The 567,488-nt window shown below is 48.2% G+C and overlaps 1 protein-coding gene across 1 annotated transcript; it reads right to left on the bottom strand.

Moving 5' to 3' along the window:
- Positions 1-192,556: 192,556 nt before the first annotated feature.
- On the bottom strand, positions 192,557-473,272 carry LOC119969209 (adhesion G-protein coupled receptor G2-like). Its single transcript, XM_038802509.1, has 63 exons — positions 472,662-473,272; positions 467,115-467,221; positions 440,004-440,642; positions 431,605-431,640; positions 395,369-395,479; positions 387,955-388,002; positions 387,588-387,626; positions 375,065-375,109; positions 373,671-373,718; positions 369,058-369,105; positions 361,774-361,821; positions 354,804-354,851; positions 353,513-353,560; positions 351,732-351,779; positions 346,720-346,767; positions 343,553-343,600; positions 339,091-339,138; positions 334,842-334,889; positions 316,317-316,355; positions 310,044-310,082; positions 309,477-309,524; positions 306,755-306,793; positions 305,174-305,212; positions 304,604-304,651; positions 303,648-303,686; positions 300,865-300,903; positions 299,486-299,524; positions 298,916-298,963; positions 297,960-297,998; positions 295,176-295,214; positions 293,795-293,833; positions 293,228-293,272; positions 289,652-289,690; positions 288,268-288,306; positions 287,690-287,737; positions 286,736-286,774; positions 283,981-284,019; positions 282,646-282,684; positions 282,079-282,123; positions 278,540-278,578; positions 277,167-277,205; positions 276,606-276,653; positions 275,699-275,737; positions 269,639-269,677; positions 269,073-269,120; positions 268,324-268,362; positions 262,396-262,434; positions 255,455-255,502; positions 253,657-253,695; positions 252,960-253,007; positions 251,268-251,424; positions 249,502-249,658; positions 242,147-242,290; positions 241,546-241,671; positions 240,142-240,187; positions 232,974-233,077; positions 224,756-224,880; positions 216,709-216,977; positions 212,846-212,945; positions 207,655-207,938; positions 205,238-205,339; positions 202,389-202,535; positions 192,557-196,806 (listed from the first exon to the last, which is right to left on the bottom strand). Exons 2-63 carry the CDS (start codon positions 467,218-467,220, stop codon positions 196,709-196,711), a joined length of 4,695 nt encoding a protein of 1,564 aa, XP_038658437.1. The 5' UTR covers position 467,221; positions 472,662-473,272; the 3' UTR covers positions 192,557-196,708.
- Between the last annotated feature and the right edge of the window lie 94,216 nt (positions 473,273-567,488).

Genomic DNA, 567,488 nt, shown 5'->3' with positions numbered 1-567,488 from the left:
AGGGCTACGGGGAGAATGCTGGTAGGTGGAGTTGAAATGCCCATCAGCCATGATTGAATGGCGGAGTGGACTCGATGGGCCGAATGGCCTTACTTCCACTCCTATGTCTTATGGTCTTATGGTCTTATGGACAGGGGGTGTGGAACGACCTGCATGTTCGAGTCAATGCACCGTGCCTGTGTCAAATCTCTTCATTGACTCGCCCCCACCTCTGTAACCCCCTCCAGCCCCTCCAACTCTCCCTATCTCTGTAACGTCCCCCAGTCTCTCCAACCCTTCCTAGCTCTGTAACCTCCTTCATTCCCTCCAACCCTCCCTACCTTTATAAGCACCTCCAGCCCCATGAGCCTCCCAAATATATGTCTATCTGACTCTAGTCTCTCCTAGCTCCTGATTTCCTTCATTATGCTGTTCCAAATCAGGATGGTAGGTGGCTTGGAGGACAATTTGCAGGTGATGGTATTGTCATTTGTCTGCTGTCTTTCTAGGTGGCAGAGGCCGTGGGTTTGTGCGGCGCTGTCTAAGGAGCTTTGGTGAGTTGCTGCTGTGCATCTTGTATGTGGTACACGCTACTTCTATGATGGAGCGAGTGAATGTTTAAGTTACTGGTTAGGATGCCAATCAAACGGACTGCATTTTCCTGGATGGTGTTGAGCTTCTAACGTGTTGTTGGAACTGCACTCATCCCGACTTGTGCCTTGCAATGATGGATAGGCTTTGGGGTCAGGGGGTGAGTTACTCGCCACAGGGTTCCCAGCCTCTACCTGCTCTTGTAACCACAGTATTTATCTGGCTAATTCAGTTCAGTTTCTGGTCAATGATAACCGCACAATGCTGATAGCTGTAATTTAAGTGAAGGTAACACTTTTGAACCTCAAGGGGACTTGGTTGGATTGTCTCTTGTTGGAGATCGCCATTGCCTGACACTTGTGTGGCACAAATGTCATTTGCCATCTATCAGCCAACATAGTGTCTAGGTCTTGCTGCATTTGGGCATGGATTACTTCACTATCTAAGGAGTTGCAAATGGTGCTGAACACTGTGCAATGATCAGCGAACATCCCCATTTCTAACTTTATGATGGATGGAAGGTCATTGATGTAGCAGCTGAAGACGGTTGACCCTAGGACACTACCCTGAGGAATGCCTGCTGCAGCTGGGAATCCCATGTTAGCCTCTTCCACCTTCCGACTTAACCAGGGGAGGATTTTCCAACGCCATGAATCTGATGCAGGATTTCTCCCATGGTTTTTTAAAATAAATTTAGAGTAGAACATAGAACATAGAACATTGTAGCGCAGTACAGGCCCTCCGGCCCTCAATGTTGCGCTGACCTGTGAAACCACTCTAAAGCCCATCTACACTATTCCCTTATCATCCATATGTTTATCCAATGACCACTTAAATGCCCTTAATGTTGGTGAGTCCACGACTGTTGCAGGCAGGGCATTCCACACCCTTACTACTCTCTGAGTAAAGAACCTACCTCTGACATCTGTCCTATATCTATCTCCCCTCAATTTAAAGCTATGTCCCCTCGTGCTAGACATCACCATCCGAGGAAAAAGGCTCTCACTGTCCACCCTGTCTAATCCTTTGATCATCTTGTATGCCTCAATTAAGTCACCTCTTAACCTTCTTCTCTCTAACAAAAACAGCCTCAAGTCCCTCAGCCTTCCCTCATAAGATCTTCCCTCCATACCAGGCAACATCCTGGTAAATCTCCTCTGCACCCTTTCCAATGCTTCCACATCCTTCCTATAATGTGGTGACCAGAACTGCACGCAATACTCCAAATGCGGCCACACCAGAGTTTTGTACAGCTGCAACATGACCTCGAGGCTCAAAACTCCAAACCAATAAAAGCTAACACACCATACGCCTTCTTAACAACCCTATCAACCTGGATGGCAACTTTCAGGGATCTATGTACATGGACACCGAGATCTCTCTGCTCATCCACACTACCAAGAATCTTACCATTAGCCCAGTACTCTGTCTTCCTATTATTCCTTCCAAAATGAATCACCTCACACTTTTCTGGATTAAACTTCATTGGCCACCTCTCAGCCCAGCTCTGCAGCTTATCTATGTCCCTCTGTAACTTGCAACATCCTTCCGCGCTGTCCACAACTCCACCGACTTTAGTGTCATCTGCACATTTACTCACCCATCCTTCTATGCCCTCCTCCAGGTCATTTATAAAAATGACAAACAGCAGTAGCCCCAAAACAGATCCTTGTGGTACACTACTAGTAACTGAACTCCAGGCTGAACATTTCCCATCAACCACCACCCTTTGTCTTCTTCCAGCTAGCCAATTTCTGATCCAAACTGCTAAATCACCCTGAATCCTATGCCTCTGTATTTTCTGCAAAAGCCTACCATGGGGAACCTTATCAAACGCTTTACTGAAATCCATAGACACCACATCAACTGCTTTACCCTCATCCACCTGTTTGGTCACCTTCTTAAAGAACGCAATAAGGTTTGTGAGGCACGGTCTACGCTTCACAAAACCGTGTTGACTATCGCTAATCAAAATATTCATTTCCAGATGATTAAAAATCCTATCTCTTATAAACCTTTCCAAGACTTTGCCCACAACAGAAGTAAGGCTCGCTGGTCTATAGTTACCAGGGTTGTCTCTACTCCCCTTCTTGATCAAGGGGACAACATTTGCTATCCTCCAGTCTTCTGGCACTATTCCTGTAGATAATGATGACATAAAGATCAAAGCCAAAGGCTCAGCAATCTCTTCCCTAGCTTCCCAGAGAATCCTAGGATAAATCCCATCCGGCCCAGTGGACTTATCTATTTTAACACTTTCCAGAATTGCTAACACCTCCTCCTTATGAACATCAAGCCCTTCTAGTCTAGTAGCCTGTATCTCAGTATTCTCTTCGACAACATTGTCTTTTTCCTGTGTGAATACTGACGAAAAATATTCATTTAGCACCTCTCCTATCTCTTGTGATTCCACTCACAACTTGCCACTACTATCCTTGACTGGGCCTACTCTTACCCTAGTCATTCTTTTATTCCTGACATTCCTATAGAAAGCTTTAGGGTTATCCTTGATCCTACCTGCCAAAGACTTCTCATGTCCCCTACTGGCTCTTCTTAGCTCTCTCTTTAGGTCCTTCCTAGCTAACTTGTAACTCTCGAGCTCCCTAACTGAACCTCCACGTCTCATCTTTACATAAGCCTCCTTCTTCCTCTTGACAAGTGATTCAACTACTTTAGTATCCACGGTTCCCTCGCTCGACCACTTCCTCCCTGCCTGACAGGTACATACTTATCAAGGACACGCAGTAGCTGTTCCTTGAACAAGCTTCACATTTCAATTGTGCCCATCCCCTGCAGTTTCCCGCCCCATCCTATGCATCCGAAGTCTTGCCTCATCGCATCATAATTGCCTTTCCCCCAGCTATAACTCTTGCCCTGCGGTATATACCTATCCCTTTCCATCGCTAAAGTAAACGTAACCGAATTGTGGTCACTATTACCAAAGTGCTCACCTACCTCCAAATCTAACACCTGTCCTGTACCAAATCCAATGTGGCCTTGCCTCTTGTTGGCCTATCTACATACTGTGTCAGGAAACCCTCCTGCACACATTGGGCAAAAACGGACCCATCTAAAGTACTCGAACAATAGCGTTTCCAGTCAATATTTGGAAAGTTAAAGTCCCCCATAACAACTACCCTGTTACTTTCGCTCCTATCCAGAATCACCTTTGTAATCCTTTCCTCTACATCTCTGGAACTTTTCGGAGGCCTATAGAAAACTTCCAACAGGGTGACCTCTCCTTTCCTGTTTCTAACCTCAGCCCATACTACCTCAGTAGACGAGTCCTCATCAAACGTCATTTCTGCCACCGTAATACTGTCCTTGACTAACAATGCCACCCCTCCCCCTCTTTTATCACCTTCCCTGAGCTTGCTGAAATATCTAAACCCCGGAACCTGCAAAAACCATTCCTGTCCCTGCTCTATCCATGTCTCCGATATGGCCACAACATCGAAGTCCCAGGTACCAACCCATGCCGCAAGTTCACCCGCTTTATTCCGGATGCTGCTGGCGTTAAAGTAGACACACTTTAAGCCACCTTCCTTCCTGCCGGTACACGCCTGCAACCTTGAAACCTTACTCATGACCTCACTACTCTCAACCTCCTGTATACTGGAGCTACAATTCAGGTTCCCAACCCCCTGCTGAATTAGTTTAAACCCTCCCAATTATTACCCAATTATTTTTTTCCAATTAAGGGGCAATTTAGCATGGCCACACAGACACGGGGGTAATGTGCAAACTCCACACAGACAGTGACCCAGGGCCGAGATCGAACCTGGGTCCTCTGCGCCATGAGGCTACAGGGCTAACCCACTGCGCCACCGTGCTGCCCATCTCTCCCATGGTTAAGTGTACCATAGCCACCATGTATCCTGCCTGATGTGGCATCTCTCTCTATTCCTTCTGGGGGGTCTCCAGAGGATCTCATCAAACTCAGTAAATTGGTAGGTTAAGAATAAAAGGGTGGTTGTTATCAAATCCTTATGATGATAATTTGATTTTCCTTACAATTTGGCCTTGAATCTTCTACTCAAATGCAACTTTGGAATCCTTGATGATTCCAATCTAAAAGAAACATTTCAAATGGTAATTGCAACATGCAAAACTATCTAGGTTGCTAGTGGGTGCTTGTAGATCCTGGCACGATATTCGTGGAGAAAATTGACCTTACAGCAAGATGTACATATCTCCTACTGTGTATTTGGATTCAGAACCAATGTGTTTATTTTCCTTTCTTCACACATCTCTTCTTTATATGTATGTATGTGGGAGATGCAGGAACAGAATATAAAATTGAACAATATGATAGAGTGAATGCTATAAGGTTCAGAATGCGTAGTATTTGCAAATCAGTCACCAGTTTAACACTAATTCGTAAGTGGCTGGTTTAGCACAATGGGCTAAATAGCTGGTTTGCAATGCAGTACAATTCCAGCAGCGCGGGTTCAATTCCTGTATTGGCCTCCCTGAACAGGTGCTGGAATGTGGCGACTAGGGGCTTTTCATCGTAACTTCATTGAAGCCTACTTGTGACAATAAGCGATTATTATTATTATAAGCTGTGCATGCAGATGCGGTCAGCCTTTTCCCCATCCCTCCCCCAACCGGCCACATCTCCTCAGTGAAAGAATGTGATTGCATCTTTCGGTCCCTAACAGTGTGATCTCAAGTGATCCTCCATTAGGTGGAGGAAGTGAGTTGAATTCTGTCTCGGTATTAATGCCTGCATCCAGAGATGATAATGCCTAGTAACATTGGCCCAGTATCTCCTTGTCCCGGGCACCCAGCTGGATATCTATCCTTAGGGATAACTCTGTAGTTATTTGAGCATGTGGAATTGATTCAATGTTACATTGAGAGACACTTCTCGCACCTTCTTTGGCTCCTCCCATTCTCCGCATAACATTCCCTCTGATTCCTGGCCAGCAATATTTTCTGAAATATCATGTTATCTGATCTTCCAACAAAGTTGGCCCAAAAACCATAGTTGGATTTCAAAGTGAAAAGTCTCTAGATTCTGAATGGGAGAATTCATGATTGAAGCCAGGACTGGGTTCAGAAACTAGCTAACTAAAGTTCTGCACAGAGGGAGCTGGAGCGACCATATACCCATGATGCTCTCCAGTTTGGTCAAAACAGTCATGCTTCACCCTGCAAATATATCTTTTAGATTCGACTGTACAGATCACCAAGTTATATAGGCTGCATGACACATTCTTAAATGTTTCCATTTAATGTGTTGAATTTTGGTTATTAATATGAATTGTAGGTAGACCCTGTGAAGTCTTCTGGTGCAGTGGGTGTCCTCTCTACCTGTAAGCCACGACGTGATGGCCATGGAAAATGCATTCACAACACGGCCAAACAGTTTGATCATCAATCTGTAAATCTTTCTGATATGCCTATTGCAGATGGTCACAGCGGGAGAGTTTCCTAGTCAGCCCGACTGTATGGCAGCTCTCGCTCAATAGCCTCCCCATGTTGAAAGATTCCATGTACAAGCTCTTGCCATGAGCTATACTCCATGGCAAGTGTTCTCCTCATTTTGAGGGACTTTTTGAGAGAGATTTTTTTTGAGAGAGATTCTGCGATGCCTTAATCTCTGGGCCCAACAAAGGATCTCTCAAACTGATTCACCAGATATGGATATGGAACCAAATGGAGTGGAGACTGGAGTTGAGTGGGGATAGTGGAGAGGCTCCACTGCTAGGAGTCATCTCTAGAAAAAGGAAAGATGGTATTTTATTTTTAGTTCAATCATCTCCGTGCCAAGATATCATTGAGGAGTTTCTTAGAGTAGTGTCTGAAGCTAAACCATCATCAGTCATTTCATCAATGTCCTTCCCTCCATCATAAGGTGTCAGAAAAACAGAGGTAGTTTTAGGGATTTATATTTTTCTATTGTTGAGTATTAGAAATAAAGTATAGGTTTCAGCAGGTTTAATTTATAATTTTGTGTAAGGAAGGGTGAACCTATAGTTAGATTCATGATTGACAAAGGTGTGGGGATTTAGCCATCCAAAAGTGTTCTTCTATTGTGCTTAGAGAGGATTGCAGTGTGAAAAGTAAATAAGCTGGGAGAAGTATAAAGTTGTTGTTTAGTAACCATGGGGCATCTTTCGGATAGAAATGCTTTTTGAGTTTAGTTTTAGCTGGATTTATAGTTGATGGGGTTGGGAAGTGATATCACTGCACAAAGATGATTGACCTCCAACACAACATAATCAGAAAACAACTGATGGAATGCATTGTTTGAAATATGTTTTTAAAGCATGACTTTTTGAGAGTGGAGTTTGAAAACACTTATGTGACAACCATCTGGGGAATTTGAGGAGAGATCCATGGAAGGTAGGTTGAATGGCATCAACCATTTGGTTCAGAGTGGGTGTTTATTTTTGAATATACATATGTGAAGCTAAGTACGGGGCTGGGGGGGGGGGGGGGGGGTGGAGTAAAGCAGTACTGTATTATAATCAAACTTTCAATGTTTAAAAAATATTTTTTTTCTTGTTAAAAGCTAATTAGCTGCTACAAAGTTACTGCAGCCTTAGAGATTTCTGTTTAAATTGTAGTCTTTCAAGACTGGAGCACCCCCCCCCTCCGTTCTGAAGTGCCGGTCCGAAAACATCTCTTTTATGTTCTGTGACAGAACTCATGATGTCATTTGATAGAATTGCCAAGCAATCAATCAGTGTATATAAGACTTTCAGCCAGCTCCTATCGGAGCCTGTGGTTGATGAAGCTTTCAGGAAAGAAGGTGTGTCTTCTGGAGAGTGCCACATTTTATTCAGTTCACAGTATCATAGAATTTACAGTGCAGAAGGAGACCACTCAGCCCATCGAGTCTTCACCGACCCTTGGAAAGAGCACCTCAATCAAGCCCACACCTCCACCCCATCCCCGTAACCCAGTAACCCCACCTAACAATTTTTGGACAGTAAGAGTAAATTTATCATGGCCAATCCACCTACCCTGCTCCGGGGGTGCACCTCAAAGAGGCTGGGAATTGTCAAGTGTGCTGGGATGAAGGCGTCATGCACATTTCCTGGGTATCGAGCGCAGACGTGCATGATGCACATCTGATGGTGCCACACCAGCTGCCTGTTCATTGAGTGGAGCCCCTATCGGTTTATGAAGATCAGCCTGCCATTTTCCGGTGCTCGTAAGGGGACATGCATTCCATTGATCATCCCCTGGATCTGGGGCATCTCGGCGATTGCAGTGAACCCCACTGCCCAGGCATCTTTTGGGCTCCACCCACATTGAAAGGGATGTATTGTACCGATTTGTGCACCAAGCTCTGTGTGAACTTGTACAGGTCTCCAGTCGGCACCTGGAAGGACCCTGGGGTGTAAATGTTCAGGGCAACTGTCATGTTGACGACCACCGGGAGCGGGTGTCCTCCCCCATTCCCCGACGGTGCCAAGTGCACCTTGATCTGGCAGATATGTCACATTGTCTCCCTGCTCTGCTGGAGTTTTTGACCCAGATGGATTCAACCCCTGAACCCATCAATCTTATCTTAGCTGTTTGATTTCCCACTCCCTATACAAAAGAACAGAGCCAAGCTATTAATATGATACTAAACTTCCATTGACAGACAAAGGGGTCATCAGACTCTGTAATGGGCTAATGGCTAGTCAGACAGGAGTATCCCGAAGGACAATGGATCACAAGTGACTCACCCTCGCTGAACATAGGCATCCTGAGCGGGATTCTCTGATCCTGAGGCTAAGTGTTGACACTGTCGTAAACGCTGTCACGTTTCCCGATGGCGTCAACATGGCCTCACGATCATCAATTCTGGCCCCTACAGGGGACCAGCATGGCATTGGAGCGACCCATGCTGCTCTAGCTGTGATCCTGGCATCAGATGGGCACTGTGGGTTCCACGCATGCACAGTGACATTGGCGCCAATGCACGCATGCACAGTGGGACTGGCGCGATTTCCGCGCATGTGCGGTGTCTCTCTTCTCTGCACCGGCCCCGATGCAACATGGCGTAGGGCTACAGGAGCCAGCGCGGAACAAAGGAAGGCCCCCAGCCCGAGAGGCCTGCCCGCCGATTGGTGGACCCCAATTGTGGGCTAGGCCATAGCGGAGGCCCCCCCCCAGGGTTGGACTCCCCCTTTCCCCCCACAGGCCGCCCCCGGACCCTTCCACGTCGAGGTCCCACCGGGTAAGACCAGGTTAGAACAGCGCCGGCGGGACTCGGGTTTTCGGTAGAGCCACTCGGCCCATCCTGGGCGGAGTATCGCCGGGGGTGCCCCATAGAACAGTCCCGGCTGGCACCGTGCCGACTGCACCAGCGCAAATGGTGCCAATCCTCCGCTCTGTGGAGAATCGCGTCCCGGCATCGGGGCAGCGTGGTGCGATTTGCGCTGGTCGCAGCGATTCTCCAGCCGGCCCCGGGGTGAAAGATTCCCACTCCCTGTGTATTCCTACCAACGTGTTTAAGTCTGAATGAGTCAATGTTACTCAGGCAAGGTGTGGGTACATCCCTCTGACTTTGTAACAGCAGTTTTTTTCCGCCTCAGTCTTTTAACCCCTAAATTGCTTGCTACGTTTTCAATCCTATATCTGGACGCAATTTCCTAATATCTAATCCTCGTAACACAAGGCACAAGTTAGTGGTGTGATGGAATACTCTCCACTTGCCTGGTTGAATTCAATTTCAACAAGGCTCAAGAAACTCAACACTATCCAAGATAAAGTAGCTCACTTGATTCGCACTCCATCCTGTACTGTAAATATTCACTCCCTGCACCACTGACACACAGTAGCAGCAGTGTGTACAATCTGCAAGGTGCACTGTGGAAATTCACCAAGGTCCCTTTGACAAGGTTCCAAACCTATGACCGCTACCACCTAGAAGGACAAAGGCGGCAGATTCATAGAAATATTACCACCTGTGAGCTCCCAGGTAAGTCACTCACCATCCTGACTTGGAACTTATGGGGGCGATTCTCTGGCCCCCAGTGCATCGATGAAAATCACGTTATAGCCAGAGAATCTCTTAAGAGGAACGATGGGGAGGACTACTTTAGAGATGCTTCCCATCCCCGGAAGGCAACATAATCTTCTTCACACCCAATGAGGGTGTGAACTAGATTAGCATATTGAAGTCTCAATTTAAAAATGCATTTTCAGTTTCAAGTTGAATTCACCCGGCTCCCGGTATAACCCCCCCCCCCTCCTTCCCCCCCCTCCCGCCCATCCCCCCACCATGCCCCCTTCTCCACCAGCGCGAAGTGAAGCGAGTGAGAATTATGACTGGTTTCCAATAATGGAGATCAGATGTGATGACCATGCCAGGGGCTCAGAGGCCATTGGTGCCCTGGGTGGCCAGGACATGTCTGGGCAGTGCCACGGCACCACCCTGGCAGGGTAGGTTGACAGTACCAGCTTGACAGTGCCAGGGGTGGGACCTTAAGAGTGACCTGAAAGGGGGGAACCTGGAAGTGAGGATAGACCTGAAATTGGAGGGGACCTGAAAGTGGGGGGCCTTTGGCAACCGCATAAAGGAGTGTCTTTCCTGGTGGGAATTTTCCCAAATTTCAGAAAAATGACTAATTGTGTGTGGATTGTGATCTGGATTGTGTCGACCCACCTGATTGGAGTCTCACCGCTTTTACCGCAGGGGGCAACACATAGAAATTCTTTTGCCCTATATTGCCATTCCTTTTGGCTCAAAATCCTGGAACGCCCTCCCTAACGGCATTGTGGGTGTACCTACACCATACGGCCTGCAGCAATTTGAGAAGACAGCTTCTTTGCAAGGGCAAGTAAAGATGGGCAATAAGTGCTTGCCAGCTAGGGATGCTCACATTCCATGAATATTTTTTTTAAAGTTGCCGATCAGCCTGTATTTAATTGAACGGCAAAAGGTGCTTACGGTCTGAATGGCCCACTCCTACTTCAGCATGTTAGGATCCCGGATGAGAGTCCAACTATTTGCAGTGTATACTACTGAGAGGAAAGGTGACTGCACCACATGAGTGATAACACTGACCAGTAGGTATCTTTCATGGCAAGACAAACTTCAATGTAAACACAGAATTAATGATATTAGCAACAAGGAAGTAGCTTTATCGGTAACAGTTCTAACTTTATTCAATTAAAAGGAAAATCTTTAACTTACTCCCTGCACCTGCAAGTATCTATTCCAGTTAAGCAACCAATACAGATCAAATAACACTTACAAATAAAGTTAACAATCATGTTGGCTTGCTTTTCTCTTGCAGAGCCCTTGGAGAGAAACCTTCAGAAACAAACTGAAAGACACTTCTTGGAAGACTAAAATCCTATGGCAAACTGAAACTACAGACAGAACTGTCTCCTCCCCTTAATTCCATCACCTGTACCCAAAGCATAAGCCATTCTTCTGTCGCCTCACACAGGATGACACATCGCCTGGTAATCCAGGACCAAAAACAATAGGCAAAATCTAACCAAATTGAAACAGAGTTCCATGTTGCATACGTTTAGTCAGGTGTTTCCCGGCACTCACAGTGCCAAAGACCACAAAATTGAACAAGACTCACTTGCAATCCAGGACCTCAGTGGGGAATGCACTGCCAAGGCTGCACTTTGGTCCCGTTTCCTGCACTGAGGGGCTCTGCTTGCCAGAACCTCCCAGTGCAGGAAGATATTGGGGTGCCATTTTTAAATGGCGTTCTGATCTCCCCACACCCCCCCGCCCCCACTTCCCAATGACCTCCTGACTCCCTAAAGTCCCAACTCATCTATCAGGGGGTCCCAGGGGTCCCCACATCACATGGGCAGGGCAACCCCGGGCCCGATTCCCAGTGCAGGCACAGTGGCAGCCTAGCACTGCAAGCTCAACATCCTTGCAGTGAACCTGCCAGCCTGGCAGTGCCACCTGGACACATTGCCAAGCCAGTGTGGTACCCAGGTGGCACTGCCAGGTCATCAGGCTGTTAGTGCCAAAGTGCCTGCGTGGCACCAGCATTACCAGGGTGCCTTTCTGCCTAGAGGTCAATCAAAAACCAACATAAGTGTACTTTACCTGAATGCCCGTAGTATTCGGAATAAAGTAAATGAGTTGATGGCACAAATCATCGTAAATTACTATGATTTAGTGGCCATTACTGAAACATGGTTAAAGGATGGTCACGACTGGGAGTTAAATATCCGAGGGTATCAAACTATTCGGAAAGACAGGGTGGAGGGTAAGGGAGGTGGTGTTGCTCTGTTATTTAAGGATGACATCCGGGCAATAGTAAGGGATGACATCGGTGCTATGGAGGTTAAGGTTGAATCCATTTGGGTGGAAATCAGGAATAGTAAGGAGAAAAAGTCACTGATAGGAGTAGTCTATCGGCCACCAAATAGTAACGATATGGTGGGGCAGGCAATAAACAAAGAAATAACTGATGCATGTAGAAATGGTACAGCAGTTATCATGGGGGATTTAAATCTACATGTCGATTGGTTTAACCAGGTCGGTCAAGGCAACCTTGAGGAGGAGTTTATAGAATGTATCCTAGAACAGTATGTAATGGAACCTACGAGGGAACAAGCGGTCCTAGATCTTGTCCTGTGTAATGAGACAGGATTGATTCATGATCTCATAGTTAGGGATCCTCTCGGAAGGAGCGATCACAATATGGTGGAATTTAAAATACAGATGGAGGGTGAGAAAGTAAAATCAAATACTAGTGTTTTGTGTTTAAACAAAGGAGATTACAATGGGATGAGAGAAGAACTAGCTAAGGTAGACTGGGAGCTAAGACTTTATGGTGGAACAGTTGAGGAACAGTGGAGAACCTTCCAAGCGATTTTTCACAGTGCTCAGCAAAGGTTTATACCAACAAAAAGGAAGGACGGAAGAAAGAGGGAAAATCGAACGTGGATATCTAAGGAAATAAGGGAGAGTATCAAATTGAAGGAAAAAGCATATAAAGTGACAAAGATTGCTGGGACATTAGAGGACTGGGAAATCTTTAGGGGGCAACAAAAAGCTACTAAAAAAGCTATAAAGAAGAGTAAGATAGAGTATGAGAGTAAACTTGCTCAGAATATAAAAACAGACAGTAAAAGTTTTTACAAATATATAAAACAAAAAAGAGTGGCTAAGGTAAATATTGGTCCTTTAGAGGATGAGAAGGGAGTTTTAATAATGGGAAATGAGGAAATGGCTGAGGAACTGAACAGGTTTTTTGGGTCGGTCTTCACAGTGGAAGACACAAATAACATGCCAGCGACTGATAGAAATGAGGCTATGACAGGTGAGGACCTTGAGAGGATTGTTATCACTAAGGAGGGAGTGATGGGCAAGCTAATGGGGCTAAAGGTAGACAAGTCTCCTGGCCCTGATGGAATGCATCCCAGAGTGCTAAAAGAGATGGCTAGGGAAATTGCAGATGCACTAGTGATAATTTACCGAAATTCACTAGACTCTGGGGTGGTCCCGGTGGATTGGAAATTAGCAAACGTGACGCCACTGTTTAAAAAAGGAGGTAGGCAGAAAGCAGGAAATTATAGGCCAGTGAGCTTAACTTCGGTAATAGGGAAGATGCTGGAATCTATCATCAAGGAAGAAATTGCGAGGCATCTGGGTAGAAATTGTCCCATTGGGCAGACGCAGCATGGGTTCGTAAAGGGCAGGTCATGCCTAACTAATTTAGTGGAATTTTTTGAGGATATTACCAGTGCAGTAGATAACGGGGAGCCGATGGATGTGGTATATCTGGATTTCCAGAAAGCCTTTGACAAGGTGCCACACAAAAGGTTGCTGCATAAGATAAAGATGCATGGCATTAAGGGTAAAGTAGTAGCATGGCTAGAGGATTGGTTAATTAATAGAAAGCAAAGAGTTGGGATAAATGGGTGTTTTTCTGGTTGGCAATCAGTAGCTAGTGGTGTCCCTCAGGGATCCGTGTTGGGCCCACAATTGTTCACAATTTACATAGATGATTTGGAGTTGGGGACCAAGGGCAATGTGTCCAAGTTTGCAGATGACACTAAGGTGAGTGGTAAAGCAAAAAGTGCAGAGGATACTGGAAGTCTGCAGAGGGATTTGGATAGGTTAAGTGAATGGCCTAGGATCTGGCAGATGGAATACAATGTTGACAAATGTGAGGTTATCCATTTTGGTAGGAATAACAGCAAACGGGATTATTATTTAAACGATAAAATATTAAAGCATGCCGCTGTTCAGAGAGACTTGGGTGTGCTAGTGCATGAGTCACAGAAGGTTGGTTTACAAGTGCAACAGGTGATTAAGAAGGCAAATGGAATTTTGTCCTTCATTGCTAGAGGGATGGAGTTTAAGGCTAGGGAGGTTATGTTGCAATTGTATAAGGTGTTAGTGCGGCCACACCTGGAGTATTGTGTTCAGTTTTGGTCTCCTTACTTGAGAAAGGACGTACTGGCGCTGGAGGGTGTGCAGAGGAGATTCACTAGGTTAATCCCAGATCTGAAGGTGTTGGATTATGAGGAGAGGTTGAGTAGACTGGGACTGTACTCGTTGGAATTTAGAAGGATGAGGGGGGATTTTATAGAAACATTTAAAATTATGAAGGGAATAGATAGGATAGATGCGGGCAGGTTGTTTCCACTGGCGGGTGACAGCAGAACTAGGATACATAGCCTCAAAATAAGGGGAAGTAGATTTAGGACTGAGTTTAGGAGGAACTTCTTCACCCAAAGGGTTGTGAATCTATGGAATTCCTTGCCCAGTGAAGCAGTTGAGGCTCCTTCATTACATGTTTTTAAGGTAAAGATAGATAGTTTTTTGAAGAATAAAGGGATTAAGGGTTATGGTGTTCGGGCCGGAAAGTGGAGCTGAGTCCACAAAAGATCAGCCATGATCTAATTGAATGGCGGAGCAGGCTCGAGGGGCCAGATGGCCTACTCCTGCTCCTAGTTCTTATGTTCTTATGTTCTTATCTGGGGGCCTCTGATTCCCTGTGAGACTTCCCCAAGTGCTGTTCCGCCTGATTCCTGTTTGTGGGGGCCAGTACTGGGCAGCGCTCATCTAAGGTCTCTGAGGAGAAGGGGTTAGATCCCAATATCTCGGATAGTTCAGGAGAGTTGCATATTAGAGTGAAACAAGCTGTTCACTCTAATATGCAGATTTGCCAAATATTGAGTGATGGAACCATCAATTCACGAGACATGTGCTTTAAGATATGAACAGTGGTTTTAATCTACTAACTACAGAGCCAGCCTGTTACCCGTTGAACTCTCGATGAACTGCAGGCTGGCTCTGGACATGGTTATTTATACAGCAGTCAAGGGGGAGGAGTCGTGGGCGGAGCCAACGGTGGAGCCCTGTACAAATTCCTGAGCATTCCCAGAGCTACTCCTCCTAGTGGTCGGATAACGCTACTGGTATTGGTAAATACAGTGTGAATTACTACGTTACATTCACCACATTCACCCCCTGCAAAATAAATCAAGTCCGGCGGGGGTGGTGGTCTACAAAGTAAGTCTGTCCAGTGGTCGAAATGTGGGCTGTGATCTGCGGAGCACCGGGGTTGCAGCCTCTTGCGGTGGCTGGATGGGTGTTGTGTGCTGGGGTACAATGGCGGACTCCAGGGAGGGTTGTGTCCAAGCTTCATACTCTTCTGATTCGACCGGGGACTGGGGGCGCTGGGGGCTGGCCGGCGCGGGTGCACGGAACTGGTGGAGCGAGCTCATGGGCTTGGGAGCGCGAGGGGGCGGCAGCATGGGGTGTCGGGTGAGGGGTCCTTCTGTGGGGGTAGAGGGGGCGCTGGATCCGGCGGGTGCCAGATCCCGGAGGGATACTGTGTCCTGGCGGCCGTCAGGGAACTCGACAAAGGCGTACTGAGGGTTGGAGTGGAGCAGGTGCACCTTCTCAACAAGGGGGTCGGTTTTGTGTGCTCTGACCTGTTTCCTCAGGAGTACCAGGCCCGGTGCCCTCAGCCATGCCGGAAGTGAGACCCCCGTGGTAGTGCCCCTGGAAAAAATGAAGAGCCTCTCGTGAGGGGTCTGATTGGTCGCTGTGCATAAGAGGGACCTAATAGCGTGGAGCCATCTGGGAGGACTTCCTGCCACTGGGAGACTTGGAGCTTTCTAGACTGGAGGGTCAGTAGGACGGTCTTCCAGACCGTCGCATTCTCCCTCTCTACCTGTCCGTTCCCCCTGGGGTTGTAGCTGGTAGTCCTGCTCGAGGCAATGCCCTTGTCGAGCAGGTACTGACGCAGCTCGTCGCTCATGAAGGACGAACCCCGGTCGCTGTGCACGTAGCTGGGGAAACCAAACAGGGTGAAGATGCTATGCAGGGCCCTAATGACTGTGTGGGAGGTCATGTCGGAGCACGGGATAGCAAATGGGAAACAGGAGAACTCATCTACGATGTTTAGAAAGTAAACGTTCTTGTTAGTTGAGGGAGTGGCCCTTTGAAATCAATCACGAGGCGTTCAAAGGGCCTGGAAGCCTTGACCAGGTGGGCCCTATCTGGTCTATAGAAGTGCGGTTTGCACTCCGCACAGATCGGGCAGTCCCTGGTGACCGCTTTTACCTCCTCATTGGAGAAAGGCAGGTTTCGGGCTCTGATGTAGTGGGCGGGCCGGCGGATGGCAGAGGTTGTTGTGGACGACTTTCAGTCTGTCAATCTGCGCTCTGGCGCATGGCCCGCGGGATAGGGCATCCGGAGGCTCGTTGAGCTTCCCGGGTCGATACTTAATATCATAGCTGTAGGCGGAGAGTTCGATCCTCCACCGAAGAATTTTATCATTTTTTATTTTGCCCCTTTGCGAGTTATCAAACATAAAGGAGACCGATCTTTGGTCGGTGATGAGGGTGAACCTTCTACCTGCGAGGTAGTGCCTCCAGTAATGAATAGCCTTCAGAATGGCTTGTGCTTCTTTCTCGACTGAGGAGTGTCGGAGTACTGAAGCGGAGAGGGTACGGGAGAAAAATGCGACTGGTCTCCCTGCCTGATTTAGTGTGGCTGCTAGAGCTACCTCTGAGGCATCGCTCTCAACCTGGAATGGAGTGGATTCATCCACCGCCCGCATGGCCGCTTTGGCGATGTCCTCCTTGATGCAGCTGAAGGCCTGGCGCGCCTCAGCTGACAGGGGAAATCGTGTGGCCTTAAAGAGTGGGCGGGCTTTGTCCGCATATTGAGGGACCCACTGGGCGTAGTAGGAGAAGAAGCCCAAGCACCGTTTGAGGGCCTTGGGGAAATGGGGGAGGGGGAGTTCTAAGAGGAGGCGCATACGGTCCGGGTCTGGGCCCAGGACTCCGTTTTCCACGACGTAGCCGAGGATGGCCAGTCTGTTTGTGCGGAAAATGCATTTCTCTTTGTTGTAGGTGATGTTTAATTTCTGTGCCGTCTGGAAAAAACGGTGGAGGTTGGCGTTGTGGTCCTGCTGGTCATAGCCGCAGATGGTGACATTGTCCAAGTGCGGAAACGTGGCCCGCAGCCCGTACTGGTCCACAATTCAGTCCATTGCTCGTTGGAACACCGAGACCCCATTAGTGACGCCGAAGGGGACCCGGAAGAAATGGAAGAGGCGGCCATCGGCCTCGAATGCCGTGTATTGGCGGTCCTCCGGGCGGATTGGGAGCTGGTGGTCTGCAGACTTCAGATCCACCGTGGAAAAGAGCCGATACTGGGCGATCTGATTTACCATGTCTGCAATCCTGGGGAGGGGATACGCGTCGAGGAGCGTAAATCTATTTATGGTCTGACTATAGTCGACAACCATGCGGAATTTTTCCCCGGTCTTAACGACCACCATCTGAGCTCTCCAGGGACTATTGCTGGCCTCTATAATCCCCTCACTGAGAAGCCTTTGGACCTCTGATCTGATAAATACCCTATCCTGCAGGCTGTATCGCCTGCTACGAGTGGCTACGGGTTTACAGTCCTTTGTGAGATTGGCGAAGAGTGGAGGGGGGGGAGATTCGCAGTGTAGCGAGGCTGCAGACAGTGAGTGGGGGCAGGGGTCCGCCGAAGCTGAGGGTGAGGCTCTTAAGGTTACACTGAAAATCTAGGCCTAATAAGAGTGGCGCGCAGAGGTCGGGCAAAACGTAGAGTTGAAATTTTAAGTAGCTAGCGCCTCGGATTGTGAGTGTCACGGCAGTGCGCCCCTGGATCTGTACAGAATGGGAGCCTGAAGCGAGCGAGATAGTTTGCCGCAAGGGGAAAACGGGGAGTGAACAGCGTCTAACCAGAACTGGGTGTATGAAGCTCTCAGTGCTCCCGGAGTCAAAAAGGCATGGCGTGTTGTACCCATTGATATGGACCTCTGCCATCAAATTTTGCAGATGCTTCGGGCGTGATTGATCCAGGGTGACTGCGCCGAGTTGCGGGCCGTGTGACGAGCACCCGGGGAGGTTGTACTCTTCCGATGAGTTGGCCGAGCGTGGAGATGCAGGTCGGGCCCGTGGATCGCACGTGGTGGGCGGCGAGGAAGATGGCGTCCAAGATGGCGGCCCCCATGATTCGCACGTGGCCGGCCACGTGGTGGAGGTTTGCCAAGATGGCGGCCCCCATGGATTGCACGTGGCGGGAGGGGGCTGGGTTGGGGCAGAGGCTACAGCGTTTCGGGCCCCGCGGGCCTGCGGGTGTGGGGAGCGATTACTTTGTGCCGTTGGGGAGTTGGAAGCTGGGGCCCTTTTTGCGAGGCACACTCTCGCGTAGTGGCCTTTCCGCCCGCAGCTGCTGCAGGTCGCGTTGTGGGCCGGGCAGTGCTGCCGCGGGTGCTGATTCTGGCCGCAGAAATGGCGGGCTGGAGCAGCCTGGTGGCTGGGCGGCCGCGTGGCACAGGCCTGGGGGAGTCGCTGGTCGAGGGCCCATGATTGGGTCGCGGGGTCCGCGGGGAACGAGGTGAGGCTGCGGAAGGAGACCTCCATCGTGGTAGCAATTTCCGCAGTTGTTTCTAAGTCTTGGGCCCCCTTTTCCAGCAGTCGTTGGTGCACATAATTAGACCTGAGCCTCGCTACAAAAACATCGCGTACAGCAAGTTCTCTATGTTCAGCCGCCGTAACCGCTTGATCGTTACAGCCATTAGATAGATTATTGAGGTCTCTTAAAAATTCGGCGAGTGATTCTGTAGGCTGCTGGCGGCGAGTCGTGAACACATGGTGTGCGTAAACTTCGTTAATGGGCCTTACATACATCTGCAGTATATGAACCGGCCGAGTTTAGTTGCATAGAGATTCTGTGGCTCACCCTCGCGTGCAGTAGACTTAACTTCTGTTCCTCTGTTGTTTCGGCTGTGCTCGCTTCTGCCAGGTAGGCCTTAAAGCACCGCAGCCAGTGGGAGAAGATTTCTTTTGCCTCTGCATCCTGTGGGTCGAGTTCCAGGCGTCCAGGCTTATGGGCTGATTCCATGATCAATCCTGACTGTTCTTAAGTAGATTAAATTGATGGAACCATCAATTCACGAGACACATACTTTAAGATATGAACAGTGGTTTTAATCTACTTACTACAGAGCCAGCCTGTTACCCGTTGAACTCTCGATGAACTGCAGGCTGGCTCTGGACACGGTTATTTATACAGCAGTCAAGGGGGAGGAGTCGTGGGCGGAGCCAATGGTGGAGCCCTGTACAAACTCCTGAGCATTCCCAGAGCTACTCCCCCTAGTGGTTGCATAACGCTACTGCGCTTACAATGGTATTGGTAAATACAGTGTGAATTACTACGTTACATTCACCACACTGAGTCTACCCACAATGCAAATTTTCCGGATCGTGACAGCTCGCCAGATCCTGTTAGATCTCGTGAGGAGTGTCGAGCCAGGTAAATCCGAGAAGAGAACTTACCTGGCATCAACCAGCCATGTCGTGTCCCCGTTCACGCATGACATGGCTGATTGATTGCGCTCAACTTCTCTCATAAATTATCGATACCCGCAGGGACCTCCAAACCAAAACAATGCTCCATTTTCTGTAAACAATAAATGCTTCTCAAAACTATCAGCAGAACACATCTCCTGCAAAGTCAAGGATTACCTTACTTTTATAATCCCTTAGCTTTAGCAGACATATTGGCCGTGTGCATGTTAAAACCAGTTGTTTTAGTAACATTAGAGCAACAAATACAAAAATAACAATTTCTTACGTTCATCTCATGTGTTCCAGTCAGATGACTATTCCTCCTTGTTCCTCTTCACTCACCATGTGCTTAACCTCTTTCATGCAACGACTGGACCATTGGAGATGGTGATGGTTACTGTAGAAGCGGGTCGCACAAAGAACTTTGTGGTGCTTTATTGTCACTGCGCACAGCTGCCCTCACATTTGGAAATGTGGTGGAGCTGAATAAAACATATTTTACTACGCTGTCTGCAAGACTTTGACACATTGTTTCATATGGCATTACATCAGTTTGTTAGATTAGATTGTTGAATACTTGAAATAATTACAATTTTGATTCCTGCACTTTGAAGTAAGCAGCCGGCGATTTATCACAGAAACTTGCTTTCAAGTCAAAGAAAGGCCAAAGCTCTGTTGTTCACACTCTATCAATTCAAAGGCTTCATTTGATTAAGACCACAATAGCATACCAATAGAAAGGACTTCAGTGCATTGTAATCTGCGGCCCAGGCTAACGCTCTGGAGACAAGGATCCAAATCCCACCACTGCATCTGGCGGAATTTAAATTCAATTCACAAATCTGGAAATTTAAAAAAGCGAGTCTCAATAATGGCAGTTACATTCTTCTATTTGACGTAAATGTACGTCACGATGTAAACATGACAGAAATTTGTCAAACAATAACCTGGGTTCTTTATTTGAAGATAAAACTATGTCAACTGGAAGGCTGATAATGCATGTCGGACTTCTAGAAGCTGCTGCAGTCGACTGGGTGCAAAGTCATGGGACTAATACATCATATCCTGTGTCAGGACTGTAGTGATTGACAGCAGCTTAAGATAAATCTCCTTAAAGGATACATATACATCATATCACAACAATGGCGGCCATGAAACCATTGTCGATTGTCACAAAAACCCATCTGGTTCACTAATGTCATTTAGGGAAGGAAATGAAATGAAACGAAATGAAAATGAAAATGAAAATGAAGTGAAAATCGCTTATTGTCATAAGTAGGGAATGAAGTTACTGTGAAAAGCCCCTAATTGTTACATTCCGGCGCCTGTTCGGGGAGGCTGGTACGGGAATTGAACCGTGCTGCTGACCTGCCTTGGTCTGCTTTAAAAGCCAGCGATCTAGCCCAGTGTACTAAACCAATCTGCCATCCTTACCTAGTCTGGCCCACATGCGATTCCAAACCCACAGTAATGTAGTTGACTGCCAAATTCCCCATGAACTAGGGGCAGCACGGTGGCACACTGGTTAGCATTGCTGCCTCACGGCGCTGAGGTCCCAGGTTCGATCCCGGCTCTGGGTCACTGTCCATGTGGAGTTTGCACATTCTCCCCGTGTTTGCGTGGGTTTCGCCCCCACAACCCAAAGATGTGCAGGGTAGGTGGATTGACCACGCTAAATTGCCCCTTAATTGGAAAAAAATGAATTGGGTACACTAAATTTAAAAAAAGAAGAAAAAATTCCCCATGAACTGACCTAGCAAGCTAATCAGTTGTGTCAAAAATGCTGCAGAAAAGCAAAACCACTCTAAACTGGCTAATTACTGTCCAATCAGTGTACTCTTGATCATCAGCAAAGTGATGGAAGGTGTTGGCACCAGCGCTTTGAAGCTATACTTACTCAGCAATAACCTTCTCGATGATTCACAGTTTGGGTTCATTATAGCTTTAGTCCAAACATGGAAATAAAAGCTGAATGCAAAAGGTGAGATGTGAGTGAATGCCCTTGACATCAAGATACCATTTGACTGGCAGCACCATTAGGGCAGCACGGTAGCATTGTGGATAGCACAATGGCTTCACAGCTCCAGGGTCCCAGGTTCGATTCCAGCTTGGGTCACTGTCTGTGCGGAGTCTGCACGTTCTCCCCGTGTGTGCATGGGTTTCCTCTGGGTGCTCCAGTTTCCTCCCACAGTCCAAAAGTGTGCAGGTTAGGTGGATTGGCCATGATAAATTGCCCTTAGTGTCCAAAATTGCCCTTAGTGTTGGGTGGGGTTACTGGGTTATTGGGATAGGGGGAGGTGTTGACCTTGGGTAGTGTGCTCTTTCCAAGAGCCATTGCAGACTCGATGGGCCGAATGGCCTCCTTCTGCACTGTAAATTCTATAAGACTGAGTGTGGCATCAAGGAGCCCTAAGAAAACAGGAGTCAATGGAAATTCAGGATGAAGCTCAAGTCATATCTAGCACAAAGGAAGATGGTTGCTGAATGTCAATCATCTCAGTTACAGGATATCTCTGAAGTAATTCCTTAGGGTAGTAACCTAGGCCCAACCGTCTTCAGCTGCTTTATGACAATAACAATCTTTATTTGTGTCACAAGTAGGCTTGCATTAACACTGCAATAAAGTTACTGTGAAAATCCCCTAGTTGCCACAGTCACCACCAGTCTACTGCAATAGCTTATTTGGGTACACTGAGGGAGAATTCAGAATGCCCAATTCACCTAACAGCACGTCGTTTGGGACTTGTGGGAAGAAACCGGAGCACCCGGAGAAAACCCACGCAGACACAGGGAGAGAGTGCAGACTCCGCACAGCCAGTGACCCAATCCGGGAATCAAACCCAGGACCCTGGTGCTGTGAAGTATCAGTGCTAACCACTGTCCAGCCCATTAGCTCAGTATTGTGGATGTTTGCTGATGACTGCACCAATTTTCAGCACATAGAACATAGAACAGTACAGCACAGCACAGAACAGGCCCTTTGGCCCTCGATGTTGTGCCGAGCCATGATCACCCTACTCAAACCCATGTATCCACCCTATACCCCCAACAACCCCCCCCCCCCTTAACCTTACTTTTTTTAGGACACTACGGGCAATTTAGCATGGCCAATCCACCTAACCCGCACATCTTTGGACTGTGGGAGGAAACCGGAGCACCCGGAGGAAACCCACGCACACACGGGGAGGACGTGCAGACTCCGCACAGACAGTGACCCAGCCGGGAACTGAACCTGGGACCCTGGAGCTGTGAAGCATTTATGCTAACCACCATGCTACCGTGCTGCCTCAATCGCAACTTCTCAGATACTGAAGCAGTGCATTTTCATATGCAGCAGGAACTGGACAAAATTCAGACAGAATAGTGGCAACTAATATTCATGCCACACAATTGCCAGACAATGATCACCTCCAACATGACATTACATGGCATTACCATTGCTGAATCGTCCACTATCAACATCCTGAGGGTCACCATTGACCAGAAACTGCACTGGACCAACCATATAAATAGTATGGCTACAAGAGCAGGTCAGAGACTGGGGATTCTGCAATGAGTAACTTGCTGGCATACCACCAACTTCTCAAGGGCAATTACAGATAGGCAATAAATCCTGGCCTAGCCAGTGAAGGTCATATCACATGAAATAATGACAAAAATAATTGTCGGGTAAAGTTAAAAATAAATTGCATAAGCCTGGTAGATTCTCATAACCTTTGGCCAAACATTGAGATTCCCCCTCATTCTTCCAAACTCCAGTGAGTAAATCCTAACCGACTCAATCTCTCCTCATATGTCAGTCCCACCATCCCAGGAATCAGTCTAGTAAACCTTCACTGCACTCTCTCCATAGCAAGAACATCCTTCCTCAGACAAGGAGGCCAAACTTGCACACAATATTCCAGTCGTGGTCTCTCTAATGCCTTGTAACATTGCAGCAGTTTACCCCTGTTCCTGTATTTGAATCCTCTCGCTATGAAGGCCAATATACCATTTGCCTTCTTTACCGCCTGCTGCACCTGCACCTGCATGCTTACTGTCAGCGACTGGTGTACAAAGACACCCAGGTCTCATTGTACATTTCCCTCTTAATCTTTAGCCATTTATAAAATAATCTGCCTTCCTTGCTAGCAAAATAGATAATATGCCATTTATCCACATCATACTGCATCTGTCATGTATTCCCCCACTCACTCAACTTGTCCAAATCACACTGAAGCATCTCTGCATCCACCTCACAGCTCAACCTCACACCCAGCTTTGTGTCATCTGCAAATTTGGAGGTATTACATTCAATTCCCTCAACTAAATCATTAATATATATTGTGAATAGCTGAGGTCCCAGCACCGATTCCTGCAGTACCCCACTAACCACTGCCTGCCATTTGGCAAAAGACCCCTTTATTCCTAATCTTTGTTTCCTATCTGCCAACCAGTTTTCTATCCATCTCAATACAATACGCCAAATCCCATGCGCTTTAATCTCACATGCTAATCTCTAATGTGGGATTTTGTTGAAAGCCTTCTGAAAGTCCAAATAAATCAAATCTATTGACTCTTCCTTATCCAGCCCAGAGGGGCTGGTTTAGCCCACTGGGCTAAATCGCTGGCTTTTACAGCAGACCAAGGCAGGCCAGCAGCACGGTTCAATTCCCGTACCAGCCTCCCCGAACAGGCGCGGAATGTGGGAACGAGGGGCTTTTCACAGTAACTTCATTTGAAGGCTACTTGTGACAATAAGCAATTTTCATTTCATCAACTCAATTAGTTATATTCTCGAAGAATTCCAATAGTTTGTTAAGCAAGATTTCCATTTCATAAATCCATGCTGACCGTGCCCGATCCTACCACTGTTTTCCAAGTGCTCTGCTATTATATATTATAGGATGGACTCTAGAATTTTCCCCACTAAAAACATCAGGCTGACTCGTTCATAATTCTCTGTTTGCTCTCTACCTCCTTTTTTAAATAGTTGCTTTATAGAAACCTCAGGAAAAGCTTATTAGACCAAGCAACAGTTAACTGGATGGCTGTTCTGGGTCAGATTGATGTCAACAGCATAGGGTTCTACCCCACTTTTGGTTGGGGTGGATTCAAGACTTGCCTCCTTTCCTAAGAAATGAAAAATGAAAATGAAAATTGCTTATTGTCACAAGTAGGCTTCAATGAAGTTACTGTGAAAAGCCCCTAGTCGCCACATTCCGGCACCTGTTCAGGGAGGCTAGTACGGGAACTGGCCTGTAATTCCCAGGGTTATCCCTTTTCCCTTTTTTGAACTGTATAAATACAAGTCTCTCTTTTATCTTCACTTTATTGAGTTCTCCATCAGTATGTGAGGTAGGTTTATGTGTACACTGTATACTGCTGTACTGTTTTTAATACTGTGCTCAACCAACTCTAAATGTCTTTGAGCTAGCAGTAATTGGGAATGGCTAGCTGCTAAGGAAATTATTCCTGTCCAATAAGATGAGAGTCTGCTCTTCAACTTATTTCAATCATATTTTGGTTTCTATTATCTTAGGAAATGAATTCACTTGATAGAGGGTTTTGGAATAATGCATTTCTCACAGCTGCAGTTATTATATTTTTGCAGAACTTGAAGAGGGAATTCGGAAACAAGCGCCGTTCTCAAGAGATTTTTGATAGTCTCTCTTTGACTTTCGGCTGCCAGTCCTGTCTCCAACATTCTCTTCGCTCACAAGCCCGCTTCCCATTCTCTCTGCCTGTCTCGTTCTTTGATTTTGCGGTGCTGTTTTCCTCCCTCCCTGAACTTTAGGAAGAAGGCAAATCCTTGGAAAGAGATGGAAATTTCTCAGCTTCCTGTAGAACTAGAGCCGCACTAAGTAAACATTTTAAAAGAAGATAACTAACTATCAAGTTTAATTACTTTTTCCAGATTTCTTCAGCCGCAGCAAGTGAAAAAGCAAAGCCCATTATCAACATTGGCAGATAATATGAATGAAGAAGAAATAGACAGATAATGAGGAAAACTACTTCACCTGTATTAATTTATCCATCTAAAGGAACATGCAGTCTTAAAGGATTCTGAAGCTTTTGCTTGTGGGGTCTTCTCTTATTCCGACTAACTCGCTAGGGGCTGGTTTAGCTCACAGAGCTAATCGCTGGCTTTTCAAGCAGACCAAGAAAGCCAACAGCACGATTCGATTCCCGTACTAGCCTCCCCGGACAGGCGCCAGAATGTGGCAACTAGGGGCTTTTCACAGTAACTTCATTGAAGCCTACTCGTGACAATAAGCGATTTTCATTTCATTTCATTTCTTAAGCAACAAGTAGTCTTAAGCAACAAGTTGTTTGTTTGTCTGACAGTTATTCTTCCATAATGATGGGCGCGATTCTCCGCCCCCCACGCCAGGTGGGAGAATAGCGGGAGGGCCTCCAGACATTTTTCACGTCCTCCCGCTATTCTCCCCCCCCCACGCCAGACCCACACCACGAATCGCTGCTCGCCATTTTGTACGGCGAGCGGCGATTCTCCGAGGCCGATGGGCCGAGCGGCCAGGTCTTCACGCCCGTTTCACCACGGCAGCAAACACACCTGCTCGCTGCCGTCGTGAAACGGGCACCAGATGCCCGTTTGGGGCATCTAGAGGCCCAATTGGCACGGGAGCACCACGACCGTGCTCGGGAAGGGACAGGCCCGCGATCGGTGCCCACCGATCGTCGGGCCAGCGTCCAAAACAGACGCACTCTTTCCCCTCCGCCACCCGGCAAGATCAAGCCGCCACGTCTTGCCGGGCGGCTGAGGAGAAAGACGGGAACTGCGCATGCGCGGGTTGGCGTTGTCCAACCTGCCCATGCGTGGCTGACGTCATCGGTCGCGTCAGCTGCCGTGACGCTTGACGTGCGGCCTTGATGACCGTCGTCAAGGCTGCGCCGCCGTGACGCACGGGGCCGCGCTCCTAGCCCCACCCAGGGGGGGGGGAGAATCGGCCCCGGAAGTGGCCGTGAAGGCTGCCATGGGTCACGGTCTGTCCCACGGCAGCCTTTACGATGCTCCGCATTTGCGAAGAATCTTGCCCTTTGCACACTTCCCAATATGACAAAGCACTTCACAGGCAACTAAGTACATTTTTTGGGGCTATAATGTTGAAGACAGAATGTACAGCAGCCAATTTGTGCACAGCACGGCCTCACAAGCAGCAGTGTGAAAATCAACAGATAATGTGATTTGAAGTTTTGGTTTGCGGCCCAGTCATTAACTCCTCTGACCTTCTTTGAAATGGTGCCATATGAACTTCAACGTCAACTTGAGGGGGCAGTCAGGGCCTTGATGTAAATTCTCAATTTAAAAATGGCAGCTTGTATTTTCACCGAGGTGGGATGACTCGGGAAGTGACAAGGGCAGCAGATGCATGGGAACACCACCACCTGTAAGGGTTAGGTACGTTTTGGCGCACCCATTTGGGCGCGGCCGTTGTGGTGCGGCCGTTTTGGCGCCAGCCGTTTTGCCGCCGGCTGTTTTGGCGGTGGCCGTTTTGGCGCCAGCCGTTTTGCCGCCGGCTGTTTTGGCGGCGGACGTTTTGGCCATAATAACATTTCTTTATTTGTAAATTAGCCTCAGTTGAGTTGGCTGCTGGTGCGGGTCCGCTGTCACAAGTGTTTCGTTCTATCACCACCTTTTTATATATTTTTTAACTAAACCAATTCGCATACCCATATGATGGCTGAGGAAGTATCAACGAAACGTGGGAAAGAAAAATTTGTTCATAACGGATTCCTTTACGGCTTTGACAAAACAAGCAAAGGTTACAGCAAAGTGAAATTTTGGCGTTGTGAGCAAAAAAACCGGTGCAAAGCACGGCTCGATACTAAAGCTGCAAACGTGGTGAGGCAGCTGAACAGCCATTCGCATGATGCTTCTGCTGCATAAGTAGAGGTTGCACTCGTGAAAACTAAAATAAAAAAGAGAGCACAGGAAACCCTTGAGGCACCGACTGTAGTTGTTAATGAATGTTTGACAGACATATCCCAAGCTAGTCTACCAGCCATTCCTAATATATCTGCTTTGAGGAGAATGATAAGCAGAAAGCGTAATTATGTATTGAACGCCCCCACCAATCCAAGTGATTTACAACAATTGATTGTGCCAGAATGCTACAGGATATATGTCCCTCAACCAGGAGTGGAAGAAAATGTTTTACTTTGTGATAGCGGACCAGGTCACGACCGGATATTAATCTTCGGAAGACAGAGCTGGCTACAGCACTTATTGACATCTGATATGTGGTTTGCAGATGGCGCATTCAGTATTGCTCCCAGCCTCTTTTCTCAGATATATGTAATTATGGTAAAAAAAACACGGAGGAGTTACTCCTACGGTTTATGCTCTTTTGCCCAACAAGCAATGCACCACATATGCGAGAATGTTCGCATTATTGAAAGAAATTGAACCCAACTTGAAACCCAGTTCAATCGTCTGTGATTATGAACAAGCTGCGCACAGTGCTATGAAAGACATATTCCCTGATGTTCAAATAAAAGGATGTTTTTTTCATTTAGCTCAAAATATGCAAAAACATCTAGCTAGTATGGGGTTCCGTAGTTTGTATAACACTGATCCAGATTTCGCGTTAAAAGCTAAAATGATTATTGCCATTGCCTTTGTACCTTTGAACAAAATCGATGAATATCTGGATGCTTTAGCGACCCAACTGCCGCAAGAGCTTCAAGATTTACTCAACTGGTTTGAAGATACATATGTTGGTCGTCTGAACAGACGAGGAAATGGTAGACGAACACCTTTATTTCGCCCTGAGATTTGGAACCTTTATCAGAGAACATTAAACGGGGAAGACCGCACAAACAATAATGCGGAGGCAGCCCACCGTCGATTGAATTATGAACTTGGCATGCATCATCCCACCATATGGAAACTAATTGATGGCCTGCGTAAAGTACAGAAAGGTAGAGATGCATATTATGAAAGGTTACTAGCCGGCCATGAACTGCCACGAAAACTAAAAAAGTATAGAGATGCAGATAAAAGAATACATGAAACTGTTCTTAAATTTGAAAACATGGATGCTATCGAGTACTTGAGGAGCCTTGCTCATAATTATCAAATGAACTAAACTAAATGAACTAATTTAAGGTTTTTAACTAAATGAACTAATTTAAGGTTTTTAATTTACAATAAAGATAAAAGAATACATGAAACTGTTCTTAAATTTGAAAACATGGATGCTATCGAGTACTTGAGGAGCCTTGCTCATAAATACCAAATGAACTAAACTAAATGAACTAATTTAAGGTTTTTAACTAAATGAACTAACTTAAGGTTTTTAATTTACAATAAAGTTAGTTTAAAAACTTTTTAAAGCTCATCTTTTAATTTACAGTTTTAAGCTTGCTTTTAAGTCCTTCCTTCGAATGATACTGAATCTTGCAACAATTTACTTGCAACAATTTACTAGCCACAAAAACTAAAAACATTTCTGTCGTCTGCGCCCAAACGGCCGCGCCAAATTGGCTGCGCCCAATTGTCCCATGGCGCCCAAACGGCTGCGTCCAAACGGCTGCGCCAAAACGGGCGCGCCCAATTGTCCCATACCGACCTGCAAGTTCCCCTCCAAGGCACACACCACCCTGACCTGGAAGAGTCTTGCCGTTACTTCGCTGTGGCTGGGTCAAAATCTTGTAACTCCTTCCCTAACAGCACTGTGGGTGTAACTACACTACATGGACTGCAACAGTTTAAGTAGATGGCTCCCAACACCTTTTCAAGGGCAACTAGGGATATAAAATAAAAGTGCTGGCCTAGCCAGTGACGCCCACATCGCTTTAAATAATAAAACAATCTCTGTAATGTCCTCCACTTCTACATCCGCCCGGTATATCTACAATTTCTCTGACTGTGACCTTCTACTTATCCCCATTTGAGGCTCACCACTATTCTGGGCTGTACCTTCCGATGCCTGGTCCTAAGTTTTGAATTATTTCTTGGTCTCTTCACTCCTGTTTCGTCCTTTAAGACATTTCTTAAAACATGCTCATCTTAATCATCTGTCCTGATATCTCCTTATGTGACTCATTGTCAAATTCTGTTTGAAAATGCGCCTGTAAAATGTTGTGGGACAGTTTAACTTTTACTATGTTAAATGCACTATAAAAATAGAAATTCTTGTTTGAAACTGATGTAACTACTCTGGCATAAATAAAACAAATGACAGCATATAACCAGAAAGTTCCAGCATAAATTAAATTAATGGGGAATTACGTAGCTGCTCAATTAGAATCTACTTTTATTGAGGTTAATTCATTAGAAGAGATATTATAAACTCTTGTCCCTTACTCCGCTGTAAGTCAGAATTACATATTGTCAACACTGATACCCAGACTGCAACTCTTTATTGGCCACACTATTTACCATAGAGTCATAGAATTCCTACAGTGCAGAGTGAGGACATTTGGCCATTCAGGCCTGCACTGACCCTCCAAAGAGCACCCTACCGAGGACTATTCTCCCCGCCCCATCGAATCTGCACATCTTTGGATCTTAATGGGCAATTTTAGCATGGCCAATCAGCCTAACCTGCGCATCCTTGTACTGTGGGAAGAAACTGGAGCACCCGATGGAAACCCACACAGACACGGGGAGAAAGTGGAAACTCCACACAGGCATTAACCCAAGGCTGGAATTGAACCAGGGTCCCTGGCGCTGTGAGGCAGTGCTAACCACTGTGCCACTATGCCCCCCCCCCCCCACCCTGGAAAAAGTATATTTCAACACACTTTAAAGTTTGTTCTGTGAGCATACAATTTGTGATTCATTCACTCAATTTTCAGATCAAGACTTATTTCTGTACAGTACATATAATTACAATGTTCTACCTCCCCTCCCAAAAGCTCTCTTTCATTCGTATTATCTCTCCCGCTGACTTTCACAAAGATGTTTCTTATCCCAGCATCACTAATTCTCACAAACCTTACCAAGCAATGGAAATTGTAGCTTGCAAGCTGACACTCTGCAGACTTGTGTTGCTAGCGCCTGTGAGGAAATATGAATACCAGTGATGTTCCTTATGCAATGTGTTGCATTCCATGTTCAGTGCACAGTTTTTGGGGTTGTGATTGGATCTGAATTCACCCTTTTTCTACATAGATAAACAGAACTTATTCATTTCTTCACAGATCTCCTGATTGTTGTTGTAGAGTTAAAGTTCATGGAATATGAAAGCAAATTATTGACCTCGTGAGGAAGTTGGCTATGTTGGCTAAGTGGCAGGACAGGGCAAGGAGGGATATTGGATGGGCACTCTAAGACAGTATGTAACTATTGGTTTCCGACAAGGTTATGTGTTGGGGCCTCAACTATTCTGTTTATTAGCTGACAGGATAGAAAGCCACATTTCCAAGTTTGTCAATGAATCAAAGGTAGGTGGCATTGTAAACAGTGTGACTAGAAGTATAAATCTATTAAGAGATATTGACAGTGATATATCTTGAGTTTGCTGCAAAGGGAAAAGGTATGGAGGTGTCCACACTCTGAATTTTTACAAACACGATGAAAAGTTTTATTAGGGATGTTGCTCGTGCAATCTAAGATGGAGAACTGAAACGTACGCAAATACTTGCTGCTGACATCACTACAGATCATGTGAGGCTTCAGGAGGAATTTATTCTGTGGTGCATAAACCCCTCTCTCTTTATCTCTTTTCTGAAATGACAACTGTTGAACATTTATACAACAGACCCACTAATGCATTATCTCACTACATATATATATACAACTCAATATGACTGTCTCTCAGGTGGATGTTAATAGAGGCATACAAAATGATCAGAGGGTTAGATAGGGTGGACAGCGAGAGCCTTCTCCCGCGGATGGATGTGGCTAGCACGAGGGGGCATGGCCTTAAATTGAGGGGTAATAGATATAGGACAGAGGTCAGAGGTAGGTTTTTTACGCAAAGAGTGGTGAGGCCGTGGAATGCCCTACCTGCAACAGTAGTGAACTCGCCAACATTGAGGGCATTTAAAAGTTTATTGGATAAGCATATGGATGATAATGGCATAGTGTAGGTTAGATGGCCTTTAGTTTTTTTTCCATGTCGGTGCAACATCGAGGGCCGAAGGGCCTGTACTGCGCTGTATCGTTCTATGTTCTATGTTCTATGTCCATTCATTTTAGGCTGTATTCGATGTTCTGGAATCTGGCTTTTCGAGATGTTGGAAGTGTTCTCTTTTTCTTCAGTAGGTTCCACTTCCTGGGAAGTTACTCCAGTATCCATCTCAAATGGGATTGTGAAGTCTTCAGAAACAAAATCTGATCTTGACTCTGCATCTGGCCTCTGTTTCAAAGTATCCCTGTCTACATTGTTCAAGGAAAATACATCTTGAGAATTTTCTGCAATAATACTTTGTGAAGCTAGTAGCTGGTCAGCATGACTTTGGTAGTGCCATCTGGCAAGCCACATGACCAGTTCAGGGACAATCACGTGGGAGTGCGCATACGTCAGACAATAGTAAGTTTGTGTGGGGCCCTGGGAGCAGACCCCTGGGCAGTGTGGACCCTGCAGCTGAAGGACACAAGACCCATCCTATCGACTTCTGTGCCTGTATTACTACCAGCCTTTGACTTTCATCAATAAACCCCTTCATTACTACTGGAAGCCTCGAGTGTGTTTTTTGAGCCACCACAATGATGTCACCAAACTCTTTCTTCATCCGTCTGAACATTGTATGATATTGGACTTGTCTTTACCAGGATCACAGCAGGTACCTATTTCCAGATAATGGTGTAGCTTCTGGTTAGTACTTGCTCTCCTAGATTTTTAGAGTTCTGGGCCTGGATTCTCCGCCCCACAGTGCCACATTTCCTTTTCACCCCTCCAGTGGGATGCTGCATTACGCTGGCTGATCAATGCGGTTTCCCATTTTTGGCAGCCCCACACTGTCGGGAAGGCCCCAGGATGCAGGCAAAATGGAGCATCCCACCGACGGAGAATCTAGCCCCGGTTGTCTTTGAGCAATCTGTTCGTGCTGTTATCATTTGACAATATCTGAAGTATCAGGTAGTATTAACAAATCAATCTGTGTTTAGAATTTCTTCCTGAACAGTAGCATTGCTGATGAACTCTGTATTGTGGCATGTGCGGTGTCCGGGTCAGACGTAAGAATTTGTTCACTCTCCTTGCCACTGTCCCTTGGTGCCATGACACAATGTTTCCATGATTGAACAAAGCATTCAGCCAACCCATTTGTTGCAGGATGGTTTGGTGCTGACTTTATTTGCTGTATACCGTTTCCTCTTTTTAAAAAATTGTTTTTATTCTCCTTTTTCACATTTTCTCCCAAATTTACATCCAACAATAAACAATAATCAGTAACGAATGTAATGTCAATCCCCATATCAATAACAATGATCCCATCCTCCCACCAAACCCCAGACATTGGCCTGCATGTTAACATAAATAAATGACAAAAAGGAATCAGGAATCACCCATAGTCACCATTAACGCATACAGTCCCCCTCCCCCCAACCCTCCCAGCCCCCAACCCCCCTAATGTTCGATGTGATCCAATTCTCGAAAGTGCATAATGAATAACGCCAATGAATTGTAGAACCCTTCATCTTTCCCCTCAGTTCAAATTTGACCTTTAGCTGCCGGGCCTTGAAGCCAGCGACAAGTGCCTAATGGCGGTGCCTAATGGCGTCAGCCGCGAATGCGCGGGTTGGACAGCTCAAACGCGCGCATGCGCGGTTGCTGTCTTTCTCCTCAGCCGCCCCGCAAGACGTGGCGGCTTGATCCTGCGGGGCGGCGGAGGGGAAAGTGTGTGTCCCCTTGAGACGCCGGCCCGACGATCGGTGGGCACCGATCGTGGGCCAGTTCCCTCCCGAGCACGGTCTTGGTGCTCGATCCCCGATCCGCCCGCCCTAGGCCCCGCACTTACCTGGCGCGCCATGTTGACGACGGCAGCAACCAGGTGTGGTTGCCGCTGTCGTGAACAGGTCGGGAACGGCATGCTGCTCGACCCATCCGGGTCGGAGAATCACGGCGGCCCGCGTTTCTCCGAGCGGCGTGTCGGAAAACCGGACACCCCGGGCGTGATTCTCCATCCCCCACGCCGGGTGGGAGAATAGCGGGAGGGCCTCCCAACATTTTTCACGCCCTCCCGTTATTCTCCCCCCCCACGCCTGACCCACGCCCCGTTCGCAGATCCATTAAATAAAACAACACCGCACAGAGACCCCTAAATAAAGAGACCCCTCAGAGATCCCCTAATTAAAAAGATCCAATACATAACAAGACCCCCCCACAGAAACCCTCTAAATATAGATACGCCACACAGACCCCCTAAATAAAGAGTCCCCCAGGGACCATCTAAATAAGGAGACCCCCCACCCCCCTTCACAGACCTGCTAAATAAAGAGACCCCTACAGAGACCACCTAATTAATGAGAACCCCCCAGAGACCTCTCCTGAAGAGAGACCCCCATCTGGAAGCTAGAGAGCAGTCCAGAGGGAGGCATTGAAAAATAATTGCTTTAATACTCACCTGGGCAATACACCTGCTGGTTCAGACTCGGGAAGCAGCACCTGCCGCCTCCTGGGAAGAGAAAACCAGTCAGTTGGGGTTAAATCCATTCCGATCGTGGCTCTGTAAGCTATTTCTCTGTGATATTAGTTTTACCAAGCTGTGATTGACAGCTTCCACATATAGCTAGCTATTAGCATTGCTCCATCCATTTCCCTTCATGGTCCAGTAACTTTGAAGTTGTGAGCTGTGAAACTAATCGCAATGTTTATAAACATCAACCTTTGATTGACAGCCCCTGGACCAAATAAAATAGTCAAGTGCTTTCCATTCATCTCCCTTGACGTTTGAGTGACTTTGAAGTGTCAGCTGTGAAACTAACCATAATGTTTATAAACATTAAGCTCCTGGACTACATCAAACAGAATTAAATGCTTTCTGTTAGTTTCACTGACTCTTTATGAAATCAGAAAATCACAGAATTTCCTACATTGCAGAAGGAGGACATTCAGCCCATTGAGTCACACTGACACTCTGAAAGAGCACCCTACCTGTCGGGAGAGAAAAGAGCTAACGTTTTGAGTCCAGATGAACCTTTGTTAAAGCTCAATCATGGCCAACGCACCTAACCTGCACATCTTTGGATTGTGAGGGGAAACCGGAGCACCCGGAGGAAACCCACGCAGACATGGGGAAAACACGCAAACTGCACACAGACAATCATCCAAGGCTGGAATTAAACATGGGTGTGGTGGAATGATTAGCATAGCTGCCTGCCATTGGTGCAGAACACCGGCTTACCATTGGCCCTGGTCGGTCATGTGCCTCACGACCGGTTGGTTGAGACCAGTCATGTGACGTCTCCCCGATTGGTCGAGAGGCTGAGTTAACCCCGCCTCCAGGGCGTGGTATAAATACCCAGTATTCCCGGCGGTCGTCCTTCTACTGTAATCGACCACAGGGCTAACATCTAGTAGATTAAAGCCATACTTTTGTTCAGCAACTCATCTCGCGTTCAATTGATGGTATATTAATTTAATCTACTAGATATTTGAAGATGGAGCTCCGGATCAAGCCCGAATGCCTCCGCATCAGCCCGCAAATTCCGAACGCATCGACAATCTTCAAGCATTGGCTGGCGTGTTTCGATAGCTATCTGGCGACCGCAAGCAGCCCCCCCCACCATGGCACAGAAACTTCATATTCTCCATTCCAGCGTGGGCATGACGGCCTACGCGATGATAGAGGAAGAAAAGGAATATGACGTGGCCATGGATAAGCTAAAAGGACAATTTCTCAAGCCGGTAAACGCAGTGTACGCCCGACATCTGCTGGCTACCAGACAACAGTTCCCCGGTGAATCCTTAGACGATTTTTACCGGGCCCTCGCTGTCCTGTGGAGGAATTGCGCCTGCCTCCAAGTTTCAGCCACTGAGCACATGGAACTTTTGATCAGAGATGCTTACGTGGCTGGGATGCAGTCCGCCGCTATCCGCCAGCGGCTGCTGAAAAAAGACGACCTCAGCCTAACTGAGGCACGGACTCTCTCCACCTCCCTGGAGGTCGCCAACTTAAACGGCCGCACCTATGTCCCCAGCCGCGCTGCAGCGCCCTGGGCCTCCTGGCACGCTTCCCCACCGGCATCCGCCGCTTCCGACCCCCCTCAGGACTGCGCCGCGGGACGCCCTGACAAGTCCGTGGGGCCCCGCTGCTATTTCTGTGGACTTGCCAAACACCCCCGCCCGCGCTGCCCGGCCCGCTCCGCCCTTTGTAAGAGCTGCGGGAAGAAGGGCCACTTTTCGGCGGTCTGCCAGACCACATCGGTCGCTGCTGTGCCGCGCAGCGACCGGGGATCTCCTCCTCCGGGCCTTTACGGGCCATTCCAGTGCACCGCGTCAATCTCCCCCCCCCCCCCGCCCCCAGGCCCCTGCGCCCGGCCTGCGCGCCTCTCTGCCCCCCCTCTCAGCCGCTCCGATCGGCCCGCCGGCACCGCTAACCCTGCCCCCAGCAACCACGAGGGTCCTGCGGGCGCCACCATATTGGGCCCCGGACACCACGTGCGGGTCCTGGACGCCGCCATCTTGGGACCCCGACTCCACGTGCGGGTCCTGGACGCCGCCATCTTGGACTGGCACACAGGGTCCTGCCAGCACCCACTCGGCCGACAACGATGATTGTGGATCATCTCCTCGGCTCGCGGCCATTCAGCTCGACCAGTCACGTCCACGTACGCTTGCCATGATGACGATGCAAATCCACCTCAACGGGCACGAGACGGACTGCCTGCTGGACTCCGGGAGCACGGAAAGCTTCGTACACCCTGACACGGTAAGATGCTGCGCGCTCCCTGTCCACCCTGTAAAACACAAAATCGGGTTAGCCTCAGGTTCGCACTCCATCCGCATCACCGGGTGCTGCATTGCGGACCTCACGGTCCAGGGGAAGGTTTTTAAAAATATAAACTCCTTATCCTCCCCGACATTTGCGCACCGGAACTCCTAGGACTGGACTTCCAGTGTAACCTGCAGAGCTTGACTTTTCAATTCGGCGGCCCTATACCCTCCTCACTGTCTGCAGCCTCGCGTCCCTCAAAGTAGACCCCCCCTCCCTGTTTGCTAATCTCACCCCCGATTGCAAACCCGTCGCGACACAGAGCAGACGGTACAGCGCCCAGGACCGGACCTTCATCAGGTCCGAGGTCCATAGGTTGCTGAAGGAAGGGGTCATCGAGGCCAGCAACAGTCCCTGGCGAGCTCAAGTGCTGGTGGTCCTGACTGGGGAGGAAAACCGGATGGTCATCGACTACAGCCAGACCATCAGCCGGTTTACGCAACTGGACGCGTATCCTCTCCCCCGTATTTCCGCCATGGTAAACGAGATTGCGAAATACAAGGTCTTCTCCACTGTGGACCTCAAGTCCGCTTATCACCAGCTCCCCATCCACGCGAGTGACCGCAAGTACACCGCGTTCGAGGCAGATGGGCGCCTCTACCACTTCCTCAGGGTTCCATTTGGTGTCACAAATGGGGTCTCGGTCTTCCAATGGGAGATGGACCGAATGGTCGACAAATACGGATTACGGGCTACCTTCACGTATCTCGATAATGTCACCATCTGCGGCCACGACCAGCAGGACCATGACACCAACCTCCGAAAATTCCTCCAAACCGCAAAACTCCTTAACCTCACGTACAATAAGGATAAGTACGTGTTTAGCACCGACCGTCTAGCCATCCTCGGCTACGTAGTGCATAACGGAGTGATAGGCCCAGACCTCGAACGCATGCGCCCCCTGATGGAACTCCCTTTCCCCAATACCCTCAAATCCCTTAAACGCTGTCTGGGTTTCTTCGCTTACTACGCCCAATGGGTTCCCAACTACGCTGACAAGGCCCGTCCCCTCATTCAGACCACGACCTTCCTGCCGTCGACAGAGGCCTGCCAGGCCTTTAGCCGCATCAAAGCGGACATCGCAAAGGCCACGATGTGCGCCATTGACGAGTCCCTCCCCTGCCAGGTCCAGAGCGATGCATCAGAAGTAGCTCTGGCCGCCACCCTGAACCAAGCGGGCAGACCCGTAGCCTTCTTCTCCAGAACCCTCCAGGCTTCCGACCTCCACCACACCTCAGTGGAAAAGGAAGCCCAGGCCATAGTCGAAGCTGTGCGACACTGGAGACACTATTTGGCCGGCAGGAAGTTTACCCCCCTCACAGACCAATGGTCAGTAGCCTTCATGTTCGATAATGCACAGAGGGGCAAGATTAAGAACGACAAGATCTTGCGGTGGCAGATCGAGATGTCCACGTACAACTACGATATCTTGTATCTTCCTGGGAAGCTCAACGAGCCTCCTGATGCCCTGTCCCGCGGTACCTGCGCCAGCGCGCAGATAGACCGCCTCCGCTCCCTCCACGCGGACCTCTGCCATCCAGGGGTGACCCATTTCCATCATTTCATAAAGACCCACAACCTGCCCTACTCCATCGAGGAAGTCAGGACAGTAACCTGTGACTGCCACATCTGCGCAGAGTGCAAACCGCACTTCTACCGCCCCGAGCGCGCAAACCTGATCAAAGCATCCCGCCCCTTCGAACGTCTCAGCATAGACTTCAAGGGGCCCCTTCCCTCTAGCAGCCGCAACATTTACTTCCTGACGGTGATCGATGAATACTCCCGCTTCCCCTTTGCCATTCCCTGTCCGACATGACCACATCGACCGTCATTAAGGCCCTCCTCTCCATCTTCTCCCTGTTTGGGTACCCCGCGTACATACACAGCGATCGGTGGTCCTCCTTTATGAGCGACGAGCTGCGTCAATTCCTGCTCAGCAGGGGCATTGCCTCTAGCAGGACGGCCAGCTATAACCCCCGGGGTAACGGACAGGTCGAGCGGGAGAATGATACCATCTGGAAGACCATACTACTGGCCCTCTGGTCCAGAGATCTCCCTATTTCCTGATGGCAAGAGGTTATCCCCGATGCCCTATATTCTATCCGCTCCCTCCCCTGTACCACAACTAATCAGACACCTCATGAACGTCTTCTTGTTTTCCCCAGGAAGTCATCCTCCGGATCCCCTCTCCCGACGTGGCTAGCCGCCCCCGGACCCATCTTGCTCCGGAAGCATGCGCGGGTGCACAAGTCCAACCCGTTGGTGGAACAAGTCCAGTTACTCCACGCTAACCCGCAGTATGCGTACGTGGAGTACCCCGACGGTCGGCAGGACACGGTCTCCCTCCTTAACTTGGCACCCACCGGCGTGCGGCCTTCCCGACCATCACCACAGACCCCCCCCCCCGTCCCTTTTCCCCCAGCGCCCCACGCAGGCCACCCCTCCCCCATCCATGGTGTCTCCACCACCAGCCCGGGTTACGGAGACAGTTCAAGGACCATCGCTCCCGGAGTCCAGGACATCAGCTGAACCACCACCATCGGCTGAACCAGCGTCACCAACTCCACTGCGGCGGTCTGCCAGGACGTCACGGGCAACGAAAAGGCTGATTGAGTCCATTTAAGTTCAACACCTCCATGGACCTTGTATGGACACTATGTACTGTTGCTCAATGTCTGGGCCAGTGGGAAGCCAAGGATACATTTTTTCTCTCTCCTTACTACTCATACCACCAGTTCTCCCCCCCCCCCCCAGCTCTCGTTGACACCCCCCCCCCCAGCTTCTTTCTCCGCAAGGGATGAATGTGGTGGTATGATTAGCATAGCTGCCTGCCATTGGCTCAGAACACTGGCTTACCATTGGCCCTGGTCGATCATGTGCCTCTCGACCGGTTGGCTGAGACCAGTCATGTGACGGCTCCCCGATTGGTCGAGAGGCTGAGTTAACCCCGCCTCCAGGGTGGGGTATAAATACCCAGTACTCCCGGCAGTCGTCCTTCTACTGTAATCGACCGCAGGGCTAACATCTAGTAGATTAAATCCATACTTTTGTTCAGCAACTCGTCTCAAGTTCAATTGATGGTACATCAATGGGTGCCTGGCGCTGTGAGGCAGCAGTGCTGGCCACTGTGTGACCCATAAATCTCTGGGAAGGGGCATCTCTTTAAGAAGGACACCAGGAAGTCACACAGAATAAAATGAAGAACGGAGTTTATTTACAACACAACGTGTACACTGCCCGATAGATCCCGACTGTGTTCCTGTTCTGGATGGTGTTTTACTGGCCAACATTTTATACAAAGGTGAATGGAGAGCCCCCACTCCTAGCGGGGCAGCTTGTACTCTGCAAGCACCATGGGGAAGATAATCATGCCACCCCATATGCAGCCCACATCCCACGTCTCTTTAATTAGGTGGTCTCTTGAGGGGGTCTCTTTAATTAGGGGGTCTCTGGAGGGAGATGGTCAGGGGGTGTGTGGGTGGGGTGGGGAGGGTGGCCTTCTCGGGAGCAACTCGCTTAAAGAGGTACCCCCTTGACCCACCGTGAAGTCGATAGCCTCGGGTACACACTTGTTTGGAACTGCACTAATTCTCACCAATGTGATTCCCGGCCCAGAGGACCGGGGAATCATGTGGCCCAGAAATCATGGTGTGCGGCCCATTAATTGGATGTAAATAGGTCTTAATGAACCATTTACATCCTCCCACTGGCCCGGGGCCCAAACCTCTATCCCGACACCAGGGGGGTCGGGAGCATTGGAAACGGATTAGCGCCCCGTTTTCACCCTGACTCTGGATTCTCCGCCGCATTGGGAACTGGCAGTGGAAAATACAGCACAGAACATTTTAGAGAGAGGATTCAGAGTATGGAGGCTAAGCAGCTGAAGACATTGCTGCTAAAATTAAGACAAAGTTGCATACGAGGCCGGAGTCTTCTCGAATAATACCACTATTATGTTTATTATTATTATGTTAAACTGTGATTCACATTTATGGGTCGCACAGTGGTTAGCACTGCTGCCTCACAGCACCAGGGACCCATGTTTAATTCCAGCCTTGGATGATTGTCTGTGTGCAGTTTGCGTGTTTTCCCCATGTCTGCGTGGATTTCCTCCGGGTGCTCCGGTTTCCCATCACAATCCAAAGATGTGCAGATTAGGTGGGTTAAACTGTGTTTCAAATTCTGCTTGTGAAGGAACATCAGAAATGATCGACTAATGCTCTTCCAATTAACAAGCCCATTCCTTGTATCAGCTTTCAGAAATAATAAACCGTAGATAAAACTGACAGTTCTATCACAAATATCTCTTGAGAACAGAGCATTTTATTTCTGGTATCAAATTAGTTGAAATCATTAAGGAATGAGTGATGAACAATGTCTCAAATTCAATTATGTCATGCTGTCATTGTCATTTTGGGGATTCAGCATGATATGGGAGAAGAGTTTGGCTGGGAAATTAGCCTTACACTGACCTCTGGTGCAGAGTTGGCGGGTGGTACATTTGCAATGTGCACCCAAACGTGAAGGCCTAAGCCTTGCTGAGATTTGGCCCTCGGACATTGTCGGATGCTAACCAGGTTCCCCAATACAGCTCACTGGTCAGGACGCTGAAAAATGTATCTGGTCTAATTTGTATCTAGACACATGTTGGCGCTAGGAAGGTGATAGATGGGAGAGGTGAATGGGAGGGAGCAAGTACTATACACCAATGGGCTGCAGCATTACTGTGGAACCAGGAGGCTCATTCTTCTTCCTAGCCCACCAGCAGTTCCAGAAAAACACTTAACTTCATCCAAAAGCTATTTTTCCCTTCCTTTAGCTGCAGATTTAAACATGGAAGATAGGACCAATCTGAAATACATTGGGCTGGTTTTTCCGATTTTGAGGCTATGTCCTCATGCCAGCGTGGGAACGGTGGTGTTTTACACCCGAAAATTTGACGCAAAACAGCCAGCGATCCTTCATGTAGCTGGGGGCTAGCATGCTGACAGCATAGAGCAGCTGGCTTGAGCTGCCTATACGGCCCAGAGAATTGACAGGTCTGCGGCCGCCCTAGCGTACGGCGCCGGTGACATGGCGCTGGCCGCTCGCGGACCCAGCCTGCAAAATAGTGCCCCCCCTTGGCCGGCTCGCATGCCCTGGATCATCCCTCCACAGTGCCCCCAGTCCCTGATAGAGTTCCCCCCTGCCCATGGACCGGTCCTCCCCCGACTGTGGCGGCGCTGGCCTGAGCCCACAGCTGCCATGCTGAGTTCCCGACAGGTGAGACCATGAGAGACCCATGCCGTTGGGAACTCGGCGGGTCGGGGGCAAAGCATCGGGGGGCGGGCCTCAGGCAACGTCCTGACGCCGTCAATATGTCACGTGGCATACTCTCCGAGTATGCCGCTTTGGAGGGGGCGGAGCATCGTGAAATTGGCACCGCCCCCGATTCGGTCGGGAACTTTGATTCTCCAGCTGATCGCTGAACGCGATTTTGGCGTCGACGACCGGAGGATCCCGCCCATTGTCTTGTTATAATATTTAAATATCTATTCTGCTTAGTCCTGGTCAAGAATGATATGAAGTATTGTGGATGGCACAGCTACAGTGTTATTGCTCATGGGTGCTTTAGCCTTGTGGGTGAGACCCTGGAAACTATTATTCTGTGCAGTATATCAAAATATTAATCTTGTAGTCACATCCCTGCCAACCCAGCTCACAGTCTTTTCACTGAAAGAGGGAAGGAGCACAAATTTTCAAACCACAATTTGACATTGAAGGAAATAGATAATTAGAAGGCACACATCAACATTTCCACCAGCATGCAAGGCTACTATGTTTCATGTTGTGATGGGGGAAGTGCAGAGGAAGCCATGGTTGATGTCGGGTTACAGTCTTGCCTACAAATGAATGAACTTTTAGGCAGATAGCAGTGTTGTATGATCAGCAGAGAGAAGAGGCTGTTTGGTTCTGTCAATTACTACAGCCGGATACAGGAAGGAGAAGCACTTTAGACACATCCCTGAGCCATCTAAGGATGGAGATTTGTCCAGGTGCGGCCAGAGAGGAAAAATAATCATGACAGGCTTTACTGCTGGTAATGGATTGAAGAAATCTCTCCAAAAACTAAGGGAAGCGCCTGGAATTGGTCAATTGAAGCTGCTACTTATTGAAATGGGCAAATACAACCTATTGATCATAGAATTTACAGTGCAGAAGGAGGCCATTCGGCCTATCGAGTCTGCACCGGCTCCTGGAAAGAGCACCCTACCCAAGGTCGACACCTCCACCCTATCCCCAGTAACCCCACCCAACACTAAGGGCAATTTTGGACGCTAAGGGCAATTTATCATGGCCAATCCACATAACCTGCACATCTTTGGACTGTGGGAGGAAACCGGAGCACCCGGAGGAAACCCACACACACACGGGGAGGATGTGCAGACTCCGCACAAACAGTGACCCAAGCCGGGAATCGAACCTGGGACCCTGGAGCTGTGAAGCATTTGTGCTATCCACAATGCTACTGTGCTGCCCATTGGAAGATGGGAGCAAATGTAAACTGATTTCTTTCAGGACTGCAATTGCATAGAGAGGAGATAAAGTGGGATAAATATAAAATGAGAAGTTGCCTATTAAAAAAAATGGGCTTTACTAATAATAATTTGTCACTTCTTACAGTAAAAGTTTTAAAATGTGAAATCTTGTTGTGTCATTCTTTCAGTTATTAAAGTTAAGTCTACGCCTAGATGAAATGAACAAACAATAAAACATTGCCAGTTCCTCTGCCCATTGTCTCCCATGTTTCCATTCAGAAATATTTTTAGATATTTCATTCATAAGACTGCAGAATAAATAACTTTTTTAAATCTTGGGCGCGATTCTCCGCCCCCCACGACGGGTTGGAGAATAGCGGGAGGGCCTTCCCGACATTTTTCCCGACCTCCCGCTATTCTCCCCCCCCCCCACGGCCGCCCCCACGACACGAATCGCTGCTCGCTGTTTTTTTACAGCGAGCAGCGATTCTCCCCTAGCCGATGGGCCGAGTTCCCAGGCCTTTACGGCCGTTTTCACGAACTCCAACACACCTGCTCTCACCGTTCGTGAAAACGGGCGCAAAGTGCCGTTCTCGAGAACCATGGCACCGATTGGCACGGCCGCACCACGGCCGTGCCAAGGGTGGCATGGGCCCGCGATCGGTGCCCACCGATCGCGGGCAGTGGGTCCGAACCCCGCGCACTCTTTGTTCCTCCGTCGCCCCGCTGGATCAGTCCGCGGGGTGGCTGAGGGGCATAACGGCCCGCGCATGCGTGGGTTTCACGCATATGCGTGATGACGTCATCCGCGCATGCGCGGGTTGGAGCCGTCCAATCCGCGCATGCGCGACTGACGTCATCGTGCGCGTCAGCCGCCATTACCCTTGGCGCGCGGGCTTAGCGAAGTTCGCTAAGCCTGCGATGCTGAGGTTCACGGGGCCCCGCTGCTAGCCCCGACCGGGGAGTAGAATATGGTCCCGGGAGGGGGCGCGGAGGCTGCCATGAAACACGGCCAGTTTCACGGCAGCCTTCACGACTCTCTGCGTTTGCGGAGAATCACGCCCCTTATATCTGATCAACTGGACAACTTCTCCCGGCAGCTCCTTTTGATGTCTTGGTCTCTAGTTTCTCAGAGCTGTTTCCTTTAATTGTGTATTATTAGTTGTCCATCGTCATGTTCATCTTCTTATCTAGATGTCAGGGTTCCATTTTTAAAAGATTTATTTTCATTATTTCCAAATCCTCTCTTATTAATACTTTTGCCAATCCTTAATCTCTGAGCATGTCAAATCAACCATATAAAAAAAGGTCATCCTCGTTTATTAGCAAACTTTACGCATACAATGAACCCCTCAACTTCATCGTCTTGTTTATTATCCTTATTAATATATTTACCTTTATCAATATCATCATAGAATCACTACAGTCCAGAAGGAGTGCATTCGGTCCATCAAGTCTGCACTGTCCCTCTGAAAGAGCCCCCTACCCAGGCCCACGTCTCACCCTATCCCCATAACCCAACAACGCCACATAACCTTTGGACACTAAAGGGGAATTTAGCATGGCTAATCGACCTAACCTGCACACCTTTGGGAGGAACCCGGAGCAAACCCACGCAGGCACAGGAAGAAAGTGCAAACCGCACACAGAAAACCACCCAGGGCTGGAATTGAACCTGGGTCCCTCGAACTGTGAGGCAGAAGTGCTAACCACTGTTAAACCGTGCCGCCCCTTTCTTAATATTCCTCAGTTTCTTAACATCTCATCTCCCTGAGCTATTTATCATCTTTTCTTTATCCTCGGTTTCATGCTTCTTGTAACCTCCTCTCTCCTGATTTCTAATTTACATATTTTCCAATTAAAATAAATTGAATTTGCCTTTATTAACCTCAAGTATATCTATCTTTATCACATCTCATCTAATAACTCTTTCTTTCCACAACGTTTACCCCAAACAATGGACAGAAGATTGTCCCATTCCTATTAATGGCACGTGAGACAAAAACGCTTTTAATTACTTGTTTTAAACATGCTTCGTTAAATACTTTTAGTTTCCTCTGCTCTGTTGAAGTGCAGGGTACTAGGCATTGCCTCCTGCATCCTGTCACTGCAGATTTGTGCCAGCATCGATCCTCAGAGCAGCATTACATTAGCGCTAGGCACTGGAGGTTTGCTTTCTAATATTAAATTTGAACCTGTATGTTTTAATTTTAATCAGTTGCTCTTGAGTCTTGATGAAACCAGTTTTATACAATCTTCAGTGGGTCAATTAAGCTTCATGTTGTATCTTCATTACTTTGCTCCAAGCAATGCTGATTAGTTAATTTAATCAATGACAGGGGTCAAAATAACAAAATGTTAGAATGACAATTTAACGTATTTTCTTTTGCTGGCACATTCAGAAGCTCAACCACGGTAAAAGACCTAGTTTGATTCAAGTGAACTAAGTCTGACATACTTCCCACGGAAGGTGATCAGGAAGGATACTCTCGTAAGACTTTTGAGCGGAGAAATGTGTTGCAATTCATTCTCTGGAATGCGGTCAATGTGGCCTAAAAGCATGGGCCATACCTGGGAGGCCAGCTAGTATACATCAGCCATTGCCCAACTGATGAAGCAAAGTATTTTCCAATCGGCCCAGTTGCTTCTTGTCCTGTATTGCCCTGAATCGACAGGGGTTTTTGTTTAATCTATTGATGGAATGTGAGTGCGACTGGCAGGACCAGCATTTAAATTTCCGTTGAGAAGGTAGGGGTGAGCTACCTTCCTGATTATAACTGAGTGGCTTGCAAAACCATTTCAGAGAGCAATTAAGAGTCAACTCAATGATGATACAGAGTGTGATGAATGGTATCGGTAACTGCTGTAACCGTACCTTGCCTTTAATTCATTGGCCCTTTAAGACCGGGCTTGGAACCCTGGGGGACTCCGCCTCTGGCTCCGCCCCCAGGACATAAGGTGATGCTCACTTGGCAGCATGCTGTGACCACACTTCTCGGCAGCTGTCCGGTTCTCTGGTAATTAAAGCCTTTGAATTACCAATCTTCTCTCCTGTGTCGTAATTGAGGGTATCTCCACAGAGGCACATGTAGGGCTGAGTAGGTAAGATTAACAGGTTTCCAGCAGCACGGTGGTGCAGTGGGTTAGCACTGTGGCCTCATGGTGCCGAGGTCCCAGGTTCGATCCCGGCTCTGGGTCACTGTCCGTGTGGAGTTTGCACATTCTCCTCGTGTTTGCGTGGGTTTTGCCCCCACAATCCAAAAATGTGCAAGCTAGGTGGATTGGCCACACCAAATTGCCCCTCAATTGGAAAACATGAATTGGGTACTCTACATTTAAAAAAGAAAATTTTAAAAAAGATTGACACGTTTCCTTTTCCAAAGGGCATCATTCAACCAAATCTTTTGACAGTTCAATAGTTTCATGCCCAGCATTACGAATACTAGTTCGAAAGAGAAAATGCTGGAAAATCTCAGCAAGTCTGGCAGCATCCGTAGGGAGAGAAAAGAGCTAATGTTTCAGGTCCGATGACTCTTTGTCAAAGCTGACAGACAGAGAAAGTGGGAAATATTTATACTGTGGAGTGAGAATGAAAGATGAGTCATAGCCACAGAAACCCAGGGAAACCGGGTGCTAATGGCCACAGAAACCAAGGGGAAAGAGTGCTAAAACAGGAGAAAGGTGAAGGAAAAATGGATAAGATTGCGGGGGGGGGGGGGGGGGGGGGGGGGGGAATTAAATGTATATTAAGAAAGAAAGAAATGGTAAAGGACAGTTAAAATGAAATGAAAACAAATGGGTCGAGGTGGGGCTGATCATCTGAAGTTGTTGAATTCGATGTTCAGGCTGGAAGGCTGTAGCGTGCCTAACCGGAAGATGAGATGTTGTTCCTCCAGTTTGCGTTGCGCTTCACTGGAACATTGCAGCAGGCCAAGAACAGATATGTGGGCATGGGAGCAGTGTCTACTTAGATTTTCATTTCCAATGTATTTAATTTGATGGATTTAAAATTCACAGCTGGCAGGGCTGGGATTTGAACACATGCCTCCTCCTCTTGGGGATGAGATGGTGTAGTGGCATTATCACTGGGAGAAGTACCAAATTCACAATATGCTGACATTTGTCAAAGTCTAGCTACAAAAGCAGATGCTGCTTCTCCAGGACCACTATATGAAACGTATAATGCTGCATAATGGTGGAGGATTGGGGTTGTAATGGCCCCTCATTCGTTGCATCAATTCATCAAATGACCTGGAGTCCGGAGCCTCGGGAGATGTTAAGTGTCACACGAGGTTTGTGGGCTGCAAACTGAAAAGAAAATTACGTTTTGTTTCTCTTCTGCTGTGATTTCATTGGCAGCGACAAAGTATCAAAGACTTACGATATACTGGCCCCAACTTCCAGATCAAACTGATGAATTTTCCCAAATCGTGGCAGAGATATTCGACTGCTGATGATCTTCTGCTGTTTCAGGACTCTGAGAGGTCACTCTTCCTGCCCCATTCAAATTTTCCACGTGTTTCCTTCGACTGACTTAATTTATTCTCGTCGCCAATATTGTATTGCGAGGCAAGCGACGAGGCAGTGTTTAATAACAACAGTGATTTATTTAACTGAGAAGAAATATATTCACAGAACATTTCGGCTACTACACAGGTCTTGTTCCCATGACTCCCAGGCTAACTCCAGTCAAACCCCAACAGCCAGATCCACGCCTAAACATCTGATAGGCTAACGTTCACACACTTTGTCCCCATGGGCTCAGGGCCTGTCATGTGGCCCATGAAGTATCGTCCCTTAAAGGGGCCTGCTATCACCTGAATTTAATGAACAAATCTGGAATTAAATGTCTAATGATGACCATGAACCATTGTTGTTGATTGTCGTAAAAGCCCATCTACTTCACAAATGTTCTTTTGAGAAGGAAGGAAATCTGCCATTTTTACTTGGTCTGGGCTCGAAGAGCATAAGAACATAAGAACTAGGAGCAGGAGTAGGCCATCCTGCCCCTTGAGGCTGCTCCGCCAGTAAGATCATGGAAATTTGTTTGTGGACTCAGATCCACTTACCCGCCTGCTCACCGTAACTATTTATTATTATCTGTAACTCCAGATTGATAGCAATGTGGTTAACTCTTGAATGCCCTCTGAATCTCTGAGCAAGGGTGGCATGGTAGCACAGTGGTTAACACTGTTGCTTCACAGCACCAGGGACCCTGGTTCAATTCCTGGCTTGGGTCACTGTGCGGAGTCTGCACATTCTCCTTGTGTCTGTGGGGGTTTCCTCCATGTGTTCTGGTTTCCTCTGACACGTCCTGAAAGTCGTGCTTATTAGATGGATTGGATATTCTGAATTCTCCCTCAGTGTACCCAAACAGACGCTGGTATGTGGCGATTAGGGTGTTTTCACAGTAACTTAATAATAACCCTTTATTATCACAAGTATGAAGTTACTGTGAAAAGCCCCGAGTCGCAACATTCCGGTGTCTGTTTGGGTAAAACAGGTACGGGAATTGAACCTCCACTGCTGGCCTTGTTCTGCATCACAAAACAGCTATCTAGCCCTGAGCTAAACCTTCCCCTTCATTGCTCTGTTAATGTAAGCTTACTTGTGATACTAATGAAGATTATTATTATTAGGGGTGTGCAATAAATGCTGGCCCAGCCAGCAGTGTCCATTTCCCTTGAATGAGTTTTTAAAAAACTTATAGGAAAAAAACAGAGAAAAGTGAATTGTAAGCTCAGACATGCCTGCTCACTGTACTACTCACAACAGCACACTGATCCTAAATGTCGACATGTTCAGTGGCCCTTTACATTCAGATTAATTTTTGAGCTCCATTCCACTAGGTTTTACTCAGAAGGTTTAGTGCAAGGCATGAGCCCTAACCCAAGCAAATGAAAATGCATGAGGGTGAAAATGACATAACAGGTCCCGATCTGAATTTACTCACCCATCTGTTTCTGGTAGATGTGTTTCTATTGTGAGAGCAGATTGCAAGTTGGTGGCAGGTGGTGACTTTCCAATTGCATTCCCACCAGGCTGTGTCATTAATATCAGCAGCCTGAATTGCTGATAGAGTTAGAGAACCCCAAGGAAATATGGAGAACTGGTGAACGCCTCACAGAACTGTCAAGCTTCCTGAACTGAAAAATCACTGGGGGTGATTCTCCGACTGCATTTGCCTGCCGCACATCTCGTTTTGTTGGGAGAATTCCGGGAGAGGCCCGAAACGGGATTTAAACCGAGCGCCAATCAGTTTTCGATGCCCGCAGCCAGCTCCAGCTGACGTAATCTGCTAAATACCCTGACTGAGCGTGAACCATTCAGCATATTAAAAGTTGTATTTAAATATTCAAAATTGACTTTAAGTTAAATTATCCTGGCTCCTGCTATTCTCCCACCCATCAGCTCAATGTGGCACCGACGGAAATCACCAATGGTCTCCACAAACGGAGCCTAGACATGATGACCATGCCATGCGGGAGAAGGGGTGGGGGGGGGGGGGGGGGGCGCTCGTGGTCATTGTAGCCTCTGGGTGCTTGAAGACATGGCAGGGTAGTGTCGTGGCACTGCCCCTGGCATTCTGGCAGTGTCAACCTGGCAGTGTCAGGTTGGCAATGTCCAGTGACCCTCCCCAACGTTCAGGGGAGGTTGAAGGGGTGAAGCTTGGGGAGAGACCCATTGGGAGAGCCCAGATGAGGACGAATGGAGGGGGGAGGGTCACTGGAGCCCCAATTCCGGCGACGGGGCACCTCCCCGCTCGCACCTCTGTCCCAAAGTGAGGCCCGGGGGCCACCGGGCTCCCCGAGGGAGGAGGAGGTTTCGGGGCCCGTCCCATTAAGTCCATCACGGGACGTCCCGGAATTCTCGGCCTCCCCCCCGTCCCATCTCTGGTGCATCGGGTGGGCAGCAGGCAGAGCAGGGTGGCACAATGTCACCCGAGATGCCCGCAGAGCAGCCTGGCCCATCAAGGCCGGTCGCCCCAGGAAACGCTTGGACAAGGAGAAACGAGTCGAGGGGGGCAATTCGCAGCAATCCTCCTCCACTCCTGCTGTATCATCTGGGGAGTCACGTAGACGTAGTGTTAGGGCCCGCAAGGCAACTAAGATAGACACCGAGTAAGTTGGCACGGGTGAAGGGCACAGTTTAGTTGTAGGGGCTAGGGCACCTGTAAATAATTGTTAACATTAAACACACTTTTCCACCTTACTTGTAATACCGTGTGATTGTTCCACAGCCACAGGAATCGTGATGGTGACCGAGTGTCGCTGGGGTTGACGAGCGGTGAAACTTCGGTGCCGGGTGTGCAGTCCCTGCCCCTACCCCCTCCCACAGCTAGCCCACGCGGGCACGTGATGGAGTGTCAGTGATGATCTCAGCGGCCACCAAGGTGGATGGTTCAGCTATTGCCATGGGTCAGACTCTCTCTAACGATTCTGAGCTCACAGCTCTTCGCAGAGCGGGCTGTCATCATTCCACATGGCACTGATCACACCCGCTGACACAGCCATCAATGTTGTGCCATTCCGTCTGTCGAAGTGGAGCAGTTACACTGAGAGGGGGTGGGGGGGTTGTGGTGGTGGAAGTTGTGTGTTGACCCTCTGCACGACTAGCGATGCAGGTGGTGGTTTGGTGTTCAGCGGGGACGTCACATGCGATGCGTGAACCATGCTGCCACCAGGGCGTCGCGTGCCCGCCGTCCTCGCCGGGTCTGTCGTGCCGCCTCCTGGACATCACCAGCACCTGGGTCGTGTCTACGTGCTGCGCCCGCCACTCCACCAGCCTCCTCCTCCTCCCTCTCCTCCTCCTCCACCCCCTCCTCCTCCTCCTCCTCCTCCTCCTCTGTGCTGGCACCACTGCCACTGGCTTCTCCCTCCGCCTCCTGCAGCAGGTCATCTCCCCTTTGCATCGCGATGTTGTGCAGCGCACAGCAGACCACTACAATGCGAGCGACCCTGTCGGCCTGGTACTGCAGGGCCCCTCCGGAGCGGTCCAGGCACCTGAATCTCATCTTCAGGAGGCCAAGGCAGCGCTCCACCACACCCCTGGTTGCTGCATGGGCCTCGTTGTATCGTGTTTCCGCGTTGGTCTGAGGCCTCCGTATAGGCGTCATCAGCCAAGACCTCAGCGGATAACCCCTGTCGCCTAGCAACCAGCCCCTCAGCCGGGGGGACGTCCCTCAAACATCGCAGGGATGAATGACTGCGCCAGTATGTAGGAGTCATGCACACTCCTGGGAACCTTGCAGATATTCATGATCCTCATGTGGGGGTCGCATACCACCTGGATATTCATGGAGTATGTCCCCCTTCTGTTTGTGAACACGTCCCTGTCCCCTGCAGGCGGGCTCATGGGGACGTGAACACAGTTGATTGACCCCTGAACCCTCGGTATCCCGGCCACGCTGGCAAATCCACGAGCTTGTGAGTCTTGACTTGCTTGGTCCTCGGAAAAGGTGATGTAGATGTCAGCGATGGCATAGAGGGCGTCGGTCACATCCCGGATGCACCTGTGCATCGATGACTGGGAGATCCCGGAGAGGTCCCCGCTCGGAGACTGGAAGGAGCCGGTAGCATAGAAGTTAAGAGCGACCGTCACCTTGATGGCAACTGGGATCGCGTGTCCTCCCCCCGTTCCACGTGGGGCGAGGTGCGCCACGAGGTGACAGATATGTATCACCGTCTGCCTACTCAGTCGGAGTCTCCTCCTGCAGATGATGTCCGTCATTGTTAGGAAAGAGACCCGGACACGGTACACCCTCGGCCTTGGTCGTCGCCTCTGGCGCCGTGGCTGCACCCTCACTCTCTCCTCTTCCTCTTCCTCCTCCTCCTCCTCCCCATGCTGCTCGACGACTGGCAACTCCTCGGCCCTTCCCTCTGCTGCTGCAGCTGGCCCTGCATCCACTGCGGGTTGTGGGTGTGGACACTGCTCCATCTCCAAACGCAGTACAGCGGCCCCAACCACTGCGCAGAAGATAGGCGTTCTGTTCACAGACATTGTGCTAACCTACAGAAGGGTGGTGGGGGCAGAGAAACGGGACATGTTAGACGGAGGTTATTCAACAACTCGGCAGCCGCCAGCCACGGGATACTTGTGTGTCCCGGACGTGCTGCTGACAAGCGGGCAGCCTAACCCCTGGTCACTTTCTGCATCCAACAGCCAGTAAACTATGTCCTCCTCACGGGTGCGTCAGTGGCCTGTGGCCGTAAGCCACAGGGGAACCAGCGGCCGTGTCCTCGTGACCGGCACGCCATGGCATGGTGGCAGACATTTTGTTACGGGGTTGGACGGCTCACTCGCTCACTCTCTCCCTACCCCCCCCCCACTCCCACTCCCACTCCCCCCCTCCATCTCCCCCACCCCCCCTCCATCTCCCCCACTGCCCCCTCCATCTCCCCCGCCCCCCCTCCATCTCCCCCACTGCCTGCTCCGTCTCCCCCACTGCCCCCTCCGTCTCCCCCACTGCCCCCTCCGTCTCCCCCACCTGCCCCCTCCGTCTCCCCCACCCCCCCATCTCCCCCACTGCCCCCTCCGTCTCCCCCACTCCCCCTCCATCTCCCCCACTGCCCCCTCCGTCTCCCCCACTCCCCCCTCCGTCTCCCTCACTCCCCCCGCTCTGGACCCCCCTCCCGGTCTCAGGGATGCCTTCCCCGTTGTGGCCAGACTCGAGCAGTGCGCTGAGCGGTGCGCTGAGCGGTGCGCTGAGCGGTGCGCTAACCTCCTGGAAGCAGTCGTCAGCCAGCACGACTGGTTGACGAACTTAAAAAGCAGGTGTGTTTGACGCCATGTAAACAGTGCGCGATGACGTCGGGACTTCGGCCCATCCGGGCCGGTGAATAGCGGGGGGGCCAATTTGTAGCGATTCTAGTCGTGTCGGGGGCGTGAAGGAGGCGTTTGGCGGGAATGGCGACTCCAAGATTTTGCGGGGTTCGGAGAATAGCGGGAGGGTGTCGGACCAGCGTCGCCGTAAAAATTTGTGACGCCCGCTATTCTCCGACCCGTCGTGAGTGCGGAGAATCGCGCCCCTGTTATGGGAGCGGCGTTTTCAGAACCCCAAAATTAATCATGGAGTTCAACCAACCTCTCCCTTTAATGTACTGTTCCTTTTGAAGCACACGGCTTGATGTCCAGGTGTGGTACAACAATTATGGACACGTGGGTTTTTAAACACAAAACAATGTTTATTCTATGAATTCAACTTAACCTTCTTAAATAAACATTGGATCCCTTAACACCCCTTACTTCAAAGATATCCCCGAAAATAATACAACACTAAATAATCCCTCAAAATGTTCCTTCAAACCTCCAAAAGACGTAACACCTTTAAACAGAAACACATCAGTTTAAAGACATTACTATTATGAGTTTAAATCACCCAAATTATTCAAAGATAGTCTTTCATGGCAGATATCACAGCAGATCCAGCTCACTGCAAACACAGACACACACAAGCTCTTTTCCTCAAAACTGGCTTTTCCTTTCAAACAGCTCACAGCAAACCAGCCTGGCACTTTTCAGCTGCTCTCCCAAATTGAAACTAAAAAACTCCCATAAAGCAGAAGTGAGCTCAATTCAGCTACCCCCACCCTCTGACATCACTTCAGTAATACAGAGCATAGAACATAGAACATAGAAAAATACAGCACAGAACAGGCCCTTCGGCCCACAATGTTGTGCCGAACCTTTGTCCTAGATTAATCATAGATTATCATAGAATTTACAGTGCAGAAGGAGGCCACTCGTCCCATCCAGTCTGCACCAGCTCTTGGAAGGAGCACCCTACCCAAGGTCAACACCTCCACCCTATCCCCATAACCCAGTAATCCCATCCAACACTAAGGGCAATTTTGGACACTAAGGGCAATTTATCATGGCCAAACCACCTAACCTGCACATCTTTGGACTGTGGGAGGAAATGGGAGCACGGGGAAGATGTGCAGACTCTGCACATACAGTGACCCAAGCCGGAATCTAACCTGGGACCCTGGAGCTGTGAAGCAATTGTGCTATCCACAATGCTACCGTGCTGCACTTAAGAACAAATTAATCTACACTCCATCATTCTACCGTAATCCATGACCCTATCCAATAGCCGCTTGAAGGTCCCTAATGTTTCCGACTCAACTACTTCCACAGGCAGTGCATTCCATGCCCCCACTTCTCTCTGGGTAAAGAACCTACCTCTGATATTCCCCCTATATCCTCCACCATTCACCTTAAATTTATGTCCCCTTGTAATGGTGTGTTCCACCCGGGGAAAAAGTCTCTGACTGTCTACTCTGTCTATTCCCCTGATCATCTTATAAACCTCTATCAAGTCGCCCCTCATCCTTCTCCGTTCTAATGAGAAAAGGCCTAGCACCCTCAACCTTTCCTCGTAAGACCTACTCTCCATTCCAGGCAACATCCTGGTAAATCTCCTTTGCACCTTTTCCAAAGTTTCCACATCCTTTCTAAAATGAGGCGACCAGAACTGCACACAGTACTCCCAATGTGGCCTTACCAAGGTTTTGTACAGCTGCATCATCACCTCACGGCTCTTAAATTCAATCCCTCTGCTAATAAACGCTAGCACACCATAGACCTTCTTCACAGCTCTATCCACTTGAGTGGCAACTTTCAAAGATCTCTGAACATAGACCCCAAGATCTCGCTGCTCCTCCACATTGCCAAGAACCCTACCGTTAACCCTGTATTCCTCATTCATATTTGTCGTTCCAAAATGGACAACCTCACACTTTTCAGGGTTAAACTCCATCTGCCACTTCTCAGCCCAGCTCTACATCCTATCTATGTCTCTTTGCAGCCGACAACAGCCCTCCTCACTATCCATAACTCCACCAATCTTCGTATCGTCTGCAAATTTACTGACCCACCCTTCAACTCCCTCATCCAAGTCATTAATGAAAATCACAAACAGCAGAGGACCTAGAACTGATCCCTGCGGTACGCCACTGGTAACTGAGCTCCAGGCTGAATATTTGTCATCCACCACCACTCTCTGACTTCTATCGGTTAGCCAGTTTGTTACCCAACATGCCAAATTTCCCACTATCCCATGCCTCCTTACTTTCTGCATAAGCCTACCATGGGGAACCTTATCAAATGCCTTACTAAAATCCATGTACACTACATCCACTGCTTTACCTTCATCCACATGCTTGGTCACCTCCTCAAAGATGTCAATAAGACTTGTAAGGCGAGACCTACCCCTCACAAATCCGTGCTGACTATCCCTAATCAAGCAGTGTCTTTCCAGATGCTCAGAAATCCTATCCCTCAGTACCCTTTCCATTACTTTGCCTACCACCGAAGTAAGACTAACTGGCCTGTAATTCCCAGGGCTATCCCTATTCTCTTTTTGAACAGGGGCACGACATTCACCACTCTCCAATCCTCTGGTACCAGCCCTGTTGACAGTGAGGATGAAAAGATCATTGCCAATGGATCTGCAATTTCATCTCTTCCTTCCCATATAATCCTTGGATATATCCCGTCAGGCCTGGGGGAATTGTCTATCCTCAAGTTTTTCAAAATGCCCAACACATCTTCCTTCCTAACAAGTATCTCCTCGAGCTTGCCAGTCTGTTTCACACTGTCCTCTCCAACAATATGGCCTCTCTCATTTGTAAATACTGAAGAAGAGTACTCGTTCAAGACCTCTCCTATCTCTTCAGACTCAATACATAATCTCCCGCTACTGTCCTTGATCGGACCTACCCTCGCTCTAGTCATTCTCATATTTCTCACATATGTGTAAAAGGTCTTGGGGTTTTCCTTGATCCTACTCGCCAAAGATTTTTCATGCCCTCTCTTAGCTCTCCTAATCCCTTTCTTCAGTTCCCTCCTGGCTATCTTGTATCCCTCCAGCACCCTGTCTGAACCTTGTTTCCTCAGTCTTACATAAGTCTCCTTCTTCCTCTTAACAAGACATTCAACCCCTCTTGTCAACCATGGTTCCCTCACTTGACCATCTCTTCCCTGCCTGACAGGAACATACATATCAAGGACACGTAGTATTTGTTCCCTGAACAAGTTCCACATTTCACTTGTGTCCTTCCCTGACAGCCTATGTTCCCAACTTATGCACTTCAATTCTTGTCTGACAGCATTGTATTTACCCTTCCCCCAATTGTAAACCTTGCCCTGTTGCACGCACCTATCCCTCTCCATTACTAAAGTAGAAGTCACAGAATTGTGGTCACTATCTCCAAAATGCTCCCCCACTAACAAATCTATCACTTGCCCTAGTTCATTACCAAGTACCAAATCCAATATGGTCTCCCCTCTGGTCGGACAATCTCCATACTGTGTTAGAAAAGCTTCCTGGACACACTGCACAAACGCCACCCCATCCAAACTATTTGATCTGAAGAGTTTCCACTCAATGTTTGGGAAGTTGAAGTCACCCACGACTACTACCCTGTGACTTCTGCACCTTTCCAAAATCTGTTTCCCAATCTGTTCCTCCATATCTCTGCTGCTATTGGAGGGCCTATAGAAAACTCCCAACAAGGTGACTGCTTCTTTCCTATTTCTGACTTCAACCCATACTACCTCAGTAGGCAGATCCTCCTCGAACTGCCTTTCTGCATCTGTTATACTATCTCTAATTAATAATGCAACCCCCCACCTCTTTTACCACCCTCCCTAATCTTATTGAAACATCTATAACCAGGGACCTCCACAACCATTTCTGCCCCTCTTCTATCCAAGTTTCCGTGATGGCCACCACATCGTAGTCCCAAGTACCGATCATGCCTTAAGTTCACCCACCTTATTCCTGAAGCTTCTTGCATTGAAGTATACACACTTCAACCCATCTCTGTGCCTGCAAGTACTCTCCTTTGTCAGTGTTCCCTTTCCCACTGCCTCACTACACGCTTTGGTGTCCTGAATATCAGCTACCTTAGTTGCTGGACTACAAATCTGCTTCCCATTCCACAGCCAAATTAGTTTAAACCCTCCCGAAGAGTACTTGAATACCTCCCTCCCAGGATATTGGTGCCCCTCTGGTTCAGATGCAACCCGTCCTGCTTGTGCAGGTCCCACCTTCCCCAGAATGCGCTCCAATTATCTAAATACCTGAAGCCCTCCCTCCTACACCATTCCTGCAGCCACGTGTTCAACTGCACTCTCTCCCTATTCCTAGCCTCGTTATCACGTGGCACCGGCAACAAACCAGAGATGACAACTCTGTCTGTCCTGGCCTTTAACTTCCAGCCTAATTCCCTAAACTCGTTTATTACCTCCACACCCCTTTTCCTACCTACGTCGTTGGCACCAATGTGCACCACGACTTCTGGCTGATCACCCTCCCACTTCAGGATCCTGAAGACACGATCCGAGACATCCCTGGCCCTGGCACCCGGGAGGCAATATACCTTCCGGGAGTCTCGCTCGCGACCACATCCTATCTATTCCCCTAATGATTTAATCTCCTATTACTATTGCTTTTCTATTCTCCGCCCTTACCTTCTGAGCCCCAGAGCCAGACTCAGTGCCAGAGACCTGGCTGATAGGGCCTTCCCCCTGTAAGTCATCCCCCCAACAGCATCCAAAATGGTATACTTGTTTTGAAGGCAACGGCCACGAGAGATCCCTGCACTATCTGCCTGTTTGTTTTCTTTCCCCTGACTGTAACCCAGCTACTCTTATCCTGTACCTTTGGTGTGGCTACCCCCCTGTAACTCTTCTCTATAACCCCCTCTGCCTCCCGGACGATCCGAAGTTCATCCAGCTCCAGCTCCCTAACACGGTCTCTGAGGAGCTGGATTTGGGTGCACTTCCCGCAAGTATAGTCAGCGGGGACATTGGTGGTATCCCTCACCACCCACATCCTACAGGAGGAGCATGCAACTGCCCTAGCCTCCATACCCTCTTACCTTACAGAATATAGCTTCCCTGTGGAGTAACTGGACCTCCGCCCTCCGGCTCTGCTCCCAGTCAGCTGCACTCTCTGTAAACGCCTTGCTCCCTTCTCACTCTTTGCAGAAATGAAATGAAAGGAGCACCTTGCTCCCTCCTCACCTAACTCCCTCAGTCACCAAACTCTCACTATAGCACTCAAATACACCAAATTCAGCACTCAGTGCAAACAAAGTCTGCTGTAGCTGGATTACTTTTATACTGTGACTCTAGCCTCTGAAAACTGGCCTAATCCAATTAACTAATTAACAAGTTCCAGCTGCAAGTACCTCTAAGTAGAACCTTTATTTAAAGCTGATTGAAAATTCACCTTCTTCTAAACCAAACAGCAACTTTTAAGTTAATTAACCAAATAAAAGAAAGGCTAGACTTTAGATAAAAATGAACCCTTATACTCTCTCAGTCACCAAACTCTCACTGTAGCACTTAAATGCAGCAAATTCAGCACTCAGTGCAAACCTCAGCACTCAGTGCAAATATGAGCTGCTCCATTTCTTAAAGGTACATTGCTTAAACATCAATTTCTTAAATGTACTCTCACATGACAGACCGCACTTAGAACCCTTTTGGGAGAATTGTACCCACTATTTCTGAGTTTGCCAACATTTTTTTGTATCTTGCGAGAAACTAAAATCAGACCCTTTCAGGTTTGTCATTCACATTTTAATTAAAAGCATCTAAGAAGCAAACAACCCTCAAAGCAACTCTTGTTAATTCTCTTCATTAGCTGATTCTCTTGTCTCTTATCCAGCTTTCACTTCCTCATTAGTGTTTTTAAGTCAATGCAAATGGAGAATAAAGCAAGCTGTGGGGGCAATTGTGACCTTTAATCCAATAAAGTGGAGAGATACAAGATTAAATATAGGAGATGCAATAAAACTGAGATTTACACAGAGGATTGAGAGGTCATCATTTTAGGTGGGAGGTTGAACAAAGCTGCAATAAAAGATTGCGGAAACAAGGCAGGGGATCAGGATTACTGTTCATGTGGATGATAAACACCAATATGGACGGACTGAGCTAAATGTACATTTTTGTACTGCAATTTCTAAGCCATTCGTCATGGTCAAAGCAACTTAAAGAGCATTAAATTACACAATGCGTTCAATCATTTCTACTTGCATTTATTCTCATAACTTTTAATCTCATTCCTCACCAGATAATCATCAAAACTTTTCAAAGGCTTTAACTGCTTCAGCTGAAGCCCATTCCAGATAACTGTAAATCTGTGGGAGGAAACAATCTGCCCCGAGAAGGAAACGAGCCAGCGATGAGTAATGTAAAGATTAAGATGAGATAGATCTTCTTCAATTTTCCTTCTTGTTTCAGAGGGAGCGAAAAGAGACACTTTGCAAACCATTCTCCTGAAGATTTAATGAATAACCAGGAGTCTACAACAGAGCAGGTTGCACATTGTCTAAGAAAGGGACAAACCTGTTAAGTAAAACCATTTTTATCATTCATGCAATGTTTTTTATAAATTGTCTTAAATCTCACACTGTTGCAATGGTCAGTCTGTTTAGCTCCATTTATCTACAATGTACGGCATATGTCAATATTGTTAGAGTCTGGAGGGTAACAGGCAATGATTTATAATTACTGGCATTGGCAGAAATACATAAAATGTGAATTAAACATTACTCAACACTTTAGTTTTGAAGACATAGCTGCAGTAATGTTTAATAGATGGTGCTTTACCGTAGAAAGAGACAACTGTTTCTACACAGCACTATCATTGTTTTAATTATTGATAATAGTGGAAATTCCGTTCCTCTCTCTCAAAAGAATAATTGTTGGATTACATTATTTTGTTTTAATCAGTAATACTTACAGTTAACTACTGCATTCCATGAGTCCCATTTATAATGATAATGGTAGATAAACTGATGGGGATAATTGCTCAATCAAAGTGGCACTCAAATTTCTCCCTATCAACAGCAGGTCTGCTAAAGTGAATGGATGGTTCTGGCTTGACAGATTTACCACTGCAAGCATCAGCAAAAATAATAGATTTGCAAACTGTGTCTTGGACACTCCAATTGTCAGAGCATTCACACAATTTTGGGGTCAGAATTCCAGATTTCTACTGTTCTTTCTGTGGAAAATATTCTTTCTATTTTGCTCCTAATACATCTACTTCTTATTTCTTGACTATGTCCCCATGCCCTTCCCTCTCCCATGACAGGAATTAGTTGATGTTATTACGATCTTGGACCAGATCCCAATATTTAATAATAATAATCGCTTATTGTTACAAGTAGGCTTCAATGAAGTTACTATGAAAAGCCCTTAATTGCCACATTCCAGCGCCTGTTTGGGGAGGCCGGTACGGGAATTGAACCTACTATGCTAAACCAGCCACTTAATGGGATACTGGACAGGAACCCCAATACATTTTTAAAATTTGTAAAATGGTGAGGAAAGGATACTTCATACCAGGAGTGATTCCAGGTGAAAGCAGGGACACGGTATGTTAAAGCAAGCTTTATTATGAACATAGTATTAAACTATTTTAGTAACACAGAAATATAGCTTACAATTGCATGTTAAATAATGCTTAACAATAAAGTGAAACACTTTGGGCGGGATTCTCCAATAATGGGGATATGTCCCCACGCTGGCGTGAAAAGCAGCGCCAACCACTCTGGCGTCAATGGTCCCCAATAATGGGGAATGCTCCCCTTCCTAGGGGGCTAGGTTGGTGGGTGGTGGTCCCCGCAGCTCCAGCTGGCGCAGGTTCACACATGCGCGCTACGGCCGGTGTATTTCCGCACATGCACGGTGGTTCCCTTATCCGCACCATCCCCCTGGTGATATAGCATAGCCCTACAGGATCCCGGCACGGAGGAACATAGGCCCCCCATGGAACCAGCCTGCCTGCTGATCAGTAGGGCCCTCCAGGACAGCCCCCGCAGACTCATCTTCGAGGTCCCGCCGCGTGCGACCTGAGTAACCCACGTCGATGGGTCTCGGCCGAACTCGGCGGCCACTCCGCCCATTCGGGCCCAGAGAATCGCCGGGGGGAGGGGGTTACTTTCAATGGCCCCGACTGGCGTGGCAGGAATCCCGTGGGCACCTGAGATTCGGAGGGGGAGAATCAAGAAGCTGGTGTCGGGGCGACGGGGCCCGATTCCCGCGTCCCCCCAGGGATTCTCCGACCCAATGCGGGGTCGGAGAATCCCGGCTAATAACTCCTAACTGCAACCTCTTTATCTTCAATCAAGCAAAATCCATTACAGTCTGTGGGAGGAAACCGGAGTACCCGGAGGAAACCCATGCACACATGGGGAGGATGTGCAGACTCCACACAATTGCTTTACAGCTCCAGGGTCCCAGGTTCGATTCCTGGCTTGGGTCACTGTCTGTGCGGAGTCTGCACATCCTCCCCGTGTGTGCGTGGGTTTCCTCCGGGTACTCCGATTTCCTCCCACAGTCCAAAGATGTGCAGGTTAGCTGGATTGGCCATGCTAAATTGCCCTTAGTGCCCAAAAGTAGGCTGCTCTTTCCAAGAGCCAGTGCAGACTCGATGGGCCGAATGGCCTCCTTCTGCACTGTAACTTCTATATATGTAAAAAAAAATCACTTTTAAATAAAGTTAGCGGGGCAGCACGATGGCACAGTGGTTAGCACTGCTGCGTCATGGCGCCGAGGCCCTAGGTTCGATGCCAGCTCTGGGTCACTGTCCACGTGGAGTTTGCACATTCTCCCCGAGTTTGCATGGGTTTCGCCCCCACAACCCAAAGATATGCAGGGTAGGTCAATTGGCCACGCTAAATTGCCCCTTAATTGTAAAAAATTAATTGGGTACTTTAAATTAAAAAAAGAAAAAATAAATAAATAAAGGTAGCAAACATAGGATTATTTGGCAGGCTCAGGATAAATAATTCCTAGGGCAGAATGGTGGTACAGTGGTTAATACTGGTACCTATGGCGCTGAGGACCTGGTTTCGATCCCGGCACTGGGTCACTCCCTGGGTGGAGTTTGCACATTCACCCCTATAACCCAAAGATGTGCAGGGTAGATGGATTGGCCATGCTAAATTGCTCCTTAATTTGAAAAAAAATTATTGAGTACTCTAAATTTATATTAAAAAAGGATCAATAATTCCTTTGAAAGACTGCTTGGAGAGAGAGTGTGGCCCTGTCAGGAAAGAGCCTGCAGATTATTGTCTATGTCAGACTACTGCTTAACCTGACAGCCTTTTGCAAAAGCTATTGTTCGGCCCATAACTGCCAGAGAGCTCACTCTAAATTGTCTGTAAGAGACCTGGTACAGACAGGTTCCTCCCATTACCACACCAACTTTATCCCACTCTAATTACTTCCATTTAAACACATGGGCGTGATTCAGCAGACCTAAAACTAAGTCCCCATTCAGGAGCATCCGGCAGGGGTGAGAATCACCCCACTACTCTACGGCACTTTGCCATTTTTTGAGGGACTTGGGGAGTTTCTCCCTGCCGAGACCAGACTTAGAGTGATTTCTTGATGAGAAATTAATCTCTCCAGCAGAATCGGCTATTCACAGATCTGGGCACGCAGCTCCGGCACCCTGCTGGCTCCCTCCAGGTAAGTGAATCGCTGGGCTATGGGGCCCGTTGACACCGGCGTGCAACGCTCCGGTGTTTACGCCGCCGTCAACACTTAGCCGCCGTTTAGGAGAATCCCAGCCAATACATATGTACCAATGTCTTATGTTCATCACAATGTTCCATAACTTTTCCTCATTGTTCAAGGTACATTGTATGTTATCATTCTGGGTATGCAGCAAACATTATGCAACTGAGTTGCCCTTGCATTTTTGACCAGCTCATTTTTCTGCTAAGTGCTCATGAACAATGTATTTGGCACTGGTGATCCTACACTGGAAACAAAATCAACTTTCCTACAGCACCTCTTTTCTGCGCTCAATAATTATCCTGCTGGTTCCATGCAATTGATTATGTCAGTGATGCTCAGGCATGGCGGAGTTGCAGAAGTGTATTATGCACCACACATGAAGGACTATTCCTCATCTCCCACCCTGTCACATTCCTGCAAATGGCGAATGCTGACAGAAATAGTGGGTCATCGCAGGACAAAAGCACTGTGATTATTGCATTAGTATCATGATCTTGTTATTGCGTCAGAGATTTGCTGGATATAAATTGAATGATAGCCCTTCTTATTTATGGAGACTGCCTTGGGAAGACATGATGGATGAGGATGGCATCAAAGTGGCTGCTCAGTCTATGGAAACATATCCCAACCTACATATCAGTTTTTCTCAGCGTCACAGACGGGGGAGGGGAGAAATGAAAGGAATGTATCTGTCATAACCCTTGGAATGTGCCATGATCAAATGGCAGAGCAGACTTGATGGACCAAATGGCCTAATCCTGCTCCATTATTTTATGGGATTATGGTCTTATGGTGTGTATTCCAATTAAATAATTCAGCAGCAAGCTTCATAAATTTAAAAATTCTCATACATTTACCCTGAATTAACATAATGTCACACACTTGGTCTCACATAAGTGCATACATATACACACACACAGATTGAATATAGATAAAGGGCGGGATTCTCCGACTCCCCGGAGGATCGGCGCAATGCAATGGGCCCCGGGGCCGCCCCAATTCTCCGGGCCGGATGGGCCGAGATCCAGTCGACGTGACCACAGGTCACGTCAGCGTTAATCAAACCACCTATTTAACTGCGTCAACAAGTCGTGCTGGTTGACGCTGGCCAGTGCGGAGGTTGGGGTCAGCGTGGGGCTGCCGCCCGGAGAATTGATGGCACAGCCACAGGTGGTGTGTGGGAGGGGAGGGGGGGGGGGGGGGAGAGGGTGTCGCAGGAGCCGTTGGAGTGCCTATGCCAGGGGGGGAGGGGGGGAGGAGCTGGCCGGCGGGGGGAGGAGCTGGGGGGAGGAGCTGGGTGGGGAGGAGCTGGGGGAAGGAGCTGGGGGGTGAGGAGCTGGGGTGGAGGAGCTGAGGTGGAGGAGGTGGGGGGAGGAGCTGTGAGGGGAGGGGAGGGGAGGGGGAGGGGAGGGGGAGGGGAGGGGAGGGGAAAGGGGGAGGGGGAGGGAGGTTGGGAATGGGGTGGGGGTTGGGGAGGGGGGCGTTTGTCGAGGGTGCGTGCCAGGGAGGGGGGGGGGGCAGGGAGGGCGAGTGATGGAGAGGGTGCGTACCGGGGAGGAGAGTGGGGGGGTGTTGGGAAGGGTGCGTGCCGGGGAGAGGGAGGGTGATTTTGGGACGGTGCGTGCCGGGGAGGGGGGGGGGGGGGGTTGTCCACCTGGCCATGTGCCAGCTGGCAACAGTCGCGACAATGCTGCCCATGGCACCTGGCTGCAGGGGGGGAGGTATGGGAAATGATGACATGTCGCCTATCCCCCCCCCCCCCCCCCACCCCCACCCCATACCCTCTGCAGGCCGTTATGTTTGGTAATCACCCAGGGATGTTGGCCGCAGTGGCAGGAGCCACACTTCTACATGTTGCCCTGGGGGAGCTGGAGCAGGAGCGTGCCAGGGAGGCGGCGGAGGCTGCCGCAGAGGAGCGTGCCGCAGGGAGGCAGGTGGCAGACGCCCAGGCTGGAGGGCCGTCCGCACGACAGGATGAGGAGGAGGAGGAGGTGGTGGTGGTGCCACGGCGGCAGAGACGGCCGATGAGGCCCCGTGTGTACCTGCCCCACTCGTTGTACCAGGACCTCACGGACCGGGCATGCAGGAGGGGACCCCGGATGAGCCGAGAAACCGTCGCCCATATCTGCCACCTGATGGCACACCTGACTCCCCATGGCACTGGGGTGGATACCCTCTCCCCGTGGCTATCAAGATTACGTTGACCCTGAACATTTATGCCACGGGGTCATTCCAGGCACCGAGTGGGTACCTGTCCGGCGTATCGCAGGCGTTGGTGCACCGATGCATCTGTGCAGTGACGGAAGCCCTGTATGCCATTGCGGACTGCTACATCCAGTTCCCTGTGGATCGGGCCAGTGAGGATGCCCGGACAGCGAGCTTCGCTGCCGTGGCCAGGATGCCCATGGTCGATAGGATGCACGTCGCCCTGCGGCCACCTGCGGATAAGAGGCCCGTGTTCACGAATTGAAAGGGGACCTAGTCCAAGAACGTGCAGGTGGTCTGTGACCACCGCCTGCGGATCCTGCACGTCTGCGCCCGGTACGCGGGCAGTGTACATGACTCATCCGTATTGGCACAATCTTTCACCCCACCATGTTCGAGTGACGCCCCACCCCGGCTGAGGAGTTGGTTGCTGGGCGACAGGGGTTACCAATTGAGGTGGTGGCTGATGACGCCGATACGGAGGCCACAGACTGACATGGAGGACCACTACAACGATGCCCATGCAGCAACCAGGGGTGTGATAGAGAGGTGCTTTGGGCTGCTGAAGATGCGTTTCACGTGCCGGACTGCACTGCAGGGGCCCTCCAGTACCCGCCAGATAGGGCCGGCCGCATCGTTGTGGTGTGCTGCATCCTGCACAACAGCCCAGCAGAGGGGCGATGTGCTGCAGGCAGAGGAGGGGGGAGTGGAGGAGTAGCAGGACGAGGCGCAGACCTCCCCAGATGAGGAGGATGGGGGCAATGGTCAGGACAGACCGGCTGGTCATGGACGGGAGGCTGCCCACTGTTACCGAGACAGGCTGATAGCCTCGGTTCACGGGCTAAGGGGGCGTGGGAATAACCGAATATGGGCACAGACTGCACACTATGGCACCAGCCTACCACCCTCACCACACTCACCCAACAGCAACCACCCTCACCCCACCCGCATACACACCACCCCTCCGTTGCACATTGTTGCTCGTTATGCTTTCCCTTAATTTGCTCAAGAGTCGCCAGGTATCTTTCTGATACCACCACAAGGTTCAACCGAATACTGACCAATGACTCGATACACCAGTTAGTAAGTTTGAAATCAATACACATTTATTTACACACACAGTCAATTATTACTCATGCACAAACTCTACTCACTAAACTACAACTACTACTAAAAGCCTATACTTATCTTCGAGTGGCCCATTCAGTCAGAGGAACAATGTCCGTTGTCCGGTTCTGATACTGCTGGCTTCGAACTGGTATAGAATAGTAGCTAGGAGTGTCTATCTCGTAGCGTGCGTTGACCTTAGACTTACTTGGCTGGTGCTTGGCGGCCTCTCGTCGCTGAGAGCCAAATGCCAAGGTGAAGATGGAGAAAGTAAGAGTTCTCCAGAGAGCGAACTGACCTTGGGGACTCTGTTTTATACCCTAAGGGGTTTCGCGCCCTTCGGGGAGGACCCTGGACTTGGTCCCAATTAATTGGACCATGTCCCAATTGTTCGTATCGATTCTCTCCAGTAACGGGGTCGTTCCCTGATCGCTGGGCGGGCTCTAGGTAACCGTTGGCCTGCCTTTGTTTTAGCCTTCACTGGCGCCGGGGAGTCTGTCCTGGTACCGATTGTTTCAATGTTTCTTTTTGTCCCCGGAGATAGCTCATTACTATGCTAATGGCTAGTAGTTTCAGTTCTGTCTGGGTTCTGCAAGTTCCAATCCATAGGAAACCTTGCACCTGCTTGTTTTTCTAGTGCTGTCCATTTTTCCCTGCACTCTTTGCGAGTATCCATTTTGGAATCGGGACGTGGCCACCCCAGGTGGCTACAACATCCACTTGCGGCACAACCTGCTGGACTCACACGGTCGCCGGTGGAAGCGTGTCTATTGGAGGCCATGGAGGATGATGACAACCCGCTCTGCGATGAGCTCTGGACTCAACATCATTGGACAATGTCTGACCCATGGCCACAGTACCATCCTCCAACCGGACCGATGCGGCCGTGACACTACAGCGCACGGTCCCGTCCTCTGCCAGGGGGAATGGCGAGGGTGACCCGGGGGGAGGGGGGGCACAATCACCTGAGGCCGACGTTCTATCACCCCTCACACACACACTGGCGCTCACCTCACACCATGCCCCCCACACGCATTGGACAGAGCACAAAGGTAGCTTCTGTAGGTGTGAAAGTGATTTTTTTTTTTTTTTTTTATAAATTTAGATTAGCCAATTAGTTTTTCCAATTAAGGGGCATTTAGCGTGGCCAATCCACCTACTCTGCACATTTTTGGGTTGTGGGGGCGAAACCCACGCAGACACGGGGAGAACGTGCAAACTCCACACGGACAGTGACCCAGAGCCGGGATCGAACCTGGGACCTCAGCGCCGTGAGGCGGTTGTGCTAACCACTAGGCCACCGTGCTGCCCGTGTGAAAGTGATTTTAATTACAAACAGTTCATACATGTGTTCTAGCCCCAAAACTAATCTGTGCCCTGCCCCCGTGCCAACTTACTCAGTGTCACACACTTTTGGCCTTACGGTCCTATAACTACGCCTAAGTGGTTCCCTAGACGGTACAGCAAAACTGGAGGTGGACTCCTGTGATTTCTGCCCTGTAACTAGGGACTCCCTTGGCGGCCGCTCCCTGGGGCGGCCTGGCCAATATGGGCCGGGCTGCGGCTCGGGCGACTGGGATGGTGAGCTGCAAGCCTGCACTACCCGTTGCCCACCAGATACACCTGGGACGGAAGGGGGGGATCTGAAGTGTCGTGGTGTTCCGGGACCTGCCCTGCAGGGGGACTCGGAATGGGCCACAGCACCTCCTCCTCCCTCGGGGTGCCCAATGGCCTCCGGGCCTTTACGTGGGTTGAGGATGCGACCGGACTGAGCACCCGACACCCTCCCCGACACCTGCGGCTGCCAGTCCTGGAGGCCCGCCCTGGTATCAACAAGGGTCTGCAAGTTTGCAGCCTTCGGAGCTCAGGGAGTTGGCCATCCCTGTCTGTGTCTGGGCGATGCCGGCCAACACCTGGGCAATGGAGCCGATGCCCTCAGCGATGGCCTACAGAGACTGGGCCATTGCCTGCTGAGACTGGGCCAAGGCGTTGAGCGCCTCTGCAATCTGTTGCTGGCTCTGGCTCATGGCTGAGTGTGAAAGGGCAGCCATGTCCTGGGCCCCGGATGCCACCTACACGGAAAGCCCCACACCTTGCATACTGCGACCTATGTCTGACACCGTCGCACCCAATGCCTCCACCATGGATGCCACCCTTGTGGTGTCAGCCTGGTTGGCACGCATGACCGGCACCACTCCCTGCTCCTGGATACGGGTGGACTCCTCCACCTTCGTCTGCAGCTCCCACAAGCCGGCCGTCACCCCCTTCGGTCGCCCCTTGGTCCGTGACTGCATCGGGTCTATGGGTGGGTGTGGTAACTCCAGGAATCCGGGACCCGTCTGGGCAGCAGATGGTTGCTTGTGCTGGGCTGCCCTCTGACCTCCCGGCCCCTCGGCTGCTCCTACCTCCACCTGCTGTACCGGGACTGCTGTGTTGTGCGCAACAGTTAGTGTACCAGAAGCCTCATCACTAAAGTGCCCAACCGAGGTGAGTGTCTCTGCGATGGTGGAGGGTGTAGGAGATAGCAGTGGCGTAATGGCGTGCTCCTCATCCGACCCGAAGTCCGGGGTCCCCTGGAGTGGTGATTCCTGTCCATCCCCTGTGTGTGGGTGTTGTGTGCGTTGGTGTCCTGTGTTACGGTCCTGTGTGTTAGGGCCCAGTGTGTCGGTATCCTGTGCGTCAGTGTCCTGTGCGTCAGTGTCCTGTGCGTCAATATCCTGGGTTGGGGCCCCTTGCTGTGTCTGCCTCCTCGTCACTGGCTGTGGCCTGCCGCCGTCGCCGCACACGCACTAGATGTGGGAGGCGTTCACCAGGTGCTCTGGGTCTGTCCGTGGCTCGTGGCCGCCCTGGAACGTCCTGGGGGCGTCGTATGCCTGATGGGCTGGGTTTGTCCCCCCTTCCCCCATATCTCCCTTCTCCCATATTCCCCATATCCCCTTCCCCCATATCCCCCATTCCCCCATATCCCCTTCCCCCATATCCCCTTCCCCCATATCCCCCCTTCCCCCATATCCCCCTTCCCCCATATCCCCCTTCTCCCATATCCCCCCTTCCCCCATATCCCCCCCTTCCCCCATATCCCCCTTCCCCCATATCCCCCCATTTGGGGGATATTGGCAAAGGGGGTTATGGGGGAAGGGGGGATATGGAGAAGGGGGGATATGGGGGAAGGGGGGATATGAGGGAAGGGGGATATGGGGGAAGGGGGGATATGGAGAAGGGGGATATGGGGGAAGGGGGGATATGAGGGAAGGGGGATATGGGGGAAGGGGGGATATGGAGAAGGGGGATATGGGGAAGGGGGGATATGAGGGAAGGGGGATATGGGGGAAGGGGGGATATGGAGAAGGGGGAATATGGGGGAACGGGGATGTAGGTGAAGGGGATATGGGGGAAGGGGGTTATATGGGGGAAGGGGGGATATGGGTGAAGGGGAGATGTGAGGGAATGGGGCATATGGGGGAAGGGGAATATGGGGAAGGGGATATGGGGAAGGGGGACAGAGGGGCAGGCAGTGGGGGGTCTCACTTGGCGCTGCGCGGCGGGTGGCCATTTTGCCACAAGGCGTCACTGACGGTGGTGCGTCTGTGATGGGGTGACGCTGTCGCGAATGGCCTCACGTTGCTGTTAGCCCATTTCCGGCCGGAGAATTCGTGCGTTTTCGGGGGGTCCGATGCCGGAGTGATTCACGCCGTTTTTGACGCCAGGTTCGGGCCATCGCGCCGATTCATGGAGAATCCAGTCCGGGCGGGATTCTCCGACCTCACGTTGGGTGGGAGAATCACCGGTGGTCGGCGTGCATGCGTGGGGTTGACGCCAGCACGCACTGGCGCTCCCGCACATGCGGCAACTCACACCGGCCGCCGGAGGCCCTTTGGCGTTGGTTGGCGTGGCACCAGGCCCCTATCCCACCGGCGGCGGGGCGCCAACCACTCTGGAGCGGGCCTAGCCCCTGAAGATGTGGAGGATTCTGAACCTTTGGGGTTGCCCGACGCTGGAGTGGTTCACGGCACTCCGTCCCGCCGTGTCCCCCCGCCCTGCCGGGTACGGGAGAATCCTGCCCAGGCAGTCTGGAAACTCCATAGTCTTTCGGTATTGGCCCATCCTTAAACAATGAGATGTGTGAATTTCACAAATGGCTACCATATACCCTTACATATGTTCATATCTATTTAGGTACTGATCAGAGACTTGATGCTGCCTGTAAACCAAATGCAAAAACTCATCTGATTTGTGGCAGCCATCTTAACAGCTTGCTTGTGTACAATTTTTAAGAGTCTTGAAGAAAGTTCACAATATGACATGGCAGTAATTTATAATGTGCTGACGTTGTTAGTTCTCCGTACAGAAAAAGATTGAAGGTAATCTTTATCTTGTATGATTATCTAAAAGAAGTGATTGGAAGTTGGCAGCCTCCTGATTTTCTTTTCTGACGAAGTTAATGAGAGCTGTAAAACAGGCTAGCAAATTGTTTTTACACAATCAAAATTACCGTGACTGCGTAAATTGCCTGCTCTACGTTTTGCACTGGTATTAATAGTTCTCACACACTCTGTGCTTCATTCATTTGAGGGTAAAAATGAACTTTCCTTAAAAGCACGCTGTTAAAAACTTTTCTGTTTAAAGATCAAAGAGATTTTTTTATTCTTTCATGGGTTGCGGACATGATGCTCATCCCGAATGGCTTATTAGGCCATTTCACAGGGTCGTGTACCACATTTTTGTGGTCTGGAATCACATGTAGGCCAGACCACGTAAGAATGGCAGATTTCCTCCTCTAAGTGACATTAGTGAACCAGATCATGGCCTCTATTACTGAGATTAGTTTTATATTACAGAATTATTATTTGTATTTATGTTATGCTGTTGTGCTGGGTTTTTCACCCATGTCCCAGGCCATTAGCCTGGGCCTTGGGTTATCAATTGACTGATATTACCACAACACCACCATCTCATCAGGCATCAGAACCTAACTGCTCACACATACAGCACTAGCGGGCCCTGGTGTACCTACCTGTCAACAAGAATGAGAACAGCCTCCACAGGATCCAGGAAAGCATATAACAGTTCCCTGACATTTGCTGTAAAGACAACTGCCACCAGGCTTCACCATTGGGATGACATCGTTCGTGACAGTCATCTCTTCAATTGTTGAGCCTCTACCTTTGTCCACAAGCTTCGGGATCATTTGCAGTTTCAGTCAATTTTCTGTCCATAGATATATCAGACAAGTGCATTGCTCATCTAGGAAGGCACTTTCATCCTTTTTCTCAAAGCAGAATGATATTGTTGTCCATTTTCACCACATGACTATATCCTGAAGCTCATCCAATGTATTACAGAAAATATGACAGTCTGCTAGGATTTATGTGTGATACAACTGTAATAATTCAGTGTGTGGAAAGAATTCAGCAATAAAACCTATGTACTACACATTTGGTAAGGACTCTAAGTGTGCTTAGTAGTTTTAGAAATATGAACGGTACAATTGTAACCCCCATGAGACCCATGGAGATGTCCTGATAGATCTCTCCATGGTGCTGGTGGAATACAAGCTCCCCCACTGAGGGGCAGAGGCCCAACAGTGAGGCTCGTTAATTTCCAGATAAAAACTGGCCCAGAAGAGAATCTGATGGTCTCGGCTGCGACTAGTTGTGCTCCTCACAACTTTGCAGCCTTACGTTACTTTGGAATACAGTAAATTGTTTCCTACATTTTTGGAACTCATAGTGATTACAATGATGGCGACGAAGACAAAACTGAACTGCAGACGGCACTGCTGGATGTCCAGACCATGGCTGAATCTTGCAATAGAGGAGCAAGTTTGGCACAGGCTTGAAAATGCTGCTCTTTGGGACACTCGATATTTTTGACACGAGTATAGAAAACTTGGCCCAGTACGCTGAGCAAATGCGTTACTTTTTCAGGACAAACGGCATTGTAGGAGATGACTGCCAGAAGGTGATACACCTGACCATCTGTGGGGCCCCTACTTTAGCATCATCAAAAGATTGACATACCCTGTGGCCTTGACTCCAACACTTCTGATGAACTGTTGTCACTCGTGGCTGACCACTATGACCCCAAACCGTCGGTCATTGTCCAAAGTCACCGGATCAATAAGGCCACGAGAACCCCAGTGGAGTAGTTTTTGGCATGCCTGCATAGGCTGGCTGCACACCGCAATTATCCCTATCAGAGATGCTGAAGGACTGCCTTGCGTGCGGAGTCAACAACATGGCCGCCCAGTGGAACTTGCTGGCTGAACTATCTTTTCACCTGAAAAGTGCTATGGAGGCCTCGGCTCCAGGGCTCATTAGAGAATGAGGTGAATAGCGTTTGGCTCCCTCTCATTCAGATGAACAGCAACCCCTAATGGCCTCTGGGACCCAGCCAACACTCGAGCAGGATCGGAGCCAGACTCATTGGCTTAGAGCCTTTACAGTCCAGTGAGACATCTCCCCTGAACCCGGAGGAGGACTCATATTGGTACTACGCCTGTGGTCGAGCAGGAACCGACGTACCAGGAATGCCAAATCAGCCAAAAAGTGCACCACCCTGGTCAGGGGACACCTAGAACCAAGGATTTCTACCTGGCACAGCCTGATAAGGACGAGTGAATGCAGTTACACTGCATTGCCGCACTGAGAGTAGCCCCCCCATCAAAATCACCAACCAGGTTTAATGGCCACCCACTTGTAATGGAGCTTGACACTGAAGCTGTGGTCTTGGTTATAGGATGGCAGACATTCCAGAAAATCAGGACGGGAATCCAACGTCGAGACCTGAGGAACACTAAGGCGCATTTGGCAACGCGCATGGGAGAACTGTTGGCCATTGCAGGCACAAAAATGACTCCAGTTGCCTATGGGCATCAGTCAGTCAGATTGCGTTTAATAGTGGGACTAGGGCCTTGAACCAGTCTGTTAGGCTGTGACTGGCTGCAGAGGGTCTACCTGGACTGGTAGCAGATTTTCAAAATGAACACTGGGAGATTGTATGAGGTCCCCGGGAAATACCTGGAAGTCTTTGAGCGTGGCCTGGGATAAATAAAAGTTGCATGGCCAAATTCTACGTAGACTCTGAGGCCCAGCCAAAGTCTTTTGGGGCCTGCCAATTCCTTCTGCCTTGACAAAGGGGGAAATCTTGGGAATCATTTAACCTGAACAATACACGGAGTGGAGAGCGCCTGTAATCCCAGTGATGAAGTCAGATAAAACCATTTGCCTATGCGGTGACTATAAGTTAACAGTGAACAAGACCGCTCTCTTGGATGGGTACCTGATGCCGTGCATGGAGAATCTCTATGCAAAACTGGCTGGAGGACACGCCTTTTCAAAACTTGACATGAGTCAGGTGTACCTCCAATTGGAGCTAGACACGGCATCCAGACGGGTCGTGACCATTAATGCTCACAGGGGTCTTTACTAATATACAAGTTTGCAATTTAGGTTGTCATCATCTTGTCCAATTTTTCAGAGAGTCATGGAAAGCATCCTCCAAGAGCTTCCAAGGGCGTCAGTTTACTTGGGTGATGTCCTGATCACCAAACCCCCCGAAAAGGAACGCCTGCGCAATTTAGCAGAAGTCCGACGCTGGTTTTCTGAGGCAGGTGTTCATCTTAAAAGGGTAAAATGCATTTTTCATGCAAAAGAAGTCATGTACCTAGGATACCAAGTTGACAGTTATGGCCTGCACCCGATGGAGGAATAGGTCCAGGCCATTAAACAAGGCCCCAGGCCAAACTGCGGTCGTTCCTCGGACTCCTGAATTATTACAGAATATTCATCGTGAACTTTGCAACCATTCTAGCACCACTACATATGTTGCTAAAAAACACCAAGAATTGGCATGGGGTGCCACAAGATGCATTTACCAAGGTGAGCCTGCAATTGTCATCCTCATGTCTGCTGACACCCCACGACCCTTCAAGGCCTCTCTTGATCTCATGAGATGCGTACCTGTATGGAATTAGGGCGGGGTATCCTACAGTATGGACAGTGGGACAGAGAGGCCAATAACATACACATTGAGAACTTTAGCCGATAGAAAACGCAAACACGCTCAGATCGAGAAGGAGGGCCATCATTTTCATGATGATGCAACTCCTCCAATAAATTATGGGCAACGTTTCATGATCACAAGGGACTACAAGCCATTGTTCGGGTTGTTCAAAAAGGTTAGGGTAATTTAGCCGCTAGCAGCAACCCGGATACTGCGTTGGGCACTACTATTGGTGGCATACGTGTACATGTTCGAGTATCGCCTGGGCACACAAATCGCACACGCAGATGCTTTAAACTTACTTTGGCTTCCAACAAGCCCCACCATCTACATCAGTGACTGACAAAGTCACATCAGCTTGGAATTTTATAAATATCCTGCTGGTCACCGCTGCCATATTCACGAATGGATGCAGAGAGACCTAAGCAAAGTTAGGCCATATCGTCTTGCACAAGTGTCAGCAGGAAAAACATCCTGTGGAGCTGCGGGTTTCATGACTAAGCTGCAAGAGCTCAGCATGGAGGATGCCATCCTCCTGTGGGGAGCTTGCATTCTGATTCCAATCCAGGGCAGAAAGTCTATGGACGAGTCCTAGGAACCATCCCACGGCGTGATTTTCGGCGGGAAAAGTGGTCCGCCAGCGGGATCTACCAGTCCCGCCATTGTGAATGGAGTTTCTCATTGGCAAAACTATTCGCCGCTAGGAAACCCATGCGTCGAGGTGGGACTGGAATTTACCGCCGTTGTAAACAGCCGCTAAATCCCGCCCTATATGTAGCCACTGTAGCCACCTAAAATGGACACTGAACTAAACAAAATGGAGAATCGCTAAGACTGCAGGGAAAAAGCAGTTTAGCCAAGCCAGCAGCCTGCAAACACTCATTAGCATTTTGCAAGCAGCAAAACTAGTTTCTGGCCAGGTGGAAGATCTCAAACCAAAGGTGATAATGGCAGAACGTTTTACATACTAATGAGGCAGTCCAGATCTAGGCACACACAATGGCAACATTTGGGTTTGAATAAGATACTTTAAGTGGATGTCCAGACAGAGCGGCACCAGAAGTATCCACTATAGAAACCGCCCCCGCCATCAAGAGAGACCCTCACATTGGAGGAATTCATAAGATATCGATTGGGAGCGATCCAATCGATACCTGAAGGTAAAGCCCGCCCAGGAAAAGGCAAGGACATTGGGGACCCCTATAAAAGTAGACCCCCACACATGGTCCTGTCTGTTGTTTCGTGCTCCGGCTTTGACCAAGAACTTGAACTTGTATCCTGACTCCAGCCGTTGAGCACCAGCCGCCGAACCGTAAGTGCCAATACGACGCTCGCTACGCGAACCAAGCCCGCTAGACCCCCAGTGACCAGCACGCTTTCTGAAGGTTGCAGACCAAGACCGGAACGAAGGCCTCGCTCCCTGACCTTGCCTGTTCCTGTTTAGTTAAGTATTCTGATTGCTTAGTTTAGTCATAGCTTAGTCCCTTAGCGTGTGCATGCGTATTTATTATAATTGTATAATATATATTGATCGTTTGGAACTTACTAATCGGTGTATCGTTTTATTACTTTGAACCTGACCTTGGAATATTTGTGAGGTGTCTATACGGCATCTGGCGACTCCTGAGCTGAAAAATACATACACAGAGCCTAGTAGTGTTAAGCACACGGCCTTTAACGGAGGCAAGTTAATACACTCCAATAAACGCGTTTTACACCCATAGCAAAACGTGCAACATATATTACTGGGCCTGCACAATGGACACCTGGGCATGTCAAAGATGAAGATGCTCGCTAGGAGTCACGGATGGTTGGCTTGGTTTGTGTGGCGACATCGGGCAATTTGCATATCAATGCACCAGGTGGCAGGAACATCAGTAGCTCCCGTCAGTAGAGCTCCTGGGAGTGACCGTGCCAACCTTGGGTATGTTTGCATGCTGACTTTGCTGTCTCCTTTCAAGGCGCAATATTCCTGCTGCCAGTGGATGCCCATTCCAAATAATTTGACATCTATCAAATGCCATCCGCTACTTTGAGGGCTACTATTGACAAGTTGCTCATCTCATTCAGTAGCCATGGCATCCCAGAGGTGCTGGGAACGGACAATGGTACCCCTTTTACTTACTATGAGTTCTCACACTTCATGAAGTCAAATGGAGTAAAGCACATTCAGACCACCCCTACCACCCATCTTTAAATGGCCTGGCAGAGCAGGTGGTGCAGATGTGCAAGAAGGCATGAGGAAGCAAACCACAGATCCATGGAGGCAAGGTTGGTGTGGTTCCTATTCAGCTACTGTCCCATACCACACATAAAGACTGAAGTGGCACCGGCTGAAATACTCGAAGGAGAGGACACACTTTAGCCTCATTCCCTAATATTAGCGGAAAGTAGAGAGGAGACAGGATCTCCAGACACAGCACTGCAAGCGACGCACGCAGGACAGAGGTTTTCGACCAGGGGCACTGTATACATTCGGTACTTTGGAGATTGTGCCCAGTGGATACAAAGAAACATAGAGAAAAGGACTGAACTGGTATCATACATGGTGAAATCACAGAAGGAGATGGTGCAAAAGCATATAGATCACTTGGAAACAAGGAGCCATCATCAGGACCTACCCCACTGGATGATCCAGCCCTCCATCCCTCCTGCACTTCACCCAAGGGCCAAGGCGCAATACCACCTGTGAGACCAGACACGGAGATGCAAGAGATGGAATACATAGGGTAGGACATGGAGAGACAAGTGTCCATGCTCTCAGACAACAGTCTCATGAGGGAGGGGGCACAGATGGCACGCACCCCCCTCCCTCCCCAGATGATCAGTGCAGAAGCAACGCTCCCCAACACATTACATGCCCCCCATCCCCACCCCCGGGCAGCATGGTGACACTGTGTCTAGCAGCGCTGCCTCAGCACCAGGGACCCGGGTTCAATTCCAGCCATGGGTCACTGGCTGTGTGGAGTTTTGTCACCCTTTAATAAAGGTTTTTGTCTTATCACATGGCTTCAGTGATGTCATTGTATGAGTGGAGCTGGGCTGTGGCTTTGTGAGTTTTACGTTCGCTTTTGTTTTTGGCTGCTGTGGACTCAGAGAATCAAAGTATTTTGGTCTGCCTCTGTATTTTCATTCTAAAAAGTTGTTCCAAGGAATAAACCCATTGATTCCAGCTATGTGCTGTTTTGGTAAAAAGGGGTTTTTGGTTTATGGGATCTTGTTTCTGAATTGGAACAGTTAAAAGGGAAATCATTAAGGGCTATACATAGATTACTGTAGCTTGTGTGGGGTCTTTATGTTTGTAACTGATAACAATTCTTGCTGTGTGTGTTGATACAAATGTTAACTAAATTCTTAGAATAAAGCTTGTTTTTTTGATTAAAAACATCTAAGAGGTCCGTTGAGTAACACCTGGAAGGAAGGCTCTTGTGCTCATCCTCACCAAATTCAAAAACAAGTCATATGTCAGGTGAACTCCATAATATACTTTGGAGTTTTTAAAACCCTGGCCCATAATAAATTTGGGGGCTTGTCCGTGATAAAATTCTATCTTTCGTGATTGGGTTTGCTTAGTGAATGTACAGACAGCAAAGGGTGAGTGTGTGTGTTTGCTTTTCAGGTGTTGTATTCAAGTTTAAATAGGGAGTGTGTTGTGGACAATGGCTCTTTCAGAGCCTCAGATGTTTTGGTGGGTGGAGAAGATCACACGCAGTACCTTTCAAACAAATACTAAAAAAAACTTATAGATTTGGGAAAAACATTGCAGTTAACATTGCCTGACAAAATACGAAAAGAAGAGATAATTTTGTCAGTAACTGAGCATTTACAATTGCTTGAGACACAGTCAGAATCATTAGAAATTCAAGAATTCAATAACAGGTCAAGCAGTTTGAACATGGAAAAGAATTAAAGCAGCTTGAATTCAAAATGAGGAAAAAATAAAGACTAGCCCCAACAGAACAAAAAGTGAAAGAAAGGGAGGTACAGATCCGGAGGGAAAAAAAGGAGAGGACGAAAAAGAATGAATAGCTCTAGCAGAACAAAATGCGAGAGAAAGGGAGGTACAGATCAGGGAAAATGAAAAAAAGAGATGTTGAACATCAGAAATTGGCCATGAAAAAACATAAACTTCAGTTAAAATTGGTGGGGGTAAAGAGAAATGTACAGTTTGAGGATAGTGATGAAGATAGTGAACAAGAGCATCATAGTCGAAACCTTGGTGGGGATCTATTTAAATATGTCCAAGCATTGCCAAAGTTTGATGAGAAGGATTTAGAAGCCTTTTTCATTTCATTTGAGATGGTAGCTAAACAAATAAAGCAGCCACCGGACATGTGTGTATTACTGATTCAAACAAAGTTGGCAGGTAGAGCTCATGAAGTGTTTGCATCACTGTCAGAGGAGATATCTAGGACATATGAGGAGGTGAAAAAATCCATCTGAGGTGCATATGAACGAGTGACTGCAGCTTACAGACAAAGGTTTAGAAATATAAGGGAAGAACCTGGTCAAACAGGCATGGAGTTTGAAAGGATCAACAGAGTAATTTTGATAGGTGGGTAAGGGTTTTGAAAATAGATCAAACATATCAAGCTCTTAGAGAAATGATACTTTTGGAGGAGTTTTAAAATTTAATTCCTGATGTAGGGAGAATTCATGTGGAAGAGTAGAGGGTTTAACTGCCAGTATAGCAGCAGAAATGGCACATGATTATGAATTAGTTCATAAATCAATGTTTGCTTTCCGACATCAGTTTCAGCCCATGAGAGATAGAAACTGGGGAAAGGATAAATGCTCAGGTGGGAAAGGTAAAGGAGATCTAATGGGTGATAATAAGGACAGTGTACCTCAGATTAAAAAGGAAATCCTGGAGGGTGGAAGAGAAATAAAAAGTTTCAGATGTTTTTACTGTAATTCACTAGGCTATGTAAAGTCACAGGTTTGTTAAATTGGTGAAGGAATGCCCAACTGAAGTGAAGGATGTGCAAATGCATATACAGCCTGATCAAGAGGTGATTGATAAGAAGATGCATGGTCTCTTTGAAAAAGAACTTACTTGTGTGAGTAATATTTACTCATGTGTACCATGAGATGTCGGTAAAGAAATTTTAAAAGATACGGCAGCTAGTCAATCTTTGATGGTAAAAGATGAGGAGTTATTTAATTTGGGAGAATAATTGCCAGAAATGGTGGTAATATGTGGAATTCAGGGTGAGAAGAGTAGTGTTCCATTATATAAGGTGAGGTTGGAGAGTCCAGTGAAGAGTGGTGAAGTGGAAGTAGGAGGAATAGAGAAACTATCTTGTCCAGAAATACAGTTTATTTTGGGTAAAGATATAGCTGGATCGTAGATGGGAGTGATGCCAACCGTGGTTGATAAGCCAGTGGAAAATCAAACAACTGAATTGTTGAAGGAAAAATATCCTGTGGTATTTTCCTGAATGTATAGGAACAAATTCGCAAAGTCACAGGTTAAGAAAGAGGAGAAATCAAAGAGTGAAGATAAAGTTGAAGTTCAATTTTCAGAAACGATTTTTGATCAGATGGTTGAAAAAGAACACGAACAGGTGGAGGATGAGGCGGCTATTTTTTGTTCAGGGAAATTGGCGGAGTTACAACAGAAAGATATAGAAATAAAACGGATGTATCAGAAAGCATACACGGAAGAGGAATCTGAATGTATACCAGAATGTTATTACGTTAAAAATGATGTCTTAATGAGAAAATGGAGACCTTTACATATACAGGCGGATGAAAAGTGGGCAGAAGTTCATCAAGTGGTATTGCCGATAGGGTATAGAAAGGAGATGTTGCAAGTAGGAGATCATTTAGGAGTAAGGAAAACTCAAGCTAAAATACAAAAACATTTTTATTGGCCTGGACTACATAAAGATGTAGTTACATTTTGTCGATCATGTCACACATTTCAAGTGATAGGGAAACCTCAAGCGGTGGTAAAACCACCACACTGAATATCCATTCCAGCATTTGAGGAACCTTTTACAAGAGTCTTAATTGCTTGTGTAGATTGCTTCCTAAAATGAAAAGTGGGAATCAATATCATTTGACAATAATGGATGTGTCTATTAGGTTTCCAGAGGCTATTCCAGTACGCAGTATTACAGCTAAAAAGATTATGGAGGTATTACTTAAATTTTTTACCAGGGATGGACTACCCACAGAAATACAATTGAATCAATGATCAAATTTGACCTCAAGGTTATTCAAGGAGATTATGGATAGCTTTGGAGTAAAACAATTTAAATCAACTGCATACCATCCAGAAACACAGGGAATGTTAGAAAGGTGGCATCAGACATTAAAGACAATATTGAGGACTCATTGTCAAGATTATCCAGAGGATTAGGGTAAAGGAATTCCATTCGTACTGTTTGCAATTAGGGATGTACCTAATGAGTCAACCAAATTTAGTACTTTTGAACTACTTTTTGGTCATGATGTAAGACGACCACTTAAATTGATTAAGAAGAAATTGGTGAGTGAGCAGTCGGAACTTACATTATTGGATTCTGTGACAAGTTTTGGGGAACGATTAAATAGAGCAGGTGAATTGGCAAGACAACATTTAAAAGTTGGACAGCATGTATTGAAACAGCTAGTCGTCAAGAAAGCAAAAGTTTGTAGTTTTACCAGTGGAGACAAAGTTTTAGTATTGTTATATTGTAGGTGAATCTTTGAAAGCAAGGTTTTGTGGACCTTATCAGATTGAAAGGAAATTCAGTGAGGTGAATTATTTGGTAAGAACGTCAAATAGAAGTAAAACTCACCAAGTGTGTCATGTAAATATTCTTAAAAGGTATTTTGAAAGGGAAGGAAAGCAAAAGGAGGACGTTTTAGTGATTCTAACTCAAAGTGAAGAATCAAATCCGGATGACTCTGAATTTGACATTCCTCAAATTAAATTGGATAACAAGGTTGTTATTAAAAAATGGGATAAATTATTGAGTAACCTTCCAGAGGAAAAATGAACTGACCTGAAAGAGTTTCATAGATTATCACATAATTCACAGTGCAGAAGGAGGCCATTCGGCCCATCGGGTCTCCACCAGCTCTTGCAAAGAGCACCCTACCCAAGGTCAACACCTTCACCCTATCCCCATAACCCAGTAACCCCACCTAACACTAAGGGCAATTTATCATGGCCAATCCACCCAACCTGCACATCTTTGGACTGAGGGAGGAAACCGGAGCACCCGGAGGAAACCCACGCACACACGGGGAGGATGTGCAGACTCGACACAGACAGTGACCCAAGCCGGAATCGAACCTGGGACCCTGGAGCTGTGAAGCAATTGTGCTGTCCACAATGCTACCGTGCTGCCCGATTACTATCACATTATTACTATCACATGGGCAAGTTTATGGAAATAAGTTGGGAAGTACAAAAATGGTTATACATGATGTAGATGTGGGAAATGCTGTTCCTATTAAACAAAATTTGTATCGACTTAACCCTCTAAAATTGGCACCAGTTCAAAAAGAAATTGAAAGTATGCTTAAAAATGGCATAATTGAAGTGGGTTGCAGCCAATGGAGCACACCCATAGTGATGGTACCGAAACCGGATGGTACGCAACAATTGTGTGTGGACTATAGAAAGGTTAATGCAGTTACAAGAACAGACTCTTATCCTTTCCCATGATTGGAAGACTGCATTGAGAAGGTGGAACAATACACAACATTTATTTATTTTTATAAATTTAGAGTACCCAATTCATTTTTTCCAATTAAGGGGCAATTTAGCATGGCCAATCCACCTAACCTGCACATCTTTGGGTTGTGGCGGCGAAATCCATGCAAACATGGGGAGAATGTGCAAACTCCACACGGACAGTGGCCCAGAGCTGGGATTGAACCTGGGATCTCGGCACCGTAATCAGCAATGCTAACCACTGCGTCACTGTGCTGCTCTGTACATAACATTTATGAATGAAATTCAGAACATCCAGTCAAAGTTGACATCAATGAATGAAATTCAGGAGTCACTGAAAACTCAGCCGGTGTCAGCTATCTCCAAATTCTTGGCATCTCACTTGATTGACTACAGAACATGAAGGCAAAGTGTGAGCAACCAGATTCAGTCACAGCAGACTAGATTGCCGGGAGGGCTGGAGAAAGTATTGAACTTGGGGAAAGATCTTGTGAAGATGAGTAAGTGGACCATTCTGGCCGAAGAGGAATATTTAGAGAAGGACTTTGCGTATAAGTCACCCGAGGAATTAGAGGCTTCATGTGAGGAGATTAAATGGGTAAAACAGTGAAGATTCTGAAAGAGAATATACATACAATTCTTAAGAAAGTTTCACCCAGTAATCGGGAAATAATGTTCGGTATCTTCACGCTGTGATGGAGAATTACAAGAGGCTTTGCGATTGGATTGAACGATTTAAAGAAAGATGCAGATGCCATAGAGAAATGGATGGATTGTGCAGAAACCTTCTGGTCCAAGGAGACTGCCAATCAAGAGGATTCCATTTGCATGAAGACAAAGAACTGAAATGGTCTATCTTATTGAAAATGTTTGCCTATTTTGTTTTTGTTTACAAATGTATGCTTATTGTCAATTGTTATTAATGGGCAAGTGAAAAGGTGAAAAATGAAACCATCTTTGTAGTTGATGGTTTAATGTTTTTAGGGGGGGTGTCATGTGAGTGTCCCTTTAAGAAAGATTTTTGTGTTATCACATGACTTCAGTGATGCCATTGTGTGGGTGGAGCTGGGATGTGACTCTGTGAGTTTTACTTTTGCTTTTATTTTTGGCTGCTGTGGCCTCAGAGAACAGAAGTCATTTGGCTTGTCTCTGTTTTCATTCGAAAACAGAGAGACATGGGGCAGCAGGGTAGCATGGTGGTTAGCATAAATGCTTCACAGCTCCAGGGTCCCAGGTTCGATTCCCGGCTGGGTCACTGTCTGTGTGGAGTCTGCACGTCCTCCCCCTGTGTGCGTGGGTTTCCTCCGGGTGCTCCGGTTTCCTCCCACAGTCCAAAGATGTGCGGGTTAGGTGGATTGGCCATGCTAAATTGCCTGTAGTGTCCTAATTAAAGTAAGGTTGAGAGGGGGTTGTTGGGTTACGGGTATAGGGTGGATACGTGGGTTTGAGTAGGGTGATCATGGCTCGGCACAACATTGAGGGCCGAAGGGCCTGTTCTGTGCTTTACTGTTCTATGTTCTATGTTCTAAGTTGTTCCAAAGAATAAACCCATTGATTATAGCTACCTGCTATTTTGGTAAAAAGGGGTTTGGTGTTTATGGGATCTTGTTTCTGAATTGGAACAGTTAAAGGGTAATTCATTGAGTGTTATACATGGATTACTGTAGCTGTGTGGGGTCTTTATATTTGTAATTGATAAAAATTCTTGCTGTGTGTGTTTACTAATGTTAACTAAATTCTTAGAATAAAGCTTGTTATTTTTGATTAAAACATCGAAGAGGTCCATTGAGTAACACCTGGAAAGAAGTGTCTTGTGCTCATCCTAGCCAAATTCAACAAAAAGGTATTGGTCATGTGAACTTTGAAGTTTTTTAAACCCTGGCCCATAACAGTTTACACTTCCTCCCTGTGTCTGCATGGGTTTCCTTTTGGTGCTCCGGTATCCTGCCACAGTCCAAAGACGTGCAGGTTAGGTGGATTGGCCTTGGTGACCAAAAGTGTTAGGAGGGGTTATTGGGGTACAGGGATAGGGTGGAAGTAAGGATGCAGACACGATGGGCTGAATGGCCTCCTTCTGCACAGTATGTTCTATGTTCCATGTGCAGATTAAGTGGATTGGCTGTGGTAGATTTCCCTTTAGTATCCAAGGATGTGCAGTAAGATTATGGGAAAAGGGCAGGGTGGACAGGGGAGTGGACATATGTGCAGTGCTCATTGGAAGAGTCGGTAGAGACCTGATGAGCCGAATGGCCTCCATCTGCACTGTAACAATCTATGATTCTATGACTCAGCCCCGCCACAGCCAGAGGCGCAACCCCGAAGAAGGAGGCCTCCTCCTTCCTCTATGACAGAGGGACGTGTTAGATCGGGGTGGGTAGGGGTGAGGGAGAGATGTTGTAAACTCTACGATGTCCAACAGCGGGGCTCGTTAATTGCACCATCTAAAAGCCAGCTCAGAAGGGACCCAACATCTTCAGAAGGTCTCAGCTGGAAGTAGTTGTATTAAAGCAATCTGTTTCCTAACTTTTGGGGACTCCTCGTCGTTACAATCGGTCAAAAATGTTAAAGGTTCTGAGGACACTTTTTGCATCATGTGCGCCTGGAACAGAATATTACTGCAAGTCTATGCTTGGTTCCAGTGTCTTGGCACCTTCAAAAGCACCTTGGTCACTATGTTTACACTGAGAATCTTACAATATAGGAGTGAGTGTTTGGTTAAGTCATAGAATTCCCATTTCTGAGTCAGAAGGATTGGGTTCAATGCCCATTCCTGACAAACTTGGTCAAAAGGGTCCAGATACTGGATCATAATGTTGCATTGACATCCGATAGGGATATTTACTCCTAATGAGTATGAGCTACCCTCCTGCACCCCCAACAATATAAAAGTTGCTCCTAACATTTAAACAAAATGAGGGGGACAACAGAAAACTACCCAAGATACTCTCACCTCGGCATAACTCAAGAATTCTGTGTGAGAGACTGAATTATGTCCTTCCCTAAGGCTGAACACAATGGATAGACAGGCAATCACCCCATTAAATTTATCCTCCCAGCCATCTAAAATGTCTGGGGAGGGAGCCCTTCAGTGCTAACGTGGAAAATTCTCTTCTTTTATTTCATTTCTGGCATCAGCGTCTCAAGTGCAGCATCTTTACAATGCCAGCTAAGCTGTCAGGAATCCTTCACTGGTAATCAATGAAGTGAATTCTTAAACACTTTCCTTTCAGTTCCTACATAATGGAACTGCAATGATGAAAATCTACTGACTTGAATTTCAAATTATTTCCTATTTCATAAACCGATAAATTATGTTTCAAGATTGTACATCAAATTTGGTAGCTTTCTTGCTGCACAAACAATTCACAGAAGTTGATTTCAATTAAATTCCATTGCCTTTCAAATGTCGTATTTACAAAATTTATGCTTTGCAATGCAAAATAAAAACAAGTCATGTACAGCCATGTAAAGATGCATTAATTCAGAGATTTCAAAATGTTGTGGTTTGTCATTGTCACATGACTGTAGTAAAAGTAAATGGAAAATCTTGAAATACCATATGTATGTTGTAGCCACCGAAGCAGGCCACTTCCCGACATAAAATGGAACATTGAGTTGCATGCAGGGAAAATTGGACAATGTCAGAGAAGCAAGCAGGTTGCAGAACCTCTCTGTGGATTCTGTCTGTGAAGAAACCAGACTGCATAGAAACTAACATGCTGCGCATATTAATTGAGCGATTCCCGGTGATTCCCGGGCACAATGGACACAATTAAGAATACCAAAGGCCAAGCTAGACTCTTCGGCGCTAGGAAGAGTCCCGGACAATAAGATACAAACAGCCCCAAGAACCGCCCAGTGATTGAGGAACAGCCCCGTTATTGGAGAAATTCAAATCAATCGATTGGGAAGAGACCCAATCGATTGCAAGTTTATAGAGGGTCTGCCCAGATGGGTGCGAAAACCAAAACAGTATAAGACAGACACCCCGACCCCAGCTCTCTCTCTTAGCCGGCCCTCCCAGCAGAACACCTTTGCAGCAGCTCTCCAGGAACTTGAACATGAGAAGGAGAGGCCTGGCCAATTGCTACACCGACAAGTAAGTGTCATACAATGTCTGCTACGAGAATAGACACTCCTGACCCCTTTACTCCACACTAACTGGAAGCCTGCGGATCCAGGACAAAGCAAGAGGCCATTGTTCCCTGATCCGGCAGTTCCCTTATTCCAGATAAGTATTGGCCTAGTAGTGGTAGGAATAGTTTAGTCTTAGTATTATATGCATGAGAAGTAAATAACTGTGTAATAATAAACGTGTCTTGTTTGAACTTACTGACTGGTGTATTGAGTCATTGATATGAACTTGAACTTGAACCTCGTGGCGGTATCATAAAGATACCTGGCGATTCTAGAGCTCAGGAATAAAACAGAGCCAATTGAGTGTTAAGCACACTCACCCAGAACGAGCAACATTTAGTGGCGACTCCGCCGGGACTCGACTAGAAGTGGCCCCCCCACTCCGAGAGAACCCAGCAATTTGAATCAGAAATCCAATTGGGAAAAGGAAAAACCACAAGTGTTCAAGTAGTTCACATCAATCCTCACAGTTCGGAAGTGTGTTTTTGCATGCGTAACTGACAGGGTTATAAGGTAAAACTGAGAGATTTTTGTTGCGACAAACTGTCGGGAGTTTATACTTTGGAAAATAGCGAAAGCCGTACCCGCAATTTATAACACCGCCTTAGCATCCCTTGTTCTAAATTTAATCAAGAGCATTGAGAAAGAGATGGCCATGCAGGCAATGAAACGCCTCATGCACCCCCAAGTGTTTGTGGTCGCAGCGACCAGCAGAGTAGGTCAGTGTCCCGTTTGGGAACAAGAGATCAGGAAGTACCTCAAAGGGAAAGGATGGCCCCTTTGGAGCGATTTCTGTTCGAATGAGGAAACAGGCCCGGGAGTATAGGACATACTTGGTGGGAGGACCTGAGCGCAATTCACAAAAGGAATCTAGGTAAAGCACGTAAGCCGATGGCGATTGTGTCCTGCTTGGCACAATTGCGAGGGACAGAGGAGGTCATCAGGACGCTCCGAGCAGAATTAGAGGAAAGGCATCACATGAGTAAGGTGGATGTCAGTGATATAGAAAGAGAGAATCTAGAATTAAGAAAGAAGTTGGCAGATAAGGATAGAGAGGTGGATGATGCCAAGAGGGCACACCAGTCTTGTCTAGCCCATCTGAGCAGCTCCCAAGTACAATATGAAAAAGCCTATCAGGATGTGCAGCATGCAGTCTTGATAAGACAGGAATCAGAAAAGCAGGTAGAGGCATTGAAGAAGCAGTGCGGCGACCTGAAGGCAGCTTTAAGAGCACTCCATGCTGCCACCACTGAGCAAAGGCAAAGCACAGTGGACCATGCAAAGTGTAGGAAGCAGATTGCAGAACTGCAATCTCTGCTTTCTGTGCAGATGTAGGCAGAATGGCTTCCAAGATACTTTTGGAACGCAACTAGAGGAAGAGAATGCACCAGATTGGCAGGAGTTAAGTGAGACAGCACAGAGATATGTTCAAGGAACATGTGCGCTAGCAACGCAGCAGAAAAGGAAAGCGCCCCAACCCCCCACAGATCAGATAGCACCCGCACCAATGAACCCAGTCACCACCCAACGAAAAGCAACCGCAGACGGCGCACCCGAGATCACTTACACCACCCCCTTAACCGTGACTCAACTAAGGGACGAGTGTGAGAAAATCACCCCGTTCCTCCCCTCTTCAGACCCCCACCAATTCTTTGCAAAAGTTAAACAGCAGGCGACCATGTACGGCCTTGAGACGCGAGAACAGGTTAAGCTCACAGTTTTGAGTTTAGACTGGTCAGTAGTAGCAGCCCTTCCCGACCCACAGAACGTTGGAGGAGGTACCCTCGAGGAAATGCATATAGCTATTTTGGATGCGATAGGGTATAACAGAGGAGACCCAGTAGAAGGCCTAAACAGATGTAGGCAGAAAAAGACCGAGCACCCCACAGCATTTGCAGGAAGGCTGTGGATTCACTTCACTGCAGTTTTCGGTGATTTAGACCGCGCACATTTGACCCAAGATAACATGGTTAAATGGACCCGCACTATTATCTCCCATGCCACAGAGGCCGGACAGAAAGCCTGCTCTAATTACGACCCCTCAGAAGAGGACCATAATGAAAAATGGGTCTTGAAAAGATTGTCCCGTGCTTGGGAGCAATCTATTCATGGTAAGACAGCATTTAAGAAGCCCGAGGAGGCGCAAACCAAAGTAGACATTCAAGCAGTAAGAGCGCACCAAACCCTGCATGGGTAAATGAGGGACAGAACAGCCCCCCACAGAAGTCACAGGAATGTTTTAACTGCGGACATTTAGGACATTTTGCTAGAGAATGCAATGCACCACAGAAATCACAGAGAAGCCAACAGACAGGCACTCTGAATAGGAATAGAGTAAAGCCCATTCACAGTATAGGGATGCAGTCAGGACAGACCAATGTGGACGGAATGGACTGACGGTGTTCGGGCTCCTCCGCTTGGGTCTGTGACACCCTCTAGGGCAGATCCGGACGACCAGTAGTCACAGCGAAAATTCGGGGCCAGCCCATAGAGTTACTCTGGGACACAGGAGGGTCCCGCACGACCATAAATTCCTCCACCATGTACCAAAAGGACACGTGGCCCACTACAGCCACAATAACACTCAGTGGCTTTATAGGCCACTCACAGCAGGGACACATTACAGCCCCTGTGCCCATTCAGCTAGGGACCATCACCACCAGACACCCCATTGTTCTAGTGGATCTGCCCCACACAGCAGAACACATGCTCGGATTTGATTTCTAGAATGCACACAGCCTGTCATTTGACCCAGTCAATCAGTGTGTCTGGCGAATGCAAGGTCTGAAAGAGCCCCCGCATCGCTCACAGTAGGTGAGTATGAAAACAGGATTAGAGCAGTAGGAGATTATTGCTTTGATCCGACCACACTCTCCACCATCAAACAGGTTAGGGCAGTTTTAAAGAGCAACAGATCAGCATTTGCCAGTGTCAGGCATGACTGCGGCAGAATGACTGGATCCGTTCAAATTACAGGACCTGACCCTAGACCACAAAAACAATACAGATTTCCCCAGGAAGCAGAGGGTGAAATCGCAACGGTAATAAAGAGCTTATTAGAGCAGGGCGTACTTAGATCAGTAGCCTCTACTAATAATGCACCGATTTGGCCAGTGAGGAAGCCCGACGGATCATGGCGTCTGACCATTGATTATCGGGAACTCAGTAAGGTCACCCCCACAGTAGCCCCCACGGTAGCCACAAGTCCCGAGACCATGCTCAAGCAGGGACTCAACTCCAAGTACTTTACGATTTTGGACATTAGCAACGGCTTCTGGTCAATCCCATTGGCGAAGCCGTGCCAGTACAAATTCGCATTCACTTTTAAAGGTCAGCAGTACACGTTGACATGCCTCCCACAAGGATTCCACAATTCCCCCTCCATTTTCCACCGACAGCTGGCAAAATGGATTATCAAAATTTTCCCGACCCGAATGTCTGGTACAATATGTTGATGACCTATTACTAAAGACAGACACCAAGGCACAGCACATCACGCTTCTGTCTGAAGTCCTGGAATTTCTGCAAACAATTGGATGTAAAGTGAACCCCAGAAAGGCCCAAATATTGGAGAGTAAAGTGATGTATTTGGGTACGATCATCACGCACAGCAAACGCGAGATCAAGTTCAAAAAAATTGACTCGATCGTCAATTTGCCCCTTCCCCAAAATGTTTCAGCCCTCTGGTCATTTTTAGGACTGGATGGGTACTGTCGGAACCATATTGACGGTTTTGTGACAAAAGCAGCCCCCCTTTCAGACCTCCTTAAGAAAGGAGCCCCTTGGGAATGGCTTCCGCAGCATACAGAGGCTGTGGACCATTTAAAGAAAGCCCTTAGCGCAGCCCCTGCACTCCAAGTTCCAGACCGCTTTCCCCCTATGCAATTGAGGTAGCAAGCACAGATCTGACCCTCTTGGCCGTGCCCCTTCAGGAACGGCACGAGCAGCTACGACCAGTGGCTTATGCCTCCCGACATTTAGACCCAGTAGAGCAAGGATTTTCAGCCTGCGAAAGGCACATTCTCGCAGTATTCTGGGCAGTACAGTACTTTTCGTACATTACCGGACTCGACCCCATAACGATTCTGACCGAACATACCCCCACACAGCTTCTATTGGACGGACGACTGAAGGACAGTTCAGTTAGCCAAATTAGAGAAGCTAGGTGGACCCTTCTTTTACAGGGACGGGACATCACAGTTAAATGGACTACGACACACACCTTTTTAGCAAACAACCTCCAATACCCAGGGCAACAACATGAATGCGAGATAGTAGCCCCCCTCCACAACACAGGATCCTTCATTGCAAAGACGCCCCCCAGGAAGATAGGAAGTTCAACTCAAAGCCCCCAGCACACAGACACGTGTGCCCCCTTGAGAATTTATGTGGATGGTTCATCCACTGTTTTAAATGGTGAGCACATAACAGGATGCGGCATCTATGTAGAGGACGCCGAGGGACGCGCATTAGAAGAGATAGATTTAAAGTTACCCGGTCACTTAGGCGCACAGGCAGCAGAGCTCGCGGGCATAGCATATATAGTGGACCACCCAGATTCGTTCCCCAGCCCAGCAAATATATATTCTGATAGTCTATTTGCGAGATTCTCCGCAAATGTGGAGAATCGTAAAGGCTGCCGTGGGACAGGCCGTGACCCACGGCAGCCTTCACGGCCACTTCTGGGGCCGATTCTCCCCCCCGGGTGGGGCTAGGAGCGTGGCCCCATGCGTCAAGGCCGCACGTCAAGCGTCACGACGGCTGACGTGGCCGATGATATCAGCCGCGCATGCACAGGTTGGACAACGCCAACCCGCGCATGCGCAGTTGGCGTCTTTCTCCTCAGCAGCCCGGCAAGACGTGGTGGCTTGATCTTGCCGGGCGGCAGAGGAGAAAGAGTGCGTCTGTTTTGTCGCTGGCCCGATGATCGGTGGGCACCGATCGCGGGCCTGTCCCCTCCAGAGCACAGTCGTGGTGCTCCCATGCCAATTGGGCCTCTAGATGACCCAAACGAGCATCTGCTGCCTGTTTCATGATGGCAGCGAGCAGGTGTGTTTGCTGCCGTGGTGAAACGGGCGTGAAGGGCCGGCCACTCGGCCCATCGGCCTCGGAGAATCGCCGCTCGCCGTAAAAAATGGCGAGCGGTGATTTGTGGCGTTAGTCGGGCATGGTGGGAGGGGGAGGAATAGCGGGAGAGCGTGAAAAATATCGGGAGGCCCTCCCGCGCCCCATATGTCTGCAACAGTTTGACGGATTTTCTACCCCTGTAGAAGACAAGCGGTTTTGTTTCCGCAGATGGAAAGCCTCTTCCAGCAGCCCCATTGCTCCGCCATATCCTAGAACAGGTACAGGATAGGATTTACGGAATAATTAAAGTGAGAAGCCATCATCGGTCATCCCACCCTGAAAATGTGAAAGCCGACGCACTGACAAAAGCAGGTTCCAGGCACGGACATTTTTGGATACCCCCCCCCCCCCCCCCCCCCCCCCCCCCCCCCCCGCTAGCGCCCCTGTGAGTTCAGTTCAGGTCTCACAGACAAACACTGAGGATCTAGTACAGGCCCAAAAACAGGACAGCAATCTCTGGGAGATTTTGAGAGCAACGTTTTCGGCCCCGTATGCCACGTTTAGACATGCTCTGACCACACACGATGGTGTGGTGCTGAAAGATAAACTGTATGTGGTTCCTGAGAAGGACAGGAATCAAATGATTTGCCTATTCCATGATGGTCATGGACACCAAGGGATAGACCCCACCACAGCTCACCTGAGACAGCTCTGTTGGTGGCCAGATTTGAGAGAAGATGTAACGCATTACATCGAGAATTGTTTAATTTGTGCACAGAATAACCCGGAGAGGTATTCTAAAAAGGCTCAGTTTGGTCACACTCGCCCCGTTAATGGCCCCTGGACTAACCTCCAGGTCGATTTTATAGGTCCATTGCCCCAATGCAGGAATGGCTATAAATACGTTTTGGTGGTAATTGATACATTCACCAAATGGGTAGAGGCATTCCCATCACAAACTAACACGGCCAAAACAACTGCAAAGATCCTGACCCACCACATCTTTACTAGGAGTATTGAGTCGGACCAGGGATCGCATTTCACAGGACGGGTCATGAAGTACGTCCTGACCATATTCGGCATTAAACAAAATTTCCACATTGCGTGCCACCCCCAGTCAAGCAGAATAGTGGAACGCATGAATCGGACTCTAAAATCGACCCTTAGAAAGATGGTCCAGGAAAATAATACGACTTGGGATTCGGTGCTCCCATTCGCACTTATGTTTTTAAGGAATACTGTTTCAGCTTCAACAGGTTTCACCCCACACACACTCATGACCGGACGCCCCATGAAAGGTTCTGAATTCCTTTTAGGACTCGACATGACCAGCCCAGAAGTGACGGCCCTCACACACGATACAGTAGTCAAACAATTAGTGGAAAATGTAAGATCGGCTCAGTTAACAGCCGCAGTTAAACTGGGAAAGAAAAATAAACAGAGCAAGGCTTGTTTTGACCGGACAGTACATTCCACAGAGTTTCAGGTTGGACAGCAAATGATGCTGTCTGTCTATAATCCCAGCACATTTCTGGCCCCAAAGTATTCAGGTCCGTACTCAATTGCGGACAAAGCCAGCTCTTCGGTTTATAAAATAAAGTACCCCAATGGGAAGACTGCCTGGTTCCATATCAACCAATTAAAGGCAATTGGAACACAGTCCAACCACACACATCACGTCATGCTTGACGCAGCACACCACGCCCCGCCCACAAGAGACGCATTTCCACCCTCCCCCTCACAGACCAGCGCCTCATCGGACTCGATCTCGACTCCGCCCATTGACTTCATACCAGGCCCCGAAACGCCCACATGCTGCCACTGCAGAGACAGTGACTGCGACTCTGACGACAGCCACAGCACGCCACTCTACTGCCCCGATACAACTGACCCCATACACCGCGACTACGAACCCGATTCCAGTGATCCTTTTGAGATCATATACATAAAGGCCCCAGACCCAGAACCCCAGACCCACAATGACGCTCATTCAAATTTTGACAACACTCATTGGCACCGCGACAATTCATCCAGGCTCGTCCGGAACGACGAGATGGACCCCTGTTCACACAATGCAACCATAGCACGCCTGATCCATACAAGGGTATGGGATTCGGGAGAAGAGGATGACTTTAAGTCTGACTCCCGACGCGGCAACCCCTTTGCGACCCTGTTCGCAGAAGATGATGATTGAGGTGTCCAGATGATGTAAAAAGAGGAACCGCTTGAGAGATAAACGGTGTCCTTTTCTGATGGAACCTGCAGTATGTTTGTTGCATGTTTGTTTGTTTGTGTTTTGTTTGTTTTCCAGCAACAGTAGCTCTGCGGCCACGCAAACAGTTTTTTCCGCAGATACCTAAGAGAGCTTGCCAGGCTTGCTGGTCAGCTAGGACAGCTGAGAGCTTGCCTGGACCCCATTTCAAAACTGCCCTTCTATTTCAGAATAGAAGTTGCAACCCCCATGATGACTACATTCTTGCCTGTTCCTTTCAGGTCGCTCAGGCAGTGGAGAAACGGCATTGAGGACCCGCCGTGTCTGAGGACACCCCTCTGGTCAGCTAAGCTCGGGTACAGCACAGCACGACCTACCCGGGGATTCCACCCATATCTTACCCATCGCGGCCCATACACACCACATTTCGAAAGTCTTGTTTCTAAAAGTTTGGTTTTCTTTGTTTATTTTAGGTAGCCCTTTGGTTGCCATTCCACATGCTATTTACATCCAGGAACATTGGGATGGTAAATTGCAAAGTCTGCAAGGCAGCTCGCAGTGGCAAAGTGTAAGTGTATGTCTGGTCCTAAATTCGTTTTGAAAAAAAGAATTTGAAGGAGTCACATGGAGTGACCAATCATAAAGGGACACTTGGCAAAAGAAGACAGACATACTAAAATTCAAGATCTTAAACGGATCACTAACAGACACTATGCTTGATCCCATAGCTTGGACATTCCGAGGAGAGACCAAGAACAGGATCAAAGCAAGAGAAGACCAAAGCAGGAAAAGAGAAAGGAAAGAAGATGAAGACCCCAGTTGTTGTTGTACTATGGATTATGGGATCCATGTGGTTGCGCGCGGATGCGAACCCCCTTACCCCCACTCCACCGGCCGTTAATGTTTCACTTCCCCAGACCACTCAAAGCCCAGTAACAAGCAGCAGTAGCCCAACCTGGTGTACCAAATTTATGAATTGGTACTCCTTGTCATATGTAGTAGAATTGCTTTTGGCACTGGCAATTGTCTGCATCATAGTACAGACTTTTAGGATGAGGAAATGGCGAAGGAGAGCATACCGCTCTCGTACCTCGATGGTATATAAGATGCGATCCCCTATCTTCGGTTTCCATCAGTCCCCCAAACCCCTTGAAATGTAATAAAGGATTTTTTTCGCCGTTGTTGCCATGTAAATAAAGGAATGTGTTTTGAATGCTTATGTATCTCTGAGCTCGACTGCCGAGTCAGAGAAGTGTATCATGAATGTTGTTAGAATTCTGTACTGATAGGAAGATAGAATGATGGAATGTAAGTTGAGTGTAGTTTATTTAAGGTGAGTTAGAGGTTTCCGTTGTGATTTGGTAATGCATGTACCCTTATGACATAGCGCCTTATAGAGAGTGTAGGGAAAATTTTCTGCATAGTTGAGGAAAATGCAGAGGTCTTGGAACTCGCTGAGGTCAGGGAATGAAGACCCCGTAGTTGTGTGATCCTTCACGCTATCGCGTTAGGATCACAAGGAGGGAGTGTAGCCACCGAAGCTGGCCACTTCCTGACATAAAATGGAACATTGAGTTGCTGGCAGGGAAAATTGGACAATGACAGAGAGGCAAGCAGGTTGCAGAACCTCTCTGTGGATTCTGTCTGTGAAGAAACCAGACTCCATAGAAACTAAAAAGCTGCGCATATTAATTGAGCGATACCCGGTGATTCCCGGGCACAATGGACACAATTAAGAATAACAAAGGCCAAGCTAGACTCTTTGGCACCAGGAGGAGTCCCGGACAATAAGATACAAACAGTCCCAAGAACCGCCCAGTGATCGAGGAACAGCCCCGTTATTGGGGAAATTCAAATCAATCGATTGGGAAGAGACCCAATCGATTGCAAGTTTATAGAGGGTCTGCCCAGATGGGCGCGAAACCCAAAACAGTATAAGACAGAGACCCCGACCCCAGCTCTCTCTCTTAGCCGGCCCTCCCAGCAGAACACCTTTGCAGCAGCTCTCTAAGAACTTGAATGTGAGAAGGAGAGGCCTGGCCAATTCCTACATTGACAAGTAAGTGTCATACAACGGCCACTACGAGAATAGACACTCCTGACCCCTTTAGTCCACACCAACTGGAAGCTTGCGGATCCAGGACAAATTAAGAGGCCATTGTTCCCTGATCTGGCAGTTCCCTTATTCCAGATAAGTATTGGCCTAGTAGTGGTCGGAATAGTTTAGTCTTAGTATTATATGCATGAGCAGTAAATAACTGTGTAATAATAAACGTGTCTTGTTTGAACTTACTAACTGGTGTATTAAGTCATTCATCTGAACTTGAACTTGAACCTCGTGGCGGTACCATAAAGATACCTGGCGACTCTAGAGCTTAGGAATAAAACAGAGCCAATTGAATGTTAAGCACACTCACCCAGAATGAGCAACAATGTAATATATAGAAAGTAATATATAGGAAGAGTGATATTACTGTCAAGGTAAACTTAATTCTCAATGGCACAAAAGCAGAAATACTGGGCAATCTCAGCAGGTCTGATAGCATCTGTGGAGAGAGAAGGGAGCTAACGTTTCATATCCGAATGACTCTTTGTCAAAGCTTTGTCAAATAGTGTTCCATTTTGACGAGGCTCACCACCCCTGGACCACCACCCACCAGTGCCCCAGCCCTTGCCAAAGCCCCCCCCCCCTCCCTCAAGTGTGGGGGACTTAGTCCGCAGCTGCCATGCCGAGGTCCAGATAAAAAATACTATGACTGACCCACGGTGTCGGGAACGCGGCCGGTTGGGGTGGGGGCGGAGCATCAGGGGGAGGGCCTCAGGTAACGTCCTGAGGCCGTCCATATGGCGTGTGACGTACTCCTAGAATATGCTGTTTTGGAGGGGGTGAAGCATCGTAAATAGCCCCCCCCCCTCCCGATTTCGGCGCCAACGTGAATTCTCCGGCCAATTGCTGAACGCGATTTTGGAGTCGGAGATCGGAGAATCCTGCCCATGAGATTTATATTTGTTGTAACAACTCTGTAATGTCGTAATTTATGGTTTAATGGAATACAATTTATGTTTCATTTATCTTGATTTGGTTTGATTCTTAGTTATACTTTTTTAAAATGGATCTTGTCCATTGGTTTCTTCCATTGGGATCATTTGGGAAGTTTGCTTACTTTATGCCATCGTTCTGCACTGGGACATTGGCCTGCAACAGAGGCAAAAGCTTGGGAAGATATCTCAATTTAAGTCAAGATACTTTTTTATTCATTCATGGATATGGGGATCGCTGACAAGACAAATATATATTTCCCATCCATAGTTGCCCCTGAGAAGTTTGTGTTGAGCCATCCTCTTGAGCCGTTGCAGTTGGTGTGGTGAAGTTGGATTAAAATGGGTCTTTTTCCAATTGGCAGGCAGTGACTATTGGGATACCACAGGGATCTGTGTTGGAACCCCAACTGTTGACATTATATATTTATGATTTGGACGTGGGAACTAAATGTATCATCTCCAAATTTGCAGATGATACAAAGTTGGGTGGGAGGGTGAGCTGTGAGGAGGCTGCAGAGATGCTTCAGTGGGATTTGGACAGGCTGAGTGAGTGGGCACATACATGGCAGATGCAGTATAATGTGGATAAATGTGAGGTTATCCACTTCGGTGGCAAAAATAGAAAGACAGATTATTATTTGAATGGGTGTAAATTGAGAGAAGTGGGTATTCAGCGAGATTTTGGTGTCCTCATGTATCAGTCATTGAAAGTGAGTGCACATGTACAGCAGGCAATAAAGAAGGCAAATGGTATGTTTGCCTTCATAGCAAGAGAATTTGAATATAGGAATTGGGATGTTTTATTGCAATTGTACAGGGCATTGGTAAGGCCACACCTGGAATATTGTGTGCAGTTTTTATTACAGACATTATTAGTTATTCCCAGTACACTGCTTGATTTCCTTAAGTACAGGTATTAGAGGTTCACATGGTCTAGCTGTCTCTGGTTTCATGGAGCTATCCCACCTCTTGGGCAGAATGCAGAGAGAAGGTGAATGACTTCCACTGCAATGAGACCAAGTCGCCATGTTCTGATTATCCATGGAAAACCGTGTCACAAAGCCAGGTTTCACAAAGCATTCTTCAATAAGTTCTTTACAATTATCTGTGTGACTTATTTTTGGCCGGTCAGTGCTCTTGGAGTTATAGTCAAATCAATGAATTCCCCAAAATATGGACACAATGTGAACAACGAGTGACAGCGAATTGGCAGACTGTTTTATGTCTCCCCCATTGGAATTAAAACTGATGAGTAATGTAAAACAGACTGCCAATTCACTATCACACATTTTATACTTTCGCACAATCAATATTCTCCCATCATCCAAAATTTAGCCGTGAACAGCCACTGTTCTTATGCCTTCCAACATTGTTTTAGTATTGAAGCCGATAAAATAAGATTTGTATTTATATAATTGACTGAGGGAGAAATATTGGCCAACACACTCCCCTGCTCCTTTTTGTTGCATATGTTTTATTTCAAACACAGTTACATTCACAAACAGTAATTAATTCGCAACAAATTACAAATAGTTTTTTTTTAAATGTCCCCCTTTTTTCCCCTATCCCCAAAATAACCCCCTATTCCCCCCTCCTCCCCCCAAGACCCCCCTCCCCTACCCTTTTGTGACAACATTTTTATATATAGGGATATAAAGAGCTTTCATCTCATGCAGAACCCTTCTTCCAATCCTCTGAGGGCATATTTAAATTTCTCAAACTTCAAGAATTCGACCAGATCATCCGGCTATGCCAAAAATGCCGGTGGCATCACCGATCTCCAACTCAATAGGATTAGTCGCCTTGCAATCAGCAAGGCAAAGGCTACCACGTCAGCCCCCCCCCCTCTCCCCCCCTCCCCCCCCCCCTCCCTCATCCCAACAGCTCCGGCAACTCTGAAACCCCAAAGATTGCCACCCAAGGGGATACGGTGTCAGCTTGACCCCCACTATCTCTGATATTGCGTCAAACACAGCAGCCCAGAAACCCCTTGTAGCGCTAACAATTATACTCAAAGACGAGAGAGTAGTACAATAGAGGCTTTATTGCTGTGCAATGCTGTTCCTCCATCTGCAACTGTAGACTAGGGTCTGAGTGACTCACACGTATATTTATACACAAGCTCCCTGTGGGCGGAGCTAGCCGGCAGGGGCTTACCGGAGGAACCTGTATTACAGGTACAGCCATACATCCCCCTACTGCAAGTACACATCACTACAGTGGTTATATCACCACACCCCTTTGCTTTCAGCTCTCCCAGAACATATGCGAATGGATTGTCGATCCCCACCCATACCTTTCACATTCATCTTCGACCTCCAGGAAAGCCTGCTTGTCCCTTGATCCTTTTTATATAGCACGATGGCATCTGCTATGGTCACTTCAGAAAGCAGAGAAGGCCTCAGGTTTACATCTTATCCAAACTGTATATCCTCTGTATTACACTAAAATGTCCACCTCGCTTTTTGTGTTCAGATCTCTGCACTGGACTGTGAACCTGCAACCTTTTATCTCAAGAGGCAAATATGGTAGCCACAGAGCTTTAGCCTTAACTCACAGCAGCTATTCAGGCTCCTGCTGTCATTGCCTTTTTGACCTTTATCTGTGTCTCCCTTTCATTCTTTGTTTTCCCTCAAATCTTCCAATTTTTTGCAAAAGTACATACACTAAGGTGGCCTCAGCAGTCAGAACAGGGGTTGGATTCTCTGTTGGCTGATGCCAAAATTGCGAAATGCGATTGGGCGGAGAATCGGTTCCGATGCCAAAATCCTGGCGAGTGTAATTTGACGCCAAATCACAATTCCCCGTCACCTCGACAGTGGCGTCAATGCGGTCTGGAACACACGTACAGTAAACACGGGCTTGACCCGGGATTCTCCGGGACCTCCGCGATTCTCCACCTCCAATGGGCCGAGTTCCCGATGGCGTGGTTCACTTGTGCTTTTAAACATCATAAAACTGGTGTCGTGGCTGCTGAGGGAGAGACAGGAGGTAGGACATGGAGAGGTGCAACTGTGGCCTACCGAGCCAGTCACTGGCCAGGCTGGCTAGGGTGGGGGGAGCCCTGCCAGGGCCCGGAGGAAGGGAGGGGTGACGGGGGAACTGGCTGCGTGGCTAGGGTGACCCACCAAGGGACTGGGGCGGTGTCCAGGCAGGACTGCCATTACCGTAGCTTGCAATGCAATCACCTTGCTGTGCACCCCACTGACCACCCAACTTGGCACCTTGTTCTGCAAAGTGACACCCGCCGTATGGGTGCCCCGACACCCCACCACCCCTACCCTCTGCCATACTGCACCCGCCCACCCGGCCCCATCCACCGATGGGGCATCAGGCGGCCCATCCAAGGGCAACGGCCACTGTAGCCCCTACAGGGACACCGGCAGTGGCTGCAGAGCATACCCCTTGGAAAGGTAGCACCAGCTGAGGGCAGCTGCGAACGGACGGTGTCAGGGGTGCGGGAATGTTGGGGGAGGGACTTGCAGGGGCATTGTCTACAGTGCCACCATTAAGCCCGTTAGACCTGGTTGGGCACAGGGGTGAAAGGCCATGCTAAAATGTTGGATATTGGAATTCAACCAGCAATGGTGGCCTTCGTGCTAGTCGCCACAGCCCTGGTCAATGCACTGAGGCTGTACGAGTTAGAGCTTCTCGAGGAGGAGGAGGAGGCTGCGGAAGTGGAGCATGCAGTAGCCGAGCCTGCACCAGAGGAACAGAAGGCACCTGCCCAAGGTGGTCAGCTGGCTGCCCAACAGGCCGAGGGGGAGGAGGTGCAAAGGAGTCGCTGCATGAAGCCTCGTGTGTACCAGCAGCGCCTGTAATTTGAGGACCTGCTGGACCCGGTGTGTTGTCGAAGACTCCGGCTGAGCAAGGAGACAATGCAACGTATCTGCCACATCATGGCACACCTGGCACCACAGGGCTATGGTGGAGGCCACCCGCAAGGTGACGGTCGCCCTGAACATTTACACAAGGAGTCTTTCCAGGCACTGAGTGGGAACCTGTCTGGGATCTCACAGACCTTGGTGCAGAAGAGCATCCACACCATCATGGAGGCCCTATATGCCCAGAAGGGTTGTCCGCCATTGAAGGGATGCCACGGGTCCAGGGGGTGAATGACGGGTGCATGTCCCCCTATTAGCACCTGCAGATGACAGGTACTCTACACAAACCAAAAGGGATTCCACTTGATGAACGTGCAGCTGATATGTGACCATCAGCTGCACATCTTACATGTCTATGCCCAATACCCAGGCAGCGTGCATGACACTGATGATGCCTATCCGGAGGCCACAGACTAACGCAGAGACCCACTACAACACCACCCATGCAGCGACCAGAGTCGTGATCAAACAGTGCTTGGGCGTCCTGAAGATGCGGTTCAGATGCCTGGACCACTCCTTTGATTCCTGGATCGCACTCTAGTCTGATGCTGAGAGGGTTGTTAGCGTCGTGACCACCTGTTGCATCCTTCACAACATCGTGCAGCAGAGGGGCAACATGCAGGAGCAGGAAGATGAACCCCAGGCCTCGTCCAATGAGGAGGATACGGGGGAGGGTAAGGGTGGGCAGAACATGGAGCCCAGGCAGGCACGGGAAGCTGCACGATGTGAGCGTCAGGGCCGATGGCAAAGGGACACTCTACTCGCCTCTAGATTCACCGACTGGGAGGAGGGGGACATGCCAGGGGCATGAAGACCACATCCCACCACCACACTCCCTCACTTCGGCTCCAGCCCACTCCCCCCACCTCACCCCCCAACATCTGTAGCCCCCTGCCACATGATACATACCTACCGCACTACGGGTGTGTCGCCCATCGGTTGACAGTAACAGCGGGAATGATACATAGCATGACGGATGATGACAATCCACTCTGCAATGTGTCCTGATGCTCCGCAATGTATGATGATGTCTGACTCCTGCCCAAGATATCACTTTCCACCGTCTACCTGGGTGATCTATGCATGCGATTTGGGTGTTGGGGTGTGAAGGTGGTGTGGGTGTGAGGGTGGTGTGGGCGTGAGGGTGGTGTGGGATGAGGGTTGTAGGGGTGAGGGTGGTGTGGGGGTGAGGGTGGTGTGGGGGTGAGGGTGGTGTGGGGTGAGGGTTGTGGGGGTGAGAGAGGTGTGAGGGTGAGGATGGGGTGAGGATGTTGTGGGGGTGAGGATGGTGAAGGGGTGAGGGTAGTGGGGGTGAGGGTGATGTGGGGATGGTGTTGCATGAGAAGGGTGTGGGGGTGAGGGTGGTGTAGGGGTGAGGATGGTGTGGGTGAGGGTGGTGTGGGGGTGAGGGTGGTGTGGGGTGAGGGTGGTGTAGGGGTGAGGATGGTGTGGGTGAGGGTGGTGTGGGGGTGAGGGAGGTGTGGGGGTGAGGATGGGGTGAGGATGTTGTGGGGGTGAGGATGGTGAAGGGGTGAGGATGGTGTGGGGGTGAGGGTGGTGTGGGGATGGTGTTGCGTGAGAAGGGTGTGGGGGTGAGGGTGGTGTAGGGGTGAGGATGGTGTGGGTGAGGGTGGTGTGGGGGTGAGGGTGGTGTGGGGGTGAGGGTGGTGTAGGGGTGAGGATGGTGTGGGTGAGGGTGGTGTGGGGGTGAGGGAGGTGTGGGGGTGAGGATGGGGTGAGGATGTTGTGGGGGTGAGGATGGTGAAGGGGTGAGGATGGTGTGGGTGAGGGTGGTGTGGGGATGGTGTTGCGTGAGAAGGGTGTGGGGGTGAGGGTGGTGTAGGGTGAGGATGGTGTGGGTGAGGGTGGTGTGGGGGTGAGGGTGGTGTGGGGATGAGGGTGGTGTAGGGGTGAGGATGGTGTGGGTGAGGGTGGTGTGGGGGTGAGGGTGGTGTGGGGGTGAGGGTAGTGTGGGCATGAGGGTGGTGTAGGGGATGAGGATGGTTTGGGGATGAGGATGGTATGGGGGTGAGCATGGGGGTGAGACTGGTGGGGGGTGATGTGCGGGTTAGGGTGGGGGTGAAGATGGTGTGGGGGTGAGGGTGATGTGGGGATGGTGTTGCGTGAGAAGGGTGTGGGGGTGAGGGTGGTGTAGGGGTGAGGATGGTGTGGGTGAGGGTGGTGTGGGGGTGAGGGTGGTGTGGGGATGAGGGTGGTGTAGGGGTGAGGATGGTGTGGGTGAGGGTGGTGTGGGGGTGAGGGTGGTGTGGGGGTGAGGGTAGTGTGGGCATGAGGGTGGTGTAGGGGATGAGGATGGTTTGGGGATAAGGATGGTATGGGGGTGAGCATGGGGGTGAGACTGGTGGGGGGGGTGATGTGCGGGTTAGGGTGGGGGTGAAGATGGTGTGGGGGTGAGGGTGATGTGGGGATGAGGGTGGTGTAGGGGTGAGGATGGTGTGGGTGAGGGTGGTGTGGGGGTGAGGGTGGTGTGGGGGTGAGGGTAGTGTGGGCATGAGGGTGGTGTAGGGGATGAGGATGGTTTGGGGATGAGGATGGTATGGGGGTGAGCATGGGGGTGAGACTGGTGGGGGGTGATGTGCGGGTTAGGGTGGGGGTGAAGATGGTGTGGGGGTGAGGGTGATGTGGGGATGGTGTTGCGTGAGAAGGGTGTGGGGGTGAGGGTGGTGTAGGGGTGAGGATGGTGTGGGTGAGGGTGGTGTGGGGGTGAGGGTGGTGTGGGGATGAGGGTGGTGTAGGGGTGAGGATGGTGTGGGTGAGGGTGGTGTGGGGGTGAGGGTGGTGTGGGGGTGAGGGTAGTGTGGGCATGAGGGTGGTGTAGGGGATGAGGATGGTTTGGGGATAAGGATGGTATGGGGGTGAGCATGGGGGTGAGACTGGTGGGGGGGGTGATGTGCGGGTTAGGGTGGGGGTGAAGATGGTGTGGGGGTGAGGGTGATGTGGGGTTGGCGTTGGGTGAGAAGGGTGTGGGGGTGAGGGTGGTGTAGGGGTGAGGATGGTGTGGGTGTGAGGGTGGTGTGGGGGGTGAGGGTGGTGTGGGGTGAGGGTTGTGGGGGTGAGGGTGGTGTGGGGGTGAGGGTGGTGTGGGGGTGAGGGTAGTGTGGGCGTGAGGGTGGTGTGGGGGTGAGGGTGGTGTGGGGATGAGGGTGGTGTGGGGGTGAGGATGGTGTGGGTGAGGGTGGTGTGGGGGTGAGGGTGGTGTGGGGGTGAGGGTGGTGTAGGGGTGAGGATGGTGTTGGTGAGGGTGGTGTGGGGATGGTGTTGCGTGAGAAGGGTGTGGGGGTGAGGGTGGTGTAGGGTGAGGATGGTGTGGGTGAGGGTGGTGTGGGGGTGAGGGTGGTGTGGGGATGAGGGTGGTGTAGGGGTGAGGATGGTGTGGGTGAGGGTGGTGTGGGGGTGAGGGTGGTGTGGGGGTAAGGGTAGTGTGGGCATGAGGGTGGTGTAGGGGATGAGGATGGTTTGGGGATGAGGATGGTATGGGGGTGAGCATGGGGGTGAGACTGGTGGGGGGTGATGTGCGGGTTAGGGTGGGGGTGAAGATGGTGTGGGGGTGAGGGTGATGTGGGGTTGGCGTTGGGTGAGAAGGGTGTGGGGGTGAGGGTGGTGTAGGGGTGAGGATGGTGTGGGTGTGAGGGTGGTGTGGGGGTGAGGGTGGTGTGGGGTGAGGGTTGTGGGGGTGAGGGTGGTGTGGGGGTGAGGGTGGTGTGGGGGTGAGGGTAGTGTGGGCGTGAGGGTGGTGTGGGGGTGAGGGTGGTGTGGGGATGAGGGTGGTGTGGGGGTGAGGATGGTGTGGGTGAGGGTGGTGTGGGGGTGAGGGTGGTGTGGGGGTGAGGGTGGTGTAGGGGTGAGGATGGTGTTGGTGAGGGTGGTGTGGGGATGGTGTTGCGTGAGAAGGGTGTGGGGGTGAGGGTGGTGTAGGGGTGAGGATGGTGTGGGTGAGGGTGGTGTGGGGGTGAGGGTGGTGTGGGGATGAGGGTGGTGTAGGGGTGAGGATGGTGTGGGTGAGGGTGGTGTGGGGGTGAGGGTGGTGTGGGGGTGAGGGTAGTGTGGGCATGAGGGTGGTGTAGGGGATGAGGATGGTTTGGGGATAAGGATGGTATGGGGGTGAGCATGGGGGTGAGACTGGTGGGGGGGGTGATGTGCGGGTTAGGGTGGGGGTGAAGATGGTGTGGGGGTGAGGGTGATGTGGGGTTGGCGTTGGGTGAGAAGGGTGTGGGGGTGAGGGTGGTGTAGGGGTGAGGATGGTGTGGGTGTGAGGGTGGTGTGGGGGTGAGGGTGGTGTGGGGTGAGGGTTGTGGGGGTGAGGGTGGTGTGGGGGTGAGGGTGGTGTGGGGGTGAGGGTAGTGTGGGCGTGAGGGTGGTGTGGGGGTGAGGGTGGTGTGGGGATGAGGGTGGTGTAGGGGTGAGGATGGTGTGGGTGAGGGTGGTGTGTGGGTGAGGGTGGTGTGGCTGTGAGGGTGGTGTAGGGGTGAGGATGGTGTTGGTGAGGGTGGTGTGGGGATGGTGTTGCGTGAGAAGGGTGTGGGGTGAGGGTGGTGTAGGGTGAGGATGGTGTGGGTGAGGGTGGTGTGGGGGTGAGGGTGATGTGGGGATGAGGGTGGTGTAGGGGTGAGGATTGTGTGGGTGAGGGTGGTGTGGGGGTGAGGGTGGTGTGGGGGTGAGGGTAGTGTGGGCATGAGGGTGGTGTAGGGGATGAGGATGGTTTGGGGATGAGGATGGTATGGGGGTGAGCATGGGGGTGAGACTGGTGGGGGGTGATGTGCGGGTTAGGGTGGGGGTGAAGATGGTGTGGGGGTGAGGGTGATGTGGGGATGGTGTTGCGTGAGAAGGGTGTGGGGGTGAGGGTGGTGTAGGGGTGAGGATGGTGTGGGTGAGGGTGGTGTGGGGGTGAGTGTGGTGTGGGGATGAGGGTGGTGTAGGGGTGAGGATGGTGTGGGTGAGGGTGGTGTGGGGGTGAGGGTGGTGTGGAGGTGAGGGTAGTGTGGGCTTGAGGGTGGTGTAGGGGATGAGGATGGTTTGGGGATGAGGATGGTATGGGGGTGAGCATGGGGGTGAGACTGGTGGGGGGGGTGATGTGCGGGTTAGGGTGGGGGTGAAGATGGTGTGGGGGTGAGGGTGATGTGGGGTTGGCGTTGGGTGAGAAGGGTGTTGGGGTGAGGGTGGTGTAGGGGTGAGGATGGTGTGGGTGTGAGGGTGGTGTGGGGGTGAGGGTGGTGTGGGGTGAGGGTTGTGGGGGTGAAGGTGGTGTGGGGGTGAGGGTGGTGTGGGGGTGAGGGTAGTGTGGGCGTGAGGGTGGTGTGGGGGTGAGGGTGGTGTGGGGATGAGGGTGGTGTAGGGGTGAGGATGGTGTGGGTGAGGGTGGTGTGGGGGTGAGGGTGGTGTGGGGGTGAGGGTGGTGTAGGGGTGAGGATGGTGTGGGTGAGGGTGGTGTGGGGGTGAGGGTGGTGTGGGGGTGAGGGTAGTGTGGGCATAAGGGTGGTGTAGGGGATAAGGATGTTTTGGGGATAAGGATGGTTTGGGGATGAGGATGGTATGGGGGTGAGCATGGGGGTGAGACTGGTGGGGGGGTGATGTGCGGGTTAGGGTGGGGGTGAAGATGGTGTGGGGGTGAGGGTGATCTGGGGATGGCGTTGGGTGAGAAGGGTGTGGGGGTGAGGGTGGTGTAGGGTGAGGATGGTGTGGGTGTGAGGGTGGTGTGGGGGTGAGGCTGGTGTGGGGTGAGGGTTGTGGGGGTGAGGGTGGTGTGGGGGTGAGGGTGGTGTGGGGGTGTGGGTAGTGTGGGCGTGAGGGTGGTGTAGGGCATGAGGATGGTTTGGGGATGAGGATGGTATGGGGGTGAGCTTGGGGGTGAGACTGGTGTGGGGGTGGTGTGTGTGAGGGTGAGGGAGAAGATGGTGTGGGGGTGAGGGTGGTGGGGTATGAAGGTGGTGTGAGGGTGGTGTTGGGGGAGGAGGTTGACACATAAGTCATGGGGAACCGCAGAGTCTCACATTCTTGCTCGTGGTCGAACTCCACCCCAGTGACTTTCCTTTCCTCCCGGCCACCAACTACATCCAGGGCCCTCTGCTTTGCCATAGTGAGGGGCCGCATATCCAGCGGTCTCCCTCCTGTCTTTTCCCACTCCCGCCAGTTATGGGCGGCCTTCTCCTTGGATGGGGGAGGGAAACAGAAAACGACAGTGTGAGACTCTCCAATGCATACAGCCCAGGGGGTGGGTAGCTGGTGGCCTCAGTGGCCAGGGTACCCAGCCATGGCAACTGGTATGGGTGCTGGCATGTGATACAGAGTAGAGGGTTGGCCTCCCTCTGGGTAGAGTAGGGTTTTGGGTGTGTGAGACAGGGATTGGTACCACGGGCATAGTGCTGCCTACTCACCCTGGCCGGCCCTGTAGGTCGTGCAGTTTTTTCGGCACTGCTGGCCGATGCGGACTGTGTTGCCCATGGCGCTGACTGCCTCTGCCATCTGTGCCAGGCACAACAAATGGTGATTGCTGGAAGCCTCCTTCGCTGGCCCAGTACTGTATCATCCGTCTGTTCTCCACAGCGTCTAGGAGGGTTTCAATCTCTGAGTCCATGAAGCGTGGTGCCCCGCGTCTTGTTGCCATCTTGTTGGCTGGTGTGATGAGTCTGTGGGGAGTGAAGTGTGTATATGTGGCTGCAGCTTTTCAGCCTCATGAGTGTCAATTGCAAAACCGGCAAATGCTGCACCATTTTTCATTGGAATTGGTTGTGTTCCGCGTGGCACCGGTGCTAGCCCCTTAATTGTAGCTGAATCGGTCCAGGTGTGGCATTAGTTTTGCTGTCGAGGAACTCCACGAATTCTGTGTTGGCATCTGTGGTATTATCATAACTATCAGCATTGCAATGATTAATGTAGTGCCGAGAGTAGCCACTAGAGGGAGCTACAGATACAACTATATAAGGCAGTGATGTGGACCTTAGGGGAGGAGTGTATGCAGGAGACAGCTAGTGAAGGTCATCAGAGCAGACCGTGTGAATAAGGTTAGATTATAGTTTATAGCAGTAGTGAGATAAGCAGTAGATGAGTGTAGTTAAATGTTATTGATCAGTTGTGTATTCTTAAGGACTACGTGTCGCATCCCAGTTTAGTAATGTAAATAAAATCATAGCTTTGTTTAAGTTAAAGCTATTTTGTGGTCTTTGTGAATACTACGCCAACCATCCTGAAATAAGCAACACAAAGGATACCACAGCATCAACACTTATGTGCAATCTTCCCAAAAGGTAACAAAGTACCCAAGTGTGTGCATTAGTTGCGTGTTTCCCGGCACTCGCAGTTCTGAGAAACACATGGCTATACAACGAGACACACTTTAAATAAGGGGCCTGAACGGGGAATACGCTGCCGAGGCCTCATATCATCCCGTTTTATACAATGCGAAGCTCCGCTCGCCGGAACTCCCCGTTGTATCATGAGATCGAGATGTCATTTTTAAATGGTGTCCCGATCTCCAATGGCCACAAAAAACTTCCCTGATCTCTCCCCCCAGCCCGAACGCAACATGGTATGCCCCCCTCTCACACCTCCCAACATCCACGCCAGGAAACCCCGACCCAATTGCACGCGCACAAAAAAAGCCAGCTTTCCACATTGGCAGTGCCTGGCTGACATGCTGGAAGTGCCACCTGGGCACCTTGGCAGTGCCAGGCCAGCACCCAGGTGGCACTGCTAGCTTAGCCAGATTTCACCAGCAGTGTCAGGACACCTCCCTGCCCAAAAGGTACACAACTGGGGTACCCCGGTCCCCTTAGAGGCCCGCACAAGTACCATTCCAATTCGGCCCCTTTTGTGGGAACTAGCACCAAGAGGCGCTCGCCTGAGTCCCCCAAGGCAAAGGGATTGAATCCCAAAGCCTCAGGAATCTGCACTTTAGAGTAAGGCTAACTGCCTTGCTCTAATATGCAGATTTGCCATCGTGGACGGGATTCCCCTTGCAACGTCTCAAGAGATTGCGTTGAATCTCACGAGGCATTGGGAGCCGGGTAGATCCTGCGAGCGGGGTCTCCCGGCTTTCACCGGCCACACTGCGCCGCAGTGAGATGCTTTTCCGGCGCAGCATGATCGGAAGATCGCCCCCTTATTCTCAGAAACAGAGAATCCCACCCAAGATACTTCCCTTTTTGAATGTGACTGTGAAAAATATCCTTCCTTACTCTCCTCCTATTGAAGAGAGTATTCAATATAGTGGGATATCTTTCCGTTCTCAGGAAGAGTCAATACAAAAATGTCAAACAACATGTGTCACTTCACCGATGTTGCCTGGCCTCCTGAGTATCTGTTATTTTTTCTGTTTTTGATGTGGAATTTCAGCATCTGTGGAACTTTGTATTACATAGTATATAGAAATTCTATATAATGGGGAAATGTTTATGAGGCCTGAATTGAATCAAAAAGGAGGCCTATTCAACCCATCAAGTCTGTATTGGCAATCCCGCTATTCCCACCTCCCTCTCGCTCCCCCATTTTTAACCTTCAAGTATTTATCAAGTTTCCTTTGCAAGCCACTGTTGAATCAGTAGCCACCACCAGACAGTGCATTACATATCTAAATACTGTGTGTCACTTCTTAATTATTTCCCGAAGTACCTCAAATCTGTGACCTCTTGACCTTGACTCAGCCTCTGGAAGCAGTTTTTCTTTATTTACTCCATCTGAGTCCCTCATGATTTCAATCACCTCTATCAAATCTCTTCTTAGCCTTCTCTCTTCTGAGGAGAACTACCTCAGCCTCTCCATAAGGCCATAAGACATAGGAGCAGAATTGGGCCACTCGGTCCATTGAGTCTGCTCCTTCATTCAATCATGGCTGATATTTTTCTCATCCCCATTCTCCTGCCTTTTCTCCATCACCCCTGATTGCCTTTTGTAAAATAAATTTAGAGTACCCAATATTTTGTTTTCCAATTAAGGGGCAATTTAGCGTGGCCAATCCACCTAACCTGCACATCTTTGAGTTGTGGGGTGAAACCCATGCAGACACAGGGCAAATGTGCAAACTCCACCCAGGGCCGGGATTCAAACCCATGTCCTCAGCACCGTAGGCAGCAGAGCTAACCATTGTGCCACGTGCCACCCCCTGATTGCATTATTAATCAAGAACCTATCCATCACTGTCTTAAAGACACTCAGTGATTTGACCTACCTACCTATTTCTGTCTTAAAGACACTCAGTGATTTGACCTCCACAGCCTTCTGCAGCAAAGAGTTCCACAGATTGACCACCCTCTGGCTGAAGAAATTCCTCCTCTTCTCCATTTTAAAGGATCATCCCTTTGATCTGAGATTGTGTCCTCTGGTTCTCCAATCTATCCAGATAGCTGTAATCCCTCACCCCAGAACTATTCTTGTAACCTCTTCTTTCCAAAGTCTTCATGTTTTTCCAAAAGTGTGGTGGTGCCCATAACTGACCAGAACATTTGAGTTGGGGGTGAACCGGTTTTACAAATGTAATGCATATTATGGGGCAGGAGGAGACATTCTTTCCATAAATAGTTTTTCAGGAACACTTATCAATCGGAGTAATTCCAACCCACACTCCCACATACACAGGGTGATTTGATTACATATGATCCTCTGAAGCCTAAGTTAGGATAGCGTATTTGTAATGGTAGGTAGCCTCAATAAAAATAAATATTGGACATGGCACTGGGGAAAACTCCAACTTTTTTGTGTGGTGTTTGTACTAATGGTGCTGCAATTCCAATTTTGATTCGAAGAATCACCTCACTCAGCCCTTCTTTCAAAGTTCCATCTTAATCAGAGCAAACTATTGGCACGGCTATTTCCACTTGACAACATTGTTGTTTTCAGTATATCAAAAATGCACAGAAACTGACCTTTCTGATTTCCCTTTGTTCTCATCCAGCTCAGCATTCCTGGACGTTCCTGGCACTCCTGAATAAATGAAACATATTTGATTAATGGAGAAATTAGTATTCGTCTATTTAATTTCACTTGACGGCAGTGCTAATTAGCATAAATAAATGAGTTGATTTAACCATGATTTCAAACAATTGTGAGTTCTGTTGTTATTGTATTCAGGCTTTATGTGGCCACTCTCTTATCCAAACCATTAACTTCAGTATTTGAAATGCAATTTTAAATATTGAGGCGCCTCATGATATTTAAGAAAAGGAACCACTGGTCTGATATAACTAATTGTAGATATAATACCCATTGTATTTAATAGCAAGTTGAATGCCTAGCGGAGAAAGCAAATTGGAACTTAAGGATGAAAGGGAGCTGAATGTTAAGGGGGTAGCAATGAATAATTCAAGAGACTGAGCCAACAGCAAGAAATTTCATGTGCACAAATTAGTTTACAATCCCTTTGCCTATGGTTCAATGTATTTAAGCTTCATCAAAACCTGTCAGCCAGCATGGTGTATGTTTCAAGTGGTGATTTAGAAATTGCTGTCAGTATAAAGGTTAATGCCGCCAGGAATTGAGTGTTAGTTGCCATCAATTTGCACAGTCTGGCATTTCTGCCAAGTTTCTGCCCGTCCTGGAATTGCTACTGCAGTGTTCAGTTTGTGGTGCGCTTTTGCATTTATCGTGTGCATAACCTTTCATGTTCATTATTTTCAGGGCCATTGATTGTTTGATTTCTGTGGGGGTGGGGGGGGGGGGGGGGGGGGAAGAGTTGGGATGGGGAGCACAAAACTCCAATCTTCACATACCATATTGATGATCCACTACTGAGGAATTAATGCAGGTTCCTGCATGCCAGAATTCAGAAGCTGCTGAATCACAGTCTCTGCTGCCAGAGCCTTCATTGCATTTGGACATTTGTCTTTGTGCTCCTCACCCGCCTCGGCATTTAGTGCAGCAGAAGTTAAGCAGAGGCAAAGATGGCAGGTAACGGCAAACTTGTACTATCTGGCCCCTGATATACCAGCCCATATGCCTGCTCCACCATTACTCTGCATATAGTTCGAATTCCACCATGGCAGATAGTGAAATCTGAATTCAATAAAAACAAATCTGGAGTTAAGCCTAATGATGACCATGAAACTATTGCCGATTATCGCAAAAACCCATCTGGTTCACTAATGTCCTTTAGGGAAGGAAATTTTCCGCCCTTACCTGGTCTAGCCTACACGTGACTCCAGTCCCACAGCAACATGGTTGTTTCTTGAAATAACTGAGCAAGCCACTCAAGGGAAATTAGGGTTGGGCTGTAAATAACAGCCATTTAATAAGGACACGGGGAGTCCACATCGAGTGAAGTAAAGAACTAGATTTATTTACAATGGGGTATATTCCCAATAGATCCCGATCAGGTTTCTTCCTCATCGGTGCCTTACTAACCAACCTTTTATACATTAACCAGAGTTCCCCTGCCCCAGTAGGGGAGCTTGTACTCCTGGAGGACCATGAGGAAGATACACCGTATAACAGCCCACATCCCATGAATAAATCACTTCACTCTTCATTAAGTTTACCTGCTATTTTTCAGCCTAGTAACTAATCTTGTTGAAATCCCTTAATAATTTCCGAGCTGACTTCCAAAACCCAATTACCCCTCCTGTCTGGTATCGCTTGCGAATGTCACCAGTTTATCTTGAGTTAGTTAGAACTACTGGTTCCAACAGTAAACCCCAGTCCACTGCATTCACTACCGTTGCCTCCACAACATAACTCTTCTATGTTTTCAACACTTCAGCCAATTTCTTATCCATTCCCGAGATGTTTTTCTAAATCCCCATAATTTTGAGCTGATTTTCAGCCTTCCACGTGAAACCTTGTTAAAGGTTGTTTAGATAGATAGGTAGGACATGCAGAAGACAGCATTCTGATTGATTTATTGCCTTTCTAAAGGAACCAAGGAGGTTTGTGAGACTGCATCTCCCCTTCCGAACCAATATTAATTACAATACTATTGATTAGGTTAATGCTGTGCTGATAATCCTCAACTTTACTCCTGATTATTAATTACATTGTTTTACATGCAGTTGAAGTAAGATTAATGTGCAGAGTGTTGGTGTCTGCTTTGTTGTCCTTTTTGAATATGAGACTACATTGAAGTCCAATCTGCTGATTGTTTCCTATTGATTGACTGACACTGCCTCTCTAAGCTATTCCCAGTTAATACTCGCTGAACTACATGAGCTTCTAATTCACCAAATGCTCCAATTTTAAAACTCTCATCCTTATTTTCAAATCCCTCAGTCCACCTGGGCCCTCTCCATTTCTGCAGACTCTTCTGACCCTACAAACCTCTGAGGTATCTGGGCCCGTCCAATTTGGCCTCTTGCCCAATCTCAATTTTCAGTGCATCACCACTGACGTCTGTGTCTAAAGCAGACTTGATCCAAAGTTTTGAAATGAGATATTGCTTAAAACCTGCTGCTTTAGCCAGGTTTTGGCCAGCTGTCCTAATATCTCTCTATGTGGTTCAGTGTCATATCTTCTTCCCTTCCCCACCCACAACAGCACTGTCTATGCACCTACATCACAGGGACTGCAGGAGTTCAAGAAGGGGCTCACGATCATCTTCAGAATGAGTAATAAATGTCAACTTTTCCAGTGATGCCCACAACTCATGAATTAACACAAAAAGCTCCTCTGAAACACCTTGGATCACTGCACCACATGTACTGATTTTGTAGTACTTTAAGATAAACCATGTGTAATGATCTCTGTATGTGCATGTACATAAGGGGTTAATGTGTAATCAGTAGCACCACATGATCACCAGAGGGCCAGACCAACAGCGGTATAAAAGAAACCACATAGGGTCTCTCTCTCTCTTTTGGATGGACTGTGACCAGGACAGGAGTATCAGATTAGCTCAGATGGTTAATGCAGTTACTGTAGTTAGATCTTGTTAACCTTATCACTAGTATCAATGTTAAAGTAAAGAACTCACACAATTATTGTTATAGTTACTCAATAAACCTTTTGTTACTATTGGATGAGTTCGAGTCTTCTTCATCGAGATTCAGAAGACCTCATCAGTAACCAAGGTTTGAGTTGTGGTGATCACAAGTTAACTAGATGCAATACAACTGAGCAAACACTAGAGGGAGCACGGGAGAGCCATACAAATACACCGGGACAGGAAGTGAGGACACACTTCACGGAAGGCAGAACATAGAACATAGAACAGTACAGCACAGAACAGGCCCTTCGGCCCTCGATGTTGTGCCGAACAATGATCACCCCACTTAAACCCACGTAACCCGTATACCCGTAACCCAACAATCCCCCCATTAACCTTACACTACGGGTAATTTAGCATGGCCAATCCACCTAACCCGCACATCTTTGGACTGTGGGAGGAAACCGGAGCACCCGGAGGAAACCCACGCACACACGGGGAGGATGTGCAGACTCCACACAGACAGTGACCCAGCCGGGAATCGAACCTGGGACCCTGGAGCTGTGAAGCATTGATGCTAACCACCATGCTACCGTGAGGCCCCAGAACTGGTAGCAGGACACAGACACACCAGCTAGTAGCATTTGAGGTAGCCGTAGGTTAAGCTCTGAAGAGAGAACGAATTCACAATAAAGCATCTTCTCCACATTTGAGACTACGAGCTTTATTAAGACTCGAGGAACAACACATGAGTAACACATATTACACTCCGTAGTATATCAAGACACACAGAGAAGGATGGTGGGGATTTTGTCAGAAGTGGTTGGGTCTAGGGTCAGGCCAGGCTGGGGGCTCGCGATCTTTGGGGTAGGTTCGGAGCCGGGAGTGCAGGAGGCGAGAGAGGCCGGCATTCTGACCTTTGCATCTCTAGTAGCCCGGCGTAGGATTCTGTTACAGTGGAGGGATACATGGCACCCGAGTTCGGAGACCTGGGTCAACGACATGGCTGGATTCATCAAGTTGGAGAGGATGAAATTTGCCCTGAGGGGGTCGGTACAGGGGTTCTTTCAGCGGTGGCAGCCCTTTCTCGATTTCCTGGCAAAGGGGTAGAGAGTGGTCGGTCTCGGCAGCAACCGGGGGGGGGGGGGGGGGGGGGGGGGGGCAGGGAGGGTGGGTTTGGGGATGGTTGGGGGGTTTGTTTTTGCGGCGGTGTGTTTGTTATGTTATTTTCTTCTTTCTTGTATTGCTATTTGTTATTATTTATTTTGGGGGGAGAGTCCTTTTCTTGTTTTCGTGTGGGAACACGCCTTGTTTGTTTTAAATTGCGGGGAGAAAATTTGTTATTGTTATTGTTGTAAAAAAACTTGAATAAAAATTATTTTTTTTTAAAAGGCACACAGAGAAGTGTAATCAAAGATAATACAGGAGTGTAATAAAAGACAATGGGCAAGATCTGTTGCTCTTCAGGTCAGTGGGATCTTCTGGTCTCGCCAACAGCGTATCCCTGTCACAGGTTACCCAGTAACGGTGAATTCAGTGGGAAATCTCAATGACAACGTCAGGGCCAGAAGATCCTGCCACTGGCCGAGGGTAGGCCGCCACCCGCCGCCGAGAAACCTTTCGTAAGGAGGCCAGAGAATCCCGGCCATTATCGACCCCCGCATTTGGAAACACATTGCACATTTGCAGCAACCGTGGCAATAAAAAGAAACTATTCAAATGAAAGGACGATTGAGATTTTAACACCTCGGCAACGAAGCCAAATGAGAAATCAGCAACACTGTTGTTTCTGAAGCAATCATGGAAAACCTTCAAATTTAATGGTGTTAGCTGTGGCTCAGCCATCGCACTCTCACCTCTGAATCAGAAGCTTGTATCCCACCACAGACACCTGAAGGTAAATCCAGGAAGATCCCATGAGGCTACTTCCAAAAAACATCGGGAGTGTTCGCCCAGTGTCCTGAACAACATATTTCACTCAGTCAACACTGCTGAGACAGATTACCTGTCATTATTATATTGCTCTTTGTGGCGATTGGCTGTGCAGAAAGTGGCTGTTGCCTTGCCTACTTTACCAGAGTGAATACACTTGAAACAGTTTTTCATTAGCTGGGACATGCTCAGGACTTGAATGGTGCCATATAAAGTGTTAGATCTTTACATGGTTCTGCTTTCTAGCAGCAGCAAAACAGGCTCATTGATGGCAAAGCAGCAACATTGCTGGATTTGTACAGGGGGAATTAAAGTAAAGCTTAAATGAAGCTCTCTCCTTTTTATTATTAGACATACACATTCAGAGCGCAATCCACCGGAAAGATTTTGAAGTGTGGTAGCGAACGGGAACCGTCATGAGCTTCCCGATGTCAGCCTGGCGAGGTCGGCAACATTAATTGGTCCACTTAACGAGGCCCCACAGGCTTATTGCCGCAAATGAAGGCTCGCCAGCTGATTCGCCCCCACCGTCCTCGCCAGCCCCCCGATAACAAGGTCGAGCAGCACTTAAGCAGCACTTGCTCAGTCAACCCAGCCAGCTTGCAACAATGGCACCCAGGAGACCAGCCCCAAGATTCGGGGAAGGAGATCTGAGGAGGCTCCTAGATGCAGTGGAGGCCAGGAGAGACACCCTGTTCATTGAGGGTCCCAGAGAGTCAGCCATAGAGCAGCCAGTGCTGCTTGGGATGAGGTGACGGCAGCTGTAAACGCCGTGAGTGTGACCGGGAGGACTGCCCTCCAGTGCAGGAAGAAGGTCACCGACCTACACCGGGCAGCACAAGTGAGTAGAAACCAATGCTCCCCCTCCACCCCCCCAAGGGAGCATCCACACCGCAACTGGAGTGTGCACTGGAGTGCTGAGCTTGTGGCATTTGAGTGCTACAGTGAGAGTTTGGTGACTGAGGGAGTATAAGGGTTCATTTTTATTTAAAGTCTAGTATTTCTTTTATTTAGTTAATTAACTTAAAAGTTGCTGTTTGGTCTATAAGAAGGTGAATTTTGAATCAGCTTTAAACAAGGTTCTACTTGGACTTACTTGCAGCTGGAGCTTAGTTAATTAGTTAATTGCATTAGGCCAGTTTTCAGAAGCTAGAGTCACAGTATAAATAGGAGCTAGTTACAGTGCAGACTTTGTTTGCACTGGAGTGCTGAACTTGTGGCATTTGAGTGCTACAGTGAGAGTTTGGTGACTAAGGGAGTGCTGAGCTTGTGGCATTTGAGTGCTACAGTGAGAGTTTGGTGACTGAGGGAGTGCTGAGCTTGTGGCATTTGAGTGCTACAGTGAGAGTTTGGTGACTGAGGGAGTGCTGAGCTTGTGGCATTTGAGTGCTACAGTGAGAGTTTGGTGACTGAGGGAGTTAGGTGAGGAGGGAGTAAGGTGCTCCTTACATTTCATTTCCTATATTTATCAAAGAATGTAAAGGGAGCCAGGAGTTTAGAGTACAGCTGACTGGAAGTAGAGTCGGAGGGCGGAGGTCCAGTTGGTCCAAGGGGCAGCCAATTTTGTAAAGTAAGAGGGGATGGAGGCTAGGGCAGTTGCATGCTCCTCCTGTAGGATGTGGGTGGTGAGGGAAACCACTGGTGTCCCCGCTGACTATACCTGCGGGAAGTGCACCCAACTCCAGCTCCTCAGAGACCGTGTTAAGGTACTGGAGCTGGAGCTGGATGAACTTCGGATCATCCGGGAGGCAGAGGGGGTTATAGAGAAGAGTTACAGGGAGGTAGCCACACCAAAGGTACTGGACAAGAGTAGCTGGGTTACAGTCAGGGGAAAGAAAACAAACAGGCAGACAGTGCAGGGATCCCTCGTGGCCGTTCCCCTTCAAAACAAGTATACTGTTTTGGATGCTGTTCGGGGGGATGACCTACCGGGGGAAGGCCCTAGCGGCCAGGTCTCTGGCACTGAGTCTGGCTCTGGGGCTCAGAAGGGAAGGGGGGAACATAGAAAAGCAATAGTAATAGGAGATTCAATGGTTAGGGGAATGGATAGGAGATTCTGTGGTCGCGAGCGAGACTCCCGAAAGGTATGTTGCCTCCCGGGTGCCAGGGCCAGGGATGTCTCGGATCGTGTCTTCAGGATACTGAAGGGGGAGGGTGAGCAGCCAGATGTCGTGGTGCACATTGGTACCAACGATGTAGGTAGGAAAAAGGGTGTGAAGGTAATAAACAAGTTTAGGGAGTTAGGCTGGAAGTTAAAGGCCAGGACAGACAGAGTTGTCATCTCTGGTTTGTTGCCGGTGCCACGTGATAGCGAGGCTAGGAATAGGGAGAGAGTGCAGTTGAACACGTGGCTGCAGGAATGGTGTAGGAGGGAGGGCTTCAGGTATTTAGATAATTGGAGCGCATTCTGGGGAAGGTGGGACTTGTACAAGTAGGACGGGATGCATCTGAACCAGAGGGGCACCAATATCCTGGGGGGTAGGTTTTCTAGTACTCTTCGGGAGGGTTTAAACTAATTTGGCAGGGGAATGGGAACCAGATCTGTAGTCCAGCAACTAAGGAAGACGATAGTCAGGACGCCAAAGCACGTAGTGATGCAGTGGGGAAGGTAACAATGACAAAGGAGAGTACTTGCAGGCAAGGAGATGGGTTGAAGTGTGTATACTTTAATGCAAGAAGCATCAGGAATAAGGTGGGTGAACATAAGGCATGGATCGGTACTTGGGACTACGATGTGGTGGCCATCACGGAAACTTGGATAGAAGAGTGGCAGAAATGGTCGTTGGAGGTCCCTGGTTATAGATGTTTCAACAAGATTAGGGAGGATGGTAAAAGAGGTGGGGGGGTGGCATTGTTAATTAGAGATAGTATAACAGCTGCAGAAAGGCAGTTCGAGGGGGATCTGCCTACTGAGGTAATATGGGTTGAAGTCAGAAATAGGAAAGGAGCAGTCACCTTGTTGGGAGTTTTCTATAGGCCCCCCAATAGCAGCAGAGATGTGGAGGAACAGATTGGGAAACAGATTTTGGAAAGGTGCAGAAGTCACAGGGTAGTAGTCATGGGTGACTTCAACTTCCCAAACATTGAGTGGAAACTCTTTAGATAAAATAGTTTAGATGGGGTAGTGTTTGTGCAGTGTGTCCAGGAAGCTTTTCTAACACAGTATGTAGATTGTCCGACCAGAGGGGAGGCCATATTGGATTTAGTACTTGGTAATGAACCAGGGCAGGTGGTAGATTTGTTAGTGGGGGAGCATTTTGGAGGTAGTGACCACCATTCTGTGACTTTCACTTTAGTTATGGAGAGGGATAGGTGCATGCAACAGGGCAAGGTTTATAATTGGGGGAACTGTAAATACAATGCTGTCAGACAAGAATTGAAGTGCAGAAGTTGGGAACATAGGCTGTCAGGGAAGGACACAAGTGAAATGTGGAACTTGTTCAAGGAACAGGTACTGCGTGTCTTTGATATGTATGTCCCTGTCAGGCAGGGAAGAGATGGTCGAGTGAGGGAACCATGGTTGACAAGGGAGGTTGAATGTCTTGTTAAGAGGAAGAAGGAGACTTGTGTAAGGCTGAAGAAACAAGGTTCAGACAGGGCGCTGGAGGGATACAAGATAGCCAGGAGGGAACTGAAGAAAGGGATTAGGAGAGCTAAGAGAGGGCATGAAAAATCTTTGGCGGGTAGGATCAAGGAAAACCCCAAGGCCTTTTACACATATGTGAGAAATATGAGAATGACTAGAGTGAGGGTAGGTCCGATTAAGGACAGTAGCGGGAGATTGTGTATTGAGTCTGAAGAGATAGTAGAGGTCTTGAACAAGTATTTTTCTTCAGTATTTACAAACGAGAGGGGCCATATTGTTGGAGAGGACAGCGTGAAGCAGACTGATAAGCTTGAGGAGATACTTGTCAGGAAGGAAGATGTGTTGCGCGTTTTGAAAAACTTGAGGATAGACAAGTCCCCCGGGCCTGACGGGATATATCCAAGGATTCTATGGGAAGCAAGAAATGAAATTGCAGAGCCGTTGGCAATGATCTTTTCGTCCTCGCTGTCAACAGGGGTGGTACCAGAGGATTGGAGAGTGGCGAATGTCGTGCCCCTGTTCAAAAAAGGGAATAGGGATAACCCTGGGAATTACAGGCCAGTTAGTCTTACTTCGGTGGTAGGCAAAGTAATGGAAAGGATACTGAGGGATAGGATTTCTGAGCATCTGGAAAGGCATTGCTTGATTAGGGATAGTCAGCACGGATTTGTGAGGGGTAGGTCTTGCCTTACAAGTCTTATTGAATTCTTTGAGGAGGTGACCAAGCATGTGGATGAAGGTAAAGCAGTGGATGTAGTGTACATGGATTTTAGTAAAGCAATTGATAAGGTTCCCCATGGTAGGCTTATGCAGAAAGTAAGGAGGCATGAGATAGTGGGAAATTTGGCCAGTTGGATAACAAACTGGCTAACCGATAGAAGACAGAGAGTGGTGGTGGATGGCAAATATTCACCTGGAGCCCAGTTATCAGTGGCGTACCGCAGGGATCAGTTCTGGGTCCTCTGCTGTTTGTGATTTTCATTAACGACTTGGATGAGGGAGTTGAAGGGTGGGTCAGTAAATTTGCAGATGATATGAAGATTGGTGGAGTTGTGGATAGTGAGGAGGGCTGTTGTCGGCTTCAAAGAGACATAGATAGAATGCAGAGCTGGGCTGAGAAGTGGCAGATGGAGTTTAACCCTCACAAGTGTGAGGTTGTCCATTTTGGAAGGACAAGTATGAATGCGGAATACAGGGTTAATGGTAGGGTTCTTGGCAATGTGGAATAGCAGAGAGATCTTGAGGTCTATGTTCATAGCCGTTTGAAAGTTGCCACTCAAGTGGATAGAGCTGTGAAGAAGGCCTATGGTGTGCTAGCGTTCATTAGCAGAGGGATTGAATTTAAGAGCCGTGAGGTGATGATGCAGCTGTACAAAACCTTGGTCAGGCCACATTTGGAGTACTGTGTGCAGTTCTGGTCACCTCATTTTAGGAAGGATGTGGAAGCTTTGGAAAAGATGCAAAGGAGATTTACCAGGATGTTGCCTGGAATGGAGAGTAGGTCATACAATGAAAGGTTGAGGGTGCTAGGCCTTTTATCATTAGAGCGGAGAAGGATGAGGGGCGACTTGATAGAGGTTTATAAGATGATTAGGGGAATAGATAGAGTAGACAGTCAGAGACTTTTTCCCCGGGTGGAACACACCATTACAAGGGGACATAAATTTAAGATAAATGGTGGAAGATATAGAGGGGATGTCAGAGGTAGGTTCTTTACCCAGAGAGAAGTGGGGGCATGGAATGCACTGCCTGTGGAAGTAGTTGAGTCGGAAAAGTTAGGGACCTTCAAGCGGCTATAGGATAGGTACATGGATTAGGGTAGAATAATGGAGTGTAGGTTAACTTCTTAAGGGCAGCACGGTAGCATTGTGGATAGCACAATTGCTTCACAGCTCCAGGGTCCCAAGTTCGATTTCGACTTGGGTCGCTGTCTGTGTGGAGTCTGCACATCCTCCCCGTGTGTGCGTGGGTTTCCTCCGGGTGCTCCGGTTTCCTCCCACAGTCCAAAGATGTGCAGGTTGGGTGGATTGGCCATGAAAAATTGTCCAAAATTCTATGATTAACCTAGGACAAAAGTTCGGCGCAACATCGTGGGCCGAAGGGCCTGTTCTGTGCTGTATTTCTCTATCTACCTAACTCTCTGTGTGACCCTGAACCTTCCCTCCAGCCCCCTTCCCCTTCAACCCCCCAAACCATTCTTTTACACCCAGCCTCCCACCACTGTGAACCACGTGTGTGGTTAACGATGTCCTCTCTGTGTCTCCTCAGGAAAAGCTCTCCCCGAATCAGCGGGAGAGGGCCCAGACTGGCAGTCGGATGCTGGACTTGAGAATCCTCACCACCTTCGAGGAGCGGGCCCTGGAGGTGACTGGGGTGGCCGAGGACAGAGCAGTCACCCACGCAGAGGCTGGCGGACGCCACAGATGTGAGGAGCCACCGTGCTCAACCTGGAGGGCCTGTCAAATGTGAGTTGTTATTGCCTTACTGACTGACCCATCCCTCCCATTGACCACATATCCATTCTCCAGCAGGTCCTCCAGCGATGGAGCTGGCCCATCCCGGGTGGCCCCCCTCACCAACCTTCCATGTGACCAGCTCGGAGGAGAGCTCCAAGGATGACACCATAATAGTTGTGCTACAGCTGTCATGTCCACCCTCCATCGGCACAGATACACACACCTCGGTGAGTAATGTTAGTGATTAGGCTTCTGAGGCACAATCTAGTGAGCACCACACAGTTGCTGATGTACATCAGGTGGAGGCAGGAACTACCAGGCGAGACAGCAGTCGGAGGTCTGCTGGATCCCTTGGCCCAGCTAGGTCCCAGCCTGATGCTGAGCCTGAGGAAAAGGTCTTCCCAGAGCTGATGGAGACATTAGGGTGCAGCCGGGACGTTCAGAGGGCGGTGTCAGCATCGCTCCAGCAAATTCATAGCCGCTAGGAGGCGTTCCAGTGGCTATAGGTGCAGGAGATGTCGCCGGCAATGAGTGGCACCGAGGCCAACACTGCTATGGGGGTAACCGCATTGGAGAGCCTGGTGCACAATGTCAGCACCATTACTGAAGGTCTCCAAGGCATTGTGTAGTCAGTGACGCCCATGGCTGAGGGCCTCAGCAGGATGTCCGGCTCACTGGGGGATGTTACCCAGTACCAGGCTGACCTTGATGAAGTTCTGGGGGACATGTCTCGCTCTTAGATGGGAATGGCCGAGGCACTGTGGAGCTTGTCCCAATCGCAGGTAGGCATTGCCGAGACACTGCGGAGCATGTCCCAGTCACTGAGGAACATCCCTGAGGGCTTCGACACAATGGTGAAGACCATGGGGAACCCCAACACTGGCAGAGCCAGATGGGAACTGCGCAGTTGTTGGCAGCAGCGTGTGTGGTGTTGCCTCCCGCAGTGTTCATGCATCAAGGTGTGATTGAGATACTAGGCCATATTTCCCACATGCTACATGGCCCTCCCGCCCACAGGAAGCCACTTGATTGTGTTATGTGCTCACTTAATCATGATTGTCAATTCCCTATTAGAAATAGCCTTGAGCCGCACAACCAGAGGCCTCTGCAGTCGGTGGGGTTATGGGTGGTCGATGGGACAGCCAGGCAAGGACAGGAGTTGCCCCCAGAACGGGTACATACGATCCTGGGATTGGCATTGTGGTGCCACGCATGCTTGCCCCCTGTTTTCCCCCTCCAGCGCCTCCCGCCACGCTCCCATGCTGGCCCATCCTTGCAGAAGATCCCGAACCCCCAGCTGAGGGTTCCCACACCCGTCGTCGAGCACTTGGTTGGCTGGTTCAGCAACCCAGGACTTTGCCTGTGAGCAAAGATGGCCACTCACCTCCTCGGCTTCCCACACAAGGTCTTCCACCAGGTTTGGGTTTTTCAAAAGGGGCACTAATCGGTGCCAGCGTGACCACTGCAGGGGAGGCCGCTGAATGACGGGAGGCCATTGGATACGCGTCATTCCCATTAATTGTATGGGAACGGAGCTTAAGTGGTCATTATTGGTTTCTCGCCATGCCACGGTGATCTCCCGATTTCGTCTACGGGAGCGGGCCAGTTACATCGCAAACTGTTTGGCCCCTGGCACGGTTCTCGGTTTCTGCCTCTCCCGCTATTCATCGGCACCTTATTGCTCGAGCGAGAGCACTATGAGGCTGGAGAATCGCGATCTCAGTGTCTAACTGGTGACCATTTATGAAGATAATTACACCAGTTATCACAATGCATGTATTTTCATATCTGTAACTACATTGCCCCACAGTTCACAGTCACTTTACAGTTATACTTTTGGCAAATGATGGTTATCTGTTATCACATGCGAATATTCCAGGATATCCACAGCACAAATACAGGGCCCAATTCAATCATTGCGTTGCACCTGGTGCTGTTCTGAAATGAGCCAGTAGCATAAAGGTTCAGGGTTGTGATGACCTTCACAGCCATTGGGAGTGGGTAAAATCCTCCTCCATGGGTAAATAGCAGGAAAGACCACAATCAAGATTTGCGCCGGCGCAAACCAGTTTGTAATTCACCCGGCTCGCAGCAGCTACCCTCGCATTGCTGGTGGCAGACAAGGCACCCAGATGCCAGAGAAGGGGGCAGCAGCGACGATGCAGGTTGGCAGAGGTTCACATGTATCAGGTATTACATATTTTAATAGTAAACATTTGACATTTCCATTCCCCCGATCTACAGATAGTGGGCCCACCCCCAAGTGTCCACTCAGTGCTCCTCCACCTACTTGCTCTTTCGTGGTCTACTGCAGCATACAGGTGGGTCCCCAGGATGCACATCAGAGGTGGAGGCGGCCTGCTGCTTTTCACGCCCTGTGGCTTTTCATGTCCTTGGCGCCGTCATGCCTCCCTATTCTGCCCGTTGCCCTTGAGATGCGCTGGTGTCAGGAGAGGGGCGATCTTGTCTGCAGAGACAAAGAAAGGGCATTGTGAGCCACATGCTTGATGGATCAGGGTGGTCTATAGCAGGTGGCATGTGTGGGTACTGCATCTGGACATGAAGGGATTGTCCTGGTGGGTGCCAGGTGTTTTGAGGAACAAGCACGAAGATTGCATGTGGAGTGGGTGTGAACTGTCAGCCAGTGGTCAATGGGGGTCGGGGGGGGGAGGGGTTTGGAATTTGAGGGGTGACAGGCGGAACTGATGCCAGGAGAGGGGTGGGACTTTCCCCTTGCAACTCGGTTGAGGTCGTTGGTCTTCCTCTGACATTGGAGGCAGTTCTCCTTTTCATGCTGCTCGAACTGACAGCCGCTGCCACTGCCACCCAGGCAGCATTGCTGACCCAACTGCTGGTCCTCTGACACCCTCGGGGGAACAGGGTGTCCCATCTCCCATTCACAGCATTGTGAAGCCTGCCCATGTTGGCATCCACAATGTGGGGAGCAGGTCTGCGTGCTGCCATGCTTGTGTGTTGACTGGGAGTGAGCGTTGAACGTGCGTTTAAAAGAAGGTCTCTCTTGTTAGCGATGAGATGCAGAGTTGTGAGTTAGGCGAATCAGATGGTGAGACAGCCAGTAATGGCGAGAGGCTAGTGGCGGGCACATTTTCGGCTCTAAGTGCTCCGGTTTCCTCCCACAGTCCAAAGATGTGCGGGTTAGGTGGATTGGCCATGCTAAATTGCCCGTAGTGTAAGGTTAATGGGGGGATTGTTGGGTTACGGGTATACAGGTTATGTGGGTTTAAGTAGGGTGATCATTGCTCGGCACAACATCGAGGGCCGAAGGGCCTGTTCTGTGCTGTACTGTTCTATGTTCTATGTTCCAAGTGCCGTTTAATACAGGCTGCGATCTCGCCAACAGTGGAGAAACACCCCGCCAAACATGCCCAAAATGACACTTTCCCATTGAATTGCGGCCACAATGTTTTCATTTATTTGTTTCACTCATGTCCATACTGTTCTTTGCTATGGAATGTTCACAGTACAAGGAGGCAGAAAAAGATCACCATTTGGAATAGAAATGTTCATTTTTTTCCCCATTTGCTGTCCACACATCTAACAAAATAATTATTTGTATGTAGACACTGGGAGCAACCAAGAAAGCTTAAATCTTACAGAAAGAGGGGTTATTGGAGGGGTTATTGGGTTACGGGGATAGGGTGGAAGTGAGGGCTTAAGTGGGTCGGTGCAGACTCAATAGGCCGAATGGCCTCCTTCTGCACTGTATGTTTGATGTTCTTTGTTATGTTAAAGCAGCAGGGATCATTCTAACTTTGATTGTCAGAGGAAAAAGGTGCCAAACAAAATAGAGCAGGCGGGGTATCGGGCGGCAAATCCCTTATCGTCAGGCTGCAACCCCACCGAACTGCAATTTCAGGCCCCACCCAAGATTGTTGCTAAACATCTGGAAATAATGGGTTAGGGGTCAGCTGGAGTTTTTGTATCCAGTTCTGGGCACCGCACTTAACAAAGGTTGCCAACATCTTCGAGAAAGTGAAAAGATTTACTGGAATTGTACCAGGACTGAACCTCAGTTCTGTGGAGAGACTTGTGCAACTGAAATGCTTCTTCTTCGGGCAAAGAAGTGGAAGGAAATATTTAGTTGAGCTGTGCAAAAAATGAAGGCTTTTGACAGAGTAAAAAAGGAGAACCTGCTGCCCCGACAACGAGGTTGGTGATGAGGTGACACAGATCTGCGATTGTTGACAGATCCAGAGAGTAGATGGGTGGCATGGTCGCACAGTGGTTAGCACTGTTGATTCACAACTCCAGGGTCCCAGGTGATGTGTTGGGCAGGCTGGGTATATGTGGATTGCGCTTGATGCAGTGTAGCGAGAGACAGACTTCTAACACTTGATGAGATGCAACACAATTTTATTTAACATCTAACTATTTTACATGTTCAACTGTGGGTTGACACTATGCTGACTTGACTGGAGACCTGAGGCTAGCCTGACCTGACTTACTGACTACCACATGGTGTTTGCACTGGCTATGCTCACGAGCTCTGACTGTCTCAGAGGCTGGATCCCGAGAGAGCGGGAAAACTGGTGCCCTCTGGCTTTATAGTGGTCGTGTCCTGTCTGGTGATTGGCTGCTGTGTTCTGTGTGTTCACTGGTCACCTTTGTGTAAATCACTGCCTGTCCGCACTCCATTATATACATAGATGTATATTATGACACCAGGTTTGACTCTCGGCTTGGGTCACTGTCTGTGAGGAGTCTGCACGTTCTCCCCGTGTCTGCGTGGGTTTCCTCCGGGTGCTCTGGTTTCCTCCCACAGTCCAAAGATATGCAAGCTAGGTGGATTGGCCATGATAAATTGTCCATAGTGTCCAAAAAGTTTAGGTGGGGTTACTGGGTTACGGGGATAGGGTGGAGGTGTGAGCTTAAGTTGGGTGCTCTTTCCAAGGGTTAGTGCAGACTCGATGGGCCAAATGGCCTCCTTCTGCACTGTAAATTCTATGATTCTATGAGGAACACTTTTATTTAGTGAGTTGTAATAATCTGGATGTGCTGTCTGATAGGGTGGTAGAAGCCGATTAATAGTAACTTTCCAAAAGGAATTGGCGATACACTGAATAGGGGTAAAAGGTGAAGGGTTCTAGGAAGGGAGCAGAGCAGGGAGGCTAATTGGATAACTCTTTCAAAGTGCTACCACACATGCCCAATTGGCCAAATGGTCTGCTCCTGTGACGTATTAATCTATGATCCTCCGATCCAGGCTTCTGACTGCTCGTTCAATGTTTAATGCATCTGAGACACTGAATACAATACATCTGGCTGCCGGAGTTTGTTTTTCACTTCCAGCAGTTTTTGACAGACCTCACATAGGCTATGTTTATTCTGAAGTTAGTGTGTACTCTAACCAGAACACTTTTTTCAGGCAGTGTCTATTATCAGTGAATCATATACGTTGCATATCTTATACGCTCTTCTGAAGTGAAATCAATAGCTAAAAGAGTGTACTGACAGCAGAACCAAATTGTAAGCCAATACTAGACACATGTGAAACAGTCACCCTGGTCTTTTCAAATATTAGTGACATTGAAAGGAAAATAAAAGATGGTCTATAATTTATACCAAATGTACATTTTTATCTGCGATGCCTACAGTACTGTTTTGTAGTACATTTTGAATTGGAGTAATATTTTTTGGGTTCACAGTACAAGAGCATTGATTGTCATACACAGGCTCTGCAGATCTGTGTTTATTATATTTTTGTAAAACGAAAATATATTTGACGAATCCAAGCAGTATCTGGAGAAATTCAATGTTTAGGGGTGCGTTTTAACGGGATAAAAGTCCCGTTTTGGGTGCTTTAAAGAGGTGTTTCTCGCCACTCTTCTACCAAACGGGACATTTTTTAAATGGCCTTGGCAAGGAATGCCCCATCAAGGTCGCACTTACCTTCATCAAGGTGCAATTTTTAATAGGTTCCCCCACTCCCGATCTCTGGACTCCCCACTGCGGTCTCCAGATAACCCCCCCCCCCCCAACTTACCTGTTAGGGGGTCCTCAAGCCCCTCTCAACCTATTTCAAAAGGGAAGGGCATCTGGGCACCCTGACAATGCCCCTGCGACCTCAGCAGTGCCACTAGGGCATCCTGGAAGAACCAAGGAGGCACTGCCAGGGTGCCCAGGTGCCAGTCTGGTAGTTCCAATGTGTCAGGAGGTATGCCAGGGTACCACCCTGCCCAGAGCCCAACAACCCAGTGTCCACCATTGGCTTGGGAGACACCCCAGGTGCCGTTACACAGTTACTAAACGGCGTCATGGTGAGATCTCCCTGGCAGGGATGTTCGATCTCTGGCCTTGGGACAATCTGGCACAGACATTTTTAATGAGCCTGACTGCTCACTTAAATCTTCAAATCTGGATCCCGCCCAGTGAGGGTGACATTCAGAATGCGAGGTCTCGTTAGATTTCACGAGGCGGGCAGCACGGTGGCCTAGTGGTTAGCACAACCGCCTCACGGCGCTGAGGTCCCAGGTTCGATCCCGGCTCTGGGTCACTGTCCGTGTGGAGTTTGCACGTTCTCCCCGTGTCTGCGTGGGTTTCGCCCCCACAACCCAAAAAAAAAATGTGCAGAGTAGATGGATCGGCCACGCTAAATTGCCCCTTAATTGGAAAAAATAATTGGGTAATCTAAATTTTTTTTAAAAAGATTTCACGAGGCGTCCTAAGCAGCGCAAATCTCGCAAGAGGCCTCTCGTGAGATTTAATAGCCTCACCGTGTTCTAAGTCGGGCGCAACGAGGCCATTCGATCGGGCCCAATAGTTATTGATTCTTTGCTTGTTCCAAGTCACGCTCTCCTATATAGAACTATCTTCTGGGACCGTGCTAACTGAAGGTCGATGTTTGCTGTAAATGTCTTCATGCACCATGAAGACAAAGTTCAGAGCTAAGCATGGAATCCATGACGTGAAGTTATTAGCAGTGGGAACATTTTAATACAGGTACTGGACGCTACAACAGGGAAGCTTGGAACCGGATGTGCCCGATTGGCGATTTTATAGATTTTGGGTCCGAGGCCTAGTATGTGCTTCCAGTACATTAATTAAAGCATGCAAAATAAAGAATAGAAGAGTTTTATTTAAGCTAAGATCCAGGGAGCCAGCTTTGAATGTAGTCAGCTATCAGGCTCTTCTGGAGTTTGCAATATGAACATATACATTAGGATCACAAATGGGCAATCTCCTTGGGATTATTCTATTAAACCTTCTCTGAACTATTTCTCATGCATTTACATCTTTCCTTCAATAAAGAGACCAACCTTGTTCACAGTACTCCAGAATGATAACATTCTATTTACTGAATAAGTTGTCTGGTGCCTATATTTCCCTGGGTTCAAATTTTTCCACTTTCCCCCAAAGTTCCTGTGGTAGTCGGTATTAGGGGTATTACGGTACCGAGGTTGATGCTGTAAGATCATTGGTGTTGGAGGTACTGGATACTGTAAGACCATTGGTGAAGCCTGCCTGCTAGTTCCACCCAGTAAGGCGGAGTATAAGTGTCTGTGTCTCCCGTGCCGCTGCATTCTGTACCTGCGCTGCTGGGGGAAACATCTAGTTCAATAAAGCCTTCAATTGTCATCCAATCTCGCTTCGAGAGTTATTGATCGAGCATCAATTTATTGGACTAGATTTTAAACAATGGAGCTCTGTATCAAGCCAGAGTGTCTGCAACATAGCCCCCACGCGGCAAACTCAGCGGCAACCTTCAAACACTGGCTGGCATGCTTCAACGGGTACCTCAGGATGGCCACGACTACACCCACGGAGGACCCACGGAGACCAAGTTCTCCACTCGCGAGTGAGCCCAGAGACCTACACGCTTATCGAGGATGCCGACGATTTCGAGGCCTGGGTGGTCGCCGCTGTCTCCGGGGGCAAACCGGGGCCGCCGCCACAACTCTCTCCACAGGCCACGTGCGGCCCGTGGGCGCCGCCATCTTGTTCTCCAGAGACCACGTGCGATGTGTGGGCGCCGTCATCTTGGTTGGAGTCTCAGGACCCCGATTCGGATGACCGCATACCGCCCAAAGAAAATCTTCAGCTTCTACCACGACTCGCCTCGGTGACCCTGGACCTGTCTCGGCCCCGAACTCTCTCGACTGAGACGACGACCGTGCTCATCAACGGACACAAAACATCCTGCCTGATCGACTCCGGGGGCACAGAGAGCTTCATACACCCCAACATGGGAAGGCGCTGTTCTCTTCCCATACACCCAGTTAATCAAAGAATCTCCCTGGGCCTCCAAGTCTCACTTGGATCTCCAAGAGATCAAGGGGTTCTGCGTAGCTAACCTCACGGTCCAGGGAAGAGAATTTAAGAATTTCTGACTCTACGTCCTCCCTCACCTCTGCGCTGCCATGTTCCTGGGATTGAACTTCGAATGCAATCTCCAGAGCTTAACCTTTAAATTCGGCGGCCCTATACCCCCCTCACTGTCTGCAGCCCCGCGACCCTCAAGGTCGACCCGCTTTCCCTTTTTGAGAACCTCAGCCCGGATTGCAAACCTGTCGCCACCAGGAGCAGACGGTACAGTGCACAGGACCGGACCTTCATTAGGTCGGAAGTCCAGCGGTTACTGAAGGAAGGTATTATAGAGGCTAGCAACAGCCCCTGGAGAGCTCAAGTAGTGGTTGTAAAGACCGGAGAGAAGCACAGGATGGTCATCGATTATAGTCAGACCATCAACAGGTATACGCAGCTCGACGCGTACCCTCTCCTTCGCATATCTGAATTGGTCAATCAGATTGCACAATACAAGGTCTTTTCCACGGTGGACCTCAAATCCGCCTACCACCAACTCCCTATCCGCCCGGACGACCGCAAATACACTGCATTCGTAGCAGATGGGTGGCTCTACCACTTCCTAAGGGTTCCCTTCGGTGTCACAAATGGAGTCTTGGTCTTCCAACGGGAGATGGACCGAATGGTTGACCGGTACGGTGTGCGGGCCACGTTTCCGTACCTCAACAACGTCACCATCTGCGGCCACGACCAGCAGGACCACGACACCAACCTCCGAAAATTCCTCCATACAGCAAAAATCCTTAATTTAACCTACAACATGGACAAATGCGTGTTCAACACCGACCGTCTCGCCATCCTTGGCTACGTAGTGCACGATGGAGTTATAGGCCCAGATCCCGAACGCATGCGCCCCCTCATGGAGTTTCCCCTCCCCCACTGCTCCAAGGCCCTGAAACGCTGCCTGGGATTTTTTTTCATATTACGCCCAGTGGGTCCCCAATTATGCAGACAAGGCCCGCCCACTAATCCAATCCACAGTTTTCCCCCTGTCGGCAGAGGCCCGCCAGGCCTTCAGCCGCATAAAGGCAGACATCGCAAAGGCCACGATGCACGCAATCGATAAATCCCTTCCCTTCCAAGTCGAGAGCGACGCATCTGACGTAGCTCTGGTGGCCACCCTCAACCAAGCGGGCAGGCCCATGGCCTTCTTCTCATGCACCCTCCATGCTTCAGAAATCCATCATTCCTCCATTGAAAAGGAGGCCCAGGCCATAGTAGAAGCTGTGCAGCACTGGAGGCATTACCTGGCAGGCAGGAGATGCACACTCCTCACTGACCAACGGTCGGTAGCTTTCATGTTCGATAATGCACAGCGGGGCATGATAAAGAACGATAAGATCTTACGGTGGAGGATCGAGCTCTCCACCTACAACTATGAGATTTTGTATCGTCCCGGGAAGCTAAACGAGCCTCCTGATGCTCTATCCCATGGCACATGTGCCAATGCACAAATGGACCGACTCTGGGCCCTCCATGAGGACCTCTGCCACCTGGGGGTCACTTGATTCTTCCATTTCATCAAGACCCGCAACCTGCCCTACTCCATCGAGGAGGTCAGGACCGCCACCAGGAACTGCCAAATCTGCACGGAGTGCAAGCTGCACTTCTACAGGCCAGAGAAAGCGCACCTGGTAAAGGCTTCCCATCCCTTTGAAAGCCTCAGTATGGACTTCAAAGGGCCCCTCCCCTCCACCGACTGCAACACGTATTTCCTGAACGTGATTGACGAGTACTCCCGGTTCCCATTCGCCATCCCCTGCCCCGACATGACCGCAGCCACCGTCATAAAAGCCCTCCACAGGATCTTTACCCTGTTCGGATTCCCTGCCTACATACACAGCAATAGGGGATCCTGCTTCGTGAGCGATGAACTGCGTCAGTTCCTGCTCAGCAAGGGCATTGCCTTGAGCAGGACGACCAGTTACAACCCCCGGGGAAACGGGCAGGTAGAGAGGGAGAACGGAACGGTCTGGAAGGCCGTCCTACTGGCCCTACGGTCCAGGAATCTCCCAGTCTTCCGCTGGTAGGAGGTCCTTCCCAATGCACTCGACTCCATCCGATCACTGCTGTGTACCACGACCAACGAAACACCTCATGAACGTCTCATTGTCTTCCCTAGGAAGTCCTCCTCCGGGACCTCGCTCCCAACCTGACTGGCAGCTCCTGGACCCATTCTGCTCTGCAAACACGTGCGGGTACACAAGTCGGACCCATTGGTCGAGAGGGTCCACCTCCTTTACGCTAACCCTCAGAACGCCTACATGGCGTACCCCGACGGCCGGCAGGATACGGTTTCCCTACGGGACCTGGCACCCGCTGGCCAACTGCCCATCATGTGGCATCAATGTCAACCCTGGTCTTGTGAGTGACCACACATTCCTACAGGGATCACGGTGCATTGAATCAGGCATAATAAAAATTTATTCAGCATAGACCAACCTTCAAATGCAGATCATTCAGCTTTGTATGATTCAGTTCCACTGAGTATGTATTGACCTACTTGCATATACTATTGGCATGATATTGGGACTGGTTTCAGCAATGAGTTCTCTCACTGGTCATTTATTCATTGCAGCAGTTTATAGAATCATAGAATCTCTACAATGCAGAAGGAGGCCATTCAGCCATCAAGTTGGCATGGCCCTTTGAAAGACCACCCAACTTAAGCCCAAGCCTCCACCCTATCCCCATAACATTTTGGACACTAAGGGGCAATTTAGCATGGCCAATCCACCTAACCTACACTACTTTGGACTATGGGAGGAAACCGGAGCACCAGGAGGAAGCCCATGCAGGCTGGGGAGAAAGTGCAAACACCACACAGTCACCCAAGGCCGGATTCGAACTCGTGGCTCTGGAACAGTGAGGCAGCAGTGCTGACCACTGTGCCACCATGCTGCCCACATATGTTTGAAAATAAGTCTTTGCGTGTTTGTTTATAAATAAGTGCTCATCATCAGGTGTTGGACAGTTGAGGCATCACTGTGAACTTGACAATAGTATGAAAGCGAAGGTGGTGTGAGCAGAGAAGTTCGAATCAGAGTGATTCAGTGACAGAATGGCACCTGAACAGTGTGGTTTAATTGAGGCAGGAGATTTATAGGAGGTGTGAGGGGAAACGTTTTCACCCATAGGATGGTGGGAATCTGGAACTCACTGCCTGAAAGGTTGGTAGAGGCAGGAACCCTCACAACATTTAAGAAGTATTTAACTGAGGACTTGAAATGCCACAGCATACAAGGCTATGGACCAAGAGCTGGAAAATGGAACCAGAGTAAATAGGTGCTTGATGGCTGGCATAGAAATGACGGGGCCAAAGTGCCTCTTTCTGTGATGTAAAAACTCTATGTGCACGATTGAACAGTTACACTGCACCTGAAAAGCAGCTCGCCACGGCACAGCGGGGCCGATAGAAGCTGGGAGACCAGCTCCGGGGAACTACCTGGCTCACAACGCCTCATCAGATCTAATGCGATCTCGTGAGACGTTGTGATAAAACTGTGGGCTGGATCACTTTTAGGCAAATCTGCATATTAAACCAAGACAGCTAGCCTCACTTAATGTGCAGATTCCTGAGTTACCCGAGGGTCAATCTACTTCACCTCAGAGCCATCGAGCTAGTGCTGTTCAGTACTGTTGTCCACAAGCAGGTAACAGACAGAATGGCACTTGTTGGAGTTTTCCAGGGAATGGGAGCCCTTAGGTGTATGCCCTTTGGGCAGGGTGGTACTGTTGGTGCCACCCATGCATCCTGGCACTGCCAAGGTGTCCAGGTGGCACTTCCGGCTGGCAGGAGCACCTACAGGGTGCCAGACTGGCACTGCCATGGTGTCAAGCTGGTATTGGTTGTGTGCTGGCAATCGGGATGAGGGCTCTGTGCGGGTGTTCCGGAGGTGTGAGGCGTGGGGATGGAGGTCCAGGAGCCCAACCACAGTGTGTAGGGGTTTAAGGGTGTCGGGGGTTTCGTCAGGGGCTTCAGAGATCAGGATGCCATTTTTAAATGGCGTCCCAATCACCCGTCACACTGAGGAGTTCCAGTGAGCCGAGACACTCAGTGTAGAAAACGGAACTATGTGCTGCCTTGACCGTGCGTTCCCAGCTGAGGTCATTTATCTAACGCGAATGGTGTTTTATAGCCATGTGTTTCTCGGCTCTGCGAGCACTCGCTTTGGGACTTTGTTCCCATTTAGTTAAATCACGCCCTATGACTCTCTCCAAGGGAAAATGGCAAATTTATACACTGTTGTAAAACTCCCAATATAGACATTAAGGATTTTAGATCAATGTTCCATTTCTTCTCTTTGTGTGTTAATTCTTCCAATAATTTGTCTAATTTGATAATGTTTAGATAAAGGATCTGGATCGGCGCAGGCTGGGAGGGCTGAAGGGCCTGTTCCTGTGTTGTAATTTTCTTTGTTCTTTGTTGAAGAAAACATGGGCAGGATTCTCCCCTACCCGGGTGACGGAGGGTCCTGGCGTAGGGGAGTGGCGCCAACCACTCAGGGGTCGGGCCTACTCAAAGGTGGGGAATTCTCCCCACCTTTGGGGGCCAGCCCCACGCCGGAGCGGTTGGCACCAGAAGACTGGCGCAAAAAACCGGCGCCCCCGGCAGCGGGGCTGGCCGAAAAGCTTTCGCCGGTCGGCGCATGCGCCGGCGGTGACGTCAGCGGCCAGCTGCCGCTGACGTCACCACTGGCGCATGCGCGATGTGGGTTTCTCTTCCGCTTCCGCCATGGCGGAGGCCGTGGTGGCCGCGGAAGAGAAATCGTGCACCCAGGGCACTGGCCCGGAGTCTGAGCGGTGGGCCCCGATCGCGGGCCTGGCCACCGTGGGGGCACCCCCCGGGGTCCGATCGCCCCCCCGCCCCCCCCAGGACCTGGGGCCCGCTCGCGCCGTTGATCCCGCCGTTACAGAGGTGGTTCAAACCTCGGCGGCGGGAGAGGCCTCCCAGCGGCGGGACTTCGGCCCATCTGGGCCGGAGAATCACCGCAGGGGCCTCGCCGATCGGAGTTGCGAGATTCCGCCGCCGCCACTTCCCGTGTGGCGGAGAATCTCTGCCACGGCGGGGGCTGGATTTTCGGCGGCCCCAGGCGATTCGTTCGCCCCTCATATGTAAACAATTACTTACACTCAAAATCTATATATTATGTTTGAGTGATGGTTTCTTTAAGAACCAGGGGTGGGATTCTGCGAAAACCGGCGGGGCGGGCAACTCCGGCGTGAAGGAGTGGCGTGAACAACTCCGTCATCGGTCCGCCTCGAAGGTGTGGAATCCCGTGTGGAATCCCCCGAGGCTGGCCTCGGAGTGGTTTGCGCCACGCCGGCCAACACGGAAGGGGCTTGATGCCATGCCAACCGGCGCCGAAGGGCCTCCGCCGGCCGGCACGATTTGGCACATGCATGGGAGCGCCAGCGTGTGCTGGTGTCATCCCAGTGCATGCGCAGGGGGGTTCATCTCCGCGTCGGCCATCATGGACTGTTACAGCGGCTGACGCAGAGGAATAGAGTGCCCCCACGGCACAGGCCCACCCGCGGAACGGTGGGCCCCAATCACAGGCCAGGCCACCGTGGAGGCACCTCCCGGGGCCAGATACACCTACCATGCACATCTTTGGGTTGTGGAGGTGAGACCCACACAGACATGGGGAAAATGTGTGAACTCTACACGGACAGTGATCCGGGGCTGGGAGCAAACCCGGTCCTCAGCGTCGTGAGGCAGCAGTGCTAACTACTGCATCACCGTGCTGCCCAACAAAAAATATTCATGTTATTACAAAATCCGGTCCACCCAGCCAAACCAGGAGAATAGGTTGTCAAAGAGTTAACGTCAATCTAAGGAGGACATTTCTCTCCCCATTTCCTTTTGATTGCAAAAAGGTTTTGTTTCCACTGCCATGGTCAAGAGCAAGGAGCAAACAGTATGCAATCCATAGCAACATTGCATAAATTAGCAAAGTACTGCGAATTTGGTCAAATACTGAAATGATACCCTTCAGGACAGGTTGGTCTGTGGACTCAGAAATAAAGCCATCCAGAGGAAACTGCGGGCGGAAAGGGCTTTAACCCTGAAGTCTGCTGTGGAAGTCACAACTTCCATGGAACTTGCAGCAAGAGATGTTTGTTGATGTTTGTTAATATGGAAGTTGTAAAAGCAAGTCTCTGAAAAATCTACCATGTCATTGTTGTACTCAAGTAGGACAGTCAGCAAGAGAATGTTGGAGTAAGGAGAATAAATTGAAAAACAGTGACAAAGTGGGCCATATTGCCAAGGCATGCTGGTCATGCCAACCTCACCAGCGTAAAAGAAATGCAGGAAGAAGAATACAGCCAAGTCTACTAGTCAAGTTTACAAGTTGCGCAACGGAACAAAAGATTTACTTAGGGGCAATGTACCAAATCAGTTTCAATAATTTAAGCTAGGTGCCCTGTCAATATGGGGTGATCAATAATGTTTCTGGGTATTCCCAAAACCTGATGGTAACACAATCAAAATGGAAGTTGATACGGGTGCTGAGGTATCAACTATACCTGAGACAATATGCAATCAGAAACCAAAATATATATCTTTACAGCCATCAAATGTTATCCGAAGGACGTACACAGAAGAGGTTGTGCCACTAAATGGATGCATTATGGTAATTGTGGAAGTTAATAGTCAAACAGCGGTGTTGCCGCTCTACATTCCAAGGAAACTTCTCAGCCTTGTTACTTAGAGCATGTTTGAGAAAGATAAAACTGAACTGGGCCATCGTGGACCAACTGGTTGACTGAAAGAATTTCCTCAAACAACTTCTGGACAAGTACACAAAGGTGGGCTCAGTGACAGGACTTAAATTTAAACTCAGGATTAAGCTAGACAGTGCAGCTAAATGTTTCAAATCAAGAATTTTATTATACACCATGAGACCAAAAGTAGAAGAAGAACTTGAAAGATTTGTTCAGATAGGAGCCATTGAACTCATTACTACCAGTAATTGGGCTACACCAATAGTTCCTGTGTTAAAACATGATGGTTCAGTAAGTATGTGTGGAGATTTTGCAACTACAATTAACCCAATATTGTGTGCAGATCATTATCCTCTACTGCTAATTGAAGGTTTATTCTCTGGACTCATGGGAGGCCAGAAATTCAGTAAATAATTCTTTGTTAGGGGCGGCATGTGGCACAGTGGGTAGCACTGGGACTGCGGCGCTGTGAACCTGGGTTCGAATCCCGGCCCTGGGTCACTGTCAGTGTGGAGTTTGCACATTATCCCCATGTCTGCGTGGGTTTCACACACACAACCCAAAGATGTGCAGGTAGGTGGATTGGCCAAGCTAAATTGCCCCTTAATTGGAAAAAAAAAAATAATTGGGTACTCTAAATTTATATTAAAAAAACAGATCTTTGCAGGCATATCTACAGATAAATGTGCCTGCAGGATCACAACTGTTACTTGCCATAATGGCATATAGTTATTTTTCATTATTGGAGACTTCCATTTGGGATAACTTAGCCATCTGTTTTTCAGATATCTATGGATCAAATTCTGAGTGGGGTAATTTGTGTATAATGTTACCTAGGTGGCACTCTCATTAAAGATTCAAATGATGACCAGCAGGTAAGGAATTTGAAGCTATCCCCCGCTACAATCACAAAGTCACAACCTTAGAGTCAAGAAACGAAAGTGTGATTTTTAAGTCTTCTATCAACTATCTGGGTCATATCATTGACAGAGAAGATATCGGAGATCCTAGAAGCATTACGCCTGCAAAACGCGATGCAGTTGAGGTCGATTTTAGAATTGCTCAATTATTATGGAAAATTCATTCCTAACTTCACAAGAGGCTGAAGTCATTATACACTTTGTTTTGTGTCAAACAAGACATGGCACTGGACTGAAAAATGTGAAAATGCTTACCAAAACATCAAAGAAGTTTCAAAGATGTCTCAGTTATTGGTTCACAACAATCCCAAGCTGAGGTTACAGCTTTCTTGCGACACAACACTCTATAGTATTGGTGCAATTGTCTCAGACATGATCATAAATTCATAGGATTTACAGTGCAGAAGGAGGCTATTTGGCCCCTTGAGTCAACACCGGACCATGGAAAGGGCACCTACTTAATCCAACGTCTTCACTCTATCCCCATAACGTAATAACCCCACCTAACCTTTTGGACACTAAGGAGAAATTTAGCATGGTCAATCCACTTACCTGCACATCGTTAGACTGTGGGACGAAATCGGAGCACCTGGAGGAAACCCTAACAGACATGGGGAGAAAGTACAAATTCCGCACAGATAGTCACCCAAGGCGGGAATCATCCTGGGATCCTGGAGCGGTGAGGCAACAGTGCTAACCATTGTGCCAATGTGTCGCCCAAACATCCTACCTAGGCCCACTCCCCCATTCTATCCTTGTAACCCCACCAAACATTTTGGTTTGGACACTAAGGGACAAATTAGCATGGCCAATCCACCTAACCTGCACATCTTTGGACTGTGAGAGGAAACTATCATTCTATGATCTTATATCTCCCTCATGTGGATAATATACCTGTGACTTTATCTCAAATACAGAGGTATACAAGAACGGATCTAGTGATGGGCAAGGCTCTGGATCGGGTCTTAAAAATGACATTAACAGATGTATATTGAAATAATCCAGACCTCAAGCCCTAAATCACGAGAAGACTTGAGTTAACACTCTGTAATGAAGAATTGGAGTGATTATTCCTCCATGCTTGTGTAACAGAATCCTTGATCAACTACGTGAAAGACATCCTGGTGTGGTGAAGATGAAGGATTTGGCACAAAGTTATTTTTGCTGACCAGGATTTGATGCCCAACTTGAGAAAAAGGTGAGGAAATGCGAGTCCTATGCAACACTAAGGAATACTCTACCTCTGCAGCACTTACACTGTGGGAATGGCCAACATAGCCATGGCAGAGTATACATGTAGACTATGGTGGTACAATTGAGGGTCACATGTTCCTAGTGATGGTCGATGCACACTGAAAATGGGCAGAACTCACAATCATGAAATCGCGTCAACCGAACAAACCATTGAGACTAGATGAGGTATTCGTAAGGTTTGATAGGCCAGAACAAATTGTAAGAGATAACAGAATTCATTCTAAATCAAAAGGGTTTGAATATTACTTAAAGGGGATTGATATACAACATATCAAATCAACTCCATACCACCCTGCAACCAACGGGTTGGCCAAACGACTTGTTCAATCACTTAAGTATGTAGTTAAGGCATCGAGAAATCAAGGCGCCTTATCAAGAAATGTTAAAAACTTTCTAACTCCATATAGGAATGCCGCACATGCAACACCAGTGTTGCTACCCTTAAAGAGGAAATTGAGGGTGGACTACGACCTCTTAATACCACTTGATACAAATGACAACAGAAGCACGAATTGAGAGGAGAGAGAAAAACTCAAAGAGTAGAGTCTTCAACTGAAGAGAATGAGTATTAGCCAGGAGCTATACAATGAGTGAAATGAGTGAAAAATAGGCACCAGCCAGCATCCCAACAAAGACAAGTCCAGGGATGGATTCTCTGATTCTGAGACGAAGTGCTGACTCCGGCATGGGACTAGTTGCATGTTATGACTGCAAAAATGGCACAAATCGATCCCCCATCTGGTAGGGGGCTGGCAGGCATGCAGCGTAGAGCGCCCGGCTCTGGCTGCCGATACGGCCGGAGAATTGCGCACGGTGATGGCCTGCAGCGGCCGCGCCATGCAACATGCGCCGGCCACCCACGGACCCGGCCTGCCAAATAGTGCCCCCCTTTGGCCAGGCTCTCCACCCCGGGCCACCCCCCACCAGTGCCCCCAGTCCCTGCCAAAGCCTCCCCCTGCCCGCGGATCAGCTCTCCCCCGACTGTGGCGGTGCTCGACTCAGTCCGCAGCCACCACGCCGAAATCCCGACAAAAAAATAGCATGAGAGACCCACGCCAGTGGGAATTCGGCCAGTCAGAAGCAGAGCATCAGGGGAGAGGGCCTCAGGTACCGTCCTGCGGCTGCCCATATGGCGTGCGGTGTACTCATTGAGTACGCTGTTTTGGAGGGGTCGGAGCATCGCAAAAGCGATGCCACCCGATTTCGGCGCCAGCGTGGATTCTCTGGCCGATCGCCAAACGCAATTTCGGTGTCAGAGACTGGAGAATCCCACCCCTGTGATATCTTACACTTACAAATGGATGATGAGAGATTTTGCTGATGTCATGCTATCCAATTACTACCTTCATGAAGTGAATTCACTGAGTCTTCATCAGAAGTATTCACACCGTAATATATGGACAGATATGTCAGAACTGAGATCCACTACAGAAGTCATTACAGAATCTGTCCTTGCAGAATCATCAGCACCAACTGAGACAGATACCAAATTAGTTTCTCAAGAAGGCGGTAGCACAGTGGTTAGCAATGCTTCCTCACACGACAGGAATGCTGTCAGTGTGAAGTTTGCATCTTCAGCCCGTGTCTGTGTGGGTTTTCTCCAGATGCTGTGGTTTCTTCCCATAGTCTTTCCTCGGTAGAGTGCTCTTTCAAAGGGTCAATGGGGCGAATGGCCTCCTTCACTGTAGGGATTTTATGGATTCTATGAACATTACCACCAACAAGTGAACAGGGAGGCACTTCCGATGTCTTGAGGAACCAGATTCCAGAACATTGTATATTACCCAGAAGAGATAGGCATCTTCCAAAGAGATTGTCTATGTAATGTAATGTAATTAATATTTAGTTGGGTCTGTTGCTAAAGAGTTTAAAAGAAAAGTTGTTTACACTAAAGAAGTGAAGGGGGAGGGGTGTTATGCATTCAAGTAATACTGCCTGCTGGTAGAACGTCACATGATCTGTAGTGACGTCAGTGGAGTGTTTGTGCTGGTTTCAGCTCACCATCTTACACTGTAGAAGCAACATCTCTAAAAACTCTAGAAACAACGAGCATGATCCAGCCACGCATTGTGCCCAGTGTGGATCCATGCACTCTGTGTGAATCGCAGGAAAGGCTGAAATCAAGATTTGAGCCAGGTGTGAACACTTTTGAGATACATCTGTTCCCGATGGCGATTCGGACCTTGCCCAAAAATGGTGAGAATTCATTAAGCCTAATTTGCATTCACTTCAACCTCAATAGCAAGATTGAAGTCAATTGCAGTGGCCACTCGGGGAGTCACCCGGCAACGCAGTGAGAAGCCACGCAGGCGTCATTTAGCATTCCTCGTCAAAAATTGGAAGCTGGTGCAACGGCTACCGAGGGGAAGTGAGGAGGTGAGTAGCCCTTTGCATTTACCAATATTCAGCTCAAGGGCACCAGAACTGATGCCCCAGTGCCTGTGTGGGGATGGGGAGGGGTTGCCCCTCAGGGCGGTTGGAGTTGTTAGGGGGCTGGAGGGGAGCTGGTCGACGTTTGCTCCTGGGCTCCAGGGGTGGGGTGGTTGATGGGCTTTGCGTCTGCAAGGCCTTCAAGCCATCTTTAAATATTATGCAGACCCATAACAGGAGCAAATGCAGCTGCAGCCTGTCTATCCGACTAAACTCTCCGAGGCCAGTGCCATGCGACAGCATATCTCATGAAAGTAAATGTCTTCCTCTTTAACTGTGAGCAGCCTCAAGCTTCACAGCTGAAAGCTATTTAATATGAGTAATTGGCCTTGTTAGTTGGACAACACTTCACAGCTGCAGGTTGGATTTGTTGCTTGCTCCTACTGGTGGTTGAAAATGCCTGGAGGCAGCTGTTGCTGTTTCCTTTCTTTTCTGTAGCCGGAAAGGCTACAATAATATCGTTATTGTACATAAATATTGGTGTGGTGACGGAACTCCTGCCTCCCGTGGATTACCACACCCACCATTGCGTGTTTCTCGCTGTGCACCATTCGCTGGCACTTGTCAATTTGATTTCCCATTAAAACCATTGCATGCCACTGGGAAACCCGCTGTCAAGGGTGCACTGCCAACTGTAAAAATTATCCGAATGTTCAGAGAATTCCAGCCAGTATATCTGCTAAAGCTGTGATTAAGGTGTCGTAATAGTGAGGTGATTTTTCAGGGGGAGTGCTCTGCTGATGGATTTGAGAAGATACTGGCTAATGGAATGTTATTTTTGTTTGGTGGTCTCTGGGGTATAGATAATTTATGAGGGTTTGTGTTTGCTCCTGCCGAAACAGGTCATGGAACACCTAGTGGGAGTAGATGGAAGAATGCCTATGTTGTGGGTAAAGATGATGTAACTAATAGGAGGAACTAGGTCTGTCTGCTAGTTTCCATTTGGCATAGGATTTTAGTCTGATAAGAAGTGTCTTTTAGTTTGCTCCTGAAAGGTTCTCTCCCAGGAATCTGCAGAGAGAAAAGCAAGTAAACCTGATTGTTAACTTTATTTATGAGTGGTATCTGAACAATATTGGTTTGCTTAATTCGAATATTTAGTGGAATATTTAGGAAATAAGTTGGAGTTCCTTCTTTGATTTAAGAATGGTTAACTGTAAAGTTATTTCTTTGTCACTAATGTGGTTAATTCTGTGTTTCAATTTGTGGTGAATGTGTAACCACTATAAATTCACACTGTACATTACTGTGTCCCTGTGGGCTCCATCTGTGAGCCGTTGTGCGGCTCTGCCCATAGGGGAGATGAGGAGCATGTACAGGGCTCCACCCTTGGCTCCACCCCCAGCAGGAAGTATAAGTGCTGCGGTCCTACGAGTCCACCCTCAGTTCAGCATAGTGGCAGGCAGGCTCAGTTGTAAGCCGATTAAAGCCACAGTTTACTTCAATTCGTGTCTCTGAATGAATTGATGGTCGCATCAATTTAATCGACTTAAAAACTACTATGGAATCAGCCCTCAAGCCTGACCGACTGGAACTCGATCCACAGGCCGCAGAAGCAAAATACATTTTTTTGCATTGGCTTCGATGCTTCAAGGCCTACCTGGCTGCATCGACTACCTCCTCTGTTACAGAAGGACAGAAACACAGTCTTCTCCACGCAGAGGTGAGCCATCGTATTTCTACTCAACTTGATGAAATTGACTCTTATACTGAGGCCCTCGCGATACTCGACCGCCTGTACGTGCGGCCCGTGAATGAAGTCCACGCGCGGCACATATTTACAACTCGCCGCCAGCGCCCTGCAGAGTCGTTAGAAGACTTTCTGCGCGACCTTAAAGCTCAAGCACGAGAATGTAACTTCCAGGCCGTGACAGCCTCCCAGCACATGGAACTCGCCGTCCGAGACATGTATGTTGCAGGGGTCCGATCAAATTATGTGCGGCAGCGTCTTCTCAAGAAAGGGGCCCAGGACTTGGAGTACACGGTAAAACTAGCGACCTCATTAGAGGTCGCTTTCCAAAGTTTAAATGCGTTCCCGGCCGATCACGCGACCCCATCGTGGACCCCTGACCAGAGACTGTCCCAGGCGTGTGCCGCGCGGCCACTCGCCCACCACGGAGGGCTATCGTGCCACTTTTGTGGCCAGCCCCAACATTCCCAGCAGCACTGCCCGGCCCGCAATGCGACCTGCAGCAGCTGCGGGTGGAAAGGGCACTTTGCTAAGGTCTGCCTGGCCAAAGCTAAAAACTCTAACTCGAACCGAAACCCGAACACTCGCCCTTCCAACTCACAGGCCTGCAGACCCAGCAATGTGGCAGCGTGTCTGCCGACTCCGCCTCCGCACAGCATGTGCGACTCATGGGGGCCGCCATCTTGGCAATCCTCCCCCACGCGGCTGGCCATGTGCGATCCACGGGGTGGCCATCTTGGACGCCATATTCCTCGCCGCCCGCCACGTGCGATCAACGGGGGCTGCCATCTTGGCTATCATCCGATATGCCACTCGACAACTACGACCTCCGCGGACAGTCATCACGGGGCCGCTCCAGCACCGCCGACCATGCCACCGACTACCCGCAGCTCAGTGCAGTCACTTTGGACCAGTCACGGCCAAAGCCCCTCAAAAGATCCATGATGTCCGTCCAGATCAACGGATACGAGACTCCGACTCCGGGAGCACCGAGAGCTTCATTCACCCAGCTCTGGTAAGGCGCTGCTCGCTCCCGATATTTCCGACACAGCAAACAATCTCCCTCGCCTTGGGGTCGCACTCCGTTTAGCTACAAGGGCGCACTATTGCGACGTTAACAATACAGGGCGCCAACTACACGAACTTCCAGCTGTATGTACTCCCAGACCTCTGCGCCCCCCTCCTCCTACGACTGGATTTCCAGTGCAACCTCAGGAGTCTAACACTCAGCTTCGGCAGACCCCTTTCCCCACTCACTATATGCAGTCTCACAACTCTGAAAATCAACCCCCCTCCACTCTTCGCTAATCTCACCGCCAACTGCAAACCAGTGGCTACTCGCAGCAGGAGGTATAGCCTGCAGGACAGGGTGTTCATCAGATCTGAAGTCCGGTGTCTCTTACGTGAAGGAGTCATAGAGGCCAGTAATAGCCCCTGGAGAGCTCAGGTGGTGGTCGTCAAGACCGGGGAAAAGTTCCGGATGGTGGTTGATTACAGCCAGACCATTAACCGGTATACGCAACTCGATGCGTACCCCCTCCCCCGGATTGCAGACATGGTAAACCAGATCGCACAGTACCAGGTGTTCTCCAAGGTCGATCTGAAGTCTGCATACCACCAGCTCCCAATCTGCCCGGAGGACCACCACTGCACGGCTTTTGAGGCAGACGGCCGCCTTTTCCATTTCCTCCGGGTCCCCTTTGGCATCACAAATAGGGTTTTGGTGTTCCAAAGAACAATGGACCGAATGGTGGACCAGTACAGACTGCGGGCCACATTTCCGTACTTGGACAATGTCACTATCTGCGGCCATGATCAGCAGGACTACGATGCCAACCTCCACCGATTTCTCCAAACCGCTCAAACCCTCAATCTCACCTACAACAAGGAGAAATGCGTTTTCCGCACAACCAGGCTAGCCATCCTTGGCCACATTGCGGAGAACGGGGTCCTAGGGCCCGACCCTGATCGTATGTGCCCCCTCTTACAACTGCCTCTCCCTCACTGTTCCAGGGCCCTCAAGAGGTGCCTCGGATTTTCCTCATACTACGCCCAGTGGGTCCCCCAGTATGCGGACAAGCCCGCCCACTATTTAAGGCTATACTGTTCCCACTGTCAGCCGAGGCTCGCCAGGCCTTCAACTGCATCAAGGCGGACATCGCCAAAGCCGCCATGCGGGCGGTAGATGAATCCGTCCCATTCCAGGTGGAGAGCGACGCCTCAGAGGTTGCTCTCGCTGCCACTCTTAACCAAGCAGGCAGGCCGGTAGCGTTCTTTTCCAGAACCCTTTCTGCTTCGGAACTTCGACACTCTTCAGTCGAAAAGGAAGCCCAAGCCATTGCGGAAGCCGTACGGCACTGGAGGCACTACCTCTATGGTAGGAGGTTTACCCTCATCACCGACCAGATATTGGTTGCCTTTATGTTCGATAACTCGCAGCGGGCAAGAGGACCGACTACAGGCTATCCACAATGACCTCTGCCATCCGGGGGTCACCTGGCTCACCCACTACATCAAGGCCCGCAATCTGCCTTTCTCCACCGAAGAGGTTAAAGCTGTCACCAGGAATTGCCCGATCTGCGCGGAGTGTAAACTGCACTTATATAGACCAGACAAGGCCCACCTGGTAAAGGCATCCCGGTCCTTTGAATGACTGAGTATTGATTTCAAAGGGCCCCTCCCCTGGACCAACCATAACATCTACTTTCTCAATATTATAGATGAATTCTCCCGTTTCCCGTTTGCCATCCCATGCCCCAATATGACATCCCATACAGTCATCAGAGCCCTGCGCAGTGTCTTCACCCTGTTTGGTTTCCCCAGCTACATCCACAGTGACAGGCGTTCGTCCTTCATGAGCGACAAACTGCGTCAGTACCTGCTCGGCAAGGGCATCGCCTCGAGCAGGACTACCAGCTATAACCGCAGGGGGAATGGGCAGGTGGAGAGGGAGAACACGACGGTCTGGAAGACTGTCCTACTGACCCTACGGTCCAGGAATCTCCTGACCTCCCACTGGCAGGAGGTCCTCCCCGACACGCTCCATACAATTAGGTCCCTCCTTTGTACGGCCACAAACCAGACTCCTCATGATCGATTATTTGTTTTCCCTAGGAGGGCTACCACGGGGGCCTCACTTCCATCCTGGTTGAGGATACCGGGCCCTGTCCTCCTTCGGAAGCACGTCCGGACACATAAAACAGACCCCGGTAGAGAGGGTCCTGCTCCTGCACTCAAACCCCCACTACGCGTTTGTCGAACACCCCGATGGCCGACAGGACACCGTTTCCCTCCGGGACCTGGCACCTGCAGGATCTACTACCACTACCACTACCGCCAAGGTACCCCCCACACTACACCCCACCCGACCTCCCACGCCCTGCGTCCCTGCACCTACTTGCTTCCTGCACCCCCTTCCACCTGTCACACCGGTCCGCAGGAACGAAGCTCTGGAAGAACCACCCCCGGAGTCCACTCTCGGATTCGCACCGAACATCTGTCCACAGCATCCGAAGCGGCTGCAGCACCAGTGCTCTATCGGTCTCAATGCACGATTCGGGCACCGGACCGACTGAACTTATAGACCCGTCACCCCCGCCGGACTTGATGTTTTAACAGGGGGTGAATGTGGTGAATGTGTAACCACTATAAATTCACACTGTACATTACTGTGTCCCTGTGGGCTCCATCTGTGAGTCGTTGCGCAGCTCTGCCCACAGGGGGAGATTAGGAGCTTGTACAGGGCTCCGCCCTTGGCTCCGCCCCCAGCAGGAAGTATAAGTGCTGCGGTCCTACGAGTCCGCCCTCAGTTCAGTACAGTGGCAGGCAGGCTCAGTTGTAAGCCGATTTAAAGCCACAGTTTACTACAACTCGTGTCTCTGAATGAATTGATGGTCGCATCACAATTAAAGTTTGTTTTAAAATAAAAGATACCTATTGGTCAGTGTTATCATTCCTTTGATGCAGTCACCTTTCCTCACAGTTTTACAAATTTCAAATAATTGGATTCCCCTCCTAGATCCTAACAGTTCTTTGACTTTTTTTGCAGTAAAATTATTTTTATTCATTCAATGAACTTGTGACTTTAGGTAAATACCTAGCTTTTCTGGATTCCAAAAATAAATTACTAGTCTCAGGATCATACATCATCTTATATTTATTTCCCAACCTTTTCTCATTTAATGCAAAAAATAAACTGGACATCTGCTGGCCATAGTGAACAGTAATAACAGATTTCCATTCCTGTACAGCAACGTCTGATCTAGCAGCATCACAAAAACATGCTTTGTGTCAAATAATTATTTTTAATCCAACATCTGGAAACACAAATTGAACGAAGAGACAAAAGGTGACTTCAGCTTGCAGTCAAAGATGGTGACCAATTTTGCATCACTGCTCCTTCCATATTGCAATCCACTGAGGTAGAGACACCAAGGGCTGAATTCTCCAGCCGTTTGCTGGCAGTGAGATTCTCTGGTCCTGCCGGCAGTGCTTCCCGCCTGCAGGTTTCGCAGTGGCTTGGGGTGGCTAAAATGGGAATTCCTATTGACAACGGATGGACGAGAGAATCCCACCACCGCCAAACCGTGCACCACCTCCCATCACAGAGAAACACTCAGCTGGGAGGCCGGAGATCAAGGACAATGACCAGTAGAATATTGGTAAACCACAATTAGCCAATCAACTGAATTATTCAACTGGTAAATATGAAATATTAAACCTAATCACTCTGAGCTGATTAAGTGACGAGGAAAATACATTAGTAATGACCATGTTTGAATCACTGGGTGATGCTAATGTGACAGGCCCATCCATTGTATGTTTAATCTGCTTTTTCTGGACAAGCAGCTGAGATACAGATGGGAGAAAACTTGAGTGAGATCCCACCATCCTCCCTTTCCCTCCAACTTCTCTTGCAACCTTTTGATTACCCCAATTACTGCCTTCTCGCAAGCTAATTTTAAAACTGCTTCCTGCAATTGCCTCTATTTTGAGAGCCATTTCTCTGCACCTTCATTTAACTTCACTGAACAGGATCTTGCTCGCATTAAAGTTCTTTGTTCCTTTGACTTCAACAAATTCCTGGAACTCTTTCCTGTCTCATTCCCTGGTTACTGGGACTTACTTTCTGTCCCTCTGTATTGTCCTGGGTGTACTGGCAGAGCCTGTGGAATGTTCCTTACTCTTGAGTTACCTGGTGCTAAACTGAACTCAAAGTGTTCTTGCTGTATCATTGTGGGCCTCTGGTTGCTGAGCAACAATTTAGTTTTTTATTAAAACCTGTATTTGCTTTAAAATTGTAAAGCCTCATTACAATGCCGGCATCTGGATAGACCCACAGACGTTCAGGCTACTTTTAAAAATGAAACCAAAACCCAAGTTCTTGGCTGGGATTCTCCGATATCGCGGCCAAGTGTTGACGCCGGCGTCAAAACCAGCGCAAGCGACCCCGGGGTCAACGGGCTTCCAGGCCCAATAATTCTCCTGCTCTTCGGGGGGCTAGAACGGCCCTGGAGTGCTGTGCGCTGCTCTGGCACCGAAAGTCACCCCTACACGGCTGGCACGGATCCGTACATGCGCACGCCGGCTGTCTCTGCGCCGGTCCCCACACAACGTGGCGGAACCCTACATGGGCCCGGCGCGGAGGAACATAGCACCCCCCCGGAATCAGTGAGCCCACCAATCGGTAGCCCCCGATTGCAGGCCTGGCCACCGTGGAGGCCCCTCCCGGAGTCGGATCCCCCCACCCCCAACCAGGACGGCCCCCGCAGCCAGAACACCGAGGTCCCGCCGCATGCCAGCGGAACTCGCAGGCAGTCGACCCGTCGAGTGTGGAGAATCGCCGCGGGGACTGCTTTCAATGACCCCCGACTGGCGCCGCGGCGACCGCACGGGCGCGATTGCCGTTGATTCTCCGGTCGCCGGAGAATCGGCGGCCCAGTGTTGGAGCGGGGTGGCGGAATTCTCGCGCCCCCCCCACCGATTCTCCGACCCAGCGCGGGCTCGGAGAATCCCGACCCTTAACATTTCCTTAACACACAAATACAGGCACACAAATTAACCTTACTTAAAGCCATATCTTATTTCTACTGCCCACAAAAACACATATAAATTATGTTAAACTGTCTCTATTTCCCAACACTATGAACCACGTAGCTTTAATCTTTTAGTGAATACTTTTTATCCCATTAATTTCTCTGGAATTGAATTCAATTAATCTATCGTTTTGCACTGTAATATATATATATATAAATGTGAACACACGTATGTGTGTGCATGTGAACATCAAGAAGGTATGTCTATGTGATAGGTTCTTTTATGATCACAGTCCCGTAACCATTTAAACAACTACTGAATTGACAAGAATATTCTTTTCACAAAAACCCTTGGGTGGGATTCTCCGTCGGTGGGATCCTCCACTTCTCCAGCAACACACTCAGGCTCACGGATTTCCCAATGGTGTGGAGGTGTCCACAATGGGAAACCCCATTGGCTGGCTGCCAGGATGGAGGATCCCGTTGCTGGTGGGGGCACGCCGTGACAGAAAATGGGTCTAGACGGATGGAGAATCCTGCCGTCTGTTACAGTCAAACGAAGGGTGGGGATAAAAGAGAGAACCATCTGAATCCTCCTCACCTGATATTAATGCAGGGCAGGCTCCAAATTACGGTGCCGACACTGGAACAGTTGTATTCTAAATGCTGCTCTTCTACTACAGATACCGAGGTTAGGTTGTACCTGTACAGTAAACAGACCTGAATTCTATGACTAAATTCAGCAACAAAGGAATGGTGTGCATGTATGCTTTGGGGAAGTGCACACTGCTATTTTTTAATGTTCTGGGTTTTGTTGTGTTGTCATTATCTCATAACTCTACAAATAATCCAGAGTAGTTTATTAAGTGCCTGGAAGAATAGTGCCGAATCTGGACACTTTCAAAGAGTGGCTTTGTGCTCCAGCAGAGTGCCCATTATGAACTTGAAGCAGAATCCAAGATGGTTGCATGATTCTTGTTGCGCCCCATTCAGTAACCACTATCCGGATTCTCAGCTTTACATCAACTTTTATGTTATGATCGCCCAAAACTGCTTTGAATCAATATCAAAGTGATAATATATGACAGTCTTCAGGTTCATCCACTGATATTCCCCGAGGTAAGGAGAAAATGTGCAGTGTAGCAATGGAGAATCCACAGGACATGTGCTTGAAGAGTTTAAAATGGTAAGGAGAAAATGTGCAGTGTAGCAATGGAGAACCCACAGGACTTGTGCTTGAAGAGATTAAAACTGTATTACAAAATTTTTTCCACAAGATTTATTTCTCAAATCTACACAATCCTTGCTGTGGCCAAACTACCAATAGATGGTCAATAGTACTATCTCACCGAATCTTTTCTAAAAATGAAGGTCAGAAATACTGTTGATTTAAGCATGTTTGAAGTACCAAACTTACCAGATAACATTGTTAGGATTAATACAGATACAGGTTAACAGAACATTAACCCAAACCCGTGTGTAGAACTTTTTGAGCAGAATTTGTCACAATAGTTCGAGGAAGTTTCGTAATGCACAGCAGTAATTAGCAGTAGAAGGAAGTCTTCCTTCGCTGTATTATGTTTAAATTGGAGTCAGGAAAGTTCAGAGGTAAATGTGCTAACACGCCTGTTGCTTGTTAAATTGCAGATTGCTTTAGTCTTTATGATTCATTGCACTTATTGTGTTCAAGTGATTCATACGCCTCACAGTTAAGTATTTTGAAATTGTAGGTCTAAGTACGCTAAAAATATATACTGATTGCAAGTTAGTCGATGACGCCAGACATCAATTGAATAGTAAACCAAAAAGTTTGACTAACTATGGAAAAATACATCTGTGAAAGTCCGTGCCAGCAGGTCAAAGCCATTCACACAAAGGTACTTATATGGATTACACCAAGCTGTACTTTCAGCCAGGCGTTGAATTTATTTAATACTGATAATGCTGTTTTCCCTCTTGACTAGGTTAAACATTGTGGTAATTATTTTTTACATTGCCTGCTCAAATAGTCAATATTTTCTCATTTCATTTTATAATATCAAAAGAGTGCTGAAAATCTGTCAACACATTCTTACCTTTGTTCTTACATAATAGAATCACTACCGTGCAGAAAGAGGCCATTCGGCCCATCGTGTCTATACCGACCCTCCGAAAGAGCACCCTACCTAGGATCACAGCCAATCCCCGTAACCCCATCTAACCTTTAAACACTAAGGGGCAATTTAACATAACCAATCCACCAAACCGGCACATCTTTGGACTATGGAGAGGGAAACCGGAGCACTCGGCAGAAACCCACGCAGACACGGGGAGAATGTACAAACTCCACACAGTCACCCAAGACCGAAAGTGACCCTGGGCCACTGGCGCTGCGAGCCAGCAGTGCTAACCACTGTGCCACCATGCCACTCATGAATATAATGGAAGTAGAGATTTATTGAAATACATATGTCACATATGTTTAGCAGCTACCAATAGCTGGTATTCTCCTGTAACAATAGGCTCAGTTACTCTCAAGATTATACAGTAAGATGAACTTTTAAGTGACAGTCCTGTATCAGGTCTAATTCTTACTTTGTTCTGACTGTTCTTTGATGCGTATTTAAAAACTCTTTATTGTATGGAAATGTATCCCTCCCAAAAGAAGTGGACTTGGTGCTTTTACGATTACAAAGACACATGGAACTTTTCAGAGGCTGCTTTGGAAAAATAGTACGTGTTTGGCCAAAGGGGTGTTTTGCAGTTCATCAAATGCTCCTCTTGTAACTGCCAATTTAGCTCTTAGCACCTAGCTGCTGTCAGGAAGAGTCCTAATTAAATCACAGTACTTAAAGAGGAACTTAAACAACAGGGCTAGCATAAAGAATAAAGACAATTAATTTCCCTGACCCTTCGATACAGGTCATATATCTTCTCGTTCCACTGTTCTGGATAGACTAACTTGTCATGGTTTACATTACGCAATCTCACTGGTATCCTAAAAACTGTAATATCACCTTTGACCTCCTTTCCAGTGAGAACATGTCTAATTTATATAATTGCTCCGAATGATCTGACCCCTTTATCGGTTCAATTATTCTCGTGTCTCTCTTTTCTCTTTTAATAGCTGAAATGTCCTTTTTCAAGGCCAGTGAGTATTCTGAGCCCAGTTGTACCAATTATTCCAAACTAGTAGGATTTCCCCACTCTTTCAACTCAATATTGACCTTTTATACATCCCAACATCTGGATTTGTTTTTAACTTGCTGTCACTGGGCAGAGATGCAGTAGATTCAATTTATTGTCAGTCTGGATTCCAGAAGTCTTTCATTTTCCACGCATGTTAATTTCTTTCCACTTAAGTGATCACACCAATTTTGGTCTCATTATACTTTTAGCAATCGTCTTTTCCATTGGTAAGTGCACCGTTTTCTTTTGAACATCTTAGTTTCTCGCTCGATCCAAATCTTATTTGCACCGTCATTGTGTTGAAATGAAGGGACGCTGACCATTTTCCTACTCTGACCCTTTCTTTTTCAGGATTTGTGAAAATGAGGCTGGTTTAGCACAGTGGGCTAAACAGCTGGCTTGTAATGCACAACAAGGCCAGCAGCACATGTTCAATTTCCGTATCAGCCTCCCCGAACAAGCGCCGGAATGTGGCGACTAGGGGCTTTTCACAGTAACTTCATTGAAACCTACTTGTGACAATAAACGATTATTATATTATAATAATTATTATTATCCATATGCCAAACCTTTCATCTATAAACAATTTTCACGTGCACTACCTCCTTGTCCCTTGACTTCTTTAAAGCTATGGCAACCACCTAAATCTTCTGATAAGATTCCAACTTGTTTAACTTAGACCTCTTCCAGGGAATTTGCTCTGCTCTTACACTGTTAACCAGGCGCCAAGACTTATCATAAATATATAACTGACAACCTCATTCAAAAAAATAACAGACTGTCAAATCCATCACACGTTCTGTATCTATTCAAAAATGTGTGTTTGCCTCTTTCCTTCGCCAGTTACCAGGGAGACAATAGCAACAAACTTTGAAACATGTCACTACATAGGTTGGGGTTGTACAGATGTCTTTCAAACTTCATTGTGTGTGACTGAAAGGAACAGAAACTGAACTAAAACAGGGCATAACGGTTGCATGCTTGTCACAACAAACCCAAGCCGCTGTTCCCAACATGTGAACCAAGCAAGCAGCAGGCTCGAAGGGAAGCAGAAAGGTTAGGTTTGGCCTCCTGTTCTGAAGCTCACTTGGGTTACAGCTCCAATTAACTCAAGCTGTTTTGAAGGATTGAGGGCCTAGAAGTGTACAATCACATTGCACCCTAAATATGGCCTCTTGCATTCGAGTGGTATTGGCTGTGCAATTGTGTACACTTTAACATTTTAGAGGGCTAGATTTTATGGGACACCATGATTCTGAGCCTGCCCAGTATGGTGATGGCTGTCCATCAGCGGTATTAATTACCTTTGGGTAAGGCTTCCGCCACTATCTCGGAAGGAATTCCTGCCTTGGAGAGCTGCCGGCCAGTCGGATGGCTGGCAGCTCTGTGGTCCCAATAGTGCAAGGTGAGAGGGACTACAGTCAGTCTTGACCAGGGGGGGAGACCTGTCTTAAGGTAAATCAAGGGTATTGCTGGGGCCAGACTGTCAGGCTGTGATAAAGGGGTTGGAGAGACCTGCGGAGGAGTGTAAACGAGGGGGGATGATCTTTGGTGGTGTGCCTTTGATGGGCACAGGGGACTTGCAAAGGTGGCACCTCCTTCTTTCCCAACACCAGCCATGCAGCTAAAGCTGCCGGTTTTCCCACATAGTGTGTGCCTCCCTCTGCAGCTGGCGAAATAGCAGCAGGGACAGGACGTTGGCTGCTTAAGGGCCTCAATAGGCCACCCACTGCCTCCACCCTGCCCCATAAAATTTGAGACAGGTCAAGAACAAGGCAGCTGCAGGACAAACGTTGGGTTTTCCAAGTCCCTCTACCTTTAATCCGCTGATGGAGAATATAAAATCCAACTCAGTGTTATACTCCAGCTGATTGTAATGATTTACGTAGAAGCTTTCTTGCCTTCTGGAGTAAATGCATTTGATAGTTAGGGTGATTATGCCAATTTAATAAGTGGCATAGCTGTGCTGATCTTTTCCCTTGAGATGACTGTAATCTCTGCAAATATATGCACCCTGACAGCCAAACCTAGATAAAGTGGGGTTATCAAACCCGAATGTGGGCTGGCACCTGTTATTTACCCCACCGTGAATCTGGTAAACCATTACAAAACTAAAAGCTGCTGAGCAGGTGACTGGGGAAAGATTACAAATAGAAACTGAAATTTGGAAAAATGCTTTTTAACCTTTTGCCCAGAAATCTTGAAGTAAGTTTTAATAAAGTTCCTCATCTATTGCAGAGAAGCACATTTAGAAGCAAATTCAAGATTTTTCTGAAGGTAAGTAATTCAGTCTGCATCTGTCACAGGGATTGCTTTTGATCACCTGAGAGAGGAGTTATCCAAGTTATTTGCTCCTTTACAGGCCCTGGGCTTTTTTTCTCTGTTCCTTCCCTTGGATATTATTTAGTTGCAGGGCTGGGAGGTGGGGACTGAGAAAATTGTGATGCACCAGCTGCCAGACCGGAGCAAGGGCAGGTTTGATGGATTAGTTAGTCTATTCTTGGCCTCCAATTTGTATATTCATGTGCAAAAAACTACCTTTGCATTTCACTGCATAACTAAGCATTTAAACTTCCTCACTATTGTTTTTTGTTAAGTAGTAAAGCAGGTCTCTAAATCCCCCTGGTGCATTCTCTCTCACATGCACACATTTAAGAACAGAAGTCACCCTCTTGAGGTGAAGATCACTACTTTTATTCAGTCTGTTTTCCTTTCCCCTTTCAGCCTAGTCTCTGTTGCCACAATGAAAAATCCAACACACAGTTATATAAAAATCCACACTGGTAAAGTTTCTCTCCAATCAGCTGGTATTCCTCAGTAATTATTCATTTAGTTGCATTTATTGAGTTTTCCCTCCGATACAGAAAACTAAAATAAATGCACCTGCCATAATCCTCAAGACTAGTTATACAGCTCAAGTGAAATAAAAGGAAAATATCAAGTTGTAAAGTTCTAAAGGCATTTTACAAAGGACCATCCCACAGTACTGAGATAGCTCTGGTAAAAGACACAAATTACATCTGATGTGACTCTGGTGAAGATAACTTATTCTTCCTCATCCACCAACCACACAACCCTCTGAGATATGTGCACTCCTCCACTTCCAGCCTTTTGGACATCCCCAATTTTAATCACTCCAACATTGGAGACCGTGCCTTCTGTTGTTTAGATTTTAAAGGTCCAGGTCTTTCAGTATGTGGGTGAGTCAGCAAATGGGTGAGGTGGGTGAACGGATAAACGAGTGGTCAAGGATCAGTTGAGTGCCCAGGGGAGTGGTCATGTGGTCAAGGGATAGTTGGGTGGCTGGGGGTTAGTCGGGTCGTCGGGGAGTATTCGGGAAGGCTCGGGGGGGGGGGGGGGGGGGGTTGATTGGGAGGGTCAACTGTGATGCTCCATTGAATTATGCTTGCTAGTCATTGTGTTAGGCCAGGTATTAAACTGTGCAATGTTGTAAGGTTGTTTGGTATCTCGTTAAGTGGTTTGGAGGTTTGTGCAGTTTAACATAAACTGTTTATTGTTAAGACACAGCAATATGCATATCTTCAAGGTATAGCCCTAACTCAATATTATCTTCATGTCAACTTCTCTCAGACTCTTTCCACCATCATGTAACTCTGTATATCACAATGCGAGCGGTACTGTTCCCTGGTCCCATGTTAACCTTGCTATGCTGAACATGCTTATATTCCATTTAACATTTACAAGTTTGCAAGTGAGTCCTGCTTATCTGGTCCAAGTCTTTGCCTTGATCTCAGGGTTGGAGGCATTCATGGATGGTCCCAGGCAGTGGAAATCAGCCCATTGGAAGTTTACATTTCCCAAGAAAATCTGTGCATCAGTAACATTTGATACCCCTGGCACTAGTAGCAGCGGCCAGGAGTGATTCCCTTTCATTTTCCATGCAAATTTATGCATGGAGGAGAAATTCTGGAATTTTGTTGGAACCCCCCTTTCGGGCCTCCATTTTGAGTGGGCACCCGATACCGAGATCTGGTGGCTGGTCCCCTTCCCCCCACAATGCATATCTTCTCACCCCCTCCCGCCCTGCTGACATGTGGGGGCATCCTCGACCCACTAGCACCATGGAAATATTGGGGCACCCTCACCACAGCGTGGAAGCAAGAAGGTGACCCGACTCTCGTCCACCAACACCCCATCACACCCTCTCATCTGAGCCCTCCATCAGACCCGCTCAACAGCCACCCCCCAATAGTGACACCCCCTAACAATGAGCCCCCTCCACAGTAACCAACCCCCAGCAGCGATGACACCAACAGTGACCCCCCATCAGATTCTGCCATCAGACCTCTCAACAGAGACCCCCTCATTGGAATGTCCCCTCAACAGAAGGCAGCTAAGTGCTTCCTGCTGAGAAAAAGAGGAAGTTAAAGCACTTAGTTGCTTTTGATGTAGCGAGTCATAGCAAGAGAGCTTAAAAAGCATTGTCGTTAGCATCAAAGCTGGGTAATGGAGATACATTCAAGCGTGAAGGGAAAGATCAATAAACAATCCGCCAAGCAACTGTCTCTGGAGTAATAAAACTGACAATCACTGTCTAATGCAATGTATTGCTGCAGGAAATTGAATTGAAGATATGAATTTCAAAGAATGTCAAGGGATTTCAAGCCTTTTGAAGTGTACTGGGCTTTGAAGAAGCCTCTGACACTTGTAACAGCTGCTGCTTTGCACACTTTTGTCTGAGGCAGCAGATGTTGGGAAAGGATAATTGAAAATGCAGCGATTTTTCAATCTACTTCTCTTCAGCTTTCAGACAGGGGTCTTTGATGGTGAGGTCTGATGGAGGGGTCTGATGGAGGGGTCTGATGAGGGGGCCTCAGGGTCGGTTGGGCTGGGGGGAGTAGGATTTGCATTGGATGAGGACCTCTGATGGACCTTAGGTGACACCTCCATTATGCAGTGACCCACTTGACCCCAATGCAGGTTTCCATCCCATCAGGGCCAAGCTTGAAAATACCTGCACCAAAAAACAAACGCGTGAATTCCGGCTGAGGGGACTGGAGCATCACAGGGGGATGGAGAATCAGACTTCCAGCCTGTTAATCAGGTACAAATGACACATTTGTATCTTCCCGCCGGCACGGGACCTGCAGCTCGCTGCTGCCATCATTGGGGGGCTGGAGCATCGGAATGGGATGGGCTCTTGGCAGCGATCTCCTTTTTAGGCCAACGCTCAATTGCCTTCCGGATTGGGAAACCCGCTATGGGTGGCGGGCGGCAGAGGATCCCCTTAATGTCTAAAATCTTTCAGTCTTGGCCACAGATTTGAAACGTTGGGCTGTAATTTCTGAGTTCCAGGGCAGTGTAACTGTGGGTATCCCAAAGATGCAGGAACCCCACAACACCCCCTCCACACCCACCAACCCCAACTGTCATTTCCCAGGTAAGGTGGCAATTGCCTGGGAATGGTAATGTTCTGATTGGCAATCATTCTGCATTGTAGGAAACATCTGAAAATGCAATTTAAATCATAAATTTGAAATGGTTCTGACTGTGTTCCATCAATAGTTACCCAGGAAAAGTGAGGAAAATTAAAACCACTTCTAACTTCAGGGCATCTATTGTGCAGGCCCACATGAGACCCCACACGGGCTTCACCCCAACATCCTTAAACCTCCAATGAACTCTCCACATTCCCTCATCGCCATGCACCCCCCCACCTCCCACCCCAATTATTCCCCCTCAGGTTTCCCCAACCTGACTACACCCTCAACCTCTTGGGGACTCAACACCTACACCTCCACTCCCTAACAGGGCTCCCTTGGCCTATGGGGCTATTCCTTCCCCTATCGATACTCCCTCCCCCTTCCCGCCCGCCAATGGAGACAGCCGCCTCGTGGGGGATTACCCACCCAATAGGGACTGAACCCCCAAGGCCTGGCACCACACACCATCAGCACCGACTCCTTAATCCCACCCCACTGCCCCTCAAAGGTCCAATGTTTGTCATTTTTATAAATGACCTGGAGGAGGGCGTAGAAGGATGGGTGAATAAATTTGCAGATGACACTAAAGTCGGTGGAGTTGTGGACAGAGGGACACAGATAAGGTGCAGAGCTGGGCTGACAGGTGCAAATGGAGTTGTCTGCAGAAAAGTGTGAGGTGATTCATTTTGGAAGGAATAACAGGAAGACAGAGTACTGGGCTAATGGTAAGATTCTTGGTGGTGTGGACGAGCAGAGAATCCCGGTGTCCATGTCCATAGATCCCTGAAAGTTGCCACCCAGGTCAAAAGGGTTGTTAAGAAGGCGTACGGTGTGTTAGCTTTTATTGGTAGAGGAATTGAGTTTCGGAGCCATGAGGTCATGTTGCAGTTGTACAAAACTCTGGAGCGGCCGCATTTGGAGTATTGCGTGCAGTTCTGGCTGCCGCATTATAGGAAGGATGTGGAAGCATTGGAAAGGGTACAGAGGAGATTTACAAGGATGTTGCCTGGTATGGAGGGAAGATCTTACAAGGAAAGGCTGAAGGACTTGAGGCTGTTTTCATTAGAGAAAAGAAGGTTAAGAGGTGACTTAATTGAGGCATACAAGATGATCAGAGGATTAAATAGGGTGGACATTGAGAGCCTTTTTCCTCGGATGGTGATGTCCAGCACGAGGGGACATAGCTTTAAATTGAGGGGAGATAGACGTAGGACAGATATCAGAGGTAAATTCTTTACTCAGAGAGTAGTAAGGGCGTGGAATGCCCTGTCTGCAACAGTAGTGGACCCGCCAACACTAAACGCATTCAAATGGTCATTGGATAGGCATATGGACGATAAGGGAATAGTGTAAATGAGCTTTAGACGGGTTTCACAGGTCGGCGCAACATCGTGGGCCGAAGGGCCTGTACTGCGCTGTAATGTTCTATGTTCTAATACCTGACTCTCAGAAACCCCCCACCACCACCACCACACACACATACACACACAAGGTCCAGCTCCCAATTCTCACCCACAACCCCCCCCCCCCCCCCCCCCCCCCCCCCAAAAGGCCTGATTCCCAATTCTCACCTCCCCCTATCTCCATTGCTGTCAGGACTCAGCCTGAACGCACTCTCCCCCCACCTCACCCATGCCCAACCTGACTCAACTCCATGCAGTTTGAGGCCTGATTTAATCCAACTCCCCACCCCGCCAATCCCAAATCCCACCTATTTGCATAATGAAAAATGAAAATGAAAATCGCTTATTGTCATGAGTAGGCTTCAAATGATGTTACTGTGAAAAGCCCCTAGTCGCCACATTCCAGCACCTGTTCGGGGAATCGAACCGTGCTGCTGGCTTGCCTTGGTCTGCTTTCAAAGCTAGCGATTTAGCCCAGTGAGCTAAACAGCCCCTAAACAGCATAATACACTATTTTCACCTATTTGCATAATACATAAGAGTCATCGGACTCGAAATGTCAGCAGGGTAGCATGGTGGTTAGCATAAATGCTTCACAGCTCCAGGGTCCCAGGTTCGATTCCCGGCTGGGTCACTGTCTGTGTGGAGTCTGCACGTCCTCCCCTGTGTGCGTGGGTTTCCTCCGGGTGCTCCGGTTTCCTCCCACAGTCCAAAGATGTGCGGGTTAAGTGGATTGGCCATGCTAAATTGCCCGTAGTGTCCTAATACAAAAAGTAAGGTTAAGGGGGGTTGTTGGGTTACGGGTATAGGGTGGATACGTGGGTTTGAGTAGGGTGATCATGGCTCGGCACAACATTGAGGGCCGAAGGGCCTGTTCTGTGCTGTACTGTTCTATGTTCTATGTCAGCTCTATTCTCTCCCTACAGATGCTGCCAGACTTGCTAAGGTTTTCCAGCATTTTCCCTTTCGTTTCAGATTCCAGCATCCGCAGTAATTTGCTTTTATGCATAATACATTTATCCCTGGCTCATCACAGACCTTGTCAAACCTGGCTGGAAATTTAATCTTCACCTAGTATGTGGCAGAGAGTGCCTCCTTCCTTCCAGTGCAGCAGTGCTCAGTTGAAAGCTTCAGGAGGGCCCTGCCGTGCTCGGTTCTCACCTGGCCTGAGGTGCAAGGTCAGGCGAGGCAGGATCAAAACAATTTAAAGTAAAGGAAGTAGGAGAGGAATGACAATCCAACTCAGATTGCCACTCCGAGGACATGCAGATGTTACTCTGTTTCTCTCTTCACAGGCACTGCCTGATCCAATTGCTTCCAGCATTATCTGTTTTACTTCGAATTTGCAGCATCTGCAGTGTTTCTTTTTGTTGAAAGGCTTTTGAAGTGCACTCACTGTCACAATGTAGGGATCCCAGCAGTCAGCTTGTGCATAGCAAGACCCTACAAGCAACAATGTGAAAATAACCAGCTACTTGGTTCTAGTGATGTTGGTTGACGCTTAAATACTGGTTGTGACACAGGGAAGATTGATCGCCAATGTTCTTCTTTGTGTCATGGAAACTTTTTAGTTCATCTGAGAGGGCAGAAAAGAACAGAAAAGGACTCAGTTTGACATTGCATCCCAAAAATAGAGAGGAATAGAGCACACGGCCCATTGAGCCGGCTCCACCGTTCAGTATAATCATGGTTGATCCTGGACTTCAACTCCATTTTCCCACCTGCTCCCCGTATCCCTTAATTCAGTCATTTTCAAATTCAGGGTTGCAACTCACGGGTAGGTCATTGGCAGGTTTCAGGAGGATTGTGGGATGATTGGTCGCAGCGTTCCCAATTACGGGAGGAATGCCAAACAGCTGCAACCGGCTTTTAAAAATGCCGGCCGAGGTGGACTTTTGAGATTGCCGGCCATCCTGAGCATGCGTGCCGGATCAAGCAGTGAGCAGGCCCTAAGCCCAGAAGCGTGGAGGGAGCAGGCACTCCTGACAACAGCGTGCTGACCCGGGCCAGTTTTTGTCAGCAAACGATGGAGTCCTCCCACTGGATGTGGCAGCAGAGAGCAGGTCACATGCCTCATACACTGATGTCACATGTTCTGGTTGCGCGAGAGGTTCCTCCATCTTGCAGTTGCAAGCAGTGATATTGTGAACTCCAGGGTCGTTTGTGAACAACCCATGAAGAAGAAGCTGAAAACAGGAACAAAGCAGCATAAAGATAATTCTTGAGGTGTGGGGTTATTAATTGTGCCACTGCAAATCAGGATGCAAAATTCATGGGCGGAATTCTCCGCTCCCACGCCGGGTGGGAGAATCGCGGGAGGTCCGCTCTCGCACCTCCAGCGATTCTCCCACCCCCCCCCCCAAATGGCGTGTCGCGTTTTGCGACACGCCGCTCGGAGAATCGCGGGCCGCCGTTTTTCACGGCGGCCCGGGATTCTCCGACCCGGATGGGACGAGCGGCCTGCCGTTCGCGACTGTTTCATGACGGCGGCATCCACACCTGGTCGCTGCCATCGTGAACACGGCGTGAGATGCCCGTTTGGGGCTTGTGGGGGGCCTAGAGGGGACTGAGCACCATGACCGTGCTCGGGAAGGGACAGGCCCGCGATCGGTGCCCACCGATCGTCGGCCCGGCGTCTCAATGGGATGCACTCTTTCCCCTCCGCCGCCCCACAAGATCAAGCCGCCACGTCTTGTGGGGCGGCGGAGGGGAAGACGGTAACCGCGCATGCGCGGGTTTGCCGTCATCCGTCGTGACGTCAGCCACGCATGCGCGGATTGGCGCTGGCCAACCCGCGCATGCGCAGCTGACGTCATTAGGCGCGTCAGCCGCGTCATTCTCGGCGCACCGGGCCTTGACGCCAGCAGCAAGGCCCCACGGCCGAGTTTCCCGGCACTGCCCTCCTAGCCCCCCGGCGGGGAGAGAATAGGGGGCCAGGAGAGGCCTCCGACGCCGTCGTGCACCTCTCCGGGTTTCACGACGGTGTCGGGCCTTTGGGAGAATTCCGCCCCATGTGTGTTATATGCAGAAAAGCACGAGCAAATGAAAGTTTAAAACCCTCAAAGCTTTAAAGACATTTGAAGACGTAACATGGCGAGTTTGAGGACAAACGCTTGATTTTTTTTCAATGGATGCAGTGAGATCTTAAATCATCAGCTGAAGTCATTATCAGAAATGTAACATGAATAACAAAGTAAGTGAGATTGTGAGGAGCAAGCAGACTCACCTTCACACTTAAGGTATGTGAAAATGGTGGGACGTGAAGATCAGGCATAGGAGAATTCACCATGCTAACATGTTGGCCTTTCACCCCATACAGTCAATGGAGTTTGGCGTTCAACCACCAATGGTGGTCGCTGTGGTGATGGTCGTAGCCCTGCGGCCACGTGAGCGGGAGTCGCTCAGAGAGGAGGGGGAAGCTGCAGAAGCAGAGCGGGCAGCAGGGGAACGGCCAGCAGAGGGGCAGGTGGCGGCTGCACAGGCTGGAGGACAAGACTCCCAACAGACCAAGGAGGAAGAGGTGGTAAGGAGGTGCCGCATGAGGCCTCGTGTGTACAGGCACCGCCTGTCATTTGAGGACCTGCCAGACCGGGCACGCCATCGGAGACTCCGGATGAGCAGAGAGACAGTGCGACACATCTGTCAGATGATGGCACACCTGGCACTGCGGGGGTATGGGGGAAGACACCCTCTCCCGGTGACCATCATGGTGACAGTCACCCTGAACGTCTACAGGACGGGGTCTTTCCAGTCGCCGAGTGGATGCCTGTCTACGATCTGGCACACAGGTGCATCCACGCCATCATGGAGGCTCTGTGTACCCAGGCAGAGCAATACATCCATTTGCATGTGGACCGAGCCTACCAGGATTCCCGAGAAGCGGGGTTTGTCGCTGTTGCCGGGTCCAGGGGGCGATAGGCAGGATGCATGTTGCCCTATGGGCCCTTGCAGATAACAGCCCGCTGTACAGAACCAAAAGGGATTCCACTCAATGAATTGGGGCTAGTTTAGCACAGCGGGCTAAACAGCTGACTTGTAATGCAGAACAAGGCCAGCAGCGCAGGTTCAATTCCCGGACCAGTCTCCCCGAACAGGTGCTGGAATGTGGCGACAAGGGGCTTTTCACAGTAACTTTATTGAAGCCTACTTGTGACAATAAGTGATTATTATTATTATCCAGCTGGCCTGTGACCATTTGCTGTGCATCATGCACCTCTGCGTCCGATACCCGGGCAGTGTGTACGACTCCTTCATCTTGGCACACTTGGCAATCCCTGACATGTTCGAGGGGCACCCCCCTCCTGGCTGAGGGGTTGGCTCCTGAGCGACAGGATTTACCCACTGCGGCCGTGGCTGATGATACCTATCCGGAGGTCACAGACTGATGCAGAGACCCAATACAACGACGCCCATACAACAACTAGGGGTGTGATCGAGCGGTGCTTCGGCATCCTAAAGATGCGCTTCAGGTGCCTGGACCACTCTGGAGGAGCCCTCCAGTATCAGGCTGAGAGGGTCGCCCGCATTCGTGGCAACATCCTCCACAACATCGCACAGCAGTGGGGCGATGTGCTGGAGGAGGAGGATAAGGACGAAGGGCAGGCCTTGTCCAAAGAGGAGAATGAGGGGGAGGGGGAAAATGAGCAGGACATGGGAGCCGAGCAGGCAGGGGAGGCCGCACAATGTTCTCGCCAGGGCCAAAGGGCACGGGACGCTCTGATCATCTCCAGGTTCACCGACTAGGAGGGAGGGTGTGGAGGGGGGTGGCGCTGCTGGCCAGGGGCATGGACACCATCATATCCCAGACTCACAACTCCTCACTTCCCACACCCCAGACTGCCCGTTTGCACACCCCTCCATTATACATACCTGCGGCACTACGAGCTGGAGGCCCTGGGTTGGCAGTAGCAGCGGGTCTGGTCCCTAGGATGGAGGATGATGGAAGCCCACTCTGCAATGAGCTCTGGTGCTCCACATCGTATGAATAAGCCTGACTCATGCCCACGTTAGCACATTCCACCTGGGTGATCCCTGCATGCAAGTTGGCAGTCCATCACATGATCCCGTCAAATCCCTGGGGTGGGGGTGCTGGGGACGGTCGGGTAGCGGGGTGGGGGGGGAGGGAGGGTGGGGAGCATGGTCCTCCCACTGGGCCTGCACTGGTTCCCCCCACCCCCCCACAGCCCCAGCCAGCCCGGGCCAGCCTACCCCCATCGGACAGAGCACCAAGGTGTTATTAGGTGTTTATTGTGAAGAAATACATACAGTCTATGTTCTAGCCCCTATAACTAAACTGTGTCCTGCACCCATGCCAACCTAACTGGTGTCTAACTTTCTGGCATACTGGCCGTAACGCTACGTATAGGTGGTTCCCCAGACAGTACAGCAGCAGTGGGGGTGGCCTGCTGTGACTCCTGCCCTGCGACAAGGGTCCCCGTTGGCGTGCATCTCCTGGCGTGACCCGGCCTGGATGGGCCCAGCTGCTCCTCGGATTACCCATGTGGTGTGCGCTACCCTCTGCCCAGCAGATGCACCAGGGACAGGAGGGTTGGAGTCCAAGGTGCTGCCGTATTCCAGCACATCCCCTGCAGGAGTCACCGGCACGGGCCGCATCACGTCCTCCTCCCTCAAGCCACCCGATGGCCCCTGAGCTACCCCATGGGATGGGGGATGGGAGTGGAGCCTTGCCCTGAGGCCTTCCTGCAACCTGGCATTGCCAGTCCTGGAGGCTGCTCTGGTCTCGACCAGGGTGTGCAACCTCGCAGCCATGGAGCATAGGGAGTGGACCATCTCCACCTGGGACTGCACCACATCTCGCTGCGACTCTGCCACATCAGCCAGTGACTGGGCAGCCTCCCTCTGGGACTGGGCCACCTCCCTCTGGGACTGGACTACCTCCCTCTGGGACTGGGCTACCTCCCTCTGTGTCTGTGCAACGCTGGCCTGCACTTGGGCAATGCCGCCGACATTCCCAGCCATGCCTGCAATGATTGGGCCACGCTGAGGAGCTCCGCTGCAATGTCCAGGAGGCTTTGGGACATGGCTGGCTGTGAGAGGGCAGCCCTGCCCTGGGCCTCGGCCACTGCCTGCTCAGAATGTCCCAGGCCTTGGACACGCTGATCCATAGCCAAAACCATTGCCACCAATCCCTCCACCGCAGACGCCACCCATGCGGTGTCAGCCTGGGTGGCACACATGGCTGGCACTACCTCTTGCTCTTGCACACGGTTGGACTCCTCCAACTGCAGGTGCTGGATGCATGCCAACATCCCCTCTTGTAGTCCCTCACTGCATCTACAGGGGTTGTGTTATCGGGGTGAGGGGGATGAAGGGGGTGAGGTTGGTGTGAGGTGCCCACACACGCGACATGGGCAACCGCTACTCAGCCAGGTCTCACTTGCTCGCCCTTGACCGCACTCTACCCTGGCGACGTCCCTTTCCTCTGAGCCACCGCCCATGTTCAGGGCCCTCTGCTCAGGCATGGTGAGGGGCTGCAGTTCTGCGGATCCCCCTCCGGCCATCTCCTTCTCCCGGCGGTTGTGCGTGGCCTTCTCCTGGTGGAGGGACACACACACGCACACACAACGACACAGTTAGAGGGGTCCGACGCATGCAGCCCAGGGGTTGGGTAGATGATAGCCTCAATGGCCAGGGCACCCGGTGGATGGCATGGGTGCTGACATGTGGGGCAGGGCGTGGGTTTGGCCGTCCCCGATGCAGGGGGGGGGGGCGGTGGGGAGAGGCCTGGTTATGGGTGTGTGGGTGCCGGGGTTAGTGCCAGGGTCAAAGGGCAGCCAACTCACCCTGGCCGCCTTGTGGAGTTTCTTCCTGCACTGCATGCCAGTCTGGGCGATATTTCCCACGGCGCTGACCACCTCTCCAACCTGTGCCCAGACACAGCGGATGGCGGCACCTGCCGGCCTTCCTCTCAGGCCGGGGTACAGGGTCATCCTTCTCTCCTTCAGGTTGTCCATGAGGGTGCCCACCTCAGCGTCCCTGAACCGTGGCGCTGCTCTCCTTCCAGCATCGTGTTGGCTTAATCGTTGTGTGTGGGGGGAAGGACCATTTAAGTGCAGCTGCGGCGTGTGAGCCTCATGAGTGCCAATTATGGACCCGACGAATCCGGCACCATTTTCCATGGAATTGATTGTGTTCCACGTGGCAATGGTGCTACCCCATTTAAAGTAGCAAATTGGTGCAGGTGGTGCACCGTTTTTTCTGTCGTGAAACCCCAGACTTCCTCCGCTGGCGTCAGCACTTAGACTCAGAAACGGATAATCCAGTCCCAAATATCCACCTCTCAGTCTTAAGTGTATTCGACAATGGAGCATCAAAACTCTCTGGGGTAGCAATCCTTAAAGACTCACAATCCTTTGGAGAGTGAAGTAATTTCTTCTTATCTAAGTCTTAATGGTTGGCAATTTATCCTAAGATTCTGCCCTCTGTTTTAGATTCCCCAGCCAGCAGAAATAATCTCTCAGCATCTATGCTTTCAAGCCCCTTCAGAAGTTTTCACGGTTTCAAGGAGATCGCCTCTCATCCTTCTAAACCCAATTTACTCAGCTTCTCACCCCCGATGACAAACACCTCATCCCAGGAACCAATTTAATGAATCTTCGCTGTACCGTGTGTCACTAAAACCCTGTACAATGATGGGTAGCCTTATTTCTTCAAGCCCCTTGCAATAAAGGTTAACATGCTAATTGCCTTTCTAATTTCTTGCTATACATGCATGTTCCTGTTATAAGTGCACCCAAGTCTCTTTGAGCATCAACACTTACAAAGTTCACACCCTTTTAAAAATATTTTGCCTTTCTGCTCTTGTGGCCAAAGGAAATAATTTCACACTTTCATACATTATGCCCTTCTTGTTTCCCACTTTGTCTATATCTCTTTGCAGCCTCCCTGTGTCCTCCCCACAGCTTATCTTCCCACTTAGCTTGGTATCATCAGCAAGCTTTGATAAATTACTCTATGTCACTTGTAAGTCATTGTAAATATCTGAGGTCCCAGTGCTGATCCTTGCTGCACTTTACTGCCAACTTGAAAAAGCTCTGTTTATGCCACTCTCTGCCTAATCCTCTATCCATGCTAATGTGCTACAGCACCTCCTAAAAAAGACGGCACCTCTGAATATGCAGCACTCCTTCAGTTCTGCACTGAAGGGTCAGCCTAGAATTTGTGCTCAAACCTCTAGAGTGGGGATTTAAACCCACCAAACCTCCGAGTCCATGACATGAATTCTGCCACTGAGCTATGGCTGACACCTAATGGCCATTTGAAGAAGGTACCAGAATGCGAGAAGTAACTGTGCCTCATGAGGAAGTCACCATCTGTAAAAACGCAGCGGATGAAAAACAAATTAAACAAGTGACAATCTGCTTCTGCCTTGCCAGCTTCAACTCATGGTTTTGATTATCATCGTCATGTTATGATAACTTATCTTCATCAGACGATGACAGAGCTGCATTTGATATCATTTTCTCTGGCAGGTACGTTGGCGATTAATGCCACCTACAGCTATTTTGTGACACTGTTCATTACACAAGCTATTTTTCAGTATAAATATGTTAACAATACTCAATGGGTTAGATGTACCACCTGATCATTAATTGGCAGTAAATCTGATTGCTGCTTGCTCAGTACTCGCTTAATGGCCTAGTTAAACATTGCTGTGTTTGTTGTTCTTCTGTGTTTGAATACCATCAAACAATACCTAATTATTCTATAATTAATTCAGATAAGTGTGACAAGTAAATATTCCTATCACAATGTATAAGTTAAAAGGTTAAAGTATTGAAGGATGGGCAACTTGAATTTTCCTCGATAATATTACAAATTTTGCTCCAATCTCTCTCATGGGTTTTGTGATCTGAAACATTAGTAATAAGTTGCATTAATATTGGGAGAAATATCACTGAATTATTAAGATACCATGCCCAACTTAAATAATCATTTAAAACAATTCCAGTTAAAAGCATTAGACGTGATTTGCAATTTTGTTTTGGTCTGAATATTGAATAGAGTCAATATTTTGTCATCTCATTTCAAACAGTCAATTTTACAAAACGCCAGACATCCAGATTCATTTGAAGGCTTTACTTTGCATGACCAGAGGTCAAGGTGAAGGTGATTGTCTAACTCAGCGGAGTCGGCACTGAGGAATTTTTCCTGCAAAGCAGCCCCACTGTCAAACATCTCTGCAGTATTTAACAGGAACACATGAAAATGGGAGCGCAAAACAGGTTACATCTTAATTGCGTGAATGTTGTTGAACATAAACAAGGTAAAAGCTCTCCTGCCAGAGATTCTTTCTAGTGCATACAAACTAATCGTTTTTTTTTAAACAATTGTTCTCATTGTTTTTAGAAATCTCTATGACGCAGGAAAATGTACGCATCCATCACAGAGTACACTTAAGGGCTGTCAAAGCTAAAACTAAAATGGGGCCTTTCCTTGCCCATGTTATTCACTCAATTTGCACCTTATTTATAATCTTGTGATGAGGCCCAATTTCAAATCGTCCAATTGAGCTTGTATGAGTGGAGATATAAGAATTAGGGAAGGAACTATTATTCCCAGGTAGTTCCTCATGGCAAAAGTCATTTGGCCACTGCAGAATCACAACCCACTGCCACCCACCCACATTGGGCTGGGGCTCCCCTGGAGGTTCTCCTTGTGAACCATCAACTGAATACTGGAGCATTGCGGGTTTGTCACATTCAGATAACAGAACAATGAGTGAGCAGTAGAGAGGGATGACTTAATTCTGACTGTCCGTTCCCCTTCCTGTTGTCTGTCAGCCAGCTAACCCAGACTACCGAAGATGAGAAGGTGCAATCTGGTGTTGGATGTGACGTTGGTGTGGACTTGCTCAAGGTCATCCTGCAAGGCCATCTACAGTGTCCACCCATAAAAGTTGGCAGCATTTACCAGCTTGGTAGAATTGCATAGGGGCACTTGGACAGTCACCACAACACGGCCACAAAGGTAATGCACAAGGATGAATTATTAATTGTTGTTTGTATGATTGGATATGTAGTTGAACAAAGATATTTGATGAATTTTCATATTACAGACTTTTATTGCTGATTGTTGGACAAGGGAATGTTGTAATGGGAAATGGATGCTAAGGTGATGAACAATGATCCCACATTGGGATGAGAAGATGATTGAAATGGAAGTAGAACCCCACAATCCTGTGGGACATTCCATTCACAGGGTCAAGGATGGCTGCTCCCTGCAACTCCCTGTTTCTCCTCCTCATTTTCATTGCCTCAGAGCTTTACGGCCTTCCCCAACCCAAACTCCTATTTCTTTTCATTCATGGGACATGAGCATCAAAGCGCAAGTAAAACAGTTAATCATTTCACTGATTACTGTGCTCTCACATGACATTTTGTTATTCTCAGATAACCTTATTGAAGTCTTTAAAGATTATGAAGTCAAAGTGTTCTCGGTATGACTATTCTCTCATTGAAGTTATTAGTCTCTGTGAGGTTCTTGTGCTGTTTAAAGTATCGCTGTCGTATTGGATTAGTGGGGATATAGTCTGGCCAACCTCCCAGAAGTTTTTTTATCACTGGGGAGCTGAACACACCAGTGAGACCAGCTCCTCAGAGATCAGGCCGCCATTTTTAAAGGGTCCCCCACCCATGGGCGATGTCACCCCCCCACACACATGGGAATTACCCAATACCCAGACAAGTGAGGACACCCTGCTGTGGGGTTGCTGAGGGTCTCCCTTTTCAGGACTCCGCATCCACCTTTCAGGATCCCCATCCTTAACCCTGAAACTTTTATGAGGCCCGTTCATACTCACCCTTCATACTCCCCCTCATCCCCCGAATCGTGGACATGGCCCCTCAGGCCCAGACCTTTGACAGGGTCCCCCTGGCACCCGGGCACCCTGGAACTTCCACCTGGGCACCCTGCCAGTGCCCTTACCAGGTTGGCAGTCTCACAAAACACCTTGTCAGTGTCAAGGTGCCTGTCTGGCAGTGCTAAGGTGCCCAGGTACCAGAGGAAGAGTCAGAGGACCAACATGCCCTGTCCCCGGCCACCCAGGGATCTCCAATGGCCTGGGAAATCTTCCAGGTGCCATTACTCCTAATCCATGTTTATGTGGCTCAGTACTACACAGCGCCTGGTCCAAGTGCTGGGAGAATCCTGCCCAGACATATTTAACTGAGCTGAATGACAACATCTCACAAGAGTCATCCGAACCTCGCGAGATATCTCGGGGGTCGCAAATCTCGTGAAAGGCCTCATGCGAGATTCACCGGCCTCATTGCGTAACCAAAAGATGAGTGACAAGGCCAGTAAATCACACCAATATTCTTGGATTTGGAGATAATCTTCAGCTCGTTGCTGGGTAACCTTTCTGCTGCAGCTGCTAAGTGCTGAGTGATTAAAGATGTTTATACTTCAGTCTCCTCAATGAAGGGTAAATCCTTTTGATTGGTTCCTTCTGGTAGTATTCCTGAGAGTGTATCTGCCATTTTTTGATACTTCCCTTGTACATGCCTTGTGATGGGGTCGTATTTAATCAACCTTAATATGAATTGCTGAATTCTGGGCAGCATCTTTGTAATTTCTTTCATGTGTAAAAGAATGATTCGTGACTTATGGTCTGTTTCAATTGCAAAACCCAATCCCATAATCTGAAATGTTTTTGCATACTCACGTTGCTGCAAATTGCTTCTTTTCCTATCGTGGTGTAACATTATTCTTTTTTTTTGTCATCAAGAGGCATTGTAGACTGGTCTAGGCTTGCCATCTTTCTCCACTTGAAATAAAAGTGCCTCGGGATGTGTAGATGATGCATCCATTTCTATACCATGGTTGGTAATTATGGGTCATAATGAGCCAGATTTCAGAAGACATTAAGCATTGTTTAATCCTTTTAAAAGCATTTTGCTGGGCCACATTCTAGCACCATTGTTGACTCTGTCTCAACAACTGTCTCAAAGGCTCGCTGACCTATGATAAATTTGGTAGGAACTTGCCAACTTGGTTGACCATCCCAAATAATCTTTGAAGTTCAGTTATGTTCCTGGGTTGTGAAAATTCCGCCCCCCACCCCCATGATTGCAGGATGGTCACGACTGAGCGTTAAATATCCTGAGGTATCAGACTATTCCGAAGGTAAGGGAGGTGGTGTAACACTGATATTTAAGGATGACAGTAGGGTGCTAGTGAGACATGATATAGGTTCGATGGAGAAAAAGGTTGAATCCATCAGGGTGGAAATTAGAAATAGCAAGGGAAAAAGGGCTGGCTTTGCTCAGTGGGCTAGGCAGCTGGTTTGCGATACAGCACAAGGCCAGCAGCACGGGTTCAATTCCTGGACCAGTTTACCCTTACAGTGCTATCCACTTGTGCTGCCCCACTTGTGGATACCAGCTTACCCAAACAGGTGCCGGAATGTGGCGACTAGGGGCTTTTCACAGTAACTTCATGCTTGTGACAATAAAAGGTTATTATTACTTGTGGGAGGAAAACGGAGCATCCGGAGGAAACCCACACAGACACAGGGAGAATTTGCAGACTCCACACAGGCAGTGACCCAAGCCGGGAATCGAACCTGGGACCCTGGCACTGTGAAGCAACAGTGCTAACCACTGTGAACATAGAACATACAGTGCAGAAGGAGGCCATTCGGGCCATCGAGTCTGCACCGACCCACTAAAGCCCTCACTTCCAGCCTGTCGCCGTAATCCAATAACCCCTCCTAACCTTTTTGGTCACTATGAGCAATTTATCACGGCCAATCCACCTAATCTGCACGTCTTTGGACTGTGGGAGGTAACCGGAGCACCCGGAGAAAACCCACGCACACACGGGGAGAACATGCAGACTCCGCACAGTGACCCAGCGGGGAATCTGGCGTTGTGAAGCCACAGTGCTATCCACTTGTGCTACCGTGCTGCCCCACTTGTGGATTCTTGTCCAGTCATGGGAAATCTGAATCCCCAGGTAGCGGAATTTGCTTTGGGCTGGTTTGAATGGTAGTCCCTCTAGCTCTACCCCTCCCCCTCTTGGGTTCACAGGGAAAACTTCACTTTTGCTCAGGCTGAGCTTGTAGCCCGAGAAGGCATATTGTTGTTGCCCAGTCACCCTCTCTTCCGTGTCACTGTGTGCCTTATAGACGATAATTTCTCCTCTAATCACAGCCTTTAGCGCCTCCCAGAACATGAAGGGTGACACCTCTCCGATCTGGCTGCTATGGCCTGTGATGTTTTCTGGCAGAAGACCTTGTCAACCAAAAGGGTCATGTCCAGCCTCCATGTGAGGCATTGGGCATGGACCGTCTCTAACCTCACATCCATGGAATGTGGAGCGTGGTCGGAGATTACAATCGTGGAATGTTCCGCCCTCACTGCTTCTGGAAGCACCGAATTCCCCACTACAAAGCAGTCGATACGGGTATAGATCGTGTGTACTTGTGAGAAAAAAAGAGAATTCATTCTCACCAGGGTGCATGAACTGCCATGGTTCCACTGCCCCCATTTGTTTCATATATTTTCCCAGTTCTCTAGCCTGTCTGACACAGTTAAAGATCCCCCTCCACGCCGCATGATAAGTCGGTGGGTATCTATGTCGGGGATTTCCGCCATGGTCTTCTTTACAAACTCCGTGTCGTCCCAGTTGGGAGCATACACATTGACAAGGACAATTGGTGCCCTGTCTAGGACACTGCTGACCATGATGTACTATCCCCCTTGGTCCATAACCATTTTTGTCGCAGTGAACATCGTCCTCTTACTTATCAGTTTGGCCAACCCTGAGCTTTCGTCCCTTAACGTGAATGGTACATCTGTCCCACCCACCTCTTCCTTACCCACAGTCAGTACTTCTCCCTCAGGTGCGTCTCTTGGAGGAAAACTATGTCAACTTTCATACTTTACAGGTGGGTGAAGATTCTGGATCTTTTCACTGGGCCGTTAAAAGTCCCCTGATGTTCCAGGTGACTATTCTGATCGGGGGCTTTGGTCCGCTCCTTCCTACAGCGTCAGCCATACTTACCTGGTGGATGCATCCCTGCACTCCGGGGTATCCTTTTGTCCAGAGGCCACCCAACATGGCCGTCAACTGTGTGAATGCCGCGTGTGTGTATCCTGGACTCCAGGGTTTCCCTTTCTCAGGGACCCTCCAAAGTGGCTACTTGCAGTGCCATCTTTTTTCATGTTTCTGAGAATGACCTACTGGAGCCAGTCAAGCCCTTCCAACCCCCCCTGTCATTTTGTCTCCACTGTGGATTTGTTTACCCCCCATTCTGCCCCCCCCCCCCCAACCCCCTGCCTCTCCACCCCCCTGTCCCCCCATAACACTTTCCCTACTGTTTATCCCTCTGCTTCCCTCCGCCCTTAGCATTGTGATCCCCTCCCCTCCCCACCAGATGCACTCTACCCGGTGGGAGGTGCGAGCAGCACCACCCTCATTCATACCTTCTGACGCTAGCTTCCCCGTTAGTGTGGCGGTCTCCCTCCTGAGGTCAGTCTGACCCCCTCCTATGACCGCTCTGTTGGTATCCCCTCTATTCCCTCCTGACCCTCCCCTATGCTCTGTTGCACTCGCTCCCTCCTTTCTGCGAACTGGTTCCACTGTTCATAATGAGGCAATGCTTTCTGCGCAAAATAGTCTGTTGGTTTTCCTCTGCTTCCTCCGTGTTTTCCTTATCATTGTCTCTCTTGCTGTCTGTCCAGACCGTTCTTTTGGACAAACTCGACCGCTTCTCCAGGGGCAGTAATGCAATGCTCCTTGCCCTGGCATGTTACCCAGAGCCAGGTTTGGATACAGCATTCTGAATTTAATATTGTTTTTGTACAGGGTCAATTTTGCCTTATTAAATTCTGCCCTGCGCTTTGCCTGGTCTGCCCCAATGTCCTGATAGAGCCTAAGACTTGTGTCCCTTCCAATTGAAAGCCTTCGATTGCCCCACCCAGGGAAGGAACCTTTCCCGGTCCTGGTATCTGTGCAGATTGGCATTGACCGCTCTCGGCTGCTCCCCATCATGGGGCTGGCTTAGCACAGTGGGCTAAACTGCTGGCTTGTAATGCAGAACAAGGCCAGCAGCGAGGGTTCAATTCCTGTACCGGCCTCCCTGAACAGGTGCTGGAATGTGGCGACTAGGGGCTTTTCACAGTAACTTCATTGAAGCCTACTTGTGCCAATAAGCGATTATTATTATTAATTTGATAGATGAAGATTGCAATGTAATCTGTTAGACCTATTTGACTTAATCTGGTAAAACAAAACCCCGGTCCTGTGTGGAGTTTAAACTCTGTGAGGTGTCATTCACTTCAAGTTTAATACTCCAATGTTTGTCTTCAGTATCATTTACCTCCCACAGGAAGGTTAGTTCTTTTGCATGTCATTCTTTCACTTCTTGCATGTGGCTTTGTTTAAAAAGGTCTCCCTCTTTTTACAGGCGATCAGCATTTGTAATCGTCAAACAGTTTTGAAGTAGCCTCTATTTCGAGAAGACAGTCTGCGCCCCCTTCTGGCCATTCTTTTCAGTTGTCCTGTGCCCACCACTCCGGAGACCTTTCGTTTGGCATGCTTTTCCCTGTTCTGGCAGGCTCTGGCTTGGGAGTGCTTTCCCTTTTTATAGCCTAGACATTAAATGGTCTTGCTCAAGCTTCTTCGTCAAACAAACACCAAATTCTGTTTCCTGAGCACCGTTTGTCTCACAATGTGCACTTTTCACCATTGTTAAATCCTCTCTTGTCTGCAAGAGACTTGATAATGCATTGACCGAGACTATTACAATTTGTCATGAATCAGTTCCTCTTTCAGAATTCCATAAGTGCAGTTTCCTGCCAGCCTAGCAGGACCATTGATAAAAGAATCCATGCTTTATCACATTCAATTTAACCCTCTCGATTATTAGATTCTGATGGACCCGAAAATAAAAGCTGGAAGCTTACAAGACATCTTCATAAGAAACTAAAGTTTCATCAACCCTGCCTTTCAATCATGTCATCAGTAACAGATCCCAGTAGAATACTGACCAGGTGCGAAATTTTCCAACCCCCAGCAGGGTCGGAGAATTGCCTGGGGCCGCCGAAAATCCCGCCCCCGCCGCTTCGACTATGGCCTGGGCTTCCATTTCCACAGAGGAGTGGCGGGGTTCGGAAGGCTGGAGGGTTCTGGAGAAGAAGGCCACGGGTCTGCCCGCTTGGTTCAGTGTGGCCACCAGAGCTACTTCTGATGCGTCGCTCTCGACCTGGAAGGGGAGGGACTCGTCGATGGTGCGCATCGTGGCCTTTGCGATGTCCGCTTTGATGCGGCTAAAGGCCTGGCAGGCCTCTGTCGACGGCGGGAAGGTCGTGGTCTGAATGAGGGGACGGGCCTTGGCAGCGTAATTGGGAACCCATTGGGCATAGTAAGCGAAGAAATCCAGGCAGTGTTTGAGGGATTTGAGGGTATTGGAGAGAGGGAGTTCCATCAGGGGGCGCATGCATTCGGGATCGGGGCCTATCACTCCGTTATGCACTACGTAGCCGAGGATGGCTAGACGGTCGGTGCTAAACACGCACTTATCCTTATTGTATGGGAGGTTAAGGAGTTTTGCGGTTTGGAGGAATTTCCGGAGGTTGGCGTCATGGTCCTGCTGGTCGTGGCCGCAGATGGTGACATTATCGAGATACGTGAAGGTAGCCCGTAATCCGTACTTGTCGACCATTCGGTCCATCTCCCGTTGGAAGACCGAGACCCCATTTGTGACAGCAAATGGAACCCTAAGGAAGTGGTAGAGGCGCCCATCAGCCTCGAACGCGGTATACATGCGGTCACTCGCGCGGATGGGGAGCTGGTGATAAGCGGACTTAAGTTCCACAGTGGAGAAGACTTTGTATTTCGCGATATCGTTTACCATGGCGGAAATACGGGGGAGAGGATACGCGTACAGTTGCGTAAACCGGTTGATGGTCTGGCTATAGTCGATGACCAACCGGTTTTTCTCCCCAGTCCGGATCACCAGCACGTGGGCTCGCCAGGGACTGTTGCTGGCCTCGATGACCCCTTCCTTCAGTAACCTCTGGACCTCGGACCTGATGAAGGTCCAGTCCTGGGCATTGTACCGTCTGCTCCGTGTCACGACGGGTTTGCAATCAGGGGTGAGATTAGCAAACAAGGAGGGGGGGTCCACTTTGAGGGATGCGAGGCTGCAGACAGTGAGGGGGGGTATAGGGCCGCCGAATTGGAAGGTCAAGCTCTGCAGGTTGCACTGGAAGTCCAGTCCTAGAAGTGCCGGTGCGCAAAGGTCAGGTAGGCGGCGCTCGCGGGGCCCTCGTGGTTGCTGGGGGCGGGGTTAGCAGAGCCGGCAGGCCGACCAGAGCGGCTGAGAGCGGAGGCAGAGAGGCGTGCAGGCCAGGCGCAGCGGCCCGGGGGCAGCGAGGAGAGAGTAGGTGTGCTGGAAGGGCCCGGAAGGGCCCGGAGGAGGGGGGGTGGCGCGTAGGGCGGGCGCAGGGGCCTGGAGGCGCGGGGGGGGGGGGAGTATTCGCCCGACATCTGCTGGCTACCAGACAACAGGGGGGGAGCTTGGCGCGGTGTACTGGAAGGGCCCCGGAGGGGTGGATCCCCGGTCGCTGCGCGGTACAGCAGCGACCGATTTGGCCTGGAATACGGATGAAAAGTAGCCCTTCTTCCCGCAGCTCTTACAAAGGGCGGAACGGGCTGGGCAGCGCGGGTGAAGGTGTTTAGCGATCCCACAGAAATAGCAGCGGGGCCCCGCTGACTTTTCGGGGCGTCCCGCGACGCAGGCCTGAGGGGGGTCGGGAGCGGCGGATGGCGGTGGGGAAACGTGCCAGGAGGCCCAGGGCGCTGCAGCGCGGCTGGGGACATAGGCGCGGCCGTTTAAATCGGCGACCTCCAGGGAGGTGGAGAGAGTCTGGGCCTCAGTTAGGCTGAGGTCGTCTTTCTCCAGCATCCACTGGCGGATAGCGGCAGACTGCATCCCAGACACGTAAGCATCTCTAATCAGAAGTTCCATGTGCTCCGTAGCTGAAACTGCGAGGCAGGAGCAGTTCCTCCCCAGGACAGCGAGGGCCCGGTAAAATTGGTCTAAGGACTCACCGGGGAGCTGTTGTCTGGTAGCCAGCAGATGTCGGGCGAATACTCTGTTTACCGGGTTAAGAAACTGTCCATTCAGCTTAAGCATAGCCGCATCGTAATCCTTTTCCTCCGCAAACATCGCGTAGGCTGCCATGCCCATGCTGGAGTGGAGGATATGAAGCTTCTGTGCCATGGTGGGGGGGCTGTTTGCGGATGCCAGGTATCCCTCGAGACATGCCAGCCAATGTTGAAAGATTTCTGAAGCGTTCTGAGTTTGCGGGCTGATGCGGAGGCATTCAGGCTTGATCCGGAGCTCCATCTTCAAAATTGTAGCTTATTAAATTGATGAACCATCAATCGAACGCGAGACGAGTTGCTGTACAAAAGTTAGGCTTTAATAAGCTAGAAGTTAGCCCTGCGGTCGACTACAGTAAATGGACGACCGCCGAGCGTTCTGGGTATTTATATCTCGCTCTGGAGGCCGGGTTAACTCAGCCTCTCGACCAATCAGAGAGCCGTCACATGACTGGTCTCAACCAATCGGTCGAGAGGCACATGACCGACCAGGGCCAATGGTAAGCCAGTGTTCTGCACCAATGGCAGACAGCTATGCAAATCATACCACCACAGTGCCTGATCACCATCTTGAGTTGTGTCAAACTTAACTTAACCTCGCGCAGGATGAAGTAGCAGTCACCCTGCGGAGAGTTTCACTCCACAGCTCTTCCTCCAAAATGGGACCCAGCTCCTCCTCCCACCTAGCCTTCACATACTCCATCGTAACCTGCTCTTATCCCATGATCCGACCATATATCCCGGACATACTGCCCTCCTCCGATCCTGCACAGGAGAGAATCCTTTCCAGCAAAGTGGATATAGGCGCCACTGGGAATGGCAAGAAAGCTTGCCAGACATAGTCACGCACCTGAAAGTATCTGAACATATCCACCCTCCCAAGGCCTGCTTTCTCCTTCAGCTCCTCCCAGTTAGCAAATAGTCCTTTATGCTCTCCAGCCTCTGACCTTTCAACCCCCCCAAACATGGCATCTAGTCTCCCCGGTTGGAACAAATTATTCCCACAAATAGGGGACCACCTTGACACCCCCCCCCCCCCCCCCCACCCCCCCCACCCCCTTGCAAAATTTGAAATGTTGCAGGCAAATCTTTAATGTGGAAATGGCCTCCGGATTTGACGAATCCTTCGCTGGAGCAAACCGCAGAGTAGCAATTGCCAACCTCTTCAGACTTGACCCCTGACCTGACCCAACTCCATTCATACCCAGGCAACCTCCCGGTCTGTGAACTAACTCAACACTTTCTCTTGATTGGCAGCCCAATAGTAAAACGACAGGTCCGGCACCTGGCCTGTCAGAGACAACGGAAGGCTGTCTCAGTTCTGCAAGACCCTATTCGCCAAATTAATGACGTTGAACTTGCGAAGTTGCATCTAATCCCATGCCACCTGGTCCCTCAGATAGGGGATGCTAGTCCCAGCACAACGGAAAGGCAGCCCCCTCACCTCAGCTCCCTCACTGACAAAATACTCACTCTTCCCAATATTCAATTTATAATCCGAAAATGAGCCAAACCTCTCCAATATCCCCATAATATCACCCAAGCCTGCTCTCCGGATCCCTTACATACAGCTAGAGATTGTCAGCATACAAAGACACGCACAATGCTGTACTCTGCCCCCTCCCTGCCCACCCCCCAATCACTTTCCACTTGTCTGACACCCTCAATGAAATTGCCAGTGGCCCAAACACCAACGTGAACAACGATGGAGACACAGCCAATCCTGTCTCGTCTCCGTGTACAACCTAAAGGACCCCAAACGCATGGTGTTAGTTCACACACTAGCAGATGGTGTGTCGTATAACAGCCACACCCACGACACAGCCCCGGACCAAACACAAACTTCTCCAGAACTGTGTGGTAGTCACCACTGTTGTACATATATCACATATGAGGTGTATTATGGTAATGCTCTTGTACTACAGGTACAGGGATAGATCCCTGCCTGCTGGCTCCGCCCAGTAGGGGGAGTATAAATGTGTGGGCTCTCCGAGCTGCAGCCATTTCGGCAGCAGCTGCGGGAGGCTACACATCTCTGTGTAATAAAGCCTCGATTACACTTGACTCTTGTCTCGTCGTAATTGATAGTGCATCAATTTATTACACAGAGATTTTACAACGATGGATCTCCGCATCGAGCCAGATCGCCTGCAGCTGCACCCTCAAGCAGACAACACCAAGTCGGCCATCGCACATTGGCTGGCTTGCTTTGAAACATACATCAGATCTGCGACAGAACCACCCTCAGAGGCACAAAAGCTCCAGAACCTGTATACGGGGCTGAGCTCCGATATCTTTCACCTCATCTGGGACGCGCTGAGGCCATGGCGCTACTGAAGGAGGACTACACTCAGCAGACCAACAAAATCTACGCCAGCAACTCCTGTCCACACTGCATCAACTCCCCGGTGAGTCTGTGGAAGATTTCTGGCGTGCCCTGCACGCCCTGGCGAGGGATGGCGATTGCCAGGCCGTTTCGGCAGTTGAACATTCTCAACTCCTCATTAGGGATGCTTTCGTTATGGGCATAGGGTCGGCTTACATCCGCCAGCGCCTCTCAGAAGGGGCTACCCTTGACCTCACGGTGACCAAGAAACTCACAATCTCACTAACAGTTACCTCCCGCAATGTACAGGCATACGCCCCCGACCGCACGGAGCTCCCCTCCTGGACATCATGGACCCCGCCAGCAAACACCCCATCATAGACCCCACCAGCGACCGCCCCCAGCCAACCCCAAGCATGCGCACGGCAGCGAACCAACCCCGGGGGACCCAAGTGCTACTTCTGCGAACAGACAAAGCACCCCCGGCAGCGCTGCCCGGCGCGGAGCGCTCTCTGTAAGGCCTGCGGGAAGAAAGGAGGGGCACTTGGATAGAAGAGGGGCAGAAATGGTTGTTGGAGGTCCCTGGTTATAGATGTTTCAACAAGATTAGGGAGGATGGTAAAAGAGGTGGGGGGGTGGCATTGTTAATTAGAGATAGTATAACAGCTGCAGAAAGGCAGTTCGAGGGGGATGTGCCTACTGAGGTAATATGGGTTGAAGTTAGAAATAGGAAAGGAGCAGTCACCTTGTTGGGAGTTTTCTATAGGCCCCCCAATAGCAGCAGAGATGTGGAGGAACAGATTGGGAAACAGATTTTGGAAAGGTGCAGAAGTCACAGGGTAGTAGTCATGGGCGACTTCAACTTCCCAAACATTGAGTGGAAACTCTTTAGATCAAATAGTTTGGATGGGGTAGTGTTTGTGCAGTGTGTCCAGGAAGCTTTTCTAACACAGTATGTAGATTGTCCGACCAGAGGGGAGGCCATATTGGATTTAGTACTAGGTAATGAACCAGGGCAGGTGATAGATTTGTTAGTGGGGGAGCATTTTGGAGGTAGTGACCACAATTCTGTGACTTTCACTTTAGTAATGGAGAGGGATAGGTGCGAGCAACAGGGCAAGGTTTATAATTGGGGGAAGGGTAAATACAATGCTGTCAGACAAGAATTGAAGTGCAGAAGTTGGGAACATAGGCTGTCAGGGAAGGACACAAGTGAAATGTGGAACTTGTTCAAGGAACAGGTACTGCGTGTCTTTGATATGTATGTCCCTGTCAGGCAGGGAAGAGATGGTCGAGTGAGGGAACCAAGGTTGACAAGAGAGGTTGAATGTCTTGTTAAGAGGAAGAAGGAGACTTATGTAAGGCTGAAGAAACAAGGTTCAGACAGGGCGCTGGAGGGATACAAGATAGCCAGGAGGGAACTGAAGAAAGGGATTAGGAGAGCTAAGAGAGGGCATGAAAAATCTTTGGCGGGTAGGATCAAGGAAAACCCCAAGGCCTTTTACACATATGTGAGAAATATGAGAATGACTAGAGCGAGGGTAGGTCCGATTAAGGACAGTAGCGGGAGATTGTGTATTGAGTCTGAAGAGATAGGAGAGGTCTTGAACAAGTATTTTTCTTCAGTATTTACAAACGAGAGGGGCCATATTGTTGGAGAGGACAGCGTGAAGCAGACTGATAAGCTTGAGGAGATACTTGTCAGGAAGGAAGATGTGTTGCGCGTTTTGAAAAACTTGAGGATAGACAAGTCCCCCGGGCCTGATGGGATATATCCAAGGATTCTATGGGAAGCAAGAAATGAAATTGCAGAGCCGTTGGCAATGATCTTTTCATCCTCGCTGTCAACAGGGGTGGTACCAGAGGATTGGAGAGTGGCGAATGTCGTGCCCCTGTTCAAAAAAGGGAATAGGGATAACCCTGGGAATTACAGGCCAGTTAGTCTTACTTCGGTGGTAGGCAAAGTAATGGAAAGGGTACTGAGGGATAGGATTTCTGAGCATCTGGAAAGGCATTGCTTGATTAGGGATAGTCAGCACGGATTTGTGAGGGGTAGGTCTTGCCTTACAAGTCTTATTGAATTCTTTGAAGAGGTGACCAAGCATGTGGATGAAGGTAAAGCAGTGGATGTAGTGTACATGGATTTTAGTAAGGCATTTGATAAGGTTCCCCATGGTAGGCTTATGCAGAAAGTAAGGAGGCATGGGATAGTGGGAAATTTGGCCAGTTGGATAACAAACTGGCTAACCGATAGAAGACAGAGAGTTGTGGTGGATGGCAAATATTCAGCCTGGAGCCCAGTTATCAGTGGCGTACCGCAGGAATCAGTTCTGGGTCCTCTGCTGTTTGTGATTTTCATTAACGACTTGGATGAGGGAGTTGAAGGGTGGGTCAGTAAATTTGCAGATGATACGAAGATTGGTGGAGTTGTGGATAGTGAGGAGGGCTGTTGTCGGCTTCCAAGAGACATAGATAGAATGCAGAGCTGGGCTGAGAAGTGGCAGATGGAGTTTAACCCTGACAAGTGTGAGGTTGTCCACAAATCTGAATGCGGAATACAGGGTTAATGGTAGGGTTCTTGGCAATGTGGAGGAGCAGAGAGATCTTGGGGTCTATGTTCATAGTTCTTTGAAAGTTGCCACTCAAGTGGATAGAGCTGTGAAGAAGGCCTATGGTGTGCTAGCGTTCATTAGCAGAGGGATTGAATTTAAGAGCCGTGAGGTGATGATGCAGCTGTACAAAACCTTGGTCAGGCCACATTTGGAGTACTGTGTGCAGTTCTGGTCACCTCATTTTAGGAAGGATGTGGAAGCTTTGGAAAAGGTGCAAAGGAGATTTACCAGGATGTTGCCTGGAATGGAGAGTAGGTCATACGAGGAAAGGTTGAGGGTGCTAGGCCTTTTCTCATTAGAACGGAGAAGGATGAGGGGCGACTTGATAGAGGTTTATAAGATGATCAGGGGAATAGATAGAGTAGACAGTCAGAGACTTTTTCCCCGGGTGGAACACACCATTACAAGGGGACATAAATTTAAGATAAATGGTGGAAGATATAGAGGGGATGTCAGAGGTAGGTTCTTTACCCAGAGAGTAGTGGGGGCATGGAATGCACTGCCTGTGGTAGTAGTTGAGTCGGAAAATTTATGGACCTTCAAGCGGCTATTGGATAGGTACTTGGATTAGGGTAGAATAAGGGAGTGTAGGTTAACTTCTTAAGGGCAGCACGGTAGCATTGTGGATAGCACAATTGCTTCACAGCTCCAGGGTCCCAAGTTCGATTTCGACTTGGGTCACTGTCTGTGTGGAGTCTGCACATCCTCCCCGTGACTGCGTGGGTTTCTTCCGGGTACTCCGGTTTCCTCCCACAGTCCAAAGATGTGCAGGTTGGGTGGATTGGCCATGAAAAATTGTCCAAAATTCTATGATTAACCTAGGACAAAAGTTCGGCGCAACATCGTGGGCCGAAGGGCCTGTTCTGTGCTGTATTTCTCTATATCTATATCTATATCTTCACTGCTGTGTGCCAGGCCCACTCGATCGCCGCTGTAACCAGGCCCATTGTCAGTGCTGCCATCTTTAATGCCACCCGCCACGTGCGCCCCGTGGGCACCGCCATCTTCCCTGCCTCAGGACCCCTACTCGTCGGACATCTCATTGGCCCGCTCATTGCCGACAACCGCCGCCGACCAGCCAGGGGCCTTCCAACAACTGCCGTGTCTCGCCTCCATCACGATCAACCAGTCCCGACCGCACAACCTTGCGACCACGTCGAAGACAGTGAAGGTCGATGGGCATGAGATATCCTGCCTTTTGGACTCCGGGAGCACTGAGAGCTTCATCCACCCCGATACGGTAAGGTGCTGCCCGCTCACGGTACACCCCATTAACCAGAAAATCTCCCTGGTCTCCGGACCCCACTCGGTGGTGATCCGGGGGTACTGCATCGCCATCCTCACCATCCAGGGTATAGAGTTCAGTGGCTTCCGGCTCTACGTCCTCTCCAACCTCTGCGCTGCCTTGCTACTCGGCCTGGACTTTCAGTGCAACCTCTAGTGTCTAACCCTGAAATTTGGCGGGCCCCTACCACCCTGACTGTCTGAGGTCTCATTACCCTTAAGGTCGACCCGCCTTCTCTGTTTGCAAACTTCACCCCGGATTGCAAACCCGTCGCCACCAGGAGCAGACGGTACAGCGCCCAGGACAGGACCTTCATCAAGTCTGAGGTCCAGCGGCTGCTGCGGGAAGGCATTATCGAGGACAGCAACAGACCCTGGAGAGCCCAAGTGGTAGTTGTGAAAACTGGAGAGAAAAACAGGATGGTCGGTGACTAGACAGATCATCAATCGGTACATGCAGCTCGACGCGTACCCCCTCCCACGCATATCTGATATGGTCAATCAGATTGCACGGTACCGGGTCTTCTCGACAGTGGACCTGAAATCTGCCTACCACCAGCTCCCCATCCGCAAGGTGGACCGCCTGCACACCGCGTTTGAAGCGGACGGCCGCCTTTACCACTTCCCTAGGGTTCCCTTCGCCGTCACTAACGGGGTCTCGGCCTTCCAACGGGAGATGGACTGAATGGTTGACCGTTACGGACTGCGGGCCACCTTCCCATAGTGGATAACATCACCATCTGCGGCCACGACCAGCAGGACCACGGCACTAACCTTTCCAAATTCCTCCACACCGCCAAACTCCTCAACCTAACGTACAACAAGAAAAGTGCGTGTTCGGCACTAACCGCTTTGCATCCTCGGCTATGTGGTTCAAAGTGGAGTTCTAAAGCTCGACCCCATTCGCATGCACCCCCTCATGGAACTCCCTCTTCCCCACTGTCCCAAGGCCCTCAAACGATGCCTGGGGTTCTTCTCGTACTAGGCCTAGTGGGTCCCTAACTTTGCGGACAAGGCCCGTCCACTCATTCACTCCACCGTTTTCCCACTGATGGCCGAGGCTCACCAGGCCTTCAACCATATCAAGGCCAACATCGCCAAGGCCGCGATCCACGCGGTCGACGAGACCCTCCCCTTCCATGTCGAGAGCTATGCATCAGACGTCGCTACGGCCGCCACCCTCAACCAGGCAGGCAGGCCCGTGGCATTCTTTTCACGCACCCTCCATGACTCTGAAATTCAGCACTCCTTCATCGAGAAGGAGGCCCAAGCCAGCGTAGAAGCTGTGCGACATTGGAGGCATTACCTAGCCGACAGGAGATACACTCTCCTCACTGACCAACGGTCGGTTGCCTTCATGTTTAACAACACACAGCGGGGCAAGATCAGAAATGATAAAATATTGAGGTGGAAGATCGAGCTCTCCACCTACAATTCTGAGACTTTGTATCGTCCCGGTAAGCTCAATGAACCCTCCAATGCCCTATCCCAAGGTACATGTGCCATCGCACAAGTGGACCGGCTCTGGACCCGACACGACGATCTCTGTCACCCAGGGGTCACCCGTTTTTTTCACTTCATAAAGGCCCGCAGTCTGCCCTACTCATTGAGGAGGTCAGGGCTATCACTAGACACTGTCAGGTCTGCGCGGAGTGCAAACAGCATTTCTACCGGCCAGACCAAGCGCTCCTAGTAAAAGCCTCCCGCCCCGTTGAACGCCTCAGCGTGGATTTCAAAGGGCCCCAACCCTCCACCGACCGAAACACGTACTTTCTTAACATGGTCGACGAATATTCCAGATTCCCCTTCGTCGCCCCGTGCCCCATTATTACGTCTGCCACCGTCATCAAAGCCCTCACCACTTTCTTCGCTCTCGCCTTCATCCACAGCGACCGGGGATCCTCATTTATGAGCGATGAGCTGTGCCCGTACGTGCTCAGCAAGGGCATCGCCACGAGCAGGACGACATGCTACAACCCCCGGGAAACGGATAGGTGGAGCCCAATAGGCGGAGTATAAATGTGTGGGCTCTCCGAGCTGCAGCCATTTTGGCAGCAGCTGCGGGAGGCTACACATCTCTGCGTAATAAAGCCCCGATTACTCTGTACTCTCGTCTCGTCGTAATTGATACTGCATCAAAGGTGGATAAGATTGGGGGGGGGAAATTAACTGTATATTAAGAAAGAAAGAAATGGTGAAAGACAGTTAAAATGAAATGAAAACAAATGGGTCGAGATGGGGCTGAGCATCTGAAGTTGTTGAATTCGATGTTCAGGCTGGAAGGCTGTTATGTGCCTAACCGGAAGATGAGATGTTGTTCCTCCAGTTTGCGTTGCGCTTCACTGAAACATTGCAGCAGGCCAAGAACAGATATGTGGGCATGGGAGCAGGGTCTTTTGTTAAAATGGCAAGCAACAGGAAGGTCAGGGTCTTGAATGCCGAAGATGCTCAGCAAAGTGATCACCCAGTCTGCGTTTGGTCTCTCCGATATAGAGGAGACCACATTGGGAGCAGCGAATGCAATAGATCAAATTGAAAGAGGTGCAAGTGAAACACTGCTTAACCTGGAATGAGTGTTTTGGGCCTGGGATGTAAAGCATGGAAGAACACAGTAAGAAGTCTTGCAACACCAGGTTAAAGTCAAACATGTTTGTTTCAAACATGGAAGAGGTAAAGGGCAGGTGTTACACATTCTGCGATTATCCACCTTTCCTGCACCTTTCTCCTCTTTGCTTCCCCCTTCCCCTCCCCCCACACCTACAGCTCATCCTCTGATGTTAGTTTCCCTGCTGTTTGACCTTTCACATCTTTTGTCCTCTCTGGGGACTGCCGTTAACACTCCTTCCCCTTGGTTTCTGTGGCCATGAGCACCTGGTTTCCCTGGGTTTCTGTGGCTATGACTCATCTTTCATTCTCACTCCACAGTATAAATATTTCTCACTTCCTCTGTCTGTTAGCTTTGACAAAGAGTCATCGGACTCGAAACATTAGCTCTTTTCCCTTGCTACAGATGCTGCCAGACTTGCTGAGATTTTCCAGCATTTTCTCTTTTGTCTCTTTGCTGCACCATCTTCTTGTTGAGTTGGAGCCTTCTGCAGCACACGCTGTCCGACATCAGTTCGAAAGACCAACAACGCCTGTACAATTTGGGCCGTTGCCGGCCTCCACCTCTGAGACTCTCACAGATCATAGAATTTACAATGCAGAAGGAGGCCATTTGGCCCATCGAATCTGCACCGGCTCTTGGAATGAGCACCCTACCCAAGGTCCACACCTCGGCCCTATCCCCTATCCCCATAACCCAGTAACCCCACCCAACACTGAGGGCAATTTTGGACACGAAGGACAATTTTAGCATGGCCAATCCACGTAGCCTGCACATCTTTGGACTGTGGCAGGAAACTGGAGCACCCGGAGAAAACGCACGCAAACATGGGGAGAACGTGCAGACTTCGCACAGACAGTGACCCAAGCCAGGAATCGAACATGGGACCCTGGAGCTGTGAAGCAATTGTGCTAACCACAATGCTACTGTGCTGCCCTTTCTGACTTGATGCGCAGCTGGGTCCACAGGGGTAGGGCGGGGCCCTGCACATAGACTGCCGCCTCGGGCCTCTGTCAACGCTGCTGCCACCGCCTTCTCTGGCATCTGGCCGCCTGGTTGTGGGGTCGACAATATCATCCACAGTGTCGTAAGGGATTGGAGAGGGTGATAGACTGACAATCAGCTATGGCTTCCACCTTGGACCCGCGGGTCCCCGAGGCTTCCCTCATCCTCACATCCCTTGTGTCATGTGAGAATATCTTTAAGAACTAGGTGTTTATAAATGGGTGTGTATATAAATATCAACAGTGAGACTACCTTTAAGAAATGGATGTTTATTAGTGCAGTGATGTCAGAGAGTGGGTGGAGCTGGGCTGTCTGTCAGCTTTTTACATTTGTTTTTGAGCCGGCTGCAGGGTGTGTTTTAGTTTTGTTTTCAGTGTTGGAGCTGAAGCCAGACCAAGCAGGTGTACTGCTGTTCTCTCTGCCATCAAAAGACTATCTCTGGATCATTTAGTGAATTCAGAATTATAAATGTTCTCAGTAGTGAAGTTAAGCCTGATGTCTTTCTGTTTTGAAGGTTTTTTAAGTCTTAATGATGTTAAAAGGAAAGCTTAAAGGATTACTTAATGTTGTATTCTTTGGGGGTTGTATTTGAATTGATGGTTGCTAAGATGTTCACTGTATGTTTTAAAAAGGTTCACTAGAGTTCATAGAACAAATATTGTTTTGCTTTAAAAATTACTTTTCCATTTCTGCTGTCCCACACCTGTAGAGTGCTCCCCATACCACAATCTATTAAAACTTGTGGGTCAGGTGAACTCCATGGTACACTTTTGTGTTATCTAAACCCTGGCCCATAACAAATTGGGGGCTCAAAAGGGATAAAAGTCTATTGGATTGGCTTAGTGAACTTAAAGACAGTCCAGGGTGAGCATATTGTGGTTGCTTTTCAGGTGTGGTATTTCAGTTAAGAAGGGAGTATGTTGTGGACAATGGCTCTTTCAGAGGCTCAGAAGTTTTTGGGGGTGGAGACGGTCACACACAGTATCTTACAGACAGAGACAGCAGACTGCTGGATTTGACAAAAACATTGCAGTTAACGTTACCTGAAAAAATGTGAAAAGGTGAGGTAATTATGGCGGTAGCCTTTAAAGTTGCCTGAGATACAGTTTGACTCATTGGAAATGGCAAAAATTCAGTTACAACTTAAACACGTGGAACATGAGAAAGAATTAAAGCAGCTTGAATACAAAAGAGATAGCGAGGAAAAAGAAAGAGAGAGAGAGGAAAAAGAAAAGGAGAGAGAAGAAAGGAGAAAAGAAAGAATAGCCCTAGCAGAACAAAAGGAAAGAGAAAGGGAGATCGGATCAGGGAAAAAGATAAAGAGAAAGAGTTTGAACTTCAGAAAATGGCCATGAAACATGACAGTCAGTTAAAATTGGCAGACGTAAAGGGAAATGTACAGTTGGATGATAGTGATGAGACAATGACAAAGAGTGTCATAGTCGAAGGTTTGGTGGAATCTATTTAAATATGTCCAAGCATTGCCAATGTTTGATGAGAAGGAGGTAGAAGCCTTTTTCATTTCATTTTAGAAGGTAGCTAAACAAATGAAATGGCCACAGGACATTTGGTATTACTGATTGAAACAAAGCTGGTATGTAGGGTGAGTGAAGTGTTTACATCACTACCGATGAGGTATCTAAGATGTATGAGGAGGTGAAAAAATACATCTTAGGTGCATATGAACTAGCGCCTGAAGGCTATAGACAAAGGTATAGAAATTTAAGGAAAGAATTCGGTCAAACATACATGGAGTTTGAAGGATCAAACAGAGTAATTTTGATAGGTGGATAAAGGCTTTGAAAATAGGACCAAACGTATGAAGCTCTCAGAGAAATTATACATTTGGAGGCGTTTAAAAATTCAATTCCCGATGTAGTGAGAATTCATGTGGAAGAGCAGATGGTTAAAACTGCGAGATTAGCAGCAGAAATGGCAGATGATTATGAATTAGTTCATAAATCAAAGCTTGGTTTCCGACATCAGTTTCAGACTGTGAGGGATAGAAACTGGGAACATACAAAATACTCAAGTGGTAAAGGTAAAGGTGATCTGATGGGAGATAATAAGGAGGGTGTACCTCAGATTAAAAAAGAAATCTAGGAGGGTGGAAAAGAAATGAAAAATTCCAAATGTTTTCACTGCAATAAACTAGGCCATGTAAAGTCACAGGTTGAAGAAAAGCACTGGGAAGGCTGATGTAGTAAACCAGGATCAGACAGTGGGGATTGTTAAAGTAGTAAAGGAAAGCCCAAGTGAAGCAAAGGCAGTACTAAAGATTGTACAGCCTGATCAAGAGGTGATTAATAAGAAGGTGCCAGAGCTCTTTAAAGAATTTACTTGTGTAGGTAAAGTTTATGCATGTGTATCAGAAGGAACAGATAAAGAATCACAATTTTATGAGATATGGGAGCAAGTCAATCTTTAATGGTAAGAGATGAGGAGTTATGTAGTTTGGGAAGAATGATGCCAGAAAAGATAGTAATATGTGGAATTCAGGGTGAGAGGAGTAGTGTTCCATTATATAAGGTAAGGTTGGAAAGTCCAGTGAAGAGTGGTGAAGTGGTAGTAGGAGTAATAGAGAAACTATCTTGTCCAAGAATACAGTTTATCTTGGGTAATGAAATAGCTGGATCGCAGTGGGAGTGATGCCTATGGTGGTTGATAAGCCAGTGGAAAATCAGACAACTGAAGTGTTGAAGGGCGAATATCCTGGAATTTTTCAGGATTGTGTAGTAACAAGGTCACAAAGTCAGACGTTAAGACAAGAAGAGAAATCAAAGAGTGAAGACGAAGTTGAAGTGCAATTATCAGAAACAATTTTTGATCAGATGGTTGAAAAAGAACAAGAACGGGTGGAGGATGAGGCGGATATTTTTAGTTCAGGAAAATTGGCGGATTTACAACAGAAAGATATAGAAATAAAACGGATGTATCAGAAAGCATACACGGAAGAGGAATCTGAGTGTATACCAGAGTGTTATTACCGTAAAAGTGATGTCTTGATGAGAAAATGGAGATCTTTACATATGCAGGTGGATGAAAAGTGGGCAGAAGTTCATCAAGTAGTATTGCCGGTAGGGTATAGAAAGGAGGTGTTGCGAGTTGCACATGAGGTACCAGTGGGAGGTCATTTGGGAATAAGGAAAACTCAAGCTAAAATACAAAAACATTTTTATTGGCTTGGACTACGTAAAGATGTTGTTAAATTTTTTCAATCATGTCACACATGTCAAGTGATAGGGAAACCTCAAGCAATCATAAAACCAGCACCCTTAATACCCATTCCAGCATTTGAGGAACCTTTTACACGCATCCCAATCGATTGCATAGGACCGCTTCCGAAAACAAAAAGTGAGAATCAATATCTTTTGACGATAATAGATGTCTCTACTAGGTTTCCAGAGGCCATTACAGCTACAAATATTGTGGAGGAGTTAATTAAATTCTTTACTAGATATGCACTACCCACAGAAATACAATCGGATGAAGGATCAAATTTTACCTCAAGGTTATTCAAAGGAGTTATGGATAGCTCAGGAATAAAACAATATAAATCAATTCTGTACCATCCAGAATCGCAGGGCGCGTTAGAAAGGTGACATCAGACATTAAAGACAATGTTGAGGGCTTATTGTCACGAATATCCAGAGGATTGGGATCAAGGAATTCCATTCGTGCTGTTTGCAATTAGGGACGCACCTAATGAATCAACCAAATTCAGTCCTTTTGAACTAATTTTTGGTCATGAGGTAAGAGGACCACTTAAATTGATTAAGGAAAAATTGGTGAGTGAGAAATCGGAAATTACATTATTGGATTACATGTTAAATTTTAGGGAACGATTAAATAGAGCAGGTGAATTGACTAGACAACACTTAAACGGGTAGCGGACAAGGGGCGGAATTCTCCCCTCCCCACGCCAGGTTGGAGAATCGCTGGGGCACCGTGAGTCCCGCCATGCCACCCCGGCACCCGCACGCGATTCTCCTACCCACCCCCCCCCAAACCAGCGCAGCGGGATTCATGGCTGACCGCACGGAGAATCGCCGCTCGCCGTTTGTAACGGGCGAGCGACGATTCTCCGGCCCGGATGGGCCGAGCGGCCGCCGAACACATACTGGAGGGTGTGCAGAGGAGATTCACTAGGTTAATCCCAGAGTTGAAGGGGTTGGATTATGAGGATTATGAGGAGAGGTTGAGTAGACTGGGACTGTACTCCTTGGAATTTAGAAGGACGAGGGGGGACCTTATAGAAACATATAGAAACATTTAAAATTATGAAAGAAATAGATAGGATAGATGCGGGCAGGTTGTTTCCACTGGTGGGTAAAAGCAGAACTAGGGGACATAGCCACAAAATAAGGGGAAGTAGATTTAGGACTGAGTTTAGGAGGAACTTCTTCACTCAAAGGGTTGTGAATCTATGGAATTCCTTGCCCAGTGAAACAGTTGAGGCTCCTTCATTAAATGTTTTTAAGATAGAGATAGATAGTTTTTTAAAGAATAAAGGGATTAAGGGTTATGGTGTTCGGGCTGGAAAGTGGAGCTGAGTCCACAAATGATCAGCCATGATCTAATTGAATGGCGGAGCAGGCTCGAGGGGCCAGATGGCCTACTCCTGCTCCTAGTTCTTATGTTCTTATGTTCCCGCCAGCGCTGTCCACACCTGGTCGCTGCCGGCAGGAACAGCGTGGGAACTCTGGGGGGGGTGGCCTGTGGGGGTTGGGGGGGAGGGGGGATCCAGCACCGAGGGGGGGGGGGGCCTCAAAATGGGTCTGGCCCGCGATTGGTACCCACCGATCGGCGGGCCGGCCTCTCTGAAGGACGAACTCCTTTCCTCCGTCGCCCCTCAAGATCCATCTGACATTGCTTGCGGGGCAGCCGAGGGGAGGACGGCAACCGCGCATGCGCGGTTTTGCGCAGGCCAACCTGTGCATGCGCGGGTGACTTCATTCACGTGGCGCCGGCCGCGTAATTTACACGGCGCCGCTTTTACGCTGCGCCAAGGTGGGAGAGTTTCGCCCAAGAAATCCAAAGTTCGTAGTTTTGCTATTGGAGATAAAGTTTTAGTGTTGTTACAAGTGGCAGATGAACCTTTCAAATCTAGGTTTTGTCCCACACCTGTAGAGTGCTCCCCATACCATAATCTATTAAAACTTGTGGGTCAGGTGAACTCCATGGTACACTATGGGGTTCTCTAAGCCCTGGTCCATAACACTTGTCATCATTCAAGTTGCCATCCGACATACCCTGACCATGCCCCTGGCCACAGCAGGGGCTCCTGGGCAACAGACTCCAGTCCCTGAGCCCCAGACACCCGCTGGAAACATTACCTGAACTGGGCTCTGCTTCCCTCCGCAGTCCACACACAGGGGCCCACCGATTGGCGGGCAGGCGTCTCCGCTCCCCGACCTGCTTTCCTCCGCGCCGGCTCCTGTAGACCTGCGCCATTCGGCGTCGGGGCCGGCGCGGGGAAGAAAGCCACTGCGCATGCGCTAGTTGGCGCCGGCCCAACTGTGCATGCGCACACCCCATGGCGGAGGATTCAGCGCCATCCTAGCCCTCTGTGGGCCGCAGAATGGGGTCCCGGAACGGGCGCCGATGCCAGAGTAAAACACTCCCGTTTTTACACCGGCATCAGCACCTCGCTGCCCGATGGGACAATCCCGCCCATCATATGTTGGTGAGACTGTCTCTATTTTTTTATTGGAAGGAGTACATAAATAAGCACCAAAGGTGGATCCTAAACTCAGATGCTGTATTGTGAGCAAAAAAGACATTCTAAGACTTTACTGTTTTGCAAGAAGGGTGGCTGGTGGGCCTTGATGGAAGTCTTTCAAGTTTACAAGTTAATGGGAGGATTAAGTCTGGGAACTGTTATAACCCGCACAAGACCAATGGGGATGGACCAATTAGTTTTTCTGTGAGCCTCGTAGAATAGGAGCTTCCCGGCTCAGGGTCGGTGGCCCATCCGTAGAATAAATGGACTCCAGCATAAAAGCCGGCCCAGATGGGAGTACAGCAATGAGTAGTCCCGCTGGGACCCGGAATGTACTGTGTATATTGTTTACTTTGTAATAAAATAAGTTTCTTTACACCTCTCATTTTGGACTCCTCTGTGGCTTTAAAGGAACATTCTTGTGCTTTATAAAGTGACTACAATAATTCTCCAGTTGTTTGTTTCGGAATTAGAATCTGAATGGTTACCTTAGAATCTGAATGGTTTGCTGTTTTTATATAGCTGCATATCGTGGTTGATATTTCTTCCCAACTAAATGGAATGGCCCACGTACATTGTGCATATATGGTCAACAGATATCTCTGTCTTGTGAAGGTCCATCCATATTCCTGTCCACCAAGGAATGTCATCTGAAGTTCCAACGGTGGGGGGGAAGAAGGAGCAAGAAATTCACCGCCATAAATTCATTGAAATAATCTTAGGAGGCAAAACATTGTTCCACAAGGGACTATGAAGTGAGCAGCAGAATCACAAGATCTTTGTTGCTGAACCAATGGCAACCAGTGAGATTAATAGTGTCAATAATGGGACAATCAGGGTGGCCAACAGGCCGTGGTATGTGCACAGGTAGCAATTGATTAAAACAATGACACAAAATGAAGCAGTATCGAATATAAGTCACACAACTTCAGCTAATGCAATACATCTTACTCGGTGGCTTTGCAAAGATTGTCTTTTGTACTACAAAAAGTCTTAAACAGATCGGTAATTTATTTATTTTTTTAAAAGCACAATTTTCTGATATTTTTCCATTTTGTTTATCCTTCCAGTTCCAATTGACCAATAATGATACAACATATACAATATATCATGGTTACCTATGCGATTTCAAGCAATTCTAACCCTGAGGCATTGAAATGGCATTACCTTGCAAGGTCATCGAAATGGCTAGATTACTCTAACCATTTGAACTCACTCACTGCCATCATTTACTACAGTACAAAAATAATTGCAAAATACAATTACAACACTTAACCATTAGTAATGTTATCATTTGTTCAGATAAGTATGCACAAATCATCGAAGATTAAAATAGTTACAATAATTTCGAATATGTGATTATGATCAGGCTAATTAGTATTTTTTTGAGGAAAGTTTTACTTCATATACCTTTGAAGGTAATTTTGACATTGTAATATCAGGCAACCATTTAGCTTCACTCCTCTTATGTGTATCCCCGCCAATTATTGTATCCAGTGACTTAACAGAAATAAAAATCAGGAGAGATGTATAACATTGTGCCTTTCACTCTGTCACCCAAGGGTAAAATAACTCCCTTTGAGATGAAATCCTGTTTTTTTCCCCCTCACTGAAGCTACTATTTGTTATCTTTGAGGTTTTGATTTCCTCACCCTATTGTAGGGCACTCTCTACCAAGTAAAATAATGCTAATTCAATTTAACAGTGAAATCATCAATTAATTGTGTAACTTCTGTGTTTGCTACTAATTTTGGGACAGGAGAAACCTGAAAATATGATGTGAATTGATTAGTCAATTCAACTGGCCTGTCTGCAGCAGCCAAACCATGTAAATACTTCCAGGTCAGGGGTAATGGGGAGCTTCCTGTATTTCACTGCAGATGCAAATTCATACCAATCTATGGATGTGTGTCGGACCATGAGTTCATCCAACATGGCAGTGGTCACATCATTTTGTTTGGCATGGTTAATTAGTAGCTCGAAAACATTTTGCTGTTTTAATAAACAGAAGAACAAAGATGTTGTATCACATTGTTGTTGAAATTCTTAAATGCTCTACAAGGTGCAAATGAAAAATACAAAACCCAATAAATGCACTGCATTCAGACTGGATCAGATGAAAGCAGTGAAAATCTTCCCTTTGAACTGAATCAATGTAAAAACATTTCAGTCTGCTTGGTCCTTCTCCAAATTTATGCTTCATTATTTCTTAACTATATAAACAGCGTTCACAACACGCAAAGTGTCTAAGCATGTAACAGAAACATATTAAAAAGTACCTACTGCCTGCAATAGGGACAGTTAATTTATAATAGAATAGTGGAAAAATATTATTCTTATATTTGACTACAGATATTAACAAAAACTATATTAAAATCAAACAAGCATTACGACTTAAAATGCACGGTAACTTTGCCAGTAATCGACAGCTGTATTTGTGGGAATTTGTAAATCCTTGCCTGGATATTTACTGTGATACTGGCTGGAATGCTCCGACCATTGTGATTCACTTTTCCCGCCGGCAGTGCATCCCTGCCCATGGGTTTCCTAGCAGCATGGGGCGGCTTCAATGGGAAATCTCGCTGGCAGCAAACGGTGCGCTGCTGAGAAACATGCGGGTAGGGGTCCGGAGAACCTTGCCCAGTATGTAGATTTATGAGGGCAGGTAGCCCCCATTGTATTGCTTTATCCTTCTCGATCAACTTTTACCAGTGTTTCTAAAAAGATCACTTTGAGAACAGGAGAGCAAAATCAAAACGTACCTCTTCTAGTTTGCTAAATAAAAATCAATACAATGCAGCCTTTCTGTACTTCCAAACACGCAGTTTTTTTAAAAAGCCTCAGCGTAATTGAACAAATAAATCTGTCATTGATTGCGGAGGAAACATGGTTCAGTCAATATCTCATTGCTGTTTGCGGGAAAATAAATTGGCTGCCAGGCTTCCCCGCATTATGGCAGTGACTACATTTTGTGAAGTACTTTATTGGCTGTAAAATTATTTGAGCCATACGGAGGTCACGAAAGGCGCTATATAAATGCAGGTTCTTTCTTTTCAACAGGCAGAATCACCTTCAGTGGCAAGAAAGAGCAGGGTAAGATTAATCCTGACTGTTGACCTTTCTGTCCCTTTAGACTCTCTTTGTTCAGGGAAATAAGAACTTGACGCAGCGTATAACATAACTTGAAACAGCATAATACTGACAACTAGAAAAAGAGGCTAATTAGCTGGATCAGCCTTTAAGCTGTGCTGACAGCATAACGTTTCTAAAATCAGCAGTAGTTAGCTTATGGGAATGAAAATAAAATGAAGCCTGGAGGAGGAATTGTAGCATGGTATTATGTATTTTTTAGAGCTGGAATGGTGTCTTGTGTGTCATTCTGTAACAACGGAATCAGGAGTGATATTGTAATGTAATCAGAAAGTAAATAATAAAAGTGTAAAATGAAAGCTTTTGCTGATGGCTCAGTGGGTAACTATGTGGATTGTTACACTATTAAAAGCAGTGAATGAGGAAGGATGTGGATCAAACTATAGTACACAGTGTGTTGGCTGCTCCTGTGAGTCAAAGTCATGCATGCACTGCACATGTAGCTAGGGTTATGACCCCCCCTTGAGGGCCAAAGACTGTGCTCCATTCGCTTACCCCCTTACACAGCGGAGTATGAACTCCCCTAATTGGAGCCGGGGTTTCCCCAACAAGGGGAAACTACTCTGTATAAAAACCCTGACCCGAGTGCTGGTCAGGGAGGGTGCCCCTTCAGGGGAGATTTTGTGTATCCCGTAATAAACCTTTTTTTCAATCCTATCCTCCCGTGCATTCCTGATGTCTCTCCCATTCAGGTTCTCCAGCTACAAAGGACTAAAGACATTTTAGTTGTGTTTGAGTCCTTAAACTCTTACAAGTAGCAAGTAGAAAATGTGTTAAGTGCTGTCTTACCATGCAGGATATATTAAACCTTTGCTCTATTTAGTTCAGTCTCCAAGCTTGTAAATAAGTCATGTATTTCTTCATGTATGTGGATAATAAAGCAAGATAGCCCTGTATACTCATGGAAAACTAAATGCACAAAACAACAATGCATGTTATGCATTGTGCCCAAATAATTCTGAGACGAGATAATGTAAAATGATATTGAAAAGATTATGGTACAGGCATTATGGCCTTGCTTTGTCCTGTATGATTCTATAATTATGTGAAAAAAGTTGTAACTGCTAAAGTAAAAGTTTCAAAATGGACAGAGTGACACTGTCACTCATACTTCAATATTTTAGATTTGGAAGCCTAGATATACAATCCCAGACGTTTCAAATAATCCAGTGCATAGAAACTTATGTGCAACTTTTCGACTAACAAATACTACATCACGATTTGCTTCTCAAGTTTTATCTCCATTGATGGACTTTTGCTCAAGGTTGTGTTGAAAGAACCCAATATCCTGTACTCGCTGTGTACATGGATGATTGTGGAGTTAACAGAGACACCAATGCTGCTATGAATGACTGGATATGAGCAGTATTATTAGATACAATTACGTAGGCTTTGATATGTTGTCAGTAAACAAGGATGCCAGTCAGGATTCTTCAGGCATTCAACTCAAATTGATAAAATTAAGTATCAGGCAATACCATCAATTTAATATCCCATGATAATGCAAGTAGCTTCACACATATTTATGGCCTTGTGCAACTCATCTGCAATTGTGTCCAATTTCAGCAGTAGCAAAGATGAGGAACAGTGACTTCATAAGGAGTCATTTTTCAGTAAAATAATCACAATGCTAAAACAGAAATAGTTGCCCTTCATCAATAAAATTAAAATAGTGAAATCTTTGCCTTTTTTTGCCGACATTTTCATTACAATTGATGCAAGTTGCATTTGGCAATGCTTTAAAAATAGTACCTTGACATCCATATAAAGTTCACACCCACAAAGTCATCATGTAGAAACACTTCATAGCCAGAGCTTAACACAGTCAAATCTTTCCTTCTGTTATGTTATGTAGGCACAGTTGTCTTATCAATGGAGTTCAAAAACAATTTTCAAGGATTTCTGAAGGTGAATTATTGCCATGTTTTCATATTCAGACAGGGTGGTTGAATACCAACTCATTGAATGGTTGTCCTTTAAAACGGAAGAATTTCTAATACAGTCCAGCACTCGCTTCAAAAGCCACTTTTTCTTGTTTCGAAGGGTGAATACCACAGGACTTGTATTTGTCTGTCTTATCATCAAAACTCCCTGCATAAAAAGGAAAAAAAAAAAATCACTGACAATTCTCCATTACACATAATCTGATTTAAAAAACACATTGGGCGGAATTCTCCGCCCCCCATGATGGGCCGAAGTGCCGCCGCTGACAGGCCTCTCCCGCCGGTGGGAATCAAAACACCTACCTGACCGGCGGGATTGGCGGCGCGGACGGGCTGCGGGGTTCTGGGGGGGGGGGGGGATGATCTTATCCCGGGGGTGCCCCCACGTGATCAGGGCCCACCGATCGGCGGGCGGGCTTGCGCCGTGAGGGCACTCTTTTTCTTCCGCCCCGCTATGGCCTTCACCGTGGCGGGGGCGGAAGAGTTCCCCTCCCCTGCGCATGTGCCGGTATGACGTCAGCAGACGCTGACGCACCGGTGCATGCGCGGACTTCCGTCGGCTGGCGAAGGCCTTTCAGCCCTGGCTGGCAGGGCGCCAAAGGCCATTCGCGCCGGCCGGCGGAGCGGGAGCAACTCCGGCGCGGGCCTAGCCCCTCAATGTGAGGGCTTGGCCCCTAAAGGCGCGGAGAATTCCGCACCTATGGGGAGGCCCGACGGCGGAGTGGTTCATGTCACTCCGTCCCGCCGAGACCCTCTGCCCCCCCCCCCCCCCCCCCCCCCCCCCCCCGGGTAGGGGAGAATCCCTGCCATTATCCTATCCAAAGATACTCAACCTTGCAGACTTGTGTGTATTAATATCATTCATGCATCTTATCAATTTAAGAGGGTGAACACATTAATGAATAGGCTGTTACTCTGGGTTGTTACTGCTGCATTAGTAATTCAGCTTGAGTTAGTGTTAAGTCAGTTCGATAACGACTTGTGTTAGCATTAGTCTGGAAGTGCCATTTGAGATGGTGTCAGTTTGTTACACCTGATTTAGGATTAGTTTATAACACTGTAAGAGTTAGTAAATAAGGCAGTTTGAATGGGAGTTGATTGAGTACACGGATCCAGATAGGGGGACTTGGGGAGGGAGTTGGGGTATGTTTGATTGGGGGGGAGGGTGGGAAAGAAGAAACCCTGAGATACCCGACATGGGGATATTCTGTCAAATTTAACAACAATAGGGCGGTACGTGACGCAGTGGTTATCACTGGGACTATGGCGCTGAGGACTCGGGTTCGAATCCCGGCCCTGGGTCACTGTCCATGTGGCGTTTGCACATTCACCCCGTGTCTGCGTGGGTGGCACACCCAAAACCCAAAAATGTGTACGTTAGGTGGATTGGCCACGCTAAATTGCTCCATAATTGGGAAAAAAAAATAATTGTGTACTCTAAATTTATAAAAAAATAGTAAAAAATAAAATTTTGACAATAAGGGCTCATTATTATATTTTTGTTCAGTTTTCCACAGTTTGGGGAAGCAGGGTAGCATGGTGGTTAGCATAAATGCTTCACAGCTCCAGGGTCCCAGGTTCGATTCCCGGCTGGGTCACTGTCTGTGTGGAGTCTGCACGTCCTCCCCCTGTGTGCGTGGGTTTCCTCCGGGTGCTCCGGTTTCCTCCCACAGTCCAAAGATGTGCGGGTTAGGTGGATTGGCCATGCTAAATTGCCCGTAGTGTCCTAATAAAAGTAAGGTTAAGGGGGGGGGGGGTTGTTGGGTTACGGGTATAGGGTGGATACGTGGGTTTGAGTAGGGCGATCATGGCTCGGCACAACATTGAGGGCCGAAGGGCCTGTTCTGTGCTGTACTGTTCTATGTTCTAGAGGCGGTTGGATGGAAAATCCAGTGGTAGAAGGCAACAACTGGACACTACTGTCACTGTGAGTTGGCAAGATGGATACAGAATTGGCTCAGTTATAGAAGACAGAGGGGAGCAGCGGAAGCATGCTTTTCTCAATGGAGAGCTGTGACTAGTGGGGTTCCACAGGGTTCAGTGCTGGGACCTTTGCTGTTTGTACTATATTTAAATGATTTGGAGGAAAATGTGACTGGTTTGATTAGTAAGCTTGCGGATGACACAAAGGTTGGTGGAATTGTAGATAATGATCAGGGGCTGGATCCTCCGACCCCCCGCCGGGTCGGAGAATCGCTGGGGGCGGCGTGAACCCCGCCCTCGCCGGCACCAGAGATACGGCGGGGGCGGAATCGCGCCACGCCTGTTGGCACCCCCCCCTCCCAGCGCCGCCGCCCCCCCCCCCCATGCCCCGCCGATTCCCCGGCCCGCAATGGGCCGAAGTCCCGCTGCTGTCACGCCGGTCCTGCCGGCGGGAATCAAAGCACTTAACTTCCCGGCGGGACCAGGCGGCGCAGGGGGCTTCGGGGTCCGGGGGGGGGGGGGGGGGGGGCGTGGGGTGATCTGGCACCGTGGCGTGCCCCCACCGTGACGTGGCCCGCGATCAGGGCCCACCGATCGGCGGGTGGGCCTGTGCAGTGGGGGCAATCTTTTCCTTCCGCGTTGGCCATAGTCTTCACGATGGCAGACGCAGAAGTGACCCCCTCCCATGCGCATGCGTGGGATGACGTCAGCAGTCACTGATGCTCCGGCGCATGCGTGGACTTTGCCGGCCGGCGAAGTCCCTTCAGCCCCGGCTGGCGTGGCACCAAAGGCCTTTCCTGCCGTCCGGCGGGACGCCAACCACTCCGGCGCGGGCCTAGCCCTTCAAGGTTAGGGCTTGGCCCCTAATGGTGCAGAGAAATCCGAACCTTTGGGGTGGCCCGACACCGGAGTAGTTCATGCCACTCCATCCTGCTGGGACTCCATCCTCCCACTGTAGGGGAGAATCCAGGCCCAGGATTGTCAGAGGCTACAGCAGGATATAGATCGGTTGGCGACTTGGGCGGAGAAATGGCAGATAGAGTTTAATCCGGAAAAAATGTGAGGTAATGTATTTTGGAAGGTCTAATACAGGTGGGAAATATACAATAAATGGCAGCACCCTTAAGAATATTGACAGGCAGAGGGATCTGGGTGTACAGGTCCACAGGTCACTGGAAGTGGCAACGCAGGTGGATAAGGTAGTCAAGAAGGCAGACGACAAGCTTGCTTTCATCAGTTGGGGCATTCAGTATAAAAATTGGCAAGTCACGCTGCAGCTTATAGTACCTTAGTTAGATCGCATTTGGAACATAGTGTTCACTTCTTGTCGCCACACTAACAGAAGGATGTGGAGACTTTGGAAAGGATACAGAAGAGGATGTTGCCTGGTATGAAGGGCATTAGCTATGAGGAGATTTGGATTAATCGGTTTGTTTTCATTGGAAGGATGGAGTTGAAGGGCAGAGTGGATATAGATCGGTTGGAGACTTGGGCGGAGAAATGGCACATAGAGTTTAATCCGGAAAAAATGTGAGGTAATGCATTTTGGAAGGTCTAATACAGGTGGGAAATATACAATAGGTGGAAGAGTTAATTACTAAGTGACATAGTTTTAAGGTGTGAGGCGAAATGTTTAGAGAAGGGGTGCAAGGGAAGTCTTTTTACACAGAGGGCAGTGGGTGCCTGGAATACATGAATAGGATGGGAAGAGAGGGATACGGGCCTGGGAGTGTAGAAGGTTTTTAGGTTAGACAGGCAGCAAGGTCGACACAGTCTTGGAGTCCTGAATGGCCTGTTCCTGCACTGTATTTTTCTTCTTATTCTTTGTACTGCGGACACTGGTAACCAGGGAAAACTGTGGAATAGTGTGTGGGGGAAGAGTCGGATGGTCAATTGGGTACGGGTGGAGATCTGGATAATGTCCCCGGGTTTAGGGGACACGATTGTCCGATCATGACAGAATATTTGTCTGAAGTATAAGGGAAAACATCCACTGTTCTTCCTGCTTCACAGGTACTTCTGAAAGCTTTTTCCTACTGTATTCGATTGCGCTCACCTTACTTTAGCTGCATGGTCTTTGAAGCGACATTGAAGGGACCAGCATTAATGTCACAAATTCCATGGAACTGAGCTAGCATATTTTGATCACTGGGCCACCTCACATTACTTGTAGACATCCCAAATTCATTGCAGTTAAAGCTGATGAAGGTTCGTTGTGGAGGAGTCAGATTTTGTAGATTTAATGCCTCCTTCCCAACAACCCCATTTGCAGTAACCTCCCCTCCCCAATATTCTCCTGCCTGTTGTGGTGAGAGGGCGATATAGAATATTGCATCCCTAGACTGCAGGTGGAGACCATTTGGCCCATAGAGTCTGCACCGACCCTCTGAAAGAGCACTCTACCCAGGTCCACGCACCAACTCTATCCTTGTAACCCCAACTAACCTGCACATCTTTGGACACTAAGGGAAAATTTAGAATGGTCAACCCACCTAACCTGCACATCCTTGGACTGTGGGAAGAAACTGGAGCAACCGGAGAAAACCCACGCAGACACGGGGAGAACATGCAAATCTCACACAGTCACCCAAGGCCAGAATTGAACCTGGGTCCCTGGTGCTGTGGGACATCTGTGCTAACCACTGTGCCTCTGATGAGGAAGATGAAAACTCTCCCCCTGAACCCACCTCCAGTTTCACCTAGTGTTGGCTTGTAACACTTTTGAATTAGTCTTAGTTTGCTAACACGAATGACAACTTGGTGAAAAGGGTGCTGCAATAAAAGAAATATGTTCAAAGTTGTTGACTACTGCAGTACTCTAACCTCCTAATCTTCCTCCCTTTCACTGCACTCCCTTTCTCGGCAGACTTTAAAAGAGTTTTGATAAAATTACAGTTATTATGGTGATAACTATTATTAGTACATTCAAAGAAACAAGATAAAGATGAAGGCAAGATAATATAGCAAGTGTGCAAGAACCTAACTTGGTCCCATTAAGTGACTTTAAAAAGTGCCTTAGTCTCAATAATTCTGAAGCTAATGCAGATGCAATAAGAAAAATGTTAATTAATATTGTACCTTGAATTGCTTTGTGCACTATTTTAGTCCAACATGAATGTACTTTTGATTAATTAGCATTTATGAGTGTTAACTTTAAACACTTTACTGTATGGGTCAAGATAATGTAAAGGGGATAGATCGTAAATTCCATATGATGAGTGCCCCTTTTACATCTTCCACTGGCTGTGATTTTTCCAGCCGCTCCCACCGGTAGGATATTCTGGTCCTGCTGAAGCAATTCTGCCTCCTCCGGAATGTGGCAACTAGGGGCTTTTCACAGTAACCTCATTGCAGTGTTAATGTAAGCTTACTTGTGACAATAAAGATTATCAAATTATCCATTTTACTGGCCCTTTTTTTGCGGGGTTAGTGCAGGCAAGGAATATAGAATTATTTTAGCTTCTCTCTTAGATCTAACACTCTTTCTGCAATTAGTGGAGTTAAATAGCAGAAAACATTGCATTGATCAAAGAACTACAGGACTGAAGGAGCACTGTTCAGTCTATCTTGCCCATGTCAGCTCAAAAGAGCTATCATTGAGTTATGTTCCCCTGCTCTTTCCTCATAGCCCTGCATTTTTTTCCTTCTGATGTACACACCTTATTCCTTTTTGGAAGTTATTATTGAATCTATACCCATCACACGTGATGCCTTCCAGATCAAAACATGGTGATCAGATTAAAGCAAACTGGAGCTCGTTTTCTATTAAGTTCAGTCGAGTATATGTATCTTGTCAGCTATACTCACCATTCACAATGGGGTGACAGCTGTAGTCCCGGATTGGATAGAGAGAGGAGTTGGACTGTAAGGAATTATTTGAAGTTGAGGACAAAGACATGCCTTGGACCAGAGGCTGGAGCTTCTTTGTATTATTTGTTGCTGTTCTGCTCCATTCTGTAGGATAAACATAAATATATTATGTTAACATATCCTGTATTGTGCCGTAAAAATAATTTATAAAGGCTTCTCACTCCTTGGGCGGAATTTTCCCTTTTTTAATGGAATTCTCTGCTTCCCATCAGACCAAAAATAGTTTTCTGGCCAGAAACCCCACCCCTCTGTTATGCACCAACACCCCAAAGTGGGAATTCCTCTAGGCAGGCTTTGGAGAAAGTATTGACAAGCCATGTCCTGATGCACTGGACCCCGAGAGGGAGGGGGGGCAAGGAGGTTAGCCCACTGCTCATGTGCCACTTTGCCACTGCCAGGCTTCAAAGAGAGGGTTCCCCTCGGATCCTGGGGGCTGGTTAGGCTTGCGATGTGAGTAAGTGGTTGATCTCGGGACCCTGCCCCGGGATGGGGGTCCCGTGTCTGGATTGCCCCACCCAGCCCTGGGCAACCTGAAGATCACTCTTGTCATAGAGATCTCAGGCAGTCCTTTGTTCAAAATCATTATTCTTGTCTGATCTGTTTAAACTCTGAAATGGCCTTCTCACTCTGAACTGCTCTGCCTGGCAGCTGATGAGCAGACCAGGCAGTTCACTGACGATTCAAGCTTTCCTCACATCTGCTCCCTCAGCCTTATGCATTTAAAACTGCTGTTTTCTGAAGTGTTAGAGCCTTCCAGAAAGTTACAACACTTGAAAAATGTTGTAATCCCTAAGCTCCTTCGAAATGCTTATCATTCGTTCAATTGCACATTGCATAACTTTATTTTGATTGATAGATTAATGGATTAAACACAGCAGGCAGGAGGTTTATTTATTTATCTTTCCCTTCATGCTTTAATACATCTGAAGTACCTGCCATCGATCCTAACTTCAATGTTTATAAACATCAGTGTTCTGATAGACAGCTGCTGGCCACTAAGTGCTTTAATTTTCAATTTTCTCTTTTCTAACCACAGAAAGCACTTAGCATAATTTAGCATAGTGAAGCTATAAGAATACCACCTTGGCGACTCTCCTCATAGCAACAGGACACGGTGCTGATTCTCTGCTGGCTTGAGCCAGAGGGTGGGATTATCCCACCCTGTGGCAGAGTGTCTACGCTGTCGGAAACGCCATCGTGTTTTACGACTGCGTGAACGGGCCACTGCAGGAATAATTCTGGCCCCTACAGGGGGCCAGCACAGCGCTGGAGCGGTTAGCGCTGCTCCAGCTGCCGATCCCGGTGCGAACTGTGGGCATACGCAGTGTCCTCCTTCAACGCGCCAGCCCCGACGTAACATGGCAGAGGGCTACAGCAGCCGGCCTGTAGGAAAGGAGGCCCCCAGCCAGAGAGGCCGGCCCGCCGGTTGGTGGGCCCTGATCGCGGGCCAGGCCACATCGGAGGCCCCCCCGGGCTCGGACCCACCTCACTCCCCCACCCCCTCCCCCACCCCACAGGCCACCACCCGCCCCTTCAACGCCGCGGTCCTGTCGGCTCAGAGCAGGTTAGAACGGCGCCGGCGGGACTCAGTTATTTTCTTAAGGCTGCTCGGCCCATCCGGGCCAGGGAATCATGGGGGGGCTGCGTAGAGCAGCCCGTGACAGGCGCCTCACGAACCACGCCAGCGCCAGTGGCGCCGATTCTCCGCTCTGCAGAGAACACGTGCCGATGTCGGGTCGGCGTGGCCCGGTCGTAGGGATTCTCCGGCCCGGCCCAGGACTGGGAGAATCCCGCCCAGAGTTTTTAAACTGAAAAGTCCCAACCATTCTCTTTAATACACGACTGAGTGCGCATCACAGTGAGAAGAGTGGATATCATGAAATAGATTGTATAATTGGCTGGTAGTCCAGAACTTAAATAGAGTTGAAAAAAAAGAGACATGCCGAAGCTTCTCTTCTTGCCATCAGGCACTTCACATGATTGTCAGTATAAGGGGGAAACAAAAATTTACACTGTATGAGAAGAGAGTGCTGATTGGTTGGCAAGTGGACTCTGATTAGTAGAGGCATTGCCATGGAGAATGCACCAGTTAATGATGACTGACAGTTAACTGCCAAGCATTGTTTGAAATTTAAACCAGACAGCTTGACCCTGATTGATCAAGGCATTGCCCAGGCAAACGAGTCAACGAATGGCTGTCACTTTAGCTGAATCCGATGCAATGTTGTACATGTTCCTGTGCAGTATAAATTGTTGTTTTTCCCCTTATAGGGGCTGTTTATGAAGTATCCTGATGAGTGCAAGATGAAAAGCGTTGACATTCAGCAATACTGAAGTAGACTTTCTTGCTTACATGCAGTTCATTGCAGTGGTTTAATGTTGATGCATGTTGCTTTCATCTAAGTAGCTAGCACCTGCAAATTTCAAACTAATGGTTTTTGTTCTTCACAGTGCTAAAACATCCCATAAAAGCAAGCACCTTGCAAAAATAGGATGTATGTAAGGTTTGAGTACAAGTACATTAATCCAGGAGTTCCATCTTTTACTTAATTGGTGAATTATATAATCATTACCTACATTGATACTCAGTAAGATGGCCGGACTTCATCTGTGAAGCCGATGAAATAAAATTCAATTCCCATACTTGGGAAACTCAAGGAACAGACCATGTTCTATCACACTGTGATGTAGCATGATGCACCAATCCTGAGAGTTCTCCTTCTGGCGAGATGTTGGTTGAGGAACACAGCACAATGTAACAGAGAATATGGCCCGAATTGTCTCACCTGAAGCTTCAGACAACCTCAGCTTGCCACAGCACAGATATCTCCTCCACTGTTTCTGAACAGTTTCTTTGACCGCACAGTGAAAAATGAAGATAAAGGTTCCTGCACAAAGGTGAAATCTGATTAATTTTCTTTTTTCTTTATTTATTCATTCATTCATACAATGTCATTGCCACTGGCAAAAGCCAGCTTTCATTGCCCATTCTTAACTGGCCTTGAGAGAGTGCTAATGAGCTGCCTTCTGAAACCACTGTAGTTCATGAAGTGAAGCTATTCCCACAGTTAGAGAGGGGGTACTGGGATTTTGACATAGCAACAATGAATGAACAAGATATCTATGTGACTTGGAGCGAAGCTTGGACGTGTTAGCATTCCTGTGGATTCAGGGCTTGCAAGGTACAGTCGAGGAACACTTGGCACGTTGCTGCAGTACATCTTGTAGATGATGCATACTGCTGCTAATGTGCATCGGTGGTGCAGGGTATAAATGTCAAAGGTGGCAGATGAGGTGCCAATCATGTGGGCTTCTTTGCCCTGGATGGGCTTCTTGAACTTCACTCATCCAGGCAACGTCAGAGCATTGTTACAATCACGACGTCTATAATATGGGGCTATGTCTTTCAGATAAATTCTGAAGTCTGCCTTACAACCCATGCCTGGGTGATATGGTTGTTAAATATTAAAGGGAAGCCCATGTGGTTTTGCTAGAAATAAGCATGTGAACTGCATCATGGTAAATGATGTTCAACGTACAGTGTGTTGGAATAAAAACAGATGAGATGGTTCTTCATGAGTGCTCCTGCCATAGAGGAAGTTACTCGGCAGCAGAGACTGAATGGACTTGTTCAATATAATGAGGAACTTTGATGAAGAAAATAAAGGGACACTATATCCCGAATTGCTGGCCGCAATCTTCGGCCAACCTGATGGAGCCACATGCCTGAGGGCCACTGTGGTCCGAGCAATGGCTGATATCGCACAATCTTTCACTTGCAGGCTCTGATATCACACCAGCCCCATTATAATGAGATCTGGGGGCGGGATTGTTCAGAAACCGGCAGAGCGGGCAACGCCGGTGCGAAGGTGTGGCGTGAACCACTCTGGCGTCGGGCCGCCCCAAAGGTGCGGAATCCTCCACACCTTCAGGAGCTAGGCCAGCGCCGGAGTGGTTTGCGCCGTGCCGGCCGGAGCAGAAGGGGCTTGGCGCCATGCCAACCGGCGCCGAAGGGCCTCCGCCGGCCGACGCATGCGTGGGAGCACCAGCATGTGCTGGCGTCATCCCAGCGCATGCACAGGGGGGGTTCATCTCCGCGCTGGCCATTGAGGACCGGTACACCAGCCGGCGCGGAGGAATAGAGCCCCCCCCCCCCCCGAGGAACCTGGAGGCTTCCCGCAGAGCCAGGTCCCGCCAGTAAGTACCAGCTCTAATCTACGCCAGCAGAACCGGCCTAAAACAGGCGGCCATTCAGCCCATCGCGGGCTGGGGGATTCGGGTGGCCCTGGGGCCCATAGCGTCGCGCCGGTCCTCGCCATTCTCCGAGGCAGGCGGCGCGATTCACGTCAGTGGGATATTTGGGAGGCCGGAGAATTCGGCAGCCGGTGGGGGCGGGATTCACGCCGACGCCCGGTGATTCTCTGACCCGGCGGTGGTCTCGGAGAATCCCGTCCCTGCTGAGGTCCAAACTCTGGGAAGTTTTAGCCTTCACCATTCAGGCAAATGAAATGGTGACCCAAAGGTGGGTCTGTGAGTTTACTTCAGATGTTGCCCGGCATTGACAGGCAATGAGCAGAGCAGGCGCACTAGTTGCCTGATGTCACTGGCAAGAGGCCTGACTAATTTTACATGTGCAGGCCACATTTGCATTCATTAGCAAACTGCTTGTCCACTTTGAAGGATTTGCTGACTGGCGTAGTCTATAATTCTAGCATTAATGTTCTGCCAAGCCCCATAATAATCAATTTCACTTTTCTGACCCCTTTTCTAAGTGATCTGCAGCAACTCCTGCAAGAGCCACTGGTAGGCCACTTTAAGTTGGCTAAGTCCCAATGGGAAGAGTATGTGTGGTGCAAATTCCCATTGGTAGTTGACAATTGCACTGGGACTCTCTTAATAACACATAAATCTTATTTTCATAGTCTAATGAGGTGCCAAACTGTTTTCAGCATGTGCCTACGGCTACACATGCCAAAGAGCCCATCAAAATCGTGACAGTTTGAAGGCCAGTGTGAAAAGCAGCGAAAGTTATTGTGCCAAGAATGTTCAACACATGACTCCTCCCTTCTCATCCAGCAATAAAGCCAAACGCTTCACTGAGGAACCATTTCCTCACGGTCTGGTTGGCAGGACATCGTCAGGCAAAGTGGTTTCATTTAACAAGTATTTGACCAACTGAGGCAGCAAAAGTTAAAGTGGGTACCTTGTAAAGTATTGAAGATGGTGAAGAGGTACATAAACGGAAGATTAACTGGGCCCCAGGCAAAGAAGGCAAAACCCCAGGTGATTCCTAGTAAGAAGGTGAGGCCGGCCACACTTTTCATGTCTCGTAACACATGCCTCTGTGCATTCCAATGGTGCTTCTTGCTTTTAATTCGGCACAGTTGAATCAGCACCACAATGAACATGCTGAGGTTCACGAGGAACATTATACAGAAATAGCCGACTGCAGAAATATAAAATGCCGTGTCATTGTTGATCCAGCAGCTAAAATACAGAGAAAAGTACAAAATAGATTAAAAAATGGTCTTAAAATCTGTTAGATATTTTTTTATTTCCGAAGAAACAACAGAAATTTACATTACATCCTAAAGATAATAAAGCATGCCAAAGTACTTCACAAGAATGTAATCAAACAGAAGTTAACATTGAATTAAATAAGCAGTTATGACAGCATTCAAAAGTCAAATAAGAGCAAGTTTTTAATGCTTTCATGGGACATGGGTGCCGCCGGAAAGGTCAGCATTTATTGCCCATCCCTAATTGCCCTTGAACTGAGTGGCTTGCTCGGCAATTTCAGAGGGCAGTTAAGGGTCAACCACATTGCTTTGGATCTGGAGTCTTACCCAGACCGGGTAAGGGTGGCAGATTTCCTCCCCTAAAGGACATTAACACAAGGGTGGGTCCAGAAATAAGACCAATCAATTATTGCCTCAGGATCTTCCGGTCCCACAGACGCTGAACCACCGCCATGGGTTTCTTGGTGGTGGGGGATGCATAGAATGGGGAACCGCATTGATGGCGGTGGCATCAGAAATCGGGGGGATGGAAAATCCCACCCAGTGCTTTTTGTTCGTCCAGCTCACTTTGCTGTCCATCAATGCAATTGATCATTACAGGGGGCAGAGGTGAGTGCAGTGACCATCACTAAGGAGTAGGTTTTGGGGAAAATGTAAGGTCTGAAGGTAGATCAATCACCTGGACCAGCTAGACTGCACCCCAGAATTCTAAAAGAGATAGCTGAGAAGATTGTGGAGGCATTGGTGGTGATCTTTCAGGAATCACTGGATGCAGGAAGTCTCCCACAGGGCTGGAAAGTGGCTGATGTAACACCCCATTTAGGAAGGGAGGGAGGCAGAAGACAGAAATTTATAGGCCAGTTTGCCTGACTTTGGTCATTGGTAAGATTTTAGAGTCCATTATTAAAGATGAATTTGCAGAGTACTTGGAAGTGCATGATAAAATAGGACTGAGTCAGCATGGCTTTGTCAAGGGGAGGTCATGTCTGACAAATCTGTTAGAGTTCTTTGAGGAGGTAACCGAGACGTTAGACAAAGGAGAACTAGTGGAAGTGATTTATTTAGATTTCCAGTAGGCCTTTGACAAGGTGCCGCACAGGAGACTGTTGAATAAGTTAAAAGCCCATGGTGTTAAGGGTAAGATCCTGGCATGGATAGAGGATTGGCTGACTAGCAGAAGGCAGAGAGTGGGGATAAAGGGGTCTTTTTGAGGATGGTAGCCAGTGATGTGCCTCAGGGGTCTGTGCTGGGACCACAACCTTTCACAATATACATTAATGATCTGGAAGAAGGAACAGAAGGCACTGTTGCTAAGTTTGCAGATGATACAAAGATCTGTAGAGGGACAGGTAGTATTGAGGAAGTAGGCGGGCTGCAGAAGGACTTGGACAGGCTAGGAGAGTGGGCAATGAAGTGGCAGATGGAATACAATGTGGAAAAGTGTGAGGTTATGCACTTTGGAAGGAGAAATGGAGGCACAGACTATTTTCTAAATGGGGAAATGCTTAGGAAATCAGAAGTACAAGGGACTTGGGAGTCCTTGTTCACAATTCTCTTAAGGTTAATGTGCATGTTCAGTTGGCAGTTTGAAAGGTAAATGCAACGTTATCATTCATGTCGAGAGGGCTAGAATACAAGACCAGGAATGTACTTCTGAGGGTGTATAAGGCTCTGGTCAGATCCTATTTGGGGTATTGTGAGCAGTTTTAGGCCCCGTATCTAAGGAAGGATATGCTGGCCTTGGAAAGGGTCCAGAGGAGGTTCACAAGAATTATCCCTGGAATGAAGAGCTTGTGGTATGAGGACCAGTTGAGGACTCTGGGTCTGTATTCGTTGGAGTTTAGAAGGATGAGGCGGGATCTTATTGAAACTCACAGGATACAGCAAGGTCTAGATAGAGTGGACGTGAAGAGGATATTTCCACTTGTAAGAAAAACTAGAAGCAGAGGACATAATCTCAGACTAAAGGTACGATCTTTTAAAGCAGAGATGAGGAGGAATTTCTTCAACCAGATGGTGGTGAATCTGTAGAACTCTTTGCCGCAGAAGGCTTTGGAGGCCAAATCACTGAGTGTCTTTAAGACAGATTTAGATCGGTTCTTGATCAATAAGGCGATCAGGGGTTATGGGGAGAAGGCAGGAGAATGGGGATGAGAAAAATATCAGCCATGATTAAATGGCTGAGCAGACTCGATGGGCCGAGTGGCCTAATACTGTTCCTATGTCTTATGGTCTTATGAATTCTAGCACTGTGTGTGCCAAATTCCCTTCACATATTTCTCTGCTGAATCTGATCATTCATCCACTCCAAAGATGCAGAGTAACCTATTCTCAGCTTGTGCCCATGGCCATTCATATCATGGATATGACAGCGATCAAAATAGTGACAGCCTGAATACCACTGAGAAAGGCAGCGATAGCTGTGCTTAAAATATTTATCACACAACATCTTCATTCCCACCCAGCAGTAAAACCGAAAGTAAGGAACCACCTTAGTTAAATACATTCCCCTCATTAGCTCAGGGAACTGAGGCCGGCCAATGAGTTAACCATCACTTGTTTGCCTTTCCATACTCCCATCTCGCATTCAAGAATTTGGGCATGAGGGACAGAGGCCTGTTTTAACTTTACCACAACATTTCCTTCCATTAATTTTAAGGAGTATAAGATCACGTGGGCTGAGACTGGCATTCGGTACCCAGTGTTTGATATATAGAACATAGAACAGTACAGCACAGTACAGGCCCTTTAGCCCACGATGTTGTGCCGACCATTTATCCTTATCTGAGATCAACCTAACCTACACCCCTTCAATTTACTGCTGTCCATGTGACTGTCTAAGAGTCGCTTAAATGTCCCTAATGACTCTGACTCCACCACCTCTGCTGGCAGTGCATTCCACACACCACCACTCTTTGTGTTAAGAACCTACCTCTGACATCTCCCCTATACCTTCCTCCAATCACCTTAAAATTATGTCCCCTCGTGACAGCCATTTCCACCCTGGGGAAATGTCTCTGGCCATCCACTCTATCCATGCCTCTCATCACCTTGTACACCTCTATCAAGTCACCTCTCTTCCTTCTTCACTCCAGTGAGAAATGCTCCCTCAACCTTTCTTCATAAGACATGCCCTCCAGTCCAGGCAGCATCCTGGTAAATCTCCTCTGTACCCTCTCCAAAGCATCCACATCCTTCCTATGATGAGGCGACCAGAACTGGATACAATATTCCAAGTGTGGTCTAACTAGAGTTTTATAAAGCTGCAGCAAAACCTCACGGCTCTTAAACTCAATCCCACTGTTAATGAAAGCCAACACACCATCAGCCTTTTTAACAACCCTATCAACCCGGGTGGCAACTTTGAGGGATCTATGTACGTGGACCCCAAGATCCCCCTGTTCCTCCACACTTCCAAGAATCCTGCCTTTAACCCTGTATTCAGCATTCAAATTCAACCTTCCAAAATGAATCACTTCACATTTATCAAGGTTGAACTCCATCTGCCACTTCTCAGCCCAGCTCTGCATCCTGACAATGTCCTGTTGTAACCTGCAACAACCCTCAACACTATCTACAACTCCCTCAACCTTCGCGTCATCGGCAAACTTACTAACCCACCCTTCCACTTCCTCATCCAAGTCATTTATAAAAACCACAAAGAGCAGAGGTTCCAGAACAGATCCTTGCGGGACACCACTGGTCACTGACTTCCAGGCGGAATACTTAACATCCACTACCATTCGCTGTCTTCTTTCAGCCAGCCAATTCTGTACCCAGACAGCCAAATTTCCCTGTATCCCATGCCCCCTAACTTTCTGAATGAGACTACCATGGGGAACCTTATCAAATGCCTTACTGAAATCCATATATACCACATCCACTGCCCAACCTTCATCAATGTGTCTCGTCACATCCCCAAAGAATTCAATGAGGCTTGTGAGGCATGATTTGCCCCTCACAAAGCCATATATATTCCTGTTACTCAAAGCTCTTCACTAGAACTATTCTGAGGGTGGTTAAAGCATGTTATTGGGGTAAATCATTACAATTTATATTCCCTGCACCAAGTTCCTTCACCCAATCACAAATAAATTGGGGGAGAGAAGGGGAATAGAATTATATTTTTCTCCGCTAATTATAAGATACATTTTTTATCATACAAAATGTTTACAATGATGAATCTGATTATATACTGGACTAGTTGGTCCAGATTTCCATGTTGTGAAAGATTTCCATGTCCTTACTAACAAATAAAATGAATAATAACAACCTAAACGGGACACTTTCTGCCATGTTTCACATGTTACAAGGTTGTAAATAGAACATAGAACATAGAACAGTACAGCACAGAACAGGCCCTTCGGCCCTCGATGTTGTGCCGAGCAATGATCACCCTACTCAAACCCACGTATCCACCCTCTACCCGTAACCCAACAACCCCCCCTTAACCTTACTTTTTAGGACACTACGGGCAATTTAGCATGGCCAATCCACCTAACCCGCACATCTTTGGACTGTGGGAGGAAACCGGAGCACCCGGAGGAAACCCACGCACACACGGGGAGGACGTGCAGACTCCACACAGACAGTGACCCAGCCGGGAACCGAACCTGGGACCCTGGAGCTGTGAAGCATTTATGCTAACCACCATGCTACCGTGCTGCCCTCTATTATAACTCTATTAGAAAATGCGTTCATGATTTCACTGTATTTGGGTACTGAGGGAACCCTTCACAAAAGAGAGCATAGTGAATGGGCATAAATAATATTTGCTTTGCTATTTATCTGAAATGTAAAGACACAAATGAACAGCAGTAGAACAGAATGTGATCTGGTTGACAGCAACAGCCTTCCTCCAGCATGCCTACTTACAATGCATCCAGACTGCTATTGGTGCCTTTGTCATATTTTCCCAATCCATAGTTTCTTGGATTACTGCCGACTATAATGGCTACCACCACAATGGGAATGCCTATTTCAGACAGGAAGAAGAATGCTATTAGTATGATATGTCACCTGTGCAGCAGCAATTTAGGCCTGGGTACTTCAGCATCAATTCTATTACTAAACAGTACTGAAATAAACCAAGAATAATGCATTGAACACAGTACTACTTGAGGTCCTGCACCATAAAACTAAAGGCAGTCTGTTGGGTCAATCCACCCCCACTTGCAAAAGTATTTCTCTAAATGTGATGCTATTGTTACAAATGTGAGGTTTTATAGGACTATTATGTTTTGTGACTGTCTTTAATTAAGGATTAAAATGGAAGAATGAACGGGGATATGTGACCTTTTCTGAATTCTACTGACAGCAAACCCAGGTAGCTTGGTTATCAGCAATTAAAGTGGAGGACCCAGGTTGTTTTACAGGGAAGAAGGTTCAAGGTGTTCACACCTGTAGAAAATAATAAAATAATCTCTGTTGATGGTGGATTGACAAGTGTCCAAGACCCAGGGTGGTGTTAGGAATGCCAGGTTTTGTAAATTTTTATACTTTCTATTAAACTGTTTATTTAATTTCAAGATAGAATGAAGTTGGGAGTCTAAAGGATAGCTAATTAGCATTTGTATTTCGATACAAGGTGCATGTGATTCATATTGCCATGGAGATAAATTTTGAGAGAGGAAAAGTCCAGAGATATTTATTGTAGGATTTGGTCACAAATTTTCTGGAAAATATTACTGAACCACACACATAGGGTCAGTCTGCAAAAATGCAATAATAGGAGAGCAGGGATAGAGGCAACAAGTCTCTCTTGTTCACCCTGCAGCATGCCAGCGGGAGCTCAGATTGAAAAGACGGAACTCATGCTCAGATTGAAAAGACCAAATGTATGAGGATTTAAACAAGACTCGAAGATTTGCCTAGCTTTTCCTTGAGAAAGGGGGGATTCTGTGATCCTGAGGCTAAGTGTTGACGCCGTCGGAAACGCCGTCGCGTTTCTCGACGGCATCGACACGGCCTCTGGATCAGCAATTCTGGCCTCTACAGGGGGCCAGCACGGCACTGGAGCAGTTCACGCCACTCCAGCTGCTGATCCCGGCGTCAACAGGGCGGCACGGGATCCGCGCATGCGCAGTGTCACCGACGCCAATATGCGCATGCGCTGTGGTTTCCTTCAACGCGCCGGCCCTGATGCAACATGGCGCAGGGCTTCAGGGGCCTGCGTGGAAGAAAGAAGGCCAGCCAGAGAGACCAGCTTGCCGAACGCTGAGCCCTGATCGCGGACCAGGCCACATCGGAGCCCCCTCCCCCACCCCGGTTTTCAGGTCAGCAGATCCTGAGAACAATTTTGGGCTGGAATTATCCAGCCATTCTCTGCTGGCGGGATGATTCTCTGGTCCCACTGGCAGTTCACCCCTGGCTGTAGTTTTCCCGATGGCATTGGGGTGGTTTCAATACAAATTCCAATCGACAGTGTCAGGAACAGAGAATTCCACCACCAGTGAATGGCGTGCCGCCTCCTGCTGCCGAAACACATGACTGGGAGGCCAGAGAACCCAGCCCTTAACTATTTCCAGGGAACCTACTTAAAGGACAAAGTAAGGTATGACTGCATGTGGAGCTCTGAACAAGAGTCATACGGACTCAAAACATGAACTCTGTTTCTCTCTTTAGAGGTGCGGCTAGATCTGCGGAGTTTTCCGGAATATTCGTTTTTATATTTGTGTGCCATGGAAAGTTGTGCTAACAGTTAAGTTGCCTACAAAAATAGTTTATTCAGTATTTGGGTTGTTACAAAAAAATCCTTAAAGCTTGAAATTCTGTCACATGGTCATTTCAGACAGTCACTGGATATTTGAATACCTTTTTAAACAAATTATTGGTCCTTCTGGAGATCATAACACTATCAACAAATATATTTGTTAAATGCTATCTTTTAACGTGATGAAGCCCTTAATTTTAAGTGGTGGAATTCGAGCACTGGAACTATTGTGTCAACAGTAGTACACTCACCTGAATTGTATCAGCTGTAATGCATTAACACTACTGTGTACTGGAGCTACTATATCAGCTGTATTGCTTGATGGTACTGCCGTATCAACACTTTAACATTGGCACTACTGCATCTTTTGTAGAGCACAGGTACTACTTTGTGTATGAGCAGTGGGAGAAACTACAACTAGAGTGAGACACAGCTAGTGTGAGTTTTAAATTCAGGAATTTGAAACAGAGTGGGAATTGAATTGGTAAGTCTTTCCCTATTTCCATTTTTATAAATGTAGTAGTCCATCCAGGTATCTGTCAATCACCTGAAGCTTGATTAGGAGTCAACAGGTGTTGATTAAATACATTTTAAGTTTAATTGGTGTGCCATCTCAGCCCATCCCAACTCTATTTAATAAAGGGGATTGAAAGCGTACTCACAGAGAGTTTGCATATAAGCAGTGGGAGAGACCACATCTGGAGTGAAACGCAGCTAGAGTGAGTTTGAAAAGTTGGAATTTTGGGGCAAAGGGGATCAAAGGATATGGGGGAAAGCACGATTAGGCTATTGAGTTAGTTGATCAGCCATGATCACAATGAATGGCGGAGCAGGTTTGAAAGACTGAATGGCCTCATCCTGATCCTATTTTCTATGTTTCGAACTAGAATGCACTGTCAGTGAGGTATTAGTTGTAGTGCATTAGCAGTAAGTATTGTCACAACGGTGGTGCGCTGGTACCATTGTATCTTTGAAAGTTATAGAATCATAGAATTTACTGTGCAGTAGGAGGCCATTCGACCCATCGGGTCTGCACCGGTCCTTGGAAAGAGCAACTACTTAAGCCCACACCTCCACCCTATCCCCGCAATCCAGTAACCCCACCTAACTTTTTGGACACTAAGGGGCAATTTTAACATGGCCAATCCACCTAACCTGCATATCTTTGGACAGTGGGAGGAAACCGGAGCACCCGGAGGAAGCCCAACGCATACACAGGGACAAAGTGCAAACTCCACACAGTCACACGGGGCTGGAATTGAACCTGGGATCCTGGGGCAGTGCTAACCACTGTGCCAATGTGCCGCCCCGTTATACTGCAGCTCCTGTTGACTTAATGCACCATGCAGTTCACCTCGTGTTTAATATTTTACTACCTTGACATGTGCATTTGAATAATAACATTTGAAATCAACAGATTTGAAGAAATATTCCAGAAACCAATTGGCTTTTTCCTCCATGGGTTTAATTGATAACAGCAGTGTGGGAGGGAGATAGCAGATGAGATCGGAAAGGGAAGCAAGGTGGGGTGTCAGAGTGTTTAAATGTTTCAGATTTCACAGAATTTCCATTTGGACAAAAAGAAAAGATAGTGGCTCAATATTCACTCGTCTAAGATTAGCTGATCTTTGCTTCGCGATATAATTGATGTCAGTAGACCTGGGTTAGTGTGATTTGTTGGTCATGTTCTCAAGTTTGATTGTCATCCAGCAATATTCCCTCTATTCATAAATGAATAAGTGGATAGCAAGTGAAGACTGAAGTGGGAGCTCTATTGATGCCTCCCATTTGCAAAAAACATGCCAATCCTCACTTGCAGAATGGCCACCGAGGTACATTAACTTTTCAATGCCGGGGCCTCTCTTTGTCAGATGTCCCCGATTGCATTTGACCCAAAATAATGCACACGTAAATTAAAGTATGCACCTTCATCTCTGAGGTTGCACTGGCACACGTGCGACTGTTGTGTTTACCATCGGTGTAACAGTGGCTAATTCTGTACATGAACACTGCGAAGCTCACTCACCCCAACCGAGAATGCAGAACTTCAATATGTACCGGTGCACATAAGTGTTGAAGACTTTAACCAGAGACAGGTACATGTGGAGGGCCTCGAGGCTCATCCAGGTGAAGGAAACCAACAGGAAATAATGGAGCAAGACAGCCACGGTGATACACAGACCCTCGATACCATAGGTAGAAATCCAGGTATTAATGAGGAACATCATATTGAGGAGCAGCAGGGCTGTGCAAAGGTTGATTAGAATTTTTGACGGATAGTCTTTGCGCAGTTTTCTGAAAAAAAAGTTATTTAGTAATTAAAAGTTAGTCATTCAATCACTTGTGATCCCATATCCACATTGTGTGGTTTGATTTTTTTTAATTCATTCATTGGCTGTGGGTATCGCCTGTCCCTGAAGGCATTTAAAAGTCACTTGTAGACCAGACCAGATAAGGATGACAGATTTCCTTCCCTAACATCATTAGTGAACCAGATGGGTTTTTACTGCAATCAGTAATGGTTTCATGGTCATCATTAGACATTTAGGCCGGGATTCTCCACTATCCGGCAAGGTGGGCCGTACCGGCGCCGAGGAGTGGTGTGAACCACTCCGGCATTGGGCCACCCGCAAGGTACGGAATCCTTCGCACCTTCAGGGGCTAGGCCGGCTGGGTTGGCGCCGTGCTAACTGGTGCCGAAGGGCCTCCGCTGGCCAGCGCCAGTTGGCGCATGCGCGGGAGCGCAATAGTGTTCTGGCGTGATCCCAGCGCATGCGCAGGGGGGGTTCTTCTCCGCGCCGGCCATGGCGGACCGTTACAGCGGCCGGCACGGAGGGAAAGAGTGCCCCCACGGTACAGGCCCACAGATCGGTGGGCCCCTATCGCGGGCCTGGCCACCTAGGGGACCCCCCTGGGGCCAGATCCCCCCCCCCAAAGGACTCCTCAGGCCAGGTCCCACCAGTAAGGACCTCGATTAATTTACGCCGACGGAACTGGCCGAAAACGGGCGGCCGCTTGTCCCATCGCAGAGCGAGAGTCACGGGGGGGCCACTGCCAACTGCCCCCCCCCCCCCAACCGGTGTGACGCGATTCCAGCCCCCGCCGAAAAACCGGCGCCGGAGAATCCGTCAGCTGGCGCCAGGGAGGCGGGGCGGAATTCACGTCTCCGGCCCAGCGGCGGGGGGGGGGGGGGGGGGGGGGGGGGTCGGAGAATCCTGCCCTTAATTCCAGATTTATAAATTTAATTCAAATTTCACCAAATGCTATGGTGGGATTCGAACCTTGGCCCCCAGAGCATTACTCTGCAGGAGCTGTTTAGCACAGGGCTAAATCGCTGGCTTTGACAGCAAGCCAGCAGCATGGTTCGATTCCCTTAACAGCCTCCCCGAACAGGCGCCGGAATGTGGCGACTAGGGGATTTTCACAGTAACTTCATTTGAAGCCTACTCGTGACAATAAGCGATTTTCATTTTTCATATCTGGATTACAGGTCCTGTGACAATACCACCATTACACCACTGCCTCCCTAGACTGAATAGGTAGTTAAATAATAGCCCAACAAATCAAACTTTATTTCTATGTTGTTGAAAGGTGTCATGTGAGAGTACCCTTTAAGAAATGGGTGTTAAGAAATGTACCTTTAAGAAATAGTGCTGCTCATGTTACTGGAGTGATGTCAAAGTGTGGGTGGAGCTGAGCGCCACTTCTGCTTTTTTAGTTTCAGTTTGAGAAGAGCTTAGGTGTGTCTGTGTTCTTTCAGTGAGCTGCACAACTGTTGATCTCTGCCACGCAAAGACTGTCTATGGATCATTTGGCAAACTCAGAATTGTAAAAAGGTCTCAGTATTAAATGTAACCCAAATGTGCTCCTGTTTGAAGGTTTTTTAAGTCTTTTGGATGATAAAAGGACAGCGTACAGGTTACTTAGTGTTTTATTCTTTGTATTCTTACTGGATTGCTAAGATTTTCACCGTTTGTTTTAAAAAGGTTAACTTGAGTTCACAGAATAAACATTGTTTTGTTTTAAAAAACCACGGTCCTTTTTCTGCTGTACCTTACTTGTAAAGTAAGCCGTGTGCTCCCCATACCACACTCTATTAAAATATGTGGGTCAGGTGAAGTCCATGATACACTTTGAGTTTCTCTAAACCCTGGCCCTTAACAAAGGTCAGTTATTACATGCATCCTTCAGTATGTAAGAAATGCTTATCAACCATGTCTTCATTTGAGGTCCTGCATCACAAGGCAGTGACTTGAGTCAATCAACTTCCATCCACAAAAGCATTTCTTTAATGATACTATTGTTGCAAATATGAGGGGCGCGATTTTCCGAAATGGAGACTGAGTGTTGCAAATATGAGGGCCGCGCCAACCCGCGTGCCAGCCCCGACACAACATGGCGTAGGGGTTCAGGGGCCGGCTGTGTAATAAAGTAGGGCCGGAGCTGGAGAGGCCAGCCCACCGATCGGTGGGCCCCGATCGTGTGCCAGACCCATCGGAGGACCCCCCCCCCCCCCCCCCCCCCGGTGAAGAAGCACTTTTCCCCATCCCACAGGCCGCCCCACAACCCTTCGCGCAGAGTTCCCACCAGCAGCTACTAGGTGTGAACGGCGCCGGTGGGACTCTGCCGCTTCCACGCGGCCGCTCGGCCCATCAAGGCCGGAGAATCGGCAGCCTGGCCGTGGACAGCGGCCTGCGACCAGCGCCACACCAAAAGCGCCGCCACAAATGACGGCGATTCTCTGCTCCTCGGAGAATCGCCTGCCGGCATCGGACCGGCGCCGCGGGAAAAAATGGCGCAAACGGTGATTCTCCCATACGGCGCGGCATGGGAGAATCGGGCCCGAGGTTTTATATGATTGTTATGTTTTATGAGGATCGAGTTTTAAATATTTTTGGAGAACAATATGTTATTTAATGAAGAAGTGTGTATGTGTACGTTTGTGTGTAAATGGTTTAATTAAGCTGGGGAAGGTTAATAGATATAATGGGCGAAATTCTCCCCTACCTGGCGGAGCGGAGTGGCGCCAACCACTTCGGCGTCGGGCCTCCCCAAAGGTGCAGAATTCTCCTCACCTTTAGGGGCTAGGCTCGTGCTGGAGTGACTCCCGCTCTGCCGATTGGCACCAAAACTGGCGCCAACGGTCTTTGGCGCCATGCCGGCCGGCGTCGGGGCTGGCCGAAAGGCCTTCGCTGGTGGGCGGGAGTCCGCGCATGCGCCGGAGCGTCAGCGGCTGCTGACATCACCACCGGCGCATGCACGGTGGAGGGGGTCTCTTCTGCCTCCGCCATGGTGGAGGCCGTGGCGGCGGCGGAAGAAACAGAGTGCCCCCACGGCACTGGCCCGCCCGCCAATCGGTGGGCCCCGATCGCTCCGCACCCCCCCCCCCCCCCCCCCAGGACCCCGGGGGCCCGCTCGCGCCGCCAATCCCGCCGGCACAGAGGTGGTTTAAACCACGTCGGCGGGAGAGGCCTGACAGCAGCGGGACTTTGGCCCATCACGGGCCGGAGTATCGCACGGTGGGCACGCGGATCGGCAGGGCGCAATTCACGCTCCCGCCGATTCCCGGGTGGCAAGGAATTCCGGCCCCAGCGGGTCGCGGTTTATGCCAGCCCTGGGCGATTCCCCAACCCTGCGGGGGGTCGGAAATTTCCGGCCAATTTGTCTGGAAGAGTTGAGAGATGACAGGGGTGAAGGCACTAAATGCACACATTTGTAGCAAGAAGCCATGGTGAAGTGAGAAACTGAACTCCAGGCAAGCAGCCTGTTGCTGTTTACCATCTTACCATTAAGCAGGTAGAAGCAGAAAGAACTCTGTCCCTCATCTGCACTGGGAACTGCTGGAACATTGGAACATGTGCCTTCGAGACTAACTACCGTCTGAAGGAATACACCATTGAACACTAGATTCAGGACTCACGTAAAATCATACCTCATACTATTATTGTGATCTTGCCCTGAGCACCCATTCTTTCTCTTAGAGCTCTTTTATTGCATGAATATAAAAGGGGTGAAAGGGGTGAGACTGTTTTCAAGCGTTTTGTGTGTAAAATGTGGTCGACGAATGCTCGAGATTCCCCTTCGCCATCCCATGCCCTGACATGACTTCTGCCACTGTCATCAAAGCCCTTAACACCATCTTCGCTCTGTTCGGTTTCCCAACCTACGTCCACAGCGACCGGGAATCCTCATTTATGAGCGATGAGCTGCGCCAGTACTTGCTCAACAGGGGCATTGCCTCGAGCAGGACGACCCCTGGGGAAACGGGCAGGTGGAGCGGGAGAATGGGATGGTCTGGAAGGCCGTCCAGCTGGCCCTATGGTTCAGAAATCTCCCGGCCTCCCGCTGGCAGGAGGTCCTCCCCGATGCCCACTCGACTCCATTCGGTCGCTCCTGTGTACCGCGACTAACGAAACTCCCCATGAACGTCTCTTTGCCTTCCCTAGGAAGTCCACATCCGGGGTTTCGCTCCCGACATGGCTGGCAGCTCCAGGACCCGTTCTCCTCCGTAAGCACTTACGGCTACACAAGGCGGACCTGTTGGTTGAGAGGGTACAGTTACTCCACGCGTACCCGCAGTACGCCTACGTAGCATACCCCGACGGCTGCCAAGACACAGTCTCCTTTTGGGACATGGCACCAGCTGGGTCCCCGCACTTCCCCTCCCCCCCTCTGCCCCGGCACCACCCTCCCTTCCCCCAGCGCACCCCGCTACAGCCCCAGCTCCAGGACGATCCACCCTCCCCTTGGTCCCACCTGTGGATGAAGATGAGGTCGACACACTCCCGGAGTCACCGGCGACCGAACCAACGCTGGCATCAACACACCTGCGGCGCTCGCAACGGCGGATCAAGGCGCCTGCATGTCTAAATTTGTAGACTCTTTCAAAAATTTTTTAACAACCTGTATGTGAATAGTTTCCAACAATCTGTATGTAAATCATTTCCACCATCCCCGCTGGACTCTTTTTTGTCAGGGGTGAATGTGGTAGTCACCACTGTTGTATTGTGTATACTGCATACGAGGGTTTTACGGTAAGGCCCCTGTACTACAGGTATGGGGGCAGATCTCTGCCTGCTGGCTCCGCCCTGTAGGTGGAGTATGAATGTGTGGGCTCTCCGAGCTTCAGCCATTTCGGCAGCAGCTGCAGGAGGCTCCACATCTTTGCGTTATAAAGCCTCGATTACTCTCCACTCTCGGCTCATCGTAATTGATAGTGCCTCAGAGAGAATATGCCACCCTTATATAAAAGGTGAAATCTAAAATCAAAAACACCTTTCAGCAGTGAAACGAGAAATCATGGCTGTTTAAATTAACTCCCTCCGCAACACACTTTTGCGGGACCATAAAATCCTGCTGGCATCAAATGCTGTCTTAATGATTTCCCATTCAGTCCTTTCTCTTTCATTTTTTAAGTTTTAATTTTTTTTTTACCAGCATACAAATGAGGTGCAGAGATATACCACTTGGCCCCTCGAGCTCGCTTCGCCATTCAACCAATAAGATCATGGTGGATCTGATTGTAACCTCAACTCCACATTTCCGCCAACTCCTGATAGCCTTTCACCTCCTTGTTAATCAAGAATATATCTCACTCTGCCTTAAAATATTCAAAGATTTTGCTTCCACTGCCTTTTGAGGAAGAAAATTCCAGAGATTCACAACCTTCTGACAAAATTTTTTTTTCCTCATCTGTATTAAATGGGTGATCCAGTATTTTTAAACAGTGACCCCCAGCTCTAGATTCTCACCCACTAGAATTACCCTATTATTATTTTTACACATATTTGTGCACATATTTGCTCCTCAATTTCGCGTGGACTATCTGGGGGTCTATAATAAACACCTCGCAATGTGGCTGCCCCTTTTTTATTCATAAGCTCTACCCACAAAGCTTCATTTAACGCCACCTCTAAGATATCATCTCTCCTTATTGAAGTAATTGACTCCTTAACTAATAGTGCAATGCCTCCCCCTCTTTTGCCTCCTCCCCTGTCCTTCCTGAAGATTCTGTGTCCCAGGATGTGAAGCTGCCAAACCTACCCCTCCCTCAACCACATCTCCATGATGGCTACTGTATCATAATTCCACGTGTCGACCCTCAATCCTAACTCATCCGTTTTACCTGTAATACTCCGGGCATTAAAGGAGGCCATTCAGCCTACTCTTGCTCTCCTAAAACCTATTAACGCTGTATTCCCTCTGGCCTGGTTGCTTTTCTATGTTATACTGTAACCTATTCCGGTTACAGTCTGCGTCTCCTCCCCCTGCTGAATTAGTTTAATCTCCTTCCAACAGCACCAGCAAACCCACTAACAAGGATGTTAGTTCTGCTCTGGTTCAGATGTAGACTGTCCCCCTTGTACAGCTCCTAGCTTCCTCAGAAACAGTCCCAGTGGTCCAGGAATCTAAAACCCTCCCTCCTGCACCAACTCTTAAGCCACAGGTTCATCTGCACCATTCTCTTATTTCTATACACGCTAGCACGTGGCATTGGCTGTAATCCAGAGTTTACAACCCAAGAGGTCTTGCTTTTTAGACTATAGCCTAGCTCCCTGAATTATTGATGAAAGGCTTCATCCCTCTTTCTATCCAGGTCATTGGTCCCAACAAATACCACGACCGCTGTTATTTCACCGTCCCCCTTCAGGATGTCCTGCAGCTGTTCAGCGAGACTCTGGCACCAGGGAGGCACCATCCTATAGTGATGTTGACGGCCACAGTAGCACCTATCTGTTCCCCTAACAATTGAATCCCCTGCCATTCTTCCCCCTCCATTTTGTGCAGCAGATCCACCCATGGCGCCATTAACTTGGCTGCCACACTTTTTTCTTCTGTCCAGTCATCCCCCCCAAGAGCATCCAAAACGGTATCTGTTAGAAAAGGGGATGGCCACAGGAGAATCCTGCGCTACCTGCTTATCTCTACTCTTTTTTCACAAGGCTCAGTGCTGAAATGGTTTTAAGACATGAACACAAAAAACCTCAGTGATCAAAACCAAATCCTAACAAGAGTTCAGGGTCAAAATGATCGCATTGGTGGTCATGGTCACCCATGCCCTCTCTGTCTGTTCAATCCTTACCTGCGGTGTGACCACCTCACTGAACGGAGGACTTCATTCATCTGAGAAAGGAGCAGTGCTCCGAAAGCTAGTGATTCGAAACAAACCTGTTGGATTTTAACATGGTGTAGTATGACTTCTTACCATTCTAGATGAGCGAGATTGAGTACTGGGTTAACAAAGTATTTACCATGTGGATCATTACAGTCAAACTCAATTCTTGCCCTTACCTAATGCCCATATACCAACACCAAAGAGCAATTACCTTAACCTCATCCTCACTACCCAAGTCAGTCCACATTCGCAATGGTACAGTGACCACTGCACAGTCGTAATTCAGAGCAGCAGTGAGTACATGGCAGTTGCAGAAAATCACCACTCAACTTTCTCATGGAAGCATTCCCAGCCCAATTACTTTCACTTGCTTCATCATTGACCTTCCCTCTATCGCAAGGGATTTTCACCCACGGATATTGAACAACATTACAGCTTAGGTTGACAAGTGGCATGTAATATGTATGCAACAGGAGTGCCAGACAATGACCATTTCCTAAATATCCCAACCTACAATGGAACTAGTTCTCCAACTCTCCCACCATCAACATTTGCTGGTCACCATGGACCAGCAGTTTAACTAGACAAGTCAGATCAATACTGTGGCTCCAAAAGCAGAACAGGAGTTAGATACTTGATGAAAATGGTTCACCTTTTATCCTCTAAAAGCCTATCGACCATCGGCTCCAGAATACACTTGTATTCAGTTATATGGGTGCAGCTGCAACAACATTCACAAAGTTCACTAGTCTCCCAGACAAGCATTTAACTTCAATCCTTCTGGAATAACCACTGGAGCCAAACCAACAAATAAACTCATGCCATATTACAGAAGTAAAACAGTTTGTAAGACATGATTTGATAAAAGTATATTACACACTGCAATGAGATGTTTCAGGGAGGAAGTCACTCAGCAGATACGTTTTTGAAGGTTTGTAGCAAAACATAAACCACTTACTCAAAAAGCAGGTACGTCACCAGGGTCATAGCCAAGCAAATCGAAGAAATGCCACAACCTACATATGTAATGTAACTGAGGATTCGGCTCTGGGTTTGATCGATCGTCGCATTTCTGGAAATACTCTATAAAAACAACAAAATTGGCGATTAAAAATGATAGAAATGCTTGAAATCTTAAAAAATAAGCAGAATGTTAGAAATGCCCAGCAACTCATTCAGTACCTTAAAGGAGGAAGGGATAAAACAGAAAACTACAGGCTAGTCAGTCTAACCTCAGAGGTGGGGGAACTACTGGAAGCAATTCTGGAAGACAGAATTAATCTGCATTTGAAGAGGCAGGGATTAATCAAGAACAGTCAGCATGGTTTTGTGAAGGGCAGGCCCTGTCTGATCAATTGATTGAACTTTTCAAAGAGGTGACCAGTGTATAGAAGAGGGAAATGCATTTGAGGTAGTCTACCTGGACTTCAGCAAGGCCTTTGATAAGGTCCCACACGAGAGACTGATAGCAAAGGTAAGAGCCCATGGGATCCAAGGTAGATTGGCAAATTGGATCCAAAATTGACTGAGTGGCAGGAAGCAGAGGGTGATGGTCAAGGGGTGGTTTTCTGACTGGGAGCCTGTGTCCATTGGGGCCCCGCAGGGATCAGTGTTGGGGTCCTTGCTGTTTGTGGTTTATATAAATGGTTTAGATATGAATGTAGGAGGGTTGATCAGTACGTTTTAGGGATGGTACAAAAATTTGTTGGGTGGTAAATAGTAAGGAGGATAGCCTTTGATTACAGGAGGATATAGACGGGCTGGTCAGATGGGTTGATCAGTGGCAAATGGGATTCAATCCGGATAAGTGTGAGGTGATGCACTTGGGCAGGACAAACAAGGCTAGGGAACATGATAAAGGGCAGGACCCTGGGAAGCACCGAAGATTATACAGACCTTGGTGTGCATGTACACTGGTTCCTAAAGACAGCAGAGCAGGTGGATTCAGTGGTTAAGAAGGCAAATGGTATCCTTGCCTACATTAGCCAATGAATGGATATATAAAACCATGGGGGGTATAGATCAAGTGGACAGGAACAAACATTTGCCTTGGTGGAGGGGAAATAACCAGGGGCATAGATTCAAGGTAAGGAGCAGGATGTTTAGAGATGTGAGGAAAATACTTTCTACTGAGAGGGTAGTGGGAGTTTGGAATTCACTACCTGAAATGTTTTTAACATTTTTAAAATAATAGAGTATTCAATTTTTTCTAATTAAGGGGCAATTTAGCATGGTCAATCCACTTACCCTGCACATCTTTAAGTTTGTGGGCTGAGACCCACACAGACATGGGGAGAACGTGCAAACTCCACACCAAAAGTGACCCAGGGCTGGGATCGAACCCAGGTCCTCGGTGCCGTGAGGCAGCAGTGCTAACCTCTGTGTCACCGTGCCACGCCTCATTTAAGGTGTACTTAGATGTGCACTTGCAATCTCAGGGCATACAAGGCTATGAGGCAAGTGCTGGAAAATGGGATTAGAATGGTTGTAGTTGTTTTTGACTGGTGCAGAAGCAATGGGCCGAAGGGCTTTTTCTGTGCTGTATGATTCTATGGCTCTATGATTCTGTGACAGAGCGAGAGAGCTTAGTGGTCCAAAATGAGGTTTCATCAATGTTACAGCTGAGTTTTCTCGAATGGAACTTTTACTTCATCTAATTAAATCTAGCAACAGCAAAACTCCATGCTGCTCACTAACACTCCGTAGCCTGGAAATCGCAATTAGAGATTTTTAGGATTAATTCAAGAAATGTTTGCTCGCTAGCTAGAGCAGAATTCATTGCCCATCCCTAATTGCCCTTCAGAAGCTGGCGCGGAGCTGCCTTATTGAACTATTGTAGTCCATGTGGTGTTGATGCACTCACAGTGCTGTTAGGGAAGGAGTTCCAGGATTTTGACCCAGCGACAGTGAAGGAATGGCAATATTAGTAGATAAACACTTAGGGCAGGATTCTCCTGCAACTGGCCGGATGGCCCGATGCCAGTGCCAATGGCGGCGCGAACCACTCCGGCCTTGGGCTGCCCGGAAGTTGTGGAATCCTCTGCACTTCGGAGGGCTAGGCCGGCACTGGAGGAGTTGGTGCCGTGCCAACCGGTGCCAAAGGACCGGCACGAGTTAGCGCATGCACAGAACCGCCGGTGTGGTTCCGCACATGCGCAGACCGGCCGGCGTGTTCCTGCACATGCGAGAGGGGGCTCTTCTCCACGCCGGCCATGGTGGAGCCCTACAGAGGCCAGCACGGAGGGAAAGAGTGCCCCCACAGCACAGGCCCGTCCACAGATCAGTGGGCTCCAATCACGGGCCAAGCCACCGTGGGGGGGTCCCCCGGAGCTGGATCCCCCTGTGCCCCCCCCCCCCCCCCCCCCCCCCCCGAGGACCCTGCTAGACGGCCGACAAGCCAGGTCCCGCCGTGATGGACCATGTCCATTTCACACCGGCGGGACTGGCCTGGAAACGAAGGCCGCTGGGCCCATCGGGGCCTGGAGAATTGCCAGAGAATACGGCAGTCAGCGTTGGAGTGGCGGGACAGGATTCACGCCGGCCCCCGGGGATTCTCTGACCCGGCAGGGGGTCAGAGAATCCCGCCCTTAGTTTGTTCATCTAACATTCCCTGATGCATTGTCTTAATGCAGACATCAACTCATTATTTTGAACGAGTTAACAGCTCCACCGAACATTCAAGAGTGGAATAGATTATCAGCCTGCAAACTATTCATCTGCTGATATATCCAATATTGATTCTCATTCTTCTGAACCTCTTCATCTACAGTGTAGGACCAGAAGATTTCACATGGTCCATTCAGTCTTCCTGGGAACAATTCTTCCCTTCTGTACATATTTACCTAAATGACTTCTGCAAAAGCCTTTCTAATAACTCCTCCATCCAGGACTCTCCAGTTGGCTTCCCTCTTCCAACCTCTTAATAATAATAATAATCACTTATTGTCACAAGTAGGCTTCAATGAAGTTACTGTGAAAAGCCCCTAGTCGCCACATTCCGGCGCCTGTTCAGGGTGGCTGTTACGGGAATGGCACCCGCGCTGCTGGCCTTGTTCTGAATTACAAGCCAGCAGTTTAGCCCACTGTGTTAAACCAGCCTCCACTTCCTCCACTATCCTCCAAGAAGTGAGCAGATTTTCTTTGAGTACCTTACTGAAATTGGAAATCTGCTGCACGTTTGCCAACACATAATAAAAAAACACCTTCAGGGGAATTTTTCAGCTGTGTTCATCAGCGGAATGTTCCGGTCCTGTCGCCGGACAACTGCAGCGGGCTTCCTGGCAGTGGGAGGCTGGTTGAATGGAAAATTCTATTGACAGGGGCAGGACTAGAGGATCCCGTCACTGTCCAAAGGCAGACCACCGAGAAACACAGCACGAGGGGCACAGAAAATATATTTGTATTTCACCTTCATCTTAAGAAACATCCCAAGGTGTTTCACAAGAGCACGATAAAGCTATGTATGGCTCAGAGCCATTGAAAGAGATATTGGGGGGATTCTTTGGGTCCGCCAGTCAGGTTAGGTATCCTGATGGCCCGGTGAATTTGCCGTCAGTCAAAAATCCAATTTCACATTGGTCGTGAAACCCATCGTGAGTCTCAGGGGCCATCCTGCCGGACCTGGTGGGGGCATGCAAATATGCTAATTATTCTGAATTTGAATCTAATTTATGGGCAGGCCGTCTGATTCGCCTGCCTCCTGGGAAGTCCCAGCCCTTCAGCTGAGAGTCCCACCGGTGCGAATTGCCGTGGAAAATGGGAACCTAGCGGCCTGCACGCTGAGTGGTGGCAGGGGGGTGAGTAACCTCCTCAGAGAATCCCCCCCCCCCCCCCCCCCCCATAATATATATGTGTGTGTATAAGATAGAAATGGAATTTCACTCTGTAAATTTGAATACATTTGTCAGGTATTCATGTTATTGTTTAAAAATGCTGTTTACATGCAAATATTCTATACTTTGTATAATTTGAGGAGCCTAAATTAATCCTTTTAAAGTACATGCCCATGCTGTAGATATAAACTTATTGTCATGCCAAGAAGACATAGAAGAAAATATATGTGTCTCCATCCACCTGGCTACTTTATAAAATTATTATCTTTTTAATGTAATGGACAAAGGTTGCAGAATGGCTGAAGCCATCAAGGACTATGACTCACACAAAATGAATTTCAAGCTTTCAGAAAACCATAGCAACCTCTTCTTCTCTCAAGATGCAAGAATGCCCCCTGTGACTGCAGAAATCAAACTCCTTGAAACCTCCGGTAAATCTATCAATGGATGAAGCATTAACCCATCTCAAGAATCCAGGTCAAGAATATACATCCTTTATCCAAACAGAGTCCCGTGGCGGGTGTGTTTAGCCAGGTGTTTCCTGGTGATGCAGCACTGAGAACGGCCCTGCTATTAAACAGGTCACTGCATCATTTCTGGGCTTTGGTGAGGACCGCCCTGCTGAGGCCGCACTTAGCCCCATTTCCTGCAATAACGAGCTCCGCTTGCCAGTTCAGGAAGAGGTGACGCCCCAATCTCTAGACCCCCCACCATGGCCTCCTAACCCTAATAGAATCATGAGTCCTACAACACAGAAGAGGCCCTTTGGCGCATTGCACTTGTGTCAGTGAAACAAAAACACTTAACTATTCTAATCCTATTTTCCAGCACTTAGCCCATAGCCTTGCATGCCCTGGGATTGCAAGTGCACATCTAAATACTTCTTAAATGTTATGAGGGTCGCTGCCTCCACAACCCTTTCAAGCAGCGAGTTCCAAACTCTACCACCCTCTGGGTAAACATGTTTTTCCCCACATCCCCTCTAAACCTCTGCCTCTCACCTGAAATCAATGCCCCCTGGTCATTGATCCCTCAACCATGTGGAAAGTTTCTTCCTGTCTACCCTATCAATACCCCTCAAAATTTTATACATCTCAATCATGTACCCTCTCAGTCTCCTCTGCTCCAAGGAAAACAACCCAAGTCTATCCAATCTCTCTTCAGAACTAAAACCAGCCCAGGAAACATCCTAGTAAATCTCCTCTGTACCCATTCGAGTGCTATCACGTCGCTCCTATAGTGTGGATTCCAGAACTGCACACAAAATTCTTAGCAGTGGCCCGACAAACATTTTATACAATTCCAGCGAAACCTCCCTGCACTTAAACTCTATGCCTCGGCTAATATAGGCAAGGATTCAATATGCATTCTTAACCAATGTATACACCCGCTCTATTATCTTAAGGGACCGGTGTACATGCACACTAAGTTACATGCAGTGCTAAGGTGCCAGGCTGGCAGTGCCATGGTGCCTGGGTGACATCAAGGGTGTCACTCTGCTCAGGGTACCACTGTGCCCAGAACCTGACCACCCAGGGGCCCCCGATCGCCTGGGAGACCCCGCTCCCAAAGGCTGGTACGCCTGGTCCACGTTTGTGGAAACCAGTGCTAAACGAGCCCAGCCGAGCTCTCCGAGCTCTTCTCATTAGGCCTCTCGCTAGATTTACCAGCCCGGTTGCTTCCCGCGTCAGACGCAACGAGGCCGGTATATTGCGCTCTTTATTTCCCTTTTTCCCCTTTTATTGTATGTATATAAAGAGTGGGAGTGTTGCAAACCCTTCGCATTTTGAGTGTGTGAAGTAAATCTCTGATTTACCCTGTCTCGAATTTGCTGTGGATTATTAGTACAGGACTGGTCACTCCAAAACTGAAGGAAAATACACCACCACTTCGAAAGGGGGAAATCAAAAACACCTTTTATGGAGAAATCAGTGCTAATTAAAAATAAGTAACCTCTTGTCTGTAACAGTATATATGTGTTAGGGATGGTAATTTTGTTTGGCTTTAGGCACCTGGAACAGATACAGTGGTAACACCGAGGTGTAAAGTGGCTATAGTCCCAGATGACTAGAGGCTGCTTTACTTTTTGAGCGGGAGAGCTGACTGGTGGTGATTTCACCTGAGGGTCACCACACCTCAGGCAAGGGGCCAGATTGAGAAGATGGGGCCTTCATGAATAACCTTAGCCGGTACAGCAATTGAATCTGTGCTGCTGGCTTTGCTCTGCATCACAAACCAGCTCTACAGTCCAGTCAACTGAGCTAAGCCGACCCCACACTGAGGTAAGAAGAGTTATAGGTGATGGTTCTTGGACTGCTTCAAGGGATGGGAAGATATTCAGGAGTAAATGTCAAAGTGTCTGATTCACAGCTTGCATAACTTTCCAATCCATTAGTGGATTACATGGAACATAAGTTGGATACACTGGCCTCGAGGAGTTCGGCATTGTAACCTTTGCCAATTTAAAACATCAGTGAAGTAGACAATGAACCTATGTTATGAGTTTGTCACTGGTGAGTTGTCAATTCTACTTTAGCTCGGGAGGCGTATGACTGCTGGACAAAATACGGCATTTAACATATGGGTGATGTTCTTTCTTACATTTAGAAAGTTGTGTGTATGAAATATAATGGCTCATTTATAAAGTCAGAATGAGCTGGTGCCTTTAATAGGTGATTTGAAAAAAAAAATGAAAATCGCTTATTGTCACGAGTAGGCTTCAAATGAAGTTACTGTGAAAAGCCCCTAGTCACCACATTCCGGCGCCTGTTCGGGGAGGCTGTTACGGGAATCGAACCGTGCTGCTGGCCTGCTTGGTCTGCTTTCAAGGCCAACGATTTAGCCCTGTGCTAAACAGCCCCATTTACAAGGCAAATTAAAATTCCCAGGTAGCTTTTGGGAATTAAAACATCAAATCCACGTACCAACCTAACTCATGCAATCAATAATTCATGGGTGCGATTCAGCGATTCCGTGCGCCAGGGGATCCCAGGAGAGCCCCATCCAGATCCGCATATTTGAATGAGTCATCAGGGAGACTCGCAGGGCATTAGAGAACCCCAGGTGGTTGGGGACAGGGCCAGGTGATAACCTGCCACTCTCCCAGGCACCTGGGCATCTTGACATTGTCAACCTGGCACCCTGGTTGCGACAGGCTGGCAGTGCCAAGGTTGCCACATGCCCAGATTGGCACTGCCAGGGGTCAAGCCGAGATCAGCTCACCAGCAGGAAATCTCTCTAAATGTGGCCTTGGCGGGGAGCAACACCCAAGTCCAAAACAAAGACTGCAACTGCCGAGAAAGAGCCTGTCAACGTACCCAAAAGCGGGCTAAAACCTTTGTCCACTGAATTCCGCCTCATGTTTGCATTCATATTTGTCGGGATGGTTCAGTTCCTCAATTCTGCTACTTGCTTCTTATCCTACCCTGCTGCGTCTTTTAATATTTTCAGCAGGTAATCTATAGTTTTATTGAAATATCAGATCAGATTGCCGATGTTTCTAATGGATGAGTTTTATCAAACCTACAGCCAAGGCTAAGGGTTTAGATTGAACAGACCAGAAGAAAATTACATACTTCATTACTTCAACAACTTTCTTTGTATAATCGGCCTATATCTGAATTGACGCATGCAGCTCAGTTGGCTGGATGGGTGGTTTGTTGCGATGCCGAGCAACGTCAACGGCATGCGTTCAATTCCCAAATCGGCTGAGGTCACCCAACCTTGCTCCTCACCTGAGGTGTGGTGACTCTCAGGTTAAATCGCCATCAGTCAACTCTCTCTCAAAGAGAGTAACCTATGGTCCTTGGGGACTATGGAGACTTTCATTCATTTTCTGCCCCTCCAGCAGACAAGCCTTGATTTAGAAACTATCAGATGTGGAGGAGAAAAAGCCAGGCTGAAGGAAACAATCGGAGATCCTTGTATCCCTCCGCCTGCAACCCCCCCCACAGAAATGCTCTTTTTGGAACCAAAATCAGTAAAAACAGTCTGGTCATTATCATTTGCTGTTTGTGGGGTATTGCTGTGTGAGAATTCACTGCCTTCTGACATACAACAATGACTACACTTCCAAAGAACAGAAAGAATAAAAATATGTGTTACAAAGTGGGAGCAGGAGTCGGTCACCTGGTCCTTCGACCTGCTCCGCCATTCAATAAGATCATGGCTGATCTGACTGCAACCTCCCACCTACCCCTGGGTGCCCTTAATGGGCATCAGTACTTTATGCCCCAAACTAATTTTGACCTTGCAGGTATCTCGCATATATTTAACCTCAGTCCAGTTCTGACAAGGACTGACTCTTGTTGCATGATTGGGGGATCTTTCAATTTAATTACATACCAATAAGACTCCAAAGTGTGTCAGATGGTTACATTCACATATTGTCTCGTTGGATTTGTTCTGTACTTTATTACAACCATTTGGATTCCATCCACCACTGCCATCTGCAAACATACAAAAACACATTGTGATTGGAACCATCAGAGATTACGGGCGTGATCTAACGGAAAGGTTTCTAAGTGAGGTAGCGAGCGGGACATGCTGGACATTTCCCGACAGCCGACCCGGTGAGGTCGTCACGGTTATCTAATGTTAATTCGGGCACTTAATGATGCCCCACGGGCTTCACGCCACAAATAACTGTCCACCAGCTGATTTGTCGGGAGTGTGCCTGGCAGCTCCCTACGAAGGCGAGCAGCACTTAAACCAATCCCGCAAAGCTAACCCCAGACACCACGCAGCCATGTCACCACACAGACCAGCTCCACAATTCGGGGATGCCAACATTGCCAGACTGATGGATGCAGTCGAATCCAGGCGGGATACCATGTTCCCATGAGGGTCCAGGAGGGTCAGACACAGGGCAGCCAGTGCTGCCTAGGTGGCAGTGGTAGTGGGCGTCAGCTTGGGAAATGTTACCACCCAGTGCCCCAAGAAACTCAACATCGACCGGGTTTCACGGGTGAGTTGGCATCGGCTCCCTGGTCCCGGTCCCACCTGCAACCCCCAGAGATCCCCCCCCCTAAACAATGACCCTGCACCTGGCACCTCTTAACCATCCCCCTGAGCATAATACTGCGCACGTGCCCCAGCACACTGTGGCATCCACGATCACACCCCACCAATGCCCAGCAGTGGTGAACCTGCCTGTCCCCTGCCATGACCCACCTGCCCACCAGCAATGCATGAAGCGTGCAACCGACAATGCTCCCTCTGTGTTTCCACAGGAGACGTTGGCCCACAACAGACAAAATAGGGCCCAGACAGGTGGCAAGATGCCGGACATCAGAGTCCTCACCCATTACGAGGAGCGGGCGCTGGAGATTGCGGGGTGGCCGAGGACAGATTGGTCATCGACATCAAAATTGGCCTACACCACAGAGGTGTCTATCCATCGGCCCCCACCCAAATGACCGGTCAAATGTGAGTTGTTCATGCCAGGATAATGATCCTGACCACATGTCCATTCTCCATCCAATGGGCCGGCCCCTCTGGGCTGGTCCACCCCCCCCCCCCCCCCCCCCCCCCCACACCCACCCAAGAGACTATCTTGGAGGAGAGCTCCAAGGATGCCACCATCGATGCGTCACGCGTGTCATCCCCACTCTCCATCAGCACAAAGACACACACCTCGGTGGGCAAAAGTACTGGACAGGCTAGTGGGCACAATGCGCTGAGCACCACACAGTTGCAGATGCGCATGGGTGGAGGCAAGAACGTCCGGGCGAGACAGCAATTGGAAGTCTGCTGGACCCCAGGACCCAGCTGCATCACACTCAGATCCTGAGCCTCTGGACCGGTTTTAGCCAGAGCTGATGCAGTCGATAGGATGTGGCTGTGAGATTCAGAGGGGGTGTCAGTGACACTCTAGCAGGACCAGAGTCAACTGGAGGAGTCGCAAAGGTTACGGATGTAGGAGATTGCACTGGCACTGCTTGGCACTGAGGGCAACACTGCTAGGTTGGCGACCACAGTGGAAAGCCTGTAGCACAATGTCAGTAGTGTAAATGATGGTGTCCAAGGTATTGCTCATTCAGTGACGTCCATGACTGAGTCTCTCGAGAGCATGTCCGAGTCGCTGGGAGATGTGTCCCTGATACAGGTGGACCTTTCCAAGGTGCTACAGAACATGTCCCGGTCACTGAGGACCATTTGTCAGATGTAGGTGGAGGCACAGCAGAGCATGGCCCACTCACAGAAGGGCATCACTGAGGGCATCGACACCATTGTGCAGACATTGGGGAGCTGCCACGGCTGGAAGAGCCAGATGACGCAGGAGCATCCAGAGCTCAATCCAGCTGCCCCTCTGTCCCGAGGTGACCCCAGGGCCCTACGAGCACCAATTGGTAGGAGGAAGGACTGGAGGCCCACCCGGAACCTCCCTACGGGATGATGACGGTGATCACGAGCTCTCCCGAGTCCACCCTCCCTAACAGCATGTCTTGAGTCATGTGCCACCGCCATGTTGCCACCCTCCAGACTATGCCCATCAAGGGCATAAATGGCCAGGGGATGTGGTATGCAGCAGGCTGCCCCCACCTCGGGTGTACATCCTGGGGAGAAACTTAGATGTAGCAGCAGAGCATTGAGAGCTAAGCAGATAGAGGATCATTGAGAGGGTATTTGTGGGGGGCGGGCGGTACCATCGGTAGCTAAGGACAGTTCAGGTCACTACTGTACGTCATTAAAACACGTTACAGCTGAGGCAGGTGAAACCTCCGTCACTTTATTTTGCACTGCGGGCCGGCCTGCACCTCCATCCCCAGTTGCCCTCCGCCCTTTCCCCAGCCCCCCAGGCGGCGGGTAATGGGTGGGTGGGTGGGGGAGACAGATCAGGTGGAGGAGGGGGGATGGGTGCGGGGGGAACAATGGGTGGGAAGGGGAGAGGGGGAGAGATGACGGAAGAAGCCATTTCCTATGAGAAGCAGGTGAGGATGAGGTCCTTCCTTGTCCTCTGGAAATCTGGACCCTCGACTCCACCGCCTTTTCTCCACCCTCCGGCTAGTCCCATTGGTCCTCCACAGGCTTGTCTTCAGCCCTTCCTTGTCCGGCTCTTCCTTGTTCTCCACCTCGGAGCTGGTTGCATGCTCCTCCTCCTCCACCTCATCACCCCACTGCTGTACCAGGTTGTGGAGGGTACTGCAGACCACAAGAAAGGGGTGACCCTTCAGGGGAGGGGGGGGGAGGGTGTTCTGCAGTGACTACCAGAGCGGTCGAGGCATCGGAACCGCATTTTAAGCAATCCGATTCAACAGTCAATGCCCAGGTGGCCAAACGAACCTTGGTATATCCGGTCTCTGCATTGGTCTCCAGCTTTCGGACTGGCATAATTAGCCAGCTCCTATGTGGATACCCCTTATTCCCCAAGAGCCAAATGGTCACCCTGCGGTGTCCCTTGAAAATGCTGCGTATCTCTAACTGCCCCAGGATATAACTGTCGCGCACACTCCCGGGGAAGTGTGCAGACACGTGCATAATCTTGGGTTGGTGGTCGCTCACAAGTTGGACACAGGGAGTGGAACCCCTTTGTGTTAATGAAGGGTGCTCTTTGACCACGTGGTGCGTGCAAAGCGACATGCATGCCATGTATTATCCCCTGGAAGGCAGCACGGTAGCATAGTGGTTAGCATAATTGCTTCACAGCTCTAGGGTCCCAGGTTCGATTCACGGCTTGGGTCTCTGCCTGTGCAGAGTCTGCTAGTTCTCCCCGTGTGTGCGTGGGTTTCCTCTGGGTGCTTCGGTTTCCTCCCACAGTCCAAAGATGTGCAGGTTAGGTGGATTGGCCATGCTAAATTTCCCTTAGTTTTGGGTGGGTTTACTGGGTTATGGGGATAGGGTGGAGGTGTGGGCTTGGGTAGGATGCTCTTTCCAAGAGCCATTGCAAACTCGATGGGCCAAATGGCCTCTGTGTAATTCTATGATCTATGGACCTGGGACATCCTGGCAATGGTGGAGAATCCTGCTGCCGAGCACCTTGATGGGTTTGGTCCAGATTAAAATTTATATAGTCGGCTGTCCGGGCAAACAGGACATCTATGACTTCACAATGCACCTTTGGGCCATAGGTTGGGTTATGACGCACAAGTCTCTGCTCAAGCTCTCCATTGCTGTGGCTATCTCCTGCACCCGTAGCCTTTGGGACTCCTCCAAACGGCTATGGACCCGCAAGAGAGTTTCTGACATCCCCCTCTGAATCTCACGGCAACACCCTATCGACTGCATCAACTCCAGGAAATCCTGGTTCAGAGTTTCAGCATCTTACTGGGATTCAGCTGGGTCCTGGGATCTGGCAGACCTCCGATTGCTGCCTCCCCTGGTTTTTCCTACTCCACCTCATGTGCATTGACAACTGTGTAGTGCTCATCAAAATATGCCCCAGAAGCTGATGTGTTGGGCAGGCTGGCTCAATGTGGACTGCACTTGATGCAGTGTAGCGAGAGACAGACTTCCAACACTTGATAAGATGCAACACGATTTTATTTAACGTCTTCACTGCTGCTCAACGCTGAATCACTCAAGGTAGGTCCGTCAAATTTCAGCATCACTCACTGGTACCATGATGTGTTGGGCTGGCTGGGTCGATGTGGACTGCACTTGATGCAGTTTAGCGAGAGACCGACCTCCAACACTTGATAAGATGCAACACGATTTTATTTAACGTCTTAACTACTATACATGTTCAACTGTGGGTTGACACTAGCCTGACCAGACTTACTAGCTACCACATGCTGTTTGCACTGGCTATGCTCATGAACTCTGACTGTCTCAGTGGCTGGGTCCAGAGAGAGCGGGAAACCCAGAGCCCTCTGGCTTTATAGTAGTCGTGTCCTGTCTGGTGATTGGCTGCTCTGTTCTGTGTACTTACTGGTCATCCTGTGTGTCAATCACTGCTGTCTGCACTCCATGATATACATAGATGTATGACAGACGCCTGTCCACTACTTTTGTCAACCGTGGTGTGTGTCTCTGCGCTGGCAGAGGGTGGGGATGACAGCTGTGACATATCAATGGTGGCACCCTTGGTGCTCTCCTCTGAGGTGTTCTCTTGGACAGCCAGGGAGTGGGCCACTCCTGATGGGCCTGCACCATCAACTGGAGACCCTGCGGGAGAATGGACATGTGGTCAGTGAGAGGGGCGGATCACCATGCTGGCATGTACAACACACGTGGGGGCCGGTGGATACAGACATCTGAGGCACTTGCCATGCTCGACGTCGGTAGCCAATCTGTACTCGGCCACCACCGCAACCTCCAGGGCCCGTTCCTCATAGTGGGTGATGACCATGAGGTTCAGCGCCCCATCGCCCATCTGGCCCCTTTCCCATCTGTTGTGGGCCAACCTCTCCTGCGGTGACACAGAAGGGGCATCGGGAGCTGAACACTTCAAGAATCGAGAGTGGGGTCGACATGGCAGGGACAGGCGGGTACACCACTGCTGGGCATTGGTGGGGTGTACTGGTGAGTGCCAGGATGTCCTGGGGACTCTCGCGGTATTGTGCTGGAGGTGTGCAATTCCAGGCACTGGGTTGTCGTGGGGGGGGGGAGGAAGCAGGCGGGACCTGTGCCAAAGGAACGATACCAACCCACCATGTGGCATGATGGAAGTTGTTGAGCTCCTTACGGCTGGGTGGCAGCCCCCCTAGTCACACTCTCCATGCTGACAGCTGCTGCCACTGCCTTGCGGCTGACACTCCAAACCCCTCAGGAAGGAAACAAGGTATTCTGTCTGAACTCGACTGCACCCATCAGTCTGGCCAAGTCGGCATCCTCGAATCGTGGAACTGGTCTGCGCGTTGGCATGGCTGCGTGCGTCTGACATTTGCTCTGTGGGATTGGTTTAAATGCTGCTCCCCCTTGTTAGCGAGGAGCTGCCAGGCGAGTCCCGGCAAATCAGTCGGTGGGACAGTCTTTTCCGTCATCATGATGGAGCATCATTAAGTGCCCAAATTAACGTTAGCTATCGGTGACATTGATGGGACCATCAATTCACCAGACACGTGCTTTCCGATATGAACAGTGGTTTTAATCTACTTACTACAGAGCCAGCCTGTTACCCGTTGATGAACTCTCGGTGAACTGCAGGCTGACTCTGGACAAGGGTATTTATACAGCAGCACAAGGGGGAGGAGTCGTGGGCGGAGCCAAGGGTGGAGCCCTGTACAAACTCCTGAGCATTCCCAGAGCTACTCCCCCTAGTGGTCAGATAAGACTACTGCGCTTACAAAGATACAGTGTGAATCACCAAGTTACATTCACCACAGACGCCCTCGCCGGGTCAGTTGTTGGGAAACACCCGGCATTTCCCGCTCGCTACCACATTTAGAAACAAATTTGGTTAGATCGCAAACAAATATTGTAAAGGAATGAGAAAAGAAGAATCTGTAAAATTACTTTAAATTGAAAGAGTGCAGTAGGGGACACTAGTTAACAATGAACAGATATATAACTGACGTCCTGGAAGTTCTCCATCTCAGTAAAGGGAGTTCACATATGACATATCTCAGATAGAGTGCAGGGAACAATGGCCCTCTAATTCTTTCAGAAATAAATGCTGCAATGGGGGAATTTTAGACTCTTTCTGGCAAAATGAAACCAGACAGACGAGCTGGGCTTTCCTAGACCAATTGAGGTGGTCTTGTCATCTGCAGAACAGCAAACAACAGATTGACTGTGAAAGGCCTTTGCTTCTTTCAGTTAAAGTTTATGGAATATAGAGTAAGAATACTTCCCGACATTCCGAACAGAAATATTGCAAATACATTCCTGATGTAATTATTCCGATCTAATTGTCAACATCTGACTCATGGCAGTGCTCTCCAGAAGTGTGACAACTGATGCCATAGCTAATGCAGGGGTCATTTAAAAATAAGGTGAGACAAGAGCATATGCAATTGCTGCCGTGTTTATTGTAAAAACAAAAGAAATTAGTTCTGTAGTTTGCAGTGGGATTGTAGAGGCTGCTGCCATAGCCATTCTCTGCCTTCCCTCTGGGAGGTTACTTCCCAGCGGAGATCAAGAAAACCCCTCAGGAAAATGACCTCAAGGCTGTAAAATCAACACGGGTCAGGGGGCAGTTGCATGATGCTGTCCCAGGCCTGCAGCAGTAGAAGATTTAAATTGATATGTCAAGTGAAGCAGAGGCATGCTGAGAATGTATTCAGTTTGCACTGGGTCAGTCAGCCAACAGCTGCCCAGTAAGAACGGGCAAGACTGCTTTAGAGAGCTACTGATCTGGCATGAATTAGCTTAACCTTTTCAGAGAGAACTGTTTGGCAGTGTCAGCTGGCATACTACAACACAAACTTGGATAACTATAGCAGCCAGCATTCAAAATACTGCACAGCAATGGAAGGAGCAGCCAGTAGTAGTAGAGCAATTGGGGAAGATGGTCAAAAGCAACGTAGATTTTGAGGAAATATTTGAAGCTGAGGGGGGAGTAACAATAATATAGAATGGCGGCCTATATAAATGTAATGTTATTTGTTTGAATGTTGCCTGAAGTACTTACTGTTTCTTGTGAAATCCCAGAACACACATTCTACACTATCGTTATCCTGCAATTACAAAATGTATTGTTACTAATAACTAATCTCCTTAGTAATGAAATAAAACATAACATGGACGTGATTTATGCAGACTTTACAATATATAACATAATACAATTTTCAAGATATTAGAAAAAAACTAATGGCACTGTATTGAATCCTCTCATTGAAAATATTCACCTCGCAACTCACAAAATAAATTTGGATTAGAAACCCATTTACTCTCAAATTTCCAGCTACCAAATCCAACATCTACCAATTGAAAAATTAAACAGTTTTTTAGTTGAGTTCATTTCCCTCTTTGTAAAACCATAATTCTTGAGTTCTGTCTTAAATTTCTCCTGAAGCTGCTTTCTCATGTCTGCATTGTTCTGTCGTATTCAAAGAACTTGTTTGAGTCCACCTTATCCTGTTAAGGACCTTCATTTATCTCTGTGATGTCCCCTTTGCAATGCCTCTTCTCAAGCTGAAGGATTCTTGTTTAATAAGATGTGCCACATTGTTGATGCCTAATTATTGTTCAGTGCCTTCCTTGAAGGCTTGCATCGCTCCCTGATGTCACATAAATTGAAACAGTCTGAAATACCCTGGATGCAGTATGATTTCTTGGCTTTCAGGTTTAACTGATTTGATTTTATCCCCCAAAATCATATTTGCTATGTTTTTTTTGCCATCCCAGACTGTGAAGGGTCAGCCCTTAGGCCTCTTTCAACATTCCTCTTGAACAATTCATCCCCACCCATCGAGTACACATTCCTGCTGTTTAACCTCTGATGCACAGCAAGTCTTATTTATCCAGAATTAACTTATTTTGCTACTGATCAGCCCAGGAAATAGAATGCACTCTACCACCTTGTAGCAATGCACTGCTAGTTACAAATAGGCTTTCTTAACAAAGTACTTACATCATAGAACATAGAACATAGAACATAGAACAGTACAGCACAGAACAGGCCCTTCGGCCCTCAATGTTGTGCCGAGCCATGATCACCCCACTCAAACCCACGTATCCACCCTATACCCGTAACCCAACAACCCCCCCCTTATCTTACTTTTATTCGGACACTACGGGCAATTTAGCATGGCCAATCCACCTAACCCGCACATCTTTGGACTGTGGGAGGAAACCGGAGCACCCGGAGGAAACCCACGCACACAGGGGGAGGACGTGCAGACTCCACACAGACAGTGACCCAGCCGGGAATCGAACCTGGGACCCTGGAGCTGTGAAGCATTTATGCTAACCACCATGCTACCCTGCTGCCAAATTCCTTGCTGAATGCAATAGATTATCACATACCACTGGCTAATGGTATTCTATTCTGTATCTGTGTGCATTGAATAGTAGCTGCTGATTTCAGTAATACCTGACTGGCCTGAATGTTCCTGAATGTGATTTGGACTGGATCCTCCAAGTCACTGATGTTGAGGTTTGCAACACTCGAGGCGATAATGTAACTGTTCAAGCGAGAACCATTTCCAACTTTGGGATCCTGATAGCAAAGGGTTTAAAAAAAGTACAGTAAATCTACACAGAAAAAAGTACATTGTTTCCTTATCAATAACGAAAAATGGTCCAGGAAATTGGTAATCGGCCATTGACATGATTGCAGCGCCATGATAGTTTCAGAAAGGGTTTCTGTTCAGTGGTGCAACTGTGCTAGGAAACTATATCATGGCATGAACTCACACTATAGGGCGGCATAGTGGTGCAGTGGTTAGCACTAACCACTGCATCACTGCCCACCCTGCACTGCAGAGATTCTGTAATGTAAAAGAAATCCAGTTCTGCAGAAGTGTCATTCCAGTGGTGTGAGCCTCAAAGAAATTCTGACTTTAAAAATGTTTGAGACTAATCTCTTTCTCACCTCTACCCTCAATATCTATATTAATGTTTAAAATTCTCAAGGGTGCAGTGTAATCCGCTGTATTTTTTAAAAGGCTGACGACAAACAGTTGGAATTTTACCTGGAACAGTGTCGGTTTTTCATAGAAAGTGAACTGAATTCTCGAAGCATTATCCCTCTCTTCTGGTGAGAGGTTTTTCAACATGGAAGGTGGAAGTTTGATAGCTGCAAAACTGGCCTGAGGAGACCCTTCACCCAGAGCGACCTGAAGGATGAGACAGAACAGTTGCACACAATGTTAAGAGGTAAGTCCCTTATTCCCTTTTTAAGTGGACGGTGAAGAAGGGGAACAAGAGGAGAGCTTCTACCATTTCATCTAGGGCTATTGGGTGGTCTTGCTGCAATGAATATAAAAGTACATATAAAAGTGCAGAGGCAGCAGAGCAGAGCTATTGATTGGCTGTTCCGGGGAGATTTGCATACGTGCAGTGCGGTCAGCCTAATTTGAAGGTGGTTTGTGGAGGGGCTGTTGTCAAGTGACATCCAGAGTGGGAATTGCAACTTGGTAATTTGGTGCAGAGTGAGAGAAGGTGCTTTTTAACCCTGGTAAGTGACTGGTAATTATTTTGAAATCGTAGTTGTATAAGTTTACCTAAGGTTTAAGACATGGCAGGAGATCCCAGACCCATGTCATGCTCCTCGTGTGCGATGTGGGAGCTCAGGGACACGTCCACTGTCCCTGGCTCTTTCACGTGCAAGAAGTGTGTTCAGTTGCAGCTCCTGTTAGACCGCTTGACGGCTCTGGAGCTGCGGATGGACTCACTTTGGAGCATCCGCGATGCTGAGGAGGTCGTGGATAGCACGATTAGCGAGTTGGTCACACCGCAGGTGAAAGTTAATGAGGGAGATAGAAAATGGGTGACCAAAAGAAAGAGCAAGAGTAGGAAGGCAGTGCAGGTGTCCCCTGCGGTCATCTCCCTGCAAAACAGATATACCGCTTTAGATACTGTTGAGGGAGATGGCTCACCAGGGGAACGCAGCAGCAGCCAGGTTCATGGCACCGTGGCTGGCTCTGCTGCGCAGCAGGGCAGGAAGAAAAATGGCAGGGCTATAGTGATAGGGGACTCGATCATAAGGGGAATAGACAGGCGGTTCTGTGGACGCAATCGAGACTCCAGGATGGTATGTTGCCTCCCTGGTGCAAAGTCAAGGATGTCTCGGAGCGGCTGCAGGGCATCCTGGGGGGGGGGGGGGGGGGGGGGGGGATGAACAGCCAGCTGTCGTGGTGCACATAGGCACCAACGATATAGGTAAAAAACGGGATGAGGTCCTACAAGCTGAATTCAGGGAGTTAGGAGTTAAACTAAAAAGTAGGACCTCAAAGGTAGTAATCTCAGGATTGCTACCAGTGCCACGAGCTAGTCAGAGTAGGAATATCAGGATAGATAGGATGAATGCGTGGCTCAAGAGATGGTGCAAGAGGGAGGGATTCAAATTCCTGGGGCATTGGGACCGGTTCTGGGGGACCAGTACAAACCGGACGGTCTGCACCTGGGCAGGATTGGAACCGATGTCCTAGGGGGGGGTGTTTGCTAGAGCTGTTGGGGAGGGTTTAAACTAATGTGGCAGGGGGATGGGAACCGATGCAGGAAGTTGGAAGGTAGTAAAACAGGGACAGAAGCAAAAGGAAGTAAGGGGGAAAGTGCAAGACAGAGAAGACATAGTCAAAAATCAAAAAGTGCGACAGTACAAGGTACAGTGACTGAGGGGAGCTCAATGAATAGGCCCAGTAATACTAAAAGGAGTAAAACTGGAGATGTTAAGATTCAAAACAGAGGTAAAAAAACCAACATAAGTGTACTTTACCTGAATGCTCGTAGTATTCGGAATAAAGTAAATGAGTTGATGGCGCAAATCATCGTGAATGACTATGATTTAGTGGCCATTATTGAAACATGGTTAAAGGATGGTCACGACTGGGAGTTAAATATCAGAGGGTATCAAACTATTCGGAAGGACAGAGTGGATGGTAAGGGAGGTGGTGTAGCTCTGTTATTTAAGGATGACATCCGGGCAATAGTTAGGGATGATATCGGTGCTATGGAGGATAAGGTTGAATCCATTTGGGTGGAAATCAGGAATAGTAAGGCAAAAAAGTAACTGATAGGAGTAGTCTATCGGCCACCAAATAATAACATTATGGTGGGGCAGGCAATAAACAAAGAGATAACTGATGCATGTAGAAATGGTACAGCAGTTATCATGGGGGATTTTAATCTACATGTCGATTGGTTTAACCAGGTCGGTCAAGGCAACCTTGAGGAGGAGTTTATAGAATGTATCCGCGATAGTTTCCTAGAACAGTATGTAATGGAACCTACGAGGGAACAAGCGGTCCTAGATCTTGTCCTGTGTAATGAGACAGGATTGATTCATGATCTCATAGTTAGGGATCCTCTCGGAAGGAGCGATCACAATATGGTGGAATTTAAAATACAGATGGAGGGTGAGAAGGTAAAATCAAATACTAGTGTTTTGTGTTTAAACAAAGGAGATTACAATGGGATGAGAGAAGAACTAGCTAAGGTAGACTGGGAGCAAAGACTTTATGGTGGAACAGTTGAGGAACAGTGGAGAACCTTCCAAGCGATTTTTCACAGTGCTCAGCAAAGGTTTATACCCACAAAAAGGAAGGACGGTAGAAAGAGGGAAAATCGACCGTGGATATCTAAGGAAATAAGGGAGAGTATCAAATTGAAGGAAAGAGCATACAAAGTGGCAAAGATTGGTGGGAGACTAGAGGACTGGGAAATATTTAAGGGGCAACAGAAAGCTACTAAAAAAGCTATAAAGAAGAGTAAGATAGAGTATGAGAGTAAGCTTGCTCAGAATATAAAAACAGACAGCAAAAGTTTTTACAAATATATAAAGCAAAAAAGAGTGGCTAAGGTAAATATTGGTCCTTTAGAGGATGAGAAGGGAGTTTTAATAATGGGAGATGAGGAAATGGCTGAGGAACTGAACAGGTTTTTTGGGTCGGTCTTCACAGTGGAAGACACAAATAACATACCAGCGACTGATAGAAATGAGGCTATGACAGGTGAGGACCTTGAGAGGATTGTTATCACTAAGGAGGTAGTGATGGGCAAGCTAATGGGGCTAAAGGTAGACAAGTCTCCTGGCCCTGATGAAATGCATCCCAGAGTGCTAAAAGAGATGGCTAGGGAAATTTCAGATGCACTAGTGATGATTTACCAAAATTGACTAGACTCTGGGGTGGTCCCGGTGGATTGGAAATTAGCAAACGTGACGCCACTGTTTAAAAAAAGGAGGTAGGCAGAGAGCAGGAAATTATAGGCCAGTGAGCTTAACGTCGGTAGTAGGGAAGATGCTGAAATCTATCATCAAGGAAGAAATAGCGAGGCATCTGGATAGAAATTGTCCCATTGGGCAGACACAGCATGGGTTCATAAAGGGCAGGTCGTCCCTAACTAATTTAGTGGAATTTTTTGAGGACATTACCAGTGCAGTAGATAACGGGGAGCCAATGGATGTGGTATATCTGGATCTCCAGAAAGCTTTTGACAAAGTGCCACACAAAAGGCTGCTGCATAAGATAAAGATGCATGGCATTGTGGGTAGAGTAGTAGCATGGATAGAGGATTGGTTCATTAATAGAAAGCAAAGAGTGGGGATTAATGGGTGCTTCTCTGGTTGGCGATCAGTAGCTAGTGGTGTCCCTCAGGGATCCGTGTTGGGCCCACAATTATTCACAATCTACATCAGTGGTTCTCAACCTTTTTTAACCCATGGACCCCTTTTCCTCTTCATTTTTTTTGTGGACCCCCATAGTGAGTAATTAAGAAAAAAATGCAGATTTATTAAATGAGATCCCTGTGGTTGATGCTGCTCAGCGAGTTTTTTTATATTCGACTCCATCGAGGTCAATGATAGTCGAAGATCACCCTTTTTCACAATGTTGAGTCTATTACGAGCTTTTGATAATAAGTGAAAAACACGACTAAATCCTGATTCAACAAGGTAAGATTATGGAAAAGCTATAACGTAGAGCTGTGCTTTATCCCAGAGTAGTGGGTACTTTTTAGCAGTTTCATTTGTTTTCCATATATTATGCTTCCCATCTTTGAATTTTGCGTGCAATATTTCATCACTTTGTAATTCAATGATGGTCTCCTGTAAAGAAATGTTATTCATAACTTGAGTTAGGATGAAAAATCTGAAAGAAAAATAGTTTGAATCGAACTATGAACTTTATTAAACATATGAAAACTGCGTTCCAGGCAAAGCAAGGCATATTCTCTTCACCCATAAGTTTATGAATCCCAAGGGAGATGAGTGGGACAATTAGGGCCACAGCAAATGCACCTTTTTGGTTCTGAGCCCCTTCAGCCCTCAAGGTAAATTAGATAGATTATAATCTCTCTTTGACCTTTGTCAGTGCGAGAGAGAGAGAGAGAGAAAGGTGAATATTCATCATGAAAACAAACATCTAAGGTCGCTGCCTGCTACCTGAGAAAAGATGGGTGATTTTCACCTCCGTTTGTTCTAGGTAACTTTAAATTTACGACACTGTCAAATGTAATGTTTTTTTCTCCTACTTGATTGCCATAAAAAATTCATAGCTAGATGAATATTTCTACTTTTAGTATTTTAACATGGCGTAGATTACTGTAAAAATTTTATTCTCAGTAATAACAATTCTTCTGAAGTAGAATTGCTCTATGGACCACTAAAATATCACCGTGGACCCCCAATTCGGTATTTTTTTTGTGTGGACCCCCAGTAATGTTACATGGACCCCCAGGGTCCATGTGGGCCCCGGTTGAGAACCACTGATCTACATAGATGCTTTAGAGTTGGGGACCAAGGGCAATGTGTCCAAGTTTGCAGATGACACTAAGATGAGTGGTAAAGCGAAAAGTGCAGAGGATACTGGAAGTCTGCAGAGGGATTTGGATAGGTTAAGTGAATGGGCTAGGGTCTGGCAAGTGGAATACAATGTTGACAAATGTGAAGTTATCCATTTTGGTAGGAATAACAGCAAACGGGATTATTATTTGAACGATAAAATATTAAAGCATGCTGCTGTGCAGAGAGACCTGTGTGTGCTAGTGCATGAGTCACAGAAAGTTGGTTTACAGGTGCAACAGGTGATTAAGAAGGCAAATGGAATTTTGTCCTTCATTGCTAGAAGGATGGAGTTTAAGACTAGGGAGGTTATGCTGCAATTGTATAAGGTGTTAGTGAGGCCACACCTGGAGTATTGTGTTCAGTTTTGGTCTCCTTACTTGAGAAAGGACGTACTGGCACTGGAGGGTGTGCAGAGGAGATTCACAAGGTTAATCCCAGAGCTGAAGGGGTTGGATTACGAGGAGAGGTTGAGTAGACTGGGACTGTACTCGTTGGAATTTAGAAGGATGAGGGGGGATCTTATAGGAACATTTAAAATTATGAAGGGAATAGATAGGATAGATGCGGGCAGGTTGTTTCCACTGGCGGGTGAAAGCAGAACTAGGGGACATAGCCTCAAAATAATGGGAAGTAGATTTAGGACTGAGTTTAGGAGGAACTTCTTCACCCAAAGGGTTGTGAATCTATGGAATTCCTTGCCCAGTGAAGCAGTTGAGGCTCCTTCATTAAATGTTTTTAAGGTAAAGATAGATAGTTTTTTAAAGAAAAAAGGGATTAAGGGTTATGGTGTTCGGGCCGGAAAGTGGAGCTGAGTCCACAAAAGATCAGCCATGATCTAATTGAATGGCGGAGCAGGCCCGAGGGGCCAGATGGCCTACTCCTGCTCCTAGTTCTTATGTTCTTATGTTCTTATGTACAGGAAGGCTGGTGAATATGGACCTTAGGGCGCTTGTACAATATTCAATCTACCTCACCCCATTCCAACTCCAAATGCATCTGAATTCTCCTCAAACTGTTTTCTACTCTGTCACCTGGCAGATTGCTCCAGACTTTTCTCCTTATTTAAGCAAAGTAGCACTTCCCAAGAACGAACAGAAATGTACTTGTATGGATTTAAAATTAATCAAACATATAAGATCCTGAGGTGTCTTAACAGGGTTGATGTGGAAAGGATTTCCTCTTGTGAGAGAATCTAGTCCTAACATATTTCACTTTGAAGTAATAAATCAAGAAAGTTTTAACATTTGTCAGTATACCTGACAAACTCCTGCTTCCTTGGAATGTTCAGAAAATTACGTCTTAAAAATCTATCGAAGCAACACTAGAAAAGAACCTTTTTTAGATCGCTAATTCCAATTCTCAGTCACGGGAACAAGCTCTGTAATCTGAAAGAGAAACAGTAACGTGCTGGAAATACTCAGCAACCCCGGCAGCATGGGAAAGAGACAGAGTTATTCGAGGGAAATACATCAATCCCTGGGGATGGAATCACAGTGCGGGAGCAGTCTTAAAATTACAAGGAGCCAGGCCAGCTGGAGGCCCCGATGCCAATCCACCTTTCGAGAATTTCACTGGTGACAGGACCAGCTACTGACAGGTTTCCCATCCCAATGAAGTGGGAAACAAACTTAAAAATTCAAAGACCCTATTAAAGGCCCTTTCACCAGGCTGTGGGTATTTTGCCAATGGCAGGCTGAGCCCCTGCCCCTATGCCTCCGTATATTGCAATAATCAATCAGATTGAAGAATCATTCATGAACAGAGTGGAATCTGAACCTGGAAATTAGGATATTTAGTACCAGCCAAATTGGATACCAAAATGGAGAGAGAGAAAGATTGGATTAAGAAAGCAAAAGTAAAAGTCCATTTTTAAAAAAATCTCTGAAAATGGTTAAAATCTGAAGGATTTAGATTCCATACTTTTGTAAAAGTTAGTTTTCAATGCCAGAGAGGTTGTTTGGCAGTAAGTTAGAATTATCATATTGTTAAAAGTGCACTTACAAATGAACAAGCCCGAATATTTTGTTTATCGATGGGGTAAGTACAAGAAATAAGGGCTGGTTTAGCTCAGTTGGCTGGCCAGCTGGTTTGTGATGCCGAGTGAGGCCAGCAGCGGGGGGTTCAATTCCTGTACTGGCTGAGATTATTCATGAAGGCTCTGCCTTCTCAACCTTACCCCTCTTCTAAGGTGAGATGATCCACAGGTTAAATCACCACCAGTCAGCCCTCCCCCTCAAAGGGGAAAGCAGCCTATGGTCATCTGGGACTATTGGTGACTTTACCGTTCCTTTACAAGAACCACATGGCATTTAATGCATTTGAACGGTGAGTCAGATGGCGAGATGCCGATTTTGAAAGCTTTCAGACAAGTGGGACATCATGGACAGCAATCTCAGATTTCCATATTTAAGTTATTCGCCAAACGTTGCTGTCCAACATCCACATAAATGATATAAGCATTGTCATCGTTACTATAAAATCCAGCCTAATAAGTCCCAAACAACTGCCTTGATAAACAAAGTGAAAAGTTTGGATCTGTACTACCTGCAAATTGGTGATGTTGCTGATACTGAAATCTGCCCCACCGAAGTCAGTAGCATTGACTTTGGTCACAGCCAGAGCCAAAGAAGGAGCTGTGATGTTTATTGAAGCGCTTGTGAAATTCAGCTTCTCACCGATTTGGTCCACAATTCGTATTATCCTAATAAAAACCAAACAGACTCTGTCAACAACTGGAAGAATGGTTTGTTGTGGGAGAACAGAACAGAGAGAAAGTTGAAGTATATCTCAGTGCCATCCTGCTACTTGGAGGAAAGTCTACACAAAAAAAATGTATTTTTGTTCTTATATTTATGCACCCTTACTCCATCTAAGGATTTTGCTAAAATTCATTGTATTTTTTTTACCATATTGAGAAAAGGGAGCTGAATACTGATCCAAGGAGTCTCGCTACTGTGCATTCTGTCTCTCAATGGGCTTGAGCATAGCAAAAAAACGAGGAGCAAGAGTAGGCCATACAACCCTTCACGTTTGCTTCACCATTCAGTAAGATCTTGGCTAAACTTTGACATTATCTGCACTTCCTACCCCAACGAAATATGCCTCTAGTCCCTCAGCTCTTATCAATCTTACTCTTGAACATACTCATTGACTGAGCTTCCACAGCCCTCTGGATCAGAGAATATCAAAGATTCACAACCCTCTCAGTGAAGAAATGTCTCCTCATTTCTATCCTTAACCTGACACGACAACCCCCTAGGTTGTATTCGAATCCTCTCGCAATGAAAGCCAACATACCGTTTGTCTTCTTTACTGCCTGCTGCACCTGCATGTTTACCTTCAGTGACTGGTGCACAAGGACACCCAGGTCCCGCTGCACACTCCCCTCTCCTAATTTACAGCCAAGGACACCCAGGTCCCGCTGCACACTCCCCCATCCCAATTTACAGCCAAGGACACCCAGGTCCCGCTGCACACTCCCCTCTCCCAATTTACAGCCAAGGACACCCAGGTCCCGCTGCACACTCCCCTCTCCCAATTTACAGCCAAGGACACCCAGGTCCCGCTGCACACTCCCCCATCCCAATTTACAGCCAAGGACACCCAGGTCCCGCTGCACACTCCCCCATCCCAATTTACAGCCAAGGACACCCAGGTCCCGCTGCACACTCCCCCATCCCAATTTACAGCCAAGGACACCCAGGTCCCGCTGCACACTCCCCCATCCCAATTTACAGCCAAGGACACCCAGGTCCCGCTGCACACTCCCCTCTCCCAATTTACAGCCATTCAGGTAGTAATCTTAAACAATTACAATTAGACCTTGTAATTAAAGTCAGCAGGATCTCTCCATCCTGATATTCCCAGATTTCCGGGCCACAGTTATGTGATCAGCCCTCTCCCGACTACCTCCCCGCAAATATTGAGGGCTTATACCATGAATAAATATTACTTGGAGTTAAATAGATATTATTCTCTATTTCTATGACCTACTCCAAACTCTGCAACCCTCTAAAACGTGTGGATTCCTCCATGTCTGGCCTCCTGCACAAGCAAGTTGCTTTTGCTCCAACATTGGTGGTCATTCCTCAGCTGCCTAGGCCCTAAAGACTGTAATTTTCTCCATAAACTTCCGCACCTCCTTTCAGATACTCCTCAAAACCTACCTGTTGGGCCACGCTTTTGCTTACCTTCCCTAAAAACATCTCAAGTAGCTTGGTGCAAAATATCCTTAGATTATTGTCCAGTGGATGTTTCTTGATGTGAAAGTAGCTGCATTAATGGAAGTTACTGGTGTTGATGTAGCTTACCTTCTGGAAAATGAAGCAACATCAGCAGGGGAGACATTGATGAGGGCGCTTATTTTATTAATGAATGATCTTGCAAGCCCCTCACTTATACTCTCCATTTGTAAAATATTCTCTAGTTCGTTCACAATTTCATTGACGTCCGTAGCATTGATCTCTGCTGGATAATGTGAGATTACAAAGAATATGGAGTCATGATGGAAGATTCTAACATATCCCACAGCATTTGCATGGGCTCATAATAAAACACTTCTTTCCCAGACAACAAATTATTCAGATTTACTGTGTTTTGAAGAGAACAAAGAAAATAGAAAGCCCCCCACCTCGCAATCTAATCCCATTATAAGTATTATCGCTTAAAAAATATGACATAAATTAAGGTTTATGAATTTGCAAATCTCAACCTCCCCAGGACATCCAGAGTTGTAAGGTTTGCATTCATTTAAAAAAAAATGAATTTAGAGTACCCAATTATTTTTCTTTCCCATTAACGGGGCAATTTAGCGTGACCAATCCACCTAACCTGCACATCTTTTGGGTTATGGGGGCAAAACCCACGCACACACTGGGGGAGAATGTGCAAACTCCACACGGACAGTGACCCCGGGCCGGGATTCAAATCCAGGTCCTCAGCGCCGTAGTCCCAGTGCTAACCACTGCGCCACCATGCTGCTCCCCCCCCCCCCCCCCCCCCCCATTCATTTTTTAAAAATTGATTCGTTCATGGGATGTAGATGGTACTGGCAAGAGGTTTAATATAATGATTGGATGTTTTGTGCTGGATGATGTTGAGGCTCTTGACTGTAGGAGCTACAGTCATTTCGGCAAGTGGAGGATATAACATCATACTCCTGCACTGTGTCTTCTAGATGGTGGACAGGCTTTGAGGAGACAGAAGATAGTCACTCACTGCAGAATTCCCAACTTCTGACCTGCTCTTGTAGCCACAGTATTCATATGGCTTGTCCAATTAAATTTCTGGTCACATTAATGTTGAGGGATTCAGTGGTGGTAATGCCGTGGAATGTGGTTGGACCCTCTCTGTCTGGAAACACCATTGACTGGGTCTTTGTGTGGTGCAATTATTACTTGGCACTTATTAGCCGAAGCCTGAAATGTGATGTTGTGTATTGAACTCACCATGTGCATTCACTGTAAGCAGCTGGTATTGAACTAAGTTTATTTACGCCTCCAGAACAGAGAGGGCAGCAGAGAGGTCACTATAACAAAATGCTCAGCTCTTGTAATATACTACACTCCCTCCCCACTTAAAAATAAACATATACATTAAAGTGTATGCTGACTAAACCAAAATCAACAATACGTGAAATTGTATAGGTTGGGGGTGTATTTGTTTCTACGGTAATCAAAAATAAACATGTACTCTGAATAGAACTAACGCTGCTGGAGTCATTTACATGTAATAAAATAATTGATTTTATTTACCATCATATTTACTAGTATATGTTGAACAAAAATATCATTTGAAAAGAAACAATAAAAAGAAAACTCGGTTCTTCTTCCTTCCTACATAGTTTTCAAACAGCTGGCATAGGCACCATGGACTGAAAAGCCTCATTCTGTCTGAATGTTTCTATGCTAAACCACATTAGCTGTGTGTGGTGCTTGTTACCAACTCAATATTTGCATCTGGTTTCCTGTTGCCTTATAGCTCAAAGTACACATTTTCAATACCTGTTGTGATCTGTGGAGTGGATGTCCCAGCAACAGTCGTGATATTCACTGTAAGGAATAAGGAAACAGGGGCTGGTTTAGCACAGGGCTAAATCACTGGCTTTGAAAGCAGACCAAGGCAGGCAAGCAGCACGGTTCAATTCCCGTACCAGCCTCCCCAAACAGGCACCGGAATGTGGCGACTAGGGGCTTTTCACAGTAACTTCATTTGAAGCCTACTTGTAACAATAAGCGATTTTCAAGGAAAGTACAAAATTACAGATCAAACTATCAACAGTCACACCCTGTTTGTGACCTTTCTTTGCAAAATGTCTACATATTATGGCACAGGTGAAATATGTTCACAAAAAGAGCCATTTCCATACATCAAAACACAGTGCAGTCACATTGTTGCACCATTTCTCTCCCTGATACTGACGCATGCCATTTACAAGAAGTTGACTAACTCGTTTAGTGTTCTAAAAATGTTTCTTCTGAGAGTGTAGAGCAGAAAATACATGTAACAAGATAATTGGATCTGACCATCACTCCCCACATCTTTGTACACCTTTTAGGCAAAAGGGCCGGAAAATCTAGCCAAATTCAGCAAGTTGTTATGGTTTGGGTTGGAAACAGAAGTCATTTCATTCACTTTAATTAATGTACAGCTGTCATTTAAAAACATTTTTTTATCTCTGAATCAGCAATTTGCAGTTACCTGTTGCAGGTGAGGTGGTCATATTGGTAAAATAATTTCCTGTAAAAAAAGATTACAAGGGGTTAGGTCGAATGTGGTAGATTTACAGATACATTGCCCCTTGGGATAATCTGGCACAGTTGCCCTTGTATAAATCTGCCAAAAGTCAGTAAATAGGAAAATAGTTGAGTTGTGTACCAGGTGGTCAATATGTACTGCAACGTCAGTTCTTCTGCTGACAATGTGGATCTTAACAAGTGCAACATGTGGCTAATCAATAGCTTTTGGTTCACAACACCTTCTACATTGCAAAGTACAGTTTTTTGTTGATGTCTAGCCTTGGTTCCAAGAGCTTCAACATTGTAGGAAAGTATGGATAGGGGAATAGAACTGCAAGAGAATGCATCCACTGGGAAGATGGTATGTATCCAGAGTGAATGGACTGAAGATTTTAGCAAAAGTACCAGAGGTAAGTTAAGGAGAAATTATTTTTAATTTGGAGAGTTCTTATGGTTTAGTTTGGAGTGCCCGAAAAATCTGAAGCCACCACAGAAACAATGAGCCAAATTACCTCCTTTGGTATGATTCAATGATAATCACATCAACAGTTTTGTGTGAAGCTGAGAATCATAGAATCATATAATGCCTACAGTGCAGAGGAAGGCCATTCAGACCTTCCCGTCTGACTGCCTATCTGGAAGACCACCTGACCCAGGTCCACTTGCCCGCCACATCCCCGTAAGAACACATAACCTTCAGACACTAAAGAGTAATTTAGCATGGCCAACCCATGTAACCTGCACATCTTTGGACTTAGCCACTCAATTTCAACATCGGATCTCTGACATTGTTAATATGCTCAAAGAGTGGGTTTTTAGTATCTGGGAGGAGGTATCACATTAGCAACAGTCTATTCACTATAGGATTTAAGATCAGACAATTCATACCCACAACCCATCCGCAACATCATTTTGTAAATTCTACACAAAATGTGACACAGGGGGATTACTTGAAATTTGTTCACAAAATGTTACAATTTTCATGACTAAATTTAGACTGTTCTCTGCAGCCAATATTTGAATTGAAATAATAATTCTCAGTCATTCATCTCCCCATTAAAGTTCTGCTGATGATAAATTCCAGAAGAATGTACGTTTACCTGGAGTTTCGTCGACACATGTGTAAACTGCACACATATTTTGATGCACATTTTCATCCCCTCAGTTGTATTACATATCATTTAAAACTCAATGATTGATCTTTTTGTTCTTAAGAACTATATCGACATGTTTTGCAGTTTCTTGTGTCATTGACAATGGATTTGTGACAAGACAATGGATTTGAAAAATACTGTTTCTCCAGACCTTTTGTATTATTGTGCACCTTAAAGGAGATGCTGCCTCCAAAAATGAACCAGAGATTGGACATTTCAGGAGTCTCCACATATTAAAGGATGTGATCATTGTTGAAAACTGGAGCCATTGTCAGGCTGGTCTGTGATAAGGTGACATTATTTAAAATTATTACCAAAAGAAGTAGAGGGGAAATGAGAGAAATTAATTTAACGCAGTGAGCTGTAGAGTCCACAGTCAAAACGTAGATTCTGCTGTAACTTTAAAAAGGGAATTGGAGAAATACTGGAAAAGAGAAAATGGTGAAAAATCAGAACAGTGTGGCTAACTGGATAACTCAGACAAATATCTGCCATGAGCCAAATTTTCTATTTAAATCACATCACAGCTTCCTGCAATTTAACTACCCACTTTCAGTATCAGGTGTCATACATTTTTAATATATTTGAATTGGACATTTTCCGTACCTGTTGTGTTCTGTGCAGATGATGTCACATTAATAGTAGTGCTGTCAGCTGAAAGGAAAGAGCCGGATTTCAGATCAGACAATCAGCCCTCACACCCTGTTCACAACATTACTTTGTGAAATATCCACAGGTGGTGGAACAACTGAATTTCTTTAGGACCATATTCCAAGATGAGAAATTTTTCATGACTTTGAAAGATCCAGACTATTCCTTCAGTGCCACTCATGAATTTAAGTCAGCCTGAGCAGAACTCATTTCAGAAACATTAACATTGATTCCTAGTTATCGATATCTCCATAAAATTGTGCCAGTGATACTGTTCAGAGGAACGGCGATATATCCTGAGTTTCCTCCACACATCCACAAAAACATGCCCTCACACCAATCTGCCATTTCATCCTCTGGTGGCAACACATGTCTTTTACAAGCATTCGACTTATTGGGCGGAATTCTCCGCTCCTGGGAAAAATCGGGAGGGCCGTCGTGAACTCGGCCGAGTTACACGACGGCCACGGAGGCCGCTCCTTGCCCCCTATTCTCCCCTCCCGGCGGGGCTAGGAGCGGCGCTCCATAACTCTCGGCCACAGGGGCGTCGCGCCAAGAATGACGTGGCCGGAACGCCTAATGACGTCAACTGCGCATGCGCAGGTTGGCCGGCCCCAACCTGCGCATGCGCGGCTAACGTCATGACGCTGACGGCACGAACCCACGCATGTGCGGTGGCCGTCTTTCCCCTCAGCCGTCCTGCAAGATGTGGCGGCTTGATCTTGCGGGGCGGCAGAGGGGAAATAATGGGCGAGATTCTCCGCAAATGCGGAGAGTCGTAAAGGCTACCGTGAAACCGGCCGTGTTTCATGGCAGCCTGCACGCCCGTTCCCAGGACACGATTCTCCCCCGATCGGGGCTAGGAGCGGGACCCCGAGAATCATGGCGTCGCGGCCTTAACGGCCGTCGTTAAGGCCACGCGCCAAGATGACGCGCGACCGGCCCCAACCCACGCGTGCGCGGGTGACGTCATCACGCCATTGATGGAACCCGAGCATGCGCGGTTCCGCATTTCTCCACCGCCGCCTGACACGATGTGGCGGCTTGATCTTGTCGGGCGGTGGAGGGGAAATAGTCCCTTTTGGCCGCAGGCCCGACGATTGGTGGGCACCGATCACGGGCCTGTCCCCTCCCGAGCACAACAGTGGTGCTCCCGCCCCAAACGGGCATCCAGCACCTGTTTTTACGACGGCAGCGAGCAGGTGTGTTTTGCTGCCATGACAAAACGGGCGTAAAGGCCCGGCCGCTCGGCCCATCGGCCGCGGAGAATCGCCACTCGCCGTAAAATACGGCAAGCGGCGTTTCGTGACATGGGTTGGGAGTGGGGGGGGGGGGAGAATAGCGGGAGGGCGTGAAAAATGTCGGGAGGCCCTCCCGCTATTCTCCGAACCGGCGTGGGGGGCGGAGAATCGCGCCCAATGAGTCCAATTTGGACGCCGGCCCGACGATCGGTGGGCACTGATCGCGGGCCTGTCCCCTCCCGAGCACAGTCGTGGTGCTTATTCCTTGCTAGGCCACCTACAAGCCACAAACGGGCTTCTCACTCACGTTTCACGACGGCAGCGACCAGGTATGTTTGCCGCCGTCGTGGAATGGCAGGCCGCTCGGCCCATCGGGTCGGAGAATCGCCGTTCAGCGTGTAAAACGGCGAGCGGTGATTCTTCCGAGCAGGGGAGGGGGTAGAGAATTGTGGGGGGCACCAGGGGGGGGTGAAATTTGTCGGGGGGCCCTCCAGTGATTCTCCCACCCGGCGTGGGGAGCAGAGAATCGCGCACAATATTTTTGAACCATTGAAAAACACAAGAAAAAAGATAAGAAGAAATTGTTTTTAGTAAGCAAGTTGTTATGGCCTGCTTTGTGAAAAGAACTAATGTAAATCTAAAGCTTTCATTATCCTATTTGCAATTACCTGTCAGGGGTGAAGTTGTTGCATTGGTCTCCAAATTCCCTGTTAAAAGATTACAATGGGTTAGTTCGGATGTGGTACATTTCCAGCTACATCGCCGTTTAGGTTAAGCTGGCAGAATGGACCTTTTGTAAAGCTGCCCAAAGTCAGTGAATATGAAAATGGATGAGTTATATACCAGGTGGCCAACTTGCTGTTGCAATATCAGCTCTTCTAATGATAATGTGGATTTTAACAAGTGCACCATGTGATTAATGACCTTTGGTTCACAACACCATCTACATTGCAAAATGTCGTTCTTCAATGATGCCCAGCTTGACTCCAAGGGATTCCACGTTGCAGGAACCTATAGACATTTAGGGCACAATCTTACATGAGACTGTATCCACTGGTAATACAGTAGATATCCAGTCTGAATTTTTGGTAACTAGTAAAAGTACTTGAAGTAAGATGTGGAATATTTGGTTTGAATGGGAAAGTCATGGTTTAGATTGCAGCGCCTGAAAAATTAGTGAAAGCAGATTCCATTCTAACAGCAATCTTGAAAAGATACATTTACAGAGGAAAAGAGCAGGAGAGGGGGACTAGTTATTTGGCAGATCCATAGAGTGATCACGGGCACAGGGAGCCAAATCACTTCTGAGTGGGATTTTCCAACCTTTCCCACCAGCCGGATCATCCGGTTCGTAAAAAGGTGACTTCTGTGGCAGGTTCCACAGCAGCCGGATGGGTGAGGCACGCAAAATGGGGTGGACTTCAGTGAGACTGGAAGATCTCGTCAGCAGCAAAGGCAAACCACTACTACTGCCAGAAAACACACCATGGGAGCCTTCCATCTCTTCAGTGTGATTTTATTGCAGTCACATCAACAATTTCCTTGAGTGCTTATCACAATTAAGTACAACATTAGATCAATTTGGTGGGATTCTCCGATTTGCGGCTAAGTGCTGAAGCCGGCGTGGGAACAGCTGCATTTTACGACACCAAAATCAGTATCGAACCCTCCCCAATTCCGGGACTAGTGAGGGGCTAGCAGTGGCGCTGGGTAAAACCCCTGGATCCGGTGCCAAAAATGGTCAGGGAACGGCCAGGTCAGTGGTTGCAAATGCGCACGGTGACGGCCCGCAGCGTTCGCGACGTACAACATGGTGCCGACTGCGTGCGGACTTGACCTGCCAGTATATTTCCCCCCTGAACTCCTCCTCGCCACCCTCAGACTACCCTACACCAGTCCCCCACGCCACACCGAAGCCCCCCCCCCCAACCCACCACCCGGCCAGTGGCACGGCTCCACCCCGACTATGGCGGCGATGGACACAGTCCGCAGCTGCCACACGAGGTTGACAAAAACTGAGCTATGCCATTGTGAACTTGGCCCATCGAGGGCTGAGCATCGAGAGAGGACCTTCAGTTGACTCCTGAGGCCGCCCGCATTCCCCGATGATGACGTTTTGGAGGGGGCGGAGCATCGAGAGAGGACCTTCAGGTGACTCCTGAGGCCGCCCGCAATCCCCGATGATGACGTTTTGGAGGGGGCGGAGCATCAAGAGAGGACCTTCAGGTGACTCCTGAGGCCACCCGCATTCCCCGATGATGACGTTTTGGAGGGGGCGGAGCATCTGAAAACAGGCGCCTCCCCCAATTCGGGCGTAAAAAGGGATTCTCTGCCCAATCGCCGATTACAATATCTGCTTCAGGCATAGGAGAATCCCACCCTAGATTTCCTGTTGTCATCTGTGGAGAATGTGTCACATCAATAATCATGTTGTTCACTGGAGGATTTCAGATCAGCCAATCAAAAGCCACATCCTGTTCACAACATTATTTGGTAAATTATATGCAGAAAATCATACTGGGTTCTAATTCTGGATTGGATTGCTTAATGTTATGTTGTTCATGAGTCAAAAAGATCCAGACTGTTTATTCTGAGCCAATATCTGAATTGAAATTAGTACAATGGGAGCAAATTTTAATAATTGTAATATTAATTCTAATATACGCTGATCTTCTCAATACTTTTCTACCAATGATACTTTTCAGAGGAACGGTTTTCTGACTTGGGATTGATGAGTAGTAATTTCAGGCATTTTAATTAATGGACAGCAGACATTTTTTTGGAGTATTAGTCTCCTAATCAGCAATTTGCAGTTACCTGTCACGGGTACGGTTGCCGTATTGGTAAAGGAATTCGCTGCAAAAAAGATTACAATGAGTTATGTCAAATGTGGTATATTTCCAGCTGCATCACTCTTGGGGTTATCTGAATGGACCTTTTCTGAAACTGCCAAATTCAGTGAATAAGAAAATGGCTGATGTGTCTACCAGATGGCCAAAGCTCTACAGCAAAGTCAGCTCTCCTACTGACACTATGAATCTTAATAATAGCAACATGTGGCTATGGGTCAGGCCTTTGGCTCACACCAGAATATACATTGCAAAATATAGTTCTTTATTGATGCCTAGCATTGACTTGAAGAGCTTCAACATAGTAGGAAATTATAGACATTAAGGAAACAAGGCGACATGAGGTTGTATCGACTACGAATATGGCAGGTATCCAGAGTGAATGAATTTAAGGTAATTAGTAAAATTGCCAAATGTAAAATGAGAAGTATTTTTAATTCGGAGAGTTCTTATGGTTTAGTTTGGAGCCTGAAAAATTGGTGCAATCTGAAAGCATCACAGACACGATGAACCAAATGGCCTCCTTCAGTATGATCCAATGATAATCCGCCAACAGTTTACGTAGTGCTTAGAATCACAGATATTCTACAGTGCAAAAGGAGGCCATTCGGCTCATCAAGTTTGCACCAACCATCTGAAAGACCACCCTACCCAGGCCTACTACCCCATCCCATCCCTGTAACGACACCTAACTTTTGCGGACTAAGGGGCAATTTAGCATGACCAATATACCAAACCTGCACATCTTTGGACTTAGCCATTCAATTTCAACATCAATTTCTGACATTGTTAACATGCTCAAAGAGCGGGTTTTCAGTATCTGTGGAGAAGGTATCACATCAACAACAGTCTGTTCACTATCGGATTTCAGATCAGACAATCCACACCACAGCCCGTCCACAACAACATTTTGTAAATTCTACACAGAAAGTGACACAGGGGAATTACTGATTACAAAATTGTTACAATTTTCATGAGTTGAATAAATCTGGACAGTTCCTCTGCAGCCAATATTTGAATTGAAATGAGCACACAGTGAACAAATATTTAAAATTGTAATATTAATTCTCAGAGTCCCTCATCTTCTCATTAAAATTCTGCCAATGATAACTTGCAGGAGAATGTCCATTTACCTGGTATATCGTCTGCACATGTGCAAACTACCCCCATATTTTGATGCACATGTTCTCCCCCGTGGTGATAATGCGTATCATTTAAAACTCAATGATTGATCCTTTTGTTCTTAAGAACGATATTAACGGGTTTGCAATTCCTTGTATCATTGACAATGGGTTTATGACAAGACAGTGGATTTGGAAAATACCATTTGTCCAGACCTTGTGTATTATTGTGCATCTTAAAGGAGATGCTGCCTCCAAATGAACAGAGAGGCTGGAATGTGTCAATCTGCATTGGCAAGAAGGAGCACAGGTACACTCATACAGACAAGCAAACAAAGTCAAACTTTGTTCCGAAATATTAATCTCCCAAACAGGGATTTCCAATTACCTGTTACAGATGTGGTGGTAATAGTGGTAAAGGAGATTCTTGCAGAAAGATAACAAACATTTTGGTTGGATGTGACAGATTTCCATTGCCCTCGGGAGCTCACGTGGCAGACTGGCGTTTCAGAGAATGTCAATGGACAAGAAAATTAACTGAAATATATAGCAGTTTCAAATCAACCTCTGCTCATACTGAAAATTGCCCCCAACAGCAATTGCTCAGAAACTGGGTCAATCAGTGACTAAGCTTTCAATTTTTTTTAATGTAGGCATGAGTTGACACTGAGTTTGACTGTCACAGTTTGGACATTGCTGGAGATTCGACATATTAAAGGATGTGATCATTATGGAAAACTGTAGCCATTGTCAGGCTGGTCTGTGATAAGATGACATGATGTAAAATTATTACCAAAAGAAGTAGAGGGGAGATGAGAGAAATTAATTGAACACAGTGAGCTGACATTGGTTAGAGTCCACAGTCAAAATGTAGATTCTGTTGTAACATTAAAAAGAGAATTGGAGAAATACTGGAAAAGAGGAAATGGTGAAAAGTAAGAGCTGTGCGGCTAACTGGATAACTCAAACAAATAACTGCCATTGACACCATGAGCAAAACAGCCTCCTCTATGATTCTATTTAAATCACATCAACAGCTCCCTGCAATTCTATTACAAATTTTCTGTATCAGATGTCATATATTCGTAATATATTGGAAGAGGGCATATTCCGTACCTGTTGTGCTCTGTGCAGATGATGTCACATTAATAGTAGTGTGGTTAGCTGTAAGGAAAGAGCCCGAGATCAGATCAGACAATCAGCCATCACACCCTGTTCACAACATTACTTTGTAAAATGTCCACACGCATGGAAAAACTGAATTTCTTTAGGACCATATTCCAAGATGAGAAATGTTTCATGAGTTTGATAGATCCAGACGATTCCTTCAGTGCCACTCATGAATTTAAGTCAGCCTGAGCAGAACTCATTTCAGAAATATTAACATTTATTCAAAGTATCGATATCCTCGTAAAATTCTGCCAGCGATAAAATTCAGAGGAACGTCGATATATCCTGAATTTCCTCCACACATCCAGAAACCATGCACTCACACCAAACTGCCATTTCACCCTCTGGTGACAAGACATGCCTTTTACAGGCATTCGACTGATTATTTTTGAACCATTGAAAAACACGAGAGAAAAGATAAGAAGAAATTGTTTTTAGTCAGCCAGTTGTTATGGCCTGCTTTGCAAAAAGAACGAATGTAATTTTAATGATCTCAGTCTCCTATTTGCAGTTACCTGTCACGGGTGAGTTCGTCGCTTTGGTCTGCAAATTCCCTGTTAAAAGATTACAAGGCGTTAGTTCAAATGTGGCAGATTTCCAGCTACATCGCCCTTAGGTTAATCTAAGACAGTGAATATGAAAATGGCTGAGTTATGTACCAGGTGGCCAACTTGCTGTTGCAATATCAGCTCTTCTGCTGATAATGTGGATTTTAACAAGTGCACCATGTGATTAATGACCTTTGGTTCACAACACCATCTACATTGCAAAATGTCGTTCTTCAATGATGCCCAGCTTGACTCGAAAGTCTTCAACATTGCACAATTCTATAGACATTTAGGGCACAGTCTTACATGAGACTGTATCCACTGGTATTATAGTAGATATCCAGTCTGAATGTTTGGTAACTAGTAAAAGTACTTGAAGTAAGATGTGGAATAATTGGTTTGAATGGGAAAGTCATGGTTTAGATTGCAGTGCCTGAAAAATTAGTGAAAGCAGATTCCATTCTAACAGCAATCTTGAAAAGATACATTTACAGAGGAAAAGAGCAGGAGAGGGGGACTAGTTATTTGGCACATCCATAGAATGATCACAGGCACAGGGAGCCAAATCACCTCTGGGGATTTTCCAGTCGCATCTTCGGCTCCATAAGAAGGTGACCTCTGTGGCGTGTTGCACAGCAGCCGGATGGGTGAGGCACGCAAAATAGAGTGGACTTCAGTGGGACAGGAAGATTTCGCAGCGGCAAAGGCAAGCCGCCAGCACTGCCAGAAAACACACCATGGTAAAACCACCGACTTCCGTGCCAAAAACGGCGGGGGAATGGCCAGGTCCTTGGACGCGCATGCGCCTGGCGATGACGTGCTGCGATCGCACTATACAACATGGTGCCAGCCACACGCGAACCCGACCTGCCAGTATTTCCCCCCTTGGACCTACCCTCGCCACCCCTGGACTACCCCAACCAGTCTCCCCCAGGCCTCGCGAAGCTCCCCCTGGCAATGGCACGCCAACCCCCCCCCCCCCCCCCCCCCCGACTCTGGCATCGCTGTACACAGTCCGCAGCTGCCACACAAGGTTGATGAAAACTAAGAGCACAAGTGAGCTGTGCCATTGTGAACTCGGGCAATCGGGGGCGCAGCATCGGGAAAGGGTCTTCAGGTGAAGTCCTGAGGCCGTCCGAACAGCGTGCGGTGTACTCCCTGTTTTGTAGGGGGCGGAGCATCCAAAAACAGGCGCTGCCCCCAGTTCGCTCGGAAAAGGGGATTCTCCATCCGATCGGCGATTAAGATATCGGCGTCAGGTAACGGAGAATCCCGCCCATTATTTCTTGTTTTGTAAATATGCTCAAAGAGCACATTACAAAACTGTTACAATCTGTGGAGAATGTGTCACATCTATAATCCTGCTATTCACTGGAGGATTTCAGATCAGGCAATCAAAATCCACAGCCTGTCCACAACATTTTAAGGTAAATTATATACAGAAAATCATACTGGGTTCTATTTTAGGGATTTGATTGCTTAATGTTATGTTGTTCATGAGTCAAAAAGATCCAGACGGTTCATTCTGAGCCAATATCTGGATTGAAATTAGTACAATGGGAGCAAATTTTAATAATTGTAATATTAATCCTAATATTCGCTGATCTTCCCAATACTTTTCTGCCACTGATACCTTTCAGAGGAATGGTTTTCTGACTTGGGTTTTGATTAGTAGTCATTTCAGGCATTTTAATTAATGGACAGCAGACATTTTTGAAGTATTAATCTCCTAATCAGCAATTTGCAGTTACCTGCCATGGGTAAGGTAGCCGTATTGGTAAAGGAATTCCCTGAAAAAACGATTACAATGGGTTATGTTGAATGTGGTAGATTTCCAGCTACATCACTCTTTGGGTTATCTGGCAGAATGGACCTTTTCTAAAACTGCCAAATTCAGTGACTAAGAAAATGGCTGAGGTGTCTACCAGGTGGCCAATGCTTTACTGCCAAGTCAGCTCTCCTGCTGAATCTTAATGAATCACTATGAATCTTAATAAGTGCAACATGTGGCTATGGGTCAGGCCTTTGGCTCACACCACAGTATACATGGAAAAATATAGGGCGCGATTCTCCCAAAACGGGAGAAATCGTAAAGCTGCCGTAAAACCCGGGCGGGTTTTACGGCAGCGCGCCCCTTCCCGACCGGGGACCGATTCTGGTCCCCGGTCGGGGCTAGCAGCCCGACGCCGTAGGCTCCGGCAAGACAGGCTTAACGAAAATCGTTAAGCCCGCTTGCCGGAGTTAGCGCCGGCTGACGCGTCATATGACGTCAGCCGCGCATGCGCAGTTTGGAAGACTCCAACCCGCGCATGAGCGGGTGACGTCATCGCGTTTTTGCGCGAAACCCGCGCATGCGCGGGCCGGGTTGCCCCTCAGCCGCCCCGCGAATGGATACTGCGGGGCGGCGGAAGGACAAGTAGTGCGCGGGCATCGGGCCCGCTGCCCGCGATCGGTGCCCACCGATCGCGGGCCCATGGCACCCTTGGCACGGCCGTGGTACGGCCGTGCCAATCGGTGCCATGGTTATTAATAGCGAGTTAGTCACGCCGTTTTTACGAACGGCAAGACCAGGTGTGTTTGCCGTTCGTAAAAACGGCGTAAAGGGCTGGGACTTCGGCCCATCTAACAGCTGAGAATCGCTGCCGGCCGTAAAAAAACGGCGGCAGCGATTCGGGTCGGGACTTCGGCGGGGGGGTGGGAGAATAGCGGGAGGGCGGCAAAAATGTCGGGAAGGCCCTCCCGCTATTCTCCCACCCGTCGTGGGGGGCGGAGAATTTCGCCCCTGGTTCTTTAATGATACTGAGCATTGATTTGAAGAGCTTCAACATTTTAGGAAATTATAGACATTAGGGAACATGCCTACATGAGGCTTTATCGACTGGAAATATGGTAGGTATCCAGAGAGAATGGAGTTAAGGTAATTAGCAAATGTGCAAAATATAAAATGAGGAGAAATTATTTCAAATTTGGAGAGTTCTTATGATTTAGTTAGGAGCCTGAAAAATTGGTGAAATCTGAAGCCATGACAGACACAATGAACCAAATAGCCTCCTTCGGTATGATCCAATTATAATCCGTCACCAGTTTTATATCACGCTTAGAATCATAGAGTATCTACTGCGCAAAAAGAGTCTATTCGGCCCATCAAGTCTGCACTGACCCTCGGAAAGACCACCCTACCCAGGCCCACTCCCCTGTCCCACCCCCTTATCTACACCTAGCTTTTGCAGACTAAGGGGTAATTTAGCATGGCCAACCTACCTAACCAGCACATCTTTAGACTTAGCCATTCAATTTCAACATCAGGGGCGGCACTCTCCCGCAATCGGCGGGGCGGGCCATACCAGCGCCAAAGAGTGGCGTGAGCCATTCCGGCATCGGCCCCCCGGAAGGTGCGGAATCCTCCGCACATCCGGGGGCTAGGCTGGCGCTGGAGGGGTTGGCACCATGCCAAATGGCGTCGAAGGGCTGCTGTGGGCTGGCGCTAGTTGGCACATGTGCAGGACGCCAGCATGCTCTGGCGCATGGGCAGAATCACTGCCGTGGTCCCTGCGCATGCACAGGAGGTTTCTTCTCCGCGCATGCCATGGCGGAGCCTTACCGAGGCCGGCGCGGAGGGAATCAGTGCCCCCACGGCACAGGCCTGCCTACAGATCGGTGGGTCATGATTGCGGGCCAGTCCACCGTGGGGGGCTCCTCCCGGGCTGTATCCCTCCCGAGGACTCCTCAGGCCACCCTCCAAGCCAGGTCCCACCGGAATGGACCTTGTCTATTTCACGCCGGCAGGACTGGCCAAAAACAGGTGGCTGCTCGGCCCATCGGGACCCGGAGAATTGCCGGGGGGACCGCTGCCAACGGCACCCGACCAACGCGTCGCAATCCCCGCCTCCACCTGAAAACCGGTGCCAGAGAATTCGGCAGCTGGAATCGGAGCGGCAGGGCGAGATTCACGCCGCGCCCCCCCGCCCCCCCCCCTCCCGCCCCCCCCTCCTCCCCAGCGATTCTCCTGGCGGGTGACTGTGGAGAAGGCATCACATTAACAACAGTCTGTTCAATATGGGATATCAGATCAGACAATCTACACCCCGTCCACAACATCATTTTGTAAATTCTACACACAATGTGACACAGAGGAATTACTGATTACAAAAAGTTACAATTTTCATGAGTTGAATAAATCAGGACCGTTCCTCCACAGCCAATATTTGAATTGAAATAAGCACAAAGTGAACAAATATTTAAAATTGTAATATTAATTCTCAAAGTCCCTCATCTTCTCATTAAAATTCTGCCGTTTATAATTTCCAGAAGAATGGCCGGTTACCTGGAATATCGTCCAAACATGTGTAAACTATACCCATATTTTGATTGCCTTCTTCGAGGCAATGTCCAAAGTGCTTGGGATAAGGGTGGAGCCATGCCCGAAAGAGGTGGTCTTCGGGGTTTCAGACCAGCCAGATCTATTCCTGGGGAGGAGTGCGGACGCCCTTGCCTTTGCCTCCCTGATCGCCCGCCGTAGAATCCTGTTTGGCTGGCGGTCAGCAGCACTACCCAGAGCTGCAGACTGGCTGGCCGACCTCTCGGAATCTCTCCAAATGGAGAAAATCAAATTCGCCATCCGAGAGTCAGATGGCGGCTTCCACAGAACGTGGGAGCCATTCACCCAATTGTTCCGGGACCTGTTTGTGGCTAACGAACAAGCAGAAGAATAGCCAGGTAGCCAAGAATCAGGGAAAGTAGCCAAAGCATGAGAGAGATAGACTGGGAGAGGGGACAGCTGAACCTAAGAAGAAAGAAAGGTGAACCACAGGAGGCGGGGGAGGAGGGAAGGGAAGGGACAGGGAACAAGAGAGGAGAACCAGGAATTGGGGGGGGAGGCAGGGAAATGATAGCCGGAAGGAGGGCACGGGATACGATAACAAACTTGGCATCTACAGGAACAGAGAACAAGGAGAATACAGGCGAAAGATGGGACGAACGACTGAAGCGGAGGTGAGCGCGAGACAACAACGGCAGCGAGCTCCGTCTGGGAGAAGCAAGTGACAACACCAACACCAAACCCATTCGAGTATTGCCCACTATAATTGTTTCTCCGGCACCCAAATGTACATCTACCTCCCCAGTCTCCATCCCCCTCCCTCCCCCCCCCCCCCCCCCACAAACAGTTGCTTACTTATGTGTTGTAAATAATTTTACCAGTTGTACAGAGTTGCTGCTGTTGAGCTGGTGCACAATACTCTACCAGTTATTCTTAAGAACCATGTCGGCATGTTTTGCAGTTTCTTGTATCATTGACAATGGGTTTGTGACAAGACAGTGGATTTGGAAAATAATATTTGACCAGACTTTGTGTATTGTTGTGCATCTGAAAGGAGATGCACACGGTAGCACGGTAGTATAGTGGTTAGTACAGTTGCTTCACAGCTCCAGGGTCCCAGGTTCGATTCCCGGCTTGGGTCACTGTCTGTGCGGAGTCTACACGTTCTCCCCGTGTGTGCGTGGGTTTCCTCCGGGTGCTCCGGTTTCCTCCCACAGTCCAAAGATGTGCGGGTTAGGCGGATTGGCCATGCTGAATTGTCCTTGGTGTTCCAAAAGGTTAAGTGGGGTAACTGGGTTAATGGGATAGGGTGGGAGTGTGGGCTTGGGTAGGGTGCTCTTTCCAAGGGCCGGTGCAGAGTCGATGGGCTGAATGGCCTCATTCAGCACTGTAAATTCTATGATTCTATGAGATGCTGCCTCCAAATGAACAGAGGAGCTGGAATTTGTCAATATACATGGGTGAGTAGCGGCATAGGTACATGCATACAGTCAAATAAACAAAGCCAAACTTTGTTCATAAATGTACAGTAGACATTTCAAAAATATTAATCTCCATAAACAGCTATTTGCAATTACCTGTCACAGATGCGGTGGTAATAGTGGTGAAGGAGTTCCCTGTAAAGAGATAACAAACAGTTTGGTTGGATGGTGCAGATTTCTATTGCCCTCAGGACCTAACATGGCAAACTGGCCTTTTAGAGAATGTCATTGGTTAAGAAAATCAACGGGAATATACAGCAGTTTCCTATCTAGCTCTGCAGGCTGTCCACTTCTGCTGATACTGAAAATTGCCTCCAAAAGCTATACTTTGCTCGGAGACTGGGCCGATCGGTTACAAAGTTTTGAAGTTTTATTAATGTCGGCATGAGTTGATACTGAGTTTGACTGTCACAGTTTGGACATTGCAGGAGATTCGACATATTAAAGGGTGTGATCATTGTTGAAAACTGTAGCCATTGTCAGGCTGGTCTGTGATAAGATGACATGATTGAAAATTATTACCAAAAGAAGTAGAGGGGAGATGAGAGCAATTAATTTAACACAGTGAGCTGACATGGGTTAGAGTCCACAGTCAAAATGTAAATTCTGCTGTAAATTTAAAAAAGGAATTGGAGAAATACTGGAAAAGAGGAAATGGTGAAAAATCAGAGCAGTGTGGCTAACTGGATAACTCTTACAAAGATCTGCCATTAACACCATGAGCAAAACAGCCTCCTCTATGATTCTATTCAAATCACATCAGCAGCTTCCTGCAGTTTAACTACCCATTTTCAGAATCAGCTGTCATATATTTTTAATATATTCGAAGAGGACATATTCCGTACCTATTGTGTTCTGTGCAGGTGATGTCACATTAATAGTAGTGCTGTTAGCTGTAAGGAAAGACACCGATTTCAGATCAATCAGCCCTCAAACCCTGTTCACAACTTTACTTTGTAAAATGTCCACAGGTGATGGAACAACTGAATTTCTTTAGGACCATATTCCAAGATGAGAAATATTTCATGTGTTTGACAGATCCAGATGATTGCTTCACTGCCACTCATGAATTTAAGTCAGCCTGAGCAGAACTCATTTCAGAAACATTAACATTGATCCCAAGTTATCGATACTCCATAAAATTGTGCCAGTGATAACGTTCAGACAAACGTTGTTATATCCTGAATTTCCTCCACACATCCAGAAACCATACACTCAAACCAAACTGCCATTTCACCCTCTGGTGACAAGACATGCCTTTTACAAGCATTCGACTGATTATTTTTGAACCATTGAAAAATGCGAGAGAAAAGACGAGAAGAAATTGTTTTTAGTCAGCAAATTGTTGTGGCCTGCTTTGAAAAAAGAACTATTATAATTTTAACGCTCTCAGTCTCCTATTTGCAATTACCTGTCAGGGGTGAGGTTGTCGCATTGGTACGCAAATTCCCTGTTAAAAGATTACAAGCGGTTAATTCAGATGTGATAGATTTCCAGCTTCATCACCCCTTCGCTTAATCTGACAGAATGGACCTTTTTTAAACCTGCCCAAAGTCAGTGAATTTGAAAATGACTGAATTATATACCAGATGGCCAACATGCTATTGCAATGTCAGCTCTTCTGCTGATAATGTGGATTTTAACAAGTGCAGCATGTGATTAATGACCCTTGGTTCACAACACAATCAACATTGCAAAATGCCGTTCTTCAATGATCCCAGCTTGACTCTAAAGACTTCAATATTGTCGGAACCTATAGACATTTTTGGCACAGTCTTACATGAGACTGTATCCACTGGTATTATAGTAGATATCCAGTCTGAATTCTAGGTTAATTAGTAAAAGTACTTGAAGTAAGATGTGGAATAATTGGTTTGAATGGGAAAGTCTTATGGTTTAGATTGCAGTGCCTGAAAAACTAGTGAAAGCAGATTCCATTCTAACAGCACCCTTGAAAAGATACATTTACAGAGGAAAAGAGCAGGAGGGGGACTAGTTATTTGGTAGATCCATAGAGTGATCACAGGCACAGGGAGCCAAATCACTTCTGGGTGGGATTTTGCAGCCTTTTCCGCCAGTCGGATCTTCTGCTCCGTAAGAAGGTGACGTCTGTGGCGGGTTCCACAGCAGCCGGATGGGTGGAATTCAGTGGGACTGGAAGATTTCACCAGCGGCAAAGGCAAGCCGCCAGCACTGCCAGAAAACACACCACGGGGGTCCTCCATCTCTCCTGTGTGATTTGATTATAATCACATCAACAATTTCCTTGAGTGCTTTTCATAATTAGGTATAACATCAAATTTATTCAGCTATATTCTCGATTTGTGGCTAAGTGCTGACGCCAATGTGGCAGCGTGGCAAAAGTGGCAAAATCAGAGCTGAACCCTCACAATTCCAGGCCAGTGAGGGCCTAGCAGCAGCGCGGCTAAAACCAACGGCTCCCGTGCCAAATACAGCGGGAGAATGGCCGGGTCCGTGGCCGCACATGCGCATGGCGACGACCTGCATCATGTTTGCCGTACAACATGGCGCCAGCCGCACGCGGGCCTGATCTGCCAGTATTTGCCCCCGGGACCTACCCTCGGCGCCCCTGGACTACCTCCACCAGTCCCCCCCCCCCAAGCCCTCGCCGAAGCCTCCACTTGACAACGGCACAGCTCCCCCCCCCCCCCCCGACTGTGGCGTCACTGGCCACAGCCCGCAGCCACCACGTGAGGCTGACAAAAATTGAGAGCACAAGTGAGCTGTGCCATTGTGAACTCGGGCCTTCGGGGCAGAGCATCGGGGGAGGGCCTTCCGGTGACGTCCTAAGGCCGTCTAAACAGCGTGCAGCATACTCCCCGAGGATGCTGTTCTGTAGGGGACGGAGCATCCAAAATCCAGCACCGCCCCCAGTTCAGTCATAAAAAAGGATTCTCTGCCTGGTCGCCGATTATGGTGTCGGTAATGGAGAATCCTGCCCATGATTTCTTGTTTTGTTATCATCTGTGATCATCTGTGGAGAAGGTGTCACATCAACAATCGTGCTGTTCACTGGAGGATTGCAGGTCAGACAATCAAAAGCCTGTCCACAACATTATTTGGTAAATTATGCACAGAAAATCACACTGGGTTCTACTTCAGGATTGGATTGCTAAATGTTATGTTGTTCATGAGTCAAAAAGATCCAGACTGTTCATTCTGAGCCAGTATCTGAATTGAAATTAGTACAATGGGAGCAAATTTTAATAATTGTAATATTAATTCTAATATTCGCTGATCTTCTCAATACTTTTCTGGCACTGATACTTTTGAGAGGAACAGTTTTCTGACTTGGGATTGATGAGTAGTCATTTCAGGCATTTTAATTAATGGACAGCAGACATTTTTGTAGTATTAGTCTCCTAATCAGCAATTTGCAGTTACCTGTCACGGGTAAGGTTGCCGTATTGGTAAAGGAATTCACTGCAAAAACGATTACAGTGGGTTATGTCGAATGTGGTAGATTTCCAGCTACATCACTCTTTGGGTTATCTGGCAGAATGGACCTTTTCTAAACCTGCCAAATTCAGTAACTAAGAAAATGGCTGAAGGTGTCCACCTGGTGGCCAATTTTGTACTGCAAAGTCAGCTCTACTGCTGACACTATGAATCTTAATAAGTGCAACATGTGGCTATGGGTCAGGCCTTTCGGGAGCTGGAAGCGAAGTATGGGCTGGAGCAGGGAGAAATGTTTAGATACATGCAGGAAGGAGATACAGAACTTCGCGGAGGAACCGGCCTCCACATTGCTGTAGGAGGTGCTGATGACAAGGGGACTGGAGAAGGGGGTAGTGTCAGCGGTTTACGGAGCTATTTTGGAAGATGATAAGGCACCACTGGAGGGGATCAAAGCAAAGTGGGAGGAAGAGTTGGGAGTGGTTATAGAGGAGGGAGTCTGGTGTGAGGTGCTCCGGAGAGTGAATGCCTCCACCTCGTGTGCATGGTTGGAGATGATACAGCTGAAGATGGTATACAGAGCACACCTCACGAGGGCGAGGATGAGCCGATTCTTTGAAGGAGTAGAAGATGTGTGTGAGCATTGTGGGGGGGGGGTGGGGGGCTAATCACGTTCAAATGTTTTGGTCCTGTTCAAAGCTGGAGGATCACTGTAAGGATGTTTTCAGGGTAATTTCGAAGGTGGTGCACGTGAAACTGGTCCCGGGTCCTCGGGAGGCCATATTCGGGGTGTCGATCCATCCATGTTTGGAAATGAGTGCGGAGGCAGATATCGTAGCCTTCGCCTCGTTGATCACCCAACGGCGGTTCCTGCTGGGATGGAGAGCAGCCTCTCCACCCTGTGCCCTGGCGTGGCGGGGGGGGGGGGGGGGGGGGGGGGGGGACATGTTGGAATACTTGACCCTTGAGAAGGTTAAGTTTGAACTGAGGGGAAGGATGGATGGGTTCTACAAGTCATGGGCATTATTCATTATTCACTTTCAAGAATTGGATAACATCGAACATTAGTTGAGGGGGTGGGTGGGAGGGTTGGGGGGGAAGGGGGCTGTGTGTATTAAGGGTGACTATTAATAATCCCTGATTCCTTTTTGTCATTTGTTTATGTAAACATGCAGGCTGATGTTTGGGGGCTGGTGGGAGGATGGGATCGTTGTTATTGTTATGGGGTTTGACATATTTGTTGCTGATTATTGTTTATTGTTGGTGGGTGTAAATTCAGGAGAAAATGTGAAAAAGGAGAGTAAAAATATTAAAAATATATATATACATTGCAAAATATTGGGTGCGTTTCTCCGCTCCCAGGCCGGGTGAGAGAATCGCGGGAGGGCCGCTCTGGCACCCCCCGTAATTCTCCCACCCCCCCCCAAATGGCGTGTCACGTTTTGCGACATGCCGCTCGGAGAATCGCGGGCCGCCTTTTTTCACGGCGACCCGCGATTCTCCGACCCAGATGGGCCGAGCGGCCTGCTGTTCCCAACCAGTTCACGCCGGCGGTAACCACACCTGGTCGCTTCCGGCGTGAACATGGCGCCAGCAGCTGTTTGGTGGCTTGTGGGGAGCAGAGAGGAGAGTGAGCACCACGGCTGTGTTCGGGAGGGGACTGGCCCGCAATCGGTGCCCGACGATCGTCGGGCCGGCGTCTCAAAGGGACGCACTCTTTCCCCTCCGCTGTCTTGCGGGGCAGCGGAGGGGAAGACGGCAACCGCGCATGCGCGGGTTTGAGCCGTCAGCCGTCGTGACGTCAGCCGTGCATGCGCGGGTTGTCTCGGGCCAACCTGCGCATGCGCGGCTGACGTCATTAGGCACGCCGGCCGGGTCATTCTCGGTGCGTGATGACGCCAGCGACATGGCCCAGCGGCCGAGATTTACGGCACGGCCCTCCTAGCCCCCCGGGGGGGGGGGGGGGGGGGAGGGAATTGGGGGCCAGGAGCGGCCTCCGACACCGTCGTGAAACTCTCCGGGTTTCACGACGGCGTCGGGCCTTGCGGAGAATTCCGCCAAGCGTTCTTTACTGATGCCGAGCATTGACTTGAAGAGCTTTAATATTTTAGGAAATTATAGACATGAGGGGAACAGGCCTACATGAGGCTGTATCGACTAGGAACATGGTAGGTATCCAAAGTGAATGGATTTAAGGTAATTAGCAAAATTGCCAAATGTAAAATGAGGAGAAATTATTTTTAATTCGGAGAGTTCTTATGATTTAGTTTGGAGCCGGGAGGGGCCTAAGTTGTGTCCTGGCCCACGATCAGGGCACACCGATCGGTGGGTCGGCCTCTTGGCCCAGGGGCCTCCTTTCTTTTGCACTGGCTGCTTTAGCCCTATGCCATGTTGTGTCGGGGGCAGAGCGGAGAAGGGAGTCACTGCGCACGCGCACGTTAGCACCGGTCCCATTGCGCATGCGCGGACCACGCAGCACTCAGTTAACGCCAGGATCAGCACCTGGAGCGGCATGGGTCGCTCCAGTGCCATGCTGGCCCCCTGTAGGGGCCAGAATTGATAATCCTGAGGCCATGTTAACGCCGTCGAAAAACACGACAGCATTTATGACACCGTCAACTCTTAGCCTCAGGGTCAGAGAATCCCACCCCGGGTTTATAACAAGACAGCGAATTTGGATATTGGGCAGGATTCTCCGCGAACCGGCACGTTGAGCCACTCTGGCGCCAAGGAGTGGCGTGAACCACTCCGGTGTCGGGCCGCCACGAAGGTGTGGAATCCTTCGCACCTCAGTGGCTAGGCCGGCGGCAGAGTGTTTGCTGTCATGCCAGCAGGCGCGGAAGGGCTTGGCACCACAACAATCGGCGCCTAAGGGCGTCCACCGGTCGGCAGAAGTTGGCACATGCGCGGGAGTGCCAGTGTGCGCTAGCGTCATCCCACTGCATGCGCAGGGGGGGTTCTTCTCCGCACCGGCCATGACGGAGGTTGACAACGGGCGGTGCAGAGGGAAAGAGTGCCCCCACGTCACAGGCCCGCCCGCGGATCAGTGGGCCCCAATCGCGGGCCAGGCCACCGTGGGGGCAACCTCCGGGGCCAGCCCCCCCCCCCCAACAAGGCCTCTGCAGGCCATCTGTGGAGCCATGTCCTGCCGGTAAGGACCTGATGTGATTCATGCCGATGGGACCCGCCGAAAACAGGCGGCCACTCTGCCCATCGTGGGCCGGAGAATCGCTGGGGGGGGGGTCCAAAACCCCGACGCCGGAGAATTCGGCAGCCGACGAGGGCGGGCCTGGGCTGTTGGGGTACTCCTTCCTTCCACGCCGGGCCCTGCAGGGCTCCGCCTTGGACGGCGCAAAAAGACAACCCCCTGTGCATGCGCCAGAATACGGCGGCCAGTCTGCGAATGCGTGGAACCACGCCGGCGCCGTTTGGAGTACTTTCGGGGGCTGTTGACGCCAGAGTGGTAGGCACCGGTTCGCCCACCGGCATGGGGACGTATTCCCCGGAAAGGAGAATCCCACTCCTTGTGTATTGTTGTGCGTCTTGCACATGGTAGCACGGTAGTATAGTAGCATAGTTGATTCACAGCTCCAGGGTCCCAGGTTCGATTCCTGGCATGGGTCACTGTCTGCGCGGCATCTGCACGTTTGCCCCGTGTGTGCGTGGGTTTCCTACGGGTGCTCCGGTTTCCTCCCAGGGTCGAAAGATGAGCGGGTTAGGCAGATTGGCCATTCTAAATTGCCCTTAGTGTCCAAAAAGGTGAAGTTGGGTTACTGGGTTACGGGGAGAGGGTGAAAGTGTGGAATGGGTAGTTCCTTCGAAGGTCCAGTGCAGACTCGATGGGCCGAATGGCCTCATTCAGCACTGTAAATTCTATGATTCTATGAGATGCTGCCTCCAAATGAACAGAGGAGCTGGAATTTGTCAATATGCATTAACGAGTAGGAGCACAGGTACACACATAGAGTCAATTAAACAAAGTCAAACTCTGTTCATAAATATACAATGGTCATTTCCAAAATATTAATCTCCGCAAGCAGCTATTTGCAATTACCTGTCACAGATGCGGTGGTAATAGTGGTAAAGGAGTTCCCTGCAAAGAGATAACAAACAGTTTGGTTGGATGGGGCAGATTTCTGTTGCCCTCAGGAGCTAACATGGCAAACTGGCCTTTTAGAGAATGTCAGTGGTTAAGAAAATCAACTGGAATATGCAGCAGTTTCCTATCTAGCACTGCAGGCTGTCCACCTCTGCTGATACTGAAAATTGCCTCCAAGAGCTGTACTTTGCTCGGAGACAGGGCCGATCGGTTACAAAGCTTTTAATTGTATTTAATGTCGGCATGAGTTGATACTGAGTTTGACTGTCACAGTTTGGACATTGCAGGAGTTTCGACACATTAAAGGGTGTGATCATTATGGAAAACTGTAGCCATTGTCAGGCTGGTCTGTGATAAGATGACATGATTGAAAATTATTACCAAAAGAAGTAGAGGGGAGATAAGAGCAATTAATTTAACACAGTGAGCTGACAAGGGTTGGAGTTCATAGTCAAAACGTAGATTCTGTTGTAACATTAAAAAGAGAACTGGAGAAATACTGGAAAAGAGGAAATGGTGAAAAATCAGAGCAGTGTGGCTGACTGGATAAATCAGACAAAGATCTGCCATGGACACCATGAGCAAAACAGCCTCCTCTATGATTCCATTCAAATCACATCAGCAGCTTCCTGCAGCTAAACTACCTATTTTCTGTATCAGGTGTCATATATTCTTAATGTATTTGATGTGGAGACGCTGCGTTGGACTGGGATGAGCACAGTAAGAAGTCTAACAACACCAGGTTAAAGTCCAGGTGAAAGCAGTGCTCCGAAAGCTAGTGTTTGAAACAAACCTGTTTGACTTTAACCTGGTGTTGTAAGAGTTCTTACTGTAATGTATTTGAAGAGGACATTTTCTGTACCTGTTGTATTCTGTGCAGATGATGTCACATTAATAGTAGTGCTGTTAGCTGTAAGGAAAGAGCCCGAGATCAGATTAGACAATCAGCCCTCACAACCTATTCACAACATTACTTTGTAAAATGTCCACAGGTCATGAAACAACTGAATTTCTTTAGGACCATATTCCAAGATGAGAAATGTTTCATGAGTTTGATAGATCCAGACGATTCCTTCAGTGCCACTCATGAATTGAAATCAGAACTAATTTCAGAAATATTAACATTGATTCCTAGTTATTGATATCCCGTAAAATTGTGCCAGCAATAACGTTCAGAGGAACGTCGATATATCCTGAATTTCCTCCACACATCCAGAAACCATGCACTCACACCAAACTGCCATTTCACCCTCTGGTGACAAGACATGCCTTTTACAAGCATTCGACTGATTATTTTTGAACCATTGAAAAATACGAGAGAGAACATGAGAAGAAATTGTTTTTAGTCAACAAGTTGTTATGGCCTAATTTGCGAAAATATCTAAATTAAATTTCAAGCTCTCAGTCTCCTATTTGCAGTTACCTGTCAGGGGTGAGGTTGCCGCATTGGTCTGCAAATTCCCTGTTAAAAGATTACAAGGTGTTGGTTCGGATGTGGTACATTTCTAGCTATATCGTCCCTTAAGTTAACCTGACAGAATGGACCTTTTGTAAACCTGCCCAAAGTCAGTGAATATGAAAATGGCTGAGTTGTTTACCAGGTGGACAACATGCTATTGCTAGGTCAGCTCTTCTGCTGACAATTTGGTTTTATCAAGTGCAGCATGTGATTAACAGCCCTTGGTTCACAACACCGTCAACATTGCAAAATGCCTTTCTTCAATGATCCCAGCTTGACTCTAAACTCTTCAATATTGTCGGAAACTATAGACATTTTTGACACAGTCTTACATGAGACTGTATCCACTGGTATTATAGTAGATATCCAGTCTGAATTCTAGGTTAATTAGTAAAAGTACTTGAAGTAAGATGCAGAATAATTGGTTTGAATGGGAAAGTCTTATGGTTTAGATTGCAGCGCCTGAAAAATTAGTGAAAGCAGATTCCATTCTAACAGCATTCTTGAAAAGATACATTTACAGAGGAAAAGATCAGGAGAGGGGGACTAGTTGTTTGACACATCCATGTAGTGATCACAGGCACAGGGACTGGAAGATCTCGCAGCGGCAAAGGCAAGCCACCAGCACTGCCAGAAAACACACCCTAGGGGGCCCTCCATCTCTACAGTGTGATTTGATTATAATCACATCAACTATATCCGAGAGTGCTTTTCATAATTAGGTACAACATCAGATTTATTATTTCCATTTTTGGAAATATGCTCAAAGAGCACATTATCAATACCTATCATCATCTGTGGAGAAGGTGTCACATCAACAATAGTTCTGTTCACAAGAGGATTTCAGATCAGACAATCAAAAGCCACACCCTGTCCACAACATTATTTAGTAAATTATATATTGAATATGACACTGGGTTCTACTTCAGGATTTGATTGTATAATGTTATGTGCTTTATGAGTCAAATAAGAACAATGAAAAGAAGAACAAAGAAAATTTACAGCACAGGAACAGGCCCTTCGGCCCTCCAAGCCTGCACCGATCCTCTATCTAAAACTGTCTAAAACATTTCTAAGGATAAAGAACAAAGAAAATAGATCCAGCCTGTTTATTCTGAGCCAATATTTGAATTGAAATTAGTACTATGGGAACAAATTTTAATAATTGTAATATTAATGCTCATATTCACTGATCTTCTCATTACTTTCCTGCCACTGATAATTTTCAGAGGAACAGTTGTTCTGTCTTGGGTTGTGATGAGAAGTCATTTCAGATATTTTAATTAAACTGCCATTTTAAAAAAAAATTTGGCTCCTCATCGACAATTTGCAATTACCTGTCACGGGGAAGGTTGCCGTATTGGTGAAGGAATTCCCTGTAAAAAAGATTACAAGGGGTTAGGTCGAATGTGGTAGATTTCCAGCTCCATCAATCCTTGGGTTATCTGAATGGACCTTTTCTAAACCTGCCCAGATTCACTGAATAGGAAAATGGCTGAGGTATAAATCGAGTGGACAATGCTCCACAGCAAAGTCAGCTCTCCTGCTGACACTGAATCTTAATAAGTGCAACATGTGGATAATGGGTTGGCCGTTTGTTCAGAACACAATATACATTGCAAAATATAGTTTTTTATTGATGCCTAGCATTGACTTGAAGAGCTTCAACATTGTCAGAAATTATAGACATTGGGGGAACAGTCCTACATGAGACTGTATTGACAAGGAATATGGTAAGTATCCAGAGTGAATGGAATTAAGGTAATTAGAAAAATTACCAAATGCAAGATGAGCAGAAATTATTTTTAATTCAGAGAGTTCTCATGGTTTAGTTTGGAGCCTGAAAAATTGGTTCTGCCAAACCTGTAGCTACACCTAACCTTTGGATATTAAGGGACAATTTAGCATGGCCAACATACCTAACCTGTACATCTTTGGACATAGCCATTCAATTTCAACATCAGGGTCTTGATTTTCCCCTACCCGGTGGGACAGGGGGCCCGGCGGGATGCAGTGGATTTCTCCGCACCTTTAGGGGCCAAGCCCTCACCTTGAGGGGCTTGGCCCGCGCTGGAGTGGTTCCCGTCCCACCAGATGGCGTGGAAGGCCTCAGGCGCCATGCCATCCGGCGGAATTCCGCACATGCGCGAGAGCGTCAGCGGCTGCTGACGTCATCACCGTGCATGTGCAGGGGAGGGGGTCACTTCCCCATCAGCCATCGCGGAGGCTATTGCCAATGCAGAAGGAAAAGACTCCCCTACGGCACAGGCCTGCCCGTGGATCGTTGGGCCCCAATCGCGGGCCAGGCCACCATGGGGGCATTCCATGGGGCCAGATTGTCACGCGCCCCCCGGAGCCCACCCGTGCTACCAGTCCCGCCGGTAAGGGAGGTGGTTTGATTCACACAAGCGGGACAGGCATTATAGCAGTGGGACTTCAGCCCATCCCGGCCTGGAGAATCGCCGGGGGGGGCCCGCCAATAGGCGTGGCGCGATTCCCGCCCCCGCCGAATCTCCGGTGCCGGAGAATTCAGCGGCCCACGGGGACGGGATTCACGCCTCCTCCCCGGCAATTCTCCGACCCGGCAGGGGATCGGAGAATCCAGCCCCAGATTTCTGACATTGTTAACATGATCAAAGAGCGGGTTTTCAGTGTCAATGGAGAAGGTAGCACATTAACAACCGTCTGTTCACTATGGGATTGCAGAGCGTATAATCCACACCCACACCCCGTCCGCAACATCATTTTGTGAATTCTACGCACAATATTACACAGGGGAATTACTGATTACAAAAAGTTACAATCTTCATGAGTTGAATAAATCTGGACTGTTCCCCCACAGCTCGTATTTGAATTGAAATAAGCACAAAGTGAACAAATATTTAAAATTGTAATATTAACTCTCAGAGTTAACATAGAACAGTACAGCACAGAACAGGCCCTTCGGCCCTCTATGTTGTGCCGAGCTTTGTCCGAAACCAAGATCAAGCTATCCCACTCCCTGTCACTCTGGTGTGCTCCATCTGCCTATCCAATAACCACTTGAAAGTTCCTGAAGTGTCCGACTCCACTGTCACAGCAGGCAGTCCATTCCACACTGTGATGATGTACGAAGTAAATAATGGCATGATGGGAAAACTGGTCAACTGCTGGGTACAATGTAAGAAAAGCTGACTTTGCATGATCTAAATAAGATCAGAGAAGGTCAAGCTGTTCCAAAATGCCTGAGCTCCGCAAATTCTGATAAGACTAACTCGTCATAAAGCAGTCTAAATACAAGATAAGGTCAGAACAAGTCTCCTCTGACTTTTATGTATTCGATCAAAGGACAAAAGAATAGTCTGAGTGATGAGACAAAGAGTCCTCAAAGGTCAGCAAGGTGACGCCTGTTTTATGATATTGCTTATGTTTGTACTTCTGATCGAATTCCTGACCAAGCTGTAGTCACGTCATCCTGATTCTGATAATGTATAAATACTGAGCTGATTCTCCGTGAAAGCGCGGACTTGAGTAGGAATCAGCAGTGGTAGTAACTGCTCTCCGACCTCAACATTTAGCCAAAACTGCATGCAGTCTGTTCGAAAATAAAGTCTTGTTATTTTTCCTGAACGAGTGTTGTTGAATCTTTCTACCACAGTCCAGAAGCGGGAAAAATATTGACTTCTACAACACCCTAACCACTCTCTGAGTAAAGAACCTACCTCAGACATCCCTCCTCTATCTCCCAACCCGAACCTTATAATTATGTCCCCTTGTAACAGCTACATCCACCCAAGGAAATAGTATCTGAACGTCCAATCTATTCCCCTCATCATCTTATAAACCTCTATTAAGTCGTCTCTCATGTTCCTCCACTCCAAAGAGAAAAGCCCTAGCTCCCTCAACCTTTCCTCATAAGACCTATCCTGCAAACCAGGCAGCATCCTGGTAAATCTCCTTTGCAACCTTAACAATGCTTCCATATCCCTCCTATAGTGAGGTGACCAGAGCTGCACACAATACTCCAAATGTGGTCTCACCAGGGCCCTGTACAGTTGCAGCATAACCCCACGGCCCATCAACCTCATCTTCTCATTAATATACTGCCAATGATAATTTCAAGTTGAATGTCCATTTACCTGGTGTATCATCTATACATGTGCAAACAGCACTCATATTTTGATGCACATATTTTTCCCCGTGGTGGTAATGCGTATAATTTAGAACTCGATGATTTATCCTTTTGTTCTTAAGAACATTATCGATGGGTTTTGCAGATTTTTGTATCATTAACAATGGGTTTGTGACAAGACAGTGGATGTGGCAAATACTATTTGTCCAGACCTTGTGTATTATTGTGCCTCTTAAAGGAGAAGCTGACTCCAAATGAACAGAGGGGCTGGAATTTGTCAACCTGCATTGGTGAGAAGGAGCACAGGTACACTTATACAGACAAGTAAACAAAGTCTAACTTTGTTCATAAATGTACAGTGGTCTTTCCAAAATATTATTCTCCCAAAAAGCTATTTGCAATTACCTGTCATAGATGCGGGGTGGGATTCTCCGACACAGCTGGGTCAGAGAATCGTCGAAGGTTGGCGTGAATCCCGCAACGGCCGTCCTCCAAATTCTCCACCCCCCCAAAAATCGTCCCGGCGTGAATCACGCCGTCACCCTCGGAGAATGGCGGGGTCCGGCGCGACTGAATTGGCCCTCGGCCTACCCGAATTCTCCGGCCCGCAACACTTACAAAGATCTGCCATTGACATTATGAGCTCAATAGCCTCCCCTATGATTCTTTTTCAATAATTTCAACAGCTTCCTGCAATTTAACTACCCATTTTCAGTATCAGGTGTCATATATTCGTAATATATTTGAAGAGGACATTTTCCGTACCTGTTGTGTTCTGTGCAGATGAAGTCACATTAATAGTGCTGTTAGCTGTAAGGAAAGAGCCCGAGTTCAGATCAGACAATCAGCCCTCACACCCTGTTCACAACATTAATTTGTAAAATGTCCACAGGTCATGGAACAAATGAATTTCTTTAGGACTATATTCCAAGATGAGAAATGTTTCATGAGTTTGATAGATCCAGACGATTCCTTCAGTGCCACTCATGAATTTAAATCAAGCTGAGCAGAACTAAATTCAGAAATATTAACAATGATTCCTAGTTATTGATATCCCGTAAAATTGTGCCAGCGATAACACTCAGAGGAACGTCAATATATCCTGAATTTCCTCCACACATCCAGAAACCGTGCACTCAAACCAAACTGCCATTTCACCCTCTGGTGACAAGACATGCCTTTAACAAGCATTCGACTGATTATTTTTGAACCATTGAAAAATACGAGAGAGAACATGAGAAGAAATTGTTTTTAGTCAGCAAGTTATTATGGCCTAATTTGCGAAAAGATCTAAACTAAATTTAAAGCTTACAGTCTCCTATTTGCAGTTACCTGTCAGGGGTGAGGTTGTCGCATTGGTCTGCAAATTCCCTGTTAAAAGATTACAAGGTGTTAGTTCGGATGTAGTAGATTTCTAGCTATATCGTCCCTTAGGTTAACCTGACAAAATGGAACTTTTGTAAACCTGCCCAAAGTCAGTGAATATGAAAATGGCTGAGTTGTTTACCAGATGGACAACATGCTATTGCAAGGTCAGGTCTTCTACTGACAATTGGGTTTTATCAAGTGCAGCACGTGATTAACAGCCCTTGGTTCACAACACCGTCAGCATTGCAAAATGCCGTTCTTCAATTATCCCAGTTTGACTCTACAGTCTCCAATATTGTCGGAACCTATAGACATTTTTGGCACAGTCTTACATGAGACTGTATCCACTGGTATTATAGTAGATATCCAGTCTGAATTTTAGGGAAATAGTAAAAGTACTTGAAGTAAGATGTGGAATAATTGGTGAATTCAGATTCCATTCTAACAGCACTCTTGAAAAGATACATTTACAGAGGAAAAGAGCAGGAGAGGGGGACTAGTTGTTTGACACATCCATAGAGTGATCACAGGCACAGAAACTGGAAGATCTCGCAGCGGCAAAGGCAAGCCACCAGCACTGCCAGAAAACACACACTGGGGGGCCCTCCATCTCTCCAGTGTGATTTGATTATAATCACATCAACTATATCCTAGAGTGCTTTTCATAATTAGGTACAACATCAGATTTATTATTTCCATTTTTGGAAATATGCTTAAAGAGCACATTATCAATACCTGTCATCATCTGTGGAGAAGGTGTCACATCAAATATCGTGCTGTTCACTGGATGGTTTGAGATCAGGCAATCAAAAGCCACATCCTGTCCACAACATTATTTAGTAAATTATATATAGAATATCACACTGGGTTCTACTTCAGGATTTGATTGTATAATGTTATGTTCTTCATGAGTCAAATAAGAAGAACAAAGAAAAGAAGAACAAAGAAAAATTTCAGCACAGGAACAGGCCCTTCGGCCCTCCAAACCTGCGCTGATCCAGATCCTCTATCTAAAACTGTCGCCTATTTTCTAAGGATAAAGAACAAAGAAAATAGATCCAGACTGTTTATTCTGAGCCAATATTTGAATTGAAATTAGTACAACCGGAACAAATTTTAATAATTGTAATATTAATTCTCATTCACTGATCTTCTCATTACTTTCCTGCCACTGATAGTTTTCAGAGGAACAGTTGTTCTGTCTTGGGTTGTGATGAGAAGTCATTTCAGATAATTTAATTAATGGACAGCTGCCAATTCAAAAAAAATGTAGGCTCCTCATCGGCAATTTGCAGTTACCTGTCACGGGTAAGGTTGCCATATTGGTGAAGGAATTCCCTGTAAAAAAGATTACAAGGGGTTAGGTCGAATGTGGTAGATTTCCAGCTCCATCAATCCTTGGGTTATCTGAATGGACCTTTTCCAAACCTGCCCAGATTCACTGAATAGGAAAATAGCTGAGGTGTAAACCGAGTGGACAATGCTCCACAGCAAAGTCAGCTCTCCTGCTGACACTGAATCTTAATAAGTGCAACATATGGATAATGGGTTGGCCGTTTGTTCAGAACACAATGTACATTGCAAAATATAGTTTTTTATTGATGCCTAGCATTGACTTGAAGAGCTTCAACATTGTCGGAAATTATAGACATTGGGGGAACAGTCCTACATGAGACTGTATTGACAAGGAATATGGTAGGTATCCTGAGTGAATGGAATTAAGGTAATTAGAAAAAGTACCAAATGCAAAATGAGCAGAAAGTATTTTTAATTCAAAGAGTTCTCATGGTTTAGTTGGGAGCCTGAAAAATTGGTTTCCCCAAACCCGCAACTACACCTAACCTTTGGATACTAAGGGACAATTTAGCATGGCCATCCTACCTAACCTGCACATCTTTGGACTTAGCCATTCAATTTCAACATCAGGGTCTTGATTCTCCCCCACCCGGCGGGGCAGGGGGTCCCGGCGGGATGGAGTGGCGTGAATCACTCCGGTGTCGGGACGCCCCAAAGGTGCGGATTTCTCCGCACCTTTATGGGCCAAGCCCTCACCTTGAGGGGCTAGGCCCGCGCCGGAGTGGTTTCCGTCCCACCTGCTGGCGTGGATGTGCTGAGCAGACTTAACAGAAAACCCAAGCCCCGCCGGCACCATTCTAACGTGCTCTTAGCCGGCGGGTCCTCGGTGTGGAAGTCTCCGGGGGCAGACTGTGGAGGGGGAGTTCGACCCAGGGAGGGGCCTCCGTTGTGTCCTGGCCCACGATCAGGGCCCACCGATATGTGGGTCGACCTCTCGGCCTGTGGGGCCTCCTTACTTCTGCACCGGCTACTTTAGCCCTGCGTCATGTTCTGTCAGGGGCGGCACGGAGAAGGGAGCCACTGCGCACGTTAGCAGCAGTCCCATTGTGCATGGGCGCATTGGCGCCAGTGCCACTGCGCATGCGCGGACACTGCAGCACTCAGTTGACGCCGGGATCAGCACCTGGAGCGGCATGGGTCGCTCCAGTGCCATGCTGGCCCCCTGTAGGGACCAGAATTGATAATCCTGAGGCCATGTTGACGCCGTTGAGAAGCACGATGGCGTTTACAACGGCGTCAACTCTTATCCTCAGGATCAGAGAATCTCACCCCGGGTTTGTAACAAGACAGTGAATTTGGAAACTATTGGGCGGGATTCTCCGTGAACCGTCAGGGTGGGCCACTCCGGTGCCGAGGTGTGGCGTGAACCACTCCGGTGTCGGGCCGCGCCGAAGGTGCAGAATCCTACGCACCTTCAGTGGCTAGGCCGGCGGCAGAGTGTTTGGCGCCACGCCAGCTGGCGCCCAAGGGCCTCCGCCAGCCGGCGCGTGTTGGCACATGCGCGGGAGTGCCACTGTGTGCTGGCGTCATCCCACTGCATGCGCAGGGGCGCTTTTCTCCGCACCGGCCATGGCAGAGGTTGACAGCGGCCGGTGCAGAGGGAAAGAGTGCCCCCAAAGCACAGGCCCGTCCGCGGATCAGTGGGCCGCGATCGCGGGCCAGGCCACAGTGGGGGCACCCCACGGGGCCAGATACCCCCGCTGCCCGCCGAGTACTCTGCAAGCCGCCTGTGGAGCCAGGTCCTGCCGGTAAGGACCTGATGTAATTTATGCCGATGGGACCCGCCGAAAACGGGAGGTCACTTGGCCAATCGCGGGCCGGAGAATGGCGAGGGGGTCCGCTGCCAGCAGCCGCCGACTGGCATGCTGCGATTCCGGCCCCCTCCAAAACCTCAGCGACGGAGAATCGGCAGCCATCGGGGGCGGTCCTGGGCCATTGGGTTACTCCTTACTGCCACGCCAGGCCCTGTGGGCTCCGCAATGGCCGGCGCAGAGAAGACAACCCGCTGCCCATGCGCCAGAATACGGCAGCGAGTCTGCGAAAGCGTGGAACCACACCGGTGCCGGTTTGAGGCCATTCAGGGGCTGTTGATGCCGGAGTGGTTGCCGATGGTTCGCCCACTGGCGAAGGGACTTATTCCCCGGAAAGCGGAATCCCACTCCTTATGTATTGTTGTGCATCTTGCACATGGTAGCACAGTCGCATCGTGATTAGCATAGTTGATTCACAGCTCCAGGGTCCCAGGTTCGAATCCTGGCATGGGTCACTGTCTGTGCTGAGTCTGCACATTCTCCCGTGTGAGCGTGGGTTTCCTCTGGGTGCTCCGGTTTCCTCCCAGAGTCCAAAGATGAGCGGGTTAGACAGATTGGCCATTCTAAATTGCCCTTAGTGTCCAAAATGGTGAAGTTGGGTTATTGGGTTACGGAGATAGGGTGAAAGTGTGGAATAGGTAGGGTGCTCTTTCGAAGGTCCGGGGCAGACTTGATGGGCCGAATGGCCTCATTCTGCACTGTAAATTCTATGATCTATGAGATGGTGCCTCCAAATGAACAGAGGAGCTGGAATTTGTCAATATGCATTAACGAGTAGGAGCACAGGTACACGCATAGAGTCAAGTAAACAAAGTCAAACTCTGTTCATAAATATACAATGGTCATTTCCAAAATATTAATCTCCGCAAACAGCTATTTGCAATTACCTGTCACAGATGCGGTGGTAATGGTGGTAAAGGAGTTCCCTGCAAAGAGATAACAAACAGTTTTGTTGGATGGGGCAGATTTCTGTTGCCCTCAGGAGCTAATATGGCAAACTGGCCTTTTAGAGAATATCAGTGGTTAAGAAAATCAACAGGAATATGCAGCAGTTTCCTATCTAGCACTGCAGGCTGTCCACCTCTGCTGATACTGAAAATTGCCTCGACGAGCTGTACTTTGCTCGGAGACAGGGCCGATCGGTTACAAAGCTTTTAATTGTTTTAATGTAGGGATGAGTTGACACTGAGTTTCACTGTCACAGTTTGGACATTGCAAGAGATTCGACGTATTAAAAGGTGTGATCATTGTTGAAAACTGTAGCCATTGTCAGGCTGGTCTGTGATAGGATGACATGATTGAAAATTATTACCAAAAGAAGTAGAGGGGAGATGAGAGCAATTAATTTAATACAGTGAGCTGACATGGTTAGAGTCTACAGTCAAAACGTAGATTCTGTTGAAACATTAAAAAGGGAATTGGAGAAATACTGGAAAAGAGGAAATGGTGAAAAATCAGAGCAGTGTAGCTGACTGGATAAATCAGACAAAGATCTGCCATTGACACCATGAGCAAAACAGCCTCCTCTATGATTCTATTCAAATGACATCAGCATCTTCCTGCAGCTAAACTACCCATTTTCTGTATCAGGTGTCATATATTCTTAATGTATTTGATGTTGAGATGCCGGCGTTGGACTGGGGTGAGCACAGTAAGAAGGCTTACAACACCAGGTTAAAGTCCAACAGGATTGTTTCAAACACTACCTTTCGGACCACTGCTCCTTTATCTGAGGAAGGAGCAGTGCTCCGAAAGCTAGTGTTTGAAACAAACCTGTTGGACTTTAACCTGGGTTGTAAGACTTCATACTGTAATATATTTGAAGAGGATATTTTCCAGACCTGTTGTGCTCTGTGCAGATGATGTCACATTAATAGTAGTGTCGTTAGCTGAAAGGAAAGAGCCCGAGTTCAGATCAGACAATCAGCCCTCACACCCTGTTTACAACATTACTTTGTAAAATGTCCACAGGTCATGGAACAACTGAATTTCTTTAGGACCATATTCCAAGATGAGAAATGTGTTTTGATATCATGAGTTTGATAGATCCAGACGATTCCTTCAGTGCCACTTATGAATTTAAATCCAGCTGAGCAGAACTAATTTCAGAAATATTAACATTGATTCCTAGTTATTGATATCCCGTAAAATTGTGCCAGCGATAACGTTCAGAGGAACGTCGATATATCCTGATATTCCTCCACACATCCAGAAACCATACACTCACACCAAACTGCCATTTCACCCTCTGGTGACAAGACATGCCTTTTACAAGCATTCGATTGATTATTTTGGAACCATTGAAAAATACAAGAGAGAACATGAGAAGAAATTGTTTTCAGTCAGCAAGTTGTTATGGCCTACTTTGCGAACAGATCTAAATTAAATTTCAAGCTCTCAGTCTCCTATTTGCAGTTACCTGTCAGGGGTGAGGTTGTCGCATTTGTCTGCAAATTCCCTGTTAAAAGATTACAAGGGGTTAGTTCGGATGTGGTACATTTCTAGCTATATCGTCCCTTAGGTTAACCTGACAGAATGGACCTTTTGTGAACCTGCCCAAAGTCAGTGAATATGAAAATGGCTGAGTTGTTTTCCAGGTGGCCAACATGCTATTGCAAGGTCAGCTCTTCTGCTGACAATTTGGTTTTAACAAGTGCAGCACGTGATTAACAGCCCTTGGTTCACAACACCATCAACATTGCAAAATGCCTTTCTTCAATGATCGCAGCTTAACTCTAAAGTCTTCAACATTGTCGGAACCTATAGCAATTTTTGGCACAGTCTTACATGAGACTGAATCCACTGGTATTATAGTAGATATCCAGTCTGAATTTTAGGGAATTAGTAAAAGTACTTGAAGTAAGATGTGGAATAATTGGTTTGAATGGAAAAGTCTTATGGTTTAGATTGCAGTGCCTGAAAAATTAGTGAAAGCAGAGTCCATTCTAACATCACTCTTGACAAGATACATTTACAGCGGAAAAGATCAGGAGAGGGGGACTAGTTATTTGACACATCCATGTAGTGATCACAGGCACAGGGACTGGAAGATTTCGCAGCGGCAAAGGCAAGCCACCAGCACTGCCAGAAAACACACCCTGGGGGGCCCTCCATCTCTCCAGTGTGATTTGATTATAATCACATCAACTATATCCAAGAGTGCTTTTCATAATTAGGTACAACATCAGATTTATTATTTCCATTTTTGGAAATATGCTCAAAGAGCACATTATCAACACCTATCATCATCTGTGGAGAGGGTGTCACATCAACAATCGTTCTATTCACAAGAGGATTTCAGATCAGACAATCAAAAGCCACATCCTGTCCACAACATTATTTAGTAAATTATATATAGAATATCACACTGGGTTCTACATCAGGATTTGATTGTATAATGTTATGTTCTTCATGAGTCAAATAAGAAGAACAAAGAAAAGAAGAACAAAGAAAAATTACAGCACAGGAACAGGCCCTTCGGCCCTCCAAACCTGCGCTGATCCAGATCCTCTATCTAAAACTGTTGCCTATTTTCTAAGGACATAGAAGAAAGAAAATAGATCCAGACTGTTTATTCTGAGCCAATATTTGAATCGAAATTAGTTCAATGGGAACAAATTTTAATAATTGGAATATTAATTCTCATTCACTGATCTTCTCATTACTTTCCTGCCACTGATAATTTTCAGAGGAACGGTTGTTCTGTCTTGGGTTGTGATGAGAAGTCATTTCAGATAATTTAATTAATGGACAGCTGCCATTTCAAAAACAATTTTGGCTCCTCATCAGCAATTTGCAGTTACCTGTCACGGGGAAGGTTGCCGTATTGGTGAAGGAATTCCCTGTAAAAAAGATTACAAGGGGTTAGGTCGAATGTGGTAGATTTCCAGCTCCATCAATCCTTGGGTTATCTGAATGGACCTTTTCTAAACCTGCCCAGATTCACTGAATTGGAACATGGCTGAGGTGTAAACCGAGTGGACAATGCTCCACAGCAAAGTCAGCTCTCCTGCTGACACTGAATCTTAATAAGTGCAACATGTGGATAATGGATTAGCCGTTTGTTCAGAACACAATATACAATGCAAAATATAGTTTTTTATTGATGCCTAGCATTGACTTGAAGAGCTTCAACATTGTCGGAAATTATAGACATTGGGGGAACAGTCCTACATGAGACTGTATTGACAAGGAATATGGTAGGTATCCAGAGTGAATGGAATTAAGGTAATTAGAAAAATTACCAAATGCAAGATGAGCTGAAAGTATTTTTAATTCAGAGTTCTCATGGTTTAGCTTGGAGCCTGAAAAATTGGTTCTGCCAAACCCGTAACTACACCTAACCTTTGGATACTAAGGGGCAATTTAGCATGGCCAACATACCTAATCTGCAAATCTTTGGACTGAGCCATTCAATTTCAACATCAGGGTCTTGATTCTCCCCTACCCGGCGGGGCAGGGGGTCCCGGCATGTTGGAGTGGCGTGAACCACTCTGGTGTCAGGACGCCCCAAAGGTGTGGATTTCTCCGCACCTTTAGGGGCCAAGCCCTCACCTTGAAGGGCTAGGCCCGCGCCGGAGTGGTTCCCGTCCCACCAGATGGCGTGGAAGGCCTCTGGCGCCATGCCGTCCGGCGGAATTCTGCGCATGCGCGAGAGCGTCAGTGGCTGCTGACGTCATCCCTACGCATGCGCAGGGGAGGGGGTCACTTCCGCGTCGGCCATCGCGGAGGCTATGGCCGATGCAGAAGGATAGGAGTGCCCCCACGGCACTGGCCTGCCCGCGGATCGGTGGGCCCCAATCGTGGGCCAGGCCACCGTGGGGGCATCCACTCGGGCCAGATCGTCCCGCGCCCCCCCCAGGAATCCGGAGCCCACCCGTGCCACCAGTCCCACCAGTAAGGGAGGTGGTTTGATTCACACCAGCGGGACAGGCATTATAGCAGTGGGACTTCAGCCCATCCCGGCCTGGAGAATCGCCGGGGGTGCCAGCCAATAGGCGTGGCGCGATTCCCGCCCCTGCCGAATCTCCGGTGCCGGAGAATTCAGCGGCCCACGGGGACAGGATTCACGCCGCCTCCCCGGCAATTCTCCAACCCGGCGGGGGGTCGGAGAATCCAGCCCCAGATTTCTGACATTGTTAACATGATCAAAGAGCGGGTTTTCAGTGTCAATGGAGAAGGTAGCACATTAACAACCGTCTGTTCACTATGGGATTGCAGAGCAGATAATCCACACCCACACCCTGTCCGCAACATCATTTTGTAAATTCTACGCACAATATGACACAAGGGAATTACTGATTACAAATGTTACAATCCTCATGATTTGAATAAATCTGGACAGTTCCCCCACAGCTCGTACTTGAATTGAAATAAGGACAAAGTGAACAAATATTTAAAACTGTAATATTAACTCTCAGAGTTAACATAGAACAGTACAGCACAGAACAAGCCCTTCGGCCCTCTATGTTGTGCCGAGCTTTGTCCGAAACCAAGATCAAGCTATCCCACTCCCTGTCATTCTGGTGTGCTCCATCTGCCTATCCAATAACCACTTGAAAGTTCCTGAAGTGTCCGACTCCACTGTCATAGCAGGCAGTCCATTCCACACTGTGATGTTGTACGAAGGAAAAAATAGCATGATGGGAAAACTGGTCAACTGCTGGGTACAGTGTAAGAAAAGCTGACTTTGCATGATCTAAATAAGATCAGAGAAGGTCAAGCTGTTCCAAAATGCCTGACCTCCGCAAATTCTGATAAGACTAACTTGTCATAAAGCAGTCTAAATACAAGATAAGGTCAGGACAAGTCTCCTCCGACTTTTATGTTTTCGATCAAAGGACAAAAGCTTGGTCTGAGTGATGAGACAAAGAGTCCTGAAAGGTCAGCAAGGTGATGCCTGTTTTATGATATTGCTTATGTGTGTACTTCTGATCGAATTCCTGACCAAGCTGTAGTCACGTCATCCTGATTCTGATAATGTATAAATACTGAGCTGATTCTCTGTGAAAGTGCGGACTTGAGTAGGAATCAGCAGTGGTAGTAATTGCTCTCCGACCTCAACATTTAGCCAAAACTGCATGCAGTCTGTTCAAAAACAAAGTCTTGTTATTTTTCCATAACAAGCTCTTTCTACCACAGTCCAGAAGCGGGACAAATATTGACTTCTACAACACCCTAACCACTCTCTGAGTAAAGTACCTACCTCAGACATCCCTCCTCTATCTCCCACCCCGAACCTTATAATTATGTCCCCTTGTAACAGCTACATCCACCCAAGGAAATAGTCTCTGAATGTCCACTCTATTCCCCTCATCATCTTATAAACCTCTATTAAGTCGTCTCTCATGTTCCTCCACTCCAAAGAGAAAAGCCCTAGCTCCCTCAACCTTTCCTCATAAGACCTATCCTGCAAACCAGGCAGCATCCTGGTAAATCTCCTTTGCACCCTTTCCAATGCTTCCATATCCCTCCTATAGTGAGGTGACCAGAGCTGCATACAATACTCCAAATGTGATCTCACCAGGGTCCTGTACAGTTGCAGCATAACCCCATGGCTCTTCAATCTCATCATCTCATTAATATTCTGCCAATGATAATTTCAAGTTGAATGTTCATTTACCTGCTGTATCGTCTATACATGTGCAAACAGCACTCATATTTTGATGCACATGTTTTTCCCCGTGGTGGTAATGCGTATAATTTAGAACTCGAAGATTTATCCTTTGTTCTTATGAACATTATCGACGTGTTTTGCAGATTTTTGTATCATTGACAATGGGTTTGGGACAAGACAGTGGATGTGGAAAATACTATTTGTCTAGACCTTGTGTATTATTGTGCATCTTAAAGGAGATGCTGACTCCAAATGAACAGAGGGGCTGGAATTTGTCAACCTGCATTGGCGAGAAGCAGCACAGGTACACTTATACAGACAAGTAAACAAAGTCAAACATTGTTCATAGATGTACAGTGGTCTTTCCAAAATATTATTCTCCCAAAACGCTATTTGCAATTACCTGTCATAGATGTGGGGCGGGATTCTCCGACACCGCTCGGTCAGAGAATCGTCGAAGGTTGGCGTGAATCCCGCTCCCGCCGTCCTCCAAATTCTCCACCCCCCCAAAAATCGTCCCGGTGTGAATAACGCCGCCCGCCTCGGAGAATGGCGGGGACCGGCGCGACTGAATTGGCCCTGGGCGTACCCAAATTCTCCGGCCCGCAACTCTTAGAAAGATCTGCCTTTGACATTATGAGCTAAATAGCCTCCTCTATGATTCTATTTCAATAATTTCAACAGCTTCCTGCAATTCAACTACCCATTTTCAGTATCAGGTGTCATATATTCGTAATATATTGGAAGAGGACATTTTCCGTACCTGTTGTGTTCTGTGCAGATGATGTCACATTAATAGTGCTGTTAGCTGTAAGGAAAGAGCCCGAGTTCAGATCAGACAATCAGCCCTCACACCCAGTTCACAACATTACTTTGTAAAATGTCCACAGGTCATGGAACAAATGAATTTCTTTAGGACTATATTCCAAGATGAGAAATGTTTCATGAGTTTAATAGATCCAGACGATTCCTTCAGTGCCACTCATGAATTTAAATCAAGCTGAGTAGAACTAATTTCAGAAATATTAACATTGATTCCTAGTTATTGATATCCCGTAAAATTGTGCCAGCGATAACATTCAGAGGAACGTCGATATATCCTGAATTTCCTCCACACATCCAGAAACCATACACTCACACCAAACTGCCATTTCACCCTCTGGTGACAAGACATGCCTTTTACAAGCATTCGACTGATTATTTTTGAACCATTGAAAAATACGAGAGAGAACATGAGAACAAATTGTTTTTAGTCAGCATGTTGTTATGGCCTAATTTGCGAAAAGATCTAAATTAAATTTCAAGCTCTCAGTCTCCTATTTGCAGTTACCTGTCAGGGGTGAGGTTGTCGCATTGGTCTGCAAATTCCCTGTTAAAACATTACAAGGTGTCAGTTCGGATGTGGTACATTTCTAGCTATATCGTCCCTTAGGTTAACCTGACAGAATGGACCTTTTGTAAACCTGCCCAAAGTCAGTGAATATGAAAATGGCTGAGTTGTTTACCAGGTGGCCAACATGCTATTGCAAGGTCAGCTCTTCTGCTGACAATTTGGTTTTAACAAGTGCAGCATGTGATTAACAGCCCTTGGTTCACAACACAATCAACATTGCAAAATGCCGTTCTTCAATGATCCCAGCTTGACTCTAAAGTCTTCAATATTGTAGGAAACTCGAGACATTTTTGGCACAGTCTTACATGAGACTGTATCCACTGGTATTATAGTAGATATCCAGTCTGAATTTTAGGGAATTAGTAAAAGTACTTGAAGTAAGATGCGGAATAATTGGTTTGAATGGGAAAGTCTTATGGTTTAGATTGCAGCGCTGGAAAAATTAGTGAAAGCAGGTTCCATTCTAACATCACTCTTGAAAAGATACAATTACAGAGGAAAAGAGCAGGAGAGGGGGACTAGTTATTTGACACATCCATAGAGTGATCACAGGCACAGGGACTGGAAGATCTGGCAGCGGCAAAGGCAAGCCCCCAGCACTGCCAGAAAACACACCCTGGAGTGCCCTCCATCTCTCCAGTGTGATTTGATTATAATCACATCAACTATATCCGAGAGTGCTTTTCATAATTAGGTACAACATCAGATTTATTATTTCCATTTTTGGAAATATGCTCAAAGAGCACATTATCAATACCTATCATCATCTGTGGAGAAGGTGTCACATCAACAATCGTGCTGTTCACCAGAGGATTTCCGATCAGGCAATCAAAAGCCACACGCTGTCCACAACATTATTTAGTAAATTATATATTGAATATCACACTGGGTTCTACTTCTGGATTTGATTGTATAATGTTATGTTCGTCATGAGTCAAAAAAGAAGAACAAAGAAAAGAAGAACAAAGAAAAATTGCAGCACAGGAACAGGCCCTTCGGCCCTCCAACCCTGCACTGATCCAGATCCTCTATCTAAAACTGTCGCCTATTTTCTAAGGATAAAGAACAAAGAAAATTGATCCAGACTGTTTATTCTGAGCTAATATTTGAATTGAAATTAATACAACGGGAACAAATTTTAATAATTGGAATATTAATTCTCATTCACTGATCTCATTACTTTCCTGCCACTGATAATTTTCAGAGGAACGGTTGTTCTGTCTTGGGTTGTGATGAGAAGTCATTTCAGATATTTTTATTAATGGACAGCTGCCATTTCAAAAAAAATTTAGGCTCCTCATCGGCAATTTGCAGTTACCTGTCACGGGTAAGGTTGCCATATTGGTGAAGGAATTCCCTGTAAAAAAGATTACAAGAGGTTAGGTCGAATGTGGTAGATTTCCAGCTCAATCAATCCTTGGGTTATCTGAATGGACCTTTTCTAAACCTGCCCAGATTCACTGAATAGGAAAATGGCTGAGGTGTAAACCGAGTGGACAATGCTCCACAGCAAAGTCAGCTCTCCTGCTGACACTGAATCTTAATAAGTGCAACATGTGGATAATGGATTGGCCGTTTGTTCAGAACACAATATACATTGCAAAATATAGTTTTTTATTGATGCCTAGCATTGACTTGAAGAGCTTCAACATTGTCAGAAATTATAGACATTGGGAGAACAGTCCTACATGAGACTGTATTGACAAGGAATATGGTAGGTATCCAGAGTGAATGGAATTAAGGTAATTAGAAAAATTACCAAATGCAAGATGAGCAGAAAGTATTTTTAATTCAGAGAGTTCTCATGGTTTAGTTGGGAGCCTGAAAAATTGGTTTTCCCAAACCCGTAACTACACCTAACCTTCAGATACTAAGGGACAATTTAGCATGGCCAACCTACCTAACCTGTACATCTTTGGACTTAGCCATTCAATTTCAACATCAGGGTCTTGATTATCCCCTACCAGGCGGGGCAGGGGGTCCTGCCGGGATGGAGTGGTGTGAACCACTGTGGTGTCGGGCCGCCCCAAAGGTGTGGATTTCTCCTCACCTTTAGGGGCCAAGCCCTCACCTTGAGGACCTAGGCCCACGCCAGAGTGGCTTCCGTCCCACCAGCTGGCGTGGGTGGATTGAGCAGACTTAACAGAAAACCCGGGTCCCGCCGGCACCGTTCTAACATGCTCTTAGCCGGCGGGTCCTCGGTGTGGAAGGGTCCGGGGGCGGACTGTGGAGGGGGAGTTCGACCCTGGGAGGGGCCTCCGTTGTGTCCTGGCCCACGATCAGGGCCCACCGATATGTGAGTCGACCTCTCGGCCTGGGAGCCTCCTTTCTTCAGCACCGGCTGTTTTAGCCCTACGCCATGTTGTGTCGGGGGTGGCACGGAGAAGGGAGCCACTGCGCACGTTAGCACCAGTCCCATTGCGGATGCGTGCATTGGCGCCAGTACCACTGCGCATGAGCGGACCCAGCAGCACTCAGTTGACGCCAGGATCAGCACCTGGAGTGGCATGCGTCGCTCCAGTGCCATGCTGGCCCCCTGTAGGGACCAGAATTGATATTCCTGAGGCCATGTTGATGCCGTCGAGAAACACGATGGCGTTTACAACTGCGTAAACTCTTAGCCTCAGGATCAGAGAATCTCACCCCGGGTTTGTAACAAGACAGCAAATTTGGAAACTATTGGGCGGGATTCTCCGCGAACCGTCAGGGTGGGCCACTCCGGCGCCGAGGAGAGGCGTGAACCACTCCGGTGTCGGGCCGCGCCGAAGGTGAAGAATCCTACGCACTTTCAGTGGCTAGGCCGACGGCAGAGTGTTTGGCGCCACACCAGCCAGTGCGGAGGGACTTTGCGCATGCCATCCGGTGCCCAAGGGCCTCCACAGGCTGGCGCGAGTTGGCACTTGCGCTGAAGCCCCACTGTGTGCTGGCGTCATCCCACCGCATGCGCATGGGAATTCTTTGCCGCACCGGCCATGGCGCAGGTTGACAGCGGCCGGTGCAGAGGGAAAGAGTGCCCCCAAGGCACAGGCGCGCCCGCGGATCAGTGGGCCCCGATCGCGGGCCGGGCCACCGTGGGGGCACCCCATGTGGCCAGATCCCCCCGCTGCCCTCCGAGGGCTCGGCAGGCCACCTGTGGAGCCAGGTCCTGCCGGTCAGGACCTGATGTGATTTATGCCGATGGGCCCCGCCAAAAACGGGAGGCCACTCGGCCCATCGCGGGCCGGAGAATCACTAGGGGATCCGCTGCCAGCAGCCGCCGACTGGCATGCTGCGATTCCCGCCCCCTCCAAAACCTCAGCGACGGAGAATTCGGCAGCCATCGGGGGCGGCCCTGGGCCGTTGGGGTACTCCTTCCTGCCACGCCGGGCCCTGTAGGGCTCCGCCATGGCCGGCGCGGAGCAGACAACCCCCTGTGCATGCGCCAGAATACGGCACCAGTCTGCGAAAGTGTGGAACCACACCGGCTCCGGTTGGAGCACTTTCAGGGGCTGTTGATGCCGGAATGGTTGGCGATGGTTCGCCCACTGGCGTGGGGACTTATTCCCCGAAAAGCAGAATCCCACGCCTTATGTATTGTTGTGCGTCTTGCACATGGCAGCACAGTCGCATCGTGATTAGCATAGTTGATTCACAGCTCCAGGGTCCCAGGTTTGATTCCTGGCATGGGTCACTGTCTGTGCGGAGTCTGCACATTCTCCCGTGTGAGCGTGGGTTTCCTCTGGGTGCTCCGGTTTCCTCCCAGAGTCCAAAGATGAGCGGGTTAGGCGGATTGGCCATTCTAAATTGCCCTTAGTGTCCAAAAAGGTGAAGTTGGGTTATTGGGTTACAGGGATAGGGTGAAAGTGTGGGTTGGTTAGGGTGCTCTTTCGAAGGTCTGGTGCAGACTCGATGGCCGAATGGCCTCATTCAGCACTGTAAATTCTATGATTCTATGAGATGCTGCCTCCAAATTAACAGAGGAGCTGGAATTTGTCAATATGCATTGACGAGTAGGAGCACAGGTACACGCATAGAGTCAAGTAAACAAAGTCAAACTTTGTTCATAAATATACAATGGTCATTTCCAAACTATTAATCTCCGCAAACTGCTATTTGCAATTACCTGTCACAGATGCGGTGGTAATAGTGGTAAAGGAATTCCCTGCAAAGAGATAACAAACAGTTTGGTTGGATGGGGCAGATTTCTATTGGCCTCAGGAGCTAACATGGCAAACTGGCCTTTTAGAGAATGTCAGTGGATAAGAAAATCAACGGGAATATACAGCAGTTTCCTATCTAGCACTGCAGGCTGTCCACTTCTGCTGATACTGAAAATTGCCTCCAAGAGCTATACTTTGCTCGGAGACTGGGCCGATCGGTTACAAAGCTTTTAATTTTTTTTAATGTAGGCATAAGTTGACACTGAGTTTGACTGTCACAGTTTGGACATTGCAGGAGATTCGACATATTAAAGGGTGTGATCATTGTTGAAAACTGTAGCCATTGTCAGGCTGGTCTGTGATAAGATGACATGATTGAAAATTATTACCAAAAGAGGTAGAGGGGAGATGAGAGCAATTAATTTAATACAGTGAGCTGACATGGGTTAGAGTCCTCAGTCAAAACGTAGATTCTGTTGTAACATTAAAAAGAGAACTGGAGAAATACTGGAAAAGAGGAAATGGTGAAAAACCAGAGCAGTGAAGCTGACTGGATAAATCAGACAAAGATCTGCCATGGACACCATGAGCAAAACAGCCTCCTCTATGATTCCATTCAAATCACATCAGCAGCTTCCTGCAGCTAAACTACCAATTTTCTGTATCAGGTATCATATATTCTTAATGTATTTGATGTGGAGATGCTGTGTTGGACTGGGATGAGCACAGTAAGAAGTCTAACAACACCTGGTTAAAGTCCAACAGGTTTGTTTCAAACACTAGCTTTCAGAGCAGTGCTCCTTTACCTGAGGAAGGAGCAGTGCTCCGAAAGCTAGTGTTTGAAACAAACCTGTTGGACTTTAACCTGGTGTTGTAAGACTTCATACTATAATATATTTGAAGAGGACATTTTCCGTACCTGTTGTATTCTGTGCAGATGATGTCACATTAATAGTAGTGTGGTTAGCTGAAAGGAAAGAGCCCGATTTCAGATCAGACAATCAGCCCTCACACCCTGTTCACAACATTACTTTGTAAAATGTTCACAGGTCATGGAACAACTGAATTTCTTTCGGACCATATTCCAAGATGAGAAATGTTTCATGAATTTGATAGATCCAGACGATTCCTTCAGTGCCACTCATGAATTTAAATCAAGCTGAGTAGAACTAATTTCAGAAATATTAACATTGATTCCTAGTTATTGATATCCCGTAAAATTGTGCCAGTGATAACGTTCAGAGGAACGTCGATATATCCTGAATTTCCTCCACACATCCAGAAACCATACACTCACACCAAACTGCCATTTCACCCTCTGGTGACAAGACATGCCTTTTACAAGCATTCGATTGATTATTTTTGAACCATTGAAAAATACGAGAGAGAACATGAGAAGAAATTGTTTTTAGTCAGCATGTTGTTATGGCCTAATTTGCGAAAAGATCTAAATTAAATTTCAAGCTCTCAGTCTCCTATTTGCAGTTACCTGTCAGGGGTGAGGTTGTCGCATTGGTCTGCAAATTCCCTGTTAAAAGATTATAAGGTGTTAGTTCGGATGTGGTAGATTTCTAGCTACATTGTCCCTTAGGTTAACCTGACAGAATGGACCTTTTGTAAACCTGCCCAAAGTCAGTGAATATGAAAATGGCTGAGTTGTTTACCAGGTGGCCAACATGCTATTGCAAGGTCAGCTCTTCTGCTGACAATTTGGTTTTATCAAGTGCAGCATCTGATTAATAGCCCTTGGTTCACAACACAATCAACATTGCAAAATGCCGTTCTTCAATGATCCCAGTTTGACTCTAAAGACTTCAATATTGGAGGAAACGCGAGACATTTTTGGCACAGTCTTACATGAGACTGTATCCACTGGTATTGTAGTAGATATCCAGTCTGAATTTTAGGGAATTAGTAAAAGTACTTGAAGTAAGAGGTGGAATAATTGGTTTGAATGGGAAAGTCTTATGGTTTAGATTGCAGCGCCTGAAAAATTAGTGAAAGCAGGTTCCATTCTAACAGCACTCTTGAAAAGATACATTTACAGAGGAAAAGAGCAGGAATTGGGAACAAGTTATTTGGCACATCCATAGAGTGATCACGGGCACAGGGACTGGAAGATCTGGCAGCGGCAAAGGCAAGCCCCCAGCACTGCCAGAAAACATACCCTAGGGGCCCTCCATCTCTCCAGTGTGATTTGATTATAATCACATCAACTATATCCGAGAGTGCTTTTCATAATTAGGTACAACATCAGATTTATTATTTCCATTTTTGGAAATATGCTCAAAGAGCACATTATCAATACCTATCATCATCTGTGGAGAAGGTGTCACATCAACAATCGTGCTGTTCACCAGAGGATTTCCGATCAGGCAATCAAAAGCCACACGCTGTCCACAACATTATTTAGTAAATTATATATAGAATATCACACTGGGTTCTACTTCAGGATTTGATTGTATAATGTTATGTTCTTCATGAATCAAATAAGAAGAACAAAGAAAAGAAGAACAAAGAAAAATTACAGCACAGGAACAGGCCCTTCGGCCCTCCAAACCTGCGCTGATCCAGATCCTCTATCTAAAACTGTCGCCTATTTTCTAAGGATAAAGAACAAAGAAAATTGATCCAGACTGTTTATTCTGAGCCAATATTTGAATTGAAATTAATACAACGGAAAAAATTTTAATAATTGGAATATTAATTCTCGTTCACTGATCTCATTACTTTTCTGCCACTGATAATTTTCAGAGGAACAGTTGTTCTGTCTTGGGTTGTGATGAGAAGTCATTTCAGATATTTTAATTAATGGACAGCTGCCATTTCAAAAAGAATTTAGGCTCCTCATCAGCAATTTGCAGTTACCTGTCACGGGTAAGGTTGCCGTATTGGTGAAGGAATTCCCTGTAAAAAAGATTACAAGGGGTTAGGTCGAATGTGGTAGATTTCCAGCTCAATCAATCCTTGGGTTATCTGAATGGACCTTTTCTAAACCTGCCCAGATTCACTGAATAGGAAATGGCTGAGGTATAAATCGAGTGGACAATGCTCCACAGCAAAGTCAGCTCTCCTGCTGACACTGAATCTTAATAAGTGCAACATGTGGATAATGGGTTGGCCGTTTGTTCAGAACACAAAATACATTGCAAAATATAGTTTTTTATTGATGCCTAGCATTGACTTGAAGAGCTTCAACATTGTTAGAAATTATAGACATTGGGGGAACAGTCCTACATGAGACAGTATTGACAAGGAATATGGTAGGTATCCAGAGTGAATGGAATTAAGGTAATTAGAAAAATTACCAAATGCAAGATGAGCAGAAAGTATTTTTAATTCAGAGAGTTCTCGTGGTTTAGTTGGGAGCCTGAAAAATTGGTTTTCCCAAACCCGTAACTACACCTAACCTTTGGATACTAAGGGACAATTTAGCATGGCCAAACTACCTAACCTGTACATCTTTGGACTTAGCCATTCAATTTCAACATCAGGGTCTTGATTCTCCCCTACCCGGCGGGGCAGGGGGTCCTGGCGGGATGGAGTGGCGTGAACCACTGCGGTGTCGGGACGCCCCAAAGGTGTGGATTTCTCCTCACCTTTATGGGCCAAGCCCTCACCTTGAGGACCTAGGCCCACGCCGGAGTGGCTCCCGTCCCACCAGCTGGCGTGGGTGGACTGAGCAGACTTAACAGAAAACCCGGGTCCCGCCGGCACCGTTCTAACATGCTCTTAGCCGGCGGGTCCTCGTTGTGGAAGGGTCCGGGGGCTGACTGTGGAGGGGGAGTTCGACCCTGGGAGGGGCCTCCGTTGTGTCCTGGCCCACGATCAGGGCCCACCGATATGTGAGTCGACCTCTCGGCCTGGGAGCCTCCTTTCTTCAGCACCGGCTGTTTTAGCCCTACGTCATGTTGTGTCGGGGGTGGCACGGAGAAGGGAGCCACTGCGCACGTTAGCACCAGTCCCATTGCGGATGCGTGCATTGGCGCCAGTACCACTGCGCATGAGCGGACCCAGCAGCACTCAGTTGACGCCGGGATCAGCACCTGGAGTGGCATGCGTCGCTCCAGTGCCATGCTGGCCCCCTGTAGGGACCAGAATTGATATTCCTGAGGCCATGTTGATGCCGTCGAGAAACACGATGGCGTTTACAACTGCGTAAACTCTTAGCCTCAGGATCAGAGAATCTTACCCCGGGTTTGTAACAAGACAGCAAATTTGGAAACTATTGGGCGGGATTCTCCGCGAACCGTCAGGGTGGGCCACTCCGGCGCCGAGGAGAGACGTGAACCGCTCCAGTGTCGGGCCGCGGCGAAGGTGAAGAATCCTACGCACTTTCAGTGGCTAGGCCGACGGCAGAGTGTTTGGCGCCACACCAGCCGGTGCGGAGGGACTTTGCGCATGCCATCCGGCGCCCAAGGGCCTCCACAGGCTGGCGCGAGTTGGCACTTGCGCTGAAGCCCCACTGTGTGCTGGCGTCATCCCACCGCATGCGCATGGGAATTCTTTGCCGCACCGGCCATGGCGCAGGTTGTCAGCGGCCGGTGCAGAGGGAAAGAGTGCCCCCAAGGCACAAGCCCGCCCGCGGATCAGTGGGCCCCGATTGCAGGCCAGGCCACCGTGGGGGCACCCCACGGGGCCAGATACCCCCGCTGCCCTCCGAGGGCTCTGCAGGCCGCCTGTGGAGCCAGGTCCTGCCGGTCAGGACCTGATGTGATTTATGCCGATGGGACCCGCCAAAAACGGGAGGCCACTCGGCCCATCGCAGGCCGGAGAATCGCTAGGGGATCCGCTGCCAGCAGCCGCCGACTGGCGTGCTGCGATTCCCGCCCACTACAAAACTTCAGCGACGGGGAATTCGGCAGCCATCGGGGGCGGCCCTGGGCCGTTGGGTTACTCCTTCCTTCCACGCCAGGCCCTGTAGGGCTCCGCCATGGCCGGCGCAGAGCAGACAACCCCCTGTGCATGTGCCAGAATACGGCAGCCAGTCTGCGAAAGTGTGGAACCACATCGGCTCCGGTTGGAGCACTTTCAGGGGCTGTTGATGCCGGAATGGTTGGCGATGGTTCGCCCACTGGCGTGGGGACTTATTCCCCGAAAAGCAGAATCCCACGCCTTATGTATTGTTGTGCGTCTTGCACATGGTAGCACAGTCGCATCGTGATTAGCATAGTTGATTCACAGCTCCAGGGTCCCAGGTTTGATTCCTGGCATGGGTCACTGTCTGTGCGGAGTCTGCACATTCTCCCGTGTGAGCGTGGGTTTCCTCCGGGTGCTCTGGTTTCCTCCCAGAGTCCAAAGATGAGCGGGTTAGGCGGATTGGCCATTCTAAATTGCCCGTAGTTTCCAAAAAGGTGAAGTTGGGTTATTGGGTTACAGGATAGGGTGAAAGTGTGGGTTGGGTAGGGTGCTCTTTCGAAGGTCCGGTGCAGACTCGATGGCCGAATGGCCTCATTCAGCACTGTAAATTCTATGATTCTATGAGATGCTGCCTCCAAATTAACAGAGGAGCTGGAATTTGTCAATATGCATTGACGAGTAGGAGCACAGGTACACGCATAGAGTCAAGTAAACAAAGTCAAACTTTGTTCATAAATATACAATGGTCATTTCCAAACTATTAATCTCCGCAAACTGCTATTTGCAATTACCTGTCACAGATGCGGTGGTAATAGTGGTAAAGGAATTCCCTGCAAAGAGATAACAAACAGTTTGGTTGGATGGGGCAGATTTCTATTGGCCTCAGGAGCTAACATGGCAAACTGGCCTTTTAGAGAATGTCAGTGGTTAAGAAAATCAACGGGAATATACAGCAGTTTCCTATCTAGCACTGCAGGCTGTCCACTTCTGCTGATACTGAAAATTGCCTCCAAGAGCTATACTTTGCTCGGAGACTGGGCCGATCGGTTACAAAGCTTTTAATTTTTTTTAATGTAGGCATAAGTTGACACTGAGTTTGACTGTCACAGTTTGGACATTGCAGGAGATTCGACATATTAAAGGGTGTGATCATTGTTGAAAACTGTAGCCATTGTCAGGCTGGTCTGTGATAAGATGACATGATTGAAAATTATTACCAAAAGAGGTAGAGGGGAGATGAGAGCAATTAATTTAACACAGTGAGCTGACAAGGGTTGGAGTTCATAGTCAAAACGTAGATTCTGTTGTAACATTAAAAAGAGAACTGGAGAAATACTGGAAAAGAGGAAATGGTGAAAAACCAGAGCAGTGAAGCTGACTGGATAAATCAGACAAAGATCTGCCATGGACACCATGAGCAAAACAGCCTCCTCTATGATTCCATTCAAATCACATCAGCAGCTTCCTGCAGCTAAACTACCAATTTTCTGTATCAGGTATCATATATTCTTAATGTATTTGATGTGGAGATGCTGTGTTGGACTGGGATGAGCACAGTAAGAAGTCTAACAACACCTGGTTAAAGTCCAACAGGTTTGTTTCAAACACTAGCTTTCAGAGCAGTGCTCCTTTACCTGAGGAAGGAGCAGTGCTCCGAAAGCTAGTGTTTGAAACAAACCTGTTGGACTTTAACCTGGTGTTGTAAGACTTCATACTATAATATATTTGAAGAGGACATTTTCCGTACCTGTTGTATTCTGTGCAGATGATGTCACATTAATAGTAGTGTGGTTAGCTGAAAGGAAAGAGCCCGATTTCAGATCAGACAATCAGCCCTCACACCCTGTTCACAACATTACTTTGTAAAATGTTCACAGGTCATGGAACAACTGAATTTCTTTAGGACCATATTCCAAGATGAGAAATGTTTCATGAATTTGATAGATCCAGACGATTCCTTCAGTGCCACTCATGAATTTAAATCAAGCTGAGTAGAACTAATTTCAGAAATATTAACATTGATTCCTAGTTATTGATATCCCGTAATATTATGCCAGCGATAACGTTCAGAGGAACGTTGTTATATCCTGAATTTCCTCCACACATCCAGAAACCATACACTCACACCAAACTGCCATTTCACCCTCTGGTGACAAGACATGCCTTTTACAAGCATTCGACTGATTATTTTTGAACTATTGAAAAATACGAGAGAGAACATGAGAAGAAATTGTTTTTAGTCAGCAAGTTGTTATGGCCTAATTTGCGAAAAGATCTAAATTAAATTTCAAGCTCTCAGTCTCCTATTTGCAGTTACCTGTCAGGGGTGAGGTTGTCGCATTGGTCTGCAAATTCCCTGTTAAAAGATTACAAGGTGTTAGTTCGGATGTGGTAGATTTCTAGCTACATTGTCCCTTAGGTTAACCTGACAGAATGGACCTTTTGTAAACCTGCCCAAAGTCAGTGAATATGAAAATGGCTGAGTTGTTTACCAGGTGGCCAACATGCTATTGCAAGGTCAGCTCTTCTGCTGACAATTTGGTTTTATCAAGTGCAGCATCTGATTAACAGCCCTTGGTTCACAACACAATCAACATTGCAAAATGCCGTTCTTCAATGATCCCAGTTTGACTCTAAAGACTTCAATATTGGAGGAAACGCGAGACATTTTTGGCACAGTCTTACATGAGACTGTATCCACTGGTATTATAGTAGATATCCAGTCTGAATTTTAGGGAATTAGTAAAAGTACTTGAAGTAAGAGGTGGAATAATTGGTTTGAATGGGAAAGTCTTATGGTTTAGATTGCAGCGCCTGAAAAATTAGTGAAAGCAGGTTCCATTCTAACAGCACTCTTGAAAAGATACATTTACAGAGGAAAAGAGCAGGAATTGGGAACAAGTTATTTGGCACATCCATAGAGTGATCACGGGCACAGGGACTGGAAGATCTGGCAGCGCAAAGGCAAGCCACCAGCACTGCCAGAAAACACACCCTGGGGGGCCTTCCATTTCTCCAGTGTGATTTGATTATAATCACATCAACTATATCCGAGAGTGCTTTTCATAATTAGGTACAACATCAGATTTATTATTTCCATTTTTGGAAATATGCTCAAAGAGCACATTATCAACACCTATCATCATCATCAAGGGGCTGGTTTAGCTCACAAGGCTAAATCACTGGCTTTTAAAGCAGACCAAGCAGGCCAGCAGCACGGTTCAATTCCCGTACCAGCCTCCCTGGACAGGCGCCGGAATGTGGCGACTAGGGGCTTTTCACAGTAACTTCATTGAAGCCTACTCGTGACAATAAGCGATTTTCATTCATTTTCATTCATCATCTGTGGAGAAGGTGTCACATCAACAATCGTGCTGTTCTCTGGATGGTTTGAGATCAGGCAATCAAAAGCCACACCGTGTCCACAACATTATTTAGTAAATTATATATAGAATATCACACTGGGTTCTACTTCAGGATTTGATTGTATAATGTTATGTTCTTCATGAGTCAAATAAGAAGAACAAAGAAAGGAAGAACAAAGAAAAATTACAGCACAGGAACAGACCCTTCGGCCCTCCAAACCTGCGCTGATCTAGATCCTCTATCTAAAACTGTCGCCTATTTTCTAAGGATATAGAAGAAAGAAAATAGATCCAGACTGTTTATTCTGAGCCATTATTTGAATTGAAATTAGTACAATGGGAACAAATTTTAATAATTGTAATATTAATTCTCATATTCACTGATCTTCTCATTACTTTCCTGCCACTGATAATTTTCAGAGGAACAGTTGTTCTGCCTTGGGTTGTGATGAGAAGTCATTTCAGATATTTTAATTAATGGACAGCTGCCATTTCAAAAAAAAATTGGCTCCTCATCAGCAATTTGCAGTTACCTGTCACGGGTAAGGTTGCCATATTGGTGAAGGAATTCCCTGTAAAAAAGATTACAAGGGGTTAGGTCGAATGTGGTAGATTTCCAGCTCAATCAATCCTTGGGTTATCTGAATGGACCTTTTCTAAACCTGCCCAGATTCACTGAATAGGAAAAAGGCTGAGGTGTAAACCGAGTGGACAATGCTCCACAGCAAAGTCAGCTCTCCTGCTGACACTGAATCTTAATAAGTGCAACATGTGGATAATGGATTGGCCGTTTGTTCAGAACAGAATATACATTGCAAAATATAGTTTTTTATTGATGCCTAGCATTGACTTGAAGAGCTTCAACATTGTCAGAAATTATAGACATTGGGGGAACAGTCCTACATGAGACTGTATTGACAAGGAATATGGTAAGTATCCAGACTGAATGGAATTAAGGTAATTAGAAAAATTACCAAATGCAAGATGAGCAGAAATTATTTTTAATTCAGAGAGTTCTCATGGTTTAGTTTGGAGACTGCAAAGTTGGTTCTCCCAAACCTGTAGCTACACCTAACCTTCAGATACTAAGGGACAATTTAGCATGGCCAACCTACCTAACCTGCACATATTTGGACTTAGCAATTCAATTTCAACATCAGGGTTTTAATTCTCCCCTATCCAGTGGTGCGGAGGGTCCCGGCGGGATGGAGTGGCGTGAACCACTCCTGTGTCAGGCTGCATCAAAGGTGCGGATTTCTCCGCACCTTTAGGGGCCAAGCCTTCACCTTGAGAGGCGAGGCCAGCGCCGGAGTGGTTCCCGTCCCACCAGTTGGCGTGGAAAGCCTTTGGCGCCACGCCATCCGGCGGAAGTCCGCGCATGCGCAAGAGCGTCAGCGGCTGCATCTGTCATCCCCGCTCATGCGCAGGGGAGGGGGTCACTTCCGCATCAGCCATCGCGGAGGCTATGGCCGACGCAGAAGGAAAAGAGTGCCCCCACGGCACTGGCCTGCACGCGGATCGGTGGGCCCCGATCGCAGGCCAGCCCACCGTGGGGGCACCCCCTGGGGCCAGATCGTCTCGCGCCCCACCAGGACCCCGGAGCCCACCCATGCTGCCAGTCCCGCCAGTAAGGGAGGTGGTTTGATTCACACCGTCGGGACAGACATTATAGCAGCGGGATTTCAGCCCATCGTGGGCCGTAGAATTGCCGGGGGGGGCCGCCGACCGACGCGGCACCATTCCCGCCCCCACTGAATCTCCGGAGCCGGAGAATTCAGCGGGCTTGGTGACGGGATTCACGCCACCCCCCCGTCAATTCTCCGACCCGGCGGGGGTCATAGAATCCAGCCCCAGATTTCTGACATTGTTAACATGCTCAATGAGCGGGTTTTCTGTGTCAATGGAGAATGTATCACATTAACAACCGTCTGTTCACTATGGGATTGCAGAGCAGATATTCCACACTCACACCCCGTCCGCAACATCATTTTGTAAATTATAAACACAATATTACACAGGGGAATTACTGATTACAAAAAGTTACAATCTTCATGAGTTGAATAAATCTGGACTGTTCCCCCACAGCTCGTATTTGAATTGAAATAAGCACAAAGTGAACAAATATTTAAAACTGTAATATTAACTCTCAGAGTTACCATAGAACAGTACAGCACAGAACAGGCCCTTCGGCCCTCTATGTTGTGCCGGGCTTTGTCCGAAACCAAGATCAAGCTATCCCACTCTGTCATACTTGTGTGCTCCCCATGCCTATCCAATAACCACTTGAAAGTTCCTAAAGTGTCCGACTCCACTGTCACAGCAGGCAGTCCATTCCACACTGTGATGTTGTACAAAGTAAATGATGGCATGATGGGAAAACTGGTCAACTGCTGGGTACAATGTAAGAAAAGCTGACTTTGCATGATCTAAATAAGATCAGAGAAGGTCAAGCTGTTCCAAAATGCCTGAGCTCCGCAAATTCTGATAAGAATAACTCGTCATAAAGCAGTCTAAATATGACAAGATAAGGTCAGAACAAGTCTCCTCCGACTTTTATGTATTCGATCAAAGGACAAAAGCTTGGTCTGAGTGATGAGACAAAGAGTCCTGAAAGGTCAGCAAGGTGACGCCTGTTTTATGATATTGCTTATGTTTGTACTTCTGATCGAATTCCTGACCAAGCTGTAGTCACGTCATCCTGATTCTGATAATGTATAAATACTGAGCTGATTCTCTGTGAAAGTGCGGACTTGAGTAGGAATCAGCAGTGGTAGTAACTGCTCTCCGACCTCAACGTTTAGCCAAAACTGCATGCAGTCTGTTCGAAAACAAAGTCTTGTTATTTTTCCATAACAAGCGTTGTTCAATCTTTCTACCACAGTCCAGAAGCGGGGAAAATATTGACTTCTACAACACGCTAACCACTCTCTGAGTAAAGAAGTAGAGGGGAGATGAGAAAAATTAATTGAACACAGTGAGCTGACATGGGTTAGAGTCCACGGTCAAAATGTAGATTCTGTTGTAATTTTTAAAAAGGAATTGGAGAATTACTGGAAAAGAGGAAATGGTGAAAGGTGTGAGCAGTGTGGCTAACTGGATAACTCAGACAAAGATCTTCCATTGACATCATGAGCTAAATAGCTTCCTCTATGATTCTATTTCAATCATTTCAACAGCTTCTTGCTGTTTAACTCCCCATTTTCTGTATCAGGTGTCATACATTCGTAATATATTTGAAGAGGATATATTCTGTACCTGTTGTGCTCTGTGCAGATGATGTCACATTAATAGTAGTGCTGTTAGCTGTAAGGAAAGAGCCCGAGTTCAGATCAGACAATCAGCCCTCACACCCTGTTCACAACATTACTTTGTAAAATGTCCACAGGTCATGGAACAACTGAATTTCTTTAGGACCATATTCCAAGATGGGAAATGCTTCATGAGTTTGATAGATCCAGACGATTCCTTCAGTGCCACTCATGAATTTAAATCAAGCTGAGCACAACTCATTTCAGAAATATTAACATTTATTCCAAGTATCGATATGCCCGTAAAATTGTGCCAGCGAAAACATTCAGAGGAACGTCGATATATCCTGAATTTCCTCCACACATCCAGAAACCATACACTCACACCAAACTGCCATTTCACCCTCTGGTGACAAGACATGCCTTTTACAAGCATTCGACTGATTATTTTTGAAACATTGAAAAATATGAGAGACATGAGAAGAAATTGTTTTTAGTCAGCAAGTTGTTATGACCTACTTTGCGAAAAGATCTAAATTAAATTTCAAGCTCTCAGTCTCCTATTTGCAGTTACCTGTCAGGGGTGAGGTTGTCGCATTAGTCTGCAAATTCCCTGTTAAAAGATTACAAGGTGTCAGTTCGGATGTGGTAGATTTCTAGCTACATTGTCCCTTAGGTTGACCTGACAGAATGGACCTTTTGTGAACCTACCCAAAGTCAGTGAATATGAAAATGGCTGAGTTGTTTACCAGGCGGCCAATATGCTATTGCAAGGTCAGCTCTTCTACTGACAATTGGGTTTTAACAAGTGCAGCACGTGATTAACAGCCCTTGGTTCACAACACAATCAACATTGCAAAATGACTTTCTTTAATGATCCCAGCTTGACTCTAAACTCTTCAATATTGCAGGACCCTGTAGACATGTGAGGGAACAGCCTGACATGAGATTGTATCCCTGGTATAATAGTAGGTATCCAGTCTGAATTTTAAGTAATGAGTAAAGTACTTGATGTAAGATGTGGAAAAATTGGTTTGAATGGGAAAGTCTTATGGTTTAGATTGCAGTGCCTGAAAAATTAGTGAAAGCAGATTCCATTCTAACAGCACTCTTGAAAAGATACATTTACAGAGGAAAAGAGCAGGAAAGGGGGACTAGTTATTTTGCACATCCATAGAGTGATCACAGGCACAGGGAGCCAAATCACTTCTGGGCTGGATTCTCCAGTCTTTCCCGCCAGTCGGATCTTCTGTTCCATAAGAAGGTGACGTCTGTGGCGGGTTCCACAGCAGCCGGATGGGTGAGGCACGCAAAATGGGGTGGACTTCAGTGAGACTGGAAGATCTCGTCAGCAGCAAAGGCAAACCACTACTACTGCCAGAAAACACACCACGCTGAACCTCTGCTTTAAACCACCGACTCATAATGGCGACCTGACACTGGGATTTTATGCATCCTTTAGTACTCCGTTTCAAAAAGTCAATCTGGCGCAATGGCATGGAAGCACAGTGGTTAGCACTGTTGCTTCACAGTGCCAGGGATCCGGGTTCGATTCCCGGCTTGGGTTGCTGTCTGTGCGGAGTCTGTATGTTCTCCTCGTGTCTGCTTGGGTTTCCTCCGTGTGCTCCGGTTTTTTCCCCACATGTTCTGAAAGATGAGCTTGTTAAGTGAATTGGACATTCTGAATTCTCCCTCAGTGCAGGTATGTGGCAACGAGGGGATTTTCACAGTAACTTCATTTCAGTGTTAATGTAAGCCTACTTGGGAACAATAATAAAGATTATTATGGCTACTGAAGGGAATTGAGGAGGTGAGTAGCCCTTCCAATTTACCAGCATGCAGCTCAAGGGTATTGCAGCTGCTGACTCAGTGCTTAGGTGGGGGAGAAGAGGTGGGTGGAGGGGGGTTGGACTTAGTCAAGGGGCTGGAGCATTCTGCAGCTTCTCTCTTGAAAGTCAATTTCACCCCCTTTGACTGAGCAGCCTCTAGCTTCACAGCTGAAGGCTATTTCAAATGAGAAATTAGTTTTCTTAGCCGTGACAGTACTTCTCGGTCCTCAACTGAAATTACCTCCTCGAGGGCACAGGTTCCAAGCCTCAGAAGATGATTAGTACACTGCATATCCTGCATATCCAGCAACCTTTCATGTCTGAACAGTGTGCCTGAACTCTAGGAGCGTCAGCACCATAGAGGCAGCTGCAAACAATCAAACACTAAAGAGCTTGGGCTTCACCACTGCGGACCCTCTCACAGCTAAAGAACACGTTTGTGAATGAGCGGAGGGCAGCTGAGCATGGTCTCCCTAATGTTCTCAGTGGAGGCCTGGGGTCTGATCTGGCCAGTGGTGAGTGTGCAGAGCATGGATTGCCAGCACAACTTGCTCGCTAAATGGCCCTCAGAGAAGGCGGGACAGTCATGGTAAAGGATTGCAGAGGCCTGAGAGATTTGAGGGTGCTGGGATGGAGGTCCTAACTGATTATCAGTCTCTCTCTCTCTCCTCCTCCTCCAATTCCTTCCAGATAAAACAATGTTTGCTGGTGGGATCCCGTGGAGGCTGCCCCCGCTGTGTTTGTGGCAGCTGAAGTGGGCAGATGCTGGAGAAGGCAGAACTCCAGCACAGGCTGGAGGTGCTAGCACAGGTGAACCACATGAAGACCCGGTCCCCATCAGGCGGAGGAGGGAGCCGGAATGGGAGGCCAGCGATGGCCCAAAATGTACAGGCATTATTGCTGCTTCCATGATTTGACAGACAGCATATGCTGCAGAAGACTCCATCTCAACAAGGAGATGGTGTTGCATTTGTGACACATCCTCAAGGACCTGGAACCCATGGAGAAGGAGGACACCCACTCTCAGTGGATGTGAATGGCACCACAGTGCCACTGGGTCATTCCAGGGCTCGGGTGGGGACCTGTGTGGCCTATCCCAATTTTCAACCCACAGGTTAACCTGGGACACGACGGATGTCCTGTATGCCTGGGCAACCCGCTATATCACCTTCAAACTGGACCGGGCCCACCAAGGTGCCCAGGCGACAGGATCATCTGCATTGCCGGGATGCCTCATCAATGGCATTCATGTTGCCCTATGAGCACCGTGGCATCAGGGAATGCTTTATATTAACAGGAATGGGTTGCATTCCCTCAATGTTCAGATCATGTGTGACCATCGGCTCAAAGTCATGCCCAAGTAATGCTCAAAGTCATGCTCGCCTGGGAACGTGCATGACAGCTCATCCTGGGGCACTTGGGGATCCCCAGGGTCTTCAAGATCACCACAGGATGACGTATTGGCTAGTTGGGGGACAAGGGATACACACTGATGACATGGCTGATGATGCCAGTGCAGAGGCCTGAGACCGAGGCAGAGACTCGTTACAATGAAGCCCACGCTGCCATCTGTGTTGTCACTGAGCAGCGCCTTGGGCTGCTTAACATGCCTTCCGATGCCTAGACCATCTGGCCGTACCCTGCAGTACACCTCCCAGAGGGTCTCCCGCTTTGTGGTAGTCTGCTGTGCCCTCCACAATCTTGCTCAGCAGCAAGCCGACATGCCGGAGGAGCAGGAGGGACATGCAGCTCGTCTGAGGAGGAGGTGGACCAGGAGGGGCTGGAAAATGAGACCCAGGAGGAGCAGGCGGATTGAGAACAGGCTGCGGTGAGGTTCTGTCATGCAAGGAGGACCAGGGAGTCCCTCATCGTCTCTAGGTTTCCCTAGGACGAGGCTGTGTCCATCAGCTCAACACTCCCACTTGCCATTTCCCGAAAATTAACGTGACAGAGGCTTCACATGTATCAGGTGTGACATGTTTTGATCGTGAACATTTTAATGTGATAGATTTGCATTCCCCCTAGCTAGATATTGATCTCACCAGTGCCCACTCAGTGCTTCTCACTCTTCGTGATTTCCGTGATCTAGTGTTACATCTAGATGTGTCGCCAGGATGAATATCAGAGCTTTTTGCGCACCTTTGATGCCCTTAGTGGACTTCCTCTGGAGGGTGTGGAGCCGAAGGGCCCAGGCCGACTTACAGTGCCACCCTGTTATGCCCACTGGCCTTGAGGTGCGCCGGTGTCAGGAGGGGGGGGATTCAGAAGAATTGATCTCTGTAGTCTCCTTGATGGCAGGTCCAGGGTTGGCCTCCAGCATTTCCTCCTCCCTGAGGGTACCTGTAAGGCCTGGGTGACTCCATGGGATGGAGAGGCAGCTAGAGTAAGCACCAGAAATCTCTGAATCATTTAGCTCTGCCGGTCCTGCAGGCTCCCCGTTGTTTGCACCATGGTGTTGACGACCTGAGCGATGGTCGTCAGTGACTGCGCCATGCTCTGGAGTGCTTTGTGCAATGTCCACCTGCCTCTTGGACACCCCCGTCAGCGACTGGGGCATGGTGTCGAGGTCCTCAGCAATTGTAGGGACAGACTGAGCCATGCCTTGCACAGCATCACTCCAGGTGCGGACGTCGTGCTGCACATTTCCCACTGCGGTCACCACCCTAGTAGTGTTTATCTTGGTGCCACACGTTGCCGGCACCATCTCCTGCACCTGAAGGCTTTGAGACTCCTCTAATTGGCCTTGCATTCGCTGGAATGTCAGTGAAACCCCCTCCTGAATGTCACAGCTCTGTCCTTCACCTGCATCAACTTCGGGAGAATCTTGTCCAGAGGTTCGGCATCTGGCTGGAATCCAGCTGTGTTCTGTGATCCAGCAGATCTCTGTCTGCTGCCTCTCTTGGGTGTTCCTGTCTCTACCTGTGATGCTCACCCTTGAAATTTGTCTATCAATATTGCCCAACGAGGTGTGTGTCTCTGCAGTAGTCGAAGGTGCGGGTGATAGCTGTAATGCGGTGTTTTCCTTGGGGCTCTCCTCTAAGGTGTTCTCTTGGGTGGCAGGGAGGGTACAACTCCGAATGGCCCGGCCTCATCAGATGGTGATCCTGCGAGACAATAAACATGTGGTCAGTTAGAGGGAAGGATACTTGTGAAGAACATGAAAACCACTTGAGACAGGTCATCTGGGTGAAGGACAGTGGACCCTCACCTCTTTGCCACAGGCCAACCGCTCCTTGGTGACTTATTTCTTCTTGGACAACCCTGTGATCTTCAGGCCTCGTCCCTCATTATGGGTGAGTCTGGGACTTCTACCCTGTCTTCGGCCTTTCCTGCTTATTATGGGCTATATTCTCCTTCGGGGACAAAGAGAAGGCATTGTGAATCATACGCCTGATGGGTCAGGGGGAGTGTATAGCAGCTGGCATGTTTGGGCACCACATCTGGACATGAAAGGATCGTGTTGGTGGGTGCCAGGAGGCTCTGAGGAACAAGTACAGGATTGGATGTGGAGAGGGTGTTAAGCATCAGCCAGTGGATTGGGTGGAGGGGAGGGGATGGGGGGAGGGTGGTGAGGAGGAGGCTTTGAGAATTTGAGGGATGGCAGGCAGAACTGATGTGAGGAGAGCGGCGATAACCTACCATTGCAGCTCGTTGGAGGTCTTTTGTCTTGTTCCTACATTCGACGGCGGTCCTCTTTGTCATGCTGCCTGCACTGACTGCAGCTGCCACTGCCTGACAGGCGGCATTGCCCACCCTGCTGTTGGTCCTCCGACCCCCTCGAGGAAACAGTGTGCCCCACATCTTATCGATGGCATTGAGAAGCCTTGTGAGGTCGGCAACCCCAAAGTGACAAGAAGGTTTGCATGCTGCCATGCTTGTATGTTGACTGGAAATGAGTGATGAGGGAGCATTTAAATGCACGGTAGCGCAGTGGTTAGTACTTATACCTCCGTGGATACAGGTTCGATCCCACAGCGAGCTGCTGAGATGCAGGTCGGGAGAATCAGACAGTGAGAAAACTAGTAATGGTGAGATTCACATGTGCCTCATTTTTGGCACAAAATGCCATTGAATACAGGCTACAATCTCGCCAACGTGGCTGACAAGAAATTCCACGCTTAACGTGTCCAAAAGTGGACTTTTGGAATTTTGCTGAATCGTGCATAGTAGCTCTTGCAAAGAAACAGCACAGGCACAATGAACCAAAACACCTCCTTCTATTCACTCTGATTCAATGATAATCACATCAACAGGATCCTGAGGTGTTTAATCACTCAATTGCAGATTTCTTATATTCTTAATATTCTTAAAGAACACCTTGCCAGTAACTGTTATCATCTGTGGAGAAGATGTTCAGGATTTCAGATCAGGCAGTCAATGGCCACACCCTGTCCACAACATTATTTTGTAAATTATACACAGAATATAGCACAGGTGGTCTGCTTAAGGATTTGATCACAATATCTTCCATTTTTCACGCGTTGAATAGTTCCAGACTGTTCCTGCGAAGCCAATATTTGAATTGAAATAAGCATAAAGGGATTACAATTTCAAAAATTGTAATATTCGTTCCAAGAATTGATGATCTTCCTGTGAAAATTGTGCTACCGATAACTTCTAGAGAAATGGCTGTTTACCCCGAGTGATCGTGACACATCTCCAAACTACACACACTTTGATGCACTGTTGCCTTCTCTAGCAGTAAGACATACCATTTAAAACCAACAGACTGCTTTTTTTTGTTATTAAAAATGATATTGTCCTTTTTCTTAGTTTCTGGTGTTAATGAAAATGGACATGGACAAGGCATGGAATGTGAGAAAAACTCTCTATGACCAGACCTTCCTGTGTATCATTGTTCATCTTAAAAGAGATACTGGTGGCAAATGTATACCATTTGCCCAATTAATCTGCATTGGTGAGTATGAGCTCAAGTACATTCCATGCAGCCACGTTAACAAATCAAATTTTGTTCATAAATGTACAGTAGTCATTTTCAAATAGTTATTTGCAATTACCTGTCGCAGATGAGGTGGTAATAGTGGCAAAGGATTTCCCTGCAAAAAAATTACAAACATTTTGGTTGAATGGGGTAGATTGATACTGCCCTCGGGAGCTAGCATAGTAAAGTGGGGCCTTTTAGAGAATAAATCAGTGAATACGAAAATCAACTGAACTATGTAACAGATTCCAATCCAATGCTGGGAACTCTCCCCCTGCTAATATTGTGAATTGCCTCCAAGGGAATTCTTTTGCTAATGTAGCTCATGATTTATGATGCCAGTGTAGTCATTAGGTGAATCTGAGTTTGAGTGAGTTTGGACATTGCAGGAAGTTCTACACAATAAAGACTGTGATCACTATAGGAAACTAGAGCCATTGCCAGGTACGTTTGAAACAAAAGGACATGGATTTAACCCTATTGCCAAAGGAATAATGGTGAGGATAAGGAAAAATTAACTCTACACGACCAGTTAATATGGTTTAGAATCCAGCAGATTCTATTTTAGCTTTCAAAAGGGAATTGGAGAAATACTAGGAACAGGAAAACCTTCAGTGCAAGGGTGAACAATCAGGGCAGTGGGGTTAATTGGGTAGCTTTGTTAAAGATCTCTTAAAGGTCCATGAGCCAAATAGACGCATTCTGTCCTGTATCATTCTATTTCAATCAATTCACCAGCTTTGTGCAGTTTAACTACCCATTTTCAACATCAGGGCCGGGATTCTCCCCTACCCGGCGGGTAGTGTTGGAGTGGCGTGAACCACTCCGGCCTCGGGCCGCCCCAGAGGTGCAGAATTCTCCGCACCTTTCGGGGCCAGGTGCTCACATTGAGGGGTTAGGCCCGTGCCGGAGTGGTTCCCACTCCACCGGCTGGCGTGAACGGCCTTTTGGCGCCACGCCAGCCGGGCCACGATTCAGCAAAATTCGCCGGCTGGCATAAGTCCGCGCATGCGCCGGTGCGTCAGCGGCTGCTGACGTCATACCGGCGCATGCGCAGGAGAGGGGGTCTCTTCCTTCTCCGCCATGGTGAAGGCCATGGCGGGGGCGGAAGAAAAAGAGTGCCCCCACGGCACAGGCCCGCCCGCGGATCGGTGGGCCCCGATCGTGGGCCAGGCCAACGTGGGGGCACCTTGCGGGTCAGATCGCCCCCCCCCCCCCCTCCCAGGACCCCGGAGCCCGCCCGTGCCGCCAATCCCGCCGGTAAGAAAGGTGGTTTAAACCACGCCAGCATGAGAGGCCTGTCAGCGGCAGGACTTCGGCCCATCGCGGGCCGGAGAATCGCCGCGGGGAGCCCGCCGATTGGTGTGGCGCTAATCCAGATCCTTTATCTAAACCTGTTGCCTATTTTCCAAGGATCTACTTCCCTCTGTTCCCCGCCTGTTCATATATCTGTCCAGATGCATCTTAAATGATGCTATCGTGCCCGCCTCTACCACCTGTGCTGGCAAAGCGTTCCAGGCACCCACCACCCTCTGCATAAAAAGCTTTCCACGGACATCTCCCTTAAACTTTCCCCCTCTCACCTTGACATCGTGACCCCTTGTAATTGACACCCCTAATCTTGGAAAAAGCGTGTTGCTATCCACCCTGTTCATACCTCTCATACTTTTGTTGATTTCAATCAGGTCCCCCCTCAACCTCCGTCTTTCCAACAAAAACAATCCTAATCTACTCAACCTTTCTTCATAGCTAGCACCCTCCATACCAGGCAACATCCTGGTGAACCTCCTCTGCACCCTCTCTAAAGCATCCACATCCTTCTGGTAATGTGGCGACCAGAACTGCATGCAGTATTCCAAATGTGGCCTAATCAAAGTCCTATACAACTGTAACATGACCTTGTATAGGACTTTTAGATCAGAAAATGATCCCACACACGCTGTACCCAGCATTACTTTGTAAAATGAACACAGCACAACTGAATTACTTCAGAATTATACAGCAAAATTAGAAATTATTCATGAGGTTAATAGTTCCAGACCATTCCTTCATTTACACTCAAGAATTTAAGTCAACCTGAGCAGACCTAATCACAGAAATTGTCGTATTGATTTGGCGTCATTGATCTCCACGTTAAATTGTGCCAATAATTATGTTTCCTAAGTTTCTTTAACACACCTACAAACTATGTACTCACAGTGAAGTGCTATTTCCCCCTCTGGTGGCAAGAAATATTTAAAGTCAATATGACATGAAGAGAAATGTGGCAGAATATTCCTAAAATTACAGAGTGCTGGCTTTTCTCTCCAGATTTAGCAGCACTCTGTGGAATTTCATTCTTATGGCAACAATCACACAGCCCCTTTGAGTGCTTCAGCATGGACTTCAAAGAGCCCCTCCCCTCCACCGACCACAACGTGTACTTCCTCAACGTAATTGATGAGTACTCCCGGTTCCCTTTCACCATCCCATGCCCCGACATGATTTCTGCCACGGTTATCAAAGCCCTGCACAGGGGCAGCACGGTGGCGCAGTGGTAGCACTGCAGTCTCATGGCGCCGAGGTCCCAGGTTCGATCCTGGCTCCGGGTCACTGTCCGTGTGGAGTTTGCACATTCTCCGCGTGTTGCCGTGGGTTTCACCCCCACAACCCAAAGATGTGCAAAGTAGGTGGATTGAACATGCTAAATTGCCCCTTAATTGGAAAAAATGAATTGGGTACTCTAAATAAAATAAAAAAATCAAAGCCCTGCACAGCATCTTCACTCTGTTCGGTTTCCCCACCTATGCCCACAGTGATCGGGGATCCTCCTTCATGAGTGATGAGCTGCGTCAGTTCCTGCTCAGCAAGGGCATCACCTCGAGCAGGATGACCAGCTACAATCCCTGGGAAATAAACACCTTGTGCAATAAATTGATGTATCGTCAATTACCTTGAGACGAGAATGGTGACACAATCAAGGCTTTATTGCACAAGATGCTGTGCCTCCTGCAGCTGGAACCAGAATGGGAGCAGCACAGGAGAGCATACACTTTTATACACCGGATGCTTGGAGGAGCCAGCAGGCTGGGATTTACTGCGGTACCTGTAATACAGTAGCAGTACCGTAATACATGCGATGTTACTAGTGGTGTTTACCACACCTTCAAGGGTGATCAGGACCCTCCACCCCTAAGAGATCAGGAATCTCCCATGGAGGTCGGAATCCCCCCAAGCAAAATGGAGATTGGAACCCCCCCCCCCAAGTAGATCAGACCCCCTCACCCCATGAAGATCGGGCAGCCGTCCTACATGGAGATTGGGACCCCTGTTGGACAAGGGGGAAACTCATGCAGAAGGGCAACCACCTACCCCATGGTGCAAAGATTAGGGCATCCCTCCCCCGCACCATGCAAACATCGGGGTGAATTAATACCCGCCTACCGGCAGCAGGGCATTCCTCCCTCACTGGCACCATCCCCTTCCACAGTCTCCGCACACAGCCCCCCCTCCCCCCCCCCCCCCCACCCCACTCCAATGCATGCACAACCTCACCCCTCCAACAACCATCGGGCCCTCCTCCCACACATAAAGGGATCCCCAGTTGGAGTGCAGGGGGGCCTGCCCCAGCATCCTGGCACTGCCAATCTGTAACCGTCCCCTGGCAAACTAGCAATGCCAACCTGGTTTCCTAAAACGATCAAGTGCTCGGAGTGCTGCCCCTGCACTTGGTCTTTCTAGGAAGCTTTCCAGAACAAAGATAATCAGAACAAAGAGCCAGCGACTGAAATAAAACTGCAGTGAGAAAGCGCAGCTGCTCAAAAGAAGAAGTAGTTCAGAGTTGATGAACCCCTTTAGAGCTACATAAACAAATGGTCGGCACCGATTTTTTTTGTCATAAAATGCCACAGTTCCTCAGCACTTAGTCTCAAAAACGATGAATCCAGCCCATTTCTGTGAATTGAAAAGGGACCTCACAAAGGTACATTGGAACACAGAATTATGGGGGGGAAAGGTAACAGAGCAATGGAAGGTTTTCAGAGAAGAGATAGTTCAGGTACCAACTAGACATATTCCCTCAAAGGGCAACAGTCGAATATCCAGATAATATGCACTGTATCATGAAGAGAATAAGATTTAAGATAATAACAGAAAGGGGAAGTTTATAACAGCTGTTGGGAGCAAGATTTAGAAAAACCTTGTTTCACACAGCGAGTGGTTCGAGTCTGGAACACTCTGCCTGGAAGTGTGGTGGAGGCAGGTTCAATTGAGGCATGCAAGAGAGTATGAGATAATTATTTGAAGAGAAACAATGTGCAGGGGCATGGGGGAAAGACAGGGGAATGGGACTAAGTTATGGTGCTCATTTGGTGCACATAAAGGGCCAAATGGCATTGTTCTGCGCTGTAACAATTCTGTGATTCTGTGAATCAGGACGATTATGGAAAGCACAGCAGAAATTTGGAATAGTTACTGTGGAAAGGGCCGAGAGGTTATCAGAAATGATTAGCAGGTGATGTTGAAATGAACCAGAACAAAAAAAATGATTTAAAGACCCAAATGGTAATGCTCATGTAGAGGACAAGGCTTAAAGCATTAATGAGAACTTTGCATCTGCCTTCACAAAGGAAGCAGATATGTAACGGTTACACTGAAAGAAAAAAGAAAAGTGAAGATATGGACAGGAGAGTAATAAAGACTACCTACTAAAAAGATTGACATTAATGAAAGTTGACAAATTATCTGTTTCAAATGAAAGACATCCTAGGTTGCTGAAATAAACAAAGATGTAAATAGCAAAGGCACAAGTCTCAATATTTCAGAATTACTGGAGAGAAGAGGAGTGTCGACAGACTTGCAGGAAATAGGAGAGGGATAAACCAGGAAACTGCAGCCGAGTTGGTCCAATATTTGTGGCTGGGAAGTTATTGGAAAATATTATAATGGACAAAATAAACCTTAATTTGGAAAAGAATGGGTTAATCAAGTAGACCCAGCATAGATTTTTTAAAGTTAATCAAGTCTAACTTTATTAATTATTTGAGGATATTTCCTCAAATGTAAATTTGTGGAATGGAAATTTGAAATGTAAATTTGTGGGGCAGCGCGGTGGCACAGTGGTTAGCGTTACTGCCTCACAGTGCCAGAGATCCGGGTTCAATTCCAGCCTGGGGTGACTGTTTGTGTGGAGTTTGCAAGTTCTCTCCGAGACGGCATGGGTTTCTTCCAGATGCTCCAGCTTTTTCCCACAGTTCAGAGATGTGCAAGTTAGGTGTATTGGCCATACTAATATCGCCCCTTAGTGTCCAAAGTTGTGCAGGTTAGATGATGTTATGCAGGTAGGGAAGGCGGTAAACCTAAGGTGCCCTTTCAGAGGATCGGTGCAGACTCAATGGGCCAAATGACTGCACTGTAGGGATTCTATGTCCCTCCCTTTTTAAATATTAAACCTAAATCACCACCTTCTCAGGAAGCACATTTTCATCTCCTGGTTGCGGATAATGGAGAAGGTGCTGGAACATTTTAAATAACGGTTCCTCAAAAGATTGTGCAAGGGCCGATCAGGAGAAATTTCTTAGTTCACAGGTTTGTAAGGATCTGGAACGCTCTATCTGAAAAGTGGTTGAGGCTCTCTCCAAAACAAGTTTGAAAGCGCGATGGACACACACTTGAGGCTGAGGAACGTCAATGGTTACTAACATGAAGCAGAAATGTGGAGTTAATCACACATGGAGCTGGATTCTTCGATCCATCAGCCGTGTGTTTCACAATGCCATGTTATTCATTGTCAGCAGGATTCTATACTGTCAGATTTGTCAATGAGATTTCCCATTGAAGCCATCCCATGCCATTGCGAAATCCATGGGCGAGGGTGCACTCCCGTTGGGAAAAGAGAACCCAACAGCCGGAGAATTCCTGTTTGAAGAGTCAGCACAGTTACCATAGAATTCTGTGTTGTAGGTTTCTTTCTACTCAACTGGTCTCTGCATAGGGAGGCAGTGGTGCAGTGTTATTGTCACTGGACTACTAATCCACAGACCCAGGGGACTGCTCTGGGGACCCGGCTTTCAATCCTATCATGACAGATGGTGAAATCTGAATTCAACAAAAAAAATCTGGAATTGAAAGTCTAATAATGTCCCTGAAACCAGTGTCGATTGTTGAAAAGCCCATCTGGTTCAATAATGTCCTTTGGGGAAGGAATTTGCCATCCTTACTGTGGTAGTCACCACTGTTGTATATATATATATATCGCATATAAGGTGTATTACGGTAATGCTCCTGTACTACAGATACGGGGGTAGATCCCTGCCTGCTGGCTCCGCCCAGTAGGCGGAGTATAAATGTGTGGGCTCCCCGAGCTGCAGCCATTTCGGCAGCAGCTGCGAGAGGTTATACATCTCTGCTTAATAAAGCATTGATTACACTCTACTCTCGTCGTAATTGATAGTACATCAATTTATTATGCAGAGATTGTACAACGATGGACCTCCGCATCAAGCCTGATCGCCTGCAGCTGCACCCTCAAGCAGACAACACCAAGTCAGCCTTCGCACATTGGCTGGCTTGCTTTGAAACATAAATCGGATCTGCGACAGAACCACCCTCAGAGGCACAGAAGCTCCAGATCTTGTATACGGGGCTGAGCTCCGATATCTTTCACCTCATCTGGGACGCGCTGCGGCCATGGCGCTACTGAAGGAGGACTGCACTCAGCAGACCAACAAAATCTACGCCAGGCACCTCCTGTCCACACGGCATCAAATTCCTGGTGAGTCTGGAAGATTTCTGGCGTGCCCTGTACGCCCTGCCGAGGGACTGCGATTGCCAGGCCGTTTCGGCCGTTGAACATTCTGAACTGCTAATTAGGGATGCTTTCATTACGGGCATAGGGTTGGCATACACCTGCCAATGCCTCTCAGAAGGGGCTGCCCTCGACCTCGCGTCGACCAAGAAACTCGCAATCTCACTCACAGTCGCCTTCCGCAATGTACAGGCGTACGTCCCCACCGCACGACACACACCTCCTGGACATGATGGACCCCGCCAGCGAACACCCCATCGTGGATCCCACCAGTGACCGTCCCCAGCCAATCCCAAACCTGCGCAAGGCAGCCAACCTACCCCGGGAGACCCAAGTGCTACTTCTGCGGACAGGCAAAGCACCCCCAGCAGCGCAACCTGGCGTGGAGTGCGCTCTGCAAGGCCTGCGGGAAGAAAGGACATTTTGCAGCTTAGTGCCAGGCCCGCTCAATCGCTGCTGTAACTAGACCCATTGTCCCTGCACCCCCCACGTGCGACCCGTGGGCGCCACCATCTTCCTCGCCTCAGATGTCATGCGGCCCGTGGGCGCCGCCATCTTTCTCGCCTCAGACCATGTGCGGCCCGTGGGTGCCGCCACCTTGCTTGTCTCAGAATACGTGCTGCCCGTGGGTGCCGCCAGCGAGTGGTTCGAGTCTGGAACACTCTGCCTGGAAGTGTGGTGGAGGCAGGTTCAATTGAGGCATGCAAGAGAGTATGAGATAATTATTTGAAGAGAAACAATGTGCAGGGGCATGGGGGAAAGACAGGGGAATGGCACTAAGTTATGGTGCTCATTTGGTGCACATAAAGGGCCAAATAGCATTGTTCTGCGCTGTAACAATTCTGTGATTCTGTGAATCAGGACGATTATGGAAAGCACAGCAGAAATTTGGAATAGTTACTGTGGAAAGGGCCGAGAGGTTATCAGAAATGATTAGCAGGTGATGTTGAATTGAACCAGAACAAAAAAAATGATTTAAAGACCCAAATGGAAATGCTCATGTAGAGGACAAGGCTTAAAGCATTAATGAGAACTTTGCATCTGCCTTCACAAAGGAAGCAGGTATGTAACAGTTACACTGAAAGAAAAAAGAAAAGTGAAGATATGGACAGGAGAGTAATAAAGAATACCTACTAAAAAGATTGACATTAATGAAAGTTGACAAATTATCTGTTTCAAATGAAAGACATCCTAGGTTGCTGAAATAAACAAAGATGTAAATAGCAAAGGCACAAGTCTCAATATTTCAGAATTACTGGAGAGAAGAGGAGTGTCGACAGACTTGCAGGAAATAGGAGAGGGATAAACCAGGAAACTGCAGCCGAGTTGGTCCAATATTTGTGGCTGGGAAGTTATTGGAAAATATTATAATGGACAAAATAAACCTTAATTTGGAAAAGGATGGGTTAATCAAGTAGACCCAGCATAGATTTTTTAAAGTTAATCAAGTCTAACTTTATTAATTATTTGAGGATATTTCCTCAAATGTAAATTTGTGGAATGGAAATTTGAAATGTAAATTTGTGGGGCAGCGCGGTGGCACAGTGGTTAGCGTTACTGCCTCACAGTGCCAGAGATCCGGGTTCAATTCCAGCCTGGGGTGACTGTTTGTGTGGAGTTTGCAAGTTCTCTCCGAGACGGCATGGGTTTCTTCCAGATGCTCCAGCTTTTTCCCACAGTTCAGAGATGTGCAAGTTAGGTGTATTGGCCATACTAATATCGCCCCTTAGTGTCCAAAGTTGTGCAGGTTAGATGATGTTATGCAGGTAGGGAAGGCGGTAAACCTAAGGTGCCCTTTCAGAGGATCGGTGCAGACTCAATGGGCCAAATGACTGCACTGTAGGGATTCTATGTCCCTCCCTTTTTAAATATTAAACCTAAATCACCACCTTCTCAGGAAGCACATTTTCACCTCCTGATTGCGGATAATGGAGAAGGTGCTGGAACATTTTAAATAACGGTTCCTCAAAAGATTATGCAAGGGACGATCAGGAGAAATTTCTTAGTTCACAGGTTTGTAAGGATCTGGAACGCTCTATCTGAAAAGTGGTTGAGGCTCTCTCCAAAACAAGTTTGAAAGCGCGATGGACACACACTTGAGGCTGAGGAACGTCAATGGTTACTAACATGAAGCAGAAATGTGGAGTTAATCACACATGGAGCTGGATTCTTCGATCCATCAGCCGTGTGTTTCACAATGCCATGTTATTCATTGTCAGCAGGATTCTATACTGTCAGATTTGTCAATGAGATTTCCCATTGAAGCCATCCCATGCCATTGCGAAATCCATGGGCGAGGGTGCACTCCCGTTGGGAAAAGAGAACCCAACAGCCGGAGAATTCCTGTTTGAAGAGTCAGCACAGTTACCATAGAATTCTGTGTTGTAGGTTTCTTTCTACTCAACTGGTCTCTGCATAGGGAGGCAGTGGTGCAGTGTTATTGTCACTGGACTACTAATCCACAGACCCAGGGGACTGCTCTGGGGACCCGGCTTTCAATCCTATCATGACAGATGGTGAAATCTGAATTCAACAAAAAAAATCTGGAATTGAAAGTCTAATAATATTCCTGAAACCAGTGTCGATTGTTGAAAAGCCCATCTGGTTCAATAATGTCCTTTGGGGAAGTAATTTGCCATCCTTACTGTGGTAGTCACCACTGTTATCGCATATAAGGTGTATTACGGTAATGCTCCTGTACTACAGATACGGGGGGTAGATCCCTGCCTGCTGGCTCCGCCCAGTAGGCGGAGTATAAATGTGTGGGCTCCCCGAGCTGCAGCCATTTCGGCAGCAGCTGCGAGAGGTTATACATCTCTGCTTAATAAAGCATTGATTACACTCTACTCTCGTCTCGTGGTAATTGATAGTACATCAATTTAGTATGCAGAGATTGTACAACGATGGACCTCCGCATCAAGCCTGATCGCCTGCAGCTGCACCCTCAAGCAGACAACGCCAAGTCGGCCTTCGCACATTGGCTGGCTTGCTTTGAAACATAAATCAGATCTGCGACAGAACCACCCTCAGAGGCACAGAAGCTCCAGATCTTGTATACGGGGCTGAGCTCCGATATCTTTCACCTCATCTGGGACGCGCTGCGGCCATGGCGCTACTGAAGGAGGACTGCACTCAGCAGACCAACAAAATCTACGCCAGGCACCTCCTGTCCACACGGCATCAAATTCCTGGTGAGTCTGGAAGATTTCTGGCGTGCCCTGCACGCCCTGCCGAGGGACTGCGATTGCCAGGCCGTTTCGGCCGTTGAACATTCTGAACTGCTAATTAGGGATGCTTTCATTACGGGCATAGGGTTGGCATACACCTGCCAATGCCTCTCAGAAGGGGCTGCCCTCGACCTCGCGTCGACCAAGAAACTCGCAATCTCACTCACAGTCGCCTTCCGCAATGTACAGGCGTACGTCCCCACCGCACGACACACACCTCCTGGACATGATGGACCCCGCCAGCGAACACCCCATCGTGGATGCCACCAGTGACCGTCCCCAGCCAATCCCAAACCTGCGCAAGGCAGCCAACCTACCCCGGGAGACCCAAGTGCTACTTCTGCGGACAGGCAAAGCACCCCCAGCAGCGCAACCTGGCGTGGAGTGCGCTCTGCAAGGCCTGCGGGAAGAAAGGACATTTTGCAGCTTAGTGCCAGGCCCGCTCAATCGCTGCTGTAACTAGACCCATTGTCCCTGCACCCCCCACGTGCGACCCGTGGGCGCCACCATCTTCCTCGCCTCAGATGTCATGTGGCCCGTGGGCGCCGCCATCTTTCTCGCCTCAGACCATGTGCGGCCCGTGGGTGCCGCCACCTTGCTTGTCTCAGAATACGTGCTGCCCGTGGGTGCCGCCATCTTGCTTGCCTCAGGACACATGCAGTCTGTGGTGCCGTCATCTTTAACGCTGCCGCCACATCTTCCCCGCATCAGGACACCTGCTCATCGGGCACCTCATCGGGCTGCTCATCGTCTGCAACCGCCGCCAACCAGCCAGGGGCCTTCCAACACCAGCCACGTCTCGCCTCCATCATGATCGACCAGTCCCAACGGCACAACCTCGCGAACGTGTCGACGACTTGGATGGTCGATGGGCACAAGATATCATGCCTTCTGGACTCCGGGAGCACTGAGAGCTTCATCCACCCCGATACGGTAAGGCGCTGCTCCCTCACGGTACACCCATTAACCAGAAGATCTCCCTGGACACCGGATCCCACTCCGTGGTGATCCGGGGGTACTGCATCGCCACCCTCACCATCCAGGGCGTAGAGTTCAGCGGCTTCCGGCTCTATGTCCTCCCCAACCTCTGCGCTGCCTTGCTACTCGGCCTGGACTTCCAGTGCAACCTCTAGTGTCTAACCCTGAAATTTGGTGGGCCAGTACCCCCCTTACTGTCTGCGGCCTCACGACCCTTAAGGTCGACCCGCCTTCTCTGTTTGCAAACCTCACACCGGATTCAAACCCATTGCGACCATGAGCAGACAGTACAGCGCCCAGGACAGGACCTTCATCAGGTCTGAGGTCCAGCGGCTGCTCCAGGAAGGTATTATCAAGGTCAGCAACAGCCCCTGGAGAGCCCAAGTGGTAGTTGTGAAAACAGGGGAGAAAAACAGGATGGTCGTTGACTACAGTCAGACCATCAATCGGTACACGCAGCTCGAAGTGTACCCCCTCCCACGCATATCTGATATGGTCAATCAGATTGCACAGTACCGGGTCTTCTTGACAGTGGACCTGAAATTGGCCTACCACCAGCTCCCCATTTGCAAGGTGGACCAGCCGTACACCGCGTTTGAAGCGGACAGTCACCTTTCCCACATCCTTAGGGTTCCCTTCGGCGTCACTAACGGGGTCTCAGTCTTCCAACGGGAGATGGACCGAATGGTTGACCGGTACGGACTGCGGGCCACCTGCCCGAACCTGAATAATGTCACCATCTGCGGCCACGACCAGCAGGACCACGACGCTAACCTTTCCAAATTCCTCCACACCTCCAAACTCTTCAACCTAGCCTACAAGGAGTAGTGTGTGTTCAGCACTAACCGATTAGCTATCCTCTGCTATGTGGTTCAAAATGGAGTTCTAGGGCCCAACCCTGATCGCATGTGCCCCCTCATGGAACTCCCCTTCCCACTGCCCCAAGGCCCTCAAACGATGCCTGGGGTTCTTCTCGTACTACGCCCAGTGGGTCCCTAACTACGCGGACAAGGCCCGCCAACTCATTCACTCCACCGTTTTCCCACTAACGGCCAAGACTCACCAGGCCTTCAACCGTATCAAGGCCGACTTCGCCAAGGCTGCGATGCACGCGGTCGACGAGACGCTCCCCTTCCAAGTCGAGAGCGATGCATCAGACGTCGCTCTGGCCGCCACCCTCAACCAGGCAGGCAGGCCCATGGCATTTTTTTCACGCACCTTCCATGCCTCCAAAATTCGGAGAAGGAGGCCCAAGCCATAGTAGAAGCTGTGCGACATTGGAGGCATTACTTGGCCGGCAGGAGATTCACTCTCCTCACTGACCAACAGTCGGTTGCCTTCATGTTCAACAACACACAGTGGGCCAAGATCAAAAATGATAAGATCTTGAGGTGGAGAATCGAGCTCTCCACCTACAATTACAAGATTTTGTATCGCCCCGGTAAGCTCAACAAGCTCCCCCCCCCCCCCCCCCTCTCCCGCCGCCCCCCCCCCCCCCCCCATGCCCTATCCCGACATACATGTGCCAGTGCACAAGGGGACCTACTCCGCACCCTGAATGACGATCTCTGTCACCCAGGGGTCACCCGTTTCTTTCACTTCATAAAGGCCCGCAATCTGCCCTACTCCATCGAGGAGGTCAGGGCGATCACCAGAGACTGCCAGGTCTGCGCGGATTGTAAACCGCACTTCTACCGGCCAGACCGAGTGCACGTAATGAAGGCCTCCCCCCCCCACTTTGAACGCCTCAGCGTGGATTTCAAAGGGCCCCTCCCCTCCATCGACGGAACACATACTTTCTTAATGTGGTCAACGACTACTCCAGATTCCCCTTCGTCATCCCATGCCCCGATATAAAGTCTGCCACCTTCATCACAGCCCTCAATACCATCTTCGTTCTGTTCGGTTTCCCCGCCTACGTCCACAGCGACCGGGGATCCTCCTTTATGAGTGATGAGCTGCGCCAGTACCTGCTCAGCAAGGGCATCGGCTCGAGCAGGACAACCAGCTACAACCCCGGGGAAACGGGCAGGTGGAGTGGGAGAATGAGATGGTCTGGAAGGCCGTCCAGCTGGCCCTACGGTCCAGAAACCTCCCGGCCTCATGCTGGCAGGAGGTCCTCCCCGATGCCCTTCACTCCATTCGGTTGCTCCTTTGCACCGTGACGAATGAAACCCCCCCCCATGAACATCTCTTTGCCTTCCCCAGGAAGTCCACCTCCGGGATTTTGCTCCCAACGTGGCTGGCAGCTCCCGGACCCGTTCTCCTCTGCAAGCACGTGCGGCTCCACAAGGCAGACCCGTTGGTTGAGAGGGTACAACTACTCCATGCGAACCTGCAGTGTGGCGTACCCCGACGGCCGCCAAGACACATTCTCCATCAGGGACCTGGCTCCAGCTGGGTCCCCACACCCCCCCCCCACCCTGCCCCGTCGCCACCCTTCCTCCACCCAGCGCAGCTCACCACAGCCCCCACTCCAGGACGATCCATCCTGCCCTTGGTCCCACCCGGGGATGAAGATGAGGTCGAGACGCTCCCGGAGTCACCAGCGACCGAACCTACGCCTGCATCGCCACCGGGACTGCGGCGCTCGCAACGGAGGATCAAGGCGCCCGATCATCTGTATTTGTAAACTTTTCCTAAAATGTTAACCTATGCATGTAACTAGTCTTCCACCACCCCCGCTGGACTCTTTTTTAACCGGGTGTGAATGTGGTAGTCACCACTGTTGTATATATATCGCATATTAGGTGTATTACGGTAAGGCCCCTGTACTACAGGTACAGGGGTAGATCCCTGCCTGCTGGCTCCGCCCAGTAGGCGGAGTATAAATGTGGGGGCTCTCCGAGCTGCAGCCATTTCGGCAGCAGCTGCGAGAGGCTCCACATCTCTGCTTAATAAAGCCTCGATTACACTCTACTCTCGTCCCGTCGTAATTGATAGTGCATCACTGGTCTGGCCCTTATGTGACTCCAAATTCACAGCAACGTGTTTGACTCTTACAGTGCCCTCTGAAATGGCTGAACAGGCCAGTCAGTTCATCCCATGAATGAAAAAAAAACATCTTCACTCCTAAACAACTGTACTGAGAAACCCCGGTAATAAATTCAGCATAAATGTCACAGGCATCTTGGTTCATTTGTAAAAGAGGTAACAATGTTGCAAAGTAGAAAAGAGGAAGACTTGTTTTCTGACAAAACACTGTTCTTAACATCACAGAAAACGTGACAGCCAATGGAACACTTTTGAAGTCTAGTCACTGTCGTAACGTAGGTAATGCCTGGACTTTGATAGCAACGGAACATCAACCCACAACCTTCTGGTTGGCAGCAAGGATGTGGCAAAACCAGAGAAAGAAGGATTGCTCTCCTTCAAGCAGAGAAAGTTAGGGGGAGAGGATGATCTGATAGATTTAAGAAGATGAAACTGACAGGAATGTCGATAGTAAAAGATCATGGCCAGAATTTTTCACTTGGCAGGTCGGGAAGCAGGAGGAAAACACGGTCAATCCCAGGATGAGATTTCACACTGGCTGGCCAATTAACAGGCAGCCAGCATGAAATACACACTGGCAAATGCTCAGCACTGCCGGGGTAGGCGGGAAGAGGGCAGGTACTAAGATCAGTGAGGTTGCTGGTTGGGGCTTCTAATGTGCTCCTTCAGGGGGACAGCTGCTGTGGAGCTGTCACAGGGAGCTGCAGCTCTGTAAAAAATAAATTGCAATGGAAAAGTTATGCAAAGAATATTTAGGCAGCACATTCAAACATAAACTGGAATTCCCAGACACCTTTTTGAAATTTATTTCAGCGCAGACAATTCATCCCATCCTGGATTCAGGTGGAAGCTGGAACATAAAGGCCGCCTGGTCTTAGGGAAAGCATTCGGGCCGCATGTAATTGTGTTCAATTGGCCCCTTGATGGGCTAAACTGCCAGCTTAATTGTTGGCAGGCACGCTTCCAAATCTCATGCACATCCACCGACCATAATATTGCAAAGAGTGCTCGATGGCGTCGGGACACGTGCCTGAGGCCTTTTTGCGTGATTCTGGGTCAGGTGTGTGCCCACCGGCGCAATGTAAAATTCTGACCCATAGTTGGAAGGTAATTGGCAAAGGAATGAGCCAGATGATGAGGAGAAATAACTATTACTCAGTGATGGAATATGTTGAGTCTGAAGAGGTGCTGGATGCATATTCAATTGCAACTTTTAACAGGCAAGGACAAAGCGCTGGGCTGGGGATTGGGTTTGCAGATGGTGCAGTGGGTGTAATTGGATGGCTCTTTCCACAAAATCTTTCCACACTTGTACAAAATATGTGCTCACTGTGATGCACGGTTTCACCCCCTCTGGTGTCAACACATGCTGCTTGCAAGTGGGTGACGTTTCCTGTGTCAGTAATTAGGAGTGTGTGACAATCTATCATTCTCTGTGTGCAGGCTTTCCTTGCACATAGCATTGTGGACCATAATGGAGGTGTGGAGGGCAGTTAAACAAAGGGGACAACATTAATCAATCAAAGTGCTTTGGTACAGAGGACCACAAGTACAAAGAACAATACAGCAGAGGAACAGGCTCTTTGGCCCTCCAAGCCTGTATCGGTCATGATACTAACCGTTGCCAAAACCCTCAGCACTTCCTTGTGCCGTATCCCTTTATACCCGTCCTATCTATGTGTTTGTCAAGATGCCTTTTGAAAGCTGTTAATGTATCTGCTTCCACAACCTCCCCTGGCAACGCGCTCCAGGCACTCGCCACTCTCTGTGTTAAAAAAACCTGCCTTGCACATCTCCTCTAAACGTTTCCCCACAGACCTTAAATCTATGCCCCCTGGTGACTGACCCCCTCCACCCTGGGAAAGAGTGCCAGCCCATCCACTCTATCCATGACCCTAATAAGCTTGTAGACCTCTAACAGGTCACCCCTCAACCTCCATCTTTCTAATGAAAACAGTCCGAGTCTATTCAGCCTCTCCATTAAGCTAACATCCTCCTGACGAGGAAATATCCTGGTAAACCTCTTCTGCACCCTCAATGATCGGCTGATCATTGGTGGAGAATACAGAAAATAAATGCTGTGTCTATAAGAGGCATCCAAGCAGAGCATGGTGATTCACAATTCATGTAGTTAAGATTAACATCACTGATCCAACATTCCAACAGTTCCCTCTGATTAGTAATAATAACTATCTTAAAACACCACGTTCTCAGAAAGCACATTTTCACCATCTGTTATGTTTGATGGAAAAGATGGTGCAACATTGAAAAAACTTGTGCTTGTAAAAATGAGTTTGATATTAGATCGCAAGGGGAGATGAAGAAAAATGTCATCACTCAGACATGTTTGAGATCTGGAATACTCTACAGAAATGGTGGGGTTGTTGATTGTATAAATAATCCAAAAAGGGAGTTGGACAGATCCTTGAGGATGAGAATCTGACAGGGATACAGACAAAATGCAAGGATCTGGGACCAAGAACAAGTGCTCTTTCAAAGATCCAGAACATGCAGGTGAGATTGAATTGCACACTTTTGTCATGTTTTATACTTCATTCTTCAATATCAAAATCAGGTTTCTTATATTCTCAATATTTTAAGAGACATTTTTCCAATCCCTGTCCTGTCCCAAGGAGAGAACGTCCCGTTAACTATAGTCATGTTTACTGTCAGCAAAGTACAAGATTTTTGAGCTGATAATCAACAAATTTGAACATGCTTTGTAAATTCTCTACACATTATGACACAGGTGAAAATATTCAAAAATTCTATTTAAGGATGATGTGATAACTGTTCAATTATTCATTGGTTTATTAGACCCAATCCTTTCTCCCCAACAGTCCGTTCTGATTGAAAGAAACATCTATTCCCAGTAAAACACAGACATTTATTTTGTTCTTTGCAGTTCGGTTTTAAATTTAATTCCACCCAACCATTATCATTTACAGAAATGTTCTATCTCTAAAAAAAATTGTAAGCAGTTTACACACATTCATATGTGATAGTTTTCCATCTATCATATTGCGGCGACATTTTATAACACAACGCAAAGACAATGGATAAGAAAATGGAGTGGAGTTCTAGCAGGTCTCACTCTGATACTACAAGCTCTCTGTCCCTGAAAATTATCCCCAATATGGGGATATTGGGCAGCACGGTAGCATGGTGGTTAGCATAAATGCTTCACAGCTCCAGGGTCCCAGGTTCGATTCCCGGCTGGGTCACTGTCTGTGCAGAGTCTGCACGTCCTCCCCGTGTGTGCGTGGGTTTCCTCCGGGTGCTCCGGTTTCCTCCCACAGTCCAAAGATGTGCGGGTTAGGTGGATTGGCCATGCTAAATTGCCCGTAGTGTCCTAAAAAGTAAGGTTGGGGGGGGGGGGGGGCGTTGTTGGGTTACGGGTATAGGGTGGATACATGGGTTTGAGTAGGGTGATCATGGCTCGGCACAACATCGAGGGCCGAAGGGCCTGTTCTGTGCTGTACTGTTCTATGTTCTATGTTCTATTACACTAACCATCCTTGGCTCAGAGCCACAAAGAGCACCACATGGTACCAGGTTTGTTTTACTGAAAATAATAAGCAATTAGACTAGACAAGATAGCTTTACGAAAATTCAAGAAAACAATCACGCCACTACACTGATCAAAACATCTGCACAGATGACTGATCATAACATGTAAAGTTGAAAGCAACCTGATTACTTCAGAACAACTGGTAAACTGTCAAAACAGGCCAATTTTCAAACAACAGTTTGAAATTTTCCTATCTGACTCCATGCTAGAAATGCTTCCGTTCAGAGAAAAATAGCACTTCTTCTTAATTTGGCTGGAACGCAAGCATTAGAGTTGTTTAAATCATTTGAATTGGTTGAAGATGAGGTTAAAAAAAAGTATAACATAGTGCTACAGGTCCCAGGAATGGGGAATGTTGACCCACAGGCAGGCCAGCAGCACAGTTCAATTCCTGTACCAGCCTCCCCGAACAGGTGTCGGAATGTGGCGACTAGGGGCTTTTCACAGTAACTTCATTTGAAGCCTACTTGTGACAATAAGCAATTTTCATTTCACAACTCCCTGACTGGCACAAAGGAAATGGAGAAACTAGAGATGCTGGTATTGTTCTCCTCACAGCAGAAAGAATCAAGAAGAAATTTAACAGCGGTGATCAAAGTTGTGAATAGTTTAACAACATGCATATGGAGCAACAGAAAGATCAGTAACCAGACATCATGGAGTTAAGTTAATTAGCAACGAATTAGAGGGAAGATGAGAAATTACTTTTACTCAGTGAGCTGTTATGATTGGGAATACATTTCCTCAACAGGCAATGGAAGAAGATTCAGTAGTAACTAGCGAAAGGGAATGTGAGTTACATGTAAAATAGAGATAACTCCAGGGCTATGCTGCAAGAGAGGGATAGTGGGATTAACTGAATCACTCTATCACAGTGCCTGGACAGGACAGGGTGGACAGAATCAACTTCTCCTGTTTTGTACGGTGCTACTGTTTTGGATGGTTTTACGTTAAATCACGACAGCAGTTCTGGTGCTTCTTAAATATTTAATTTCAGCAGCTGGTTTCTTACATTTCTGCGTTTTTCAAAGAGCACATTTTCAGTACCTGTTGTGGCCTGTGGAGAAGGTGTCACATTAACAACCGTGCTGTTCACTGTAAGGAAAGTACAATTTTTCAGGTAGGCAATCACAAATCTCATCCGGCCTGTAGCATTGTTTATCAAATTGTCCACAGATTTTGGTACAGGTAAACTACTGAAGGATTGGATTATAAAATGTTACTTTTTGCATTGAATTTAATAAATTGTGCAATTCCCTCCAACAGTTTTTGGAACCAAGTTACTGTGTTTTCGGTACTGATTGGAAGCAAAACTGTTTGCTGTCATACTTAAACTCTTTGTTGTCAAACCCCAATTTAGAGTTTAATTTGATCTAACAGAATGAATTTGAGAAATGTTAATTTCTTAATTCCTACTCATCGGCACTGACGTCAACAATGTAACTGATAAACTTCAGAGAAATGGCTGTGCACTCTGAGTTGTATGCACATATCTGCAAAGTATACACTTAGGTTGAGGCACTGCTGTCCCCTCTGGTGGGTTGTTCGCATGAAAATGACATTTTCTTTGCGTCATTAAAAAATATTGTGGTTCTCCGAGTTTACAGTGTCAATGTTAAGGAGTGTCTGACGAAGGCCTTTGGATTGACTATTATTCTCTGTCCGGTTCCTCCCTGTACATCATTGTGCACATTATTAGATTGCTGACGACAGGTGAACAGAGAGGCAGGATTTGTCTAGGTTTTTCTGTGGAGAGGATCACATGTACATTTGCTGCACCATGTTACCAAGAATGAACTTTATTTATTGATGTACAACTATTATTTCCAAACTTCAAATTTCTCAAACACTACCTGTCACAGGTGAGGTGGTAATTTGATAAAGGAAGTCCTTGTAAAGAGGTTCGAGTTGGTTAAATCCACCTGCACCCTGCATGGATCTAACCTATCAGAGTGCCAAAGTCAGTGGATAGGAAAATCAACTGAGAAATATAACAGATGTCACTTTGAGACTACAAGCTCTCTGTCTCTTATGATGCTGAAAATTACTCCCAATTGTAATATGTGGATAATGGTTCCAGCCCGTTGATCCCAGCACATTCAAAATTGCAAATCTATCGTTCTTTGGTGACACCAAGCTTGACTGTAAGTCCTTGATCATTGGTGGAAATTATAGAATATTTATGTTGTGTCTACAAGAGGCATCCAAGCAGAGCATGGTGATTCACAATTCATGTAGTTAAGATTAACATCACTGAACCAACATTCCAGCAGTTCCCTCTGATTAGTAACAATAACTATCTTTAAACACCACAAGCACATTTTCACCATCTGCTGTGTCTGATGGAAAAGATGGTGCAATGTTGAAAAAACTTGTGCTTGTAAAAATGAGTTTGATATTAGATCGCAAGGGGAGATGAAGAAAAATGTCATCACTCAGACATGTTTGAGATCTGGAATACTCTACCCAAAATGGTGGGGTTGTTGATTGTATAAATAATGCAAAAAGGAAGTCAGACAGATCCTTGAGGATGAGAATCTGACAGGGATACAGATAAAATGCAAGGATCTGGGACTAAGCACAAGTGCTCTTTCAAAGATCCAGAACATGCAGGTTGATTGAATTGCACACTTTTGTCATGTTTTATACTTCATTCTTAAATATTCAATCTCAAAATTAGGTTTCTTATATTTTCAATATTTTACGAGAAATGTTTCCAATACATGTCCTGTCCCAAGGAGAGAATGTCCCGTTAACTACAGTCATGCTTACTGTCAGCAAAGTACAAGATTTTTGAGCTAATAATCAACAAATTTGAACATGCTTTGTAAATTCTCTACACAGGTGAAAATATTCAAAAATTCTATTTAAGGATGATGTGATAACTGTTCAATTATTAATTGGTTTATTAGATCCAATCCTTTCACCCCAACAGTCCGTTCTGATTGAAAGAAACATCTACTCCCAGTAAAGCACAGACATTTTCCTTATTCTTTGCAGTTCGGTTTTAAATTTAATTCCACCGAACCATTATCATTTTCAGAAATGTTCTATGTCTTAAAAAAATTGTAAGCAGTTAACTCACATTCATATGTGATAGTTTTCCATCTATCATATTGGGGCGACATTTTACAACACAGTGCAAAGACAATGGATTAGAAAATGGAGTGAAGTTATAGCAGGTGTCACTCTGATACTACAAGCTCTCCGTCCCTGCAAATTATACCCAATATGGCATAATGGCTCAGGACGGTGGATTCAAACATATCCAGTTGTAAGTTGTAGTTATTAACCAGTCCAAGCTGAACAGCTGCAGCTTGGATATTGGAGGTGATTATTTAAAATTATATCATGCTTTCAGGACATATCAGGACATCAGATATTAAAGCATCAAAGCAGCTTTCCGCATATTAAATATTTTTGAAGCTTAACCACTGCTGTGATATAGCAAATATGGCAACCAAGTAGTGCAAGCATGGCTGTACATGCAGCAGCACAATAATAAAGAGGTAAGTGGCTGGGTAGCTCAGTTGCTTGGATAGAATTCCTTCGGTGTAGAAGGAGGCCATTTGGCCCTTCGAGTCTGCACCAATTCTTTGAAAGATAACCCCACCCAGGTCAACTCCCCCATTACCCTACCTAACCTTTTGGACACTAACGGGCAATTTAGAATATCCAATCCACCTAACCTGCACAGCTTTGGACTGTGGGAGGAAACCGGAGCACCCAAATGAAACCCAATCAGACATGGGGAGAATGTGTAAACTCCATACAGACAGACACCACAGGCCGGATTGAGCCGGGTCCATGGAGCTGTGAGGCAGCACTGCTAACCACATAACTGGTTTGTGATGCGGAGAGACACCAAGAGCATGGGATGAATTACTGTATCAGCTAAGGTTAACCATGAAGGCCCTGGCTTCTCAATCTTGTCCTTCGCCTAATGTGTGGTGACCCTCAGGTTAAAACGCGCCCATTCAGCTTTCCCCTCAAAGGGGAAAGCATCCTGTGACATTATGATAAATGTACAGAACAATAAGGGTTAATGTTATGTCCAAATCTACCAGGAGAGAGACCTAGTTGCTGAACGCTATAAAGCATTGATGTTAGCCTTCTGGGAGAGAGTGTTGCGAAGAAGGCGAGAAGACAGCCTTTGGAAAGAATATGTGAGTGAGAGCAGATCATAGTTGTGGTATTAGTGTAGAGATTAGTAGTTGATGAGTGTAGACTGTTTGTTTATTATCAACAGTTTATTATATAGGAGTAAGTGTCAAATCCAATTAAGTGGTATAAATAAATTTGTAGCTTTGTTTCATATAAAAGCTAATTGTGGTCTTTCTGAACATTACACCAACCATCCTCGGATCAGAACCACAAAGAACACCACATGGTACCAGGTTTGTATTTCTGAAAATAATAAGCAATTATACTAGATAGCTTTAAGAGAATTCAAGAAAACAATCACGCCGCTACACTGATCAAAACATCTGCACAGATGACTGATCGTAAGATGTAAAGTTTAAAGAAACCTGACAAGTTCAGAACGACCGGTAAACTATGTCAAAATTGGGCAATTTTCAAATAACATTTTGAAGCTTTCCTATCTTCCTCCGCGTGAAAATGCTTCCTTTTCATTTAGCGGGAACGCAAGCATTAGATTTGTTTCAGTCATTTCAATTGGTCGATGAGGTTACAAAAAGTATAACATAGTGTTAGGTCCCTGGAATAGGGGGGCGTTGACCCACAAATCCCTGACTGGCACAAAGAACATGGAGAAACTAGAGATGCTGGGTTTGTTCTCCTCACAGCAGAAAGGATCAAGAAGAAATTTAACAGCGGTGATCAAAGTTGTAACTACTTTGACAACATGCATATGGAGCAACAGAAAGATCAGTAACCAGACATCATGGAGTTAAGTTAATTAGCAAAGAATTAGAGAGAAGATGAGAAATTACTTTTACTCAGTGAGCTGTTATGATTGGGAATACATTTCCTCAACAGGCGATGGAAGAAGATTCAGTAGTAACTAGCGAAAGGGAATGTGAGTTACATGTAAAATAGAGATAACTCCAGGGCTATGCTGCAAGAGAGGGATAGTGGGATTAACTGAATCACTCTATCACAGTGCCTGGAAAGGACAGGATTGACAGAATCACCTTCCCCTGTTTTGTACGGTGCTACTGTTTTGGATGGTTTACGATAAATCACGACAGCAGTTCTGGTGCTTCTTAAATATTTAATTTCAGCAGCTAGTTTCTTACATTTCTGACATTTTCAAAGAGCACATTTTCAGTACCTGTTGTGACCTGCGGAGAAGGTGTCACATTAACAACCGTGCTGTTCACTGTAAGGAAAGTACAAGATTTCAGATCAGACAATCATAAATCTCATCCTGCCGATAGCATTGTTTATCAAATTGTCCACAGATTCTGGTACAGGTAAACTACTGAAGTTAATAAATTCTGCGATTCCATCCAAACAGTTTCTGGAGCGAAGCTACTGTGTTGTCTGTACCGATTGGAAGCACAACTATTTGCTGTCATACTTAAACTCTTTGTTGTCAATCCCCAATTTTGAGTTTACTTTGATCAAAACAGAATGAATGAGAGAAATGTTAATATTAAATTAAAAGTTGCTGATTCCTACTCATCGACCCTGACGTCAACTATGTAACTGATAAAGTTCAGAGAAATGGCTGTCCACTCCGACTTGTATACACATATCTGCAAAGTATACACTCAGATTGAGGCACTACTGTCCCCTCTGGTGGGTTGTTCGCACGAAAATGACATTTTCTTTGCGTCATTAAAAAATATTTGTGGTTCTCTGAGTTTGCAGTGTCAATGTTAAGGAATGTCTGACAAAGGCCTTTGCATTGACTATTATTCTGTCTGTCCAGTTCCTCCCTGTACATCATTGTGCACATTATTAGATTGCTGACATCAGGTGAACAGAGAGGCAGGATTTGTCTAGGTGTTTCGGTAGAGTGGATCGCATGTACATTTGCTGCACCACGTTACCAAGAATGAACTTTATTTATTGATGTACAACAATCATTTCCAAAATTCAAATTTCTCAAACACAACCTGTCACAGGTGAGGTGGTAATTTGATAAAGGAAGTACTTGTAAAGAGGTTCGAGTTGGTTAAATCCACCTGCACCCTGCATGGGTCTAACCTATCAGAGTGCCAAAGTCAGTGGATAGGAAAATCAACTGAGAAATATAACAGATGTCACTTTGAGACTACAAGCTCTCTGTCTCTTATGATGCTGAAAATTACTCCCAATTGTAACATGTGGATAATGGTTCCAGCCCGTGGATCCCAGCACATTCAAATTTGTAAATCTATCGTTCTTGAGTGACACCAAGCTTGACTGTAAGTCCTTGATCATTGGTGGAGATTATAGAATATTTATGTTGTGTCTACAAGAGGCATCCAAGCAGAGCATGTTGATTCACAATTCATGTAGTTAAGATTAACATCACTGAACCAACATTCCAGCAGTTCCCTCTGATTAGTAACAATAACTATCTTTAAACACCACAAGCACATTTTCACCATCTGCTGTGTCTGATGGAAAAGATGGTGCAATGTTGAAAAAACTTGTGCTTGTAAAAATGAGTTTGATATTAGATCGCAAGGGGAGATGAAGAAAAGTGTCTTCACTCAGACATGTTTGAGATCTGGAACGCTCTCCCCAAAATGGTGGGGTTGTTGATTGTATAAATAATGCAAAAAGGAAGTCAGACAGATCCTTGAGGATGAGAATCTGACAGGGATACAGACAAAATGCAAGGATCTGGGACTAAGCACAAGTGCTCTTTCAAAGATCCAGAACATGCAGGTTGATTGAATTGCACACTTTTGTCATGTTTTATACTTCATCCTTAAATATTCAATCTCAAAATTAGGTTTCTTATATTTTCAATATTTTACGAGAAATGTTTCCAATACCTGTCCCAAGGAGAGAATGTCCCGTTAACTACAGTCATGCTTACTGTCAGCAAAGTACAAGATTTTTGAGCTAATAATCAACAAATTTGAACATGCTTTGTAAATTCTCTACACAGGTGAAAATATTCAAAAATTCTATTTAAGGGTGATGTGATAACTGTTCAATTATTCATTGGTTTATTAGATCCAATCCTTTCTCCCCAACAGTCCGTTCTGATTGAAAGAAACATCTACTCCCAGTAAAGCACAGACATTTTCCTTATTCTTTGAAGTCCGGTTTTAAATTTAATTCCACCCAACCATTATCATTTTCAGAAATGTTCTATGTCTTAAAAAAATTGTAAGCAGTTAACTCACATTCATATGTGATAGTTTTCCATCTTTCATATTGGGGCGACATTTTACAACACAGTGCAAAGACAATGGATAAGAAAATGGAGTGAAGTTATAGCAGGTGTCACTCTGATACTACAAGCTCTCCGTCCCTGCAAATTATACCCAATATGGCATAATGGCTCAGGACGGTGGATTCAAACATATCCAGTTGTAAGTTATAGTTATTAACCAGTCCAAGCTGAACAGCTGCAGCTTGGATATTGGAGGTGATTATTTAAAATTATATCATGTTTTCAGGACATATCAGGACATCAGATATTAAAGCATCAAAGCAGCTTTCCGCATATTAAATATTTTTGAAGCTTAACCACTGCTGTGATATAGGAAATATGGCAACCAAGTAGTGCAAGCATGGCTGTACATACAGCAGCACAATAATACCTAACCTTTTGGACACTAACGGGCAATTTAGAATATCCAATCCACCTAACCTGCACAGCTTTGGACTGTGGGAGGAAACCGGAGCACCTAAAGGAAACCCACGCAGACATGGGGAGAATGTGTAAACTCCACACAGACAGACACCACGGGTCGGATTGAGCCGGGTCCATGGAGCTGTGAGGCAGCAGTGCTAACCACATAACTGGTTTGTGATGCGGAGAGACACCAAGAGCATGGGATGAATTACTGTATCAGCTAAGGTTAACCATGAAGGCCCTGGCTTCTCAATCTTGTCCTTCGCCTAATGTGTGGTGACCCTCAGGTTAAAACGTGCCCAGTCAGCTCTCCCCTCAAAGGGGAAAGCATCCTGTGACATTATGATAAATGTACAGAACTGTAAGGGTTAATGTTATGTCCAAATCTACCAGGAGAGAGACCTAGTTGCTGAAAACTATAAAGCATTGATGTTAGCCTTCTGGGAGAGAGTGTTGCGGAGAAGGCGAGAAGACAGCCTGTAGGAAAGAATATGTGATTGAGAGCAGATCATAGTTGTGGTATTAGTGTAGAGATTAGTAGTTGATGAGTGTAGATTGTTTGTTTATTATCAACAGTTTATTATATAGGAGTAAGTGTCAAATCCAATTAAGTGGTGTAAATAGATTTGTAGCTTTGTTTCATATAAAAGCTAATTGTGGTCTTTCTGAACATTACACCAACCATCCTCGGATCAGAACCACAAAGAACACACACGGTACCAGGTTTGTGTTTCTGAAAATAATAAGCAATTAGACTGGACTAGATAGCTTTAAGAGAATTCAAGAAACCAATCACGCCGCTACACTGATCAAAACTTTGGGCAGCAGGGTAGCATGGTGGTTAGCATAAATGCTTCACAGCTCCAGGGTCCCAGGTTCGATTCCCGGCTGGGTCACTGTCTGTGTGGAGTCTGCACGTCCTCCCCCTGTGTGCGTGGGTTTCCTCCGGGTGCTCCGGTTTCCTCCCACAGTCCAAAGATGTGCGGGTTAGGTGGATTGGCCATGCTAAATTGCCCGTAGTGTCCTAATAAAAGTAAGGTTAAGGGGGAGGGAGGTTGTTGGGTTGCGGGTGTGGGGTGGATACGTGGGTTTGAGTAGGGTGATCATGGCTCGGCACAACATTGAGGGCCGAAGGGCCTGTTCTGTGCTGTACTGTTCTATGTTCTATGTTCTATGTTCTAAAACATCTGCACAGATGACTGATCGTAAGATGTAAAGTTTAAAGAAACCTGACACGTGCAGAACGACCGGTGAACTATGTCAAAAGTGGGCAATTTTCAAATAACAGTTTGATGATTTCCTATCTTCCTCCGTGTGAAAATGCTTCCTTTTCATTTAGCGGGAACGCAAGCATTAGATTCGTTGCAGTCATTTGAATTGGTCGATGAGGTTACAAAAAAGTATAACATAGTGTTAGGTCCCTGGAATAGTTGACCCACAACTCCCTGACTGGAACAAAGATCATGGAGAAACTAGAGATGCTGGGTTTGTTCTCCTCACAGCAGAAAGGATCAAGAAGAAATTTAACAGCGGTGGTCAAAGTTGTAACTACTTTGACAACATGCATATGGAGCAACAGAAAGATCAGTAACCAGACATCATGGAGTTAAGTTAATTAGCAAAGAATTAGAGAGAAGATGAGAAATTACTTTTACTCAGTGAGCTGTTATGATTGGGAATACATTTCCTCAACAGGCGATGGAAGAAGATTCAGTAGTAACTAGCGAAAGGGAATGTGAGTTACATGTAAAATAGAGATAACTCCAGGGCTATGCTGCAAGAGAGGGATAGTGGGATTAACTGAATTACTCTATCACAGTGCCCGGACAGGACAGGATGTACAGAATTACCTTCCCCTGTTTTGTACGGTGCTACTGTTTTGGATGTTTTTACGATAAATCAGACAGCAGTTCTGGTGCTTCTGAAATATTTAATTTCAGCAGCTGGTTTCGAACATTTCTGCGTTTTTCAAAGAGCACATTTTCAGTACCTGTTGTGACATGTGGAGACGGCGTCACATTAACAACCGTGCTGTTCACTGTAAGGAAAGTACAGGATTTCAGATCAGACAATCATAAATCTCATCCTGCCGATAGCATTGTTTATCAAATTTTCCACAGATTCTGGTACAGGTGAACTACTAAAGGATTGGATTTTAAAATGTTACTTTTTGCATTGAAGTTAATAAATTGTGCAGTTCCCTCCAACAATTTTTGGAGCCAAGTTACTGTGTTTTCGGTAATGATTGGAAGCACAACTATTTGCTGCCATCCTTAAACGCTTTGTTGTCAAACCCCAATTTTGAGTTTAATTTGATCTAAACAGAATGAATTTGAGAAATGTTAATCTTAAAGAAAAAATTGTTAATTCCTACTCATCGACCCTGACGTCAACTATGTAACTGATAAAGTTCAGAGAAATGGCTGTCCACTCCGACTTGTATACACATATCTGCAAAGTATCCACTCAGATTGAGGCACTGCTATCCCCTCTGGTGGGTTGTTCACACGAAAATGACATTTTCATTGCATCATTAAAAAATATTTGTGGTTCTCTGAGTTTACAGTGTCAATGTTAAGGAGTGTCTGACAAAGGCCTTTGCATTGTCTATTATTCTGTCTGTCCGGTTCCTCCCTGTACATCATTGTGCGCATTATTAGATTGCTGACATCAGGTGAACAGAGAGGCAGGATTTGTCTAGGTGTTTTGGTAGAGAGGATCACATGTACATTTGCTGCACCACGTTACCAAGAATGAACTTTATTTATTGATGTACAACTATCATTTCCAAAATTCAAATTTCTCAAACACGACCTGTCACAGGTGAGGTGGTAATTTGATAAAGGAAGTACTTGTAAAGAGGTTTGAGTTGGTTAAATCCACCTGCACCCTGCATGGGTCTAACCTATCAGAGTGCCAAAGTCAGTGGATAGGAAAATCAACTGAGAAATATAACAGATGTCACTTTGAGACTACAAGCTCTATGTCTCTTATGATGCTGAAAATTACTCCCAATTGTAATATGTGGATAATGGTTCCAGCCCGTGGATCCCAGCACATTCAAATTTGTAAATCTATCGTTCTTGAGTGACACCAAGCTTGACTGTAAGTCCTTGATCATTGGTGGAGATTATAGAAAATGAATGTTGTGTCTATAAGAGGCATCCAAGCAGAGCATAGTGATTCACAATTCATGTAGTTAAGATTAACATCACTGGACCAACATTCCAGCAGTTCCCTCTGATTAGTAACAATAACTGTCTTTAAACACCACATTCTCAGAAAGCACATTTTCACCATCTGTTGTGTTTGATGGAAAAGATGGTGCAACGTTGAAAAAACTTGTGCTTGTAAAAATGAGTTTGATATTAGATCGCAAGGGGAGATGAAGAAAAGTGTCTTCACTCAGACATGTTTGAGATCTGGAACGCTCTCCCCAAAATGGTGGGGTTGTTGATTGTATAAATAATGCAAAAAGGAAGTCAGACAGATCCTTGAGGATGAGAATCTGACAGGGATACAGACAAAATGCAAGGATCTGGGACTAAGCACAAGTGCTCTTTCAAAGATCCAGAACATGCAGGTTGATTGAATTGCACACTTTTGTCATGTTTTATACTTCATTCTTAAATATTCAATCTGAAAAACAGGTTTCTCATATTCTCAATATTTTACGAGAAATTTTTCCAATACCTGTCCCAAGGAGAGAACGTCCCGTTAACTACAGTCATGTTTACTGTCAGCAAAGTACAAGATTTGTGAGCTCATAATCAACAAATCTGAACATGCTTTGTAAATTCTCTACACATTATGACACAGGTGAAAATATTCAAAAAACCTCCTCAAGGATGATGTGATAACTGTTCAATTATTCATTGGTTTATTAGATCCAATCTTTTCTCACCAACATTCCGTTCTGATTGAAAGAAACATCTACTCCCAGTAAAGCACAGACATTTTCCTTATTCTTTGAAGTCCGGTTTTAAATTAATTCCACCCAACCATTATCATTTTCAGAAATGTTCTATGTCCTTAAAAAATTGTAAGCAGTTAACTCACATTCATATGTGATAGTTTTCCATCTATCATATTGGGGCGACATTTTATAACACAGCGCAAAGACAATGGATTAGAAAATGGAGTGAAGTTATAGCAGGTGTCACTCTGATACTACAAGCTCTCCGTCCCTGCAAATTATACCCAATATGGCATAATGGCTCAGGACGGTGGATTCAAACATATCCAGTTGTAAGTTGTAGTTATTAACCAGTCCAAGCTGAACAGCTGCAGCTTGGATATTGCAGATGATTATTTAAAATTATATCATGCTTTCAGGACATATCAGGACATCAGATATCAAAGCATCAAAGCAGCTTTCTGCAAATTAAATATTTTTGAAGCTTAACCACTGCTGTGATATAGCAAATATGGCAGCCAAGTAGTGCAAGCATGGCTGTACATACAGCAGCACAATAATAAAGAGGTAAGTGGCTGGGTAGCTCAGTCATTTCAGTCATTTCAATTGTTCGAAAAGGTTACAAAAAAGTATAACATAATGCTACAGGTGCCTGGAATGGGGGGCATTGACCCACAACTCCCTGACTGGCACAGAGAACATGGATAAACTAGAGATGCTGGGATTGTTCTCCTCACAGAAGAAAGGATCAAGAAGAAATTTAACAGCAGTGATCAAAGTTGTGACTGGTTTTGACAATGTGAATATGGAGCAATAGTTCCTACTGGCAGAAAGATCAGTGACCAAACATCATGAAGTTAACTTAATTAGCACAAAATTAGAGGGAAGACGAGAAATTACTTTTACTCAGTGAGCTGTTATGATTGGGAATACGTTTCCTCAACAGGCAATGGAAGAAGATTCAGTAGTAAATATCTAAAGAGAATGTGAGTTATATGTAAAATGGAGATAAGTCCAGGGTTATGCAGAAAGAGAGGGATAGTGGGATTAACTGAATCACTCTATCACAGTGCCTGCAGAGGCAAGATGGACAGAATCACCACCCCTGTTTTGTACGGTTCTACTGTTTTGGATGGTTCTAGGATGAATCAGGACAGCAGTTTCTGGTGCTTCTTAAATATTTAATTTCAACAGCTGATTTCTTACATTTCTGACATTTTCAAAAAGCACATTTTCAGTACCTGTTGTGGCCTGTGGAGAAGGTGTCACATTAACAACCGTGCTGTTCACTGTAAGGAAAGTACAGGATTTCAGATCAGTCAATCACAAACCTCAGCCTGCCGATAGCATTGTTTATCAAATTGTTCACAGATTCTGGTACAGGTAAACTACTGAAAGATTGGATTGTAAAATGTTACTTTTTGCATTGAGTATAATAAATTCTGCAATTCCATCCAACAGTTTCTGGAGCGAAGCTACTGTGTTGTCTGTACCGATTGGACAACAACTATTTGCTGTCATACTTAAACTCTTTGTTGTCAATCCCCAATTTTGAGTTTACTTTGATCAAAACAGAATGAATGTGAGAAATGTTAATATTAAATTAAAAGTTGCTGATTCCTACTCATCGACCCTGACGTCAACTATGTAACTGATAAAGTTCAGAGAAATGGCTGTCCACTCCGACTTGTATACACATATCTGCAAAGTATACACTTAGGTTGATGCACTGTTATCCCCTCTGGTGGGCTGCTTGCACGAAAATGGCATTATCTTTGTGTCATTAAAAAAACATTGTGGTTCTTTGAGTTTCCAGTAGTACTGAGGAGTATCTGACAAAGGCCATTGGATTGACTATGGGCTGGATTCTTCACCCTGCCCACCGCAAGGACACCACAGGAGAAACGCTGACAATGGAAAAATCCTTTGATCTCTGACAGGATTCTCCGGTCGCCGGGCGAACGTGGCCGGAGAATCCCACCCTATTATCCTCTCTGTCCGGCTCCTCCCTGTACATCATTGTGCACATTAATAGATTGCTGACGTCAGATGAACAGAGGGGCAGAATTTGTCAAAGTGCTTTGGCGGAGCGGATCAGAAGTACATTATTGCATCAAGTAAACAAGAAAGAACTTTAGTTACCAATATACAACTAGCATTTTCAAAATTTAAGTTTCTCAAACACCTATTTGTCACTACCTTTCACAGGTGAGGTGGTAATATTGATAAAGGAAGTCCCTGTAAAAAGATTCCAATTGATTAAATCGCATGTAGATTTCCACCTGCACCTTGCATGGGGCTAAGCTATCAGAATGCCCTAAGTCAGTGGATAGGAAAATTAGCCAAGAAATATAACAGGTGTCACTGTGAGACTACAGGTTCTCTGGGCGCGATTCTCTGGAAATAACTCTAAGGGCGTGATTCTCCTGAAAAAAGTCTAAGTGTGCAAGCGAGAGGGAATTGCCGCAAGTGTCCTGGTTCCCAGCCCAGTGAGGCCAGCAACGCTATTGAATGTTAATTGGTCCACTTAACGAGGTCTCAAGGCTTGTCGCCCCGAATGGCGGCATGCCAGTTGATTCGCCATACCACGCTCAGCCACCCCCCACTAACAAGATCGAGCAGCACTTAAGCTGCACTTGCTCAGCCAACCCCAGCCAGCTCACACCAATGGTGCTGACCAAGGTTCAGCAATGCGGGCCTGGGGAGGATCCTGGACGCCATGGGGGATGTCCTGTTCCCCCACGATGGTCTCGGAGGGTGAGCCACAAGGCAGCCAGTGCTGCCTGGGACAAGGTGGTGGCAGCCGTGAGCTCGGGGAGTGTAACCAGGAGGACTGGTCTCCAGTGCCTTAAGAAGGTCAGTAACATACACAGGGCAGCACGAGTGAGTAGACACTACCGCCTCACCCTCCCAGTAAGGAGCATCCTCCCAGACGAACCACAACCATCCTTCCATCCCCTCTGCCTTAAGCACTCCCTCCACCGACCACTTCAACCGTAGATATGTTCCCGGAGCTATGTCCCATTCCCTTGGGTGGTCGGATGTTGGCTGCCACGTTTGTGGTCTTGCGTCCCGCAGTGTTCCGGCACAGTGTCCAGGTTGGAAATCTGGACAATCGCTCCCACATGCTGCATGCCACCCACCTCCCCACCCACGGGAATACACTGAACCATGATTTCCAGTTACTTAACAGTAATTTCCTTCGGCCGCAAAGCCAGAGGCCTCGGCAGTCGGTGAGGGTTATGGGTGGTCAATGGGGCAGACGGGCAGGGACAAGGTTTTCCCTGGAATGGGTAAATGGTCCAGGGGTTGGCATGGTGGTGCCACCAGTTGGCCGCAACATCTCACCCCCCTTCTATGGCAACCCTCCCCTTTGGAGGGTCTCCCACCCCCAGCTGAGAGACTCCCACCTCCGGCCGAGCACTGGGGTTGCACGCCCAGCACCCCCAGGCTCATTGCCTGTGAACAAAGATGGTTACTCACCTCCTCGGCTCCCCATAAAAGTGCTTCCGCAAGGTTCACGTACTTCAAAAGTAGTACTAAGCGGCAGCGTGAGCACTTGCTGGTAAGGCCACTGAATATGAGGGGGCTCCCATTAATTGTGTGGAAATTGGGCTTAAGTGGTGATGATTGGGGGCCTCACGGTAGCATGGTGGTTAGCATCAATGCTTCACAGCTCCAGGGTCCCAGGTCCCAGGTTCGATTCCCGGCTGGGTCACTGTCTGTGTGGAGTCTGCACGTCCTCCCCGTGTGTGCGTGGGTTTCCTCCGGGTGCTCCGGTTTCCTCCCACAGTCCAAAGATGTGCGGGTTAGGTGGATTGGCCATGCTAAAATTGTCCGTAGTGTAAGGTTAATGGGGGGATTGTTGGGTTACGGGTATACGGGTTACGTGGGTTTAAGTAGGGTGATCATTGCTCGGCACAACATCGAGGGCCGAAGGGCCTGTTCTGTGCTGTACTGTTCTATGTTCTATTGGTTTCAGGCGAGATCCTGATTTCACCTACGGGTGTGGGCCAGTTGAATTGCAAACTGTTTGGTGCCTGGCGCGGTTCTCGTTTTTTTTGCCTCTCGAACCACCGGCCACATTTCACTGGAGCAAGAGAGTAACGCGGCCAGAAGATCACGCCCTCTTTCTCTTATGATGCTGAAAATTACTCCCAATTGTATTATGTGGATAATGGTTCCAGCCCATGGATCCCATCACATTCAAGGTTGTGAAGCTACCATTCTTTGGTGACACCAAGCTTGACTGTAAGACCGTGATCATTGGTGGAGATTATAGAAAATGAATGTTGTGTCTATAAGAGACATCCAAGCAGAGCATGGTGATACACAATTCATGTTGTTAAGATTAACATCACTGAACCAACATTCCAGCAGTTCCCTCTGATTAGTAACAATAACTATCTTTAAAACCATGGGCGCGAATCTCCGCCCCCCACGACGGGTCGGAGAATAGCGGGAGGGCCTTCCCGACATTTTTCCCGCCCTCCCGCTATTCTCCCCCCCGCCCCCCCCCCCCCCCCCGCCCAACTCCCGACACGAATCGCTGCCGCCGTTTTTTTACGGCCGGCAGCGATTCACAGCTGATAGATGGGCCGAAGTCCCAGCCCTTTACGCTGTTTTTACGAACGGCAAACACACCTGGTCTGGCCGTTCATAAAAACGGCGGGAACAACTCGCTTTTTATAACCATGGCACCGATTCGGCAGTACCACGGCCGTGCCAAGGGTGCCATGGGCCCGCGATCGGTGGGCACCGATCGTGGGCAGCGGGCCCGATGCCCGCGCACTATTTCTCCTTCCGCCGCCCCGCAGTATCCATTCGCGGGGCGGCTGAGAGGCATCCCGGCCCGCGCATGCGTGGGTTTCGCGCAAATGCGCGATGACGTCATCCGCGCATGCGCGGGTTGGAGTCTTCCAATCCGCGCATGCGCGGCTGACGTCATATGACGCGTCAGCCGGCGCTAACTCCGGCAAGCGGGCTTAACAAAATTCGTTAAGCCCGTGATGCCGGAGCTTACGGCGTCGGGCTGCTAGCCCCGACCGGGGACCAGAATCGGTTCCCGGTCGGGAAGGGGCGCGCTGGCGTCAAACCCGCCCGGGTTTGACGCCAGCCTTACGATTTCTCCCGTTTTGGGAGAATCGCGCCCCATATTCTCAGAAAGCACATTTTCACCATCTGTTGTGTTTGATGGAAAAGATGCTTCAACATTGAGAAAAGTAGTAATGTAAAAATTAGTTTGATATTAGATCGCAAGGGGAGATGAAGAGAAATGTCTTCATGCAGAAACTTGTTAAGATCTGGAATATTCTACCCAAAATGGTGGGGAAGTTGGCTTATTTAGGATGTTTGGCACAGTGTTCCCCAAAGACCACAGTATTGGGGCAGCAGGGTAGCATGGTGGTTAGCATAAATGCTTCACAGCTCCAGGGTCCCAGGTTCGATTCCCGGCTGGGTCACTGTCTGTGTGGAGTCTGCACGTCCTCCCCCTGTGTGCGTGGGTTTCCTCCGGGTGCTCCGGTTTCCATCCACAGTCCAAAGATGTGCGGGTTAGGTGGATTGGCCATGCTAAATTGCCCGTAGTGTCCTAATAAAAGTAAGGTTAGGGGGGGGTTGTTGGGTTACGGGTATAGGGTGGATACGTGGGTTGAGTAGGGTGATCATGGCTCGGCACAACATTGAGGGCCGAAGGGCCTGTTCTGTGCTGTACTGTTCTAATTCTAATTCTAATAACTTTTACGTAAACAAAGCAATGATTTTATTTACACTATTAAACAATGTTTCGACACTTTGTCCTTTAGAATACAGAATTGATCAATAACTTTGAACTACACTCATCTATTGTTAATCTCAGTACTGGTATAAAATATAATCCAACCTTTTCAAACTAACTGTTATGACCTTCACCAGCCGTCTCCTGCATACACTCCTACCCCAAGGTCTAGTATCACTGCTTTACATAGTAGTATCTGCAGCTCCTTCTAGTGGCTATTCTTGACACTACATTAACCCTTGCAATGCTGCTAGTTATGATAATACCACAGACAGGTCCTTGAGGATGAGAATCTTTCAGAGATACAGTCAAAATGCAAGGATCTGCGACTAAGCACAAGTGCTCTTTCAAAGATCCATAACATGCAGGTTGATTGAATTGCACACTTTTGTCATGTTTTGTACTTCATTCTTAAATATTTAATCTTAAAATCAGGTTTCTTATATTTTCAATATTTTGAGAGAAATGTTTCAATACCTGTCCTGTTCCATGGAGAGAATGTTCCGTTAACTATGGTCATGTTTACTGAAAGCGAAGTACAAGATTTTTGAGTTAATAATCAACAACTTTGAACATACTTTGTAAATTCTCTACAGATTATAACACAGGTGAAAATATTCAAAAAGTCTATTTAAGGATGATGTGATAACTGTTCAATTATTCGTTGGTTTATTAGATCCAATTTTTTCTCCCAGTCGTCTGTTCTGATTGAAAACAACATATATTCCCAGTCAAGCAGAGACATTTTTTTTTGAAGTAGGGTTTGAATTAAAATCCACCAAACATCATCGCTTTCAAAAATTGTGTCTTTAAAATTTTTAAGCAGTAAAGCATGTGGCAGTTTTCCATCTAACATATTGGGGCGACATTTTATAACACAGCCCAAAGACAGTGAATTAGAAAATGGGCTGGAAGTTACAGCAGGTGTCACAAGCTCTCTGTCCCTGCAAATTGTACCCAATATGGGATAATGGTTCAGGACCGTGGATTCCGCATAATCCAGTTGTAAATTATAGTTATTACCCACTCCAAGCTGAACAGTAACAGCTTGGACAATGGCGGTGATTATTTAAAATTATTTCACGCATTCAGGACATATCAGGATATCAGGGCATCAGATATCAAAGCAACTTTCGGCAAATTAAATATTTTTGAAGCTTAGTCACTGTTGTGATAACGGAAATCTGGAACCAAGTTGCGCAATCATAGCAGTACTTAAAGCAGCTGAATACGAAAGGGGTTGTTTTGCTCAGTTAGCTGGACGGCTGGTTGGTGATGCAAATAGTCACCAACAGCATAGTTTCAATTCCCGTACCAGCTGAGGTTATCCATGAAGGCGCTGGGTTCTCAACCTTGCCCCTCACCTGAGGTGTGGTGATTTTCAGGTTAAATCGCCCCAGTCATCTCTCCCCCTCAAAGGGGAAAGCAGCCTATGATCATCTGGGACTGTGGCAACGCTCATTTCAATAAAGAAGTGAATTCGTGATTTTGGTAGAGTGGGATGCATATTGGTCAGGAAAAGCACCTCTGTTCATCTCCAAAATAGTGTCATGAGGATCTTCACAATCCCTGTGAGTGGGTAGATGCTGCAGTAGTTTAACATCCAAATCACAGCACCTTTTAGAGCAGACGTATTTCCTCAATGCCACTTCGATGTTGTCCTCAGGTCCTTGGAAAGGGGACATCAACCCCTAACCCCCTAACTGGCACAAAGAACATGGAGAAACGAGAGAAACTTGAATGTTGTCCGCACAGCCGAAAGGTTCAAGAAGAAATTTAACAGTGGTGATCAAAGTTGTGACTGGTTTTGACAACGTGAATATGGAGCAACAGTTCCTACTGGCAGAAAAATTAGTAACCAGACATCATTGCATTAAGATAATTAGCAAAGAACTAGAGGGAAGACAAGAAGTTACTTTTACTCAGTGAGCTGTTATGATTGGGAATACATTTCCTCAACAGGCGATGGAAGAAGATTCAATAGTAACTAACGAAAGGGAATGTGAGTTACATGTAAGATAGAGAGAACTCCAGGGCTATGCTGCAAGAGAGGGATAGTGGGATTAACTGAATCACTCTATCACAGTGCCCGGACAGGACAGGATGGACAGAATCACCTTCTCCTGTTTTGTACGGTGCTACTGTTTTGGATGGTTTTATGATAAATCACGACAGCAGTTCTGGTGCTTCTGAAATATTTAATTTCAGCAGCTGGTTTCTTACATTTCTGCATTTTTCAAAGAGCACATTTTCAGTACCTGTTGTGACCTGCGAAGAAGGTGTCACATTAACAACCGTGCTGTTCACTGTAAGGAAAGTACAAGATTTCAGATCAGACAATCATAAATCTCATCCTGCCTATATCATTGTTTATCAAATTGTCCACAGATTCTGGTACAGGTAAACTACTGAATGATTGGGTTGTAAAATGTTACTTTTTGCATTGAATTTAATAAATTGTGCAATTCCCTCCAACAGTTTTTGGAACCAAGTTACTGCATTTTCAGTACTGATTGGAAGCACAATTATTTGTTGTCATACTTAAACTCTTTGTTGTCAAACCCCAATTTTGAGTTTAATTTGATCTAAACAGAATGAACTTGAGAAATGTTAATCTTAAATTAAAAGGTGTTAATTCCTTGTCATCGACCCTGACGTCAACTATGTAACTGATACATAGGACAGGATGGACAGAATCACCTCCTCCTGTTTTTTTCGGTGCTACTGGGTGGAATTACCCGACCCCTCGGGGGATCGGAGAATTTCCCGGGGCCAGCGTCAATCCCACCCCCGCCGTGTCCCGTTTTCTCCGCACCCCCCAAATTTGGCGGGGGCAGGAATCGCGCCGCGCCGGTCGGCGGGCCCCTCCCGCTGGTCGGCGGGCAACCCGTGGCAATTCTCCGGCCCGCGATGGGCCGATGTCCTGCCGCTGACAGGCCTCTCCCGCTGGCTTGGTTTAAACCACCTACCTGCCCGGTGGGATTGGCGGCACGGGCGGGCTCCGCGGCCCTTGGGGGTGGCACGGGGCAATCTGACCCCGGGGGTGTCCCCACGGTGGCCTGGCCCGCGATCGGGGCCCACCAATCAGCGGGCGGGCCTGTGCCGTGGGGGCACTCTTTTTCTTCCGCCCCCGCCATGGCCTTCACCATGGCGGAGACGGAAGAGACTCCCTCCCCGGCGCATGCGCTGGTATGACATCAGCAGCTGCTGACGCACCAGCGCATGCACGGACTTAGGCCAGCCGGCGAAGTCCTTTCGGCCCCAGCTGGTGTGGCGCCAAAGGCGGAATGGAAACCACTCCGGCGCGGGCCTAGCCCCTCAATGTGAGGGCTTGGCCCCCAAAGGTGTGGACGGCCCGACACCGGAGTGGTTCACGCCACTCTGACACGTCAGGACCCCCTGCCCCGCCGGGTAGGGGAGAATCCCAGCCACTGTTTTGGATGGTTCTATGCTAAATCACAACTGCAGTTTCTGTTGCTTCTTCAATATTCAATTTCAATAACTGGTTTCTTACATTTCTGACATTTTCAAAGAGCACATTTTCAGTACCTGTTGTGACCTGTGGAGAAGGTGTCACATTAACAACCGTGCTGTTCACTGTAAGGAAAGTACAAGGTTTCAGATCTGATAATCACAAACCTCATCGTGCCTAAAGCATCATTTATAATTGTCCACAGATTCTGGTACAAGTAAACTACTGAAGGATTGGATTGTAACATGTTACTTTTCGCATTGAGTTTAATTAATTGGGTGATTCCCTCCAACAGTTTCTGGAGCCAAGTTACTGTGTTTTTGGTACTGATTGGAGGCACAACTATTTGCTGTCATACTTAAACTCTTTGTTGTCAAACCCCAATTTTGAGTTTAATTTGATCTAACAGAATGAATTTGAGAAATGTTAAGTTCTTAATTCCTACTCATCGGCACTGACGTCAACTATGTAACTGATAAAGTTCAGAGAAATGGCTGTCCACTCCAACTTGTATACACATATCTGCAAAGTATCCACTCAGGTTGAGGCATTGCTGTCCCCTCTGGTGGGTTGTTCGCACGAAAATGACATTTTCTTTGTGTCATTAAAAAAATATTTGTGGTCCTCTGAGTTTGCAGTGTCAATGTTAAGGAGTGTCTGACAAAGGCCATTGGATTGACTATTATTCTCTCTGTCCGGATCCTCCCTGTACATCATTGTGCACATTAATAGATTGCTGACGTCAGATTAACACAGGGGCCAGAATTTGTCAGTGTTTCTATGGAGAGGATCACATTTGCTGCACCACATTAGCAAGAATGAACTTTATTTATTGATATACAACTATCATTTCCAAAATTTAAGTTTCTCAAACACAACCTGTCACAGGTGAGGTGGTAATTTTGATAAAGGAAGTCCCTTTAAAGAGATTCCAATTGGTTAAATCAGATGTAGATTTCCATCTGCCCCCTGCATGGGGCTAACCTATTTGAGTGCCAAAGTCAGTAGATCGGAAAATCAACCGGGAAATATAACAGATGTCACTGTGAGACTACAAGACAAAATGCAAAGATCTGGGATTAAGCACAAGTCCTCTTTCAAAGATCCAGAAAATGTAGGTCAGACAGAATAACACACTTTAGTTATGTTTTGTACTTCATTCTTAAATATTCAATCCCAAAATCAGGGGCGTGATTCTCCGAGCCCCTCGCCGTGCTGGAGAATCGCCACAACCGCGCCACGCCGCCCTGACACCAGCGCGCGATTCTCCGAGGTGCGGAGAATCGCACCATTGTGCCGGCGCGTTTGGCACGGCACCGTCGTGGGCCGCCGATTTTACGGCCCAGATGGGCCTACTGGCCGCGTGGAAATGGCAGATTCCCACCGGCACCATTCATCCCTGGTCGCTGCCGGTGGAAACTCTGTGCGAAGGGTCGGGAGGCGGCCTGTGGGGAGTGGGATGGGGGGCTCCGTCTTCGCAGGGGTGGGGGGCCTCCGATGGAGTCTGCCGCGATTGGGGCCCACCAATCGGCGGACCGGCCTCTTCCGCCGCCCCCCCCCCCCCCCCCCCCCCCGGGCCTACTTTGTTGCATGGCCGGCCCCTGAACCCCCACACCAAGTTGCGTGGGGGCCGGCGCGCTGAAGAAGTCCCCGTGCATGCGTGGGTTGGCGTGGCCCAAGTGCGAATACGCGGGTTACCGCGGCGCCCATTTTACGCAGGGAAGGGAGGCTGGAGCGGCGTGAACCGCACACCGTGCTGGCCTCCATCGGTTGTCCCCGCGCCGTCGTTAAATGCGATGACATTTACGACGGCGCGAACACTTAGAGTGCGATTCTCCGATATCACGCTGGTCGGGAGAATAGCGGGCTGCGCCGCTTTTTCACGCGACACCGGTCCAATGCGCTCCCGCAATTCTCCCAACTGGCCAAATTTGTCTCATCGTGTTCCGTGCGAGAAAACACGGAGAATTGCCCGATGCAGCCAAAATGGCGATTCTCCGGCACCCCCGCTATTCTCCGGCCCGGTTGGGCCGAAGTCCCGACGTTGTGACGCCAGGTCACGCCGTCGCCGTCCACACCTGCTTTTTAAAGTCGCCAGCCAGTCGTGCTGGCTGACGAGGAGTGAGGAGGTGAGCGGACCATCCCGGAGTCTCCGCAGACTGGGGAAGGCATCCCCGAGAGCGCAACGGCCAGTGGGGGGGAAGAGGGAGCGAGTAGTGGGAGGAGGGAGGGGGGAGAGCGAGTAGTGCGGGGGGAGAGGGAGTGAGTGGAGTGGGTCGTCCACCCCCGGATGCAACATCTCAGCCGCCCTGCCGTGGCAGGACAGTCACGAGGACACTGTCGCTGGTTGCCTGAAGGCCACAGCCCACTGACGCACCGGTGAGGAGGACGTGTTGTTACCTGCCCGTTGGATGCAGAAAGTGACCAGGAGTTAGGCTGGCCGCGTGTCAGCAGCGTGACCAGGCCACCGGGACACACAGGTATCCCGTGGCAGGCGTCTGCCGAGGTGTTGACTAACCTCCACCACCCTTCTGTAGGTGACGATAATGTATTCTAACTGAACAGCTATATTCAGCGCAGTGGTTGGGGCTGCAGCACTGCAGTTGGACATCCAGCAACGTCCACAGCCACATACCACAGTGGATGCAGGGGCAGCTGCAGCAGCAGAGGGAATGGCCGCGGAGTGGCCCATCGTCGAGCAGCATGGGGGGGGGGGGGGGGAGGAGGAGGAGGAGGAGGAGACATTGATGGTGGAGCCAGGGCGCCAGAGGCGACGAGCGAGGCCTAGGATGTACCGTGGCCGGATCTTTTTCGAGACAATGCCAGACATCACATGCAGGAGGAGACTCCGGTTGAGCAGAGAGGTGGTCACACATATCTGTCACCTCGTGGCGCACCTCGCACCATGTGGAACGGGAGGAGGACACGCGATCCCGGTTGCCAGCAAGGTGACGGTGGCACTTAACTTCTATGCGACTGGCTCCTTCCAGTCTCCGAGCGGGGACCTATCCGGGATCTCGCAGTCATCGGTGTACAGGTGCATCCGGGATGTGACCGACGCCCTGTATGCCATCGCCGATCGCTACATCACCTTTCCCGAGGACAGAGCAAATCAAGAAGCACAAGCCCGTGGATTTGCCAACTTGGCCGGGATATCGATGGTCCAGGGGGTCATTGATTGTGTTCACGTCTGCATGCGCCCGCCTGCAGGCAACAGGGAAGTGTTCACAAACAGGAGGGGGACATACTCCATGAGCATCCAGGTGGTATGCGACTCCCACATGAAGATCATGCACGTGTGCGCAAGGTTCCCTGGGAGTGTGCATGATGCGTACATTCTTGTGCAGTCATTCATCCCTGCTATGTTTGAGGGACGGCCCCCCCGGCTGAGGGGCTGGTTGCTGGGCGACAGGGGTTATCCACTGAGGTCTTGGCTGATGGCGCCCATACGGAGGTCTCAGACCAACGTGGAGACCCTTTACAATGAGGCCCATGCAGCAACCAGGGGGTGTGGTGGAGCGCTGCTTCGATCTGCTGAAATGCGATTCAGGTGCCTGGACCGCTCAGGAGGGGCCCTGCAATACCAGCCTGAGAGGGTCGCTCGCATTGGCGTGGTCTGCTGTGCGCTGCACAACATCGCGATGCAGAGGGGAGATGCCCTGGTGGAGGAATTAGAGGGAGAAGCCATTGGCAGTGGTGCCAACACGGAGACGGAGGAGGAGGAGGAGGAGTTGGAGGAGGTTGGTGGTGTGTTGGGCGCATCACACAGACACGGCCGGGTGCTGGTAATGTCCAGGAGGCTGCACGATGGCACCGGCGAGGACAGCGGGCACGCGACGCCTTGGTGGCAGCAAGATTCACGCACCGCGTGCGACGGCACCGCTGAACACTACCACTACCACCTGCATCGCCAGTCATGCAGACGGTCAGCACACAACTGCCACCACCCCCTCCCCCCGCACCCCCGCTCTGCGTACACTGCTCCACTTCGGGATCACCCTTACCACTGCGGCACAACGGTATGGTACGACATTGATGGCTGTGTCAGCGGGTGTGATCAGTGCCATGTTGAATGATGACAGCCCGCTCTGCGATGAGCTGTGAGCTCAGAACCATTAGACAAAGTCTGACTCATGACAATAGCTGCACCATCCATCTCGGTAGTCGCTGAGTTCGTCAGGGACACTCCATCACGTGCCCGCGTGGGCTAGCTGTGGGGTGGGGTGGGGGGGGAAGGGACTGCACACCCGGCACCGAAGATTCTCCGCTCGTCAACCCCAGCGACACTCGATCACCATCACGATCCACGTGGCAACGGAAAAATCACACAGTCTTAAAAGTTAGGTGCAACAGTGAGTTTAAAAACAGACATTCTTTTTGCTTTTTGAAGTCCGGTTTTAAATTTAATTCAACCCAAACATCATCACTTTCAGAAATTTTCTGTGTCTCTAAAAATCTACAAGCAGTTAACTCACATGTGGTAATTTAACATCTTCCATGTTGGGGCAACATTTTATAACACAGCCCAAATTTTAAAAATGGACTGAAGTTATAGCAGGTGTCACTCTGATACTACAAGGTCTCTGCCCCTACAAATTATACCCAATATGGGATAATGGTTCTGTACCATGGATTCCAACATATCCAGTTGGAGGTTGTAATAATTACCAACTCCAAGCAACAGCTTGGACATTGGAGGTGATTATTCAAATAACATACTTTCAGGACACATCAGCATATCAGGACATCAGATATCAAAGCAACTTTCCGCAAATTAAATGGGTTGGAATCTCCGATCCCGGGATTCATCGTTGTGCCACCAGCGCACCCACCCCTGTGGATTTCCCGATGGCGTAGTGCTGCCCACAATGGGAAACCCCATTGCCCGGCTGGCGGGACGGACAATCCTGCTGCACCAGAAAACTGGCACGGCGGGGCTGAGAATACTGCCCAATGTTTTTGAAGTTGTGATATAGGAAATCTGGAACAAAGTTGTGCAAGCATGGGCTGGATTTTCCGCCCTGCCCCGACCCACCGGCGGGATTCGCCGTTACGCCGGCCAGTCAACAGGGTTTCCCGACGTGGGGCTGCGGCAAGCCGTCGGGAAACCCCCGGGTGGTAGCAAAATGGAGAATCCCGCCAGCGGAGAATCCCGCCCCACGTCTGTACATACTACAGCTCAATAATAAAAAGGTAAGGGATTGATTAACTCAGTTGGCTCGATGGCTTGCTCTGTACTGGCTGAGTTTATCCATGAAGGCGCCGGCTTCTCAACCTTGCCCCTCACCAGATGTGTAGTGGCCCTCAGGTTAAATTACCCCCAGTCAGCTCTCCCCCTCAAAGGGGAAAGCAGCCTATGGTAATCTGGGGCTTTGGCAACTTTTATTTCAATAAAGAGGAGTAATAGTGATGTATGTATATGGGCTGCATGTTGGTCAAGAAACCAGGAAAAGTTCCTCTGTCCACCTCAAAAATAGTGTCACAGGGATAATCTCAATCGGTGTGAGAGGGTAGATGCTACAGTAGTTTAGCGTCCAAATAACAGCACTTCTGTGAACTCGCCAACATTGAGGGCATTTAAAAGTTTATTGGATAAGCATATGGATGATAAGGGCATAGTGTAGGTTAGATGGCCTTTAGTTTTTTTTTCCATGTCGGTGCAACATCGAGGGTCGAAGGGCCTGTACTGCGCTGTATCGTTCTATGTTCTATGTTCTTAAGTGCCACATTTCCTCAATGCCACTTGGATGTTGTCCTCAGGTGCCTGGATGGACATCGACCCCCAACCCCCTGACTGGCACAAAGAATATTGATAAACTAGAGAAACCAAGAGTGTTCTTTTCACAGCAGAAAGGATCAAGAAGAAATTTAACAGCGGTGACCAAAGTTGTGACTGGTTCTAACAACATGAATATGGAACAAAAGTTCCCACTGGCAGTGTGGTGATTATAATTCACACTGTATTGTATTGTGTCCTTGTGGGCTCTGTATTCACACTGTATTGTATTGTGTCCTTGTGGGCTCTGTATTCACACTGTATTGTATTGTGTCCTTGTGGGCTCTGTATTCACACTGTATTGTATTGTGTCCTTGAGATCTCTGTCTGTGAGCCGTTGCGCGGCTCTGCCCACAGGGGGAGATGAGGAGCTTGTACAGGGCTCCACCCTCGGCTCCGCCCATGGCTCTACCCATGGCCCCTCCCACTACCGGAAGTATAAAGTGCTGCAGCCGTGTGAGCCTGCCCTCAGTTCTTCTGGTCACAGGCAGGCTCAGTTGTAAGTCTATTAAAACCACAGTTTACTTCCAATCGTGTTCCGAGTGAATTGATGGTCACATCAGGCAGAAAGATCAGTAACGGACATCATGTCGTTCAGGAAATTAGCAAAGAACGAGAGAGAAGATGAGAAGTTACTTTTACTCAGTGAGCTGTTATGATTTGGAATGCACTACCTCAACAGGCGATGGAAGGAGATTCAGTCATATCTGTGAAAAGGGAATGTGAGTTATATATAAAAAGAAGATAACTCCGGGGCTATGCAGAAAGAGAGGGATAGTGGGCACGGTAGCACAGTGGTTAGCACCGTTGCTTCACAGTGTCAGGGTCCCAGATTCGATTCCCAGCTTGGGTCACTGTCTGTGCGGAGTCACAACGTTCTCCCCGTGTCTGCGTGGGTTTCCTCCGGTTTCCTCCCACAAGTCCTGAAAGACGTGCTGCAAGGTAATTTGGACATTCTGAATTCTCCCTCCGTGTACCCGAACAGGGGCCGGAATGTGGCGACCAGGGATTTTCACATTAACTTCATTGCAATGTTATTGTAAGCCTACTTGTGACAATAAAGATTATTATTATTATTAACTAAATCACTTTATCTTGGTGCCTGCAGAGGCAGGATGGACTGAATCACCTTCTCCTCTTTTGTACGGTGCTACTGTTTTGGATGGTTCTACAATAAGTCGCAACAGCAGTTTCTGATGTTTCTGAAATATTTAATTTCAGCAGCTGGTTTCTTACATTTCTGACATTTTCAAAGAGCACATTTTCAGTACCTGTTGTGACCTGCGGAGAAGGTGTCACATTAACAACCGTGCTGTTCACTGTAAGGAAAGTACAAGATTTCAGATCAGGCAATCACAAGTCTCATCCTGCCTAAAGCATTGTTTATCAAATTGTCCACAGATTCTGCGACAGGCAAATTACTGAAGGATTGGATTGTAAATTGTAAAATTAAACTCGCATTGAGTTTAATATATGGTGCAATTTCTTCCAACAGTTCCTGGAGCCAAGTTACTGCGTTGTCTGGCTTGATTGGAAGCATAACTACTTGCTGTCATACTTAAACTCTTTGTTGTCAAACCCCAATTTTGAGGTTAAAGAGATCTAAACTGAATGAATTTTAGAGATGTTAATTTTAAATTAAAAGTTGTTAATTGCTACTCATCGAGCCTGACGTCAACTATGTAACTGATAATGTTCAAAGAAATGGCTGTCCACTCCGAGTTGTGTCCACATATCTGCAAACCATACACTAAGGTTAATGCACTGTTAACCCCTCTTGGGGATTGTTTGCACGAAAATTACATTTTCTTGTGTCAATTAAAAAAAATATTTGTGGTTCTTTGAATTTCCAGTGTCAATGTTAAGGGGTGTCTGACAAAGGCCATTGGAATGACTACTATTCTCTCTGTCCAGATCCTCCCTGTACATCATTGTGCACATTAATAGATTGCTGACGTCAGATGAACAGAGTGGGCGGAATTTGTCAAAGCATTTGGGTGAAGCGGATCTGAAGTACATTATTGCATCAAGTGAACAAGAATGAACTTTGTTTACTGATGTACAACTATCATTTCCAAAATGTAAGTTTCTCAAACGCCTATTTGTCACTACATGTCACAGGAGAGGTGGTAATATTGATAAAGGAAGTCCCTGTAAAAAGATTCCAATTGGTTAAATCACATGTAGATTTCCATCTGCGCCCTGCATAGGACTAACCTATCAGAGTGCCAAAGTCAGTGGATAGGGAAATCAACCAGGAAATGTAACAGTCATCACTTTGAGACTACAAGCTCTCTCCGGCACGATTCTCTGGAAAGGTTTTGAAGTTCGAGCGGGAATTGCTGCGAGCTTCCCAGCGCTTAGCCCAGGAAGGCGGGCAACATAATTCAACGTTAATTGGTCCATTTTGTAATGATATGCATAATCAAAGGAGAGTAATGTGTTAACAAGATGATGTTCATGTCTATCAACACTAGATGGCATCACTATGTAGTCTGAAAAAAGGCTGCATCTGTGAGCATTCTGGGAGAAGCTGATTGAGAAGCTGATGGTGTGAGGTTGAGTTAGAGTATTGGTTGTATGAGAGACATAATAGATTACTGTAATATTAATTCAATATTATTATTTTGTTAGCTATTACTCAGTAGAGTGTGCGAACCATTTAAAGTAGTAAAATAAACTAGCTTTGTTTTGAATACATAGCTTAATGCTCTTTGTAATCACGACCTTTGGCTATCTTGGAGAACAATACAAGGAACATTCCACACTTAACGAGGCCAGACGAGCTTCTCACCACAAATGAGAGCTCGCTAGTTGATTCGCCGGGACTGCGCTTGTCAGCCCACTGCCAGCAAGGTCGAGTAACACATAAGCTACACTTTCTCAGCCAAACTCATCCAGCTCGCAATAACGGCAACACCGAAGATTCGGGGACACAGATCTGAGGAGGTTGCTAGGCACTGTGGAGGCCAGGAGGGATGTTCTGTTCCCACAGGGTCTGGAACATCAGTCACAGGGCAGCCAGTACTGCCTGAGATGAGGTGGTGGCAGGTGTAAGATCAGCGAGTGCGCCCAGAAAGACTGGCCTACACCAAGCGGCATGAGTGAGTGGGCACCAATGTCCCGTAACCACCCCCAAGTGAGCATCTACCCCCAAACTCCCCATGTGACCCCTCAACCCTCCCTCCACCCCTCCTCCTTCAACCCTCCCCAACCCTCCATTCGCAACCCCCTCCCACCACCGTGAACTACGCGTGTGGCTAATGATGTCCCCTCTGTGTCTCCTCAGGAAAAGCTCTCCCATAATTGTCATGAGGGGGCCCAGACTGGCAGATGGGGGTCTGGCTTTAGAATCCTCACATCCTTCAAGGAGCGGGCCTTGGAGGTGACCGGTGTGGCCGATGACAGGGGCGGTCACCCACAGGGAGGCTGGCAGACACCGCAGAGGTAAGGAGCCACCGTGCTCCACTCAGGGGACCTGTCAAACGTGAGTTGTTATTGCCTTACTGACTGACCCATCCCTCCCACTGACCACATGCCCATTATCCCACAGGTCCTCCAGCCGATGGAGCCGGCCCATCCCGGGTGCCCCCCTCTCCTGACTCTGAAGAGAACATCTCGGAGGAGAGCTCCGAGGATGCAACTGTTATAGTCGGAGTACAGCTGTCATCCCCACGCCCCACCAGCGCAGATACACACCTCGATGGGACATATTAGTGGTCAGGCTTCTGGAGCACAATCTGGTGAGCACCACACAGTTGCTGAGATATACATTAGGTGGAAGCAGGAACCTGCAGGCAAGACTGCAGTCTGAGGGCTACTAGATCCCAGGACCCAGCTGGGTCCCTGCCTGATGCTGAGCCTCTGGTACAGGGTTATCTGGAGCTGATGGAGACGATAGAGAGCAGCCAGGACATTTAAAGGGAGACATCAGCGTCACTCCAGCAGATCCATAGCCGCTTGGAAGCGTCCCAGAGGCTACGGGCGCAAGAGATGACGCCAGCAATGCATGGCACTGAGGCCAATACTGCTAAGGTAGTGACCGCAGTGGAGAGTCTGGTTCATGATGTTTTCACCATTAGTGAAGGTGTTCAAGGCAGTCAGTGACGGCCGTGGCTGAGGGTCTTGGCAGAATGTTCGACTCGCTGGGGGATGTGACCCAGTACCAGGCTGACCTTGATGAGGTTTTGCGGGACATGTCCTTCTCTCAGATGGGAATGCCTGGGGCGCTGCGAAGCTTGTCCCAATCGCATGGCCCAGTCACTGAGGAGCATCGCCGAGGATGCCCACACAGTAGTGCAGATCATGGGGAACTACCACGGCTGGCTGAGCCAGATGATGCAGGGGCAGCTGGGGCTTGAACCAGCTGCTCGTCCATCCCATGATGAATGCCAGAGCCCTATGGGCACCAACAGAATGGAGGGGGCACTGATGCCAAACTGGACCCTCCTATAGAGTGGCGATGGTGGCCAACAGCTCCTCTGAGTTCCACCCCTCTGGCCCCAGAGTCCCCAGAGGTCACCCGCTAGGGGCATCGATGGCCAAGGGACATGGTACGCAGTTGGCTGCCTCCACCAAAGACATACATCCTGGGGAAACACCTAGAGGTAGCAGTGGAGCAAAGAGGCCCAAGCACGTTGAGGATCACTGAGGGCACCAAGGGTGTGTGAGAGGATAGACACAGAGTGGGAGGAGTGGGGGTTCAGGAGTGGGGGATTGTAAAACACATGAACAGCTTTGTGCACAACTATTGTGACGCCTCTGTCACTTTCCTTCGCAATACAGGCTGACCTCCGAAACCTTGGCCCATCACGCCAGGCATCTCCCCTTCCCCATTGCACTCACCCACCATCAGGCCCCAGGCATGACCCTGGAGCTATGTCCCATTCCCTTGGTTGGTCGGATGTTGACTGCTGCGTGTGCAGTGTTACCTTCCGCAGTGTTCAAATACAGTGTCCACGCATCAAGGTGTAATTGGGATTCTAGGCAATGACTCCCACATGCTACAATGCAAACCCCCCGCCCCCCCCCCCCCTCCATCCCCACCCACAGGAATCTACTTGGCATGCGTGAAGTGCTCACTTAACCACAGTTGCCAGTTCCTTAACAGTAACAGCCTTCAGCCGCATAGTCAGATGCCTCGGCAATCGATGGGGGTTATGGGTGGTCGATTCGTCAAGCAGGCAGGGACAAGGGTTGGCCCCGGAATTGGTAAACAATCCAAGGGTTGACATGGTGGTGCCATTAGCGGTTGACCCCGGTTGCCCCCAGCACCTCCCCCCTGCCGTTCTATGGCAGCCAACCCCTGCGGAGGGTCCCCCACCCAAGCCGAGCATCCCCCACCCCCCCGCCAAGCACTGAGGTGGTTAGCCCAGCACCTCTGGGCACTTTGCCTGTGAGCAAAGAAAGCTAGTCGGCTCTCCACAGAAGCCCTTCCATCAGTTTCACGTTTTTCAAAAGGAGTACTAATCGGCGCCAGCATGAGCACTTGCTGGAAGATCACTGAATGACAGGAGGCCGTTGGATTCTATGGAAATTTATGGAAAATGGGCTTAAGTGGTGATAATTGGTTTCTCGCCTCACTACAGCGGGATCCCGATTTCGCCTATGGGAGTGGGCCAGTTGCATCTCAAACTGTTTGGCGCCTGGTGCAGTTCTCGTTTCTGGCCTCTCCAACTATTCACTGGCCACGTTTGGCTTGAGTGAGAGCGTAATGAGGCCGGAGGATTGCACCCTCTGTCTCTTATGATGCTGAAAATTACTCCCAATTGTATTATGTGGATAATGGTTCCAGCCCATGGATCCCATCACATTCAAGGTTGTGAATCTATTGTTCTTTGATGACATCAAGCTTGACAGTAATGATCATTGGTGGAGATTATAGAAAATGAATGTTGTGTCTATAAGAGGCATCCAAGCAGAGCATAGTGATTCACAATTCATGTTGTTAAGATTAACATAATTAAACCAACATTCCAGCAGTTCCCTCTGATTAGTAACGATAACTATCATAAAACACCACATTCTCAGAAAGCACATTTTCACCATCTGTTGTGTTTGATGGAAAAGATGCTGCAACATTAAAAAAAGTAGTAAGTAGTAATGTAAAAATGAGTTTGATATTATACCGCAAGGTGAGATGCACAGTATTTTCTTCACGCAGAATCTTGTTGAGATCTGGAATACTCTACTCAAAATGGTGGGGATGTTGATTGTATAAATAATGCAAAAAGGGAGTTGGACAGATCCTTGAGGATGAGAATCTGACAGGGATACAGACAAAATGCAAGGATCTGGGACTAAGCACAAGTGCTCTTTCAAAGATCCAGAACATGCAGGTGAGATTGAATTGCACACTTTTGTCATGTTTTATACTTCATTCTTCAATATTCAATCTCAACCTCAGGTTTCTTATATTCTCAATGTTTGAAGAGAAAATTTTCAATACCTGTCCTGTTCCATGGAGAGAACGGCCCGTTAACTATAGTCATGTTTAATGAAAGCAAAGTACAAGCGGCGGAATTCTCCCATCGGGAGACAAACAGCCGACGCCGGAGTGAAACCCGGAGTGTTTCACTCCGGCGTAGGAGGCCGCTCCTCGCCCCCTATTCTAACCCCCCCCCCCCGGGGGGCTAATGCGGCGCGCTGGGAATGATGCGGCCAGCGGCACCTAAGTGACATCAGCCGTGCATGCGCGGGTTGGCCGGCGCCAACCCGCGCATGCATGGTGGCCGTCTTCCCCTCCGCTGCCCCGCAAGACAGGGCGGCTTGATCTTGCGAGCCGGCGGAAGGAAAAGAGTGCGTCTTTTTGAGACGCCGGCCCTACGATCGGTATGCACCGATCGCGGGCCAGACTTCTCCTGAGCACGCCCGTGGTGCTCGATCCTCCCTCCGCCCCCCCATAGGCCCCACAAACACCGGTCATGCGCTGTTCAAGCCGGCAGCGACCAGGTGTGGTTGGCGCCGGCGTGAACCGGTCGGGTTCGGGCCGGAGAATCGCCGGTCGCTGTGAGAAACGGCGAGCAGCGATTCTCCGAGCGGCCTGTCGAAAAACGCGACACGCCATTTTGGGAGGGATGGGAGAATCGCGGGGTTGCCAGAGCGGCGTGTTGTGATTCTCCCGGCCCTCCCGCGATTCTCCCACCTGGCGTGGGGTGCGGAGAGCTGATTATTTAAAATTATATCATGCTTTCAGGACATATTAGGATATCAGGACATCAGATATCAAAGCATCAAAGCAGCTTTCAGCAAATTAAATATTTTTGAAGCCTAGTCACTGTTGTGAGAGAGGAAATATGTCAACCAAGTTGTGCAATCATGGCTGTACTTAAAGCAGCCGAATAATAAAGAGGTAAGGGGTTGGCACACTCAGTTGGCTGGATGGCTGGTTCATTACGCTGGTTTAGCTCAGTGGGCTCAACAGTTGGTTTGCGATGCAGAACAAGGCCAGCAGCGTGAGTTCAATTCCCGTACCAGCTTAACCGAACAGGCGCCGGAATGTGGCGACTAGGGACTTTTCACAGTAATTTCATACTTGTGACAATAAAAGGTTATTATTATCTTATTATTATGCAGGGAGACGCCAACAGCGCGGGTTCAATTCCCATACCGGCTGCGGTTATCCATGAAGGCGCCGGCTTCTCAACCTTTCCCCTCGCCTGAGGTGTAGTGACCCTCAGGTTAAATTACCCCCAGTCAGCTCTCCCCCTCAAAGGGGAAAGCAGCCTATGGTCATCTGGGACTTTGGCAACTTTCATTTCCATAAAGAGGTGTATTAGTGATTTTGGAATAATGGGATGCATATTGATTAGGAAACCAGGAAAGCTCCTCTGTTTACCTCCAGAATAGTGACATGGGGATAATCTCTATCCATGTGAAGGGGTAGATGATGCAGTAGTTTAACATCCAAATCACAGCACCCCTTACAGTGACGCATTTCCTCAATACCTCTTAGATGATGTCCTCAGGTCCCAGGAGTGATGGACGTCGACCCCCAACCCCCTGACTGGCACAACATGGCAGAACATGGCGAAACGAGAGAAATTGGGATTGTTCTCCTCACAGCAGAAAGGATCAAGAAGAAATTTAACAGCGGTGATCAAAGTTGTGCCTGATTTTGACAACGTGAATATGGAGCAACAGTTCCTACTGGCAGAAAGATCAGTAACCAGACATCACGGAGTTAAGTTAATTAGCAAAGACCTAGAGGGAAGAAGTTACTTTTACTCAGTGAGCTGTTAAGATTGGGAATGCACTTCCTCAACAGGCAATGAAAGGAGATTGACTCATAAATATCTCAAGGGAATGTGAGTTGTATGTAAAATAGAGATAACTCCAGGGCTATGCTGCAAGAAAGGGATAGTGGGATTAACTGAATCACTCTATCACAGTGCCTGCAGGATGGTCAGAATCACCACCCCTGTTTTGTACGGTGCTACTGTGTTGGATGGTTCTACGATAAATCGCAACAGCAGTTTCTGGTGCTTCTTAAATATTTAATTTCAACAACTGGTTTCTTACATTTCTGATATTTTTAAAGAGCATATTTTCAGTACCTGTTGTGACCTGTGGAGAAGGTGTCACATTAACAACCGTGCTGTTCACTGTAAGGAAAGTACAGGATTTCAGATTAGACAATCACAAACCACATCCTGCCTATAGCATTGTTTATCAAATTGTCCACCGATAGGGCAGCACGGTGGCACAGTGGGTTAGCCCTGCTGCCTCACGGTGCCGAAGTGCCAGGTTCGATCCCGGCGCTGGGTCACCGTCCGTGTGGAGTTTGTACATTCTCCCCGTGTTTGCATGGGTTTTGCCCCAACAGCCCAAAGGTGTACAGGGTATGTGGATTGGCCACGCTAAATTGCCCCTTAATTGGAAAAAATTAAATGGGTATTCAAAATTTAAAACAAAAGAATTGTTCAAAGATTCTGCTGCAGGTAAACTACTGGGATTGTAAAATGTTAATTTTTGTATTGAGTTTAATAAATGAGCCCATTCCCTCCAACAGTTTCTGGAGGCAAGTTACAGCATTGTCTGTACTGATTGGAAGCATAACCATTTGCAGTCATACTAAAACGCTTTGTTGTCAAACCCCAATTTTGAGTTTAATTTGATCTAACAAAATGAATTTTAGAGATGTTAATATTAAATTAGAAATTGTTAATTCTTACACATTTAACTCCAATGTCAACTATGAAACTGATAAAGTTCAGAGAAATGGTTGATGCAATGTTATCCCCTCTGGTGGTTTTCTTTGAGTCATTGAAAAAAAAAATTGTGGTTCTCTGAGTTTGCAGTGTCAATGTTTTTTTTTATAAATTTAGATTACCCAATTATTTTTTCCAATTAAGGGGCAATTTAGCGTGGCCAATCCACCTACTCTGCACATTTTTGGGTTGTGGGGGCGAAACCCACGCAGACACGGGGAGAATGTGCAAACTCCACACGGACAGTGACCCAAAGCCGGGATCGAACCTGGGACCTCAGCGCCGTGAGGCGGTTGTGCTAACCACTAGGCCACCGTGCTGCCCTAGCAGTGTCAATGTTAAAGATTGTTTGACAAATGCCATTGGATTAACCATTATTCTCTCCGTCGGATCCTCCGCGTCCATCATTGTGCACATTAATAGATTGCTGATGTCAGTTGAACAGAGGGGGCAGAATTTGTCACCAACTATGTTCATTAGGCAGCCATCCCTCTCAAATATCTCAAACATATATTTGCAATTATCTGTCACAGATGAGATGGTGATATTGGTCAAGGAATTCCTTGTAAAATGCTTTGAGTTAGTTAACTTGTTTGAAGTAGATTTCCATCATCACCATGTTTGAGTGAACACATCAGCGTGGCCCTTCATAGTGGCTGACTTGGTGTCGGGATGAGGCAGTTTATTCACGACACCAGGAATGCCACACGAGATCTCACGAAATCTCACAAGACGTCATGATCTGGATCTCGCCCGCACTGGGCGAGATGCAGATTAACATATTTAAATGAGCCATCAGGTGCAATCGAACAGCCACGCTGTGCCTGAAAAACAGGGAGTCCCCGCTCCCGGCATCTACCCGGCTTGCAACACCTCGCGAGATCTAATGCAATCTCACGAGACATTGCGGTGTGATTCCCACCTACGTTTGGCAAATCTCAATATTAGAGCAAGACGGTTAGTCTCACTTTAACATGCACATTCCAGAGGTACCTGAGGCATTGGGATCTATGCCCTTCATTTTGGAGACCTCTGACGAGCGCTGTTCAAAACTGGTCTCCTCAAATGGGGACAGATGGATCAGCACTCATGGGGCTCCCTCAGGGGATTGGAGGCCCCAAGTAGCATGCTCTTTGGGCAGGATGGCACCCTGGCACTGCTGATGTCACCCAGATACACTGGCAGTGCTACCTGGATGCAAGTCTGGTACTGCCAAGATGCCCCGATTGCATTACCAGCTGGGAGGGCCAGGGTATCAGGTTGACATGGCCAATCTGCCATTTTATGCGTGGTGGCGATTGGGGGGTTGCGGGGACCCTCCCATTGTGAGTTGAGGCTTGGTGAGTGTCGGGGATCATGTCAGGGGCTCCAACGATTTGGACGTCATTGGGAGGTCCTCAGTGCAGAAAATGGGGCTATGAGCAGTCTTTCCTGTGCATCCCCTGCTGAAGCCCTCTATCTAACCTGGGTGCTGTTCGATAACGTTGTACTTCTCGGTGCTGTGAGCAGGGAAAACATGCGGCTAAATGCGCTCGCTATGGGACTTTGTTTGCGTTTTCGTTAAAACCCGCCCTGGATTCTCCTGAGGCCCGGGAACTAATTACCTCGCCTGGGACACCTCAACATGGCACCATTTAGCACTGGTCGACACAAACGTGGACCAGGCAAATTGGCACCTTGGGGAGTCTCCCTGGCTATTGAGGACCCCGGGTGGTTGGGCTTCTGACAGAGTGGTACCCTGACACTCCTGCTGGAAGCCGGGAACGTTGGCGTTGCCAGGGCACCTTGGTACTACCATGAGGCACTGTTGGGTGCCGAGGTGTCACTGTCAGGCTGGCCAGGCACTGCCAGGTTGTCCATGCCAGGGGTGCTCTACCCATTAGAGGTGGGGTGAGGGGGGACACAAGGGGGGCAGTAACGGGGGGGGGGGCGGGGGTAAGGCAGTGGTGGGGATGCGGAGGGGGGTTGAAAGAACGGGCGGCAATTAAAAATGGGGCCCCAATCTCTTCCTGCACTGATGAGCTAAATCAGGTGAGTGTGGCCTTGGCGAGACATTCCCTGCAGAGGCAAAAAACAACGGCAAAAAACAAGGGTAGTAAATAAAAGGACCAGAGCGATAATGAGAAATTATTTTCAGTTAGGTAATTGTCATGATCTGGTTCATACTGCCTGGTGGTGAGTGCGGGTTCAATGGTAACTTTCAAAAGGGAATAGGATTTGCATCTAAAAAAAAAGAAAAGCACTCAGGACTATGAGCGCAGAGTGGATGTGCATGGGTGACTAATTGGACAGCTCCTTGACAGTGTCAGCACACATGTGTTGGGACGAAAAGCCTGCTTCTGCTTTGTCTGAATCTATGATAGGTCAAAGGTTTCTTGTCATTCTTAAATATTTGTTTTGATCTTCAAGGTTCCCATATTCCTAATATTTTCTAGGATCCCATTTTCAATACCCGTTATGTTCCATGGAAAGGATGTCCCACTAACAAAAGTCATGTCTGCTCCGAGGAAAGTACAAGATTGTTGCTCAGATAAACAACATTGGGCGGAATCATCTGGCTGTTCACGCTGGCGGGATCTTCTGTTCCCACCCACGTGCACCCTCGCTGTGGGTTTCCTGGCGCATAGGTTGGATTCAAGGCTTAATCCCATTGGCAGCAGCAGGACCAGAAGATCCCACATCGGCCAATGGAGGTGCACTTCCCGCTGCCGAGAAACACAACACGGTGGGGGCGAGAGAATCTCACCCTTTGTGAATTGTTCATAGCTTATGACGCAGGTGAAAAATATTCGCAAAAGATCAACTAAAGAATAATAATTTAAATGTTCAATTATTCATTTGTGTATTGCATTCAAACTATTTCCTCCAACATTTTGTGCAACAGATTCCAATGCTAACAGTACTGAATGAAAACAACATCTATTCTTAGTCAAACATAAACTTTTGTCATTAAATTTTGGTTTTTGAATTTAATTCATGATTGCATTCTGAAGTCTTAGTATCAACAGCAATTCTCCCAATTTAAATTGTGCCGTTGATGATCTTCTGAGGTATAGCTGTCTAGCCTGTGTTTCCTCCACATACCAGCAAACAAACTATATGGACTAACTTTGATAGATCATTTCTCCCTATGATGTCGATATATGCCATTTTCAATCAGTTTTAATTTTTTTTTCTGAATAAAGAATATATTGTTTTACTTAGTTTCTAATCCCAGTGCCATCGAACCAGTGACAAGTTAATAATATCTGATTGTCCCATGGGTCCTGGCATTCTATAGGCATCTGTGCCTATCTGAAAGCAGATGTGATAGGAAATGAATAGAGGGGCAGAATGAGTCAAAACTCTGCATTGGTATGAAGGAGCACAAGTGCCTTCACGCTGTCATGGAAACAAAAGTAACATTTTGTTCCATTAATGTTCAGCTGTCACTTCAAAAATTTGAATCCCTCAAATACCTATTTGCCACTAGCCTGCGCCAGGGGAGTTGATAAAGGTATTACCTGTTGAAAGATTACAGGCAGTCCAGTTGGATGTAGGATATTTTTATCAATATAGTGCATGGACTAACTTTTTACAAATGAGCCCAAAGTCAGTGGTTAGAAACTGAGAAATGCAACAGGTGTCACTCTGATACAGCAACCTCTTCATCTCCAATGTTGTTGCAAATCACCCCAACTGTATTATGTGGATAAAGCCCCCAGCACAGGGGATTCCAGCATATTCAAGGTTGTAAAGCCTTATTTACGAAGTGATGCCAAATTTGACAGTAAGTGCTGATCATTGGTGGAGATTATAGACGATGAATGCTGTATCTGCAAGAGGCATCCAAGCACAATACAGCACTTTAACAACACATGTAGTTGAAATAAGCATCTCTGGACCAACATTCCAGCAGTTCTCTCAGATTATAAACCATCTTAAGACACTACATTCTCAGAAAGCACATTGCCAGGTACCTGTTGTGATGGATTGAGAAGATCCTGTAACATTGAAGAAAGTTGTGTCTGTAAAAAATGATCAAGATATTAGATCGTAAGGGGTAATGGGGAATAATTTCTTCACTCAGAAATTTGTCGGGATTCAGACTATTCTACCCAAAATCGTGGTCAATGCTGGTTCTGTAAATAATGTTTAAAGCGAGTTGGATAGGCCCGTGAGAATAAGAATCTTACACGTGTACAGATAAATGTTATGGGTCTGGGAATAAGCACAATTACTCTTTTAAAGAGGTAGAACATGTAGATTGGGGTTAATGGCATTCTTCTGTCCTGTTTGATTCTTAGGGTTGATTTTGCGGCTTCCTCGTGTCTGACTTGGTGTCGGGGATGAGGTCGTTGAATCTTGCAAGAGGCCAGGGCAGCACGGTGGCCTAGTGGTTAGCATAGCTGCCTCACGGCGCTGAGGTCCCAGGTTCGATCCCGGCTCTGGGTCACTGTCCGTGTGGAGTTTGCACATTCTCCCCGTGTCTGCGTGGGTTTCACCCCCACAACCCAAAAATGTGCAGAGTAGGTGGATTGGCCACATTAAATTGCCCCTCAATTGGAAAAAATAATTGGGTAATCTAAATTTAAAAAAAAAAAATCTTGCAAGAGGCCTCTCATGAGATTTGCGACGCTCGAAATGGCTCACAAGATTTAACGAAAAGGCTCATTTAAATATACATTTACGGGATTCACCTAGCGACATGATCCAACGGCTGTACCAGGGCGCCATTTAGTACTGATTTCCATAAATGTGGACCAGCCGTAATGGTACCTGGGGGTTCTCCCAGGGCATTAGAGACCCCTGGGTGATTGGACACAGGGCAGGGTGGCACACTGGCACGCCCCTCGGCACTGTTAATCTGGCACCCTGACAGTACACCTTGGCAAGGCTAGGATGCCCAGGTGGCACTGACAGGGTGGCAGTACCAAGGTACCCTGGTGCAAGGTTGACACCGTCAGGGATCGGGCCCGGGTTTGGGGGGGGGGGGGTGGGCTTACTAGATGGAGGGGGAGTCAAGGTGTGTTCCCAGAGGCATCACCGAAGTTGTGGGGGGTTGAGAGGGGGGGGGGGTCATTAGGGCACACTTCCAAAATGGTGCCCTGAACTGGGCTCGCCAGCAGGAAATGACTGAAGTGGGCTTCAGTGGAGAGAAACTGCGGAGTCCAAAAAAGACGGCAAAATGCCTTTGAATAGTGAGGTGTTTCTCAGCACTGCAGCCGTCATGAAGCACTCCGCTAAACCCGTCCGAAACTTTACAAAGATTTTTTTCATTTGAATCGTGCCCCTAATTTCTAATTCTGAAATATTCAGTTTCAAAATCAGGTTTCGTATATTCATATAATTTTCAAAGAGAAATTCTGATCACCTGCTGTGTGCTGCAGAGCTGTCACATTAACAATAGTGCTGGTCACTGTAAGGAAAGTACAATATTTCAGATGAGACAGACAATCAATAGTCATGGCCTGTCTGTAACATTACTTTGTTAAATGTCCAAAGATTATGTCACATGTGAACTCATTCAAGAATATATCGCAAAATTGTAATGGTTCTATGAATTTTACAATTCCTGACCATAATCTCGAACTGAATTATATTCCTGCACCAGCTTACATAGAACATAGAACATAGAACAGTACAGCACAGAACAGGCCCTTCGGCCCTCGATGTTGTGCCGAACAATGATCACCCCACTTAAACCCACGTAACCCGTATACCCGTAACCCAACAATCCCCCCATTACATTAGAAGCAATATTGATTCTTAGTCAAAACTTTAAAAAATGTTGTCAAAAATAACTTTTGAATATAATTCAGTTCAAACATTTCGGAGAATCCCGGCCAAGTGTTGACGGCAGCGTAAACACCGGCGTGGTGTACGCCGATGTCAACCGGCCTCCTGGCCCAGTTATTTTCCGGATTTCAGGGGGCTAAAATGGCGCTGGAGTACTGTGCACTGCTCCGGCGCCGAAAGCCGGGCCTGCTCCGCCGACACGGGTCCGTGCATGTGCACGATGAACAGCGCAGGTCCTCACATGCGCGCGACGGCCGTCTCTGCGCCGGCGGATGCGCGTGGTTGCCGTCTCCGCACCAGCTCCCGCGTAACATGGCAGAGCCCTACAGGGGCCCGGCGTGGAGGAACCTTGCGCCCCCCCCCTGGAATTAGCGCGCCCGCCGATTGGTAGCCCCCAATCGCGGGCCTGGTCAACATGGAGACCCCCCAGAGTCGGAACCACCCATCCACCCCACCAGGACGGCCCCCGCAGCCAGAATGCCAAGATCCCGCCGGGTGGGACCATATGTAAACCACGGCGGCAGGACTCGGTGGGCACTCGGCCTGTCGAGCGCCGAGAATCACCGCGGGGGCTGCTTTCAACGGCCCCTGACCGGCGCCGCGCCGACCATGCCGGCACAATTGACGCCGATTCTCCAGTCACTGGAGTGGCATGACGGGATTCTCGTGTCCCCCCGGCGATTCTCCGACCCGGCTCGAGCTCAGACAATCCTGGCCCAGATATTCTGATACAAATTCTAAATCATTAAACCCTCAGTTACGATTGTGAAAATGATAATGTTCAGCTGAATAGCTGTCTGAGCCAAATTTCTTCATCACATCTACAAAATTGCACGTACATTGATACGCCATTGATCACCCTGATGTCTTTAGATGTTACCACAAACAGCCACTCGGGGGGGCATCAGGGCGAAGGGAGACCCTGGAGTGCAGGGGCGCATCCTCATGGCGTACACATAGTTGGCGGCCATGTTGGGTGCCCCCTAGACAAAGGGAAAACCCTGAGCGCAGGGGCCCCGACTTCATGGTGAGAGCAGTGACCCTGGCCATTTTGGACGGCCCCCTAACAAAGGGAAACCCCGAAGTGCAGGGGTTCATCCAACAAGTAAGTATAGGAGATCCCGCAGGACCAGGGGATCAAAAGCCCCCCACCAGGATTGTGACCTGGAATGTAAGGGGACTCACTGGCCCAGTAAAAAGATCCAGAGTCTTTGCCCACCTAAGAAGCCTAAAAGCAGACATAATCTATACACAAGAGATGCACCTGAGGGAGAAGGACCAACTATTGGTAAGGAAGAGCTGGGTGGGACAGACGTACCATTCATATTACTGGACAAGAGCTAGAGGCGTAGCAATCCTAAATAACAAGAGGATGAGGTTTACAGAAACCAAGACAGTTATGGACTCAAGTGGACGGTGCGTCATGGTCAGCAGTGTCCTGGAAGGAGCACTGGTCGTACTGGTAAATGTGCACGCTCCCAATTGCGATGACACAGAATTCATAAAGAAGACCATGCAGAATTCCCGACATTGACACACACCGACTGATTATGGGGGGGGGGGACTTTAACTGCGTGCTGGACTCACTGACCGACCGATCAAGCCCCAGAACAGGGAAAACAACTGGCATGACTAGGAAGCTAGGGGCCTTCATGGAACAAATGGGGGCGGTGGACACACGGAGGTTTCTGCAGCCAGGAGAAAAGGAATTCTCATACTTTTCACAAGTGCACAAGGTGTACACCTGTATCGACTTCTTTGCAGTGGGGAAATCGGTGCTTCCGGGATCACAGAAGCAGAATACTCTGCGATTGTTATCTCCGACCACGCTCCACGCTACATGGATGTGAGGTTGGAGACAGGCCGTGCCCAGTGACCCACGTGGAGGCTGCACATGGACCTCCTGGCCGACAAGGCTTTCTGCCAGAAAACATCACAGGCCATAGGAGATTATGTTACTAACAACAAAACGGGGAGGTCTCACCCTCCACGTTCTGGGAGGCACTGAAGGCCGTGATTAGAGGACGGATCGTAGCCTACAAGGCAAGCAGAGATAGGGAAGAGAGGGTGGCCAGGCAACAACTAGTGGACTCCACCCTGGCAGTCGACAGAAAGTACTCCGCGGCCCCGACTGGAGAGCTGCTGGTGGACAGGAAAAAGCTGCAAATGGACTTTAACCTGCTGTCCACCAGGAAAGCAGTGTACCTACTCCGCCAGACATGGGGCACCTTCTACGAACACGGAGACAAGGCTGGCCGCCCTATTAGCTCACCAGCTGAGAAAGCAGGCAGCCACGAGGGAAATAGCGCAGGTGAAGGACAGCAGAGGCGGACTGGTGACAGACCCAAAGGAGGTCAATCGGGCATTTGAGGCCTTCTACCGGGGACTGTGCACCTCTGAGCCCCCCGACGGGGATGCGGGAATGAAACGGGTCCTGGACAGACTGGAACTGTCAGTGGAGGGGGAAGACAGACGGGGGGACCTGGAAGCACCAACAGACCGGGGAGAAATCCTGGAGAACATCAGCTCCATGCAGGCGGGGAAGGTGCCGGGACCGGTTCCCGGCGGACTTCTACAAAAACTTTGTAGAAAAAAAACAGTCCTGGCCCCAGACCGAAGGAACATGTTTGCAGATTCACTGGCAAGGGGCACCCTGCCCACCATGCTAGTGCAGGCCACAATTTCACTGATACACAAAAAAGATAAAGACCCGACAGAATGTGGATCATACAGACCCATTTCATTGCTGAATGAGGACGCAGTGAATCCAGTCCATGATTTTCCTTTGTCTTACTACTTTTACACATCATCTGAGATCAAGCCACCAACTTTTATAGCTATTTCAACTCATGCTCCATAGGCTGTGTAAAATCTTGCAAACCGAAAAATAATTTCCAGTACCTTTCTGGCCTCTCACAACCCAATGCCTTTTCAACTCTGTGACTTTACAGGACAGTTATCTGTGCTAGCACCTTTTACCACAGACTTGCTGGAAACTTTTCTTAATTCTTTAGGATTTTCTTTTATTTTCGTTGCCAGTATCCTTTCATGTCCCCTTTTTGCCCTCCTAATTTCCTTTTTTAGTTCCCTCTTGCACGCTCTATATGCCTCTATGGCTTCTGTAGTATTGAGCCCTTGATATCTGCCATAAGTCTCCCTTTTTCTTTTTATCCAATGCTGTACATCCCTCGATATCCAGGATTCACTGGATTTATTGGTCTCAACCTTTTTCTTGATTGGAACATGGTGGCCTATATTCTCCCTATTTCCTTCTTGAATGCATCCCACTGTTCTGTCACAGATTGACCTAAAAGTGTCCGCTCCGAGTCTACTCTAGCCAAATTATATCTGATCATATTAAAATCGGCCTTCCTCCAGTTTAGAACTTGAATCAAATAGAGTTATGATCACTATCTGCAAAATGCTCCCTCACTGATTACTTCAACCATCTGCCCCAGCTTCGTTACCGAAAATTAAGTCCAGGACCACCCCTTCTCTTGTAGGTCCTTTTACGTACTGGCTTAAAAGATTCTCCTGCATGCATTTTAAGAATTCTGCTCCCTCTAAGCCTTTCACACTATGGCTACCTCAGTTAATACTGGGGAAGTTGAAATCCACCACTATCATTATCCTATTACTTTTACACTCCTGAAATTTGCCTACATATCTGCTCTTCTATTTCTCTCGGACTGTTTGGAGACCTATAGAACACACTGACCAATGTGATTGCTCCTTTTTGGTTTTTAAGTTCTACCCATATGGCCTCAGTTGAAGGGCCTTCTAAGATGTGGTCCCTCCTTACTGCTGTAATTGATTCCCTGATCAAAATTATGACACTGCCTCTTCTTTTACCTCCTTCCCTGTCTTGCCTGAAGATTCTGTATCCTGCAATATTGAGCTCCCAATCCTGCCCCCCTCTCCACCATGTCTCAGTGACAGCAATGACATCATACCCCATGTTTTAATTTGTGCCATCAATTCATCGGCCTTGTTTGTTAGCCTCCTCGCATTAAAATAAATACCATCCAATCTTGCCAAAACTCCCTTGTGACTTAACTGGTCTAGACATTCTATGTCTTCCTGACTCACTTGATGCTCCTCTAATTTTGGATGTGCATCTATCCCTGCTGAACCTTCTCTCAGGATCCCAGACCTCTGCCAAGTTACTTTAAACCCTCCCCAACAACACGAGCAAACCTCACTGCAAGGACATGAGTCCCATTTTGGTTCCAGTGCAAACCGTTCGCCTTGCACAGGTTCCACCATCCCCCAAAACGGTTCCCATGTCCCAGATATATAAAGCCCCCCCTCCTGCACCATCTCTTCAGCTATATATATTCATCTGGACTAACCTTCTATTTCTACACTCACTGCCATGTGGCACCGGAAGTAATCCAGAGATTGCCACCTTCTGGGTCCTGTTTTTTAATTTACTTCCTAGGTCCCTAAATTCTGCTTTCGGGACCTCATCCCTTTTTCTTCCCAGATTTGTTGGTACCAATGTGTACCACAATTTCTGACTGTTTGCCTTCCACCTTCAGCATGCCCCGACCCTGGCACCATGAAGGCAACATACCATCCTGGAGTCTCTTTTGCGGCCACCAGAAACGCCTGCCTGTATCCCTTCCAATTGAATCCCCACCCACTATAGCCCTGACATTTTTCCTCCTCCCCAACTGTGCAGCACACCCGCCTATGGTGCCATGAAGTTGGCTGCCACTGCTTTTCCCTGCACAGTCATCTCCCTTAACAGTATCCAAAATGGTGTACCTGTTGGAAAGGGGAATGGCCACGGGGACTCCTACACAGCCTGCCTTCCCCTACTCTGCCTGGTGATCACCCATGCCCTTTCTGCCCTTTCACCTGCGGCGTAACCATCTCACTGAATGTGCTATCCATGACCTGCTCAGCATCGCAGATGCTCCAATCAATCCACCCTCAGAAATGAGGTTAGAAAGTAGTTGCAGTTGGACACACTTCTGCATGTGTGCTCACCAGGGACAATTAAAGCTTGCATGATTTGAAATGAAATGAAAATCACTTATTGTCACGAGTAGGCTTCAATGAAGTTACTGTGAAAAGCCCCTAGTCGCCACATTCCAGCGCCTGTCCGGGGAGGCTGGTACGGGAATCGAACCGTGCTGCTAGCCTGCTTGGTCTGCTTTAAAAGCCAGCGATTTAGCTCAGTGAGCTAAACCAGCCCTTGATTTGCCACATAGTGCATGAGGAATATATCACAGGTGCAAACTCTCTTGCCATGACTAGTCTTAAGCTCCTTATTTCCTCCCTTTGAACAAAACATAAGCTATATAAGAAGGATATTTACTTCCCTCCCTTAGGCTAACTTTACTTACCTACTCTACGTTGATTACTTATAGTAATATATTATAATGGCCTGGGTTTATACTTATTTGTTCTGTTTCTCAGTTATTACCTTATGTGTTATGATTCTGTAAATACACTGTTACAGCTTCCTTGATAGATTACAGAATTTTCCAAATGATATTAAGCTAACTGGCCTATATTTCCCCATTGTTCTCCTCCCTCCTTTATTGAACAGTAGTGTTATACTTGCTAATTTCCAATCTATTGGGAGTTTTCTAGAATTCAGGCAATTTAATCAAAACCACTGCATCCAATTCTCTCTGCAGCTACCTTGTTTAGAATTCTATATGTAAGGCACCAGGTCCTGGGGTTTGTCAGTGTTCAGTCCCTTAAGTTTCTCAACTTATTTTCCTTTGCTGGCATTAACTGTCTTAAGTTCCTCATTGTTATTTGTCCCTTTATTTCTGGTATTTATTTGTATCTTCTACTGTGACCACAAAAATTGGGGCAGAATTCTCCGTGCCCGATAAAAATCGGGATGGCCGTCGTGAAATCGGCCGAGGTTCACGACGGCCTCGGGCCCGCTCCCCGCATCTAATTCACTCCCACCCAGGTGGCTAGGAGCGGGCCCCCGTCTTTCCCGGCCGCGACCTTGTCGCGCCGGAAATGACGCGCAAAACGGCGCATTTGTGAGGTTAACCGCGCATGCGCGGGTTGCTGGTTCCAACCCATGCATGCGCGGATGACTTCATCGCGCAGATGTCACGAACCGCGCATGCGCGGTGGCCGTCTTTCTCCTCAGCCACCTGGCAAGATGTGGCGGCTTGATCTTGCCGGGCGGCGGAGGGGAAAGACTGCGTCCGTTTTGGACACGAGCACAGTCGTGGTGCTCCCGTGCCAATCGGGCCCCTAGATGCCTCAAACGGCATCTAGCGGCCGTTTCATGAATGCAGTGACCAGGTGTGGTTGCTGCCGTGATGAAACGGGCGTGAAGGGCCGGCCGCTCGGCCCATCGGGCTCGGAGAATCGCCGCTCGCCGTTTTATTTTTCCGAGCCGGGGGGGGGGGGGAGAGAATCGCTGGGGGCGCCAGGGGGGCGTAAAAAATGTCGGGAGGCCCTCCCACGATTCTCCCATGCCACGTGGGGAGCGGAGAATTCCGCCCCAATTGTTTAATGTCTGCCATTTCCTCATTCCCCATGATAATTTCCTTGTCTCTGCCTGAACAGCAGGAATGCTTACTTTAGCTACTCTTCTTTTTATTTGATTATAAAAGCTCTAACAATTGGTTCTTATATCCGGCACGGTAGCACAATGGTTAGAACTGTTGCTTCACAGCGCCAGGGTCCCAGGTACAATTCCCGGCTTGGGTCACTGTCTGCGTGGGTTTCCTCTGGGTGCTCCGGTTTCCTCCCACAAGTACTGAAAAATGTGCTGTTAGGTGAATTGGACATTCTGAATTCTCCCTCAGTGTACCCGAACAGGCACTGGAGTATGGCGACGAGGGGATTTTCGCAGTAACGTTATTGCAATGTTAATGTAAGTGTACTTGTGACACTAATAAAGATTATTGATTATTATTATCCCTGGTTGTGAGACTCTCATATCCTGTTTTCCCCCTTTTTATCAACTTTCCAGTCATCATTAGCAAGTTTCAAAACCTACCCTTCACCTAAGGCTTACTGCTATAATACGCAGCAATATGAACCTCTTCAATTAACCTAGTACTATCTTTAACTTCCCTAGTGAGCCACAAATGGATCATTCCCACCAAGCTTGTTTTTTTTTTAATGGAGTATATTTTGTTCAACATTTTGAATAATTTATTTAAATATTCCCACTGTTCATTCACCATTATGGCTTTTAGTCTGTTAACCAAAACAACATGCACATCTCCCCCCTCATACTGATTTTTGTTTTTATTCTTACTTGGGTTGTGGGTGTCACTGGCACGGCCAGCATTTATTGCCCATCCCAGATTTCCCGAGGGATTTGCAAGGTCGTTTCAGAGGGAAGTTAAAAGTCAACCACATCACAGTGGGTCTGGAGTCACATGTAGGCCAGACCAGGTAAGGAAGGCAGATTTCCTTTCCAGACAAACATGAGGGAACCCAACGGGTTTTTATAACAATTGACAATGGATTCACAGATATCGGGCGAAATTGTCCGACCCCCAGCAGGGTCGGAGAATCGCCCAGGGCCGCCGAAAATCCCGCCCCCACCATGTCCAGAATTCTCCTACCCGCAGACAGTCGGCGTTCCGCCAACCCCGCCGCCCGCCTCGGAGAATGGCGGGGGCCGGCGGGAGGCTACGGGTTTCTGTGCTGCCGTTATTCTCCAGCCCGGATGGGCCAAAGTCCCGCCGACGTGGCCACGGGTCACGTCGGCGTTACTCAGAACTGGTATTTAACGGCGTCAACCAGTGCTGATGGTTGACGTCGTACATCATGGAGGTGGGTGACAGGTCCTGGGGGGAGGGGGAGAGGGGGGGGTGGTCAGAAAGCACAGAGGGAGGGCAGCACGGTGGCCTAGTGGTTAGCATAACCGCCTCACGGCGCTGAGGTCCCAGGTTCGATCCCGGCTCTGGGTCACTGTCCGTGTGGAGTTTGCACATTCTCCCCGTGTCTGCGTGGGTTTCGCCCCCACAACCCAAAAATGTGCAGAGTAGGTGGATTGGCCACGCTAAATTGCCCCTTAATAGAAAAAATAATTGGGTAATCTAAATTTAAAAAAAAAAAAAAAAAAAAAAAAGAAAGCACAGAGGGCGAGGGCCTTTGGGTTGGGGGGGGGAGAGAGAGAGAGAAAGCACAGAATGCGAGTGCCGGTGGGTTGGGGTTGGGGGGAGAGGGAGAGAAAGCACAGAGTGCGGGTGCCGATGGATTGGGGGGAGAGAGAGAGAGAGAGATCACAGAGTGCGAGTGCCAGTGGGTTGGGGGGGGGGGGGGAGAGGGGGGGGGGGGAGAGAGAGAGAGAGAGAGAGAGAGAGAGAGAGAGAGAGAGAGATCACAGAGTGCGAGTGCCGATGGGTTGGGGGGAGAGAGAGAGAGATCACAGAGGGCGGGTGCCGGTGGGTTGGGGGGAGAGAGAGAGAGATCACAGAGTGCGGGTGCCGGTGGGTTGGGAGGAGAGGGAGAGATCACAGAGTGCGGCTGCCGGCGGGTTGGGGGGGAGAGGGAGAGAGAGATCACAGAGTGCGGGTGCCGGTGGGTTGAGGGTGGGGGGTGGGGTGGTGGGGGGGGGGGGGGAGAGAGATCACAAAGTGCGGGTGCCGGTGGGGGGGGGGGGGGGGGGGGGGAGATCGCAGAGTGCGGGTGCCGGTGGGTTGGGGGGCGGAGAGATCACAGAATGCGGGTGCCAGTGGGTTGGGGGGGGGGGGGGGGGGAGAGAGATCACAGAGTGCGGGTGCCGGTGGGTTGGGGGGAGAGGGAGAGATCACAGAGTGCGGGAGCCGGTGGGTTGGGGTTGGGGTGGGGGGTGGGGGGGTGGGGGGGGGGGGGGGGGAGAGATCACAGAGTGCGGGTGCTGGTGGGTTGGGGGGCGGAGAGATCACAGAGTGCGGGTGCCGGTGGGTTGGGGGGGGGGAGAGAGAGATTACAGAATGCGGGTGCCGGTGGGTTGGGGGGGGGGGGGGGAGATCACAGAGTGCGGGAGCCGGTGGGTTGGGGGGGGGGGTGGGGGGGTGGGGGGGGGGGGGGGGGGAGAGATCACAGAGTGCGGGTGCCGGTGGGTTGGGGGGCGGAGAGATCACAGAGAGCGGGTGCCGGTGGGTTGGGGGGGGGGGGGGGGGGGGAGATCACAGAGTGCGGGTGCGGTGGGTTGGGGGGGGAGAGAGATCACAGAGTGCGGGTGCCGGTGGGTTGGGGGGGGAGAGAGATCACAGAGTGCGGGTGCCGGTGGGTTGGGGGGGAGAGAGAGATTACAGAATGCGGGTGCCGGAGGGTTGGGGGGGGAAAGAGATCACAGAGTGCGGGTGCCGGTGGGTTGGGGGGGGAGAGAGATCACAGAGTGCGGGTGCCGGTGGGTTGGGGGGAGAGAGAGAGAGATCACAGAGTGCGGGTGCCGGTGGGTTGGGGGAGGGGTTGGAGAGTTCACAGAGTGCGGGTGCCGGTGGGTTGGGGAGGGGGGAGAGAGAGATCATAGAGTGCGGGTGCCGGTGGGTTGGGGGGGGAGAGAGATCACAGAGTGCGGGAGCCGGTGGGTTGGGGGGGGAGAGAGATCACAGAGTGCGGGTGCCGGTGGGTTGGGGGGTGGGGTCTCTTTTGTGTAGTCACGCCGGGAGGCGTTGATTACGTCGCCCGATGTCAGCGGGTGACGCCGACGTGAATGGCATAACGCCGCTGCTGGCTTATTCGGGCCCGGAGAATACGCGATGTTTCACGGGGCCCGATGCCAGAGTCATCAGCGCCATATTTGGTGCCGGGTCCCGGGCATCGCGACGGTCACCGGAGAATTTCGCCAATCATTAGAATTTCATTTCTGATTTTTAGAAAATTCAAATTTCACCATCTGCTGTGGTGGGATTTGAATCCAGGTCCCCAGGGCAAGTTCCCCAGAGCATTACCCTGGGTCTCTGGATCACTAGGCCAATGACAATACCACTACTCCAAGGCCTCCCCTAATTACCTTTGTTTAAGGTTAAGATTCAAGAGAATCTCTTATTTTGAGATGACTAATTACCCCGGTCTCCTTGTACAATAATGGGACGGGATTTACTAGTTGGTCACTCCGGTGGGAAACTCCTGTCCCATGCTGGAGCACGGGTTTCCCAGCCATGAGGGGTGCTCCCATTGGCAATGGCAGGACCGGTTCATGCAACTGGCAGGCCACCTCCCCTGCCGTAAACAACATGCGGTGGTGTGGTTAGTAAATCCCGCCCTAGATCTAAAATGGCTTTGCCCTTATTTGTTCCAAAAAATATTGTTCTCGAAAACTGCCATAAAATCATTCAACAAACTCATGTTCAGTCTAATTTTGCCAATTGGTTTGTTTAGCCTACATGAAGATTACAATCCCCAGGATAATTACTTTGGGCGAGATTTTCTGGTGCCTCCCCCAGCGGGATCTTCTAGTACCGCTGGAATTGACTCACCATGGCGCATTTCCCGGTAGTGGGATGGACAATTCACGCAAAATACCGTGGGACCAGACGCCAGCCAATGGCAAGCTGCCTCCACCGCTGGAAGACACGGCCAATGTCTTTGTTACAAACTCCAATCATTTTGTGCTTAATGCTTCATCCAATGACATAGCTACATTTAAGAGGGCCTATAAACTACACTCACTAGTGTTTTCTTGACAATTGGTGTTCCTAATCTTTACTCATACTCTCTACTTCTTGATCTTCTGAACCAAACTCATTTTATTACTTCTGACCTTCAATAATCTTTCAGTATCCAGGTCATTTTTCCATTATCATTCTGCCTGTCTTTTCAAGATGTTGTGTAGTCTGGAATATTTATTTCCCACACCTGGTCACTTGGTAAACATGTCTGCAAGAGCCATTAGATTTCACACCCATCTATCTTTACTTGTGTCACTAGTTTACTGTATTATTATGATTATTACTGTTCTCTCACCATGATCAGTCTGAAATTTAGATTTTTTTATTACATCTACTGAGGTACGGTGAAAAGTATTGTTCTGCGTACGGTCAAGACAGATCGTTCCATACATGAAAACATACGATCAATACACAATTTAAACCCATAGGCATTAGGTGAAGTACACGGAGTGCAGTACTACTCAGTGGAGAAGATATGTGAAGAGATAAGTGCAGTCCATAAGAGGGTAATTCATGAGTCTGGTAACAATGGGAAAGAAGCTGTTATTGAATCCATTGGTGCATCCTCTCAGACTGTTGCATTTCCTGGACGATGGAAGAGGTTGGAAGCAGGAATAACCCGGGAGGGAGGGGTCTTTGATAATTCTGCCTGCTTTCTCAAGGCAGCGGGTGGTGTAGACAGAGTCAATGGATGGGAAGTAGTTTCACGTGATGGACCGGGCTATGTTCACGCCTCTGTGTAATAGGCGAGGCCCAGATCAACCTGCCCACTTTTGACTCAATTGAGGCACTTAAGCAGGCAATTAATGACCACTTAAGGATTATTTCCTATCCGGTCTCAATTTTGAGGCTGGTGGGAGAGGTTCAGGGCTGGAGGGAAGGCCATCAGTAGGTCACCCCACTCTCGCTCCAGGCAGGAAGTGGAGGGAGCCATAGGGAATCGTCTATCCCTCAACAAACCCCTCTACAGTTTGCATGCCCCCACCCCCACTAAGCCTACCCCCCCACCACAGGTGCTCCCCCCTTCCCCCCCACCCCCTCCTACACAGCCGCCGCCCCCCCACCACCACCACCACCACCACCACCACCACCACCATTCTCTCTATCAAGACCGCTCTCTCTACCTACCAGGCCTCACCTTGTCGTAAGGCCATCCACGTTATCTGGCCAGAACTTAGGGACTTTGAATCTGGAGACTGCTCATAGCCCCATTGCTGGAACTACAGGGCTGCCGGCCAATCAGATTTGCTGGAAGCTCTCTGAGACAGGACTTGCAACCAAGTGATGAGTGATGTTCCAGCTCCAGCTAATTAACACTCCATGGAACAGGCCGGGAAATCCTGCCATCCAAAAACCCTGCCCCATGTCTCTTAATAGTTATCAGTCTCTATGAGCATCGTAACAAGGATGCAAAGAAAAACATGTAAATTCATACAGTCGTAGCAATAAAAATAAAACTTAGTCCATTAATGTACACCAATTATTTGCAATTACCTGTCATAGATGTAGTGGTGATAGTGACGAAGGGATTCCCTGCAAATAGATTACAAGTGGATAAGTCAGTTGCATGAGTATTTTGTTATTAAGGGCTTGGACCCTTGGTTCACAATGTCATCAAGCTTGAAAAATACAATTATAAGGTGACCAGAAGTTTGACTGTAAGTGTTGAACAGTGCGGGCTATTACAGTAAATAAAGGATATGATCATAGCTCCACACATCTAAGAGGCATCCAACCTCAATGTGGCACTATCACAATTCATGCAGTTGAGATTGGCTGCAATGGAACATCATCCCAGCAGCTCTGGTTTTAAACAGCGAACCTTAAATCACTACATTCTCAAAAATCATATTTCCACTACCTGTTGTGCTTGATAGAGAAGATGTCGTAACATTGACAGAAGTAGTGCCTGTAAAGGTGTACAAGGTAGTAAATCAGATAAGATCAACTTTTCACATTAAACAGCAAAAACAATTAATTATGCTTAAAAGTTACACATGTTTTCTGAAAATCCCAGAGAAATACAGACAGGACGAAAGTGATCCCTTTCAAAAAGATCTTTCAGTTCCCTCAGTACTTGCCATGTTGATTCAAATGAGTCAAATGACACCCCCCCCCCCCCCCCCCCCCAGGGCCAGATCCCCCCGCGCCCTCCCCAAAGAGTCTGCTAGCCGCCCTGTAAGCCAGGTCCCACTGGGATGGACCATGTCCATTTCACGCCGGTGGGACTGACCGAAAACAGTTGGCCGCTCGGACAATCGGAGCCCGGAGAATTGCCGGGGGGGACCACTGCCAACAGCCCCCGACCGGCGCGGCGTGATCCCCACCCCTGCCCGAAACCTGGCACCAGAGAATTCGGCAGCCAGTGTCGGAGCAGCGGGGTGGGATTCACGCCACCCCCCGGTGATTCTCTGACTATCAATTACAACGAGATGAGAGTAGAATGTAATCGAGGCTTTATAACACAGAGATGTGTGGTCTCCTACAGCAGCTGACGAAATGGCTGCTGTACGGAGAGCACACATATTTATACTCCACCTACTGGGCAGAGCCAGCAGGCAGGGATCTATCCCCATACCTGTAGTACAGGGGCCTCACCGTAAAACCCATAAATTTACAGTATAATACATCAGTGGTGACTACCGCATTCACCCCCTGTTAAAAATGAGTCCAGTGGGGGTGGTGAAGAACTATATACAGACAAGTTGCTTTTAAAATCACAGAGAATATTACAAATTTAGGTGGTCCAGTGCCTTGATCTATCGTCGGGAGCATCGCAGTACTAGTGGTGACTCAGGCATCGGCTTAGTTTTCAGTGACTCCAGGAGTGTGTCGAAATCCTCTTCATCCCCAGGTGGGAGCAAGGGGAGGACGGATTGTCCTGGAGCGGGGGCTGCGGTGGGATGCGCCAGGGGAAGGGAGGGTGGCGCCGAGGCAGAGGGAGGGTGCGTGTGTGTGGAACCAGCTGCTGCCAGGTCCCTGAGGGAGACTGTGTCTTGGCGGCCGTCGAGGTACACTAAGTAAGCCTACTGCGGGTTGGCATGGAGTAGCAGTACCCTCTCAATCAACGGGTCCGCCTTGTGGAGTCGCACGTGTCTACTGAGGAGAACGGGTCCTGGAGCTGCCAGCCACATTGGGAGCGAAACCGCAGAGGTGGACTTCCTGGGGAAGGCAAAGAGACGATCATGGGGGGTTTCATTAATCGCGGTGCACAGGAGCAACCGAATGGAGTGAAGTGCGTCAGGGCGGACCTCCTGCCAGCGGAATGCTGGGAGATTTCTGGACCATAGGGCCAGCTGGATGGCCCTCCAGACCGTCCCATTCTCCCGCTCAACCTGCCCGTTGCCCCTGGGGTTGTAGCCGGTCGTCCTGCTGGAGGCAATGCCCCTGTTGAGCAGGAACTGGCGCAGCTCATCACTCATAAATGAGGATCCCCGGTCGGTGTGGACGTCGGCGGGGAAACCGGCAGACATCGTATCAGGGCATGGGACGGCAAAGGGGAATCGGGAATATTCGTCGACCGCACTGAGGATGTACATGATTCAGTCGGTGGAGGGTAGGGGCCTTATGAAGGCCACGCTGAGGTGTTCAAAGGGGCAGGTGGCCTTCACCAGGCATGCACGGTCTGGCCGGTAGAAATGCGGTTTGCACTCTGCGCGGACCTGGCAGTCTCTGGTGATCGCTCTGACTACCTCGATGGTGTGGGGCAGATTGCAGGCCTTAATGAAGAGGTAAAAACGGGTGACTCCTGGGTGACAGAGATTGTTGTGCAGGGTCCGGAGTCGGTCCACTTGTGCACTGGCACATGCACCTCGGGATAGGGCATCGGGGGCTCGTTGAGCTTAACGGGGCGATACAAAATCTCGTAATTGTAGGTGGAGAGCTCAATCCTCCACCTCAAGATTTTATCGTTTTTGCTGTTGCCCCGCTGTGTGTTATTGAACATGAAGGCAACCGATCGTTGGTCAGTGAGGAGAGTGAATCTCCTGCCGGCCAGGTAATGCCTCCAATGTCGCACAGCTTCAACGATGGCTTGGGCCTCCTTTTCGATGAAGAAGTGCCAAATTTCGGAGGCATGGAGGGTGCAGGAAAAGAATGCCACGGGCCTGCCTGCCTGGTTGAGGGTGGCGGCCAGAGCGACGTCTGATGCATTGCTCTCCACCTGGAAGGGGAGCGTCTCGTCGACCGCGTGCATTGCAGACTTGGCGATGTCGGCCTTGATACGGTTGAAGGCCTGGTGAGTCTCGGCCGTCAGTGGGAAAACAATGGATTGAATGAGTGGGCGGGCCTTGTCCGCATAGTTTGGGACCCACTGGGCGTAATACGAAAAGAACCCCAGGCATCGTTTGAGGGCCTTGGGGCAGGGGGGGAGGAGGAGTTCCATGAGGGGGTGCATGCAATTAGGGTCGGGCCCCAGAACTCCGTTCTGGACCACATAGCCGAGGATGGCTAATCGGTTCGTGCTGAACACACACTCCTCCTTGTTGTAAGTGAGGTTGAGGAGAGTGGTGGTGTGGAGAAATTTGGAAAGGTTAGTGTGGTGGTCCTGCTTGTCGTGGCCGCAGATGGTGACGTTGTCCAGGTACGGGAAAGTGGACCGCAGTTGGTACCGGTCAACCATTCGGTCCATCTCCCGTTTGAAGACCGAGACCCCATTGGGCGCGCCGAAGGGAACCCTAAGGAAATGGTAAAGGCGGCCGTCTGCTTCAAACGCAGTGGATGGGAGGTCCGCCTTACGGATGGGGAACTGGTGGTCGGCAGATTTCAGGTCCACTGTCGAGACGACCCGGTACTGTGGAATCTGATTGACCATATCAGATATGCGTGGGAGGGGGTACGTGTCGAACTGCGTGTACCGGTTGATGGTCTGACTGTAGTTAACGACCGTCCTGTTTTTCTCCCCAGTTTTCACCACTACCACTTGGGCTCTCTAGGGGCTATTGCTGACCTCGATGATACCTTCCTGCAGCAGCCGCTGGACCTCGGACCTCAGGTCCTGTCCTGGGCGCTGTACTGTCTGCTCCTGGTGGTGACGGGTTTGCAATCCAGGGTTAGGTTTGCAAAAAGGGAAGGCGGGTTGACCTTAAGGGTCACGAGGCCGCAAACGGTAAGGGGTGGTAAGGACCGGCCAAATTTCAGGGTTAGGCTCTGGAGGTTGCACTGGAAGTCCAGGCCGAGTAGCAAGGCAGCAAAGAGGTTGGGGAGGATGTAGAGGCGGAAGCCGCTGAACTCTACACCTGGACGGTGAGAGTGGCGATGCAGTACCCCCAGATCGCCACGGAGTGGGATCCGGAGGCCAGGGAGATTCTCTGGTTAGCGGGGTGTACCGCAAGGGAGCAGCGCCTTACCGTATCGGGGTGGATGATGCTCCCAGTGCTCCAGGAGTCCAGAAGGCAGGAGACCTCGTGCCCGTCGACCTTCATCTTTGTCGAAGCGATTGCGAGGTTGTGCGGTCGAGACTGGTCAATAGTGACCGAGACGAGACACGACTGGTCGTCGGCGGCTGCAGGCGATGAATGGCCTGATAAGGTGCCTAACGGGCAGGGGTCCTAAGGCGGGTAAGATGGCAGCACCCATGGGCCGCACATGTCCTAGGGCAGGCAAGGTGACGGCGCCCTCGGGCCACACGTGTTGTGAGTAGAGCAAGATGGCGGCGCCCATGGGCCGCACGTGGGGGGTGTCGGGACAATAGCGGTGATTGAGCGGGCCTGGCACACTGCAGCAAAATGTCCCTTCTTGCCACAGGCATTGCAGAGCGCGCTCCATGCTGGGCAGCGCTGCCGGGTGTGTTTTGACTGTCCGCAGAAGTAGCATTTGGGTCCCCCGGGGTTGGTTGGCTGCTGCGCGGTGCAAGCGTGGGGTTGGCTGGGGGAGTTCGCTGATGGGGTGCATGATGGGGTGGACGTTGGTGGGGTCCACGATGCACGGGGGGGGGGGGGGGGGGCGCAGGGTCGGGGGCATAGGCCTGAACGTTGCGTGAGGCAACCGTAAGCGTGAGCGCTCCTTTTCTTGTCGCCGCGAGGTCAAGCGTGGCCCCTTCTGAGAGGCGCTGGAAAATGTAGTCAGACCCTATGCCCGTTATGAACGCGTCTCTCATCAGCAGGTTTGAATGTTCAGTGGCCGTAACGGCCTGGCAGTCTCAGTCTCTCACCAGGGCGAACGGGGCACGCCAGAAATCTTCCACCGACTCACCGAGAAGTTGACGCCGGGTGGATAGGAGATGCCTGGCGTACATGTTGTCGGTCCGCTGAGCGTAGTTTTCCTTCAGTAGCGCCATGGCTTCTGCATAGGTCAGTGGGTCCTGGACGAGGGGAAAAATGTTGGAGCTCAGCCGTGTATACAGAATCTGGAGCTTCTGTGCTTCTGGGATTGTGTCTGCCGCAGACCCGATGTAAGCTTCAAAACAGGCTAGCCAATGGTCAATGTCTTTTTTGGCGTTGTCTGCTTGAGGATGCAGCTGCAGGTGATCCGGCTTGATGCGGAGGTCCATCTCTGAAAAATCTCTGTGTAATAAATTGATGCAATATCAATCACGATGACACAAGAGTCGAATGTAATTGAGGCTTTGTTACACAGAGATGTGTGGCTCCTACAGCAGCTAACTAAATGGCTGCTGTACGGAGAGCACACATATTTATACTCCGCCTACTGGGCGGAGCCAGCAGGTAGGGATCTACCCCCGTATCTGTAGTACAGGGGCCTTACCGTAACACCCATATCTATATATATATATATACAGTATAATACATCAGTGGCGACTACCACAAGTACTTTTGAAGTGTTTTAGCACTTTGTAATGTAGGAAACATGACATCCATAGCAGCAAACTCAGAAAAACAGCAATGGGCTATTGTCCGGAAGATCTATTTATATGACTTTGGTTGAGGGACAAATACTCGCCAAAACACTGGGGAGAACTCTCCTGCTCTTCATTGAAATTGTGCCACAGGAACCTTTACATTCATCAGAGCATCTTGTGATGTAGTCCCAATGTTGTTCATCAAGACTCGTGCATGTTTTATTGTTTTGCCATTTAGTAAGGCCTCCCCATGGATAAAATGGAGAAGCAGACATACGCTCATGAAAATACAAGTTGGAGCTATAACAATAACTCTGAATGTGGTTCCACTGAGGTATCTCAACAGCTAGAAACACCAATAAAGTGTATCTGAGACTCTCATTCAACTCATTGTCCTATCCATATACGCACTGCACGTTGACCCAATTTACCATCATGAGAATCTCACGACTGAGAAGATCTACAGAAGTGACAGGAATGACAATTGGCTCATTAGTGACAGAGGCTACAGAAGGCACAGGAGTTACGGGGCCTCAGGCATGACTGAAGGAGCAGGTAGAACAGAACTGACAGGAGCAACAGTGACAAGTACAAAGAGTGCAAAAGCCTAGAATAACATTCTTTGATCTTAATGTGGAAGATTGCTTTGGATCATCAGGCATTCTGACCAAGGCATTTGGAAGTTCCTCCAAAGTTGCCTGCTGTCTACTGAACCAGGGGGCCATGCAACTGTTGGTGCCTCGGAAAGTACCTACAGCTCTTAGTTTCTTCAATGATGGCTTTATCCAGTCCTCCCCAAGGAACATCATTCACATGTGCCAGTTTGCATCAAACAGATGCTGATGCATTCTTTTCCACAACTGACAAATACATCGCCATTCCCACTGATCTCAACAGTGGGCAAAAGGAACTCAGCATTTGCAGCTGTGGCAAGATTCCATTATTTTCAGGAATACATTGACTGCACAAGTGTTCCCACCAGGGTAGATCATTAGCTTGAAGTATTAATCATTAGAAAAGTATCACTCCATCGATTTGCATCTAGTGGCTAATCAAAGAAAGGGCATCATGTAAGTTTTTGCAAGGTAGCCAGGCAGCTGAAAGAGCCTAAGTACTAGCATGACACCTTGTGAGGCAATGAAAGTAAGGATGGAGAGGAGAAAGCAATAGGGGAGGATCAGCTCAATGCCTTGCAGCAAGAGATAATGTTAACCTGCTCATTCCACATAATCTTTTACAAAGGAGACTCTGTTGCCTCCTTCACCTGCCCTTATTTCAATATTCCAGAACATTGACATCATTCCAATGCCTCCTATAGCAAATATATATTGAGAACGCAGACTCTGCCGCTGTGTACTGTTGGCCAAAGTGCCGTAAGTAAGAACATTGATTAATTTAATATCAAGACCTTGAATATATCTCTCATTCAAATCCTCAACGGGGTTTCAATTGGGCTTCAGCGAAAAGAACATTTTCAAAGTCTACCACTGCAACGAAATGCCCCCTCAGAGCCTCTGAAAAAGTGAAAGACTGCTGTGTGTCATGTTGTAAGACATTTAGGATGGGTGTATTTTAGATGCTCAAGCCTGTAAAGGCCCAATTATGGACCACTGCTCTTCAGGTCCTGGTGGGATAGTCTATTGGTCCAGCTGACTTTCTGGCAGAATGATGGGATTGATATAGGGCTGGTGTTGCTGGAGACAGGGTAAGACAGGACAGTGGAGGAGTGCAAATGAAGGAGTAGATTCTCTGACATCTTGAAATCGTATCACTACCACCACCTTTGGGGGAGCCACTTATTTTCTGCAATCTATTTTCACATTGGAATTGATCTGCAAGACAGCAGATTTTAGAGGTTCAGTGGGGTGAATTCACTGCCTCCCCAACCATGTGTTCCTTGGCGGCTTGTCATTGCCGCCATTTCCCATTGTGGCCACCCCATGCCATCGGGAAACCCAGGGGCGGTGGTGCGCTGCCGGAAGAACGGAGAACCCCGCTGCCGGAGCCTCGTTCAAAGACCCTGTTTATTCAGTCCACCAATCTGGACATGACTCTGTCCGTGTTCGACATGTTGCATTCAAAGTGAATATGTGTCCCCTACATCTGTGCTTCCATCAAAACTGCAAATTGTACAAGCAAGGTAGAATGCAGATGCCATGTGAGTTGCCGACATAAAGGAAGTAAACCACTCTCCAGTGGGGCCTTAGTAATGAGATTCCTTGGAAGATTTCCAATAACTTATGCACCTGTTCGTGTAATGCCAGTGTCTTTTTTCTCCCTGGTTGAACCTCATGATTGTTATGTATAACCCGCTGAGCAAAGCTGGGAGAGGTCTGCACCATTTAGTGCACTGTCTCCTGGGCAATCCATGCCACCAGAACTTGCTGCTCTTCAATGATGTGCTGAGACTCACAATGTGCAGACCCCTCAAACCTATTATCTAATCCCTGTGGGCTGGAAATGTCTGAATTGGTACCTAGGAAGGATGTAGTGCTTGACGGTGCTGCTCCTTCACCATTGGTTCCGCTGTTGGTGTCACGTGTTCCTTCTGTGCTTTCGCTCGAACTATCTTGCGACTGAGATGAGCCTGGAGGAAAGGAAAGAGGAACATGACTTAGGATGGGACACAGACGAACGACATTAGGAGGCAACATTGTTGAGAACAGTTTGAGAATGGGTAGCTTGCTGCATCCATGCTGAGGAGAATTGTAATAAACTCTGCAGGCAGCCTGCTCTGCACCCACTCTCAAATGAGTTGGATCTGTCTGGGCCACTGAAATCCAGGCTTCCTGCTTTGCTTGGGCCTGGGCAATGAAATAGAATCAGAGGAACACAGAAATGATGGCGCCATGGAAGGAGACCTTTCAGTCCATCATGTGTCTGCTGGCTTCCTACAAGAACTCACAACTCCAGAGCCTCCGGCGTTTCTTCTTCAGGCTCATAAATATTTTGTGTCGTTTTTGTTTCTGCAGCCAGAGAGGATACAAGATTGTGGGTGTGTGTTGAGAAGGTGAGTGGAGCTATGTGGGAGGTTTGTATCGAAAGTGGTCGCATTGAGAGGGGGAGAAGCTGCAAAATGGATTGAGGATCTGGAGGTCTTAAAGTATAAATGGAACTGTGTGTATTGTTAAGTGAGGGAGAAGTACTGGGAGGAGCTGTGGTTATGCAAGTAAAATACATGTGGGTGAAGAAAGGAAAGAAAGAGGTGAATGTGCTTGAGATTAGCAAAAGAGATATTTTGGTGTGATGTAATCAAGAGGATCAAATTAATGGAAGTGGTAGGGGAATGGGCGAGAGTGTTGTGAAATGCCTTTTCAGTGATGAGGAAATTTAAGCAATATACTCACCTGTGTTAAACTTTTTATCATAGAACCTCTCTCTATAATGAAGCTACCTGCTCAGGGTGATGCTAGAAGTACTGATGTTTCAAACACCTTTGTCTTCAGCTGCTTCATCCCAGCCTGGAACAACTTTTTTGCTTCGCCACACTTTCTTCACTAAAACCTCCTTGGAAGCAACAGAGAATCACAGGTGCTTTCTACTTGAAAACATTTGTAACTGTTCAAAAAGTCCCAATATTACAACAACATCCAATTGACTAAGTGTTCAACCATCTAACAATCATCGACAAACGATAAAATCCAACCATCCAACAGTGACCAACAATCCATAAAGATTTTCACCCTCAACCCTTCTTGCTTGTTCACTGCCTCTTAACACAACCACTTTCTCTACAAAATTCTCACACAGTGCCACGCTCACCTTCTCAACAATCTGAGTATCTAACAGTCCAACAATGTTCAGTGACCCAACAAAGCCCAAAAATTCAATTGTGCCCAGTTACCTAATTGTAACTAGCAACCGAACAATGTTGAACAATTAAAATAATACGCAATAATCTAGCAATGATCTTTTACTGTCCAACAATCTGATCGCGCCCAACTATCAAGCCTGACGGCAATAGTATTTTGAGCACTAAGTGAATCAAAGAATGTGCAGATGGGCCTGGGAGGTGAAGTTGAGGTTTGGCCATGTTTTTATTGAAGTGCGAAGCAGGCTCAAGGTGCTGAATGGCCCACTCCTGTATCTATTCCTTATGGCTGATGTTTTAATCCAGCTATGCAACAAAGCCCGGAAGCACAGTGGTTTAGCACTGTTGCTTCACAGCGCCAGGCTCCCAGGTTCGATTCCCGGCTTGGGTCACTGTCTGTGCGGAGTCTGCACATTCTCCCTGTGTCTGCATGGGTTTCCTCCGGGTGCTCCGGTTTCCTCCCACAAGTCCTGACAGACGTGCCTTTAGGTGAATTGGACATTCTTAATTCTCGCTCTGTGCACCCAACAGGCGGCGGAATATGGTGACGAGGGGCTTTTCACAGTAACTTCATTGCAGTTACTGTAAGCCTACTTGTAACAATAAAGATTATTTTTAAAAATATTTAAAAGCCCAACAATCCAACAAAGTCCAACAGTTCAACACCATGTGACAGTTTCCAATAGTTTCCAACAGTTTCCAACATTTCAATAGTGCTCAATGGTGTCCAACTGTGTCCAATGGTTTCCAACATTTCCCAACAATTTCCAACAGGTTAAAATCAGCTTCAAGGGCTTCCGGTGGCAGCCATGTGAGCGGTCTCACAAAAGGTGGCTCTCATCCAGGAACTTTGATTGAGGCCCTCTAACCCCAACAAAAGGCACCGAAAGGACAGGAAATTCTCCTAAACCAACCAATCAGCCACAGTGCCAGCCAGAATAACGAGGAACCAGCAGCCCAGGGGCAAGAGCAGCAAACATGAGGAGGGGCATACTTTCACAGTAACTTCATTGCAGTGTCATGTAAGTCTACTTTTGACACTAATAAAGATTATTATTATTACCTCAGCACGGAGCAGGGAAGCCCGTGTGGCGGCAAGGAACTGGCGAAGGCTGAGCCCACAGAATCTCCAGTGCAGACCCAGGTGCTGTAGGAATAAATGATGGGTTTCAACACCTCCAAGCTTCAGATACACAGAGAGGCATTGAAGGAGGCCCTCATGGCTGCCATGGGGGTCGCAGTCGAGGCCCCAATGGCCCCTTTGAAGCAAGCTATGGGCAAAATAGAGCAGAGACTTGAGGCCCAAGAGGTAAGGACCCGAGACCTCAAAAAAGCCATCAGGGTGACCGGATCGTGGCACTTGAAGCCGAGGTGACGAGGTTGGTCAGGACTCAGAAAGGGCTGAGAGAAAAGGCTGAGAGGACCGAGAGAACAAATTGCACCAGCAAAACATGCAGATTTTGGGGCTGTTAGAGGGCATGGAGGGAAGGAACTCCACAGAGTACATAGCAGTGATGTTTGGGAAGTTGGTCGGTTGGAAGGAGGGCTTCACCAAGTCCACGGAGGTTGACCGCACACACACAGGTTGCTTCAGCATTAGCCCAAGGCTGGGGAACCATGGCAGGTGATGATTATGAGGCTCCATATGTACCAGGACAAAGAGCGGATCCTGAGGTGGGAGGAAAACAGAGGGCGTGCAAGCGTGAAGGACATTCCATCCGCTTGGACCAGGATATTGGAGCAGATCTGGCTAAACGGTGGGCAGAATCTAATGTTCGTAAAATTCTCACTGTTCAAGAGGAAGTTATGGGTTGGCATGCTCTACCCCATCCAGCTTTGGGTTACTTATCGGCGCAAAAAGTACCACCTCAACTCCCCGGCAGAGGCAAACAAGTTTGCTCAGAAAATTGAACTGGGGAAACAACAGTAAAAGGCAATGGTCTAGTAGCGGGCTTCAAGGATTCAAAAGAGGCAGGGGCAACCATATCATAGGTTGGGGGGTTGGGGGGGGAAAAGGGCAAGTGAATTAGATGGGGATAAGAATGGGAAATCCGATCTTTGGCAGCTGCTACATTAGCGAATAGGCTAGTGTACGGAGGGACAGAGAAGGGGGAGGCTGTAGCACACCTCCCAGGAGGGAGGGAGCGCCCAGCAGGAGGAGGGGTGGTGGAAACGCAGATGTTCAGGGGAAATAAAATGCAAGAGGGGAGTGAACAGAGGGGGGGGGGGTGCAGAGAGGGGGATAAAGTTGACAGAGGTGGGGGGGAGGGACAAGGAGGGGGAGCACACGGGTAGAGAGAGCCAGAGCGGGAATCAGGGGTCTGAGAGCGAGGACAGGCCCGAGCAAACAGGACCAGGTCCAGGGGGGCTGGGGCAGAAACCCCCCCCCCCCCCCATTAGGATAGCTACATGGAATGTGAGAGGCCTCAACAGGTTGATGGAAAGATCCAGAATCCTCATCCATCCTTGAAGGATGAACGTATCCTTCCGATCAAAGATGCACCTATGAGAGAGGAATCAACTGCGGGGACAGATGAACTGGCTGAGAGTAACTGCTTCGACACTCGAGCAAGGGGGTGGCCATACTAGTTAACAGGGTGGTAGCATTCACGCCGATGAATACAGTGATGGACCTCGGGGGGGGGGGGGGATTCGTTATGGCCAGTGGGACCCCAGAAGGGGCCCCGGTAGTTCTGTTAAAGATATATGCCGCATATGACACAGAGTCCATCAAGAAAACAATGGCTGAAATCCTTGACCTAGCCACCCACCGACTCATCATGGAGAGGTGACTATAACTGCGTGCTGGAGAGATTGAATCGGTTAGGATTGTGTTCACTGGAATTCAGAAGACTGAGGGAGGAATTGCATCGAAATCTATAAAATTCATACAAGGTAGATGCAAGAAGGATGCTCCTGATGCTAGGGTCACAGTCTGAGGATTCGAGGTAGACCATTTAGGACAGAGGTAAGGAGAAATTTCTTTACCCAGAGTAGTACCTGTGGAATTCATTACCACTGGAAGTATTTGATGCGGTTGACCCATGGCGGTTCAATCACCCGAGAGAAAAATAATTCTCCTTCTTCTCCCACGTACACAAGGGCTACTCAGGCATAGACTCCTCCATTTTAGGGCAAATGGTGCTTCCAGGGGTAGTAGGGGTGGAATACTCTACAATAGTGATCTCCGACCACGCGCCTCATTACATGGACATGAGGTTGGAAAAGGGCTGGGCCCAACGCCGCCCCCATGGAAGCTGGACACAGCCCTCCTTGCTGATAAGGAATTCTGTAAAAAAATCCCAAGCCATCTACAATTATGTAACCTGCAACCAGAACGGGGAGGTCCCACCTTCCACGTTCTGGGAAGCACTGAAGGTGTTGAACTGGGGCGCAATCGTAGATTATTAGGCCTTTAGGGACAGGAAGGAAAGGGCAGCCAATCAGCAGCTGATCAACTCCATATTGAGGTAGATTGGGAGTACTCCACAGTCCCAACCATGGAACTTCTGACAGAGAGGAAAAAGCTGCAGGTGGAATTTGATCTGCTCCCTTCCACAAGGAAAACAGTCCACCAGCTCCGTCACTCGCAGGGGGACATTTACGAACATGAAGACAAGGCGAGCCATATGCTGGAGCACTAACTATGGAAGCAAGCTGCCGCAAAAGAAATAGTACAAGTCATGGACAGGAAGGGTAGGATGGTTGCGGCCCCAAACAAGGTTAACAAGACCGTTGCAAACTTTTACCGAGGCCTGTACATCTACGAACCCACGGAGGGGGACGCAGGGATGAAACAGTTCCTCGATAGACCGGATGTACCAGCGGTGGGGAAAGACAAGAAACAGGGGCTGGAAGCACTGCTCGGGCTCCATGAGGTAATAGAATCCATAAATTATATGCAGTCAAGGAAGGCGCTGGAGCTAGATGGGTTCCCGGTAGACTTTACAAAAAATTTGCAACAGCGCTGGCCCCACATTTGCGGGGGATTTTCAACAATTCACTGTCAAAGGGGGTCCTGTCCCCCATGCTGGCCGAGGCCTTCATCTCACTGACCCCTAAAAAAGGCAAAATCCCAACGGAGTGTGGATCATCCAGGCCAATCTCGCTTTTAAATACTAATGCTAAGGTCCTGCCGAAAACACTGGCAAGGTGCCTGGAGAGTTGCGTGCCAGAAGTGATCGTGGAAGATCAGATCTGTAATCAAGGGCAAACAGCTAACAGCGAACATCAGACACCTGCTGTATGCAATAATGACCCCACCTGGGGAGGAGACACCATTAATAGAATGGTAACATAAAGGCACAGCCTTAAAAAATATCAATTTCAGATTCTATTTGCATAAAACTTAAAAATAAAGCATGAGAATTCTCTGAAAACCATGACAGCAATATATGCTTCTTGTCCCTCGTGTGGTTAGTAGCCCAGAGGAATTATGATTGACCTTGCTAAAAGCTAGGAAAAGACAAGTCAGGATAGAGTCACTTTTTGTGAGAGATTAATACAATTGCCATGTTTGTAGAAAACATTAGTTACAAGCTATTTGATATTTCGATATTTGAACATAAAGATTTGAAATAAGAACATTTGTAAGAAGGATTGAAGAAGCCTTGTTGAACGTGTACTCTTTGTTAGTTCTGAATTCCATTTTCTCATCATACCTGCCTATCTACTGATGTGTTGGGTATGCTGGGTCTGCGAGGACTGCGTTTACCATAGCAGTGAGAGAGACAGGCTACCAACACTTGTAGTAGTACAACTCTATTTTATTTAACTATGAGCTGTTAAACATACTTGCACTGTGGGTCGACACTATGTTGAGTTGACTGGAGACCTGAGGCTAACCTGACCAGACTATCCTGCTAGCGCATGGTGGATGTTCTAGTTGTTGCTCACAGGCTCTGACTGTCTCAGAGGCTGCATCCCAAGAGAGCGGGAAAACTATTGCTCTCCGGCTTTATAGTGGCCGTGTCCTGTCTGGTGATTGGCTGCTGTGTTCTGTGTGTTGATTAGTCATTCAGTGTGTCAGTCAGTGTCTGTCTATGCACCATCATATACTTGTGTGTATATTATGACATCTACAAAGTACATTCAAGGGCTGAAATTTCCCATTGTACAATTTTTAATTATGTTTGCCCAGACATTTGCCTTCAAATTCTGCACAGTCATATTATCCCTCACCTTAAACTACTTAATAGATAGCACATGATTTGAACAATGAGAGTGTTATTAAACTTTGACAGTGTCACAAAGTAGCCTATTGACATCTCTGATGAAGTCAATAGGAAATGGAAAATCAGGCAAGCACAAAAATATAGGGCGGGATTCCCTGTCCAGCGATGCTAGAATCGCAAAACGCGATTGGGCGGAGAATCTACGTCAAACATATAGTAAACACTGTTGCCATATCATTAGCGGGCTTGACCCGGTATTCGCCAGGGCCTCATGATGCTGAGCCTCCACCAGGAGGAAATAAAACGGATGAGTTTCACTTGTCGTTTTAAAAATCGGGAAACAGGTGCACGGCTATTGAGAGCCAGAGAGGAAGTAGACATATTCCCAGAGGCATGACCGTGGGCAGCCGGTATGCTGCTGGCAGGGCTGGCTGGGGGAAGGGGGGAAGATGATGGGGGTGACCAGGAGATTGGCCGTGGGGTCGGGGTAACCCACCCTGGGACTGGATTATCCAGGCACAGACCACCACTGCCGCAGCCATCTTGCCGCGCTTCCTGGTGACCGCACACCGTGGCCTGTTTTTGTACCCAAGGGAGACACCAACAGTAGCCCCTTATGGAGGGCTCTGGATGGGGGCCGCGGAGTATACCACTGGCATGGGTAAGGCCAGCCAGCAATATCCCTGATGGCAGAGATGGGTGCCGAGGCCAGAGGTGCCCACGGTGCCGGACACCGATGGGGCCAGGTGTGTGGGTGGAGGGCAGCGTGCCAGGGTGAACGGTCGCCACCTGACGCTGCCAGTTCTGAAGGCTCGCTCCCAGCTCGACCAAGGTCTCTAAGCTCATGGCCATGGGACACACAGAATCATAGACTCTCTGTAGTGCAGAAGGAGGCCATTCAGCCCATCAAGTCTGCTCTGACCTTTGGAAAGAATACCCAACCTGTCCCTCTAACCCAGTAATCCCACCTAACCTTTTGGACACTAAGGGTAATTTAGCATGGTCAATCCACTTAACCTCAGCATCTTTGGACTGTGGGAGGAAACTGGAGCACCCGGAGGAAACCCACGCAGAAACGGGGAGAAACGCAAACTTCACACAGACAGATACCCATGGCTGGAATTGAACCCAGTCCCTAGCCCTGTGGGGCATCAGTGCTAACCACTGTGCCATTGTGCTGCCCCCAGTGACTGTGCCACATCACCCAGTGATTATGCCATCTTCCTCTGTGACTGGCTCAGGTCAGCCAATGCCCAGGCAGTGCCATCCATGCCCTCAGGCATGACTCGTTGTGGCTAGGCCAAGCTCTGGACTGCCGCTGCAATGTCCAGGTGGCTCTGGTATATGGTTGCAAGTGACAGGGCAGCCCTATCCTATGCCCTGGCCACTGCCGCATAGATTGCCTCAGACCTTGGACATCCTGACCCATGTCCGATACCTTCGCCCCCAACACTTCCAACGAGGACACCACCCGTGCAATGTTGGCCTGCGTGGCATGCATGGTTGGTGCAGCCTCCTACCCCTACAGGTAGATGGACACCTCCAACTGCACTTGTCTCTGCGTCTGCATCTCCATTATCGATAACACCATCCTTTCCAGAAGCCTGACTCCCATCTAAGTCCCTGCGATTGGACCGCCCTCCAACAGTCCGCCCCCTCGGGGGTTCCTACTTCCACCTGATGTACCGCTGCACATGTGTGGTGTGCACCAGTTAGTGTCCCAGGAGCCTCTCCACTAACATGCCCAATCGAGGTGAGTGTCTCTGGGATGGTGGTGGGTGTTGGAGACAGCTGTGATGGGAAGTCAGAGTCGTCCCCGGACTGGTGCTCCATGGTGTCTCGCGCTGCGGGCTCTCATCACTGTCCGTTGCCTCATTGTTGGTATCCGCTTGGAGTTTGTGTCGGGGCGGCGGACACCAGAAGGGCCCACCTCGTCGCAAGGTGATCCTGCAAGACACAAGACATGATGCATGATTAGATCGCACATTGGAGTGGTGGGTAATGAGGGGGTGGTGCGGGGGTCGTGTGGCAGTGGTGAGGGGGTGTGAGGGGTGTGTGGACCTGGTGCAAAACATGCCATGGGGAACCGCAACTCAACAGCGGCTCACTTGCTTGCCCGAATCCGACATCCGCCTCAGCAACTGGTCTCTCTCCAGGCCCACCGACCAAGTCCAGTGCCCTCTGCTCCGCTGCAGTGAGGTGCTGCAGATCTGATGGTACCCCCACTTCTCTCTCTCCCTGGGGTTATGTGCTGCCTTCTTCTGGGGGTGAAGCGGAGTGGAGACAGGAAGGGCAAAGTATTTGGCCATTGCATGCATGCAGCACAGGGGGTGGGCAGCTAGTGGTCTTTGTGGCCGGGGCGCCCAGCCATGACGGGCGGTATGGGTGCTGGTATGCGGTGCAGGTTGGGGTGCGCACACACTGCTGATGGGTGGGGTTTAGTGATCCTCCGGGTGGGTGGGTAGCTGTGGTGTGTGGGATGGGGTTTAGTGCCAGTGGCACGGTGCTGTCTACCCACCCTGGCCACCCAGAGGAGGTCGTGCAGCTTTTCACAGCACTGCTGGTTGGTCCTGGCGGTGAGGCCCACAACGCTCATGACCTCTGGCCCCTGTGCCCAGGCCCGGTGTACAGCGGTGGATGGCAGCCCCCTTCCCAACCCGGAGAACAGGGTCCTCTCTGCCACGACATCCAGCAGATCTCACGCACTGCATTTTTAAAATGGGGTGCTGCTCTTAGTGCTGCCATCTTGTTGGCTGGGATGAGTGGGTGTGGGGAGTAGAGTGCTCATATGCAGCTGCACCTTGTCAGCCTCTCGAGTTGCAATCCCGACCCCGGCAAATCGGACACCGTTTTTCATTGGAATTGTTCAAGTTCCTCATGGCATCATTGCTAGCCCATTAACTGTTCATGAATTGCCCCAGGACTGACACCAATTTTGTATTCGTGGAAGTCCACCGATTCAGTCCCGGCATCAACATCAGTTTACCGACCACCCCACCGTATGTTTTCAGCAGGGTGGGCGGCACACCAGCAGTTCTACCCGTCTCACCGTTGTCAATGGGATTTCCCGATGATAGCCCCCCTCACCGCCGAGAAACCCCTGCACTGGCTTGGCACATGAATTTCCTGCTGGCCTGACTTGAGGCTGAAGGCCCAGTCATGCAATTTCAGTTACCTGAAATCTTTGTTAATCTGCGACCAAATTGTCTTTGGTTTACTTGATGATAAGCTTCGGTTATTGTTATTGTGAGATGAAGATTTGGTGCTGGGAAATGCAGTGACGATTAGGCAGCCAAGCGAGATAGCTGCACAAAGAATAGACATGCTCTGCTCAAACAATTTTGACAGCAACATAGAAGAAAAAGCCTGCACCATCAGTGCTGTGACGCACGTCATGAAAAAATGTGATCTCAATGCGGGCGGCCATTTTAATCGGCCGACAAGAGCCACCACCGCCATCCTGTGCCAAACGTACGGCACTCGACATGCCCCACGGCAATGTCAGACCTTTGGAAACATTTGTTCCAGGTGCGGCCACATTGGACTGATGTACCATCAATTGAACGCGAGACGAGTTGCTGAACAAAAGTATGGCTTTAATCTACTAGATGTTAGCCCTGCGGTCGATTACAGTAGAAGGATGACCGCCGGGAGTACTGGGTATTTATACCCCGCCCTGGAGGCGGGGTTAACTCAGCCTCTTAACCAATCGGGGAGCCATCACATGACTGGTCTCAACCAACCGGTCGAGAGGCACATGACCGACCAGGGCCAATGGTAAGCTGGTGTTCTGCACCAATGGCAGGCAGCTAGGCTAATCATACCACCACATTCACCCCTTGCGGAGAAGGAAGCAGGGGGGGGGGGTGTCAACGAGAGCTGGGAGTGGGGGGGGAGAACTGGTGGTATGAGTAGTAAGGAGAGAAGGAAAAAAAATGTATCCTTGGCTTCCCACTGGCCCAGACATTTAGCAACAGTTCATAGTGTCCATACAAGGTCCATGGTGGTGTTGAAGTTGAATGGACTCGATCAGCCTTTTTGTTGCCCGTGACGTCCTGGCAGACCGCCGCAGTGGAGTTGGTAACGTTAGTTCAGCCGATGGTGGTGGTTCAGCTGATGTTCTGGACTCCGGGAGCGATGGTCCTTGAACTGTCTCCGTACCCCGGGCTGGTGGGGGAGACACCATGGATGGGGGACGGGTGGCCTGGGTGGGGCGCTGGGGGAAAAAAAATGGGGGGGGGTCTGTAGTGAAGGGTGTGAAGGCCGCACGCCGGCAGGTGCCAGGTCCCGGAGGGAGACCGTGTCCAGCCAACCGTCGGGATACTCCATGTACGGACTTGTGCACCCGCACATGCTTCCGGAGCAAGATGGGTCTGGGGGCGGCCAGCCACGTCGGAAGAGGGGATCCGGAGGACGACTTCCTGGGGAAAACAAGAAGATGTTCATGAGGTGTCTGATTAGTTGTGGTACAGAGGAGGGAGCGGATAGAATGTAGGGCATCGGGGATAACCTCTTGCCTTCGGGAAATAGGGAGATCTCTGGACTGGAGGGCCAGTAGTATGGTCTTCCAGATGGTACCATTCTCCCGCTCGACCTGTCCATTACCCCGGGGGTTATAGCTGGTCGTCCTGCTAGAGGCAATGCTCCTGCTGAGCAGGAATTGACGCAGCTCGTCGCTCATAAAGGAGGACCCCCGATCGCTGTGTATGTACGCGGGGTAGCCGAACAGGGAGAAGGTGGAGAGGAGGGCCTTAATGATGGTTGATGTGGTCATGTCGGGGCAGGGAATGGCGAAGGGGAAGCGGGAGTATTCATCGATCACCGTCAGGAAGTAAATGTTGCGGCTGCTAGAGGGAAGGGGCCCCTTGAAGTCTATACTGAGACGTTCGAAGGGGCAGAATGCTTTGATCAGATGAGCGCGCTCGGGGCGGTAGAAGTGCGGTTTACACTCTGCGCAGATGTGGCAGTCACGGGTTACTGTCCTGACTGTTCGATGGAGTAGGGCAGGTTGCGGGTCTTTATGAAATGATAGAAACGGGTCACCCCTGGATGACAGAGGTCCGTGTGGAGGGAGCGGAGGCGGTCTATCTGCGCGCTGGCGCAGGTACCGCGGGACAGGGCATCAGGAGGCTCATTGAGCTTCCCAGGACGATACAAGATATCGTAGTTGTACGTGGACAACTCGATCCGCCACCACAAGTTCTTGTCGTTCTTAATCTTGCCCCTCTGTGCATTATCGAACATGAAGGCTACGGACCGTTGCTCTGTGAGGAGGGTAAACTTCCTACCGGCCAAATAGTGCCCCCAATGTCGCACAGCTTCGACTATGGCCTGGGCTTCCTTTTCCACTGAGGCGTGGCGAAGTTCGGAAGCCTGGAGGGTTCTGGAGAAGAAGGCCACGGGTCTGCCCGCTTGATTCAGATGGCCGCCAGAGCTACTTCTGATGCGTTGCTCTCGACCTGGAAGGGGAGGGACGCGTCGATGGCGTGCATCGTGGCCTTTGCAATGTCTGCTTTGATGCGGCTAAAGGCCTGGCAGGCCTCTGACAACGGCGGGAAGGTCATGGACTGAATGAGGGGACGGGCCTTGTCGGCGTAATTGGGAACCCATTAGGCAACTATGACACAGCCTGTGAGGACGACCTAATGACTGTCCCATTTGCGAGTTTGATCATGAAGACCCAGGGCGGGATTCTCTGACCCCGGGCGGGTCAGAGAATCGCCTGGCTGGGCGCGATTCACGCGACACCGCCCCGATGTCGGTCCGCCGATTCTCCAGTCACCGGCGAATTGGCGCCAGCACAGCTGGCACGGTGCCGGTTGGGGACTGCTCTACACGGCCCCTCCAGCGATTCTCCACGCAGGATGGGCCGAGTGGCCAACGAGATAGGCCGAGTCCCGCCGGCTCTGTTCACATGTGGTCCTAGCCGAGTTGGGGCATCATTCCTCTCCACCATGGAAATTATGGGTCACCCCCCCCCCACAGCATGCATGCATGAGTGTGACTCAACCCCACCATCAGACCACCTCATCAGTCCCCTCACTGAAACCCCTCCTTAACAGAGACCCCCAAAAGCACCCCCATTTCAGAGCCCCCACTATGAAATACCCCCTATGAGAGACCCCCAACAGAGATATCTGCACCAGAGATCCCCCATCAGTCATCCCTGCCTGGAAGCTAAAGTGCAGTCTAGGCAGAAACAGTATCACTGTTGTTTTACTCACCTGTCCCTTACACCTGCTTACTCATACAGAGGTGTTCAAAGCAGAAGCTGTTACAGGTGCCTGAGACTTCATAGAAAGCCAAGACACCACACAAGTCTTTAAATCCCCTCAGATCCTTTGTTTGTGAGGCTTATTTTCACTTTCAAAAAGAAATAGCATTTAGTAAGCTATAATTAACTGGGTAATAGCTTCCAAATGTCTGGATTTTTATGTTCATTTCCCTTCACCCTTTAATGCATCTCACGTACCCTGCTTTGAAGCTAACCATGATCTTTATATAAACATCTAGTTATGATTAACAGCTCCTCACGACATCAAAAACAGTTAAGTGCTTTCTGCTGAGAATCAGAAGAAGAGGTAAAGCACTTATCTCCTAGATGGGGGTCTCTGATGACAGGGTCTATGTTGGGGTCTCTGTTGGGGATACAATGGGAGGTCTCTATTGGGGATTTCTGTTGGGGTCTGATTGGGGGGTCTGTTGAGGGTCTCTGATGTGGGACTCTCTGTTGGGAGTTTCTGTTGGGGGGGCAGGATTTGCATTTTGGAGGGAGGCCTGCCACCAAACCTCGGTATCAGGCCACCTGTTCAAAATGGCGGCCCAATACTGGGATTCCATGGAATCCTGTGAGCTCCCCGCCATGCATAAATTTGCATGAAAAGGGAGAGGGAATCATTCCTGGGCACCACTCCGAGTGCCAACACAAATCAAGAGCAATTCTACTCCAGCGGGAGAACTTAGTTTTCTGAATGGAGAATCCTGCACCATTGCAACAAAACCTAGAAAGCAAGTTTCCAAAAATGGATCCTTGTATGGATGGGTTTAAATAAAAACATAAGAACTAGGAACGGGAGTAGGCAATTCGGCCCCTCGAGGCTGTTCTGCCATTCAATAAAATCACGGCTGATCTCATCTCCACCTTCCTGGTCAGCTCCCCAAAACCCTTCATCCTGTCAGTAATTTGAAACCATCCATCTCCTCATTAAATTTGTTTAGTGTTGCGGCATCTACTGCACTCTGAAGTAGAGCATTTCAAAGATTCTCGACCCGTTGAGTGAAGTAATTCTTCCTGCTTTCTGTTTAAAATGCCACCCCTTAACCTAAAGCTATGGGCCGGATTCTCCGCCGGCGGAATTCTCCATTTCGCCGGCAGCGCACTCACGCCCGTAGATTTCCCGACGCGTGGGGGTGCCCACAATGGGAAACTCCATTGGCTGGCTGCCAGGATGGAGGACCCTGCTGTCAGTGAGAGCACACTGCACCAGAAAACGGGTGCGACGGGATGGAGAATTCCCACCCATGGCCTCCCGTTCTAGAATGTCCAACAAGGGTTAACATCCACTCGACATATACATTGCCAATCGTCTTTAGCAACTTACATACCTTAATTAGATCTCCTCCCATTCTTCTAAACTCCAGAGAGTATAGGCCTAAACTGCCCAATCTCTCTTCATAAGACAAATCTTTCACTCGTGGAATCAATCTGGTGATGTCTACCACTTCCTCCACCTGCCTTAATTCATCTTCTCAAAAATCTGAAATGTGACTTTTATATGAACCTAGACAAAGTAAAGATGTGTATGCATCCGGATATGTTCCATGGGTAAATAAAGTTATCTCTAAATCCCTAGGTTCATCCGCTAAAGAAGTCCTCCGGCTGATTCCCCATCCAGCAGGTTTCAATTCCTTCGGTTCCACCAATGATTGTTCGGATCTTAACTAAATGCTCCCATTTGAACCTAAATAATTAACCTTCCTACCCCACCAACTTGGAGCAGCTATTTCAAGACAGTGCATTGTCCAATGCTGCAGTTTATGCCCATGTGCAAGGAAATAAAGAATTGAAAACAAAGGTAGGTGCTAGCTGGGAGTTTGATGGAATGCATTGCTTCCCTGCCCCACTTCCTCCATTTTTTCCAAATCCAGCATTCCCTGAGCTAATGAAATAAGGATGGCAGCTTAGGTGACCTGTTCCTCTCCTGTCTATGGATGTTGATGCCTGCTATATGTTTCGAATACCTTTGTATCAGATTTCCAATATTCCAGTTTTCTGTTAGCCCTTTAGTGTTCATTTTCTTCACCTTCCAACTCTTTCACAGTCGTAAAAGAAAAGATAGCGTGCTTCACTTGTGAGTAAAGAAATAAACATAACTGCTAATAGGTGCAAGGAGGTAATAATAAGTCATATTAAAATTATTCAGCAGCTAACCAATGTAGACATTTTCTTTAGACAGGTATTTCAGGTCCCACCAGGAAGAAACTGTTGATTTTTTTACTGTGAAGGTGGAGTCACCTCTTTGAAAATCGAAATGTCAGTAGGTTTGAGCCTGTTGTCTAACCTTGAAGATCAAGCTGCCTTGTGGTTTGCTTTCAACAATGGACTGCTGCCAAAGTGCCAGGGGCAAAGTGGTAGGCGTTGGTTGCTAAAGATCTTTTGACGATTCACCATGGTGATTCAACAGCATTTCATGAGGATGTTGAGCATTTCTGCTCTCACAATAATCTGGGAACGGTCCCAGGTGTGGAAGGAAATTGCTCGTACTTGACTGGGCACTATTTGTACCTGTAAAATCATCATATGCTTCTGTGACTTTTTCCTTTAAAGTTCCATTCATAATTTTGCTACCATTTCAAACTACCCGGGTCTCAAAGTCAGCGGGCTGGATGCGCCGGTTCCCCAGCCATGTTTTTCTCTTCAATGGGATTTCCCATTGAAGCAAACCCCACGCCGCCGGGAAACATGTGGGCAGGGGGTAAGCTGCCGGAAATGGAGAATCCCAATGGGCAGAGAATTCTGAGCCACAAAATCTTGGTCAAAGAGGTAGGTTTTAAGGAGTCATGAAGGAAGGAAAGAATGAGGTGGGCAGAAGAAAATCAGGCATGCAGATATTAAATTCCCCTGTACCAGTGACAGAAAACATGGAAAATGTAGTTTTGACAAATAAGTGAAAATGCAGAACTTCTTCAATGGCTAAGACTGGTACACTTGGGATGAACAAACTATGCCACTGGTTTTGATGGACTGGCTAGACCAGGTTTTTTCAAACTGTGGGTCGCGGGCGGGTTTCGGGAAGGTCGTGAAGCGATCGGTCGCAGCGCTTCCGAATACGGGAGAAGCATCCAACCTCCGCGACCGGCTTTTAAATTGAGAATGCCGGCCACGAAACCAGGATACGAAGCCCATGTGTGTTGTATGCGGGGAAGCACTGGCAAATAAGAGATTAAAACCCTCAAAACTTCAAAGGCAGTTGAAGACTAACCATGGCGAGTTTGAGGACAAACGTTAAATCGTTACCTGAAGTCATTATCAGAAACATGACATTGAATAACAAAGCAAGAGAGATCATGAGCAGCACGGAGGCCCAGCTGTCTCATTAAATGTAAGCAAAAATGGTGCGCCTTGGCGCGCGTAACTGACGCGGCGCCACTCCTAGCCCCCCGGGGGCGGGAGAATAGGGGGCTGGGAGCGTCCTCCGACACCGGAATGAAACACTCCGGTTTTCACTCCGGCGTCGGGACTTAGTCTCCCGATGGGAGAATTGTGCCCAATATTTTTCAGAGATTTTCTGGTCTCATTAATAAGAGCTCAACATTTCATGCTTAATCTTTCAGGCCATGGGAAAAATAGATGCCCTTTTTTTGGTTGTAGTCTGGGCACATTTATCTTCCTGCAGTCCACCTCATTAAGTTGCAGAAAGTAAGCGCCTTTCATTTGTAGTATCAGTACTTGGTGACAGGACTTAGTCGTCACTGCAGTGAGTGGGTCTCGGAAAAACAAGTATCTTTGCCAGGTAAGGTCACTTGCTGTAGAGAGCAGTTGATGTAGATAATGGAGTAGATAAAGCAATACTCCAACCGTCCCATGTAATCGTAGAAGGTGCAGCACTTTCCCCTTGAGCTCCTTCTTCATCACTATCCAAGGACCCAAACACTCCTTTCACCTGATGCAGTGTTAGACCTGCACCTCCTTCAAGTTAGTCTATTGTATCCTCAGGTCCCAATGTGGTCTCCTCTACAGTGGGGAGACTAAACTCAGGCTGGGTGACCACTTTGTGGAACACCTTTGCTTTGTCCACAAGATTCCAACCTTCAAGAAACTTGCCCTTTCAACTCACCATCTTGCTCATCTGTCCACATGTCCATTCTGAGCCTATAGCAATGCTCTAGAACGCACAACACAAACTGGAAGAACAACACCTCCCTCCAATTAGGTCTGTTACAGCCTTCTGGGCTCAACATTGAGCTGAATAACTTTATATTGTGAACTTTCACCTCTGTCTTGACTGACCCCTTTTGTTTTCTGTCATTTGGTTCCCCTGGCTTGTCCATTCTCATGCCCAGCTCTCCCCCATATAGCTATAGTCCCATGTTGTTCAATTTTGCTCGCACTGAGCACTGAGCTCTGTTCTCCTATGAACACATTCTGTTATCCTACCCTTGCCACTATTAACACTCTATTCAGTCCCTAATGGCACCATAAACAGCCTCTTTGTCTTATATCCATAACACCTTTGTCAATCTTTCCTGTGCTACGACTTTTACCTGACTTTCCATTCTGCACCCCACCCACCCGCACCAAGTATGTAGAGCGGGATTCTCCGACCCAATCGCCGGGGGGGGGGGGGGGGGGGGGGGGGGGGGCGCAAATCATGCGGCGCCTCTCCGATGCCGGACCGCCGATTCTCCGCTGACCGGAGAATCGGCACCAATCGCGCCGGCACGGTCGCCGCGGCGTCGATCGGGTGCCGCCCCCCCAGCGATTCTCCGTGCTCGATGGGCCGAATGCCAGCCAAGTTCAGCCAAGTTCAGCCAAGTCCAACCGGCGTCGTTCGCATGTGGTCCTACCTGGTGGGACCTCACCGTTTTGGCTGCAGTGGGTCATCCTGGCGTGGGGGAGAGGAAATCCAACTCCGGGGGGGCCTCCACAGTGGCCAGACTTGCAATCGGGGCTTACCGATCGGCGGATGGACTAATCCCAGCAGTTTCCATTTTCATTCCAGCCTTCTGCCAATTTGATTCACTTCATGTGATATCAAGAAATGGCTGAAGGCACTGGATATTACAAAGGCTATGGGCCATGAAAATATCCTGACAATAGTACTGCAGGCCTTGCTACGCCCCTAGCCAAGCTGTTCCAGTACAGCTACAACACTGGCATCTACCCCTCAATGTGGAAAATCGCCCAGGTGTGTCCTGCACACAAAAGGCAGAACAAATCCAACTCGGCCAATTACTGCCCCATCAGTCTCCTCTTGATCATCAGTAAAGTGATGGAAGGGTCATTGACAGTGCTATCAAGCAGCACTAACTTAGCAATAACCTGTTCACTGACACTCAGTTTGGATTCTGCTCTGACCACTCAGTTTCTGACCTCTTGAAAGTCTTGCCTCAAACACGGACAATAGATCGGAGGACGGGATTCGCTGTCAGCAGGATCCTCCACTTCACTGGCAGCGCACTCATGCCCGTGGATGTCCAGACGGAGTGAGGGTGGGATGGGAAACTCCATTGGCTGGCTGCCACGACGGAGGATCCTGCGACTGGCGGAGATGCGACGTGCCAGAAAACGGTCTGGCGGGACGGAGAATCCCGCCCCTGATCTCCAGAAATGAGGAGCAGGATTCTCCGCGAACCAGCGGGGCGGGCCACTCCGGAGCCGAGGAGTGGTGTGAACCACTTCGGCACCGGGCTGCCCCGAAGGTGCGGAATCCTCCGCACCTTCAGGGGCTAGACCGGCGCCGGAGTGCCTGCGCCAGCCGGTGCAGAAGGGCTTGGTGCCACGCCAACCGGCGCCGAAGTGCCTCCGCCGGCCTGCGATTGTTGGCACATGCGGGGGAGTGCCAGTATGTGCTGGCATCATCGCAGCGCATGCCCGAGGGGGGTTCTTCTCCGCACCGGCCATGACGGAGGTTGACAGCTGCCGGTGCAGAGGGAAAGAGTGCCAGCTGCCGGTGCAGAGGGAAAGAGTGCCCCCATGGCACAGGCCCGCCAGTGGATTGGTGGACCCCGATCGCGAGCCAGGCCACCGTGGGGGCACCCCCGGGGCCAGATCCCCCCACACCACCCCCCTTCCCCTCGAGGACACTGCACGGCGCCTGTGGAGCCTGGTCCCGCCGGTAAGGACCTGTTGTGATTTATGCCGGAGGGGCCCGCCAAAACCGGGTGGCCACTCGGCAACATCACTGGCCGGAGAATCACCGAAGGGGCCACTGCCAGCGGCCGTCAACCGGCGTGGCGCGATTCCCGCCCCCGCCAAAACCCCAGCGCAGGAGAATTCGGCAGCTGGCAGGGGCGGGATTCACGCCGCCCCCGGGCAATTCTCCGACCCGGCCGGGGGGGTCGGAGAATCCCGCCCGAAGTAAGTGGGACTCCCCTTGACATCGAGGTAGCATTAGAGTGTGGCACCAAGGAGCCCTATAAAACTCGAGGTAACGGGAATCAGGGAGAAAACTCTACAAACTCTACTGACACCTTGCAGCAGGGGATTATTGATTTTATTCCTTTCATAAAGATACAAAGCCAATTCATAGAGTGGTCATGGTGAACCAACTTCTTACTTGCTCCAAAAAACGATTCAAATTCAAATTGAATCCAATTATTGCTCACCACAAAAGAGACATACTAAATCCAAGTTGACAAGAACAGGCTTTATGCCTGATCTCATGCTTGATGCTACATTTGATCTTAGCCAAAAGATCGATTATGGTGGCATTTTGATTCCATGAATCCAGTAATTGGCTCCTCTATAATTGGTCTTTGTCCAATTAGCCCCATGTTTACAAATTACAAATTTAACTGCACTGGCTGCTACTTTTCAGCTTTGGTCTGAAGGTCAAACAAAGGTTTTTTATACCTTCGAGTGGAGTTAGGTATTAAGTGTCATCATTGATGATAATCTATTTTTAGCTCTTCTTTTCAAAAGTTGACAATTGCTGAGACGATCAAGTTGGGTTCTCTTATGCACCACTGAATTCATTATAATTATAGAACCACAGAAATAAACAATTAAAGGATTGAAGTGAAATTGTTAATAAACTTGCATGAGTCAGCTGTGCTTCTGTGAACATAAGGTACCTATTGATTAGATTTGAATGTTGCTCACTTTGCTCTGAAAGTTGAAGTTGCAAAGTGGCAATTTAATGTTAAAGTGATACTAAACAATTGGTCCATTAAAACCCAATGACATGAATAGAAATGAGGTTAAATATAATTGCCAAAGGAAGTCATGTTCCAACTGTATAATGCTCTCAGTCGATAGCATGTTGATTGCCGTGACTATGACCATCCAGCTACAAGGAACAAAGTTCATGAGGGCACTATGGTGAACAACCATAAAGCGGATTCCTGGTGTCATGAGATCTAAGTCATGAGATCTAAGTCATGAGGAAAGACTGGAGAGAAACTTGTTATGGCCAATTCCCGGATCCATGGTGAGGGGGCTATGGAGTTGGAGGGGTCTATCCTTGGTTGGGTCATGAAGGTCACTGACGAATGCTCAGCAGAAAGACCCGGGACATTCTCCAGTCAATGTGAACCAATTTTCCACAGAGTTATTAGGCCCCTCACAGAGTTTCCACAGAGTTATTAGGGGGGGGGGGGGGGGGGGGGGGGGGGGTGAGGCAACAGTGCTAACCACTGTGCTACCATGCCATCCTCTGAGTGTGTGCTGCCAATGAGACATCTCATTCACCAACAGGGTATATTGGAAAAGGTTGGCCTGTTTTTCTAAGATATGCACAGTGGGTAGGCTATGTCCCACAGTATCAGCACTTGTAAAATTACTCCCTCACCTTAATTGCGGCATTGATTAAAAAGGGAACATTGGCATCTCAGAACTATTTCCAGAGCCAAGAGATAAAAATCTGATTGCTAAAGGATTGAGTTTATACCAATGCCGTGGGAGGCAGTTGCACTCATTGTCATACAGCATTAGTGTACAAAACAATAGATTGAACAAGCACCCAGTGGAAATAATATCCTTATTGATGCATTCCAGGGTTGTGACTGGTAATTAACACAAATCCAGCTCTTTCTCAGTAATTGCAGCACCATGTTATTGCACAGTGTAACAATGAGTATTCTAGAAAATAAAATATTTAAGAGAATTATTATTCATTCAGATAATTTAGTTTTTACGATGTTTCTCATGGGACATAAAGGTGTTATACAGCCCAAATTCTCCAGTTGTCGGGTTCCACTTTTCCCGCGGGCAGTGCACTCCCACAGTAGCATGGGGTGGTTGCAATGGGAGAATCCTGCCCTTATCTCATTTCTATTGTTTAGGTACCCACAGAAGATGAATTACATTGGTGGAGGTGGGGAAGGGTGGAGGCCTGGAGAATAAACAAAGGTTTGCCAAATGCTTCTCATGACTCCAGTGTTTCTTTAACTGATTTGTATCTGGAGAATCGATAGAGAAATGAAATATGACTTTGCCAGCACGCTCGATTGATGGATTTACAATTCAGTCAGTATGGACAAATGACATCTCAGGTCTGCGAACCATTATGTAGAAACTGCAGCTGTTAAATGTTTCACGACAATTGGAAAATAAAATGAACTCAAAAACACAAGGGATTCTCTATCAGCCAACGCCAAAATTGGGAAAGGCAATTGGGCGGAGAATCGGTTTTGACACCAAAATCGTGGCGGGCAGCCGATTTCACACCAAATCGCATTTCTCCGGTGCCTTGATAGTGGCATCAATGCATTCCAGAATGCATGTAAACGCTGTTGGCATTTAGCGCGCGGGGTGGCCAAGAGGTGTGCTGTGGAGTGGGGATGGACGGGCACAGCGCACCATTGCTGCAGCCTACAAGGCCGCCATGCACTCACCGCTGACTGCCCACTGTGAACTTAGGCCCACAGGTCATATGGGTGTTCCCCCCAGGGTACTACTAGGTGTGGGAGAGCAACCAGTGCCATCCTGTTGGCTGGGATGAGTGTGTGTGGGGAGTATATGCAGCTGCAACTTGTCAGCCGCCCAAGTGTCAATCACGGATCCCGGCAAATCCCGCACGTTTCTCATTGGAATCGATTGCGTTCCCTTCGGTGCCGGTGCTAGCTCCTCCATGATTACTGAATCAGTCCAGGTACAGTGCCTGTTTCTCTGTTGGAGAGGCCCAAGAGACCTGCCCTGCCGCCAACACTTTGGCTCAGGAACAGAGAATCCCGCCCTCTTTTTATAAACATTCATTGCAGGGGAACCTGGTCACTTGGAGCAACATGAGAACTGCTTCAAACGTAATCCCATGAACTAGCGTCGTCACAATTCTCTACAGACTGTACAATGAAATCCCAGACTGGGAAAACCCTCAGACCTCCTCGCTTTTGCTATCTGTTACAGATGAAATTCCCAGCCATAATATATACTATTTCATTTGAGTGACTGATCATCTGGCAATTTGAAAAACAATACAACTAGTGATGTTTGTTATTCACAGTGAGAAGGTCGGTCATAGATATGCCAGTGAAAACCTCACACAAGAGGACTTTAGGTGTCAAAACGATATTAAATAGAATTTCATAGCACATATCCAGATCAATCAATCCAACAGATTAATGTCAATGGTTATGCTCCATCCACGCCTCCTCCTGTCTTACTGTAGTTAACTCCATCAACATACAAATACTAATTTCTCCCCCAGTTTTGATCTAGCTTCACCTTACATATTAATTGTCTCATCCATTCCAGGCGGTACTGAGTTCCACTCTTCTTATAAGTAAAGACATTTCCTCTAAATTCCTTCTTGGATCAATTAGTGACTATCTTAAATTAATGGTCTTGTTATGACCTGTCTGGATCCTATTGGCTGGGAACAATTGATTATGCCATGATGTATTTTAGGGTCCAATCAACTAAGCATACTAAAAGAAACCAACTGGGGGATAAATTAAAAGGGCTCCTGGTAGAGGCACAGCCCAAAAATAACAAAGAGGAACGGAAACTTTGCAACATCAAATCATAATGTGAAAAGAGGGTTCGATAAAGCAATCCAACCCCTGCGGTGCCCACGGGCACGGGAGGCCTCGAGAATGCCCATGGAAACCACATGCCCCCTCTCCAGAGACATCCAGCAGTGAATGAAGCTGCAAAAAGGGGGGGCAGTCCAGACGGACGAACCCCTCGATCACCCGCTGCCTGTACCTGTTAATGGTGATCTTCACCAGGCCCAGGAGCAGGTTCACAAAGAGGTCTTCTGCATTCCCTGCCCCTTTCCGCACCAAACTTTCGACAACAATGTTGCAGTGCCGAGAAACACAGGGGGCTGGATTCTCCGTTCCTGCATCTAAGTTCTGATGCCAACAGAGGATCCGTGGTGTTTCACGATGGAAAAATCGGCACCACCCCCGCACTGATTTTGCTACCGGTGAGGGGCTAGCACTGGCATCGGGGCAACACCCGCGGAATGTGCGGAAAATGGTGGTCTGTGCCGGGCTTGCGCAGGGCTGACAGGCTGCAGCCATGCAGTTGCCTACACCCCCTCACACACGCACCAATCACGCCGGAAAATATGACGCTGGTTGTCTGGACCGTGTACTAGTCTACCCCGACTCAGCAGCTCACCTCCTGGCCACCCCCCACTACTTGCCCCAGCCCTCGCAGAAGCCCCCAGCAAGTTTCACGGCTCTCGGTTGAGCTCACGCCAGGCTCATGACCGCTGAAACCACACGTGGTCTGCGCCATTGGGAACTTGGCCCATCGAAGGCAGAGCATGGCGGGTGGGCCTGATTATAATATTCAAACGGGGTTGCAATGCGTCTTGCATCACGATGACAACAATTGGGAGGGGGCAGAGCATCAAGACCCGGTGTCGAACCAGCACCTGCCGCGATTTCACCGTCGGAAGCCATTCTTCCACCTGATCACTGTTCCCGATTTCGGAGTTGGGCAACGAAGAATCGCCCCCAAGGCTATTCAATGCAACAGGTGTTGAAGAAGAAGCCTGAATGAAATCAGGAGGGCAAAAAGTGGACATGAGTTTGCTTTGGCAGATAATAATACATAAAGGGCAAAAGAGTAACGATGGACAAATTAGGACCTCTTCAGGATCTACAAGGTCATCTGTGTGGGGATCCACAAGGGATGGGTAAGATCCTAAATGAATATTTCTCATCAGTATTTACTGTTGAGAAAGGCATGAAAGTTAGGGAGCTTGGGAAATAAAAAGTGATGGCTTGAGGCGTGTACATATTACAAAGAAGGAGGTGCTAGAAGTCTTAAACATCAAGGTAGATAAATTTCCGGAACCTGATGAAATGTATCCCAGGACGTTGTGGGAAGCTAGAAAGGAAATTGCGGGTCCCCTAGCAGAAATATTTGAATCGTCGATAGCCACAGGTGAAGTGCCTGAAGATTGGAGGGTAGCAAATATTGTGCCTTTGTTTAAGAAGGGCTGCAGGGAAAATCCTGGGAACTACAGACCGGTGATCCTAACATCTGTGGTGGGTAAGTTGTGGGAAGGTATTCTGAGAGACGGAGGCTGGGATTCTCCAATCCCGCGGCCATGTTCTGATGCCGGCGTGAAAAGTGGTGCCAAGCACTCGGGCGTCAACGATCCCCGATATTGAGGAATGTTCCCCTTTCTAGGAGGCTAGGTCGGCACCGGAATGGTCCCCGCAGCTCCAGCTGGCGCGGAACAGCCGGCGCGAGTTTGCGGATGTGCGCAACAGCCAAGATGATTCCGCGCATGCGCGGAACGTCTGGCGTGATTCCGTGCATGCACGTGGTTTCCCATTTCCGCACTGGCCCCCGGGCAATATGGCGGAGCTCTACAGGGGCCCGGCGCGAAGGAACATAGGCCCCCACGGAACCAGCCCGCCCGCCAATTGGTAGGCCCCGATCGTGGGCCAGGCCACTGTGGAGCCCTACCCCCCCCGGGGTCGGATCCCGCCGCCCCCTCCAGGACGGCCCCCACAGACACACGTTCCAGGTCCCACCATGTGGGATCTGAGTAACCCACGCCGGCGGGACTTGGCCGAACTCAGCGGCCATCCGGCCCGTCGAGGTCCAGAGAATCACTGGGGGAGATATATTCAACGGACCCCGACCGGTGCAGCTGGAATCTCGCGGGTGCTCAAGAATTGGTGCCGGAGAATAGGTAAGCCGGCGGCGGGGTGCGATTCTCATGTCATCCCAGGGATTCTCTGAACCCGGCGCGGGGTCGGAGAATCCCAGCCAGGATCTACAGGCATTTAGCGAAGCAGGGACTAATTAGGGAAAGTCAGCATGGCTTTGTGAGCGGATTTGATTGAATTTTTTGAAGGGGTAACCAAGAAGCTAGATGTGGGCAGTGCAGTCGATGTTGTATGCATGGACTTTAGCAAGGCCTTTGACAAGGTACTGCATGGTAGGTTTCTCAATAAGGATAAATCTCATGGGATCCAGTGTGAGATAGCCAATTAAATACAAAATTGGCTTGTTGATAAAAGTCAAAGGATGGCTTTAGAGGGTTGTTTTTCAAACAGGAGGCCTGTGACCAGTGGTGTGCCTCAGGGATCAGTGCTGGGTCCATTGCTTTTATTATTTATGCTAATGATTTGATGAGAATTTAGGAGGCATGGTTAGTAAGTTTGCAGATTACACCAAGATTGGTGGCATTGTGGACAGTGAAGAAGATTACCTCGGATTGCAACAGGATCTTGAGCAATTGATTCAATGGGACGATGAATGGCAGGTGGAGTTTAATTTGGATAAATGTGAGGTGATGCATTTTGCAGATCGAATCAGGGCAGGACCTACTCAGTTAATGATGGGAGTTGGGGAGAGTTATAGAACAAAGAGATCTAGGGGTACAGGTTCATAGCTCCTTGAAGTGGAGTCACAGGTGGACAGGGTGGTGAAGGGCAGCACGGTAGCATGGTGGTTAGCATAAATGCTTCACAGCTCCAGGATCCCAGGTTCGATTCCCGGCTGGGTCACTGTCTGTGCGGAGTCTGCACGTCCTCCCCGTGTGTGCGTGGGTTTCCTCCGGGTGCTCCGGTTTCCTCCCACAGTCCAAAGATGTGCGGGTTAGGTGGATTGGCCATGCTAAATTGCCCGTAGTGTCCTAAAAAAGTAAGGTTGGGGGGGGGGGGTGGTTGTTGGGTTACGGGTATAGGGTGGATACATGGGTTTGAGTAGGGTAATCATTGCTCGGCACAACATCGAGGGCCGAAGGGCCTGTTCTGTGCTGTACTGTTCTATGTTCTATGTTCTAAGGAGGCATTGCACATGCTAGGTTTCATTGGTCAGAACATTGAATACAGGAGTTAGGACACCTTGCTGAATGTGTACAAGACATTAGTTAGGCCACACTTGGAATACTGTGCACAGTTCTGGTCACCCTATTATAGAAAGAATATTATTAAACTTGAAAGAGTGCAGAAAAGATTTACTAGGATGCTACCGGGACTTGATGGTTTGAGTTATAAGGAGAGGCTGTATAGACTGAGACTTGTTTCCCTGGAGAGTAGGAGGCTTAGGGTTGATTTTATAGAGGTCTATAAAACCTGGCACCATGGCAATGCCCCTACCAGATGGCAGTGCCACCTGGGCACCTTGGCAGTGCCAGGCTGGCACCCAGGTGGTACCAGCAGTGCCAGGGAACCACCCTATCCAATGTGTATACAGCTGGGGGCCTCCGATTGCCTTGGAGACCTCCACAAATGCCACTCCGACTGGTCCCTGTTTGTGGAGACCAGTACCAAACAGCGCTCTCCGAAGTCTCTGTGGCGAAGGGATTGAATCCCAAAGCCTCCGTTACCTCGGGAATCTGCACATAAGAAGAACGCACAGTGTTACACTCGGATATGCAGATTTGACAAAAGGTGATCCTGTTGTGAGCTGGGTAGATACGGGGAGCTCCCGGCTTTCAATGGCCATGCTGCGCTGCGGCGAGCGGTTTTTCAGGCGTATTGTGTCCGGAGGATCGTGCCCAAATTGTTTTCATGACTGCGGAATAAACACTTGTTTCTTTTTATTTATAAATTTAAGGAGAAATTTAGTGTAGCCAATCCACCTGACCTGCACATTTGCTTTGTTTTATTGTCACATGTACCGAAGTACATTGAAAAGTATTTTTTTGCAGCCGAGGGAACGTACACAGTACGTACATTGTAGGCAAAATGAATAATCAATAGAGTACATTGACAAATGGTACATCAACAAACAATAATTGGTTACAGTGCGGAATAAGGGGCCGAACAAAGCAAATACATGAGCAAGAGCAGCATAGGGCGTCGTGAATAGTGTTCTGACAGGGAACAGATCAGTCCGAGGGGGAGTAATTGAGGAGTCTTGTAGTTGTGGGGAAGAAGCTGTTCATATGTCTAGATGTATGGGTTTTCAAACTTCTGAACCTTCTGCCTGATGGTAGGGTCTGGAAGAAGGCATTGCCTGGGTGGGAGGGGCCTCTGATAATGCTGTCTGCCTTCTTGAGGCAGCTGGAGGTGTATACAGAATCAATGTGAAGGTGGAAAGCTTGTGTGATGTGTTGGGCTAAGTTCACCACACTCTGCAATTTCTTACCATCTTGGACCGAGCAGTTGCCATACCAGGCTGTGATACAGATGGATGGAATGCTCTCTATCGCACATCTGTAGAAGTTTCTGAGAGTCGATGCAGACATGCCAAATTTCTTTAGCTTCCATAGGAAGTAGAGAGTTTGTTGGGCTTTCTTGACTGTTGCATCAATGTGAGTGGACCAGGACAGACTGTTGATGATGGTCACGCCCAGAAACTTAAAGCTATCGACCATCTTCACTTCAGAGACATTGAAGCAGATGGTGGGGGCGGGGGTGTCGTGCTACTATTCCTGAAGTCGATGATCAGTTCCTTGGTCTTTCCAACATTTAGAGAGGTTGCTTTCGGTATACCATGCAACCAAGTGATTTACCTCCCTCCTGTAGTCTGATTCGTCGTTGTTTGAGATATGGCCCACACAGTCGTGAGTGTATAGGGATTACAGTAGAGGACTGAGCACACATCCTTGCTGGGCCCTGGTGATGAGGACTATTGTGGAAGAGGTGCTGTTGCCTATCCTGACAGATGCGGTCTGTTGGTGAGGAGGTTAAGGATCCAGCTGTACAAGGGGGTCAAGTCCATGATTGCAGAGTTTGGTTATTAACCCCCACATCTTTGGGTTGCGGGTGTGAAACCCATGCAGAAACGGGGAGAATGTGCAAACTCTACACAGACAGTGACCTGGGGACAGGATCTAAACACTTGTTTATTTACCAAACAATCTGTGGTTTTCTTGCATTGTATTGTTCATAATCAGTGATGTAACATCAATGATCATTAAAAAGACAAGTGGTGCAAGGTCATAAATGCCATTCATGCTTTCATCTAACTTCCTATTCAGCTATTTTCCAACTTGGTAGTTCCATTATCCTCTTCCATTTTAATATTAAACCATGTCACATTGAGGTTCCTCAATAGCTCAGCCTTACTGAGGGTTGTTCTGCTCACTGGAGACTCCAGGAAAGGAAATGATTTCAGCCCAACATTGTGTTCTAGAACTGGGCTGTGCAAATCAGGGGAGTGTCTGTTGTGATCTTTGTTGTATGGTAAGTGCTGGGGGGGGGGGGGGGGGGAGCTGTTAAACCTGTCTGCCCAAGGCTAGAGTGGAGTAAAACAGGCAAGACTTTCTAAACCTCCCCACTGCCCAGCCACTCCAGGTAGAAGTGTATTTGTATGAGTGTTCAGTGAGAGTCAAGAGCAGGCTTCATGTGATGCCACCTCAGCAGAATAGTCCACCAACATGCACTGTGCAGGCTCACAAGTTGATATAATACCAGAGGCTGCTACTATCTCTGAAAGAGCTGCTCCTTTCAGGCAGGATGGATAAATGGAGAAAATTCAATTGAGTCCTGGATTCAGCCCTTCCTGGGGGGCACATCTCAGCTAGTTCTCCCTATGGGCAGCACAGTAGCACATGGGCAGCATGGTAGCACATGATTAGCACAGTTGCTTCACAGCTCCAGGGTCCCAGGTTCGATTCATGGCTTGGGTCACTGTCTGTGCGGAGTCTGCACGTTCTCCCCGTGTCTGCGTGGGTTTCTTCCGGGTGCTCCGGTTTCCTCCCACAGTCTAAAGATGTGCAGGTTAGATGATTGGCCATGATAAATTTCCCTTAGTGTCAAAAAAGGTTAGGTGGGGTTACTGGGTTATAGGGTAGGGTTGAGGAGTGGGCTTAAGTAGGGTGCTCTTTCCAAGAGCCACTGCAGACCCGATGGGCCGAATGGCCTCCTTATGCACTGCAAATTCTACGATTCTATGCATTGTCCCTCTATTGCTGGAGCAGAATTGTGCTTTTAATTGTGAAAATTACCTTGACAGAAACATAATCAGAGACAACTCAACCGCTCATCTGCGGAGCATATTCATCCTAACATTGCACCTCTGGATGCCAAGTTGTCCAAAGAGCAGCCTTTTTTTTTCTTGCTACTCAAGTGCTAAATTTATTTTCTTCCTTGTTTTAAGGGGATCCAACATCCTCCTTTGAAAACAACTGCACCGTGTGCGAAACAAATGTACCAAGTTGAAACAATTGTGCTGGGAACCCACATCTCGCCACAACACAATGCAATAGTGCATAAACAAGGCTGACATTTCAAGCTTGTACATAACATTAGAATGCTTGGAATGAGGGATGGTTATTTGTCATTCCACAGTCCATGAATGCAAACCTAACCATAGCACGTTACTTATTCACCCAATGGGTGAGGTTCCCGAGCTTCTCGGTCACGTGCCCTTTGCTGCAGGGTTTCCTATTATAACAACTGCACGTCGCCAGGAAACCTGCAGGCGGGGATTCACTGCCAGCGGGAAAAGTGAATCGCAATGACTGGAGAATTCTGGCCAATGTCTTACCATTCTCCTCAATAAGATCCAGTCAGATCTCATGGATCATAGAATTTACAGTGCAGAAGGACGCCATTTGGCCCTTGGATAGATCACCCTACTCTAACCCAGTAATCCCACCTAACCTTTTTGGACACTAAGGCAATTTACCATGGCCAATCCATCTAACCTGCCATCTTTGGACTGTAGTAGGAAACTGGAGCACCCGGAGGAAACCCACACAGACATGGGGAGAACGTGCAGACTCCACACAGACAGTGACCGAAGCCGGGAATCGAACCTGAGACCCTGGAGCTGTGAAGCAACAGTGCTAACCACTGTGCTACGTGCCACCATAACCTTTGATCTCAATTGTTTGTTCCCAATTTAAATAAAATAAGGTCCTAATGGGAGCAAGATTTGCTCATTTATCCCATTGGGAATGCCCAGCATTCAATAAGATCTGATTGTGCTCCACTTTCCTTAATCCTTAATTCCCATGAAGCAAAAAGCTGCCTAATTCAGCCTTGAATATATTCAATAACCCAACCTCCACTGCTTTCTAGAAGAGAGTTCGAAAGACGAGTGACTCTCTGAGGATAGCCATTCCTCCTCTTCTCCACCTTAAATGTTTTAGAATCCCCTTTGAGGGAAAACACTCCACCTTGTCAAGATCTTCAGAATGTTATAGGCTTGTTTCACTAAGGTCTCCTCTCATTCTTCTAAACTCCAATGAGTATAGATCCAACCTGCTCAATCTTTTCTCTTAAGACAACCTCTTCAAACCAGGAATCAGCCGAATTAACTTTTTCTGAGTTGTTTCCAATACATGTCCGTCCTTCAGGAAGGAAAACAGAACTGTTTACAGTACTCCGTGATGAGACCATCAATTCACAAGACATGTCCTTTAAGATATGAACAGTGGTTTTAATCTACTTACAACAGAGCCAGCCTGTAACATGATGAACCCTGGATGAACTGTTTGGCTGGCTCTGGGCATCGATCTTTATATAGCAGTTCAGGGGGAGGAGCCGTGGGCGGAGCCAAGGGTGGAGCCCTGTACAAACTCCTATGCATTCCCAGTGTTACTCCCCCTAGTGGTCGAGCAACGCAACTGCGCTTACAATAATATGGTATATATATTACAGTGTGAATTACATTCACCACACTCCGCTTGCAACCTTTGCAGTGTAGGAAGACTTCCTGAATATTACACTCAACTTGCAATAAAGAAATTAAATTAACCTTTCTTTTCCAAGCCAAGTGAGAAATGTTAAATATAAATGTAAACAATTGTTACATACCCAACATGTAATTATGACATTACAGATTTTAAGGACAACTAAAGGATCATTTCTGTTTACAGATCTTTACTTTGAGTATTCAAAATGGAAAGACAACATGGCACCCAATACTTGTCAGACTCATATCTGCAGAACTGGCTGCAAAGAATGAGTAAAAAATGCAAAGGCTCCTTCATGGAGGTTTATTACATTTTAAAAGATGTAAAAAGAAACCTTTTATGTTTGAGGGAATTGGACACAAGTAAGGACTCCACAGGACCGCAATATAGTTAACTTCTTTGCCTGGGGGAAAATCCTCATTAAAATTAACATAGCAGCCATTTTGTTTTGGTTGTGATAAAGATAGGCTGAGAACAGACATTAGTGTGTGCAGAACCCCAGGAAGAACCCTGAGAAACAACATCAGCGAGGGTTCCTGGCCAAGCTAGGCCAACGAGGAAGATATTAAGAACTCAACAGTTGTTTTGCCACAAGAACAATCTGTAAATTCCGTACCAACAGAATTAGCGAGGAATAGGAAACTGTCTCTTTCTCTTTCTCAAAATCATTGGATCTGCTGAATTGAGCTGAAAAGGCAAACATTCAAATATAAACAGGAACCATCACAGTCGCAAAACTGAACCGTAAGTTTCAACCCCTTCACTTTGGAAAGAAGGGATTCAAGCAATGGACCTGCAATGATGTGTCACAGTGACTGATTTGAAATTGCATCTTTAAATATTAGTTTATTTTTAAGGGCTGTTTAGCACAGGGCTAAATAGCTGGCTTTAAAGCAGGCCAAGGCAGGCCAGCAGCACGGTTCAATTCCCGTACCAGCCTCCCCGGACAGGCGCCGTAATTTGGCGACTAGGGGCTTTTCACAGTAACTTCATTGAAGCCTACTTGTGACAATAAGCGATGTTCATTTCATTTTCATTTTTCTTATTTATCTGATTTTAATATTTGAATCTGTATTTCAGTTCATAACTTTGTCACTTTTTCCAAAGTAATCTTCAGCAGTATTTCATGGAAGGAAGTAGCCTTTTATCTTGTTTAAGAGTAAAAATTGTCTCCTGTGTTATTTTTAAATTAAACTACTCATAAATCAAAGGGGGCTACACTCACACACCACACATAAATTCTTAACTCACTGTCCACTTCAAGGAAAAACCTTTTACATGGTGGTGAAAAGATTTCAAAACAAATATAATCAGGGTTACTAATATCAGTATCATTCTAACATATGAATGAGATTAAATTCACACATCTCAAAAACCTTTGCTTCACCATATGAATGTGCTGAGTTGCAACTATATTTCTGAATGCAATTCTAATGTCTGGCCCTGCAGTGTTATGTTCCTGGACTGACAATCCAATGATGTAAATATATTGTCCGGTAGAACATAATTTCAAATTCCACCACGGCTATTTAAAATTTTGAATTCAGCTTAAAATAATCTAGAAATGACAAACAGGCAGCATTTTTTTAAAAAATCACCATATAGCCTTTTGATTGGCAAACTCTTTCATGAATGTCTTTTAGGCAAAGAAAGTAGCAATCCTTGTCCGACCTTGTCTATATGCAAGTCCCACTCCAACGCGATTGTGATTGATTCTTAATACGTCTCTGAAGTGGCCGAGCAAACAATTGAGTTGAATGAAACCTGTACGAAGAATGGCACATGCAGCGGTTCAAGAAGAAGGCCCACCACCACCCTCTCAGGTAACTAGGAATGGGTCAGACATGCCCACATTCTCAGAATGAATCAAAAGGAAAACCTTCAAGTAAAATCCCAATGATAAAAAGTATTACGAGCAATACCAAAATTAAATGTCACTGTGCCTCTGAGAGTTGGCAGTACCAAAGAAACGTTCTCAATATGTTGCTCCAAGTCTAGGCAGTCAGAAATATCTCACACCCACAATATTTATTCCAAGTTGGACTTTAACAGTATTCTTTAATGTGAGTTTGAAAATTCAATGAGAATATCAATGATATGCCTGGATTTGGAGACATATTTTTCTTCTCCCACATTTACCAGGGTGATATAGAAAAATAGAAATTCTTTAAAGGTTTTCTGCAAAGCTTGGCTGTTTATGCATTTTATAATGTACTGCACTACACTGAAGACAAGGGGTCAAAATTCCTGCCATAACTCAGTTCAAGTTTTAAAAAGGTGGCATGGGAAATAATTGGTGGAATGTAGATGGAAAATGCTGACAGGTTATGGGGAGCTCTGTTTCGGAGATTCCTGCCCTTTCAAAAATGGTTTGAAGGACGTCATTGAAGAATGAGGATAAAAGATAAGACATGGATAAGGAATTCTTGCAGTTCTCCTGAGCAACACCATCAATGTCAAAATGAAACTTTAAGTTAGAACTGGCTAACGTGATCTTAAAGAACAAGTATCACACAGCAGATTTGGTACTGGGCAACAACACTTGGTTAGTAGCCTTATATGTAAATTGCCTATCCAACTATAACTCTGTGTTTTGTGTGCATCATTTGATGCAGTCACACTTTTCAATGTATACCCCTGTTAAATGTTCTGATATGTTATATTGCACTGTTATGTATTCACTCTCTGTACCTATGATTACACATTTCACTCTCTAATATATTTATCATAGAACATACAGTGCAGAAGGAGGCCATTTGTTCCATCGAGTCTGCAACCCACTTAAGCCCTCACTGCCACCCTATCCCCGTAACCCAATAACCCCTCCAAACCTTTTTGGTCACTAAGGGCAATTTATCATGGCTAATCCAACTAACCTGCGCGTCTTTGGACTGTGGGAGGAAACAAGAGCACCCGGAGGGAACCCACACAGACACGGGGAGAACGTGCAGACTCCACACAGTTAGTGACCCAGCAGGGAATCGAAACTGGGACCCTGGCGCGATGAAGCCACAATGCTATCCACTGGTGCTCCCGTGCTGCCCATCATGCTGTGGTTCAGCCTGTAGTTAACATTTTTTATGCCTCTGGTCTTTTATTATTTCATGCCTATGTTCTATCACTGTTTATAGCACAATCCAGTATCTTAAAGTTTTATTCCCCAAGCACCCCCCCCCCCCCCCCCCCCCCTTGTCTCTCACTGAGTGTTCCATGGCTCCCTCACTGTTCATTGACTGGACTGATTAGATAATCTATTATGTTATTGATTATTGCTTAAGTATAAATGAAATGAAATGAAAAATGAAAATTGCTTATTGTCACGAGTAGGCTTCAATGAAGTTGAATGAAGTTCTGTGAAAAGCCCCTAGTCGCCACATGCCAGCGCCTGTCCGGGGAGGCTGGTACGGGAAATGTTCACAGCTGCTATATTTTAAATAATAACCAACATAAGGTAGTTGCAATTTGGAGGCAGGAGACAGACAGGAAAATTTCGGAGCTTCGTAGAAATTCCTTAAAACTTAAAGGGTATACTTTCCCTCTGTTGTTCAGCTGGAAAAGCAGAGCTACCATTATGGGCCTGATGATGTGCAGAGCATTCTGGGTAAATCAGAGTTTTCTCCATTTTGGGCAAAATAAATTGCACACCCAACAACTGTGTGAATGAACTTTGCAACATGTCTGCCTTTCATGGACTCATTGACTGATTGACAATGTTAAAAGGATTGTAGGTGTTTTGGAATTGGATGCAAGTTTTTCATCACCAATTGAATGGAACTCCCAGGAAAAATTTCAAAGCCCTAGGTTTGTCAATGATTCTTTAATATCAATAAAAGAAAAGATGACTTCATAATAAATAGAATTTTGGTGCCAATGTCATTTGGCTCTCCGCCTGGCTCATTTTTAAGTTCCCATGGTGTTTTGTTCCTTGTTCTACTGTGAATGTAGGTTCCAAAGTAGGAGAGCAGATTCTCCCAGCAATGGATCGGCCAAGGTTGCCTATCGCTATTACGTTCGAAATAATGGCTCAGTCAATCAGTGGACATTGTGTGCTGGCTGTGAGAACCACAAGCTAATAGTTAAGGTAGGTTAAACTGTACATGGTAGAGGTTTCCTCCTGAAGCTTGAGGCACACCTGCACAGTCACTAAGATGATGTACAGCCTTGTTGTTACAACACCGGACAGCTGGTAAATGTGACCCATGCATTATGGAGGCTGGAATAACTTAGGAGGGTGAGGGTAGGGTATACAGTCCATACAAAGTTAAATGAGTGGTACTGTACATTTTTCTTTTTTCAGTTTTCTTCCTTTTCTTCCCTATCAATGACAAACTTGCAGATACCAATTGGAAGGACAAATCAAAAGCAAAAGAAGAGAAAAGCTATGGAGATCTTGGTGAATATTTTCAGGCTGCTCTCACCAGTGGAATCTTCTGCTGCCCACAACGGCCTTTAGTTTCCCAGTGGTGGGGGATTACATAGAATGGGAAACCCAGTTGACAGTGGTGCGAAGATCCTACTGCTGGCCAATGGCCAGCCGCCTCTGCCACAGGGAAACATGCCGCAGGGGGCACAGGAGATCCCGCCCCTTGACTTGACAACATCAAATGGAGGACAGATGAAGATATTTCAAGATAAAAGCAAATTACTGCAGATGCTGGAATCTGAAACAAAAACAGAAAGTACTGGACAATCTCAGCACGTCTGACAACATCTGTGGAGAGAGAAGAGAGCTAATGTTTTGAATCTGGATGACAGGATGACTGGATGCTTTGACAAAGAGTCATCCAGACTCGAAATGTTCACTCTCTTCTCTCTCCATAGCTGCTGTCAGACCTGCTGAGATTGTTGAGTACTTTCTGTTTATGTTGTTGAAGATATTTTGAACTATGTCGATGTATCTTCCAATCTCGCTTTGTGGAAACAGGGTTGGGCAACTTAATAGGCGGAACGATTGTGTCCTAATCTTAGTTAACCCTCATTTACCTAAAGTCTGATACAATTTTGCAAGGCAGCACAAACAACAAAGACCGGTTTGGTGCGCAGTTCTAGATATTGTCAAAAAATGAGGCCAGATTCATGGAATGTAAAAAATGGACTAAGAAACCTCAAACATCACATGCCGATGATGCTGTTTAGATGCTTGATATGGATGCTTTCTGATGTGCTGGCACTGACAGGATAATTCCACATAAGCCAAACATTATAAAACAATCTGCATTTGCAGAGCTACGTAAAACTATCAATGGGGATTGGGCGCTGATCTCCTCACTTAACATTGTCTCTGACTGTCAGGAATGTCCAAGGAAATCTTTGAAACATCTCCCATTGGCATTTCTTTTTTCCCTATCATTAATTGACAGCCCTTATTAGAGTTAAAACACATCTTTGCATAAGACCTTTAGAGATATTTGAGAAAATTTTAAGAGAAGTAATATTAAACCAGGAAGTGCCCAAAGTACAATATACATATATATTTATAAATTGTCTTACTTCTTACCTGAACGTTTGAAACGGGATTTGAGAAACTGTTGACCTAAAAGATCAGAATGTTATCAGTATTCAATCCCACCTAAATATACAGGCGACTTGCATCTTTCAGCAGAAGGACTGCCTTTATTGCTGGCTGAGACATGAATTACAATGCTGGGTGATTGGAATAACAATGTGACATTTCTAACACGAGTGTAAGGATGTATCAGTTAAATTTGTTTGTTCATGATTTGCTCAAATGCGTCTATTTATTCAAAGTGGATGAGTACCTTTCGTTCAAACATGTCACTTTATTCAGTATAAATACTACCCATAATACAAGTTAAGACCTGGAATGTTTTGTTAATGCTTAAGAAGCTTTTAGGAGAAAAGTCAACTTTTAAACATAGAGAATAATAAACATTCTTTATTATGAAAGACCGTGGGCGTTATTCTTCAGTCCGCCAGTTGCAGTTTCTCGGTGGTGCGCCGTTCGCTGATAGCGGGATTCTATCCTCTGCCACTTGCCAATGGGATTTACCACTATAGACACCGCACGCCGCTGGGAAACCCATTGGTGGGGGTGTGTTGCCGTTGGGAATAGTGAATTGCAACGACTGGAGAATTTCAGCCCTCATTGCCAAAGGATTACTCATAGAGTAACAGCAGAATCACGAGTTGGCCATTCAACCCTTCAGGCCTGCTACTTTCTATTGGATTATGGCTAATCTGTACCTCAACTCCATTTTTCTGCTTTTGGATCATATCCCATGATCCCCTTGTTTAAAACAGTAAGTCATAAAAGCTCCAATTGTCCCCTCAGCATCCACAGTTTGTTAGGGGAGAGAATTTTAAACTCCAATTTTTAATGGTTTGGTCAGTATAAGACATTAAATAAATGTATCATACAAATGTAATCATTGTGGGCATGATTCTTTAATCCTGACGATAAGTGTTGACGCCGTTGGAAACGCCGTCGCGTTTCTCGACGGCGTCAACACGGCCCCAGGATCAGCAATTCTGGCCTCTACAGGGGGCCAGCAGGGCGCTAGAGCGGTTCACGCCGCTCCAGCTGCTGATCCGGCCGTGGAATGGGCGTCGGGGGATGCGCGCATGCGCAGTGGGTCCGGCACGAACCCGCGCATGTGCAGTCCCACAGGCGCGATTTCCGTGCATGCACGGTGTCTCCCTTGTCCACGCCGGCCCAGACCCAACATGGCAATGGAGTACAGGCACCGACGCGGAAAAAAGGAGGCCGGGAGACAGAGAGGCCGGCCCGCCGATCGGTGGGTCCCAATCGCGGGCCAGGCCACATGTGCAGAAAGAGGCTGCTGAAATGAAGGCACTTCTGAAGATTGGTAAACAGAAGGCCTTGAGTCATCCAAGAGTATGAGAGGGAGACAGCGTTGGATAAAAATATAACGGTTTCCTCATGAATCTTCAGCTTTCCTTTACATACACCTGCAGACTCCGAATCATAGGGACCTCAGGGCAGACCCCCATACCTCAAGCTCTAGGACCACCTCCACTGACAACCAGCATATGGAATGGAAATACAGAGCAAAAGGCCATTAAGTTACATTGAAATTTCCTCAGGAAGTAAACAACCATGAATATTCCTCTTGGCCCCAGAAAGAAACATTGGGCCATTTCTGGCCTGGGCTTTCCTTCCTCCCGGGCTTTCCATCCTTCACCGACTGTGATTCCCTCATTTGAGCCCTGCGATGCACTTATCTTTTGCTGGTCATCAGCAGTAACCTTCTGCCACCCAAAGTCCTGCTCGCCATTTTGGGTAGTGCATTTGGCCAAGTAGTCTCCCTGTGAAAAAGGCTTAGCAAATAAAATCTACCAGTTGGTATCATACTGATGATGGCGTTCAGGTCCTCCGCAATCGCCAACTCACTCCTCAGCATTAATTCAGCTGTAAGTTCAAATCAACATTCAAATGTTCAACTATAACACTATAACTAGGACACATTATTTTATACTGTGGACCAGTTAATCCCCAACATAGCAACATTCCCGTACCGGCCTCCCCGAAAAGGCGCCGGAATGTGGCGACTAGGGGCTTTTCACAGTTACTTCATTGAAGCCTACTTGTGACAATAAGCGATAATTATTATTACTCCCCTTTTTATGCCTTTTTATGGGGTATGTGGAACATTCCTTGTTCCATGCCTACCCGGGTCCTCTTCCACAACTGCTTTACCAGAACATTGATGACTATTCTGTTGCCGCTTCGTGCTCTCGTCCGGACCTGGAAAAATTCATTAACTTTGCTTCCAGTTTCCTCCCCCCCTCCATCACTTTCACCTGGTCCATCTCAGACACTTCCCTTCCCTTCCTTGATCTTCCTGCCTCCATTTCCGGCAATAGACTATCTACTAATATCCACTACAAGCCCACTGACTCCCACAGCTATCTGGACTATAGCTCTTCGCATCCTACACCCTGTAAGGGCTCCAACCCTTTCTCCCTGCTCCTTCGCTTCCGTCATTTGTTCCGATGATGCCACTTTCCAAAATGGTGCTTCGAAAATGTGTTCCTTCTTCCTCAACCGTAATTTCCCACCAACAGCTGTTGACAGGGCCCTCAACAGTGTGCAGTCGGGCGGCATGTGGCGCAGTGGTTAGCACTGGGACAGCGGCGCTGAGGACCCACGTTCAAATCCCTACCCTGGGTCACTGTCCGTGTGGAGTTTGCACATTCTCGCCATACCTGCGTGGGTTTCACCCCCACAACCCAAAGATGTGCAGGTCAGGTGGATTGGCCTCGCTAAATTGCCCCTTAATTAGAAAAAAATAATAATAATTGGGTATTCTAAATTTTTGTTAAAACAGTGTGCGGTCCATCTCCCGTGCCACTATCATCGCTTCCTCCACTCCCTCCCAGAACAAGGATAGAGTCCCCCTCGTTCTCACATTTCACCCCAGCAGCCTCCATATGTAAAGCATAATCCTCCACCATTTCCTCCAACTCCAGCGTGATGCCACCACCAAACACATCTTCCCTCCATTCCCTCTGTCAGCATTCCGTAGAGACCGTTCCTTCCAAGATAATCTGGTCCACTGCTCCGCATACCCATCACCCATGGCACCTTCCCATGCAATTGTCGAAGGTGTAACACCTGCCCCTTTACCTCTTCCATGCTTAACAACCCAGACCCAAAACACTCATTCCAGGTTAAGCAGCATTTCACTTGCACCTTTCTCAATCTGGTCTATTGCATTCGCTACTCCCAATGTGGCCTCCTCTATCTCGGAGAGACCAAATGCAGACTGGGTGATCGCTTTGCTGAGCATCTTCGGTCTGTGCGCATTCAGGACTTTGACCTTCCCGTTGCTTGCCATTTTAACACAAGACCCTGCTCCCATGCCCACATGTCTGTTCTTGGCCTGCTGCAATGTTCCAGTGAAGCTCAACGCAAACTGGAGGAACAACATCTCATCTTCCAATCTCAACATAAATTTCAACAACTTCAGATGATTAGCTCTACGCCACCTCAACCCATTTGTTTTCATCCCATTTCATTATAACTTTCTTTTACCATTTCTTTCTTTCTTGTCTTTCTTTATGTTTATTTACCACCTCCCCCATCTTATCCATCTTTCTCTCCTTTGCTTCCCCTCCTCCCACATCTCCATCTATCACAGTTTACCCTCTGATGTTAGTTTCTCTGCTGTTTGGCCTTTCACACCTTTTATCCTCTCTGGGGACTGCCATTAACACTCTTTCCCCTTGGTCCTTTTGCTTTTACCACCCCGTTTCCCTGGATTTCTGTGGCTATGACTCATCTTCCATTCTCACAGTATAAATATTTCCCACTTTCTCTGTCTTTTAGCTTTGACATAGGGTCATCTGGACTCGAAACGTTTGCTCTTTTCTCTCCCTACAGATGCTGCCAGACTTGCTGAGATTTTCCAGCATTTTCCTTTTGCTTTCAGATTCCAGCATCCGCAGTAATTTGCTATTATTTCGTTCGCTGTGGTGATCTAACCACTGTATATATGTGTGCTTGCAGTAGGGGATGTATGGCCGTACTTGTATTACAGGTTCCTCCAGTAAGCCCCGGCCGGCTAGCTCTGCCCACAGGGCGCAGTATAAATATTCGTAAGTTTCACTGAGATGCCATTCTACAGCTGCCACCGGAGGAATAGCATCTCACTGTAATAAAGCCTCTCTTGTACTGCACTCGAGTTTTTGTGTACAATTGTTAGCGCCACAATTTATTACAGTGAGATTTTCCTTACACCATGGACATCAGGATTAAACCTGACCGCCTGCAGTTGGATCCGCAGTCGCCCCATGCCAGGAAAGACTTTGTTCACTGGCTTGCAGTTTTCGAGGCCTACATCTCTTCAGCGGACCCTCCACCTTCGGAGGCTCAAAAACGACAGCTTCTTTACTCAAGACTCAGCTCCAGCGTGTTTCCGCTAATTCGAGACGCGCCTAACTACGCCCGGGCCATGGAACAGCTCAAAGAGAACTACGCACAGTCGGCGAACACCCTGTTTGCGAGACATCTACTCTCTACTCGTGTCCAACAGCCGGGTGAGTCGATTGAGGACTTTTGGAGGGCCCTTATACCTCTAGTGCGAGACTGTGACTGCCAGACACTCACGGCCACAGAACATTCTGATTTACTCATGCGGGATGCCTTTGTTACGGGTATTGCATCGGACCCCATCTGGCAATGACTGCTGGAAGGGGCCGCTCCCGATCTCGCGGCTACAAAGACTCTGGCGCTATCAATGATGGCCGCCTCCCGTAATGCGCGATCCTACCCCGCGAGCCACTCGGCCCACACGTCCTACCCCTCATGGTCCCTGCAACCGGCCCCCCAGCAGCCGCCCCCGCGCACTACGCCTGCGCTGCTCGCCGCACCGCGCACCCTGGGGGTCCCCACTGCTACTTCTGCGGTCAGCAGAAGCATCCCCGCCAGCGCTGCCCAGCCCGCACCGCAACCTGCAAAGCTTGTGGCAAGAAAGGCCACTTTGCAGCGGTGTGCCAGTCCCGGATGGTTGCCGCTATCGCACCCGTAACCCCCCCCCTCGCCTCAGCCGATCGCACAATGGACCCTCCGTCCGCTGCCACCGACCCCATGTGCGATCAATGGGTGCCACCATCTTTCGCCGCCCCGCCATGTGCGCATCATGGGCACCGCCATCTTCACCCTCCGCCTCCATGTGCGTTCCATGGGCGCCGCCATCTTGCCCGCCACCATCTTGTCCGCCGCCATCTTCTTCCTCACAGGTACTCCAGATGCCGCCATTTTGTCCTGCCCTCGGGACGGGACCACGGGACACGAGTCGCTGCCGCTACTCGTCGGACTCGTCAGACTCATCGGCTGATCGCCCGCTACTCGCCTCCGTGACGCTCGACCAGTCCCATCCTCGCAACCTGGCACCCTCTTCCACGACGGTGCTCGTCAATGGCCACGTGACCTTCCGGCTACCTGGGGCAGGCACAAGTTCGTCATTTCTTTTGTCTTAATCTTTTTCGTTGGGTGTCCTATATATAAGGAATAATGAAGAATTATCTTTTCTTTGTAAATGCTTTGAAGCCATGGATTGGTAATTTATTATACTGGAGCCAGTTCTTATGTACATGGATTTTGATTGTTTATATGAAGATGATGACTGGACATCGAAAGGTGAGGAGTCAGCTGGCAATTGTGCAACAGAGGTGTTGAATCCATCAAAACAGCACGCACACAACAGCAGGTAGAACATGATGAACAGGGTTTATTAATAATACAATCACACTCTCCACTCCCCGATGGGTTTCCCAATACAAGACCAGGGATGTACTTCTGAGGCTGTATAAGGCTCTGGTCAGACCCCATTTGGAGTATTATGAGCAGTTTTGGGCCCCGTATCTAAGGAAGGATGTGCTGGCCTTGGAAAGGGTCCAGAGGTGGTTCACCAGAACGATCCCTGGAATGAAGAACTTGTCATACGAGAAACGGTTGAGGACTCTGGGTCTGTACTCATTGGAGTTTAGAAGGATGAGAGGGGATCTTATTGAAACTTACAGGAAATTGCGAGGCCTGGATAGAGTGGACGTGCAGAGAATGTTTCCACTTGGAGGAAAAACTAGAACCAGAGGAAACCATCTCAGACTAAAGGGACGATCCTTTAAAACAGAGATGAGGAGGAATTTCTTCAGCCAGAGGGTGGTGAATCTGTGGAATACTTTGCCGCAGAAGGCTGTGGAGGCCAAATCACTGAGTGTCTTTAAGACAGAGATGGTTAGGTTCTTGACTAATAAGGGGATCAGTGGTAATGGGGAGAAGGCAGGAGAATGGGGATGAGGAAATATCAGCCATGATTGAATGGCAGAGCAGACGTGATGTGCCGAGTGGCCTAATTCTGCTCATATGTCTTATGGTCTTATGGTCTTTTGAGGACGACAGTTGCTGCTTGACCCTCGCAAAAGAGGCATCCTGTTCCTGGGCCCATTTCCAATCCTGTCCCTTATTTTAACAGGGGCTAATCGCATGTTCAGGATAAATTTCCCTTATTAGTTCACGAGGCCTAAAAATGCCCATTTATGGTGTCCAAACCATCCTGGAAAATGGACGTGAATCTCGCTAGGTTGCCTTCAGGGTCGTGCGGGTGCATTCAGCAAACCTGCTGCCAGCCATGTCCCAGCAAAGTTGAGCCGTTGCCATGCACTACCACCAGAGGCAAGTTAGCCAACTGCTGTCCATATGCGACCGGGACCGTTCAGGTTCCCGCAATTGCCAGGGGTTCTCCCGAGTAAGTAGCAAGGCGGGCGTTGGTGTCCCAAACAGACCTGATTTGGTTGAAAGTGCAGCGGCTGAATAGGAATTGCGCCCCTCCGGTATTGGCTCCATCTGGATCGAATGCCTATTTACGTTCAGGGAAACCTGAATCAGGGTGACCCTCGGTGATGCCACGCAGTGTAACTGTTGTCGTCTTCCACGTAGTGAGTCTGATCACGGGCGGTCACACCTGGTGGGGGAGTAGTCCCTCATGATGTCATCTTCCCTCGTGTTCTTTGTGCACAGCAGCTGCTGGTCGGTATCCATACTCTGGATCACCTCGTTCGGGGGAAAATGTTCAGCGGTACTCTGGACCCCAAGAAGCGGCGGCCAACTTCCTCAGCCCAAGCGGAATTCGAACGGTATATGGTTGGTGATCCAGATTCAGCACCAGCGTTTGCTAACGTTCCTGGACCCTTTGTTCAGCTCTTTCGTGGGAGATAGCTATCTTTACCCTGTGCTGTTGTTCCAGGTTAGATTCAGCCAAAAGTTTTTTCTGTGTAGCTGCGTCGTGGATTCCACATAATTTGGCCAACTTTCTCAATGGGGCCAGGAAGTCACATGTGGATTGGGCCTGGACCAGAATGGCTCTGTGGAACTGAACCGCTGGACAATCAGTGGCGGCTTTGGGTCAAAATTCTCCCCAACCAGCGGCGAATAACCACAAATCTGGTACAACTGGGTGGGTCAGGCTTTGGATGAGACTATAGGTGGGCCCCTGCAAGCTGTTAACAGTATCACTGTCTGTCTTTCATCCCCGACAATCCTGTTGGTTTAAAGAAATACTGCATACGCTCATCATTTGCGTCCAGTCATCATTGCCTGCATTAAGTGGTTCCAATTTCTAGATATGTGACATATCGACTGGTACATTGAAGGCCCCCTGAGGCCGAGACAAAGTAGTTCTGGCGCGTAGTACTTGGCACCGATGGCAACTCCACTTTATCCTTGTCGCCAGTGTTTAATCCACCAAAGCAGCAGGCATGAAACAGCAGGTAGAATACAATGAACAAGGTTTAATAATAAAAGAATCACATTCTCCACTCCCTGAAGTTTCCATCCCTGACCTGCACCCTGATCAGGGTTTTTATCCTAGTGAGGTTTCCCCTTGTTCAGGGGCCGCCCTGGCCCCGTTACCGGGGAAGTTCATATTCTGTGGAGGTCATGGGGAATCAGATCATCTTTAGTCCTTGACCTCTAGGGGTGCCCAATGTGCTAAACCAGCCCCTGTTGTGGCAATACGTGACTGGGTAAAGTTTAGTAAGAAGGATTGGTAGAGTATTTTGGCAGTGTGTGATTTGGTGAAGTTTGTGATGGGATGCAATTGGTGAAACATTGTTAGCCCTGGTAAAAAAGAACTTGAGCAAAATGTTTTGTCACTTCCATCAAATTGGAAAGGAGAAAACCTCCTACACTTAAAAGATTTAGAAGATTGGTAACTAGACTTGATGTATAAGTCCAGCTGCTGACAATGACACAGAAAATGTCACAATAGAGATTTACATAATTCTTTTCTTTGAGGAAATGGGATGAAACTGTTTTATTATGCCATTTTGTTCCTGTGCTGTCATAGCTGTGAAAATACTTTATGAAAAGATCATGCCTCAAATAAATAATTTAATGAATGCTGTGGTACTTACGACAAGGTAGTGAGTCATCATTTTCCAAGATTGATCCAATGAAATCCCACTGTTGGCTTTCCCAGGTGATGACATTTCCATCTTCGCAGTTCAGCCGAGATATTTCCTGCTGTCCTTTTGCATCATCCCACAATCTGAACAAATACAAGTCTCCAACAAAAGTCTCAGGATCCACCTTCAAACGGTCTGCCCCCCGACTGTGCTTCCGACCAAGCACCAGGCTCCCATTTTGACCAAGTCTGTAATCACTGTTAAGTGTTTTTGAAAATACTCCTGTTTTATTCACATAGACATGTGTTTCACGAGTTTGACCGTTCCACGTCAAACATAGGGCGTGCCAGTTAGCTAAGGAAATATTTTTCCCGACATTAATCTGTTGTTGAAACAACCAGATTATCAATTTACTGTTTGCTACCATGATGCCAAGTTCATGATGGCGGCTGGAAGGCTTGCGTTTGGTGTCTGTGTTGTAGGTAAATGCTGTCATTCCTTTCCTATTACTCTGTCTTAGCTTGATGTCAATGCAGAGAGTAAAACTGCCAAGTGGAGGGATGCTTGTTCCTGGTGACAGTGTCCCATATTCATCAGGCGCATTAAGCTGGAAAACTGCTTTTTGACCTTTGAGGCTCGTGCATCTTCCTGGAAGGGATTGGAAAATAAAGTTAATACATCATCGTACCTGTTTGAGTTTGAGATCAAAGAAGAAAGAAATGTGAATGTTCAGCAGTCTATTTCACATGAACAACTGTTTGAGGTGTACGTACTGTTGCTGGACACCATTCACATCTCTCATAATCGCAGCATTGCCTGAGTTGCCAATAGCGTCAGTAATTGGCAGATTACATCATTGGCCGGTATGAAACCCAAAGGCCAGAGAAATTTCAGGTGGAAACCCCAGCGGTACTTGGAAGCTATGCTTGATCTCAGTGCCCTTGTACAAGGGAGTGGGGCAATGTATAGTCACAATTCCCATTCTTGATTTAGTTCCTGAAAGATAGCGGGATAGGCGAGCTAGTAAAATGTCCACACGGGTTCTTCCAAACTCCTGCTTTAACTCTGGTGAAAACCCGAGAGAAAAAAGCACCTATCCGTGACTACCTCCGAAGTTACGGCAGAAGGTGTGGAGAATTTCAATGGTTCTTCTAAGCCCCAATGACCTCTGCTTGGAAGTGAGCACAGGGATACAAAGGAGCCGAGTTGCAGCTTAGCAAGATAACTCCTTGGTTGAAAGTGGGAGAGAGACCAAATGGGATCATTTCAGACAGGGTAAAGAGTGAGGGTTCAGTCAGGGCAGAGTTAAGCAGAGCAGAAAGGTCAGGTCAGGGTAATAATTTAAAAATATATCTCTTTACATAATGAGGTATGGTATAGACTAAGCATGGGTTTGAATCTAAGGATGATCATAAATATTTTATTGCAACCGATATGGCCACAAATACTGGCTGCAATTCTCCGGTCATTGCGATTCAATATTCTCCCCAGCAGCCCGCATCCGCTAACGGGTTTCAAAGTGGTACGGGTGGGGTGGTTCCAATGGGAAATCTCATTGACAGTTGCGAGAAGATAGAATCCCGCCACCAGCGAACGGCAAGCAGCTGAATAACACGCAGCGGGCAGACTGGTGAGTCTTTCCCACTATCTTGGAAATGAGAAAAATAACATCCACAAATCAACAAGCGAATATTGGAACAAAAAGACTACTGGATCTGAGTGACAAAAACAAAATGACTAATCAATTTTGTTGGTATTTCCAATGTGTCAGGAAGTATTCTGGAGAACTTGACATTTGCTTAACAACAATTTTCAAACATAGATCATCTTTCGCGTAGAAGCCGACCTCAGGTGCTGTGAGAGGCAGAAACCTAACTTTCCTACTATGGCACATTTTCCATTCCTCAATCCTTTTATCCGAGAGAATTAAACAAAAAAAAATTTAGAGTGCCCAATTATTTTTGTTTCCAATTAAGGGGCAATTTAGCCTGGTCAATCCACCTATCTGCACATCTTTGGGTTGCGAGGTAGAAACCCACACAGACACGGGGAGAATGCACTAACTCCACATGGACAGTGATCCAGATTTGGGATTCAAATCTGGGTCCTCATCGCCATAGGCAGCAATGCTAACCACTGTGCCACGTGCCACCCTATTATCCAAGAGAGTTGATTGAAAGGTTGGCCTGAAAGATTGTTTTTAAAAGTGGAAGGGTTCAAAGAAGCAGAGCGGTTGAAGGACATGGACGGGATTCTCCGACTCCTCCACCGGGTCGGAGAATCGCCGGGGGGGAGGGGCCTGAATCCCACCCCGCCGCTCTGACACCAGCTGCCAAATTCTCCGGTGCCGGATGTTTGGCGGGGGCCGTTGGCAGTTTCATCCCCCCCCCCCCCCCCCCCCCGGCGATTCTCTGGGCCTCGATGGGCCAAACGACCAGCCGTTTTCAGCCGGTCCCGCTGGCGTGAAATATACATGGTCCATACCGGTGGGACCTGGCTCTGAGGGTGACCTGTAGAGTCTTTGGGAGGGCGCGGGGGGGGGGGGGTCCATCCACAGGGGGGGGCCTGGCCCGCAATTGGGGCCCACCGATCTGTGGGGGCACTCTTTCCCTCCGCGCCAGCCTCTGCAAAGCTCTGCCATGGCCGCGGCGGAGAAGAAACCCCTGCGCATGTGCAGGGATCACGCCAGCGGTTTTGCGCACGTGCCACACATGCGCCAACTCGCGGCGGCTGGCAGAGGCCCTTCGAAGCCGGTTGGCACAGCGCCAATCACTCCAGCACCAGCCTGACGCCGGAGTGGTTCACGCCACTCTTTGCACCGGTACGGCCCACCCACCGGTTAGGGGAGAATCCCGGCCCCAAGGACTTTGAGTTGGTGAGGCAGAGGCAGCTGAATGTTCCACAAAGGATGGTGAGAAAGGGAGGGGATGATGCCAGAGGAAGTTTACAGCTGGAGGGGCTTTCAGAGATCGGGTGGGACAAATTCTTGGAACATTCAAAAAGACAATGACAAAGGTTTTGAATTCATTGTATTGGAGAATAGAAAAGAATGAGAAAAGAAAAATAGTGGACAACTGAATACAATGGCTGTGTTTTTAATAAATTAGAAGGTTTCTAGAAGTTGAAGCAATGAGAGGATGTGAGAAACCAAGTCTAGAAGGCTGACAGAAACTGTCAGCAACACCTGGGCTAAGGTTGGGGCAAAGATCACAGCATTGTGGAAATTAAATTCTGGATAATAATAATAATCTTTATTGTCACAAGTAGGCTTACATAAACACTGCAATGAAGTTACTGTGGAAAGCCCCTAGTCACCACACTCCAGCGCCTGTTCGGGTACACAGAGGGAGAATTCAGAATGTCCAAATCACCTAACAGCACATCTTTTGGGACTTGTGGGAGGAAACCGATGCACCCAGAGGAAACCCATGCAGACACGGGGAGAACGTGCAGGCTCCCAAGCCGGGAATAGAACCAGAGACCCTGGTGCTATTAAGCAACAGTGCTAAACACTGTGGTACCGTGCCGCCCTTATGTGGCCATGGAGAGAATGTGTCAATTTCAATTCCTTGGTCTGAATATTCATGGGGTAAGAATGGGTTTTTGACTTCTCCAAAATGGTGCCAGGGCACTGCATGCAGATGCCCCACCCCCAGGCCCAGCACAGACCATTTTCATCAGCTGTGGAATGGGGTGGGTTGTAGTTGTCATATCCGTGGTACATAGAGGCAGGTACACATGCAAATATGAAAATTTTCCTTCAAACAGATCCAACTTGCATCGCCAGATTTCTGAAATACTACTCACGGACTCGGCATTTTTCAGGAGACAGTATAAACCTATTGGAATTATTGGAGAGGTGGGGTTGTCATTTTGATAGGCCCAGGGAAATGTTGCGGAGAGGTAAGGTGCTCTTTGCTGTTGGTAGGAGTAGGTATGATTGTGTGTAAAAAAAAAAAAGTCGATAAGCTCTGTTGAACTGTCAAGCTTTCAAGGTTTAAATCACCTGCCCTTTAAATTAAAAATGCTCTGTACTACTCCTCTCATGACGAACTCTGCACTTCTGCACTGCTGCTAGTGACGGAACTCTGCACGTGTGCACTGCTGCTAGTGACGGAACTCTGCACTTGTGCACTGCTGCTAGCGAGAGGAACTCTGCACTTCTGCACTGTTGCAAGGGAGGATGGAGAATTTGGCGCTCTGCTGAACCTCCCACTCACTGCAGCAGGACTGGAGTATCCCGCTGTTGTGAACAGATGGAGAATCCAGCCAAATGTTTGCAATTTCACTCTGTTCTTTGACATAAGCCTGAGGGTTATTCTTATAAGATATAGTGCTGCAAGACTGATTTCACAACCTGTGAATCTCACAGTGAGGTGACTGTCAGTAACTAACAGCTCCAATTAGTTATTATGAATGGGGTTTTCTGGTAATGCCAGTGACGGGCATCACTATGAGCAGGATGGGAAAATTTGGAGAGCAGCCAACAGTCCTGCCTGCAATGATGCCCACCACTGCAGGATTGGAACAGCATAGCCAAAGCCTTTGTGAGGTTTTGAAGACAAATGCTTGTCTTTTTTTATCAGGGATTAAGATGTTGAAGATTCTTAACTGCAGTGTGTTATCTTTGAAATAGTGAAGTGATCAATAGACACTGAGAACGTTATTCGGGCATGAGTTGCCAGCCTCATTGACACTTGGTGGCATGGCGAGGCCGTTTAATCTTGCAAGAGGTCTCTTGCGAGATTCAAGATGTTTGAGACATCTCATGAGATTCAACCGAACCTCGAGACGTCACAATCTAGATCTCTCCCGCGCTGGGTGAAATCCATAATCAGTATATTTAAATGACCCATCCAGATTCACTGCGCTTCCGGGAACTAACGGCCCGGATAACTAACCATGATTGAATGGTGGAGTGGACTCGATGGGCCGAATGGCCTTACTTCCGCTCCTATGTCTTATGGTCTTATGGTCTTATGCCCCCCCCCAGCGAGGCCTCGACCGGGAACCATTTAATACTGGTCCACACAAATGTGGACCAGTTGTAATAGCACCTGAGGGGTTCTACCAGACCATTGGAGACCCCTGGACAGACAGGGCAAGGTGGCACCCTAGCCCTCTCTCTGGAACCTGGACCCCCCTGGCAGTGACAACCCACACCCTGGAGCTGCCAGGGTACGCGGGTACATGAAAAGTTTTAATTTTTGTTTTCAGTGATTTTTCTCACCCATCCCAATAGCAGAGACTCACTGTAATGTGGTACCTTACTGGAGCAGGTATGTACATTCCAATTGGCAGTGTTTGTATCCACAACCCTTAATGCACTGTAATACATTCTCTCTGAGCCAGTTTTAGCCAGGCATTAAATCATTTAAAAGAGATGGGTCAACAATAACACAAAGAAAAATGGGATGCCACGAAATTCTTCAACAAGCAGAAATTGCAGAGCCAGGCTGGTCAATAGAGGTTCCTGTTAACTCAGCTTGATCCTGTTGGCATACCAAACATTGGACTCATTGGTGCCCATTTTGTGGACTTTGTGAGTGTCCTTTGAGGTCCAAAATGGCATCTGTGACATGCATGCCCACTAGTGAGATCATCAGTGCGTGTCAAGTGAATGTCACTGGAAGCATGCAGGACAGGCAGATTAAGACATAAATCAATGTGCGACACTGATTTAATCCCAACAGTGCCACTATAGAATCATAGAATTTACAGTGCAGAAGGAGGCCATTCGGCCCATCGAGTCTGCACCGGCCCTTGGAAAGAGCACCCTACTTAAGCCTACGCCTCCACCCTATCTCCATAACTCAGTAACCCCCACCTCATATTTTTTGGACACTAAGCAATTTATCATGGCCAATCCACCTAACCTGCACATCTTTGGAATGTGGGAGGAAACCGGAGCACCCGGAGGAAACCCACACACACACGGGGAAAATGTGCAGACTTAACACATACAGTGATCCAAGCCAGGAATCAAACCTGGGATCCTGGAGCTGTGAAGCAACTGTGCTAACCACTATTCTACCGTGCTGCCTCCTATGGAGCACAGCACTCCAACTAAGGCTCTCTCAGTTTCCACAGTTGAATACATGTTCAGCAGCAGGAAGGATATTCCATCAATACTAATTAAATGGATTATCAACTACTTACAGGTTAGTTGCTGGTTGATTTCTTCTGAATGTTATAATTCTAAAGCATTTGACGCTTTTGTACAGCTGTCTCAAGTTGTAAAGGCCTACACAGAGTGGTGTGGCTGGAGTGATTTCAAGTTCCTTGCAGAAACCAGTTTCAGTCAGAGAAATAAACACGCTGTATTGTTCTTTGTTCTTTGGGGCTGACGAGTTACGATTTGGTGCCCCCGCTGATACGGCCAGCCAATGAGCAGTGCACGTTCATTGCCTGGTGTCTATGAGCATATAGTTCAAAGTTGGCATATTTCATGTAATATACTGAATGTGGTCCAAGTTAATCATACATCATGGGCGAGATTCTCCGACCCCTCGCCAGCTCGGAGAATTGCCGGGGCCCGGCATTAATCCCGCCCCCGCCGTGTCCCGAATTCTCCAACCGATAAAAAGACGGCGAGGCGTCAATCCCGCCGCCCGCCTCGGAGAATGGCGGGGGCCGGCGGGAGGCTATGGGCCCCGGTCCTGCCCGTATTCTCCCGGCCGAATGGGCCGACGTAAATCAAGACAACTATTTAACGGCGTCAACCAGTGCTGATGGTTGACGCCGTTCAGCGTGGAAGTAGGTCACGGCGGGGGGTAGCCGCAGGAGAAGTGACAGCGTGGCAGCAGTCTGTGGGTGGGGGGAGAGGGGGCAGGGGGTTGGGGGGGGGGGGTTTGGGGGGGGGGGGAGCGAGTGCCGGGGGAGGGGGGAGAGAGTGCCGGGAAGGGGGGGGGGGGGGGGGGGAGAGCGGGGTCGAGTGCCGGAGAGCGGGGATGAGTGCCGGAGAGGGGGGGGAAGGAGAGTGCCAGAGGGGGGGGGGGGGGGGGGGGAGAGGGGAGTGCTGGAGAGGGGGAGGAAGAGTGTCGGAGAGGGGGGGGGAGAGTGCCGTAGGTGGGGAGAGAGTGCGAGTGCCGGAGAGGGGGGGGAGGAGAGTGCCAGAGAGGGGGGGGGGTAGGAGAGTGCCGGAGAGGGGGGGAGGAGAGTGCCAGAGAGGGGGGGGAGGAGAGTGCTGGAGAGGGGGGGGAGGAGAGTGCCAGAGAGGGGGGGGAGAGTGCCGGAGAGGGGGAGGTGGAGAGTGCCGTAGGTGGGGAGAGAGTGCGAGTGCCGGAGAGGGGGAGGGGGGGGAGAGTGCCGGGGTGGGGGGGGGGGAGAGTGGCAGAGAGGGGGGGAGAGTGCCAGAGAGGGGGGGTAGAGTGCCGGGGAGGGGGGGGAAGGGAGGTCTCCTGCCTGGCCAGGTGCCATCCTCCAACAGTCGCGCCCATGCAGCCCAGAGCAACTGGCTGCCCGGGGGGTGGGGGGGCAATGGGCAATGATGACATGTCGTCGTACCAGGACTACACGGACCGGGAATGCAGGAGGAGACTCCGGATGAGCCGTGAAACCGTGGCACACATCGGCCACCTGCTGGCACACCTGGCACCGCCTGGCACTGGGGAGGACACCCTCTCCCCGTGTCCGTCAAGGTTACGGTGGCCTTGAATTTTTATGCCACGGGGTCACTCCAGGCACCGAGTGGGGACCTGTCTGGCATTTCATAGATATCGGTGCATCGGTGCATCCGGGCAGTGACAGACGCCCTTTATGCAATTGCGGACCGCTACATTCGGTTCCCTGTGGACCGGGCGAGCCAGGATGCCCGGGCCGTGGGCTTCTCTGCCGTGGCCGGGTTTCCCGTGGTCCAGGGTGCGATCGATGGGATGCACGTCGCCCTGCGACCACCTGCAGATAATAGGGCCGTGTTCACCAATAGGAAGGGGACCTATTCCATGAACATCCAGGTCATCTGCGACTACCACATGATGATCCTGCGCCCGGTACCTGGGAAGTGTTCACGACTCATACGTGTTGTCACGGTCTTACATCCCCGGCATGTTCGAGGGACGCCACCCCCGGCTGAGGGGCTGGTTGCTGGGCGACAGGTGTTACCTGTTGCGGTCGTGACTGATGACGCCTATACGGAGGCCACAGACCGACGCGGAGAACAGCTACAATGATGCCCATTCAGCGTCAAGGGGTGTGATAGAGAGGTGCTTTGGGCTGCTGAAGATGCGTTTCAGGTGCCTGGACATCTCTGGGGGGGCCCTCCAGTACCTGCCAGATAGGGTCGGCCGCATCGTTGTGGTGTGCTGTGTCCTGCACAACATAGCCCAGCAGAGAGGCGATGTGCCGCAGGCAGAGGAGGGGGGAGTGGAGGAGCAGGAGGAAGAGGCGCAGATCTCCCCACATGAGGGAGATGGGGGCAATGGTCAGGGCAGACGGGCTGGACATGGGCGGGTGGCTGCCCACGGTTACCACGGCTGGGCCAGCGGGCACGGGACAGGCTGAAAACTGCCCGGTTCACTGACTAGGGGGCATGCAAATCGGCGAGTATAGCCATACCGCACATCATGGCAACATCTGACCAGCCTCACCCCCCGACCCACCCACCACCAACCACCCCCACCCCACCCACATGCACACCACCCCTCCATTGCAGATCCACCGGGCCGCTGGCGAACCCCCGACCTCTACATCGGCAACCTCCCGGTCCTCAGGTCCGCCTGCCAGTACCAGGGCCTTTTCCTCATCAGCTGTGCCCCCTCCAGTCCTCTGACGCTCCCTGTTGTTGTGTGCACACCTCTCCTGTGGGGGGCGGGCGGGTGGGTGGCAGGGGTAAAGGGCAACAGTGTTATACAGGTATATGAATGCACGCCAGCGGTTGCGCGTACATTGGCTGAGGTCGCAGCACATTAGGGTTAGGGTGAGGGTGAGGGTGAGGGTTAGGGTTGGTTGCATGTGGGGGTTAGGGTTAGGGTTGGTTGCACGTGGGGGTGTGCCGCACATCGGTGAGGAGGGGGGGGGAGTCGCTCTGGCTGCCCTGACGAGGTCGTTGACCTTCTTGTGGCATTGTGCACCTGTCCTCGGTGTCACAGGCACAGCGCTGATGGTCTCTGCCACCTCCCTCCCCAGGCGCCGGCTGAGGTGTGGGGCGACCCTGCGGCCATGTCCGGGGTACAGGGCCTCCCTCCTCTCCTATACTGCGTCCAGGAGCGCCTCGATGTCGCACTCCTGGAACCTCGGGGCTGCACGCCGGCCGGCCATCTTTGTGGATCGTCCGGGGGAGGGGGGCCGTCATTTGTGCTGTGACGCCGAACGGCTTTGATTATGCCGCCGAACGGCGTTGATTATGCCGCCGAACGGCGTTGATTATGCCGCCGAACGGCGTTGATTATGCCGCCGAACGGCTTTGATTATGCCGCCGAACGGCGTTGATTATGCCGCCGAACGGCTTTGATTATGCCGCCGAACGGCGTTGATTATGCCGCCGAACGGCGTTGATTATGCCGCCGAACGGCGTTGATTATGCCACCGAACGGCGTTGATTATGCCGCCGAACGGCGTTGATTATGCCGCCGAACGGCTTTGATTATGCCGCCGAACGGCTTTGATTATGCCGCCGAACGGCGTTGATTATGCCGCCGAACGGCGTTGATTATGCCGCCGAACGGCTTTGATTATGCCGCCGAACGGCTTTGATTATGCCGCCGAACGGCTTTGATTATGCCGCCGAACGGCTTTGATTATGCCGCCGAACGGCGTTGATTATGCCGCCGAACGGCATTGATTATACCGCCGAACGGCTTTGATTATGCCGCCGAACGGCTTTGATTATGCCGCCGAACGGCGTTGATTATGCCGCCGAACGGCGTTGATTATGCCGCCGAACGGCTTTGATTATGCCGCCGAACGGCGTTGATTATGCCGCCGAACGGCTTTGATTATGCCGCCGAACGGCGTTGATTATGCCGCCGAACGGCGTTGATTATGCCGCCGAACGGCTTTGATTATGCCGCGCGGCGTCAAGTGACGCCGTCGTGAATGGCGTCACGCCGCTGCTAGCCCATTCGGGCACGGAGACTTCGTGACTTTTGAGGGGGCCTGACGCCGGAGTGATCCGCGCCGTTTTTGGCACCGGGTCCCGGCCATCGCGCCGGTTTTCGGAGAATCCCGCCCCATGTGCCCACACCCATTTTCAGGGCTATTAATTTTGCATTTGCCGGGTGTTGAGCATCAGAAGTAGAAAAGTTAGCTGCAAAATCGAAGGGGAGTGGCTTCGTTACAAGATACTTTTGTACCAGCTGATCACATGTCCTGGGCAGCTCTCTGAAAATTTGTTACATTGTGAAAGCCGTGGTTTCGCTACTCTGCTTTGTTATTGTTTTGTGTGACTATGCCAACTTGCTTCAGGCCATTGGACTCCGGAACTGGCAGGCATGGTGGATGTGGATCTATTATAGACTGCGTAGAGGATGTGAATGGAAACGCCCCCTGATTTTAACCATTCACTCCAACAGCATTACATTAGCGATAACTCGTGATAAATCCCCTGCAGCGGTTCAACAAACAACAGGGATCCTGCCCGATTTTCTTTTTCCATTCTTGGCCCTGAATTGCTGAAAATATAAATCACACCTTGGCTGATGTGATCAAACTGCATTTGAAATGGAGGTACATTTTGGGAGAGAGAGAGAGAAATGTGATAATGAAAGTTGTTTTTTGAAGATTGTTGAATCAAATGATAACACAATTCCCATTGAGATAGTGCCGCACGATATTCAAGTTTTTAAAAAAGGGATGATTCTCATAAAAAAGCAGGTGACTTGTTAAGTCTTATTTCCTCAGTTAACAAATATGAAGCAATACTGTCCTATATACTGATAATGCAATGTGGCTCAGCAAGTTGATCCAGTGCACACCCATGGGCACGTCAGGTATAGTAGTGTAGTGGTTATGTTACCGAACCATCATCCAGTGTAATAGGCAGCAATTGGGGAATTTAAATTCAATGAATCATAAAAAAACGCTGGTGCCAATTAAACAACCAGATTGTTGTAAAAACCCATCTGGTCATCAATGTTCCTTTGAGAAGGAAATCTTAGACAGGCTGGTCTGTAGGTGAATCCAAACTCACATCAATTCTTCCCTTAACTACCCTCCGGTATGCCTAGCCAGTCAATCAATTGTATTAAACTTTGAGTAAAAGCAATGATAATGCTGAAAGTACATGGTCGCCATGGACTTAAAAAACGGAAATGACAAAGGCACCTCTAGCCCAGTCAGCCTTGCAGAGTCCTCCTTGATGATGTCTGGGGATATGTGCCAATATAGGGAGAGTTGTCCTAAAGGTTAGTCAAGGATAGTCATATTCAAGACATAGTCATCGGGCTGAATTTTCCAGCCCTTCCCTCGGGCAGGATCTTCAGGTCCCAGTGAAGGTGACCTCCCACAGCAGGTTCCCTGGTGGCAGGATGGGCGAACCAGGCAAAACATCATGGACATCATCAACTGGAAAATTCTGTCCGCAGCCACTGCTGTGCCACCTTTACTGCCAAAAGCCACATTGCGGGGATTGGGGGGGGGGGGGGGGGGTTAGACCCACCAGGGGTCGTGGCACAGTGGTGTACGATTTGGTGGGAATGGTCCTGGAAGTTCTCAACATTGAACATGGGCCCATGAAGTCTCATGGCATCAGGTCAAAAGGGGCAAGGAGATCCCCTGCTGCTTACCATCTACCACCTTCCTTCAGCTGATAAATAAGTATCTCTCCATTTGGAAGAGGCACTGAGGGTAGCAAGGGCTCAGAGAGTACCCTGAGGAAACATCAGTGTCCATGAACAAGAACAGATCAGTAGCACCACTACTGACTGAGCTGGCTGAGTCTTGAAGGATTTAGCTGCCAGACTGTGCCTACAGCATGTGGTGAGGATGCCAATAGAATTGTACTCAACCAAAATCTATAACCTCATGGCCTGACATATTCTTCATTTGGCCATTACTATCAAGCCATAGGATGCAACACTGATTCAATAAGGACTGAAGAAAGCAGGTCAGGAACTGCACCAGGCCCACCTGAAAAGGATGTACCACCTGGTGCAACTGCAAGAAAGGGCTACATACATGACAAAGAATGGAAGCATCATGCAATAGACCGAGTAATCTGACAACCAATGGATCAAATCAAAACTCTGCAATTCTGCCACATTCTGTTGTGACTGGTGGTGAACAAACAACTAATCATGGGACTAGACTCTATGAATATCCCCATCCTCAATGATGGGGGAGCTCAGAACATCGAGCCAAAAGGCAAGGCTGAAGAATTTGAAACCATTTCCAGCCACAAGTTCCATGTGGATGGCCTAACACGATCTGCTCAGCAACATAGATGCCAGACTTCAGCCAATTTGATTTGATCCACATAACAGCAAGAAGTGACTGAAGGCACTGGATGCCAGCCAAAGTTCTAGGCCCCGAATAGCATCCTGCCTGTAGTGCTGAAAGCTTGCACTCTAGAACTAGCCGTACCCTTTGCCATGCTGTTCCAGTACAGCTACAATACTGACATCTAGCCCATAATGTGGAAAATTGTCCAGATGCCTGCTGTCCGTAAAAAGCAGGACAAATTCAATCGGCCAATTATTGTCCCTTTGATTTGATTTAATTTATTGTCACATATACCGAAGTACAGTGAAAAGTATTTTTCTGCGGCCGAGGGAATGTACACAGTAGGTACATAGTAGACAAAAAGAATAATCAACAGAGAGCATTGACAAATGGTACATCGACAAACAGTGATTTGGTTACAGTGCGGAACAAGGGGCCAAACAAAGCAAATACATGAGCAAGAGCAGCATCGCGAATGCAGCCGGATAGGATGCTCTCTATCGCACATTGGTAGAAGTTTGTGAGAGTCGATGCAGACATGCCAAATTTTTTTAGCTTCGTCGGAAGTAGAGACGCTGTTGGACTTTCTTGACTGTTGCATCAACGTGAGGGGACCAGGACAAACTGTTGGTGATGGTGACCCCCAGGAACTTAAAGCTATCGACCATCTCCACTTCGGAGTCATTGATGCAGGCGGGAGAGTGTGTCGTGCCATGCCTCGTGAAGTTGATGATCAGTTCCTTGGTCTTTCCAACATTTAGAGAGGTTGTTTTCGGTACACCATGCAACCAAATGTTTTATCACCCTCCTGTATTCTGATTCGTCGTTGTTTGAGATACGACCCACCACAGTCATATCATCCGCAAACTTATAGATTGTGTTGGCAGTAAATCTTGCCACACAGTCATGTGTGTATAAGGAGTACAGTAGAGGAATGAGCACACATCCTTGCAGGGCCCCAGTGTTGAGGACTATTCTGGAGGAGGTGCTGTTGCCTATCCTGACAGATTGTGGTCTGTTGGTGAGGAAGTCAAGGGTTCTGCTGCACAGGGAGGGGTCAAGTCCAAGATTGCAAAGTTTGGTTATTAGTCTTGACTAGTCTTCAATCTTCTCTCGGTCTCAGTCATCACCAGAAGGTGTGATCAAATGGCACTTACTCATCAAAAATTTGCTTTCCGATGTTCTGTTTGAGTTCTACCAGGGTCAGTTGACTCGAGATTTCATTACAGCTTTGGCCCAAATTTGGACATGGGAGCTCAATTTAAGAGGTGAGCTGAGAGTGACGGTTCTTGACTCAAGGCACCATTTGACTGAGTGTGGCATCAAGAAATCTAATAAAATTGAAGTCAATGGGAATTGGGTAGAAAACTCTCCATTGTCTGAAGTCTAATCTAATGTGAAGCATAAGTATTATGCTTATTGGAGGCCAATCACCACTTGGACATCGCTGAAACACTTTTTCTTAGGGTAGTATTGAAGGTCCACAACCATATTCAGCTGTTTCATCAATGACCTTCCCTCTATCATGAGGTCAGACATTCGCTGACGGTTTCACAGTGTTCAATACCATTTACAACTCCTCAGACACTCAAGGTGCCACGTGGAGCAAGATTGGATAATACACAGGCTTCTATTGTAAGTAAATTTGTGCCCATAAGTGCCAGACAATGACTATTTCCAACAAGAGAAAATCTAACCACATCCCTTTCACATTCAATGGTATTACCATCACCAAATGCCCCATCATCAATATCCTAGGGACCACTGTTAACGAGAACCGTAACTGTATCTATTACTAATTCTGTGGGCTGGATTCTCTGATTTTTAGGCTATGTCCTCTTGCCGGCGTTGAAACGGTGGCATTTTACGACCGAAAAATTGGTGCAAAATGGCCACTGATTCTCCATTTGGTGGGGGGCCAGCAGGCAGGCAGTGAAGAGCACCCGGCTCTAGCTGCTGATACGGCCATAGAATTGTCAGGTCCGTTGCCGTGCATGTGCACAGTGGCGGCCTGCAACAGCCACACCGTGCAACATGGCTCCAGCCGCGCACAGACTTGGCCTGCCAAATAGTGCTCTCCCTTTGACCAGGCTCGCGACCCCTGGACTACCCCCAACAGCCCCTGCCAAACTCCACCCTGCCCACGTATTGGCTCTTCCCCGCCTGTGGCGGCGTTGGACTGAGTCCGCAGCCACCATGCGAGTAGCCGACCGAAAGTAGCACACGTGATGCACTATCAATTACCACAAAGGCGAGAGTAGTGGAATGATCAAGGCTTTATTGAGCAAAGATGTTGTGCCTCCTGCAGCTGGGACCAGATTGGCTGCAGCACTGGCGAGCACACACATTTATACGCCGCCTACTGGGCGGAGCCAGCAGGCAGGGATTTACCCATGTACCTCTACTATATGGGCAGTGCCACAATACATGTAATATACTACTGGTGGTGACTACCACATTCACCCCGTGTTAAAAAAGAGTCCGGCGGGGGTGGTGGAAAACATTGCAAGTTAAGTCTGTTGGGGGCCTTGACCCTCCTCTGCGATTGCCTCAGTCCTGGTGGTAATGTGGGCGCTGACTTGGTCACCTGGGACTCTGGGAGCGTGTTGTCCTCGTCTTCGTCACCTCTGAGTGGAACCAGTGGGAGGACGGACCCTACTGGGGCGGGGGCTATGGTGAGGTTCGCTGGAGGAAGGGGTGAATGAGGCAACCAGGGAGGGGGCTCGCTGTCAGGTCGGGGGTCGTGGGTGGGGACCCAGCGGGTGCCAGGTCCCGGAGGAAGACTGTGCCCTGGCGACCGTCGGGGTGTGCCACGTAGGCTTATTTAGGGTTCGCATGTAGGAGGTGGATTTTTTTCGACCAAGGGGTCCGACTTATGGGTCCGCACCTACTTCCAAAGGAGAATGAGTCCAGGAACTGTCAGCCATGTTGGGAGCGAGACCCCAGAGGTGGACTTCCGGGGGAACGCAAACACACGTTCGTGAGGGGTCTCATTTGTCGCAGTGCAGAGGAGCAATCGGGTGGAGTGGAGTGCGTCGGGGAGGATCTCCTGCCAGCGGGAAACTGGGAGAAGTTTAGACCGCAGGGCCTTCCAGACCGTCCCGTTCTCCCTCTCCACCTGCCCATTTCCCCGGGGGTTGTAGCTGGTTGTCCTGCTCGAGGCAATGCCTTTGCTGAGCAGGAACTGACGCAGCTCATCACTCATAAAAGAGGATCCCCGATCGCTGTGGATACAGGTGGGGAAACTGAACAGAGTGAAGATGCTGTGGAGGGCTTTAATTACCATGGCAGAAGTCATATCGGGGCTTGGGATGGCGAAAAGGAACCGGGAGTACTCATCAGTCACGTTCAGAAAGTATGTGTTGCGGTCGCTGGAGGGGAGGGTCCCTTTGAAGTCCATGCTGAGGTGCTCAAAGGGGCGGGGGGAGCCCTTCACCAGGTGCGCTCTATCTGGCCGGTAGAAGTGCGGCTTGCACTCTGCGCAGACTTGGCAGTCTCTGGTGACAGTCCTGACCTCCTCAGTGGAGTCGGGCAGGTTGCGGGCCTTGATGAAATGGAAGAACCGGGTGAGCCCCGGGTGGCAGAGGTCATAGTGGAGAGCCCGCAGTCGGTCCACTTGTGCGCTGGCACATATGCCACGGGATAGGGCATCAGAGAGCTCATGAGCTTCCCTGGGCGATACAAGATCTCATAATTATGGGTGGAGTGCTCGATCCTCCACTTCAAGATCTTGTCATTTTTGATCTTGCCCCGCTGTGTATTATTAAACATAAAGGCAACCGACCATTGGTCAGTGAGGAGAGTGAACCTCCTGCTGACCAGGTAATGCCTCCAATGTCGCACAGCTTCCACAATGGCTTGGGCCTCCTTTTCGACAGAGGAGTGCCGAGTTTCAGAGGCATGGAGAGTGCGGGAAAAGAAGGCCACGGGCCTGTCCGCCTGGTTGAGGGTGGCGGCCAGAGCCACGTCTGATGCATCGCTCTCCACCTGGAAGGGAAGGGACTCGTCGACCATGTGCATCGTGACCTTGGCGATGTCCGCCTAGATGTGGTTGAAGGCCTGGCAGGCCTCAGCTGTCAGGGGAAAAACTGTGGACTGAATGAGTGGGCGGGCCTTGTCCGCATAATTAGGGACCCACTGGGCATAGCAGGAGAAAAATCCCAAGCATCGTTTCAGGGCCTTGGGGCATTGGGGGAGACGGAGTTCCAGGAGGGGGCGCAAGCAGTTGGGGTCGGCCGTGGGACTCCATTTTCCACAACATAGCCAAGGATGGCTAAGCGGTTGGGGCGGAACACACATTTCTCCTTATTGTATGTGAGGTTAAGGAGTTTGGCGGTCTGGAGGAATTTTTTGGAGGTTTGCGACATAGTCCTGCTGATCATGGCCGCAGATGGTGATGTTATCTAGGTACGGGAAGGTGGCCTGCAGTCTGTACAGGTCAACCATTCAGTCCATCTCTCGCTGGAAGACCGAGAACCCCGTTAGTGACGCTGAAGGGAACCCTAAGGAAGTGATAGAGGCGGCCATCTGTTTTGAACGCAGTGCATTGGCAGTTCTCAGGGTGGATGGGGAGCTGGTGGCAGGCAGACTTCCGGTCCACTGTGGAAAAGACTCGATACTGCGCAATCTGATTGACCATGTCAGATATCCGAGGGAGGGGATACGCCTCGAGCTGCGTGTACCGGTTGATGGTCTGACTGTAGCCAATGACCATCCTGTGCTTCTCCCCAGTCTTCACTACTACCACTTGGGCTTTCCAGGGGCTGTTGCTGGCCTCAATGACCCCTTCCCGCAGAAGCCATTGGATCTCCGACCTGATGAAGGTTCTGCCCTGGGCATTGTACCATCTGCTCCTAGTGGCGATGGGTTTGCAATCCGGGGTGAGGTTTGCAAACAGGGAAGGTGGATCTTAAGGGTCGTGAGGCCGCATACGGTGAGGGGGGTAGGGCTCCGCCGAATTTTAAGGTTAGGCTTTGGAGATGGCTGGAGAACGTCCAGGCCGAATAACAGGGCAGCGCAGAGGTGGGGGAGGGCATGGAGCCGGAAGTTGCTGAACTCTACGCCTTGGACGGTGAGGGTCGCGATACAGTACCCCCGGATTTCCACGGAATGGGATCCAGAGGCCAGGGAGATTTTCTGGGTGACGGGGTGTACTGGGAGGGAGCAGCGCCTTACCGTAGTGGGGTGGATGAAGCTCTCTGTGCTCCCGGAGTCAAAAAGGCAGGTCGTCTCGTGCCCATCGATCTTCACTGTTATCATCGAGGTTGCGGGGCCGGGACTGATCCAGGGTGATCGTGGCGAGCTGCGGCAGATGCAGGGAGGTCCCGGGCTGGTCAGCAGTGGTGGAGGTAGCGGCAGGCAATGAACGGCCAGACGAGCTGCCTGGGGTGTTTGTTTTGCCCACAAAAATAGCACTTGGGTCCCCTGGAGTTGGCTGGCTGCCGCGCGACGCAAGCTTGCGTTGAGCTGGAGTCGGCTGCTGGTGGGGCCCACTAGGGTGCCGTGCGATCGGTGGTGTAGGACTGGTCATTACGGGAGGCCACTACTAACGAATTAGCGAGCTGCCTACTTCCCGCAAGATCAAGCGTACCCCTTCCAGTAGCCGCTGGTGAACGTACGCAGACTTCATACCCATAACGTAAGCATATTGAATTAAAAGCTCTGTGTGCTGGACTGCCGAAACTGTTTGGCAGTCACAGTTCCTACCTAGGGTGTGCAGGGCATGCCAGAAATCGTCCAGAGGCTCCCCGGGGAGTTGCTGTCTTGTGGCCAGGCGTGCCTGGCGTATACTTGATTGACTGGTCGAATGTAATGTCCCTTCAGGAGCTCCATCGCTTCGGAGTAGCTGGGCGCATCCCGGATGAGAGGAAAAATGTCAGGGCTCACCCGTGAATAAAGGACCTGGAGCTTCTGGCAGTTCGAGAGTTCCTCAGTGGATGTTCGAAGGTAGCTTTCGAAGCAGGCTAGCCAGTGGTCAAAGGCGGACGTAGCGCTGGCTGCTTGAGGGCTCAGCTGCAGGCGATCAGGCTTGATGCAGAGATCCATTGTTTTTTAAAAAATCTTGCTCAATAAATTGATGCACTATCAATTACCACAAAGAGGAGAGTAGTGGAATCAAGGTTTTATTGAGCAAGATGTGGTGCCTCCTGTAGCTGGAACCTGAATGGCTACAGCACCGGCAAGCACACACATTTATACGCCGCCTACTGGGCAGAGCCAGCAGGCAGGGATTTACCCATGTACCTCTACTATACGGGCAGTGCCGTAATGCATGTAATATACTACTAGTGGTGACTACCACAACACGCGACCGTGCCATCGGGAACCTGGCTGCTCGGGGGCGGAGAATCTGGGGGTGGGCCTCAGGTAACATCCTGATGCCGTTGATACAGCATGCGGCATACTCCTAGAGTACGCCGCTTTGGAAGGGGCGGAGCACCATAAAAGCGGCTCCGCCCCTGATTTCGACGCTAACTGCGATTCTGCGGCCAATCGCCAAACGAGATTTTGCCGTCGGAGACAGGAAAATCCCGCCCTGTGTGTACGATTGCAGCAAGTAACTCAGTTCCTATTTCCTCAAAGCTTGCCCACCACCCACAAGGCACCAAGTCAGCAGTGTGATGAAATGATCTCCACACTCGCCTGGATGGGTACAACTTCAGCAACACTCAAGAAGCTCAGCACCATTTAGGACAAATCAGCTCGCTTGATTGGCAGGCCATCTACACTTTTGCACATTTACTCCCTCCAACAGTGGCAGCTGTGAGTAACATCTCCAGGACGCACAGCCACGTCTTCTTCGACAGCACTTTCTGAACACTGTTTCTACTGAGAAGAACAAGGGTGCATGGGAATATCATCACCTCATGGCTGGGGTTTTATCAGCCCCCACCTGGTGGGAATGGAGGTGTGAGACCAGTAAATTTCCTGGAAGCCACATCAGGATGACTATCCAATAAAGTCCAGCTGCCGGGAATTTTCTCAGCAAAAGCTCCAGGTGAGAGGAAAAGGAAAAGGAACAAAATCACAGTGAAGAGAGATCCTAAAATCTAAGTTCCTTCAATGGTTTCTGCTATGCTCACACAGGCACTAAGCTTCCTCCCTGATATAAGTGGTACATTTACTGCTTTATTTCCATCTTGTGGCTTTTCTTTATCCTGCTGTTCTCCTGGACTGTGAACACCAGAGTCCAATGATCGCCTCGTAAATATTTGCAAATTGGGGGTTATTTTAATGGCCTATGGAGTGAAGGGTCTTGTTTTTTGTTCACTTTCCATTTGGGACTGTCCCTTTAATTTGTCCCTCAGTTAATTCTATCTGGCTTATTTGGTCCTTTATATCAATCAAAATAGTTGGAGTGAAGTGTCCGTCATGAACATTCTGCTTCGCAGAATGAATCAGAGCTGAAACAGATGTCTTAAACATGTCTCCAAATCCTTGCTTCTTCGACGCAGGTCTAATTCTCCTCACTTCACTATTGAATGAATAGTCTTCAGTCACTATACACCCACCCTGTAAAAACTCCTCTGACAAATCCTCCCACACTGCCTCCTCCCTTTTGCATTCAAAATCCTGCCTCGGCCTTCTCACTTCGACCACTCTTTAGTATTTAGTTCCACCAAGCCAGGCAATGAAGATTGGAACTCGAGTCAATCTTTACACCATAATACCATAAGAGATAGGAGCAGAATTTGACTACTCGGCCCATCGAGTCTGCTCCGCCATTCAATCATACCTGATATGATTCTCATCCCCATTCTCCTGTCTTCTCCCCATAACCCCTGATCCCCTTATTAATCAAGGACCTATCTATCTCTGTCTTTTTTTTAAATTTAGAGTCCCCAATTATTTTTTTCCAATTAAGGGGCAGTTTAGCACGGCCAATCCACCTACCCTGCACATCTTTGGGTTGTGGGGGCGAAACCCACGCAAACACGGGGAGAATGTGCAAACTCCATACAGACAGTGACCCAGAGCCGGGATCGAACCTGGGACCTCGGCTTCGTGAAGCAGCAGTGCTATCCACTGTGCCACCGTGCTGCCCTTCTATCTCTGTCTTTATGACATTCAGTGATTTGGCCTTCACAGCCTTCTGCAAAGAGTCACCCCCCCTGCTGAAGAAATTCTTTCTCATTTCTGTTTTAAAGGATTGACCCTTTAGTCTGAGATTGTGTCCTCTGCTTCTAGTTTTTCCTACAAGTGGAAACATCCACTCCACATCCACTTTATTCAGGCCTCGCAGTATCCTGCAAGTTTCAGTAAGATCCTCCTTCATCCTTTTAAACTCCGAGTACAGACCCAGAGTCCTCAACCATTCCTCATATGACAAGTTCTTCATTCCAGGGATCGTTCTTGTGAACCTCCTCTGGACCCTTTCCAAGGCCAGCACATCTTTCCTTAGACATGGGGCCCAAAACTGCTCACAATACTCCAAATGGGGTCTGACCAGAGCATTGTACAGCCTCAGAAGAACATCCCTGGTCTTGTATTCTAGCCCTCTCGACATGAATGCATTACCTTCCTAACTGCCGATTAAATTAGCGGCTTGGTTGGGCGCCCTGTACGATTTCCTGCGGTTAGAGCAGATAAAGTATTAGCTTTGCAGGGGAGTTAGTGAAACAATGGGGGAATGTTTATGTCCTTGTTTGAGGAGCTGTTTGTCGTCAGCGGGGTGGGGGGGGGGGGTTAAAATGGGGGAAAATATGTACAGACTATACAGTTGATTACTGATAAGTATATTTTCCGGGGTGTTTTATTTGTTGTAAACTGTTTTGATACATGTTTGTAATCAAAACATGTTAACCTTAAGAGAATCGTGAACAAGGACTCCCAAGTCCCTTTGCACTTCTGATTTCCTCAGCATTTCCCCATTTAGAAAATAGTCTTTGCCTCTATTCCTCCTACAAAAGTGCATAACCCTAACACTTTTCCACATATGTATATTCATGTGCCACTTTATTGCTCATTCTCCTAGCCTGTCCAAATCCTTCTGCAGCCCCCTTGCTTCCTCAATACTTCAGATCTTTGTATCATCTGCAAACTTAGCAACAGTGCCTTCAGTTCCTTCTTCCAGATCATTAATGTATATTGTGAAAAGTTGTGGTCCCAGCAGAGACCCCTGAGGCACACCACTAGTCACCGGCTGCCATCCTGAAAAAGACCCCTTTATCCCCATGTGTTGTTCCTCGTGTCTTAATAAAGCTCGCAGTCTCAAGTGTGGAGAAGATGCTTTATTGTGGGTTCGTTCAGTTTCCAGAGCTCGACCTAGAACTACCTTCCAGTGCTAACTACCAGCTTTGCCTGCTGTGTCCTGCTTACCAGCCCCCCTGCTGTGAAGAGTGTGTCCTCACTTCCTGTCCTGATGTATTTGTATGGCTCTCCCGTGCTCCCTCTAGTGGTCGCTCAGTTGTGTTGCATCTGGTTAACTTGTGATCACCACATCCCCCTTTTTCTCTTAACATATTTTCTGAACATCGTTAAAGAAAATTGTATATCCTGTCCCAGTGTATTTATAGCTCTCCCGCTCGTGTTTGCTCTGTTGTTTTTGTATCTGGTCAATCTACGATCACCACATCCCCTCTCTTTCTCATTACATAGTTTCTGTACATCATTAAGGAAAATTATACAAAACAGTAACTTATGATATGCGTATCTATACAAGTGATGATGCTATTGCCTTGGTTAACAAAGCCAATGTATTTATATGTCCAAACTTAATAAACACATTTATGAGTCCAAACTTGATGAATGTGTTCAGAGCTTTTTTTTTTTTTTCTTTTTGTTGTTGATGACGTGGTGATATTGATATTGCAAGTCCGCTGTGAATGTTGTTGGTGTTCCTTGTTATCTTAAGTACCCAATGCGTCATCCCGAGGTGTTTGCATGGTCACATCACTGATGTTGACTGGCATGGACTTTTTTTTTTTTTTTGTGCTTGTGGTGTTGATTTATTGTCTCATCCGCCTTGGATGCTGGTGTGCTTGCTTGTTCTGGAGCAGACGTGAGTCTGTGTGATTCGTTGTCATCCCATGACATGTTTGTAGTCTTGTTATCGTTTTGCAGTGTGCTGTGGCATCGTCCATCATGTGCCAAGTAGTGCCATTGTGTACAAGTCGTTGTTTCATTGCTGTTGTTTCTGTCGTTCCTGTTTTTGTTGTTTCCGTTGCCGTACTTGTCGCTGTTTTTGTCGTTTCCGTCTTTGTTGTTGTCGCTATCTTTGCTCCTGACTTTGTTGTGTTTGTTGCCATTCTTGTTGTTTCTGCCTCTGTCGTTGTCGCTATCTTTGTGCCTGACGTTGTTGTTTGTCTTGTTGCGCTTCATGTTGCTTTTATTCTTGCTGTTGTCGTTCTCGTTTCTGCTGTGCTTCTTGCTATTGTTGTTTGTCTTGTCGCGCTTCATGTTGCTTTTCTTCTTGCTGTTGTCGTTCTCGTTTCTGCTGTGCTTCTTGCTATTGTTGTTGGTCTTGTCGCGCTTCATGTTGTTTTTGTTCTTGCTGTGTTTCTTTTGACTTTTGTTTTTCTTGTTATACTCTATGAGTGTCCCGAGTGGATAATTTGAGTCATTGAGCATTCCGTCTCGCGAGTGGTGCGAATGATCTGATGTTGCATCGGTGCAGGTGACATCAATCAGTTGTGGAGAATTGGATTCCGCATCTTTGCTTTCTTGGTGCTCGTCTTCCGGAGTCAAAGTCTTCTCGATTACATTTGACGCGGTGTCTGTGGACTCTCGGCGCTCCTCTTCTGGAGTCCAAATCTGCATGATTTCAGTTGACGTGGTTTCTCTAGACTCTTGGTGCTCCGCTTCTGGAGTTAAAATCTTCATGATTTCTGTTGATGTTATCTCACTGGACTCCAGGTGCTCCTCTTCTGGAGTCAAAATCTGCATGGTTTCTTTTTGTTTGATGTCTCTGGACTCCAGGTGCTCCTCTTCTGGAGTCAGAATCTGCATGGTTTCTTTCGGCATTGTCTCTGTGGACTCCAGGTGCTCCTCTTCTGGAGTCAAAATCTGCATGTTTTCTTTTGGCGTTGTCTCTCTGGGCTCCAGGTGCTCCTCTTCTGGAGTCAAAATCTGCATGTTTTCTTTCGGCATCGTCTCTCTGGACTGTTGGGTGGCCCGACTCTGTGCTTCTGTACAGACAAGCTGAGAACTGTCAGTCTCACTGTGATCCTGTACGTTGAGTGTGATCACCTTGTCACTGTCTTCGCATGCAGTGGGCAGAGGTGCATTGTCTTCTTCTTGTTCCTGTGAGCGTGTTGGACTTTCATAGTCCGCTCTTTCTTCTTGTTCCTGTGAGCGTGTTGGACTTTCATAGTCTGCTCTTGCTTCTTGTTCCTGTGAGCGTGTTGGACTTTCATAGTCCGCTCTTTCTTCTTGTTCCTGTGAGCTTGGTAGACTTTCATAGTCTGCTTGCGGTTGCTCAGGTACAGCGGGTTTTCCTTCATGGTCTTGTTCATGCTTGGTGTCCGCCCGGGAGTGTTTGCTTGCATCCCTGTTGGCGTCTTTCATCACTCGCACTGTGGAGCCTGTCATCGCTCGCTCCGTGGAGTCTTCCTGTGCTCTCTGTGTGGCGTCGTCTTCGTCTTGGGTATTGCTGTCATCCAATGTATCGACGAGCTGCCATGGCACCATGGTGTTGGATTCATCCACCATGAGTAGAGTCGTGTTGAGCTTTGCAACGGTGTCGCTGATGCTGTGATCAGCATGTCCAAATAACTCCTCCATGTCTGAGTAGTATTCTTTGAAACCCATTTCATCTTCGTTGGCTTCTTCTACCACGAGTTGATTCGTGTTGAACTTTGCGACCGTGTCGCTGATGCTGTGATAAGCATATCCGACTGACTCAGCTGTGTCTGAGTAGTATTCTCCGAAAACCAAATCATCCTGGTTGGATTCTTCTACCACGAGTTGATTCGTGTTGAACTTTGCGACCGTGTCACTGATGCTGTGATAAGCATATCCGACTGACTCAGCCATGTCTGAGTAGTATTCTTTGAAAACCAAGTCATCTTGGTTGGATTCATCTACCACGAGTTGGTTCGTGTTGTGCTTTGCGACCGTGTCGCTGATGCTGTGATAAGCATATCCGACTGACCCAGTCAGGTCTGAGAGGTAATCGTCGAAAAACAAATCATCTTTTGTTGTTTCGGAATTCTTTTTGTTCGCTTCACTGTGTGTGGTGAAGGCAGCTTTTTCCAAGGTTTTGTGCAAGTTGTTTTTCACTGTTGGTTTAAGTTCAGGCGTTTTTCTGTGTTCTGAGGCAAGAAAATTTGGTTTTACCACTTTAAGTGTCTTGTTTTCAATTTTCGGGCATTTCCCTTTTAAGTGGGCGTGGTCAGGATTCTCAGACGTCATGACGTCACGCGTAGGAACGACTTGCACATGCGCAAATCGGCTTTCTTTCCTTGTGCGGTTCGGTGTCCATTGCGCATGCGCGGCTTGCGCATGCGCATGACGGTCCGCGACGAAGACTTTTTTTGACTGCGCATGCGCGGCTTGCGCATGCGCATAACGATCCGCGACGCGATCTTTTGTAAACTGCGCATGCGCGACTTCCGGTTCCGGCGCATGCGCGACTTCCGGTTCCGGCGCATGCGCGACTTCCGGTTCCGGCGCATGCGCAGACGCGATTTGTAGTTCTTTGCTTACCAGAGACTGCAAAATGTGCTCCGACGCCATTTTATCGCGGATTTCAGCGTTTTTTCTTTCTAAAAGTTGTAAGTTACCTTTTCTTCCCGATCTGGACAGGGTTTCAGCGTTTTGGCTTTGTGAAAAATTCATGTTATTTCTTCTTTTTGATCTGTACTGTGCATTCGCGATTTCCTGATCTTTTTGTGATTTTTTAAGTCTTGCATCACTCAGTCTCTGTGCAGGTTGGACTGTGAGCATGCCTTGCTGTTCAAATTTCTCACAGTACTCTTCAAATTTGTTTAGTAACGTTTGTAAGCTGTTCCTGTCTTCACCTTTTGAGTGTTTAAATCCATTATACACTTTCTTATTGACAGGCCCTTCGATGAGAATTGCTATTTTAATTTTGTCTGAGGCGTCTGCTACATCATTAGCTATGAGATAAAAATCGAACATTTGTTTGAACCTTTTCCAGACATTTATTGCATTACCAGTCGTGTCCAGCTGAGGTGGGTATCCATGCCACATCCTCGAATTAGCGATGTCGTCCCCAGTCAAATGTCCAGTAGGAGATTTCCATGCCATTTTGTGCTTTCTGTATCTGCAGCTGAGTTGTCCTGTCGTAAGCGTCTGAAATCACTCCTAGGTACCATGTGTTGTTCCTCGTGTCTTAATAAAGCTCGCAGTCTCAAGTGTGGAGAAGATGCTTTATTGTGGGTTCGTTCAGTTTCCAGAGCTCGACCTAGAACTACCTTCCAGTGCTAACTACCAGCTTTGCCTGCTGTGTCCTGCTTACCAGCCCCCCTGCTGTGAAGAGTGTGTCCTCACTTCCTGTCCTGATGTATTTGTATGGCTCTCCCGTGCTCCCTCTAGTGGTCGCTCAGTTGTGTTGCATCTGGTTAACTTGTGATCACCACACCCCACTCTGCCTTCTGCCAATCAGCCAATCCTCTATCCATGCCAGGATCTTACCCGTAACACCATGGGCTCTTAACTTGTTTAACAGTCTCCTGTGCGGCACCTTAGGCCTTATGGAAATCTAAATAAATCACGTCCACTGGTTCTCCTTTGTCTAACTTCCTTGTTACTTCCTCAAAGAACTCTCACAGATTTGTCAGACACAACCTCCCTTTGACAAAGCCGTGCTGACTCAGTCCTATTTTATCATGCACTACCAAGTACTCTGCGATCTCATCTTTAATAATCAATTCTAAAATCTTATCAATGACCGAAGTCAGGCTAACCGGCCTATAATTTCCCTTTAATAAGCTTTTATTTACAGTGATGCACATTATAAATGTGCCCCTTCTAACCCAACAACCACAGTTTCAATCATCCTATTTTGGGGAGCCCAAGTGATTCCCCATCACCTGCATTCAATGAAACACACCTAATAAACAGGCAACATTTAGGGGTTGCTCCTAACTTCATCTCAGATGTTATTTCCTACTGATTTGGTGGCCACTTTATTCTCCTCTCTGCAAAGTGCACCGTGATGTATTAATGTGAGGGGAGTCGAATTATGCACATTGTTGTGTCTCCTTGGTCAACTTTCAGATTTTACCAAGACTCCTTCGGCAGCACCTTCCAAACCCACAACTGCGACAATCAAGAAGGACAAGGGAAGCAGAAACATGGGAACACCACCACCTGGAGTTCCCCTCTGAGCCATTCACCATTCCTTACCTGGTAAAAAATCCTGAAACTCCCTGCCTAACAGCACTGTGGGTGCACCTTCACGACTGGGACCGCAGTGGTTCAAGAAGGGCAATTGGGGATGGGCTATAAAAGCTGGCCTAGCCAATGAAGCCAACATCCCATTATAAATGAATTTAAAAAGAGCCAACTTTTGTTATATGGGCATAGTTTCAACTTTTAAATGCTTCAACATCTACACTCACTGGAGAGAAAATGAAAATTAAACAATAGTGGCTGTGTCAGCTAACAAAAAGGTCTCTTCAAGCCACAAGTTATCACACTGCCAGGTAAAGCAATATGTGAAGGTAGCTTTGAAGTTGGCTTCCTAACTCATAACGTGTTTGACAGGTCATGTTCAATAGAATTGGTATAATTAACTGAGGTAATCATTGGTACGAACTCACAACATTTGATTCTTACCTTGATGGACAGTGAGAAGAATTAAGAAAAGAGCTGCAGAGGCAATACGCATTCTAGCAATCATCCAGCTGCTTGAGCTGCAACACTGTGTTCCACAGGAAATCATTCTAAAAAAGAAAGCAAAATTAATAAAAATTAAAACATACTCAGGTCAATAAGTGTGTTCTGCTCTCCAAAAGACACAAACAAACAACAGCTTACATTTATACAGCACTTTTGACAAATCACAGATAAGTGATCAAAACCACGCACTGGTCAAAGAGATGGCATTTAAGGGAAATCTTAAAGGTGAAGCAACAGACCTATTTAACGAAAGGATCCAGACTCACAGCCATTAATGATGGGGCAAAGAGAGCTGGGGATCGGCAAAGAGACTGGATTTGGAGACACAGAGTGAAAAGCGAGATGTTTCATTTCATGGGGATGGTGAATACCTATGATCAATCACTATATCATTATTTTTTGGAAATGTTTTTTATTGAGTTTCCATATTTTATATCCAACAAATTACAAATTATTAGAAAAAAAACACGCAAAAATTAACATGTATATTTACAGGCAAGCATCTTCATAATAACAGCTGTGGCCACCCCCTTTAACCGGCATACATATTTTACATTCCCCAATATTCCCCGAGGCACATGTTTATAGGCATTTATTTACAATTTGGTTTTGGGCCTTAGCTTGCCATCAGACTGTCGCTTGCGGCTTTGTCCTTCCTTTTTTTTTTGGAATAATTTTTATTCAAGTTTTCAACAACAAATTTTATCATAACAGAGAAAAACAGTAACCCCTCCCCTCCAATACAAAAACAATAAATTAACAAGAACCTCCCTTGCCACAGTATGGAGTTGGCTGAGGCCTAAAGCCCTGCGTGATAAGACATGGGGCTGGCAGAAGCAAATTGTGGCAAACTTATTTTTTTAGAACCTAATTCAAGAAAGATTCAAAAGACACAACAGAAACAGTGGGCGGGTTTCTCCAATAATGGGGCTTTTCACAGTAACTTCATTGAAGCCTACTCGTGACAATAAGCGATTTTCATTTCATTTTTTCATTTTCATTCATTAATGGTATCATAGGGGCAGCACGGTGGCCTCGTGGTTAGCACAACCGCCTCACGGCGCTGAGGTCCCAGGTTCGATCCCGGCTCTGGGTCACTGTCCGTGTGGAGTATGCACATTCTCCCCGTGTCTGCGTGGGTTTCGCCCCCACAACCCAAAAATGTGCAGAGTAGGTGGATTGGCCATGCTAAATTGCCCCTTAATTGGAAAAAAATAATTGGGTAATCTAAATTAAAAAAAAAAAAAAAAAAATTAATTAATGGTATCATAGCAGGTTTCACTTAAACTTGTTAAATTAAAAACCCTTTCCATACAATCAAATAATTTGCAATTCATTTAAATGGAGGAGCTATCTGTTATTGGGTGGTAAGTGAATCAAGGGACACTTGTGACATTGCAAGTTGAGAGAATGAAACTAAAGCAGATAAACTAAGAAACTGAGCCAAATGACTTGAATGACTCTCCCTTATTCTGAAATTCGCATGTTATCGTTGGGGTTTGATGCAGTTTGTTTTGGAAAAATGATATGTAATGACGTAGAGCAACATGAAGTATAGCCTTTGTGATGCACAATAGCATGGGTAAAGCAGAATAACTGACTCTTTTTGGATGATGAATTGCATTGTATCCGCCACTATATGACAAGATATGAATACCAGCCTCCGACTCTCAATAGAAAGGTAACTATGCTTCAAAAGTACATCGTTGGCTGCAAAGCACTTTGGGATGTCTTGGGGTGTTATATAAATGCAACTCTTTCATTCCCTCAATTGGATGGTTGAAAGCTCGAGGCTCTCATTTATATTGCTGAGCAACAGTTGTCCAAAAAACAGCTTATGTTTGCACCATTAATGTCTTCAGCCAGATCATCCTTTATGTCAATAAAAGTCCATGTAGGTCCACAGTATCAGTACTGCAAGTCCATTTCTGTCTAATATCAGCTGGACTATAGGTATACCACTGTTGGCAATGGTAAATCACCTCTTTGATTTATCTTAATCTCAATGCTGCCCCATCTTTTGGACTATGTTGTCCCAAGATTGGGCTGCTGCTGGCTGGAAGCACTGGAATATATAATGGTCATTGGATCACCGCTCGGATCCAGATCCATGTGGGACATACCTATCTTGGGACAAAATAATAATATAGCAAGGCTAATCCACCCAATCTGCACATCTTTGAATTGTGGGAGGAAACCCACCCAGACAGTGAGAGAAAGTACAAACTCCGCAGTTACCCAAGACCGGAATTGAACCCGGGTCCCTGGCGCTGTGAGGCAGCAGTGCTAACTACTGTGCCACTATGCTGCCTTTATGTTAAAGGTGCTATATAAATTAAACTTGTTGATTGGTGTTGATGCCAAATATGTGCTGAGTAGAGCAAGTAAATAAACTTTACCCTTCAGTGAGTTATACATCATCTCCTGGAGGAAATCTTACATATTTGGTTCCAGGGTCAAATCAAACTCTGGCACTAGATTTCAGCCCCACTGTAAATTATATCTGCAGCATTGCTATTGGTACAACGGGGAAGGAGTAAATGGACCTTTCAAGAGGTGGCAAGGCACTGGATAAACGTCGCTCCATCACAATGTGCAAATGAATCCTCTAAAATTATCCAGCAGAGGAAATCTCCTGAACTGTTTAATTGCTAGGGCGGGAGAGGAATCACATGAAGGGAGAATCAGTTTAGAAAAGCTATTGCGAAAAAAAGGCATGCAGTGTTTCAATGTAACAGAGAGGAATGGTCTGGGAACACGTTTATAAAGATTCTCTGCCAGAATTGTGTCACTGAAGAATATCAGTAAATGCCGATCGTACCACCATCACTCTCAGTTATAATCGATGTCCCCACTCCCCTCAGCGGTAAAGCGACTGCTTTGTGAAGTTTTAATGATTTTATGATCGAATTACTTTTAAAAGAGAAACGGCTCCACATTTCTGGGCAGCAGGGTTGGTCAATAATATGAACGGCAGGAAGAGCAACAGCCCGGAATTACCCAGCAGGAGAATATACTGAAAGTACAGAGCCCAGAAGAACACACAATCAGAACCGTAGTATGAAAAATGTACAGTTAGGAGATGATCAGAGCAACACCTTTGTGTGTGTGTGTCTGTGTATGAGGCTGGGTCCAGTGTGTGTGTGTGTGTGTGCCTGGCTCCTGCAGTGTGTATGTGTGTGTGTGTGCCTGGCTGTGTCCAGTTTGTGAGTGTCTGTGTGCCTGACTGTGTCTAGTTTGTGTGTGTGTGTGTGCCTGGCTGTGTCTAGCTTGTGTGTGTGTGCCTGGCTGTGTCCAGTTTGTGTGTGTGTGTGTGACTGGCTGTGTCCAGTGTGTGTGTGTGTGTGTGTGTGTGACTGGCTGTGTCCTGTGTGTGTGTGTGACTGGCTGTGTCTAGTTTGTGTGTGTGTGTGTGTGCCTGGCTGTGTCCAGTTTGTGTGTGTGTATGTGACTGGCTGTGTCCAGTTTGTGTGTGTGTCTGTGTGTGTGACTGGCTGTGTCTAGTTTGTGTGTGTGTGTGTGTGTGCCTGGCTCCTCCAGTTTGTGTGTGTGTGTGTGTGTGCCTGGCTGTGTCCAGTTTGTGTGTGTGTGTGTGTGCCTGGCTCCTCCAGTTTGTGTGTGTGTGTGTGTGCCTGGCTGTGTCCAGTTTGTGTGTGTGTGTGTGTGTGTGTGACTGGCTGTGTCCTCTGTGTGTGTATGTGTGACTGGCTGTGTCCAGTGTGTGTGTGTGTGTGTGACTGGCTGTGTCCTGTGTGTGTGCCTGGCTGTGTCCAGTTTGTGTGTGTGTGTGTGACTGGCTGTGTCCAGTGTGTGTGTGTGTGACTGGCTGTGTCCAGTGTGTGTGTGTGTGTGTGACTGGCTGTGTCCAGTTTGTGTGTGTGTGTGTGCCTGGCTGTGTCCAGTTTGTGTGTGTGTGTGTGTGACTGGCTGTGTCCAGTGTGTGTGTGTGTGTGTGACTGGCTGTGTCCTGTGTGTGTGCCTGGCTGTGTCCAGTTTGTGTGTGTGTGTGTATGCCTGGCTGTGTCCAGTTTGTGTGTGTGTGTGTGTGCCTGGCTGTGTCCAGTTTGTGTGTGTGTGTGTGTGTGTGTGCCTGGCTGTGTCCAGTTTGTGTGTGTGTGTGTGTGTGGCTGTGTCCAGTGTGTGTGTGCGTGTGTGTGCCTGGCTGGGTCCAGTATGTGTGTGTGTGTGTGTGTGCCTGGCTGTGTCCAGTTTGTGTGTGTGTGTGGCTGTGTCCAGTGTGTGTGTGCGTGTGTGTGCCTGGCTGGGTCCAGTGTGTGTGTGTGTGTGCCTGGCTGGGTCCAGTGTGTGTGTGTTTGTGCCTGGCTCCTCCAGTTTGTGTGTGTGTGTGTGCCTGGCTGTGTCGTGTGTGTCTGTGTGTGCCTGGCTGTGTCCAGTGTGTGTCTGTGTGTGTGTGGCTGTGTCCAGTGTGTGTCTGTGTGTGTGTGGCTGTGTCCAGTGTGTGTCTGTGTGTGTGGCTGTGTCCAGTGTGTGTTTGTGTGTGTGTGGCTGTGTCCAATGTGTCTGTGTGTGTCTGGCTGTGTCCAGTGTGTGTCTGTGTGTGTGTGTCTGTGTGTGTGCCTGGCTGGGTCCAGTGTGTGTGTGTGTGTGCCTGGCTGGGTCCAGTGTGTGTGTGTTTGTGCCTGGCTCCTCCAGTTTGTGTGTGTGTGTGTGCCTGGCTGTGTCGTGTGTGTCTGTGTGTGCCTGGCTGTGTCCAGTGTGTGTCTGTGTGTGTGTGCCTGGCTGTGTCGTGCGTGTCTGTGTGTGCCTGGCTGTGTCCAGTGTGTGTCTGTGTGTGTGTGGCTGTGTCCAGTGTGTGTCTGTGTGTGTGTGGCTGTGTCCAGTGTGTGCCTGTGTGTGTGTGGCTGTGTCCAGTGTGTGTCTGTGTGTGTGTGGCTGTGTCCAATGTGTGTCTGTGTGTGTCTGGCTGTGTCCAGTGTGTGTCTGTGTGTGTGTCTGTGTGTGTCTGGCTGTGTCCAGTGTGTGTCTGTGTGTGTGTGTGTCTGTGTGTGTCTGGCTGTGTCCAGAGTGTGTCTATTTGTGTCTGGCTGTGTCCAGTGTGTGGCTGTGTGTGTGTGTGTGTCTGTGTGTGTCTGGCTGTGTCCAGTGTGTGTGTGTGTGTGTCTGTGTGTGTCTGGCTGTGTCCAGAGTGTGTCTATTTGTGTCTGGCTGTGTCCAGTGTGTATGTGTGTGTGTCTGGTGCCTGGCTCCGTACAGTGTATCGGGCTGTATGATTGAGTGTGTATGTGTGCATGTGTCCAGTCTGTGTCTGGCTGTGTCCAGTGTGAAATATGTGCATCAATATAGCAGAACAATTTGCTTTCTAAGAATGAGTACTCCCCGAAGCCGAAATCTAAGGAATTAAGGAAATTTATGGCTCTGGCATATTTGCAATAGACACATGAAGAACTGAAAGACCCGTCACATCCTTATCAATCTCCAATGTACAGCTCCCGTCCCCCTCTCGCCCTCGACTCCCGCTCTTACCTGTTCGGAGTTATTGCTGTGGGGTCCAAGCAGTTTCAAATTCATTCTTTCATCTGCAGGAATCCTCGGGAGTGGGGAATCATCTCCTTGCGTTTGTCTTGAAAGTACCAAAGGGAGAGTCAGTGGATTGTCAGCGCTGAGGTTATATCCCGTGGATGGACAGTGCTGTGACCGATAAGCCTTCCTTTCTCCCTCGATCTGAACTGATCACAATGTTTCAGGGTTTATTTTGTGTTGGGCTTGACTCCCAGGTCAGGGGGTGACAGTCAGCAGATGGGGTATAATCGGATCGGCAGTGAGGATCTGTCTGTGTGTGCCAGGCAGCAGTTTGAGATCTCTCTCCAGGGCGTCCTGTCTATGACCATCAGGGGACCAGGATCTCCACTGAAGCCTCCGGTCGTGACACTGACTGGGTCGATAATGACTCAGGGCCGATCCCACACTGACAAAATCCTCATTCCAACGTCGCCTGCCGCACGCCACACTCATGACAGCTTCGCATAACTTCCTGCTCTCCAGATGTGCAACAGGTTTGAGTCCCACCCGTAGACAAGGGGGCGGAATGGTCTCCCTAAACCGCAGCGACACGAGTATGGGAACAACACCTGGAAAGAAACGGGGACAGGGTCCGCTTCACAGGGGGAGCCCCCCTTATCTGCTGATCTGTTCCTTTAGCATCGGAAAGGATGTCTCACAGGGACAGCTGATAAGCTGCAGCAGGAATCCCCGCCACGGCAGGAATCTGTGTGCTTGTTGATGCAATAGTTAACGATTTGAGCCACTACCTTATCATTGGCGTCAAAGTTGCTTATTACATATAGGAAGTAGGAAATATTATAACATACGTTTAAGATAAAAGTATGAAGCCTGGCTATTGACATTTATCTCACACTCCCATTACACTTCCTTGACTATATATTTTTGATTTGATTTGATTTATTGTCACATGTACCGAAGTACAGTGAAAATTATTTTTCTGCTGCCAAGGGAATAGAACATAGAACATAGAACAGTACAGCGCAGAACAGGCCCTTCGGCCCTCGATGTTGTGCCGGGCAATGATCACCCTACTCAAACCACGTATCCACCCTATACCTGTAACCCAACAACCCCCCCTCAACCTTACTTTTTAGGACACTACGGGCAATTTAGCATGGCCAATCCACCTAATCCGCACATCTTTGGACTGTGGGAGGAAACCGGAGCACCCGGAGGAAACCCACGCACACAGTGTGTGTGTATATCTGTGTCCAGTGTGTGTGTCTGGTGTCTCGTAGACAAAAAGAATAATCAACAAAGTACATCAACAAATAGTGATCGGTTTGAGTGCGGAACCAGGGCCAAAGAAAGCAAATACATGAGCAAGAGTGGCATGGGGCATCATGAATAGTGTCTTACAGGGAACAGATCAGTCCGAGGGGGAGTCGTTGAGGAGTCTTATAGCTGTGGGGAAGAAAACTGTTCCTATGCCTGGATGTGCGGGTCTTCAGACTTCTGTGTCTTCTGCCTGATGGAAGGGTCTGGAAGAAGGCCATGCCTGGGTGGGAGGGGTCTCTGATAATGCTGTCTGCCTCCCTGAGGCAGTGGGAGGTGTATACAGAATCAATGGGAAGATGGCAAGCTTGTGTCCTGTGTTGGGCTGCGTTCACCAGACTCTGCAGTTTCTTGTGACCTTGGGCCATACAGTTGCCATACTAAGTAGTGTTGCAGCCGGATAAGATTCTCTCTTTGGCACATCTTTTTTTTAATAGTCTTAATTGTCACAAGTAGGCTTACGTTAACACTGCCATGAAGTTACTGTGAGAATTCCCTAGTCACCCCATTCCGGCGCCTGTTCGGGTACACAGAGGGAGAATTCAGAATGTCCAAATTACCTAACAACACGTCTTTCGGGACTTGTGGGAGGAAACCCACACAGACACGGGGAGAACGTGCAGACTCCACACAGACAGTGACCGAAGCGGGAATCAAATCTGGGACACTGGCGCTATGAACCAACAGTGCTAGTCACTGTGCTACTGTGCCGCACACTTCTGTAGAAGTTTGAGAGAGTTGATGCAGCCATGCTGAATTCCCATAGCTTTTGTAGGAAGTAGAGACATTTTTGGGCTTCCTTGACTGTTGCATCAACGCGAGTGGACCAGGACAGACTGTTGGTGATGGTGATCCCCAGGAACTTATAGCTATCGACCATGTCCACTTCAGAGCCATTGATGTAGGGGGGGTCATACTACTCTTCCTGAAGTCGATGATCAGTTCCTTGATTTTGCTGACATTTAGAGAGAGGTTGTTTTCGGTACACCATGCAACCAAGTGATCTATCTCCCTTCTGTAGTCTTTGGGATGTTCTGAGGTAGTGAAAGATTAGTACAGATCTTTCTTGTGATTATAGATATTACATATACCAGGCAGATATATAGAAACAGACAATACTGTAGATGGTGCAAATCTGTAACAAAAACAGAAAATGCTGGAAATACTCCACAGGTCAGGCAGCATCTGAGGAGGGAGAAACAGGGGCGGGATTTTCCGCTTCCAAAACTTTGTTGATGCCAGGAGTGAATCGGTCAACTTCTATGACAACTAAATTGGTGCCGGTCCCAGAGCAATTCATGATCCGTTAATGGGCTAGCACTGGCGTCACATGGAACTCAATTGATTCCAATGAAAATGGTGTCTGGTTTGCCGGGATCAGGTTTGCCACTTCAGAGGCTGGCAAGCTGCAGCCGCATATTAGCACCCCACTCCCCATACACACTCATCCCAGCCGACAAGATGGCAGCACGGAGAGCGGAACTCCAGTTGAAGGACTCAGAGCTCGAGAACCTGCTGGGTGCCATGGAGGTGGGGCAGGTCACCCTGTTCCCCAGGTTGGGAAAGAGGCTGCCATCAACCGCTGTACACGGCACCTGAGTATAGCGTGACAGAGGTTGTGAGCCCCGCCTCCAGGACCGGACAACAGTGCGGGAAGAAGCTGCACAACCTCCTCAGAGCAGCCAGGGTGAGTAGGCAACACAATGCTCCTGGCATAAACCCACGTCCCACACCCGGAGGGCGACCAAACTCCATTGGCCGACAGTGTGCACGCTACCACCCTGCACAACATGTCAGCACCCACACTGCCCGCCATGGCCGGGTGCCCTATTCACAAAAGCCACCAGCTGCCCACCCCCTCTGCTGCACAAGTCCGACTGCCTACACTGTGCGCTTTCTGTCTCCCCTTCCCCCACCACCCCGGCGAAGGCAACGCATAACCGCAGAGAAAGAGAGAAGACCAAAGGGGGAACCGCCAGACATGTGGCCCCTTACCGTCATGGAGCAGCAGGCACTGGACCTGGGGCCCGAGAGAGGCCAATTACCCTGCTGAATTGCGGTGTCGCTATGGCATACCCCCTCACCACCCCCGCACCCTACCTCCTCCAAACCACCCACCACCTCAACCCGCGAACCAATTTGGTTTCATATCTTGTGTCTCGCAGGATCACCTAGCGATGAGGCAGGCCCTTCTGGTGTCCCCCGGTGCCAACTCCAAGTGGCATCCTGTTAAAACAGTACCTTCCAAAAGATGTATTAAAAGTAGAGAGAAGTTTGCTGGAGTTTTCTAGTTGCATTTGCCAAAAACCTTGAGACGCATCAAGTTTGGTAAAAATTCTGGCATTGGCCATTTTTGCAGTAATATCTTTCCTCTTTGGTATTGGATAATGCTCTTTTTATGTTTCGATTGAGATCCTTCAGATCCATACAAATCCTTATCTCACCTGTAGGTTTTTTCACGCAGACTAGTGAGCTAACCCAGTCAGTAGGTTGAGTAATCTTTGATATGTTGCTCTATTTATTTATCTCGGTGATCCACAAGCCTTCCCTTATATCGATCAAATGACCACATAACCAGTTAGTTAGTTCAAAAGATGGTTTATTTACATACACAATAATTATCTCAACATGCAAACACAATATCTACCACGAGTTAAACTACACCTATCAGCTACAATAACCTATACTTAACTTCAGGGCGACCGGCTCTGTGCAAATGGACAACGGCCTTTCTCTGGATTTCACTTGGCTGGTTCGAAGAAAGTGGCTCCGTCTCTGCTGGGCTCATTCGTCAGGTAGCGATCGTTGGTCTTGAACTTAACTGGCTGTTCCTGCTGCAATTGGGTGGCACAGGCCGGATCCAAGACAGACAGAACACATGGCTGTGCTCTCTTTTATCCCCCTGGGATTTCGCGCTCTTTGGGGCAGTCCTTAACCTTGGACCCTATAGTTCGACAGGGCTCTGATCGCTCTCTTCGATTTCGGCCAATAATGGGGCAGGTGCCTTGGTAGCTGGGTGTGTCCTTAGCGGTCATTGACCTTGGCACTTGTGCTCTCTGAGTAAGGGGAGTGGCGCCGATCAGTCTGTGGCTGTACCAGTTGCTTGATTGGAGTCCAAATGTAAACGAATGGGGGTTTCGGTCAGGTCTGGTTACCTGTGTTTTTGATACAAATAGGCTGTGTGTCTGTCTGAGTCCTGGGTTGGCCATAATTCCCATGGTCCTTTGCAGGTGCCCATCTTAGATGACTACATTCCGTCCTTTTGTTCCTGAACGTGAAGCATGGTGGATCACACTATTGATCCCTGTTCATCCTTGGTGGACTGGTCACCCTTGGTCAAGGCTTCTACTCTACTCTATCTTATGGTTTGGGACATTTACCTAATATTCCATTAATACATTCATAAATTAATTCATTTCTAATGATTACTATAATTTAGGTCTCCATAACATTTAATTTATCCGCATAGTTGATCTCTAGCTAATGCTATCTAAGCTACTCTCATACTGCTGGTAAATATCAAAGAACTTATATACAGTACAAAATTTAAAACAGCAGCATCACATTTCTACTTAATCCTAATAAAGTTAAAGAGGTAGACGGTTTATTTTTAGCAGCGATTGTTATACAAGTTCATTTTGTTGAATTCCAAAGAAGGGGGCTCGGACTGTACATATCGGGGAGCAGTAGGCTTTTGCTCACCATTTATGGCGTTGGAGTGTCTGAATGACACTGCAGATTATTGCATTAATAGAAGGGCCTCTCCTATGTATGAAAGAGAGTTCCATTTGGCAATGTTTTCACACCAGGTGGGGGTTTTGATGTCTGTCTTTATGTGTGGTGTAGTATCTGGGTTAGTGGTGGTCTGTTGGGTGGTAGTGTTCGGGGCTGGTGTGGGGTTTGTTACAAAAGTTCATCGCGCGCACAGTTGCAGAAGTCCAGCGCTGATCCAAACGCATGTCAGCAGTCCTTGCTTCGTCCTGTGTTGTCTGTTTTCCGTGTAATTCTTGGTCTGCAAGCATAGTATCTGTTATTATCTTTGGTTAATATCTAGTTTTATTAGTCTTTCTTGCTTTACTCCAATTACCCGTTATGATTGTCACCATGTGTGGCTCACTCATTTTTTTTGAAATACCATTTTGGAGAGACAGGAAATGCAAATTTTTAAAGTACAGAGACTCTCGCAGCTTGTGGTCGATGCGGAGAGTGGGCGGACAATTTATTCGACCAGTCTTTCTTTACTTGCAACCAGTGGTGGCTGAGGCTTATCTTAACTAGCCAAATTTTAGGGCAGTTTTATAGAGTTTCGTCCCAGGGCTCAGAGGTGGTTCGCATGTAGCAGCATGTATAGGAGCAGTGAACAGCAACCAATTGTGTCATATGTGTAAATAGCATGTGGGGAATGACCAGGGGGTCGCGGGAGGTAAAGGAAAGAAGGGGTGAATGTACGGAACATGGCAAAATACATTCTTTGTACCACAACCAAAGAGAGGGTAGAGAAGGTGAAACTAAGGCCTTCCAAAGGCAATGCAGAGTGTAGAGAACCATTCCAGAGCGTATGAAGTGAAGGGAACATGAGGTGCGTGTGGGCCGCTGTGGGAGAAGAAAGGGTGGAATCCCCAGGTAGGGCGGGGGTTAGTGCCGTTGCTCCATTACCCGAGCTTAACTGACGGATGAATTTGGGATTCTCGGGTAGGGCGGGAATGAGTGCCGTTACTCCCTACCTGAGTGACCTGTGTGGACAGAAAGAGTTTGTAGTCATGTGGAAACCTGTGATAAAGACTGGGAGAACAGTGATCTGTGTCGCAAGAAAATATGCCTGTAGCATATTGGGCAGCACGGTAGCATTGGGGATAGCGCAATTGCTTCACAGCTCCAGGGTCCCAGGTTCGATTCCGGCTTGGGTCACTGTCTGTGCGGAGTCTGTACATCCTCCCCGTGTGTGCGTGGGTTTCCTCCGGGTGCTCCGGTTTCCTCCCACAGTCCAAAGATGTGCAGGTTAGGTGGATTGGCCATGATAAATTGCCCTTAGTGTCCAAAATTGCCCTTAGTGTTGGGTGGGGTTACTGGGTTATGGGGATAGGGTGGAGGTGTTGACCTTGGGTAGGGTGCTCTTTCCAAGAGCCGGTGCAGACTCGATGGGCCGAATGACCTCCTTCTGCACTGTAAATTCTATGTAAAACTGTCATAGGGCATCGTACCCTCGAATCAGAAGAGTAATTGTGTGTCGGGCGACATTAATTAAAACCATGTAGTAGAAGAAGAAGAAGGAAAAAGGCAGGTAGGCTCCATCAGAACTTTGGACACCTTAATACTTAGCCGTGTTTTTCTTTATCATCATCTGGGCACCTCAGGTTTTTGGACCAAACAGTGTGGTACAAGCGTTACCGAAACGAGACTCAGTATCTGAATCATCACCATCTCCCGGTTGCCAGACTCATGTCTGCCGTTTCTGTGCCTTGGCCGCGTGGGTCGTCGTGCGTTACCAGTCTGCAAGAGTTGTCGCGGTGCCAAAGAGGGGCTTCTTTGTTGCGAGGTGTAGGGCAGTGTGAGTGGAGGGCAAGTTACCGTGGTCAGGCGGTGGATGTGGTGGTGGCTGGGGGAGGGCATATAGGGGATCAAAGATATCTAAGTCGTGGTTCCGGGAGCAGGAGTGACTGGTGGCAGAGAGATTGCACCAGTGTTCAGGGATAGTAATCAAATCCGGGAGGCTCTCACTGTCGTTGGAGTCAAGTGCAAGATGAAAGTCTGTACCTGTGGGCGTAGACAAGTTCGGGTCTGTGGGCGTAGACAAGGGACAAATGCCGGCATGGCTGGGGGAGGGTTGGCGTAGGGCTTGGACTAGGTTGTCGATGGGTGGGGCGTAATCGTCTCCTATTGCCAGAGAGATGTGGTGGGAGTTGCAACATTGAGATCTGTAGACTTTGAGTTGGTTGATGTGGAACCAACCAGTTTTACCATTGGGGTACGTTGTCATGTACACGGAGGGGCTCACTTTGTCTGAAATGGAGTAGGGTCCTGCAATTTTGGGGGAGAGGAAAGAATTGGGGTTGTAAAGTGAAACCATTACTTGCTGACCGGCTGTGTACTCTAAGGGGTGGACGGTTTTGTCAAAGCAGGCCTTACTCTGCTTCTTTGTAGCACCTAATCGGACAGCTGCAGCAAGTTGTGCTGCTTTAATATTATCTGTAACCTACTGGATAGCTTTTCCGTGGGTGAGGGCGGTTACTGTAGGGCTTGCCAGATCGAGGCCTAATAAATATTCAATATCCATCATGGGTCGTCCGGTCATAAGAGTTTGGGGAGTGAAACCTGTGGAACTGGAAACGGTGTTCCAAATAAGCATGAGAGCAATGAAAGGACTATGTCCCACGTGGTATTGTTCTGTTGCACCATCTTCCTAATGGTCGCTTTTAAAGTTCGATTCATTCTCTCGACAATGCCGCTGGATTGGGGGTGATATGCTATATGGAATTTCTGCCTCATCCCAAAAATTGTTAAAACATTTTGCATGAGTCTGCCGACGAAGTGGGAACCTTGGTCTGACTCAATGCTGCGGGGAGACCCCAGCGTGTAAATATCTGTTGGGTCAAAATCTTAGCGGTGGCCTTTGCTGTGTTTGTCCTTGAGGGAAATGCTTCTACCCATTTAGTAAAGGTGTCGATTACAACCAGCATGTACTTGAAACCGTTTCTGCAAGGGGGAAAGGGGTCAATGTAATCGATTTGCAGATTTGCCCAAGGGCCATTCACAGGTCGGGTGTGACATAATTGTCTTTTCTTTGAGTAACGTTCGGGATTGTTCTCAGCACAGATTAGGCAATTCTCGACATAAAGGGTTACATCGCTTTTTAAATCGGGCCACCACACAAAGGTCTTAAATGGGCAATGGTATTGTCTATCCCCTGATGTCAGTTTCCGTCATGACATTGGTAAATGAGTTGGTTTCTGTCCTGGGTGGGGACCACATAAATTCCGTTTTTTAAAACTATGCCGTCCTGTACAGTCAGTGCGTCCTTCCATTTATCATAGGGGCTGGGAAGATGCCGTCTAAAACCTGTTTGAGGGTGTTGTCTGCTTTTTGGGCTTGAGATGGATCCTCAATATTGGTCTAGGAAACCTGGACTGAGTGTATCGGTTCGCTTTCGGGTGGCTACCAGAAGTGACCATGGCGTGATCCTGCTTTGGTTAAGGCCTCTGCCTTTACATTTACGGGTGGGGAGGAGCGATGATGGTTTCTTACTTTAATGATACCGTATGTGCGATCTGAGGCTGTCTTGAGAATGTGCTTCAACAACGGGGCAGAGGGTAGGGGTTTTCCATCGACTGAAACAAAACCTCGAGATTCCCACAGGGACAGGAATTCTGTTAAGCTGTTGCACATATACAGGCTGTCCGAGTGTATGTCTGCGGGACTTGGAAAAGAGTCGGGATGCTGAATTACATAGGCTATGGCTGTGAGTTCTGCTGTTTGTGAACCTAGGTGGCTGGGTAATTTTAAAGAGATCTCTTCTAGTGGGCGTCCCTGCGCGTCATCCATGTTAGTTCCACAACCAGTAATTTTAACTCCATTTTTGATTGTGGAAGAACTGTCTACATTAATTTTTACAGTATCCCCTGTGGTTTGGGAATCCTGTGTCTTACTGACTGCTCGTGGGTGTAGTGACTTTGGGATAAAGGGTCCTGTGTGGTATTGGGCTGCTATGATCTGACACTCATGTGAGGTCCCTGCATATTGGAGATTATCGGCCAGAAATGTTTGGGTTTTGGTGCATTTTACCGTAATGCCCCTGCCTTGTAATAGTAGTGTCAGCGAGCTGCTCTGATTTGGCTGACTGAACCGTCCTTTAATCTACGATCTAGTAAGAATTGCGTGGGGGTGTGCTCGGTCAAGATCGTGACTGGGTTCAGGCCTGTGATGTACGCAAAGTACTGTACTGCCCAAAAGACTGCAAGCAAGTGCCGTTCGCAGGCTGAGAATCCTTGCTCTATGGGGCCTAATACTCTTGAGGCACAGGCTACGGCAGTGTTCTTCAAAGTTGGGGGCGCGACCTGTGGGTGGGTCGCGGGCGGGTGTCGGGAGGGTCGCAGAGCCGTTGTCCGCAGCACTCCCGATGGTGCAAATCCCCGCGCAGCAGCCGGCTTTTCATCGCGCCGGCTGCAAGCGGCCAGGAACATGTAAAAAAAAAATGGGCAGCATTGCGCATGTGCGCACGATGGTCGGCGCGCATGTGCATTCCGCCAATATGTCAAAAAAATTTGGCCGGATTGCGCATGCACGCGCGCGCGATGATCGGTGCGCATGCGCAAATCAGGCAAGCATGCGCAGTGCGACCGCTATGTTTTTAAATGGTTGCAGCTTTGTTTTACAAGTTCTGTAGTGGTTTTTATTCATTTATTTATTCAGTTTATTTTTTTACAAATTCGGGGGGTTTTATTAATTTTTTTCATTTGTTTTATTCATTTTATTTTTTTTACAATTTCGGGGGGGGTTATTTGATAAAACTTTACAGGAAAAATATTCAGAACTTTGGACAGATGGAGACTCCATACTTTCCGACACGAGAAGGCTTGACCTTTATCCAACAGGTTCCATTGGAGGAGTGTGTACAAGGGCCAAAGGGACGCAAAACCATTTCCTCCATTTTTGTCAGCAGCAAACAAGGTAAGAGAAAACGGTGGGTCGCACAGGTCGGCCGGCGTTGGTCGTGAAGGTCAGCTGGTGTGGGTCGCGAAGGTCGGCCAGGTTGGATCGCGAAGGTTGGCCGGTTGGTAAAAATGGGTCCCTGGAAAAACACTTTGAAGAACACTGGGCTACAGGCCCTAAGTGATAGGGGCTGCTTTGGTGGCAAAACCATCTATATAATTTCTGCAATATCCTACCAACCCTAGAAATGACCGGAGTGCAGTCACATTTTGGGGCAGGGGCAATTTAACGATGGACCCGATCCGTTTTTGCTCAATTTCTCTCTTACCAAGGGTGATGATGGTGCCTGAATAAAGAACCTTTTCCTGTAAAATCTGGGCCTTTTTGGGGTTTGCCTAACATCCGGTTGTTTGCAGTAGGCCTAGTAATTCAGATAAGAGCTGTACATGTTTCTCTTTTGTGTTTGTTTGCTGGAGCAGATCGTCTTCATATTGTACGAGGCATTCGGGTCGGGAAAATTTAGAAAGTCCGTTGGCCAATTGTCGGTGGAAAATGAAGGGGAGTTATGGAATCCTTGTGGGAGGCATGACCACGTGTACTGCTGCCCTTGGAACTTAAATGCAAATTTATACTGGCAGGCCCTGTCTAACGGGATGGAACAAAAGCCATTACTGATGTCAAGTACTGTGAAATACTTTGCCTGTACTCCCTGTTTGAGCATGGTCGCGGAACTCGTGGCAACGGTGGGGGCTGCTAAAGGGGTTACCTTATTAAGTTCTCGGTAGTCGATCGTTCGTCCCCATGAACCATTGGGCTTCTTTAAGGGCCAACTTGGGTCATTATTTGTGGAAGCTACAGGTCGAATAACTCCTTGGTCTAACAAACTGTTACTAACCTTCGAAATCTCACCCTCGGCTTGCTGTGGGAAACTGTATTGCCTTTGCGGCTTTGGATCGGGACCTGAAATCTTTACTGTACCTGGATCTTCCCACAATCATGCTTGTGTTGTGCAAACTAAGCTTTATGTTTTATGAAGACTTCTCTAATCGTCTGGTCTGCACTAATTGTTTGCAGATTAAACCAACAGTCCCCTACTGAGCAAATCCTGTTTTCATAATTCCCTACTGTGAGCGTAGCGGGAGCCCGAGCTGTTTTAGCAATTTGCCAGACACATTTGTTTACTGGGTCAAAAGAAAGGTTATGGGAGCTCATAAAATCAATGCCTAAAATATGCTTTGCGGTTTGGGGTAAGTCAACTAAAACTACGGGGTGTTTGGTGCCAATGTTCCCTATCTGGATGGGTACGGGAGCTGTGATATATCCTTGTTGTATGTGGTTGGTGAATCCACTCAGGGTGATGGTGTCCGTGGCCATTTGTCCTGTTGAAACATGGTGGAGGAGTTCAAAGTGGTGCGGGATCCTCCTATGTCCCAAAGAAAATTGACTGTATGTCCCCGGACTGTGCCTGTGACTACTGGTCGGCCTGATTTGTCGCAGCGTATGTCATAGACCCAAGTTGGAGAGTCCGAATACCGTCAATCTAGGGAATTAAACACTAAGTCGTCTGAACGGGCGCTAACATTATGCATGGGCCTAACATTGTTCCTAGGTGGGGGTTTGGTTGTTGGTATCGGTGCTGGTTCGGGCATTTTGTCGGCAATCGCAGGCGTAATGTCCTACGTGGCCACAATTATAACAATCTCGTGGTGCCTGTGCTCTGTGGTGCTGTTCCTCGTATCTACCCTCGTTTATCCATGCTGGGTCCTGGCTAGTCCTAACTGGGTGCACATTTGCTTCTATATCGTCCTGATCTGTCTGTTGGTGTAGGGTTTGTTCCCATGCTCTAGAAAGTCATTTCAATACCCAAACCTCATTGTGTGTGTGGTCTGCAGGGTCCTAGTTTACACAAGCCTTTTGACCTGCGTCTGTGGCATGCGAGACTAAGGTGCCCTCCTCATTTAGGTGTGCGTAGTTCAATTTTCCGTAGACTGCCATGAAATAAATCCATAGACAACCAGCAAACGTGGTCGGGTGTTTTCCCTTCTTTTGCCTGCATTTATTTAAATCCTCGATTGGATCACCTTTGTTATACCCGATGGCATCTAATATAGCTGTTTTTATTTCCTGTAGAGTTCCTCCTGCTACATTTTGGTGTTTGGCAAAGCTGACCTTATGGACTGGCAAAGGCTCATAACTATAAGCTTTACTTCCTCCCTCTCATCTAGGCCATACATAACTTTTTGTTGGCGCACCTCCTCAAAGAAGCTGTGCGGGTCTACGGTGGGCTGGAATGGAATAATTTTTGTGCAAGCTTCTCTTCATTGGGTTGTGGATAGTAGGGTGGTGTAAATGACATCAGACTCCTCCTGATCCAAAGACCTGCGTTCTGTGGTAACCGGATTCAAGGGGGTCGAACTGTGAGTGGGGGTGTGTGCCGCCTGTGCAATCGGTGCTGCAGGTGCTTTTCTTTTTGGGGAGTGGGGGGTTTGATTTTGATTTCCCGTGTCCTGTACGTATTTTTGGGTGCTTTCGTTTAACTCTTGTCAATCGGGAGCATCTTCCTCATCTAAATCCTGCCCGAAAGTGTACCTGACGCCATTCTGTACTGAGAGTAGCAACTGAAACTTTGCTATCTTCTGTCGGCATTTAGCATGGTCAACGGTACTCTGCCTCTGTTCCTTAGTGGAGTTGTGGAGCGCTCTCAAAGCTGCTTTTAAATCTGCGCATTTGCTAGTTAGCTGGGCAACCTATTGTTCTGTTTCTTTTCTTACCAGGACTTGCACTGTGTATCTTGGTAGGCTTTATCATACTGGGTCTGGAAGCTACTAAGGTGAACTAGTCAAGATTGATGTGCGTGTTTTACATCGGCCATTTCCTTATCCTTAGCTGCTAACTGTTCAATTATCGTCTTGCTTTCATTACTGTTTCCCTCGTTCTTGTCTTCCTTTTCAATTAACTGCCTATGGAGACTCTTCATTACCTCCTCTGTGCCTCGCAACTGTGCCAACTTAGGACACTATTGCCATCGGTTTTCTGACTTTGCCTACATCCTTGTGGACCTCGCTTAGGTTCTCCCACCAAGTCTGTCCTATCTTTCCTGGACCTGACTCATCATTAGCGCAAACATTTGACCAGAGGGGCTATACTTTCCCATATGCCTCCCATATGGGGCATTGCTCTGCTCTGTTGGTCGCTGCGATCTCGGGTTCCTGTGGATTCATCAATCTTTCCATTGCTTTAGTGGCCATTACTTCTCTTATCTCTTTCTTACTTTTAATTTGGGACAGGGGAATAAGGCGGCGATTTGAACAGCGGGTATGGCTTGAGCTATTTTCCAGCTCACACTCCCTCGATAGTTGTACACAATTCTAACGAGTTTACCTTACTCTTCCTGTTAGGTATGCATGCGGGTTAGTACGCACTTCCGAAATTCGGATATTTGGTCGAAATGGGATTTGCACTTGTGGTTCTTTCTCTTTCTCGCCATTGGACTTCTAATTCAAAGGTTGTGGGTTCGTATCCCATCAGAGTCGCCAATAGTGTTGCTCTATTTATTTATCTCGGTGAACCACAAGCCTTCCCGTATATCGATCAAATGACCAAACAACCAGTTAGTTAGTTCAAAAGATGGTTTATTTACATACACAGGAGTTATCTCAACATGCAAACACAATATCTACTACGAGTTAAACTACACCTATCAGCTACAATAACCAATACTTAACTTCAGGGTGACCAGCACTGTGCAAATGGATAAGGCCTTTATCTGGATTTCACTTGGCTGGTTCGAAGAAAGTGGCTCTGTCTCTGCTGGGCTCATCCATCAGGAAGCGATCGTTGGTCTTGAACTTAACTGGCTGTTCCTGCTGCAATTGGGTGGCACAGGCCGGATCCAAAAGAGACAGAACACATGGCTGTGCTCTCTTTTATCCCTCTGGGATTTCACGCTCTTTGGGGCAGTCCTTAACCTTGGACCCAATAGATCGACAGGGCTCTGATCGCTCTCTTCGATTTTGGCCAATAAAGAGGCGGGCGCCTTGGTAGCTGGGCGGGTCCTTAGCGGTCATTGACCTTGACAGTTGTGCTCTCTGAGTAAGGGGTGTGGCGCCGATCAGTCTGTGGCTATATCAGTTGTTTGATTGGAGTTCTATTGTCCTGGGAAAATGGGCCATTAAAATGTAAACGAGCGGGGGTTTCGGTCAGGTCTGGTTACCTGTGTTTTAGATACACATAGGCTGTGTATATGTCGAGTCCTGGGTTTGCCATAATTCCCATGGTCCTTTGCAGGTGGCCATCTAAGATGGCTACAGATATGATACCTTGAACTTGTAATCTTGAAAGTTCAGCCTTTAGTGTGTCTTTAAGAGGAGCAGGTACATGCTAGGTGGATAGATTACCGATTTGGCATTCTTGTTCAGTTGAATTGTGTACTGAAAAGGTAACGTACCCATACTTTGAAATATATCAGGGTATTCCTATGAGAGTTGGGTTTTTTTTACATCTTTTTATTGGCATTTTCAAAATTATATACATTGCTGTTTGTTTTCATTCACAAAGGTACAGTCACAAAGGTTCCTTCTTAGGTTTCTCTATTTACAGCTGTTGCCGTCTAGCTGGCTCAGTCTACAATCCTCCCTATCCCCACCCCACCCAGCTCCTCTCTCCTTGAACCCCTCCTTCCCCCCTTTTTCACTGCTGTTCCCCATTGTTTCTTGATGGGTTTTGCTGCCTCACCTTGCTCCCCCCCCCCCCCCCCCCCCCCCCCACTCCCTGTTCCTCCCTGTAAGAGTTGATTGTCATCTTTGAGCGTTGTTGACTGACAAGTATTCAAAAAAATTTGTTGAATGAGTTTCAAATCTTTGCACGCTGATGAACAAGTATAATTTACTATCTTGAATCTTATTTGTTTTTGAACGTCCCTGTTTGTGACACTCAGGTAACATGAACCATATGAGAAAATGGGATTGCCATTATAATCTCTTAATGAGCACTCTGGAGGTATAATTTCATGATGACTTTTTATCTTGGACAAGTCCTTGGAATTCAAAAGATTCGCCAAGGCATCTGTGTCCAGTTTGAAAGTTTCTCTTCGTCCATACTAGGTCAATCTTCCAGCCTCTTTTGGGCCCTCATAAACTCAGTTTCTTAAATCTGAGCAAGAGCTGCCAGCCACATTCTGTGTGGTGAACAATGTGAGAAACATTTTCTCTGCCTCAAAAGCAGAATTGTCTCCCTCTATTTTCCTTCTCTCTCAAATTCTTGCAGACTGATTTGTGTCGGTGCATTTCAGGAAAATCACAAGAACCCTGTAACCTGATGCTACAATGGTTTATTGTGATTGTGATTTAATTTACTTATGATTTGATTTATTGTCACATGTACCGAAATACAGTGAAAAGTATTTTTCTGCGGCCAAGAGAACATACACAGTACGTACATAGTAGACAAAAAAAGAATATTCGGCAGAGTACATCAACAAATGGTACATTGACAAACAGTGATTGGTTACAGTGCGGAACAAGGGGCCAAACATAGCAAATACATGAGCACGAGCAGCATAGGACATTGTGAATAGTGTTCGTACAGGGAACAGATCAGTCCGAGGGAGAGTCGTTGAGGAGTCTAGTAGCTGTGGATAAGAAGCTGTTCCTATGTCTGGATGTATGGGTCTTCAGATTTCTGTATCTTCTGCCTGATGGAAGGGTCTGGAAGACGGCAAAGCCTAGGTGTGAGGGGTCTCTGACAATGCTGACTGCCTTCCTGAGGCAGCAGGAGGTGTATAGAGAATCAATGTGCGGGAGGCAAGCTTGTGTGATCCTTTGGGCTGAGTTCACTACACTCTGCAGCTTCTTGCGATCTTGGACCGAGCAGGTGCCATTGGCTGTGATGCAATCGGATAGGATGCTCTCTATGGCACATCTGTAGAAGTTTGTGAGAGTCGATGCAGACATGCTGAATTTCTTTAGTTTCCGTAGGAATTAGAGACATTGTTGGGCTTTCTTGACTGTTGCATTAACGTGAGTGGATCAGGACAGACTGTTTGTGATTGTGACCCCAGGAACTCAAAGCTATCGATCATCTCCATTTTGGAGCCATTGATGCAGATGGGGGTGTGTGTCGTGCTAAGCTTCCTGACGTCGATGATCAATGATCTTTCCGACATTTAGAAGAGGTTGTTTTCGGTACCCATGCAACCAAGTGATTTATCTCTCTCCTGTAGTCTGATTCGTCATTGTTTGAGATACGACCCACCACAGTCGTATCATCCACAAACATATAGATTGAGTTGGAGTTAAATCTTGCCACACAGTCGTGTGTGTATAGGGAGTACAGTAGAGGAATGAGCACACAGCCTTGCAGGGCCCCAGTGTTGGGGACTAATGTGGTAGAGGTGCTGTTGCTTATCCTGACAGATTGCGGTCTGTTGGTGAGGAAGTCAAGGATCCAGCTGCACAGGGAGGGGTCAAGCCCAAGATTGCGGAGTTTGATTAAGAGTTTTGTTGGGATAATGGTGTTGAAGGCAGAGCTGTAGTGTATGAAAAGCAGTCTCACATAGGTATCCTTGTTGTCGAGGTGTTCAAGTGTTGATTGTTGAGCCAGGGAGATAGCATCTGCTATGGACTGGTTGCGATGATCGGCGAACTGTAATGGATCGAGACCACCTGGGAGGCTGACATTGATCCGCCTCATGACTGGCCGCTCAAAGCATTTCTCTGAATTTCTAACGAGGTTAGGGGCGAGTGGCATTGATGCATTAGCTGACTGCTCAAGGCAGGCATAGAACTTGTCCAGTTTATTGGGGAGGGGGGATGTCCTCGGATGCTTCGGACTAGCATTGCACATTTTTTTTGACTGGCTCAGCACGCTTGAGTTGCTGTTTGTAAGAACCTTTTGATTCTTCCCGCAAAGTTCATCTCATGGTAACATGAATTGCATGAGCTTTTTATCCTGTAGAAATGTTAATTAGCTCCCCCCCCTCACTCATATAACTTCATCTGTAATCAAGAGGAAACAGTGATCAAGTAATGTCACATATAATTTATCAATGAGTAGTAATTATCTGAAAAAAGGCAATGTACTGGGTGCTGCAATGAAATAGAGCCGGAGGAAGCTGAAACATTTCCAAACCAAACTTGTCAAGCAAAAATTTCTAATCTCTACTGGTTGTAAGTATGCTAAGTGAATTAAGGTCGGGAAATCTCAATTAGGCTTTCATTGGCGAGAAGAACACAATATAAACTTTTGCTATCAAAAAAATACCTCCATTGATGTAACCCTTTTCATGACCACTAGAATGCCATTCACAGCCCATGAAGGATTTTTGAAGTGTAGTCACTGCTGCAATGTAGGAAATGCGTCAGGTAATTTTCACACAGAATACTCCTGCAAATTGCAATACGTTAATCATCAGATAATCTGTTTTGTGACATTGATTGAGGAATAAGGAATACATATTGGTCAAGACACAGGGGAAAATAATAATAATAATCTTTATTGTCACATGTAAGCTTACATTAACACTGCAATGAAGTTACTGTGAAAAGCCCCTAGTCGCCACATTCTGGCGCCTGTTCGGGTACACAGAAGGAGAATTCAGAATGTCCAATTCACCTAACAGCACGTCTTTCGGGATTTGTGGGAGGAAACTGGAGCACCCGGAGGAAACCCACGCAGACACGGAGAATGTGCAGACTCCGCACAGACAGCGACCCAAGCCGGGAATTGAACCTGGAACCCTGGCGTTGTGAGAAACAGTGCTACCCACTGTGTTTTCATGTTAACATCCATTCTCTTCTTCGTAATCGTGCCAGCAGGCAGACAGGACCTCAGTTCAACGTCCCATCTGAAAGATGGTACCTACAACAGTGCAGCAGTCCTTCAGTACTGCACTGGAGTTTTAGCCTTGCTTTTTGTGCTCAGGCTTTGGAGTAGGTCTTCCCATTTCAGTCAGCAATGCCAGAAGACGGCTGATTTGTGAAATATATTTTTCACAGAACAGCGATCGCTTCTTATATGTTGTCATGAGACAGATTCTGAAGACTTGAGAGGACTTTTACTCTGCATTCAGTGATGTTTCCCCTAAGGTATGAATGCTGACATTCCTCACAACAGCAATATAAAAGATAATTTTCAAAAATCAAGTGCTTTTTTTATTTAACTCTTTCCAAAAATGATGGCCTTTGTTGCTTAATAGATAATCAAGATCATTTTTACAAAAGTACCAGGAGCATTCTGGAGTGAGTTTAACCTCTGGCTGCATTTTTCAGGATATATTGATGATCACTCTTTTTTTTTAAAGAGTATGCGTTCAGATGATGAATAAACAGGAAAGCAGTCTTTGTATTCCTGAGATGTAGATAATAGTGTGGTCATGAGTTAGTCAAAGAGCAAGAAGAGGATAATCAAAAAGAAATTGAGAAAATATTTTTGATACATAAACATTTTAACAAAACAGAAATGTCCAAAAGAATTCTTAATTAGCTACTTCTCCATTTCACCTTCTGTTTCTCATTTATATTTCTGTGCACCCTCTTTCAGTGTCGATCTAACTTTTAGTTTAATCATGACTTTGAGCCTTATTTCACACTATGTTAATGTAGAAAACTGGCCAATTCTGACCTACAGCTACCAATTCAGAAAGAGCCCTGAATGTAGGTCGAAATCATGTACTTGCAATGAAAATGCAGTGGGGACTCAAGCTAGTCCTAACACGAGTTACAGCTATTGCATTTCATGGGCAGCAGGGTAGCATGGTGGTTAGCATAAATGCTTCACAGCTCCAGGGTCCCAGGTTCGATTCCCGGCTGGGTCACTGTCTGTGTGGAGTCTGCACGTCCTCCCCCTGTGTGCGTGGGTTTCCTCCGGGTGCTCCGGTTTCCTCCCACAGTCCAAAGATGTGTGGGTTAGGTGGATTGGCCATCCTAAATTGCCCGTAGTGTCCTAATAAAAGTAAGGTTGGGGGGGGGGATTGTTGGGTTACGGGTATAGGGTGGATATGTGGGTTTGAGTAGGGTGATCATGGCTCGGCACAACATTTCTATGTTCTATCACTTACAAGATGAAGGATTGTGACAATCATTCTCCCATCTCCTCCAGTACATGGAGGCATTCTTTTTGCTCTTCACCTTTCTGGTTCACGCTACCAGTCTTCTTCCCTCACTTTCACACAGTTAATGCCGCTGACAATTCTCTTTCATCATTGGGACATCCCAATGCACCGTACAGCCACTGAATTACTTCTTGAAGTGGAACACTGGGGTAATCTCTCATGTTAAACTATGAGAGCTGATGAGGCCTCAGTTTAACATCTCAGCTAAACGATGATGGGCACGATTCTCTGTCCCGCCACACCCGTTTTCTGGTGTAGCACGCTCCGCCGGCAGCGGGATCCTCCGTCCTGCCAGCTGGCCAACGGTGTTTCCCATTGTGGGCACCTCCACGCTGTCAGGAAATCTATGGGCATGAGTGTGCTGCCGGCGAAGCGGGGGATCCTGCTGACAGAGAATCCAGCCCGATATCCTTTCACAGTGGAGCATTCATTTAGTACCAGAATGAAATGACAGCCTAAATTATGTGATCAAGTCTCTGGAGTGCTGGTTGAGCTGGTTCAGCTACCACTGAGATAAGACTCACACTTTCACGCATGATTATCAGTCCTCCACATCTCTACAATTGGCCCCTCCACCCTGACACCCACATAATTATACTGACATGCTTCTATGTATTCCTCCCCCTTTAGGTTCTCCTCTTCCCCTCAGTTCATGCTGAGAAACCTATAAAATTCCAACAGGAGTAAACAGGGTAGATGTGGAATTTGTTACCACAGGAATTAGTTGAGGTCAAAACATTGTGGGTGGGATTCTCCATTCCTGAGACTAAGTGTTGACGCTGGGTCAGGATTTGAGGACTTCTACGACAGCAAAACTGGCACCGCAGCTGGACTGATCCAGCGACTGTTATGGGGCTAGCTGCTGGCGCCACATGGAACACGACTGATTCCATTGGAAAACAATGCCGGATTTGCCGGGTCCGTAATTGAAACTCGGGAGGCTGGCAGCCGCATATGCACACAGCACTTCCCACACACACTCATCCCAGCCAGCAAGATGGCACTAGAGCGTGTCCATCCCGCTGATGGGGCCAGAGGGAACCTAGTGGGGGGGACCTGGGGGTACACTCATACAACCCATGGCACTCAGTTCACAGTGGGCTGTTAGCGGCATGTGCAGCTGCATGGCTGCCTTTCCAGCTGCAGCAATGGTGTTCCATGCTCATCCACCCAGACCCCACAGCCCACCTCCTAGCCACCACCCACTACTCATAGATTATCATAGAATTTAGGAATTGGCATAACTGTCAGCAAATTATGGCAATGTTGGACACTTTCCACATTCCCTCTCTCTCCCTCAGCAGACACACCGCCAGTTTCACAATTTTTAAAAGCACAAGTGATCCGAGGCATTGGGAATTCCCCCCAGTAGAGGTGGAGAATCGCGGAGGCCTTGGAGAATACCGGGTCAGGCCTACAAATGATTATGCAAACGGCGTTCACTGTTCGTGCAGAGTAGAGCGCATTGACGCCACTATCAAGGCACCAGAGAATTGCGATTGGGCATGAACCCGGCGTCCGCCCCAATATTGGCATCAAAACCGATTCTCCACCCAATCGCCTTTCCCGATTTTGGCGTCAGCTGATGGAAAATCCCGCCCTGTATGTTTTCAAGAAGCAGTTAGATATAGCACTTGGGGCGAAGAGGATCAAAGGATATGGGAGAAAAGCAGGATTAGGCTATTGAGTTGGATGATCAGCCATGATCATAATGAGTGATGGTGCAGGCATGAAGCACTGAATGGCCTCCGCTTGCTCCTATTTTCTATGTTTCTATGTTTCAATGCTGAGTTTTGTCTCCTCCATATCGTTATCATAGATTTACATCAATTGCGGAGCACAGCAACAGGCATTCGGCTCAATGTGTCCATGTCTATGCTCCATATGCGGCCTCTCCCGCCTATCTACATCTAACCATCTATTCCTTTCTCCCTTCTGTGCTTACCAAGATTTCCCTTAACTACATCTGTACGATTTGCCTCAACTACTTCTTGTTCTAGGAAGTTCCACATTCAACCCATTCTGAGGGAAGAAGTTTCTCATGAATTTCCTACTGGATTGATTGGTGCTTATCTCCTCCACAGACGAAATCAATTTGTGAAAACAACACATTTCAATCGATAAATCAATCAGCTCTTGTTGAAAAGCTGCATCTTGTGCGTGTTTTCAAGAGGTGGGAATTGTAATAACACAAAATGAGAATGATACTAACATCGATAGTGTGAACATTGTAGATTGTTCAGTTAATATTCAGCAGTAATGTTACAAGTCTAGTTGCTAGGATTTTTTTGTTTGCATTTTCTGCGGATAAACACATTAGCTGATGGCCTCTGATCTCAGCAGTACGACCAAGAGAGAGGTTGAAACACGTTCATAATCTTAAAATCCTATATCAGTTCAGCCTTCACTTTCTGGATGAAAGGAACTTCAGCCTATTTAACTTTTCCTGATGAGTCTTACCTCTCAATTCTCGCATTGTTCCTGCGATTTCACGTCACACCTTCTCCAATGCCTTTAAGTTCTTTTTACAACCAGTACTGTGTACAGTCATCCCAAGTGTTGCCTAATCATTGTTCAATATAAGTTTAACATAACTTATCTACTTTTGCGTGTAATCCCACTCTCTCAATGAAGCTCAGTGCTTTGCTTGCTTTTTATAGTTTTATTAACTGACATCTCTACTTTTAATGATTTGGATATCTGGGCACCCAGATGCCATCGCTCCTCGATCCCATTGCAGGAATATGTGGCCTTCTTATTCTTCTGACCAAAATGCATCATCTCACACTTAGTTATGTTGAGATTCTTTTGACAATTATATGCCCAGTCTACAAGCTCATACCGCATTGTCACCATTGCCAGCTCCTCCTGTTGGCAAGCTGTGGGGAGATTCCTGATGACATAAAGCTATCAAGCATTCCCTGGAGGAGTGGTGACAGGCAGAAATGCCTGAGTCATAGCTGGAAGCAGCAATGAGAGACAGAGTTGGGAGCTATGCTGTTTCTTCACATGTGAACAATGTTGACAATGACTGTGAAATGTTGCTAGTTCACAGTTTATAGACATAAGAATATAAAAAGTAGGAGCAGTAGCCGATAAGACCCTTCATGCCTGCCTTACCACGAAATAAGGTCATGGCTGATTTGATCTTGGCCTTAATTATACTTTCCTCTGTTCCTCATAACACCTGACTCCAATATAATTCAAGATTATTTTCCAACCTTGAATATATTCAGTGACTCATTGATAGAGTCTAGTTTTATTCATATAGGTGCTAGTTTTCTCAAAATATTTTTATTCTCATTATTTCACATTTTCTCCCAAATTTACACCCACCAACAATAAACAATAATCTGTAACGAATGCAATGTCAATCCCCATATCAATAACAACAATCCCATCCTCCCACCAAATCCCCAAACAGCATCTCACATTTTAACATAAACAAATAACACAAATGAATCAGGAAGCACCCAGAATCACCATTAACACATAGAGTCCCCCTCCCCCAACTCTCCCAACCCCCCCCCCCCCACCAATGTTCGATGTAATCTAATTCTCGAAAGAGCAGAATGAAAAACGCCCCTGAATTGTAGAACCCCTCCATCCTTCCCCTCAGTTCAAATTTGACCTTTTCAAGATTCAAGAATTCCAGCAGGTCCCCCTCCCACGCCAGGGCACAGGGTGGAGAGGTTGATCTTTTGCTGCACCTCTCATTCAACGGTGAACCCGTGTTTCCTCCCTACTTCACAGCTATTTTTTGGCATTTTTAAGCGACTTATATATTTTTTTCTCTTCTTTCTTCAGTCCTAAAATAAATAAATAATAAATTTGAAAAAAAACAACATTTTTTTATTTTCAAAAACCAAAAAATCTCTTCCCCCGGGACCGAACTTGAAACTTCTCAAACATCCATTTTCCACGGAACCACCCAATGTGCTCTGCTCCGCCTCTATATCACATCCCAGATTCGGGCCTCGCCTCGTGTCAAGCTTCGCCCTCCACTCTCACTTCGGGCTCAATGCCCCCTGCTACTCCGACCGCCGGACACCCTCACGGGGCTACTCACCGGCTCCAAACCGGCCCGAACCCAGCGCCCGTCCCTCAGGCCCCAAAGGCCAAAGAAATTTAATTTTAAAAAAACAACAGGGAAACCCCCAAAAAAGACCAGGACATCGCTGATCGGCGGGAGTCTCTTCTCAACGCGGCCGCTCCACTCGCGAGGGCCACTGGAAGTCCATATAGGTGCTAGTTGAATGCACTTAGCTAAGAGGCAAAAATATTAAAATTGTCTTTAATGTGGGAATCCAGTCATTGTCTCATATAATGAATTAACCAATATAGAATTTTTATTTAGAACCTACAGTGCAGAAGGAGGCCATTCAGCCGATCGAGTCTGCATCAACCCACTTAAGCCCTCACTTCCACCCTATCCCCCTAACCCAATACCCCTCCTAACCTTTTTGGTCACTAAGGACAATTTATCATGGCCAATCCACCGAACCTGCGAATTTGGACTGTGGGAGGAAACCGGAGCACCCGGAGGAAACCCATATATTCCAGTGTATTCAGCACTAAGAATGTGTTGTTCTCTGTCTAATCAACTAATCAGTTACAGCAAGGTCTCCACCAAGTTGTGTGACATGGCAGGTGTGAGAAACATCCAGTAATTTTCCTAAGACAGCGCATGCAGACACTAAGCTAGTTACGAATAAATCTTTATTGTCACAAGTAGGCTTACATTAACACTGCAGTGAAGTTACTGTGAAAAGCCCTGAGTCACCATATTCCGTCGACTGTTCGGGTGCACAGAGAATCAGAATTAAGAATGTACAATTCACCGAACGTCTTTCGGGACTTGTGGGAGGAAACCAGAGCACCAGGAAGAAACCCACACAGACACGGGGAGAACGTGCAGACTCCACGCAGACAGTGACCCAAGACAAGAATCGAACCTGGGACAAAGGAGCTGTGAAGCAACAGTGCTACCTTTGATAGGCACCAATCATTCTTAAAAATGTTCACTGTTTGATTAACAAATCACCCTCGAAGTAACAGACATTCATTTGAACAAACCAGGAAGTCGCAATTGAGATTTAGAAGTCAATCTATAAACCAGAGATAAAAGAGATAAATCACTCCTCGGCGCCGGTACGGCCTACCCCAACGGGTAGGGGAGAATCCTGCCCAAGAATTCCCTTCAAAAGAAGGACACCGTGGTTGAGGTCTTTGTTCCTGAATTCTTGAATCATGGGCGGGATTCTCCAATCCCGTGGCAGAGTGTTCACGCCGTCATAAATGCCGTTGCGTTTTACGATGGCGTGAACGGGCCACTCCCACATCTAATTCTGGCCCCTACAGGGGGCCAGCAGGGCGCTACAGCGGTGCGCGCGCTCCAGCTGCAGATCTCGGCGCGAACTGTGCATCGTGGGATCCGCACATGTGCAGTTGTGCCGGTGCCAATGCGCGCATGTGCAGTGGCCTTCTTCAACGCACCGGCCCCGACGCAACATGGTGGAGGGCTACAGGGGCCGGCGCGTAGGAAAGGAGGCCCCCAGCCACAGAGGTCGGCACATCGATCGGTGGGTCCCGATCGCGGGCCAGGCTATATTAGAGGCCTCCCCCCCACAGGCCACCACCCAACCTTTACACGCCACGGTCCCATCGGCCAAGAGCAGGTTAGAACGGCGCCGGCAGAACTCGGCTCTTTTTCTACGGCCGCTCGGCAGGCCGGCCGCGTAGAGTGGCCCGCAACCGGCACCACGCCAACCACGCACTGCAGTGAATCACGTGCCGGCGTCGGGGCGGTGTGGCCCGTTCGCGGGGATTTTCAGGCCCGCTGCAGGGCTGGGAGAATCCCGCCCCATATCTGTTGATTAGTGTTGAATGATTTCCTTTTGTGCTTTATGCTTTTTGCCATGTGCTTGACTTTTTTATGTATTGTTTGTTATATTTTGTTTTTATTTAGTTCTTATGCAAATGTATTCAAGTGAGTAATTAACAATAATAAAGTTGTATCTTTGACATCTCCCACCAACTAGACCACCGATTCTTATTAGAAGGTAAATTATTGTCCCACATTCATCCTCCACTGCTCTCAGGGATGGACAATTCTGAACATTCACGACCCCTGAGAGAAAAAGTTCCCCTTCATTTCCGTCTGGGTGATCACTTCTTCTGAATCTATGCCTCCTACCTCTTGATTCCCTCTCAAGGGGGATCATCCTCTCAGCATTGCTTCTGCAAAGCTTTCTCAGAATTTTAAGTTTCAATTGGATAACATCTTGGGCGGTATTCTCCCCTACCCGGCGGGGCGGGGGTTCCTGGCGTAGCGGAGTGGCACCAACCACTCCGGCGTCGGGCCTCCCCAAAGGTGCGGAATTCTCCGCACCTTTAGGGGCTAGGCCCGCGCCGGAGTGGCTCCCGCTCCGCCGACTGGCGCCAACAGCCTTTGGCGCCACACCGACCGGCGTCAGGGCTGGCCGAAAGGCCTTCGCCGGTCGGCGTGAGTCCGCGCATGCGCCGGTGCGTCAACGGCCACTGACGTCACCACCGGCGCATGCGCGGTGAAGGGGGTCTCTTCCGCCTCTGCCATGGTGGAGGCCGTGGCGGCGGCGGAAGAAAAAGAGTGCCCCCATGGCACAGACCCGCCCGCCGATCGGTGGGCCCCGATCGCGGGCCAAGCCACCGTGGGGGCACCCTCCGGGGTCCAATCGCCCCGCCCCCCCCCCCCCCCCCCAGGGCCCTGGGGCCCGCTCGTGCCGCCTGTTGCCATCAACACCAGAGGTGGTTTAAACCACGTCAGAGGGAGAGGCCTGACAGCGGCGGGGCTTCGGCCCATCGCGGGCCGGAGAATCGCCGCGGGGGCCCCGCCAACCGGCGGGGCGCAATTCCCGCCCCCGTTGATTCCCGGGTGGTGGAGAATTCCGGCCATGGCGGGGGCAGGATTTACGAAGGCCCCGGGCGATTCCCCGACCCTGCGGGGGATCGGAGAATTCCGCCCCTTATTCTTCTAATCTCCAGTGAGTGGAGCACAACCTGTTCAATCTCTTTTCTAAAATAATTCATTCTTGTCAATCAATCAAGTGAGATTTCTTAAATTGCTTCCATTAAATTTATGTCCCTCCTTGAATAAGATTTATTTGCTCTACCTTTGTGTTACCACGTGTGTTTCATGTATGTGGAGAGCCAGGTCTCTCTTTATCACAGCGTCTGTAGTCTCTCATGAGTTCAATAATATTGTATCAAAGTGAATAATCACCTTTCCCACATTATAATCCATCTGCCAAATTGTTGCCCTATCACTTAACTTACCTATGGGTGGGATTCTGTTTCAGAGACTAAGTACATTGCTAGCGGAGAATTCAAAACATTTTTATGTTGCCGCTAGGAGCACCGGGGAGGTGCAATTCCATCCATGCAAAGGGGCCAGCACACTGTCCACATGCATCCCACCCGGGTCCCGATTCCCAATTCCCCAGGCGTGTTATTTGCTGGGGTTGGGATTCCATTGAGAGGCTGATAAGCTGGAGTAGCTTTTAAGCACTCCACTCACCCTTGACCCTTATTCCATCCAAGAAGATGGCTGCTAAAAGACCTGCACCACTCCCCCTTTATGTGGACAGTCCCAGGATGTTGAGGAGAGGAGGGACACCCTCTTCCTAAGGGTGGGAAGAGATAACAGCCAGCTGTAATGAACAAAGAGTGCTGACAGCCTCACCAAGAGGGCTGGCATGCAATGTAGGAAGAAGATGAATGACCTCCTTCGAGCAGCTGGGATGAGTAATCACCTGTGTGACCCTGGTATCACTCCGATTCTTGATGCCCACTACACCTAGCAGCATGTTCCTCAGAAACTATCCTCCAGGAACCCCCAAAACTTATCCTTCCCTCTTTGGCCAGGTTCCTTGCCCACATGTGCCACGAGCTAGAACTCCACCCCCCCCCCACCCCCCCCCCCCCCCCCCCGCCCTCCCCACACCCAATAAAACCTGTGTGCTAGCATCTCACTGTATCCTTTCTGTGTCCCCGAGGACAAAGTAGGCCATAATTGAAGGAAACATCACAAAGGACGGGTGGGGGCGTACCCGAGGTACGGGTCCACACCCCACGGGGGCAGGGGAAGAAGAATGAGCAGTGGCATATTGAGTTTGGCATGTAACGAGAAAGTGAGAGTCCAATGCAACTTTATCCAGATGTCCTATCTCAAGTGAGTCTTTCATCTTCCACAGCCCTGTCCTTCCCAAGAGCTGACCCAATGTCCTTTGTCATTGAGGGTCCCATCAGACCAGGCTGTGCCATCCAGGGTCGCAGCCCATCTCCTGACCCTCAAAACATCCTGAAGCAGATCTCCAGGGAAGACACCGACTTTACGGCACTGTTTTCACCAGCACCATCCATTAGCGCAGATGAGATCACTTCGCTGGTCCATGTCAACATCAAGCTCCTGGGTCACACTCTGTTGAGCACCACACATACGCTGCAGCACATCAGGTGGAGGCAGAGACTCCCGTGGGGCGGCTGGTCAGAGGGCTGCCCGATCCCAGGGAACAACTGTCCCAAAGAGAGATATTGCACTTCTGGAAAATGTTTTCCTATCACTGATGCACATACAGATTCAGAGCCAGAATTTACAGGAAAGAGTATCAGCAACATTCCAGCACCTACAAGTACAACTCAAGGGTCTAATCGCCTTCAGGCGCAGGAGGATGTTGCCAACAATGCATGGTACCCAGACCAACACTGAAAATGTGGTGTCCACAGTAGAAGGTCTGGGGCAAGAAGGCAGGGCCATGTGGCAGGATGCCCAAGGCTTGGGTCACACTGTGCTGTCCATGACTGAGACGCAGGTGCAGATGGACATTGCTGAGGCACTGCAGAGCTTGGCCCAGTCACAAACAGTCATTGAGGAGGGCATCAAGAGCATTGGCTGGGTGCCTACTGTCTTTAGCCATTCACAGAGGCACAAGACACAGTCACAGAAGGACATGACCGAGGCATCGAGTGACATGGCTCAATAGCTGAGGTATATGGCCCAGTCACAGATCAGCATGGCTGAGAGCATCAATGCCATGGTTCAGACGAAGGCGGGCATCCAGGTTTGGCAGTGTCAGATGTTGGTGAGGCCTCTGGAACTTTTTCCATCTCATGGAGTAATCCTAAGGCAAGTGAGCACTCGGAGGGAGGAGGAAGGGATGGGGTCCATCCTGGGACCTCCTGCAAGGGAGTTGCTGGAACATTACAGTCCTTCTGAATCCCCCCATCTGACACAGGCGCATTTGATGGGAATTGGGCAGGACAGGGTAACAGATTGTCACTTGTGACACCCACAGGCCAGCCGGGCCCATCCAGGCACAGCCCTTCCGAGGATAGGAGCCAAGGGCAAAACAGGGTAGAGGGAGAGATAAGCAGCAGGCTGCCTGTACTCCTGATGTGTATCTGTGGGAACACCTAGAAGAAGCTTGAGGCCACAAAAGATAAAAAGTTAGACAATATTTAAGTTGGTTCAGTTGTAGTTGAACATAGTGGGAAAGGGACAAAATCTGTAAAAACGCATGAAACACTTTTCCATCAGCAGTCCGATCTGCCACTCTCTCTGGTGTTCTAGCTTGTGTTAGGATGTTTCGACGTGCGCATTGCCTGGGTATCGTGCACAGGTGTGCATGATGTACAGCTGCCGATCGCTCACCAACTACACATTCAGGGAGTGGAAACTTTTACTGTGAATGAAGGACACCCCCTGTCGAGCTGATGCTCTGAGGGCAACATGCACGTTATCAATAACCCCGTGGACCTGGGCCATGCCAGCGGTGGCCGCAAATCCAGCAGCCCGGGAATGCTGGTTGGCCTAGTCCTGGTTTAAAGAGGAAGTAGATAGTTGCCGAGGTGCATAGGGCACCCATGACGTCTCAAGTGTTCCTGTGCATGAACATTTGTGAAGTCCCACACATGTCCCCACTCGAGCCCTGGCAGGAGCCAGAGGCATAGATATTGAGGACAGTCATCAACTTGATGGCCACCAGGAGCAAGTATCCTCCTCATAGCCCTCTCGGTGCCAGGTCCACCAACATCTGGCTCAGGTGCCGCATAGCCTCTTTGGTAAGGCAGAGTTGATGGCAGTACACACAGTCCGGCAGCTCCTTGAAGGATGAGCAAAGATTGTAAAAACGAGGCTTGATGTGACGCCACCTTCATTTGTCATCCTCGGCATGGTGGACGGCTGGTATTCAAACCTTACAGGCTGGCCCCTGCTGTTCTGGGGCAGTGGTCTTACCTGGGCCACCCCAGGCACCATCACCACCGTGCATCCGCAAAGGCAGTAGTAACCAGTTGAATGGCCAACGTGGCAGACTGAATTCCAAATTCAATTTCTGTGCAGGGGAGGGGTGACAGGCAAAGATTGTCACCAAGGTGGCTGTTCATTTAGCAATCCCTTGAGTATCCAAACCCCCTCATATTACATAAACTTAGACCCCGTTTGTAAATACCTGTACCAAGTCACGCCCACATGATCCCCACCTGGGAGGGATAGAGTATATTGGAGGGGTGGCGATCCGGGCTTACAGTCCATTAATCACATTAAAATGACTGCAGGTGGGCATGTGCCCACCGGTGCGGGGTGGGAAGCCCGTTACGGCCGGTGGGGCGGGACCGGAGACAGGGGACTTGCCTGCCACCCAACGGTGATCCTGTTTTTGGCTTGACATGGGATTCTCCCCCTGTACGGGATTTCCGATCTTAACGGCAGGGATCAGAGAATCCCGCCCTATATCCCTTCACAGAATCTTTGAGTTGCATTTCACATGCCCATCTCCAGACATGTTCGTCAGGGAAGGGGCATGTAAAATAGGGCACTTGCCCATCCTACTACCTTCCTGTCCATCCCTGAGCTGATCCCATAATACAAGGATGGTTGCTGAATTTGGCAGCCCACCCACCCACTATATTTAATGAAATAATCAAGAGTTAATTAAGGTTATGAACCAGACAATTTACTCTGATAATATGCTGCCCATTACATAAAGTGGTTGTTATGAGCAGACCACTTTTAAATAAGGAATTCAAAGGTCAAAAGGCAGGAAAATAGGGGAGTACCATCTTAGGGGGCTGCAGCCTAAGCTGGATCCCCCACCTCACATTCCGTGAAACTCACATACTCCGTTAAACAGACCACCCCCATCTAATCTGCCCAAATTTTCATGGCCTAACATCCCAGGCTTACCAGTCTCCAGGATCCATTAGATCTTCTACTTCATCATGGTTGCAATACTAGCATTGCCCACAAATAAGCTTGTGGCACTGCCAGGGCTGATGGAGCTGTTGGCCAATCAGATTGGCTGGCAGCTCCTAAGGGCGGACTTCCACCCCAGTGAGGGGCAGAGGTCCCACACAGCCTCTATTTATGGATTTGGGATGGGCTGGCGTGGAGCAGTTCAGCTTTTTTTAAACTAATTTATGGGATGTAGGAATCGCTGGTTAGGCCACCATTTATTACCCATCTATAGTTACCCTTCAGAAGGTGAGTTCCCTTCTTGAACAGCTGCAGTCCTTGAGGTGTAGGTACACCCACATGCTGCTAGGGAGGGAGTTCCACGGTGTGGCCCAAGCGACAATGAAGGAAAATTTATATATTTCCAAGTCAGAGTGGTGAGTGACTTGGAGCGGAATCTTCAGGTGGTGGAGTTCCCAGGTATCTGCTGCTCTTGACCTTCCAGATGGAGTGGTCGTGAGCTTGGGTCATCCAGGGAAGGGCAGGAACAAGCCGTATACTACTCTCACCCCATTATATTCTGCCCTTTGTGTCATCTCATTATTTGCTTTCCCACCTATCTTTCTCAAAAATGTGGCTACAATACAATCGATCCCTTCATCGGTGTCATCAACAGGAATTCTAAACACGTAGCACAGTGGTTAGTACTGTTACTTCACAGTGCCAGGGACCCGGGTTCGATTCCCGGCTTGGGTCACTGTCTGGGTGGAGCATGAACGCTCTTCCCGTGTCTGCGTGGGTTTCTTCCGGGTGCTTCGGTTTCCTCCCAGAAGTCCCAAAAGACGTGCTTGTTGGATGAATCGGACATTCTGAATTCTCCCTCTGTGTACCCGAACAGGCGCCATAGTGTGGCGACGAGGAGATTTTCAGAGAAACTTCATTACAGTGTTAATGTAAGCCTACTTGTGACACTAATAAAGATTATTATGATTATTATGAATAGTTGGGCCGAGCTTTGATTCCTGTGGTACCCCACTAGATGCAGTTTGCCAACCTGAAAATGACCCATTTATCCAGACTCTCTTGTTTCCTGTTAGTTAGCCACTCCTTTATCCATTCTGTTACCCCCAACAGCATTGCACTGAATTTCCTATTTCCTCCTGAATCCGTAGCTTCATGCAGAACATAACAGTTAACAAACATTCTGAAGCTTTGCTTTATTTATTGAGGGAAGGTGGGTGGGTGGGGAATCACAAAGAAAGTCTAAGAAAGCTTTCCTTAGGAGGTTAAAGTGGATTGGATTGAGCCTTTTATCGGTAATTTTCACAGAACCTGCAGTCGATCCCTCCTTTCCACTCAGGGCCATAGTAACTAATCAACATCATGCGATATTCATCAATGCACCTTGGAAGGTTTCAAAAAACTATTCCCAAAACAAGATACATAATTATCTTCTATTCAAGCATAATTCAACCCTGGACTTTCAGAACTAGTACTTCTGCTAAATCTCTCGCTTCAGCTAATTCTTAATGAATCTCCCGGACATCCTGGTTCAGGCTCAATGGCTGAATTTTGGTGGATAATTCTGAGATTACTGACTTTTCAACAGTCCAAACAGACTTGTAAGTCTCCTCGGGGCTTAGAAAGCATTATTCTCACAGTGTTGAAAAATAAAAAATACAAGTACTTATAAATATAAATACAAGTATTTATGCCTGATGGTACCTCAAATTGTTGTTCTTCATCTGGAGAAATCCAACATTAGGTAAAAATTCTGTTGGTAGAAATGCATATACAGAACTACAGTCTTTCAGAAAAGGGATTTGGAACTGGAGGACGGTTTTGATTGAAGTGTTTAATTGATGTTACAGATGTTACCGTGTTTGAGGGCCTCTGTAGGACACAATAGTAACCTGGGGAAACACAAAAACTCCCAGCGCCTTTTCATTATCAGAAGTGACCTTTCTCTGAACCATGTTCGACTGTGGAGACGATATCCTAGATTTAATAGCAGGAGATAGAAATTGAGCTTGGATTCTTCACTGTCGATCAAGCAGACAGAAAATGGCGATTTTGTTAGCCAATATTACTGTCATGATCATTGACAGAAGCGGAAAATCTTCAACATCATATACCTCCAAGTGAATTGACTTTGTACAGAAATGCACGCACCATGCCTTCAATAGTTTTAGTTTGTTAGCTAATCTTTAGTTTATTATTCATGTTATTTACTTTGGCCTAAATTGCTCAGAATGTTTAATTTGCTTACATTGATAATATTCCCACTCCTCCAGAAGGCCCATGAATATCACAAAGTCTGTCTTCAGCAGCGAGCTGTCATATTAAATTGCAAAGTAGAGCTTCACAATTGATCAATGGCTAAAATCTCCTACTCTCAGTGAGTTTTCACCCCCTCCATTGATAAAGCTTCAAATAAATTCACCCGAACAACATAATCTGTGACATTGAAGTTGAGGTTTTCACGCCTGATTCATCAAACCAAAGTTGATTCAGTGTGTAAATAAACCTGAGCATCAATAGCCGCTCAGTCAATGTCAGAAGAAACTTCAAAGAATATTTATTACCTCCTGTGCTCACCATAAAATTAAAAAAATTTTTTTTTACAGTACCCAATTTATTTTTCCCAATTAAGGGCCAATTTAGTGTGGCCAATTCACCTACCCTGCAAACCTTTGGGTTGTGGGGTGAAACCCACACAAACACAGGGAGAATGTTCAAACTCCACACGGACAGTGACCCAGAGCCGGGATCGAACCTGGGACCTAGTCACCGTGAAGCAGCAGTACTTTAAAAAAAAATTTAGAATGCCCAATTCATTTTTTCCAATTAATGGTCAATTTACCATGGCCAATCCACCTACCCTGCACATCTTTGGGTTGGGTTGTGGGGGCAAAACCCACACAAACACGGGGAGAATGTGCTAACTCCACACGGACAATGACCCAGAGCTGGGATCAAACCTGGGACCTCGGCGCCGTGTGACAGCAGTGCTAACCACTGCGCCATCGTGCTACCTTTAGTTTCACATAATATAATTGATTTAAATCACTGGAAATCTTTGTCCGGGCCACGAACATAGAATGCTTGCCTCTGAACCTGATTCTTCTGTCAGCACTCCTGAAAGCCAGGCTCCATGTTAATACGAAAACCTAACCAAATGTACCCAATAATCTCTGTTCCATTGGCCTCCGTGAAAGTTTCTGACATTTAGGGATGACAATTAAGGGGGCAGCACGGTGGTACAATGGTTAGCATTGCTGCCTCACTACGCCGAGGTCCAAGGTTCAATCCTGGCTCTGGGTCACTGTCCGTGTGGAGTTAGCACATTCTCCCATGTTTGCGAGGGTTTCGCCCCCACAACCCAAAGATGTGCAGGTTAGGTGGATTGGCCATGCTAAATTGCCCCTTAATTGAAAAAAATGAATTGGGTACACTAAATTTATTTAAAAAAAGGGGGATGACAACTTGGGATGGGAAACATCCAAAGCCTGGATATGTCAGATTATAAATGGGAGGGTGGGGAACTAATCTTTAAATGCTTAAGCATAAAATGAATCTCGTAACTCCCTTGCATGTGCTTTGCTGACTGTTAAGGTAAGAATCATAGATCCCTATAGTGCAGAAGCAGACCGTTCAGCCTATAAAGTCTGCACTGACCCTGCGGAAGAGCACTCCACCCAGGTTCAACCCCACCCCCCCATTCCCCCCACCCAATCCCCAAACCCTGTAACCTAACCTAGACACTCAGGGGCAATTTAGCATGGCTAATCTACCTAACCCACGTATCTTCAGACTGTGGGAGGAAACTGAAGCAACCTCATGTAAATAGTGGGAGAACGTGCAAATTCCACACAGTTACTGAAGGCTGAAATAAACCCAGGTGTCTGGCGCTGTGAGGCAGCAATGCTAACCCATTCTGGAATTTGGTGTCAAATTGTCTTCTTAACGCAGTTCAAAATGGCAGTTTAGGTTAGATGATAACAGATTAAAATGAGGGCAATTATATTGCACCCTTAAGAAATGTGTTTAACACATTTTTCTAATTGACCAATTTGACACCATTGTCTAATTCATCAAGTCAACAAAATTTCTAGATTACTTTAAGTATTATTTTATCCAGCTTCATAAGTAAGCTGCCCAGAAAAAAATCTGAATATTTAGTGCAAGCAAATGTTTGGTCCAGAGCAGTCCCTCACAGTGCAGTTATTTACAGTCTCATTTTTACTAATATTACTACAAGGAATTTCTGGTATCTATAAAGGTACTGAGGATTTTATATCATTCAGCATTACTGATGTTGAAAAAAAAATCAATAGTTCCTGTTAAATTATTAATGGGTTATCTGGAACTTTGTTTTTGTCGTGCTGTTATTTATGGGTATTGTACCACAGTGACCTTGTCCACGAACAGATCACATTTCTTCACAAAAGCAAAATATGCAGATGCTGGAAATCTGAAACAAAAACAGAGAACACTGGACAGACTCAGCAGATCTGGCAGCTTCTGGAGGGAGAGAAAACCAAGTTAACACTTTGTGTCTGTATGACTTTTCTTCATATCAAAGACTCGGACTCACTGTTGAAATCCAAACAGTTTCAGAGTTGACCTTTACTAGTTATTAAATGGTGGTTTGTTAGTGCCATTAAAATCCAGATAAAGATTGTTTGAAATGTTTAAACCTCCAGTTTACTGATCTATGAAAACACATTTTTGCTTCAGATTAATCAAATGTACCAAATGGCTCTTACTCACCAGTAACCAGCTCATTGATGCTCTTTTTGGGTTCCACCAACATCACTTTGCTCCAGACTTCATTACAGCCTTGATCTAAACATAGCTCTGAAAGCTGAATTCCAGATGTAAGGCAACAGTGACCATCACTTGACATCGTGGGAGCATTTGGCACAGTGTGGCATCATGAGACCTCATAAAACTGAATGGTGTGGCCATATAAAACGGCCGCCCGCAAAGGATAATGGGAATTGTGGTCAGGTTGGGACACAGACGATACACACCCCCTGTGCATTGTGCAGGGGAAACCAGACCTGCACAGAAATTTACATCTGCTAAAGGTCAATCACCGATTTCCTCAAGACATTGGGACACAGGGTGAAACATAGCAGCAGTAACAGACTCGGGGGCACCTATTTACCGTATTTGGGAGTGCCTACGTGCCTTAGACAATAACAATTAGGACCCGCCCAGCTATCAAGGTACCCGCCGCTAATTGGCCAGAATCAATTAGGCTGATTGAAATCCTATAGATCCATTGGATCCCGAGGTGGGACCGCCCAAAAGAGCGGTCATTTGTCCAATACATGGAATGTACTTGCGTCTTGTGCTTCTTATTAATAAAGATAAAAGAGAAACAATGGGAATCATGGAAAGCTCCCCACCAGTTGGAGTCATACTTAATACAAAGGTAGATGGTCACCATTATTAGAGGTCAATCATCTCAGCCCATACAAGACCTCACTGCTGGAGATCCTCAGAGTGGTGTCCTAGGCCCAACCATCTTTAGCAGCTTCATCAATGGTTATCGTAAAATCAGACGTAGGGCTGCTCGCTGATGATTACACAGTATTCAGCTTCATCCACAACACCTCAGATAATGAAGCAGTCCATTTCTGCATTCAGAAAGTCCGGGACAACATTTAGGCTTGGGCTGATATGTGGCAAGTAATATTGGTGCCAAGCAAGTGTCAGGTAATGACCATCTCCAATAGGGAGAGCATCTAGCCACCTCCTGTAGACATTCAGTGGCATTACCTTTGCTGAATCCTCCACCATCACTATCCTTGAGGTTATCATTGGCCATAAAATTCACTGGCCCTATGACTAGATGAGCAGGTCAGAGACTGTGTATTTTGGATCAGGTAACTCATTTCCTGACTTCCCGGAGCCTTTCCACCATCAACATGGCATAAATCAGAAATAGTATTTGCCTGATCGACTCCAGCAACACTCAAGGAGCTTACACGTTCCAAGACAAAAAAGACCTGCTTGGCTTCACCCCACTCATCACCTCAAACATTCACTCCCTCCGTCACAGGTGCACCTCAGCTGCAGTCTGCATAACCTACAAGATGCACTGCAGCAACTCGCCAAGGCTTGATCAACAATACCAATCCTATGACCTCTACCAGCTAGTAGGACAAAGCAGCAGATAGGCAACAACACCTCCTCCACCATCATCCTCAACACTGGTTGAGGCTGTGTCCTCAACCCCCTACTGTACCCCTTATACACCTAGGACTGTGTGGCCAAATTCCCCACCAACTCGATTTTCAAATTTGCTGATGACACCACCGTAGTGGGTCGGATCTGTCATGTGAGAGTACCTTTAAGAAATGGATGTTTAAGCAATGTACCTTTGAGAAATGAAGCAGCTCATATTACTGAAGTGATGTCAGAGTGTGGGTGGAGCTGCGCTTATAGCTCAGCCATTTTGCAGTGTTTTGGTTTCAGTTTTGAGGAAAAGAGCTTGGGTGTGTCTGTGTTTGCAGTGAGCTGGATCTGCGGTGATCTCTGCCAGGAAAGGATATCTACAAATCATTTGGGTGATTTAAACCCATAATAGTAATGTCGTTAACCTGATGTGTTTCTGTTTAAATGTGTTAAGTCTTGTGTAGGTTTGAAGGAACATTTTGAGGGATTATTTAGTGTTGTATTATTTTCGGGGTTATCTTTGAAGTAAGGGGTGTTAAGGGATCCAATGTTTATTTTAAAAGGTTAAGTTGAATTCATGGAATAAACATTGTTTTGTGTTTAAAAAACCCTGTGTCCATAATTGTAATACCACACCTGGAGACCAAGCCGTGTGCTTCAAAAGCAACAATACATTAAAGGGAGAGGTTGGTTGAACTCCATGATACATTTTGGGGTTCTGAAAACGCCGCTCCCATAACAGATCTCAAACAATGACGAGACAGAGTAGAGGAATGCGATAAAGAATCTGGTGAACTGGTGCGACGACAATAATGTCCCCCTCAATGTCAAAAAAATGATAGAGATTGCAGGAATATCTCCTCATTATTAATTTTTTATCACTCCAGTGTATTAATTAACCCCCTCTTTCATTCTGACTTTAGCAAATATTCTTTCTATGCAAAGTGCAAAGTACTTCATTTAGTACCTCAGCCTTGCTCTTTCCCTTCATCTGTAGATCCGTTGCTGGTCCTTAGTCAGCACACCAATCTCAACATTGGCTTTTTACTATGTATATGCTTGTTGAAGACATTTGTATCCCTTTTTATGTTAGCTGTCAGTCTCTTCTCATACTCTCGATTTGATCCTCTGATTTCCTTCTTCACTTCCTACTGAATGTTCTATATTCAGTCTGGGTCTCAATTTTATCATCCCATATCTGAATATTCCCCCTTCTTATTGCTTCATCTTTTTCTCTATCTTTCTTGTTATTAAGGGAGCCTTGACTTTGGTTCCCTATCTTCCTGCTGTCTAGCCTCATTAGATAGCCCTATAGTATTATAATCTAACTTCCTCTTGTCTAATAAGACGCTGCCAAAAATGAAACTCTCTACAATTATCCCACAGCATCAGACTGTAGCAGGTGAAAGTGACTCAATTCAAATTCTTTCAATACCACAGGACCTCAGTCTTGTATCCTGATGCTTGGTGGGATGTTTTAGTAGACAACTCTATTTGGTCAATATATTCATGATTTCTCGATCTACAGAAGACAATCCCTATCTTGAAGGCTCCTATATCTCAGCTGACATACAGTCAGCAGATTCTTGTTAGCTGGGTTATGGCCTAAATGTATTAAATGGCAATGGCTCTCATACAATCAATGTTTCTTGCCCTTCATCGTTTTCTTCAGATAAGACTGCAGCTTTGTTTGCAAGTAATTTGTAGTAGATTACAGCTTGCATGAACTATCATATATGGCAATGAATACTTTCGTAGAATGGTGACTATGAATCATCAGAGCATTATTTCTATATAAAAGACTGACATAAAATACGGAAAGGTGAAGGAAGAAAAACTTTATGGAGTAGTCACCAAATGTTATTTTCTGTATGATGTGTTTTGTTGGCATAGTTATCATAATTGTCTGCATCCCGTGGAATGCTCAATATACATTCATTCCCGATTTGATGTTATATATGTTTGCTTCCACTTTGAAGAAATTGAATAATTGGCCATACTTTTATTTTCTGAAGCATTTGCGAGTTCTATTCAGTGGTGATGGTTCACTCTTGTTGTTGCCTTTCAGATGTTCATTGAACCATTTTTATTATTATCGTCATCGGTTCATTTCCTGGAGAGCTTGGAATCTTGATTTTCAGCTTTTGTGCGTTTTTGGGAGAAATCTATCTCTGCGATTGTGACTCATAGCAGCCAGAGATAGCTCTTAGTTTGACTATATCACTGATCACATCTTTTTAAATGAACAAGAAGATACTTCTCCCTGAAACAATGTTTATAAATAATTGTGCTTCAATCATTGGAGCAGGGCAAATTTGATTAATTTCTCAGTTCTTTAACCCCTTTTCCCTTGGTAATTAATGAAGCTTGGTGTGACAACATGGCTGTCTGTTTCGAACTGTGCATATTCGGTGCATGGTTACTGTAGCGAATTCAAGCAACTACAGGCAGGGTGACCACAATCCAATTGTAAATGAACATCCATAAATCCGAGAGAGTGATGACTTGAATTTCTCAAATCCACATCATATCAAGTTGGGATGGTTTGCCATTCAGAACATAGTGATGTGCACAAATGTAACAGTCCACCTTCTCCTGACCTTCTCCTCTAATCATCACTAAAAGCTGCTGAGGAGCTGCTTTCAGAAGCCAGAATCCTCAGCCTTCCTCTCACCGAAGAAAAGCAGCACAATTATTACAAACAATTATATTCCAAGGTGTAATGAAACATTGCCACCAAAAACATTTAGAAATTTCAGTAAATGGAGGTTAAAAAATCACTGGAAGTCTTTCTTGAGTCTGTTACACAGTCATCCACGTCTCAGGATTGTTTGGCAACCTCTGTGGAGAGTCTAAACAGAATTAACCTTTCAGGTCTGAGACTTGTTACCAGAACCGATTCTGCCTCCAGATGCTGAGCAACTCCAACATTTTCTGTTGTTATTTCAAATTTGCTGCATCTGCAGTATTTTCTTTGTATCCCAGGAATGTATCCATTGACCAGAAACAGAGCTGGACCCGCCGTATAAATACTGTGACTACAAGAGCAGCTCAGAGGCTGGGATTTTGCAGAGAGGAACTCACCTCCTGACTTATCAAAGCTTGTCCACCATCTACAAAGCACAAGTGTGATGGAATAGTATCCACTTTCTGAATGTGTACAGCTCCAACAACATCCAAGAGGCTCAAAACCACCCAGGACAAATCATCCTGCTTGATTAGTACCCCATCCACCACCTTAAATATTCACTCCCTCCACCACCGACACAAATTGGCAGCAGTGTAGCAACTCACAAAGGTTTTCTTGACAGCACCTTACAAACCCACAACTTCTGTTCGAGGGTGTTAGTTGTAGGTCCGAAGTAGTCTTCAATGTCATATGAACTGTAAGCCTTTACGGACTCTTAGTACCGTTTACAAATATACAAAGAATAAAGAATACAAACTGGGGGCGGTCTCCATACTTGCTGGTACACACGGCGCTGTCCAACACTCGACTGACCTTGGATGTGGATCATGTACTCTCTTACATCACTGTATGGACGGTACAGTACTCTGTCCCACATTATCCCTTTATGGATCAGAACATTATGCCACAACCTCTAAGACCTAGAAAGACAAGGACAGCAGATGCATGGTAACACCAAATTCCCCTCCAAGCTCCACACCATCATAACTTGGAACTAACATCACCATTCCTTTACAGTCGCTGGGTCAAAATCCTGGACTTAGCTTCCTAACAGCATTGTGGGTGCCTACACCACATGAACTGCAGTTGTTCAAGAAAGCAGCTCACCAACACCTTCTCAAGGGCAATTCGGGATGGGCAATAAATTATGTATTATTTCTTCAGTGACTCTGGATTAGGTAGGCAGGTCAGGCATCTTTCATGTGTTGGAGCAGACTCGAAGTTGGGAGAGATACAAAGTGTGGCTGGAAAACTGTGTTGAAAAGGTTTTTAAAGGTAGAGAAAGATGCAGGTAGGCAGAGAGTTTGAGGAGGGAGCTGAAGGGCAGGCACCAGAAGATATGCTACCAACAGTGAAGGAGAAAGGAAGGAGACATACAAAAGGCAATTGGTGGAATATAGAAATAACTTTCATAGAATCCCTACAGTGCAGAAGGATGCCATTCGGCCCAAACCCCCGAAGGAGCACCCCACCTAGGCCCATTCCCCTGCCCCATCCCTGTAACCCCAGTTAACCTTTGGACACTAAGGGGCAATTTAGCATGGCCATTCCATGCATGACATGGCCAATGGGGCAGCATGGTGGCACAGTGGTTAGCACTGCTGTCTCAGAGCTTCAGGAACCAGGGTTCGATTCCAGCCTTGGGCAATTGTCTGTGTGGAGTTTGCACATTCTCTCCTGTATGGGTTTCCTCCGGGTGCTCCAGTCTTCTCCCACAGATCTAAGATGTGCAGGTTAGGTACTTTGGCCATGGTAAATTATCCCTTTGTGTAAAAGTAAAAGGATAGGTGGGGTTATGGGGTTACGGAGATAGGGGGAGTGATGGGGCCGAGGTAGGGTGCACTTTCAAATGGTCGGTGTAGACCCGATGGGCCGAATGGCCTCCCTCTTGATTCCTTATTTAGTATCAATGGTTTCAGATCACAATGGCCGACAATAGGAAGAAATTATTTCACAACCTTACACATCATTCCAATAATATTTTAATGTCTAATGTCTTCACCAAACAGTATGTAGATCAATGCCATCTGATAGTCCTGGAATTCCTGTGAAGTAGGGGCACCAATTAACTATGCAGCCTAAGTACAGCATTCCAGTTCAAGAGGAAGCAACCTACAATAGAGGTACCATTATGTCCTCAGCAGTATGTTGCCGTTGCATTTCTGACAAATGCAACGTTAAGTCAAGCAACTTTAAGAAAATCAGATATCTCCATTATAACCAGCATCAGAGCTGCAATTCAGTTCGATAGGATCTTTTCCATCAGCAAAACTATTAGAACACCAAACCCTTTAAGTTTAGATTGCTAAATTCCTATATTGTTAAATAAAATGATGTTTAATTAAATATTTTTTAATTAAAAAATATAAAAGAAATATGTTAATTCCTGTTGCTAACTTCCTGCTTGCGGCCTCTCCTGATCGCAGCTGATCCTCATCAGCGACTCTCTCTCCCACCACACACTCTGATCCCTGACCCTGAGCCTCACCGACTCTCCCACCCGTCAACCCTCTGGCTCGTCAGACATGCTGCTTCCTGTCCCTAACACTCCCAGTCACGTAAGATTCTCCTTGTTATGACCCCATTGGGGGCCAAGGACTGTGCTCTAAAAGATTCCCACCTTCGCCTCAGTGTACGAACATCCCCGGTAATTGGGGGCAGTTTCCCTTTAACAAGCGGAATCGTTTCAGTGACCAGACGATTCCTCATGTCACCACGGGAGTTGCACCACAAAGTTTCTGATGGGACGTTGGCTCAGGACTCACACTCAGCCTCATCATTCCGGATATCGGTGCTGGGATCTGCTAGCGACAGGACCGCATCATGACAGACACTGGTTGGCGCTCACATCTGCGCGACTTCAAACCAGGGGACACTGTGTACGTTCAAAATTTTGAGGGCACATGGGGCGCAATTCTCCGCACTCACGACGGTGCAGAGAATAGCGGGGTTCGTAAATTTTTACGGCCACGCTAGTCTGACGCCCTCCTGCTATTCTCCCCCCCCCCCCACGCCCGACTCCCGATACGAATCGCTGCCGCCGTTTTTTACGGCCAGCAGCGAATCTCAGCTGGCCGATGGGCCGAAGTCCAAGCCCTTTACGGCCAAGTACCACGGCCGTGCCAAGGGTGCCATGGGCCCGCGATCGGTGGGCACCGATCGCGGTCAGCGGGTCTGATTCCCGCGCACTCTTTGTCCTTCCGCCGCCCCGCTGTATCACTTCGCGGGGCGGCTGAGGGGCATCCCGGCCCGCGCATGCACGGGTTTCGCGCAAATGCGCGATGACATCATCCGCGCATGTGCGGGTTGGAGTCTTCCAATCCGCGCATGCGCGGCTGACGTGCGACGCGTCAGCCAGCGCAAACTCTGGCAAGCGGGCTTAACGAAATTCGTTAAGCCCGCGATGCCGGAGTTCACGACCGCGGCATACTAGCCCCGACCGGGGACCAGAATCGGTTCCCAGTCGGGGAGGGGGAGGCTGGCGTCAAACCCGCCCGGTTTTGACGCCAGCCTTACGATTTCTCCCTGTCTGGGAGAATCGCGCCCATGATGTGGTGTTCAGGGCAACTGGTCTGCCTTCCTAATCAGTCCGAGCACAGGCACATGAAGCCAGCTGCCATCTGGACCACACCTGCCACCTCACTCAGCAACCTCCAGAGCAGGCTCAGGATGTGTCAGTCCTGGTCCACCTGTGGTCTCCATCACCACCTAATTCGCCCCCGAGAGCACCACTCAGATCACTGCACTGATCGCCATCGCGTTCGCCCATCACGGCCCAGGAGACTGAGATGCCCGACGCCTCCTTGAAATACTCCAACACCGATTCAGACATGGACACAGGCCCGTCCGACGTAGTCGCCCAGCTGCCTTCGACGCTGATGCCTATACTGGCCACATCACTCCCGCCTCAATGCTCCATTCCAAAACAATAGTCACTAGCATGTTGCACACCTCTCGGGCCCAACCGGTTGAAGCCAGACCAACGTCCACTACCCAAGCAAACAAGATGGCCTCGGTCAGCGGGTATGGACGTTTTTCCGGATTGCGGGTGGGGCGGGGGAGAGAGAGAAGAGGTTTTACAATCTCCCTGGGAACCAAGGACTGTGCTCTATACGATTCCCCCCTTCACCTCAGAGTATGAAATCCCCCTGTAATTGGGGGCAAGATTAACAGGAGGGAACCTCTCAGTCTAAAAACCCTGACCTGGGTGCAGGTCAGGGAGGGTGGCCTTCAGGGAGAGGAGTTGTACCGTTTGTGATAAACCTTTGTTCATTCCTATCCTACCATGCATTCCTGCTTCACTTCTGTTGGATTCTACACTCCTCACTAAGCCTCACACTCGCTACACATCATGCTTCCTAACGCTCCCTAACATTGACCCTCCCTCTCATCGACCATCCCTGTCCAAACCCCTGCTGTGAGCGAGGCCTCTGGAGTTGAGCAGCCAGATCCAGGGAGAGCAACTTTGGCTGGCAGCAGGTAAGCCAGAATCTGGAGAGGAGGCGAGAGGGAGGGCGAGTGAGAGGGAAGGATGGCAACAACTGGTACCATGGAGCAGGAGAGGGTTGCCAATCAGAGTTTACATCAGGGAGAGACAGAGGCCACAAATTGGAGAGTTAGTGAGGAGATGGGTCAACAAGAGGAAGGGTCAGGGAGTGGGGAAGGGCGTAAACCAGAGGGTCATGGAGTGGAAGAGGCTGTGAGCCTGAGAGTCTGCTCGCACCTCACCCTACACCACATGCCAACACCCATACCACCCGCCATGGCCGGGTGCCCAGTTCACAAAGGTCACCAGCTGCCCAACCCCTGTGCTGCCCACATAGCACTGTGTATTTTTTGTTCCCCAACCCCCCTCCCATCGCTCCCAGGAGAAGGCGGAACATAACTGCAGGGAGCGAGGGAAGACTGGGGAGGGACCGCTGGACCTGCGGCCTCTCACCGTTGCGGAGCAGCAGGCACTAAGCTGGTCGGTGGGCCCGGGGAGAGCGTAGTCGCCGAGGCGGAGCCGGCATCAGGGAACCAAGTGAGCCCCCGCTGAGTTCTGATGTCCCAATGGTACATCCCCACCTCTACCACACAATATCAACCACAGCACCCCACCTCCCCCACACCACCATCCTGAATCCCCACCTCCCCCACACCACACCACCATCCCGACTTCCCACCTCCCCCACAGCGCTTCACATTCCCCACACCACCCGAATCCCAGCACCCCACCTTCCCCACACTACCCAAATCCCAGCACCCCACCTTCCCCACACTACCCAAATCCCAGCACCCCACACTACCCAAATCCCAGCACCCCACCTTCTCCACACCACCCCAACCCCAGCACCACACTAGCTCCACACCACCCCACTTCTCACACAGGCAGCACTGACTGCCCTGTGGCTGACTGACCCCCCTGGACCCTCAGGGGAACAAGACATCCTTCCTGGTCTCCACTGCGTCCAGCAGCCTCCCCAGGTCTGCATCCCTGAATATTGGGGCTGGTCTCCTCTGCGCCATTGTTGCGAGCTGTCTGGGGTTGGCTGAGCAAGTGCTGCTTAAGTGCTGCTTGGCTTTGTTAGCAGAGGGGCTGGTGAGCGCGGTCCCGGTGAATCAGCTGCCAAACCTTCAACTGCGGTGAGAAGCCCATGAGGCCTCATTAAATGGACCAATGAACGTTAAATAGCCGGCCTCGATGGGCTGAGCGCCGGCAAGCTCACGGCAATTTCCGCTTGCTACCACACTAAGAAATATTTCCGGAAAATTGCGCCCATCCATATAGAAATTGTCATCTCAATATTATGGAGTGGAAGTGAATGACCAAATATGACGGCACAACTGCAGACATATACGATCAAACGATCAACTAGTTACATCGTTCCTGCACTGCAATTGGCCGGTTAGGGAGGAGGTATCTCACCAGTTGTGCTGAGTACAGAACTACCATCAATCCCAGAGCACTAAGTGTCCCAAACAGTCGCAATAGAACAACAACAGTCACCAAGGCAATAAGGGGCATGAAAACGCTACTTTCCAGTCAAGGAGCATCACCCAGACAAACATCCAATGTCAACATGCATACATACCATTAAGAAACTTGCAAGATTTAAAGACTACAGTCGGAATTTTACAGCTGATCACACTGGCGGGATCTTCTGGCCTCACCAAGGGCACATCCTCACCACAGGTTTCCAGGCGGTTTAATTAACAATGGCGGCCTGCCTCCACCACCACGAAACACGTGTCGGGCACCACGAACAATCTTTTTTTTAATAAATTTAGATTACCCATTTATTTTTTCTATTAAGGGGCAATTTAGCGTGGCCAATCCACCTACTCTGCACATTTTTGGGTTGTGGGGGCGAAACCCACGCAGACATGGGGAGAATGTGCAAACTCCACACGGACAGTGACCCAGAGCCGGGATCGAACCTGGGACCTCAGCGCCGTGAGGCGGTTGTGCTAACCACTAGGCCACCGTGCTGCCCACCACGAACAATCTTGCCCACCATGCGCAATGCATGTGCAGTGACTGATTAGTAGGAAAAAATATTGTTAATACATGAGAACAGTGAGTGTATAGTGAGTAACGTGGGTAACCGACAGTCACACAGGAGCATGTATTTAAATGCGTCTAGTGTTTGCTAGGAAAAAGGGGGGGTTTGTACCTTTCGTTCAATCTGAAAAGCGGGTTTTAGGTTCTGAAGTGTAATCAGCCTGATGTCAATTCTGGCTTTCTGCAGTCAGGTGACCTCTGCCATGAGGCAGCCATCTGGAGGCTGACATCTTAAACCAACTCAATAAGCCTCTCACTGAGAAGCACCGGTAAAACACCGATGCCCTTATACATAAAACAGTCAGTTAGGCACGTAGACTGGAGCTTGAAACAGGTAAGGCATATCCGATCACAACAGATCACAACATAACTGCAGCAATGAACAAAACATCAACAAGGGCTTATTTCTAATTCTATCACCCTCACCCTTTCAAATGTACTATTCCTCTGCATTTTGCATTTGTCCCGGTTAAAAGTAATTAACATTGTTAATTTCTTAAAGCAAAGGAGGCAATCGTGCCTTGGGCATTGTGACATTTTATAGCCTTTCTTAAAACCGTTCACCTTTAATGAATGTCCCATGGCTAACACATCATTCCTTTTACTCTGTTAAACTACAATGAAACAGTGACTGCACATCAAAAGTAATTGGCAACAAGGCAAATGCTGAGAAGTTTCCCCCCCATGGGAGAATCTAAAACTGGGGGAATAGTTCAAAATGGGATCTCCCATATGTGGTTGAGATGGAGAGAAATTTCTTCTCTCAAAGGGTTGTTTGTCTTTGGAATTCTTTTCCCCAGAGATGTGGAGGATGGAATATAGATTATATTTAAGGCTGAAATAGACAGATTTTTAATTGTATGGGTCACAGCCTGATATGGGAACTGCTCGGCCCAAGACTGCAAGAAACTTCAGAGAGTCGTATACACCACCCAGTCCATCACACAAACCTGCCTCCCATCCATTGACTCCATTTACACCTCCCGCTACCTGGGGAAAAAAGGCAGCATATTCAAAGACCCCTCCCACCTGGCTTACTCACTCTTCAAACTTCTTCCATCGAACTAGAGATACAAAAGTCTGAGAACACGCACGAACAGACTCAAAAACAGCTTCCTTTCCGTTGTTACCAGACTCCTAAACGACCCTCTTATGGACTAACCTGATTAACACTACACCGTTGTATGATTCACCCGATGCCAGTGTTATGTAGTTACATTGTGCACCTTGTGTTGCCCGATAATGTATTTTCTTTTCTTTTCTTTCCTTTTCATGTACTTAATGATCTGTTGAGTTGCTCGCAGAAAAATACTTTTCATTGTACCTCAGTACACGTGGTGATAAAAAAAATCCAATCCAATCCATTTGTGTCAAGGGTTATGGGGTCAGACAAGAAAGTTGAGTTAAGGCCACAATTAGATCAGCCTTGATCTTTCTGAATGGCAGAGCAGACTTGTAGGCCATCATGGTAGCACAGTGGGTAGCATTGTTGCTTCATAGCGCCAGGTTCCAGGGTCGTTCCTGGCTGGGTCACTGGCTGTGCAGAGTCTGCACGTTCCCCCTGTGTCTATGTGGGTTTTCTCCGGGTGCTCCTGTTTCCTCCCACAAGTCCCGAAAGATGAGTTGTTAGGTGAATTGGACATTCTGAATTCTCTCTCTGTGTACCCGAACAGGCACCAGAATGTGGGTCTAGGGGCTTTTCACAGTAACTTAATTGCAGTGTTAATGTAAGTTTACTTGTGACAATAAAGATTATTATTATTATTACTTGACGGGAGGGCAGCACGGTGGCCTAGTGGTTAGCACAACTGCCTCACGGCGCTGAGGTCCCAGGTTCGATCCCGGCTCTGGGTTACTGTCAGTGTGGAGTTTGCTCATTCTCCCCGTGTCTGCGTGGGTTTCACCCCCACAACCCAAAAATGTGCAGAGTAGGTTGATTGGTCACAGTAAATTGCCCCTTAATTTGAAAAAATAATTGGGTAATCTAAATTTATAATAATAAAAAAAAATTACTTGATGGGCCAAATGGCCTAATCTTGTTCCTATTTCATATGATCTTATAACAAAATGGTTTGGGGTATCCTGAGATTGTGAAAGCAACAGTATAAATACAAGGGCCGGCATTCTCCCCTACCCGGTGGGCAGTGGGTCCCGGCGTTGTGGAGTGGCAATAACCACTCCGGCGTCGGTCCTCCCTGAAGGTGCGGAATTCTCCGCACCTTTAGGGGCTAGGCCCGCGCCGGAGTGGTTTCCGCTCCGCCGACCGGCGCGAACAGCCTTTGGCGCCCCGCCAGCCGGGCGGAAAGGCCTTCGCTGGCCAGCGGAAGTCCGCGCATGCGCCGGAGCGTCAGCGGCTGCTGACGTCAACCCAGCGCATGCGCGGGGAAGGGGGTCTCTTCCGCCTCTGCCATGGTGGAGACCGTGGCAGAGGCGGAACAAAAAGAGTGCCCCCACGGCACAGGCCCGCCCGTCGATCGATGAGCCCCGATCGCGGGCCAGGCCACCATGGGAGCACCCCCGGGGCCAGATCGCACTGCGCCCCACCCCAGGACCCCAGCGCCCGCCCTTGCCACCAATCCCACCAGCGCAAGACGTGCTTTGATTCCTGCCGGCGGGAAAGGCTTGTCAGCGGCGGGACTTCAGCCCATCGCGGGCCAGATAATCGCCGCGGGGGGTCGTGATTCCTGCCCCCACCGATTCCCGGGTGCCGAAGAATTCGGGCCACAGCAGGGGCGGGGGTCGGAAAATTCCGCCCAAGATCTTTTTTTGGTGTCTCTTGGTAAATATTTAATACGTACCAGGGTTTCCTCTTTCTACTGGGAACTTACAGCTTCTGCAAATTTTTTTATTAATCAGACTGAATTACGACTCTTTTTTCTTTTGTTCATTGTGTTGTCTATAAATCATTTTCAGATGAACAACACTGAACCGTTCAACTGGTCACATCAATTTAAGTGTCGTTAAATATACATTGAATGTAAATAGCTTATGTTTGAGTGATGAATAATTCACATTGGAGAGCTTTGGAATTGGTGTTTCAATCACTGCTTGTTCAGCTGTAGAAGATGCTAGGGCGATAAAAATAATATTTTACTCAGGGAATAATGTGTGCTGCAAATTTCTTTGTGTGGTTAAGTGGTATGGGAATTCTTTCACTGCACCTTAAGTGGGTAAAATAAAGCGCTATTTTTTCATTTCCCAGGTACATTTCATTATATGAGGAACACTCTATAAATATAAACTACTGTTGAGGGATGAGATGGAAATTTACACCATAATAAACACTTTTCTGAAAAACGAACCCATTTAAATGCTTGTGTCTAATGGCTTTGTCAGGGTAAGCATTAAACCTCTGCTATGCTGGAGATAAATAGAAGAGTAAAAGAGGGAGTCTCATCTGAGCAAAACATGGCCACAAGTTTTCAACAGTGTACCTGAAGGAACAGCATGGGAGCTGTTACTCTCACTAAGCAAGAGGTAGGGGAGCAGGAGCTGGAAGAAACAGTGAAGCAGGAAGGGAATAGAAAGTGTCCCATTTTTTTTAGGGATGACAAGCCCCAACTACTTCAAGTTCACATCAGTTCTTCATGAGACTAAAGTTGTCCAAAGACAGAGCAGGATTTTCACTTCAGTGCAGGACAGATGATAAAGGTGCCTATGTGTGGTAGTGGGTGTGAAAAATGGCCTTTTAGCCACCTACCGCAATGGCGGGTTTTTATGCCATAATGTCCGCTTCCCGCTGCATTCATTATGCATGCACAGGAAACGCGCCAGAGTGCAGATTGGTGGCCTGTGATTCGCCAGCCCTGCTGTGAGCCCATCACTTCCTCACTCCGGGCGCTATACTTAAACAGTACCCGCACACTGCTTTTTAAATGTCTGTAGCCCAGGACTGCTCCACTGAAGATATGGCTCCGACAGGAAAAACCATGCTGCTCTGAAATTCAGTGATGCTTCAATGAAACCAGGGACTTTTCACAGTAACTTCATTGAAGCCTACTCGTGACAATAAGTGATTTTCATTTTTCATTTCCATCTGGGCTCACCTCCTTAGCATCTTACATCCTTATGTCACCTATGGTTCCATTCACCATCCACACATCCCAGGCACCTTTATCATCTGTCCTGGCAGGTGTCCTGCTCACACTCTCCATATGCCTTCATGCAGGACAAGCTCATCGTAGGAAGAGGTCCCAGTCTGGGAGCAGAATGGCAGAACTCATGGTCCTCACTGGCTACGGGAACAAAGCCATCAAGCTGGCCAGAGAGGTTTCTGACCGTGCCTGCAGCAATGGTGAGGTCAGTGATGCACACCCAAATGAGGATCTTGCTCCAGCTCATCCCTTAGGATGATTTAGGGAATTGATTTGGAATTAATGCCCCAAAGACTGTGATGTGGCTCTGTGTCCCTTTAGTTTTTCACACAGTCACTGGGCAGAGTGGGATGATCATCGTTCCACGGTTAATTAGCACTGGGACTATTGTTTGTTCCCTCAGATGGGCATGAATGCAGCAGTGGCATGGCAAAAGTCAGAGCACAGCATTTACCATAATATTCGGGCAACACCTGGTCTGCTGTGATTTTGTGCACAAGTTTCTGGGGTGGGACCTGAACCCCAAATTTCAGACTCCATCCCCTGAGCCAAGGCAGACACCTGTGTGGTGTTCTTTGTGTTGCTTATTTCAGGATGGTTTAGCTTAAACAAAGCTATGATTTTATTTACATTACTAAACTGGGATTCAACACTTAGTCCTTAAGAATACACAATTGATCAATAACATCTAACTACACTCATCTACTGCTCATCTCACTATAATCTAACCTCTATAGTCTAAACCACAGTTTACTATAATCTAACCTTACTCACACTATCTGTTCTTATGACCTTCACTAGCTAAGGTCTAGCATCACTGCTTTATATAGTTGTACCTGTAGCTCCCTCTAATGGTTACTCTCAACACTACATTAACCCTTGCAATGCTGATAGTTATGATAATACCACAACCTAATTGGGATCACCTTCAATTGACTGAAGGATTGAAACCAAGTCAATCCTTATAGGCAGCTTCGGTCACCCAGGCATGTTCCACCCACTATCACCTGCCTCTCTGCTTTAATGCATTTCTGCCAGCTCCACTACCTGAAGGAGGCGTCAGATTTGCTGTGCTCCTTCCTGTGTGGCGAACATGCTTGTCTGTACAAGAAATGGGGTGGGACGATTGCTATCAAATTAAAGTTAGGCCCCTCTCTACGAAAGTGGTTCTGGTCTTGTAATGATGCACTTTCACATACTTCACTAATGAACACAAAAAGTGGTACAACCCCTCTGGAGGCCAAGGACTGTGCTGTATATTTTTCCCCCTTTACATTGCTGAATGTGAACGCCCCAGTAATTGGGGGTGTGGTTTCCCCTGAACAAGAATGAACCAGCACAGTGATGCAGTGGTTAGCTGCCTCACGGAGCCGAGGTCCCAGGTTTGATCCCGGCTCTGGGTCACTGTCCGTGTGGAGTTTGCACATTCTCCCCGTGTTTGAGTAGTTTTCGCTCCCGCAACCCAAAAATTGTGCAGGTTAGATGGATTGGCCAAATTAAATTGCCCTTTAATTGGAAAAAAAATAATTAGGTACTCTAAAATGTAAAAAAAAAATTTTTTTTAAACAAGAATGAACCACTCAGTATAAAAACCCTGATCTGGGTGCAGGTCATAGGAGGGTGCCCCTTCAGGGAGAGAAGTTGTAGTTTTCATTATTTGCATATACCATAATAAACCAGTTGTTCATTTCGACCCTACCGTGTGTTTCTGTTGTCTCTCACATTGGGTTCTTCAAAAAAGGTTTATTAATAATAATTGTTCAACACCCGCATGGCTACAGCTGGCTCCCTGCATGTCCCTTGCCGAAGAAGGTTCCATCCCCTGGGATAGTTCCCTATTCTGAGACCCAATTGGTCCCTGAGGCCAGATGACCCTTACTCTACTGTGTTGCACTTAAAGGGACAATTACCACATCCCTCCTCATTTAACTTCTTTATACAACCTTCAATAACTAATTTACTTGGTCCTAAATTCTAACTAAATATTATGTACAAGGGTTGGACAATCCTAAATCGAGAGGTTTTTTGTTTCTTGTAGAGCAGAGTAATTATGTCGTCTGAGATGCTTCCACAGGAACAAGAATAGCAATAATGGGTAATCCCTTCTGGACCAGGCAGTTCCTCACTACTTGCCTTCATGAAGATATCAGTTATGTCTATAACAGGTTGATCAGGTACTATTGTGCTTACGGGTTCAAAAATATTTCTTGATGAAAACTTATTGCCGGAGCATCTGTCTACTCTTCAAGTGATTCACATTTTAACAAATGATCCGTCTCTCTACATCCACTTGGTACGACAGGGGTCCGGTCTTAGAGTCAATAATTCGGAAGATCCACTAAGAAAGTTTCATATTATGTACTTAATGTGGGTTTTATGCTATAGTGGTGATGGCTTATTGAAGAGAAGTTGAGACTTGGGTGTTTAAACATAAATACCTTTATTGATAGGCTGTGCAATACCAAATAGGGGCCGGGATTCTCCGAGCCTCCGCACCAAAATGGCGCTTGGCACGGGGGCGAAGAATGGGGCCGAAGACCCGTGATCGGTTCCAACGCCGGGACGCGATTCTCCGGCGACCGGAGAATCGGCACCAGTTGCGTGCGCGCGGTCGATGAGGCGTCGGTCGGGGGCCGTTGAAAGAGGCCCCTGCGGCAATTCTCCGCGGTCAACCGGCCAAGTTCCTGCCGGCGTGGTTCACGTATGGTTCCACCCGGCGGGAGCTCGGCATCGCGGCTGCGGTAGCCGTCCTGGTGAGGAGCGGGGGATCAGTCTCCAGAGGGGCCTGCACGATGGCCAGGCCCGAGCTCTGGAGGGGGGGGCCTACCTTCTTCCGCCGGCCCGCTGTGTGGATCCGCCATGTTGTGCGGCGCCGTCACAGAAGCAGCCGCCCCACGGACCCATGGCCAGCAGTGCAGGGCCGCGTACGTCAACTGGAGCAGCGCGGAGCACTACGGTGCCGTGCTGGCCCCCTGTGGGCCACGGAATCGCTGGGTCAAGAGGCCCTTTGACGCTGGCGTGAAACACTCTGGTGTTTCCAGTGGACTAAACAGCTGGCTTGTAATGCGGAACAAGGCCAGCAGTGCGGGTTCAATTCCCATACTGGCCTCCACGAACAGGCGCCGGAATGTGTCGACCAGGGGCTTTTCACAGTAACTTCATTGAAGCCTACTTGTGACACTAAGCGATATTATTATTATTATTTACTCTAATTTTTTTTCTTTATCAATTGCTTGCAGATCCTTTGCTCAATACCATGATCCTCCCAATTGTCAGGTTCACTACTCTTTCTGGCAGCATTATATGCCTCTGCCATGGGTCATTTATAGGCATCGTAAAGGTTATGCATTAGCAGCAAATGAGGCGGTTTTAATAGCAAAGCAAATTGTCACTTTGATTGCTGAATTGCTTAAGATAAGAACGATTATGAGGTAGCATTAAATTGGTTACACCGTGATTTACATATCCAGACACTGAGACGAACACTTCCAGAAAGGTCTTAAAAAATCGGCTTTTAGTGAGGCTGTACTACATTTAAATCAATAAACCCAGTCTTTTACACTTCAATTAAACCTTTTATTAAAGTGAAAGTTGTTAATGTAATAAGGGCAGCTATCATTGGAAAAAAAATAGAAAGTGGTTTTGTATATGGAGATTTTCTTCAAGATTTTCTTCTTTTATCACGTATTCATTCAATGAGCTATACTCCATCACCATGTTGAAGTGAAGGAAGGATTTTTTGGTGTTGGGGAGGGAGGTTAATTCCACATAATACTGATTTGAAGGGTGGTTTAATCCTTGCCTCCTGGTAAAATACAAGCTGACACATAGTTAAAAGCCGTGTGACTTATCCAATGATGTCAGCCATTTAATATTTTAGCCTGGGCATATTGGACACTCTACTGAAGTCATTAGGATCCTTCTATTAAAAAAAGATCAAAATCTGATGACATCACTGGTACTAGAACAAGAACATAGAACATACAGTGCAGAAGGAGGCCATTCGGCCCATCGAGTGCACTGACCCACTTAAACCCTTTCTTCCACCCTATCCCCGTAACCCAATAACCCTCCTTTGGTCACTAAGGGAAATTTATCATGGCCAATCCACCTAACCTCCACGTCTTTGGGACTGTGGGAGGAAACCGGAGCACCTGGAGGAAACCCACGCAGACACGGGGAGAACGTGCAGACTCTGCACAGACAGTGACCCAGCAGGGAATCGAACCTGGGACCCTGGCGCTGTGAAGCCACAGTGCTATCCACTTGTGCTACTGTGCAGCAATTTTAACTGGTGGCCTGACTTTGGTGGGGCGGGGAGGAAGAGGGGGTTGAAGAACTCGATCAATAGAATTGGGGCGGGATTCTCCCCTACCCGGCGGGGCGGGGGGTCCCGGCATAGCGGAATGGCGCCAACCACTCCGGCGTCGGGCTTCCCCAAAGGTGCAGAATTCTCCGCACCTTTGGGGGCCAAGCTCTCACATTGAGGAGCGGTTGGCACCACGCCGACTGGCGCCAAAACCGGCACCGCCCGGGGCCGGGGCTGGCCGAAAGGCCTTCGCCAGTTCGCACATGCGCCAGTGGTGACGTCAGCGGCAGCATCACTGGCGCATACGTGCTGTGGGATTCTCTTCTGCGTCCGCTATGGTGGAGGCCGTGGCGGCGACGGAAGGGAAAGAGTGCCCCCACGGCACTGGCCCGCCTGCCGATCAGTGGGCCCCGATCGCGGGCTGGCCACCGTGGGGGCACCCCCCGGGGTCCGATCACCCCGCGCCCCCCCCCCCCAGGACCCCGGGGGCCCGCTTGCGCCACCGATCCCGCCGCCACCAGAGGTGGTTCAAACCTCGGCGGCGGGAGAGGCCTCCCTGCGGCGGGACGTCGGCCCATCGCGGGCCGGAGAATCGCCGCAGGGGGCTCGCCGCTCGGTGCGGCGCGTTTCCCTCCCCCGCCAATTCCCGGGTGGCGGAGAATTTCTGCCACGGCGGGGGCTGGATTTTCGGCGGCCCCGGGCGATTCTCCGACCCTGCTGGTGGTCGGAGAATTTTGCCCATGGATCTGGCCCAGCAGAGGCCCAAATGGGCCATTTCTTTCTACTTTCTTTTTCTTTACTAATGAGACCAGGAGGAGGCTTTGAGTTCCCAACTCCTTTGTGTTCGACTGAAGTAAATATTAGGCCGTCCCTGCCAATGGTTCCCCCCTCTTTCCAAAACCTTCTTCTCACAACTTATCCTGTCTTTGCTGTTCTTTTGATGCCAGCCTGAAACTCTGCTCATACCCAGCAGGTATCTGACTGAAGGATGCAGATGAAGCAGCAGGAATTAAAATCACCAGGGTCTCATGCTGTTCAAGTCAGAGGAGATTTGTTACTTACCTCGACCCCGCCAGTCAATGTGCACTTCCCTATTAGATGTGTAACTTTCCCTGAGCTGCAATAAAGTATGAAGAGTAATTTTCCAGCTATTCCTTCTAAAGGGCGACCAGAGTTCTGGTGTCTATGGTCCCCAAGGAAGAACAGGACAGTTTGGTACATTGCTTACCTGCATTAGGTCTGAATATTTTCAACACCAGCCTACAGTCCTGGTTGTGGGTGGTGAATACCAGGCAGTTCTACATGTTGCAAGAGACACTTACTTAGCATTTCCTCCTGTGGTTACCCCTGTGGTTTATCTCTATCTCTCTCTATCATCATCTCTCTCTCTCTCACTCTTGCTATCTCTCACTCTCCTTGCAATATTTCATTCAGAAGTGTCTAAAAGTTGGAATCTTTGAAATGTCTGTTTTTTTTTGTCCTCCGTCTTGCTCTCTTCTCTGTTGTTGCTGCCGGCTTCTCCATTGCGAAACAATCCCCAAAAGTGACCCAAAATCTTTGATCATCCAATTAGGGCAGCGACCTGACAGACAAGCATGAAATGTTTGACTATCGATCAGCTCTTCTTCAGCTCCCCCCCTCCCCCCCCCCCCCCACCCACCATAGTGTGTCAGCCATGGCTCAGGTGGTAACACCCTCTGAGTCAGAAGATTGTTGATTCAAATCCCACTGCAGAGCCATCAGTAGAATATCTGGATGAAGACACATGTTCAATACTGAAGGAGTGCTGCACTGCAAGAGATGCAGCTTCCAGATATGATGTTAAGCCAAGGCTCCATTAAAAATATAAGTTCCCAGGGAGTTATTTGAAACAGGAGAGTTCTCCCCAGTGTCCTGACCAATATTTATTCCTCAACCAACATTATTAATACAGAGTATCTGGGCATTAGTCCAAGATATGTATAAATTGGTTCATGCATTTCCCTCCTTACAACAGTGACCACACTTCAAAAATACTTGATGGGTAGTGTAGTGCTTTGGAATGTCCTGAGTTGGTGAAATGTGTTTCATATTTCTTCCTTCCACATATATTGGATGGATTGTTGGTCTCTTTGCATGGTGTCCTGGCTGAGGTACTCTGTGCACAGAAAATCTGGGTACGTGGTTTTCACCGTCATCTTGTGGGGTGGGATTTGATAGAGCCAGCAACACCGACTCCAAAGAGATCGGCACACCACTTGTAATGGGCACCTCAATTTCACTGAAAAAAATACTCCCCCACCACAGGCACCGTGGGCAACCTCCAGCCCCTCCACCGATTAGGCCCCCTTGATAAGTACTGGGAAAACCACCACGACACCCCCCATCCCCAATCACAAGAGCAGACCCTCCCATCCACACACAAGCACCAGGACAAACCCCACCCACGCATAAGGGGAATCCCCTCAGTCGAGTTCCCTCGGGTCCCTTCCCACCAATGCATGGGTGGCACTCCCGGGGTGGCAGTGCTGGAGTGCCAGCGAGCAGTGCCAAGGCACTGTCCCAGCCCATTCCTATCCCCAGGGGGGCTACACTTAGCCCTGTGCCCCTGGCGTGTTCCACTCAATTGCTTCACAATTTGCAAAATTAGATGTAAACCTCGCTGACGTGATGGGAATTCTTTATGCGGGGGAACATATGGTGAGGAAGCTCTTGAATTGTGTTTAAATTTATTGAAATGTATTTAAATGAGGCTCCCACTCTTTCTGGGTGGGAACCTTGTTACATCACCAGAGAGGGGCGGAGAAAATCAGGAATTTAGATCTCAATGGCAAGAGTCTCGTTTTCCAATTCTGACGAGATTCTGCACCCACAGTGTCATTTGCGCTCACAGTGAACAGGGTGGCAAAACGGCCATGTTTTGGAAGTTGTGGCCAGCCAATACCAGAGGGCATTTTAATAGGCTAACCAGTGATCAGAGCTGATCCCCGTGCAAAAAGAGTAACTGATGGGAATTTTTAAAAATGTCTTCTTCATTAAGGTGTGGGAGGTGCTGACAAATCCAGCGTGTGTTGCCCATCGCTAATTACCCTTGAACTGAGTGGCTTGTTCAGCCTTTACAGAGGGGAAATTACAATACTGTGCATCTGGAATCACAGCTCAGGTAGACCATGTAAGGATGGCAGATTTCCTTCCCTAAAGAGTATTGAATGCCAATCAATAATAATTTCATATTTATAATTACTGAGTCCAATTTCTTTATTCATCGAATTTAAATTCCACCAGCTGCGGTGGTGGGATTTAAACCACTGTCCTCAGAGTTTCACAGAATCATAGAATCATAGAATTTATAGAGCAGAAGGAGGCCATTCGGCCCATCAAGCCTGCATCGGCTCTTGGTAAAAGCACTCTACTGAAGCCCATGCCTCCACCTTATCCCCGTCACCCAGTAATCCCATCTAACCTTTTTGGATAGTAAGGGCAATTTTGCATGGCCAACCACCTAACCTGGCCATTAATGAGATGCTGACTGCTCCAATTCCAAAAGTGCAGTTCTGATTGGTTACAACCGATCTCCGAGAGACTCCAGCCTGGGAGTCTTTAATGACCCAGGGCTGCCCAAAACCAGGGTAGAGGGCTTATCACCAAAATAGTGGGCACTTCTATTAGCTGTTTTAGACAGGGAAATGTTTTGGGCAGAGATGACCCCATGGGAATGAGCTGGTATTTTCAAGTATTCCCAGTGCATTTCTCTTTCTGTGACTTCACATCCGCCAGCATCTCCCGGAATATGTCCAGCCAGGGTAGGCAACCCAAATAGCAGCAGCGTGTACCATCTACAAGATGCATGATCAAGGATCCTTCAACAGCACCTTCCAAAACACAACCGCTCTGACGTAGATGGACAAGGGCAGCAGGAGCATGGGGGACACCACCATTTACAAGTTTCCCTCCATGCCCCACACCATCCTGCTTTGGAAATATTATTGCTGTTCCTACACTGTCACTCAGTCAAAAACCTGGAACACCCTAGCTAACAAAACTCTGGGTGGCCCTGCACCACCTGGTTCAAGAAGGTGCCTTAACACCACTTTTTCAAGGGCAATTAGGAATGGGCAACAAAACACCCACAAGTCCATGAACAAATAATAAAAACAAAATCTTGGTCAAATTCCCAAGCACACATTCAGGGCAAATCATAATCTGCACATGACATAATTTTGTACAACACACTGCAATCTGTCCATATCCAGATATCTACAGCACCTGGATCATAGATCATAGAATTTACAGTGCAGAAGGAGGCCATTTGGCCCATCAGGTCTGCACTGGCCCTTGGAAAGAGCACCCGACTTAAGCCCACACTTCCACCCTATCCCTGTAACCCAGTAACCCCACCTAACATTTTGGACACTAAGGGGCAATTTATCATGGCCAATCCACCTAACCTGCACATCTTTGGACTGCGGGAGGAAACCGGAGCACCCGGAGGAAACCCACGCAGACACGGGGAGAAAGTGCAAACTCCACACACATATGAAGTTAAATTCTTTCACAAGTCCAAAAACAAACAAGAACATGTTTAATTCCTCTGCAGCTTATCAGTGGGATTATGGAAGCTTTGAGATCCCAAAATAAAAAAGTAAACCTACAGAAGCTCATTATCCCCACCTACAACTATGAGGTGACTGTGAATTATTGCCAGACACAATTATCAATTGTGCAATTACAAGATAATGCCACAGATTAAAAAGAAGTAATCCGAAACCAAAGGATGGTAGATTTGAGTAAAAGTCACTTGGCAAAAGTAAGAAGAGAACACCTTTGGTGTATGTGTTACTCCTAAGTAAATATGCTTCTCCAATTTCCCATTTTGAATAGTTTCCTCATACAAACTGATCTCAGTAGGGTGGCTGAAAGACACTACAATTGACCTCATTCACCATGGATGAGGGGTTGAATTTCAGAGATCGGGTGGAGGCAGTGGGAAATGTTGCACAATGGGCATTGTGCCCAACTGAGCTGTGCCCCGCTGCCCTTGGCACACAAGCTAGTGGTGACTGGGAGTTCAGTGCTCTGGGTTCAGTGAGGTCAGATGAAGATGGCGAAGGCTGGTAGAGTTTTGTCAGGATATATAAAACTGACCCTTGTCTGTTCACTGAGAGTATTCCATATCAAATTACTACTATATTGCTACTATTTTGTAAAGTGATGGGGTACCCAATTCTGAAGTGGGAACAATTCAAATATTCTTATTAAAAAAATATTATTAAACAGGTAAATAGGTAGATCGAGATAGATAGATCAACAACTGATAGATTGATAAAAACCGTAGGTAAATTAATGTCACTTCAATTCTATTTCTCACTCCCATTCTGACTTCTCTGTCCTCAGACTCCTACATTGTTACAATGTAAGCATGAGGAACAACACTCTTTTGATTAGGTTCTTTACAAGCCCCCAGACTCAATATTGAATTCAATAATTTCAGATCAGAACCTCTGCCCCCATTGTTTTGGTAGCTCTTGGTGATAATTCTGTTATTCCCTTTACACCTCTTCTGGAGTCCCTTTTCAGTCCCTTTGTAATACAGAACTTCAATATTGCAGAAAAAGGGGGAAAGGAGTTTGTAAGGTGGCTCACTTACACTTGCTTGAAGCATCCATAAACATGGCACCGTTCTCTGCAAACAAATATGTTCAAGCCTTGTGCCTTTTATGAATTACCAAGGAGCTTGGGGAGCCCAGAGTTCCCTGTTGCTTTCTGCATGGCAATGTCTCAGTCAATCACACACACACACACAATTTACAGTGCAGAAGGAGGCCATTCGGCCCATCGAGTCTGCACCGGCTCTTGGAAAGAGCACCCTACCCAACATCAACACCTCCACCCTATCCCCATAACCCAGTAACCCCACCCTACACTGACGTCAATTTTGGACACTAAGGGCAATTTATCATGGCCAATCCACCTAACCTGCACATCTTTGGACTGTGGGAGGAAACCGGAGTACCCGGAGGAAACCCACACACACACGGGGAGGATGTGCAGTCTCCGCACAGACAGTGACCCAAGCTGGAATCGAACCTGGGACCCTGGAGCTGTGAAGCATTTGTGCTATCCACAATGCTACCGTGCTGCCCATATCAAAGTCAACTTGCCAACTAATCAGCAACCTTTATTCCTGCAATATAAATTATTATCATAATTGGAAATTTGGCATTCTTGCATTTGTCCTGATGAGTGCAATGTGCAAAGCTTCAGCAACATCTCTCTTTCAGAAGTACCTGTATTTTGTTTACTTACTTGTCCAATTACCATCCTCTGTTGTCTTCCACCATCATCCATTTTGTCATTCAATCTGTCTTGCCTTCCTCCTACCATAGACCTCCAAAGTCATTGGGGTGAGAGAGGAAAAAATAATTGCTCGATGTTTAAAGACCATGGTCCACTTACTCTTCCATATTCTAATTGTGCGATACAGAATTGGATGAACCATGACAATAAATCTCTGTCAATTATTGAAATCATTAATTCCTGGGATGCAGATATCACTGTTGAGACAAATCCAAAGACGTGCAGGTTAGGTGGATTAGCCATGTTAAATTGCACAGTGTCCAAAAACGGTTAGGAGGGGTTATTGGGTTACGGAGCTAAGGTGGAAGTGAGGGCTTAAGTGGGTCGGTGCAGACTCGATGGGCAAAATGGCCCCCTTCTGCACTGTATGTTCTATGTTCTATGTTCATTGCCCATATCTAATTGCCCTTGAAAAGTTGGTGATGGTGAGCCAGCTTCATGAACTGCTGCAGTCTATGTGGTGCAGATACAGTCAGGGCGCGATTCTCTGGAAAGATTTCTAAGTGGCGGGATTTTCAGGGAGTTTTTCAGTGTCCGTGTCCCACCCGTGGCGTTCCTGCGGCGGGCAGGACAGAAAATCCCTTCAAAGACGAGAGCAACTTATGGTCATCTGGGACTAAGGCGACATTACTTTTACTTTACATATGTTGTGGGCAAATTACCAGTATTGGCTGAGATATTGAAGGCAGTAAAAACAAAATAGAAGTTATATTTGGGCAGCACGTAGAACAAGTGGATAGCACTGTGGCTTCACAGCGCCAGGGTCCCAGGTTCGATTTTCCGCTGGGACACTGTCTGTGCGGAGTCTGCGCGTTCTCCCATGTCTGTGTGGGTTTCTTCCGGGTGCTCCGGTTTCCTCCCACTGTCCAAAGGCGTGCAGGTTAGGGGAATTGGCCATGATAAATTGCCCTTAGTGTCCAAAAAGGTTAGGAGGGGCTATTGGGTTACAGGGATAGGGTGGAAGTGAGGGCATAAGTGGGTCGGTGCAGACCCGATGGCCCGAATGGCCTCCTTCTGTACTGTATGTTCTATGTTCTAACCCAGCTGTAAGTGTGAGCGAGCTTACCACCGCTCAGCCCAGTGAGGCCAGCAAAGTTATTCAACGTTAATTGGTCCACGTAATGAGGCCACTTGGGCTTCTCGCCACAAATTAAGGCTCACCAGCCGATTTGCCAGTGCCACGCTCCCCAGGCAAGAAAGTAGCCTGAGGTCTGCTGGATCCCTGGACCCAGCTGGGTCCCAGCCTGATGCTGAGATTATTGAAGAGACGTACCCGGAACTGATGGGGATAATAGGGAGTGGCCAGGACATTCAGAGGGAGATGTCAGCGACACTCCAGCAGATCCATAGCAGCTTGGAGGAGTCCCAGTGGTAAAGGACGCAGGAGATGTCGCCGGCAATGCGTGGCACCGAGGCCAACACTGCTAGGGTGGCGATCGCAGTGGAGAGCCTAGTACACAACCTCGGCACCATTAGTGAAGGTGTCGAAGGCGTCGCGCAGTCGGTGACGGCCATGGCTGAGTGTCTCGACAGAATGTCTGCCTCGATGGGGGATGTCACCCAGCACCAGGCCGACCTTGCTGAGGTTCTGCAGGACACGTCCTGCTCTCGGATGGAAATGGCTGAGGCCCTGCAGAGCTTGTCCCAATCATAGGTGGGCATTGCCGAAGTGCTGCAGAGCACGTCCCAGTCACTGACGAGCATGGCAAACCTCTGGCAGAGTTAGATGATGTAGCGGCAGCCGGGGCTCGAACTAGCTGCCCCTCCATCCCATGGTGAATCCCAGGGTCCTATGGGCACCGAGCGGGAGGAGGGGGCTCTGAGCGCCAACCCAGACCTGTCCCATGGGGTTGGGTTGGTGACCATCAGCTCTCCCGAGTTCCACCCCTCTGATGAGGCCACGCCTCGCAGTCAGCACACGGGACAGGGGTGGCACGGCTGTGCATGTGCCACTGATAAGTGTGCCGGGGCCGTCCAGCCCCAGAGCCCCAGAGGATGTCCGTCAGAGGCATCAAAGGCCAAGGGACCAGGTGAGCAGCTGGCATGTAGAGCTAGGAGGGCCAAGCAGGTTGAGGATCATTGAGGGTAGCGGGGGAGGAGGGACGGGGTGGAAGGGGTAGGTAAGGGGTGAGGAGGGGGTTGGGAGAATGGGAGTTGGGAGGGCTGGGCAGCAGCACCATCAGGAGAGTGGGGAATTGTATTACACATTAAAAACCCTTGCGCACAACCATTATGACACCTTTGTCACTTTCCTCCGCAATACGGGCTGACCTCCAAAACCTTGGCCCATCACTCCAGGCATCTCCCTCTACCCGTAGCACTCACCCACCCTCTGGCTGTGTACATGTCCCTGGATATATGTCCCATCCCCTGGGTGTTTTGATTTTGGCTGCTGAATGTGTGGCGTTGCCTCTCGCAGTGTTCAAGCACAGTGTCCATACATCAAGGTGTGATTGGGATGCTAGGCAATGAATCCCACTTGCTACATGGCCCACCCACCCATGGTAATCCACTTGGGTTGTGTGAAGTGCTCACTTAACCACGATTGCCAATTCCCTATTAGCGATAGTCTTCAGCCACACAGCCAGAGGCCTCAGCATTCGATGGGGGTTATGGGTGGTCGTTGGGGCAGGCAGGCAGGGACAAGGATTGCCCCTTGCCCCTGGAATGGGAACCCCCGATCCAGGGGTTGGCGTGGTGGTGCTGTGAGCAGTTACCTCCCCCCTGGTTGCCCCCCCAGCACCTCTCCCCGCATGCTTCCATGGCGGCCCAGCCCTGTGAATGGTCCCCCTCCCCCAGCCGAGAGTCCCCCAACCCCGTGGGGCACAGGGGCAGCAAGCCCAGTTTCCTGGGCTCTTTGCCTGTGAGCAAAGTTGGCTACTCACCTCCTCGACTCCCCACAGAACACTTCCACCACGCTGACATTTTAAAAAAGGAGTACTAATCGTTACCAGCGTGACCATTTGCTGGGGAGACAAATGAATGACAGGAGGCTGTTGGATATGGGGTCACTCCCATTCATTGTGTGGAAATGAAATGAAAAATGAAATGAAAATCGCTTATTGTCAGAAGTAGGCTTCAAATTAAGTTACTGTGAAAAGCCCGCGCCTGTTCGGGGAGGCTGGTACGGGAATTGAACTGTGCTGCTGGCCTGTCTTGGTCTGCTTTAAAAGCCAGCTATTTAGCCCAGTGTGCTAAACCAGCCCCTAGGGCTTAGCGGTGATAATTGGTTTCTCGCTACGCTATGGCGCAATCCCGATTTTGCCTACAGGAGCGGGCTGGTTGCATCGCAAACATTTAGCTCCTGGTGCGGTTCACATTTTTAGCATCTCCCACTATTCACCATCCTCATTTTGCTTGAGCGAGAGTGCACCGAGGCTGGAGAATTGCGCCTATGAATGTTTTTCAGCAATGGAGAGCTGAACCCAGAGATTGTGCCGCCATTTTGAAAAGGTGGCCCGATCTATGCCCCTGGGTGGGGAGCGTGGAGGACCCACAAGCTCACTTAGTGATAAGGGCAATGTCACCCCTCCACACAGATAGGCACTACCCACACCCCCCCAAGTCAGAACACCTCGCTATGGGGTCCCTGGGGGGACCTCTTCAGGACCCCACACCCTCTTACAGGCCCTCCTCTTCCAGGACACCACCCATCACCCCCTAACCTCCCAGAGGCCTCTACATACCGGCCCTGCACTCCCCCCCCCCACCTTTCATACCTTCCACCCTCCTTTCATGGACATTTGCCCCTGAGCATTGGCAGTGCCACAGTGGCACCTGGGCAGTGCACCTCCCACCTTCGCGGTGCCAGAGTGACAGTGCCAAGGTGCCAGCTGGACAGTGCCAAGATGCCGGTATTCCAGGGGAAGGGCCAGGGAGTCACCATGCACTATCCCTGGTCTCCCAGTGGCCTCTGATGGCCTGTGAGAGCCCACATTTGTGTGAGTCAGTGCTGGATGGCGCCGGCTGCGACCTCACTGGGGAGGTCAGTAGAACCCGGGAGGCCGGTGGATTGCGGGTAAATTCGCCAAAGTAGATTTTAAACAGACTTCGGCGCACGCCGTTTGGCCCCACACCTTTTAGCCATGATTCTGACTCCGACGCCTCGCGGCACTTTGGTGGATCCCGCGAGGCGTGGAGGCTGCGAGGAAGCCTGCGCGAGGCCTCTCCCAGGTTTCACTGGCCTCACCCGCTCAAGCGAAAGTATAACACAGCCGGTAGATCGCGCCCCCAGTTTTCTTAGGGAGCGAGTTCCAGTACTTTGACCCAGTGACAGTGAAGGTTCAGCAATATATTTACAGGATAGCGTGCAGCTTGAAGGGGGAACTTGCAGGTGGTGGTATTTCGATGAGTCTGCTGCCGGTTTCTTACTCGGTGGTAGAGATTGCAAATTTAGAAAGTACTGTTGAAGGAGCTTTGGCTTGTTGCTGTAGAACATCTTGTAGACGTTACGCATTGCTGCCTCTGTGCACTGGTGGTGAAAGGAATGAATGTTTTTGGTGGTGGTTGGGTTGCCAATCAAGTGGGTTACTTTACCCTGGACGGTGTCAAAATTCTTGAGTATTGTTCAAGCTGCACTCCAGCACTACAACAGATGCAGAGGCAAGGAAACCCCTAGTAATGGGAAGCTTTGGAAAACATCCATTCTGGAAATGTGCACCAGCTGTTTGCAAGAGGGCTGGATATAACAAATCTTTTTCTCATAGCTCCAAAAGCTCCTTCAGAGTTCCAGGCCTAGGTGGGCTTCACCTTTGATCTGAAGTTTGCCAATGTTTGTTTTCCCCATGCCAATGTATCACCGCCAGTGGCATACGGGGTTTCTTTGAAGGGCAAAATCACTGGAATTCCTGACTTATGATTGTGGTTTATTTGATGCCAACAGAACATCTGTTCCCCATAAAGCCATCTGGAAACTGGAGCAAATGAAAAGGCCCTGGTGCTTTCAAGCCTAATTTCTGTTATGTTATATTGCTACTCCTGGTAACATATTGTGTTACTTGGTTAAAGTAATATCTATCATTACTGGTTGCAGATGATCTTGAAGAATATACGAGTCTTCGATGGAAAGTAAACAAATTTATTAAGTAACGATAAGACTAATAAATGAGTTTGACATTCTCCTGAACTAAATCTAAAAATAAAGTAATGAGAAATAACTGTACAAAACTGTATTTGAACTACACGTGGCAGCTAGGCTGTGACATGACTCTGCTATACGACTGCTATCTAACTACTCCTGCGTGGAAAGAGACAAGAGCCTTTGGGAGCTCAGTTATATAGTGTGATCTGGTGGTGCCCTGTAGTGGTACAGTAGTGCCACAGCTAAGTGTTGTGATTAACCCTTTAGTTACCTGTCTGTCTACATATCATTACATCCTTTTTATTACATTTCTTGCTCGGTAACAAGTAAAAATGGATTATAATATGAAAGGTAAGAACATGGGGCGGGATTCTCCGACCCCACGCAGGGTCGGAGAGTCGGCCGGCAGCGGCGTTATTCCCGCTCCCGCAGGGTTTTTAAATCTCCCACCGGCCAAAAACCGGCGTTGTGCAAATCCCGCCGGCAGCCTCTGAAAACAGCTGGCGCCGGCGGGATTTCATTTTTTTTTTAGTGTCCACAAATCTCCGGCCCGAATGGGCCGAAGTCCCGCCGACGTGGCCATGGGTCACGTCGGCGAAAATCAAAGTTGCTTTAAAACGGCGTCAACCATTGATGATGGTTGACGCCGTTCAGTGACGGGGGGCGAATGCGCGTGGGTGGGTAGCGGCATTGGAGCGCGGTGGGGGGGAGCGGTGGGGGGAGCAGTGGGGGGGGGGGCGGATGGGGGGGGGGCGGTGGGGGGCTGTGGGGGGAGCGGTGGGGGGGCGGGTGGTGGGGGGGGCGGTAGGGGGTGGCGGGGGGGCTGTGGTGGGGCGGTGGAGGGAAGTGGGGGGGCGGCGTGGTTGGGGGTGCGGTAGAGGAGGCAATTGGGAGGCAATTGGAGCGCAGTGGGGAGCGGTGGGGGGCGGAATGGGGGGCAAGCGGTAAAGAGGAGGCATTTGGAGCGCGGTGGGGGGATGCGGTTGGGGGGGCGCGGTAGAGGAGGCATTGGAGGCAATTGGAGGCGCGTGGGGAGCAGGTGGGGAAAGGCGGTGGGGGGGCACGGTAGAGGAGGCATTTGGAGGGCATTGGAGCACGGTGGGGGGGCGGGTGGGGGGCGCGGTAAGAGGAGGCATTGGAGGCATTGGAGCCGTACGCGTTGGGGAGCGGTTGGAGCGGTGGGGGGCACGGTAGAGGAGCATTGGAGGCATTGGGAGCGCGGTTGGGAGCGGTGGGGGGGGGGAGCGGTGGGGGGATAGGTGGATGGGGAGGAGGTAGGGGGGGAGAGAGGGGTGGGGAGTGGTGAGGGAGGGGGAGTGGTGGTATGGTGGGGGGGGTAGTGGGTTGGGGGTGTTGGGAATAGAGAGATCAATCCACTTACACCTCGAGTGCCGGTAGATTGGGGGGGGGAGGGTGTTTGTTAAAGAGAGATAGATCAAATCAATTACTTTAGTGCCGGTAGATTGGGGTGGGAGGTGTTTGTTAAAGAGAGAGAGAGATCAATCAATTACTTTAGGCCGGTAGATTGGGGGGGGGGAGGTGTTTGTTAAAGAGAGAGATCAATCAATTACTTTAGTGCTGGTAGATTGGGGGGAATGGAGGGGGGGGTGGGGGGTTGCGGCATCGGGGGGGGTTGCGGCATCGGGGGGGGCATCGGGGGGGGTTGCGGCATCGGGGGGTGCTGCCTCGGGGGGTGGGTTGCGGTATCGGGGAGGGGTTTGGGGGGCAGCGTGCAGAGAGGGGGGCGACGGATGCCCGGGGCCAACGCACCGTCGCCCCCCCCCTCTGTACGCCGCTGCCCCCTACCCCAACCACCCCCCCTCACCACCCTACCTCCCTCCAACGCCCTACCCCCTCCCCACCACCCTACCCCCCTCCCCACCACCCCTACACCCCTCCCCACAACCCTACCCCCCCTCCCCACCCCCTACCCCCCTCCCCACCACCCTACCCCCCTCCAACGCCGCCCCCCCATCCCCCCTACCAACGCCGCCCCCCCATCCCCCCTCCAACGCCGCCCCCCCATCCCCCTCCAAACGCGCCCCCCACCATCTCTCGCAACGCCGCAACCCCCCACCCTCATCGCCGGGTCCCCCCCCCCTCAACGCCGGTACCCCACACCCCCCCTCTCTCCTCCTCCCCACCCTTCCTTCCTCCCCCCCCCTCCTTCCTCCTCCCCCCTTCCTTCCTCCTCCCCCCCTTCCTTCCTCCGTTAGGGGGGGGGGGGGGGGGTTTGTGCGGCGTTGGAGTGGGTAAGGGGTGGGTGAAGGGGGTAGGGGGTGGTGAGGGGAGAGGGTTGGGGTAGGGGCAGTGGCGTGCAGAGGGGGGACGACGGTGCGTTGGCCCCGGGCATCCTCGTCCCCGTCTCTGCACTCCGCCTGCCCCTACCCCAACCCCCCCCTTCACCACCCACCCTACGCCCCCTCCAACGCCGCACCCCCGCCACCCCCCACTAACGCCGCACACCGCCCCCCCCCCCCGCTAATGAGGAAGGAAGGGGGTGAGGATGAAGGAAAGGGGGGAGTGGGGGGGTTTGTGTACACCGGCCTCAGAGGGAGGGGGGGTTTGGGTACCAGGGCCTGTCAGATGGAGGGGACGGGTGTGGGTTAACCGGTGTTGAGGGGGGTGGACACCGGCGTTGAGAAGGGGGGGGTGTGCGGGCGTTGCTGAGAGAAAAAAATTGGGGGGGGCGTTGTAGGGAGGTAGGGGGGGCGGCGTTGGAGGGGGGTAGGGGGGGCGGCATGGAGGGGGGTAGGGGTGGTGGGGAGGGGGGTAGGGGCGTTGGAGGGAGGTAGGGGTGGTGAGGGGGGTGGTTGGGGTAGGGAGCGGCGTACAGAGGGGGGGCGATGGTGCGTTGGCCCGGGCATCCGTCACCCCCCCTCTCTGCACGCCGCTGCCCCCAACCCCCCGCCCCGATGCCCCCAACCCCCCCCCGATGCCGCAACCCCCCCCCCCCCCCATGCCGGGTCGCTCTTCTCCCCCCCTCCCAATGCCGGGTCGCTCTTCTGCCCCCCCCCCCCAAATGCCGGGTCGCTCTTCTCCCCCCCCCCCCAATGCCGGGTCGCTCTTCCCCCCCCCCAAATGCCGGTCGGTCTCCTCTTCTCCCCCCCCCCCAATGCCGGGTCGCTCTTCTCCCCCCCCCCAATGCCCGGGTCGGCGCTCTTCTCCCCCCCCCCCCCAATGCGGGTCGCTCTTCTCTCCCCCCCCCAATGCCCGGGGTCGCTCTTCCCCCCCCCCAATGCCGTGTCCTCTCTCCCCCCACCCCCAATGCCGTGTCGCTCTTCTCCCCCCCCCCCCACACCTCCCCCCAATGCCCGGGCGCTCTTCTCCCCCCCCCCCCCCCCCAATGCCGGGTCGCTCTTCTCCCCCCCCCCATGCAGGGTCGCTCTTCTCTCCCCCCCCCCCCCCCAACGCCGGGTCGCTCTTCTCCCCCCACCCCCAATGCCGGGTCGCTCTTCTCCCTGCCCCCCCCCCCCAATGCCGGGTCGCTCTCTCCCCCCACACCCCCCCCATGCCGGGTCGCTCTCTCCCCCCCCCCATGCCGGGTCGCTCTCTCCCCCCCCCTCCCCCCATGCGGGTCGCTCTTCTCCCCCCCCCCATGCCAGGTCGCTCTTCTCCCCTCCCCCCCCCCATGCCGGGTCGCTCTTCTCCCCCCACCCCACTGGGTCTCTCTCTCTCCCCACCACACAAACGCCGGGACTCGCCACTTCCGCAGCTGGAGAAACTGACGCCTATCGCGTCAGTCAGCTGCTGGCCCTTCCGGGAACGGAGATTGCCAGCTTAAAAGAAGGCCCGGACGTCGGAGTCATGCACACCGCTTTTTCCCGCCGGAAATGGGCGTCACGTCGGTCCGCGGAGAATTTCGCCCATGATATGTATGACTTATATACACAGCAAATATATGAAACAAAATGTTCATAAGTTTAGTCTGTTAGGTTTCCTTCTTTTTCATGAGGACCTTCTCAGGATATGAAATGGAGAAGTCAATGTCTTGATAGTTCGCTGTGTACCATGACAATTCGAATTGTTGATCACTTTCGTTGTCTGACCTGGACTTTTTCTTGTGCTTGTGGTATCGATTCAGTATGTCATTTGCCTTAAAAACTGTGTTGCCTTTTTGTCTTGGAGCAAATATGAATTTGTGAAATTCATTGGCATGACATTGTCTTGTGCGAACAATATCCACGTTATTTTTGTACTCTTGCCATTGTTTTGGACTGTTCTGTATCATTGTCCTGTAGTTGTAGAGTTGTACCATGTTGTACAGGTTGTTGTCTCGCTGTTGTTTCTGTTGTGGTTTTCGTTGTGGTTGTGCTCAATGACTGTTCCTTGCGGATAATTTGAGTCATTCTCTAACTTTTCAATATCAGTGTCCTTTGTGGTATCTGATGTTTCATTGAGCTTTTCGACCTGAGGATTGTGTGAATGATCTGAAGTTGCATTGATCCTGGTGGCATCAGTCATTTCTGGTAGATCTGATTTATTTTGAATCCTTGGTGCTCCTCTTCCGGAGTCAACGTCATCAAGATTTCAGTTTCTTGTAGGTTGTCAAGAATAGATGAGATTTTAATTGGTGCGGTCTCACTGGACTCATGAGTAGTTTTACTTTGATTGTTGAGTGCTTCTGTATAGTCGAGCTATCAGTATTGCACATCTTTTATGAAATGAAAAAATGAAATGAAAATCGCTTATTGTCACGAGCAGGCTTCAATGAAGTCACTGTGAAAAGCCCCTAGTCGCCACATTCCGGCGCCTGTTCGGGGAGGCTGGTACAGGAATCGAACCGTGCTGCTGGCCTGCTTGGTCTGCTTTAAAAGCCAGCGATTTAGCCGAGAGAGCTAAACCAGCCCCTTGTTGGTTGTGATCACTGTGTCACTATTCTTACATACAGTGGTTAGGCTTTCATTTTCTTTTTGTAGCTCATCAAACAAGGTGAATAGACCTTCATAGTCTTCTTCATGCATGGTTGTCGCTCTGGACCCTTAACTTGCTTCCATTCTGGAGTCTGTCAACGAGGTCTCCGTGGAGGCTTGCTTCGCTCTCTCTGTGGAGTCTTTCAGCGCTCTCTGTGTGGAGTCGTGCTGTGTTCTCTCTTTGGAGTCGATCTGTGAAATCTCAACAGAGTTGGTCAGTACTCTCTGTGTGATGTCGTTTTCTGCTTAGTTATTTGACAGGTTTCTGTCATCCAATGTATCAATGATCTGCCATTGCATCATGGTATTGGATTCATCTACCATGAATAGAGTCATATTGAGCTTTTCAACCATGTTGTTGATGCTGTGATCATCATATCCGAATAACTCAGCCATGTCTGAGTAGTATTCTTCAATAAACAAATCATCTTCTTCAGTGTTGGATTTGTTAATGAGCTCTTCACTTTTTATGCTGCAAATTGCTTGTTCTTCGGTGCTGCGTATGTTATGTTCAACTGTTTGTTGAAATTCAGGCATTGTTCTGCCTTGCAAGGTAAAACATTTGGGTTTTGTAGCTTTAAAACTCTTATTTTAAATTTTTGTGGAGTTTCCCTTTAAGTGGGCGTAAGAATTGATTGTGCATGCGAAAATCAATTTTCTTCCAGAGTGCACTCTTTTTGCAACTGCGTATGCACAAGTTCTCGCGCATGCGCAGAATGGTATTTTGCCACTTTGTGTCTTTTCTGGGTGTGCGCATGTGCATACTGGTTAGAGTGCATACGTGCAAAACGGCTGTCATTCAAAACGTCCATCTTCTTCACTTTCAACACTACCTCTGCCTTGTGGTAAGTGTGTTGCACGTTTTACTTGAGTGTAATTCGCGTTTATTGGAGTGTATTAACACGCCTCCGTTTAAAGGCCATGTGTTTAACACTGCTAGGCTCTATGTATGTATTTTCAGCTCGGGAGTCGCCAGGTGCCGTATCTAGACACCTCACAAATATTCCAAGGTCAGGTTCAAAGTAATAAAACGATACACCGATTAGTAAGTTCCAAACGATTAGTATTTATTATTACAAATATAATAAATACGCATGCACACGCTAAGGGACTAAGCTACAACTAAACTAAGCGATCAGAATACTTAACTAAACAGGAACAGGCAAGGTCAGGGAGCGAGGCCATCGTTTCGATCTTGGTCTGTAACTTTCAGAGAGTGTGCTGGTCGCTGGGGGTCTAGTGGGGCTGGTTCGCGTAGCGAGCGTCGTATTGTCACTTACGGTTCGGCGGCTGTTGCTCAACGGCTGGAGTCAGGATACAAGTCGAAGTTCTTGGTCGAAGTCAAAGCCGGAGCACGAAAACAACAGACAGGACCATGTGTGGGGGTCTATCTTTATAGGGCCCCAATGTCCGTGCCTTTTTTGGGGCGGGCTTTCACCTTCAGGTATCGATTGGATCAGATCCTAATCGATATCTTTTGAATTCCCCCAATGTGAGGGTCTCTCCTCGATGGAGGGGGCGGTCTCTATGGTGGATACTTCTGGTGCCGCTCTGTCTGGACATCCACTTAAAGTATCTATTCAAACCCAAATGTTGCCATTGTGTGTGCCCAGATCTGGATTACCTCATTAATATGCAAAGCGTTTTGCTATTAACACCTTTGGTTTGAGATCTTCCACCTGGCCAGAAACTAGTTTTGCTGCTTGCAAAATGCTAATCAGTCTTTGCAGACTGCTTGTCTTGGCTAAACTGCTTTTTCCCTGCAGTCTTAGCAATTCTCCATCTTGTTAGCCCAGTGTCCATCTTAGGTGGCTACAAAGTGTCCGTGCCATTTTCACGGATTTTGTATTCTAGGTAATGATTCTTTGATTGTTCATGAGCAAGGCATTTTTGTATAGCGATTTCTAATGTTAAATCCTGTTCAATCAGAATTTTTTTTCTGAGGTGCTCATTTATTCCCCAAACTATTTGGTCATGAATCTGAGAATCATGCAGCATTAAAAAATTGCAGGATAGTGCCAGCAGCTTAAGGTCTGTTACAAAGATGTTAAAGGATTCCTCTTTCCCTTGCGGTCTCTTTGCAAAGATGTAGCATTCAAATGTTTCATCTGACTGCTTTACAGTGGCCATCAAATTTTTTAAGGATTGGTTCATACTGTGTCTTGTCTTGACCTTTTGTGTAGTTAAATGAATTGTAGATCGCTATCGAGTGTGGACCAGCCATAATCAGTAAAAGAGCTATTTTTTCGAGCATCTGTCGCATTTGTTAAGTCAGACGCTTCTAAATACAGTTGAATTTGTTGTCTCAACAACCGCCAGTTAACATTAAGGTTACCGGTGATCCGGATGTGTAGAGGAGCTTGTGATCTGTCCATTGTGCCGGGAATCATCGAAGGTTTTGTTCCGAAGGTGATGCTTCTGTTGCCGAATAGCTATCTAATTTTCTCTCTAAACTTAGCAAATTTTACTGGGTAGATTCAGTAGTCACTCCTTGGTACCATGTAAAATTATATTGCAACTCCTAGTAGCATGTTATATTACTTGGTTAAAGTAATATCTGTCGTTACTGGTTGCAGATGATCTTGAAGAATACACGAGTCTTCGATGTAAAGTAAACAAATTTATTAAGTAACGATAAGACTAATAAATGAGTTTGACATTCTCCTGAACTAAATCTAAAAATAAAGTAATGAGAAATAACTGTACAAACTGTATCTGAACTACACATGGTGTCTAGGCTGTGACCTGACTCTGCTACACGACTGCTATCTAACTATTCCTGCATGGAAAGAGAGCAAGAGCCTTTGGGAGCTCAGTTATATAGTGTGAACTGGTGGTGCCCTCTAGTGGTAGTGCCACAGCTAAGTGTTGTGATTAACCCTTTAGTTACGTGTGTGGGCTGAAGATAGAAATAGGAAAGGAACGGTCACTTTGTTCGGCGTTTTCTATAGGCCCCTAAACAGTAACAAGATGTGGTGGAAAAGATTGCAATGCAGATTTTGGATAGGTGCGGTAGTCACAGGGTAGTTGTCATGGGTGACTTTAACTTTCCAAATATTGATTGGAACCACTATAATTCAAATAGTTTGGATGGGGCTGTTTTTATCCAGTGTGTGCAGGAGGGTTTCCTCACACAATATATGGATAGACCGAGAAGAGGCGGGACCACATTGGATTTCGTACTGAGTAATGAACCGGGCCAAGTGTTAGATTTGGTTATGGGTGAGCACTTTGGAGATAGTGACCACAATTCGGTGTCTTTCACTATGGCAATGGAGGGGGATAGGAACATACAGCAGGGCAAGGTTTATAACTGGGGGAAAGGTAATTACAATGCAATTAGGCAAGAATTGGGGAGCATAAGATGGAAACAGGAACTGTCAGGGATAGGCACAATTGAGATGTGGAGCTTGTTCAAGCAGCAAATACTGCGTGTCCTTGTTATGTATGTCCCTGTCAGGCAGGGAGGAAATGGTCGAGTGAGGGAACCATGGTTTACAAAAGTGGTTGAATGTCTTGTCAAGAGGAAGAAGGGGGTTTATGTAAGGATGAGAAAACAAGGTTCAGTTAGGGCACTTGAGGGATACAAGATAGCTAGGAAGGAGCTCAAGAAAGGGCTTAGGAGAGTTAGGAGGAGGCATGGTAGCATTGTGGATAGCACAATTGCTTCACAGCTCCAGAGTCCCAGGTTCGATTCCGGCTTGGATCACTGTCTGTGCGGAGTCTGCACATCCTCTCCGTGTGTGCGTTGGTTTCCTCCGGGTGCTCCGGTTTCCTCCCACAGTCCAAAGATGTGCAGGTTAGGTGGATTGGCCATGATAAATTGCCCTTAGTGTCCAAAATTGCCTTTAGTGTTGGGTGGGGATACTGGTTTATGGGGATAGGGTGGATGTGTTGACCTTGGGTAGGGTGCTCTTTCCAAGAGCCGGTGCAGACTCGATGGGCTGAATGGCCTCCTTCTGCACTGTAAATTCTATGATGATGAGAAGTTCTTGGCGGGTAGGATCAAGGAAAACCCCAAGACTTTTTACACTTATGTAAGGAAGAAAAGAATGACCAAGGTGAAGTTAGGGCCAGTCGAGGACAGTAGTAATGCTGAGGTTGGAAATACAAATCAAGCTGAATTAGTTAATTTTGGTATATGAAAGGACTGATTTGAATGGAGCTGCCCCCTTAAATATTAATGTGTATCTATGCAGACAGATATATTTATGCCAGTGTATTGACCAACAAACTGGATTTGAAAGGTTGGAGGTGCACTAGCTCAAGTCACTGCATCATTTCCTTCAAATGCACCTGCTTCAACTAAATTTAAAACTGTAATCATGGTGTTATATTCTTTCCAGTTCTTTTAACAACAGTGTAAACATACCTGCATCTCTTTTAAACAATGCCCACACTCACACACAGTTTAGCTCCCTGTGTCCCTCTGCTGGCACTGCTCGAATGCACACTGTGGAGCAGAGTGAAGGCAACTTAATGGGAGCATGCAAAAGGTTGTTTGCTGCCACTGAACGGGAACATTTACACATGCTCACTCGGATCCCATTCTGTCTGCCAGAGCATCTGCAGGTTCTTCCATTGCTAACATCATTATTGTGCATGTTATCTGCCGTCTGCTAGTCAACCCCTGATCCCTCAGTCTCTTGCAACGCCCTCAGAGTCCCTTCCTAGGCCCTCACAGTCCCTCCCTGAGCTCTCAGAGTCCCTCCTTGAGTCCTCATAGTCCCTCGCTGAGTCCTAAAAGTCCCCCCTTGAGCCTTCACAGCCCGATGCTCTGCCCCCAATGGGCCGAGTTCCTGATGGCGTGGGACACGTGTTCTCTCAGTTTTTGTGAACCCGGGTATGGCGGCTGCGGACTGTGTCCGACGCCACCAACGTCGGAGGGAAGCCGTGCTGCTGGCCAGTGGAGGGGGGGGGGGGGTGTGCTGGTGGGGGGGGGGGGCTTCAGAGAGGGCTGGGGGACTGGTGAGGGATGGCCAGGGGGTGGTGAGGGTGTGTCCAGGAGGGCACTATCTGGCAAATCGGGTCCATGAGCGACCACGCCATGTTGTACGGCATGACTATTGCAGGTCGTCGTCTTGCGCATGCGCAGCCACTGACGCGGCAATTCTCCAGGCGTTTATATTGGGAAGGCCGTGTGTTTTATGTGGCGTGGCTGTTAGCCCCTCACCTGTCGGTGGATCGGTGCTCGGGCCTTGCCGATTTTTTCGTAATAAAACCAGACACTTCCTCCGGACCATAGCCTTAAAATTGGAGAATCCAGCCCATGGTGTTTAGAACTGGACGCAGTACTCCAGATGAGGTCTAACTTGTGTGTTATACAAGTTCAACATTACCTCCTTACTGTTGTATCCAGTGCCTTAATAATAAACCTAATGCAGTCCTGTGTTGGGCATGCAAGAAATGTGGCCTGCCCATCGCAGCAGGTCGAGCCTCTAACTAGGGATATTGGCCAGGAGAGAACGCTCGTGTTGGTATGCCTATTTGCAGGATTTTGCAGAGGCAGCGTTGGTGATATCTCTCCAGGGAATTGAGATGTCTGCCACACATTCTCCATGTTTTTGATGCATACAGGAGGACAGCGACTATGGCTGCTATGTAGACCTTGGTGCTGAATTTGAGGTCTCGGTCTTCGAACACTCTGTTTCTCAGACGTCCAAAGACATCACTGGGGCATTGGAGTCGATGTTGGATTTCGTCCTCAATGTCTGCTTGCAATGAGAGAGGTTCCCGAGGTATCGGAAATTATTCACATTGTTCAAGGGCTCACTGATGTTGGGGGACAGTTTTGTGTGGCAGGAGCGGGCTGGTAGAAAACATTTGTATTCCCGATATTTAGTCTGAGGCCCATTATCTCATATGCCTCGGTGAATGCATCGACAATGGTTTGTAGCTCGGCCTCTGAATGTGTGCACGGTTCCGTCTGCGCACTGCAGCTCACTGACGGAGGATGGGGTGGTCTTGGTTCTGGCCTGGAGGCATCGGATGTTGAACAGTTTCACACTTGTCTGGTAGGTTAGCTTCACTCCAGCTGGGAGCTTCAGGGTGATGGGGTGGTGTGCTGATGCGAGGAAGATTGAGAAGAGCGTTGGTGCAATGATGCAGCCCTGCTTGACCCAGATTGCACACATATTGGGTCTGTGGTGGTTCCGTTGGTGAGGATCACGGCTTGCATGTCATCCTGGAGCAGGTGGAGAATGGTGACGAATTTCTGCGGCATCCGAATTTGAGGAAAATGCTCCACAGTCCCTCATGATTGACAGAGTGAGATCGAAGAGGATAATGTTGCTCCCTGCACTTTTCCTGGATTTGTCGCGTGCTGTTGATCATATCCATTGAACCTCTTGATGGACGGAAGCTGCACTGGGACTCAGGGAGGAACTCTTCAGCCATTGGAAGAGTCAGTTGAGGAGGATTCTCGTGAAGACCTTTCCCGTGGCAGAAAGTAGGGAAATCCCTCTGTAATTTCTGTCAAACCTGACTCCTTTCTTGAAGATGGTCACAATTAAGGCTCTGAGGTCTCTGAGATCACCCGGCATGCTCTCTTCCTTCCAGACAACAGTGAAGAGGTAGTGGATTCTTGTCAAGAGTGCATCTCTTCCGCATTTTAGTACTTCTGAGGGGATTCCATCCGCACCAGAGCTCTTGTTGTTTTTCAGCTGTCGGATGGCTTTTTTGACTTCACAATGAGCTGGTGCTGAGCTGAGAAGGTGGCGGCTATTGTGTTGCGGGATCGTGTTGAGGACGCTTGTGTCAAAGGCTGTGTACTGGTTGAGGTGGACCTCGTTTTGCTCTCTCCAGCGGGCATTAACAGCCTCTCTGTCTTTGTTGAGCGCCCCTCTGTTTTTGGCTCCCAGTGGGGTGGGCCCTGGGATCTCGGACCGTGGATGGTTTTGATTGTGCTGAAGAAGCCGCGCACATCATAGTTGTCGGCGAGTTGCTGAGTCTCCTGCGCTCTTTCCACCCTCCATTTGTTCTTTAGGTCAGGAGTTCTTTGTTGCACCTCGGCCTTCAGTTGCCAGTCGGCTTGTTTCCTCTCACTCGCGTTTTGGTGGAGCTGCCAGTTCAGGAATGCCTTGGGCTCACGGTCAAGGAGATCCTGGATCTCCTGATCGTTCTCACTGGATCAGTCTTGGTGTTTCCTGGCCGAGAGCCTGAGCGTCTCCTCGCAGGTGCTGACTAGCGTGGCTTTTAAGGCGGACTAAGTGCTGTGGATATTCTGCAGCTATGGCTCATTGGTTGTTGCCAGGTTAGCTGTGAGGCGCTGGCTGAGTAGCTCTTTCTTCTCTGGAACTTTGAGTCCAGCAACATTGAGTCTCCTGCGGCAGAGTTTCTTCTGCCTGTGTTGGTTTGGGGCTAGGGTGTTGGAGATGGTAGAGTGGATTAGTCAGTGGTCAGTCTCAGCAGTCGTCAGTTCCAATCATGGCGGGAGTGATGCAGACGTTTTTGTGGTCCCTTGCTCAGCTAATGATAGTCTATTAGGTACCAGTGCTTGGAGTGGGGATGTTGCCATGAGGTTTTCTGCTTGTCCCTCTGGCGGAACAGGATGTCTGTGATGACCAGGTCACGTTCTAAACATTTTGTCAGGAGGAGGACTCCGTTGGCGTTTGTTTTCCCCACGCCTTCCCTGCCTAATACGCCTTTCCTATGGCTTGCGTCCTTCCTGACTCTAGCATTGAAGTCATGGAGAAGAATCAGCTTGTCTCCCTTTGGGATACGGACAGCAATTAATAGAGGCTGGAGTAGAATGCTTCTTTTGTCTCCTCTGTTGTATCTAAGGTTGGGCGTAGGCACTGAGGGCTGTGATGTGCTGTTTCTGGGCCAGTTTTAGCAGCAGGGTCATGAGTCATTCGCTCACCCCGCAGGGGGAGGTTCGTTGAGAAGTCCGATCAACCCGTTTTTAACGGCGAAGTCGGCACCGTAGGGACAGCGTTCTTCTTCTGGTTTCCAGAAGATGTATCCGCCACCTTGTTCTTTAAGCCGGCCTTCTCCTGCCTGGGCAGCGATGTCAATCGTGTTGCTTCAGAGCTCCATGGCTATACTGCGTACAGGAAACGTACTGCGTGCAGTTCTGGTCACCACCTTATAGGAAGGATGTGGAAGCTTTGGAAAGGGTTCAGAGGAGATTTACTAGGATGTTGCCTGGTATGGAGGGAAGGTCTTACGAGGAAAGGCTCAGGGAATTGAGGTTGTTTTCGTTAGAGAGGATAAGGCTGAGAGGTGACTTAATAGAGACATATAAGATAGTCAGAGGGTTAGATAGGGTGGACAGTGAGAGTCTTTTTCCTCGGATGGTGATGACCAACACGAGGGGACATAGCTTTAAATTGAAGGGTGATAGATATAGGACAGATATCAGAGGCAGTTTCTTTACTCAGAGAGTAGTAGGGGTGTGGAACGCCCTGCCTGCAACAGTAGTAGACTCGCCAACTTTAAGGGCATTTAAGTGGTCACTGGATAGACATATGGATGAAAATGGAATAGTGTAGGTCAGATAGGCTTCAGATGGTTTCACAGGTCGGCGCAACATCGAGGGCCGAAGGGCCCGTACTGCGCTGTAGTGTTCTATGTTCTATGTTCTATGTTCTATGATGGCGGTGCAACATTCAAGTCTGTTGCTATTGGGGCAGTCCATGAGGGTCCTGATATTCCATCTTCCAAAATTCATCTGGGTGGGTGGGATGGGGTTTGGACGGATGATGACTGTGCGTGGATTCTTTTAACATGGGGTAGTCATTGCACACCAACTATCGCACGATCCCAGTAGAGCGAGGTCTTGGACCAGTGCAGAGAAATCTGAGATGACTGGAGATCAGGCTTAGCTATAGGATGGGGATGAATACACACTCATCCAATCATCTACCTGCCAGTCAGTGATGTCACATTTAAAGCATGATGTAATTTCATTTTGATTCTCCCTCATACCTTTCAGTCTTACTCCTGCTTGCACTGCCCCTCTCGTCTGTTATTGCTCCTCTCGCCACACCGCCGCTGCTCCTCTTACTCCTGCTTGCACTGCCCCTCCCGCTCTGTTGTTGCTCCTCTCGCCATGCCGCTGCTCCTTTCGCCAAACCACAGCTCCTCTCGGTCCTCTGGTGCTCCTCTTACCCCTGTTTGTGCTGCTCCTCTCCCCAGACTGCTTCCTTTCTCCCCACGTCACTTTCTGAGTCCTGACATCATCCCAGGAGCTCGGACTCTGGATTTGGTGAGGGTATGCTGCGCTCCTCCTTTTGAAGTTTTGCGCCGATGCTCCACCCTCCAAGTTCACTCCCTGAAGTCTTACCCTGTGTCTCCGCCGCTCTCCTTGTGGTATTATCGTAACTATCAGCACAGCAATGGTTAATGTAGTGGCGAGAGTAGCCACTAGAGGGAGCTACAGTTACAACTATATAAGGCAATGATGCTAAGCCTTGTGGGGGAGAGTGTATGCAGGAGTTAGCCAGTGAAGGTTATAAGAGCAGATAGTGTGACTGCAGATCATAGCTTAAACCAGCAGTGAGATTAGCAGTAGATAAGTGTAGTTTAGATGTTATTAATTAACTGTGTATTCTTAAGGAGTACGTGTCAAATCTAAGTTGGTACTGTTAATAAGTTTATAGCTTTGTTTAAGTTAAAGCTATTTTGTGCTCTTTGGATTGGATTTATTTATTGTCATGTGTACCAAGATACAGTGAAAAGTACTTTTCTGCGAGCAGCTCAAACACATTATTTAGTACATGAAAATAAAATAAAATAAAAAGAAAATACAAAATAGGGCAACACAAGGTCCACAATGTAAATACATAGACACCAGCAACGAGTGAACCATACAGGAGTGTCGGATTAATCAGGTCAGCCCATAAGAGGGTCGTTTAGGAGTCTGGTAACAGCGGGGAAGAAGCTGTTTTTGAGTCTGTTCATGCGTGCCCTCAGGCTTTTGTGTCTCCTGCCCGATGGAAGAAGTTGGAAATATGAGTAAGCCGGGTGGGAGAGCTCTTTGTGAACACTATGCCAACCATTCTGAAATAAGAAACACGAAGAACACCACGTGGTGCCAGGAGTCTATTTATTTACAGAAACAACAGTTAGATTAGGAAAGAATAGCATTAGGAGACTGAAGAAGCAATCCAGAAGCTACAGAACTCAGAACAAATCTACGACGAAGACTAACTAGAAGATGGAAGGTCTCAAGAAGCCTGACCACTGCAGGAGATATGGTAAACTATGCCAGAACTGTGCTTTCTTTAAACAGCAGTTTGAAGTTTTCCTTTTTGTCTCCATGCTTGAAAATGCCTCAGACCAAAGGAAAATAGCGCTCCTATTATATGTGGCTGGACCGCAAGCATTATAACTTTATAATTTGTTTGAATTCTGTGTAGATGAAGGTAAAAATAAATGCAAGATGGTGCTACAGAAATTAACGATCCTGTAAAGATTCTATGAGCGCTACTTGTTAAGAAAACAGCTGCAGTTAAAGGGAGCCAGTAGATTCCTTCATCACAGCTCTATAGTTGCGAGTGCAGTCCTTTAATTTTTCCTCAGCCTCCGATTCTATGCTGCGTTATTAAGTTGCGATTGAGGTAAATGATGAACGTTTGCATGAGAAAATGCTAAATTGACCGGTTTTACAGCATGAATTGCGATTAATATGTGCAAGGCCAGTGAACAGGCATCGAGTAAATATGACGAGTTCATGGCAAAAGAAAAGAACGCAAAATCGGGAAACATGGGTGATGCCATTAATGCTGTGTCACAGCAAAGAAAACTGTGTAAAATGGCCGGTGGCCATTTTGAAACTGACGCCACGAGTGTGATGACATGCACACATTGTGTACACACAGTGAAAAAAACAAAATATGTTCCAATTGTTGCAACTGAACCACTCTGCTGCAGTGTCATTTATCAGCATCTGTTCCAGTAACCAAATTTAGAAAGTCCAAAAGTGATTTCTGACAAATCCAAAGTGTGCAGAATGAAGAGAGAAAATCCAGTATCATAATAGATAGGGGGGATTGCTCGCCATATTTACTTTCAGATACTTTCATGATAGAAGCTATCACTAGGATTGATACACTGGATCGAAATGAAAGACCTCGAAGATGATTAAGGAGAGGACTGTCTCATTAGAAATAAATGGAAAAGTAATACCATTTAAAATTGTCCAAAGAAGTGCGGGTTAGGTGGATTGGCCATGCTAAATTGCCCGTAGTGTCCTAAAAAGTAAGGTTAAGGGGGGTTGTTGTGTTACGGTGGATACGTGGGTTTGTGTAGGGTGATCATTGCTCGGCACAACATCGAGGGCTGAAGGGCCTGTTCTGTGCTGTACTGTTCTATGTTCTAAAATTGACAAAGGAACGTACACAAAAATTACCACCGGCCGATCTTTAAAGCAAGCTTTTGACAAACCACTAATAAAGCAACCCACTTGTAGGCTCGAAGATAATAATGGTAACATGATAGTCTCAAGAGGGTCCTGTTGTCTTGTTGTTAAGAATGGGAACATCGAGATACCCATCGACTTTGAGGTGGTAGAGAGTGAGAAATCATCATTAATAGGAGTGGATGCTCAAGAGGGTCCTGCTGGCTTGTTGTTAAAAATGGGAACATCGAGATACCCATTGACTTCGAGATGGTAGAGAGTGAGAAATAATTATTAATTGGAGTGGATGCTTGTGAAAGATTGTAGCTAGTTGAGAGGATTCACTCAACCGGTACTTCAGCTGGCAGAGATGAAGAGTCAACAGAAGACTTAGATGTTGTGGACAACCTCTCCAAAGCCACTGCTTATGCTGACACATCAGAATCCATGGCAACCACTGATGTTGAAACATCAGAACCCAAGATAGACCAAGTAGTGGAATCTCAAGTCTGTTTCTTTTCCGAGATACTACCAGTGTCTGACCGCAAAATATAGACACAGTTGAAACTGAAAAGGATTTGATGGTTTCTTGCTCAAGGAAGATAGGGTAATGATTCCTGCCCATTTCCGTTTAGGGATTCTGCAGCAGATTCATGAGGGTCATCAAGGCATCGAAAAGTGTCATAGGAGAGCTAGACAGTCGGTGTATTGGCCGGGAATAAAAAGAGATATTTGTCAATATGTTCAAGCATGTACAGTTTGTCAGATGCATCAGCCAGCACAGAGCAAAGAAAGCACCTGCAACGGATGGAAATCAAAACCAATCCATGGAGCAAAGTGGGCATGGACTTATTCTACTTCCAGGGTCATGACTATCTGATAGGAATGGACTATTACTCCAACTTTCCAGAGGTGATGATGCTGAATGATTTGATTTTCAGATCAGTGATAAACGTAACAAAATCAATTTTTGCACACCATGGGATATCTCTTAACGTTGTCTCTGACAATAGTCTGTGTTTCTCGAGTTGGGAGTGAACACAGTTTGCAGAGCAATACAATTTCAATCATATTACATCCAGCCCATGTTATCCTCAGTCAAATGGAAAAACAGAGAAAGGAGTAGGGATGATAAAGACGTTATTCTGCAAAGCGAGTGATGATGGTCAAGACATATCGTTGGCATTGTTAGCGTACAGAGCGACACCATTGTTAACTTGTCTATCACCTGCTCAGATGTTAATGGGTAGATGACTGAGAACCACATTACCTGAGATAACCATTCTTGAAATGGACAATAAAGAAATACATTAACATATCACAGCAACGAAAAAGAAGCAAAAAGAGGACTATGATAAACAAACTAAACCTCTGTCTGAACTTCGAGAGGATGACTTTGTACGAATTCAGAATCCAGAAGGAGGGTGGCACCAGATTGCAAAAGTTCTGAAACATGTAGCGCCAAGGTCATACTTAGTCAAAACAGAACAGGGGTCGCTGTTCAGGAGAAACAGATGAACATTGCTGCGTATCAAGCATAACGTTCAGCCTCAGCTTCAAAATGTTATCGCGCTTGATAACATATTCAAGGACATTGTCTTTCCAAATCCTTACTTAGCACAGACACAGCAAGAATACCTTGAACATTCCATTAAGAAGATCTACAAGAACAAGAAGACCGGCAGAGAGACTTAATTTGTGATGACTGTATAATGATATTCTTACTCAGCTAATTGATATAACAGCTATTTATGAATTAACGTACAGGATTATAGTGAGTTTATGATAGATACTTGCTAATAGTCAGAGTTACACTAGAAATACAATGGTTACAGAAAATATCACAACCAATGTTATAATAATTTTCTTTTACAAAGAAAGGGGGATGTGGTATTATCATAACTATCAGCACTGCAAGGGTTAATGTAGTGTTGAGAGTAGCCACTAGAGGGAGCTACAGTTACAACTATATAAGGCAGTGATGCTAAGCCTTGTGGGAGAGTGTATGCAGTAGTTAGCTAGTGAAGAGTCAGAATTGCAGATAGTGTGACTGCAGATCATAGTTTAAACCAGCAGTGAGATTAGCTGTAGATGAGTGTAGTTTAGATGTTATTAATCAACTGTGTATTCGTAAGGAGTACGTGTCGAATCCAAGTTGGTAGAGTTAATAATTTTATAGCTTTAAGTTAAAGCTATTTGTGGTCTTTGTGAAAACTATGCCAACCATCCTGAAATAAGCAACACAAAGAACACCACACTCCTCACACTCTTTTATCCTGTGTGTTCGCCACTCTCTTTGTGCTCTTTAATCCTGTGTTCCTGCCACTTCCCTCATGCTCTTTTATCCTGTCTCTCCGCCGCTCTCCTCACGCTCTTTTACCCTGTGTCTTCACCACTTTCCTTATGTTCTTTTACCCTGTGTCTTCACCGCTCTCCTCATGCTCTTTTATCCTGTGTCACCACCGCTCTCCTCGTGCTCTTCTACCCTGTCTCTCCACCGCTCTCCTCACGCTCTTTTACCGTGTCTCCACTGCTTTCCTTATGTTCTTTTACCCAGTCTCTTCACCGCTCTCCTCGTGCTCTTTTATCCTGTGTCACCACCGCTCTCCTCATGCTCTTTTATCCTGTGTCACCACCGCTCTCCTCGTGCTCTTTTACCCTGTCGCTCCGCCGCTCTCCTAATGCTCTTTTACCCTGTCTCTCCGCCGCTCTCCTCATGCTCTTTTACCGTGTCTCCACTGCTTTCCTTATGTTCTTTTATCCTGTGTCTTCACCGCTCTCCTCGTGCTCTTTTATCCTGTGTCACCACCGCTCTCCTCATGCTCTTTTATCCTGTGTCACCACCGCTCTCCTCGTGCTCTTTTATCCTGTGTCACCACCGCTCTCCTCGTGCTCTTTTACCCTGTCTCTCTGCTGCTCTCCTCACGCTCTTTTACCGTGTCTCCACCACTTTCCTTATGTTCTTTTATCCTGTGTCACCACCGCTCTCCTCGTGCTCTTTTATCCTGTGTCACCACCGCTCTCCTCGTGCTCTTTTACCCTGTGTCACCACCGCTCTCCTCGTGCTCTTTTATCCTGTGTCACCACCGCTCTCCTCGTGCTCTTTTATCCTGTGTCACCAACGCTCTCCTCGTGCTCTTTTATCCTGTGTCACCAACGCTCTCCTCGTGCTCTTTTATCCTGTGTCACCACCGCTCTCCTCATGCTCTTTTACCCTGTGTCACCACCGCTCACCTCGTGCTCTTTTATCCTGTGTCACCACCGCTCTCCTCGTGCTCTTTTATCCTGTGTCACCACCGCTCTCCTCGTGCTCTTTTATCCTGTGTCACCACCGCTCTCCTCGTGCTCTTTTATCCTGTGTCACCACCGCTCTCCTCATGCTCTTTTATCCTGTGTCACCACCGCTCCCCTCGTGCTCTTTTATCCTGTGTCACCACCGCTCTCCTCGTGCTCTTTTATCCTGTGTCACCACCGCTCTCCTCATGCTCTTTTATCCTGTGTCACCACCGCTCTCCTCGTGCTCTTTTACCCTGTCTCTCTGCTGCTCTCCTCACGCTCTTTTACCGTGTCTCCACCACTTTCCTTATGTTCTTTTACCCTTATCTCTTCACCGCTCTCCTCGTGCTCTTTTATCCTGTGTCACCACCGCTCTCTTCGTGCTCTTTTATCCTGTGTCACCACCGCTCTCCTCGTGCTCTTTTACCCTGTCTCTCCGCCGCTCTCCTCATGCTCTTTTATCCTGTGTCACCACCGCTCTCCTCGTGCTCTTTTACCCTGTGTCACCACCGCTCTCCTCGTGCTCTTTTATCCTGTGTCACCACCGCTCTCCTCGTGCTCTTTTACCCTGTGTCTTCACCGCTCTCCTCGTGCTCTTTTATCCTGTGTCACCACCGCTCTCCTCGTGCTCTTTTATCCTGTGTCACCAACGCTCTCCTCGTGCTCTTTTATCCTGTGTCACCACCGCTCTCCTCGTGCTCTTTTATCCTGTGTCACCACCGCTCTCCTCGTGCTCTTTTACCCTGTGTCTTCACCGCTCTCCTCGTGCTCTTTTATCCTGTGTCACCACCGCTCTCCTCGTGCTCTTTTATCCTGTGTCACCACCGCTCTCCTCGTGCTCTTTTACCCTGTGTCACCACCGCTCTCTTCGTGCTCTTTTATCCTGTGTCACCACCGCTCTCCTCGTGCTCTTTTATCCTGTGTCACCACCGCTCTCCTCGTGCTCTTTTATCCTGTGTCACCACCGCTCTCCTCGTGCTCTTTTATCCTGTGTCACCACCGCTCTCCTCGTGCTGTTTTACCCTGTCTCTCTGCTGCTCTCCTCACGCTCTTTTACCGTGTCTCCACCACTTTCCTTATGTTCTTTTATCCTGTGTCACCACCGCTCTCCTCGTGCTCTTTTATCCTGTGTCACCACCGCTCTCCTCGTGCTCTTTTACCCTGTGTCACCACCGCTCTCCTCGTGCTCTTTTATCCTGTGTCACCACCGCTCTCCTCGTGCTCTTTTATCCTGTGTCACCAACGCTCTCCTCGTGCTCTTTTATCCTGTGTCACCAACGCTCTCCTCGTGCTCTTTTATCCTGTGTCACCACCGCTCTCCTCATGCTCTTTTACCCTGTGTCACCACCGCTCACCTCGTGCTCTTTTATCCTGTGTCACCACCGCTCTCCTCGTGCTCTTTTATCCTGTGTCACCACCGCTCTCCTCGTGCTCTTTTATCCTGTGTCACCACCGCTCTCCTCGTGCTCTTTTATCCTGTGTCACCACCGCTCTCCTCATGCTCTTTTATCCTGTGTCACCACCGCTCCCCTCGTGCTCTTTTATCCTGTGTCACCACCGCTCTCCTCGTGCTCTTTTATCCTGTGTCACCACCGCTCTCCTCATGCTCTTTTATCCTGTGTCACCACCGCTCTCCTCGTGCTCTTTTACCCTGTCTCTCTGCTGCTCTCCTCACGCTCTTTTACCGTGTCTCCACCACTTTCCTTATGTTCTTTTACCCTTATCTCTTCACCGCTCTCCTCGTGCTCTTTTATCCTGTGTCACCACCGCTCTCTTCGTGCTCTTTTATCCTGTGTCACCACCGCTCTCCTCGTGCTCTTTTACCCTGTCTCTCCGCCGCTCTCCTCATGCTCTTTTATCCTGTGTCACCACCGCTCTCCTCGTGCTCTTTTACCCTGTGTCACCACCGCTCTCCTCGTGCTCTTTTATCCTGTGTCACCACCGCTCTCCTCGTGCTCTTTTACCCTGTGTCTTCACCGCTCTCCTCGTGCTCTTTTATCCTGTGTCACCACCGCTCTCCTCGTGCTCTTTTATCCTGTGTCACCAACGCTCTCCTCGTGCTCTTTTATCCTGTGTCACCACCGCTCTCCTCGTGCTCTTTTATCCTGTGTCACCACCGCTCTCCTCGTGCTCTTTTACCCTGTGTCTTCACCGCTCTCCTCGTGCTCTTTTATCCTGTGTCACCACCGCTCTCCTCGTGCTCTTTTATCCTGTGTCACCACCGCTCTCCTCGTGCTCTTTTACCCTGTGTCACCACCGCTCTCTTCGTGCTCTTTTATCCTGTGTCACCACCGCTCTCCTCATGCTCTTTTATCCTGTGTCACCACCGCTCTCCTCGTGCTCTTTTATCCTGTGTCACCACCGCTCTCCTCGTGCTCTTTTATCCTGTGTCACCACCGCTCTCCTCGTGCTGTTTTATCCTGTGTCACCACCGCTCTCCTCGTGCTCTTTTACCCTGTCTCTCTGCTGCTCTCCTCACGCTCTTTTACCGTGTCTCCACCACTTTCCTTATGTTCTTTTACCCTGTGTCTTCACCGCTCTCCTCGTGCTCTTTTACCCTGTGTCTTCACCGCTCTCCTCGTGCTCTTTTATCCTGTGTCACCACCGCTCTCCTCGTGCTCTTTTATCCTGTGTCACCAACGCTCTCCTCGTGCTCTTTTATCCTGTGTCACCACCGCTCTCCTCGTGCTCTTTTATCCTGTGTCACCACCGCTCTCCTCGTGCTCTTTTATCCTGTGTCACCAACGCTCTCCTCGTGCTCTTTTACCCTGTGTCACCACCGCTCTCCTCGTGCTCTTTTATCCTGTGTCACCACCGCTCTCCTCGTGCTCTTTTATCCTGTGTCACCAACGCTCTCCTCGTGCTCTTTTACCCTGTGTCTTCACCGCTCTCCTCGTGCTCTTTTATCCTGTGTCACCACCGCTCACCTCGTGCTCTTTTATCCTGTGTCACCACCGCTCTCCTCATGCTCTTTTATCCTGTGTCACCACCGCTCTCCTCGTGCTCTTTTATCCTGTGTCACCACTGCTCTCCTCGTGCTCTTTTATCCTGTGTCACCACCGCTCTCCTTGTGCTCTTTTATCCTGTGTCACCACCGCTCTCCTCGTGCTCTTTTAGCCTGTGTCACCACCGCTCTCCTTGTGCTCTTTTAGCCTGTGTCACCACCGCTCTCCTCGTGCTCTTTTAGCCTGTGTCACCACCGCTCTCCGTGTGCTCTTTTATCCTGTGTCACCACCGCTCTCCTCATGCTCTTTTATCCTGTGTCACCACCGCTCTCCTCGTGCTCTTTTATCCTGTGTCACCACCGCTCTCCTCGTGCTCTTTTACCCTGTCTCTCTGCTGCTCTCCTCACGCTCTTTTACCGTGTCTCCACCACTTTCCTTATGTTCTTTTACCCTGTGTCTTCACCGCTCTCCTCGTGCTCTTTTATCCTGTGTCACCACCGCTCTCCTCGTGCTCTTTTACCCTGTCTCTCCGCCGCTCTCCTCATGCTCTTTTATCCTGTGTCACCACCGCTCTCCTCGTGCTCTTTTATCCTGTGTCACCAACGCTCTCCTCGTGCTCTTTTATCCTGTGTCACCAACGCTCTCCTCGTGTTCTTTTATCCTGTGTCACCACCGCTCTCCTCGTGCTCTTTTACCCTGTGTCACCACCGCTCACCTCGTGCTCTTTTATCCTGTGTCACCACCGCTCTCCTCGTGCTCTTTTATCCTGTGTCACCACCGCTCTCCTCGTGCTCTTTTATCCTGTGTCACCACCGCTCTCCTCGTGCTCTTTTATCCTGTGTCACCACCGCTCTCCTCGTGCTCTTTTATCCTGTGTCACCACCGCTCTCCTCATGCTCTTTTATCCTGTGTCACCACCGCTCTCCTCGTGCTCTTTTAGCCTGTGTCTCCGCCGCTCTCCTCGTGCTCTTTTATCCTGTGTCACCACCGCTCTCCTCGTGCTCTTTTACCCTGTCTCTCTGCTGCTCTCCTCACGCTCTTTTACCGTGTCTCCACCACTTTCCTTATGTTCTTTTACCCTTATCTCTTCACCGCTCTCCTCGTGCTCTTTTATCCTGTGTCACCACCGCTCTCCTCGTGCTCTTTTATCCTGTGTCACCACCGCTCTCCTCGTGCTCTTTTACCCTGTCTCTCCGCCGCTCTCCTCATGCTCTTTTATCCTGTGTCACCACCGCTCTCCTCGTGCTCTTTTATCCTGTGTCACCACCGCTCTCCTCGTGCTCTTTTACCCCTGTGTCTTCACCGCTCTCCTCGTGCTCTTTTATCCTGTGTCACCACCGCTCTCCTCGTGCTCTTTTATCCTGTGTCACCAACGCTCTCCTCGTGCTCTTTTATCCTGTGTCACCACCGCTCTCCTCGTGCTCTTTTATCCTGTGTCACCACCGCTCTCCTCGTGCTCTTTTACCCTGTGTCTTCACCGCTCTCCTCGTGCTCTTTTATCCTGTGTCACCACCGCTCTCCTCGTGCTCTTTTATCCTGTGTCACCACCGCTCTCCTCGTGCTCTTTTACCCTGTGTCACCACCGCTCTCCTCGTGCTCTTTTATCCTGTGTCACCACCGCTCTCCTCGTGCTCTTTTATCCTGTGTCACCACCGCTCTCCTCGTGCTCTTTTATCCTGTGTCACCACCGCTCTCCTCGTGCTCTTTTACCCTGTCTCTCTGCTGCTCTCCTCACGCTCTTTTACCGTGTCTCCACCACTTTCCTTATGTTCTTTTACCCTGTGTCTTCACCGCTCTCCTCGTGCTCTTTTATCCTGTGTCACCACCGCTCTCCTCGTGCTCTTTTATCCTGTGTCACCACCGCTCTCCTCGTGCTCTTTTATCCTGTGTCACCACCGCTCTCCTCGTGCTCTTTTACCCTGTGTCTTCACCGCTCTCCTCGTGCTCTTTTATCCTGTGTCACCACCGCTCTCCTCGTGCTCTTTTATCCTGTGTCACCAACGCTCTCCTCGTGCTCTTTTATCCTGTGTCACCACCGCTCTCCTCGTGCTCTTTTATCCTGTGTCACCACCGCTCTCCTCGTGCTCTTTTATCCTGTGTCACCAACGCTCTCCTCGTGCTCTTTTACCCTGTGTCACCACCGCTCTCCTCGTGCTCTTTTATCCTGTGTCACCACCGCTCTCCTCGTGCTCTTTTATCCTGTGTCACCACCGCTCTCCTCGTGCTCTTTTATCCTGTGTCACCACCGCTCTCCTCGTGCTCTTTTATCCTGTGTCACCACCGCTCTCCTCGTGCTGTTTTATCCTGTGTCACCACCGCTCTCCTCGTGCTCTTTTATCCTGTGTCACCACCGCTCTCCTCGTGCTCTTTTATCCTGTGTCACCACCGCTCTCCTCGTGCTCTTTTATCCTGTGTCACCACCGCTCTCTTCGTGCTCTTTTATCCTGTGTCACCACCGCTCTCCTCGTGCTCTTTTATCCTGTGTCACCACCGCTCTCCTCGTGCTCTTTTATCCTGTGTCACCACCGCTCTCCTCGTGCTCTTTTATCCTGTGTCACCACTGCTCTCCTCGTGCTCTTTTATCCTGTGTCACCACCGCTCTCCTTGTGCTCTTTTATCCTGTGTCACCACCGCTCTCCTCGTGCTCTTTGAGCCTGTGTCACCACCGCTCTCCTTGTGCTCTTTTAGCCTGTGTCACCACCGCTCTCCTCGTGCTCTTTTAGCCTGTGTCACCACCACTCTCCGTGTGCTCTTTTATCCTGTGTCACCACCGCTCTCCTTGTGCTCTTTTATCCTGTATCACCACCGCTCTCCTCGTGCTCTTTTAGCCTGTGTCTCCGCCGCTCTCCTCGTGCTCTTTTATCCTGTGTCACCACCGCTCTCCTCGTGCTCTTTTATCCTGTGTCACCACCGCTCTCCTCGTGCTCTTTTATCCTGTGTCACCACTGCTCTCCTCGTGCTCTTTTATCCTGTCTCTCCGCCGCTCTCCTCGTGCTCTTTTATCCTGTCTCTCCGCCGCTCTCCTCGTGCTCTTTTACCCTGTGTCTCCGCCGCTCTCCTCGTGCTCTTTTACCCTGTGTCTCCGCCGCTCTCCTCGTGCTCTTTTATCCTGTGTCACCACCGCTCTCCTCATGCTCTTTTACCCTGTCTCTCCGCCGCACTCCTCATGCTCTTTTAGCCTGTGTCACCGCCGCTCTCCTCATGCTCTTTTATCCTGTGTCACCACCGCTCTCCTCGTGCTCTTTTACCCTGTGTCTCCGCCGCTCTCCTCGTGCTCTTTTACCCTGTGTCTCCGCCGCTCTCCTCGTGCTCTTTTATCCTGTGTCACCACCGCTCTCCTCGTGCTCTTTTACCCTGTGTCACCACCGCTCTCCTCGTGCTCTTTTAGCCTGTGTCTCCGCCGCTCTCCTCGTGCTCTTTTACCCTGTGTCTCCGCCGCTCTCCTGATGCTAATTGACCAGGTACCGCAAAAAGGATGGTTAACAAAATTGAGGCACATGGAATAGGAGGGTCAGTGTCAACTTGGATTTTTTTAAAAATAGGCTCAAGAAACAAACCAGCAAGTTGCAGTAAATAGTTGTTTTCCAGATGGCAAATGGTAGACAGAAGTATTCCCTATGTTGATACACCTGTACACAGTTTTGTATATAGTTAGTAATGCGACCTCCAACCAGTTGGTGACGTCAGACATACATCACATGACCGGAAATACCTGCCAGTTGGTAGTAAGACATACATCAGGATAGTCGCACTTAAAGCTCCAGGAGTGTTTACCAAATTTATTTAGTAACTTTGTATAGTAATCTGTTAGTTATCCTTCTACATGTTTGCGAATAAATCATCATTAAACAACTAGATGTTCTGTGCACATCGTTACAATGATGGGATCACAGAACACAATATTTCCCAAGGGTTAATGCCAGGGGCACTGCTTTTTGATAGATATAAATGACTTGGATACTGGAATTAACAGTCGTCTTTCAAAGTTTGCTGATGGTATCAAACTTAGAGATGTGGCAAAGTGTGAGGGTGAAACAGATACATTGCAACGGGACATAGACAGGTTGGGAGAATGGGCAGACAAGTGAGAGAATGGAATTCAATACAGAGAAGTGTGAGGTGATGCATTTTGACAGAAGGGATAGTGAGAGGCAATATTGATTTTACAGCTCAGTTCTAAAGCATGCACAGGAAGACAAGCATAATATTCACTGGGCATTTGTCCACTAAGCAAAGGTCTGAACTATTAAAATAAATATTTTAATTTTAATACCTATGAGATACCCTCAATTACGACTCAGGAGAGAAGATTGGTAATTCAAAAGTTTAAATTACCAGAGAACCGGACAGCTGCCGAGAAGTGTGCTCACAGCATGCTGCCCACTGAACATAACCTTATATACAGTTCCCTGGGGGCGGAGCCGGAGGCGGAGTCCCCCAGGGTTCCAAACCCGGTCTTAAAGGGGCCATCGCATTAAAGGTACAGTTATACAGTTATCATTCATCACAACCTAAACCTCTTTGCTTCTCTACTTCACTTTCCTCTTCGAAGATATTTCCTGAAACCCATCTCCATGACCAAGCTTTTGGTCACCTGGATTATCACCTTTGTGGTTCTGTAAGTTTTTGCTTTATTGCAAAGTATTTTGGGGTGTGATGCGCGATCAATAACTACTGAAACGATGTAGTCTGAATTGAAGGCTTTAATTAACAAGATGTTTCCCCAGCAGCTCAAGTACAGAAAGAAGGCCGGCTGCTGGGAAACATGGGTTCTTATACCCCGCCTCACTGGGCGGAGCTACCTTATATTCCGACCCATGAAATGCAAACACTTGGGCCAATGAGCAGCGAGCCTTCTCCACCAATGGTAGCTCACACTCCCAGGTACCGTAGTACCTCTAGTCATACTACCACATTCACCCTTGTTGAGAAAGAACCGGGGGGGGGGGGGGGGGGGGAAGACTGCTCGGGCGTCCAGCCATGACTGGTAGTCTGGTGCGGGTGGGATAATTTACTGGTAGTATGACTAGTGATATGGGACCATACCTCTCTCGAACGGTGGCTGCCCACTGGCCCGTAACTATGTACAGAGTCAGGGATTGTGTTATCAACATGGTGCACTGGCCCGTAACTATTTACAGAGACAGAAAAAAAATACATTAAGAGTTCACATCGACTCGATCAGACGATCGGGGGCCTTGGACGTCTTCTGCGACCGACGGAGCTTCGGCGGAGATGTTGATGGAGATGCGGGCGTCCATGACTCCGGGAGTGATGATCCAGTCCTTGTGGAGGTTCAAACACCCCTAGACGGCGCTGGTGAGAGCCGGGCCGGGGGGGGGGGGGGCGTCTAGTCCTCCAGGCGGCGCAGGTGAGGGGGTTGACGGGCTGGGGGGGGGGCAGCGCCTGCAGGGTGCAGTTGCGGTTGGGGGGGGGGTCCCGCCATAGCCTGTGGGGGGGGGGGGGGCTGGTGATAAGGGGCATGGCGGGGATCCGGTGGGTGCCAGGTCCCGTAGAGAGACCGTGACTTGTCGCCCGTCGGGGTACTCCACGTATGCATATTGTGCGTTAGCGTGGAGCAGCTGGACCCTCTCAACCAACGGATCCGATTTGTGCGCCCGCACGTGCTTCCAGAGCAGGGTGGGCCCAGAGACTGCCAGACAGGTCGGGAGCGGGGTCCCTGAGGAAGACTTCCTGGGGAAGACAAGAAGGCGTTCGTGAGGAGTTTGATTAGTAGATGTGCAGAGTAGGGACCGAATGGAGTGGAGGGCGTCTGGGAGGTCCTCCTGCCAGCGGGAGACTGGGAGATTTCTGGACCGTAGGGCCAGTAGAACGGTTTTCCAGACCGTGTCGTTCTCCCTCTCGACCTGTCCATTACCCCGGGGGTTATAACTGGTCACCCTACTTGAGGCAATGCCCTTGCTGAGCAGGAATTGACGCAGTTTGTCACTCATGAAGGGGGACCCTTTATCACTGTGCATGTAGGCGGGGAATCGGAACAGGGAGAAAATGCTGTGGAGGGCTTTTATGATGGTGGTTCTGGTTATGTCAGGGCAGGGGATGGCGAACGGGAAGAGGGAATACTCTTCAATCATGTTCAGGAAGTATGTGTTGTGGTTGGTAGAGGGGAGGGGACCTTTGAAGTCCATGCTGAGGCGTTCAAAGGGACGGGAAGCCTTTATCAGATGGGCTTTTTCGGGGCGGTAGAAGTGCGGCTTGCACTCCGTGCAGATGTGGCAGTTTCTGGTGACTGTCCTGACCTCCTCGATGGAGTAGGGCAGGTTTCGGGTCTTCATGAAATGGAAGAAGCGGGTGACCCCACCGGGTGGCAGAGGTCCTCGTAGAGGGTTCTGAGGCGGTCCACTTGTGGATTGGCACAGGTGCCACGGGACAGGGCATCGGGAGGCTCATTTAGCTTCCCAGGACGATACAAGATGTCATAGTTGTAGGTGGATAACTCGATCCTCCACCGCAAGACCCTGACGTTTTTTTATCCTGCCCCACTGTGCATTGTCGAACATGAAGACCACCGACCGTTGGTCTGTGAGGAGGGTAAGCCTCCTGCCGGCCAGGTAATGCCTCCAATGCCGCACAGCTTCTACTATGGCCTGTGCTTCCTTATCGACCGAGGAGTGGCGGATTTCGGAAGCATGGAGGGTGCGCGAGAAGAAGGCCACAGGCCTGCCCGCTTGGTTGAGGGTGGCTGCCAGAGCTACATCGGACGCGTCACTCTCGACCTGGAAGGGGAGGGACTCGTCGATGGCACGCATCGTGGCCTTTGCGATATCCGCTTTGATGCGGCTGAAGGCCTGGCGGGCCTTGGTCGACAGGGG

The sequence above is a fragment of the Scyliorhinus canicula genome, chromosome 7, assembly GCF_902713615.1.
Source record: "Scyliorhinus canicula chromosome 7, sScyCan1.1, whole genome shotgun sequence".
Lineage (NCBI taxonomy): Eukaryota > Metazoa > Chordata > Chondrichthyes > Carcharhiniformes > Scyliorhinidae > Scyliorhinus > Scyliorhinus canicula.
This window is presented reverse-complemented; position numbering and strand designations above follow the sequence as displayed.

Bases quoted from the DNA above. Each gene is read 5' to 3' on its own strand.
- LOC119969209 (XM_038802509.1), bottom strand. From the start codon at position 467,220: ATGATTTCCTGTGGAACACAGTGTTGCAGCTCAAGCAGCTGGATGATT. The intron at 343,601-346,719 runs GTACTGAAAATG...CTTTCCTTACAG, and splicing joins TTCTCCACAGGCCACAACAG to TGAACAGCACGGTTGTTAAT. The intron at 269,678-275,698 runs GTAATTGCAAAT...ATCTTTTAACAG, and splicing joins TACCACCGCATCTGTGACAG to GGAATTTGCGTACCAATGCG.